We start from the raw sequence: 576,716 nt of genomic DNA, 5'->3' as shown, positions 1-576,716 counted from the left end.
CAGAATGATATGCCTTATATCTAACTGTAAAATGACAGCTCTTGTTTCCTATTAAATAAATTTCATGCTTTGAGAAGTGAGGAAGGGGCATATTTCAATGATGTTGTGTGACTGGACCATGCCTCCCAGGATCCTGATATAAATCCAGATTGGTGGCTATCATTTTTTTCATATTTGACAGGTCAGAGTATTATGACACACACACCCCCCCTTACACCAGTGATATGACCAGTTCTTTAACCTTCACACATAACTGGTTCTGGCTTCAGCCACTGACCAATAATACAGCTCATTCTCAAGGATGCTTAGAAATTCTCTCTCACACTTAAATAAACTATCTTAGAATTGTTCTAACTCTAACATTCTCATTTTACTAATGGATAGATGGAGGCCCAGAGAGATGACATGGTTCACTTGATGTCTCCACAGTGAATAAGTGACAAAGCTTTTCATAATAATACCTGAGGTATCATTACATGATACATTCCTTGGAGTATTGCTGCTTTTTGATTATCTGTTTCTGTTTTTAATAAAAGCCTGTTATTAAATTTGCATTTCTTAGGGTAAGGAGCATGCTAAATTGGAAGTATTAATTCTTCATTCAGGTTTGTTGAGAATCAGTTGTTACTGAGGTCACACCAGGACCCAGCAAAATACCTGAGGCACAAGAGGGACCAGAAAGTGAGGGAAGGAATGCAGAGCATAGACTGGAGTAGAGCGCTAGCCCTGGATTTGGCAAGATAGGATTTGTTGGTGACTCTGATTACAGTAGCTTCTGTGTGATGGTGGAAGGAAAACCTGCCCAAAGTGGGGTAAAAAGAGAATAGGGTATGAGGGAATGAAAGGATACTAATATTTCATAGAATATTAAGGTGAGTAGAGGGTGAGTAGAGAAATGAAATAGCTGGAGAGAGACATGAGGCCAATGGAGGGAGGGATCTTTCAAAATATAGAAGAAATCGCAGCATATTTGTGTGCTGTTGGGAATGAGCCCATATTTAGGGGGAAATTGATGGTGAGGAGAAAGAAATGTTGATCACAAGGGCAAAGTCTTGGGTCTGTGATAGGGGATGTGATTTGGTGCACAAATGGAGGGTTTGGTTTTATACAGGTGTGAAAACAGAGTTTATGGGTTAAGAAGCAGGTAGCTTGAGAGATTTGGCGGTGGAAAGATGCAATGGTTCTCTTTTGGTTGCTTTGATTTTCTCAATGAAATATTTAAAAAGTAAGTCTAAAGCTGAGTGCGAGGAAAGGGAGACAGTGCTGAAGGTTTCAGAAGAGGTGAAAACATGTGAACATCCATCTCAGAAGTTGGAAGAGTGGGTTAGTTAGGGGGATAGAGTGAAATTGCTGGGTAGTATTTCAGGCCCACTTGAGTATATTGGTCATAAATCTAAAGAGAGACAAGTTAGACCTTTAGTGAGTTTTTCTCCAGCCCCCTTCAGCTGGTTGAGTGTTGTTGCAAAATAGGGGGAGGACTGAGTTAAACTAAAGTTGGGGTTTTGCCAAACTAGGGTGAAGGAGGAGAGAGGAGTCAGGGATTTGGGGATGATATAAAAGGAGTGGCTGTAGAGACTGATCATTGAACTGGAGAAAAAGAAGGGACTGAGGACATGAGACAGATAATGAACAATGAAAAGTGGTGGGTCCAGTGGGCTGGAGGTCCTGATGTGAGGGTCAATGATTTGTAGAGAAGAAGGGAGGGTACAAAATTAACTTAGTTGCAAAAATAAGAGCAGATGTTTGAAAAAATATTTCACAAGCAATGCAGTTATTAGTAACAACAAGGTCTAGTGTATGGCCACGGTATTGGGTGGCTTGGGGGGGGGGGTGAAGGAGAAAACAGGAGGTGAGGTAGTAAAGGGTGGAGAAGCACAGGGGTTGGATGATGACCATGATATTGGTGTGGAGGAGGTCAAGACTGCAAACATAGTAGTAGACTAGAGGAGGTGAAGAGTAGTGATACGGCAGTGAGAGAGTAGTATAGAAAGGATGCAGAGTGAGACAGCAAATTTGAGATTAGGTCTTCAGTGACTAAGGAAGCTAAGGAGAGTGGCACGTGACTGCAGTGAGGCAGGATAATGGCTGGTAGAGCTTGATGGCAGGTGCTTCAAAATTGGCAGGATTTTTGAAAGAAGAAGAAGGAAATAATTGACTGTAAATGATTGTGAGGAACATGCAAGGTGCCCAACCTCACCTCCAGGCTCTGTGCAGTGTGGAAGGAAAAACAACCTTTACTTGAGAGGCCTGCAGGGGAAGCAGTTCCACAGGAAGGAGCCTGGTTTCATAATGAGCACACAGTTCATTGTGTGATGGAGAAGCTAAAAAGAAGCTTGAAGAACCAGGGGATTTTTCTGGTACAGACCGTAAGTTCCAGAGCACTTAGTGGAAGAGCTGAGTTGGGTGGTGGTGGTGAATAATGACTGTGAAATCATACTGGAGGATGCCCATAGCTCATCTGAGGAATGATTGGTGATCTAGAATAGTACTTCTCAAACTTTGAGGTACCTACAGATCTCCTTGGGATATTGTGAAAATTCAGATTCAGTAGGTCTTAGGGAGAGGAGGAGGCAGGGGGCTGAGATTCTGCATTTCTAACGTGTGCCAAGGTGATGCTGAGACGGCTGATTTGAGTATCACACTTTGAGGACCAAGGCTCTATAGGCTTGCACTAGCGTGAAAGTATCAAGGTTGGGACAGGATGTCACAGATGCATTTGATCGAGGATGTCTGGAGCTCTGGAGCCTCCTTCATTACAGAAATATTTAGTGGTTGCCACCATTTTTGGAAGATCGGTTGTTACACCTTCGATCCTCCTCTTTCCTTCTCTGAATCTGAAGCACCTGTGTTTAATACACATTTGCTCTACTAAGTGTATTGTCTTTGTTTCCTATGTGTGTGTGCATTATTCCAACAGGATCATTTGGTCCTTAGAGCCAGAAACTGTAGGGAAGAGTGCAACTTTTTTGGATCATGAGTCCTAACACCTGATTTTAATTCTCATTTCTACCATTAACTAGCTTTGAAAAACAGTGGAAAAAATCATTTACCTTTCTGATCATTTTTATATGTGAAGTGGGGGTAATCATGCCTAGCTTCCTTTTATGAAATTCAAATGAGATACTTGATATAAAAAGTCTTGAAACCTGCAAAACAATATAATAATATGATATTGCTTGTTGCAGGGCTAGTATTTCTTTGGTACATATCAGCATGGCATTCTGGCAGGCACTGGTCTGATTGACCAGTGTCCATTGCCATATCAGCGTTTAAATATTTTTAATAGAACCCCTGAATATTATGTTTCATAATTGTTATTATATATTCCATATCTTTTTACAGTGCTAAGCAGAAAAATGGGCATGGAATAGTTGTTGAATTAAAGAGTTCATGTAACAAGGTGGGTAGAATATATGAACATCTACCCCAGGACAGACTGAGTGAAAATGAAGGTAATTTCAAAAGTCGGTGGAATGAGTTATTTCTAAGGACAGTTCCGTCACTTTGGCCAGGAAGCATGAAGATGTCAGTTTGTTCCCTTAACAAATTTTAAAGTGCCCTTACCACAATTTCTTATGTTGTCTTCCTCTTGAGATTATACCTTTCTCGTTGCTGTTGATTGATGGTTGATTCATGCAGGTGTACTCAGCTAAGGGAACAATGCTAAGCACAGCCAAGCTACGATTTTTTTTTTTGAATTTTATTTTATTTTTTTATACAGCAGGTTCTCATTAGTCATCCATTTTATACACATCACTGTATACATGTCAATCCCAATCTCCCAATTCATCCCACCCCACCACCCCCTCCCCCGACGCTTTCCCCCCTTGGTGCCCATACGTTTGTTCTCTACATCTGTGTCTCAATTTCTGCCCTGCAAACCGGTTCATCTGTACCATTTTTCTAGGTTCCACATATATGCGTTAATATACGATATTTGTTTTTCTCTTTCTGACTTCACTCTGTATGACAGTCTCTAGATACATCCACATCTCTACAAATGACCCAATTTCATTCCTTTACAGCCAAGCTATGATTAACCTTACCCATTTTGTTCTGGAACAGAACTCTCTGTTCCAAAATGGATTATGGACACTCAGGTCCAAAGTTCTTCAAAAACCTCCTAGATACGTTAGGAAAATATTTCCTAGGTATATGGGAAAATATTTTTACAAACAGTTTCTTCTCTGACAGTAAAAATATTTCTATTTAATTGTTTTTTCTTGGAGAGCTTGCTTTAGTGAGGATTGATTTTCTTAAGTCTCTGGAGATGAAATAAAAAGCAAGGATTTTGGAGTTCAAGTTCTGGCTCCACTTCTTAGTAGCAGTGAGATCTTGACCATTACCTAATCTCAGTAAGCCTTGGGTTTCTCACCTGTAGGACTGGGATAATTATGGTATCTTCCTCATAGGATTGTTGGAAGTGTCGAGACAATGTGCATGAAGTAAGTAGCAGAGTATTAGCCCCGAATAAGTACTAGTTCTTGTTGTTGTTGTTGCTGTCACTATTACTACTACCACTGTAAAAAAATCTGGATGAAGGGCTTGATTCCAGAATTTATTAAAAGCTGTCTAAATTCAATGGTGTAAAAGCAAACAACCCAATTAAGATGAGCAAAAGATTAAAAAAGACACTTTATAAGGTATACAGATGGAAAACAAGCATATGAAAGGATGTTCAACATCATTATTCATTAGGGAAATGCAAATCCAAACCACAATAAGATACCACTGTATACCTCTCAGAATGGCTACAATTTTGATACCAATTAACAGTATTACAGTAATGACCATAGCAAGTGTTGGCAAGGATCTGGAGCAACTGGAGTTCCCATACACTGCTGGTGGGAATGCAAATTGTAAAACCACTTTAGAAAAGAATTAGGCACTTTCTGAAAAAGCTAAGCATACCACTACCACATGGCCCAATGTTGCTTCTCCTAGGTATTTTCCCAAGAGAAATAAAATGCATGTTCATGTAGTGCTTCATATATAAACATTCATATGTTCATTTATAATAGCCAACACTGGAAAACCCCCAAATTTCCATCAATAGTTGAATGAATAAACAAATTGTAGTATATCCATACAATGCAATACTACTCAGCAATAAAAATAATTTAATTACTGATACACTCACTGGTACGGATGCATCTCAACATAATTGTGCCGAGTGAAAGAAGACAGACAAAAAGAGCACTTACTGTATATTACATTTATATAAAATTCCAGAAATGCAAACCGTAGTGGCCGAAAACACATCAGTGGTTGCCTGGGGATAGAGTAAGAAGGGAATGAGGAAAGGCAGGAAAGAGGAATTACGAAGGGATGTGGGGAAATTTTCAAGGGAATGAGTATGTTCATTATCTTGATTGTGTTTATTATAGTGATGGTTTCACAGGTGTATACTTTTGTTTAACTTATCAAATTTTATACTTGAAACATAGTGGTCAACTATACCGTAAAAAAGCTATTAACAAAAAAGAACATACAGTGGCTCCCACCTCCACTGCCTTTCCTATGCTTTTAAGCCTGGAAGGCTCTCCTTAATTTGACCCCATCTTACTGATTAGCCTCATCTATTACTGAACCTCTGCTCACTGAGACCGTTTACTTCACTCCCTCCCCTACAAGGTTCCTGCCTTCCTGACCCTCTGTTCATGATATTTCCCCTATGTAGAAGGCCTACTTCTTTCTTTTCCTCTTAAATATACCCCTTTTCTAGAGACCACCCAAAAACCATTTTTTTCTTTTGTTCATTAATCATGCATTCACTGGGTACCTGTTATGACACAGACTTTAGATTAGGAGTTAGGCATCCTTCAGTGACGAAGACAGCCCAGCTCCTGCTCTCATGAGGCTCACAGTCTGCTCAGAGATACAGTCAAGTCAACTGGTGTGCAGTTATACATACATTTAATATTTTTGGCCATTCAGCCTTTGAACACCCTTCGTGTGGTGGCAGAATTCTCCTTTGGGGGTTGTTGGTGGGAAGGGGGACTCATTTCTTCCTAAAAGTGCTAGGACTGCTCCCCACTCCCTGAGTATAGGCATAGGATTTACGATTGTTAGCTAAGTGCTCCTACCTACTGAGATATTTTGAGAGAGTAAAGCAGAGACGCAAGTACAGTTTGGGTGGTGGCAGAATCAGAAGTTAGTAGCAGCAGAGCAAGCGCCCAGGGGTGCATTGGCCTGTATCAGGGTCTCAAAGAGACCGTGCCTGTGGGGAACAACCTGGTTCTTACCCATCTTCAGATCCTGGTTCTCCAGACTTTCTCTGGAAAGTCTTAGTCTGTTCAGGCTGCCTCTGTGTTCATGTTATTAACAAATAGCACAGACTGGGTGGCTTATAAAGAATAGAAATTTGGGCTTCCCTGGTGGCGCAGTGGTTGAGAGTCCGCCTGCCGATGCAGGGGTTGTGGGTTCGTGCCCCGGTCTGGGAAGATCCCACATGCTGCGGAGCGGCTGGGCCCATGAGCCATGGCCGCTGAGCCTGCGCGTCCGGATCCTGTGCTCCGCAACAGGAGAGGCCACAACAGTGAAAGGCCCACGTACCGCAAAAAAAAAAATAAAACAAAACAAAAACAAGAATAGAAATTTATTTCTCATACTTACAGAGTCTGAAAGTCCAAAATCAGGTGCCAGCATGGTTGGGTTCTGGTGAAGCCCGTCTACCAGGTTTCAGACTGCTGGCTTCTCCCTGTGTCTTCATGTGGTGGAAGGGGCGAGGGAGGTCTAGGGAGCTCTTTTCTAAAAGCACTAACCCCATTCACGAGGGCTCCACTCTCATGACTTAAGCATCCACCTCCATCATTTGCTGGTCTACTCAACCTCTCTTAGTTTTAGTTTCCTGGGCACAATGATAGTGCCTACACCATATGGCTATTGTAAGGTTTCGTTGGGGTAATCCAAGTAAAATGCTTTGCACAGTGCTTGGCATATAGAGATGCTCAATGAATGTTAGCTGTTACCATTATTCTGGTTTACTAAGGTGGGTTGATACATATATAAAAAGCACTCCAGCCAAATGTAGTTAACCAGTGCTTACTGGAAAGCAACACGGATCTAGAGCCTTGGAGGGTGTGTAGATCGATTGCCAAGGAGGATGTTGTTGTGCAGATTACATTATCACACAATGAAAGAGACAAGTTCAGAGGATCAAGCAAGTGAGGCAAAAATATAGTTTGCAACCCTTGAATAAGAGGCAGATCAGGAATTTAGAGTCACTGAAAAATGATACAAGTGGACTTTTACAAAACAGAAACAGGCTCACAGACTTAGAAAACATAGTTACCAAAGGGGAAGGGTTGGGGAAGGGATAAATTAGGAGGTTGGGATTAACATATACACACTATTATATATAAAATAGGTAATCAACAAGGACCTACTGTAGAGCACGGGAAACTCTACTCGGTAATCTGTAATAACCTATATGGGTATAGAATCTGGAAAAGAATAGATATATGCATATGTATAACTAAATCACTTTGCTGTACTCCTGAAATGAACACAACATTATAAATCAACTATACTCCAATGTAAAATAAAAATTAAAAAAAAATAAGGAATTTAGATTCAACCAAATTCAAACAAAGCATAGGTAAGTAAAGCAAGCTTAGAAAGAGATTCTTTTTCAGCACAATTAACCATGCTTATTTGGGTCATAATTATGCAGATAGGAATGCTGGACCAAAAGCAACATTGATACAAATACTAAAATGGCCACTTAATTCTGATATCTGTGTTGGTCCCCATCCTGTATAGCTCTCAACTGGGTAGAAGTGAATATTGTGAAATGCAAACAGACAGTAAGAAAATGACTTTCACAACTGAGAAGGGCATGAGAGTTGTGGTAACTGGTAGACTGAAACTCACAGAAAATACAGCTTTGCATATTCATCTCTTTTATTCTCTTTGTTAACTCATTCTTAATCTTAAAACCTGGGATCTGATGGAAATTTGGATAGAAAAAAAAAGTGACTGGGAATTCACTGGTGGTCCAGTGGTTAGGACTTGGCGCTTTCACTGCCAGGGCTCAGATTCAATCCCTGGTTAGGGAACTGAGATCCACAAGCCATGTGGCACAGCCAAAAAGAAAAGTGACTGAAACAGTATTATTTGTTCTCTGAAAACATATTAACTTGGTTGGTCATTTAAAGAAAATAAAGTATGGAAAGGGTTTGTACTCAGAGATGTTATCCATTGTGCAATGGTGATGCTTTTAAAGGTATCACGTACAACATTCAATGTTTAAGAAATTCAAGAATAATGGACAATGGCTGTTCCTCTTAATGAACCAGAAAAGACCCTCTGTCACCATGCAACTTATCTTCTTGGCACGTGGATGGACTGGCGGTGTTATCCCTGCATGCTTAATGGCACAGCAGGCATCTGTGTGCAGAGCCATTCCAGTGTCCAGAGGGTGAACAGGGCAGTGAAGTGAAAGAGGTGGAGTCTTTTATGCAGCAGGTTTTAACTTCAGTTGTAGACTTCACTGTTGGCCAGATCCCAACCAGTGCCCCCCTGCGTTAGAATCTCCCTATCTCCAAGCTTCTGCTGAGAAGCTGTACAGCAGCTGACAGCAGTGAGAATAGGAAAGGAACTGGCTGCAGCCTGGAGAAGAGTGCTACTAGAGAAAATCATTAATGCTGAGGTCAGAACAAGATCTAGAAGTTCAACGTGATTGGAGTTGCTCAGAGTAGACCATGGACTCCTCTGGGGAGCCTCTCTTCTTGCCTTTGGTTCTCCCTCTACTCCGTACATTCCTCCTTTCCTTCATTTCCTCTCCTGCACCCCTGGAGCACTAGGCACTTGAGATATTATTGCAGGATGAGTCAGACTCAATTCATCGACACTAAGGAGACCTGGAGTGGGAGTTACAACAGCACCTTCTAATGATCTAGATAACTTTGAGCAAGGGGTTTTACTTCTTGGTCCTCTAGCTTGATCTCAATATAAATCCAGGAACTAGAGATGGCTTTTAAGGTTTACCTAATTTTTAAAGTTTACTAGTTTTAAAATATTATCACTTATTATGGGCTAGGCGTTCAGCTAAGAATGTGATTTGATTCTCATGAAAATGAAACAGGCAAGTACTATTATTGTGTCTCATATTTTACAGATAAGGAAACCAAGGCTTAACAAGGTTAAATAAATTGAAGACAGCAAGCTAGTAAGTGGAAACCTTAGAATGAAGTAGGTGGAAAACCTAGGTGAACCCAGGAAGTCTGACTCCACACATCACCTCTTGGCTATATTGCCTTGTTTTTCGAAGCAGTGGGTTTGTTTTACAGCTGGCTTGGCTAGAACTAATTGAAATTGCTTAGGTTCCTGGGCTCTGGTGTCAGAATTGCGTGTGTTCTAATGAAAGCTCCATTACACTATGAGTGCCTTTGGGCAAGTTACTCAACCCTTCTGAGACTATAGATGCATTAATAACAAATTTTGTACTAGAAAATATTGCCATAGTAAGCTTTGCTTTACAAATCAATAGCCGTTGATTACTTGACTCCCAGAATATCGCTACCTTCCTTATTTCAGTGCCTAAAATGTCACCATTATAATGTGGGTTCCTTCGAGTAAAGTGTTATCTTTTTAGTGAGGTCCTCTTATTAATAATAAAAATGTTGACTGGGTTGAAGGATTATACTATGCCAGGCAAGACGTAAAGCACTTCATGTCCATTATCTCATTTATTACTCATGACAACCATGTAGGATATGCACACACAGAATATCTCCAGTAATTATTCCCATGTTAAATATGGGAAAATGAGGTTCAGAGAGATGGCAAAGATCATACAACTTATAACTGGTGAGACTGTGATTCGATCCAGACATTTCTGATTCTAGACTTATACTCGTAACCATTCTGCCATTCTGTCACCAGTAGATATGCCTGGAAGAATTAGGATAGAGTCATTATTACATAAATATGGATTCATTCGTTTCTCCTGTCATTTCCTCCACAAGAGGAAGGACTAGAACAGCTTGAAGAACACAGCTGTGTGGGAGGGGTGGCCAATTAAAAAGAGAGAGAAATGCCTTGAAAGCCCACTTTGCTGGGCTGGTTATGGAGATTAACTTGCCTTTCCTTGTTTGGCTTTGCTCTCCTGCTGGGACTGCTGCTGGGAGACAAGGCAACCCTGATTCCAGTTAGAATTAACAGAGGCTCAGGGCTGGGAAAGAATTTGGAGAGTGTAGTCTTCCACCCTCCTCTGCTGAAGGCACCCGCTCTAAAACAACGTAAATTGTTCATTTTCTTTCCCCTGTCTCTGCTGTACTGCCTCCTTGACCTTGAAATCACCACAGCCCTCAGGTTGGCTCTGTGTTTCAAAGCTCCTTCTTTATATCAAGTTTGACTTTCCTTTGTTTTATTCTTTTCTGTTGATCAACAAGGAAAAAATTGTGCTTGTTTTTCCATATAATAGTAAGCTATAATTGTATGTCTTTTTTTTATGAATAATCACAAGCCTTTTATTTATGGATTTACTTTTACTTTACAAAATGCCTCTGTTATCTCTGAAGCCACCCTCTGGGGTGAGTGACAGGACGGTGGAGAGCACCAGCTCCGTGCAGGCAGCTGGACCTGGGCTCAAATCTCTCCTCTGTCACTTACAAGCCGTATGACCCTGGACAAGTTGTTTACTGTTCTCTGCCTCAGTTTCTTCATCTATAAAATAGGGTTAATAATGCTTATATCGCAACATTTTTTTTTAATAATCCTACTTCAAGAAACAAGAAAAATATCAAATAAATGGCATAAGCTTACACCTAAAGGAACTAGAGAAAGAAGAACAAACACAACCCAAAGTTAGTAGAAGGAAAGAACTCATAAAGATCAGAGCAGAAATAAATGAAATAGAAATGAAGAAAGCAGTAGCAAAGATCAGTAAAACTAAAAGCTGGTTCTTTGAGAAGATGAACAAAGTTGATAAACGTTCAGCCAGACTCATCAAGAAAAAAAGGGAGAGGACTCAAATCAATAAAATTAGAAATGAAAAAGGAGAAATTACAACTCACACTGCAGAGATACAAAGCATCTTAAGAGACTACTACAAGCAACTCTAAGCCAATAAAATGGACAACCTGGAAGATATACTTGTATATCTTTTAGGAAGCAACAATCACAAATCACATACTCTGCTTCCCCGTCTTGGTTCCATCCATTGAACTAGTTCCTTCTACTCATTCTTCAGGTTCTAGGTCACACATCACTTTCCTGAAAAGACCTTCTCTCACACCTTAGATAAGGTCAGTTTCCCCTGTTTTTTGCATCCACAACATCCATGGCAGCAATTACATAATGATATGTTGAATGTTCACATTTCCTCCAAGATAAATGCTCTAGTAAGAGCAAGAACTTATAGGTCTTGTTCATATATATATATCCTGGGCACTGTGCTTATTCATTCCATTCAAAACTTTTATGGATAAACTCCCGAGTACCAATTACTCTACTTTTGAACAAGAGAGATTCAATCCTTCTCCTGATGGATTTAGAGTCTAGTGGAGTTTTTCATCCTTTTTTCCTCAACTTTCATCTCTTACAGCGTTACTGAATGCAAGTTTGTGTGTCTGGTGCACAGTGAGGCCAAACAAACCGGGACATCAGAGTTTGGAGCAGAGAAAGGTTTATTGCAGGGCCGTGCAAGGAGAACGGGTGGCTCGTACCCCCAAAATCCCCAACTCCCAGAAGGGTTTCAGCAAAGCATTTTTAAAGGCCGAGTGTGGGAGGGGAATCGCAGGGTATGTGATCGACTCGTGCATCATTCTCTGATTGGTTGATGGTACGGTAACAGGGCAGTATCACAGGGGTTAACATTATCAATCCTTAGGCTCCTGGAGGCCTGGGAGCTATGTGCTCATGGTCATCAAGTAGTTAACATCTTCCAGTTGGGGGGTTTTCACATCTGTAAAACAACTCAGGAAATGTGCATCAGATACTGTCATCTAGGTACTTCAAAGAGGAGCTAAAGCAGAAGAGATACGGGGCAAGGATCTGCCCCAAGAAGGCCCCATAGGGTCCTGCTCAGTTACAGTAGCAATTCATATGCTGTGTGATCCCTCTGTACAGTATTTTTCTAAGTGTAAGTTGGTTCAGAGTGATGGTTCAGATGTGTACTCACTGCCTTGATTTACTTTTTGAACTGCACTTGTCCTCATTTTGCAGATTCCAGAAACAGGCTAGATAGTTCACCTGACAGTTACACAGTAGGACTGCATCAGTGGCCTCATTCATTCATTTATTCCTTCATTCATGTTTTCAGCTCCTGCTTCCTTTTGCAGTTCTGGTTCCACTTGTCTCAGCATTTGTGTTAATGAAAACTTTGGCCATGGTGTAGGGATGGGCTTTGGGGTCAGCATGACTTCGGATCTATGGCATTCTGTCCCTTATTAGCGGTGTGATCTTGGGCTAGTCAATTAAACTCACCAATTCTCAGTTTCCTGAAGAATATCAATTCATACTTCATAATTTTTTAAAAAAGGATTAACCACGGAGTAGTAGTAATAGTAGCAGCAGTGGCATCACCCCCATTATTACCACCAGCAGCATCTGGTGATTATGTGATACTTCTTATGAGCCAAGAACTGTTCTAAGGACTTTACATATATTAACTCATTTAATACCACCTACGAGGTAGATGCTAGTATTATCCCTATTTTACAAATGAGGTAAAGGGGACACGTAGAGGTTAATCCTCATGACCAATGTCACCTTGCTGGTGAGACCCAGGAGAGAAACCTCAGTACCTAGGTCTGCAGCCCAAGCTCTCAACAACCTGGCTGTTAACTGCCTCTGGATAATGCATGCAGAGGGCTCAGCACTGTGCTCAATACAAGGTGTGTCTGTCTGGCTACTACAGGTTTATGACAACTCTGAATTAGTTTGCCCCACTTTTCCTAGGAGATCTCATCAGATAAGAGAAGCACTGTGAAACTGAAGCACTGATTATCCATTCTCAGGCTCCAATGAGCCCTAGACTCAGGCTTGTACCAGCTCTAAGCGGTCAGATTGACAAAATAAAAGGAGTAAATAGGTAAAGAAAGGAGTAAGGCATGGACTCTAATGAGGGGAAATGAGCTTTTGATGTGAAAACTGTCTGCAAGATAATAGAGTTGATTCCTGGGTCTTCCCTACAAGTCCCTTGGCTCTGAAAACAGCAGAACTGTCCATCAGTGTCAGTGACTAAACTAGTCAGTGCCCTCTTGGTGCCAATCATACCAAGAGCTCTGAGAATTTTCTCTTGAAAAGAAGGCAAACCTACCCTATGTTGACAGGCTCCCACTTGGCATTTTAGGTATTTCTTCAGAGTGGAGTAAGGAGGATTTTCTGTGCATTCAAACCTCAATTGCTGATTCTTTGTCTTGTACAGGAGATGAGTCCCTTTCCTGCTCCCCTGTGTCATCCCTGTAACTTTGCCCCTCTCTCTTTCTAGATTTTTTCCCCAGGCTGCTCTCCTTCTCTTTAAGAGCCAGCCCAAGTGCCAAGTTGCATTTTCCTCATTCATTCATTCACTCATTTATTTATTCAAGAAATATTTACCTATCCTGTGCTAGGCCCTGGGGGAAGATACAAGAGAGAACAAAACAAGCATGGACCCTGCCTTTTAGGTCACATTAAGGAATTTAGGTTGTAGGTTCAAGGGGAAGACTTCAAAGGGTTTTATGTGGGGATTGTGATCAGATTTGCATTTTGAGAAGATGACTCAGGGTGTGTGTGGCAGATGGATTGAAAGAGTCAAGAGTAGATGCTATTAGGAGTCTGGGATTGACATATACACACTCCTATATATAAAACAGGTAACCAACAAGGACCTACTATATAGCACAGGGAACTCTACTCAATATCTCGTAATAACCTCTAATGGAAAAGAATATAAAAAAGAATACATATATATTTATATATATATATTATATATATATAACTGAATCACTTTGCTGTACACCTGGAACTAACACAACATTGTAAATCAACTATATTTCAATAAAAATTTTAAAAAGTGTAGACGCTATTATAGCAACAGGCAAGAGTTGATAGAAATACCTTATCTCCCAGCTTCATATTTTCTCTTTCTCTCATGAATCCCCTGACATCTTAAAATTTCTTCCTGTAATCCATTAAATCCCATACCTATGGCATCCTGCCTGATGAGCTGGGCAGCAACTTGCTGAGGGTCCATGTCTGATTATTATCCTCCATGCCCAGCGTAGAGCCTTATACACATTAATGCTCATTATAAAGAGTCTGAATCGCAGAATTTCAGAGTTGAAAGGGCTCTTAGAGGAAATCTAGTTTGATCACTGTATTTTTGCAAAGCCCAGGCAGGTTAAGCAATTTACTCAAGATCACACATTAAATTAACGATAGAGATTAGATTTAAAGTCAACATTCTGAGTCCAGCTACAGTTTGTGAATGGTTCAAGAAATTACTGAATAAAGACTTCTTTCCGCTTGTTCAGAGTTGGAATCCTATATGAAATAGGAAAGGAACTAGGGCTTTGAGAAGAAAACAATAGAAAGAGAAGGTATCGAGTTAAAAATGAAATAAATATACTCACTTGCTCCTCATACAAGATCGGTTTATATTCTGGTAACAGTGAGGAGGTCTAGTATTTCTAGACTGAGCAGGTCTCAGCCAGGGACCAAGGAAAGAGACCATGTAACCCTTTGGGCAAAGTCTGGGGAGGGACCATCTGACACCTTCGTGATAAAGAAAAACCTCCTTTTTGTCCTTCTTTGTCACAAATGTTTTCTCTCTTTCTCCTCTCAGGCTCATCCATGCACACAGTTCCTTTCTTTAATATGGCAATGTTTTCTTTCATGCTTACGTTTTGATTTTTATGTACAATAAAGTCAGCCTTTTTAATGTGAATTTCTTTGGATTTGGGAACAAACATTAGATTTTGAGATCTAGCTATCCCATTACAGGTAAGGTCTTGGTTAAATATCTAAGTCACTCTGAGGATTAATTTCTTTAACTCTAAAATCTCTAAAATTATCTTAAAAGTGATAATTAGCTGATACAGCCATTGTCAGGCCTATATATACTAAGTCAGAGTTTTTCTTAACTTGGTCTGTAGACCTGCCTCAGAGTCTCATGCAGGTGTTTGATAGAAATGCATATTCCTGGGCCCTGCTCTAGACCTCTCCATTTAGAATCTCTGACGGTGGGCTCCCAGAGCAGGCGTTTTATCCAAGTGATTCTCATGTGCATTTAGGTTTAAGAACCGCTAAATGATTTGGAAAAGTGCTTTATACAGTGTAAGGCATTGTATAAATGCAGTCTTAAGGACATTTACTTTTGTACCCAAATTGTCCTGGTCTTTGCTCCTCTTGGCTCAAAAATCTCTCTAGAGAACCACCTCTACAGGGGGCAGCATCTAAGTAGTCTAAGGACGCATGGATGAAGGCAAGTATCTACCTGACTGGTAATTCTGTAGTTTGCTTAAGGCTTGACTCACCAGCCTTTTAAGAAAATTATGTCATGTTGTTGAGTGTGTATAATAACTGGATGGGGATTCAGGCAGGAAGATTGAGACACATTGCTGAACAAAGGAAGAAATCTCCGCAGCTGGAAAGAAGAAAATGAAGTTGAGCACAGTGTTCCATACAAATGTAAGGCCTGTTATACAGTATTTTAAATGTCTTATGTGCTCACACACAGAAAGTAAAGAGGAAATCTATACCTTTATCATCTCTTAACTAGATTTATATTAATCCCTCAATTATTGTCTAGTTGGGTAACCTTTCTTGTATCTCCTTGTACCTCATAGTGGGAGAGGAGAACCCAGGGCAAATCATTTCCTTGCCCCCAGCAAGAGGCTGTTGGCTTTGTTGAAGTGGGCTATGCTTCACGTGATGGCAGTGAGCAGAGTACCTCGGTGGGAGCTGCCATCACCTGGTCCAGCACTGCCTTTCTCTTTAGGGAAGTATTGACCTCAAGATTTGCCTGAGTTTTATGCTGCATGAAAACCCAGGTTATTCCCAGACGGACTATCTGAAAGCTCGAGAGATAGCCATATGGGGTTTAATAGCCGTTGGTTAGAAACTCTGACTCTAAGAGCTACTTTTGCATTTTGAACTTTTTAAAAATGCATTTTCACTAAAGAAATTAGATTGTTTTCAACAAGCAGAAGAGTAGAACAGGGAAAGCTATAAAATAGCTGGGATTTATGGTCTAGCCCAGAGGTGATTTTTTTCAACTCAACTAGGCTGAAATTACTGCAGTCTTCCCCTTAGAGCTTCTTCAGAATTTATTTTCAATTTAGACTGTGTACCTGTAAAAATAGGATACAGAATGATCCTGCAGTTTCTGAAGAAAAGTCTGGAAACCTAGACTGTGCCATGCTTATAAACAAATTCAATTATATTTGTTATAAAGCCTTGCTTGGATTGAGACTCCAATTTTCCAATCGCTTTACCCAGGAGCTTTATTATTAACTCTTTATTTGGTGTGTCTTAATAGACACCCCGTGCAGCCTTTAAAGATACTTTTAGGTGGAGTGTAAAAGAAGAGTGGTTATGAGGAGACCTGATTTTTAGTTTTGATTCTGCTTTCCTGTATATTTCTTCATAATGAAGTCATAACCTCTTGGGCCATAGCTTTCTCATCAATGAAATGAGAGGAGGTTGAACTAGATCCGTATTTCTGAACTGGTATTTCCTAGAACACCTAAAATACCTGAAACTAATCGCATGCAGGAATCCACAATTTAGATATTTTTAATATGTTGTATATCCCCTAACTTGATTTCAGAATTAAATATTCAGAAAATCTGTAATATCACAAATTGTGGAGCACATGTATGCAAAAGCTTGTTATTTGATTGCTATTGAAGGGACTGAGTAAGAATGAGGAGATCTAGGTTTGCAGAAAATTACTGTGTAACCTTGGGTGTGTCATTTGCACTCATTTCCTGTCTCAGTTTTCTCATTTGTCATTTACTCCATCAACATCCTGTGACTCTCCTGAGAGTCAAATTAAGTTTGAACACATCTAATATCTCTTCATCATGTTATTTTGATAACGATGTGCAAGCAGGCCTGCAAAAAAATGAAACTTCTAAAGAACTTTAACTTTTATTATGAGATTTTATTGGGATGGTAAGTTGAGATTGAATCAATGTAAAAAGAGGAAAGTGACAAGATGCACTAACTGTCTCCTTGTCCCAAACAGAGTAAGGTCTGGAGTGGCAGATTGGTTTCATCTATACGGCCGATTCTAGTAGATTCCAGTGGCTGTTGAATGTGAGGAAATGTAAGGGGGCTAAGTGTAAGGGCTGGGATCTGTGAGCCATGCCTGGCATGTAGCCTGGAGTGGGACATAACAACATGTCCTCCACACGTCGGCTCACCTGCACTTGACATGTCCACCTTTTTGAGAGGATACATACCCATAGATAAAGTTGATCCAGAGGTTGTGATATTCTGTCTGTTATATGTGTCTTTGGAGCATCTGGAAAGTCCTCAGGCAAAAACAGTGAAAAAGATGAACCCAGTCAAAATTGGCATCTGTGAGAAACATGTATACCATGATAGAAATACATGTGCTTTGGATCTATTCCTCTTTTTATCCTAGAATTTCTTGCCTATTTTTTCTTAGGCTTGAAACTTTTTTTCCTGATTTCTGTCTTTCATGGTCCAGTTCATGTCCCAGCCTTTCCATGAAGCTCTTAGAGGAGATCATAGCTTAACTTTCCCACACAGGCAAGACGTCTCATGACATCTTACACAGGGATATTCACACAGTAAGTCAATAATTGGATCAACCAATAGATGAATCACTAGCTATACTATAAGAAATACATAGTATATTATACATAACGTAAATATATGTTAGCAATATAAGAAGTCTTATATAGATGGTTAATGTTGATTTTATTTTTAGTTGAGTTTATTTTTAAAGAAAATATAGAGAAAAGTGAGCAAGCAGAAGGATCTTATTGTTGTCCAAATGGCTTTATTTTTCCTGAGTCCTAAAAAAGTCCACAGTCTGCAAAAGAGAAAAATAGCTTCACAAAAAGGGATGAATGAGGACTTTCCTGAGCCTCATCAGGAAATGCTGACGCATAGAGTTTGCTAGTTAGGCAACATACCATTTAGAGATCAGGGCAGGAATCTCTTAGCACAGAAATGTGGTTACCCAGAAAATTACAGTTGTGTAATCAGTTTTTGTGTTAAAAAACTGGAGTCAGGAAAGCAAAATACTTCAAACAGAAATAGGTCAGATAACAGATTTTGTTTTAAAAATCATTTTCTGATCTTAGAGAGAATTGCTGCATTGACTCAGACTGGACCTCTGGCGGAATAATCAATCAATTCCACATGGACCAAATGTACTCTCTTCCCTTCTACTGAGCGAGTTAGCGTGTGCATCCTGACCTGTCCACTTTGCTTCTTTGTGTGTGTTTGTGTATGTGTGTGTGTGTGTTTATGTTGACTTTCCTCCTCTAGAATATGAGGATAATAATAAGTACCATGTAGGACTGTTGAGAGAATTTGATGAAATAATGTAGGTGGATGTGCTTTGTAAACTAAGAATATAAAATACTGTATAACTATATTGTATTATTATAGCTTTTCTCATTTGAGTGTGGATTAAATAGAATACTTTTCACTTGGGAGAATATAGACAAAATCAGGGAAAAGAGTGGTTATAATGGATAATCTAGTTAAGCGTGAAGGGGGAGAGAAAAACTTATAGTTTAGCAGGTTTCTTTTTTAACCTATATGAAGTTGATTGGTTTGTATAACAGAGTACCATCTGTTAGAATGTTCCAGTAAAGAGAAGAAACATGGAATAACCCTTCTTTCCTTTTCCCCTTGCCAAAGACCTAAAGATTTGTTTAATACTTTTTTGAGCACCTAATATGTACCAGGAAGTGTTTTGGATACTAGGATATGACGGTGAACAAGACAGCTAAAACTTCTATACTCTTTTCAGTGGTGATGAGAGAAAGGGGGGATAATAAATGAATTAATTAATAAGATACTGTCAAATATTGATAAGTGCTATGAAGAAGCAAATAAATGGATGTGATGGAGCATGGCTCCAGTAGGGGGTGTGGTGGCCATGAGAATCTCTTGCTCTGAAGAACATCATTGACTGATGGCCTCATCTGCTGCGCCCAGAATCCACTGCCACGTTCATGCTGGGGTTGCACTTTCCAAGGGCTGCTCCCCACCAGTCACTCATCATGGTGGGGGTACTAATGCTGGCCCATTGCTGTAGGATGAAGGACTCTTCCAATGGTGACTATGGCTTGAGAACTTGACATCAGCCTTGCCAAAACTCTGTTAGAACTGTAGCATAGGCTAAGATGCCTCTTACCCAAACCTCCTTCCTTTCCTTTCTTCTCACAGGGGTCAAACTTACATCACAGTGTGATGGCTCCCCCAGCTCCCTCACAGGCACGTCTCCCAATACATCTCTTACATGTCTATCTCTTGGTGCCTGCTTCTCGGAGGACTTCAACTAACTCAGGGGAGGAGTTGGTAATTTCAGTTTGTGTCAGCCAATGCCTATTGGAGGAGAAGATGGCTGAGGTGAGCTCTGGAGGAAGAGCATGTCAGGAAGACAGAACATGAGGTGCTAAAGGTTATAAAGCATGTGTGTGATTGGCATGTTCAAGAAACAGGGAAAAGGACAACGAGCTGAAATGTGGAGAGTGAGGGAAGGAACGTTAGGAGGGAATTTCAGAAAGGAATGCAGGGAACAAATCACGGAGGATCTTGTAGGTCATGTTGATAAAGTTGGGTTTTATGTTAAGTATCGTGGGAAACCACTGGAGCATTTTGAGCTGATGAGTGAGTGAGATGGTCTGAGAGAGAAAATACTTTCTACAGCTGTGTACTCGGCAAACATGTAGTCCTTTTGACATAGAAGACAATGGGTACCTGCAGTGAGGTTTTCTCTCTCTGCCTTAACCACCACAACCTCTTCTTCCCCCTACTTCTTCAGTCTGGGAAGGGGATGGAAGAAGGTAAGTTTTGACCTTGATGACTGGGAGAGTTGAGAAAAGCATACCACACTGCCTTTATCCAAAGACTATATACCTTTGACATTCCTCTTCTCCAGATCAAATTAGGGGGAACAGTGTCAGATTGGTCAGTCTGTTTACTATTCGAAAGTCTTTAATTCAATCTTTACAATATCTTGCTGGGTCTGAGGTTTTGTTTAACAACCCCCCATCTCTCTTCATGCTTGCCTAATCTTGGATTTTAGATCTTTATTTTTCTCTTACAGATCTGTCTGCACACCGTACTTTTTGATCCTCATTTCATTTGCCCAGACAGGACTTTGGGTTGTCTATACCCCTTTTCCTGATAGAAGGCATTCTTTCATGTATACAAGACATTCTTTGTGATGTCTAACAAATGTAGTTGAACTTCGGTCACTTAATACTGTATTGGCAGTGTTCCCCAACCCTTAAGGACATGCTTACATATACAAACTTTTGCCAATAGTATGACCTGTGGCTGTGGGCATGTCTTGGGAGTCAGCCCTTATTGAGCTGCATTCTCATATCTCAGGGAAGTGATCACTCACTCTACAATGAATTACTTATTAAGTGGCCATCATGGGCCAACCTCTGACCTAGGTGATGGGGATACAGTGGTGATGACCTGAATATACACAATCCCTACTCATGAATCTTAGTATTTGGTAGAACGGAAAGAGTGTGGGTGAGAAAGCCTGAGCATGACATCTGCATTCAGAACTTTATAGCTGTTGTGCTTTGGGCAAATTCCTGACACTTTTTTCATCCTAAAGCCCCTCACCAGTTAAACAGGGATACTAATAAGTCCCCTGTTGCTACTAGGGAGGTCGTAAGGGTCACATGAAATAATAAAACATTATAGCTGTGCAGCACATTAGATTCTTATTTGTTTTATTTTGTTTTAAAGTAAACTTTTTAGAACAGTTTTAGATTCAGAGAAAAACTGACAAGATAATACGGAGTATGTATTCTGTATGCTTCTGTACACAGCTTGCCCTATAATTAACATCTTACATTAGTATGGTAAACTTGTTACAAGTAATGAACCAGTATTAATGGATTATTGTTAACTACAGTTTGTACTTTATTCATATTGTATTAGGTTTTCCTAATGTCCTTTCGATGCTCCAGAATCCCATCCACCGTGTCGCATTACCTTTAGTTGTCATGTCTCCGTAAGTTCCTCTTGGTTGTGAACATTTCTCAGACTTTCTGTGTTTTTTACAACCTTGAGAGTTTTGAGCAGCACTGGTCAGATACTGGTATATTATATGATGTCCCTCTATTGGAATTTGTTGCTTTCCTCGAGACTATGATTATGGGTTTTTTGGAGGAAGATCACAGCCATAAATTTGCATTTTTATCACGTCATATTCAGGCTGCATACTATGAACATGATTTATGACTGTCGACGTTGCCCTTGATCACCTGGCTGAGGTAATGTTTGTCAGATTTCTCCACTATAAAGTTATTTCTCCCCATCCCCTCCTTCCCTACTGTACTTTTTGGAAAAGAGTCTCTATACACACTCACTTAAGGTGTGGGGAGTTATCTTTTACCTCCCTGAGGGCAGAGTATTTACACAAAGAATTTGGAAATTTTCTGCATGGGAGAATTGTCTCTTCTCCCCATCTATTTATTCAGTCACTTACTTATATCAGCATGGACTCATGATATTTATTTTATTATTTGGGTTATTTTCCAGTACAACTTTAAGTTTTTCTCAGACTGTTCCAGCTTTGGTCATTGGTTGGCTGTTGTGTTCCTTTAGCATACCCAATCATTGTGGCTTCCTTCCTTCCTTCCTTCCTTCCTCCCTTCCTCCCTCCCTCCCTCCCTCCCTCCCTCCCTCCCTTGCTCTCTTTTTTTCTCTCTTTCTGTCTCTCTCTCTTTCTTTCTTTTTTTTCTTTCTTTCTTTCTTTCTTTTCTTTCTTCTCTCTTTCTCTCTCTCTTTAGCACTTTCTTTTACTTTCTGGCACTGCAAGATGTTCCACATTCATCTTATATATTTACTTTACTGCCTGAGTTGTAGAGTTTGTCATTTCTACAATGAGCCCTGGTTCCTGTTATTGGAGAATGGTATTAGAAAAAAAGATCAGCATCTGTTTTTTATCCATTCATTTATAAAGGACATTTTGGTGGCTTCCCGTTTTGGGAGATTATGAATGAAGTTACTGTAAACACTTGTGTGCAGGTTTTTGTGTGGCAATTGAGTGTTTGAGGCATTTTTAACTTCATTTTTTCATTTTGATTTTCAGAACATTTGGGGGTAGGGTAAATGAAATAACATCATACCTGTGTTACACATTGGAAAAGACATGGAAAAGATGAAGTTCTTGCCTCAATTTGTACAACTGGTAAAAGGCAGAGCTAAGACATGAAGGTAAATCTTCTAACCCCAAATCTCTGTTCCTCTATTAATTCATAATTCATGTATTATCTAGCTCTCAGTAAATTATTTGAGAAAATAATTGAAAACTCTTATATACTACCCAAATGTTAGTTATTTTATTAAACCAGGGCTTCTTCTTCTTCTTGTTGTTGTTTTTGATTGTCTTTGTCACTACATCCATCCCCCCTACAAAGCACAGACAATGAAAGAGTAATCTGCTATAATATAAATTAAAAAGGGAAATACAAAGGTCACCCCTATTCTTTGCTACTTTTCGTTTTATTGCTTTACTTAGAGAATGCTGCTAAGACACCTATTCTTCATGTTTTGTCATTACCCTTTATTATCCTTTGCCATTGCTTTCAATAATTTTGGGTGGTGTATAAAATGTATTTTAAATTAATAATTTAAATTAATAATCATAATTTTTAATTAAAATCATTATATGTAGCAATTGCACATTTACCATATACTAGACACAGGGCTAAGCCATTCACTTTCTTCCTTTGTTCCTCACAACCCTCAGAGGTAGCTTCTATTATTATCCCCATTTTTCAGATGAGGAAACTGAGGTTCAAGGAAATTATGTAATTTGCCCAGGAACCTGCAGTTAGTAAGAAACAGGAATAGGGCTCTGTTTTCCACATTTTATTAATGATTTCCAGAGATGCATTACCTTCAAAAGCAGAGTAGTCATATTAGAGATAAAAACTTGATATTGAGAGCATGGGAGAAGGAAAGCTACTGTGAGGGTATGGCAATGCCACTGGACCCAGAGTGGCAAACCAGACAAGGGTGTCCTGTAAACACAGTTACTGAACAAAAGAAGTTGAACCTAAGGAAAGAGGAAATATAGTATTTCCCCCTGGTGACACCGTCTAATAAGAACAGCCGTTGCTCTGGGGTACTGGCCCATTATGTTAAAGCGATAATGGTGCAATTAGCTCTTTCTTCATTTTCCCATGTTAACCCAGGGGTAAAATGGCACACTGAGCAAATATACTAAATTACATTAAACTTCGTGTTCAATTTGAAAATCTTAGCTGCTGGCTGCAGAGAGATTAGCAGGCTCTAGCAAATTGTGTGTGTGTGTGTGTGTGTCTTGTACTTCACCTCCACCTTAATGAAAAACCTTAGCCATAGCACTGATTGTTTTTATCAGATGCAACACAAGTTCCTGCAGGCAACTCTGAGTTGGCACTGTGAGGTTTCCAGAAAGAACTCTTGGCATAGGTTAGTAGAGTGACGCTTATGTAATAACCAATAAATATTTCTTGGGAAGAATATTAGGATAGTGCTGGGCATAGTGCTGGGCATAAGGATGATGGCCATTTATACCAAGAAAAAAGTTTGCCTCTGGGATCCTGGTCTAGTCAGCATCACTGGCATTATGAAGGCAGTGCTAGTCAGGAATTCAGAAGTGGGACCCCAGTGTTTTGGTACCCTATCCCTGCAGAAATTCAGCTGGCTTTCAGCTCAATGATGATCAGTGAGCTCCAGAATTTGCTAAGTGTTTCTAACATGTGGCTCTGTTAATCAAGCCAAATTGGGGAGACTGAGGTCTTTGACCTATTAAGTTCACATTTATACATTTGACAAATTTTTACCGATGATGTATACTATGTATCAGACACTGTACTATGTTCTGGGTTCATGAGGAAAAATAAGAAACAATTCTAAACTCAAGAAAATCACAGAGTGGGGTTGAGACAGACAACTATATAATAATGTATGAAGTATAATGAATACTACTTCACACATTATTATAAAAAAGGAGGGCCGTATCAATTTATTGAAACATTGCTTTACTGTGATCTTTTCCAGCTACAGGAGAGCAAAAATGTGTGTGTGTGTGTGTGTGTGTGTGTGTGTGTGTGTATGTATGTATGTGTGAGAGAGAGACAGAGAGAGACAGGGTGAGGGCATCCCCTTCCCAGACGCATAGAAGCCTTTGAACCTGCCGTTTTGTCGAGGATTTGATAAACAGACAAACAAACAAACAAAACTTGTTTTTCAGGACTACAAATGAAAGTTGCCAGACACAGAGTGGAACTGGCCTGTCCCAAAGAAAAGAGGTTTAGCTCCTCCTAGAATGAGTCGATAGGGCAATGAAACCATGTGTGTCTAAACTGTACTGTTGTGTCTTTCCTCAAAGCACCCAGAGAGGAGATGGGACCTCTGTTGAGGTTATACACTGGGTGGGGATGGGAGATGTCTAATGAATATTACAAGGTGAACCTACCTTTAACTCTGGACCATCTTCACATAGATCAGATGGTCATGGACAGTGAGCAATGTAATGGCAGCCATAATGGACTGAAGACCAGAGCTATCTTTTCTCTATTTTCTTGGTAACATGTAAGTACCCCCTCGCTTACCAGCACCTCAATGCATAAATGATACCACAAAGGTGGTACTCAATTGTCACAATTAAAAAATTTTTTCCATCTTGACATTTGAGGGTTTGAAGTTAAATTATTTTTAATTTAATTAAATGTAAATATTAAGTTGAGAAAGTAAGAGTGTAACATTTAAAAAAAATAAACTCTTTGTTTTGGAATGACTTTAGATTTACTAAAAAGTTGCAAAGATGGTGCAGAGAGTTCCCATAATCCTTTACCTAAATTTGTATCACCTGGTAAATTTCCCCTAATGTTATTGCCTTATATTATCTTAGTACATTTGTCAAAACTGAGAAACCAACCGTGACACATTATTATTAGCTAACCTCTAAATTTTATTTAGAGTTCACCATTTTTTCCATTCATGTCCTTTTTCTGTTCCAGGAACCAATCCAGGATATGGCATTGAGTTGTCATGTCCCCCTAGTTTCTTCTGGTTTATGACAGTTTTTCAGACTTTTTTTTTTCTTGACCTTGACAGTTTTGAGGAGTACTGGCCAAGCATTTAGTAGAATATTCCGCAAATTGGGTTCATCTGATCTCTCTCTCATGATTAGTCTGGAGTTATGGGTTTTTGGAAAGAACACCACAGGTATAAAGTACGTTTCTTACCACTTCATTTCAGATGTTCATGACATCACGGATACCAACCTGATCACTTGGTTAGGAAGTGCCTGTCAGATTTCTACAGTCTATAAAGTTACTATTTATCCCTTTCACCTGCAGTCACTAAGTTCAGCCCATACTCAAAATGTGGGAGAGATGGAGAAGGCAGAGGCCTTCTGGAGGGAGTGTTTCTACATGAATTTGGGATTCTTCTGTAGGGAAGATTTGTGTCTTCTCTCTCATTTATTTACTTAACTGGTCATTTATTTATTATATCAGTATGAATTCATGTGCTATAGTCTGAATGTGTCTCCCCCAAACTCATATGTTGAAATCCTAACACCCAAAGATGATGGTATTAGGAAGTGGGGCCTGAAGGAGGTTCTTAGGTCATGAGGGCAGAGCCCTCATGAATGAGATTAGTGCCTTATAAGGAGACTTCAGAGAGATTCCTAGCCCCTTCTACCATGTGAGGAAACATTAGGAAGCTGCCAGCTATGAACCAGAGAGAGGGCCCTCACAAGAGCATGACAACGCTGATGACCTGATCTTAGATTTCTAGCCTCCAGGGGTGTGAGAAATAAATTATTGTTGTTTATAAGCTACCCAGTATGTGGTATTTTGTTGTGGCAACCCTAATTGGCGAACATCGTGTACATTTAGTTTATATTCTGTGTTATGGTCCAATATGCTGTTATTGATATTGTTGCATAAGTTTTTCCAGCTCTGGTCATTGGGAGTTCCACTGGTTTAGTTCTTGTGTCCCTTCGAGATGTCCTCATTGTTCTATTTCTTGAGCATTTTCTAACTTCCTGATACTACCAAATGTGTCAGGCTTAACGTTTAATTTCCCTGCCATGACCCTAGAATCAGCCGTTTCTTCAGGGAGGCTTGGTTTATTTTATTGGAGGATGGTATTTTGAAACCAAGGTCTGGGCCTTGGGAATGATGGTTACTACTGGGGTGACATTGCTTGGTAGAGCTTGGTAGTACATGTACATATACTAACCCATGCACGTATCTACTATTGTTTCCGTATCTATCCATCTATATATGTATATTAAGCTAAACACAAATTTATATTGACGTACTACAAGGTTACTTCAGCCTTCTTTTCTTGTTTATCAGTAAGTTTTCTTTCCAATAATGAGGATTCTGGCACCTACCATCCATCATCCATTTACTTGTTTTTTCGACCCCAGTATACATAGAAAGCAGTTTCATATGTCTGCATGATAAACAACTTTGACAAGTAGAATATATTGCTTATGTACAATTCCTTTTTTCTTTGTCCTTACAGTTTCCAGTCTAAACACAATTTCCAAAATTACTTAGGTCATTTCTATTTCTCCCTACCCCCATAGTGCAGTTATATCGTATATTTGTAATATAGTTAGATTAATGTTTTCACAGTCTGAATTTTATCTTGTGATCCCCTGACATTCTAGTTAATTGTTTTTTATTTTATAATTTGCGTATATCAATGTTTACTCTTTGTGATGTAAAGTTTTATGAATTTTTACAAATGCATGGAGTCATATGTCCAACACTGCAGTAGCATATAGAACACTTCCATACAATTTCCTCTGAAGGATACAATAAGTTAATATTTTATGCAACTTAGTGTAAAATAAATTTATCAGATCTTCCTGAGACAGATACTGTATGTTGGCTCACTCTACACCTATCCGACCCCTCTTTATCCTAATTCCTCTTCTTTGTCTTATTTATAACCTTAGAGGCTGGATACCTTATTATATCTATGTCTGTATCTATATCTTTATCTAGTTTATATCTATCCTAAATTGATGCCACCCTTGCAGCTAAGTGTGGCCAGTAATACAGTTCTTGCCCTTTGGCTGTTTACACATCTCTCATTACTTTTCTGTCTGCCTGCAATATGGACTTGCTGATGTAGATGTTGGCTCAAGGTTCAATAGCCATTTTAAGACAATGAAAACAAAAACTAGAGCAAAAACTATAGGAAGAGCCTGGTTCTCTGACGGCATCGTTGTGCTTTTGTACAAGCCCTGGGCAACGTATCCCCATTCTTTTCTTGCATGGGATAAATAATCTCCCATGAACTTAAGTTACTATTGTCTTGCTTTCTGTTGCTCACAGCCAAACACAATCCTAAGTAATACACACTTCAGTGATATATATTAGGTACTCTGGGACATTAGAGAAATGAATAAAGATGCCTGGCAATTCAGCAAAATAACTTTTTGTCTTTAATTAACAATGTTGAGTCCTTATTAAATGAAAAATACTATACCAAACCTTTCTATAGATACAAAGATGCCCAAAAAGGAATCTTAAATATGGCACAAATGAACATGTCTACAAAACAGAAATAGACTCAGATATAGAGATCAGACTTGTGGTTGCCAAGGGGGAGGGAGGGAGAGGTATGAACTGGGAGTTTGGAGTTGGTAGATGCAAACTATTACATTTAGAATGGATAAACAACAAGGTCCTACTGTATACCACAGGGAACTATATCCAATCTCCTGGGATAAACCATAATGGAAAAGAATATAAAAAAAGAATGTATATATGTGTATAACTGAGTCACTTTGTTGTACAGCAGAGATTGGTACAACATTGTAAATCAACTATACTTCAATTAAAAAAAAAGAATTTTCTGCCACAAAGAAGCTTATAATATAAGATAGTCAATGTAGTGTATATTCAAGAGAGCTCTGCACTTAGAGTTGAGATCTGGGTTCAAAATATGCCTTTTAATTAGCCATGTAACATACCTCATTTATTGATTTATTGCTATGGTTTATTAACTAATTATTTATTAGATATCAGTCACTTTGTGCTGAGATCTTTAAATAATACACCTGATCTTTACAACTGTAAGAAGTAAAACTTAACATTATCCCCCATTTTTCAGGAAACTAAGGCTCAGAGTAATAAAATGAGCATTCAAGGTCACATGGTTAGTGAACAGCAGAGCTGGAATTCAAATCTAGGGCTGTCTAATCCCAACCTTTTCAAGCCTTAATGTCCTTATCTGTAAAGTGCCTATTGCTATATCTGTCCTTCCTGCCTCAGAGAGTTTTTGTCAAGGCTGAAAAGAAAATGAAACTGGGGGTTGGAATTACTTTTTTCTTTTAACCATAAATTACTGTAGAATTATAAAGTGTTACAACCATACCTGGCACATGAAATATACTAAAAAAATGGATTTATGCTAAGAAATGTAAGATAGGCTACAAAGGTGTATTGTAGAACACAGGGAAAATAGCCAATATTTTGTAATAACTATAAATAGAGTGTAACCTTTAAAAATTATATCAAAATTTAAAAATGAATTTAAATGAATAGTGGGGATAAATAGATACATATGTGACAAATTAGCTCTAAATCAAGGTAGAGACTGTGATATGTGGAACAATGGAAAGAGAAAAAGAAGGAGAGATTAATTCCAAAGTTGGGGATCTAGGAAGACTATATGGAGGTGATGGCGATTCAATTGCATCTTCAAAGATGGTTAAGACTTTGAGCATCTGTGAGGAACATTAAGTGAGCATCAGGTCTTTGCGATCATTTCCTCATCTCCGGCTACATCAGAGTCATCAATGACATGAGCCACTTCTCATCCCTCTTTTCAGTGCTCACTGTACACAGAACAGGCCCTGGGCATTGTGTGTGCTCATGGTGTTTTAGTCACATTATTTTGATTGGGGATGTTTTTGTTTGGCAAGATTTCTTAGTTTCTTAAGGACAAATCGGTAATAGTTGACTTTCTAACCTTTCAATTTAGAAACTCTGTAAGTATGTCTCCTAGAATCTCAGGAATCAAATCCCCGTTCTCAGACAGTTCAAACACTACAAGAACTTCGAGACATTTTGTCAAGCGCTGTGTTTATCCCAGAACAAAATGGTGAGAAATGTAATCAACAAAATAGAAAATAAAGGTTAAGTTTAGACTCTTACATTATATCTGTGTTGTGTTAGTTTTAGCACTTTGGGTAGAGGGCATCCAAATACATGAAGAGAATAGAGAAAATCCATGGAACTGAATGGTCCTATTCATTCATGCATCCGTTTTGCAAAATGAGTGTCTACTCTGTGTCATGCACTGTTATAGGCAATAAGGATACAGCAGTAAACAGAACAAAGTCTTGGTGGTGGGGTACATTATTACCAAATAGCTGGCTATTTTTCTCTTAGTCCTCGTCCCTCACCCCCACCTTACAAAGGCTCTTTCCAAATCATACTTAGTGCCCCTATACAGTTGGCTTTATTGAGAGTAAGAATCATGGTTCTTTATATCTGGTTATCCCATTGTGCCTAGCACAGAGTATTGTGCTGTCTCTGTGTGTGTGTGTGTGTGTGTGTGTGTGTGTGCGTGATGCAGGGACAGTGGGGAAGAAGCATGGAGGGGTGAAAAAATTGGGCTGTGGAGTCACACTGAAAAGAACACTGGATCCAAACCTTTATTTAATGATGTTCACTTACATTTTTCTTGAGTGGCTACTATATGCTAGACACTGTGCTAGGCACAGGAGTTATAATAGTGACTTCTGTAAGACAGTCTTGGCTCTTCTCTCACAGAGCTCATACTTCATTGAGCAGAGACAGAGAATTAAATGAGTATGCTAGCTCTGGTTCTCTGAGAAATAGGCATCAAGAGATTTATTGATACACACTACTAAATGCAAAATAGATAAACAACAGGTGCCTACTGTATAGAACAGGGAACTATATTCATTGTCTTGTAGTAACCTGTAGTGGAGAGGAATCTGAAAAAGTATGTATGTATATGTCTGTATATCTGGATCACTTTGCCGTACAGCTGAAACATTGTAAATCAACTATACTTCAGTTAAAAAAAAAAGATTTATTGGAGAACATGCTTGTGAAGAATGGAGAGGGAGCTAGTGGAGGTTGGGAGAGCACGGTAGAGTGATCAGAACCAAACGCATGTCTGATACCTGTGAAGTAGAGACGGAAGCGAGGAATGTGTGTAGGAAAAATCTCCTGTGCTAGTCTCATAAAGTTTTGGCAAAGCTGATGAGAGTCTTCCAGCCAACTCAGCAATCAGAGGAGTCACATCTTTCAGGAATGGAGCTGCCTTAGTATTCTTCTGGGCTCAGTCATGGGCTGGGAGCACCTGGTGAGAAGTATGACGTCAATGCTGGGGATGTCGAGTTATGCACCCCTCAGTCAGCGATCTGAGAAATAAATGTTCATGGCTCCTACAACAAGATGTTTTGGACATCATGATGAGGAAAGTATAGGGTGCTGTGGAAACATAAAGCATGAGGGACTACAGGCTTCCCTGAGGAAGTGATATCTTGGGGCAATAAGTCAAATTACCCAAGAGAGAGGAGCAAACCAAGAGGGAAAAGCATTTCAAGCAGAGGGAATGACATGAGAGACAATATGGAATTGATGAAAGAAATAAAAGGAATGAATTCTGATGTGAACAGAGGGTGCAGGGGCAGGGAGGGGAGAGAGGAAGGAGGAAGGAGTTGGGAGAAGTGAAGCTAGAAATGTAGTCAGAAGTCAGATCTTAGCATTGTAATACACATAAGCAGTTTAAGTTTTATATCAAGGGCAGTAGGAAGGTGTTGAAGTGTTTTAAGCATGAAGTAGGGTTATTGGAGGGAGAGTAGGAATTGAGTAACGTGATCATTTTGCACTTTGGCTCCAGTGGCTCCATGAACAGCAGATTGATTGCTTGAGAACAAAACTGGAAGCCTGAACACAAGCAAGGTGACAATCAGGGTAATCCAGGTAAAATGTGGCAGTGGCTAGGACTATGGAGCATGTATAGTCACTGGAGGCATAATTAGGGATAAAATGGCAGATGGCTAATTTAATGAATGTGGCAGAGAAAGGAGAGAGAGAAAACAAGGAGGACACTCAGATGTCAGTCTTACTAGCCACGTGACATAGAAGGATTACTTACACTCTTTGGACTTTGGTTTCCTACTCTGAAAAATGAAGGCAACAACACCTACTTCATAGGGTGTTCTGAGGTCAAATTAGATAATATAAATAGAGTATGTAACATAGGGGTTAGTTTATGAGTGGTAATCCCCTCCTGACTTCCCCTGTATGCAGCGAGGATTTAAGGTGCATTCCTATTCGAGAATCAAGTTAACTGGAGAGAAAGTTAGGTTTTCTCTGTCTCTTTATGATCATCTCTTCCTTTTGCCTGCCCTCATCCCTATTAGATCATTGTATTGCATGTGAAGAAACACAACTTCAACTCAAAGATCTTAATGCAGTAAATCATTGTATTAATTCTTCTGATAGGGACTCTCCATAGTCATAAAAATATTTCAAATAAGTTATGACCAGTCTATAAGCAATACGTAACTAGGCAAATCCTTTTCTGTGGTGTGAGTGTGAGAGAGAGAGAGAGAGAGAGTGTGTGTGTGTGTGTGTGTGTGTGTGTGTGTGTGTGTTCCTCTCTCTCTATGCATCTCTCCCTTAAATCTTAAGCCAAGTGACTTTAGGAGAGAAGAAATACTGGGAGTTTATTCACTTTAGGAGACTCTTCTTTACTGGCCCTTGGCTATGTGGATCTTCTGGAGCTTCCTTTCCATCCCCTTCTTTTTTTTTTTTTTTAATTTTATTTATTTATTTTATTTGTGGCTGCGTTGGGTCTTCATTGCTGCTCGTGGGCTTTCTCTAGTTGCGGCAAGTGGGGGCTACTCTTCATTGCAGTGCACGGGCTTCTCATCGCGGTGGCTTCTCTTGTTGCAGAGCACGGGCTCTAGGCATGTGGGCTTCAGTAGTTGTAGCACACAGGCTCAGTAGTTGTGGTGCATGGGCTTAGTTGCTCCATGGTATGTGGGATCTTCCCGGACCAGGGCTCGAACCCATGTCCCCTGCATTGGCAGGTGGATTCTTAACGACTGTGCCACCAGGGAAGTCCCTCCATCCCCTTCTTGATCCTGGTTCTGTAGCTTCTGTGAAGCCTCCCTACCCCCAGAGGATATCCCATATCTGCTTCTGGTAGCCAGAGTCAGTTTCTCTCGTCTACACTCATAGAACCCTGAGGTGCTGACCTTCTTCGGGCTTTCCTTCTAGTTATCTCAAGATAAGAAGTCTTGAGAATTCCCTGGCAGTTCAGTGGTTAGGACTTCATGCTTCTACTGCAGGGGGCCCAGGTTCGATCCCTAGTCGGGGAACTAAGATCTTGCAGGCCCTATGGCATGGGCCCCCCAGAAAAAGATAAGGAGTCTTCCCTTGGGGCAGAGAGTCAAACACACATTACTGCTAGTGCAGTATCTTTGATCACAGCTGTGGACCCTGTTTAGGATGGTATTCCCAGAGAATTCCAAACTGATCTCAGAATGTCTGAAATCTTGAGTCCCAGGCCTGAGGTTACCAAAATAAGACCAAGGTTGTATCACATTTGATTGTGCATAAGAAACACCATAGATGTTTGTTAAAATACAGATGCCTGAGCCCCAGCCCAGGTGTTTTGAATTAGCATCTCCTGGGTTGGGTCTACACAACCTACACTTTAAAGAAAACATTCCAGCTGGGCCCGTGAGCCATGGCCGCTGAGCCTGCGCGTCCGGAGCCTGTGCTCCGCAACGGGAGAGACCTCAACAGTGAGAGGCCCGTGTACCGCAAAAAAAAAAAAAAAGAAAAGAAAACACTCCAGTCTAGATTTTTGCTTCTAAAGTACAGTTCGCAGACTAGCAACATTGGCCTCACCAAGAAGCAATTAAAAATGCAGAATCTCAGGCACCACCCCAGATGTCCTGAATCAATCTGAATTTTAACAAGATCCTCAAGTGATTTCGTGACACATTAAAAGTTTTAGAAGCAGTGTTCTAGATCAGTGGTTCCCATTTGGGGGAGATTTTGCTCTCCACTCTCCTCACCCACACACCCAGGGCAATATCTAGAGATATTTTTGGTTGTCGTACCTGGAAGGTACTGCTGGCACCTAAGTAAGTAGAGGCCAGTGATGCTGCTAAACAAGTTACAATGCATACGATAGCCCCTCACGATAAAGGCCTATTAGGTCTAAAATGTTAATGGTACCAATACTGAGAAACCTTGGGCTAGATGACTGTGATGGAGTGGTGGACTAGTCTGAGGAGCTGACCATCTTCAAAGGCTCAGAAGAAGCAGCTATGGTTTGGGAGCGAATCTGAAGGCTTTGAGCAAGCTCTGCATTCTCAAACTAGAATTAAGAGGGTGAGCTCTGGGGTCCAAATGCCCTGATTTGAATCCCAGCTCTGCTACACAGATGCTGTGGCATCTTAAGCAACTGTGGAAATAAACAAAGATAAACCAAATAAGAACAAGAAAAGGCTATTTATTCTTAACTTGCTGTGGCAAGGGAATCAGCCACTGTCACATGTGCTTTTACTGAGACTGAAAGTCAGGCAGAGAAGTGGGAAAAAAAGGGAAGACTTCAGGTGTGCCCTGATTGGAGTCTGTTGGCTGAATAGAAGTGGGGCATCTATATGATTGGTTAGGGGAGCCTATCTGGCTTTTTCTGGTTGGTCCTAAGTTGCAAGCAGAGACAAAATTTAGGGGAACTCAGTTATTAGTCAATTCCTGGCCATTTGGGGCTGACTGTTATAAAAGTTATTGTTTAGTGTCTTGAATTGTTACTGAAGATAGCAATCAGACTTCTTACAAGTCTGACTTACAGCAGGCTGGCTTCCTGGGCTGCTTATTATGGATAAGGCAGTTGGTTTCCTGGGCAGGTTGTTGCAGGTTGTGGGTGAGAGTTCTATTTTTACATATGGTCCTGCCTTGTCCAGTTGTATAATCATTCTCTCACAACTTGTAAGTTTCTCTGGACCTTAGTCTTTCCTAATCTACATAATGTTGCCAATAGGGCTGTAGTCAAGATAAAATGAGTTACTCCTCTAGGGCTCTTAGAATCTTACTAACAGGGAGTGAGGACTAAATATTTGCCACCGTCATCCTCTACAGCTCTGTCCAGAGGCTGTCATCCCAGGCAGCCATAACAAAGGGTCCGGACCTCCCTACGAGAAGCACAGAGTTTAGGGGAAGCAGCTGTTGGCAATGACATGGGGTGGTCATGACATGTTTCAGTATTTTCAGTAACACAGAAGGACGGAACAAGGATATGAGGGTTACTATTAACAGAAATCAGGGACTTGAGTCAGACCAATAAGAGTCTCACTTAGTTTTAATTACATACAGCTGTGTAACCTCTGGCACGTAGCAGCCAATCTTGGCCTCCTTTATAAAATAGGGATGACATTACCATCTCTTGGTGAAGATTAACTAACTAGTGCATATTCCAAACACCCCACATAGTACCTGGCCGAAGGCAAGCACTCTGTAAAAGGTAACTTTATTATTGTTATTATCATCGACTCAGGCAGAGGCCAAAGCTACTCTTTCCCTGGGCATAGAAACCTCCCATAAAGTAGAGAGTTCTGTCCTCTTGGGTTAATCATCATTCTAGACTTGCCTCTTCGGTTCTGGCAAGTTACATGCACTAGGAATACCCAAGGTGTTTATCACTGAAGAGAATCTTTGTGACCCAAGCCTAGAACTATGCATTTTAACCATTCCCAGGTGATTTTCATACACAGTAGGGCTCTGAAAACCAGCCCTGCAATCTCCCAGTGTTCCCCTCTGCGTGCAGGTGTTTCTCTGAAGCAATCCTCTGTCCTCCTCACAGCTGCTGTAACTTACAGGAAACTCACTATATAGGCAGGCTTCTATACTAGAAAGGCAGGCTTCTCCCTTTATAGTAGAGTGGCTTGGAGAGCCCAGCAAGAGGATGGGATCGTCTCTCTGACTTGGAGGTTGGCGTCTCCTCTCCTGGTTTGGGGGTAAGTACTGGTCTGTCCTGTTCTGGGCTTGCTGATGGACAGGTTTTGCAAAGATAACCGAACCACCTTTGGGCAGGTGGGTGAAGGGAAGACTGAAGGTCTCTGGGAGCAGAATGAACCTTCAGTGAGAAGCCTTGGTAGTTGAATAAAATTTCAGAAAGGCTAATATCTGTGTGTCCTTCATTTGGAGTGCTAGTCAGGTCTAGAGCAGAAGGCCCACTGCTACCAGTGGGGATGGAGCTGACTGCAGCCAGTGCCTGCCTTAGACCTCACTGAGAGTGAGGCTTTTGGGGTATGTCTGAGTCCGACCTCCCTGGACTCATGTCTCTTTGCTCCAGAGTCACAGGCAGCGTGGATGAACCTGGACCCAAGGCAGCAGCTCTCTAGAGCCTAGCATCAGCTTGGGCTTATTTCCATTGGTTTCTGGCACTTAGGGTCTCAACAGGGTCTGTAGAGTCTTCCATTCCTGTTTGAATAGTCAGGAGCCTTGCAGGAGTTGGAGTGGTCTTGCCTTGTGCTGGCCCATGATGAAGTTTTAATTGATCAGGGATGTCTGGTGTAAGTTTGGGGAGACTGGGAAGAGAGAGGCAAGCTTGGATGATCCAAAGCCTTTTATTTTGTGTCTTTGATGGTGCCCTCCTTCCCTTGAAATAGATGCCTGAAAGCTTGTTAGGTGAGTTTTGAAAACCAGCTGTATCTCTAGGTCATTCAGGCAGAACCTGATACGTTGCCCCCAGGTCCCACTGGCAGGAGGATTTTGCATTCCATTGAAACTTGTACTCGGGCTAAGGCTTACGGTGCACAGAGGACTGAGGGAGAGGGAGGGGTTAACTGGGGACATCATAGATGCAGTAAGTTCCGATGGCTGCTTTTCAATTGAGTAGAAACTGATGAAAATACAAACAAGATTTATGTGGTATCCAACTCTGTGACTGTTCTGATTTCTCCACAGTGGAGGTGATTCTTACCTAATTCCCCTGTGTATTGCAAGCACTTGAATTTATAAGATGCCCATGTATTTTGACTGTGATAGAGGCGTTGCTGGAGAGGGACATATCACATCCTAGGGTGCTCGCGAGTCCCTGGGACTGACCACCAGTGAGGGTCCTTGGCTTCCTGCAGAAAAGAATTCAAGAAAAGTCTAAATAAAGTGAAAGTAAGTTTGTTTAGAGAGAGACACTCCATAGGCAGAATGCCCACCATCTCAGAAAGTGAGAGCAGCCCCAGGGCATGGGGTCATTTGTTTCTATGGGCTGAGTAATTTCATATGCTAATGAGCGGGAGGAATATTCTTCCTATTTCAGGGAAGGTGGAGATTCCCACGAATTGGGCCACTACCCACTTTTTGGCCTTTTATGGTCCACCTTGGAACTATGTGTCACGGTGTAAGGGGGAGCAATTTTAGTATTACAATGAAGGTATAATCACCTAAAGGTCAATGACCACACTGTTCTCGATGCCATTCTTAGTTTCAGCTGATTCCAGCCGGTTTTTAGCACATCTTAACAGCTGTGCCCCTTCTTCATTTACCTAGTGGTTGTGTCCTGCCCCTTTCCCTCCTGTCTCAGAGGGAAGGAATTACCAAGGAGCTTGGTGTGAGATTTCTGAGTGAAAAGATATCTTGTGTTCAGGTTCAGAGGAGAGAGACACAATCAGCTTCATGATGTGAAGGGAATCAGCTTCTTGCTGTCTCCGTGGGAAATTATTTTCATTTTTGAACAAATAAATAGTTGAAGCCAATAGGTTTCTCTTCTGTGTTGGCAGAAAACCCAGCTATCTATGTGGCATATCCTGAGGGTGTTGGGGACCAAAGCTTCAGAGAATGTTCAAGGGAGACCTGGAGAGAGAAAAACAGAGACAGGGACCTAGCACTGGGGCCAGCAGTTTCCAAAGGACAAAGAGGCTGAGGTGGCTGAAAATGAAACAGGCAAGGAAGAGTTAAACAGTGTCTGAGAAGGAAGGACACGACAACAGAGGGGGATATCCTGAGGATGGATACTCAGGAAGTAATAATTCATACACCCACACAGAAGATTATTCGGAAAACAATAAAGCGAGCTGATAAAGGTGGAAAGACTGACCTGAATGCATGATGAAACATGAATTGGAAATATTCTCACAGATCTAGATGTTCCTATCAATACATGAAAGTTAGAGAGAATATTGTTGTGTCTGTATTCCAAGAAGGACCACGCTATGGTCAGCAAAGGGGCACAAATGACTGATGGAAATTCACATTATTTGTGCTCACCTATCTCTGTGCTCGGGAGGGAAGGGGAAAAAGAATAGACTTTTTCCCACTCTTTAGTCATAGGAGAGAGGAGAAGGGGTCTTACTCTTATCTGTGAGAGAGTGAAGTTAATGAATAAATACAAAGATGAATTTGCTGCTGTCAGTTTCACTACCTGCAAACCACCATCCCAAGAGGGAGGCGTATGCATGGTGGCTGTTAAGCAGAAGCTGTTTGCAGAAATGGGCTTAGGAGAGCAGGTGGGTGGTTGCAATGCTGTGGAGGAAATTTTAGAAGCAGGGTTACCAGATATTGGCCTGACTGTCTTCAAACCGTTTTTCTTCCCTGTGGGAATCACATCATTATCTGCAAATATGCCTCTTCAAGAAAACTTTCCCAGAGTCCCCTCACGCTGGTTTGATGGAGAAATTTAAAATAGCTCTTCTCTCTAGCTCATGATGAGTGCTCAACAGCTGACTTTGCTTGGGTAGTAAGTCACTGAGGCAGTCACTGCGTCTGGGGAGTGGGAATCTACAGTTTGGCAGAATCAAGCAGAAGGCATCTAAATTTTTACTCTTGTTTACGGTTCTGTTTGACTCCTAGGCTATGTACCTGTATCTTTAGATAAAAATACTATTTTGGGGGAGTGTGCGGTGCTAATAAGAGCCAAAAGATACATCCTCTTAAGAACCTAGATGCAGGTTTGGGAAAGATAACAGTGGAACAGTCCCTGAGCCCTGGAAAGATTGATTGAACTGAATTCTCATTAAGTGACCAAGTCAAAGACATGTGAAGAGCTACTCTACATTTATAACTACTAAGTTAAGCTAGGGAACATTGAACTGACAGGTAGGTCACCCCTTAGGCAAGTGGCTTCCTTTTTTTTTTCTTTCCTTTAGGAAAGGAGGAAATAGCAGAGTAAGACTGAAAGGTCATTTATAAAGATCAGATGCAAAGTAAGCGAAGCTTTCTTTGTAACTGAACTCCTTTTACAGGTGTGTTGGATACAGCCAATGAGTCATTTAGCTTAATGCTTCACAAATGAAGATGAGAGCAAAGGTCATGATCTTTTCTGTCCTTATGAGGTGCCAGGAACAAGCAGTTTGCCTCTCAGAAATTGTGCCCAGGAATAAAAAGAAAGCTAGAGACAGTATACTGTATTAAAGACTCCAGGCTCTGATGTTAAAATTAGCCTGGTTCTGTTTAGCCTGGGGAATAAATTTAAGGGTTAAGCTGAGTTTTAATCAAGTTGAAAGACTGGAGTCAACTTTTCTCTGACTTTTTGTTCTTTCACATTTGCTTCAAATAGCAATTTCTGCAATGCTTTAAATACCCACAATGCCTTAAAATGACATACACACTTTTTAATCAAAACTCTTATAGAAAGCCCCAACTATGCAACTCATTAGCTATTTTCCCTGTATGTATTCATGAAGAAGTACAGAATGCAGAGACTGCACATTCAGTGACTTCTAATGAGAGAGGGTCCAAATTTCAGCTGCAGGGTCTATAAGGAACAAACCAGTCTGGAAAGGGCATGGCTTAGAAAATGATCTTCATTAAGTGATGGCAAAGCTTGAAGTTATTGATATCATTTTAGAATTACTATCTTCTAGGCAGGGTGCAAAAGTTACCATCAAGATTTAAGGCTGCTTTCAGTATGGAGAGAAACAGTATAGAAGTTAGAATCTCTGGGTTTGGGTTCCGGATTTGCTGTTTACTTTTAGTTCAGCAGAAAACAGTTTACTTTTAGTTCATTCTGTAAAGTCTAGGCTTTATGTTTTTGTTTTTGCCCTGTAATCGTCCCTCAAAGATTCCATGTCTCAAATGAGCATACCTTCTAGTTCATACCTTCTCTGCTGCCCTAAAATTCTTTGTCACCCATCACTTTTTTTTTTTTTTTTTTTTGCCGTACGCGGGCCTCTCTCGTTGCGGAGCACAGGCTCCGGATGCGCAGGCTCAGCGGCCATGGCTCACGGGCCCAGCCACTCCGCGGCATGTGGGATCCTCCCGTACCGGGGCACAAACCCGCATCCCCTGCATCGGCAGGCGGCCTCTCAACCTCTGCGCCACCAGGGAAGCCCATCACTTTTATACTCAAAGTGTATTCTGAGAACCACTACCCCTGACCTGAGGTGTTTATTAATATTCTTATTCCTGGGGCTCACCTCCCTCCGCTAGAAAATAATTTCATGAGGAAGGAGGGGGTGTGTACAGCAGCCATGGGATTTGCATTCTTAGCCATCCAGGTCATATCCCAGACAACTTTGTCAGACTCTTAGAGGTAGAACACAGGCATCAATGTACTGTTTTAAAAATGTGCCTGGTGATTCTATGGTGTAACCCAGATTAAGACCTACTTCCCAGAAATTAGCTAAATATTAGGTCCTCAGTGTATGTTTGTTAAATGAAAAGTCCTCTGGGGTGCTCCAGAAATGTCATGAATGTATGATATCGTTTGAAGCATAATCTCACATTCTCTAAATCTCCTTGTGTTTGACTGAAGAGCGGGAATGACATCATTTTCTGTGACTGAAGGATACTCAATAACCTTTAAGAGGAAGATTGCGAGTGAAAGAACTAGAAATTCGAAGGTAGGAAAAGGAAGGGCGGCTTTGAGGATAAATGTCATATCTCTGTCAGTGTGATCAGCACAGCCAAGATCTGTATGGAGCGCATGTAGATAGCAGAGATGCCAGAGCTCCTGGAGGATTTTCACCTCCGGTTAAGAATTACCAGACCCCTTGTTTCAGGGCTGTGACATTGCTTCAGGCAACTTGCTAGTGCGAAAGGACTATTTGACTAAGAGACTCAACATTTTTGCCCTCAGGAACTTGAGTCACCAGTTTGTCTTCCAAAAAATTTTGTCTTGTTACTCAGCCTTTAAGGACATATGTTGTCTTGGCAATAACGTTCACATTTTGCATGAGACGGGTCTGAAATAAATTATATGTGATAGTGTGCAACCTGAAATTCTAACTTGCTGAGCTGTCACATTAAAATCTACATGACATTTTTTTTAAAGAGAAATACTCCTAATCTCCCTTTCTTGCCTTAGTTATATACCCCATGCCAGTAAAATGTCTCCTGCATATAATTTAAAAACTCTATGAGAATATACAAAAAGGAATGTTGGTATAATCACTGTGTTAAGAGTTTGTACCATGTGTGAAATAGAGGGCATCTGTGATGTAAAAAAACAAAATAAAACCAAACCAATCCCCCAAAACCTTTGAAAACTGGTTTTCCTCTTTCATCTGTGCCCACATCCTTATGGATTTCTCTAGGGGTGTGCATTTCTATGCTTGGGAATCATTGCCCTGGCAAGTTGGTGTTAAAGAGTATGCTATGTCTGTCCTGCTAGGACAGAAAATAATATTGAAGTATCAATATAGTAGTAGGCAGAATAATGGCTCCCCAAAGATGTCAACATCTTAATTCCCAGAACCTATGAATGTCCCTTTACATAGCAAAAGGGATTGTGCAGGTGTGATTAAATTAAGGACCTTACGATGGGAAGATTATTCTGGATTGTCTAGGTGGGCCCGATCTAATCCCATGAGTTTTCAAAAGTGGAAAACCTTTCCTGGCTGTGGTCAGAGGGAGGCAAGACTATGGAAGAGAGAACCAGAGAGACAGCAGCATGAACAGGACTGGACCCAATGTCACTGGCTTCTAGTGAAGTTGGAGGAAGGAACCGCAAGCCGAGGAAGGCAGACAGCCTCTAGAAGCTGAGAAAAGCAAGAAGACATTCTCCCCTAGAGCCTTTGGGAAGGAACACAGCCTTGTGAGACCCATGTCAGATTTCTGACCTCCAGAACTGTAAGATAATAAACTTGTGGTGTTTTTAAACCAGTAAGGTTGTGGTAATTTGTTATAGCAGCAATGGAAACAAATACACTCACTGTCCTGGTTTGAGGGTCAGGGGGCCTGGGGCCTGGTGTTCTTCATCATGCAGGAAGCTGTACTCCGTGAGCTGTGACACAATGTGAGCTACTTTTTCCGCATCTGATAAATAAAGGAGTTGGTTCTGATGAGCTGTTTTCAAACGTTTTTACTCACATAACTTTTCTTCAAAAGAAACGTTGCACAGAAGATGGAGCTTCTCTGTTGAAGCAGGGACGTGTGGAGCCTGGTGGGTGGGAGCAGGGCAGGCTGCCAGGAGGGTTTATTTAGGAAAGCAGCCCCTGCTGAGGGAAGGCAGTGGGCCTTATAGGTCCACGGGTCTGTATTTATAAGCAATGGACTTCTTGAATAATATACATGGGAAAATTTGTTCTTATTGAAGTATAGTTGATGTACAATATTATATAAGTTACAAGTGTACAATACAGCAATTCACAATTTTTAAATGTTATACTCCATTTATAGTTATAAAATATTGGCTGTTTTCCCTGTGGTATACAATATATCCTTGTAGCTTATTTTATACATAATAGTTTGTATCTCTTAATCCTCCATGGGGAAATTTTTAAGGGAAATATATCTGGTAGGACTGACCGTCAGAGCAAGCATTCTGAAAATTATATTGTCAGAAAGTTGAACATAGTGCATTCCTGTTTTGAATGAGGTGTTCCTCTCCTTGAGAAAGCACATTCTGTATTTCCTTAAGAAACTAGGATGAAGTCAGACGGGAAAACTTGTCTGAAGCTATGTTAACATAGAACATGATTTTGCTGAATCAAGTTTGTAAAAAGTTCAGTGAAACAACATTCTGTTGTTTTAAATAATATGAAAATAATTTATTTGACTATATGGTTAACTTTCAGATGGGTGTGTTTTGGATTTAGGAGCTAGCCTCTGATTCACATGTGATCTTTTTTTTTTGTTAGCAACCTTAGTTCTTTAAACCGTAGTATTCTTGTGCTGCTTGTTTTTTTTAAAAAGTTATTTCATTGAAGTATAATTGATTTACAATGCTGTGTTAATTTGTACTGTACAGCAGTGATTCAGTTATATATATATTCTTTTTCATATTCTTTTTCATTATAGTTTATCCAAGGATATTGAATATAGTTCCCTGTGCTACACAGTAGGACCTTGTTGTTTATTCTACATAAAACAGTTTACATCTGCTAACCCCAAACTCCCAAAGCATCCCTCCCCCAACACCCCTCCCCCTTGGCAATCACAAGTCTGTTCTCTGTGGCTGTGAGTATGTTTCTGTTTCCTAGGTAAGTTCGTTTGTGTCATATTTTAGATTCCACATATCAGTGATATCATATGATATTTGTCTTTCTGTCTGACTTGACTTCCCTTAGTATGGTAATCTCTAGGTCCATCCTTGTCGCTGCAAATGGTATTATGTCATTCTTTTTGATGGCTAGTAATTTTCCATTGTGTATATGTACCACATCATCTTTATCCATTCCTCTGTCAGTGGACATTTAGGTTGTTTCCTTGTCTTGGCTGTTGTGAATAGTGCTGCTTTGAACATGGGGGTGCACGTATCTTTTTGAGTTAAGGTTTTCTCCAGATATGTGCCCAAGAGTAGGATTGCGGGATCATATGGCAACTGTATTTTTAGTTTTTTGAGGAACCTCCATACTGTTTTCCATAGTGGCTGCACCAATTTACATTCCCACCAACAGTGTAGGAGGGTTCCCTTTGCTCCACAACCTCTCCGCCATTTGTTATTTGTGGATTTTTTAATGATGGCCATTCTGAGCGGTCTGAGGTGGTACCTCATTGTAGTTTTGATTTGCATTTGTCTAATAATTGTGCTACATGCTTTTTGATGGTTATTTTCAATACAAATGGAAATATTACCTGGCAACTCAAAGCTAATGTTTTGAGAAACTGTGGATAGGGGGAAACTTGATATTCAGAAGCAACATAATTCTCTCAGGAGAAGATGGGGTGATATTCTAGACAGCTGTTCTAGGGATGAGCTAGTAATAGATGGAGCATAGGTTTAGAAGAGCGGTGAAATGATGGTGACACAGCAGTGACCCTGACGTGGCACGTATGTATGTGTATATGTATATGCACATTTACATATACATGTAAATATATGCATACATACATATACCTGTAAGTATATTTATAATACAGAGGCATCCTGAGTATTAAAAGTGACATTTTCAACCTACAAGAAAGAAAATCTAAATTATTTGTAATCTCACCACCCAGAGACGTGACACTTCTGTGTGTCTTCTGGTCTTTTTTTGTGGCACCCAAATTCCTCACATAATCACCCTCATTCACTAAAAGATGTTTCAATATCATCATCAAGATCATCATTTTCTAAGTTAGACAGGCCTGAGTAGAATTTGGGTTCTTCTGTGTTACAGGAACCCAGTCACTTAACTTTTCTAAGATTTCCTCAACTGTACAAGGAATACAACTACTATACAAATAATACTAAGAGTGTTGTCCCAAGGATAACATGCGCCCCGTTTCCCCAGAGAGCTGGACTTCATTGTGCTGCCTTGGGTTGTCCTGCTTTTTCTCAAGTGTTCTCTAGATGACTGTGATGCAGTCAGGACTGAAAAGCTGTGCAATAATGTATGCAAAGCTCTCGATACTTAGAATTCAAAAAGGCACAGGATCATTATTTTGTGTTTTTTTAAAAAATAAAATATATTAATAAAACATGCTATCATCTGTATTTTTGTTTTTACTTTCTATATGAGGTACAGCTTCTATTGCCAAGTATGTGTCACTACCTTCTTTATCAGTTTCTATGGCTACATGGTATTCCTCAGTATCGTTACACTCCAATTTATTTGATTAGCTGCACATTAGAAATTTAAGTCATTTTAAGTATTCGACTAGTGTAAAGAATATTGCAAAGAGACTTGTACTTCTAAATCTTTATAGCTGTTCAACTATTTCCTTAGGAACTGCTGGCTCCGAGGGTACATCCATTTTGGAGGCTTTTGAACATTGCCAAGTTGCCCTGCTTAATGGAATCATCAATATCATTTAGGATGTATTAGGGCTACAAATAAGACGAAACTTAGTTCAGATTGACTTAAACAATAAAGGAGATTTATTGGCTTAAATAACTGGCAAATCTAGAGACTAAGTGAATTTTAGGGCTAGTTGGATTCAGCATTTCAATGGTACCATCAAGGATCTGTCTACATCACTTCATCTCTCCCCTTAGCACTATTTCCATACCAGCTTTTTCTGTGCTCAAAATAAGGCTGCCAACCGTTCCTGGGACAGCAGGCTTCCTCATTCAGATACAGTGAGAGAAAGGGTCTCTTTCAGGGGCTTTGCCAAGAACAAGAAAGCTGCTTTCCTTAAAATTTCAGCAAACCATGCCTCACCTCTTATTGGTCTGATTTTGATTGATGAGAGATGAGAATATCCTGATGAGTTTATGCACGAGTCCCGTGCCCTACCCTTAAAGGAGGGGTGGAGTAGGCTTCTTTCACAGCTCCTAGGGTACAGGAGAGAGGCTTAGATACCTTGAAGGAAGAGGGAGCATGAGAAGGGAGAATGCACCTTGAGAAGATAACCACAGTGACCAAGATCAACAAAATTCCAAAGAGAATCATCAGGATGCTGCCCACAAATTTGAAAAGAGGGGAGGAAAGTGAATTGATGAGACATGAGGCTTTGCATTGGTTTGAGCAAGTCTACCAAAATCTACCGTTGGGAACTTAAAGTCATTTCTATAGCTGGAGAGGATAATCAGTTAACATGCCCTTTACTTAAAGTAAAGTACTCCCACCCTGCCTCCCCAGAATGTGGCATGGTCTATTATGTCCATACTCATCTGGTGAATTTTACAGAGTAGTAGGCTGTTGGGTTAATCTGCAGCCGGAGCGAGCAAATTCAATTTCGTATAATGTTTTGTAGTTCAAGTAAATCATTTCTTACAACAAACGTAAACGCCAATCTTAAGTAGTTAAACCATTTACAAAATAATTCAGCAGGGCTGTGGTAGGAATGGAGAATTTGTAGTCCTAACAAGTTCCCAGGTGAGATTGATGTTGTTAATGGGCTCATGCTTTGAGAAACACTGCCACGGTGTATGTATATTGCAGGTGACCTCAGGGGTTGGAGAATCCTGGGTATGAATCCGTCTGCTTATCAGCTCTGAGAACTAGGGATGGTTCTCTAACCTCTAAGTCTCAGTTTCCCTAATGTTGAAATAGGGAATAACAGTAACACTATCTCATTCTGTTGTGGTGAGGATTAAATTGGAAGAGAGAATTAATGTACTACTTAACCTTAGCTCAAGTGTCACCTACTCAGGGAAGCTTTCCTGATATCTACTATTGGGCCAGTTTTCTTTTTTACACGCTCAAATACAACCTAAATCTTTTCTTTAAAGGGCACTCATCCCAATTTTTTTATGCATTCATGGGTAGGGTTATATTTGATTTAATACCTGTCTTACCAACAAAAGTGTGGGTTTCAGGAGAGCAAGAATGTCTTTGTTTTAACATCTTTATTGGAGCTTAACTGCTGTACGATGTTGTGTTAGTTTCTGCTGTATAACAAAGTGAATCAGCTATATGTATACCTATCTCCCCATATCACCTCCCTCCCACCCTCCTTATCCCACGCCTCTAGGTGGTCAAAAAGCACCGAGCTGATCTCCATGTGCTGTATAGCTGCTTCCCGCTAGCTATCTATTTTATATTTAGTAGTGTATATATGTCAGTGTTACTCTCCCACTTCATCACAGCTTACCTTCCCCCCCTCTGTGTCCTCAAGTCCATTCTCTACGTCTGCGTTTTTATTCCTGTCCTGCATCTAGGTTCATTAGGACCATTTCTTTTTAGATTTCATATATGTGTGTTTTTATCTTTCTGACTGACTTCACTCTGTATGATAGACTCTGGGTCCATCCACCTCACTACAAATAACTCAATTTCGTTTCTTATTATGGCTGAGTAATATTCCATTGTATATATGTGCCACATCTTCTTTATCCATTTATCTGGCAGTGGACACTTAGGTTGCTCCCATGTCCTGGCTATTGTAAATAGAGCTGCAATGAACATTGCGGTACATGTCTCTTTTTGAATTATGGTTTTCTCTGGGTATATACCCAGTAGTGGGATTGCTGGGTCAAATGGTAGTTCTATTTTTAGTTTTGTAAGGAACCTCCATACTGTTCTCCGTAGTGGCTGTATCAATTTACATTCCCACCAACAGTGCAAGACGGTTCCCTTTTCTCCACACCCTCTCCAGCATTTATTGTTTGTAGATTTTTTGATGATGGCCATTCTGACTGGTGTGAGGTGATACCTCATTGTGGTTTTGATTAGCATTTCTCTAATGATTAGTGATATTGAGCATCCTTTCATGTGTTTGTTGGCAATCTGTAAAACTTCTTTAGAGAAATGTCTATATAGGTCTTCTACCCACTTCTGGATTGCATTGTTTGTTGTTTTGATATTGAGCTGCATGTGCTGCTTGTTTATTTTGGAGATTAATCCTTTGTCAGTTGCTTTGTTTGCAAATATTTTCTCTCATTCTGAAGGTTGTCTTTTTGTCCTGTTTATGGTTTCCTTTGTTGTGCAAAAGCTTTTAAGTTTCTTTAGATCCCATTGGTTTATTGTTATTTTTATTTCCCTTTCTCTAGGGCATGGGTCAAAAAGGATCTGGCTGTGATTTATGTCATAGAGGGTTCTGCCTATGTTTTCCTCTGTTTTATAGTGTCTGGCCTTATATTTAGGTCTTTAACCTATTTTGAGTTTATTTTTGTGAATGGTGTTAGGAAGTGTTCTAATTTCATTCTTTTACATGTAGCTGTCCAGTTTTCCCAGCACTACTTTTCGAACAGGCTGTCTTTCCTTCCATTGTATATTCTTGCCTCCTTTGTCAAAGATAAGGTGAGCATATGTGCATGGGTTTATCTCTGGGCTTTCTATCCTGTTGCATTGATCTATATTCCTCTTTTTATTCCATTACCATACTGTCTGTATGATACTACAGACAGCTACTGATAGTACAATCAGCTACTGTTGATTACTGTAGCTTTGTAGTATAGTCTGATGTCAGGGAGCCTGATTCCTCCAGCTGCATTTTTTTTTTTTTTTCTCCAGATTGCTTTGGCTATTCAGGGTCTTTTGTGTTCCATACAAGTTGTGAAATTTTTTGTTCTAGTTCTGTGAAACATGCCATTGGTAGTTTGATAGAGATTGCATTGAATCTGTAGATTGCTTTGTGTAGTACAGTCATTATCACAATGTTAATTCTTCCAATCCAAGAAAATGGTATATCTCTCTCTCTGTTTGTATCGTCTTTAATTTCTTTCATCAGTGTCTTATAGTTTTCTGAATACAGGTCTTTTATCTTCTTAGGTAGGTTTATTCCTAGGTATTTTATTCTTTTTGTTGCAATGGTAAATGGGAGTGTTTCCTTAATTTCTCTTTCAGATTTTTCATCATTAGTGTATAGGAATGCCAGAGATTTCTGTGCATTAATTTTGTATCCTGCTCCTATACCAAATTCATTGATTAGCTCTAGTAGTTTTCTGCTGAAATCTTTAAGATTCTCTACATATAGTATCATGTCATCTGTACTGACAGCTTTACTTCTTTTCCAATTTGGATTCCTTTCATTTCTTTTGCTTCTCTGAGTGCTGTGGCTAAAACTTGCAAAACTATGTTGAATAATAGTCGTGAGAGTGGGCACCCTTGTTTTGTTCCTGATCTTAAGGAAATGTTTTCAGTTTTTCAACATTGAAAATGATGTTGGCTGTGGGTTTCTCATATATGGCCTTTATTATATTGAGGTAGGTTCCCTCTATGCCTACTTTCTGGAGAGTTTTCATCATAAATTGGTGTTCAATTTTGTTGAAAGCTTTTTCTGCATCTAGTGAGATTATCATATGGTTTTTCTCCTTCAATTTGTTAATATGGCGTATCACATTGATTGATTTGCGCATATTGAAGAATCCTTGCATTCCTCGGATAAACCCCACTTGATCATGGTGTATGATCCTTTTAATGTGCTGTTGGATTCTGTTTGCTAGTATTTCGTTGAGGAGTTTTGCATCTATGTTCATCAGTGATATTGGCCTTTAGTGTTCTTTTTTTTGTGACATGTTTGTCTACTTTTGGTTTCAGGGTGGTAGTGGCCTTGTAGAATGAGTTTGGGAGTGTTCCTCCCTCTGTTGTATTTTGGAAGAGTTTGAGAAGGATAGGTGATAGCTCTTCTCTAAATGTTTGGTAGAATTCACCTGTGAAGCCATCTTGTCCTGGGCTATTGTTTGTTGGAAGATTTTTAATCACATATTTATTTCAGTGCTTGTGATTGGTCTGATATTTTCTGTTTCTTCCTGGTTCAGCCTTGGAAGGTTGAACTTTTCTAAGAATTTGTCCATTTCTTCCAGGTTATCCATTTTATTGGCATAGAGTTGCTTGTAGTAATCTCTCATGACCCTTTGTATTTCTGCAGTGTCAGTTGTTACTTCTCCATTTTCATTTCTAATTCTCTTGATTTGAGTTTTAACCCTTTGTTTCTTGATGAGTCTAGCTAATGTTTTATCAATTTTGTTTATCTTCTCAAAGAAGCGACTTTTAGTTTTATTGATCTTTGTTATTGTTTCCTTCATTTCTTTTTATTTCTGATCTGATTTTTATGATTTCCTTCCTTCTGCTAACTTTGGGGTTTTTTTTGATTCTTCTTTCTCTAATTGCTTTAGGTGCAAGGTTAGGTTGTTTATTCGAGATGTTTCCTGTTTCTTAAGGTAGGATTGTATTGCTGTAAACTTCCCTCGTAGAACTGCTTTTGCTGCGTCCCATAGGTTTTGGGTCATCGTGTCTCCATTGTCATTTGTTTCTAGGTTTTTTTTTATTTCCTCTTTGATTTCTTCAGTGATCACTTCGTTATTAAGTAGTGTGTTGTTTAGCGTCCCTGCGTTTGTATTTGTTACAGTTTTTTCCTGTAATTGATAACTAGTCTCATAGTGCTGTGGTTGGAAAAGATACTTGATATGTTTTCAATTTTCTTAAATTTACCGAGGCTTGATTTGTGACCCGAGATGTGATCTATCTTGGAGAATGTTCCGTGAGCACTTGAAAAGAAAGTGTATTCTGTTGTTTTGAATGGAATGTCCTGTAAATATCAATTAAGTCTATCTGGTCTACTGTGCCTTTTAAAGCTTGTGTTTCCTTATTTATTTTCACTTTGGAAGATCTGTCCATTGGTGAAAGTGGGGTGTTAAAGTCCCCTACTGTTATTTTGTTACTGTTGATTTCCCCTTTTATGCCTGTTAGCATTTGCCTTCTGTACTGAGGTGCTCCTATGTTTGGTGCATAAATATTTACAATTGTTATATCTTCTTCTTGGATTGATCACTTGATCAATATGTAGTGTCCTTCTGTCTCTTTTAATAGTCTTTATTTTAAAGTCTGTTTTATCTGATATCAGTATTGCTACTCCAGCCTTCTTTTGATTTCCATTTGCATGGAATATCTTTTTCCATCCCCTCACTTGGAGTCTGTATGTGTCCCTAGGTCTGAAGTGGGTCTCTTGTAGACAGCATGTATACAGGTCTTCTTTTTGTATCCATTCAGCCAGTCTGTGTCTTTTGGTGGGAGCATTTAATCCATTTACATTTATGGCAATTATCGATATGTATGTTCTTATTACCATTTTCTTAATTGTTTGGGGTTTGTTATTATAGGTCTTTTCCTTGTGTTTCCTGCCTAGAGAAGTTCCTTTAGCATTTGTTGTAAAGCTGGTTTGGTGGTGCTGAATTCTCTTAGCTTTTTTTGTCTGTAAAAGTTTTAATTTTTCCATTGAATCTGAATGAGCTCCTTGCTGGGTACAGTAATCTTGCTTGTAGCTTTTTCCCTTTCATCACTTTAAATATGTCCTACCAGTCCCTTCTGGCTTGCAGAGTTTCTGTTGAAAGATCAGCTGTTAACCTTATGGGGTTTCCCTTGTATGTTATTTGTTGTTTTTCCCTTGCTGCTTTTAATATTTTTTCTTTGCATTTAATTTTTGATAGTTTGATTAATATGTGTCTTGATGTTTTTCTCCTTGGATTTATCCTGTGTGGGACTCTCTGTGCTTCCTGCAATTGACTGACTGTTTCCTTTCCCATGTTAGGGAAGTTTTCATCTATGATTTCTTCAAATATTTTCTCAGACCCTTTCTTTTTCTCCTCTTCTTCTGGGACCCCTATAATTCGAATGTTGGTGCATTTTATGTTGTCCCAGAGGTCTCTGAGACTGTCCTCAATTCTTTTCATTCTTTTTTCTTTATTCTGCTTTGTGGTAGTTATTTCCACTAGTTGATCTTCTAGGTCACTCATCCGTTCTTCTGCCTCAGTTATTCTGCTATTGATTCCTTCTAGAGAATTTTTAATTCCACTTATTGTGTTGTTCATCATTGTTTGTTTGCTCTTTAGTTCTTCTGGGTCCTTGTTAAACGTTTCTTGTATTTTTTCCATTCTATTTCCAAGATTTTGGATCATCTTTACTATCACTATTCTGAACTCTTTTTCAGGTAGGCTGCCTATTTCCTCTATATATGTTTGGTCTGGTGGATTTTTACCTTGCTCCTTCATCTGCTGCATATTTCTCTGTCTTCTTATTTTGTTTAACTTACCATGTTTTGGGTCCCCTTTTTGCAGTCTGCACATTCGTAGTTACTGTTGTTTTTGGTGTCTGTCCCCAGTGGGTGTGGTTGCTTCAGTGGCTTATGTAGGCTTCCTGGTGGAGGGGACTGGTGCCTGTGTTCTGGTGGGTAGGGCTGCATCCGGTGGTGTGTTTTGGGGTGTCTGTGAACTTAGTATGATTTTAGGCAGCCTCTATGGTAATAGGTGGGGTTGTGTTCCTGTCTTGCTAGTTGTTTGTCCTGGGGCATCCAACACTGGAGCTTGCTGGCTGTTTGGAGCTGATATTACGTGGGGCCGGGATGTTTCTGGTGGTCCAGTGTCCTGGACTCAGCCCTCCCACCTCAGAGACTCAAGCCTGACACCCCATAAGAGCACCAAGACCCTGTCAGCCACACAGCTCAGAAGAAAAGGAAGAAAAAGCAGGAAAAATAAAACAAAAAGAGAGCAACCAAACCAATAAACAAGTCCACCAATGATAAGAACACTAAAAACTGAACTAAGATAAACATAAAAATCAGAAAAAAATCAGTTGCAGAAGGCAATCCCCAACTCTACAGTTGCTCCCTAAGTCCACTCCTCAATTCTGGGACGATTTGTTGTCTATTCAGGTATTCCACAGGTGCAGTGTTCATCAAGTTGATTGTGGGGATTTAATCCACTGATCCTGAGGCTACATGGTGAATTTTCCGTTTCCTTCTTTTCTCGCACAGCTTCTCGGGTTCAGCTTTGGTTTTGGCCCCGCCTCTGTGTGTAGGTCACCCTTAGGCGTCTGTTCCCCACCCAGACAAGAGGGTTTTAAAGCAGTGGCTGATTAGGTCTCTCTTGCTCACTCAGGCCAGGGAGAAAGATGGTACAAAGTCATAACTGGAATGTGGGGCATGCCTGCGGTGGCAGAGGCTGGCGTGACATTGCAGGAGCCTGAGGTGCACCCTGTGTTCTCCCAGGGAAGTTGTTCCTGGATCTCAGGACCCTGGCAGTGGTGTGCTGCACAGGTTCCCGGGGAGGTTGTGGGTAGTGACCTGTACTTGCATACAGGATTCTTGGTGGCAGCAACAGCAGCGTTAGCGTTTCATGCCCATCTCTGCAGCCCGAGCTGTTAACCACAGCTCATGCCTGTCTCTGGAGTGCGCTTAGGTGGTGCTCTACCTTCTGTGGGCACACAGAGAAGGAATCTCCTCTCCTCACACACCCTGAAACAATGGTCTCTTGCCTCTTAGGCAGTTCCAGACTTTTTCCCTGACTCCCTTCCCGCTAGTCGTGGTACACTAGCCCCTTTCAGGCTGTCCTTCATGCAGCCAACCCCAGTCCCCTCCCTGCAATCTGACCTCCAGAGCCCAGACCTCAGCTCCCAGCCCCCACCCACCCCGTCAGGTGAACAAACAAGCGTCTCAGGCTGGTGAGTGCTGGTCCGCACCGATCCTCTGTGCAGGAATCTCTCTGCTTTGCCCTCTGCACCCCTGTTGCTGTGCTCTCCCCCATGGCTCCAAAGCTTCCCCTCTGTCCACCCCTGTCTCTGCCAGTGAAGGGGCTTCCTAGTGTGTGGAAATTTTCCTCCTTCACAGCTCCTTCCCAGAGGTGCAGGTCCCATCCGTATTCTTTTGTCTCTGTTTTCTCTTTTTTCTTTTGCCCTACCCAGGTACATGGGGATTTTCTTGCCTTTTAGGAAGTCTGAGGTCTTCTGCGAGCATTCAGTATTTGTTCTGTAGGAGTTGTTCCACATGTAGGTGTATTTCTGATATATTTGTGGGGAGGAAGGTGATCCCCACATCTTCTCCAGCATCTTGAAGGTTCCCCCCTCTGTTATTTTTTAAGCTAATCATTGCATCCTCAGTGCCTCCTAGCCCTGCACAGGACACCTGTTTTACATATATTTTTAAATTATTTTAACATGTAAAGCAATCAACAAAATTCCTGGAGCAGTAAGCATTTAAATTATGTTGTTAAAAATGTAAAATTAGAGTTATATATTTTCCCTTAATTGTTTTAGGGGTATTCATCATCTGTTCTCACTCTCCCATCCACAATCTAAACTATAAGTTTCTTGAAGTACAAGAATAGAATTTTGTGGTGTGTGTGTGTGTGTGTGTGTGTGTGTGTGAGAGAGAGAGAGAGAGAGGGAGGGAGGGAGGGAGACTGACTTGTAAATGGTAATGTGTCCTAAAAAATTTCCATTGATTATAACTTCATGGATGTTCTTTGGCCATGACCCAGAGACACATAGGATACTCTGATCCTTGAGTAAAATTAGGGAGAAGGAAGGTGCCTCAAAACTCCATTGAGGGCTTCCCTGGTGGCACAGTGGTTGAGAGTCTGCCTGCCGATGCAGGGGACACGGGTTCGTGCCCCGGTCCGGGAAGATCCTATATGCCGCGGAGCAGCTGGGCCCGTGAGCCATGGCCGCTGAACCTGCGCGTCCTTAGCCTGTGCTCCGCAACGGGAGAGGGCACAACAGTGAGAGGTCCACGTACCGCAAAAAAACAAAAACAAACAAACAAAAACTCCATTGATTATAACTTTCTAGTGTCTGTTGCAGGGTTCAGTAGGTCACTGGCTCCTAATCAGTGCTTGTGGATGAACAGACTCTCTTATTTAGAGACACACAGCTAAGGAATGTTCATTTTCTAGCAGCACCTAGGGTAAAACCCTCCTTACCTTCTGTTGGAATCGGGGTATAGACATTGGGAAAGGTCATGCATTGATTTACTTGAAAGACATTACGTGTGTGACCAGGTTCTAATTGGATTCCACCCTGTCATGAAAGAGATTGTACAGTGTTTCCTCAGGTGCTATCAGTCTAGCAATTCCCCTGGTAACATTCTGCCTCACTACCATTCTTTCAAACCCAGACCCAGAGGAGTCTGGGATGTGGAAGTATTAACATTTAGATTAATTTCTCATGGCAGTTGGGTTATTGGATTTCTCGCTCTTTCCAACATACCTTAAACGGGTGTAACTATCACAGTCTCCAGTGGACCTCTTAAATAGAAAGCATTGGTGGAATAATGTCTACTGAAAAGATGGTATCAATTCCGTCTACCTTCAGCATTTGGTACAAAAACCTTGCACTGAAATATATTTGCAAAGATGTCATTATTTGTATTCCAGGGGCCTTTGAAAGATCATTAAGTCCTTCCACGTCTCTTAAGTGGAACAGCTGCTTGGCCAGGTCGGAAATGCAGTTGTCATGACATATATGAGACAAATTGTCCTCTTCTGCTTTAATTTTTTCTGCTGAAATCAAACATATATTTAATAGTTCAAATAAAATTCTTTTAAAAATAAGTTTTGGAGAAAATCGGGAACTTACAGTTTTATTATTAGCTGAATTATTCCCTAATACATAGTTGAAATTCATTTATGTGTAATGAGTACGAATTTTGTTTCACATACGTCAGTATAAGAAATACCACATCAGTTCATTTCTCTGTATCAAATTGAATTCAACTCTGAGACCCACCTTTCCAACCGCTAAGTTTTGAGTCACCTTCCCTCTCCCTGATTTTACTCAAGGATCTGGATATCCTATGTGTCTTTGGGTCATCACCAAAGAACATCCATAAAGTTCAGCTCACCATGGTTGTGTAGGGAACTCACTGTCCAAACTTGATGACCCTTTGGGAGAGGGTGACTGTCACTGCGTACTGAGTGTGAACCTGCTGACCATTTATGACAGCTCCTAAGGAATGATGAAAGAGTCACTAAAATGCTAACAAAAGAATAGACTCTTCCTTCAAACACATCTGATGGTGTTGCTTCTCAATCTTTAAGACATTGTAATTGTTGACACATAACTTGAGCATACAGTGATAACCAGATGTTAGAGCACAGTTTATGCACTAGAAGAGCAAGATAGTGAGAATGTAATCAAAGGCTGCCACTGAAAAATCTTTGCTGTTCTACCAAATCAACAGGGTAGGCCTTACCTGCCAAGTTAAATCCTGGGTACCTTCACCTATTCCCCTTTCCCACTCCATCCTCACCCTTCGCTGGGCAGATTGCTAATAGATCTGACCCCTATGGAGGGGAAATTTGATGACAACAAAGAAAATTATGTGTTTTCTCAATGGCAAATTGAGAAATGAATTTTAGGAATCTGTTCCTAAAATATGCTGGAACATATGAAACAACATATGTGCAAGATTTTTTTTATTGTACCATAATTATGAAACAAAAGAATAGATCCATCTGGTTGAATAAATGATATATCTGTACAATGGAGTGTTAAGCTGCCATCTGAAAAATGAAGGAAAATACCTGACATACATGACCACAGATACGGAGACACTTCCAGGCTATATTGTCAAATGGAAAAGTAAGAATGATAGGAAGGTAAGTAGATGAGACAGTTCATTTTATATGGTATCTTGGCTAGGCTGTGGTACCCACTTGTTTGGTCAAACACTAGTCTAGATGTTGCTGTGAAGGCATTTTGTAGACATGATTAACGTTTATAGTCAGTTGGCCTTGAGTAAAGCAGATTATCTTCCACAATGCAGGTGAGCCTCATGCAGTCAGTTGAAGGCCATTGGAGCAAAACACAGGTTTCAGAGAAGGAATTCTGCCTCCAGACTGCAACATAGAATTCCTGCTTGAGTTTCCAACCTGCTGGCCTGCCCTGCAGGTTTCAGACTCAAGCTTGTAACATCAACTCTTTCCTGAATTTCCAGCCTCCCCACTTTATGTATCCTATTGGTTCTGTTTCTCTGGAGAGCCCTGATTGATACAGCAGATAAATAAAATGTTAGATATAGTATGCTGCCTTTTGTGTATAAGATACCAGAAGCATAAACTAGCAACTACCCCCATCACGCCCAGAAAGATCAGCTACAGGAGACAATGGGTACAGGTAGAGAAAAAATGGAAATGAGACTTATTTTAAGTATACCTTAATAAACTTATTTTTCCCTTGAAATATAATTTTTTGTATATTTTTTATTTTGGAATTAGGCAAAGTTTGATCTCTTCATGAACTTAATATTATTTTACTTTTAAAAATGTCACTGCATAATTATGACTAAATAATAGAGTAACTAGTTTTATACATTTTTGACTTTTTATAAAATGGAGCCATACCTTGTTTGGCAACTTGATTTTTTCCTCTAAAGTGTTTTTTCCTCATATCCATTCATACTGATATTTGTTTATTCCTTTTTCTTTACTGTATAGTATTGTGTTGTGTAAATACACCACAATTTTTCAATTCTCCTGTTGGTTATACTTCTATAGAAATTATTGTACAGATCTTATTATAGAAAGGCAAGGGTTTCTCTAAGGTATTTGATTAGGGGCAGAATTGCTTGGGATAAATGAGTATGAACATCTTCCATTTACTAGGTAATAGCAATTTGTTTCCATGTGGTTGTACCTATTTGTATTTCTAACCTGGAGTATATGAGTTTCCATTCTCCATTCTTCCACATCCTTACCAACACTTATAATTGGCAGCTTTTCTAATTTTTGCTGACCTGGTGGTTACAAAACTGCTAAATTTTAAATTTCAGTAATTTTATTATTTGTCTTTAGGTATTCCATTAGTTACTCTTTAGTATTCTATTTCTCTCAATTTCTTGTTCTTTTATATTTCATAATGGCTGGTGTTTTCAATTGCCTTAGAGTTATTTTATATTCTGTTCAGATTTCCTGTTATCTGAAGTTCTTGGGGGTTTTAACCATCCTATTATGTCTAACTCTCACCAATGATGGAGAGTTTCCCTGTGTATTTTATACTTTCTTATGTTCTTGTTTCAGTGGTAGTTTGTCTGATAGAATCTTGGGCAGTTGACCCTTCTATGTCTTTGTCCATGGTGTTTTTGCACTGGCTTCTGGTGAGTTGACCTGGGGGTTTCATAAACACTTAAAGTTTCAACCTCAAATCCAAGGTTTTGATGCCAAAGCTGCTTTAATGCTGTAGAAAAAGAAAGATGTTCATTGAGCGTGTGCTATTTACCTACATCTGTCCCAAGTCCATTTTGAGAAGAATTCCTGAAGGACTTTTCATCCCAGTAACAAAATAATTAGTGGATCTTGAAATCTGTTCCCTTAAAAATTACATTATAAAGCTAGAGTTATATAAAACTTCAAGATAATTAATTTGTACTGATTTATTTTACATTCCTTTTTAAAATGGCCTCTATGTTCTAAATATTGTGGACATGAAATACATAGCTACAATGTCTTTTACTTTACAAATTTTGTGGGGTTTTTTTAAAAGCAAAATATGTAGTAGTTAAATACATCACATTCTCATTTTCTCTTAGGTAACTGAAGAAAAATGCTGGATAGTTATTTCAAAAATTATAACCCAGTAATTCATCTAGCAGAAAATAATCTGAAATTTAGGTAGTCTGTTAATTAAGATGAATCAAATTAAAGCTAAAAACAATAAAAACATCCCCCAAAGTAACTATTTTTTCAAACCCAAATGTATGATGTGCACTTTGCAGTCAAGACTGGCTTTGTCTTGTTACTGTTAATTCTCTGGCTGTGTTTCTATTCTGATGTGCCCGATTCTTGGTGAAAATTACTACTGTGAAAGGCCTTGTAGATGTTTCTCATCTATCCTCTTTAAAAGCAAAATTCTACCTTTTGTGATAGAATTTTTATGAGGCTTTTTTTCTTATTGTATTAGTTTAGACGTTAAGTTCCTAATACTTCCACTAGGCATTGTTATAGAATATTAGGGAATCTGGGTCAGGAATATTTATTTTTTCAAGAAAATTAAGTGTGGCTCTTTAATTTCTAATTTTTACCTAAAAAAAAAGATCCTTGTAATAATTGTGTATTTGCTTTTCTCTGTCTCTCCACCTAGTCTTAAAGGAAAAAGACTGAACACTTACTTATCTGGAGGTCAGTGATATAGTATACTAACAGTGCAAACTATTTTTAAAAGTAAAACAAAAGTTGTTGAATAGTCCCCAAAATGCATTCTTTTTAAAACTCATTTTTTAAAAATACACAATTTCAGGGAAATTAGTCATTTGATTTCATTACCCACAGCAAATTAAATGCAACAAATTGGGACTACAGTCAGACACTCACACTCACAAAATACGGCTGGCAAGAGAAAATCAAGGAAAGATGGGGGTAAAGCAGACACAAGGAAAATAACCTTGGGTCAACTAAAGAAGAGACAAGCAGTGATCCACACTGGTTATCCCCGAGGTGTTTTTTTTTTTTTCTTTTTTCTTTTTTGGCTGTGTTGGGTCTTCATTGCTGCGCACAGGCTTTCCCTAGTTGTGGTGAGCAGGGGCTACTCTTTGTTGCGGTGCGTGGGCTTCTCATTGCGGTGGCTTCTCTTGTTGCAGAGCATGGGCTCTAGGCGTGCAGGTTTCAGTAGTTGCAGCACACAGCCTCAGTAGTTGTGTCACGTGGGCCCTAGCACACACAGCCTTCAGTAGTTGTGGCTTGCAGGCTGTAGAGTGCAGGCTCAATACTTGTTGACACACGGGCTTAGTTGCTCCGTGGCATGTGGGATCTTCCCAGACCAGGGATTGAACTCATGTCCCCTGCATCGGCAGGTAGATTCTTAACTCCTGAGCCACCAGGGCAGTCCCTATCCCCAGGTTTTGAGAGTAACTCCTACATATCAGTCCTCAGTTCTCTGTTTGCATGTTACTTCTGCTAGGAGACCACCCTGAACTCTCCACCCTCTCCCCTGACCAGCACCTTGAAGTTCCTTTATTAGAGTATGAATCACATTGCATCATAACTCCCTGGTTATTTACATTTGTCACCACTATATTACTGGCAAGTACATGATATTCTTTTCAGTGTGATTTTCCTAGTCTTTAATAGTGTTTGTTACAATAAATGTGTAAAAAGAATAAAAGGATCATCACTGATGTTCACCCTGTTGACACTGAATCAGTAAGAAAAGATTCAATTGAACTGAGAATTTTAAAGCTGAAATAACTCAGAAAAATTGGTCTATCATACAGCAACTATACTTCAATTTTTAAAAACTCCAAAAAAAAATTGGTCTATCCATTCACATGTATGACTGAGGAAGTTGAAGTCTAGGGAAGGAAAGTAGCTAACCCCAAAGAGGTTGTCAGTGATAAACCTAAGTGAGAACAAGTATCTCTTGAATATTTTATTTTTTTAACATCTTTATTGGGGTATAATTGCTTTACAATGGTGTGTTAGTTTCTGCTTTATAACAAAGTGAATCAGTTATACATACACTTATGTTCCCATATGTCTTCCCTCTTGCGTCTCCCTCCCTCCCAGCCTCCCTATCCCACCCCTCCAGGCTGTCACAAAGCACCGAGCCAATATCCCTGTGCCATGCGGCTGCTTCCCACTAGCTATCTACCTTACGTTTGGTAGTGTATATATGTCCATGCCTCTCTCTCGCCCTGTCACAGCTCACCCTTCCCCCTCCCCATATCCTCAAGTCCGTTCTCCAGTAAGTCTGCGTCTTTATTCCTGTCTTACCCCTAGGTTCTTCATGACATTTTTTTTTCTTAAATTCCATATATATGTGTTAGCATATGGTATTTGACTTTTTCTTTCTGACTTACTTCACTCTGTATGACAGACTCTAGGTCTATCCACCTCATTACAAATAGCTCAATTTCGTTTCTTTTTATGGCTGAGTAATATTCCATTGTATATGTGTGCCACATCTTCTTTATCCATTCAGCCGATGATGGGCACTTAGGTTGTTTCCATCTCCGGGCTATTGTAAATAGAGCTGCAATGAACATGTTGGTACATGCCTCTTTGAATTTTGGTTTTCTCAGGGTATATGCCCAGTAGTGGGATTGCTGGGTCCTATGGTAGTTCTATTTGTAGTTTTTTAAGGAACCTCCATACTGTTCTCCATAGTGGCTGAAGCAATTCACATTCCCACCAGCAGTGCAAGAGTGTTCCCTTTTCTCCACACCCTCTCCAGCATTTATTGTTTCTAGATTTTTTGATGATGGCCATTCTGACTGGTGTGAGATGATATCTCATTGTAGTTTTGATTTGCTGAAGATGACAATAAATTGAGTCCTTATTGTAAGCCAGGTATGGTGCTCAGTGATTGACATTTGCTTTCTCATTTAGTCCTCAAAACAGCCTGATAACGTTGATGCAAATATTAGCCATGTTGTACAGACCGTAAAATGTTGCTCATAGAAGTTGAGAAATTTGTCAACAGATAGCAGGGTTTTTATCTCTGACTCCAGAAGCCACTTTCCACTCCCCACCCCAAACTCAGGACCCTTCCCTTAGATCCAGTTTCCTGTTTATTAACGCAGGAGTGTGTGAGAGCCTGCTAAACTGGTTGTTTAAATGGTTATTGGTTCATAACTCTATAAGCCAAAATCTTTGAAGAGATGGGGATTTAATTCAAAGTTAGAAGGAAGAAAAAACAGAGGACTACCTCAGTTGTAGTAATAACCTTAAAAAAATTAATGAATTTGACAGAACACTAAGTATTTAACTTAGTATACTATATTCTATGAATATTAAAAAAATATACAGTATTTACATTGGACCATTGGACTCTATCAAAGAAAATCATTCTTGAAAGATGATATATTTCTCCTATAAAATATTTCTGAATATTTGGGACATACTTAAAACTATGAATGTTGTGCTGATGAAACTTGGAATATGACTCTGCCTTATTTAAGTTTTTGTGAGCAGTTTGTGCAAAGAAGGAGCAACTCCTCAGGTAGTCAGGGAGGTAAGGTGTAAGGATTTGGAGGGATTATATTAGGGTCTGGTGGCTACCTGGCTTGTGCCTGGTTTGTGAGTGTCAGGAAGTTGAAGAGACAAGCAGGTGACCTTCCCATCTACAGACAAGAAGCCTACTTTGGACGTCTGCAATGAACATGGCATTGGCATGGGCCCAAACTTCTATGCATTCTCCACAGATGGTGTTGACCCTACTTAGGAGAGCATTCCCCCTCCACAGCTTCTCCTGAAATATGTTTAAACAGTTTATTTGTTTAGAAATTATGGGAATGGGGGGAAGAAGTAGAAACAAATACAGATTGTTTACAGCTCTATTCCCTTCAGGAATTCTGCGGGTTGGGTAAACCAAAAGCTAGTCAAGAAAGAGGCAAGGGCATTTTCTCCAAGTGAAGCTATTAATGTAACACTACTTAAAATGACAGTAAGAGCCATTTCTTCCTGAGGGCCTATCGTGTGTGCATGACTTCATTTAATCCTCACTTTCGTTTGAGGCAGATACCTCAGTTATGCCCATTTTACCAATAAGGAGACTCTGATATGCTTCCACAGCTGGTAATTTTTTTTTTTTTTTTTGGTCTAGAATCTGAGTTTTAGCTGTCATCCATTTTTATGGAGCATTACAAATATTTCCCTTTTGCATCAAGGGAAAACAGGCGTATTCAGCTGAGAGGAAAAAGAAATCAAATTTTTGAAGGGAAAAATGTGGGTTTTCTATGTGAAAGGTGAGGAATTAGGAAAAACTGTCAGGAGGGGGATGTAGGAGAGGGCTGTAACATAGTTATAGACCCTGTAAAATAGCCTCTGTGTGTGTATACTGCTTTTAAAATTAACATCCAGGTGAGTGAGGCAATATACTATAGTGTTTAAGAGCTCTGTCATTTACTAGGTTCACAAGAGACTCTATTATATTCTTTCGCGAATCTCCTCAAAGATATTGTAGGTTCTCACAGTGCTTGCTATATTCTCATCACTGCAGCCTGTATTTCTTAGTAAATTGAACTACAGAAAAGCCCCTAACGCTAATTCTTTGTACCGTTGTATTAGAAAGCACACACACACTTTGATAGTAGCAGAAGAAAATGGTCCTGATAACCCAGGCTCTCAAGAAACATACAGGCCTATTTGTTCCTGAGAAGATGATTCAAAACGATGATGATGCCACTAAAAGCAACAGGAATGATGCCATTAAAGTTAATAGGAAGTTGACATATTTATTTTTGTTTTATTTTATGTAATTAGGGTATTGAGGGGCTTGTTGATCCCATGGAGCTGCTGGATCAAGCCTTTCATGCCTAATCTGATTATCCTTAGGCTGTGCAGAAGCAGGCACACTGATGGAGCTTACATATGCAAACCATTTAGTGTTTCTATAGAATGGGTTCTTAGAAGTGAAACTGCTGAGTTAAAGAGACTGTCAATGCCGTTTTGTGTAAGATTGCCAAATTGCCTTTTCATAAATGCCATTCCGGTTGATTATCCCACCAAAAGAGAAAGAAACGCTTTTATAAAAATGTCTCAAATGTTTCATTTCCACTAAAAACATTGTGGTTCCTTTATCCCAAAATTACATTTTTTTTTCTTTTTCATGTATTTGTTGTCTGTCTGATTTGAGGGTGGCAAATTATTCTCAGAGACAGAGACAGTGTGCCGATATTTTATTTAACACAGGTTTACTGTGGGACTTACAATAATTTCACAAGCTAGTAGTATACAGAATAGTGTCTTAACAAGCCAATAAAGCAATAACGTACTCCAAATAAATGATAGTTTAATTAAACTATTGTTCCTCGCAAGGGGACATGAGGAGATAAAAGTCCAAATTTAGCTCGAGGTGTACTTTATCAAGTCGGTTCTTGGGAGAGATGGCTTAACCATCCGCCAGGCAAACAAAAGTGAAAACTTCCCAGTTGCTAGGGCACGTTGCTAGGGAATGATGTGGTGGTGTTAGTGGGCAAGATGATTGTTTTAGTGGGGCTGCTACACCAGCTTTTGCCAATGCCAGTAAAAGAGTCGCCTTTACCATGGCAGGAGCTAATGCCCCAAGGTCTTTGGAGGACTATTTAGATCAGGCAAGAGTGGCCTTATCCAAACCAAACACTCGAATAGTCCTCACAAACTGTGGACATTTATAGTCTAAGTGTCCTCTCACCATAGTTGCTTTTTCATATGTTCTTTTTTACTTTTAACATCTTTATTGGAGTATAATTGCTTTACAATGGTGTGTTGGTTTCTGCTGTATCACAAAGTGAATCAGCTATACGAATACACATATCACCATATCCCCTCCTTCTTATATCTCCCTCTCACCCTCCCTATCCCACATCTCTAGGTGGACACAAAGCACCGAGCTGATCTCCCTGTGCTGTGCAGCTGCTTCCCACTAGCTAGCTACTTTACATTTGGTAGTGTATATATGTCCATGCCACTCTCTCACTTCGTCCCAGCTTACCCTTCCCCCCTCCATGTCCTCAAGTCCATTCTCTACGTCCGCATCTTTATTCCTGTCCTGTCCCTAGGTTCTTCAGAAGCATTTTTTTTTTTTTTAGATTCCATATATATGTGTTAGCATACGGTATTTGTTTTTCTCTTTCTGACTTACTTCACTCTGTATGACTGACTCTAGGTCCATCCACCTCACTACAAATAACTCAATTTCGTTTCTTTTTATGGCTGAGTAATGTTCCATTGTATATATGTGCCACATCTTCTTTATCCATTATCTGTCCATGGACACTTAGGTTGCTTCCATGTCCAGGCTATTGTAAATAGTGCTGCAATGAATATTGTGGTACATGACTCTTTTTGAATTATGGTTTTCTCAGGTGTATGCTCAGCAGTGGGTTGCTGGGTCATATGGTAGTTCTATTTTTAGTTTTGTAAGGAACCTCCATACTGTTCTCCATAGTGGCTGTATCAATTAACATTCCCACCAACAGTGCAAGAGGGTTCCCTTTTCTCCACAACCTCTCCAGCATTTATTGTTTGTAGATTTTTTGATGATGGCCATTCTGAGCGGTGTAAGGTGATACCTCATTGTAGTTTTGATTTGCATTTCTCTAATGATTAGTGATGTTGAGCATCCTTTTATGTGTTTGTTGGCAATCTGTATATCTTCCTTGGAGAAATGTCTGTTTAGGTCTTCTGCCCACTTTGGATTGCATTGTTTGTTTTTTTAATATTGAGCTGCATGAACTGCTTGTAAATTTTGGAGATTAATCCTTTGTCAGTTGCTTTGTTAGCAAATATTTTCTCCCATTCTGAGGGTTGTCTTTTCTTCCTGTTTATGGTTTCCTTTGCTGTGCAAAAGCTTTTAAGTTTCATTAGGTCCCGTTTGTTTATTTTTGTTTTTATTTCCCTTTCTCTAGGAGGTGGGTCAAAAAGGATCTTGCTGTGATTTATGTCATAGAGTATTCTTCCTATGCTTTCCTCTAAGAGTTTGATAGTGTCTGGCCTTACATTTAGGTCTTTAATCTATTTTGAGTTTATTTTTGTGTATGGTGTTAGGGAGTATTCTAATTCATTCTTTTACATGTAGCTGTCCAGTTTTCCCAGCACTGCTTATTGAAGAGGCTGTCTTTCCTTCCATTGTATATTCCTGCCTCCTTTATCAAAGATAAGGTGATCTGGGCTTTCTCTCCTGTTCCATTGATCTATATTTCTGTTTTTGTGCCAGTACCATACTGTCTTGATTACTGAAGCTTTGTAGTATACTCTGATGTCAGGGAGACTGATTCCTCCAGCTCCATTTTTCGTTCTCAAGATTGATTTGGCTGTTTGGGCTCTTTTGTGTTTCCATACAAATTGTGAAATTTTTTTGTCCTACTTCTGTGAAAAATGCCATTGGTAGTTTGATGCGGATTGCATTGAATCTGTAGAATGCTTTGGGTAGTATAGTCATATTCACAATATTGATTCTTCCAATTCGAGAACATGGTATATCTTTCCATCTGTTTGTATCATCTTTAATTTCTTTCATCATTGTCTTATAGTTTTCTGAATACAGGTCTTTTGTCTCACCTATTAGTTTTAGCATCAATCAATGGTTCTAGCCAGAAACAATTATTACTATGGTAATTAACAAATGGTGACTTTTTAATCTCATCATTCCCTTCTACATTTTAGTTGGCATTGTCCTGTAAGAAGGGTTTTTGCATATCTCCCATTTAATTTTCTCATTTATGTAATGGTCTCTTGGATTCATATTTATTGGATAAAATCTGTTGATATAATGTATTATTTTTGCTAAAACATTCCTATTGTTGGCCACGTGGACTCACTTTCAACTGTGTCTGTGTCCTTTGATGTATACTAATCATTTTTTGAGCACTTTCTTACTGGAAGTCTCCAGATTCATATGTCGCTTGGTCTGCCCTAGCCCTGGAGTCAGTCTTTTTCCAAGGAACTGTTGAGAATCATATTTAGAAACCATGATCTGGGCGTGACATGTTACTGGGTGTCATTGCTTGTAAGTGCCCTAAGTAGACTGAGATAAGAACTATATAGATATGTGTATGTATGTACATAGACATATACACATCTATATCTAGAACTGTGACTTCATACTGATACTTCCAATGTTATAGGATTCTCTCTAGCCGCGCCCCTTTCCACATTTGTAATTCTCTTCTTTGACATTGAGAAACTTGAGTCTCATTATCCAAACTAATTTCGGCAATCCTAGAGTATATTAAATATTTGTATTTTTTAATGCTAAATTTGGTCAATTTAGTTTTGCTAAAACTGAAAAACGCATCTATTGCCTAGAGTTTAACCTCCGTTTACTGTTCTTGTTTTCAGCTTGAGGGTATAGAGCAAAAGTAAGGTATTCAAAAGTTAACTTGGAATGGTTCATTTTTCTTCTTCATTATGGTTATGTTATTCATTTGAATTAGTTATGTTCTTCTGTTTCTATTTCATTTTCTTCTCCTCCATCCTTGTTGATTTTATTTATATTTTTATGTATATTAAAAAATATGTTTTAATAGCTCGGACTATACAAAATTTATACTTGAAAGTGTCACTCCTCCAACCTCTGCCATTCCTTTTGTCCCGTTCCCATTTTGCCATCCCTTTCACCCTAAACATACACCATAGGTAACCCATATCTTTCTAGTTTATCCTTTCTATGTTTCTTCTTGTGCAAATGAGATTTCTACAAGTTTTATTTTGCCTTCTTTCTTAAGTAAAGGTAGCCTGTAGCTTCTTTTTTTGCACTTCGATGTTTTTTTTTCCACTTAACACTGTATTCTTATTATCCTTTCTAACAGCAGTTGGATTTGTAGTGATGTTCCCTCTTTCATTCCTGATGTTGATAATTGTGCTTTCTTGTTCTCTTATTTTTTTCATATCGTTTTTGTGAGGAGCTGATCATTTTTATTAATTTTTTCAAAGAAACGGCTTTGGGCTTTAATTTTATCTACTATTTGTTTTTTTATCTCACTTATTTCCGCTCCTATCTATAGAATTTCCTTCTACTTATGATGGATTTAATTTGCTTAGCTTCTTAGGATGGAAGCAGATTGTTGATTAAAAATATATCTCCCTTTCTAAAATAAGCATTTAAGGCTATACATTTCTCACTAACTACTGTTTTAGCTACATTCAACATGTTTCTATGTGTTGTGTTTTCACTGTCACTCAGTTTGAGATACTTTTAATATCCCTGTAACTTCTTTGATCCATGCATTACTTCTATGTATACTGTTTAATTTCCAAATATGTAGGGTTTTATAGATTTTTTATTGATTTCTGATTTAATTCCACTGTGGGCAAAGAATACAGACCCTAATATAACAATCTTTTAAAACATTTTGAGAATTTTTTTTAACATCTTTATTGGAGTATAATTGCTTTACAATGGTGTGTTAGTTTCTGCTTTATAACAAAGTGAATCAGTTATACATGTACATATGTTCCCAAGAATTTTTTAATGGCTCAGCATATAGTCTGTATTTTTTTGAACATTCTATGTAAACTTGAAAAGAATGTGTATTCTTATAATTGCTATTTGCTGAGTATAGTGCTCTGTAAATGTTATCTAGGTCAAGGTGGTTAATAATGCTCCTATTTTCTATGTTCTTACTGATTTTTTTTTTTTCTGGATCGTCTGTAAGTTATTCAGAGAGTAATGTTAAAGATGCTAACGAGTATTTTGGATTTGTCTGTTTCTCCCTTTAGGTCTTTCAGTTTTGCTTGGTGTTTTTCAAAGATCTCTTAATAGGCACATACATTTCTGATTGTTGTATTCCTGAAAAACTAACAGTTTTGTCATTATGAAATCTTCTTTATTATCTCTTATAATAATCCTTGCCTTAAATTCTATTACTATTAATATAAGTCACTCCAGTATTGTTATGTTTATTATATATATGATAAATCATCTTTCATTCTTTTACTTTTAGGTTATCTTTACCTTAAATTTAAATGCCATCATTTTTAGAAAGCATATAGTTCTGGCTTTTTATTTGCAGTCCAGTCATCTTTCACTTTTAATTGAAGTATTCAATCCATTTTTGTATAAGGTAGTTATTAATCTGTTAGCTTTAAGTCTGTCATTTTTCTATTTGTTCTTATTCAGATTGGCTGGCTTGTTTATTTATTTATGGTTTCCCTATATCTTCTTTCATGCCATATTTTAGGTTTATCAGATAGTTTTAGTAGTCCATTTTATTGGCTTTTTAACTATATTTTGTTTTGTTGATTGTCCTAGAGATTATAATATGCATTTTTTCCCCTCGTTCCCTAGTATCTTTATTTATTTTTCTTTTATTGAGGTAGAGTTCATGTACAATATTATATAAGTTACAGGGTACAATATAGAAATTCACAATTTTAAAGGTTGTACTCCATTTATAGTTACTATAAAATATTGGCTGTATCCCCTGTGTTGTACAATATAGCCATGTAGCTTATTTTAAACATAATAGTTAATACCTCTTAATCCCCTACCCCTATGTTGCCCCTCCCCTCTTCCTTCTCTCCACTGGTAACCACTAGTTTGTTTTCTGTGAGTCTGTTTCTTTTTTGTTATATTCACTAGTTTATGGTAATTTTTAGATTTCACGTGTAAATGATATCATACAGTATTTGTCTTTCTCTGACTTATTTTACTTAGCATAATGCCCTCTAGGTATTGACCCATATATTTATGACTCTCTGTGCTCTGCATTAGCTTATAGAATCCCAATCTATCATCATTTTCTTTAAGTTTGAATAACATGCTTTAGCATTTCTTAAAGTGCTGGTCTGCTGCCAATAAATTCTTGCACTTCCTATTTACCTGAAAATATCTTTGTTTTGCCCTCATTTTAAGGTTATTTTCACTGGACCTAGGATTCTGGGTAAAAGAGTTTTTCTTTTAACAATTTAATCATCATTCCGTAGTCTTCTAACCTCTTTTGTTTTCAGTATCAGTTGTCATTTTTATTGACAGGAGACTATAATGTTCCCTATATGTAGGTTTTTTCCTCTCTCTGCTTTCATGATGTTCTGCTTATTTTTGGTTTTCAGAAATTGGACTACATGATGCCTAAGTTTGTTTTTCTTTGTAATTATCATAACTGGGATTTGATGAGCTTCTTGGATCTGCACATTTGTTTCCCCCCGACCAAGTTTAAGGAATATTCGACTACTTCCATTCCCCCTCTTTCTTTTTTTCTGTCTTGTTTTTTCTCTTCTCTCTCTACCATATATATTATATTGCTTTATAATATTAAAATATTTATTTATATTATTGTCTTCATACTGAAACAAAAGATGAAGCTAGAAGTAGATCGCTTGCCCCTTTCTCTCGTCTCCTCGCAGCTCACAATGCTTGCATCTCTTACTAGCCCACGTTATCTTGGATCTGCAGTCTCAGTGCATTCAAGTCTCAGCAAAATCTCCTTTAGAGTTCTAGACTTTTTCTAAAATATCTTAGCCCACCACAGCCACTCTGCTTCCTGTCATAATGTCATTTGCCCTGGGCATGTACGGAATCCTTGCCCTTCTTGTACTATGTCATTGTGTGGAGGTGGCGTTTGCCATGTGACTTTCAAAAAAGCCAGCGGGTTTTAGGAATGTTCACAAATGTTTTAGTTGTGTTATTGGTATGGATGCCATTACATATATTTTATATCACTTGATATTTTCACATAAGTCTCAGAAGTTTCATTCATTTAGTTTTAATCTTTATTTTCTCCATTCTTCACATTGGATAACATATTGATATTCTATCTTCAGAAAATAATATTTAGAAGATAATCTATCTTCAATTTCACATATCCCTCCTTTCTGCTATCTCCAGTCTGTTTCTAGAGACTTTTCAAGGAGATTTTCATTTCAAATATTTTACTTTTCAGTTTTAAAATTTTTATTTTATTCTTTCATTCAGTTTTCATTTTTCTGCCTAGTTTTACTTTCTTTTCATTCATTATGATACATTATCCTTTATAGTCTGAAACATAGATTTAATAGATATTTTCAAGTCCTTGCCTGCTAATTCCAACATCTTGAATATTTCAGGTTCAGTAACAATTGACTGCTTTTTCTCTTGACTCAGGATTAAATTTTCTTGTTTCTTTGTGAGTGTACTAATTTATTATTTTATGCTGCATATTCTGAGTGAAACATTGTTACAGCTAATGTTTCATACCGTGAATCTTGGTATTTCCCAGGCAGTTGTTCACAAGTAAGCCAAGGATTTGATTGGTATTTTTATTCAGATTTAAGGATTTCCTCATTTCCTAGATTTTCCCCTTCACTTTCTAGCTGCCCTGGAAGCCCTAAACTCCATCATCTGACTTCTTAATTCATTATGACTATGATAATTCTGCTTATATTTTCTCCATCCAATTCCCTGCTCATTAGAAAATGCCCACAGGTACGAAGTTTAATAAAGGTGAATCTTATCCAGGGAAGTTTCCTTCTGTCAAGGGCCAACTTCCCTCCTTTTTTTTTTTTTCCCCTCTTCCTGCTTTTTGTTGCCCTCCAGACCTATTTTGTCCAGTGTTTACAAATGTTAGATGTGACAGAGTTAGTAACATATAAGCATCACTACCATTACAGGAAGTGGCATTTGAGTAGGTAGATATTTTCAACTTGCAAGATCAGTACTGTTCTGTAGAAATATAATATTAACTACCTTCATAATTAAAATTTTTCTAGTAGTCACATAAAAAATGTAAAAAGAAATAGGGAAATACAATTTTAATACTATATTTTATTTAAACCAACATATCCAAACATTACCATTTCAGCAAATAATCAACATAAAATTAATAGTAAGATATTTTCTATTTTTGTTTACTAAGTCTTTGAAATCTGGTGCGTTTATTCTTTCAGTACAGCTCCATACAGATGCTAAATTTATAAGAGTTAAAGAGGAATGTAGTATTACTGAAATCATAAAGTTAGGTTAAATGGAAAATATTTTACATTGCTTTAGTTTATAAATTGACAGCAATAAAATGAAATTGTGCACTGTTGGTGGGAATGTACATTGGCGCAGCCCCTGTGGAAAACGGTATGGAGGTTCCTCAAAAAACTAAAAATAGAACTACCATATGACCCAGCAATCCCACTCCTGGGCATATATCTGGAAAAAACAAAAACACCAATTCAAAAAGATACATGCACCTCAATGTTCATAGCAGCATTATTTACAGTTGCCAAGATCTGGAAGCAACCTAAGTGTCCATCGACAGAGGAACGGATAAAAAAGATGTGGAATACCTCTCAGCCATAAAAAAGAACGAGATTTTGCCATTTACAGCAACATGGATGGACTTGAGGGCATTATGCTAAGTGAAATAAGTCAGACAGAAAGACAAATACTATATGATATCACTTAGAAGTAGAATCAAAAAAACAACAAAGTAGTGAATATAACAAAATAGAAGCAGACCCACAGATATAGAGAACAGACCTAGTGGCTACCAGTGGGGGTGGCGAGGGGCAATACAGGGATGGGGGAGTCAGAGGTACAAACTATTGTGTATAAGATAGGCTACAGGGACGTATTATACAGCACAGGGAATATAGCCAATATTTTGTAAGAACTAAATGGAAAGTAACCTTTAAAATTATATTAAAAAGTTTGAAAATTAAATATAAACTACTATGTGTAAAATAGATAAACGATGAGGATATATTGCATAGCACAGGGAATTATAGTCACTATCTCATAATAACTTTTAATTAAGTAGAACGTGTAAAAATACTAAATCAGTATGCTGTGCACCTGAAGCTAATATAATATTGTAAATCAACTACTAAAAAAACCCAACCAAACAAAAAAAAATAAAATTCAAAATTCAGTTCCTTGGTTTTGCTAGCCACATGTCAAGTGCCCAGTGGTTACAAGTGGCTAATGGCTGTTACATTGAGCAGCATGCATAGGTCAAGATGATAAGAAAGTATTTCTGTATTTTCACTAAAGGAATTGGCCTTAATGTTAGCTATCAGTACAAGTACAATTTTATGGGAATTAAAAATAATATAAACAATTTCAATTCTATTTTGGAAAAAATAAATAGACTTTGTCAATATTTTCAATGATATGAAACAAATTCTAAAGTTTTGCAAAAAGATTTTGGAAACAGCAAAGCCAAGTTAGTTTGCATAATGTCCATTATTTATGTGCAGAATTTGTCAACAAATTGCTATTTTTTAGTAGAACACATTGTTCATTCTTCTATGAAATTATCTTTTTGGGATTCATATTTAAAAATATCCTGGCTATAAAAGTCTCCTACTTTGAAAGTGTCCCTTTTTGTTGGCCAAATAATTATAATGATGTTGATTATTTAAAAAGTAATCTTTTGGTATTATGGTGATAACTGTCTTGATTCCCAAGGCAGAAATGTGTGTAAATTGGCTTGTGTAAAACTCCAGCTCTGTAAACCAGCATAAAAATCTCATAGTGATTGGCCAGGTAGAAAATATATCTACAAATTGAGTGTACTAAGAACAGAGCTGATAGTACCTAGAGAGCCTATGTCCTAATTCTGATGACTTATCAAATTTCTTATAGGTTTTTAGTACATATCTGGTTGATAGGACCTGTGCTAAACTCTATCAGTATCCAAATAAAATGAAGAATCTGATTAACCACTCCCCCATCCCCACAAAACAAATCAAAATCTTAAAATTCCATGATCGTAAGACAGGAAACTTTGAATATGACCAAGAACAGCGATGTCAGTTTGCGCTCGTTTGGGGCCCAGTGGCCATGCATATGCAATAAATATGGTTAAACTACATAAAGTGAGTTGTTGAAGAAAAGAGTTAGGAAAAGAACAGTGCCACTGTCTTTCTTGTTGATCTACAGGTCAAAAAGAGATCAAGTAATTGGAGAAGAGGGTCAGGAAGTTTTCTTCATGCTGGACAGCTCAGTAGACCTTTGGGCGTGTGGCATCATTTATATGAAATTTTCTTAAGCACTTATTATGTACCATATAAAGACTATCTTCTGAGTATACTGTTGAATAAGATAACCATAGTCCCTACCCTCAAATAGGTATGAGTCCAGTGGGTAAATTGCCAGGCAAAGTGCTAAGAATTTTATAATTATTACTTATTTGTCAATGATAAAAAAAAATGGAAACAGTGTGATGGGTTTTTTTTTTCAAGGATAGAATGTGAGGCCTGGAAATGACTTCTTCACAGTAACCAAAAATGTGTGTAGCATGGCTTGGATTTAAACTCAGGTTTGAGTCGCTCTAGATGCCATAGTCTTAACCACTCTCCACTGTACCCAGTAGAGATCATCTGGCATCTCTTGGTTCTGTATGAACACAGCCTTGTCCCCACCCTAGAATATAACCCTTCTGAGATTTAAAGGCCCTGATACCCTTACTCATGGCTGCATTGCTTTTGTGAAAAGGGATTATTTCTATCTGCACACAAAACTTTACTCTCTATGTCTAATGACAATGTTATACATTCTGAATTCCTCAGGATATTATTCTAGATCCTATACCCTGGGCTTCAGTAGCTTTCAAACTTGTAGGAGTGATCCAGGCTTCTAATGAGAGGGTTGTTTTACTTCTTTGAATTAAAATAATAGGATTCTGAACCTGGAAGGATCCTGAGTTTATCTTTCCCAGCCCACTTGTCTTTTAGACATGGATACAAATTCTAAAGAGGTTCCAACGCGTTCAAGATCTGAAAGTCAGAGAGTGTCAGTCATTAGACCAGAACTCACCTATCTTGACTGGCAAGTATTATGTCCTCTGTGTCACAGATACCACTTGCCTCACAGGTACCTCTTACTCTCTCAAAGTTTTGGACCAGATAATAGTCTAACTAGGAAAACTTCGCTGGCAGAACTTCTGGGTTGTCCAGGAGTTACAATGCTCCCACCCAACAAGGATCCTTCAGTGTTCTGAGCTTCCTGTGGATGTGGAATGGGAGGTGGGAGTGAGTGAGGGTCACTCAATTTAATTATCCATGAAACATCTGGTACAGAGGGAGAAATGATTTGCTTACTTTATTTGTTAGCCAAGCTTTTTCATTAAGCAACATGCTTATATGTTGCTAAAAGGGAAGTAAACATTTCAGAATCACAGAATTGCAGGACTGTTTATCATGCCCATTCTTCACTCTTTCCAATGATTAAACCCTACTTTAATATGCCAACCAAATAGGGTTATCTAGCATCTTCACTGGGCAGTCACATGTATTTTCTATTTTGTTACTTACAACCCTGTTAGATAAATATTAAGAGTAACCCCATTTTTTCAAATGAAGACTTAGCTCATAAATATTAAGAAACAACAACGGATAATTATCAGAGCAAGAATTAGGACTTAGTTCAGTCAGGATCCTCAACTTGTATTCTGTATCTTCCCACGTCAAGTTTTCCTTGTCCTTTCCAGTGACAGGGCACTCATTAGTACCCAGGGTACTTCTGCTTGTCTTTTGGTTATTGTGATTATGAGAAAGCTCATCCTTTAATGAGGCTGAAATTTGTTCCTGTTGGGCTTCTGCAAAGTAACTTTATTTATTGATCTTTATATATGAATATGTGGGAACAAGAGTGGTAATTTTCTTACATGATGATCCTTAAAGAATATAAAGAGAAATCCCACTGGTATCTCCTTTTCTTTTCTTTCTCAAGTTATGTATTCCCATGTCTTTCAAATAGTCTCTCTTGGGACAGGATTTCTAGTTACCTTGCTGTCCCATTCCTCTCTTCTGAACTCATTTCATTTTAAATCAGCCTTAAAGTGAGGCTCCTAATTGACCGAAATATGGAGCTGGAAAAAGGGATCACCCAATACAGGGCTTAGATAAAACGGAAGTTTCCTTCTATAGCACGTAGAAGTTCAGAGGTGAGTGGTCTGAGGCTAGTAGCATTTCTCTATGACCTTGAGCACAGACTTCCAGGATTTCTACAATCCTCATTTCCCAGCCAGCAGTGTGGGAGACGAACATGCAGGGAAAGCAGCTCTATCTCTAAGAACATGACTGGAGGTTTTGCATATCACTTCCAAAATTATTTAGTGGCTACACCTAGCTGTCAGGGAGATGGGAAATATCACCTCAATCTGGGCAGCCATATCTCTGGTGAAAATTGAGGATGTTCTATTACTAGAAGGAGGAAAGGAAAAATGGAGATTGCATTGCAGATTGCAATCTCCAAAAATGCATTGCAGATTCTGCCACCTAGAGTAAGGTGAAGAGAAAAAGGAAAGGAAAAGACAATGTATCTTGTTGGCCAGAGCATGGAAATAGGAACCAAGAAGTTTTCGTTTTCTGATTTATCTGGCCTCTACCAAGTCACCTAATTGTTAACTTTACCTTTAGTCCTAAAAAAAATTAATTATATTCCATTTTTTCTATTTCACAAAAATATTGTGATTTAGTTATAAAAGTCATTTTGCTTGCTGAATTAAATGATTTTATAATGGAATTATACCAAATGTGACTATTCTTTAAGTGATCTGTTTGGAATGAACACATTATTAGGACCCAACAAGGTGGAATTATAGAAGACAGAAGATTCCCAAATTAGAGAAATGGCAAGGAAGTTATTTAGAAAAAGGTTTTATATGCTAAGGCTCTTCAGCAATTATTTTCCTTAAGGTTTAATATACCTTTGGGGGGGAAAAAACAGTTTGGAATTAACATTTTTGTTTTGTATGGTTCAGCAGAACTTTAATGTGATTATTTCCCCCATTGAGTGATTTTGGAAGATGTAAACTGGTTCTGATAATTCTTTCAGAGATTTCACTGATATGATAATTGGTTGTACCACAGATGAATCTAAACATTTAGAAGTTGCACCATAAATGAACTATAAGCTCTATGGAGCTCTGGGCATTTTTATTAAGCCTTGGTACTGCAACTTCTACTTATAGACTAGAGCATATAACCAGAGAGGGAGAAAATATGTCTTCTAAAGGAAAGATTCAGGATCAAAATATGTCAATCCACTCTGTATCCGCCAGGGTTCTCTAAAGATTTGGATATGTGAACATGTGAATAGGCCCCAGACTGCCCCTGAATAATATGTGTATTGTTACTACTTTACTTCTAAGAAGCATAGGCGTATCTATGCTTCTTCACATACTTCTTGCTCAGTTTTGCCTCTGGTGAGGTGGTCTATGAGAGAGTCCTGTTGTACAAGGTTTGGATCCCCTTTTCAAGCCCAGCTGTCATAGTTGGGACCTGTAGCAGAGACTGCTAGAATCTCTGTCCTTCCTTCTTCCTTTCTAACAGACTTTGATCCTGGGTGTGCGTGCCATCGTGTCCAGCCAAACGTCAGCATTTCCCAGTGTCTCTTACACACAGGGGTCGGGGGGGCCACTGGCGTGGACAGAAGTCACTGGATAGGCCCTCCATGAGAACACTGAGTCGGGACTAAGCACGGTGAGGTGTACTATTATGCTGGTATCCCTTCTTTTTCTCTTCTCCCTGCAATGTGGATGTGATGGCAGTAGCCATGAGCTGACGATGAAAGGGGAGAAGAAGACAGAAGGAGCCTGAGTCTCTGATGATTTGGGAGCTGCCGTACCAGCCTGGGACTTCTTGTTCCCTGATTTCATCTATATAAGACCCCACCGCCCAAATTGTTTATACTACTACTGTGTCTCAGGATAAGTTTTATAGAAACAGAGCTTCAGACAGGGATTCAGGGGCAAACTTATGAGGGAGGGAGTGAAGCAGGATAAGGAAAGGTGGAGCAGGAGAGCGACAGTGTGGTCTCAGGTAAAGTCTAATCTCTGCTCTGTGGAGATGTGGGGAGTCTCTGGAGCATAAACCGCCCTGTAGAGTTGTCCCTCTTTAAGGCAAAGGGGACAGCCTTTTGTACCATGTGTAAGGTAGTCACTGGCTGTGAGCTACCCCCAGAAGGGGGTGTGTGCATAATTTCCTGGACAAGGCCATGTTTGTCAACGGAGAACAGTTCTCCAGAGAAGAGGGACAGAGTGAACCATCAGCTGATGCCTCAGAGAGTCTGGGGTCTGGGTCCTGGACAGCCCAGGAAAGTGGTCCAGGCAGAGCTTTGCAATGTCTTGTATAGTCTACTTCTTGCATTGCTCGTAACCACTTGCTTCTCACGTGTTCATTCCATCCAACCACATCTCCAGGATTCTAGGTTCAAATTTCCTGAGGAAATTTTCAAGAGAAGGGTTAGTGGGATGAACTCCAGAGCTGCTGCTTTCCGTCCTGAGGCTGTGACTCATTCTCATCATCTCCCTTCTCTTTAGCCCACTCTAGACAATTCTCTTTCAGCCAGTACTTCTTAAGTGTTGGATGATCTAGACCCTCATCCCTAAGAGGTCTGAGCCCCCTGGTTAATAAGCCCTTATCAGGCAGTGATTGCTCTACTTTCCCATTTAGAGTTAAAATTGAACATGAGAGTATCAAGAGATGCCCCAGTAGATTATCTGGGTGTCAAATTCCTTCCCGTCTCCCTTAAGTGACGGCCATCCTATCACCTCACGGCCATCAGGATTAATTCTTCCTGACAGTACGAAAACTTTTTTTCTGTGGCTGTTTGTCAATTGACACAGAACCTACAGGTAATCAAGTGGCACCTTTGCTTTAAATTTAGTGGCTTTCTTACTGTGTAAGAAAGCTGGAAGTGTCTACTGCTGGAAGTGTCTACTGCTGGAAGTGTCCCCCTTTGAGCATCAGCACCTCTAGAACCACAGAGCCTAAAGTTGTGGATATAGGAAGCACATATTCTCCTACTGGTCCCTGAGAGTGACAGTGAGAAGGCTCACTTCTAATTTCATTCCTTGGTTGCTAGAATATTTACTGCATTCTTTTTTCCCTCTTTCACAGAAAAACTGTGATTCCAAATGCTGCTATAGCTATAAAAGTGCTTTTTAACCTGTTGAACAGAATGGTATTTTAATGTTAGTTTAGTCGATGTTGGTATTCCTCAAGTGACCTGTTTGGAATGAGCCTACATAAAATGACTATTGGTTTAAGAGTAGAATGCCTCCTCAAGGAAGGCACCCCATCCTCAGGGTGTCATCTCTACTTGGCTTTCTGTTCATTGGACGCACCAGGCAGGTTCCCGTCCCAAGGCATTTATACTTGCCGTTTCCTCTGTCTACAGTGTTCTTCCCCTAGACGTCTGCATGGCTCACTCTCTGTCCTTTCAGGTCTTTCCTCAACCATCACCATCTCAGTAATGCCTTCCTTGGCCTTCTACGTAAAATTTTAATCCTGTTCAGAGCAGTCTTCATTTGCTTTCCATGCTCTATTTTGTGTCCTTAGCACCCAACATTATCTATTTATTGCACACTTTACTTCTATATCTTATTTTCTGTCTCATAAACTAAAATAACAAAAGCTCTATCAGGACAAAACAGTGTCTGGTTCTACGTGCTCAGTAATTATTAGAATTAATGAAAAGAAGTCTATTCCATAATTGTTGGTTACTTCTCCACCTTAACCTAGGAATTTCTTGGTTTATGTTGTGAATGTGATGAAATGGGAATTTTCTTCCTGAGCCCCCCAAAAGAGAGTGTATCACTGAAAGTCAAAGAAGATTGAAATTAGAATCAAACCTCTGACCTCAGCAGTCAGGATGCACAGCCTTCAATGGGTCTTGAATATAACTTGGTCACTCTTGTATTTTACAAATGAGGAAATTGAGCCTCAGAGCTAGGAAGCGACTTGCCTCGGATCACGGAAAGCAAGTGGTGTGTGTTGATGGAGAACTCCGTCTCCTCAGTTGCAGTGCAGTGCGCTGTCAATCACGCCTTTCTTGGTCTATTGTTTACAAACTAACATATTCTGATAACTTTTGAACTGAGATGTTCTTAAAATAATAATTGTTATTTTTGAGAGGAAAAATATTTCAGATGTTAGCAAAACCTTGCTTAGCTTTTCATACGTAATTGTTTATACCCAGTAAATGACCGTTATAATATTCGTATATATTAATATACATATTTTTACTACATATAAACATAATAAACTGTTCAATTTTGGCATAGTGCTCATGTTCTAAGAACCCTGAAAGGCAAAGAGTTGTTATTGTATTCATTAAATTATTTAACAAGTATCTATTGAATACCTACTGTGTGCCAGAAATTATCCTAGGTACTGAAACTTGAGGAATTAATAACACATCTGAAGCCCTTGTAGAGGAGACAGATGGTAAACAATTAACAAAAATAATTTCAGATAATATTATGTACTTTGAGGAAAATAAAATAGGGGCATGAAATAGAGATTGGACAAGGAAAATTTTCTAAGAAACTGACATCTTGAAGAGACTGAAGGGAAAGAAGCAATCAGCCACTGATGATGTGGGGACAGAGGGGTGTAGACAGACACCAGCAAGGGCAGAGGTCCATATGCTAGAATAGGTTTCTCATGTTCAAGGAGGAAAAAAAAGGACGAGTTGATTGTGACATTGCAAACAAAAGGAAGGTTGGTAGAATACGAGGTCAGAAAAGAAGCAGGAGTTTGACCATCGAATCTCATAGTCCTGGTGAAGATCTTGGGAAGCCGTAGTGGGAAGTGGTTTAAAGGGGGGATAAGATTTTTAAAATTCCACAATGGTTAATTAGTAGACAACATGTCTCAGAGGAACGAAAGTAGAAGAAGGAAAGCCAGTAAAATTACAGAAAAAAAAATCAGTCAAGAGATGAAGGTGGCTTGGAGAAAGGAGGTTACCATGGAGATGGAGAGATCATATCATATATCTGTAGGTACCATACCAACCATTGCTTAAGCAACCAGATGGTATGAAGTGTTTGGGTACGTGCAAACTCTTGCTGGTATGACAAGGTTAAAATGGCTGGTAGGTGGTGAGGATTCCATCAAAAGAGAATACATGTGTTGCAAATCTAGTTCACTTCATGGATTACTGGTTTAAGAAGATGTTATTTTAAAAAAAAGACGCAGGGAGGATTGTTCTGTGGTCAAAGAAGCGTAGAGAGCAAACCCAACATACTCCCATTTAGAGATTTACAGTGCACAGTAGCATATTAAAAATTCTGAGGAGTCTAGCAGTAAAGAAAAACATTTAACTTTGTCCTTCCCGCACTTTCTTAGATCCACTGATCAAGAAACCCTGCCTATTTCGCTTGCTTACAGAATGCTCACTTGTAAGCTGAGGGGACATGGTTTTTGAAAGATCTGATACAGTGGAAAGAGAACCAGAATCAGAGATCATTACGCTCTACCGCCATCAGTGCCGTTGTTCTGTGTGCTATTGGACATAACACTTTTCTTGTGGGAACCTTAGGTTCCTCATCAGTCAAATACAGGGTCACAATAACTGGTCACTAGCTTCTCTTTCTTTTATCCAGTTGTTTTGTGTAAACCTGTTTTTATATAAATCCTCAAAGGCCGGTTGCTTTACGTGAAGTTGCCAACTCAGCTGAAATGATAGTTTGGTGGTCCTTCTTCAACCCCTTCTCTGTCTCTCTCAGCTGATGACTTTCTCTCTTTATACTATCTGAGCATTTTTACCGTCTTCACTTGGAAATAAGACAGTTAGTAGCTGGATTAGAATTGCTGCTGGCCCAACGTCTGAATCTCCTAGGAGAAGAGTTATAATACTGGGAAGGTGGGACAGAGACCAATCGGATTTAGAGTAGAGCTGGTATACTCAGCGGTTACTAGGCAACTGCGCGGGGCTGGATGGAATGAATGTTGATACCCAGACTGTGTCTTGTAAGCTATTTGCTTCACATCTCAAGGGCTACGTTTCTTAGCAAAAAAGATTGAGTGATGAGAAAACATTCTCTTGTTGTTCAGAACATTTTCTGGAAAAAATGAAAATACAAGCCATGTTTCTGCAGGTTGAAGGCTCTGTTAACTCTATTGACCAAAAGATCTATCTTCCCTCGCTCCCTCCCTCCCTCCCTCCCTCTCTTCCTCTCTCTCTTCCTTCCTTGCTTTTCTTTTTCCTTTCTCCTTTGAGAAATGGGTAATCATTCTCTATTTCTCAGAGCCTTGAACATTCCTTAGCTGTGCCTTTGGGAACCACCAGCAAGCCTGAGAAATAGGCAGAACCAAGGAAGACCATCAGGCTGGTAGAGGAAATGGGGTTAAAAAGCCATGAAAGCGGGCTTCCCTGGTGGCGCAGTGGTTGAGAGTCCGCCTGCCAATGCAGGGGACACGGGTTCGTGCCCCGGTCCGGGAAGATCCCACATGCCGCGGAGCGGCTGGGCCCGTGAGCCATGGCCGCTGAGGCTGCGCATCCGGAGCCTGTGCTCCGCAACGGGAGAGGCCACAACAGTGAGAGGCCCGTGTACCGCAAAAAAACAAACAAAAAGCCATGAAAGTGTAGAGGTAGAAGAGAGAATGAGAGAAAGTTTAAGAGAAAAATTGATGAAGAAGTACTTTATTTTTAGAAGGTAAGTTGGGAAGAAGAAGCAGTTTCAAACTGGTGTTAATGCTTTCAGTTCGAAGAGATATAACGGCTGCTAAGCCAAGTCCATTGGGGTCTCTATCCCTTTCCTTGTTACCGGATATGGTAGTAATAGAAGAAAACGTATTAAACAATCTATCTCCATACGAGAGAACTTTGTCTTTGGTAGCTCATTGTGCGAGCTTTTCCTCAGATCTTGGTAATCCATTTTAGGGAGGGAGGTGGATATAGCATGAGAAGGTAGAGTGAACTGGAGAGGGAAAACCTCACCCGGGATAGGAGAAACGAATAGGTTGGAGATGCAAGGACGGGGCAAAAAAAATAGAGAGTCACGAGGGGAGTTAATGATGGCAAGAATTTTAGTGAGGTTGAGAGTGAATTGGGACAGAAAAAGTCTTTGGAGCAGGTGTGGGGTGATGACAGGGGAAAGATGATTTGAAAGAATATTTCTATGGACTGTGAATTGGAGCTCTTTTTCTGTTCTTGAGGAACAGAAGTAAAGATTGTCATTGCTTGTAATTGCTTCTGATTGCTGTCTATTTACCATGACACAGCAAAGACTAGGTGACCTACAGTCACAGTTTATATGAAGATTACACAAAAGATGGCAAGCAGTGGAAAAGCTGAATGGGGAAAATGGGAAGAGTACATATATATAGAAGTAAGTGCATAGTAAAGGAACTGTGAAATGTTTACTGTTTTCACCAAAGACTTAAAATTCTAAGCAAGAAGATTTAGATCTACATGCAGTTCTGGATTGTAGACGTGTACTATGAAAATATTTTGACATTCACATTACCCGACAAATCCAATTGCTCATTTTTAAGAACATGTTGGCTGTGGAATCTTTATGGCTTACTGTAAGAACACATCTCCTGAGGGAGAAGAATAAATGGAGCAGATTTCCTGGTCTTGGCGTCTGCGATTCAATGATTCAGTACCTTTGAAACAAATTTTAAAATACTTGATACCAATTATGCACCCTTATCCCAGCACACTGTAGTCACTGGCTTTGCCCTCCTGACATTGACTTTCCGTCAATGTTTTCCACATTACTTGCTGTCTTACTTCCTAGGCTGCGTCCAAAGAGGCTAGACATAATGAAATCATTATCTTATTTCTGTTTACGTCAGTGTCCACCAGGGCCTCGCACTGCCAGCAATAATTACCCCAGAGCTCTGGTGAAAGTTCAGTACTGTTTGAAGAAAAGTATCGGTATAGGGAATTGTTTCACACACGTATGTGTTCCATAGGACACTGAGCATGCAGAATACTGTTCGATCAAAAGATTCCATAGTCACATCTATTTGATACGTACTTGAAGCAATGCTGGTATAAGATAAAAAAACATTGGGTGAAGCACGAAGGGACTTGATTTCTCGTACTAGTCATACACTTAGCCCTCTGTATGTCCTTGGCAAGCCACTGCCTCTCTGTAGGACTGTAAAATGGAGGTCATGTTATTTGTCTTCCCTGTGAGAGAGGGTTGTAGCCTCCCATTTGGTTATAGTTTCTAGGTTAAAGTCCTGGCTCTATGGTCAGAGAGCCTTTATTGGTATTCCAGCTCTACTTCCTAAAGCTGTGTGACTAGGTCAAGTTACTAAACTTACCTGAGCTTTAGTTAATCCTTAGATGTGAATAATACATGTATCTCATAGGGTTGTTAGACTTAAATATAAAAGAATTATCATCATAGTACTACTTAAATACTTATTAGAACAGTCACAATTAATAGCAATATGATAATTAGCAGCAAGAATGATTATAATTATTAAATTGATTGTTTAAAGAAAAAACACTGATAATAGTAGCAGTAACAACAGAGTAGCTATGGTTTATTAAGCATTTCTTTTCCAGGGACTATTCTAAGAGCTTTACTTCATTATCTTATTTAATTACCAGAAAATCCTATAAGGAAGTTATCTAATTATCCCCATTTTAGGGAGAAGGATGCTGTGGTTCATAAAAGTTAAAGTTGCTCAGTCTCAGTCAGTAAGCGGCAGAGTGAGACATGCAGCTGTCCTGTCCAGTGCCAGAGGCTTTAAAGCTAACCTCTCCCCAGGTTCAATGTCCTTTTAACCTGCCCCTTGGTGCTCTTAGCCTCTCTGCCCTCCACCTAGGTAAGGGCTCTGAAGGGAGCAAACTTGGAGTTCTCTTTAGAGTTCATTAGCAAATCATTACAAATGAAAATTAAAGACGTGTGGACAGGATAAGAAGTGCTAGAAGTACTTAGATTTCCCTACTGATTTTTTTTCTTTCTTAATGGCAATATTTATTTAAATGTCTAACTGTAATTGAGAAGATAGTGCCGTAACTTGAATGTAAAGAGAGAATTTAAGTACTGATTACTGATTTAAAAAATGAATAAATAAAGTGGATAGCGCTGAGTTCTCAGAGAGGTTATTGCACTGTGAAGTCTGTGAAGGCAGGAGCTGAGACCTCTTTGACGCGTAGTGCATGTTTTGGAAGTGTTGGAAAGAGGGTTTGAAGCTTTGTAGGTCTTGGAAGAAAAATGGGCAAGATTGCCATCTAGTGGACTCTGAGTCAACTTCAGCTCAAAAAATACTAGCAGTGTTTGAGTGAAATTTATCTAAAGTGGTAAGTAACACTAATGGGTAATTTATTCAGATATACGACAGAGAAATATTACCTGGGTCAGACCAATACTCACGCTGAATTGTGAGTTGGCAGAATCAGAAGACTAAGGAGCATTTTAGCCGTTCAGATGCATAGGACGTGAGCGCAAAAGAGAATCTGAGATTAACGTATTTAATCTCCTCCTTTTACGGCCCAGGGAAGGACAGCAACTCATTTAGGTTCACCCGAGCATGGTAACTAGTCAGCAGGCTTCTTAATTTCATGTCCAGTGCTTAGACTTTTATATCCATCCCAAACTTATAAGTTCTCCCAGTTAGCCACTATAGATTCAGTTGCAAAAGAAGATAGATGTGATAAGTGGTAAATTCTCCCAACTCTTTTGGAAACATCTCTGTGCATACCATGAAAGCACTACTTATGGCATAGTATTGAAACATACCAGTATCTTACTGAGGGGTCAGAGTGTTTGTCTGTATCTGCTGTTTAGGGATTTACTAAGTACACACATCTGAAGAGTGTATTATTGGACTGTTGTGATTTTGTTGACTTTCATTCTATCCCCATACAGCCATTAACTTTTGACTCTTGTGCCTATGTTTTTCATAGAAGCTGGAGGGGATAGAAATGACAAAAAGAGTGTTACCACATGTAAATGTCATATTTAAGATACAGAGGAGGAATGTAACCCCTGTTTTGAATCATGGCTGTGTTCCTTCCAGGCTGTATTATATGGAGTTAGTTTCTTTGTTCTCCATCTAGAATGGAGATGGTGATAATGTGTACTTCAGCTCAGGGTCCTCTTGAGATTTAAGAGATGAAGCACAATACTCTATCACAATTCCCAATCAGTTGATCTCTCTGTTTCTCTCTGTTTGTCTCTCTGTGTCTCTCTTTCTATCCCCCTCACCCCTCCCTGGGAAAAGAAAGTTTTCATTTTTAAAATTGTCTTTCTTGCCTTTTCTCCTTAAATTCCAAACCTGTAGAACAGTTGAAAGAATAATTTATACCCAAATACCCTTCTCCTAGGTTCACCAGTTGTTAATATTTGAAAGTTGTGTATATTACACCTTCCACTCGTAAGTTCTTCTGCATGCATCACCTAAAAATAAGGACATTTTTCAATATAACCATAATACCATTAACATAACTAAAAAGTTGCTAATAATTATGTAATATTGTCTAATATTATTTATATTCAAATTCCTTTAATTGTCCCATGAATGTTTTTACATCATTATTTTTCAGTCCAGGATCCAACCAAGGTTACTGTATTACATTTGGTTCTTATGTCTCTTTGGTTTCTTATAATTTAGTATGGTACCCCTCAAACTAAATGTTTTGTTTTCCATGATGTTGACTTTTTGAAGATTCAGGAGGCAGATTATAACTCCTGGTGATACTAAATTTGATCATTGATTCAGCTGGAAACTGCAGGTTACTTCTGTTGTAAAGGTATATTCTTCTGGTTATATTAAATATATTTGGGGTGATACTTCGGGCCTGTGTGAACATTCTGTTTTCAGATTTTTTTTTTTTTTTTTTTTTTTTTTTTTGCAATACGCGGGCCTCTCACCGTTGTGGCCTCTCCCGTTGCGGAGCACAGGCTCCGGATGTGCAGGCTCAGCGGCCATGGCTCACGGGCCCAGCCACCCCGCAGCATGCGGGATCCCCCCGGACCGGGGCACAAACCCGCGCCCCCCGCATCGGCAGGCGGACTCCCAACCACCGCACCACCAGGGAAGCCCCTGACTCCTGTTTTTTTGAATGGACTAAAGAGGGAGAGTGAAAATAAGGGGGACCAGTTTAGAGGCTGTTGTAACAATCCAGTTGAGAGATGATGATGATTTACCCAGGATGAGGGTAATGGATTGAATGAGAGGTGGTCAGATTCGGAGTATATGGTTGAAGGCAGGGGCTGTGGGATTTCCTAATGGGTGAAATAAGTGACTGAGAGAAGTCATGATGTGGTCAATCGATTGGGCTGAGCATTTGGGTTGATAGTACTGGAGGGAGGATGGATACAAAGAATCAATGTCTTAGAGCATTTTCTTTTTAATAGACTATTTTTGAGAGGAAATTTTAGGTTCATAGCAAAATTGAGAAGAAAATACAGTGAGTACCCATATATACCTCCCTAAACATATGCACAGATTCCCCTGCTATCAACATTTCACTGCAGTGGTAGATTGTTACAATCTATGGCACGTGATTATCACCCAAAGTCCATAGTTTCACTCATGGTGTTACATAATCTGCGGGTTTTGACAAATAAAAATGACATGTATCCAGCTTCACAGTATCACACAGAATAGTTTCACTACCCTAAAATTCTCTGTGCTCTACCCTATTCATCCTTCCTCCCCGCAACCCTTGGTAACCACTGACCTTTACTGTCTCCATAGTTTTTTGTTTTTTGTTTTCCAGAATGTCATATAATTGGAATCATACAATATGTAGCCTCTTAATAATTTTTTTTCTTTTAGTAATATGTGTTTAAAGTTCTTCCATGTCTTTTCATGGCTTGATAACTTCCTTTTAATGCTTAATAGTACTCAGTTGTCTGAATTGTCCCATAGTTTGTTTATCCATCACCTCCTGAAAGGCATCTTGGTGGCTTCCAAGTTTTGGTAATTGTGAATAAAGCTGCTGTAAACATCCATGTGCTGGTTTTTGTGTGGACATAAATTTCCAGCTCATTTGGGTAAAAACCAAGGAGCACGATCACTGGATTGTATGGCAAAACTATGTTTAGTCTTGTAAAGAACTTGGAGCATTTTTTATTGTATTAAATTCCATACACACATCCTCTTATTACCTCCTCTATGTCATATATATGCTACCACATCTAATTAGTTGTAGGCTACTGCCACTTCTATATCAAGCCTTCTTTTCATTGCCTTACAAATTCTTTTGTTTCTCCAAGATTTATGGAATGATGTGGGTGCCGTCCAGTGGACATAAAATGTATTTTGATAGAATGAGAACAACCACAAAAAGATTGATTAAAAATAACTAAATTGAAATCTTATTCAATTGTGCTAAATAAGAAAAACGTTTCAATGCTTTGGACATCGAACCCATGTTTGGACTACAGTGGGGTCCAAAACTAGGCAAGGCATGGTAGAGAAAAGAAATAAGCAAAGATTACCAGGTTAATATCCTGAATATCTGAATTTGTTCACCAAAATGATTTGGGGTCTGCATACATATACAGAGATTTTTCGTGTGTGTGTGTGTGTGAGAGAGAGAGAGAGAGGGAGGGAGAGGGAGAAGAGAATATTAAAGAATAAAACATGGCGATTATCTTCAAGAAAAAGTGCAAGATGCAATGATTCAGTATTTAAATTGTAAATTACAAATGGAAGGAGAGGGAAACGCAGAGGGCAGAGGGCTCAGGGAAGGTGTCGCTAAAACACTGTGAACTGACATGGGTCTTAAAATATGAAGAAGATATGAATAGGTAACAGGGAGAACATCATGAGGAGAGGATAAATTCAGAGCAGTAGAAAGCAAAGTTTGAATTCTAGACATCCATCCAGAATACCAGTATCTATTTGTTTTAACCCATTTGGACTTAAAGAAGAGGTAGAAAGGGTAAGTGAATTAATTCAATTTCTATAGGAGACTCTAACGAAGAGTAATTGTAATAGTAATAAAAGATGATGCTAGTATTAACAATGATGGTGATAGTAAGAGCTAACCCTGATGTATTGCAGTTACTCATATATGTAGTCATTGTTCTAATTACTTTTACATACATTATCTCATTTAAACTGCATAACAATCCTGTGAGGTAGGTATTATAATATTTCTCATTTTAATTTGAGGAAACTGAGACAGCAATTTTTTTTATAACTTTCACTAAATCACAAAGTTAATAAGTAGAGGAGTCTGGATTCAGACCCCAAAGTCGGCTTTCTAAGAATTATGATCACTTGAATTCTGCTAGATAGAGTGAAGCAGTTGGGATGGACAGACTTAGAAACCTGAACTGTGGGTCTTGTTCTGTGATTTACATACCTTGGGAAAAATCCCATCCTGTTCCTAGGCTTTAGTTTCCTCATCTACTTAGTAAGCATATCAAACCATGTTGCCTCTGACGTGTCGCTGAGTTCTAAAATATGTTGATTATATTTAACTAGGGTGTTCAGTGTTTTGTTCTGATAGCTGAAAAAATCCCAACCCTTGAGAATTTATGTTCAAATATAGGGATAATATAATGTGCTCCTAATTGATGACACCTCTTTCCTGACTTACATGTGAGGTAGGGGTTTAGACTGCCCTACGTGGACAACCCTATTGCTGTTTTGGGGGCGAGGGTGGTGCTGTGGATTGGAATAGTGTCGGAGAGCCAGCTCAGTGAGAAGGGCAGCCATGGAAGGCTCTTCATCCTTGCCTCGCTTCTCCTTCACCACTCAAATCTATGGAGTCCTGTTGACAGAACTCACAAAGCTCTCGAATCCGTCGGAAGCTCTGTCGAATCTCTACAAACTTCTCTTGAGTCTGCTCAGAGCACTCCCTCTCTTTATCCTGACTCAGGACATCATCCTTGTCTCCTAACGGGTCTCCTGGCTCCAGTATGGCTCCTTTCCATTCGTTGTTTCTCTCCGTGGGCCGAGTTAGCCAACCGGATGATTCTTCTTCTGACGCTCCTCCAGTGGCTTTTCACAGTGCACTTGGGTTGAGTACCTAGAATTCTCATTTCTTTCATGTGGTTTAGGAGGCATTTCCTGTTTGGAACACTGCTTGCATTCCAGCCCAGGCTACGCCACTCCCTGTTGAATTTTACCTTTAATCCATTTCTTTCCACGTATTCTTTGACCTCCAGGCTTCTACAACAGGCTGTTCCTGGAATAGGCCCCCTCCACAGCCCTCACCCCAACACCACCCCGAGGAACTGCGTCTGGCACTAGGTTTCACCTGAGTTTCACCATCCTTGAAAAGCTCCCCTAACTTCCATCCTTGCCGTAGCTGACCCTTCTGTATGTGGCCATGACATCCTTCAGTGCACTGGTCCTAGCACCTACCATATGATGAGGCTGTTGCCTGAAGGACCATATGCTGTTACCATCATTGCCTACTGGACTATAAGAACCGCAGAGGCAAGAACTGAACCTGCCTTGTTCACACCAGTGTTTCCCGTTAGAGAGCAGTGCCTACTACGAAGCACATGCCTAACGAGTGAATGAATGAGCGCGGGAGGGAACCAATCAAATGAAAAATCAACATTTAAATACCTCAAAGGTTTATGGAAGGCCAGGGTTACCTGGGGACTTCAGCTCATATAGCTGAACTCCCATATAGAGCCTGCCTGCTTTGCACACACTGTGCAAAGCACCCAGCATCAGCTAGTCATAGACACGATAAACCCCAGAGCTACAGAAACCTTCAGCCTCCGCTGCTCTTTGGAATGTTCTGACCCAGAGACTCCCCACTGAGCTGCTGAGCAACATCACCTAGACCTGTGAGCCCCTTGTGATTCCCTCCCAGGAATACCTTGCCTTCTTCCCCTGTGGTTGGTGGCCCCCTCTTGTAGTGCCCACTGGAAGGTCTCGTGCTTTGAGGGACTTGCCTCCAATCCCTTCCCCTCATTTAAACTCTCAGAGCATTACCCAAATAAAGCTGCTTGTGCCACTGCCACCTTGTGGTCACTTTTTTCCCATCATCGGTGGCAAAATGCCTTGAACTCTTTTAACAGTCTTTAAAATGAGGTTGAGGTTTTTTTTTTTTAACATCTTTATTGGGGTATAATTGCTTTACAATGGTGTGTTAGTTTCTGCTTTATAACAAAGTGAATCAGTTATACATATACATATGTTCCCATATCTCTTCCCTCTTGCGTCTCCCTCCCTCCCACCCTCCCTATCCCACCCCTCCAGGCGGTCACAAAGCACTGAGCTGATCTCCCTGTGATGCGGCTGCTTCCCACTGGCTATCTACCTTACATTTGGTAGTGTATATATGTCCAGGCCTCTCTCTCGCTTTGTCACAGCTCACCCTTCCCCCTCCCCATATCCTCAAGTCTGTTCTCTAGTAAGTCTGTGTCTTTATTCCTGTCTTACCCCTAGGTTCTTCATGACATTTTTTTTTCTTAAATTCCATATATATGTATTAGCATACGGTATTTGTCTTTCTCTTTCTGACTTACTTCACTCTGTATGACAGACTCTAGGTCTATCCACCTCATTACAAATAGCTCAATTTCGTTTCTTTTTATGGCTGAGTAATATTCCATTGTATATATGTGCCACATCTTCTTGATCCATTCATCTGATGATGGGCACTTAGGTTGTTTCCATCTCTGGGCTATTGTAAATAGAGCTGCAATGAACATGTTGGTACATGACTCTTTTTGAATCATGGTTTTCTCAGGGTATATGCCCAGTAGTGGGATTGCTGGGTCATATGGTAGTTCTATTTGTAGTTTTTTAAGGAACCTCCATACTGTTCTCCATAGTGGCTGTACCAATTCACATTCCCACCAGCAGTGCAAGAGTGTTCCCTTTTCTCCACACCCTCTCCAGCATTTATTGTCTCTAGATTTTTTGATGATGGCCATTCTGACCGGTGTGAGATGATATCTCATTGTAGTTTTGATTTACATTTCTCTAATGATTAATGATGTTGAGCATTCTTTCATGTGTTTGTTGGCAGTCTGTATATCTTCTTTGGAGAAATGTCTATTTAGGTCTTCTGCCCATTTTTGGATTGGGTTGTTTGTTTTTTTGTTATTGAGCTGCATGAGCTGCCTGTAAATTTTGGAAATAATCCTTTGTCAGTTGCTTCATTTGCAAATATTTTCTCCCATTCTGAGGGTTGTCTTTTAGTCTTGTTTATGATTTCCTTTGCTGTGCAAAAGCTTTGAAGTTTCATTAGGTCCCATTTGTTTATTTTTGTTTTTATTTCCCTTTCTCTAGGAGGTGGGTCAAAAAGGATCTGGCTGTGATTTATGTCATAGAGTGTTCTGCCTATGTTTTCCTCTAAGAGTTTGATAGTTTCTGGCCTTACATTTAGGTCTTTAATCCATTTTGAGCTTATTTTTGTGTATGGTGTTAGGGAGTGATCTAATCTCATACTTTTACATGTACCTGTCCAGTTTCCCCAGCACCACTTATTAAAGAGGCTGTCCTTTCTCCACTGTACATTCCTGCCTCCTTTATCAAAGATTAGGTGACCATATGTGCATAGGTTTATCTCTGGGCTTTCTATCCTGTTCTATTGATCTTTCTGTTTTTGTGCCAGTACCATACTGTCTTGATTACTGTAGCTTTGTAGTATAGTCTGAAGTCAGGGAGCCTGATTCCTCCAGCTCCATTTTTCGTTCTCAAGATTGCTTTGGCTATTCGGGGTCTTTTGTGTTTCCATACAAATTGTGAATTTTTTTGTTCTAATTCTGTGAAAAATGCTAGTGGTAGTTTGCTAGGGATTGCATTGAATCTGTAGATTGTGTTGGGTAGTAGAGTCATTCTCACAATGTTGATTCTTCCAATCCAAGAACATGGTATATCTCTCCATCTATTTGTATCATCTTTAATTTCTTTCATCAGTGTCTTATAATTTTCTGCATACAGGTCTTTTGTCTCCTTAGGTAGGTTTATTCCTAGGTATTTTATTCGTTTTGTTGCAGTGGTAAATGGGAGTGTTTTCTTGATTTCACTTTCAGATTTTTCATCATTAGTGTATAGGAATGCCAGAGATTTCTGTGCATTAATTATTTATCCTGCAACTTTACCAAATTCATTGATTAGCTCTAGTAGTTTTCTGGTAGCATCTTTAGGATTCTCTATGTATAGTATCATGTCATCTGCAAACAGTGACAGTTTTACTTCTTCTTTTCCGATTTGGATTCCTTTTATTTCCTTTCCTTCTCTGATTGCTGTGGCTAAAACTTCCAAAACTGTGTTGAATAAGAGTGGTGAGAGTGGGCAGCCTTGTCTTGTTCCTGATCTTAGTGGAAATGGTTTCAGTTTTTCACCATTGAGGATGATGTTGGCCTGGTTTTGTCATATGTGGCCTTTATTATGTTGAGGAAAGTTCCCTCTTTGCCTACTTTCTGCAGGGTTTTTATTACAAATGGGTGTTGAATTTTGTTGAAAGCTTTCTCTGCATCTATTGAGATGATCATATGGTTTTTCTCCTTCAATTTGTTAATATGGTTTATCACATTGATTGATTTGCATATATTGAAGAATCCTTGCATTCCTGGAATAAATGAGGTTGAGTTTTATCTTAAGAGTAACGGGAAGTAATTGAAGGGTTGTAATCATAGGGGTGACGTGATCTTACATTCTAATATATGTCTTAGTTGGAGAGGACCAAGAGGGGAATAAGACCAGTTAAGAGGCTGCTGTTGTAATCTGGGTGAGTGGAGATGGGGCTAGGATTAGGACAGCACTAATGGAGATGGAGAGAAGGAGATGAAGGTAAGATAAATTTCAGAGATGAAGTCAGTAGGACTTCCTGATGGATTAGAAGAGGGGAAATAAAGATCAAAGATAAATATTTGAGCAGCTCGATGGATGTCATGCCCATTTAAAAGGTGAACAAGATGAGGAGGAACAGATCTGTGGATTTAAGGAGAAGTAAATTAAAAAGCCAGTCTTTGATGTATTAAGCTTAAAAACATTAATAGTGACACCCCCCCATCCTGTCTCTGGAAGCTTATAGAATCTACTCTCAGCAGCATCCTACAGTGTCATTGTGTGAGGGTGCCTTGGAATAAGTTTGTTTCATCTGTTGTTCTGAGAATTTGATCTGTCACTACATGCCCTTTGAGTGTAAAACATTTTTTTGCAATAATTTTGTCAGTTTACTTCTCTAAATTTACTTTTTTTTTTTCCTTTGTAGAATTCTTTTTATTTGGATTGGAATGCCTAGGCTGGTTCCTTAATTTAAAAGGAAAAAACATTTTTTTTGAACTAGAGAAGTGAATTTTGCCAAAGTGGTTTTATTTATTTATTTATTTAAAATGTTTTTAATTTTATAGTGGAGTATAGTTGATTAACAATGTTGTGTTACTTTCAGGTGTACAGCAAAGTGATTCAGTTATACATGTATCTATTCTTTTTCAGATTCTTTTCCCATTTAGATTATTACAAAATATTGAGCAGAGTTCCCTGTGCTATACAGTAGGTCCTTGTTGGTTATCTATTTTAAATATAGCAGTGTGTACGTGTCACTACTTTCTATGTTCTCTCTCTGTCTCTTTGCTATACTTTCTAGTTTCCCTAAGCTTTATTTTCTAGTCCTTTTGTGAGACTGAAATTTCTGCTGATCTTTTTAATATGTAAGAACTCTGTTGGTTTTCAGAAACATACCAGTTTTCACATCCTATTCATGTTTTATTGATGAGAAATCTGCTGCTAATGCTCTGAAAGTTTTGGGGGATATCATCATGATTTTATTTAAGCTTCTTTTCATTTCTTGGCTTTCTATCAGTGGCATTTTATACTGGGGCCTTGATCTTTTCTAAAAGTGATTTTGTAAGATGTTTGTGTTCCTTGATGTTTTTTTCTTATTTAAGACCGGGACACTTGAAATCAAGTGGAATTTAGGGTGTGAGATTGGTGCTCCTCAGCAGTGGGTTTTACTGAGGGTAATCTGGAGGGACCATTTTCTTGGCAGGGTATCCTCACAATGTGAATATCTGTAGGTTTTTCCTCTTACACTCATCAGATTTCCAGAGGAGATTCTCCTGATGTCCTGCCTGAAGGGATAGGCCAGGCTGCTAGTTTTCTGAGACCAAGAAGGAACAGAGGATGCCAGGACTCAACATTCAGTAGTAACTATTGGCAGTCTGAAAAAGAAGAAACATCCAAAAAGGAAAGAGAAAAAGAACCTAGTACCCCATCATTCATAACCAAAAAGCAGTCAACCTACAGTTGAATCGGGAAGGGGAAAGGAAGCTCACTTTGACTTAAAGATTAAAGTGTTAATCAACACATTTGACTGGAAACTGCTTGTTACTGAATTGAGACAAAGTTTCATATCTTAAAGATGGCCTGACTTTTTGTTATCTAAATGTGACAAGAAAAGTCTTGGGGACTACAAGAATTTTCATTCAGGGATAAAGAAAGGTCACCCACTGGGCAGGGTAAAAGAGGAAATTGCAACTTTTATGATAAATCCTCATGGTTCCTATTTATTTCAGTGCCTCAGTAATGCATAATTAAAAATCTAAGGTTAACTAGCATATTAACCTTTTCTACTAAAATTACAAGGGATTTAGAGTATTTTATCTCTGACCGCTCCCAATTTACATGCAATTTTTCTGTAGTGTTTATCACTTTTTGAAGCCCACAATTGATACTTTTTTCATACAATGTTTATATTTTCACATTTATCAACTTCTTTGCTCCCTTTTAAAAAATTTCAGAACTTCTATCTAGGTCATCTTTTAATTTTTCATAATTGTGAAATACATCCTTTAGGAATTTCTGAAGGTTCTGCTGGTGGCAATCTCTCAGAATTTATTTGCTGAAAACATTATTTTTAGATAGCTTTATTGGGTTCCTGTTTCTAGATTGGCATTTACTCTGGCTTCCATTTTTGCTGTTAGGAAGCCTACTGTTAGTCGAATTGTTCTTTCTTGCAGGAAATCCATCTCTTCCCCCTGACTGATATTTATTTATTTATTATTTTATATTGGACTATAGTTGATTTACAATGTTGTAGTAGTTTCAGGTGTACAACAAAGTGATTCAGTTATACATATACATATATCCATTCTTTTCCAGATTATTTTCCCATATAGGTTATTACAGAATACTGAGTAGAGTTCCCTGTGCTATACAGTAGGTTCTTGTTGATTATCTCTTTTATATATAGAACTGTGTATATGTTATTCCCAAACTCCTAATTTATCTCTCTCCCCAACCTTTCCCCTTTGGTAACTGTAAGCTTGTTTTCGAAGTCTATGGGTCTGTTTCTGTTTTGTAATTAAGTCCATTTGTATCATTTTTAGGATTCCACATATAAGTGATATCATATGATATTTGTCTTTCTCTGACTTCATTTAGTTTGATAATCTCTGGATCCATCCATGTTGTTGCAAATGGCCTTATTTCATTCTTTTTTGTGGCTGAGTAGTATTCTGTTGTATATATGTACCACATCTTCTTTATCCATTTATCTGTCGATGGACACTTAGGTTGCTTCCATGTCCTGGCTATTGTAAATAGAGCTGCAGTGAACATTGTGGTACGTGACTTTTTTTTTTTTTTACATTGGAGTATAATTGCTTTATAATGGTGTGTTAGTTTCTGCTTTATAACAAAGTGAATCAGTTATACATATACATATGTTCCCATATCTCTTCCCTCTTGCGTCTCCCTCCCTCCCACCCTCCCTATCCCACCCCTCTAGGTGGTCACAAAGCACTGAGCTGATCTCCCTGTGCTATGTGGCTGCTTCCCACTAGCTATCTACCTTACATTTGGTAGTGTATATATGTCAGTGCTACTCTCTCACTTTGTCACAGCTTACCCTTCCCCCTCCCCATATCCTCAAGTCCATTCTCTAGTAGGTCTGTGTCTTTATTCCTGTCTTACCCCTAGGTTCTTCATGACATTTTTTTTTCTTAGATTCCATATTATATGTGTTAGCATACGGTATTTGTCTTTCTCTTTCTGACTTACTTCACTCTGTATGACAGACTCTAGGTCCATCCACCTCACTACAAATAACTCAATTTCGTTTCTTTTTATGGCTGAGTAATATTCCATTGTATATATGTGCCACATCTTCTTTATCCATTCATCTGTCAATGGACACTTAGGTTGTTTCCATCTCCGGGCTATTGTAAATAGAGCTGCAATGAATATTTTGGTATATGACTCTTTCTGAATTTTGGTTTTCTCAGGGTATATGCCCAGTAGTGGGATTGCTGGGTCATATGGTAGTTCTATTTGTAGTTTTTTCAGGAACCTCCATACTGTTCTCCATAGTGGCTGTATTAATTTACATCCCCACCAACAGTGCAAAAGGGTCCCCTTTTCTCCACACCCTCTCCAGCATTTATTATTTGTAGACTATTTGAAGATGGCCTCCTGACCGGTGTGAGGTGATACCTCATTGTAGTTTTGATTTGCATTTCTCTAATAATTAGCAATTTTGAGCATCTTTTCACGTGCTTTTTGGCCATCTGTATGTCTGACTGATTTTTTAAATCCTTTTCTTTGAATTAATGCTTTGCAGTTACACTACGCGGTGCTCAGATGTGCTCTTTCTTGTGATTTTTCCTACTTTGTCATACATCGAGCTTAATCCTCCTGTTTGGGTTGTGGTAGTGCTGCTTCTAACTGTGCCTGGTGTTCAGCAATCTTCTTTTTACCCTCCCAGGGGATAAACCTCTAATGCTCTGGCAGAATGGAAGGAGGGGAGGAACACTTGCCTGCATTTGCGGAATGAGAAAGGGGATTGGTTTAATTGCTGGAGGCAACAGGCCCTGGGCCTTGAGTCGTGCCTGGGAAAGAGAAAGTGGTCTAGGTCTAATTGAAGTTCCCTCTGAGGATACAAAGGCATGAATCCTTGGGTGTAAACACAAAACCCATGATAGACATGGAAGCATGGAGACATTTTTTAAAAAACATGCTGCCCAAGAGGATAGCCTGGCAGAATACAGGAAGCCCAGCATTAAAAGCCTGTGGGGTGTATTTTTGGGAGTAAAAGATGAAAGTGGGGTTGGGAGCAGCTGGATGGAGAAGCACTGATACTACTGGAGAGGAGCTGGGATGGGAGGGGCTGGCGTGGGAGGCTGGAGCACTCCAGGAAGTATACGCCCTCCTCTGTGTATGTGTTGTCATCTCTCCTGTTCTCTTTGTTCTTGTGGCTTGAGTCACACCTTCAAAAATATTTAAAAGATTTTCTGAGGCTTTAGGAAGAAACAAAATGAAATGTGTATGTGCACAAAGATTCTTAAATATTTTTTAAGTATTTAAGTTGTATTTCATGCAATATTTGAAATAAAGATTATTTGTAATATTGAATTGTGTTATGGTGCCTAATAATAACCAAATACCTGTGACCCCACTCTGCAACCTAACAGAGGGAACAGTATCCATTTTGTTAAGGTGCCTGTGTGGGCTCCTATGGCATCCTCTTCCCACTCTGTTCTAAGAGTCTTCCTCCTAAATTTGCATTTTCTTGTTCATTTTTACTTCATCTCATAGTTCTGAAAAATTACTATATTAAGATTTATCTGGTGTGTCGATTGGTAATTCCAATAATTAAATCCTCTGGGGTCACAGTCTGCTGACACTCATTTATGGTTTCTTTTCTTTCTTCTTTTCTTCCTTCCTTCCTTTCTTTTCTTTCCCTTCCTTCCTTTTCTTTCCCTTCCTTTCTTTTCTTTCCCTTTCTTTCTCTCTCTCTCTCTCTCTTTCTTTCTTTCTTTCTTTCTTTCCCTCTCTCTCTCTCTCTCTCTGTGTCTCTGTCTCTGTCTCTCTCTCTCTTTTGGTTTTTTTGTGTTTGTTTTTAATGAGCACATTTAGGATTGAATTTGATCGTAGGTTACCACAGGCCCTAAGTGAGGGAGGCTTTGGTTCGTGTCATACTTGCATTTGCTTCTGCTAGACCCCAGGAAGTGCTGCCGAGCAGGGACTCCTTTATTTTCTTGGCTTGGGCTTTCCCTGACCAGACAGATGTTATCCATTTTGACTCCAGACACAGGTGACAGCAGGCTAAGAGTGGGTCATCTCAGAGGATGCTGGATGTGAAGGCTTCTGCAGCCAGGATTCCTGGAAGGTTCCCTTTGCTGGTAGGCAGACTCTTCCAGCGTGTAGTCCCGCTTAGAGGTTCCTGGCTTAATGTGGGAGTCCGAGTTCAGCTCCAAAGCTATGCAGGGGTCTAGAGTTTCCCATTACCCTCTGTCAGCGTTTGCCTTGAGGGCTGCCCTGGCTCTTATATTAGCTTAGGGCTCTGATTTCGGCTCACTGTTGCTGTTTACGTGCCCTTAATTTCTTGAATGCTTAGCAGTGAACTAAAAAATACGTTGGTTATAATTTATCCAGGTCTTGTTAAAGAATTGAGTGCACCACATTGCTAGATGCAAAGTCTATACTTGAAGTCTTATTTCCTTTGTGATATGAGAGCTGTTAGGAGATAGAGATTTGCATCTCTAAGTTGTTCAGTTACATTTTGTAAGCTGCCAGTGTTACTGCTGCTGTTTCTCCTGTTTGGCTTTCGCTTTTTATTATTGATATCTGGTTTTATTGCAGAGATTAAAAATAAAGTTGGTATTTTTCCTGCTTTATAGCTTTATAAAAAGATTTTCCTTGTGTCATATTAGGCAGTCAATTTTTTTAAGTTATATTGGTGCTTTAAGGAGTATATTTTGTCTTATTTACTATATTGTTAAGGTCCCCTTAATAATAATTTACTTTTACTCCCTTGAAATGTCAAGTTTTATGGGATAAGTAGTTTCCCACTGCTTTTTGTAGGTTTCTCCTTCACTGTCTCCAGATGTTACTTTATATGTGTGAATACTCTATCCTTGAGTGCTAAAAGATTGATAGATGACAATTTATCTTTTTAGTAATTATAACCTTTATCGGTATAAAGAGATGCTCTTTCATCAACACATTTATGCTATAAATTGCATGTTGACCACTTTAATAACAAAAGTTATATTTTGGTTTATCCTTTTTATTTCAGACTTTCTTAATATATATTTCATTTAAATGTTATAGTTTACAATTATTGCTCTGTTTTAGCCATATTTCCATCATGTATGTTTCTATCTTTAAGCAATATATTGTTTAGTTTTACAAATTTTGAAATGTATAGAAATGAAGTGATATTCATTCACTCAGCAAATATGAATTGAGCACCTATCCTGCGCTAGGCTCTTGAAAGATTGAATACACAAATGGACAATGGCCTGACCATATATGAAACCAGAACTCTGACCCACCATCTACAGCAATCTGTCCAGGAACTCAATCCCTTTGTCTACATTAACGGCCAAAAAGCCAGCCTGCTGTAAGTCAGACTTACAGGAAGTCAGACTGCTATCTCCAGGAAGCCAACAAAAACGTCTCTAAAAATTGGCCCCAAATGCTCAGGACTCGACTAATAACTGATAGTTTCCCTAGTGTTTGTCCCCTCTTCCAGCTTGGGATCAACAGAGAAAGCCTAGTATGTATTCCTAACCAATCACATAGATGCCCACTTAAGTTAGCCTACTTTTAGCTTCCCCAGGCTGACAGCCTCCAATCAGGGCACGTGTCAGACCTTCTTTCCTTTCCGCTATAAAGCTTCCCCACTCCTCTGCCTGCCTTTAAGTCTCTGTGAAAAGACAATGATGGTGTTAAGACACTTGCTCTAGCAAGCTCAGAGTAAATAGCCTTTTCTTCTTCTCATTTAGTCGGTATTTATTTCCATTTCCTGCTGTATCATGAGTACCAGATCAGAGAAAGAGCAAAAACAAACAAAAGTGCTGCCTTCATGGAACTTACGTTCTAATGGAACAGTGATGGGAGGAGACAGAAAAACATGATAAATGTTATGTAGAATACGTGTAGGTTATAAGTGCTATAAAAATGAGCAAGGGAAGGGACATGGGAGGGCAAAGAGTGGAAGGGGTTGAGGGAGTAAATCATATAGATGTAATGCAGCAGGACAAAGCCTTCCAGGCAGCAGGAACCTCAAGGCAAAGGCTCTGCTGCAGAAATATGCCTGGCACTTTCTAGAAAAAGCAGGAACTTGGGGCTGGAAAAAAGGAGTAAGGAGAAAAGGAGGAGATGCAGTCAGAGGCCTCGAGGAGCTGAATCATGGAAAGCTCTGGGGGCCGTTGGAAGGACTGTGGCTTCTTCAACAAGGGAGCTGAGAAGTCTCTGAGCAGGGGAGTGACAGGGTCTGACTTTTGTTTTAAAAAGACTTCTTGGCTGCTGTGTTGAAATGAAATAGGGTGACCACATGCCCTGCCTTGTGCAGGACAGTCTTAGTTTATGCCTGTTGTCCTGGCCCCTTTCACTTTCACAGTGTCCTAAGTTAGACAATGAAACATGGGATCACCCTACCTAAGCACAGACAATAAGGGGGCAAGGATAAAAGCAGAGAGACGGTGGGAAGCTGTTCTAATAATTCTGGTAAGAAATGATAGTGCCATGGAAGTGGTGACAGAAGTGGAGGTAGTAAGAAGTGTTTAATTTGGGCTGTGTTTTCAAAGTAGAGTCTGTGTTTTCCAAACACTCCGAGAGAGAGAGAGAGAGAGAGAGAGAGAGAGAGAGATGTGAGTGAGAGTGTGTGTGTGCGTGCGTGCGTGTGTGTGTGAAATCTAAGGTAACTGCACTATTTTTGTCTGAGTAACTAGAAAATGCATTCTTCATTAACCTAAATGGAAAAGCTGGAACCTAGTTTTCAGGGGAAGATTGGGAGTTTGGTTTTTAAAATTGTACTTTTGAATTGTCTATTAGATAATCATGGAGAGATACAGGGTAGAACTTGAATGAGTTTGGAATTCAGGAAAGAAGTGCAGGGTAAATACATAAATGTGTGCATATATATATATACATATACACATATATATAAAATATATAAATATATAAAAATATATATTAAAAAATTTGCTGGGTGGAATATTTTATAAAGATGTGGTTCCCTGTCCAAACTATGTTGGCATAGCTCTGTTAACTGCTTGCATGTAAACTATGAAGTCAGGGCCTAATATATTGGCTTGGACAAAAAGTTCATTCAGGTTTTTGAAAGATGTTGCAGGAAAGCCCGAATGAACTTTTTGGCCAACCCAATTTTTTTTCCCCCGTTTCAGTAGCCACTCCTTCTGTACCCTATTCTTGGAACATACTTTTCATTTTGAAGTATAACAACTCAATCAGAATATATTTGTGACAGTATTTATTAAAATTTCCTGGAAAACAGGAAACTCATTGGACCTTCAGATAAACTGCCTTCTCTTCTCAATTACATTTCTTCAATATATTTGAATGATTTTTTTCTGTTGCAATTATTTTTTTTCCCTTCTTCAGGGAGAGCAATTTTTAATATAATGGTCCTCTGTGATCTCCCCCAAAATATATTAGATTTTCTCTAAGCACCCCAGATTTTTTTTCACTTCAGCATGACATGATTTTTCTCAAGCTTGCCCTCATGTCACCAACTCATTATTTTTCATGAATGCCAATTCTGCTGTAACTCGTCATCCTTTTATAGGGTTCATGTAATACCTGCATTCCTTTACTCTGCTAGTTTTCCTTTCACTGTGTGTTATAGATTTATTTCCTGTTTCAGAGCATTTATGTTTAATTTCTTTGACGGAAGCAAGCAACTAGAGTGTACTGTTTTCTTGTATTTCGTGTCTCTTCCATTCTTTCAGAGGTTTTGTGCTGGGTTGTTTCTTTTGCTTAGTTATCTTTCAAAGTCAACAATTCTATTGAATCCAAAGAGTAAATATGGTTTAGTGAATGAACTGGATTGGGTAAACCTCCCTCAAACAGAAAACAGCTTTATTCTTTTTTGCCATCGCTGCCCCTCTGTACTATGTCAAACCTCTTTTTGATGTCCCTGACAATTCTTTGGGCATGTTTTATAGCTTTTGCTGTCACTTTCAACAACAATAATAAATAGTCTAATTTTCCAGGCACAAAAAATCCATTCATTCTCATATCAGAGCATCAATATTCCTTCCAGTTTTAGATTTTACCCTTCCTCTAGTAAGCCTGATTCAGTCTTGGGTGCCTCCAGTGGAAAAGCTGGGAAGTGGTGGGTCAGCTCTGCCACCTATTCCTCTGTCTTTCCATTCTTGGTCTTTCACTTGCAAGGCTGCTGCTCGCTCCTGTGTGACTACAGAAGGGCTGCGGAGAATGGGAAGCACAGTCAGGTGAGGGCAGGCAGGGTTTGTAACCCAATGTTGATGCCCTCGGCTATGGCGCATGTCCCAGTCGGCGGGCTTTTGTGTGGTCCCCTTGTCTTTCCCAGTGGCTCCTGGACCAGAATAGGCATTCTGCGACTGACTGTCTATTGGTGATGCCTTCTAACCGTCTACAGCCAACGATGTGAGGTAACACATAGAAAAATACTTAGCACGGCTTGTATTAGCTCCTACTACAGTTAAAGAGTATGAATGGTAGTATTCCTACTACTTTTATGAGTGTACTTTTAGCCTCTTTATTTTGGTTCGTTTTTTAAGGACTAATGTTAAGAGAAGCGGTATTTAAATAGGAGATCGTAACTACCAGCTCTCCTTGGCCCTGGGAATTTAGGAGGATTTTATGTATGCATGTATTTATAGATGATACTCTATTTTGTAGAGAGAAAAATACTTAGAGTTTAATCCAGATACTGGAAGAAAGTAGGCAACTGAGGCCCAGAGAGGGAATGAATCCTGCCTGTTCTGTAGGGACAAACAGCCAGGACTGGAATATGGGACTTTACATTCTGTCTTTTAATTTGGGCCTTAGGACCCAAGGCATCTCCTCTTGAGGGGAGGTGCTCCATGCTTTTATGACTGAGTATAGAGGGATTTCTGTTCACCTAATCTCACCTTATTCTTCCTGCTATCCTGATGGGTAGCCCTGTAGTGACATATATTTTGATAGATGATGTACCTTTCTCTTAAGGAACAAACCTTGCCTATAAGGAACATTGAATATTTGTGACCCTTTGAGAAATAACCACCAGATGTCACTGTAGGCTATGTTTTGTCAAATGAGACTACTGTATCTATCGTTATCAAATATGCTCAGAGGAGAAAACTGAGACCCAGCGTGTACCATGCATCCTAATGTTTCGAGTCATAAGGAGTTTTCTGGGGCTATGAGTTACTCCCTTTGCTGGTCTCCCTGAGTGCAGTACGCTGTTCCTTGTTTAGAGAGCTCCTCTTTGTATTATAATCTGTTCTGCCATCTGTCTCCCCAGTCGGAAGGCCTGTTTCTAATGGCAGAACCCGGGGGGGGGGGGGGTCAGGGGATGTCATCTTTAAATCTCTTTCAACTCCACCAAATTTAGCCTTCAACAAATGATACCACCTAACAATGATTTCACTGTGCAAACTCAAATTCAAGGTAAGTCACTTAGCTCCTCCCAGGTCCCCCTTCATCCCGATTGTTCCCCTAATTGTCCTGTGTATAGATATTCAGTAGCTGCCACTGACAGCCCTTCAAGTCCTGTGACAAGGTGTTTTGGTTTCTGTCCTCTACCGAAGTGCCTGTTATAGAGTAGACAGACTCTCAACTCACTCAACAAGAAGCAATCCTTCCCTACATGAAGGAGAAAAGAACTGTTTGTGCTTGCTTTGTTTGTTTGTTGCTAGCTTTTTTTTTTTTTTTTCTTGCGGTACGCGGGCCTCTCACTGCTGTGGCCTCTCCCGTTGCGGAGCACAGGCTCCAGACGCTCAGGCTCAGCGGCCACGGCTCACAGGCCCAGCCACTCCCCGGCATGTGGCATCTTCCCGGACCGGGGCACGAACCCGTGTCCCCTGCATCGGCAGGCGGACTCTCAACCACTGCACCACCAGGGAAGCCCTCAGTCTCTTCCATTCTGAATGTCATGGAGCACAATTGACATAGTAAAACCACCAAGATTCAGTAGTATAAGAAAGAAAAAAACTTAAACATGTTGGAAGGATGTTTTCCAAAGTTATTGACAGTATGGAACACCTATTACTAAATGGCTTACAGGAGTACTGCTTCGTGGAGCGCTGTGTAGGAAATGCTAGTTGAATTGAAAGAGCATAAGTTTGGTATCTGGGAAATAGTTTCCAATCCTGACTTTGTAAACTACTTAGCTGCAGTCAATACTACTCAAAATAAGGGACTGCAAGTTCACAAACTTCTTACTGCTAGACCGCACTACATAAGGAATATGTATAGCATATTGGTCAATTATGTTACTAAGCATACTGTTTGGTTCAGCTGATTTTTATTTTTTGGTAGCAGAACTTTCTTGATGAAGGAAGCCATATATGCTGATTTATATTCTATTACAAGTCTGACACTGAATAGTATTAGCTGCAGTGATTATAAGTAAACCACTTGACCTTTCTGATCTCAATTTCACTTTCAAATTATCAGGTTGGAAAATAAACTAATTTCTATAATTTTAAACCCGGTAGTTTTCCAGGAGCCCAGGGTTTTGGAACAACTTGAGTGTCTGTTGTAAACCTGTGACGTAACCCATGAGAAACATAAGGATTTGACCTTCATCTCCAACTTGTAAAATACTAGAAGCATTTAATCTTCTCTTACTTTGTCCTAATTGTATGACCAATAATAACTGACCCCGTAGTTTTTCCCTTATTGTTTTTCAAAGTCCAGAGATACTATGGAGAGATACAGAGGCTGATGGTCAGTGTTAGTAATGTTGACTAGTATTTGGGTGGTGCCTGCGACAATGGTGTATCTTTCTTGGGTGATGAACAGATTGCATTATAGGCCTTTATGGCGCACTCATCATCTGAAGTACAGAATGAAGATAATTGCAAGATGGATGAGGATTTGAAGCACAGCATGGTACTGTGGAAGGAGTATGAGCTTCTGAGTCATGTAGACCTGGATTTAAATTCCGTCTCTGTTACGTCCTATCTCTGTGATCTTGGACAGTTTTATTAGCCTTTATGGGTATTCATTCTCTCATCTACAAACCTCATAGGCTTGTTAGGAGGATTAACTGAGATAATGCTTCTGATGTACCTCTTAATTTTTATTTTTTATGTTTTTTTGCGGTACGCGGTCCTCTCACTGCTGTGGCCTCTCCCGTTGCGGAGCACAGGCTCCGGACGCGCAGGCTCAGCGGCCATGGCTCACGGGCCCAGCCGCTCCGCGGCATGTGGGATCTTCCCGGACCAGGGCACGAACCCGTGTCCCCTGCATCAGCAGGCGGACTCTCAACCACTGCGCCACCAGGGAAGCCCAATTTTGTAATTTTTTAAAAATTAGAAAAACAATATGAGTGAGAAAAAGAGAATGCAAAGCTAGGACATAATTATTCAGGAATATCAATGTGAAGATCATAAAGTGATGGTTACAAAAATATTGGTTTAGATGCAAAGATGGAGCCCACTGAAATTGCTCAGATAAGTCAGTGGAAGAGGAGCATCGTTAGAGGTTTGAGGAGTTTGGAGCCTGTGTTTACAGGCCAAGGATAGAGGCAACAGTGGAAACCTGGGCAGGAGTGAGGAGAATATCAGGTTAATGGGATAGAAAGTTATAACATGAATAGGTTCTAATCTAGTAGAGGATCAAGACAGACCAAAGGGGAGCTCAAAAAGCGTGCTCTAACTGGCCTGGAGAGAGGCTTGAATAATGCTCAACAGGGTGACAAGGCTGAAGGCATCAGGTGAGTCAGCATAATAGTTCTCACCAGGGTTATCACCCTGTGTGGTAGAATTGAGTTTACTTAACCATAATTGAAACTGATAGACCTTAAGGGGCCTGTAATTGCAAAAGGTCTCTCGATGTTACAGAGTGAGCTCTGCAGAATTTTTTCTCTTAGTAATAACTCCTATTCATAGCACTTGTACATTATATAGCACTTCTCATTATCCAAACCGCTCTTACGTACATTATTCCAATATGTGTGGCATATGCTGTGGGCATCAGCACAGCTAACAGGTCTCTCTGTGATACAGGTGAAGAACCTGAAGAAAGGTCAACTGATTAACACAAGGTTGCACAGCCAATACTTAGAAGAAGAGGTGTTGGTACCCAAAATTTTTAACTGATATAACAGCTTTTCCCAGAATGAAACAGAGTCTCTCCCTAAGTGTGAAGGTTATCAGCTGACATTCATCCTCTTCACTTGTACTAGATGGAAATAGTGAAAGAGAAGTTTCCCTGGAAATGACAGTGGAGGTACAGTTGATAGAAACAGCCAAAACAGCTTAAGGGTTATTTCTCAAAATAAGCCAATTAGTTATTTAGCTCAAAAATAATGGCCAAATGCCAGTGTGATTATTTCTTAGAGGGTATTTACAGGAGGTTGTGCAAGTTGAAAAATACAACTGGAGGCCTTTATTAGTTGTGGGTGATCTAAATTAGAGTGGATACGTAAATTGCACTCAAACTACACTTTCCCTTTCCATGACCATGGTAGACATCAATCATCAATCATGACACCCTTTCCCACTGTATCCAGATGGGACTTCCTCGTTCTTCTCAATTTGGCATCCCAAAAGGCACTGCTAAATATTCAGAATTGGCCTAAAATTCTGCCTTAACCTTTCAGTCCAAAACCATATTTGAAACTCCATTTTCTTTTCTAGGTAATACTCAGAATGTATCACTCCCTTTAGTATGCCTGAAACCTACTAACAAGATAGCCTGCATTATTACAATTCATGCAAAATTATGGAAACATCCCAAACAACATGAGATTTGTACAGGAGCTGACAGGTCCGGTACTGTGTTTGTTCTGCATCTTTGAGGATATTGTCATTTCTGCTTGTGAGAAGAAAAAGGGGCCCTCCGGTGGTCACTGGTGGATTGCGTTCTTCAAAAGCATGATTGTTATGCGCTTATTTCCGGCAGTTCTAAAAAGTAATTTTGTTTCAGGGACCCAGAGAAGTCAATCGTTTCCTTTTAGGAAGGGATTTTTCTAGTACATGGTTCATTGTTACTAGCTCAGAAAACAGTTATTTGATTCATAAGACATAAGGCAGTGCTTTAAATCAGTTTCACTTCTACACCATAATTGAGCCCTTGGCCCTCAGTGTAAGAAAGCAACCTAAGATTGTAGAGTTGTTGTAGAACTAAGGATGTGTCAGTCACTGGAGGGCCTTTCTCAAAATATATTTGCCTATATTTTCACCTCCATTTTCCTTCTACACCCCCCACACACCCATGTTTTTTCTTTATTCTCGTTTCCTTGGGGGCAGAAGTGTTGAGGGCAAATGTCTGTTTTTGAAAAGTTCCTCCACCTAACATTCTCCCCCATTCCACCACCAAATGAGAACCTCTGATATAACAGAAAGAAAACTTCAACTTTAAGTTAAGAGACTTTGTTGGATTTGAGTCTTGGTCCTGCTACTTTTCCTAGGTGATCTGGGTTATTATTCAGGTCTTATTTGTCTGCAATACCAAGTCAAACTGGTTTTAGCAAAAAAAAAAAAAAAAAAAAAAAAAGGTTGGTGGAGCTTTTTTGGCTCACATGCTTAAAATGTGCCAGGTTGATTCTGGCTACAATACAAGCAGTATCATAAGGACCTGTATTTCTCCATCTCTTTAGTTCTTCTTCCCTCTGTATTGGTGCTTCTCTCAGAGTTTGTGTGGTGGCCCTCCATCACTTTACTATTACTTCACTCTGATCATTCAGCAAAACCCCAAAGAGGGAGCAAATTTCTTTCCCCAGTAAGTCCCATAAGGCCTCAGCTCCACTCTGTGGCTTGACTTTTCTCTTGTGACCATTCCTGAACCAGTCACCTGTCACTATAGCCAGTGGGAATGGAACAGCCTGATTTGTTTACTCCTAGGCGGAGAAGATATCGCCCAGTACTTATCTGGGCAGTTACGGTTGTCTGTGGCTGATATCTATGCTGTTCCAGATATTAAATATTTTGTATATTCCCCTGTTCTTGGATTATAGTCCTGTTCTTAGTGTTGAGAAGAGATGTGATTTCTCTTGAGGCTCAAAAATCTGGAATTGTGAGGGCTTCCCTGGTGGTGCAGTGGTTGAGAGTCCGCCTGCCGATGCAGGGGACGCAGGTTCGTGCCCCGGTCCAGGAAGATCCCACATGCCACGGAGCGGCTGGGCCCGTGAGCCATGGCCGCTGAGGCTGCGCGTCCGGAGCCTGTGCCCCGCAATGGGAGAGGCCACAACAGTGAGAGGCCCGTGTATCGCAAAAATAAATAAATAAATAAATCTGGAATTGTGAAAGTGGTATGTTCCTCATAGGAAAATTACACTAGAAGAAAAGGAAATGAATAACTATTTTATAGGAAAAGACGTCAGTGCTTTGGGTCACAGCTTCCCCATATGTAAAATAGAAAATTTAAATCAGTTGGTCTTATATGTTGCCTAATCATTTTAATTTTCTATGAAAAGAACGGACTTTTGTAGCCTTTCCTAGTACCTATTACCCATTTTATATTGAATGTACCTATATACAATAGATGTGTCTGCACATCTATATATCCGTGTGTGTGTGCATACAGTACTAATTTTGCATACAAGGCAACTGAGGAGAAGCCACCAGGGTTCCCCCAGCAAATGTGACAGAGCCAGTTCTGTAATTATATTTCTTAGGGGACAGCTTTTTTTTTTTTATTTGACTATAGTCATGTCTTAATCTTGGTGTTTAACCATTTAAGAGGATTTTACAATTTGTGAGAGTCTCTTAGAAGTGAAAAGTAAAAACTAAGAGGTATGTGTCTCAAATGTTGGAATTTTAGGTATTATAACCAGAAGTAGGTCATAACATTGAGGAAAAGGATCATTGGAGCAATGACAGGGTCTGTGCCATCATTTGGGGAAAGAGTAATTAGTTGAAAAAACGTCTATTTGCGTTTGACTGCTTTTCTATCTGCCTTGCCATACCCTTGTTTTCATGAATGCCCTTTCATCACATTCTTCACAATATCTTCATCCTAACCTATTATCAAACCATAAAAATGAGCCACTTTTCTAGAACATGGCATCTCCTCCCTCCTTGGCTATTGCCCTTACAATGACATGTCAGTATGAAAATTTAGATGAGAGTGGAGTGTTTGATCATTTTAAAATCATAGCATTTTAGACCTTGTGTATTCCATGGAAAGTTCCTTTGTTGCTGTTGTTATTGTCTGTTCATAGGGCTGAAAGGCTCTTTCTCTTCTCCACATCTTGCAAAGGTTTCAAACAGAAATTATTAGGTGAGCATTTGAAATCCAAACCACAGGCCCAGCCCAAGACACTCCGTCTCATTCATGTGAAAATCACTTACTGAATGCTTATTCTGTGTAAGGCTGGGTGATATGTAAAGATAAATTGCTGCCTTATAGAGATAAGACCTGAACATAAATCATTACAAAACAAGATAGATAGTAATATATGTCATCAGAGAGGCATAGATAAATTGCTATGAGAGGTGAGAGGATAAAGAAATGACTTTGTTGGAGAGGAGCTATGGAGTGCTGTACTTTGGCATTTTTTGGCTACAAGTAAATGACTTCCTTCAAATGCGCTCAGGCTAAAGGCAAACGCATGTTCACCTCTGATTCTGGCAGGAAGGGAAGTTTTCATGAAGGAGAAGCGTTCTAAGCTCAGCCCTTGAAAGACGAGTAAGATTCAGAATTAATTCAACTCCAAGAAACCCTGCTCAGCACTCCTGTCACCTTGGAGAAGGAACACGTGGAACTATTTACAGCCATTAGATGCTTAGCTGGAGGGTGACAGCTATTTGTCAGAATTGAAAGTAGACACCCCAGTATGGACGCAGATGGAAAGAGGAAAGCCTGAGAACAAGCCACTGGCTGAAGATGCAGGTCACACTGAGGAGTGGAGAAAGACAGCTGGGGGTCAGGGAGGGAATCCTGCATCTGCTTCCAGGGAGTTATCGAACAGCTACCAAGAGCAGGGTGGGCAGGGCTGTGGATTTAAAAAAACAAAAAGAATTGACAAAATTGGGCAGGCATTATGAAGAGGAGTGATACAAGTGGGATATTTGGGGAATGGATGCAATTTCTCTAAAAATGAAATTGTCATTTTATTTCTCTATGTGAAAATAAGTATATGAAAAGGAACTAGATGGTCTGTATTTTCTCACCACACACAGGCTCTGTTCTGGGTGTTGAGAATACAGCAGCAAACAAGGAAAAGTCCCTGCCCCGAGGGAGCTTATATTCTACTATGGGGAGGGGATAAGTCAACAACAGTTATATACGATGTGTGTTTTATGGCAAACTGTGTATCAGGCTGGGGTTGAATCATTTCCAAATAATCTACCCCAACTATCTATTCTGGTTCTTACTCTTAATTTAAGATTTTTCTTACTAGTAGTCATTTAGTAATCCTTTTATTTATTTAGTTCATACATTTATTCAACAAATATTTGAGCGCCTACCGTGTTCCAGGCATTGTGTGATGGGCACCAGAGTGCAACAGCAAACAAGATGGATGGTGAACTCTGCCTTAAAGGAGCTTATGTTCTAGAACAGTGTCATCTAATAGAATTTTCTGTTGTCCTATATCCACTGCCCACTGTGGTACCACCAGCTACTTATGACTACTGAACGTTGTAGCGTGACTAGCATGACTAAGAAGCTGAATTTTTAATTTTATGTCATTTTAATTCATTTAAATTAATGTGGCTACTGAGTTGCACAGCATAGTTCTAGGAGGTATGGTCATCTATAAATAAATAAATTTAAATAAGTAAACCAATAATACATTTTAAATAAATAATGATGAATTACTTTAGGTGCTGTGAAAGAAATGCATGAGATCCTAAGTTATAGAAAAAATGGCAAAGGGTGTATTTCAAAAGGTGATGTGATAAAACTTGTCACCACATTCAAGATGAGACCTGAAGGATGGGAAAGAGCCACTTAGAGAAAGAATCTTGGGGAACAGAGAGGAGAAAAAGTCCACAAATAGGAGAATTCCTTGGCACGTGGGAGGGACTGAAGAAGAATAGCTGGAGTTTGCGTGAGAAGCAATGTGGACAAGTGGAAGCTGGAGGCTAGGGGGAGGCGAGAGCCATATCATGCAGAAATCGGGGGCAGTGTCAGTGTGTACGCCAGTTCCATAAAGGGTACCGTGCTGTCTCCTGAGGCCTGCCTGGTCCTTGTTTTCCAGCCCAGTGGTCACTTCCTAATGAATACTTTTTAATAGAACTGGGGCAAATTGGAGCACCTCACTGTATCAACCCATTACATTTGATCACCTGCCTGTTCTGCTATGTGATTCACTAGGAAAATATCACTGCCTACCATGGAACAAAAAGTTAAGTTAGACGAGGCCCATACTTGCAAGAAGTATAAGAAACTAAATAGTAATTAAGAACTGATGTTTTAATAAGAGTAATTAATTATGAATGATTAGAAATAGGATGAAGCTATTTTTTTTTTTCTTTTAATATTGCTAGAAGGAAGCTAGCTGATGAGGTCTGAGGACACTTACTTCCTGAAAGCTTTTGGGAGGAAACATGGGGGAGTTAAAGAAGAGGACAGGAAATTGACTTTAAAATAACCTATTTTTAAAGCTATCAATCCTCGATTTGGATTTTCTTCTCTGAATGTATAGATATTCAGGCTTTAGAGATAAGTGATTTATGCAGGAGATACAGTCATTATGCAGATGAAATGCCTGGGGGAGGGGTGCTGGCAAAAAGCTGTGTTTTTCAGCTGTCACTTCTGTCAGCTTCATTGACTTTAAAAATTGTCAAAGTGAGAAAGTGGCATGGACATATATACACTACTAAACGTAAAATAGCTAGCTAGTGGGAAGCAGCCGCACAGCACAGGGAGATCAGCTCACTGCTTCGTGACCACCTAGAGGGGTGGGATAGGGAGGGTGGTAGGGAGGGAGACACAAGAGGGAAGACATACGGGAACATATGTATATGTATAACTGATTCACTTTGTTATAAAGCAGAAACTAACACGCCATTGTAAAGCAATTATACTCCAATAAAGATGTTAAAAAATATATTGTCAGGAAGTTGCCTTTTAGAATGTAGATTCCTCTGGGGGCAATGTTTATGTATGTTTTTTCTCTGTACAATCATGGTACATTGGCAGGGTTCTAGAGCCCAGGGAATCACCTCTGATGAAGAAAAAATGTAAAATGTCATCATATGCTTTGTTCTGCAAAAATAGAACTTTTCATTAAAATAGCAGTATGCGTTATAGATGTGCTAAATTTTAATCTCATGACTAACATTGACTTCAATGACTGTTGAACTTTTTCAACTTGCTTCGTCCAGCACCAAACTTATACATGTACTCTATCTTGGCATGTTGTTTTTCATAACTCATTGTGATACTGAAAGCCTATGAATAAGAGCACCTCTTTTGACCTAATAATCATACCAGATAGTTCTGTCAGGCTTTAGACTTGCCAGAATCCTTTCACAAGCATGGGATAATTTCATACTCCCAGCAGCCCCGTGAGAAGGTACAGCATGGGACATTATCTGTCCTTTACTTACAGGAGCCCAGAGGTCAATTTTTTTGTGCCCTGGGAGATTGAATCAAGTGTGGAGAGAATTTGAAGTCAGGATGCAAGCTTTCTTACCATTTGCCCCTCTTCCTGATGGAGGGAAGGAGGAGTACAGATTCGTCTCTACCTCTGTTTTAACATTTGGTGTCATGGGCTAGTAAAACCGTGGACTAGGTTTGAGAAAAGCCTTTGGATTTAGAGAAAGAAAAGACTATGTATCAGTTAGGGATCTTTGTATTACAAGCAACCAAACTGTAAAGATCAACGGAGTTTATTGACTCTTATAGCTAAGAAGTCCAGAGTGGGCTGGCTTCAGGGCTCAAATAATGAAGTGATGACCTGTCGCTCCTCTCCTTGTTTTCTTGATTGGCTCCATCGTCGGATAAGCCCTCTCCTCATTTAGTTACTCAATTCATATTTACTAAAGAGCATTCCATATTTTAAAGATGGAGTAACACACAGTGGAAAGGGCACAGGAGTGGCAGTCAGGAAATCTGGATTCTAGTCTTAATTCTGCTACTGGCTACATGAACTTCACCTGTCAGGGTAGTTGGAGAAGTGCAAGTAGGCTCCTAGAACTACATCTTTCCAGATGGAGAGCTAGAGTGAGGAGTGTGTGGGGGAGGTAGGGAGGATGGTTGGAGGGGAGAGGACCTTGGCCACAGAATTTCCAGAAAAGAGATTTTCTCTGTTTGGACTCGCATGTTCCTCGTGCCCACCCAGAACCACTTACAGGGGCTTGAGCAATGACGTGCCACCTGTGTGCCTGTGTTACCTGAACCATGAAACGGGTAGAGGAGATGGCAGCTTGCAAGAGGGGAGTGTTTGGTGCTGGAAGTACGGTGAATGCATTCTGGGTGGTCCTCTAGCCAAAACAATACACACCGTGCAGCATTACATTCTCTGATCCCCTAAAAATCAAACCTCTCATCTCAACCTTTTTAGTCCAGTGAGCTAATCCCCTTGGCTAGCTGTTCACAGAACCAGAATTCATCTCTCTGCTTTCCTCTCAGAAGGACTCCCCAGTCACAAGATGCTCCAAGGGAAACTGGGCTATTCCAGATGGCTTTGATCCACGCCAGTGCTCTTCATCATGTAAACTTTCCTTCTGACAGCTCACGCGGAACATGTCACATCTTGAAAGAGGAGTTTTCATTAACTACTTTGGTGCTGCCAAATGGAATCAGCGTATTATATGGCCCCCTGCCAGAATGTCAGAGAGAGAGATGGCTCCTCTGTGTGCAGCACCAGCCTGGCTCCCATCACCAAGCAGAAACCTCCTATTTTTCAGAGGTCCATGTATTTCCTACTTCATGTAGCAGGGGAAGGTTACACAGCCAATGGCACAATTGAGAATAGAATCCAGGTTGCCTGACTCTGCGTTGTGCTCTTCCCACTGTATACTGCTTAATCTTTAAAATCTGAAGTGTCATTTTAAAAATCTGAATTGAGTAAAGTTTGATACAAGTTGTGTGTTTGTTACAAAAAGAAATTTGGCCACCATCTCTAGTTCCCTCTCCCACTTCTCTGCCATATGTAGTCAGTGAGTACATTCTACTTATTTTATCTTTTTTTTTTTTTTTTTTTGGTGGTACGCGGGCCTCTTACTGTTGTGGCCTCTCCCGTTGCGGAGCGCAGGATCAGCGGCCATGGCTCAAGGACTCAGCCGCTCCGCGGCATGTGGGATCTTCCCGGACCGGGGCACAAACCCGCGTCCCCTGCATCGGCAGGTGGACTCTCAACCACTGCGCCACCAGGGAAGCCCTACTTATTTTATCTTTTAAGTACTTCTAACTATCTTGACTTTTTTGGATCTTCACTCTCTAGGCCACTATCATCTTTCCCTTGGGCTACTGGTCAATATCTGTAGTGGATTCTCTGCTCATGGCAACAAAGTCATATAAAATAAAAATCCTGTCCTGGCAGTCCCCTATAGAAAACTTTTCAGTGGCTCCCACTGCCTTTGCCTCAACCTTAACTCTTTGGCGAGGTTTCCCCCACTACTTCTCTTGCCCAGTCCTCAGACCCATTCCCCATCATGGAAGTTACCTTCTCTATTTCTTTCAAACAGCCAATTCTCCTCTTTTTCACCTCAAGGGCATTGCCCTTACTTGGAGTGTTATATTTCTTCCCATCTCCCCTCCCTCCTATGGAATGTCTGCTCATTCTTTAGGTCTCAGAAGTCTCTCACTCTGACAGTTTTCCTCATCTCTCAGTCTGGCTTCACTGCCTCTAATACTTGCCTCCGTAGCATCCTATAGTGTTTTAGACCCACTCATGTGCTTTCTGTCACATTAGTCTCTTTGCACCCCCCCCCATCCCTTTATGTACACATACACACATATGCACACACCACACACACACCCTTCACTGTAAGTGTTTTGGTGCATGAACTCTTAGAAGGCTTAGAAGCCATGGGGAAGGCAGAACAGGGTGCTTTACCTCTCACAGGCCCTGCTTTTCATTTCTCCTTCATATCATGGTTTACCAAAATGAAGAGCCTTCTCCATAACAAACCCAAAATCTGCCAAAGGCAATTGTAATGGTCAGTCACCCTTTTTTTCTCACTCACTCACTGAGTGAGTGCTTGGTGAATGTCAGCTGTGCTGCTTTTTTTTTTTTAACTTTTTATTTTATATTGGAGCACAGTTGACTAACAATGTTCTGTTAGTTTCAGGTGTACAGCAGAGTGATTCAGTTATACATGTACATGTGTCTATTCTTCTTCAAATTCTTTTCCCATTTAGGTTGTTACATAATATTGAGTAATCACTTTTTCTTTAGCTTCGACATAAAAGGAAGTGTTTCTCTTAGGACACGTGTAGAGCAAGTCCTGTCCCCTTTATCTATAGCAGAAGTTTTCTCAGTTTCTTCATTCAGATGTATATGTAAGTGACAATTATCTGTAGATTTCAGGTCCCTGGGGTAATTCACATCTAAACTGGAATTGAATTCTTAAGAAATTTATATACAACTGGTGCTAAGGTTTCAGGAAGCATCCTAAGATTGACTAAGCTGTTGGGGTGAACCGGGCTCTTGAGTCCCCTAGAATCTCACCTTGCAGGTATCTGTCCAAGGTCCTAGAGCCTCAGGGTTAGAAAGAAACTTCATATTTATGACCCCATGACTAGTTCTCCCCCAAAAGTCTTTTTATACTCCAGTCATTCGTGTGTGTGTGTGTGTGTGTGTGTGTGTACACCCTGACCTAAGTGACTATTAATTCTCTACTGGATCAAGTAAATAACCTCTTAAACAAATTCACTACCTTAACCCTGTTCTTCTGTAACTGGTTCTCAACATAGTATCTGGAATGATATTTTGGAAAAAGTAGTCCTATCAGTCCTCTGTTCAAGCTTCCAAAGGCTGCTTATTTTACTGGGTAAAAGCCAAAGTGCTTAGGTCTAAAGGCCTCCAGGATCTGTCCCCTGTTACCATGCTAATTTGTCTTCCTGCTCTTGCCCTCTCATCCATTCCACTCCGGCCATGCTGTTCTCTGTGTTCCTCACACAGGCCAGGCCTGCTCCTGCTTCATGACTTTTTCAAAAGCTATTTTCTTGGCTAGACACTGCGCTCTCCTACACAATTTCCACATGGCTCCCTCCTTCGTTTCCTTCAAGTCTGTGCTCACATGCCCCTTTTCTCAATCAGGTCTGCCTTGATCACCCTATTTAAAATGATCACTTCCCCACAGCTCTTTTGATCTCTTGCTGTTCTGTTTTTTTCGTAGCTCTTATCTAAAATTCACCTACTTATTAGCCTTATTATCTCTCTCCCCCAGATAGAATGCAGTTTTCAAAAACACAGGGTTGTTTGGCTGTGTTTTTCACTGATGTATCTCTATCATCTAGAATAGGTGCTCAATAAATATTGCTTGAATAAATTAATGGAACATTGCCTACTTTACACTTTCACCAACTTATCTGTCAGCTCTTTGAGAGTTTATAAAGCCCTTTAAGCCAAATTTTAAACTTCCAGTTAGTCCCAGCTGAGGAGGTAACAGCTATTCTTGTATTATTCACAACATGGTTAGAATTGACTTCTGTTATTTCAAAAACACATCTCACAGAGAAAGTTCTCAGCTACCTTGTAAATCCTCCTACACTTCTTTGATATTTGCCATCTTCCTACTCACCCCCTTTATCCCTTTATGTTTGTTCCTGACATGAACTTTGTAATGTCATTAACTAGTCTCATCTTCCCATCTTGCCTCATCCTATGTTCAGCCCTACCTTTGAATCTTTTCCTTAGATACCTTTTGAGAAAAGACTTCCCTCCACTTTTTAATACTTCCTCATTCACCTAGCAACATCACCTTTAGAGAGTATGGTCATAACTAGAAAGATCAGAGAATTAGTTTTCTGATCATTCTAAATAGATATCAGATTCTATTACTAAATATGATACATTTAATTTACAGGGTGACCCAAATGTATACTTAGAGCTTCTTCATTGTCATTATATATGATTTCAAAGTATCTCTTACTGCCCAAAACTTAGTGACTTAAGTCAACAAGAATTATTTTTCATGAATCTGAGGTTTCCTGAGCTCAACTGGGTGGATCCACTTCACGTCAGCTTAGGTCCCATAACGTGGCTGCAGTGTCTTGGAGGACCGCCCACCTTCTAGGGCCTCGCTCTGCTCTTGGCCTCTCATTATTGGGCAGTCCGTTCTGAGTTTCTGTACAGCATGGAGGCTAGCTTCCTAGAGTGAAAGTGAAACTGTCAGGCCTGGGGTCCGATCCAGCATAGTATCGCCTCTGGAGAATTCCTGTTCGTCAGAGCCGAATGGGGCTAACCCAGATTCCAATAGATCTACCTATTGATGGGAGGAGTTGTAGGCAGCCACAGCTGCAGATAAACTACCGTACCTTTTTCTCAGAACTTAAAAGATAAGGAGTGCAATTTAGAATGTGCAGCTAAAGGCGGATAGATACTCACACAGTTGCAGAGATTTGGGCCAACTAAATAGTATATGTGTTGGTGTGAGTGTGTGTGTGGAGGTGGGTGGTGGTAGTGGTGGAAAACGTGTAAATACATAAAAGGCTCAAGATTTCCAAAATCATAGCATTTAAGATGAAGGCAAAATCCTTTTGGATCCCTAAGAGCGTTCACGTGTCATAGCCTTGCTTAGTAATTGATATGCCTGACTCTCAGTTATCAAGTAGTGGGATTATCTAATTAAATGTATACTCTGTTCCAGTAGATGAAGAATTGTTTAATTCATTAGAGAAATTTTGTAGGAAAAATAGGGGCTACTTTTTTTTTTTTTTTAAGTTTTGGGAGTTAAAGGGATAAGTTTCGATTACAGGAAATTCACTTATGAGTAATAGTTTATTTCCCAACCATATCAGGAAAAAAAATGAGTCTTCTCTGTAATTTTTAAAGTTTATTCTTTTCAGCACAGGCCTGCACATATAGTAGGTGCTGGGTAAATGACTGCTTATTAAAATCAGGCCATGAGCAGAAGCTGGGGGATATGGATGTTGTCATTCTATGGAAAGGCACATTTCCTGTTCCAGAAAGGTTAATCTCACAGCTTCTAAAATTATAAACAATAGCTTTTTTCACAGAAGTAATGGTACCTGGGTGGAGTAATTATTTTTTTGTTCTCATTTACTAGTGGCATATTTGCAGGGCCCATAGCACAGAGCCAAGAAAGTGATATTAGTCACGGTTTCATTGCAGATCATGGGGGAGAAAACTGGGTTAATGAGAGGACATGGGGATTGAGCACCGTAAGCCATGGTGGAGCTCACCAAATAAAGGAGATTAGACAGTGAGTAATAGGATGAGGAAAAGCAAATGCACATTCTGAAAAGCCAAGGGATCATGACACAATTTCCCACCAAGTAGATAGAAGGTAAATTCATGCTGGACGAAAGACAGTCTTCTTGTTGGAGAACCCCACTCATCTTTGCTTAACACCTCAGATGTTAAGGAATGCCCTGGTAGTAAAGTTCAGCTGCCATTTAAACCACTGGCTATGTCTGTAGAATCTGCTTTCTCTAAGAATAGCCTTAGAAGTCTCCATAAGTTGGCTCCAACCTTAAAGAGAAATGTCACACTCACTGTTCATGACACTTGTTTCTCCATCCTCTTGAACGTGTCCAATGATAGGGAACACTGTCATATTACACGATTTAGTTAATTAAGAATGAAGTTTCTGAAATCAGAAAAGCTTACTTGAATCCTGGACTCATAATTTATCAGTAGCACTTTCCTTGAGTAAGTGACTTAATGTCTCTAAACCTCAGTCTGAAAAACACTGAGGGTGGGGAGGAGATAGTATTTACATCATAAAGCTGATCGGGGGATTAGACGTGGTAAGGCAAGGAAAACGTTTATCAGAGTCCCTGGCCCATATTTTAGTCCTCAGTAAAAATTATTAATTTTTCAGTTCAATCCCACAGATGGCCAACATTATCTTTCCATGGAAATAGCACAGTTGAAAGTATTTTACATCCTTATCTCCTTAGATATTTGCAATAGTTCTGGTAGGAATCATCATTGTTGTTAGTCTTCCAATGAGAAGCCAGTGTCTCTGTGTGCTTTCTCTTGCAGACAAGAAATGAAATTTTATCTTGGTAGCAAGCCTTGCTAGACAAAGCTGGTCTGGGACAAAACAGTGCGCACATCACCTGTTTCTTGTCCCCTTGCTCCTATTTATGGCACCTCCATCCTTAGATGTCAAGTATTTGCAGGACACTTTCAACATCTTCACTCGCTAAAGGAAAGACTCTGCCATCAGACATTGCACCTTGGGAAGGTGGCCTTTGAGTCCCCTGTCCTAGGGTTTTTAATACTTTGACTCTGAGGGCGCTAAGACTTTTATCACCAAAATGAATTCCAGGCATCAGGGAGCAGGTGCAAGTAGAATCTAGGGCTGCTAAAGTTTGCAATATGTGGGCAGCTAATATATTTTACAGACATTGGCTTTTCCTAGGTACCTGGAGGCCAGGGGAAAATTCTGGTTCCTCAGCAGCTACAATTTTACTAGGGAAGAAGCCTAGGATGTTTAGACATGAACAGATTTTCATGGAAAGTGGGAAGTTCATATCTTAGAATCAAGGACTATTAGCGCTGGGAGGGAATCATTCTAATCTTCTCATTCTTCCAGAAGGGGTAGGATAGGGTAGGGATTTAACCTGAGGTCCAGAGGCCCAGAGATAAAATACGTTGTGCTCAAATTCAGAGAGGCTGAATGTCAGAACCTGCTCTAGGATCCAGGATACCTAGTCTGAGAACCTGGGATTCCAGACCTGCAGGTCAACATCACTGATCAAAAACCCCAACTTCCCTTTAGAATGGTTTAAACTTCCCGAGCCTGTGAATAGCGTGCTGGTGTCTTTTTCTGAAACTACTTCCTAATGCTTAGGTATCATTCCCTCCAGAGGTGGTCCTGTATCACACACAAGTTGAGTGGTTTTCTTTCATAAAGAGTGCTGAAAGTTAGCCCTAACCCTGCTCAGTGCCAGGAGGCTGCTTGGGCTGGATGCCGGCCAAGGAAGAGTCACTCTCTCTGCAGGTTGTTCAGGCCACCCTGCCTTCCGTACAGAAGCAGAAGGCAAAGGAAATGTGGGTGTGTTTGTGGATTCATTTCACATAATCAAAGTAAGGTTGGAATCAAAAACCTGAATTTAATTACCATCCTGCCAGTTAGGAAGCAATCCTCTCACTCCCCCTTCCTCTGCCCAACTTCAAAGTGTGTCGTATCTTTTCCCTCCTCCCTCTGGTACTAATTAGAAACATGCTGTAGGGTGAAAGGTAACCAGTGTGAAGCTAGCACAGTGTCACCAAAGCCCCTTTGTTAGGAGAGAGAGCTCACAGTTAAAGGAGGCTGATCCCCAACACAGGAGCATCTGCTTCTGGGAAGAAGAGCTGGGTGTGGAGCTGACTCCAAAGTCCGATGCTTCCCTGCACCCACCTGCTCCACAACTTGAGCAAGTTCTTGACATCTCTGTGTGTGTCTCCACATCTTGGAGTCAAGGACTCCCAACTTTTAATAGAAAAGTTGTCTATGAGACAACCGTTCCAGTGTCTATGAGAGCGTAAACTAAAAGTGAACGTACTTGGAGTAGTAGAAGCATCATCCCAGTGTATGAGATGGAGACCTGATATCTTTATCAGCTTGGCTGCCATAGCAAAATACCAAAGGCTGGGTGGCTTAAACAGCAGGCATTTATTCTTCACAGTTCTGGAGGCTGGAAGTCCAAGATCAAGGTCTTGGCTGCTTTCTCCATATGTCCTTACAGGCCCTTTCTCTGTGTGTGCATGTTGGTATAGAGGGAGATTTCTCCCTTTCTCTTCTTAGAAGGGTACACCATTTCTTTGATTGGATTAGAACCTCACCCTTATGACCTCATTTAACTTTAATTACCTCCTAAAAGCCCTATCTCCAAATACAGTCATACTGAAGCTTTAATATATGAATTTTGGACGAACACAATTTGGTTCATAACACCTGCAAAAAGGCTTTCTTTAAATAAAGCCATGAACTAGGACCCAGAAATATAGAGGATGCTGACTTCTTAAGCAATGTATTTAAAAATGTGAGGGTAAGTTTTTATACACCGTTCTCTCTTGTCAAATTGTCCCCTTCCTTCCACATCTGTCTAGCAGTAATGGCGGGCTCCGCTTCAGCCCTGGGGCCAGATTCTTGACAGCAGTGAAGAGAGATTCCAATACCCAAAGTCAAGGGCCAAGAGCCCAGTGCTACCTCCTTCATGGATCCCTCCAATGTGGGATTGAGCGTCTGTGGTTCGTGCTAAGTTCCAGATTCCTAGATATTTGTTTTAATCATTAAAAAAAGAAAAAGTTGAACAACTTTGGAATTGAGGGTGGGGGAGATTAATCACCCCAGGGGAGCTGTAGAAGGAAAGTGACTTTTCCACGTCACTGGCTAGTTAGATCTCAAAATGGGGCTATAACCAAAACTTACTGAATCCCAGTAGGAATTTTAGATTGGTAATTAAGCTCTTCCATAATTCCTTTCTCCTAAAAATGATTATGGCCCCAAATCTCATTACATTAACTGGATAACTCTTTCCAGATGTAAACTACTTGTAGAAGCACAAAAAATAAGAATAATTCAGCTTAAATACATCCTCCTTTTCTGCAAATGCTTTCTATCCATCTGGGTGGCATTTCTTACCCAAACCAGCATGCTGTTTTATTTTTTTCTCCCCCCGCCCCCCGCCGAACTTATCATTTAATTTCTGGAAAACCATAAGGGCCAACCATAGATGAGAAGTTCTCTGCTTGTATCATCAGGTTGCGACTTTTCCCAAATGCCAGATGTAGCAAGATGTGTGTGAGAGAAAAGAGAACATACGAGAAATATATCGCTAGTACCCTTGTAATCTGAGGTGCAGATTACACTGTTCACTCCTCCTGCCTTTACTGTTGGCAAACCACACGGTCTTTGAAGAGTCTCTTCTCCATTCTGGTCTTCAAGTTTCTCCCTTTAAAATGTGGGAACCCAACTAGGTCAGAGTAGCAAATGGGAAGTCTTCAGGCTGAATCCTCCTCTTTAAACTGCTTTTTTTGGCCTACAAAGTGTTTTGAAAAAATGTGACATATTATGTAAATTCTGGAGTTCTGGCTTCTCTTAGAAAATGTGCAGATCTGGAAAGAATGGGTCCACATTCTTTCATAAAAACAGTTGGCATTTTCTGAGCTGCAGCTGTTCTCTCAAGACAGGGCATTCATTGCTCCCTGGTTGATCAAGTCCCCCAGCCCTCACCATGACAGTTCACTCATGTGTCCTAATGAGGGAACCCTGGAACAGGGGATCCTCAGGCTACTTTCCACTCTGATTCCATGATCTGATGACTTGTCTCTCTATCACCATGGAAATACCCCCCTTAAAAACTAAGGAGGAATATGAGACTGCACATCTGTGGTGGCCCCGATTCTACTATTCATTGTAACCTGGCAGTTTTACTTCTGTTTTGTGTCCTGACTCCATAGGGCGTCAATTTCTCAGGGACAGTGTCCAAAGTGATACAAACATAACATGCTTTGAAGTAAGCTCATAGATTTTTGGGGCTACTGTTTTTTGCCTGAGGGCCATTTTAGACAGATCTACTCAAAGTAGGAGCAGTAATAATAGTAATTAAAACATTATTAATTATTAATAACAAAATAATTATTGTCTATAATATTAAAGCATGAATGATTTTTTTTAACACTTATTGAATCCAATTATGAGTGAGTCACCTTAAGGACAAAATCAGTGTCACATGGCTGGCATCCTCATGTGCTCTTTCCTAATGACCTGGCATAACATTTAAATATATTCCCATGATATGTGAAAGGAGGGAAAGATATGATCATTTGGAGTGTGCCAGACATTTCAAAAGAACACACATGTACAAGGCGAAACGAAAGGCACAGTTCTGTTTGTTCTGCAACAGTGTGAAAATCACATTTTTTTTTTCTCCAGATAAAAATGAAAAGCAGAGATACTAGGAGCAGTCATTTATGGAACAACTCTCTGTCGCCACCTCTGAATGATGACCCCCTTCACCTCCCTAAAATACCCCTGCCAGTTGCTTGGCTGGGCACTTTACTTCTTGATCCTTTTAATTTCACTACAAACCTACAAATCAATTTTATGACCTCCATTAAACAGAGGAAGGTATGGAGATTCAGAAGGGAGATTCAGGTTCCTGTGACTCACACAGGTCATAGATCCAGAATGTGGATCCTTGACATTGGAACCCAAAGTCCATACTCTTGATCACAACCCTATTTTGCCACCACTACAAGTAAAATGGTTTACTGAATGGTCTTTCGAGCCCCTTCCAACATAGACAGTCTATGATTTAGAATGGCAGAATGGCATAGTGGCAAGAACGTGCCTTCTTGCGTTCTTTTCCACGTCCGGAGGGAGAATTCACTGTGAACCCGGCACTCTTCTTTGTATTTGGAAAACTCAGGTCATGATAATTATTAATGTATTTACTCCCAGTACTCACAAAACAGGGGGCATAGTGAGAGCAGAGACTATTTTTTCCCATAGATATCCCCAATATCCAGAAAAAATTCTTTACTCTTAGTAGGCAATAAATATTTATTGAATAAATGCTGATAAGCCAATGAAAGATTTAGTAACATAGAAGATTGTTCCATGTCTAGATGGAGCAATGTATGTTTTGGGGATTTTTACGTTGTCATACAAATTCACTGCTGCAAGTTACTGCAATTGCCACATGAGCAGGGAAAACATGGCTTCATAAATCAGCATCCCCAGTCATGCCGAATGTGCTATGTTGAACCCCATTTCCAAGGCTCCCTGGGTGTTGCGTCTGTTGTGGACACTCGCTTGTGTCCTCTTGTGATCACAAGGGGGCAGTGCACGTTCACTCAAGCTGGAAGCTGAATTTGTTATGAATAATACCATCTGACAGTCTTTGTGTGGCCTTATTCCTCTGAGATGACTTCATGGTGCTTACAAGTGTGGAACAAGATTGCTTTCTACCTCCCTGCACTGCAAACAAATTGTGTGGTTGTTACTGTTTAATATTTAAATAGCAAGGGTAAGAAGCAGGTTCAGCGCTTTTGTAGGGCTGACTCTGATACACCACCATGTGGTAGAAAGCCAGTGAGTGACCTGCCTTACCCATTTTACAACTCCTCTAGTCTTACTGGGGTGAATTCCATCTGTATATGAAGAGCTGGCTCAGGCCTTATTCCATGGCTAGTACATCAGCAGCACCCAATTCTAGGAGTTATGACTTCTATTATTTTTCAAATAGAAAATAGAAGGCTAGCATCTCAGGGCTATGAAAGAACTTCGGTGTATGTCTACTTTCATGGTCCTGCAGCAGCTCTTCTAGTAACTGATCTCAGAATGCTTCACTGTCGTTCCTGGGCTCTGCCATTGCCCATTTCGTGGGCTTTTGAGGTATGGTGGAGGAGAAGCCTCCTCCCTTGCTGGTGAAGGCTATCCATTCTGAAGCTGACATTTAGTCACCTTGGAATTATTTCCATTCTTTCCAGAAAGAGAATAATTCCACTTATGAGACAAAAGTGTTTGGGGAATTGACTTTCATAGGTGGGATTTTGAAATGATGCTAAATATTAACCTTGGGATGAGATCATTAGACCCGACGGACCAGGACTTTGCTTACGGTTGCTAGTATATATGATGAATTGCTATCTCTGGCTGCTGGAGCCTACTTAGTTTGACTTATCTGCCCTGTCTCTGTAGAAATCTCTCTGTGTTTCCTAATTTTTCTTACTTTTCTGAAAATGATTTTACATTTGTTCCAGTCTTTTTCCGGCAGCCTGGAAACCCAATCATTTGGGAATTAGGGCTGGCGTATCGTGTAATTTCAAGGACAACATTCATATTGCCTCCTGTGTAAGTGCCATCGCTTGAAGCACTGTTCCAGCTGGAAGTAACTGGATCCCAGTGATGGTCCAGAGATGAGGCTTTATTATCTTGCAAGATCTAACCAAATGCATCTAAAACTGGGTCCCAGAAAATACTCGTTTTAACAAGTATTCCAGATTATTTTGAAGCAAGTGATCAATGGACCACTCTTTGGGAAATATTGTCTTTCCTAGAACATCCCTTTCAATAAGGCAGGGGAATAAAAATAGTAGACTGGGCAGAAGTACACCAGTAATTATTTAGTACTGATTCTGCCTCAGTTACTGAGCTAAGTGTGTGTGGTCCTGTTATTGAACTTGACTGAATTTCGTCCAGCGTCTCTCTGTTCAACTTTCAGGAGAAGAACTAGAACCCCATTGATGATGAAATAACTCTTCTATAATCCAGTGGTCTCAAAGCTCAAAAATGCCTGCAATAACAGCCAGCCAGGTACCAAAACCGTACTGGCTGTCTGGGGATATTACCTCTCTCTAAAGAATATGTGCGCATCCGTGGGACTAAATTCCAGCTGACTTTTGGCTTGTATAGACATTCGTTGTCTGTTGTCTGTCTGGAGTTTTCAAATGAAGCCACGAAGGTATACATTTTTTTTACTGTGGAATTTCTCGGTTTGTTAAAAATGCTTCCTTTGAGTTCACATTTATCAGAAATATGATGTGGGCTGAACAAAACCCCTCTGTGGACCAGATCCAGGTAATGGGTTTCCAGTCTGCAATCCTGGTCTAGCCCTTGACAGGTATTGTTGGTTTTGCGATGGAAGAGGGCTTTGATTCTGGTAGATTAGAGGAAAGTATACCAACTTCATGGTCAGGGAGACTTGGTTTTCGTTACAGTTCTGCAGTTCATTAGCTATGAGACCTTGAGTTGTTCGCCTCATCTCTCTGAGTATCAATATTTTATCTGAAAGGAGAGACGGGATTAATGGTCACTTCTTCACAGAATTTCTGTAAGTCAAAAGTGAAATACTGTGTGTCAGCATTTTCCAAACTTGAGTAATTCACAAACAACTTTCACAATTGTTGCCACATCCAAGTAACACCTCTACTATTATTTACTAAAAATTTTTCTTTTGGCTCATTTTTTTAAAAATCTAAGGTATCTACATTGCTCTTAGTTAAAGCAATAACATCTGTAGAAACATGAGTTTAAGTCACAGGTTCCCCCCCAATCATATGATAAATTAAATATGAAACAATTTAAAAAGAGTTTGGCTGTGTGCCACTTTACATTTTTACAATCGTTGGGGCTTTCATAAGACTAATACATTTGTTATAAAATACAATTAAATAAAATAGATTAGTGGGTTTACTAGCTCCAACATAACTCTACAGTAAATTTTGACCATTACTTTTAATGAGGAAAAAATAAATCTCGTATTTAGGAAGTAGCTGTTTAAACTAGGAGAGCTCGGTTTCATTTTTGTCCTTTTAACTTGGGGTTAGTAATTCTTCTACCTTTAATAAAAAGCAACATAGAGTCTGTAAGATCCAACAGCTTAGGATGTGTGTGATATCGTGGCTTTCGTTCCTTATTGATGTATGCATTAATAAACATTTCAGTGTTTTAGCATCTCATTTTAGTGTTAAGTCAATGAACAGCAATATCTTAAAATGGATTTTTATATTACATGGTTGGTGGGTGTATTACATTTCATTTCCTAATGCTGACTCTGGTGGTATTTATTCAACAAAACTGTACTGAGTATACATAATGGGTATTGAAGATACAGCAGAGGACAAAGCACAGTGTTAGTGCTTATGAAGCTTCAGGCTGGTAGGGGGAAACAGGTAATTGAAAATAATTTATGTACTCTATCAAATGGTGATAAATGCAATGAAATAAAAAGCAAGATGGGAAGAGAGTGATAGTAGGGACTGGTTACTCTTTCAGAGGTATTAATCTGGGACGTGTTAATCTTAGTACATTGCTATTTTATTAGAACCTGAATAAGGTGAACTAGCAAGCCATGATGTTACTTAGGAGAAGAGAAACCCAGCAAGAGAGAAAGGTACACAAGTCTTGAGATGGGTGCTTGCTATGTTTGTGGAAGAGCAAAGAAGCCAGAATAGCTGCAAAAGGCTGAGCAAGAAGGAGAGAACTTAGGTATGGGGTCAGGTCGTACAGACTTTTTAAAAAAAATACTGAGTGAGGGCTTCCCTGGTGGCGCAGTGGTTGAGAGTCCGCCTGCTGATGCAGGGGACACGGGTTCGTGCCCTGGTCTGGGAGGATCCCACATGCCGCGGAGCACCTGGGCCCATGAGCCATGGCCGCTGAGCCTGTGCGTCCGGAGCCTGTGCTCCGCAACGGGAGAGGCCACAGCAGTGAGAGGCCCACGTACCGCAAAAACAAAACAAAAAAAACTGAGTGAATGGGAAGACTTTGGGGGAATCTGAGCAAAAGAGTGACATGATCTTATATGATTTTGAACCATCTGTCTAGCTTTTATATAGAAAAGAGATTGAAGGGGGGAAAAGAGTAGAAAAGGGAGACCAGTTGAGAGACCACTGTCATGGTCCCCTGAGAGATGATGGTGGCTTGGACTAAAGGGATAGCTTTAGAGGTCAGATTCTGGACACACTGTAAAAGTACAGCAGGTGGTGTTAAGAGAGGACGTAAAGAGTCGAGGATAATTCCAAGCTTTTCAGGAATGGGAAGAGCATTAGGAATAATAAAGCTTCAATTTACTGAAATTTTCACCTTTGTTAAGTCTTTCATACTTTCCCTATATGCAGGGCTTCTTCCATAGAGCACCCTCATATAATTTACTTCTCCAGGTGGCAAAGGTCAGTTAAAATTCATGTCTCCTTATGCAAATGTTTCTGGACAGCGACTGACCGCTTTTGTTCCAATGGCAAAATCATCCATTAAAGAGCTCAAAATAAGCAGGGGATAATGCTTACCTTTGACCATTGTTCTTCTCTACTTGGTCTTTAGCTGTAATGATGTACAACCCGTGCCCACAAGGAAAGGACATTTCCCAAAAAGGTTGAATATCAAGTAAAATAATTCAACTCTGATTGAATTATTTCTCTTTTTATTGCCCACTTTTTATGCCCATAAACCTAATCATCCACTATATCCTGGCACAATTCCTGGACATCAGTCAGAACTCTACCTTCTCTTCCTCTAAATACTGTGTGCTTTCACACTTTAAGTATGATGAACAGGCTTACTAATATGTTCACATCAACCCTAAGTTAGTCATGTTACATCCTCTTACAGTTGAGGAAACAGAGGTTCAGAGACTTTTATCGAATTAATCAAGGTCCCAAATCTTAAAAATGGTGATATTTGAAGTTGGGAGTACTTGCCTGCTAGTTCCAGCTCTTAAATGCTTCGCTGTTCTGCCTTTGCTGTATCACATCAGCAGTAATCACTTTCTTCCCACTCTACTGCTTCCATTAGCTTCCATTAGGACATTATCTTGAAGAAAAATGGATGTTTCTACAGTGGGAGGAATGCCTCCACTCTTCAGCCTTCCTGGAATGCCTCAGCATTTCTGTGAGTCTTATTTTTTCTTGAAATACTGATACTCACATATTATCACTAATCCACCTAAAATATCATGTCCTTTGTGAAGCCTTCCGTGACTACTTCATCAGAGTTTCTCTCCCCTACCTTTTTCCTCTCATGGTGTATAACCATTTCTGTGTTAGTACTAACACTGTAGTACTGGTAGTACTGTAGTTTGTTATTAGCGTCTGCTTTCTTATTAGATGTGAGCTCCTTGAGGCTGGGTCCTTCTCTTTCTATTCCTCATAGCCAGCACTGGTCTTTAATATATTTAATTCTTTGAGCATAAGGATATGATGTGTCTTATATTGGCTTTCCAGTGCCTAGCATAAGTCCAGATACAAAGTGGACATTAAACAGATCTTAAATGAATGAAAACAAAAAAGAGAGTTGCCATTTTTCACATTTCCTTCTAAACATATGGATGGTCAGCTTCTCCGGCTTTTGCAACCTCATGAATTTCCCTTCATATGGAAGGTTTAGATATTTGTCAAATGAGCTTTTCCAAGATGCACATAAGGCTTGCTGAGGTTCAGCTTTCTCTTTCATGCAGCAAAGGCCAAGTCAGCAGGGAGACTCCTGCCACCCCCAGCCTACTCCCAATTTCATGCAATTTTTAGTTGCCTTCTTCTGGCCAGCCATTCCAGTCCTAAGCTTACATAAAATTCAACCCTCTGGCATTTGATGGATAAAATAACTCCTTGGCCAGGATATACTTTGGCAGGGGAAGGACTCAGAAGACATTGAGCTGTCCGTGTACTCAGATTTCCTTCTCGGTGGGGCACCATTCCATTTCAGTGCCCATCAGTAATTAGGCCTATGCCATTTGCTCACCTGGAGAGTCTTTGCAGTCGGAGGAAGCGAGGTAGGACAACAGTAATACCAGACTTGAAATCAGGAGATGTGGTTGAATATTTACTACCTTTGCAGGCTCTGAATATTTCTGCCTCTGCAAAATGGGAATAAAAATCGCTTCAATAAATAACCCCTGGGTTGTTTCTAGAATCACATGAGAGAGGTCGCATGAGAATATTCCCTAACCATAAGATGTTATTCACAAAAGAATCCTGAAATGATCTCATTTTGCAAACTGGCTGTTAATAAAATGAAGTGGAGAAGAGGGGCACAGGTAAGAAAATGGAGGACACAGCGTGTAGAAAGCACTTAGCACAGTCCCCAGTTCTCGGCAAATGCTCCGTGCGGCTGAAGTAGTTGCTGCTGTTATTGTTTTGGTTGTTGTAGTCTATTTTCTTGACTTTATCCCTACCCTGCAGGTATCATTTGTAGAGTTAATAATTATTATCATGTTTGAGTGCTTTGGATAGATTACTCATTTAATGCTTTTAATACAACCTTCTTTCTCCTCATCCTTCTCTTCTTTTTCTTTTCCTTTTCCTTTTTATTTTACAGTTGAGGGAATTTATACTGAGAGGTTATAAATAACTTCCTTAACTATAAGTAGTGATGATGAGTTTTAAACCCATACAGTCTAACTCAAGAGTACCTATACTTCTTGGCTATGAAGTATTGGCTCTTTTTTTTTTTTTTTTTGACATCTTTATTGGGGCATAATTGCTTCACAATGGTGTGTTTCTGCTTTATAACAAAGTGAATCAGCTATACATATACATATGTTCCCATATCTCTTCCCTCTTGTGTCTCCCTCTCTCCCACCCACCTTCCCTATCCCACCCCGCTAGGTGGTCACGAATAGCACAAGCTGATCTCCCTGTGCTATGCGGCTGCTTCCCACTAGCTATTTCACATTTGGTAGTATATATAAGTCAATGCCACTCTCTCACTTCGTCCCAGCTTACCCTTCCCCCTCCCCATGTCCTCAAATCCATTCTCTAGTAGGTCTGCATCTTTATTCCCGTCCTGCCCCTAGGTTCTTCATGACCATTTGTTTTTTCTTCGATTCCATATATATGTGTTAGCATACGGTATTTGTCTTTCTCTTTCTACTTACCTCACTCTGTATGACAGACTCTAGGTCCATCCACCTCACTACGAATACCTCAATTTCATTTCTTTTTATGGCTGAGTAATATTCCGTTGTATATATGTACCACATCGTCTTTATCCATTCATCTGTCGATGGACACTTAGGTTGCTTCCATGTCCTGGCTATTGTAAATAGAGCTGCAGTGAACATTGTGGTACATGACTGTTTTTCAGTTATGGTTTTTCTCAGGATATATGCCCAGTAGTGGGATTGCTGGGTCATATGGTAGTTCTATTTGTAGTTTTTTAAGGAAACTCCATACTGTTCTCCATAGTGGCTGTATCAATTCACATTCCCACGAACAGTGCAAGAGGGTTCCCTTTTCTCCACACCCTCTCCAGCATTTATTGTTTGTAGATTTTTTGATGATGGCCATTCTGACCGGTGTGAGGTGATATCTCATTGTAGCTTTGATTTGCATTTCTCTAATGATTAATGATGTGGAGCATTTAAACCATTTCCACTAAGATCAGGTACAAGACAATGTTGCCCATTCTCACCACTATTATTCAACATTGTTTTGGAAGTTTTAGCCACAGCAATCAGAAAAAGAAATAAAAGGAATACAAATTGGAAAAGAAGAAGTAAAGCTGTCACTGTTTGCAGATGACATGATACTCTACATAAAGAATCCTAAAGATGCTACCAGAAAGCTACTAGAGCTAATCAATGAATTTGGTAAAGTAGCAGGATACAAAATTAATGGACAGAAATCTCTGGCATTCCTATACACTAATGATGAAAAATCTGAAAGTGACATTAAGGAAACACTCCCATTTACCATTGCAACAAAAAGAATAAAATACCTAGGAATAAGCCTACCTAAGGAGACAAGAGACCTGTATGCAGAAAACTATAAGACACTGATGAAAGAAATTAAAGATGATACAAACAGATGGAGAGGTATACCATGTTCTTGGATTGGAAGAATCAACATTGTGAAAATGACTATACTACCCAAAGCAATCTACGGAGTCAATGCAATCCCTATCAAACTACCACTGGCATTTTTCACAGAACCAGAACAAAAATTTAACAGTTCGTATGGAAACACAAAAGACCCCGAATAGCCAAAGCAATCTTGAGATTGAAAAATGGAGCTGGAGGAATCAGGCTTCCTGACTTCAGACTATACTACAAAGCTACAGTAATCAAGACAGTATGGTACTGGCACAAAAACAGAAATATAGATCAATAGAACAGGATAGAAAGCCCAGAGATAAATCCACACACCTATGGTCACCTTATTTTTGATAAAGGAGGTGAGAATATACAATGGAGACAGGACAGCCTCTTCAATAAGTGGTGCTGGGAAAACTGGACAGCTACATGTAAAAGAATGAAATTAGAACACTCCCTAACAACATACACAAAAATAAACTCAAAATGGATTAAAGACCTAAATGTAAGGCCAGACACTATAAAACTCTTAGAGGAAAACATAGGCAGAACACTGTATGACATAAATCACAGCAAGATCCTTTTTGACCCACCTCCTGGAGAAATGGAAATAAAAACAAAAATAAACAAATGAGACCTAATGAAACTTCAAAGCTTTTGCACAGCAAAGGGAACCATAAACAAGATGAAAAGACAACCCTCAGAATGGGAGAAAATGTTTGCAAATAAAGCAACTGACAAAGGATTAATCTCCAAAATTTACAAGCAGCTCATGCAGCTCATATCAAAAAAACAAACAACCCAATCCAAAAATGGGTAGAAGACCTAAATAGACATTTCTCCAAAGAAGATATACAGATTGTTGACAAACACATGAAGTATTGGCTCTTGATGACACGTAACTCTGCCAAAAGAAAATATAACAGAGTTGTCTTGCTGAAATAATTCTAAAATTTTGTTAATAATCTGCCTTTGATTTGTGAGGTAGAGACAATATATTTTATTATCTTCATAAGTGAGGAAACTGAGGATTAGAGGCTTAAAATTATTTGACAAGGAACTGTGCTATTTCACAGAGTTCTAGAATCCTTGAGCTCATCCTGTTTAAACTGTCATCTTAAAGGGGAGATATTTGCAGGGAGAAGGCATCATTTATTCATTGTTATATATTGCACTAGTAATAGCATCAGGGATAAAATATACTGTCTTTTAATCACATTTATGAACAAATTGACTAGGTAAGGGGCATTATTTATAGTTACACATCATGTGATATTAACTGATGCACACAATTTTTGAATGACTAACAGATCTTCTAATTCATCTTAACTCGATTGTATGCAAATATGGCAGTTGATTGGTTACTGAAGGAAATCTTTAATATTATTTTCACTGTGAGCAACTTTAGATTGGATTATAGGAAGATATTTGAGTATTTATCAAGATTCTTTATTAACACTTTGAATGAGAAGTACAATGCAAATGGATTCTTTTGCAAGGATAGTTGAAAAAATTGATTTGTAGAGGCCAAAAGGGACAAGGATTCCCTCCTAAAACTCGAGACACTAGAGGGGGATGGAGTCTCATTGCCCTTACTGAGTCTGAGTTTCTTGGGAGTGACTGGAGTGCTAAGCCTTTGGGATCTGACAATGGGATGCCAACGTTCTATCTGTAACTATGGTTTCTGGGATTACTTTTCCCCCTATTGAAATAAATCAGTCATCAGCAGAACACTTATTTTCAATAAAACTCTAACAGTTTTTCCTCATCTAAAATCTTATGCCTCACCAATGATAGTTTCAAGATTTTTGTTTTATTCTTTCTTTTCTTTTCCTCTGCAGTGACACCCTAATAATGGTGATGATACTTAAAGAAAAAAAAAACAGTAATAATGACTCATAAAAACTCTCCGTCACTAGACAAAAAAAAAGATGGCAGGTGTAAGGTTCTCTCAAGATTTGGCAGAAATTATTTTTTTGTAATCAATTTATGTGCTTCATCAAAGAACTTGCTGTAAACCTTGGTGATGGCTCCGAGAGAAGTCTAATGCACATGAGAAGTTGGATGCTGCATCTTAAAATGCCACTGTATCTCTTAGTGGAAGAGAGAATTATATACTTAGGATTGTGACAACTGCTAGACAAAGGATGCATAATAACACTTCTGGAGAGGACTTGTACACAAGCTGTTGTGGATGAATAAGTGGAGCTGTCCATGGCACTGGACAAACCCCAAGAATCTGTACAAAGCCATCTGGAACATTTAGGCCTTCACAATGGGGGCAGACTTCCTCTACGAGGACTGACTGCTAGTCTTATTAACAGGGAGGAGTTAGTGATCAGTGTATTTAATCATAGCCTGACAACAACTTCTAGTAAATAAGGTTTTTGAGAAAAGAAAAATATTTTAGAAATGAATCAGTGTGCTATGGTGTTGGAAAAGTTTTGTGCTTTACTTCCTCTTTAGTCTCCCAACCTAGGCAGCCTTTTTACTATCCAATGTCTGCCCTTTTCATAGTAAAATTCAAAGGATAAAGAATACTAGAATCTGTAGGGCACAAGGATGTTTACTTCATAGACATGTGTGAGTAGGAGTCTATTGCAGTGGAGGTGACTATGGTTAGTGCTTATGCTAGGGCAAGAATAGATAGTCACACATACATGTTTATTTATTTTTGTCTGTTTGTTTATTTATTTATTTATTGCGGTATGCGGGCCCCTCACTGCTATGGCCTCTCCCGTTACGGAGCACAGGCTCCGGATGCGCAGGTCCAGCAGCCGTGGCTCACGGGCCCAGTCGCTCCACGGCATGTGGGATCCTCCCGGACCGGGGCACGAACCCGTGTCCCCTGCATCGGCAGGCGGGCTCTCAACCACCGCACCACCAGGGGAGCCCTGCATGTTTATTTTAATTCAGTGAATAAAAGTACAATTTTAGCAGTCCCTTATTTGGGGCAGATTTAGAAATATTCCAGGAACAGTTCTAAATTATGTTGGAGCTAAAGTGCAAAAATGCACAATCCCTGATGTCAGAATATAAAATGATATAAGGTATAACAAGTGCCCTATTACCTAATACACCTTCACTACGAGGTGGAATAAGCTAAACCCTTTACCCAGAGGTACAGAAAGTATAACAGAAAAGTAAACCAAAGAGATCATATATTGTAGGAAAAAAAAAAAAAAAGATTAGATGTAGAAGATGGCATTTGAGAGGGTCTTTGACAAGAAAATCATGTTTAAATAATTAGTAATGAGTCATGGCCACACATCATTTTACCTAACTAATAATCTTCTATTTCAATTGTAAGAGAGAAGAGAGGGGCTTAATTTGATAGGGGCTAGAGTATGAAGTACCCAAGGGTGAAACCAAGGAATTTCAACTGGTCGCCTCAAAGTTTTACAAGTGCAGGTGTTTTGCCAGAGCATGTTGTTACATATATCCTTATACAAGTTTTCAAAGGCAACGTAACTAGATAGTGTTTTGCTCTGGTTACAGGATGAACTGCTTAGTACACGTTTTTATATACCCAGCAAGCATTATGATAACTTTATTAACCTGCCAGCATTTGGATTTGTGACCTTTGGCTTAAATAGCAGTAAGTGTATCAGATTTATTTCTTCTGGAGACAGGGTTAATGTGGGCAGAATGGGGAATTGAATGTTTTGTGGAAAATAGTGAGGGGGCATTAAAAGAAAGCAAAAGTTATAGAAAAGAAATTATGGGAGCTCTTTCTAAAAAAGTTGTTAGCACCGTTTTTATTACATAGATAGAAAGCTGAAGCTCAGGGATGTAATTAGCGGTACATAGTCAGCCCATGGATACATTTGGACCTTGGTCAATAGACTCTCTACCTTTGTTTTTCTTATACCCTCATAGAAGCTGAGTTCAAAGACCAGTGCTTTCTAATTTTAAATATTTTGTACAACTAATCCTGACAGTACTGGCCTACAGGGACTTCTCAGATTCAGGGACAGAATTGATATTCATGGTGATGATGATGGTGATAACTTGGACCAAGCACACCATAGGAAAATAGGATCTGAATCAGTGAAAGAGAGGATACACATGAAAAGACATTAAAATTTCACTGTTTCCTAATTGTTCAGTTGAGTGAGGCACTAGGCAGTTTATTTCAATTATTTATTCTGATGATATCTCATTGAAATATATTACACAGAAATATATTTTTGTTTATTATTTTGTACTAACTGAGAGAGAAAAGTGTCCTTACTATCTCCTTGTCATTTATGCTCTGTCCTCCGACTAGTAATGTCTTCATTGTTTATCCTTTTGGCAGCAGGGATTTATAATGCTTAAGAGCACTTGGGTATGGGGGAAAATGTTGGCATTAGAGAGATGATTCATTGAGAAAATTGACACAGATTTATTGTGACTGCAGGTCAATGTGCTGACATCAATTCTCTCAAGCAAAATTGCTTTATCAATATACAAATCAGTGAAGAAAAATTCCTTATCTATTTTCTTTCCCTCAAAGAAATCATTCCTGGACTTTCTGATACAGAGTGTTGAATATTTCTGAAAGTAATTATTCCTCTAGGAAAATCAGCCTTTGATAGCTTCATGAGTTGTGAAAAGCAAAATGCCAATGAAAAATATCTGATTTTCTGGCTTCAAATAAGACACTGTCCCTTCATGAGACTGTGATGTTCAGAGTGTACTGAGGCACGCGTAGTTTGAGTTTTATAGCACTTGAGTATATTTGTATAATGTTTTATGTCAGTGGTTCTCAAGCTTGAGCATGCCCCAGAATAAACAAGAAGCCTTGTTAAATGAGTATTGCTGGCCATCCTCCCCAGCATTTCTGATTGAGCAAGTCTGAGGGGGGAGCGGTGTAAGAACTTGCATTTCTAATAAGTTCCCAGGTTGTCCTAATGTTGCTTAGGACAAGGACCTGAGCTTACCCAAGGACCGCACTTAGAGAAAATGCTGTACACTATTCTTAAAAAGTTCGTTTCACATTATCATGAGGTTCATTTGTCATTAAGCTTCACAAAATAGGAAAGGCTGGCATAATTCCTTTTATGTTATGCATAGAAGAAGCAGATGCTGAAGTTAATTTGCCAATGTTATTCATATGGTAAATCAGTGATGAAGTAAGTGCTGGAATCCATCTTTTAGCTCTTAGTGTTGGCTTTAGTGATACAAATTCTCCTTTAAATGACATCCAGTTGGTAAGGCCAAGGGTTAGGATATGAGATGATCTTTATTGTTAGGTACGTAGGATATAAACTAACGACAAACTCCTTTGCCTGGGATTCAAGGTTTTCATGATCAGTCCCCAATGTGAATTTTTGCCCCATCTCCAAATTATCTCTATCCAAGGTTCCAAACAAACTGGAACTTCCTCAAATGAGGCAGGTTGTTTTCTGCCTTCAAACAGGGAGACCTTTCAGTTATTCCCTCCATCTCTTCTCACTAAAATTATATTTCTCAGTATTCTGTAGTATGTCACTTTTTCCATAGAATTTTTCTTTCTAACCTTTCCCCTAACTGCTTCATCTTCACATAGTAAGCGCTACATAGGTATTCATTAAATGAACAAATATAAGTCTTGCATTGTGGAGGGAATAACGTGTGGGTTTTGTTTTTGTTTTTGATTTTTTGGCGAGGTGGAGGTACACAGATAAGTGGGAAAAGCTAGTGGTAGGTTTCTATATTTGCTTAACTTTATTTTCTATCTTTGTGTTTTATTTTCATCTTTAACTTACCGTAAAATTGACTTTTTGTGTGTGTATAGTTCTGTGAATCTGTATATTCATATCACTGCTGCCAAAGTCAGAATATAGAACAATTCTGTTGCCCCATAAAACTCCCTCATATTTTACCCCTTTGTATTTGTACCCTTCCTACACCCCTAATCCCTGGCAACCATTGATCTGTTCTCTGTCACTACAGTTTGTCTTTAGGAGAATGCCATAGTACAAATGGAATTATACAGAATGTACATTTTTGAGACTGGCCTCTTGCCCTCAGCATAATGCCTTTTGAGATTTTTCCAAGTTGTTCAGTATATCAACAGTTTTGTTGTTTGCTTTATATTGGCATTTTGTTTTGTTTTGTTTTTGGTTGACTAGTTGTCCTTTTTATGGATAAACCACAACTTATCCATTCAGTTATTGAAGGATATGATGTTGCTTCTATTCTTACATGATTATGAACAGAGCTGCTATAAACATTTGTATACAGGTTCCTATGTGAATGTTAATTTTCTTTTTTTTAATTTAATTTTAAAGATTATTTATTTAGTTAGTTAGTTATTTATTGGCTGCATCGGGTCTTAGTTGTGGCATGCGGGATCTTCGCTGAGGCATGCGGGATCCTTTGTTGTGGGGCACAGGCTTCTCTCTCGTTGTGGCATGCAGGTTTTTTCTCTTTTCTAGTTGTGGCGCTCAGGCTCCAGGGTGTGTGGGCTCTGTAGTTTGCAGCACGCAGGCTCTCTAGTTGAGGCGTGCGAGCTCAGTACTGTGGTGCGCGGGCTTAGTTGCCCCACTGCACGTGGGGTCCTAGTTCCCTAGCCAGGGATCGAACCCGCGTTTCCTGCATTAGAAGATGGATTATTTACCACTGGACCACCAGGGAAGTCCCTGTGAATGTTAGTTTTCATTTCTCTAGGGTAAGTACTCAGAACTTGGATGTCTGGGGCAGATAGTAAGTATATGCTTAACTTAATAAGAAACTGCAAAATTGATTTCCAGAGTAGCTGTATCATTTTGCATCACACCAGTGATATTGGAGTGTTGCAGTTGTTATGCATCCTCACCAGTACTTGGTGTTGTCAGTATTTTTTTTTTTTTTTTTTTTTTTTTTGCGGTACGTGGGCCTCTCACTGTTGTGGCCTCTCCCGTTGTGGAGCACAGGCTCCAGACGCGCAGGCTCAGCGGCCATGGCTCACAGGCCCAGCCGCTCCGCGGCATGTGGGGTCTTCCCGGACAGGGGCACGAACCCGTGTCCCCTGCATCGGCAGGCGGACTGTCAACCACTGTGCCACCAGGGAAGCCCGTCAGTATTTTTTTATTTTATCCATTCTAATAGGTAGGAAGTGGTATCTATTGTAGCTTTAATTTGCATTTCTCTAATGACTAATGATCTTTTTATGTAAATATTTTCGATCCATACATCCTTTTTGGTTCAAGTCTTTTGCCCATTTTAAAAACTGTGTTGTTTTCTTACTGTTGAGTTTGGGGGTTCTCTGTATATCCTGTATTGAAGTTCTTTGTTACAGATGTAATTTGCAACTATTTCCTCTTAATCTTTTCATTTTTCTCATAGTGTCTTATGCAGAATGGTAGTTTTTAATTTTGATGAAGTCCAATTTGTCTATATTTTCTCTTATGGATTATGCTTTTAGAGTCATGTAAGAATTTTTTGTCTAAGAAAGTACATTAGTGAATGCCTAGGACTGAAGTTGGAGAAGGATGGGGTCTGTGGTAGGTACAAAATTTCTTTTTAGGGTGATGAAAATGTCCTAAAATTAATTTATAGTGATATTCTCACAACTCGGTGAATGTATTAAGAACCATTGAACTGTATACCTTGGGTGTATTTTATGTTATGTAAATTATGTCATAAATTTGTATCTTGTATCTCATTGCATCTCAAAAATGCTATTTAAATTAATTGAATTAATTTATAATAAATATTGTATCAATAATATGCTGTACTTGATTAAATTAATTAAAATAAATTAATTCACTAAATTGATTAAAATAAGACTGTATTAAAATAACTCTGTCTAATCTGAGGTCATAAAAAATCTATGTTTTCTTCTAAAATATATATAGTTTTGTAACATATATCTATAGCAATAGTCCATTTTGGGTTAATTTTTGTATAATTTCTGTATAAGGTGTAAACTTGAAGTTGAGGTAATTATTTTTGCTGTTATTGTTAGTTGGCTGCCTAGCTGTTCCAACACCATTTGTTCAAAGGACTACCTTCCTCTTTTGATTTGCCTTCATACCTTTGTCAAGAATCATTTAGCCATATTTGTGCTGGTATATTTCAGGACTCTCTTCTACTCCTCTGGTCTGTACCAGTACCACACTGGCTTGATTACTGTAGCTCTATAGTAAGCTTGACATCTAGCAGTGCTGTTTCTCAACTTCATTTTTCTGATTCAAGTTTCTTTTGGCTAGTCTTGTTACTATACCTTTCCACATAAATTTTAGAATAAATCTGTCTATATCTACAAAAAATCGCTGGGATTTTGTTTGGAATTGTGTTAAATCTATAGATCAGTTCAGAGAGGATTAACATTTTTATAGGATCAGTCTTCCAATCCATGAATATCCTCTCTCTTGTCATTTATCTAAGTCTTTTTTGATTTATGTCATCAACATTTTGTACTGTTCAGTATACAGATACTATGCATGTATGTTTTGTTAGATTTATATTTAAGTATTTCATTATTTTTGAACTCTTAGACATTAAAAAAATTCTGTTTTAAAAGTTTTCTGTTCATTGTGAATATATAGAAATACAGTTGATTTTTGTGTGTTAACGTTGTATTCTATGACCTAACTAAAATCAATAATTCTTTCTTAAGAAGTTTTTGTGGCTTGTTGGGATTTTCTACTGTCATTTTCCTTTTCAATCTCTATCACTTATATTTCTTACTTTAAGCTTACTTCACTGTCAAGAATTTCCAGTATGATGTTGAATAGGAGTGGTGAGAGTACATAGCCGTGCCATATTCACAGTCTTAGGGGGGAAAACATTCTGTCTTTCACTTTTAAATATGATGTTAGCTATAGTCTTTTGTTTTTAATTGAAGTATAGTTGATGTACAATATTATATAAGTTATAGGTGTAAAATATAGTGATTCACAATTTTTAAAGGTTATACTCTATTTATAGTTATTATAATATGTGGACTATATTCCTCATGTTGTACAGTATATTTTTGTAGCTTATTTTATGCATAATAATTTGTACCTCTTAATCTCCTCTATTGCCCCTCCCCCCTTCCCTCTCCCCATGGGTAACTACTAGTTTGTTCTCTGTATCTATGAGTCTGCTTCATTTTTGTTATATTCACTGGTCTGTTTTATTTTTTAGATTCCATATATAATGATATCATATAATATTTGTCTTTCTCTGTCTTCTTTCACTTAACATAATACCCTCCAAGTCCATCAATGTTGCAGCAAATGGCAAAATTTCATTCCTTTTTATGGCTGAGTAGTATTCCATTCTATGTACATACCACATCTTCTTTATCCATTCTTCAGCTGATAGACACAGGTTGCTTCCCTGTCTTGACTATTGTAAATAAAGCTGCTTTGAACATTGGTGTGCATGTATCTTTTTGAATTAGTGTTTCTGTTTTTTTTCCAATTTATACCCAGGAGTGGAATTGCTGGGTCATATGGTAGTTCCCTTTCTAGTTTTTTTGAGAAACCTCCATACCGTTTTCCGCAGTGGCTGCACCAGTTTACATTCGCACCAACAGTTTATGAGGTTCCCTTTTCTGCACATCCTAGCCAACATTTATTATCTGTGTTCTTTTTGATAATAGCCATTCTGACAGGTGTGAGATTTTCTCATTGTGGTTTTGGTTTGCTTTTCCCTGATGATTAGCAATGTTGAGCATCTTTTCATCTGCCTGTTGGCCATTGGCAATTCTTTGGAAAAATGTCTGTTCAGTTCTTCTGCCCATTTTTTGATTTGTTTGTTTTTTTGATGTTGAGTTCTATGAGCTATTTGGGTATGTTGGATATTAACCCCTTATCGGTCATAACATTTGCAGATATTTCTCCCATTCACTAGATTGTCTTTTCATTTTGTCAGTGGTTTCCTTTACTGTGCAAAAGCTTTTAAGTTTAATTAGGTCCCATTTGTTTATTTTTGCTTTTATTTCCTTTGCTTTAGGAGGCAGATTCAAAAAAATCTTGCTACGATTTATGTCAGAGTGTTCTGCCTATGTTTTCCTCTAGGAGTTTTATGCTTTCCAGTCTTACATTTAGGTCTTTAACACCATATACAAAAATAAACTCAACATGGATTATAAACTTAAATTTAAGACCGGAAACTGTAGTCTTTTTAAAAATATACCTTCTTTAGGTTGAGGAAGTTCCCAACCATCCCTACCTAGCTGAGAGTATTATCATGAATGGTTGCTGTTTTGTTAAAACGCTTTTTCTGTGTCAATTTATATTACCCTGTAGCTTTTATTTGTTAGACTCTTAATATACTGGATTAAATTGACTTTCAAATACTGAACCAACAGTGCATTCCTGTGATAAGTCCCACTTCGTTGTGTTGTATCATTCTTTATATATATTGTCGGATTATATTTGCTAATATTTGGTAAAAGATTTTTATGTTTATGAGGGAAATTGGTTTTTAGGTTTCATTTCTTGGGCTGTCATCTGTTTTTAAATTTTTAATTTTATTTATTTATTAATAAGTTAGTTAATACAAATAAAATAGGCAGAAAATATGATTTCCAAATTTTGAATAGTATAGAACTTAAGTATTGTGGAGTTCATGGTGGAAGGTGATCAATGTCATTGTTTATCTTTGATATTAGGGTAACTCAATTTTATACAACAAATAGAGAATTGTTTCCTTATCTTCAGTTTTCTAGAAATATTTGGTAGAATCAATGTTATTTGTTCTTTTAATATTTGGTAGAATTCACCAGAGAAACCATTTGACCTTGGGAATTTTTTTTTCCTAAAGATTTTTAACTATGAATACATACTATACATACTATGAATACAATTTCTTTAATAATTATAGAACTATTCATTTTATCTATTTCATCTCTTTTTCACTTTGCAGCTTTTTAGCAAGTTGTCAGTTTTTTTCAAGTTGTTAAACTTATGTGCATGGAGTTCTTTGTAATATATCCTTATTTTAATGTCTGCAGAATCCGTACAGGAATCCCCCTCTTTCATTCCTGCTATGGTAGTTTGTCTGTCTCTCCATCCGTCTCTCTCTCTTTTTTTTGTCTTCAGTTTTGTCAGAGGTTTATCAATTTTGAAGATCTTTCCAAAGCACTAGCTTTTGGTGTCATTGGTTTTCTCTGTTACATATGCTTTATATTTTATTGACTTATCTTACTTGTTATTTCCTTCCTTATGCTTGCTGTTATTTTTCTAGTTTCTTAAGATGAAAGTTTGGATTACTTACTTGAGATCATTTTCTTTTTCTAATATAAGCATTTAGCTGCTAGCAGTAATTTAGCTGAATTCCACAGCTTTTGCAATGTTGTATTCTCATTTTTGTTTAGTTCACAATATTTTCTAATTTTGTTGGAGATTTTCTGTTTGACCTGTGGATTATTTAGAAATATGTTGTTTAATTTTCAAGTGTTTGGAGATTTTATTACTGTCCTTCCGTAATTTAGTTCTAGTTTACTTTCATTATGGGCATAGAAATTGCTTTGAATGATTTAACTTTAAAAATTCCTAAGTTTTGTTTTCTAAACAGAGATATGGTCTATCTTGGTGAGTATTCTATGTGCACTTGGAAAGAATGTGTATTCTGTTGTTGGGTCAAGTGTTCTAAAATTGTCAGATCCAATTGCTTGATGATATAGTCCAATTATTCTACATCTTAATGATTTATTGTCTGTTAGTTTTGTCTATTACTGAGAAAGGAGTGTAGAAGTCTCCACGTATAATTGTGGACTTGTATGTCTATCTGTCATTTTTTCTTCATTTTTTTAAGCTCTACTATTAGGTGTTCATGCAATTAAGATTGTTATTTTTAGTCTTTATGGATGTTTTGATCCTGTTATCATTATTGCTCTTTTCTTTTCCTTGTTAAATTTCTTTGCTCCAATGTCTAATTTCTCTTACATTAATATAGCTACTAATGCTTATTTTGGTTAATATGTATATGATATATTTCTTTTCAATCATTTGGTTTTTAACCTACCTGTATTATTACATTAGAAGTTTCTCAGAGATATAGTTGGTTCACTTACATACATTATGAAAATCTTAGATTTTCAATTTGGTTGGGCCATTTAAATTTAGTGTAATTACTGACGTGTTTGGATTTAGGACTATTATTTTATTGTTTTCTGTTTTCTCTGTTTTTGGTTTCTTTGTGTTCTCTAGTCCCTGTTTTCTCTGGTGTTATTTGAATATTAAAAAAAATACTTTATCTACTGTGTTTTTAAACTTTACCTCATCTTATAATTTTGGTAGTGAATTCTCTTGGGATTACAAGTGATTCCTGCAGAATCAATATTTTACCACTTCAAATAAAAAGTTCAAACCATGTAGGTTTATTTTTCCTACCCCCATTATTTTGCAGTTTTCTTTCATATTACCTATACATTCATTGAAAACCTCATTAGACTATAATTTTAATGTTCAGCAGTACAGCATATTATTTAAAAGTCAGTACCCTCTAGGTCCATCCGTATTGTTGCAAATGGCAAGATTTCATTGTTTTTTATGCCTGAATTGTACATAAATATCTCACCTCTTTGTCCATTCTTCTGTCGATAGACATTTATATTGCTTCCATATCTTCTTTTGTTTGTTTTTTGTTAGTTTACATTTTTTTTGAATTTTATTTATCTTTTTATACAGCAGGTTATTGTCATCCATTTTATACACATCAGTGTATACATGTCAATCCCAATCTCCCAATTCATCACCCCCCCCCCACTTTCCCCCCTTGGTGTCCATATATCTGTTGCCTACATCTGTGTCTCTTTCTGTCCTGCAAAGTGGTTCATCTGTACCATTTTTCTAGTTTCCATATATATGCATTAATATACGATATTTGTTTTTCTCTTTCTGACTTACTTCACTCTGTATAACAGTCTCTAGATTCATCCACGTCTCTACAAATGATCCGGTTTCATTCCTTTTTACGGCTGAGTAATATTCCATTGCATATATATACCACATATTCTTTATCCATTTGTCTGTCGATGGGCATTTAGGTTGCTTCCATGACCTGGCTGTTGTAAATAGTGATCCAGTGAACACTGGGGTGCATGTGTCTTTTTGAATTATGGTTTTCTCTGGGTATATGCCCAGTAGTGGGCTTGCTGGGTCATATGGTAATTCTATATTTAGTTTTTTAAGGAACCTCCATACTGTTCTCCATAGTGGCTGTATCAATTTACATTCCCACCAATAGTGCAAGAGGGTTCCCTTTTCTCCACACCCTCTCCAGCATTTGTTGTTTGTAGATTTTATGATCATGCCCATTCTAACTGGTGTAAGGCGATACCTCATTGTAGTTTTGATTTGCATTTCTGTAATAATTACTGATGTTGAGCAACTTTCCATGTGCTTCTTGGCCATCTGTATGTCCTTTTTGGAGAAATGTCTATTTAGGTCTTCTGCCCATTTTTGGATTATGTTGTTTGTTTTTTTTAATACTGAGCTGCATGAGCTGTTTATATATTTTGGAGATTAATCCTTTGTCCATTGATTCATTTGCAAATATTTTTCCCATTCTGAGGGTTGTCTTTTTGTCTTGTTTGTTGTTTCCTTTGCTTTGCAAAAGCTTTTAAGTTTCATTAGGTTCCATTTGTTTATTTTTATTTCCATTACTCTAGGAGGTGGATCAAAAAAAGATCTTGCTGTGATTTATGTCAAAGAGTGTTCTTCCTATGTTTTCCTCGAAGAGTTTTATAGTGTCTAGTCTTACATTTAGGTCTCTAATCAATATTGAGTTTATATTTGTGTATGGTGTTAGGGAGCGTTCTAATTTCATTCTTTTACATGTAGCTGTCCAGTTTTCCCAGCATCATTTATTGAAGAGACTGTCTTTTCCCATTGTATATCCTTGCCTCCTTTGTCATAGATTAGTTGGCCATAGGTGGGTGGGTTTATCTCTGGGCTATCATGTTCCATTGATCTATATTTCTGTTTTTGCAACAGTACCATATTATCTTGATTACTGTAGCTTTGTAGTATAGTCTGAAGTCAGGGAGTCTGATTCCTCCAGCTCCGTTTTTTTCCCTCAAGACTGCTTTGGTTATTTGGGGGTTTTTGTGTCTCCGTACAAATTTTAAGATTTTTTGTTCTAGTTCTGTAAAAAATGCCATTGGTAATTTGAAAGGGATTGCATTGAATCTGTAGATTGCTTTGGGTAGTGGAGTCTTTTTCACAGTATTGATTCTTCCAATCCAAGAACATGGAATATGTCTCCATCTGTTGGTTTCATCTTTAATTTCTTTCAACAGTGTCTTATAGTTTTCTGCATACAGGTCTTTTGTCTCCCTAGGTAGGTTTATTCCTACGTATTTTATACTTTTTGTTGCAGTGGTAAATGGGGGTGTTTCCTTAATTTCTCTTTCAGATTTTTCATCATTACTGTATAGGAATGCAAGAGATTTCTGTGCATTAGTTTTGTATCCTGCAACTTTACCAGATTCATTGATTAGCTCCAGTAGCTTTGTGGTAGCATCTTTAGGATTCTGTATGTATAGTATCATGTCATCTGCAAACAGTGACAACTTTACTTCTTCTTTTCCAATTTGTATTCCTTTTATTTCTTTTTCTTCTCTGATTTCCATGGCTTGGACTTCCAAAACTATGTTGAATAATACTGGTGAGAGACGACATCCTTGTCTTGTACCTGATCTTAGAGGAAATGCTTTCAGTGTTTCACCATTGAGAATGATGTTTGCTGTGGGTTTGTTGTATATGGCCTTTATTATGTTGAGGTAGGTTCCCTCTATGCCCACTTTCTGAAGAGTTTTTATCATAAATGGGTGTTGAGTTTTGTCAAAAGCTTTTTTTCCATCTATTGAGAGGATCATATGGTTTTTCTTCTTCAGTTCATTAATATGTTGTATCACATTGATTAATTTGCATATATTGAAGAATCCTTGCATCCCTAGGATAAATCCCACTTGATCATGGTGTATGATCCTTTTAATGTGTTGTTAGATTCTGTTTGCTAGTATTTTGTTGAGGATTTTTGCATCTGTATTTATCAGTGGTATTCGTCTTTAATTTTCTTTTTTTTTTGTAGTATCTTTGTCTGGTTTTGGTATCAGGGTGATGGTTGCCTCATACAATGAGTTTGGGAGTGTTCCTTCCTCTGCAGTTTTTTGGAAGAGTTTGAGAAAGATGGGTGTTAGCTCTTCTCTAAATGTTTGATGGAATTCACCTATGAAGCCATCTAGTCCTGGACCTTTGTTGGAAGATTTTTAATCACAGTTTCAATTTCATTACTTGTGATGGGTATGTTCATATATTCTATTTCTTCCTGGTTCAGTCTTGGAAGGTTATACCTTTCTAAGAATTTGTCCATTTCTTCCAGGTTGTCCATTTTATTATCATAGAGTTGCTTGTGTTAATCTCTTACGATGCTTTGTATTTCTGCAGTGTCTGTTATAACTTCTTTTTCATTTCTATTTTTGATTTGAGTCCTCTCCCTCTTTTTCTTGATGAGTCTGGTAATGGTTTATCAATTTTGTTTATCTTCTCAAAGAACCAGCTTTTAGTTTTATTGATCTTTGCTATTGTTTTCTTTGTTTCTATTTTATTTATTTCTGCTCTGATATTTATGATTTCTTTACTTCTGCTAACTTTAGGTTTTGTTTGTTCTTTCTCTAGTTCCTTTAGGTGTAACATTAGATTGTTTATTTGAGATATTTCTTGTTTCTTGTGGTAGGCTTGTATAGCTATAAACTTCCCTCTTAGAACGGCTTTTGCTGCATCCCATAGGTTTTGGATCATCGTGGTTTTTTTTGTTTGTTTGTTTGTTTTTTTTTTTTTTGCGGTACGCGGGCCTCTCACTGTTGTGGCCTCTCCCGTTGTGGAGCACAGGCTCCGGACACGCAGGCTCAGCGGCCATGGCTCACAGGCCCAGCTGCTCCGTGGCATGTGGGATCCTCCCGGACTGGGGCACGAACCCGTGTCCCCTGCATCGGCAGGTGGACTCTCAACCACTGCGCCACCAGGGAAGCCCTGTTTGTTTGTTTTTGAATCGTCGTGTTTTTAATGTCATTTGTCTCTATGTATTTTTTGATTTCCTCTTTGATTTCTTCAGTGATCTCTTGGTTATTTAGTAACATATTGTTTAGTCTCTATGTGTTTGTGCTTTTTATGTTTTTTTCAGTGTAAGTGATTTCTAATCTCATAGCGTTGTGCTCAGAAAAGATGCCTGATATGATTTCAGTATTCTTAAAGTTACCAAGGCTTGATTTGTGACCCAAGATGTGATCTATCCTGGAGAATGTGCCATGTGCACTCGAGAAAAAAAGTGTAATCTGTGGTTTTTGGATGGAATGTCCTGTAAATATCAATTAAATCTATCCGGTCTAGTGTGTCATGTAAAGCTTGTTTTTTCTTAGTAATTTTCTGTTTGGATGATCTGTCCATCGATGTAAGTGATGTGTTAACGTCCCCCACTATTACTATGTTACTGTCGATTTCCTCTTTTAGAGCTGTTAGCAGTTGCCTATGTATGTAGGTGCTCCTGTGTTGGGTACATATATATTTGTAATTGTTATATCTTCTTCTTGGATTGATCCCTTGATCATTATGTAGTGTCCTTCCTTGTCTCTTGTAACATTCTTTATTTTAAAGTTTATTTTATCTGATATAAGCATTGCTACTCCAGCTTTGTTTTGAAAGGATATCTTTTTCCATCCCCTCACTTTCAGTCTGAATGTGTCCCTAGGTCTGAAATGGGTCTCTTGTAGACAGCATATATATGGGTCTTGTTTTTGTATCCATTCAGCAAGCCTTTGTCTTTTTGTGGGAGCATTTAATCCATTCACGTTTAAGGTAATTATCGATATGTATGTTCCTATTACCATTTTCTTAATTGTTTTGGTTTTGTTTCTGTAGGTCCTTTTCTTCTCTTGTGTTTCCCAGTTAGAGAAGTTCCTTTAGCTTTTCTTGTAGAGCTGGTTTGGTGGTGCTGAATTCTCTTAACTTTTGCTTATCTGTAAAGCTTTTGTTTTCTCCATCGAATCTGAATGAGATCCTTGCCATGTAGAGTAATTTTGGTTGTAGGTTCTTCCCTTTCATTACTTTCAATATGTCCTGCCACTCCCTTCTGGCTTGTAGAGTTTCTGCTGAGAAATCAGCTGTTAACCTTATGGGATTTCCCTTGTATGGCATTTGTCATTTTTCACTTGCTGCTTTCAATAATATTTCTTTGTCTTCAACTTTTGCGAACTTGATTACTATGTGTCTCGGCGTGTTTCTGCTTGGGTTTTTCCTGTATGGGACTCTCTGCACTTCCTGGACTTCTGTGGCTATTTCCTTTCCCATGTTGGGGAAGTTTTTGACTCTAATCTCTTCAAATATTTTCTCGGGTCCTTCCTCCCTCTCTTGTTCTTCTGGGACCCCTGTAATGCAAATGTTGTTGCGTTTAATGTTGTCCCAGAGGTCTCTTAGGCTGTCTTCATTTCTTTTCATTCTTTTTTCATTATTCTCTTCCTCAGCAGTGAATTCACCATTCTGTCTTCCAGGTCACTTATCCATTCCTCTGCCTCAGTTATTCTGCTCTTGATTCTTTCTAGTGTATTTTTCATTTCAGTTATTGTGTTGTTCATCTCTGTCTGTTCATTCTTTAATTCTTCTAGATCTTTGTTAAACATTTCTTGCATCTTCTCGATCTTTTCCTCCATTCTTTTTCCGAGGTCCTCGATAATCTTCATTATCATTATTCTGAATCCTTTTTCTGGAAAGTTGCCTATCTCCACTTCATTTAATTGTTTTGCTGGTGTTTTATCTTGTTCCTTCATCTGGTACATAGCCCTCTGCCTTATCATCTTGTCTATCTTTCTGTGAATGTGGTTTTTGTTCTACAGGCCGCAGGATTGTAGTTCTACTTGCTTATGCTTTCTGCTCTCTGGTGGATGAGGCTATCTAAAAGGCTTGTGCTGCTTACATATCTTGACTGCTGTAAATAATGCTGCAGTGAACATAAGGGTGAATATATCTTTCTGAACTAATGGTTTTGTTTTCTTTGGGGAAATACCTGGAAATAGAATTGCTGACACTAGAGGGTATTATGCTAAGTGAAATAAATCAGACAGAGAAAGACAAATATTATTTCAATTATAATGGAATCTGAAAAACAAAACAAAGCAAACCAAACAGAACAGAAACAGACTCATAGATTCACAGAGCAAACTAGTGGTTGCCAGAGGGGCGAAGTAGGGTTGGCAAAATAGGTGAAGAGAATTAAAAGGGGCAGACTTTGAATTTTAAAATAAATGAGCCACAAGGGTGTAATATAGTCATAGCATAAGGAATATAGTCAATGATACTTTTGTGTATGCTGACAGATGGCTACTAAACTTAATGTGATCATTTCACAATGTATTTGATTGTCAAATAACTATGTTGTATACCTGAAACTAATAACATTGCACATCAACTATACTTTCATAAAAAATAAAGTGGCTGAAGACACATAAAAAGCCAATGGAAGAGTAATATATATTTATCTTAATTTTCCACTTCTGTTGCTTTCTGTTCATTCCTGATATTCCACGTTTCTTTCTTGTATAATTCCCCTTCTGTCTGAAGATCTTGCTTTAGCAATTATTTTAGAGCAACAGTTTTTCTTAATTTTCTTTCATCTGAGAATGTCTTTATTTTTGTTCATGGAGGATATTTTTTTCTGAAGATAGAATCCAGGTTTTGCAGTTGTTTTCTTTTAGCACTTGAAATATATTGTTCTGCTTTCTTCTTGGTTCCATGGTTTCTAATGAGAACCGTGCAGCCATTTAATTTTTGTTCACCTATAAGTAATGCATAATTTTACTCAGTTTGCTTTCCATATTTTTCTTTGTGTTTAGTTTTCAGTAGTTTGATTGTGATTTGTCCTGGCATGGATTTCTTCAAGTTTATCCTTTTCTGGGTTTTCTGAGATTATTGAATTTGTAGGTGTGTGTTTTTCCTCAAATTCAGGAATTTTTCAGTCATTATTTCTTCAAATATTTTTACTATGCTGTACCTTTTCTCATCTTATGCTGGTCCTTTGTTGACATGAATATTAGGCTTTTTGGAATTGTTCCACTAGTAACTGAGGCTCTCTTAACTTTTTTCCAGTCATTTTTCTCTATATTTCACATTGGATAATTTCTGTTGAGCTATCTTTACATTTTCAAACTGTTTTTTCTGTCATCTCCGTTCTGCTATCTGCCTATCTAGTGAGTTTAATGATACCTTAGTTATTCTATTTTTCAGTTCTAGTTAACAGTTCCATTTAGTTCTTCTTTACATCTTCTTTTTCTGATACTTTTAAACTTTCCAGTCATTTCAGGAGTGTTCACAATTACTTGGAGTTATTTTAAAATTTGTCTGACAATTTCAATTTCCGGTGTCTCTTAATTGTCTTTTTCCATGGGAAGTGAGGTTTTCCTGATTCTTTAAATGCCATGTATTTTTGGATTGTATCCTAGACTTTTTGAATTTTATTTTCTGAGTCTACTTCTCATTTAAATCCTACAGAGAATTTCAGCATTTTTGTTTTAGCAGATGTTCAATCTGCTTGGGTTTAGGCCACAAGTCCTGAGCAGCTTTATATGGACAGTAGTCTCAGCATCAGTTGTGTGGTCAGAGCCTCTGCAGTGCTACTTGGATCTGTCCTTCATGTGTACCCCCTACTGGGGGATTTGAACAGTGGTCTATCCCACTATAATTTAGTTCTCAAAGTCTTTGTATGCTGTTTAGGGTCAGATTCATACATGTTCATCCTGTGCTGAACCCAGGAGTTCATAAACAACCATAAGAGGTCTTTTTCTGAGCTTCTTTCTATCTATAATCTCCCCCATATTTCCTGTTTTCCAAGGGTTTCCTTCTCAGTCACCTGGCCAGAAACCTGAAACTCTAGTTATCCTACTCTGCCATGTATTTCACACAAAAGCATCAAAGTCCAGGGCCAGGCAGTGGGAGAATAGAGGGGAAAAAAAGTCACCCAATGTTACTGCTGCAGCTCCTTTAACCAGAGAAGATTGCCTTCCCTCAGAGTTTTGGATCCTGTGGCTCCTGTTATTGCCCTGCTGCAATGAGATTGTTTGGGGACTAGGGCACAAGAGAACAGAGAATGGAAAAAAAAGAAAAAAACAGTAGCTTTCTACTCTCCTTTCCCACTCCTTAAGTCGTTCCTAGTAGTCTTCTCTCAGATCTCTCTTTGTCCAATTAGTTCCCACTTCCTAGTTTTAAGCTGTGTTGATTTTAGGTATGGGGATAATGCAGGAGGAAAAGGAATGTGGCAGTTTTACTTTCAGTTGGGTGGTACTTGAAATCCTGTTCGTCTTCTACTATTTACTTGTTAGAGTCTTCAGTAACTGCTGCATGAAACAGAGAATAGAGCAGTGCTCACCAAGGGTTGGAGAGCAGGGGAAAGGGAGAGATGTTCAATTGGCATAAAGTTTCAGTTATGCAAGATGAATAAGTTCTTGAGACCTGCTGTACAACAGAGCACCTATATTTAACAATACTGTGTTGTCCACTTAAAATTTGTTAAAAGGGTAGATCTCATGTGAAGTGCTCCAAAAAAATGAGGTGAGTTACAAACTTTATGATGTAATGGATGTGTCTATTACTTTAATTATGGTTTCATGGGTGTGTGCTTATATTCAAACTCATTTAATTATGGACTTAAATATGTGCAGCGTTTTTGTATATCAATGATACCTGAATAAAGCTGTTAAAAAAAATAGCTGCTGCATGCATTTTGCCCAGATTTTCTAGCCACAGTTAGTGGGAAAGATAGTGTGTGATTACTTTCTTACTCAGAACCAGAGCCTCCCATCAGCCATATGATCTTTTTGTTTGCTGAGGCACATTTTTGCTGAGGTATATTTTTTAAACATCATGGCCTTTTATGTATGAATCAGTTTCATCACTGGTTGAGAGTCTTTATGATAGTAGCATACAGTATCTTACCCAGAGTTGTATGACCTGCAGTGCTTAGGAGAATGATGTGTACATCACCCATTGTTACACAGAAACTATTTGTTGAATCAGTGATTACATAAAATCAATTAACTTTCCCTCTGGATCATTCCAATTAAGACAGTCTAGGGGAAATCCAGATGTTTTGAATACAGTTATGAATAAAATAAAATAGCTATTATACATTCATCTCTTTACCAGAAAATCAAGTAAAAGACCTGCACCTAAGTAAAATCTTGTTCTAATAGAGAGGGAGGAAGAGAGGGAGAGAAAGAGAGAGCAAACCTACATAACTAATGGTTAGAAGGTGCTTAATGTCATTAAAAATAATGTTCAAAATTGATTTCCTAAGGAGAAACTGCTAAAATGCCTACATTTTAGCCCTTCTGTCATTAGAGTTACATTAAATGTTTCAACCTCATGATTTGACTCAAGTCATTTGACTCAGTTTTTATTGGTAGATCAGTAATTAATGGAATAGCCCGAGCAATTTCAGAATTAACTTTATTAATTTGACAACATTTATTTAACAAACATCAAACTCCTACACTATGAAAAGCTCTTGATGATGTGATCGGATGTAAAAGTGAGTGAAATAGTTACTTTCCTCCATGATAGAGGCTGACAGACTTTTTCTGCAAAGCATCACATAGTAAATATTTTAGGCTTTTCAGGCCGTATGGTCTGTGTCACAACCACTCAACTCTGCTGTTGTAGTGCAGAAACACATGGACAATATGTATAGACAAAATGTATATGAATGGACATGGCTGTCTTTCAGTAAAACTTTATGTACTAAAGCAAGTGGCACACTGAACTTGGGCTCTAGTTTGCCTGGGTACTATGAGAGTACAGGATATGAGTCCTCTAACCTAGTCTGCCAAAAATGATGCTTGCAGAAGTCTTCCTGGAAAAGGTGATGTCTGAGATAAGTTCCGAAGTAAAAGTAAAGTTAGGTGAAGAATTATCAGAGAGAAAAAGGTGGGGTTAAAGTATATTTTATCAGGAGGAAATAACATGAGCAGAGGTACAGAGGTATGTGTAAAGAATTACGCATAGATTTGGATTTTCTGAAGCTTAAAAGAAAAGGCCAGGAGTGAGTGTTTCTAAGCCGGTGTGGTGCTCAAATGAGAGGTGAGTTTGGAAAAGTCAGTAGGTGTCCAGTGAAGGGTCTTAGGCAAAGCATCAATGTGTTCAGGTTTTCATTTTATATAAATACACTTACTAAGTGTGTGTGGAACTCAAGTGAGATGGAAGATGATGGGGGTGGGGAAGCAAGAACGGCGTGTGCCACAATTGTTGAGCACTTCATCATTTCCCTGTTGATCACTGGATTTTTTCCTGTTTTGGTATCTTGCCTACAAAGACACTGGATTTTATGCTGTGACTTAAGACAAGCTTCAGATGATTCTTTTCCTTCCTTTGTGATTCTAAGGCAAAGCATAACCCCATATCATCTGATGGTGAATAGTTTTCCAACTTCAGTGAAGAATAATTTACAAATATACTTGTATATATTTAAAGTATACAATGTGATGATTTGATATACATATACATTGTGGAATGATTACCAAGATCAAGATAATTAATACATCCGTCACCTCATATAGTTAACTCTTTGTGTGTGTGTGTGTGTGAAGAATGCTTCAAATCTACTATCATCAACTTTCAAGTATAAAATACCATATTATTAACTGTATTCACTATGCTGTACATTAGATCCTCAGAACTTATTCTTATAACTGAAAGTTTGTACCCTTTGACCTACATCACCACATTTCTTCCTCTTGCACAGTCCCTGGCAACCATTGTATTCTCTGTTTCTATGAAATTGGCTTTTTTTTCTTTTCTTTTTTTGTTTTAAGATTCCACATGTAAGTGATGTCATAAGATAGTTATCTTTCTCTGTTTGGTTTATTTCACTTAACATAACGTGTGCTGGATCCATCCATGTTGCAAATGACAGAATTTACTTTTTTTTTGGCTGAATAATACTCCATTACATATATAAGATATAAAATATATAGGATATATAAGATATATAAGATAACATAAGATGTAAGATAAGCTATAGGATATTATATATACCATATATATAGAATTATATATTATATACACATATATACAGGTCTTCCTCCACTTATGATTGGTTTACATTCTGATAAACCCATCATCAATTGAACATGTCATAAGTTGAAATGCGTTTGATACAACTAACCTATCAAGCATCACAGCTTAGCCTAGCCTAAGCTAACCGTGCTCAGAACACTTACACTAGCCTACAGTGAGGCAAAGTCATGTAACACAAAACCTATTCTATAATAAAGTGTTGCATATCACATGTAGTTCATTGAATACTGTACTGAAAGTGGAAAACAGAATCGTTATGAGGATACTGCATTGTTGTAAATATATTGGGTGTTTACCCTTGTGATCCTGTCGCTGACTGCTGCCACTGCCCAGTATCACAAGAGAGTATCCTACAGCGCTAGCCCAGGAAAAGTTCAAATGCAAAGTCTGAAGTACTTTTTCCAGTGAATGCATATTGCTTTCACACACATTGTAAAGTTGCAAAATCTAAGTTGAACCATCGTAAGTTGGGTACTGTCTGTATATATACATCTCATATCTTCTTTATTCATCTTTCGGAGGTTAAACAACATTTAGGTTGTTTTTTGTGTCTAAGCTATTATGAATAATGCTGCAATGAACATGGATGTGCAGATATCTCTTTAAGATACTGATTTCACTTTCTTCATATATGTACCCAGGAGTGAGATTTATGGATCATATGGTAGTTCTATTTTTAATTTTTTGAGGAACAGCCATACTGTTTTCTGTAATGGCTGTACCAATTTACATTACTACCAGCAGTGTATAAGGGCTCCTTTTCTCCACATCTTCACCAATATTTGGTACGTCTTGTCTATTTGGTGGTCATCTTAACAGGTGTGAGGTGATAACTTATGCTTTTGAGGTGCATTTCCCTGCTGATTAGTGATGTTGAGCACCTTTTCATATACCTATTGGCCATTTGAATGTCTTTGGAAAAATGTCTATTTGGGTCCTTTGCCCATTTTTCAGTTGTTTGTTTTTGCTATTGAGTTGTATGAGTTCTTTATATATTTTGGATATTAAATCCTTTTAGATGTATGGTTTGCGAGTATCTTCTCCCATTCTCTAGGTTGCCTTTTTGATTTATTGTTTACTTTGCTGTGCTGAAGATTTTTAGTTTGATATAGTCTCTTGTTTATTTTAATTGTTGCCTATGCTACTGGTGTCTTATCCAAGAAATCATTGCCAAGGAACCTTTTATTCTGTTTTCTTCTAGAAGTTTTATGGTTTCAGGTCTTACATTTGAGTCTTTGATCCATTTTGAGTTAAATTTTGTAAGTGGTATAAAGTAAAGTGTCCAGTTTTATTTCTTTGCCTGTTTTCTCAACAGCATTTATTGAAGAAACTATCCTTTTCCTACTGTGCATTCTTGGCACCATTGTGAAAAGTTAATTGACCATGTATGCATGGATTTATGTCCGGGCTCTCTATTCTGATCCAATGATCTATGTGTGTGTTTCTATGCCTGGACCATATTGTTTTGACTACTATAGCTTTGTAATATAGCTTGAAATCAAGAAGTGTCTACATTTAAAAGTGTATCATCACAAATAATAGTATGGTAATATAGTAATTTGAGGGCAGATGACAATAAAGTAACTTGAGGAAATATTTTCAATGTAGACTTTCTCAAGTTATTTTATTGTCACCTGCCTGAAAATTACCATAATACCTCAACATATATATAGGGATTAGGAATGTGCCCTCTAGAGTTAGGAGACACAAAACTTGCACAATAATAAGCAGTGGTCCTGGCAAAACAAAAAACATGCTCTTTCCCTGACATCAACACAAAATAAAACAACAAACCTAAAGGAAAACCAAGACTCCTGATTCAGCTATACCACTGTCCTGCAGTTTATTCACTCTGCTTAATTCTTCCCCCTTTGTCATCTCTAATTCTTAATCCAGAAGACCAGCATATGTGGAATAAATAGAAATCCTTTCAGTTCATTATACTTCACCTTGGGATAGCTCTTGTTTCCAGATGTCCTGGGAACTGTTTCTACTTAGCAAATACATTTCTTTCTTAGGAAACCATACTTACTCACAAACTATCACACTGACAAACCAGATATGAAAGAGAGATACCATCCTCCATACCCAATTTTTTCTTCTTTTTATGCTTTAGAGACATAAATTCATTTTAGCTTTCATGAAAAGACTGGAGTTAACAGATTTTTGCCTGCAGTCATCCTAATAGACGTGTGGGCTTTCGAGTCGTTGGATCTGGATTCAAATGTCAGCTCTTGCACTTAACTACGCTTAATGTCTAAACTGAGAAATTTAGATGTTTAAGCTCACTTTCCTTTTCCATATATATGTAGATAATTTAACATAAATAAAAACCCATAGAATTATTAAGATTCAAATAAAAATTTGTAGGTGTTATTATCTCTTTTCAGAAACCAAGGGTAAATGAAGTTAAGTATGCTGTACAATCATATTCTATAATAACAAGTAACATTTTTTGCACTCAGAAAATGTTAGTGTCATATATTCTTCTGATATCCTCTCTTTATGGGAAAACAAAGCTTAAGATCGATTCATAGATACCATTAAAAACATTCATCTACCTAAACTGTTGAGTCAGGTCAACATAACTGGAATGAGGTGAGGTTGGCATATTCCCTGCCCAATAGGAATTTTTGTTTGGATATATACCTTATTCCCCTCTAATTTGGGAAGTTTATACTGATGCTAATGTGTGTGTGCACACATACATAGCAGAGATGGCAGTCCATCAAGCAGCCGCATAGCACAGGGAGATCAGCTCGGTGCTTTGTGACCGCCTGGAGGGGTAGGATAGGGAGGGTGGGGGGGAGGGAGACGCAAGAAGGAAGAGATATGGGAACATATGTATATGTATAACTGATTCACTTTGTTATAAAGCAGAAACTAACACACCATTGTAAAGCAATTATACCCCAATAAAGATGTTAAAAAAAAAAAAAAGCCAGGGGCAATCCTAAGACTCTAGTCAGCACCACTTCTAAATTCAGTTGCTCTGAGCTGACTTAAATCCATCTTTCTTCATCTCCTGGGCAGGGTCTCTGTAGAGACATGGTAGTTCTGAGTCTGTGGCCTCATCTGGTACAAAACTGTTCCCTAATGAAAGGCCTGGGGCCAGAGACCTCATTTACTTTCCCCAGAGTCTTCGCAGATGGAAATGAGGATTTCTATTTCACAAAGCAAAAGGGCATGCTGTCGGAACTACAGCGACTGCTTCTCGATTCAATAAAGCAAATTCAAAACCTAATGTCCCCCGCTGCTGACCTTGTCACAGTGACTGTGTTTTTTCAACACTGTTGTATCTCCTTTGTAACTGTGTTTAACTCACTGCAGGGCCAGACACTTGCATGCATGGGAAGAGTGCTGCAAAAGCCTTTGCCCTGTTCAGTGCTGTAAGAAGAAGGATTCTTCAGAGGTGCCAGGAGAGATCTGTGGCTGCCAACAGAAGGTTTTAGAGACAACTATTTACTATTCTGGACTTTTCCTTTTAGGTACTATGCAGGGATAACCATTAGAATTCCATAGATACAACTTCTTCCTTTATAAATGAGGAATCTGAGGACCAGAAGTTCAATAACTTGCCTAAACTTATATCGATACATCAGTTGGTGGAGGTATTGTAAAATGGCGGCCACAGGAGGTCTGCATGCCACTGTCCAGGCAAAGTCTCTGCATTATAAACTCCTAGGAGGACTTGCTGTGTGGAGGGCCTGCTATGGTGTGCTTGGTTCATCATGGAGAGTGGGGCCAAAGCCTGTGAGGTCACACTGTCTGGGAATTTCTGTGAATAGACGGCTAAATCCATGAAGGTTGTGGATGGCCTGATGATCCCCATTGGGGACCCTGTTAACTACTATGTCGATACTAGTATGTGCTATGTGACACTCAGACAGTGTTCACTGGGCATCAAAGTGAAGATCATGTTGCCTTGGGACCCAAGTGGTAGGATTGGCCTTAAGAAGCCCCTGCCTGACCATGTGAGCATTATGGAACCCAGAGATGAGATACTGCCCAGCACCTCTGTCTCAGAACAGAACGGTGGGAAGCCAGAGCTGCCAGCTATGCCCCAGACAGTACACACGGCATAACAGGGTCTCCTTGGCAGTTGGATCTGGAGTCTGCAAGTTGCTCTCTAAAGATCTTTAGTAAAATCTGTTAAAAAAGAGAAAAAAAATCAAGATCTCACACAAGAGCCTTTTTATAGCCGCAGGTTGTATTCTCCATTTACTAATCTCTAATAATCACTTATTTTACTCTGGACCAGTGTTTGTTTCAGATCAGAGTTTCTCCAAGTATGATCCCTGAGAAATATGCATCAGAATCTCCTTGTGTGCCAGTTAGAATGCAGATTCCTGGGACCTGCTCCAGGACTATAATTTTCATGTCTCTGAAATTGGAGAAATTTTCATTTTCAACATGCACCTGGGTGATTCCTGTGAAATATAGCGTTTTTTCTTTTTCTTTTGAACTAAATTTAGACTTACAGAAGAGCTGCAAAGATAGTACAGAAAGTTTCCATGTACACTTCATCCAGCTTCTTTTAATGTTAACATTTTACCTAATAATATAGTATACCTATCAAACCAAAAAATTACCATTGGAACATTATTAATAACCAATTATGGGCTTTATTCATATTTCACCAATTTTTTTTCACTATATTTTTGTTGTTCTAGGACCCAATTTGTGGTCCCACATTGCTTTTAGTTATTATGTATACCAAATTTTACTGCTCTAGATTGTAATCCCATGTTCCACACTACAGGGGTTGAATCCTGGCTCTGAAGGCAGCCAAAGGCTTAATTCAGGTACTCATGTGACGGTACTTAAATTCCAGCTACAATGACAGTACTTTTAATAATGCTGCAGAGATTCAATCACTCAGAAACTTAATTGAAGGACACATAAAACACCATTCAATCTCTCATTTTACTGATAGAGCTCCTGCATCCTAGAGAAGAAATTTGAGCAAGTTGATGGAAATATTGGAACTGTAGTCCATTTCACATGTCTCCAAGTTACCTTGCAATTTCTTTAAGCATCTGGCTTTGATTATAGTTCTTTCCTTTATTCTCAAAGTGAAGGTCAATGAACAGTTTTTAAAAATATCATCCATGATTTCATATGGTTCTTCCAGTTATCCATGAGAGGAATAGGAGAAGGCTAGCATTCTCCAATTTGGTGATCAGGAAACAGGTTCAGAGAGTAAAAACTGAGGTCCCCAAGGTTCCATGGCAAGCAATACAGCTAAGCCCTATCCAGACCTCTACAAGCTGACTCCTGAATTAGTGCCATTCTGCAGTATGCCACACGCCTCCAGCCCTGAATTTATGCACTCGGTGCTGAAACGGATATTTTGTGTATTCATATAGAACATTTGGAGGAGTGAGTATTTATACACAAATTCAAATAGGGCACCCAAATGGGGAAACGTTGTGAACCTGGCATATTGAGCAATTATAAATGGGAGACATGACTGTGGGAAGGGAAATGACATAAATCAGTGTGAATATCTATTCTTGGTGGAAAAGACTAGATAATTCTAAGGTTTTTTTTTTTTTTTAACATCTTTATTGGGGTATAATTGCTTTACAATGGTGTGTTAGTTTCTGCTTTATAACAAAGTGAATCAGTTATACATATACATATGTTCCCATATCTCTTCCCTCTTGCGTCTCCCTCCCTCCCACCCTCCCTATCCCATCCCGCTAGGTGGACGCAAAGCACCGAGCTGATCTCCCTGTGCTATGCGGCTGCTTCCCACTAGCTATCTACCTTACATGTGCTAGTGTATATATGTCCATGCCACTCTCTCACTTCATCCCAGCTTACCCTTCCCCCCTCCATGTCCTCAAGTCCATTCTCTACATCCACGTCTTTATTCCTGTCCTGCCCCTAGGTTCTTCAGAACCATTTTTTTTTTTTTTTTAGATTCCATATATATGTGTTAACATACAGTATTTGTTTTTCTCCTTCTGACTTACATCATTCTGTATGACAGACCCTAGGTCCATCCACCTCACTACAAATAACTCAATTTTGTTTCTTTTTATGGCTAATATTCCATTGTATATATGTGCCACGTCTTCTCTATCCATTCATCTGTTGATGAACACTTAGTCTGCTTCCATGTCCTGGCTATTGTAAATAGAGCTGCAATGAACATTGTGGTACATGACTGTTTTTGAATTATGGTTTTCTCCGGGTATATGCCCAGTACTGGGATTGCTGGGTCTTATGGTAGTTCTACTTTAGTTTTTTTTTTTTTCTTTTTTTTTTTTTTTGCGGTACGCGGGCCTCTCACTGTTGTGGCCTCTCCCATTGCGGAGCACAGGCTCCGGACGCGCAGGCTCAGCGGCCATGGCTCACGGGCCCAGCCGCTCCGCGGCATGTGGGATCTTCCTGGACCGGGGCATGAACCCGTGTCCCCTGCATCGGCAGGCGGACTCTCAACCACTGCGCCACCAGGGAAGCCCTCTACTTTAGTTTTTTAAGGAACCTCCATAGTGGCTGTATCAATTTACATTCCCACCAACAGTACAAGAGGGTTCCCTTTTCTCCACACTCTCTCCAGCATTTATTGTTTGTAGATTTTTTGTTGATGGCCATTCTGACCACTGTGAGATGATACCTCATTGTAGTTTTGATTTGCATTTCTCTAATGATTAGTGATGTTGAGTATCCTTTCATGTGTTTGTTGGCAATCTGTATATCTTCTTTGGAGAAATGTCTATTTAGGTCTTCTGCCCATTTTTGGATTGGCTTGTTTGTTTTTCTGATATTGAGCTGCATGAGCTGCTTGTAAATTTTGTAGATTAATCCTTTGTCAGTTCCTTCATTTGCAAATATTTTCTCCCATTCTAAGAGTTGTCTTTTTGTCTTATTTATGGTTTCCTTTGCTGTGCAAAAGCTTTGAAGTTTCATTAGGTCCCATTTGTTTAGTTTTATTTCCATCTCTAGGTGGTGGGTGAAAAAGGATCTTGCTGTGATTTATGTTATAGAGTGTTCTGCCTAAGTTTTCCTCTAAGAGTTTTATGGTGTCTGGCCTTACATTTAGGTTTCTAATCCATTTTGAGTTTATTTTTGTGTATGGTGTTAGGGAGTGTTCTAATTTTATTCTTTTACATGTACCTGTCCAGTTTTCCCAGCACCACTTAATGCAGAGGCTGTCTTCTCTCCATTGTATATTCTTGCCTCCTTTATCAAAGATAAGGTGACCATATGTGTGTGGGTTTATCTCTTGGCTTTCTATCCTGTTCCATTGATCTATATTTCTGTTTTGTGCCAGTACCATACTGTCTTGATTACTGTAGCTTTGTAGTATAGTCTGAAGTCAGGAAGCCTGATTGCCTCAGCTCCTTTTTTCTTTCTCAAGATTGCTTTGGCTATTCGGGGTCTTTGTGTTTCAGTAGAAATTGTGAATTTTTTTGTTCTAGTTCTGTGAAAAATGCCATTGGTAGTTTGATAGGGATTGCATTGAATCTGTAGATTGCTTTGGGTAGTATAGTCATTTTCACAATGTTGATTCTTCCAATCCAAGAACATGGTATATCTCTCCATCTGTTTGTATCATTTTTAGTATCTTTCATCAGTGTCTTATAGTTTTCTGCATACCGGTCTTTTGTCTCCTTAGATCAGTTTATTCCTAGGTATTCCTAGGTATTTTATTCCTTTTGTTGCAATACCAACAAAAGTTAGCATTGTGTGGAGTGTTTCCTTAAGTTTGCTTTCAGAGTTTTCATCATTAGTTTATAGGAATGCAAGAGATTTCTGTGCATTAATTTTGTATCCTGTTACTTTACCAAATTCATGGATTAGCTCTAGTAGCTTTCTGGTAGCATCTTTAAGGTACTCTATGTGTAGTATCATGTCATCTGCAAACAGTGAGAGCTTTACTTCTTCTTTTCTGATTTGGATTCCTTTTATTTCCTTTTCTTCTCTGATTGCTGTGGCTAAAACTTCCAAAACTATGTTGAATAAGAGTGGTGAGAGTGGGCAACCTTCTCTTGTTCCTGATCTTAGTGGAAATGGTTTCAGTGTTTCACCATTGAGAATGATGTTGGCTGTGTGTGTTGTCATATATGGCCTTTATTATGTTGAGGAAAGTTCCCTCTATGCCTACTTTCTGTAGGGTTTTTTAAATCAAAAATGGGTGTTGATTTCTGTCTAAAGCTTTTTCTGCATCTATTGAGATGATCATATGGGTTTTCACCTTCAGTTTGTTAATATAGTGTATCACATTGATTGATTTGCATATATTGAAGAATCCTTGCATTCCTGGGATAAATCCCACTTGATCATGGTGTGTGATCCTTTTAATGTGCGACTGGATTCTGTTTGCTAGTATTTGGTTGAGGAGTTTTGCATCTATGCTCATCAGTGTTATTGGCCTGTAGTTTCCTTTTTTTGTGACATCTTTTTCTGGTTTTGGTATCAGGGTGATGGTGGCCTCTTAGAATGAGTTTGGGTGTGTTCCTCTCTCTGCTGTATTTTAGAAGTGTTTGAGAAGGACAGGTTTAACTCTTCTTTCAGTGTTTGATAGAATTCGCCTGTGAAACCATCTGGTGCTGGGCTTTTATTTGTTGGAAGATTTTTAATCACACTTTCAATTTCAGTGCTTGCGATTCATCTGTTTTTATTTTCTGTTTCTTCCTGATTTGGTCTCAGAAGGTTGTGCTTTTGTAAGAATTTGTCCATTTCTTCCAGGTTGTCCATTTTATTGGCATAGAGTTGCTTGTAGTAATCTCTCATGATCTTTTGTATTTCTGCAGTGTCAGTTGTAACACTCCTTTTTTCATTTCTAATTCAATTGATTTGAGTCTTCTCCCTTTTTTTCTTGATGAGTCTGGCTAATGGTTTATCAATTTTGTTTATCTTCTCAAAGAACCAGCTTTTAGTTTTTTTGATCTTTGCCATTGTTTTCTTCATTTCTTTTTCATTTATTTCTGATTTGATCCTTATGATTTCTTTCCTTGTGCTAACTTTGGGGTTTTTTGTTCTTCTTTCTCTAATTGCTTTAGGTGTAAGGCTAGGTTTTTTATTTGAGATATTTCTTGTTTCTTGAGGTAGGATTGTATTGCTATAAACTCCACTCTTAGAACTGCTTTTGCTGCTTCCCGGAGGTTTTGGGTCATCATGTTTTAATTGTGAATTGTTTCTGAGTTCTTTTAAATTTCTTCTTTGATCTCTTCAATGATCTCTTGGTTATTTCATACTGTATTGTTTAGCCTGCACGTGTTTGTATTTTTTACATATTTTTTCCTGTAATATCTAGTCTCATAGGGTTGTGGTCAGAAAAGATATTTGATACAATTTCAATTTTCTTAAATTTACCAAGGCTTGATTTGTGACCCAAGATATGATCTATCCTGCAGAATGTTCCATGAGCACATGCGAAGAACGTGTATTCTGTTCTTTTTGGATGGAATGTCCTATAAATATCAAGGCCATCTTGTTTAATGTGTCATTTAAAGCTTGTGTTTCCTTATTTATTTTCATTTTGGTTGATCTGTCAGTTGGTGAAAGTGGGGTGTTAAAGTCCCCTACAATTATTGTGTTACTATTGATTTCCCCTTTTATGGCTGTTAGCATTTGCCTTATGTATTGAGGTTGTGTGCATAAATATTTACAATTGTTATATGTTCTTGTTGGATTGAACCCTTGATCATTATGTAGTGTCCTTCTTTGTCTCTGGTAATAGTGTTTATTTTAAAGTCTATTTTGTCTGAGATGAGGATTGCTACTGCAGCCTTCTTTTGATTTCCATGTGCATGGAATATCTTTTTCCATCCCCTCACTTTCAGTCAGTATGTGTCCCTCTGTCTGAAGTGGGTCTCTTGTAGACAGCATATATACGGTTGTTGTTTTTGTATCCATTCAGCCAGTCTATGTCTTTTGGTTGGAGTATTGAAGCCATTTACATTTACTGTAGTTATTGATATGTATGTCCCTATTACCATTTTCTTAATTGTTTTGGGTTTGTTATCATAGGTCTTTTCCTTCTCTTGTGTTTCCTGCCTAGAGAGGTTGCTTTAGCCATTTGTTGTAAAGCTGGTTTGGTGATATTGAATTCTCTTAGCTTTTTCTTGTCTGTAAAGGTTTTAATTTCTCCGTCAAATCTGAATGAGACCCTTGCTGGGTCGAGTAATCTTGGTTGTACGTTTTTCCCTTTCATCACTTTCAGTATGTCCTGCCACTCCCTTCTGGCTTGCAGAATTTCTGCTGAAAGTTCAGCTGTTAACCTTATAGGGATTCTCTTGTATGTTATTCGTTGTTTTTGTTTGCTGCTTTTAATATTTTTTCTTTGTATTGAATTTTTGATAGTTTGATGAATATGTGTCTTGGCGTGTTTCTCCTTGGATTTATCCTGTATGGGACTCTCTGCACTTCCTGGACTTGATTGACTATTTCCTTTCCCATATCAGGGACGTTTTCAACTATAATCCCTTCAAATATTTTCTCAGTCCCTTTCTTTTTCTCTTCTTCTTCTGGGTCCCCTATAATTTGAATGTTGGTTTGTTTAAATGTTGGTTTGTTTAATGTTGTCCCAGAGGTCTCTGAGACTGTCCTCAATTCTTTTCATTCTTTTTTCTTTATTGTGCTCTGCAGCATTTATTTCCACTATTTTATCTTCAAGGTCACTTATCCGTTCTTCTGCCTCAGTTATTCTGCTATTGGTTCCTTCTAGAGAAGTTTTAATTTCATTTATTGTGCTGTTCATCAGTGTTTGTTTGCTCTTTAGTTCTTCTAGGTCCTTGTTAAACATTTCTTCTATTTTCCCCATTCTTTTTCCAAGATTTTGAATCATCTTTGCTCTCATTATTCTGAATTCTTTTTCAGGTAGGCTGCCTATTTCCTCTTCATTTGTTTGCTCTTGTGGGTTTTTATCTTGCTCCTTCATCTTCTGTGTTTTTCTCTGTCTTCTCATTTTGGTTAACTTACTGTGTTTAGTCTCCTTTTCACAGGCTGCAGGTTCATAGTTCCCATTGTTTTTCATGTCTGCCCCCAGTGGCTAAGGTTGTTTCAGTGGGTTGTGTAGGCTTCCCTGTGGAGGGGAGCTGTGCCTGTGCTCCAGTGGATGAGGCTGGATTTTGTCTTTCTGATAGGCAGGACTGCATCCGGTGGTGTGTTTTGGGGTGTCTGTCACCTTTTTATGATTTTAGGCAGACTGTCTGCTAATGGGTATGGTTGTGTTCCTGTCTTGGTAGTTGTTTGGCATAGGGTGTCCAGCATTGTAGCTTCCTGGTCATTGAGTGGAGCTGGGTCTTAGTGTTGAGATGGAGATCTCTGGGAGAGCTTTCGCCATTTGATATTACATGGAGCTGGGAGGTATCTGGTGTACCAGTGTCCTCAACTCGACTCTCACACCTCAGAGGCACAGGCCTGACTCCTGACTGGAGCACCAAGGCCCTGTCAACCACACGGCTCAGAAGAAAACAGGGGGAAAAGGAAGGAAAGAAAGAAAAAAATGAAATAAAGTTATTGAGTAAAAATTTTTTTTAATTATTAAAAAATATTAAAAAGTACAATAAAAAGAAAGAAAGAAGAGAGCAACTAAACCAGAAAACAAATCCACCAATGATAACAAGTGCTGAAAACAATACTTACAAAAAAACCCCCAAAACTATGGACAGACAGTACTGCAGGACAAATGGTAAAAGCAAAGCTATACAGACATACATAAAGAAGCATACACATACACCCTCACAAAAAGGAAAAAGAAAATATATGTATAGAAAAAAAAGACCAAGTCAATAAACAAATCTACCAATGATAATAAACTAAATACTAAAGTAAGATAAACATAAAACCAGAAACAAATTAGATGCAGTGAGCAAACCCCAAGTCTACAGTTGATACCAAAGTCCACCGCCTCATTTTTGGGATGATTTCTTGTCTATTCAGGTATTCCAGAGATGCAGGGTACATCAAGTTGATTGTGGAGATTTAATCTGCTGCTCCTGAGGCTGCTGGGAGATATTTCCCTTTCTCTTCTTTGTTCACACAGCTCCCGGGGTTCAGCTTTGGGTGTGGCCCTGCCTCTGCCTGTAGGTCCCCTGAGGGCGTCTGCTCCTCACTCAGGCAGGACAGGTTTAAAGTAGCAGCTGATTAGGGGACTCTGGCTCACTCAGGCCAGGGGAGAGGGAGGGGTGCGGAATGCAGGGCGAGCCTGTGGCGGCAGAGGCTGGCGTGACATTGCAGCAGCCTGAGACGCACCGTGTGTTCTCCTGGGGAAGTTGTCCCTGGATTACGGGACCGTTGCAGCGGTGGGCTGCACAGGCTCCTGGGAGGGGAGGTGTGAATAGTGACCTGTGCTCGCACACAGGCTTCTTGGTGGCTGCAGCAGCAGCGTTAGCATTTCATGCCCGTCTCTGGTGTCCGTGCTGATAGCTGTGGTCCGGGCCTGTCTCTGGAGCTCGTTTAGGCGGTGCTCTGGATCCCCTCTCCTCGCGCACCCTGAAACAATGGTCTCTTGCCTCTTAGGCAGGTCCAGACTTTTCCTAGACTCCCTCCCAGCTAGCTGTGGCGCACTAGCCCCCTTCAGGCTGTGTTCACACAGCCAACCCCAGTCCTCTCCCTGGGTTCTGACCTCCGAAGCACGAGCCTCAGCTCCCAGCCCCCACCAGCCCCAGCGGGTGAGCAGACAAGCCTCTCAGGCTGGTGAGTGCTGGTCGGCACCGATCCTCTGTGCGGGAATTTCTCTGCTTTGCCCTCTGCACCCCTGTTGCTGTGCTCTCCTCCATGGCTCCGAAGCTTCCCCCCCACCACCTCCCGTTTCCACCAGTGAAGGGTCTTCCTTGTGTGTGGAAACTTATCCTTCTTCACAGCTGCCTCCCAGAGGTTTAGGTCCTGTGCATATTCTTTTGTCTCTGTTTTTTCTTTTTTCTTTTGCCCTACCTAGGTACTTGGGGAGTTTCTTGCCTTTTGGGAAGTCTGAGGTCTTCTGCCAGCATTCAGGAGGTGTTCTGTAGGAGTTGTTCCGCATGTAGAGGTATTTCTGATGTATTTGTGGGGAGGAAGATGATCTCCACGTTTTACTCCTCTGCCATCTTGAAGGTCTCCAGGCTTTTTGTTTTTTAATTTAGGTACCTCATTCCTTGTCCGTCCTGAGAATGAAATGAGTGACTCTTATGAATTTTGTCACTGCTCACAGCTTGGCATGCTTCTGGAAAAAAAAAAAAATTGTTCATGGGGGAATCAGTATAATTTAAGACCCTGTTACACACAAAGCTGCCAACAAAGTTGTATACAGGAAAGATAGAGTTCTATTCCTGTTTTTACCGCTAAAACTGGTTTGTGCCCACACACAAATAGTTGTTTGTTTGTGTTTTGGCACTACGTCACAGTCAGCCTAAATGTAAATGAGAGGGTGCGAATTGGTGGTTTCTTGGGCAAAGCCATAGCTAGGATCGGTCAGGGGGGATTACCATGGGAAAGAGCTGGTAGGTTAAGCCTACCTGTTGTGTGGTTTGATGGGGGTGTATTCACATGAAAGCCTATCATCCTTTCCCTGTGTTGGCCGTGATTCCCAAGGTCTTGCTCTGTTTCCTCTGATATTTTTTCATTAGAGTCTTAACAAAAGCCGATCCCATGCATGTCTTTATTTTTGTTGATTCCTTTAAAGTCATACCTGGGGTAGAAAGGTTCCCCTGCTCCCCATCCCACTGTGCCTCTGCTGTAGGGTCTTGTCCTGAATTCTTATGCTTCTTAAGTTTCCAGGACTGAAGCATCTCTTGCTAAGTAGAATGAAGAGCCTTTGTCTTCTGTGAGGCTTTAGATCACAGAAATTTGGCAGAGTGGGTAATCTTTCTGGCAGAGCCATATGAAATATTCGTCCATCACATCTAGAGGCCTAAGTGTGGAAGGCAACCTTGGCGAATTGGGAAATAACTGAAGTGTGGCTTTCAGGTCCAGCCTCTAAATAAGAAAGATAGGCTTAAGGGGTTGTTCTTCCAGTAGGATTTGCCTTCTAACAGGGGAAGTTAGAAGACCTCGTCAACTCGGAAAAATAAATCTTTAAAGGTGAAACTTCTGAAGGGTATCTGGGGTTGTGAAAGATATTGTTAGTTGACCTGAACATACCCCCAAATCCAACAAAATGGGCTTTTTTTTTTTTTTTCGCTATATAGTTAAAATTAGCCCCAGGAAGTTATCTTGGTAATTTTACTTAGACTTGAATACATGACAAAAATTGGGCATTTCTCTCCTATGTTACTTTCTCTCTTTCCCTACCAGGACCACAGTTACAGGTAGTGGTGACACCAGAATTTCTCTGTGGGTGAGTCTTAAATGCCTGGAAAGCTCGTCTTGATATTGACAAATTATTTGATTTTAATATACTTATTTGAGGTAGCTAGAGTAGAAAATCACTTTGCCGAGAATGGAGACAACTATATATATTACTTGCTTTGACTTTTCTCTAATTTGATGAGGACATAGGGTTCAAAGATGGTGGTAGGTAGTAAATGTCCCAGGATCACAAAAGAAGTCCATAGAAGGGCTGGGCTTGCAAACCAAGTCTCAGATTCTGAGGAAAGCAAATCCTTTCCCATAAAGCAGTTAATTAACTTTATAGCTTCAATAGGAGAGAATATTTGCTTTCTCCGGTGAGTACCCTTTCTCCAAGGCCAGCTCAATACTGAGAGCACTGCAGTCGTATTGATTATACAGAACACGTTATGCAGTTCTCCAAGGTGTGTGAGAGGTTTTTGTTTGTGTGTTTGATTTGAACTTCTTAGCCAACGGTATTTTACAGGTATTCTAAATGAAAGGGTGGTTTCTATTTAAACTCATAAGTATTTTGTGAGTCATAGAGAAGAAAAAGAAAGACAGTAGAAGAAAATTCTGCTCTAAAATTATAAAGTTTCAAGGCGTTACGTAAAAGGAAAGTTTAGTAGAGCTAGTGGATTAATAAAGACTAACGAGGCAGCCAAGCCTCATCTCGGAGAAGAGTTAGGCTTTCAAGTCAGTATGTGAGGCCAAAATAGAGTTTAGTTAAAACTACCCTTGAAAATATGTATACAGGTGACATAATACCTGAGAAGTCCAACCAGGACTTCTGCCAGTTTTTCCTCCAGACAGAAGAGATACTTATTTGCCAGTTTCACCTCCAGTGACAGAACAGATACCTCTTTATTTGCATGAGTACAGACAAAGAATTCTCAGGGTTGTGTTATGTGGAAAAAAGTGCAGTGTGTCTTTAAAGACAAATAGTATGCAGCCTTGTAAGATGCTCACTGAGGGAAGGTGCAGTGCAGGTGAGGAGGGGATCTGCTAAGGGAACAGTCACTTTAAGTCCCCACTGAGGGGAATGGTGTATGGAATCGTCCTCTCCTGCTCTCACTCTCTCTGATTTTCTTACTTAATGCTCTTCCCCACAGCTCTAGAATGAGTCTAATTGAATATGCCTAAATGCATGTAAGACAGAGAAGAACTTAAAAACCAGGTTTTGACTCTAGTTCTAATCTGATGTTTCTCAACAACCTCACTTCTCTCTCCCCTCTTCCCTTTCTTGTACACATACTTAGTTTGCGCCTATATGTACCAGAGACTACAGAAAGCACTCATGTGAACCAAAGTCCTACCCCTATGGAGTTCATAGACTTAATGGGGAAGAAAAAAATTTAAAACAACAAATAATTACTAATAGAGTTATTTCATCAAGAGGAAATAGAAGTTCAGAGTACTAGGAGATCATGTAACTGGACAACCTAATCATATCAGGCTTGGGTTTGGGGGAGCAGAACTCATGCTACTTGATACCTGTGAGACCTTAAGCACATCACTTAAATGTCTCAATTTTTGTTTGCTCAGCAACTGCATTAGTTGTTGTAAGAATTCGATTGAACAGGATAACCTATTAGTTGGAACATAAATTATTTGTCCTATTGTTGCCCATCTGTCCTGTGTCCACATTTGTTTTGGGCTCTACCAGAAGTACATGAGAGGTATAAGATATAGACTTGCCTTTTTTTCTGCTTGGAAAGTTAGATTAGTTCAAGGGAATAATGAAGAGATTATATTGTAAGACTTAAGCAAAGCATGTCACGTGAGTTCAAAGAAGGGAGAACTCCATCAAGGAGGGTGATAATATAGGGCAGTCTTCAAACAGTTGACTGGATTTTGTGAGTTTATCTAGAGGGGACAATGAGATGTAAAGTATTATTCTGCTATAATAAGGGATGAAGTACTGATATACGCTATAACGTAGATGAACCTCGAAAACATTGTGCTAAGTGAAAGAAGCCACACACAAAGGCCACACGTTATTAGATTCCATTTCTGTGGAATTAAGTTCAGTATATTCTTTAGCATCCAGCAGCAAGTATTCCTGTTCTGAAGTAGTTCATCACAGAAGAATTGAAAAAAAAAAAAAAAAAAAAGATCATGTGGTGATGAGTACTTACCATGGTGAGTGACACTGTGAGAGGTGTCAGTCACATGTAATAGGAACATGTGAAATGCACAAGTAGCAGTCCATCAATGAAATGTACAGAGAGGGACCGACCCATAATAAGGGACATATGAAAAGATCCAGTGGTGCCAGGCCTTGGGAATTAGGCACAGTTCAGTTCCTGACTCCTTCCCTTACAAATTACTGATTTTGGTTGGAAGGTTATTAACCAATCTCTGACATTTCTTTTTCATTTTTAAGATGGATATAATTACACAATGCTGAAAAATGACCACAACAAGTGAGATACCTCATGCACTATTCCTAGCACATAGGATGTTCTCAATGCAAGTTCCTGGAGGAATTTCAACGCCGGCAGAGGCAGCTTCAAAGTAGGCACTCTCACAAATGTCTTACTGAAGGAGACTGAAGTCCAGCTAATTATTGTTATTATAAAAGTCAGTGCACGTTAAGTGTGAAAGGAATGGCACAGGTGATATGTATTATTGTAAAGACAGTGTAGTCAACATAATTTAGTATGAGATCAGTGTTTCAATGCCCTAGACCTACCACTTACTAACTGAGATTTCAATCAATTTTTTTTTCTAATCTGAGAAAAAAGGAATTACGCTTCTTCATTCTTAGAGAGTTGGAGTTATATAAATAGATGAAAAGTATCTAGCAAAATGCCTGGTCCCCAGCAAATTCATTATAGAGATTGGTTGGAGGAAAGGGAGTATTTCGGATCTAAATAACCAGAAAAGGGTTATTGAGATGGTAGAACTTTGCGTCACCCCTAAACAACAGTTGAACAGTTGAGTTTTCAGAAGCACAGGGCATTCTGGGTCAGACGTCTTGTTTTAGCTCCCACATTAGCTTCTCCTCACCTGAGTGTGTGACAGTTGCTCTATTTGTGGTCGTTGTCTGCTTTCAGGTTGATTCCAGATGGATGAAGAGTGAGACAAAGTGTGCAGACAGGGGTCACTCAGTGACAGTTTAGGTCAGAGGTTTTCAAAGTGGAATGCCTGCATACCAAGAGGTAACGCAGGGATATGGGGAGGAAATAGAACTTACATTTATATGTATTTTAATGTATCGGTTTGAATTTTAAAAACATTTTGTGTCTATTTAAAATGTACATAATATGGAATCTGTATGGATTCATAAATAAATCTACTGAGGGTGCACAATCAAAAATATCTTACTGAAGAGAGTACACAATCACACTTTGGGACCAGTAGTCTAGATATCAGCCTACTAACTCTTCTGGGAATTCAAATTCCTGCTCCTAGCCCAGTGATGGCAATGGAGAAAATGAATCAATACAGAAGGAAGGGCAAGCAAACCAGCCTGAATTTCTCTTTTAGTTTTATAGAAAGGAAATTGTCAGGGAGGGGGAAATTTCCCCCTCTACCCCTCTTGTGTTCTTGAGGCTGGACCAATAATAAAATTGACACAGGACAAATTAACAGGAGAAAACAAAATACATCTTGGCCTCTCCCATTGCGGAGCACAGGCTCCGGACGCACAGGCTCAGCGGCCATGGCTCACGGGCCCAGCCGCTCTGCGGCATGTGGGATCTTCCCGGACCGGGGCACGAACCCGCGTCCCCTGCATCGGCAGGCGGACTCTCAACCGCTGCGCCACCAGGGAAGCCCCAAAATACATCTTAATTCATGCACTTGGAGGTCTCATAGAAATAGGACTTAAGAAGTGGCGAAAGCAGGCAGCTTTTATATGTTTTACACTAATAAACAATAAATTGGTCAATTCCTCAATTGACAGGAAAAAGTAACTTAGGTTTTGGGTGATCAGTTAGTGAAGAATCTAAGCAGATTTTGGGCTTGAGGTATTAAATTAAAGAAGTAACATTGTTTGTTTACGCAGGCTTTGGGGCCCGAATTCCCTATCTCTGGAGATCAGGGTGTCCTTTTACCCCCAGATGCTGGAAGGGTGCCTTTCACATGAGAGATTTATTTCCTGCTTTCAGGGAGACAGGAGGGTCAAAGTTTCCCCTGTGCATCAGTTGTTTCTTAAGGAACTTTAATTCAAAAGAATCAATATGCCATTAAGGCATATTTTGGGGCAGCATACCCTGGCCCCCAACAAAACCAGGATTCTGAAAACCAGAAACATCTGCTCAAGTAAAGGAAGGAATGTAGCTAGGAGCTAGAGCCTCCCATGAAAGAACTGTTTTTCTTGGGGTGATGGGGTAAATGTATGTGCCTTGATGTGGTTATGGGAGTTGAAGGGGTCCTAGTCAGTTTTTAGTTTTTGATTTTGTCTTTTTCTACTAAATAACCCTGGCAAACCTTAACTATATCCCGGTCCTCTAAACACCTATTAGAAAGGCTAGTGCTAAGAAAATCCATCGTCCCTTTCCCCTCCCAGAGTTCTCTCCGTGACTCTTGTATCCTCAGTTGATTCTGTTTCAAAAACGTAATTTCACTGAATGACAAATGCTCTTTGTGGTAAAGCACACTCAGTTCATGTGACCCTGGGTGCCTAAAGGGAATGGATTTTTCCCTCTGTGGAATTACCTTGGGAATCACTGAAGCATCTGTGAAGCCGTTCTTGCCAAGCAATATTTCTTTTTCTCCCCCTGCAAGGGAAGGGGAGACTGGAGGTCTGGCTGGAGAATCTGTCCCCACTGAATTCTTTGCATTTTAAATAAAGAGAATCTCAGGAATCACTCGGTCTATTAACTCATGTGAAAAGGCTTCCATGGCTTAGATTAGCCATTCATTGAAGGCACATTCTTGATTTTAAGCTTAAAAGGATATACAGATAGTATCTGCATTGGGCAGCAGAAATATATTTGTTTATTGACTTTAAGAAAAATGATTTTTTTAGTAGAAAAAGGAATGGTGTGTTTTACAGATTCGATTATTAGGAGGAAGCATTGCCCCCAGGCAAATGTTGTGTTCATTTAAAATGGAAATAAATCTCCACCATCATTCACTCTGAGTCCTCTCAGCCTCCATTATGCGAGACCACATGGGTCTGTATACTGAGAAGCAGTTCCACTCACAGCAGGCTATTCCCTCTCCACATGGACAGTTGTCCTGCTTCAGAATCCTCTTGGGCTCCCTATCAAAGAGGAGGCCCTCTCCTCTCGGTATAACCAGGGCCAGCTCAGTGGGATGGGCACATTTGCACCTGCGAGAGAGTCACATCAGCATCCCCTCAATGAATGAGAACCTTCCAGTGCCTCCTTCTGAGGGAACCAAGCATGCAGAGAGTGGAAAGTTCAGTAAAGAGAATGCCTTAATGAGGGACAGATGGTTAAAAAGTGACGGATTCTGTGGCCATGGCTTCAGAGAAACTAGCAAGTGACTGGAATGAGAAGCAGTGGGTTAGACCTAACAGTGATGGAAATGTGAGGGAGAGGACAGGATAGCAAAGAAAAAAGGGCAGCAAGTTGCAAATCAAGAAACTGGGTGCCAGCCTGGGTTGAGCATCAGCTATCTGTGGACCCTTGGTGAACATCATTCTAGACTCTGCGCCTCAGTTTCCCTGTCTGTAACCAGGGGGTTTGGATAAGCTGACTTGTAAGGCTTCTTCTAGCTTTAGTACTCTGCTGAGCAGGAAAACCCATGCATTTCAATTTCCATTTGGCTATATGTTTATGGTCTTGTGTTTACATAAAGTTTTCTGTGTGTGAAAGAACTGTAATACATCTCAGTGCCTTTCTTTGTAATCTGTGGTCTATAAAACCGATATATGTAAGGTAGACATAGCAGTTATTACCTGAAACCTGTATGTCCATGAATTTAAACAGTGCTTCTTGGCCAGGGATTAAGTCAGAAGCACTATTGTGGGAGGGGTGATAACCTAGATGTCTGACCCTGGGACTATCCTTCAACTCCTCTGAAATGCACAGTGGTGGTGATGCTTGCCCTGCATGAAAGCACAGGGCATAACTGGGTTACCATTTTAGGGTCTGAAATACTAACTTCTATACTGTGGAATTTATGCACTGCTAGTTGCTGTAGAGAATTTAACTCCCTGGATGCCTCCTGCTTTCATTGAAGGCATCCCCACAATTGCCTCTTTAGCCTTCCCAGAAAGGCAGCGTGATGCAGTGATTGAGGCTAGACCCTTGAGTTTGAATCTCAACTATGTCACCTGCCAGCTCTTTAAGCTTGCACCTCTCTTGGCCTCAGTTACTAAACTTCTAGAATAGGAACACGATAATAGTTAACGTATAGGGTTTCATAAGGATAAACTGAAATCATACACATAAATTACCTATCTCAGGATCTGATGTGTAGTAAGAACATAGTAAAAAAAAAAACACGGTCGTTATTCTCATATGTGTCAGAGCCAACCTTAGGTGCCACCTTCTCAATTAATGCACTTTTCATTACTTTGGCCCATAGAGATCTATTCAATCTCGAATGGTAGTACTTAATATTTTTATAGCCTCATGTTTCTCTTGCCTATACACTGTCTTGGAATAGTCTCTAACGGCAAAACTTCCCAATCGTATAATAAGCTCCCTAGTAAAAGAGGAGGGGCCTGAGACAAGTTAAGTATCTTGGTCAAAGTGAAGCAGCTAATAAGTGGCTCAGTTCTTATTTTCTGGCTCCCAAACCACTATCCCTCACGGCTTCACATAATAATCCTCTACTCCCTAAAAGGAAGACTGGTTGAGTTTTCTCATAGGTGGTACTAAGTAGAGAGCACTTTTCTGGGAGTTGGTAATCCAGGCTTGAGGAATGTCACAGCTAGACTGCCAGGCTACCCTGTTGTAGAAATAGGAGCATGGAGCTTTCCCTGTGTGAGCTTCAGTTTCTCCAGCTTTAAAATAAGATGGTAGTGGTCATAATTGATAAGAGCTTGGGTACTAGGGCTAGACAGAATGGGCCCATCTGGATGCTGTCACTGGTTTGTAGCCCTGAGCATGTTACTCAACCTTTCTAAATTAGCTCAGTTTCTTCAGGTAAGGTGAAGATATTGATACCACATCCCACGAAGAGCTGTGAGGATTAAATGAAGTAGCGCGTGTAAAGCACTTGTCATAGTGCAGGGACCGTGGTTGTGTTTTCTTGTTGCTGGTATTGTTATCCTTAACAATAATAATATCATCACCATCACCATCTCTATTAGCTTTTATAACACAGCAGGAAAGAACAATAGACTATGAAGTCAGACTCTACTTAGATTTAAAAACCAACTGCGTTTCTTACTAGCTGTGAGAACTTTGGCAGGTGACCTCTGGCAAGTGACCTTGCTCTTCTAATTCTTAGCTTATTCATTTGTAGAATGGGGGTAGTGATAATGATTCCTTTATAAGCTTGATGTGAGGATTAAATGAAGTATTGTTCTGTACACTGCCAAGCACTTGAGTATTCAACTATGAGCTGATATAAGTCATAATGATAATATCTCTCCAGCTATAACTTCATGATCCCTTAGTTATAAGTTGAAGCTTTGAAAAGAAATCGAACTTACGCTCTGGAACTTGGTAAAGCCATCTGTGGGTAGGCATGGAATAAACGTCCTCAGATGCAGACTGCCAGACATCTGCCTACAGCCAGTGCAGCAGCCTTTGGAAGAAAACAAATGGGATGTGGCAGGCTTTTGGTCTCCTTCCCTAGAACCTGCGTCTTGGCACTGATGCGCCTGCTTCTGCAGACCAGCTGGTCAAATGAAGACCAGCTGACTTTCTCCCCACCTTGCTCTGCATGTTAGCAAATGGAGGAGAACACATAAGAGGTTTCCCTGGAGGAGGTGTGATGAAACCTGAGACCCTGTAGACAATAATGAAATGAAACAGTGATGAAGACATTCTGGTGGAAATAAGGGAGACAGGAAAGTAATGGTCAGTAGGAATGAGTGTTCTTTGCAAAGGTACTTCCCTTTCATTAAGCGAGACCTCTTTTAGGGCTTCCCTGGTGGCGCAGTGATTGAGAGTCCGCCTGTCGATGCAGGGGACACGGGTTCGTGTCCCGGTCCGGGAAGATCCCACATGCCACGGAGTGGCTGGATCCGTGAGCCATGGCCACTGAGCCTGCGCGTCCGGAGCCTGTGCTCCGCAACGGGAGAGGCCACAACAGTGAGAGGCCCGTGCACTGCAATGAAGAGTGGCCCCCACTTGCCACAACTAGAGAAAGTCCTCGCACAGAAACAAAGACCCAGCACAGCCAAAAATAAAAAAAATATAAATATAAATAAAATTAAAATTTACCTATTTTTTTTTTTTAAAAGAAAAGATGATGGTAAAACATTTAGTCTAATGCATGGCATTTGGTCATCACTCAATAAATGTTAAGTAAGTGACGGTAAGATTATGAAGAAATCCTGTCTCTGTAACTGCAAATTAAGAAAGTCCCTTTGTCTTTTCTGAATCTCAGTTTCCACTTATATACAACAAGAAATCTAGACACAAATCAGTAATATCTCCCAAAGACCTCCACATAAGGAGTCTTTTGCAAGAAATAACCCAAGAGACAGAGTTAGGAAGAATTTGACTGTTCTTGGGGATCCTAGTTTCAAAGGTTTGGGGCAGGATGAAGACATCTTGTTCTCCTTTGATGATATAATTTTCTAAGTCTGTCTTTTAGTTCTGCATAGCTCTTTGGAAGTAATGACTTTACCAGACTTAGAAAAAGAACACTGAAAAAGATGCCTCTGTGGCCCTGTGATGCCAAGTAGTCATGTGGCCTCAGGCAGAGGTTCATATTCCCCAGTGGTCAAACAGGGGACTTTAACTGGATGAATTGTAAGGTTCTCTTGAGGTATGAAGCTTTGAGTGTAAGATTCTAAACTATTGCCTGTCATTTTTTCCTGATCAGAGCCTTAGAACTGCATTAGTCATTCAAGGCTGCCATAATAAAATAGCCATAGCAATCAGAGAAGAAAAAGGAATAAAAGGAATAAAACTGGAAACGAAGAAGTAAAACTGTCAGTTTGCAGATGACATAATACATAAAAAACCCTAAATACACTACCAGAAAACTACTAGAGCTCATCAATGAATTTGGTAAAGTTGTAGGATAGAAAATTAATATACAGAAATCTGTTGCATTTCTAAACACTAACAACAAAGGATAAGAAAGACAAGTTAAGGAAACAGTCCCATTTACTACTGAATCAAGTAGAATAAAATACCTAGAAATAAATCTACCTAAGGAGGCAAAAGGCCTGTACTCTGCAAACTATAAGACACTGATGAAAGAAACTGAAGTTGACGCAAACAGATGGAAAGATATACCATGTTCTTGCGTTGGAAGACTCAGTATTTTTTTTTGAATTTTATTTACTTTTTTATAAAACAGGTTCTTATTAGTTATCCATTTTATACATGTTAGTGTATATAAGTCAATCCCAATCTCCCAATTCATCACAGTGCCACCATCACCCCCTGCCACTTTCCCCCCTTGGTGTCCATAACTTTGTTCTCTATATCTTTGTCTCAATTTCTGCCCTGCAAACTGGTTCATCTGTACGATTTTTCTAGGTTCCACGTATATGCGTTAATATATGATATTTGTTTTTCTCTTTCTGACTTACTTCACTCTGTATGACAGTCTCTAGATCCATCCACGTCTCTGTGAATGACCCAATTTCATTCCTTTTTATGGCTGAGTAATATTCCATTGTATATATGTACCATATCTTCTTTATCCATTCGTCTGTCAATGGGCATTTAGGTTGCTTCCATGACCTGGCTATTGTAAATAATGCTGCAGTGAACATTGGGGTGCATGTGTCTTTTTGATTTACGGTTTTCTCTGGGTATATGCCCAGTAGTGGCATTGCTGGGTCATATGGTAATTTTATTTGTAGTTTTTTAAGGAAGCTCCATACTGTTCTCCATAGTGGCTGTATCAATTTACATTCCCACCAACAGTGCAAGAGGGTTCCCTTTTCTCCAGACCCTCTCCAGCGTTTGTTGTTTGTAGACTTTCTTATTATGCCCATTGTAACTGGTGTGAGGTGATACCTCATTGTAGTTTTGATTTGCCTTTCTCTAATAATTAGTGATGTTGAGCAGCTTTTCATGTGCTTCCTGACCATCTGTATGTCTTCTTTGGAGAAATGTCTATTTAGGTCTTCTGCCCATTTTTAGATTGGGTTGTTTTTGGTTTTTTTTTTTTTTGGTATTGAGCTGCATGAGCTGTTTATATATTTTGGAGATGAATCCTTTGTCCGTTGATTTGTTTGCAAATATTTTCTCCCATTCTGAGGGTTGTCCTTTCATCTTGTTTGTAGTTTCCTTTGTTTGCAAAAGCTATTAAGTTTCATTAGGTCCCATTTGTTTATTTTTGGTTTTATTTCCATTACTCTAGCAGGTGGATCAAAAAAGATTTTGCTGTGATTTATGTCAAAGAGTGTTCTTCCTATGTTTTCCTCGAAGAGTTTTATAGTGTCTAGTCTTATATTTAGGTCTCTAATCAATATTGAGTTTATTTTTGTGTATGGTGTTAGGGAGTGTTCTAATTTCGTTCTTTTACATGTAGCTGTCCAGTTTTCCCAGCACCACTTATTGAAGAGACTGTCTTTTCTACATTGTATATCCTTGCCTCCTTTGTCATAGATTATTTGACCATAGGTGGGTAGGTTTATCTCTGGGCTTTCTATCCTCTTCCATTGATCTATATTTCTGTTTTTGTGCCAGTACCATGTTGTCTTCATTACTGTAGCTTTGTAGGATACTCTGAAGTCAGGGAGTCTGATTCCTCCAGCTCCGTTTTTTTCCCTCAAGACTGCTTTGGCTATTCGGGGTCTTTTGTGTCTCCACACAAATTTTAAGATTTTTTATTCTAGTTCTGTAAAAAATGCCATTGGTAATTTGATAGGGATTGTATCAAATATGTAGATTGCATTGGTTAGTCTAGTCATTTTCACAATATTGATTCTTCCAATCCAAGAACATGGTACATATCTCCATCTGTTGGTATCATCTTTAATTTCTTTCATCCATGTCTTATAGTGTTCTGCATACAGGTCTTTTGTCTCTCTACGTAGGTTTATTCCTAGGTATTTTATTCTTTTTGTTGCAGTGGTAAATGGGAGGGTTTGCTTAATTTCTCTTTCAGATTTTTCATCACTAGTGTATAGGAATGCAAGAGATTTCTTTGCATTAATTTTGTATCCTGCAACTTTACCAAATTCATTGATTAGCTCTAGTAGATTTCTGATGGCATCTTTAGGATTTTCTATGTATAATATCATGTCATCTGCAAACAGTGACAGTTTTACTTCTTCTTTTCCAATTTGTATTCCTTTTATTTCTTTTTCTTCTCTGATTGCCATGGCTAAGACTTCCAAAACAATGTTGAATAATAGTGGTGAGAGTGGACATACTTGTCTTGTTCCTATTCTTAGAGGAAATGCTTTCAGTTTTTCACCATTGAGAATGATGTTTGCTGTGGGCTTGTCATATATGGCCTTTATTATGTTGAGTTAGGATCCCTCTATGCCCACTTTCTGGCGAGTTTTTATCATAATTTGGTGTTGAATTTTGTCAAAAGCTTTTTCTCCATCTATTGAGATGATCATATGGTTTTTCCTCTTCAGTTTGTTAATATGTTGTATCACATTGATTGATTTGCGTATACTGAGGAATCCTTGCATTCCTGGGATAAATCCCATTTGATCATGGTGTATGATCCTTTTAATGTGTTGTTGGATTCTGTTTGCTAGTATTTTGTTGAGGATTTTTACATCTGTTTTCGTCTGTGATATTGGTCCATAATGTCCATTTTTTGTAGTATCTTTGTCTGGTTTTGGTATCAGGGTGATGGTGGCCTCATAGAATGAGTTTGGGAGTGTTCCTTCCTCTGCAATTTTTTGGAAGAGTTTGAGAAGGATGGATGTTAGCTCTTCTCTAAATGTTTGATACAATTCACCTGTGAAGCCATCGGGTCCTGGACTTGTGTTTGTAGGAAGATTTTTAATCACAGTTTCAATTTCATTACTTGTGATTGGTCTGTTCATATTTTCTATTTCTTCCTGATTCAGTCTTGGCAGGTTGTGCCTTTCTAAGAATTTGTCCATTTCTTCCAGGTTGTCCATTTTATTGGCATAGAGTTGCTTGTGGTAATCTCTTACGATGCTTTGTATTTCTGTAGTGTCTGTTATAACTTCTTTTTCATTTCTATTTTTATTGGTTTGAGTCCTCTCCCTCTTTTTCTTGATGTGTGGTAATGGCTTATTAATTTTGTTTATCTTCTCAAAGAACCAGCTTTTAGTTTTATTGATCTTTGCTATTGTTTTCTTTGTTTCTATTTCATTTATTTCTGCTCTGATCTTTATTATTTCTTTCCTTCTACTAACTTTGGGTTTTGTTTGTTCTTCCTTCTCTAGTTCCTTTAGGTGTAAGGTTAACTTGTTTATTTGAGATGTTTCTTGTTACTTGAGGTAGGCTTGTATTGCTATAAAGTTCCCTCTTAGGACTCCTTTTGCTGCATCCCATAGGTTTTGGATTGTCGTGTTTTCATTGTCATTTGTCTGTAGGTATTTTTTGATTTCCTCTTTGATTTCTTCAGTGATCTCTTGGTTGTTTAGTGACGTATTGTTTAGCCTCCATGTGCTTGTGGTTTTTACATTTTTTTCCCTGTAACTGATTTCTAATCTCATAGCGTCGTGGTCAGACAAGATGCTTGATATGATTTCAATTTTCTTAAATTTACTGAGGCTTGATATGTGACCCAAGATGTGTTCTCTCCTGGAGAATGTTCTGTGCGCACTTGAGAAGAAAGTGTAATCTTCGGTTTTGGATGGAATGTCCTATAAATATCAATTAAATCTATCTGGTCTATTGTGTCATTTAAAGCTTGTGTTTCCTTAGTAATTTTTGTTTGGATGATCTGTCCATTGGTGTAAGTGATGTGTTAAAGTCCCCCACTATTATTCTGTTACTGTTGATTTCCTCTTTATAGCTGTTAGCAGTTGTGTTATGTATTGAGGTCCTCCTATGTTGGGAGCAGATATTTATAATTGTTATATCTTCTTCTTGGAATGATCCCTTGATCACTATGTAGTGTCCCCCCTTGTCTATTGTAACCTTCTTTGTAACAACTGACACTGCAGAAATACAAAAGATCATGAGAGATTACTACAAGCAACTCTATGCCAATAAAATGGACAACCTGGAAGAAATGGACAAATTCTTAGAAAGGCACAACCTGCCAAGACTGAATCAGGAAGAAATAGAAAATATGAACAGACCAATCACAAGTAATGAAATTGAAACTGTGATTAAAAATCTTCCAACAAGCAAAAGCCCAGGACCAGATGGCTTCACAGGCGAATTCTATCAAACATTTAGAGAAGAGCTATCACCTATCCTTCTCAGACTCTTCCAAAATATAGCAGAGGGAGGAACACTCCCCAACTCATTCTACGAGGCCACCATCACCCTGATACCAAAACCAGACAAGGATGTCACAAAGAAAGAAAACTACAGGCCAATATCACTGATGAACATAGATGCAAAGATCCTCAACAAAATACTAGCAAACAGAATCCAACAGCACATTAAACGGATCATACACCATGATCAAGTGGGGTTTATTCCAGGAATGCAAGGATTCTTCAATATACGCAAATCAATCAACGTGATACACCATATTAACAAATTGAAGGAGAAAAACCATATGATCATCTCAATAGATGCAGAGAAAGCTTTTGACAAAATTCAACACCCATTTATGATAAAAACCCTGCAGAAAGTAGGCATAGAGGGAACTTTCCTCAACATAATAAAGGCCATATATGACAAGCCCACAGCAAACATCATCCTCAATGGTGAAAAACTGAAAGCATTTCCACTAAGATCAGGAACAAGACAAGGTTGCCCACTCTCACCACTCTTATTCAACATAGTTTTGGAAGTTTTAGCCACAGCAATCAGAGAAGAAAAGGAAATAAAAGGAATCCAAATCGGAAAAGAAGAAGTAAAGCTGTCACTGTTTGCAGATGACATGATCCTATACATAGAGAACCCTAAAGATGCTACCAGAAAACTACTAGAGCTAATCGATGAATTTGGTAAAGTGGCAGGATACAAAATTAATGCACAGAAATCTCTGGCATTCCTATATACTAATGATGAAAAATCTGAAAGTGAAATCAAGAAAACACTCCCATTTACTATTGCAACAAAAAGAATAAAATACCTAGGAATAAACCTACCTAAGGAGACAAAAGACCTGTATGCAGAAAATTATAAGACACTGATGAAAGAAATTAAAGATGATACAAATAGATGGAGAGATATACCATGTTCTTGGATTGGAAGAATCAACATTGTGAAAATGACTCTACTACCCAAAGCAATCTACAGATTCAATGCAATCCCTATGAAACTACCACTGGCATTTTTCACAGAACTAGAACAAAAAATTTCACAATTTGTATGGAAACACAAAAGACCCCGAATAGCCAAAGCAATCTTGAGAACGAAAAATGGAGCTGGAGGAATCAGGCTTCCTGACTTCAGACTATACTACAAAGCTACAGTAATCAAGACAGTATGGTACTGGCACAAAAACAGAAATATAGATCAATGGAACAGGATAGAAAGCCCAGAGATAAACCCACGCACATATGGTCACCTTATCTTTGACAAAGGAGGCAGAAATGTACAGTGGAGAAAGGACAGCCTATTCAATAAGTGGTGCTGGGAAAACTGGACAGCTACATGTAAAAGTATGAGATTAGATCACTCCCTAACACCATACACAAAAATAAGCTCAAAATGGATTAAAGACCTAAATGTAAGGCCAGACACTATCAAACTCTTAGAGGAAAACATAGGCAGAACACTCTATGACATAAATCACAGCAAGGTCCTTTTTGACCCACCTCCTAGAGAAATGGAAATAAAAACAAAAGTAAACAAATGGGACCTAATGAAACTTAAAAGCTTTTGCACAGCAAAGGAAAACATAAAGAAGACAAAAAGACAACCCTCAGAATGGGAGAAAATATTTGCAAATGAAGCAACTGACAAAGGATTAATCTCCAAAATTTACAAGCAGCTCATGCAGCTTAATAACAAAAAAACAAACAACCCAATCCAAAAATGGGCAGAAGACCTAAATAGACATTTCTCCAAAGAAGATATACAGATTGCCAACAAACACATGAAAGGATGCTCAACATCACTAATCATTAGAGAAATGCAAATCAAAACGACAATGAGATATCATCTCACACCAGTTAGAATGGCCATCATCAAAAAATCTAGAAACAACAAATGCTGGAGAGGGTGTGGAGAAAAGGGAACCCTCTTACACTGTTGGTGGGAATGTAAATTGATACAGCCACTGTGGAGAACAGTATGGAGGTTCCTTAAAAAGCTATAAATAGAACTACCATATGACCCAGCAATCCCACTACTGGGCATATACCCTGAGAAAACCATAATTCAAAAAGAGTCATGTACCAAAATGTTCATTGCAGCTCTATTTACAATAGCCCAGAGATGGAAACAACCTAAGTGTCCATCATCGGATGAATGGATAAAGAAGATGTGGCACATATATACAATGGAATATTACTCAGCCATAAAAAGAGATGAAATTGAGCTATTTGTAATGAGGTGGATAGACCTAGAGTCTGTCATACAGAGTGAAGTAAGTCAGAAAGAGAGAGACAAATACTGTATGCTAACACATATATATGGAATTTAAGAAAAAAAAAATGTCATGAAAAACCTAGGGGTGAAACAGGAATAAAGACACAGACTTACTAGAGAATGGACTTGAGGCTATGGGGAGGGGGAAGGGTAAACGGTGACAAAGCGATAAAGAGGCATGGACATATATACACTACTAAACGTAAGGTAGATAGCTAGTGGGAAGCAGCCGCATAGCACAGGGAGATCAGCTCGGTGCTTTGTGACCGCCTGGAGGGGTGGGATAGGGAGGGTGGGAGGGAGGGAGACGCAAGCGGGAAGAGATATGGGAACATATGTGTATATATAACTGATTCATTTTGTTGTGAAGCTGAAACTAACATACCATTGTAAAGCAATTATACTCCAATAAAGATGTTTAAAAAAATAAATAAATAAATAAAGTCTATTTATCTGATATGAGTGTTGCTACTCCAGCTTTCTTTTGATTTCCATTTGCATGGAATATCTTTTTCCATCCCCTCATTTTCAGTCTGTATGTGTCTCTATGTCTGAAGTGGGTCTCTTGTAGACAGCATATACATGGGTCTTGTTTTTGTATCCATTCAGCGAGCTTGTGCCTTTTGGTTGGAGCATTAATCCATTCACGTTTAAGGTAATTATCGATATGTATGTTCCTATTACTATTTTCTTAATTGTTTTGGGTTTGTTTTTGTAGGTCCTTTTCTTCTCTTGTGTTTCCCACTTAGAGAAATTTATTTAGCATTTGTTGTAGAGCTCGTTTGGTGGTGCTGAATTTTCTTAGCCTTTCCTTGTCTGTAAAGCTTTTAATTTTTCCATTGAATCTGAATGCAATCCTTGCCGTGTAGAGTAATCTTCGTTGTAGGTTCTTCCCTTTCATCACTTTAAATATATCCTGCCACTCCCTTCTGGCTTGTAGAGTTTCTGCTGAGAAATAAGCTGTTAACCTTATGGGAGTTCCCTTGTATGGTATTTGTTGTTTTTCCCTTGCTGCTTTCAATAATATTTCTTTGTCTTTATATTTTGCCAATTTGATTACTGTGTGTTTTGGCATGTTTCTCCTTGGGTTTATCCTGTATGGGCCTCTCTGTGCTTCCTGGACTTGGGTGGCTATTTCCTTTCCTATGTTAGGGAAATTTTCAGCTGTAATCTCTTCAAATATTTTGTCTGGTCCTTTCTTTCTCTCTTCTCCTTCTGGGACCCCTATAATGCGAATGTTGTTGCATTTAACGTTGTCCCAGAGGTCTCTTTGGCTGTCTTCATTTCTTTTCATTCTTTTTTCTTTATTCTCTTCCACAGCAGTGAATTCACCATTCTGTCTTCCAGGTCAATTATCCATTCTTCTGCCTCAGTTATTTTGCTATTGATTCCTTCTACTGTATTTTTCATTTCAGTTATTGTATTGTTCATCTCGGTTTGTATGTTCTTTAATTCTTCTAGGTCTTTGTTAAACATTTCCAGCATCTTCTCGAACTTTGCCTCCATTCTTTTTCCAAGGTCTCTGGATCATCTTCACTATCATTATTCTGAATTCTTTTTGTGGAAGATTTCCTATCTCCCCTTGGTTTAGTTGTTTTTCTGGGGTTTTATCTTATTCTTTCATCTGTTACATAACCCTCTGCCTTTTCATCTTGTCTATCTTTCTGTGCATGTAGTTTTTGTTCCACAAGACTGCAGGACTGTAGTTTTTCTTGCTTCTGTCTGCCTTCTAATGGATGAGGCTATCTAAGAGGCTTGAGCAAATTTCCTGGTGGGAGGGACTGGTGGTGGGTAGAGCTGGCTGTTGCTCTGGTGGGCAGAGCTCAGTAAAACTTTAATCCACTTTTCTGCTGATGGGTAGGGCTGGGTTCCCTCCCTGTTGGTTGTTTGGCCTGATGCAACCCAACACTGGAGCCTACCCGGGCTCATTGGCAGGGCTAATGATGGACTCTGGGAGGGCTCACGCCAAGGAGTACTTCCCAGAATTTCTGCTGCCAGTGTCCTTGTCCTCACAGTGAGACACAGTCACCCCCTGACTCTGCAGGGAACCCTCCAACACTAGTAGGTATGTCTGATTCAGTCTGCTATGGGGTCACTGCTCCTTCCCCTGGGTCTGGATGCGCACACTACTTTGTGTGTGCCCTCCAAGAGTGGATTCTTTGTTTCCCCCAGTCCTGTCAAAGTCCTGCAATCAAATCCCACTAGCCTTCAAAGTCTGATTCTCTAGGAATTCCTCCTCCCATTGCCGGACCCCCAGCTTGGGAAGCCAGACATGGGGCTCAGAACCTTCACTCCAGTGGGTGGACTTCTGTGGTATAAGTGTTCTCCAGTTTGTGAGTCACCCATGCAGCAGTTATGGGATTTGATTTTATTGTGATTGCATCCTTCCTACTGTCTCATTGTGGCTTCTCCTTTGTCTTTGGATGTGTGGTATCTTTTTTGGTGAGTTCCAGTGTCCTCCTGTCGATGATTGTTCAGCAGTTAATTGTGATTCCGGTGCTCTCACAAGAGTTAATGAGAGCACGTCCTTCTACTCCACCATCTTGAACCAATCTGAAGAATCAGTTTTGTTAAAATGACCATACTACCGAAGGCAATCTACAGATTCAACACAATCCCTATGAAAATACCAATGGCATTTTTCACAAAACTAGAACAAATAATTTAAAAATTTGTATGGAGACACAAATGACACTAAGTAGCCAAAACAATCTTGAGAAAGAATGGAGCTGGAGGAATCATGCTCCCTGACTTCAGACTATACTGCAAAGTTAGAGTAATCAAAACAGTGTGGTACTGGCAGAAAAACAGACACATAGATCAATGGAACAGGATAGTGAGCCCAGAAATAAAACCACAGACTTATGGTCAGTTAACCCACAATAAGGGTGGCAAGAATATACAGTGGAGAAAAGACAATCTCCTCAATAGGTGGTGCTGGGAAAACTGGACAGCTACATGTAAAATAATGAAATTAGAATATTCTCTAACACTATATACAAACATGAACTCAAAACAGATTAAAAATCTAAATGTAAGACCAGATATTATAAAACTCCTAGAGGAAAACATAGGCAGAACATTTTTTTACATAAATCACAGCAATATTTTTTGGATCTGTCTCCTAGATTAATGGAAATAAAAGTAAAAATTATAAAGTGGGAACTAATTAAACTTAAAAGTTCTTGCACAGCAAAGAAAACCATAGCAGAAGGGAAAGACTGCCTACAGAATGGGAGAAAATGTTTGCTAACGATGTGACTAACAAGGTTTTAATTTCCAAAATATACAAACAGCTCACACAATTCAATATCAAAAAAAAAAACCATCAAAAAATGAACAGAAAACCTAAATAGACATTTCTCCAGAGAAAACATACAGATGGCCAATAGACACATGAAAAGATGCTCAACATTGCTAATTATTGGGGAAATGTAAATCAAAACTACAATGAGGTATCACCACACACCTTTCAGAATGGCCATCATCCAAAAGTCTACAATTAATAAATGTTGGAGAGGGTATGGAGAAAAGGGAACCCCCCTACACTGTTGGTGGGAATGTAAATTGGTGCAGCCATTATGCATAACAGTATGGAGGTTACTTTAAAAACTGAAAATAGAGTTACCATGCGATCCAGCAATCCCACTCCTGGGCATATATCTGGAGAAGATGAAAACTGTAATTCAAAAAGATACAGGCACCCCAGTGTTTATAGCAGCACTATTTACAATAGCTAAGACATGGAAGTAACCTAAATGTCCATCAACAGATGAATGGATAAAGAAGTTGTGGTATATATATATATATATATATATATATGAAATGGATTATTAGCCATAAAAAGAGAAAGAAATAATGCCATTTGCAGCAGCATGGCAGGGCCTAGTGGTTATCATACTAAGTGAAGTAAGTCAGAAAGAGAAAGACAAATATCATATGATATCACTTATATGTGGAATCTAAAAAACGATGCAAATGAACTTATTTACAAAACAGAAATAGACTCACAGACATAGAAGACAAACTTACGGTTACCAAAGGGGAAAGGGGGGAAGGATAAATTAGGAGTTTGGGATTAACAGATACACACTACTATGTATAAAATAAACAACAAGGACCTACTGTATGGCAGAGGGAACTATATTCAATATCTTATAATAACCTATAATGGAAAAAGAATATATATAAAACCGAATCACTTTGCTGTATACCTGAAACTAATATAACATTGTAAATCAGCTATACTTTAATTAAAAATAAGATACCATAGGCTGGGCAGCTTAAACAACAGCAATTTACTTCTCACAATTCTGGAAGCTGGAAAGCCCAAGATCAGGGTGCTGACTGATTCAGCTCCTGGTGAGAACCCTCTTCCTGGCTTGCAAGCAGCTGCTTTCTTGCTATGTCTTTACATGGTGAAGAGAGCAGGCTCTCTGGTGTCTCTTCTTATAAAAGCACTAATTCCATCATGAAGCCCCACCCTCATGATTTCATCTAACCCACCTCAAAGACCCCATTTCCAAATGACATCACATTGGGAATTAGGGTTTCACCATATGAATTTGGAGGGGTTTATAATTCAATCCATAACACGGTGAATGTGGGAAAGATCATTTTTGAAGGATTCTTGGGTTTATTCATGTAACACAAAGTTACTGAGCACCTAAAAAATGCAAGACACTTTTAGTTACTGAGAATATAACACTAAACAAAACAAGCAAAACTTCAAACCCTTGTGGAAGTGACATTCCTTCAGTGTGACATATAAGCTATATGTTCACCTTTCCTATAACATTTCTGATATCATTCATAGGGAATTGAATGTTGACTTCTCAGGAAGCATGGTAGTAAACCAAGCATTTCTTTCCACTTTATTAAATCAGAATTTTAATTCCTAGGCGTGCTTGATGGTTCTTCCTTTGAAGTGGCCAGTCTCCCTAATTTATACCTGGTTTCATGAACATTTGTGTATATAGTATTAATATTTAATGTAAGCATTAGATTTATAGTCAGAAAATTTGGGTCAGAAAAAATTTGTAGTCAGAAAACTTGGCTTTCTTGTTTACTTGTGTATGATCGTGGTCAAGTCACTTTAATTTCTATGGCTTTAGTATTCTGTGGTTGAATTTAATTTTAAAATCTGTGGGGTTTAAATTACTGATCTTTACTGTAATACTGTGCTATAGTAAATTCAGAAATGCAAATGTTTGTCGTGCTTTTTTGTAAATATCAAATACATCACTGGGCATGAAAACATTTGTAAAATAATTTTATCCATCTGATCACTGAGTAAAGTGAAAATGTTGCAGGTGGCCACTCCTCTTACCTGTTCTGGTTATCTAATACTACATAACAAATTATCCCAAAAATTAGTGTTGCAAAACAACCAACTCTTATGCTTATAAGTTCTGTGGGTCAAGAATTCAGACATGGTATGTCAAAGATGGCTTGTCTCTGCTTTCTTGATGTCTGGGGCTTCAGAGGGAAGACTTGAAGGTTAGGAGCTGGAATCTTTTGTAGATTTGTTGAGTCATATGTCCTGGTGGTTGATGCTAGCTGTTGGCTGGAGGTCAAAGTTTCTCTCTATGCGAGCTTCTCTGCATGAGTTGGTTTGGGCTTATTCATGGAATGGTAGCTGCCTCCTCTAGAACAAACATTCCAGGTAAAGAGGCCATGTGGAAACAGTTACTTTTAAAGATCTAGTTTCAGAAGTCACATAGGATCACTGTTAGCATAATTTGTTGGTTGAAGCAGTCATAAAGAGTCAAGGTCCAAGGAAAAAAGAAATTCCATCTATAATTTGATGGGGAGAAGCAAGATTGTAGAAGAGCATATGGAATCTGCTATTTCGGAAAAATATAATCTACCAGTCAACCCTCTGGCTACAGTGATTCACATCCTTCCCACATACTTGCAAAATACACTAACCTTTCCATCATTACCCTCCCACCAAAGTCTCATCTCACTGTAGTATTGTTACTGAGTCCAAACTCATACTGCTCGCCACACGACAGGCCAATAAATTGAGAGACAAAGTGTTGGGGCAAGGAATAGCATCTTTATTTGGAGAAGATGGTGGACTAGTGTCCTAAAGAACGATCTTACCCAAGTTAGAATTTAGGCTTCTTTTATACTAAAAGGGGAGAGGGTGTGGCTGGATGTTGTAACCTTCTTTGTGCCAGAATCCTTTGTTCTTGCAACTGTCCATGTAGGTCTGGACATAATGTTCCTATAAACCTCCAACAAAACAATTGTTATTTTCTGTTCTGCAACTTTTTATCTCTATGTGAATGGAAGAGTGTTATACCTTTAAAGGTCAAACCTGGGAGGCAGAGCACTGAGATATTTCAGGCTATAGGCAACATTCTTTTACAAAGGTATAGAGCCAGTGTGACTAAGCACAGGAAACAGGCCACAAGGTTGGAGCTAAAGGAATAGATCCAATATGGAGTCAGGTTTGTTCTTCTCCACTACAGTATCAGGCTCAGGTTGGAGGTCCAGGATCTCATCATCTGAAACAGGTGCAGGGAAGAATGAGGCTCCTTGGGTGCAACCTCTCAATACAGCTTCTTAGGTACAGTTTCTCTTGATCCAATGACCTGTGATAGATACAGACAGTTATCTTTCCCACACACACCCAACACAGCATGGTGGAACTGGCTTAGGATAACTACTAAAAATGCTTTCATTTAAAAATGAGAAGACAGGAGGCACAAATCTATTACTGGTCCACAGGAATTCTGAAGTTCAGTCAGGCATATGTTGCCAGTTCTTTGATTGGTTCTCAGGGTAACTGTCTGAGAATGGTTGTCTGTGGCTCTTGGATCTGACCTCTGAATCATTCTTTCATTTCCATAAGAAATGACTGACAATGTTTCCATCAAAACAATTATCTCATAAATGTTATAGATTTCCTATTGATCTTATTGGAGTTAACTCCACCAGACAAAAGTCATAACCACAAATATTGTTGAGCTAAGCCCTTCTCTACTTTAGACTTCTCATTAGGCTGCAAAAGGAAACTGCCCTTAAAATTTTTAGAAATCCTACACTTAGAATCTGTAAGGTATACCCTTAAATCCTGAAACGGACTTTTGTCTATTTGAGATATCACCTTAATTTTTTCTCTTTTTTGAGATCTTAACAAATGGTTCTGAAGTCACACTTCTGGGTTTATCTTTAGATCATGTTTTCTGACAGTACCCTGGATCTGATCTGTGCAACAAAGCCATTTATTAATGTAGCATCATTTACCATCTGGAGAGGGTGGGAATGAGAAACCATTATTTTCAAATCCAGGAAGTCCTAGCTACTTTATATTCACTAGTCCCTTCTGTAGCATTCCTCTATTTTCTTACATTTACTGTAGGTTGCTGTAGCAGCCTATAGTACCAGGTAGCACCTTCAACAGTCTACCTGGAAATCTCATGTTCAATTATCCAGACCATTCAGTACATTTTCTAGGTTCCGTATTATCACAGGAGATAGTGTTCCTAAACTTTCCACCACCACATCACAAGTGTCTTATTTCTTTCAGCTCCCAGTAACACTTTTCTCCTGTTCCTTTAACCTGTCACTTTCAGTCTTCTGGAGGACCATCAAGGTTCACTGACTGACTTTTTAAGACCCTTTAAGTTTTCATAAATAATCTCCTCATTGTTTTGTCAGTTTCTGCCCACCTCCAAGTCCCAAAGTCACCCCCTTGGTTTTAGGTATTTTTGTCATTGCAGTACCCTACTTCCAGGTATGAAAATCTGTTTCAGTTATTTAGTGCTGCAGAACAAATTACTATGAAATTTAGGATATAAAATAACCATTTATTGTGTTCATGGATTCTCTGAGTTCGGAATTTAGACCGGGTGTAGCGGGGATGGCTGGTCTTCCCTCCATGATGTCTGGGCCTCAGTTAAGGCTTGTTGACCCACAGGTATGGTGGTTGATCAAGGCTGTTGACTGGGGTCTCAACTTCTTTCCACATGGGCCTCTCTCCACGTGATCTTTCTGTGTGTGGGTGAATGTGGATCTCTTCACAGCGTGGTGGTTGGTTTCCCAGAGCAAACATTCCAAAAAGAGGGATTCAAGTGGAAGCTGTATTTTTTTTCTTAAGCCCCAGCCCCCAGAAAACAAATTATCACTTCACTGTATTGGTTGGAAAAGTCACAAGCCTTCCCAGGCCTGAGGGGAATGAAAATAGACTACAACTTTTATGTGGAGTTGCAAAGTTCTGGGGGCACACGTGGAACTAAAAATATTACTGTGACTATTTTTAGAAACTACCGTCTTCTGTGCTTTCTTTTATTTACATTATTTAAACATTCCTGGTTTTAAAAAATAAACTAATACATGTATATAGCAAAAATAAAAAGACAAAAAGGTAGTGTGACAATTAAAAGGCTCCTCTGCTTTTTTTCTGATTATAAGTCTGCACTCCTGTTTATTCAATAGTGACTAAATTTAATCTTATTAGCTTTGTGTAATCTTTCAAGAGTATTCTATGCATATATCAACATATTCAAATAAATACTATTACATTCTATTGAGTCTATAGGTACTTATGTTATAAAATCCTTTCTCATTAATACATACTGGTAGGATTAGAAATCACAGAACACTCAAACTGTAGGGAGTTTCTCTCTTAGAAGGTTTTATGAATTTTCTTTTCCTCAATCCATTGGCCATAAGTATAGTTTGCTTAAGCTAAACTGTATCTGTATTTCCAACCCCCTGCTGATGATGACAGGAGGTAGAGCATAGGTTCACAGTATGCTAGGATGGTAGAGTGGCCATTGATGAGGAAAACAGTTGGTCCTTGATGGCCAAAAGTAGTTTTTGTTTTGTTTTCTCATGTTTCGTGTTCTTGAGAGTTTGGTGGGGCAGAGAACAAACTCATGTGGGGATTTTTGCTTGTTAAGTATAATAATCTCAGGACCAACATGTAATGACTAGGGAATGAAGGAGGAATGTGTTTTGGGTCTCTGATCAAATCTATGTAGTGGGAAGGACCCTGAGTTGGTATTTTAGAGACTTGGTGTCTGGTCTTGATCTTTTTACTGCAAAACTTTGTGACCTTAATTAAGTCTCTCTTTCTTCTCTACCTCTTGATTTAAAGAAAAAAAATTAACATCAAGAGGTTGGAATTGAACTTTGCTACTCTAAGTGTGGTCCATGAAACAGCAGCACCCACATTGCCTGGGATGACTTCTCTCCAGACCTACAGCATCAGATTCTGCATTTTAACAGAATCCTCTGGTGGTTCACCTTAAACTTTGGAGAGAATTGGACAGAAGACTCTCTAAGGTCCCTTTCTGTTGTAACTTTTAAAGATTAAGAGGATTTAAAAGAAAAAAGTAAGAAACAAAAACAAACCAACTTCAGTGAAAATGCTCTTTTATTCTCTCTGAGAAAAAAGTATGACCTATACTTGTGATACAGATTGTGATGCTCCTTTTGAAAATATAGTCAAAAGATTTTCTTTTTTGTTAGTTCAAAATTATGGAGGCAAAAATGCCAAAGGATACAAAGAGTTCTTCTTGCCTTTAGTCATCTTATAGCTCTGTTGTATCCTTTGTATCCTTATAGCTCTGTTGTATCCAGCTGTATCCTTTTCTGCTTCCCTGGTTCTTGGCATCAGTCAGCTTCTCAAGGTTGCTTTAAAGAATTCTAATGGCAACAAGCTAGGAAAAGGAAAGAGACCTACCAAAGGCCATGCTGCAAGGCAGTGCTGAAAATGCCAGTAATAATTGATGACAGTACTCCAGAAAGATCCCCTAAATACGTAAAGGATTTGGTTAAATGAAACCTAGAATAGTAAGTGGTGTTCCAGGTGATTTATTATGTGATTGTATAAACAAGGGGAAGGAAGTTACTTTATTCATATCTTTAAAACATTTATTCCTTAATGTAGCCCATTACCTGAACACAATAGAGGCCTATTACTAATGGATTTATTCTATAGAGGCCTATTACTAATGGATTTATTCTGTCTTTAATCTTTCCAAAAAATATTTATTGGATACTTATTAGATGTCAGGCATTGGGCTATAAAAAAAGAAAAGGAACATTGTTCTTTTATTTTTTGATAGCTTTATTGAGATATAATTCACATACTATGCAATTTACACATTTAAAAAATACAATTCAATGGTTTTAGTATATTTACAAATATATGCAATATAATTTAGATGTTCAATTTTAGAACATCTTCATCACCTCAAAATGAAATCCCGTATCAGTTCGATATCCCCCTCTCCCCAGAATTTGTCCCCTCCCAGCCCTAAGCAATGACTAAACTACTTTCTATCTACATTCTGGACATTTCATATGAGTCATATAATACGTGGTCTTTGGTGATTGACTTCTTTCACTTCTCATAATGTTTTCAGGGTCCATCCATGTTCTAGTATGTATCAGTGCTTCATTCCTTTTTATGGTCAAAATATTCTATTATTTGGGTATATCCCATTTGCTTCTCCGTCAATTGATGGACATTTTTGTTTTTTCTACCTTTTGGCTCCCATGAATAATACTGCTGTAAACATTTGCATACATTAATCATTGATAATTAAGGCAGTGCTTGCTGCCTACCAAGTGCTAATGTGATCTTGAGCAAATCCCTTTACTTCTTTGAACCTTAGTTTTCTCATCTTGTTTCTCAAGTCTTGCTGTATATTAGAATCACCTGGTGAGATTTTAAAATCACACTGATGCTTGTTTTCCACCCTCAGAGGTGCTCATTCAGTTGGTCTGGTATGGGATCCAGGCATTAGTATTTTTCAGATGCTGTCCAGTGCTTTGAATGTGGTGTCAGAGTTGAAAACTCCTGGATCAGGTGATCTTTAAAAACCTTTGCAGAGTAAATGGGAGTCTCTAAGTTGTGAACATTCAATTATTTGGTGAAGCCACATTTTTTAATGTTGTTCTTGAATTACAATATGCTTAGGCAGGGCACAGTATTTCCAACTGGATACCAACACTGTGCTTTCAGTTGCCTCATATCCATCCTTTTCACGAATTTGCCTTATATTTCTGGGCCTTTAAAATCTTAGACTTCTTAATTTATGGTCTTATTTATGATCCTTTGTTCTCAATGTATTCAGCTACTATAGGAAAGGTTTAAAATGTTTTCTTTTTTAGTTATTGTTATTGTTCTCTTCTATGAATGGAAGTCATGATCTTACTCATCTGGAAAGACAGAACCGTGATACTGAATTTTGAATACAGTCTGTCATCCTGCGTTGCCCAGTTGCAGCAAGTTGGCTAGAAAATTGCCTCTCACAGCTATAGTGTCTATTGCTGTATCAGCAAAGTAAAGAAAAGGAAATCTGATATAAAACCTTCTGAAAATGCAGAGAGATTTTTTTTTTAATCTGGAAATTGTAGATAGATGAAAAAAACAGCTTCATTCTTTTCTTTCCATGTATAATGATGTATTCAGCTGGAGTGGGGTTGATGAGGTCACTAACGGCATTACAAACAGCTTGATCAGGTGGGCTGATTCTTGCAAGGATAATGACTTTGTCGAATTCAAAAAGAGAGAAAAGAATGGGATCCCAGGATTGCTCCTGAAGCCCCCTTCAGTTCAAAGGAGATGGGCTAATGCTCCCCACCAGAGATAAGTGATTTGCTGTTGTCCAATCTTCTTGAATGGACGAAGTATAATCTGCAGCTCAGAAGCTCAGAAGTCTGTATGGAGGGGGCATTTTTTTGCTCTTACGTGGGAAAAAATAAAAGAGTAAAACCTATGATGATTGAAGTCACTGATTTGTCACTCCAGCAGTCTTGGTCCATTCAGTAGTGTGACATGCTTCCCTTCTGCTTAATTTTGATAAAAAAAATTCTATGGCTTTTTATAGAAAACCCTCATTCTTCTTCCTAGCCCAAGTTACTTCTTGTGCTTAGCAAATAAAGCATACCAAACCTTTCACACCGGTGCTGAATAAAGATGAAAAGATATCTTAGTATATGATCCTGAGTTGGCTAATTGCATGACTTTTTAAAAAGCCCCTTCTTGCCACCCGACATGAAGCATTTGTCGAGAGATTTGCAAATGTTCCTCTTCTTCAATACCTCAGATATTAGTAACTCTCGCTACTTCATAAGCATCATTTTTCATTTTGGGGCAGGTTTTGGAATTTCCATGTATCAGTTGTATTCTGGTCTCTAAAACCATAGAAAAAAGTCTAAGCACTCTTCAATATGACAGACCTTTTAAGTATTAGGTAAAACATGAGAACTGTTTTCAAGGTCTTTTTGTTAGAATAAATATCCTTAGGTTCTTTGACCTTTAGTCATTCGCCACATGCTATGATATTGCACCCATCCTCATCCTGGTCACTCTAAAAAGCTGAGCTCTAGTTTCTCCATAGACCCTGTGTGAAGTATATTTGTGGAATTTAGGACTGTCTTCAACGTGTTGCCTGAAGACCAAAAGTGGAATGAGATTTTCATCTACTTGTTTCTGGACACTATTGTTTATTGCCCGCTTAAATCTTTCCTGAAGGAGGGCAGGGAATGAATAAATGGCTGTTGTTCTATTTAACATAGCCTTAGATTGCATTAGCTTTTTTTCTTGGCAGCCTCATTTTTCCTGTTCAGTGAATTCAATCTCCGTGGCTGGTTAATTCTGTCGCTTGAGAGTGTGATTCAAATGAAGCCAGGCTGAGTACCAAGCCATTCCACAGTCATAGTCCACAGCCCTCTTCCCTGCCAGTCAGCAGCCTATAGATCCTTGGTTATAAGAGAAATTGAGACATGCTTTGTTCATCCCATCCCACAAATGGCAATCTTGAGGCCATAGAAAAAATAAGCTGGTTTTAGCTGTTTGGGGTAATAGTTCTGGATCTGCTCAGAATGGCTGGGTGACTTTGGATAAGTGTTCTAACAGGGCTTTTGGAAGTCATTGTAAAGATTAAAATAACACAGAATACTCTCCTTACCCATATCAATGTTCAGTAGTAAGCATCCTATTTTGTTAGGAAGGTGAGCACATTACTACATTTTTGGACCGATCGAACTGCCAAACCTTTTGAACATTGTTTAAGTGTTTAGATTTCAACCGTTCTTTTCTTTTTCTTCTCCGTGGAATTTTTTGAGGATGGAAAGTCACTTTCTTTAACTGTCATATAACTTTTAGACATGCATTTCAGTCCACACTGTATTGTAAGCACACAGAGGAGTTTTATTACTGATTGAATTCTGTAATTTTTAGTAATAGACGTGGGGATGGCTGGAGTTTAAAAAACAAAGATTGTAATTGTGAAATCATGTTTTAAACTAGAGGATAATGATCTCAGCTCTTAGGATATTAAGCTGTTCTCGCCATCCAGCATTGTGCCAAGAGGCCCTCAGGTGTGCTCAAACCCATAACAACATTGTTAAGCCCGTGACCTTGTCTTTGATTCCTTCACCTTTCACCTGTCATATCTGGGCAAGTATGCACATGTGGTTGCTGGCTGCTCAGCCTCTGGATCCCAGGTCAGCGTCGCAAATACTCACTATGCATGTCTCCACTCACCTTCCCACCGGTGGTATACCTCCTCCATTGACTGTAGCATTCCTTCTTGTCAAGCCCATGTACAATCAAAAACATTTCTCCATTTAACATTACAGACGGTTACTGCTGGTTGGTAGTTGGCATGGGGATGAAATATCCTCATTTTAGCATAACACTCTAGGGCTAGACCACCGGAGTTCAAATTCAAGCTCTGCCTTTTCCTCAGTATAATATTTATAATATCATGTATATTTTCCTCAGCATAATTTATCTGTGTCTCAGTTTCATCATCCATAATATGGAGATAATAATAGTACCTACTCCATAGAGTTCTTGTCAGGATTAAATGAGATAATGTGAAGATGTTGGAGCGGTGTCCACACATAGTTAGTTCTCAATAAATGGCAGTTGTCAAGGGAAATCAATGGCCCTTTCCTTTATGCAGTATCACCTTCAGATATACAATTAAAAACTTATTTAATAACTCGAGCTGGATGTGGACATTAAGAGTGATATATTTGATAATTACAGATGTTCAAGTGTGTGTTTGTATGTTTGTGTTATACTTGATTCCTCTGTGCATTTGAGGAGATGGATCAAGATGGAGAGTGATCTACATTTTTATAACTTTCTATTTTAGTTTGTATTTGAATTAGACCCTTTGGTAAACATGTCACTAAAATATTCTTTCCAAAACGGGCACCGATCTGGCTAATGATAGTAGTCAGCCATTAACCTGAATTTCTTCCCTCTCCAATTCTATTTACAGAAGTACAGAAAAATTACCAGCTGCTTGAGGAAGCAGGAGTCAGTCTTGCTGACCTTTCTGTTGGCATTTGGTTAGGTCTTACTGTTGTTCTGATAGATGGTTGGTCAGACAGCCTGTGACACTATGACTGTCTTTAGAGTGTTCGTGTGCCCCATTTCTGCACTTGTTGCAGATAGCTTTGCTGAGGTTCTGTTGCTACTCTTGTGGATATATGAAGTGTGGAAAGTGTGTGTGTGTGTGTGTGTGTGTGGTGAGATTCGGGGGAGTGTATTTATGTGTGTCCATGGACACAGGAGTTGTACGTATTGAGGAATATGAGGAGATTGTATACATATGGGGTGTGTGTGGAGAAAATACATAACTACGTGTCTCTGTGTTTGCACACGTGCACCTCTGACAGTATAAAGAACAGCCACTCCTCAAGTTGATATTTTCTTTAACCAGCCTAGTCAACGTTCTCCCATATTTTTTTCTCCCATTGCCTCCCCTTTTTCTGGTTCCTCTCCATCACTTTTCCTTCCTCATCTCTGTAAGTTGTACCCTCTCAGGTGGTACCACCGCTTAGTAATCTGTACTGTGCCCTCTATCTCTTAGAGCTGAGAGCGTCCTCAGCTTGTAGAGGGCTTCACGGGATGGACCTACCTAGTTTCTCAACGGTTCTATGCAAGGTAGCTCATGTTTACCCAGGGCACATATCACTTCAGGCTTTCTTGGGTAAGACATGCCTGAAACCTTGAATTTCAACTCTCCTCTGCTGCTCCTTGACAAAGTATTTCCTCTCTGCTAGTTCCAGCTAGGCAGATCAGCTATTTGAATTACACCCCATTTAACGGTGAGGAATTTCAGGCCAGTAAATTATAGAATCAGATTTAGAACCTGCTGCTCTTTTCACAAAGTCATTTTTATGGAGGGTTGGGGAGGAAGGAGTGTTCAGATCAGACATGTGGAGGGTTCTATCAATAAAACACTTACAGAATATTATTTTACATTCTAGCCCTTTCCTAACCCCTGACATTGTTGAATCTTTACCCATCACAGGCCTTAGTAGGGAATCTGTTGATGGATCGATTCTTTTCTCAGGGCTTGAGTGAGATGTGTATCCTTTCCTTTTTCAGTAGTATTCCTTGGACAATTAAGTTCTGGGTGAAGGCGTTTTCTTTGCTTCATACTTGGCACTGATGTTTATAACCTGCCCTGGCAAAATTAATAGTAATATTAATAATTGTGGCAGGTCATGAACAAAATCTGTCAATATCACTAAATATTCATGCTTTCTGCACCCCTTATGTTCTGTTTACAGTTCTACTAATTGAGCATCTCAGAGCTCAGCTAGAGAAATAACAACTGAGTTTATTAATGATAATAATTATGGATATTAAATTATACTTGGTACCATTTACATAATGCAAATGAGGGAATTAATTACAAACCTAGAGAGGGGAGAATGTTCTGGCTTGTCATTGAACTCTAAGCCTACAACATTCACAGTAGGAAAGCTTTTTTCTTTTTTCTGGCAATGACATTGACCTCCAGGTATCTGTAGAAGGAGGACTACTTGGGAATCTAGAGGATACAAGCTTAAATATGTCTGCTTTTCATCTGACTCATGGGGTGACTTAAGGTTAAAGCTAGTAGCCGACAGATATAAAGCCATTTGAATTCCACATTTTTTCCCCTATATATGGTATCATTTAAGATTTATAACCCCCTGAGGAAAGAAAAGTCAGATTTTACTGTTGAGGGAGTGAAGTTACACAAGCTAATGGGATACCTTTGAAAATGTCATCTCAGCTCACAAACAGTCCCGCTGAAACAGAAATGCATCCACCTTCTATTGGGCCATGGAAGTGGGCCTCAGGCATGTTACCTAAAATTGATGTATACTCTACACATGCTTTTTGGGCCTGGGGAAGACACCTGACACTAGCTACGCCAATCAGACCTTTGGCTGGGAATTGGACATAGAAATAAGAATTGAGAATCAGTCGTTCCTTGTGGTTAGACCTATACCATACAAACTTGGGTTATTCCACCAGGCAAGCTAGATGGCAAAAAAAGTAATTGACAGGGATGAGAAAGAAGCAGATTCACAGAAGGAAGCAGTAATGAAAGAGGAAATAAACTCTTTTCCTAGGCATGCAGTGCTGTTGTAGCTTCCTTATCCAGTACTTCTGAGATTTTGTGTTCCTGCCTTTGATTTCTGTGAAATGCCTGTGGATCCTTGAAATAAACTGCTTGTTTTATTGTCTTTGCTTAAGGTAGCTTTAGTATTTGCTTATTATTAATAGTCTCAATTAAGACAAATAGTTTGCCTAAGTCACAAAGCTAACGAGTAGTGCCGAGTGAGAGAGAATTCACGTTTCTTTACCACATCTCTGCAGTTTTTCCCATAGCCCTGTAGCTGTTTCTTATATTCCCGAGTCCTCATCCACTATTCAGGATCCATCCAGCCCTGTCATGAGGGTGGAGCCCACCCCGGGGTTCTCAGATCTCAGAGTTGGGGATGGGACCATTCGGCTTTGCTTCTAGCATATACAGATGTACTCTGTCAGGATGCTCCTTGATTCATTAAAACGCTACAAGAAGGAAATGCAGCCAGCTGCCATTCTCCTTTTGCTCATCATCTTTCCTGGTGTCAGTAGCACCTCGTTGCAGTTGGCAACGTTGTTGACGTGAGTGACATTAGCCGGAGCACAAATCAGGTAGCATCTGCTGAGGAGTGAGAAAAAAAAAAAAACACATTTATAAAAGGGAAAACAGAATCAGGGTGACATCCAGGTTGTCTTTTTGAGAGTCTCTGCTTTTGGGTTTGTATTTGGGATAGATGGCTCCATTTTCTGGTGTTCCAATTTAACTGTTTCAAAGGTTGTCTGTTAGCTTTATCTCAGAGGAAACTCATAACGTTGAACAGCTATCATAGAACACGGGTTATAACTAGGATAACCGTGTGGTCCAGTTTGTCCAGGATGATCTCAATTTATAACTATTTTCCTAGAATAATTTTTAGTAGGACCTCTTTCCCTCTCAAACGTGCCCTGATTTGGTTGACACATTATTTGGTCACCCTAGTGATAGCTGACTGATCACATATGAGGACCCATCCATCACTGATATTTACTGAGCATCTACTATGAATGATCAAAGGTGGTGTGAGGGGTGTGTATAAGTGTAAATGTAAGCAGCTCATAATCTCTGCCCTTAATGAACTTCCTTCCAGTTTAGGGAAGGAAAGAATACAGCAAAATAGAACTGTAACTCCAGGGGACAAAAATCTTCCTATAGATAGGACTGGACAATGCAAGCCAACTGATTCTTTGTTTATTTTTCTTGTTGGAGGCATTGTATGCAAGGACAGAGAGTCTGGAGACAGCTTGGGTTCACATTCCAACTCTGCCATTTGCTAGCTGTGTGACAAGGAGAAAAGCGACTCATCTGCCCAAGCCTCTAGTTTCTCAATTACATGTGTGGATGGTAACAGTGTGTTACTTGTACTGTGAGGATTGTGTTATGTGTGGAAGGTGATTATCATAGTGCCTAGTGGAAACTAAGAACTCTGTAAATCAGAGTTGAGATAGGATTCGTAGCAGCATGTCCTTATTGAGTTAAAAATCTTTGGAATCAGACCTTGTCTCTACCATTCAAACTCTGTGACATATTAGGTAGGGCTATTCATAGAATCCCAGCACTGTAAGGCCCTGTACTGTTATCCAGCCCCATCCCTACCATTCAGCAGTGAATGGTTGGTAGGTAAACAACATTCCTTAGAATCATTCATCACATTTCTTCTCTACATTTTCAAATAGAGTTGTGACAGCAAGGCAAACTGTGTGCTGTGGGCTTAGGAGAACAGATGGTGTCAGAAAAATCTAGCATGTGATGGAAAAACATGGTATGTTCCCATCCAGCAGAGGAAAGGGCAGGAACAGTGTGTACTGAATAATTCCTCCTTCTGAGTGGTGAAGGTGGGAAGTAAAAGGAGATAATGAGTTATCAACAGCACAGTCCTTCATGGAAAAGGTCTAGAATGCTGCTTCTCTAGAATTTCTGCCCTGAACCTAGAAAGGTATTAAATTTTCTTAAAGGCTGTTTGAACACATGTTTCTTAGAAATGCACTAGGAACTCTTTCCATGAGTTGATTGAAAAGTTTGGGACATCTTCGGACCTTGTCCAAAGAATATGGGCTCCTTAAAAAAAAACCCTCAGATATAAAGCTAAACTTATTTAAATTACTGTTATTCACTATGATTATTTAAATTAATGACTGACTTTACTGAGCCCTATATGTCAGATCTGAGCTAAAAGCTCTACTATGCATTGTCTTATTAAATGTCTATGACTGCATTCTGACATAAGTGCTATAATAATTCCTATTTTGCTTATAAGGAAACTGGTTCAGAGAGGCCCAAGGGTCTAAACAACCACTAGGAGGAAAGGCCTTTTACCTAGGCCAGTCTGTGTCCAAATTTTATGCTCTTGATTACGATGCTGTACGCTATGATGAACTTGCCCTAAAAATAATACATTATAGAACTAGCTAAGCAAGATCTTTGATGATCATGATGTTAAAGGATGGAATAATACTGAATGGAAGAAGAAGAATTAAAATACTGAGAGCTAGAAAGGTATTTCTGGTTTGACTGACTTTTCCTCCTGTTCCCAATCTAAATTACATGGGGCTCTGGCCTTACAGTTGGGTAGCTAGTCTTGTTTCACAGGGAAGATCTTTTAGTTTTACTCTGGAAAGCATTCCAAGATTTTAGCAATAGGCAAGTGCCAGAAAGTGCCAGAAAGTTCTTCCTGATTTTGAATCTAAGGTGGTGTTATTTAGTCTAACTGGACGATATGGGTAGGTATTGGAATATAAGTTATTTTTGCTATATTGGGTAATACGGTGATTCCTCATTTTTTCTCTTTTAATCCTTTAGTTCTATTAATATTTATGATATGAATTCTCTATGCCAGGCTCTTTGCAAACACAAGGCAAGAAAAGGAGACACAATGCCTATTCTTATTAAGTTTATCATCTTGCTTTGTCCTAGGGAAACAAAAAAAGATTATGAAATCCTGCTACATTCAATAGTAGGGTATAGTAATTGTATTTTGCTATTCGTTTATATTTAAAGTTACTTGCTTGCATATGTTTCTAAATGCATCCACAAGCTGTCTCCTAATAAAGCCATGGAGACATAAGCAATGTAGTGTTTAATGGCTAATTGCCTTGATGCAGAAAGGTAAGAGGGTCACAGCTTTGCTGAGTAACCCAGAATAAGTTGTTACATTTCTCCAAGCTTATTTAGTAATTTAGAAAATGACCCTCTGCCCTCCTTTCTCTTCAGGCGAGCCAGAAATATTAAATCATTTTCCACCTGAAGATGCATCTGTCCCAGAGTTGAACAAGTGCCTAGAGCCAGAGGACTCTCAAGATCTGGTTTTGAAGAAGCAGCTTTTTCTCCTTTTCCCTGTCTACTTTTGGGTGAGTCACTTCATCTTCCATTAAGTGGGAATGCCGTTCCATGTGCTGCCTACCTTGATGATGGCCCAATGTTAGGATCCAGTGAGATGGATTTGAAAGTGCTCTGTGGATTCAAGGCTTTCTAGTTCAGTGGAACTTCAATCTGACAGCTTAGTTGGTAGGCATGAAATAATTTCAAATGGTGTGGTTGTATACTTTGCAATATTAGGTGGTTTCTTTGTGAAAAGAGACAAGAAGATGGCGATGTGAATTGTTCTCTGAATTCAGATATCACCGCAACAAAATGCCTTCTGTAATACCATTTCTGGTGAGTAACCAAGTTGAAATGCCTGCATCGTCATCTATCAATGCATGAAACAGTCTATTCAATACAATGAGTTGGTCCTCAAACTTCTGTTTCTCTTCCCTGTTTATGAGACATGTCCATAGCTCCTGACACCAAGTCCCAAAATCTGCCTCCACATTACAGAGTATGCTCAGAAGGGAGCTGTTTCCTTGTCAACAATGAGCATTAGTACAGCGGTTGGACTGGAAGGAAAAGCCTTTGTCTATTAGGAAGCCTGAAGAGCTTGGTTGCTAGGCAACCCAGTCTTTAGGCAGCAAATAGTGTATACCAGGAGGGAATCCAGGGGGGTGGGCCTGGGAAATAGGGAGAAGCAATTCCATACTTAGAGTCAGCTGAGGCAGGAAAAGAAAAAGCACTGCTTACTACCCAGGTAAAGAAGAGGTGCACACACTGAATTAAGTTGTGCATTTTAGCCTCAAGTGTGTTAGGTGCCAACACTCACAGGTTACTGTTATCTGGAAAACCGTGTGACCTTGAGTAGGTGACTTTCTCCAGCTTCAGGTTGTGTGGCCAAAGCAGAAAGCCAAGGAGCCAAGTATCACTAACTTCTCCTCATCTCTACCAATACAGCCACCACATGAACATATACCTCCTTAAATCAGAGAAACGCGATTCTAATCTTTTATATACTGCATTTGCATGAAACGATGGATAGAAGAGCCTACATTACTAAAAACCCTGAAGTAAATGCTCTTTGGAGTTCCTGAAGCTTAAGGTTCTAACTAAAATGACTATTTCCCATGCCTAAACACAGCTAAATATTTACACAGGGCAGAATATGCCAAGATGCAGGTATGGGGGAAGTTATCTTTCATGCAGCCAAGCTCTTATTGTTCCTCTCTCCCCAAATATATTCCTCACCCAGCTGCCAGCAGATTCGAAAGATGCAAAGTTAGGTACTTTGGGGGAAGTTAAGGCATAAACTACTCCTGAGCCACTTGGGCAGTCTGACATATCAAGTAAACATTCACTGATTCTCGACTGAAGCCTGACAGTTTGTTTGAACACAAAGGAATGAGGCACCTTCCAGTGAGATTTGCTATGAAAGCCATCCAGGGTTGAGAACTGGCCTGAGGTTGGCACATGTAGGCCCATGAGGGTTGAGTCATTACAGAGAGAAGGCATTAGATGGTAAGATTTGCAGATAGACATTTGAAGCAGGATTTCTTCACTTATTTTAGCTGTTAACCTTGGACATGTTACCTAAGTTCTCTGATGCACAGCTTATGCACCAGTACAGTGGGGACAAGAATGATATTTGCCTCTAAGAGATGCTATGAAGTTTAAATGAAATAATGCATGGAAATCATTTAGCAGAGGGCTTGACATATTGTAGACAATGAATAGACTGGTGAGCTGGTCCATGGAGGTACTTGGGTTAGGGTCACAGAGTAAAACTGGGCAATATTACAGTTTGGAAGTAAAAACAAACTTCACACCTCGGGCAGGATATTGGCATGGAAAGTCCTGTAGTAGGAGTTGGGAGACTAGGCATCTGCGAGGGTCTAGGTCAGCACCAGGCAATTAGAGCCCCAATGTGGAATTATGACAGCTCAGAGCTGGCACCAGAAGGGCAGGCATATGCCCAAGACCACCTTCCGAAGCACCATAGAGCTCTACTCCAGACAGAGTTTAGGAAGACAGCTCCAAATCCAGATGCTTCCAGTCTGAAATCTTTTATTTGCAGATAACACTTATCTTTGAGTACTTTCTGAGCCTTTTGTATTCTTGGATTTGGGACTCTTACTCTATGACTGGTCTACTTTGCAGATTCTTTCTTATTGTATAGGCCTTGCTTTACACAATGTATGTCCTTTTTCCCCCGTGGGCTACCACTTTCTCACCAGTAACAAGAAAGATTGCCGTAAATGATCTTTGAATTTGCTCTACCTCACCTTTTATACGTTTCCTATTTTTTCTCTTAAGAGTCTTGGAGCTTGTTACTCATTCACCAGATACGTTTTTTTGAGTGTCTGCTAGGTGCCAGGTGTTGTCATAGGCACTGAAGATACATACAATTGTAACATTCTAGCAAAATGTCTGCTCTCATGGCGTTTACAGTGCAGGAGATGGACCGTATCAGGTGGACAAAGTGTCTGATTATTTCAGATGGTGGTAAATGCTATAAAGTTCACTGAAAGAAAGAGGAACTGTTTCAATTACCAGTTGCAGTATAAAAACCACCCACTATGTGCTGCCTTAAAACAACAATAATTTACTAATCCTCCTCAGCCTGTGAGTTGACTGGACTCAACTGTGTGGCTTTCCTCCTCCCGGTGCTATACCAGAGTTACTTTATGCACCTGAGCTGGGAGGTCAGTTGGGGCTGGAGCACCCAAGACCACCTGTCATCCTGCAGGATCTCTTCACTTTGTCATCGTTCTGTACTCCTTCTCAAGCTTCTTTAGAGAGTGGCAGCAGGATATTAAAAGCACACAGCCCATTGTGCAAGTGTTCCCTAAGCATATATGGTCGTCATGTTTTTTGATGTCCCATTGGCCAAATCAAGTCACATGGGAAAGCCCAGACTCAGTGTGCAAGGGGACTATATGAGTGCATGGAAACAGGGCATGGTTCATTAGGGGCTACCAAAGATTGGGGAAGATGACTACTTTATGTTGGAAAATGGGTGAAACCTCTGATAAGTGCTCTTTGAACTTAGACCTGAAGGGTGTAAGAAGATCAGAGAGGAAGAGGATAAACACAAAGGTGCTGAGGTAAGAAAAGCTTGGCATTTTTGAGGATCTGAGGCTAGGCCTGTGTAACTCATACTTTGTGAGCAAGAGGAAGGAGTGGTTAGAAAATCAAGTCTAACCACTTGAGGTTGGACAGAGGCCAGATCTTAAGGCCTCGAGAACAATAGTAGGGGCTTGGATTTTATCCTACATGCAGTGAGAAGCCATTCATATGTTTAAGAAAGCGTCACCTGATCTGACTTACTTTTTTTTTTTTTTAAATTTTATTTATTCTTGGCTGCGTTGGGTCTTCTTTGCTGTGCACGGGCTTTCTCTAGATGCAGCGAGCTGGGGGGCTGCTAAGAAACAGGTCGAATAAAATAGATGGACACCAGGCCGAAGAAGTGAGCACACGTCAGATTAATCACTAGGGCTCAAGATGTCTCTAGCTGGCTTCCACGGTGAGAGGAGGACAAAGAGATATGACAGAATAAATTGGAGGTTGTAAATAGTCTAGAGGTGCCTTAAGATGCTGAATGAAAAAGCCCAGAGATAGGCCACAGCCACTCTGCTTGATCTCTCCTTGTTGGTAGAAGATCTGTTCCTAACAGAGGAAAGAGCAATGTCAGGGACAACGGTAACTCATGTTGCAAAAACTCTCCTGATGGAATCACACAGAACTGGGCTCATGTTCTGACTTTATCAATGATTAATTCTTAAAAGAACCTGGTACTTCATTCTCTAAGTTTCCACTTTCTCATCTGAAAAAGGGTTGGTGAGGAGGATTAAATAAGATACTGCTGTATAAATTTTTTTTTCTGTATAAAGTATTTGTACTGCATTTGATATCTAAGAACTCTCAATGACTATTTTTAATATAATCCGTGAAAAAGAAGCATGGATGAAGCAAAAATAAAGGGAAAAGAAAAGAAAACAAACATGAAAGTTTTTTCAATTGCATAGCAACCACGATTCTGAGAATGCTGTATTTCCTTCAAGTAGAGAATCAAATTACATTGAAAGCCACTTACTACTAGCGAAGGTGTGGCTCTCTGAATGTGAATAGCCTGCAGTTTTTTTGAGTAGCTCTTGATGTTTATATTTTCACTAGGCCCAATCTGATGACAGACAGTTATCTTAAAGTGTCATGGGACCTACAGAGAGATGACTTATCTTACTGGGGGTTCACCCTTAGCTCCCTGACTTTCTGGGTTTGTATAACAGCTTTTTGGGTGAGGACTGATGAGGTCATGCTGGGAGTGCGAAGAAGGCACCACTATAAATAGCGTTTGCCATGGAGCAGAGTTCAGACCTGTCACTAGAGCTGTCCATAACAGCCACCACTTCCCAGTTTGCATTTTTCCCTGCCTGACTGGCATCTGTCTTCATATCCTGTGGACTTGAACGGATACAACATGTTTGCTATAGTATTTCTTTATGTTAAGTCTACTCCTTGTGATGGTCCTTTAAGGGGCCAATCAAGGTTAACAAAGCACACATACTGAAAACAATGGGACAGCTATCACAAGGCCATGTTTAACACGTTAAAGCTCTCATAGCACATGCGCTTCACAGAACACCGCATTCTACTGATGGAGAAACTGAAGTCCAGTAAAGACCTGGTTCACATGGCAGAGAGGAAGGGAATTATTATTCAAGCTCTGGTGTTCTGACTGTAAGTTCAGTGTTATTTCTGTACTTTTGGCCTGAATGTTTTAACTTGAGGAATTGGGATACAGAGAATGATGAGTGTGATGGGGATAATCAGGGAAAACTTCTGGGCAGAAATGAGCCTCAAAGGCCCGATAGGCAAGGGATGGACCAGGAGGGCATTTGAAAGTAGGCCAGGCCACACATATCCTAGTTTGAGGATAAAAGCTCACATCTTGCATCTTGGGGTGGAAAATCCTAAGTCTCTCATTTGAAATTCTTTTTTTATCCTTATGGCGGTAATGTTATTTTCTAGCACGGAATACTTTCCTGGGCAGTAGGTGGTCTGGCTACGGTGCCTAATTTAATCTTTCACTGAATATATTCTTTCAAATACAATATCTTAGTTGACAGTTATTAAACGCCTGGTTGACACCAGACATCAAAGAATAGGGGAACAAACACGAGGTGCCGCAGATTCATTTAGCAATCAGGGATAACTGCTGGATAAATAATGACCAGAGTAGACTTATTTTCAGGATGAATGGCCAGTTGCTATGTGAATTGCAATTCTTGAATCTGTCCTCTTCGCCAGCTTGCCAGAACACCCCAGAGGCCCCTGTCTGAGGCCTGTCAGAGATTGGCTTTTAAATTCTTCCTGCTGCTTCACGATAGGTCCTTTTTGATACCAAAATGCATTTTCCTCTCATATCTCTCCTCCTCCACTGCGCATGTGTTTTTTCTTGTTACCCTAGCTGGTGTAGCAGCTGTTAGTTGATAAATTCCTGGGTGGTGAGACTACCTGTGAAAAAGGAATTTGTCAATGGCACGATCCTGTCCCTACCTTCCTTCCCAATCTCAAGAGCATCAATTGAAGAGCTAGGAGAGTGGCAGCTGATCTGGAATATCAGGCAAGGTCTCATAAAATCATGCTCTTTGCCCTGCTGTTCTTCATCCTCTGAGTTGAACGTGTGGCTGGGAGATGCTCTTACCCAAATCTCCACCTCTTCACCCTATACCATAGGCCTTCCTCTCCATTACATCTCATAGAAGGTTGAGGTAACTGGTGACACTAGTAAAGTTCATTGTATACCATCTCGATCATAAAGGATGATTAGTATTTAGTAGAGGGCAAAGGAGAGTCACGTAGCAAAAATATAAAGAATCCAGGTTTGGTGGAGCCAATGGTAAACAGAGGAGTGCTTTCCCTGCCTAAAATCATTCTCATTCCTTATCACTATCATCATCATCTTTTTTTTTGGAAGGACCACTCTTTCAGGTCAAACGTAAGACATCTGTGGACCAGAATGGCCCTGGGCCTCCCATTTGTAACTTCTTAGTACTTTACAGTTCGTTACGCAATTTCCTATTTATGTGCATCTGATCCCCAGGAGAACTCACAGAGAGACAATACTGTTTAGTTTTCTTATGTACATGAGACAACTCAACTCAGTGACCTAAAGGAGGCTGGGGAAGAACTGGGACTCAGACCCAGGCCTGTTACCCACAACTCCAGAGTTCTCTTCATTCTACTATGCCTACCCCTCTTCTTCATTTCTCTACTTCTTTATAATTCACCTTTGCTGTCTAGGCAACCAGGGCCTCATCCTTCCCCCAGTCATGCAGGGATACTACAGTGATTCCAAGTCTGGGCAGAACTTACCTGAAGTCTCAACAGTTTCCCCTTCCCACTGAACATCTTTTATCCCTGCTCTGACATTCTAAAATGACTATTGCTGTGTTTACCTATCAGTGAGGGATTCTAGAAGAATAATTGTACACACACCAGGAGTTTCAGCCATCACATTGCCAGAAAGCTTGTGTCACTTTTTTTTTTTTTTTTCTCTTGAGAGGAACAGTAGAACTGTTTTTAGCTTTTTTTTTAAAATTTTTATTGAAGTATAGTTGATTTACAATGTTGTGTTAGTTCTAGGTGTACAGTAAAGTGAATCAGTTTTACATATACATATATCTACTCTTTTTTTAGGTTCTTTTACCATATAGGCCATTACAGAGTATTGAGTAGAGTCCCCTGTGCTACACAGTAGGTACTTATTAGTTATCTATTTTACATATAGTAGTGTATATATGTCAATCCCAATCTGCCAGTTTATCCCTCCCCCACCCTTATCCCCTGGTAACCATAAGTTTGTTTTCTACATCTGTGACTCTACTTCTGTTTTGTAAATAAGTTCATTTGTACCCTTTTTTAAGATTCTACGTATAAGCAGTATCATATATTTGTCTTTCTCTGTCTGACTGACTTCACTCAGTATGACGATCTCTAGGTCCATCCATGTTGCTGCAAATGGCATTATTTTGTTCTTTTTTATGGCTGAGTAATATTCCATTGTATATATGTACCACATCTTCTTTATTCCCTCCTCTGTTGATGGGCATTTAGGTTGCTTCCATGTCCTGGCTACTGTAAATAGTGCCGCAGGGAACGTTGTGGTGCATGTTTCTTTTCAAATTATGGCTTTCTCCGCATATGTGCCTAGGAGTGAGATTGCTAGATCATAGGATAGTTTTATATTTAGTGTTTTAAGGAACCTCCATACTGTTCTCCGTAGTGGCTGTATCAATTTACATTCCCACCAACAGTGCAGGAGGGTTCCCTTTTCTCCACACCCTCTCCAGCATTTATTGTTTGTAGATTTTTTTGATGATGGCCATTCTGACTGGTATGAGATAATATCTCATTATAGTTTTGATTTGCATTTCCCTAATAATTAGTGATGTTGAGCATCCTTTCATGTGTTTGTTGGCGATCTGTACGTGTTCTTTGGAGAAATGTTTATTTAGATCTTCTGCCCATTTTTTGAATGGGTTGTTTGTTTGTTTTTTGATATTGAGCTGCATGAGCTGTTTGTATATTTTGGAGATTAATCCCTTGTCAGTTGCTTCGTTTGCAAATATTTTCTCCCATTCTGAGGGTTGTCTTTTCGTTTTGTTTATGGTTTCCTTTGTTGTCCAAAAGCTTTTAAGTTTAATTAGATCCCATTTGTTTATTTTTGTTTTTATTTTCATTGCTCTATGAGGTGTATTGAAAAAGATCTTACTGCAATTTATGTCAAAGAGTGTTCTGCCTATGTTTTCCTCTAAGAGTTTTATAGTATCTAGCCTTACATTTAGGTCTTTAATCCATTTTGAATTTATTTTTGTATATGGTGTTGGGGAGTCTTCTAATTTCATTTGTTTGCATGTAGCTGTCCAGTTTTCCCAGCACTGCTTATTGAAGAGACTGCCTTTTCTCCATTGTATATTCTTGCCTCCTTTGTCATAGATTAGGTGACCATAGGTGTGCGGGTTTATTTCTGGGCTTTCTATCCTGTTCCATTGATCTACATTTCTGGTTTTGTGCCAGTATCACACTGTTTTGATTACTGTAGCTTTTTTTTTTTTTTTACATGAACAATTCATAGCCTTAGATATATTATCTGACAATAATTGAAAAAGTAAAATTTCCTTCAGGTTTCCTCATTTAGAAACTGGCAACAGTAAGTGTAGAGGACAAACTGTGGATGAATAGACTTCGGGTGAGTCTTTTCAACTGCTTACATCTCAGTTTCCTCATCCTCAAAATCGGCAGCCACAGTAGCTAACTTATTGTTCTGAGGATGGCATGAGATAATGCGTATAAGGCACTGATGTAAGTAAATCTTGAGTGGGTATTAATAATATAACCCAGGTCTGTCAGACTGTAGAACCCGCCTTCTTTCTGTCCTTCTGTTGCTTTCTCTCAAGCCAAGCTATGAAGCCCTTAGGGACAGTAGCACCTGCCTGTCCACCATGGTTCACACCTAATCCCCATATGACTCAATATTTGCTCTCTGACCTCATAATATGAACATGGCCCCAGGCAGTATGAATATACAACTGTTTATACAAGAGAGGTAGGTTACTGTTATGTGATATTTCTATCTGAAACCTGGGATTTCAAAGGCTAGAAAACAAAAACATATACAGTTCATTTTCTTACTGGTGTGAATCACTTTTTTAAGTTAAATCATCATCTCTTTTCTAACCCTTTAGCTTGTTTAGGCTTGTTCTGAAAAGTAAAATGTTTCCACTGGATTGGGGTGAGAAAGCACTCTATAAATACAGATCTTCCAAAATTCCATAGGAAGGAATAAGTGTGATTGAACTGTAAAGTTATAAGGAAAGTTAAGAGAAAATGGAAGCCCAAACTGTAAGGGGCATGACTAAGAAGGGAAGGTATGAGAGGAGTATTGATTGAAGTGGAGGTAATTTTTCAACAGAATAAGAATAAGGAAAGAAATTAGATGTGTAATGAGAGTAAGAAATCACCCAGATAGTGGTTTGTTGGTATGTGATCTACTCTGGCAGTAAAGGAATATATTAAATCAGTAAGTTAACACACAAGTAAGTACAAGGCTATGAGCCAAGAGTGGATGATGGTTTTTTGGATAGCTGTGTACAAGGTTGTCATTCCCACTGTGAATGAGGCCAGTGCAATCATTGCTGAATGCCTGCTGGCTGAAAGGGAGTGGGCTGACCCATCCAGGGAAGCTCTGGAGGATGTTCCTGTTTCACAGCACCTCCATCCCAAAAAGCCCTCTGAAATTAGATGTATGGCTAGCTGTGTGCTTCCAAATGCTCCACAGAGGGGATATCTATCACACCAGTGCTTTCCTTCAAGCTAAACTCTAAGGCACTGAGACCATCTGGCCCTTCCTTCCGAGACAATTATTTTTCAATGCAACAGGCAGTGTTTTGTTGTTATTTCTTTTCCTGGTTCCTGAGTTTTTGCCAAGTTAATGCAAATGGAGTTACATGCCTCCCGCTGTGGTGTGGTCATTGTCACCTGGCAGGCAGGTGGGTTCCCAGCTTGGTTGACCCCTATTCCTTCCCCTGGTTAGAAAGTCCAAGTCACTCAGATCTGATATGGGCTCACAACTGTGTCACTTAACTAGTTGTGAGATCTTTGACAAGATATTTAACTTCTCTAAGCCTCAGTTTCATGCCCTATATAATGGGGAACACAATGGTTTAAGTTTCAAAGTTTGGAAAAGTTTTCATTTGTGAAAGACTTAGCATTGGTTAGTTTACCTTGATGCTGAATCTGTAGTCAACTTACATCAAACCTAGCCATGAAAAATCTTATAGAAGTTGTGACCCTTTTTATAACATCTATATCTAGCTGACAAAATATAATTTTATTTGAGAAGGAAAAGCTTAGTAAATTTATTTTGAGAAATGACCTAGAACCTGACGCAGTGTCCTTGGCATTCTGAGAGAAATAGTGAACAAGAAAAACAATGAAGTTGCTAACCTTAAAATGAGAGCAACATATATACCCCAAGGGCTATTCAACTAATGACTAATTTTCTACCTTTGCAGTGAGAATACTAGAAGGCTAGATAATTCTTAAAGGCTCTGTCATCACAAATTTATCTCAAAATCCCAGAATCAGAAGAAACTGTATGAAAGGTCCTGAATATTCTGTTAGGAGAGCTTTGAGAGTAATCTAGTGTAGTCCAAACCCAGTGTTTGACTTTTCCCTACATTAACCCTCCTGGTTCTGCTTCCATACCTCTGACAGTAGGAGTCGTGTTACCTTTCAAGACCGTTTATTCCCATCTGGACTTGGACAGCTCAAACTGTTCTATTTAAATTCAATATAAGAAAGACATTTCTTACTCCTTGCAACTTACAGAAATTCAGTTCTTGCTGTCACAAGGTACATGATTAATCTTTTCTCCTCATTTGATTCAAAGAGGATATCATAAACCTTAAACTCTTTTTTTCCCAGTTAAATAACCTGAGGTTGTTGAACTATTCTCCATGGGACCTAGTTTTAAGATCTTTTTTCCTCTTGGCAAGTTTCCTCTTAAAACACTGACTTGGCAGTAGTGTCTTCCTTAAAGGATGGCATCCAGAAAAACTGCACACTCTTCTAATCTGAATTCTCCATCTCATAGTTCTCACAGTATCAACTGCATGTCAAATTGTTTCAAACTTAATTCCACTCCTGCCAGGTCACAACTTCCTGTTTCCTAGGTGTACATTTGTTTACACCTTATATTCGAGGTATATGTTTCTTTCTGTGAGTTTGTCTGGAGATGATTTTCATATTTTTTAAATCCCCATCTAGAAAAATACTTGCTCATCTCAATGGAGAATATTTTTGCACTGTTAAAAGAATTTGAATTTTGTTATCTTGGGTAAGGTACTTAAACTCCCTTAGCCATTATGTAAAATGGGCATAAAGCTAAAACATACCATACCAGCAAAAATGATTGCCGAGAAGATTTAAAAAGTTATTTAAGAAGTTCCTAGTTCAGTGCCAGGCTCATGTAAGTATTGAAGAAATGGTCCAAAATATACATTAATAACGGTAGGTGGTGATTCCCAGAGAAGCCAAATCCATAAACCCTCAAGCAAATAATTAGTATTTTCTCACAAACGCCACATCCTGAAAGTACTTAGTATCGAGTCATTTGGCTTTATTTCCTCTGGTTTCATGCCTAAAAGGAAATTGGTTACCAACTTCTGCAAAATAACCTTAGTCTAATACTTCAAGCCTTCACCATCCTGAGGTTAAAATAACTATAGAGGTTGTCTTGACCTCAGTTTTCGAGGCACATGAACTTCCAGGAGAAGGAGAAAGGGAATATGTGGTAGGAACCATGAAAACTTTATCTTCAGCCTTTTTAGGCAACATAATTATTCTCATTTTCTTTTTCTTAAAACGTTAGGGGGAGATTTAAAGAAGCTATCAGAAAGAAATAGAACCATCTCTTTAATTGTGGAAGATGCTACTTATACACGATGTTAAGTAAAGAGATTGCCTTCTGGAAGTGAATACTCTTGATGTAAATTGAGATTTAAGAGCCTGTGTTTTATCTGTGCTATGAAATTAGGCAGCCTAATTGTCTACTTGTAGTCAAGGTGCTACAAATACTGTTCTGTTTCAGACTATATCCTGGACATTGTTCCCTATGAAAAACAGGATTTCACATATACAATAATTACAAATTATGTTTATATATATTTATAACAATTTAGTAACTAAAACCATTTTTTAAATACGGTATTTAATTTACCTTTCCCTTTGAAGGTGGAGATTTATTTTCTCATTTTATTTTTTTATTTTTTTTTATATCTTTATTGGAGTATAATTGCTTTACAATAGTGTGTTAGTTTCTGCTTTATAACAAAGTGAATCAGTTATACATATACATATGTTCCCGTAACTCTTCCCTCTTGCATCTCCCTTCCTTCCACTCTCCCTATCCCACCCCTCTAGGTAGTCACAGAGCACCGAGCTGATCTCCCTGTGCTATGTGGCTGCTTCCCACTAGCTATCTATTTTACGTTTGGTAGTGTATATAGTCCCATGCCACTTTCTCACTTTGTCACAGCTTACACTTCCCCCTCCACATATCCTCAAGTCCATTCTCTAGTAGGTCTGTGTCTTCATTCCCATCTTGCCCCTAGGTTCTTCATGACCATTTTTATTTAACATTCCATATATATGTGTTAGCATACGGTATTTGTTTTTCTCTTTCTGACTTACTTCACTCTGTATGACAGACGCTAGGTCCATCCACCTCACTACAAATAACTCAATTTCGTTTCTTTTTATGGCTGAGTAATATTCCATTGTATATATGTGCCACATCTTCTTTATCCATTCATCCAATGATGGACACTTAAGTTGCTTCCATGTCCTGGCTATTGTAAATAGAACTGCAATGAACATTTTGGTACATGACTCTTTTTGAATTATGGTTTGCTCAGGGTATATGCCCAGTAGTGGGATTGCTGGGTCATATGGTAGTTCTATTTTTAGTTTTTTAAGGAACCTCCATACTGTTCTCCATAGTGGCTGTATCAATTTACATTCCCACCGACAGTGCAAGAGTGTTCCCTTTTCTCCACACCCTCACAAGCATTTGTTTGTAGATGTTTTGATGATGCCTATTCTGACAGGTGTGAGATGATATCTCATTGTAGTTTTGATTTGCATTTCTCTAATGATTAATGATGTTGAGCATTCTTTCATGTGTTTGTTGGCAATCTGAATATCTTCTTTGGAGAAATGTCTATTTAGGTCTTCTGCCCATTTTGGGATTGGCTTGTTTGGTTTTCTTTTGATATTGAGCTGCATGAGCTGCTTGTAAATTTTGGAGATTAATCCATTGTCAGTTGCTTCATTTGCAAATATTTTCACCCATTCTGAGGGTTGTCTTTTTGTCTTGTTTATGGTATCCTTTGCTGTTCAAAAGCTTTTAAGGTTCATTAGGTCCCATTTGTTTATTTTTGTTTTTATTTCCATTTCTCTAGGAGGTGGGTCAAAAAGGATCTTGCTGTGATTTATGTCATAGAGTGTTCAGCCTATGTTTTCCTCTAAGAGTTTTATGGTGTCTGGCCTTACATTTAGATCTTTAATCCATTTTGAGTTTTTTTTTTCCTATGGTGTTAGGAAGTGTTCTAATTTCATTCTTTTACATGTACCTGTCCAGTTTTCCCAGCACCGCGTATTGAAGAGACTGTTTTCTCCACTGTATATTCTTGCCTCCTTTATCAAAGATAAGGTGACCATATGTGTGTGGGTTTATCTCTGGGCTTTCTATCCTGTTCCATTGATCTATATTTCTGTTTTTATGCCAGTACCATACTGTCTTGATTACTGTAGCTTTATAGTATAGTCTGAAGTCAGGGAGCCTGATTCCTCCAGCTCTGTTTTTTGTTCTCAAGATTGCTTTGGCTATTCGGGGTCTTTTGTGTTCCCATACAAATTGTGAAATTTTTTCTTCTAGTTCTGTGAAAAATGCCAGTGGTAGTTTGATAGGGATTGCACTGAATCTGTAGATTGCTTTGAGTAGTAGAGTCACTTTCACAATGTTGATTCTTCCAGTCCAAGAACATGGTATATCTCTCCATCTATTTGTATCATCTTTAATTTCTTTCCTCAGTGTCTTATAATTTTCTGCATACAGGTCTCTTGTCTTCTTAGGTATGTTTATCCTAGATATTTTATTATTTTTGTTGCCATGGTAAATGGGAGTGTTTCCTTAATTTCTCTTGCAGATTTTTCATCATTAGTGTATAGGAATACAAGAGATTTCTGTGCATTAATTTTCTATCCTGCTACTTTACCAAATTCATTGATTAGCTCTAGTAGTTTTCTGGTAGCATCTTTAGGATTCTCTATGTATAGTATGTCATCTGCAAACAGTGACAGATTTACTACTTCTTTTCTGATTTGGATTCCTTTTATTTCTTTTTCTTCTCTGACTGCTGTGACTAAAACTTCCAAAACTATGTTGAATAAGAGTGGTGAGAGTGGGCAACCTTGTCTTGTTCCTGATCTTAGTGAAAATGCTTTCAGTTTTTCACTATTGAGGACGATGTTGGCTGTGGTTTTGTCATATATGGCCTTTATTATGTTGAGGAAAGTTCCCTCTATGCCTACTTTCTGCAGGGTTTTTATCATAAATGGGTGTTGAATTTTGTTGAAAGCTTTCTCTGCATCTATTGAGATGATCATACGGTTTTTCTCCTTCAATTTGTTAATATGGTGTATCACATTAATTGATCTGCATATATTGAAGAATCCTTGCACTCCTGGGATAAACCCCACTTGATTATGGTGTATGATCCTTTTAATGTGCTTTTGGAAGTATTTTGTGGAGTATTTTTGCATCTATGTTTATCAGTGATATTGGCCTGTAGTTTTCTTTCTTTGTGACATCTTTGTATGGTTGTGGTATCCAGGTGATGGTGGCCTTGTAGAATGAGTCTGGAAGTGTTCCTCCCTCTGCTGTATTTTGGAAGAGTTTGAGAGGGATAGATGTTAGCTCTTCTCTAAATGTTTGATAGAATTCACCTGTGAACCATCTGGTCATGGGCTTTTGTTTGTTGGAAGATTTTTAATCACACTTTCAATTTCAGTGCTTGTGACTGGACTGCTCATATTTTCTATTTCTTCCTGGTTCAGTCTCAGATGGTTGTGCATTTCTAAGAATTTGTCCATTTCTTCCAGGTTGTCCATTTTATTGGCATAGTGTTGCTTGTAGTAATCTCTCATGATCCTTTGTATTTCTGCAGTGTCAGTTGTTACTTCTTTTTCATTTCTATTTGTATTGATTTTAGTCTTCTCCCTTTTTTTCTTGATGAGTCTTCCTAATGGTTCATCAATTTTGTTTATCTTCTCAAAGAACCAGCTTTTAGTTTCATTGATCTTTGCTATCTATTCCTTCTTTTCTTTTTCACTTATTTCTGATCTGATCTTTATGATCCCTTTCCTTCTGCTAACTTTGGGGATTTTTTGTTCTTCTTTCTATAATTGGTTTATGTGTTAGGTTAGGTTGTTTATTTGAGATGTTTCTTATTTCTTAAGGTAGGATTGTATTGCTATAAAATCCCCTCTTAGAACTGCTTTTGCTGCCTCCCAAAGGTTTTGGGTTGTTGTGTTTTCATTGTCATTTGTTTCTAGGTATTTTTTGAATTCCTCTTTGGTTTCTTCAGTAATCTCTTGGTTATTAAGTAGTGTATTGTTTAGCTTCCATGTGTTAGTATGTTTCACAGATTTTTTCCTGTAATTGATATGTAGTCTCATAATGTTGTGGTCAGAAAAGATACTTGCTACGATTTCAGTTTTCTTCAATTTACCAAGGCTTGGTTTGTGACCCAAGATATGAGCTATCCTGGAGAATGTTCCATGAGCACTTGAGAAGAATGTGTCTTCTGTTGTTTTGGGATGGAATGTCTTATAAATATCAATTAAGTCCATCTTGTTTAATATATCATTTAAAGCTTGTGTTTCCTTATTTATTTTCATTTTGGATGATCTGGGCATTGGTGTAGGTGGGGTGTTAAAGTCCCCTCCTATGATTGTGTTACTGTCGATTTCCCCTTTTATGGCTGTTAGTATTTGCCTTATGTATTGAGGTGCTCCTATGTTGGATGCATAAATATTTACAATTGTTATATCATCTTCTTGGATCAGTCCCTTGATCATTATGTAGTGTCGTTCTTTGTCTCTTGTAATAGTCTTTATTTTAATGTCTATTTTGTCTGATATGAGAATTGCTACTCCAGCTTTCTTTTGATTTCCATTTGCATGGAATATCTTACTCCATCCCCTCACTTTCAGTTTGAATGTGTCCCTAGGTTTGAAGTGGCTCTCTTGTAGACAGCATATATACGTGTCTTGTTTTTGTATCCATTCAGCCAGTCTGTGTCTTTTGGTTGGATCATTTAATCCATTTACATTTAAGGTAATTATCAATATGTATGTTCCTATTACCCTTTTCTTAATTGTTTTGGGTTTGTTTTTGTCGGTCTTTTCCTTCTCTTGTGTTTCCTGGCTAGAGAAGTTCCCTTAGCATTTGTTGTAAAGCTGGTTTGGTGGTGCTGAATTCTCTTAGCTTTTGCTTCTGTGTAAAGGTTTTAATTTCTCCATCAAATCTGAATGAGATTCTTGCTGGGTAGAGTAGTCTTGGTTGTAGGTTTTTCTCCTTCATCACTTTAAATATGTCCTGCCACTCCCTTCTGGCTTGCAGAGTTTCTGCTGAAAGATCAGCTGTTAACCTTATGGGGATTCCCTTGTGTGTTATTTGTTGTTTTTCCCTTGCTGCTTTTAATATGTTTTCTTTGTATTTAATTTTTGATAGTTTGATTAATATGTGTCTTGGCATGTTTCTCCTTGGATTTATCCTATATGGGACTCTCTGTGCTTCCTGGACTTGATTTACTCTTTCCTCTCCCATATTAGGGAAGTTTTCAACAATAATCTCTTCAAATATTTTCTCAGTCCCTTTCTTTTTCTGTTCTTCTTCCGGGACACCTATAATTTGAATGTTGGTGCATTTAATGTTGTCCCAGAGTTCTCTGAGACTGTCCTCAATTCTTTTCATTCTTTTTTCTTTATTCTGCTCTGCAGTAGTTATTTCCACTATTTTATCTTCGAAGGCACTTATCCGTTCTTGTGCCTCAGTTGTTCTGCTATTGATCCCTTCTAGAGCATTTTTAATTTCATTTATTTTGTTGTTCATCACTGTTTTTTTGCTCTTTAGTTCTTCTATGTCCTTGTTAAACGTTTCTTGTGTTTTCTCTATTGTATTTCCAAGATGTTGTATCATCTTTACTATCATAATTCTGAATTCTTTTTCAGGTAGACTGCCTATTTCCTGTTCATTTTTTAGGTCTGGTGGGTTTTTACCTTGCTCCTTCATCTGCTGTGTGTTTTTCTATCTTCTCATTTTGCTTAACTTACTGTGTTTGGCATCTCCTTTTCGCAGGCTGCAGGTTCGTAGTTTCCACTGTTTTTGGTGTGTGTCCCCAGTGGCTAAGGTTGGTTCATTGGGTTGTGTAGGCTTCCTGGTGGAGGGGACTTGTGCCTATGTTCTGGTGGATGAGGTTGGATCTTGTGTCTGCTGGTGTGTTTTGGGGTGTCTGTGGCCTATTATGAGTTTAGGCAGCCTCTCTGCTAATGGGTGGGGTTGTGTTCCTGTCTTGCTAGTTGTTTGGCATAGGGTATCCAGCACTGTAGCTTGCTGGTCATTGAGTGAAGCTGGGTGTTGGCGTTGAGATGGAGATCTCTGGGCGATTTTCTCTTGATGTTACATGGAGCTGGGAGGACCAGTGTCCTGAACTTGGCTCTCCCACCTCGGAGGCACAGCCCTGATGCCTGGCTGGAGCACCAAGAGCCTTTCATCCACACAGCGCTGAATTAAAGGGAGAAAAAAAAAGAAGAGAAAATAAAATAAAATGAAGTAAAATAAAATAAAATAAAGTTATTAAAATTAAAAATAACAAATAATTATTAAGAAAACACTTTTAAGAAGTAATAAAAACAAACTGGACAGACAGAACCCTAGGACAAATGGTAAAAGCAAAGCTATACAGATAAAATCACACATAGAAGCATACACATACACACTCACAGAAAGAGAAAAAGGGAAAAGAATATATATATCTTTGCTCCCAAAGTGCACCTCCTCAATTTGGGATGATTCATTGTCTGATCACACGGAGCCTGACGCATGCTGTGTGTTCTCCTGGGGAAGTTGTCCCTGGATCCCGGGACCCTGGCAGTGGTGGGCTGCACAGGCTCCTGGGAGGGGAGGGGTGGAGAGTGACCTGTGCTCACAGACAGGCTTCTTGGTGGCTGCAGAGGCAGCCTTAGCATCTCATGCCCGTCTCTGGGGTCCGCGCTGATAGCCACGGCTCACGCCCATCTCTGGAGCTCCTTTAAGTGGCGCTCTTAATCTCCTCTCCTCCTGTTCCAGGAAACAAAGAGGCCAGAAAAAGTCTCTTGCCTCTTCAGCAGCTCCAGACTTTGTCCCGCACTCCCCCCCAGCTAGCCGTGGTGCACCAGTCCCTTCAGGTTGTGTTTACGTCACCAACCCCTGTGCTTTCCCTGGGATCCGACCTAAGCCCGAGCCTCAGCTCTCAGCCCACACCTGCCCTGTCGGGTGAGCAGACAAGCCTCTCCCACTGGTGAGTGCTGGTCGGCACTGATCCTCTGTGCGGGAATCTCTCCGCTTTGCCCTCTGCACCCCTGTTGCTGTGCTCTCCTCCGTGGCTCCAAAGCTCCCCCACTCTGCCACCTGCAGTCTCCGCCCACGAAGGGGCTTCCTAGTGTGTGGAAACCCTTCCTCCTTCACGGCTCCCTCCCACTGGTGCAGGTCCCGTTCCTATTCTTTTGTCTCTGTTTTTTCTTTTTACTTTTGCCCTACCCAGGTACGTGGGGCGTTCGTTGCCTTTTTGGAGGTCTGAGGTCTTCTGCCAGTGTTCAGTAGGTGTTCTGTAGGAGCTGTTCCACATGTAGATGTATTTCTGATGTATTTGTGGAGAGGAAGGTGATCTCCGCGTCTTACTCTTCTGCCGTCTTGAAGCTCCTCCCCTTCCATTTTACATCTGAGTAAATTGAGGCTACTCTTATTTCATAAACCAAAGTTGTTAGATGGAGGTTATCATTCTTTTCTTCTAAAGAAGCGAAGCAATAAGGACTATTGAGTGAAATACTTATAAAAACAGTATGACATAATTATAACGCAAGGATGACAGAAATATCCCAGTACTAATAGGACATTTGCTGTGGATAGTAAGGATTGGTTTCTGTGAACTGTTCTTTCAATCTTTCAACATCTACAATAGATATAAAGGAGTCATTCATATATAAGGGGTAAAAAAGTCATTTATGGTGTGAAACTGAGCAAACAGATAGTTGCATTTTAATAGTACCTTGATCAAACCCCTTGGTCCTTGCTGAAATCACAGGTTTTCTCCTCTTCAGTAGACTAGGATTTCTTTAACTTCTTGCTTCATGAATGGTCTTCGTACAAGCTTGGAAACCATAGATAATTGCCACATGGATATTTAGAGCATAATGTATTGGTTGCATAAGAAATCTACCTTGCCCTGGATGCCACCAATATGGAGTGCACAAGTAAAGACTGTAAGCATTCTGAAAGAAAAGAAGAAACAATGCCCGGTGACATGCCCACACTTTAAGAGCTGCAATTATTTAAACCGGTTTACATTTGGAGATGGTTCTGGACAGGGGATATACATTTGGTAGTCATCAGCATATAGATGGTATTTACATACTAAAAAGAAATGAGATCAGCAGGGGAATGTATATGGACAGAGAAAAAAAGAGGACCAAGGATGGAGTCGTGGATTGCTTCAACATTTAGAGGTTGGAGAAAAGAAGAGGAAGCAGCATAGGGGGTTAAGATGGAAAGGGTAAAAGCAAAACCAGGACAGTGTGGCATCCTGGAAACCAAGTGAAGAAAGTGTATCAAAGAAGAGCTGACTTTATATCCAATACCACTGATAGGTCAAGAAAGATGAGGAAGGGAAAAAGAACACTGGATTTAGCAACACATATAGAGCAGTGGTGATCTTAATAGAGGGTGGATGAAAGTCAAAACAGGAATGGGTCCAAGAGAAAATAGGAGGCGAGGCTTTGGAAAGAGTAAGTATTATAGAAATCCTTCCAGGAATTGTGCTGTGAAGAGAAGCAGAACAATGGGGAGGTAGCCAGATAGGAAAGTAGGATAAAGTTGTTTTGTTGTTGTTGTTTTGGTTTATAAGATGGAAAAAAAAGTTATAGATATGATTTGATGGAAAAGGTCAAATAGAGAGGGAAGACATTACCTGATGATGTATTAAAGAATGCATAAAATTGCTGGAATGATGTTCTTGAAAAGGTTCGAGGAGATGACATTCACTGCACAAGTATCAGAATTGACTAGATGGGAATTTAGAGGGTGCCAAGGAAGGCTTACATTGCCTCACTCTGGAGTCACGTGGCAGTGGTCTGAGTTTGCCTGCTGACTCTGCCATGCTTAGTACCGACTCCATTGGGTTTCAGGAGGAGTAGATGATTTCACATGCATAAAGTATGCAGAATAGTGCCTGGCACATAGAAAAAGCACAGTCATTAGCAGTTGCTATTATTCTTTCATCATTTGATAAAAAGTCACGTTTTCCAAGATAATAATGGGATTTACTATCAGATGTAGTCTATTCTGAGCTAGCAGGATCTACCTCTGCATCCTCTGAACTCTGTCTAGGAGGAGAACAGGGATATTCCTAGTCACTCCCCTGGGAGAAGCCTGATATGGTAAAAGGCCTATGCTTGCAGTCTAATAGTTTTACTAGTTATTAGCCTCATTCTAGAAACATTTATGAACAATTCAGTATATGTTTAACTGCTTTTTACATATGTTATTTAATTTTCAATAACCCTTTGAGATAAACAGTATTAGTTTCCTCCTGTTACAGAACTAAGGCATCTGAAAGAGAGGTTAAGTACCTTCACCAAGGTGACATCGGACCTGGGTGTGAACCCAGGCAGTTTGACTTTCCTGCCTCCTAAATTGGTCGATGGATAAGTACTTACAATTTGCATTATGCTTTTTTGGTCCAAGGCATTCTTACCTGATTGTTCCTATGTATAGGTAAGGATACAGAGAGAAATATTAAATTAACCAAGCCATGCCTTTAGTGAATAAGGGAGCCCACTCATTAGTCATTACCAAGTGAAAGAGAAGCTGAACAAGGCTGCTAGGAATAGAGTGAGTCATAAAACATTTCCAAAAGAATTCTATGCATAAGAGAAGAATTGTACAAGAATTACTAGGCTATAGCTTAGTATGCTGAACTAGGGTCTCTTGCAGAAAGGCCTGAGGATTAATCAGTTAATCATTCTGTGACATTTAATCAAGAGCCAGAAATCTAATCAATGGCCGACCCATTGTAACACTGGGGTACTGGTCTGGCTTCCTGCCTGGACTGTCCAATCTTAATTAGCAATTATCTCAGCTGGGTGACCCTCTGCCCCTGGGGAAGGAAAGCTATTCAACAAGGAATAGCTATTTCTAAGTGGAAATTTCACCTTTTGCCTCCATCACTTGTTATTAGGCAGTGTGTTTATTCAGTTTCCAGTGCCTTATTGGGCCCATGTGATGGAAAGATCTGGCATTAGACCAACAATTACTTTAATGAGGAGAAATAATGAAGCTCTCCTCAAGGGAGACAGAAGATCTGAAATTTCCTTCACTTTCATCTCTTGTATAACTTTCTCCCTTTCTGTTATTCTGAAATGTGGCCTTATTTAATTACATTAACTTTAGTTCTTTCTGGACTAAACAGAAAAACAAACCCAACCCGTAGTCAAGAAGAATTTTTGTTTCAACTCAAATCTGAGAGTTTTCATTTTGTTCATTTTCTTAGGATAAAGATAAACCCCTACTCTGATTCTTTCAATGGTAACTTCTTTTGACTCTTGCTTTGGAAAGTCTTAGATGCAAATTGTCGCTTTGCCCCTGTGCATCCATGGGCAAGTGAATTCATCCTTTTGAGTCTATTTCAGAGGGGATGGTCAGGAAAGGCCTTTCTGTAGAGGTGTCATTGAACTAGGTGGGAAAGGAGCCCACTCCATGATCGTCAAGGGTGAGGACTCTTCTGGAAAAAGAAATAGCAAAGGCAAAACTAGAAGCCACTGTAGCTGGAGTGAATGAGCCACAGGAAGGGTGGCACATGCTAGGTCAGAGAGACAGGCAGAGGCAAACCACACAAGATGTGATCTTGTAGACAGGGCAAGGTTAGGAAGATTCTGCTTTATATGGAAGGGCAATCCACGAGAGGGTTTTAAGCACTGGAGTGACATAATCTAATGTGCCTTACCAAAAAACCTCTTTAGTTTCTATGTAGAAGACTAATTAGGAGTAAATGCAAGTAGAGTGCTTAGTGCAATGTCTGGCTGGTAGTAATTGAGAAGTGTTAGCTATTTCCATCCTTACTATGATTGTTGTCATTCTCAGGGAGGACCATACTCCCTGGGAAAACATGTCAGAATCCTCCATGAGTGGGACTTGGGCCTCAAACCACTAACTCCTTAACCCCCAAAGCTTCAAGTCAAGTTCTGTAGGAAGATGTGCTCCTACCATCCCCCGCCCCTAACTGCCCTCTCAGCCTGTGGAGCGTCATCAATGGCCATGGTGTGTGTTGTCCATCTTAGGTATGGTGGGGTTAGAAATAATGTTGAGGACTTTCACATTTATATCTAATCTTCTGCAGAATTATACTGCCATTAGGATCATATCAAATTCAAGCTTGGTATGCAGAACATTAGAGAACCCATTTCTATGCTAAATGGAGAAACATAATATTTGCAGATAAGACACTTTTCCAGGAACTCATTACAACCTCAATTTTAAAAGTTGCACAACTGAAAACAAGTTAAATTTTCTAACTTGTGTACTTGCTGCTGTTAATAATAATACCAAGACGTGGCCTTGGATGACACTGAATGCATGGGGAAGCATCTTGAAAAACTTCATCTCATTCGACCTTCACAACGCTGATGACTTAGGTAAAGCTAGATTGATGACTTCTAGTTTGGGGGAAAAAGCAGCAGTATGGGGATTCTGTGACATGTCCAGACCCACAAACAACGCCTAACTGGGACTCATCATTGCAAATCATAGACTGGAGTTCTTTTTGTCATCCCCAGTGGCTACTGGTACCACTATGTTCACTGCTGCTATGGAGGACAAGAACATTTTAAAGTGCTTACAGAACTGGGATTTCTAAAATGTCATGGTGGAAAAGATACCAGTATTAATTTAATAGTATTCCAAGAGGAGGAAAATTCTGAATGGGTACCCTTCACAAACACAAAATGTATGTCTTAGTAATGTAGGAAAAGCCTAGGTTTTCCTTAGAAACCAAATCCACTTGGAATTGATTATATACCTCTCTGGCAAATGAAAAAACCCACTAAGGTTTGGTGGATGAGCTGGCCAGATTTGTTTTGTCTTTTTAATAAAGATCCCCACAGAAAAGTAGAGCTGATAGTTTGAGGAAATTCCAGGAATAGACCACATCAGGATTCCCTCTTCTAAAGTGGGTCACAGTTTTCTTGTTTGTTTTTTTATTTTGTAAAGTATTTATTAAATTATACATAGAGGGCCGCTCACACACTTTAAATCAACCATCTGAATAATTTTTTCCAAGTGAATATACACATCCACTGAGATCAAGGTTAACAATATTGAACATATTTTCTTACGCTTATTAGACATCTGTATACTTTTTTAAATGAAATTTCTACCCTAAAGTTTTCTCTATTTAAAATAATTATCTTCTCTCTCGGTTGTAGGAATTCTTTATATATTCTGGACAGTAGTCATTTATTAGATATGTAATTGGTAAATAGTCTGTGGTTATTCTTCTACTCTGTAGTTTTTATTTACTTAATGATCTATTTTAAAGAGCCAAAGATCTTAGTTTTAATAAAATTCACCTCTTTTTTTCTTTTATGGCTCTACTTTTTGGTGTCATATCTAAGAAATATTTGCCTAATCTAAGGCCACAAAGGGTTTCTCCTTTGCTTTCTTTTAGAAGTTATGTATTTGTAGCTCTCACATTTAGGCTTATGATGCATCTTGAGTTAAGGTTTGTGTATAGTGTGAATTAAGGGTCTCTGTTCATTGTCTGTGTACGGATATCCAGTTGTCCCAGCACCATTTGTTGAAAAGACTATCCTTTCCACTTTGAATTGCCTTGGCATGACCACAAATATAGATTTTATTTCATGACTTGTTTCTGTTCTTTTGATTGGTATGTTTAGCTTTATGTTACTACTGTACCTTTATATGTAAAAGCTAAAAACAAAATCCCCATATACTCTAGGTTCCTGTTTTCCCTTACCCTCATTTCTCTCTTTCCATCGGTACAGGCAAGCCCTATGGTTTTGGGCAGCCAATGTAGCTACAAACTCTTGTTATAGGTAGAAAAATATTTTGGTTCTCTAAACTATAAACCAAGCATTGTCATTTACTTAACTCGAGTCTTCTTTGGGAAAATGTGCTCTTCTGTCGACTCTGGGCTTCTTTCTAGTGCTGGGGCACGTGGCTTGGACTTGTTAGAGTTGCCTACATTCAGCCCCAGAAAGCTATTTTGAAATGTGAAGTACAGACATAACCTCATAATTACGTAGACCAGGAGACTGCCTGCATTCTATGGTTTTGAGAGAAATCCAGGTTTGGATTCCTATACCCTCTAGCCTGGAAAACTCACAATGGGACAGTCTTAGGTTTACCGAGTCAAGAGTAATGAAAGCAGAATTAGAGGTCATGAAGGAGCACTCTTTACATACTCCATAATTTGATTCTAGTGAGAGGGTCATAGAGAATTGACCTGCAATGTACATGGATGTCCAGTGTTGCTTCTCTCCAACCTAGCCACATGTAACTACTCTAATGTCATTCCACAATATTATATTGCAATCAAAGAGAAAAGCATTAATTTCTCAATCATGCTTTCCTTCCTCTCTTCTCATGGCAGTGTATCCCTGTTTACAGAACATTGATGATCTAGCTCCAGTATGAAGGCTGTACCCTACTCATGGAGTATTTTATAATTTTCCCAGTCAGGATTAATATTTATATTTCTGCCCTAATTTTTTACTTTGTTGAGATAAAATTTGCCCCTTTAAAATATACGATTCAGTGTCTTTTATAATACAGAGTTGCGCATCAAACACCATTATCAAATTCCAGAATATTTTCATCACCCCAAAAAGAAACTTCATACTCATTAGTAGTCACTCCCCATTCCACCTGCTCCCCAGCTCCTGGAAGCCAGTAATCTACTTTCTGTCCCTATAGATTTGCTTATTTGGTACATTTATTTAAAATGAAATCATAAAATGAATGGCCTTTTGTATCTGGCTTCATTTACTTAGCATAATGTTTTCAAGATTCATCTATGTTGTAGTATGAATCAAGACTTCATTCTTTTATATGTCTGAATAGTATTCCATTGTATCAATATACCATATTCTGTCATACAGAGTGAAGTAAGTCAGAAAGAGAAAAACAAATACCGTATGCTGACACATATATATGGAATCTAAAAAAAAAAAAAAATTGTCATGAAGAACCTAGGGGCAAGACGGGAATAAAGACGCAGACCTACTAGAGAATGGACTTGAGACACAGGGCGTGGGACGCGTAAGTTGGGATGAAGTGAGAGAGTGACATGGACTTATATATACTACCAAATGTAAAATAGATAGCTAGTGGGAAGCAGCCGCATAGCACAGGGAGATCAGCTCGGTGCTTTGTGACCACCTTGAGGGGTGGGATAGGAGAGTGGAAGGAAGGGAGATGCAAGAGGGAAGAGATATGGGGATATATGTATATGTATAGATGATTCACTTTGTTATAAAGCAGAAACTAACACACCATTGTAAAGCAATTATACTCCAATAAAGATGTTAAAAAAAACATATTCTATTTACCATTTATATTACCTGATAATAAATCTGAGGTGTGGACATTTGAGTTGTTTCCACTTTTTGACCATTATGAATAATGTTGCTATGAACGTACAAGTACTAGATTTTGTAGACATTTGTTTTCATCTGTCACTGAGGAACTTTCAAAATGTTCTGCAAAGTGGGTGCATCACTTACATTTTCACCAGCAATGTATGAGCATTCGATTTCTTCATAATCTTCCAATACTTGTTATTGTCTCTTTTCAAATATTTTATCCATCCTAGTGGTTGTGAAGTTTTATCTCATTGTGGTTTTGATTTGAATTTCCCTGATGACTGCTGATTACAGGCATTTTTTTTTTCATGGCTTATTGGCCATTTATATATCTTCTTTAGAGAAGTGTCTTTCTTTTTAATCGCATCATTTACAGCTATAAATTTCTTGCTAAGCATTACTTTAATTGCATCTTCAAATTTTGCATGTTGTTAGTTTGTTTACGTTCATCTTGAAGTGTTTTTAAATGTCCCTTGTGATTTCTTCCTTGGCTCATTGTTATTTATGAGGTTGTTTAACTTATACATATTTATGAATGTACCAAATTTCCTTCTGTTATAGATTCCTAATTTCATTCCATTGTGCTTGGAAAACATACTTTTTGGGATTTCAGTCACTTAAAATTTACTGACACACTTTTTGTGATCTAACATAGGGGCTATTCTTGAGAATGTTTCAGAAGAATACTTACTCTAATTTTTGTTGGGTGGAATATTCTATAGGTGTCTTTTATGTTTAGTTGGTTTATCCTGTTTTCAAATTCTCTATTGTAGATATTCTGTCTAGTTCTATCCATTATTTAAAGCGGGATATTGAAGTTAGCAACTATTATTGTTGAATTTTCTATTACTCTCTTCAATTCTGTATATTGTATTTTACTTCGCATATTTTGGGGCCCTGTTTTTAGGTGCTTATGTTTTCTTGGTAAATTGACTCATCATTATAAAATATTATTCTTTCTCTCTAGTAGCAGTTTTTCTTGGCCTTAAAGTTGATTTTGCCTGATATTAGTATGACCCTTCCAGCTCTCTTTTAGTCACTGTTTGTGGGGTGTTTTTCACATTCTTTTACTTTTAACCTATTTGTGTTTTTTAGTCTAAAATATGACTTATAGACAGCATTTAGCTGGATCATGGTTCCTTTTAACCCATTTTGCTAATCTCTGCCTTTCTATTTTTATTTTTTTTAAAAAATTATTGAAGTATAGTTGATTTACAATGTTGTGTTAATTTTGGCTGTACAGCAAGGTGACTCAGCTATACACATACATATATATTAATATATTCTTTTTCATATTCTATTCCATTGTGGTTTATCACAGTATATTGAATATAGTTCTCAGTGCTATACAGTAGGAACTTGTTTTTTATCCATCCTATATATGCTAGTTTGCATCTGCTAATCCCAAACTCTCAATTCTTCCCTCCCCTACCTGCCCCCGCCTTGGCAACCACAAGTCTGTTCTCTATGTCTCTGAGTCTATTTCTCTTTCGTAGATATGTTCATTTGGGTCATATTTTAGATTCCACATATAAGTGATATCATATGGTATTTGTCTTTCTGACTTACTTCAGTTAGTATGATAATCTCTAGGTCCATCCATGTTGCTGCAAATGGCATCATTTCATTCTTTTTTTTTATGGCTGGGTAGTATTCCATTGTGTATATATACCACATCTTCTTTATCCAGTCATCTGTCAGTAAATAATCTCTGCCTTCTTAACTTGAGAATTTAATAGATTTAAATTTAAAGTGATTACAGATAAGGAAGGATTTACATCTACTATTTTTGTATTATGCCATACGTCTTTCAGTTACCCTAATTGCTCCATTTGGGTTAAATAGGTATTTCTTGTTAACCATTTTAATCCCCTTATTGTTTCTTTTACTGTAATATCAAGCTATTTCCTTATTGATTGTCCAAGGGATTACAATTATTATATTTCAGTAGTATACAAAAATTTTGTTCCTATATAGCTTCACTCCCCTCCTTTGTGCTACTTTCCTACAATTACTTCTTTATACATTGTATGGACATTAATATGGATTAATAAGTATTGATTTATGTAGTTTTATTTTGAATAAGATAGAAAAAAAGAGTTAAAAATGAAAACGTATGTAGAGTTGACCCTTGAACAATGTGGGGTTAGGGGTGCTGACCCCTGTGTAGTTGAAAATCATATATATAACTTTACCATCTGTGGTTCAGCATGCACACATTCAACCAACTGCACATTAGGTAGTACGGTATTATGTATTTATAGAAAAAATATACATGCAGTGGACCCATGCAGTTCAAACCCATGTTGTTCAAGGATCAATTGTATACTCTCCTTTATATTTATCTTGTAGTTATCTTTACCAGTGCTCTTTATTTATTTATGTAACTTAGAGTTACTTTCTAGTGTATAGCTTTACTTCACCCTGAAGTGCTTCTGTGGTATAGAACAGATAAAGATGGTGATATATTCTCTTAGTTTTTGTTCATTTGGGAATGTCTAAATTTCTCCTTATTTTTGGAGAATGGTTTGGCTGGATATAGAACTCTTGGTTGACAGTCTTTTTAGCACTTTGAATATGCCAACCTACTGCTTTCTGGTCTCCATGGTTTCCAATGACAAATCAGTCGTAATTCTTATTGAAGATCTTTGTACATCATCACTTTCTTCTCTTTTTCTGATTTTAAGATTCTCTGACTTTTTATAGTTCAGATACTATGTGTCTGACTTTGTATCTCTTTGAACTTATCCTTTTTGGAGTTCATTAAACTTCTTAGATATATATTTTAGGCATCATTTCTTTAAATATGTCCAATGTCTGTGCTTCCTCAAGGACAGTCTTTGTTCTGTATATGGGCCATAGTTTCTTACAGATATCTCTATATCTCATGCTTTTTAAAAAAAGAATGTGACAACTCTGGAAATCGGATTCTCTCCCACACCCAGGGCTGCTTGTTGTTTATTTGTTTACTTTTCTTATTTCAGTGAAGTCTCTGCTCAGTTAGATTAGTTGTCGCCTAATGATTAGGTAGAGGTTTCCTTAAATTCTTAGAAACTCTAAGTCTCCCAGTTGTTGTTGAGGAGCTCTGTGTGCACATTAAGACATACTTCTAATATTCTGCCAGGCAGTTAACAACCCCGACTTAGACTTCTGCTTCTCCTGCTTCTGCATGCAGAAACTCAGAGTTAGCCCGAAGTAAGAGCTTAGGGTCTTCTCAGGTGTATCCTGAGCACTTACATAACCATGAGCGTGAGCATAGCCTTATGTGCATGACCCTGTGGATACCGGAATATGTGGATACTTTGGAATATGTCAGATACTGTGGAATATGTCAGCATTTTTCAAAGCCCTCTTCAGACATCTCATTCCTTAGATTTCCTTTTATGCTTTTTGGTTAGCGTATTATTTTAGCTCACCTCTTATCTACTGCCTCAGACGTTGAGCTCCATGTTCGGTCAAATAAAGATAGCCTTGCTAGTGGCCTCTCCTAGAAAATCACCAGACAGATTCTCTGATAATGGGGTTTTGAAAGTGCTCCAGTCACATCCTGCCCCCTCGAGTGGCTGCCAGGCATTTGATTTTCAAGGCTACTCTAGTGCTAAGGAGGGCATGCATATAGGACAAGTTAAAATGCCATAATGCTCACTGTTCTTACCTAGATTCAGCTGTTGTTCTTAAACAAACATTCCTCGGTTTCCTATAAGCTTTTAATTTGCAGAATTCTGAAAATGTTGATTCTGACCATTTATACCAGTGTTCTTGTTGCTTTTATGGAAAAGAGGATTTTCAAATATCCTTATTCTGACATTTTTGCTGATGTCTTTAGTCTTTCGCTTTTAATGTACCTCTTCTTTGGCACCAGTGAAGTTAGGTGCACACACAATGATAATGAAAACATAACCTCCTTTACTAAGTAAGAGCAAAAATTTTAGATCACTGTGTGCTCAATGGAATGATGAAGTCAGATGGCAAAATACAATTCAGTGGAGAGATAAGAAATGATGGTTTGTAAATTAAATGTTTGAAAATGAGATTATGGAGGAGTTGTGCTTATTGCTACTCATAAGATCTAGGGAAAGGGTAGGAGAAAAATAATGAAAAAGGAAAAGTTTGGGAATTAAAAGTCAAAGGAGTTTAAAAATTCCCTACGATGACTTTAAAAAAATATTTTTATTTATTTATTTATTTATTTTAACATCTTTATTGGAGTATAATTGCTTTACAGTGGTGTGTTAGCTTCTGCTTTATAACAAACTGAATCAGCCATACATATACATATATCCCCATATCTCCTCCCTCTTGCATCTCCCTCCCACCCTCCCTATCCCACCCCTCTAGGTGGTCACAAAGCACCCAGCTGATCTCCCTGTGCTATGTGGCTGCTTCCCACTAGCTATCTATTTTACATTTGGTAGTATATATAAGTCCATGTCACTCTCTCACTTCATCCCAACTTACGCGTCCCACGCCCTGTGTCTCAAGTCCATTCTCTACATCTGCATCTTTATTCCTGTCCTGCCCCTAGGTTCTTCTAACCTTTTTTTTTTTCCCTTAGATTCCATATATATGTGTTAACATACGGTATTTGTTTTTCTCTTTCTGACTTACTTCACTCTGTATGACAGACTCTAGGTCCATCCACCTCACTACAAATAACTCAATTTTGTTTCTTTATATGGCTGAGTAATATTCCATTGTATATATGTACCAGGTCTTCTTTATCCATTCATCTGTTGATGGACTCTTAGGTTGCGTCCATGTCCTGGCTATTGTAAGTAGAGCTGCAATGAACATTGTGGTACATGACTCTTTTTGAATTATGGTTTTCTCAGGGTATATGCCTGGTAGTGGGATTGCTGGGTCGTAGGGTAGTTCTAATTTTAGAATTTTAAGGAACCTCCATACTGTTCTCCATAGTGGCTGTATCAATTTATATTCCCACCAAAAGTACAAGAGGGTTCCCTTTTCTCCACACCCTCTCCAGCATACATTGCTTGTAGATTTTCTGATGATGGCTGTTCTGACCAGTATGAGGTGATACCTCCTTGAGTTTTGATTTGCATTTCTCTAATGATTAGTGATGTTGAGCATCCTTTCATGTGTTTGTTGGCAATCTGTAGATCTTCTCTGGAGAGATGTCTATTTAGGCCTTCTGCCCATTTTTGGATTGGGTTGTTTGTTTTTTTGATATTGAGCTGCTTGTAAATTTTGGAGATTAATCCTTTGTTGGTTGCTTCATTTGCAACTATTTTCTCCCATTCTGAGGATTGTCTTTTCATCTTGTTTGTGGTTTCCTTTGCTGTGCAAAAGCTTTCAAGTTTCATTAGGTCCCATTTGTTTATTTTTGTTTTTATTTCCATTTCTCCAGGAGGTGACTCAACAAGGATCTTGCTGTGGTTTATGTCATAGAGTGCTCTGCCTATGTTTTCCTCTAAGAGTTTGATATGTCTGGCCTTACATTTAGGTCTTTAATCCATTTTGAGTTTATTTTCTGTGTACGGTGTTAGGGAGTGTTCTAATTTCATTCTTTTACATGTAGCTGTTGAGTATTCCCAGCACCAATTATAGAAGAGGCTGTCTTTTCTCCATTGGATATTCTTATCTCCTTTATCAAAATTAAGGTGACCATACGTGCATGGGTTTATCTCTGGGCTTTCTATCCTGTTCCATTGATCTATATTTCTGTTTTTGTGCCAGTACCATACTGTCTTGATTACTGTAGCTTTGTAGTATAGTCTGAAGTCTGCGAGCCTGATTCCTCCAACTCCGTTTTTCGTTCTCAAGATTGCTTTGGCTATTCGGGGTCTTTTGTGTTTCCATACAAATTGTGAAATTTTTTGTTCTAGTTCTGTGAAAAATGCCGTTGGTAGTTTGATAGGGATTGCATTAAATCTGTAGATTGTTTTGGGTAGTATAGTCACTTTCACAATGTTGATTCTTCCAGTCCAAGAACATGGTATACTTCTCCCTCTGTTGGTATCATTTTTAATTTCTTTCATCAGTGTCTTGTAGTTTTCTGCATACAGGTCTTTTGTCTCCTTAGGTAGGTTTATTCTGAGATATTTTATCCTTTTTGTTGCAGTGGTAAATGGGAGTGTTTCCTTAATTTCTCTTTTCGATATTTCATCATTAGTGTATAGGAATGCAAGAGATTTCCGTGCATTAGTTTTGTATCCTGCAACTTTACCAGATTCATTGATTAGCCCTAGTAGTTTTCTGGTAGAGTCTTTAGGATTCTCTGTGTATAGTATCATGTCATCTGCAAACAGTGACAGCATTACTTCATCTTTTCAGATTTGGATTCCTTTTATTTCTTTTTCTTCTCTGATTGTTGTGGCTATAACTTCCAAAACTATGTTGAATAATAGTGGTGAGAGTGGGCAACGTTGTCTTTTTCCTGATCTTACTGGAAATGGTTTCAGTGTTTCACCACTGAGAATGATGTTGGCTGTGGGTTTGTCACATATGGCCTTTATTATGTTGAGGTAAGTTCTCTCTATGCCTACTTTCTGGAGGTTTTTTTTTTTTTTTTTTATCATAAATGGGTGTTGAATTTTGTCAGAAGCTTTTTCTGCATCTATTGAGATGATCATATATTTTTTACCCTTCAGTTTGTTAATATGGTGTATTACATTGATTGATTTGTGTATATTGAAGAATCCTTGCACTCCTGGGATAAACCCCACTTGATCATGTATGATCCTTTTCATGTGCTATTGGAATCTGTTTGCTAGTATTTTGTTCAGGATTTGTGCATCTATGTTCATCAGTGATATTGGCCTGTAGTTTTCTTTCTTTGTGACGTCTTTGTCTGGTTTTGGTATCAGGGTGATGGTGGCCTCTTAGAATGAGTTTGGGTGTGTTCCTCCCTCTGCTGTATTTTAGAAGTGTTTGAGAAGGATAGGTGTTAGCTCTTCTCTAAATGTTTGATAGAATTCGCCTGTGAAGCCATCTGGTCCCGGGCTTTTGTTTGTTGGAAGATTTTTAATCACGGTCTCAATTTCAGTGCTTGGGATTGGTTTGTTTATAGTTTCTATTTCTTTCTGGTTCAGTCTTGGAAGGTTGTGCTTTTCTAAGAAACTGTCCATTTCTTCCAGGTTGTCCATTTTATTGGCATATTGTTGCTTGTAGTAATCTCTCATGATCCCTTGCATATCTGAAGTGTCAACTGTCACTTCTCCTTTTTCATTTCTAATTCTGTTGATTTGTGTCTTCTCCCTCTTTCTCTTGATGAGTCTGGCTAATGGTTTATCAAGTTTTTTTATCTTCTCAAAGAACCAGCTTTTAGTTTTATTGATCTTTGCTATCGTTTCCTTCGTTTCTTTTTCATTTATTTCTGATCTGATCTCTGATTTCTCTCCTTCTGCTAACTCTGGGGGGTTTTCTTGTTTCTCTAATATTCAGGTGTAAGGTTAGGTTGTTTATTTGAGATCCTTCTTGTTTCTTGAGGTAGGATTGTATTGCTATAAACTTCCCTCTTAGAACCTCTTTTGGTGCATCCCATAGATTATGGGTTGTCGTTTTTTCATTGTCATTTGTTTCTAGGTATTTTTTGATTTCCTCAGTGATGTCTTGGTTATTTAGTAGTGTATTGTTTAGCCTCCATGCATTTGTATTTGTTACAGATTTTTTCCTGTAATTGATATCTAGTCTCATAGCATTGTGGTTGGAAAAGATACTTGATATGATTTCAATTTTCTTAAATTTACCAAGGCTTGATTTGTGACCCAAGATATGATCCATCCTGGAGTGTGTTCCATGAGCAATTGAGGAGAAAGTGTATTCTGGTTTTTTTGGATTGAATGTCCTATAAATGTCAATTAGGCCATCTTGTTTAATGTATCATTTAAAACTTGTGTTTCCTTATCTATTTTCTTTTTGAATGATCTTGCCATTGTTGAAAGTGGGGTTTTAAAGTCCCCTACCATGATTGTGTTACTGTTGGTTTCCCCTTTTAAAGCTGTTAGCATTTGCCTTATGTATTGAAGTGGTCCTATGTTGGGTGCCTAAAATTTTACAATTGTTATGTCTTCTTCTTGTATTGATCCCTTGATCATTATGGAGTGTCCTCTGTCTCTTGTAATAGTCTTTATTTTAAAGTCTCCTTTTTCTGATATGAGAATTTCTACTCCAGCTTTCTTTTGATTTCCATTTGCATGGGAAATCTTTTTCCATCCACTCACTTTCAGTTTGTATGTGTCCCTAGGTCTGAAGTGGGTCTCTTGTAGACAGCATATGTATGGATCTTGTTTTTATATCCGTTCAGCCAGTCTATGTCCTTTGGTTGGAGCATTTAATCCATTTACATTTAAAGTAATTATCCATATGTATGTTCTTATTACCATTTTTTTAAATTGTTTTAAACTTTTTAGACTATTGTTAGACTTTTCCTTCACTTGTGTTTCCTGCCTAGAGAAGTTCCTTTAGCATTTGTTGTAAAGCTGGTTTGGTGGTGCTGAGTTCTCTTAGCTTTTGCTTGTCTGTAAACATTTTAATTTCTCCATCAAATGTGAATGAGATCCTTGCTGGGTGTAGTAATCTTGGTTGTACGTTTTTCCCTTTCATCACTTTAAATATGTCCTGCCACTCCCTTCTGGCTTGCAGAGTTTCTGCTGAAAGATCAGCTGTTAACCTTATTGGGATTGCCTTGTGTGTTATTTGTTGCTTTTTGTTTGCTGCTTTTAATATTCTTTCTTTGTATTTAATTTTTAAAAATAGATATTTACTGGAGTATAATTGCTACACAATACTGTGTTAGTTTCTGTTGTACACCAAAGTGAATCAGCCATATGCTACATGTGTCCCCATATCCCCTCCTTCTTGAACCTCCCTCCCATCCTCCCTATCCCACCCCTCTAGGTCATCGCAAAGCACCGAGCTGATCTCCCTGTGCTATGCTGCTGCTTCCCAGTAGCTAACTGTTTTACATTTGGTAGTGTATATATGTCGATGCTACTCTCACTTCGCCCCAGCTTCCTATTCCCACCCCATGTCCTCAAGTCCATTCTCTATGTCTACATCTTTATTCCTGCCCTGCAGCTAGGTTCACCAGTACCATTTCATTTTTTAGATTCCATATATGTGCATCAGCATATGGTATTTGTTTTTCTCTTTCCAACTTACTTCACTCTGTATTTGATAGTTTGATTAATATGTGTCTTGGTGTGTTTCTCCTTGGATTTATCCTGTATTGGGTTCTCTGCAATTCCTGGACTTGATTATTTCCTTTCCCATATTAGGGAAATTTTCAACTATAATCCTTCAAATATTTTCTTAGGTCCTTTCTCTTCTCCTTCTGGGACCCCTATAATGGAATGTTGTTGCATTTAATGTTGTCCCAGAGGTCTCTGAGACTGTCCTCAATTCTTTTCATTCTTTTTTCTGCTCTGTGGCATTTATTTCCACTATTTTATCTTCCAGGTCACTTATCCATTCTTCTATCTCAGTTATTCTGCTTTTGATTCCTTCTAGAGAATTTCTGAATTTCATTTATTGTGTTGTTCATCATTGTTTTTTTGCTCTTTAGTTCTTCTCGGTTCTTGTTCCACATTTCTTCTATTCTCTCCATTCTATTTCCAAGATTTCGGATTATTTTTACTATCATTATTCTGAACTCTTTTTCAGGTAAACTGCCTATTTCCCCTCATTTGTTTGGTCTGGTGGGTTTCTACCTTGCTCCTTCATCTGCTGTGTGTTTCTCTGTCTTCTCTTTTTACTTAACTTATTGTGTTTCGGGTCTCCTTTTCGCAGGCTGCATGTTCGTAGTTCTTTTTCTGTTTGGTGTCTGCCTCCAGTGGCTAAGGTTGGTTCAGTGGGTTGTGTAGGCTTCCTGGTGGAGGAGACTAGTGCCTGTGTTCTGGTGGATGAACCTTGCTCTTGTTTTTGTAGTGGGCAGGACCATGCCCTGTGTTGTGTTTTGGGGTGTCTGTGACCTTATTATGATTTTAGGCAGCCTCTCTGCTAATGGGTGGGGTTGTGTTCCTGTACTGCTAGTTGTTTGGCATAGGGTGTCCAGCACTGTAGCTTGCTGGTCATTGAGTAGAGCTGGGTCTTAGTATTGAGATGGAGATCTCTTGGAGAGCTTTCGCCGTTTGATATTAATGTGGAGCCGTGAGGTGTCTGGTGGACTAATGTCCTGAACTCGGCTCTCCCATCTCAGAGGCAGAGGCGTGACACCTGGCTGGAGCACCAAGACACTGTCAGCCACACGGCCGAAGTCTACAGTTGCTCCCAAAATCCGCTGCCTCCATTTTGAAATGATTCGTTGTCCATTCAGGTGTATCTGAGATGCAGGCTACATCAATTTGATTGTGGGGATTTAGTCCACTGCTCCTGAGTCTTTTGTGAAGTCTGAGTTCTTCTGGTGGCATTCAGTAGGTGTTTTGTAGGAGTTATTCCACATGTAGATGTATTTCTGATATTTGTGGGTAGGAAGGTGATCTCCCTGTCTTACTCCTCTGCCATCTTGAAGGTCTCTCCTCCCTAGGGTGACTTTTTTTTTTTTTTTTTTTTTTTTTTTTGCGGTATGAGGGCCTCTCACTGCTGTGGCCTCTCTCGTTGTGGAGCACAGGCTCCGGACACGCAGGCCCAGTGGCCATGGCTCACGGGCCCAGCCGCTCCGCGGCACGTGGGATCCTCCTGGACCGGGGCACAAACCCACGTCCCCTGCATCGGCAGGCAGACTCCCAACCACAGCACCACCAGGCAAGCCCCTATGGTGACTTTTTAATTCACTAAAATTAATCTAGGAGAAAGGTCAAATAGGGAAAGACACTGAACCAAAGTTTTTATGTATTTGAGCACAATAATGTGAGATTCAAGTGGGAGTTTTAGGGGAAAGAAAAGAAGAGCTGGAAGTAGAAATGAAAAGCAAGGAGGACACACCTCAGGCCTCTGGTAGGAGAAATGTGGGGAAAGAAGACCTGCCATGAGAAGGCTTCAGGGTAGTACTGTCCTCAGGGGAGATCCAGGTGTCTATGAGAGTAAGAAGGTGATGAACACTTCTTGAAGACCTCAAAGGTATGGGGATTTTGTGGGAAGAGCTCACAGGACACAGTGAGATGGCTGCAGGATATGGGGGAGGGGAGGAACTGGGGTCAGCAACAGTGATATACATACATACAGAGTCATGTAAGTATTAGTACCTGGAGGAAAATGGGTTCCCAAGGAGTCCTGGGTTTCTCTTGGTGACAGTCACAAGGCGATGCCCATGACGGGTGGAGAGTGATGGGGGTTTCCGAGGAGCATATGGAGATCTACAGTTCAGGCTTTACTGTTTCTTCTGCAGGGTTGAGTTGAGGTGCCTCTAACTGAGTGATTAACTCTTGCCCTGTGATGATGGAGGTACCTAGCTTCGCTTTGCCCATAAACTCCCATTCCTGTGTCTGGGTTCAGCATAAGTCTTAATGACAAAATCTTTACTGACCATCACCCATTTATGAGCTGTACTTTCTCTGAATTGGCCTTGCAATCAATACTTCTTTTCATGGAGTCTTTGTATGTAAGACCAGATCTCTTCAACTAATTATCAAGCTTCTGAAGTACAGAAGGCAGCCTTAACTAAGCAATTTCTTAGAGTTACTTACACGTCAGCATCTGGCCTAAGAGGTCTCAACCCCTTTTTTCTGCTATAACATACACAACACATGCTGTTTCAATGAGAGATATTTTCCCATGGGTACACCCAGATTTTGATGAAGCCTCAAAAACTGATATAACTATATGATCATACCTTCTAAGTGCTACAGTAAGTATTAATTACACACCAGGGATCATTCGCCACGAAAGGTGGTTGTGGCATAGATACTATCCATGCAGAGCGATTCTCAACATCCTAGTTGTAACTCCATCCCTTTCCCTCCCTGTTTAGAAAGCCTACCATAGTAAGAGTGGCATAATTGCAGTGATAACCTTGTACCCACTCTAATCTTTATCATTTTCCATAGTACTTTGCTATAAGGGAAGATTATTCAAGGCCTACCTCACAATTGTTTGAGGACATTAGTGTTATGACTGAACATTGAGAACTATTGCGCTTGAAAAGTCTGGGAGATACATCTGAGTACCTATAGTTGATGTTTTGCATTCGTGACCTGTCCTGTGGTTATCAGTAATCTAAATTCCTTAGGCAGTGAATTGAGTACATTCCCTTTTTGCCTTAGGAACACCCAATGAAACTTTTTTCTTCTATTGCAGTAACTATGCAGATTCCTCAGGTTTGCATTCTGGTTTCACCCCTTAAGAGCTTTATGGTACTTCGGCAGGTTAATTAATTTCTTTGCCTTCAGTTTGCACATCTTTAAAATGAGCAAAATAATTTAAATGAGTACATATATCATAGGCTTATTGTGAGGATTAAGTGAGTTAAAACACGTGAAGTGCTTAGAACAGTACCTACTACTGAGTAAGTACTCAGTAAAGGTTATTTACTGAGATGTATTTCATGCGCTACACTTTACATTTGAAGTTGCTTTATTTTAAAATGGAAGGATTTTCACAGAGTCTTCCACAGTGTTTCTTTGCTCTTTCTTTCCCCCCACTCAGCTTTATTGAGATATAACATATATTGACATAGAACATCACATTATGTAAGTTTAAGGTTTACAATGTGATGATTTCATACACACACACACACACACACACACATATACACACACACACATATATATATATATAAATGTTTACCACAGTCAGGTTACTTAACTAGTCCTTTACCATTTTGTTGTTGTTATCATGGTGAGAATATTAAAGCTCTCCTCTCACACTGACTTTCAAGTGTATAATACAGTATTGTTGACAGTAGTCACCATGATGTACATTAGATCCCCAGAACTTACTCATCTTGTAACTGAAAGTTTGAACTCTGATAAACATCTTCGATCTCTCTTGATAAACAGAAATGTGGCTGTTAGCTTCATCCTCATTATCACTGTTATTAATATGACTTTTATATGGTGCTGGCCTAAGCATTTTAAGCATATTAACTTATTGGATCCTTACAACAACCCTCTCGAGACAGTGATATTACCTTCATTTTGCAGATGAGAAAAAAGGTGAGGCACAAGAAATTTTAGGAACTTATTCAAAATACCTGTAAGTACCAGAGGTGGAATCCACACCCAAGTCTTCTAGCCTCAGGACTGCACACATAACCCCTACACTCCACTGCATCCCACAATTAAATGTAAACATTATCACTGATGGAGTTACAGCTACAGTTCCAAATAGTAATCCAGGTGGCACACCAACCCCCTTGGAAGATGGGCCTGTGGCTGTGATGGATGTCATTTCAACTGTTCTCTGGGTAAGGAGTATTAGGACTGATTCATTCAACAGACAGTCACGTAGCAATGTTTCTAGCACTCCTCTCAGTCCTTGGATATAGCAGTGAAGAAAACGGACAGAACTATTGCGTTCAAGGAATTGGTATTGAGTTGGGGGGAGAAGACAGTAAACAAAATGTATAAGTAAATTATGTAGTATGTTAAAGGACAATAAATAGTAAAGAAATAATAATGCAGGGAAGAGGAAAAGATTGTGTGAATGTAGGTGTGGGGGAGTGTTTCATTTTAAATACGTTTCATTTTAAATAAAGTTGTTAGACGAGGCATCACTGAGGAGCCCTTTGAGCGTGGGAGCAACCGGTGGGTATCAGGAGAAAGCATTCCAAGCAGAGGGAACAGCCAGGGGGCTCAGAAAACAAGCCATTATGTCTAAATCAGAGTAATTCAGAGACCAGAAATTTGGAGGGGGGATGGGGCTTGTCATATAGGGCCTCACAGATCTTTGTAAGGACTTTGTGTTTTCTGAGTTAGGTGGGGAGCCATTGAAATATTGTAAGCAGAGAAGTGGCATGATCTGACTGGCACATTGAAAAGTATCATATGGCTGGTGTATTGAGACTAGGATGCAGGGGGCTAAGTGTAGAAGCAGGGAGGTTCCTAGGAGGTAATTGCAATATTCCAAGTGAAATCTGATGCTGACATGGATTAGGGTGGTGTCAGTGTAGGTGATGAGTAGTATAAGAGTATGGATATGTAAACTGAAGATGGAGCCAATAGGATTTCTTGAAAGATTAGATGTGGAATGGGAGAGAAATAGAGGAGTCAAAGATAACTTCATGGTTTTGGCGTGAGCAACTGGAAGGATGGCGTTTCCATTGACGGAGATGTAGGTAAGTCTAGGTGGATCCGATTTGGCCAAGAATTGTGTGTTGGGGGGAAGTCCCAAGGTAAGTTTAAGATATGTTGAGTTTGAGATGGCTATTAGACACTCAAATGAAGACATTAAATAAGAATATTGGTATTGGGAGGGTTTCATGACAGACATAAAATTCTGAAGTCATCAGCACAAGGGAGTGAGTGTAGACAGAAAAGAGAAGTCCTAGAATAAGCTCTGTATTACTTCTACTTCACCATGAAAATTTTCTGGAGATGAAAAGAAACCAGCAAGGGCTATGTGAAACCCTTGACAGCAAAGATGGAAGGAAACAAGGAGAGTATGTATTTTTGGAAACCAAACACAGAAAATGTTTCAAGAAAGAGTAATCAGTGTAACATGCTGCAATGGACAGATCATTAAAGCAAGTGTCCAAATTGGGGGGATAAAAGCCTAAGAAGAATGGGTTCAGGAGAAAATTAGAAGAAGTGGAGACAATAAGTATAAATAAATATTTTAAGTGGTTTTGTTATCAAGGAAAGCAGAGGTATGGGGTGATAACTAGAAGGATAAATGAGGTCAACCATAGTTCCTTAAGATGAAAGAAACTGCAACAGTTGTGTATGCTCATGGGAAAGATCCAATAGAGAAAAGGACATAAACGTCTCAGGAGGGAGTGGGGGAGAGGTGCTGGAGCTACGTCCTTATTAGGCAAGATGGGGTGGGGTCTAGTGTACCAGTGGAGGTGCTGGTCATTTTTTTTTTTTTAACGGCTGCATTGGGTCTTCGTTGCTGCACACAGGCTTTCTCTAGTTGCAGCGAGCAGGGGCTACTCTTCATTGCAGTATGCGGGCTTCTCATTGCAGTGGCTTCTTTTGTTGTGGAGCACGGGCCCTAGGCGAGCAGGCTCAGTAGTTGTGGCGCGTGGGTTTAGTTGCGGTGCGGCATGTGGGATCTTCCCAGCCCAGGGCTGAAACCCATGTCCCCTGCACTGACAGGGGGATTCTTAACCACTGTGCCACCAGGGAAGTCCAAGGTGCTGGTCTTTGATGGAAGTACAGAGGGCTAATTTCAGGGAAGGAGATCCAGACTCTGGGGACAGATTTCCTGGGGGTCAACTCTTAGCCTCCACATACCGTCACTGAATACCTTTGAGTAAGTTATTTAACCTCTCTGAACCTCTGGCGGGGCTTGAAAAATACTCAGCATGGGGATCAATTAGCTATCCTTGTTTTAAGGTAAAATCAAGCTTAACAGCTTTGCTAACAACAAAAGCACAACTTTCAGCAGGTTTCCTCGATTAACTGTCTACAGTATATGCGTTTTCTAAAATTTGAGTTAATACTCCTCCCTCTGCCATATTTTCCAACGGTACACACAGATTTGTGTATTTTGCACACACTTTGTCTTGTACGTGACATGGACTACTCAGGAAGGTAATTATCCCAGCAAACTAAGCTGTGTGAAAAGATAAACTGCTTAGTGGATTAAAATTGCATATTTTATATGGCACAAACATCCTCATTCCGCTTGTTCCGTGTTTCATAAATCTCTCCAGGACATCAACTGCTTTGCGCTTTTCCATCATCACTGTTTTTTCTCTGGTGGTAGAATCTCTTTTCCTCTCTTACTCTCTGCCGGCAACCTTTTTGGACCAGTGTTAATAAAAGAGCCAAGTAGCTTAGTGAGCTAAGTCAGAGCCATTTTCCACTGAAGCAGCCTTTCTAGCTCAGCTACAAACCAAATAAGTTGCTGCCTCTACACTGGTCCAGGAAGTTTTGCAATTGAAATGGGAAAATCATTTGGGGAGCAGGGTGCTGATCAGATTGTCAGACAAAATAAGTCCATTTTCTCCTCAGTGAGGCAGAGATACTGCCATTAGAAAGGAGGAGAAATGGATGTAATTAAGTCAAAACCCAAAGTTAGAGCAGAAATAAATGAAATACAGCCAAAGAAAAACAATAGAAAATATCAATGAAACTAAAAGGTGGTTCTTTGAGAAGATAAACAAAATTGATAAACCTTCTGCCAGACTCATTAAGAGAAACAGAGAGAGGGCTCAAATCAATAAAATTAGAAATGAAAAAGGTGAAGTTACAATGGACACTACAGAAACACAAAGGGTCACAAGAGACTACTACAAGCAACTCTATGCCAATAAAATGGACAACCCAGAAGATATGGACAGATTCTTAGAAAGGTACACTCTCTCAAGACTGAACCGGGAAAGAAAATATGAAGAGACCAATCACAAGTACTGATTGCGATTAAAAACTCCCAGCCAGATGGCTTCACAGGTGAATTCTATCAGACATTTAGAGAAGCGTTAACACCTATCCTTCTGAAACTATTCCAAAAAATTGCAGAGGAAAGAACATTCCCAAACTCATTCTATGAGGCCACCATCATCCTGATACCAAAACCAAAGATACCACAAAAAAAGAAAATTACAGGCCAATAGTACTGATGAACATAGATGCAGAAATCCTCAACAAACTACTAGCAGACTGAATCCAACAGCACATTAAAAGGATCATACACCATGATCAAGTGGGCTTTATCCCGGGGATGCCAGGATTTTTCAGTATCTGCAAATCCATCAGTGCGATACACCACATCAACAAATTGAAGAATAAAAATCATGTGATCACCTCAATGGATGCAGGAAAAGCTTTTGACAAAATTCAAGACCCATATATGCTAAAAACCCTCCAGAAAGTAGGCACAGAGGGAACACACCTCAACATAATAAAGACCATATATGACAAACGAACAGCTAACATCATACTCAATGATGAAAAGCTAAAAGCATTTCCTCTAAGATCAGGAACAAGACAAGGATGTCCACTCTCACCCCTGTTATTGGGAGCCCTAGCCACGGAAATCAGAGAAGAAAAAGAAATAAAAGGAATCCACATTGGAAAAGAAGAAGCAAAACTGTCACTGTTTGCAGATGACATGATACTATGCATAGAAAATTCTAAAAATGCTACCAGAAAACTACTAGAGCTCATCAATGAATTCGGTAAAGTTGCAGGATACAAAATTAATGCACAGAAATCTCTTGCATTCCTGTACACTAACAATGAAAGATCGGAAAGAGAAATTAAGAAAAGAATCCCAATTACCATCACATCAAAAAGAAAAAAATACCTAGGAATAAACCTACCTAAGGAGGCAAAAGACCTGTACTCTGAAAACTATATGATGCTGATGAAAGAAATTGAAGATGACACAAACAGATGGAAAGATATACTGCGTTCTTGGATTAGAAGAATCAATATTGTCAAAATGACTCTACTACCCAAGGCAATCTACAGATTCAAAGCAGTCCCTATCAAAATACCAATGGCATTTTTCATAGATCTCAAACAAAAAATTTTACAATTTGTATGGAGACACAAAAGACCCTGAATAAGTAAAGCAATCTTTTATTGGAGTATAGTTGCTTTACTATGTTGTGTTAGTTTCTGCTGTACAATGAAGTGAATAAGTATGCATATATCCCCTCCCTCTCGGACCTCCCTCCCACCCACCCCCATTCCCCCCATCTAGGTTGTCACAGAGAACCGAGCTGAGAAAAATGTAGCTGGAGGAATCAGACTCCCTGACTCAGGCTATACTACAAAGCTATAGTCATCAATACAATATAGTACTGGCACAAAAACAGAAATGTAGATCAATGGAACAGGATAGAAGGCCCAGAGATAAACACATGCACCTATGGTCAATTAATCTACAATAAAGGAGGCAAGAATATACAATGGAGAAAAGACAGTCTCTTCAATAAATGGTGCTGGGAAAACTGGACAGCTACATGTAAAAGAATGAAACTAGAACATTCTCTAACACCATACACAAAAATAAACTGAAAATGGATTAGAGACCTAAATGTAAGGCCAGGCACTATAAAACTCTTAGAGGAAAACATAGGCAGAACACTCTTTGACATAAGTCACAGCAATCTCTTTTTGGATCCACCTCCTAGAGCAATGGAGATGAAAACAAAAATAAACAAATGGGACCTAATTAAAAGCTTTTGTACAGCAAAGGAAACCATAAACAAAATGAAAAGGCAACCCACAAAATGGGAGAAAACATTTGCAAACGAAGTGACTGACAAGGGATAAATCTCCAAAACACAGAAACAGCTCATGAAACTCAGTATCAAAAAAATCAAAAAAAAAAAAGGGCAGAAGGTCTAAATAGATATGTCTCCAAAGAAGACATACAGATGGCCAAAAAGCTCAACACGAAAAGATGCTCAGCATCGCTAACTATTAGAGAAATGCAAATCAAAACTACAATGAGATGTCACCTCACACTGATCAGAATGGCCAGCATCAGAAACTCTACATTTGCTGGAGAGAGTGTGGAGAAAAGGGAACCCTCCTACACTGTTGGTTGGAAGACCTATATAGACATTTCTCCAAAGAAGACATACAGATAGCCAAGAGACACATGAAAAGATGCTCAACATCGCTAATTATTAGAGACATGGAAATCAATACTATAATGAGATATCACCTCACACCAGTCAGAATGGCCATCATCAAAAAGTCTACAAACAATAAATGACGGACAGGGTGTGGGGAAAAGGGAACCCTCCTATTCTGTTGCTGGGAATGTAAATTGGTCCAGCCACTATGGAGAACAGCATGGAAAAAAACATGGTTCGAAAGGATGCAAGCGCCCCAGTGTTCATTGCAGCACTGTTTACAGTAGCCAAGTCATTGAAGCAACCTAAATGTCCGTGGACAGAGGAATGGATAGAGAAGATGTGGTAATATATACAATGGAATGTTACTCAGCCATTAAAAAGAATGAAATAATGCCATTTGCAGCAACATGGATGGACCTAGAGATTATCATACTGAGTGAAGTAAATCAGATAGAGAAAGACAAATATCATATGATATCTCTTATATGCAGAATCTAAAAAAATGATACAATTGAACTTTTTAACAAAACAGAAACAGACTCACAGACTTAGAGAACAAACTTATGGTTACTGGGGGTGGAGAGTGGGGGGAGGGGTAGATTGGGAGTTTGGGATTGACATGTAGACACTGCTATATTCAAAATAGTTGACTAACAAGGACCCAGTGTATAGCACAGGGAACTCTGCTCTATACTCCGTAATAACCTAAATGGGAAAATAATTTGAAAATGAATAGATACATGTATATGTATAACTGAATCACTTTGTTATACTTTGTTAATCAACTGTATTCCAATATAAAATAAAATTTTTTTTAACAAAGAAAACAACTACAAAAATTTGCCAACCATAGTTACAGAAGATCTCAGTAAACGGAGAAACATATAAAATTCATGTGTTGGAAAACTAAATATTGCCAAGATGGCTATTCTACCCAAATTGATTTAAAGGCTCACAGCAATTTCTATTAAAATCCCAAGAGGCTTTTTTTTTCTTTTGTATAGATTGACAAGTTGACCCTAATAGGTATACAGAAAGGCAGAGGACCTAGAATAGCCAAAAAAATTGTGAAAAAGGAGAACCAATTGAAGGGCTAACACTACCTGATTTCATAACTTCCTGCAATGGACCCTTGAACAGTTCAGAAGTTAATCTAAGTATAATTTATAGTCAGCCCTCCATATCCACGGTTCCTCATCCACAGATTCAACCAACCCCTGACCAGGGAGTACTGTGGTATTCACTATAGGAAACTATCCACTTCTAAGTTGATTGACACAGTTTGAATCCATGTTGTTCAAGGGTCAACTGTATTTGTTTTTCTGTCTGCAAATGATTATCTCCATTGTGATATACCTTTACGTTCAACTCTCAAGCGAGCAACTATATCTTTAAAATAGCTACTACCCTGAAAGAAAAAAAACTGATGTCAACTAGTCCATTCTTCTACTTTAGGCAAATGATACTTGTGTATACTTTTCTGTCTGAATTGAGCTACCTCTTCTGACCTACTCTGCATATCTCTCCCTACCACCCCACCTTTAGGAAGTATAATAGTTCCACACCCTTTCACCAACTCATTCTGTCTCTTAAGCGGCCTTTGGAACATCATTTGGATTCATGGTGCTCATCTCTAGAGGAAGTAATGTGGGCGCCATTTCAGTCTTCCTCTCTTACTCCTTTATGGAGAATGAGAAAAGGAGCTAGGAGTCACTCCTTCCTCCATTCCATCCCAACTCCGACTACTTGGGGCTTTCAGAACGGACAATAGAGACAGCATCTTCTTTTATATATGCTTGGGTTATATGCGAAAACCATATAACCACGTGCCATGTGCCTTGCAACTCACCCACTAAGCTTTTACCCTTATAGTAAGGGTACAACTTTGAAAATTCTAATTTTTTACTTTTGAAATTTCATGTTCATCTCTCTTCTAGGATGTCTCACTGTCCAGATTTACTCATTCAACTTTTCCAGCTCCTACCCTCATTCTGTCCCTCTTAAAGTACCATATGGGAAAAAAATAACATATGTCCAATTTACAGAAATAACTCAATAGTCTAAAGGCTGTGCCGATGGTCTGTGACAATAACCCTGTACAACTAAAAAGGATGAAACTGTGAGAATAAAACTGTGTGTGGTGGTGACGCTTTCCCAGCTTCTGCATCTGCTTTGGCTTCATCGATAAAGGTTCTAATGAGCCTTTTCTCATATCTATCATCTCTGCTTCTCTCCTCAGCTGCCATCCTGGGAGAGGGAGTAAGAAAACATGATTGACTCGTACAGCAATTCATATTATATTGGCTCATTTATAAATTTTCCAATAATAATTGTGAATACCTTAGCCTTATGACAAATGCAACTTTCTCCCGGAAGTCATCCCTGATACCGCCACTTGGAATTATGTCTTTTATTTTCTCCTCTGAGTGCTAATGGCACATCATCTGAACTTCTCTTTACAAGTATTTATAACTACAATAGAGAGCAGAATGTAATTTGTGGGTATCTATTGTGTCTGTAAGTTCCTTGAGGACAAGGTTCATGTCTAAATGAGAGCTCTATCCACATGTTGGTTAGTATGGCATTTGGTACATTATAGTTAATAAGGAAATTTGTTGATGGATGCAGGTACAAGTGAAAGGAGAGGAAGAAAGAGCACAAATCGGTTCACAACAAAAGATTCTACAGCAAAGGAATAAGGGATGCAGGTACTGAGGATAGAGAGTCTGGGAAAAGAAAGCTTTTTAGTACTAAAGCCAAATGGTAGGGCCAGATCTTGGGTAGAGGCTGTGATGCTGATGAATTTACTGAAAACAGGATGAGGATAATAACTTGAACCAGAGAAGCCAGGCACTTGGCCGGCCAGCCTTAGTTCTGACTCTGCATGTTACAGCTAATAAGGCACAGACAAAAAGAGAAATACTTACCAACTATTTGCCAGATACTGTGATTAATGCTTGACCTTTCTCTCCCTCTCCCCCCGATCCTATTTTCTCACTCTCACCCTCATTCTCTCATTTGCTTCTGATAGAGAGGGAGTCTTGTTTCTATCCTAATAAATCAATATAGGCTGTTCTTTCAGAATAGTTTTGCTCGTCACCTGAACGCTTTGTACATATGATGTAACGAGTTAGTAGTGCAAGAGGTTTACTGAGGTAGTGGGATTACTACCTGTAAAGATAAAAGGAAGAAGACATAGGATGAGGCAGATCTGGCAAATCTTGACCAGCCCAATGGGGCAATGTAGAACAAAGGGGTGACCCACATTGAGCAGACATAGACAGACCCTAGTAGCCTCGTCATATTCAGCCATTGGCTGGGGTTGCCGGTGAGGCATGTGGCCTCAGCTGGAAAAATGAGGCAGGTCCTGAAGGAACTGATGACTGGAGGTCATCAGCTATCTGCATTTTTTGTAGCCGAACGTCAAGTTCTTTGTTTTAGACTGATCCGAGTGACATACCTCCATGGTGTCGTACCCTCCACGAGAGCCTAATTAGTCTAGATATGCTTATGGCATTGTGCTGAGCTGATCCTAGTGCACTGCCTCATAGGCTCATAACTAGAAGTGACTCTGGAAACCACCCATGAGTCATTTCTAAAACATCTTTCTGGTTGCCCTGGGTTCTTCTTAAGGGTGCCTTGTGCATCTGTGGAAATCAGAAGGGAAGGAGGAGCAGCTTTGGATCTTCTCGACCTCCTTCCAAACACAGTAGCTTCACGTTCTTGTGCAAGAGATAAAGGCTTTCATGTGATATTCCATTAACAATAGCCTCTGCTATTAGGAAATTTTAAAAATTTAAAGTCCGTTGATATTTTCCAACAGCTCATATCTTGAGTGGTGAGGGAATATCAGGGACCTATAACTTTTCAGATATGAATAGTTTTACAGAACACACTAGGAATTACACATCAACTAAAGGCATTGTTATCAATGCCATAGCCCTACACCTGAGAAGAGCCCCAGAAGAGCGACACCTAGAGACCACTGGGTTAGAGGCAGATGCAGAAAGGGGAAGGGATTTCTTCAAGGTCACATGATAACCGGGGGCAGGAAGACGATCAGTGCCTGGTCTTCTGACTCCTTAGGCTGTGTTCTTTTCACTCTGCCATGCTGCTGCTATGATTGAGCTAGACCAGACAAAACACAGAAAGCACTAGCAGATGCTACTGAGAAAGAAGAACTATCAAAGATCATTGTTAGCATCAATATCAAAAGATTTTCCTTTCTTTTACAGAAAACCTTGTTCAGAGCCCCAATACAGTGAATATGAGCTACGGTGACTACCACAGGGGCTGGGGGCTAGCTGGAGTCAGAGGCTTCCCACACTATTTGACCTTTCTCTTCCTTCTCTGACCAGCGTACAGTGGTTCCTGACTACCTCAGTAGAACTCTTGACCTCTAAGTGGCATGATTTAAATAGAGGGAGGGACACATATACACTATTGATACTATATAAAATAGATAACTAATGACAACCTACTGTATAGCACAGGGAACTCAATGCACTGTGGTGACCTAAATGAGAAGGAAATCCAAAAGAGAGGGGATATATGTATACGTATGGCTGAATCATTTCGCCATACAGTAGAAACTAACACAACAGTGTAAAGCAACTATGCTCCAATAAAACTTAATTAAAAAAATAAAAAGAGGGAGGTACCAAACCTCGGAATGGCACAGCCACTTTCAGTGTTATAAGTGGGTTCACTGTAAAATGAGTGGTCTCATCATTCCAGCCCAGGATACAACACTGCCTCCGAAGGAAACTTTTATTCTTAAAGACCACAAAGTGTAGAAACAGAAAACTTTAGTCTTAGAAGCTAGTCTCTCTTGTGCTATAAATCTGAGTCTGACAGCAGCTACTGGCTTGAAAATATCCAGGGAGTTCAGGCCAAGCTTAGGAAATTTACTGTGACACATAAACTAATATGGAGGGAAACCTGCTATCCCTCTGGAGCAGTTGATCTTGCAAATCGGTCAGCTGACAAAGCAATTTACATGTGTCGACCCCCTTCCTTCTTCTCGGAGAAAATAATGGGCTCTCTTCACTCACTCACTAAGGCGAGAAGCGGCAGGGTTTGGAGTGAATTAGATTACCTGCTGAAATATATATTACATTTTGAATACCCTTACTGTGTAGAGAGGATTTAAATTCCACTCTCTCTCTCTCTTACTAATTGGGTGGGTGGCTGACCGTTCTCCCAAAATGAGTCCCTCTTCAGAGGTTAGTGTCACAGAGCCCAGGAAACTGTAAAAGCAGTCAGCGGGCCGCCAAGAGGCCTTCGCTCCCTGAGTTTTTTCATGGATTGCTCTCTCCTCTGCCCCACCTGACCACCCCCACCTGCTCTTGACACCAGGCTGACACCATCTCACCACTGGCCCATCAACTGCTCCAGAGAGATGCTCCGAAAAATTGTATTTGGAGCTGCTCAGTCTCACGAGTCAGAAAAGCTGATTCGATTTCCATGCCTTCCAAATACCATACTGTATGCAGTCGGCCAAGCAAATCACTGGGCGCCTTTAATCAGTCATTTCACGGAGAAGTTCCTGGGGCCCTGGGGAGTGGCAACCTTCCAGAAAGGAGCCATAGGAAATGCTCACGAGAAGCAGCCCAGGCTGCGTGGGCCCAGGCTTCAATGTGTGGCTAAGAGCAAAGCAAGCACAATTTTAGAGCACTTCACAGTTTACAAGGCACACTCACGTGCATGATTTCATCGGAGGTTCTAAACAAATCCATGAGGTAAGACTAAAAGGAAATATGCTTCTAATACCCATTTTTTAGTTTTTCAAAATTGTGTTCATGTAGATAGTCACTCGCCTGACTCCATGCAGTAATGGACAAGGCTGAGACTCCAAACCCTGTGCTGTTTGCAACTCCCTGCATGATGCTAACACCCACCACCGTCACTGAAGGCAGCAGCTAACACTTAGTAAAGTATCTGCCAGGTGGTCTGCACAGTGCCGTTCCTGCATTATCATTACAGACACCCTGTGAGATGGGTACCGACTTGTCCCTGTTTAGCACAGTGCAGCTCAGAGAGACTGTAACCTATTCCCTGTCTTCAGGTTACTGCAATTTTAAAACATGACGCTAACCTGTCCCTACCTATTCGGCTAAAACTGCCTCACCCTCAGGAAAATTAGCTTGATTCACACATGTGGTTTTTCGTTTCTATCCCTAAATGTTCCGTAACTGTGGGAGGGTCTCACATACCACAGTCTCAGCAGCCCCTAAAGGGATAGCTCTTTAAGAGGCTGGAGAGATGGTAAGGGGTAACCATGGAAATATGGTTATAATTCCACTTCAGTTAACCATAAATAAATGTCAGTAAGAATACAGGATTCTTTCTACATTAAAGAAGAATGCTATTCTTATTATCTCATCCCTTCCTCCACACCGCCCCCCGCCCCAGTCCCCACCTAAGTGACAATGCCACCAACTTTGAAAGGCAGTTATAATCTCAGGAGGAAAGAGCACAAGGATTATTGTGTTCCAGCGTCCCTTTGATCTGGGTGATGCACAGTGGAATCCTATTGTGTCTACTGCTTGAGAAGTCCTTTGTTCTAACATGCTGGAGTGTAAAGTGGGAGAAGCCAAAGTAGGAAGAGAAAGACAAGCAATTTGGGAAGATAAAGGGAAAAATCGATGTTCAGGGCTCCTGGAGCTGTCTCGGTTGGTATTTTGTGGGGGAACGGAGTGGGAGGAAGGAACATCTTACAATTGTGCTAGCGAACTGAGTAGGCCATGCAAACTGGCACCATCGGTCCAATTATGTTTCTTTTCATTCTGGAAAGTAAAGCAAGAAGGAAATTGAGGAAATGACTGTCATTATTTATAACTTTTTTTGTAATGAGACATTTCTTTAAAGGACACATCTGAGGATGAGGCTTCCCGGCCTTTGGATGCCCTTCCTTTACCTTCCTCATCACCATTCCAAGTGTCCTGCCTCCTTCAAGGTCCCCTAATGTCAAGGAAGCCTTCCCTAATTCTTCTATCTGTTCAGAAAACATCAACAGCATTTAGCGTCAGAACTCAACAAACAAATATTCGTTACACACGCTTCCATTATTCTCTATTTAGTCTTAGAATCTTACATAAACCTTAGAATCCTTGAAGGCACTGATCACATTGTCATTCTCTTCCTGTTGTATCTTATGCCATCTGTAGCTTAATGGGGCCTGGACACATAGTAGGTGATAAATGAACCTTAATAAATGCCTGTTAGCTGAAATGTACATGTGAAACTTCATCCCATAATGACACATCTCTCATATACCCAAGCACTCCGCCTCTGCGCGTAAGTTCAAATTTGGACTAATAACAACTGTTGATGAGGGAAGAGAATTTGCAAATTGACTGTTAATATAATGCTTAAACTTCAATTCCTAAAGCTGATGTTTTCAGAAATAATTTCTTTCTAAACTGAAGACTTCTGAATTCATATAACTTTCAGTAATATTGGTGGATCACATTTTGTTTTCTATGCTTATCAGGGAGCCTGCCAGAGCAAATACTCTATCCTAGTCCAAATAGCTCCAATTAAAGCAGAAACCCTTAGTTAAACAAAGTGGAAAACAAGCTCAAAGTACGTATCCTTGGGTGTCAAATCAACCAAATATGATATATTGTGGGTTAATTTGCATCTACTGCTGGAGAAGGGTTTTTGCTAGTTTTAACCAATATTCAGGGACCATTTAGGGAAATAGGATAAGACATAAAATATTGTGGTTTTTTGTTTTTTAGTTTTTTTTTAATATATATAGCACAAGAGAGAACATACCAAAACTAAATCTTAATGTGTTACTGTTACTTTGGAACAAAGTCTTGGTGCCATAGGCATGGATTTTCTGTAAGAAAGAGCTTGGAGGTAAGCTAGTCCAATCTCCCTGTGTCACAGGTGAGAAGACTGAAGCTTGCAAGTGTTAAACGACCCAAGCAGAGTCACAAAATGGCATGGGCAGGAGGCTTGGTTCCAGCCTCAATTTAACCTCCAATGAGATATAAGCACTTTAGGAACATGAAGATGATAGAAATTAATATAAGGTGGAATAGTCTAGGAACATTTACATAATTCTTTACTTGTATTCATTTACTGTGTTTCTTCAAGATAGGTGGAAGGACTGGTTTTTTTAATTTTAGAAATTCTACTGCCTAGAATATTAAAACCCTATAGTAAATGGTCTGAGTGCTGAAAAGCAAAAAAAGGCCTCATCCCTATTCATCAGATGTAAATTTAATGATTTGACTATAGTCATCATTAACTGGCTAATAACTATTTATGACCTCAGAATGCAGCTTCTACCCAGTTAATGGGCTACGTAGTAAAGCTCTGATTTTATCTCCATTGTTCTGGCTCTTGGTCTCACTCACTTGCGTTAAGGGATGAGCAGGTTCTGCTGATTATCTGCATAATAAGAGTTCATGTTCTAAGGGCCTTCAGAAAAACTCTCATCAAACAAAATTGGAGTTCGCCCGGAGAAGGAAGTCTTACAGAGTATGTTGATTGCCCCCAAATAACCCTCACGAATCGCACTTACAGGAAATTGACCATAGGTTTTCTCGGCTGCATTTTCAAGCACTTGTGAATCCCTAAGTGCTGGGATATTGTGTCTGCTGACACTTGTCAAACAACATTTGCCCGAGCTGCTTCCACTTCGCCTTAGAGATGGCGCCCATCTCTCGTAGGCACAGGTTTATGGAACATGCGTCTGAGCTGGGCTCAGAGTGCAGGGGCTGCTGGCTAGAAGGGCTCAAAGGAAGAAAAGGCTTGGCAGTGCCTACATCTGGTATCCTGACCATCCTTCAAGCCGACCTTCTCTTCCTCCTCCTTCCCTGTTTTTACCCTTCAAGAAACTGTGCTCTTTTGAAGTGTGTTTCTTTATTCAGCCTCTACTGAATGACCATACACAATGTGTCAGGACTAGAGAAGATGAGAAAGAAGTTTAAAATACGTTCCCTGTTCACTCTGACCTTGCAATTTACTTTACAAGAGGAAATACACACAGAAGCAATTCTGCCAGACTCTGACTCCTCGTTACCTCTACCTTATCACTCCTGCTAAAATGACCATTACCTTTGGCCTGGATTATTGCAGTAGCAGTAGCCCTAACCAATGTCCCTTTGTCTCTCTTTGTTATAAAACCTCATTTATATCCCATCAATTCTTTCCTAAAAATTCCCCAGTGGCTTCGTCCTCACCTCATGAAAAGCTGAAGTCCACCGTGGCCGGTAAGGCCATCTATGACCTGGCCCCATTCTTTGTCTGCCATTATATCCTGCCTCCTGTCCTCTCCCTTCATTCTGACCTGACTCCACTATCCCTTTGCTGCTCTTCAAGCACTTGAAGGCTTTTGCCCTTGCCGTTTCCTGTGTCTAAACTGTTTTTTCCCTAGGCACGCACATGGTGTTCTCCTTCATTTCATGTAGGTTTCTTGTTAAATGTGAACTGATCAGTGAGGACATCCCTGACCGACCTACACACCCATCCCTGTCTTCCTGCCCTGCTTTATTTCTCTTCTTAGCATTTAAAACCACTCCAATCATTGATTTATCTGTCTCCCCAAACTACATTAGCATGATGAGAGTAGGAAATTTGCTTAGTTCCCTAATATGTCCATAAAACCTAGAACTGTGCCTGACACACAATAGATGTTAATACATTGGCTGAAGTGGAAAACCTAAATGCCTTAATGATTACAGAAGACAAATGCATGAATGAATGCACGCATGCATGAATGAATGAATAGAATGCTAAGATGAGTGCGCCACTGTCTAGTAAATGAAGTCCTGTCTCTTTATTCTGGCCTCCAAAGTCATTCTATTAGGGATACTTTCAGATTCAACTAACAACATACATAATCAGCAGTCGTTTAAGTAATAAAGACACTCAATTAAGTTTTACAACAAGCAGGCTGGAGGTAAGCAGTCTTGACTCAACAGGTGGTAAAAAATGTATCAAAGATATAACCTCTTTCTATCTTCATCCTCACTCTTCTTACCATGATGGTTTAGAGCTGCATGCATGTATTAATATATATTCAAGGCAGGGAAGGTGGAAGTGGTGGTAATAGTAACATCTCCCCTATTTTTCGGGAAAATAAGAGCTTTCCCAGGTATCTTTTCCTACGAGACTTTTAATTATAAATGTGCCATTTATTCATTTCTTAATGCAGGAAAGTTTTGTGTTTTTTCTTTTTTCTTCCCCAGCCTTTAAGGTGAAAGTGGGCAACGAAGAAGTGGGTTGTGAATGGGTTTTGATAATGTCTTCCATGATATGACCCCTGCCGGATTTCCCATTGCTGTACTGTACAGTCCCTGTTCTGGCCCAACTCAACTGTTTACTGGTCCCCTGACAGTTCTGCCCCCTACCTTTTAAAGAACTGTAGACTTATTTTTTAGAACAGTTTCAGATTTACAGAAAAAATGAGAAGATAGTACTGGGCCTTCTTATATACCCCACACACAATTTCCCTATTATTAACATCTTACTTTAGTTGGTACATTTGTTATAACTAATAAACCAATATTGTTTTTGTTTTTGCGGTACGCGGGCCTCTCACTGTTGTGGCCTCTCCCGTCGCGGAGCACAGGCTCTGGACGCGCAGGCTCGGCGGCCATGGCTCACGGGCCCAGCCGCTCCGCGGCATGTGGGATCTTCCCGGATTGGGGCATGAACCCGTGTCCCCTGCATCGGCAGGCGGACTCTCAACCACTGCGCCACCAGGGAAGCCCTCTCCTTGACAGTTCTGAGCAGTATTGGTCAGGCTTTGTAGAATGTCCCTCTATTGTAATTCGACTGGTATTTTTTCTCATAGATTGGAGTTACGAGGTTTTTATGAAGAAGATCAGGGGTCAAGTGCCACTTGCATCAAATCATATCAAAAGTGTACTATCAACATGAGGTGTATGTCAGGTTTCTCTGTTGTAAAATTATACATTTCCACCCTTTACATACTGTGTTCTTTAGAAGGAAGTCATTATGCACAGCTGACACTTGAGTGAGGAGTTATGCTTCCCCTCCTTGAAGGTGGAGTATCTACATAAATGATTTGGAATTCTTGTGCACGGGGGATTTGTCTCTTCTCCCTGGCTTATTCATTCATTTATGTATATCAGCATAGACACACTGATATTTACTTTACCCTGTGGGTTGAAGTCTAATACCTTATTTCTTTGGTCAAATTAATTCTGCTTTGTCCATCGGAATCTCTTTTAGTTGGCTTCTGTGTTCCTTTGACATACCCACATCAATATAGTTTTGTAGTCTTCGAGCATTTTCTTTTTGGCACTGCAAAGTGCTCCAGGCTCATCTTGCATATTTCCTGCCCTGGTCCATCTTATTGGAGAATGGTGTTTGAAACCAAGATCTGGGTGGTAGCTGTGCTCACTGTTACTGGGGTGTCATTGCTTCTAGATCTTCTCAGGTGACAGAGCAAGGAACTACATGTTTGTTCACTAACCTGTGAATATACGTAGATCTAAAACTATTTCTATATGAAACCATATGTGTCTTTATGAAGTTACTTATTAGCTCAGATTGATGTCTCCAACTCTAGTCCATCACCAGATGGATCATTCTAGCTTTCTCCCCTTGCTTATCTATAAACTCCTACTCCTGTAGTGAGAGACCTGGCTCCCACCATTTGCCATCTACTTAATCATTTGCTTCCAGTTTACATGTATAATGATATCATAATTCTTAACCTCTATCCCTATGAGCTACAACTTTATCAACTAGAGTACAGTCATCGTTTGTAGTTCCTTTTGTCTTTAGACTTACAGACTCATTTCCTAGGTTACTTAGGTCAGTACCTTTTGGCACCACCCTCTTCAGTAAGGTTGTTTCATATATCCATCATACAGTCAGATTTATCCATCATACAGTCAGATTTCTTGTCAAAGTCTACAACCTTCTGGGATCACTCCACCTCCTAAATGCTTTGTTTTAATTTACCTATATTACACTTCATAAACTTTTATGCTATAAAGTTTCATGGCTTTGACAAATTCATTATGTCATGTATCTACAATTGTGGTATCATACAGAATATTTTCACTACCCTCAAAGAAAACCCTGTGTTTCATCTATTCAACTCTGTCCCATCCAGCTGACATCCTGGCAACCACTGATTTTTCATTCTCTGTATAGTTTTACCTCTTCCAGAATGTCATATAATTTGAATCATGTAGTATGTAGCCTTTTCGTATGGTTTCTTTACTTAGCAATACGTATTTAAGGTTCTCCCTTGTCTTTTTGCAGCTTAATAGCTCATCTCTTTTTTGTCACTAAATAACAGTCCATTTGATGAATGTATCCTGGTTTGTTCACTTACTGCAGGACATGTTGGTTGCTTCCATTTATTGCTAATTATTAACAAAGCTGCTTTAAACATCTAAAACCTAGGACTTTGACTATATTTAGCTTTGGGAGAAACTGTCTTTCCAAGTAGCTGTACCATTTCGTATTCATGCCATCAATAAACGAGAGTTCCTGTGGTTCCACATCCTTGTCAGCATTTGCTATGGCCATTTCCTAAGCCATTTTAAGAGATGTGTTAGTGGTATTTCATTGTTGATTTAGTCCATGCACGTGTTTATACCCTTCCTTATGATAGGAAAACTCTTTCCACTCAAAGCCAATTTCAGTGCCACTTCTTAAAGAACCTCTCAAAACATCCATCTTCTCTACCAAATGAACTTCTTCCTTTCTTAAATGTATAACATCCTTTCTCACTGAAATAAATCCTTAATATTTGAAAGAGACCATAATGTCTTCAAGAATACCACCCTATCACTGTCCACATAGAAGTCAGACATTTGGAACTAAGATATTTTCAACACTTTGGATGCTTAATAATAGTTGCTGTGTAGATGCCAGTGAAGAGAAAGCAACAAAGCCACATTGAGGTAGAGGTATTGGGAAAGCAGCTTAGTTCATTTACCAGTGATGTGGTTTATTTCCAAATACCAGTCTTACCCCACTAGGAATTCAGTCATCTCAAATTCTATCACGCCATGGGCAGCTGCAATGACTTTTAAATTGTCAAAATCATGAATATTAAATCCGTGAATGCAAAGCATCTACAGAACCTCTTCCAGGGCTTATTCTTTTTCCAAATCACAGTAATTTTTGCTGTCTTATTTTCCTTCTAGACTGCACGGACTTGAGGATAGAATATATCTCTAATTTTATATTCAGTAAATAGTTATCAAATAAACAAATACAAACAGTGCTGTACAGTTTAAAAGGAAAAGATTGTTCTTTCTTACAAAAGCATTATCTGCAGTTTAATTGCTTCCTTGAGATTTCAAAGAAGCCTGAAAGCCTGAACAAAACTCTAAAATAGACCAGAAATGTAGGCACCTTGTAGAGAAGGCAGCCCCTGCATTGATATCAAAGCCCTCAGGAGGGACATGTGCTCCTTTTGTCCATGAAAGGCTGTGGCTATGGAGTGGGTGACAGTGCCTAAGTGATCAGCTTGCTTGTTGCCATGGCGATTTAGCCACCCTTGCTGCAGTTGGCAGGTCTCCCAGGACTGCCCCTGCAGACTGGAACCGCCCACCTGTTCTTTCTCTGTGTTTTCTACCTAGCATACTGCCTTTTATTGAACACAAGGGGGACTGGGAAATACTGTCTATGCTATGGACTAATAGACATGCCAGAATACAGGTAAGTAAGCATAAAAGGATGCTGTGGGGAGAAAGGAGATTGATAATCTCAGAGGATTTGGGGAGGTTATCTCTGCCACATAGCTAGGGATCCCATCACCCCTTTCCTTGAAGGAGCAAGGCATTTGCAAGGAGGTGCTTTTCAAGAAAATTCTCCTCTGTCCCCCAAATGTGGTTCTCTCTTGTGATATCTATCCAGAAGACAGATCCAGAACACAAATGATACCACAGGCCCAGGACAGTGCTAAGCAGCAGCTTGGTGCTCAGGCAGGAGGGGTCTTGAGTCAATAAAGTCAGTGTTCCTGGGGGGTCCCGGATGCTTTGCACATCCCGGGCTCGTCCTGGTGAAGGAAGCCAAAGTGAGCAAACCTCAGGAGGCAGTTGGGTGGTTAGTAAGTCATATACTAGCTATAAAAGAGCCAGCGCTTCCTTTACTTATTTCAGCAGTTCTTTTGAGCATGTATTCCACGTCAGGCTCTGGGGACAGAACATAAATCAAGACAGATATGTCCTGTCGGTCATTAATTCAGTAAATCTTTAAATTCCAATTGCTAGGTATTCCTTTGGGTTACATAATTATACTTAGAAAGCGTCTATTATAACTCACATATTTCCTAGAAATAATGAATAATGCTGTCATCAACAAATCTAGTAACAAAATGTCTATATGTTTATAGCACTTTATAGCTTACACAAAACTCACAATCCCCTAAAAGAACCCTGTGAAGTAGGTCAGGCTGGGGTTTTCAGCTGCATTTTGCAGGTGAGGAAACTGAAGCTCAGAAAGAATACCTGACTCATCTAAGTCAGAACAACGGTTTTCAAGGTGTGGTCTGAGGAGCACGTGCATTAGAATTATTAGGAGAGGTGCTTTTTTTTTTTTTTCTGCGGTACGCGAGCCTCTCACCGCCGTGGCCCCTCCCGCCGCGGAGCACAGGCTCCTGACATGCAGGCTCAGCGGCCATGGCCCACGGGCCCAGCCGCTCCGCGGCATGTGGGATCCTCCCGGACCGGGTCACCTCCCCGCAACAGCAGGCGGACCCCCAACCACTGCGCCACCAGGGAAGCCCAGGAGAGGTGCTTTTGTAAATGGAATTGGGAGGGACAACCCAGGATTTCCTGGATCACCATCTGCAGGGCTGGGTCCCAGAACTTTCATTTTTTGATAGTCCTCACTCTCCGTTAACTAACCACTGCCATATACCTTGGTTCATTCAGGATTTAAACTCAGGTATTTTGAACCTTTTACACTTTCTACCACATCATGGTGGCAGCGTGATCTGGGAACATTGCTGCCTCTCAGTAAGCTGAGGCAGGTTTGAGATTTTATGCGTCGGTCAGTCATTTCCTAGCTAAATGTTTCTGCGGAAACGGAAAGGAGGCCTTGGGAATGAAGATTCAATTTCCTCATCAACTACCCTTTGCCCCCCAAAACTGACCCCTTAGAACATAGAGCTCCAGTGAAGCATTTGGATCACCAGGAGGCTTTTTGCTGGTGGCAGCATTTTGGCCCCAGTGTTTTCTATTTTGACAGCTCATCAGCAGAGTCACTGGAAGGCAGCAGGAACCTCACTATTCAATTAAGGCTTAAGTGTCACCAGAGCATGCCGAGGAAGACGGAAGAGAACTGAGTGGAGACAGCTGAAATCAGCGAGCTTTAACAAGCAGATTAGCCACCCTTCAGAGGTCAGGGCCCTCCCAAGATGTCGGGCGTGGTGCCTTGTGCACTGGGATACACGGTCTAATTCTCAAAGCCTGTTTCCTGGTTTACATGTGTTGTTCTTCATAAATTACTGTGTTCTACAAAAGTGAGGAATTATCATCAATTTAACAAACATTTGCCAAGCATCCATTCTGCTCTGGATTATGGCTGAACCACCCGGATGAGGTCCCTGCCCTGGCCGTATAGCACGCACATGAGCAGGGACTACAGGCCTAAAATAAGAAACGCGGGAATTTCATGGAGAAGGCAACAAAGGTATTCTGACATCATTTAGTAAGAGAAGGTAACATCACTCAGGGTTTCTCTAAGTGTGGTCTGAGAGCCACCAGGTCAGAAACCGCTGGGGCTGTTTGTTTGTTAGTAAAAATGCAAAATGCCTGGATCAACCCCCAGAGACTCTGGACATGGGCCTAGGGAAGCTACTTTTTTTTTTTTTTTAAACTTATTTATTTATTTATGGCTGCATTGGGTCTTCATTGCTGTGCACAGGATTTCTCTAGTTGTGGTGAGCAGGGGCTACTCTTTATTATGGTGCACAGGCTTCTCGTTGCAGTGGCTTCTCTTGTTGCGGAGCACGGGCTCTAGGCGCACGGGCTTCAGTAGTTGTGGCTCGCAGGCTCTCGAGCGCAAGCTCAGTAGTTGTGGCGCACGGGCTTAGTTGCTCCACGGCATGTGGGATCTTCCCGGACCAGGGCTCGAACCCATGTCCCCTGCATTGGCAGGCGGATTCTTAACCACTGTGCCACCAGGGAAGTCCCCAAGCTACATTTTAAACAAACTCCTTAGGTCATTCTTTTGCACCCTGAAGTTGAGAATCTTTGGTGTGTGTGAGTGTGTGGTGATAGTGGGCAGAGAATTCAAAGAAGGTGCTTGTGAAGAAATGCTGTGTGGGCAAGATGAGGCTTAAAGTAAGGGGCCTTGGGCAAAACCTTCCCAGGTAGAAGTAAGGGCATACAGAGGTCCCAAGTGAGTGGAAGAAGGCAAACAATCCTCTGTGGCTGGAGAATAAGGAGAGCGATGGAGAGAGGCAGGACTTCAGAGGCAGGGGCATGTCAGTATTGTTAAGGATTTTAGATGTGATCTTAAGTCACTGCAGAAATCTAGCCTAAGGAGGAGCATAGTTAAATATTTATTTAAAAAATTTAAAACAGAATGAAGGGATTGGGGTCTCTAGAGAGGATGTTGGGCAATGAGGAGGTGACTGGCAATAATTTGGTAAGAAGTAATGCTACCTTGGGTTCGATCAGTGGCAATGAGAATGGAGAGAAATCGATGGATTCCAGAGATATTGAGGGGGTCAAAACGACAGGACTTAGTGACCCTGCAGACACTAAATGCCACCATGACCCTGATTAACTCCTGCTCCAGTTTTGAGGATACGAACTGAGTTGAGGTGCTGCTGCCTTGTTGAGAACATGTTCTTGGAGGAGACCTCCTGCCACAGGTTCCTCTGTGGACAAGGACATGCTTTTGTTTGGACAAGACCAAGGTGACTGGCGTAAAAGTCTCCAATTCAAGGGCTCAGAAGACATTCGGTCAGTTCCAGACTCTGCCAGTAAATCCCTTGGGCCCAGTCAGGGCCTCAGGTTTCCCACATTTAAGTCATGCCCTCGATATACTCGCATTGCATCCTGTACTTTGTCTCCATTAGCACTTATAATGACTTAAAATTAGGTGAGAAATACCTCCAATTATTTATGAAATACCTGTCTCATCCATTGAACTGTAAGTTCTGCTGGCTGGCTCATTATCTCCGGCTCTAAGAGAAACAGTTGCCGAGTATACGTGAAACAACTGTAGTTCCTGTAGTCATAGGACTCACTCCTTTGAATATGGACAGATGAATGTGATACTAAAGAGGTGAAAAGTGGCAGAATCCAGTGGCTGTTGAGATGAGGAGAGTGAGGATGAGAAGGAAGGAAACGTCTAGGAGGGTGTCCATGTCTCTAGCTTGGGCACGTGGGTGGATGGAGTTACCACTGTCTGAGACAGAGAAAGCTATAGGAGAAATCACAGGGCTTAAATTTAAGACGAGATCAATTTGGGGCATCGAAACTATAATGCAAGACATGCAAATGGAAGTGTCTGGTGGGGAGTAGACCATAGAATTTTGAAGCTTTGATAAAAGGTCCAAGTCCAGAGTTTTGCAGGTACTTTGGAAAAGTAGATGAGCTTTTTTTTTATGAATAAAATGGCATAGGATTTAACAGAACCCAATTAGTAACAGCTGTTATTTATAGCTAAGTGGCAGCCTCAGGTTTATGTGCTTTGACTTGTTCAATCCTCACATCAACTCTATGTGGTAGATATCCTTGTAACTCCCATTTCAAAGATGAGCCAGAGACAGAACGCTTCAGCACCTTGCCCAAGGTTACACAGGCAGTGAGCAGTGAAGACAGCCTTGCAACCACAACAGTCAGAAGCTACTGCCTTTGCTCTCAGAATGATGTTCTTCCACCTGTCACACACTTGCTCTCATGGCAGCCAGGCCATCCTCCATCAGATCTCGCATCCAAATACCTGTTAACTGTCTGCCTCACTTCAGAGCTTGGCTAGAGATCTCTCTGTATCGGTCTTCATTATTTTACAGATGAAGAAACTGAAGTATAGAGCGATAACATAGCTTCCATATGGTCACACAGTTAGGGCCCTGGGTGGGGTATTTGAACTTAGCTTTATCTATTTCCAGGACAAAGAAATTTTACTGCTACATGACCATAAAAATACATATTTGGGGATATAAACATTTCCATCACTAGAGGGTGAAAAAGGAAGGGTGAGCATTGATCTAGGAAGAGGTAAAGTAAAATCTAGTCTAGGGATTGCCGTTAAATTTGTGATGTCAAAGAAATGTCACCTGTCCCTTTTAATCTTGGATTGGAAGCATTTAAATTAGTTAGCCCCTCCAGCTCTAGACGTAATTTTTAAATTATTGTAGAGGGAGGAAAAGAAAAGGTGGAATGTCTTGAGAAAGTACCAAAACCAACTTTAAAATACCAAATAATTATTGTTGTTCAACAGAGAATGCTTTAAACGCAATATCCTACTTGACCCTCACAGTCTATGAAGTGGCATTATTATCTGTTGGCAGGAACAAGGCAACAGGCCCAAAATGGAGTCATTTATGCTAAACCCCACATCAACAAACTGAGATTTAACTTAATTACAGTTTCCACTCCTTCAGAAATGCAGTCTTAAACCAGTCAGTCAGCAATCACCCCCTCAGCATTAGTTAGATAATCTGCCTGATAGACCCCTGCAAACACCGAAAGGAGAGTAGGCTTGGAACAACCAGTCTGCTTTTTTTGCTTAGTATCACTTGCTTGCTTCTGCTCCCTTGTGCCTAGAAGAGTCTTCCATTCTGTATACTGCTCCTCAGAGCTCCTTTCTATTATCTGCTAGATCGGATGCTGCCCAATTCATGAACTGTTGAATAGAGCCAATAACATCTTTAACATTTATTCAGTTGAAGTTTTCTTTAACACCCTCCTGCTTCCATTATTTTACAGAGGAGGGAACTGAACTTGTAAATTAACTAAACATCTCAAGGACACACAACTAGTAAAGGACACTGCAATTTCAAATCCAGCTATGTCTCATGCTGAAGAGCTTAAAACTCTCTAGTATTTCCCTTTGACTTATTGTAGAAATGATTCTGCTAAAACTGAGGTTTAGTCAAGAGACAACTGGAGCAGGTAAATTTACCCTAGAAAACTGTTTGTGAAAGATCAGTAACTCAGGTATGCACCGCGATGACAGCACCTTTTTTCTTTGTCTAAGAGAGAACAGAGGTATTCGCAGCTCTTCAACTGCCCCATCCAAGTTTTTCAGTCTGCTTGTAAGGTTGCTGAAAAATACTAAATAAGTTCTACTATACTGACTGTGTCCTATGGAGAAATACAAAATTGGCCATTTCTAGTGTCATTTGGACACTAGGATGAAAACAGGTGCTAGGAAATGGGTAACCCTGACTGATGGGATAAATAAGTTTACTCAAATACATCTCTTAATATGGACGCACAGTAAGCTCTTTTCCCCTACTCCTTCACTAGGTTTGTTTTCAACTTTGGTGTTTTGGATTTTTTTTTGTTGTTGTTATTTTCTGCTTTATAACAAAGTGAATCAGTTATACATGTACATATGTTCCCAAAATGATCTCACATCTCTCCTAGATTTTAGCACATGGCTTGTAGAACCTTTAGTTGAACAATAAACAAAATGAACAAATGAAAAAGAAAGGCTGGCAAAGATTACGAAAGAAAGACAGGACAGGCACTACAGGCGAAACAAGGGATGGCAAAGTCTTTTATTTCCTCTTTGAAAATGCAAATGCCCTGAAGGGTCAAGAGACGGTCATTCACAGCTTAGTGTGACTTAGTTTATGCAGTTTGTTCCCTATGTTCTGGGCAAGTTCCTGAATTAGAAGAGTCTGAAAGATCACCTAATCCAATCTCTTACAACAGGACTAAGTCATTCAGGCTAGGAGACGGGAATGATTTGATCAGGAAGCCACAGCTAGTTTTATAATCAGGTTTGGAACTCAAGTAGGAGGAATCTCAGTACAGTTCTCTTCCTTTCAATGCCGTGCTGCTCCAGATATTAAAATGCTGAAATGCTGCTATAGGCACAGCATGAGGTATAGTTGAGTGGCATGTGGAGACAAATAGACTTGGCTCCTCCTCCGCTCACTAGCTCTGGGAACCTAGGAATGTTTCTTATCTTCTCAAAGCCTCAATTTGTTCGTCTGTCAAATGGAGATAAATATTATCTATCTCATTATGTTATGAAAATTAAATAGAAGCACGTATTCGATGTTCTTAGCAGAGTGTCTGGTGCCAGTAGCTAATTAATACGTGCTAATTCTTTAAAATGTACTTGTTTAGACTTATTCAAATGGAAATGGTTTATTACAATACAGGTGGCTTAAGATCTAGGATAAAGATTTTGGTCAAAATGACTTTTTTTTTCCTGGGTCTAAATCAATTTTATTTTCGGTGTAGTTGGCCAATGCTACTATAAAATGCCAAGGATGTCTTTAGAAACTTCCCTTCCCCATATCTTTCTAAGCATGCCAGGCAGAACACATCTTGTACAACTGGTATTTCTTGAGATACATATTTGAGTTTATCGTGGAAGGGCTGATCCATTTAATTAATCCCTGTGAATTTCTAGTTTACATGAAGCAGCTTTGGTTCCACTAATTAAATCTCAAAATTCTCAGGCTTTTAAGGTCTTGAAGAAACTGGAGATCAGTGAGAAGTTTTGAGATGGGAATTAATCTAGAATATCTTAAAATGTTGGAGGAACATTATGATCAGAGGAAAGGAGAACAGCAGCTGAAGAGACAGTTTCTCCAGGAGATTTAGAACTCTGTTATTTGTCAAAATGCTGAACATGTGATAAGCAACAGATACAATTTTAGCAAGTTTTTTTTTAATACAACATTCAGTGAAGATTAAAATGAGATCAGTTGCTTTTAGAGGCCTCCAAATCAGACACATGTAAAATAAGTAAAGCTTCTAGTAGTTTCATCTGTGAAAACAGGACCCAATTGCTACAGAGAAACTTTAATCAGATATTATTAATTGTAATTAATGGATTGATGATGTTTCACATTAAGATTAGGTTACTGAGGAAAAACCCTAACATATGCTTAAGAAGTTAAAGTGAATTTCTGGCTTTCACTCAAGATGTCAAAAGCTAGAAAGTGTTGCTTTCACTTAAACATTAAGAAAAAGTGACATAATTTCTGAAAGCATAAATTTTCGTGAGCCCTTCAGAGAACTGAGGTCACAGGGCAACCAGCTAGTCTGAAATATAGGGAAAGACAGGCACCTGTAAGGAGCTGTAGGCACTGGCTTTCCTGGGGAAGAGCATAGGAAGAAGACAGAGCCACCATTCAAGTGGGTGACAATATTTTAGCCAAAATTTCTAGCTAATTGCTAAGGCTAGGTGGACCATCATTAGAATTTAGAAGCCCCTAGAATGCAGACACTCACATATTGTTCTTTATGGACTTTCACAGGGTACTTAGAGCAAGATTAGAGTCTGGGGAAGAGATTGAAGAAAGCCTCCCACAGGCTGCAGGCTTCAAGGAGGGGAGTGGCCATGTCCTCTCTGATAAAACCCTGGCTGGACCCTTCTGTCCTATGGGGGAAAAAGTCTTAAACCACTGGGAGAAGGATGGCAAAATACCAAAAGACCCATTGTGGCTGAAGCAAGAGAATAAAAATAATTCTCTACCTAAGGCAGGGCAGAAAAATTATCCAAGGCCCAGGCTCCTGCAGGGATAGGGGCAAGTTCACAGACAAAGGCACTCCCTCAACACTCAGGGACTTAGTGCATGGCTACGGACAATAGAACCCCACCTCTGAATTCTGCCACCAGACCATAAAAAAGTCAGCTAACAAGTTATAACAGTATAATTCTGGGAGAGGGGAAAAAACCTAGAAAGAGATTCTCTCAGAGGTATAAATTTACTGAGAAAACCTAAAATCGAGGTAAAGCAAGAATACTTAGAAAAATCTTATGACACCCAACCACCACCTGCAATACAAGACAAAGCTAGAGGAATATGAAATAGATATATTTGGGAGTAACCATAGCAACAACAAAACCCAAACCCAGTTCAACTCTTAACAAGAGTGATTGAACATTAAAAGTCCAGCAAAAAGAGAAGCATATGTGTTTGGGGCATAAATACTATTTGCCTCAGTTTATTTGGTTCTACAGATGATGATGTCTAAGACACAAGAAAAAGAAAGAAAAAAGCCCACTGTCAAGAGACAAAACACACAGTAAAACCAGGTTTAAACAAGAACCAAATGTTGGAACTATCAGGAAATATAACGATGATTAATAGGTTAAAGGCTGTAGTGGAAAAGTTGAACAACAAATATGAACACATTAAGAATTTCAGCAGAGATGGAAACCGTAAGGAAGAAAAATGGGGGTTTTGGCACAAGATGACAATGTAGGAAGATCCTGAACTCACTTCCTCCTACAGATATACCAAATCTACATGTGGAAAAATTTCCTTTGAGGAAACAACCTAAAAACTAGCTGGTGACTCCTACATGTTGGATACACAAGAAAAAAACCAGAGAGGGAGAGAGTGAGACAAAATCTTGCCATAAATACTACCCCCAGTGATGCAAACCACAATCGGGGAGGAACTCAAAACCCAGTTTTTGCTCCTCTCCCTGAGGAACAAAAGTTTTGAACCCTATATTGGGCTCCCCGACTTTAAAGACCTTTGCCTAAGAGTCAAGGCAAGAGACAACCCACCCCCCACAAACACCTGGTTTTGAAAACCAGTGAGGCTTGCATCTACAAGACCTAAAGGGCTGTAGTAAACGGAGAAATGGCTCTTAAAGGGCCTGTAGGCAGACTCACTTGCCTCAGGGGCCAGAAAAGAGGCAGCCAGTTGAGAGGTGCCCAGACCTCATGCACGAGAGGCTTATTTGCTTATCTTAAAGTGCTGGCCTGAGAGGCAGACGTCTAATTTAACACACATCTGGGTACTGGCTGGGGTACCCTCTGGGGATGAAGGCTGCTGGGTGCCATCTTTGTGCTCTCCCTCTACTTCACTCCAGCTCCCCAGTGTCTCCTAGAAAGGAGCTTGCATCCTCTTGTATCACCCTGATTTCTGTGTCTGCCTGCCACCTCTATAGTGCCTGGCTCTGGTGGCCAGTGGGGCTTATGCTTATGAATCCCACAGGACAGTAACCAATGGAGAAAAGAGTTCTTAAACAGCCACTACCCCCAGGGAAAAGCAAGAGGCAATAGTCCCAGTAGTACAGTCCTTCTGGGAAAGAGACCTATTAACTTACCTTCATAGCTGAGGCCTGAGGGGCAGGCTTCTAATTAAACACACATCTAAGGACTCACTATAATCTTTTCCAGAGTGGATGTTCTTTGCACTCTCCCTCTGCTGTGCTCCAGAGAGCCAGTATCTTCTGGAGGGGATCTTTTACACGTTTGGTGTTTTATATCTAGTGCCCCGGTTTTGGGGGTTGCCACCTAGGGGACACCTCAAAATGTACTGGCTCTGGTGGCCAATGGGCTTTCATTACTGGGTCCCAAGGGATGGTAACAATAGGAGAGACAGTTCTTCACCAGTTATCCTCCCCAGGGCACTGCACAGAGAGAACAGACTGAAACACATCCCCAGTCTTTTTGTGAAAGACACCTATTTGCCTGCCCTGGAGTTTCAGCCTGAGGGTCAGGCTTCTGGTTTGTCACACGTTTAGGGGCCTACTGAGATACACTCCCGGGATAGAGGATGGTTGTTTCCATAGTTTCAGTCTCCCTCTGCCTCACTCCAGTTACTGGCATTTCCTGAAAAGGAGCTTGTACACTCATCTGGCCCCCTTAGTTTTGCAGCTGATGCCTGAATTGCCTGGCCCTGACGGCCACCAGGATTTACACTTATGGTCACACAGGACTGTTTATATTTGCATATTTAAAGGCCATCACCTGAGGGTATGAATTCCTAAACAAGAAGGATCCCAGATAACCAACCTAACTTTACACCTTCAAATAACTAGAAAAACAAGAACAAATGAAGCCCAAAGTTAGTAGACGAAAGGGAAGAACATAGATCAGAGTGCAAATAAATGAAATAGAGACTAAAAGACAATTGAAAAGATGAATGAAACTAAGAGCCGGATCTTTAAAGACATAAACCAAATTGGCAAACCTTTAGCTAGTGTCACCGCAGGGGGGAAAAAAGAGAGAACTCACATAAAATCAGAAATGAAAGAGGAGACATTACAACTAATACCACAGAAATACAAAGGATAATAAGAGACTACTATGAACGATTAGATGCCAACAAACTGGACAATCTAGCAGAAATGGATAAATTCCTAGAAACGTAAAGCCTACCAAGACTGAGTCATGAAGAAACAGAAAATCTGAACAGACTGATTACTAGTAAGGATATTGAATCAGCAATCAAAAACCTCCCAAAAAAACAAAGTCCAGGACAAAACAACTTCACTAATGAATTATATCAAACATTCAAAGAAGAATTAATACCAGTCCTTTTTAAACTCCTCCAAAAACTAGAAGAGGAGGGAACACTTTCAAACTCCTTTTATGAGGCCAGCATTACCCTGATCACAAAAGCAGACAAGGGTGGCACAAGGGAAGAAAATTATAGGCCAGTATCCCTGATGAATATAGACACCAAAATCATCAACAAAACGTTAGGAAACAGAATTAAATAATTCATTAAAAGGATCATATACCATGATCAAGTAGGATTTATTTCAGGTATGTAAAGACGGTTTAACATCTCCAAATCAATGTGCTAATTCACCTTGATAAAAATATTATCATCTCAATAAATACACAAAAATCATTTGATCAAATTCAACATTCATTTACGATAAAAACTCTCAAAAAAGTAGGTATAGAGGGAATGTACCTCAACATAATAAAGGTCATACATGGCAAGCCCAGAGCTAACATCATTCTCAATGGTGGAAACCTGAAAGCTTTTCTTCTAAGATCAGGAAGAAGACAAGGATGCTCACTCTTGCCACTTTTATTCAACACAGTATTAGAAGTCCTAGCCACAACTGTTAAGCAAGAAAAAGAAACAAAAAACATATAAATTGGAAAGGAAGAAGTAAAACTATCACTATCTGCGGATGACATGGTTTTTATGTATAGAAAACCCCAAAGACTACATCAAAAAGCATGTTAGAACTAATAAATGAATTCAGTAAATTGGCAAGGTACAAAAATCAATATACAAAAATCTGTTGCATTTTTATTCAGAAACAACAAAATATCAGAAAAAGAAATTAAGAAAACAATCCCACTTACAATTGCATCCAAAAGAATAAAATACCTAGAAATAAATTTAATCAAGGAGGTGAAAGAACTGTACACTAAAAATCGTAAGATACTGATGAAAAAATTGAAAAAGACAAAAGTAAATACAAAGATATCCCATGCTCATGGATTGGGAAGAATTAATGCTGTTAAAATGTTCATTATATCAAAAGCAATCTACAGATTCAATGCAATCCCTACCAAACTTTCAATGGCATTTTTCACAGAACTAGAACAATCCTAAAATTTGTATGCAACCACAAAAAATTCTGAATAGTAGAAGCAGTCTCGAAAAAGAAGAGGTAAAACTATAAAAAGTAAAAATAAGAACAAAGCTGAAGGCATCATGCACCCTGATTCCCAACTACTACAAAGCTACGGTAATTAAAGCAGCATAGTATTGACATAAAAACAGACACATAGATTAATGGAACTGAACCAAGAGCCCAGAAACAAACCCATGCATAGATGGCCAATTAATCTACAACGAGAGGCAAGAATTTACAATGGTAAATAACAGTCTCTTCAATAAGTGGTGTTGAAAAAACTTGACAGCCATATGCAGAAAAATGAAACTGGATTAAAAACTTGAATGTAAGACCAGCAACTATAAAACTCTTATGCAAAAACAGAGGTGAAAACCTCTTTGATATTGGTCTTAGAGAGATTTTTTTTTGGATCTGACTCCAATGGCAACAAAAGCAAAAATAAACAAATGGGATTATACCAAACTAGATTATACCAAACTAAAAAGCTTCTGTACAGGAAGGAAACCATCACCAAAACAAAAAGGCAGCCCACTGAATGGGAGAAGATATTTGCAAATCATGTATCAGATAAGAGGACAATATCCAAAATAGATAAAGAACTCATACAGCTCAATAAAAACTCAATCCAATTAAAAAATGGGAAGAGGATCTAAATCTTCATGTTTCCAAAGAAGACATACAGGTGGCCAAAAGACACTGGAATAGATGCTCAACATCACTAATCATCAGGTAAATGTAAATCAAAACCACAATAAGATGTCACCTACACCTGTTAGAATGGCTATTATCAAAAAGACAGGTGATAACAAGTGTTGGTAAGACTGCAGATAAAAGGGAAACCTTGTGCACTTTTGGTAGGAATATTAATTCATGCAGCCACCATGGAAAACAGTATGGAGGATCATAATAAATTAAATAAGAACTAACATATGATCTAGCAATTCCACTTCTGGGTATTTACCTGAAGAAAACAAAAACTCTACCTCAAAATTATATATGCCCCCCTTTGTTTCCTGAAGCCTTATTTACAATGGACAAAATATGGAAAGAATCTAAGTGTCCATTGATGGATAAGTGGATTAGGAAAATGTGGTCTTGGGATGTCCCTGGTGGTCCAGTGTCTAAGCCTCCATGCTTCCAATGCAGGGGGCCCGAGTTCGATCCCTTGTCAGGGAACTAGATCCCAAATGCCACAACTAAGAGTTTGCATACCATGACTAAAGATCCTGCATGCCGCAATGAAGATCCCGCATGCCTCAACTAAGATTCGGCACAGCCAAATAAATATTTCTTAAAATGTGGTCTATATATACAATGGAATATTATTCAGCCATTAAAATAAAATTTGCAACAATATGGATGGGTCTCGAGGGCATTGTGCTAAGTGAAGTAAATCAGACAAAGAAAGACATATTCTGTATGATCTCATATGTGAAATCTTAGAGAGAGAGAGAGAAACCTCATATACAGAGAACATATTGGTGGTTGCCAGAGGGGGTATGCAAAATGGCTGAAGGTGGTCAAAGGGTACAAAGCTCCAGATATAAAATAACTAAATAATGGGAATGTAACATACAGCATGGTGACTAGTTAAAAATACTGTATTGCATGTATGAAAGTTGCTAAGAGAGTAGATCTTATAAGTTGTCATCATGTGCACACACAAAAAAACATTAGCTGTGATGGATTTGTAATGATGATGGATGATAACTACACATATTTTGGTGATCATTTCACAATATAAACAAATATAGAATCTTTATGCTGTATGCCTGATACTAATATAATGCTATATGTCAATTATACCTTAGTAAAAGAAAAAAGAATAACTGGAAATCCTAGGAATAATTAACACAGTAACAGAGATAAAGAATGCCTCCATGCTCATCAGCTGACTCAACTTGGTTAAGAAAAGAATCAGTGACCTTCACGATCAATCAATAGATATTACTCAGACTAAAACCCAATAAGAAATAAGAGTGGGGGGTAGTACAGAAAATTCAATATCAGTAAAAAATATGAAATTGTCTAACTTATACGTAATTGGAATCCTAGAAGAAGAGAATGAGAAGGTGGTAGAACAAATGTGTATAAATATATTGCTCAAGAATTTTCAAACACAATGAAAGGCATCAAACCACAGATTTAAGGGTTCAGAGAACCCTAAACAGAATAAATACTGAAACAACAAATAAAAGCACAAACGTAAACCTAGACATCATATTCAAGTTGCTATAAACCACATATAAAGAGAAAATCTTAAAGGCAGACAGTACATACAAAGAAACAAAAAATCAGAACATACTCCTCATGAGAAGCTACGTAAGCCAGAAGACAAGGGAGTGCTGATAAAGTGAAATGGAGCACCATTTAGATAACCAATCTCCACTCATTAATGAATAGTAGACTGATATTTCTTAGTTCTAGCATTATTCCCTAGTTTTCAGTGTTTTTAGGGAGACACTGTTAAAATCTAGGAAGTGAAACTGCAATGAAAAGTATTAATGATAACAGCCAACATTTTCTGAGTGCCTATTATGCACTAGGCGCTGGGATAATGTTTATACATGTATTATCTCATATGATTAAATGCTGATAACCATATGATTGTTAGAATTTAGAGGAGTAGTTCTTCACTGGTGAAGAGAGAATTTAATAAAGTTCCCTTGAGATCATGAGCATAGAATCTGGCTTTTGTTTGGGGCTCTTCACCAGAAAGTAGAGAGCAGGTATAGAACCAAGGCAAAAATAACCTGCCTCACTCCCAGCAATGCTAAATTTTTAGTAATATGTACCATGTATAGGCCCAGTAATTTGTATGGCTTCTCTCATTTCTTGTAGCCTCTGCTATTTCCTAACCCTGTCCAAACTGTTCAAAATTATGTTTCAAATCTCTTTATTTATGGGTTTTTAACCAAAGCCATGTGGTGAGACAATCACTATTTCTCATAATATTAGAGGCAATATGCCTCAGTGCACTTGAAACCTTCAACTTTCAGCTTCTAGGCTTATAGAAGAACCCTATTCCCCAGGGTGTCACTGCTTTCCTCTTGACAATAAAGTCGAATTGTTATGTGGATAAAAAAATTATTTCATTCTTCATTTAAACACTTACAAATATTCCAGGAACTGCACTAACTACTTTATATTTTCTCATCTAAATATCACATAATCCTAGAAAGTAGATATTGACATTATTTCAAGAATGAGCAAACTAAGCCTAAGAAGTTAAATGAATTTCTCAAAGGTATACAGAGAGTCCCTAGGATAGGGACTGTGAAAACCTGTGTCTGAAGCCCCTGCTCTTCTGTGCAACATTATATTGTCCTATCCTACACCCAGTATTGAACCCTACAGCAGTGTGTAGGACAGCAGTACTAACCCTGTTTTCTTGAAACAGGGGGCTAAAACCAGAGGCTGATGGTGCTCATAGGACTGTAATCTAATTAAAACAACAATTTTATACTTGCATTAAAACTCATATTAAGAGGTATTAATCAAGTATATATTGATTATCAACTCTGTGCTTGACATTATTTAGTTTTATCGTCATAGTAATTATAAACACAACTCAAGAGTTTCTAGCCATATACGCTGGCAGGTTTTATATCATCAGTGTTTTCAAATTGTGGCCCGTGGAAGATGTGTGTCATAACTACCTGAGTGCTTAGTTAAAACTATGGATTCTGCAACCCAACCCAGACTTCCTGAATCAGACAGATTCACTAGCAAAGAGGTCCAGCAACCTACAAGAAGTTCCCTGGGGTAAACTTTGCTTGCACTAAAGCTACAGAACCACTGTAATAAACTATACTCCTAAGATGATAAGCCATTTGGGGAAACTTTTGAGCTGTTTATTATAAAAAAGGTGGGCAGAGAAATGGTCTAGAAGACTTGCATAAAATCTCAGTTTTTTTCACCCATCAAATGCTTCTGAGGACATCTTCTAAACTACTAACATTTTCATCCACATTATTATTAGGTAACTTTTTTTCTATTGAATACCATAAATTCCACATCTTGCCTCTGGTAGAACTCCTCTGTGAGTGACCTATCTTAGAAAGAAATGAGAAATATTTATATGTTTCTTTAAGAATTTCCAAGTTTCTACAGCTTGCTCCACAGGACCATTCCACAGTGAAGTTGATCTTACAGGTCCACGTGGCTCCACTTAAAGCAAAAGGATAAAAATGATCCCCTCCCCCAGATCAAATGCATCTACCTTAATTTTTATGGCATGCTTCCTTTCCAAGTATTAACCCAGGAAGATTTACTGATCCCAACTAGCTGGAGCTGACAATTTGGTTTCCTCTGTGAGTGAGGAATTGCACCTCGGCAGGCAACTGGCTTGTGTTTTGCAAAAGAAGAAAACATAAAATAATTAAGGAGATAGGAAACCTTATGTGTTCATTATTTCTGTAATTAGCAACGTTCTGTGCTCTGAATTATGAATTTTTGAGAAGGCCACATTCCTTATGCTCCAGTTAATACAGGCACACTGCAGAGCCTTCCAGAAAGAGACAAAAATAACCACTGAGGTAAATGGTTCAGAGCTTGTTGATCACGCCTATCAGTTTCTTTTAGCTGTCAGAATCATAAAGCACCTAGGAATCCACCCAGTGCTTTCTATTTAGAGGTGGTCGCTTCACCCTATAGCAAATGATAGCTATATGTGGATTCAGTTATTGATAACTTTGTAGAAGCTCATAGTAATATTACAATAAAAATGTTCTCTTAGTTTTAAAGCCTAAAGCAGAGATGAACACAGAGAACTATATCTCACTTTATCTTCTCTACTTAGAATCATGTCTATCCTTAGGACTGGAAATGGACAAATCCCATAACACTAGGAAGTGTTTATTATTTTTTATTTTTATATCAATGGATAAAATCAGAAAACCTTGCTCCAGCTTTCTCCACCTAGAGTAAGCACTTTTTCTCTTTCACACTTACTGAAACTTGAGCTCTTTTGATCCCCAGTGTGAACAACTCTGGCTTCTTATTTCCAGTACACTTTTTTCTCACCTCTATGAGAAAAACATTCAGCAAATATTTAGAGTGACAAAGACTCGCTCATTGACTAAAGTCCAGGCAAGCTCCTCTGGGACCTCTTCTCAACTAGGCATCAGCCTACATCTATAAGAACAGCAACCCTCAGCACAAATGATTTCACACCCCCCACACTAAGAGTCAACAAACACTGCCATCATTTCTGTCAGCTCAAGGCCGTGTTCCTAGGATGATTACCTCAGCGTCCTTCGATGCCTGCCTGAGAAAGCTGAAAAACAATTTGCTGTTTGTTCCATCCAAAACCCTGACTACAGACCCCTTTTATTAGAGCATGTACTTTAGAAATTGTAAATCATAAATTCTTTTCTCTTTGAGATGTGTCAAATCTTCTTTAACCCAGGAATGTCTTTCTCAAGAACCTGAGAGCCATCCCCTTGAAATGTCATCATCAGTACAGGTAGGAATCCTGTCTCCCAGTCTCTGTAGGAGAGTAGGAGCCTAACTTCAATAAGCCCTGGTTAGCAGACAGAGTCTTTTCAAATTGAACAGTCCCACACCTGCGTTTTGCAATTTTCTAATTTCTTTCTCTGCCAAAGCCTTGCACATTCTCCTTCCATGTGACTTCACTTGTTCCTTTAAAATGCTGAGTCACCTCTACAAAGATTGGAGTTGAGCTCAGTTCACCTGAAGACACTGTCTCCGACGGCAGTAGTACTGAATAAAATCTGTCTTGACATTTTGAAAAAGTGTCCCATGCAAAATTTTTCTTTAACAAGAGTACTGTAAACTGAGACAGGTACTGGTGTACTGTGTTAAATAAAATGGGTGTGGATTCTATCTTTAGGGGCCTGTGACTGTAAAACTATAAGTGTGATGATTGCTAGGAAGGAGAGGTAGCTGGTACCACAATAGCATACATCATGGAGATCTGACCAAATCAGAGGTATCCTTGAGGAAGTGAAAAACTGTGCCAAAGTCTTACGGATGGAGTAGGAGTTAGGAAGGCACAAAGGGGTAAGGAAGAGTACTGCACACACAGGAAACAGCACAGACAAGTCTTGGGCAGGAGAGGTGCTGAGAAAGGATGTAGAAGATAAACGTGGATAGGGTGACTCAAGCATGAGTACAAGGACCCAAGGAGAAGTGGGATACACTATTGTAAGGCCAATCCACTCAGGGCTTCCTTTGCTATCTTTTTAATTCTTATGGGAAATTAAGACACATAAAAAAGTAGAGAGATCCAGGGGAAGATGGCGAAGACTAAGATGCGGAGACCACCTTCCTCCCCACAGATACACCAGAAATGCATCTACACGTGGAACAACTCCTACAGAACACCTACTGAATGCTGGCAGAAGACCTCAGACCTCCCAAAAGGCAAGAAACTCCCCACGTACCTGGGTAGGGCAAAAGAAAAAAGAATAAACAGAGACAAAAGAATAGGGATGGGACCTGCACCAGTGGGAGGGAGCCGTGAAGGAGGAAAGGTTTCCACACACTAGGAAGCCCCTTCGTGGGCGGAGACTGCGGGTGGCGGAGGAGGGAACCTTTGGAGCCGCGGAGGAGAACATGCAGCCACAGGGGTGTGGAGGGCAAAGTGGACAGATTCCCGCACAGAGGATCAGTGCCGACCAGCACTCACCAGCCCGAGAGGCTTGTCTGCTCACCCGCCAGGGCGGGCGGGGCTGGGAGCTGAGGCTCGGGCTTCGGTTGGAGCGCAGGAAGAGGACTGGCGGCGTGAACACAGCCTGAAGGGGTTAGTGCGCCACGGCTAGCCGGGAGGGAGTCCGGGGAAAAGTCTGGACCTGCCGAAGAGGCAAGAGACTTTTTCTTCCCTCTTTGTTTGCTGGTGTGCGAGGGGAGGCAATTAAGAGCGCCGCTTAAAGGAACTCCAAAGATGGGTGCAAGCCGCGGCTAACAGCGCGGACCCTAGAGACGGGCATGAGACGCTAAGGCTGCTGCTGCCACCACCAAGAAGCCTGTGTGCGAGCACAGGTCACTATCCACACCTCCCTTTCGGGAAGCCTGTGCAGGCCGCCACTGCCAGGGTCCCGGGATCCAGGGACAACTCCCCCGGGAGAACGCACAGCGTGCCTCAGGCTGGTGCAACGTGCCACCAGCCTCAGCCACCGCAGGCTCACCCGGCATCCGCACCCCTCCCTCCACCCCACCTGAGTGAGCCAGAGCCCCCGAATCAGCAGTTCCTTTAACTGCGTCATGTCTGAACAAAGAACAGACGCCCTTCAGCAACCTACACGCAGAGGTGGGGCCAAATCTAAAGCTGAGCCCCAGGAGCTGTGAGAACAAAAAAGAGAAAGGGAAATCTCTCCCACCAGCTTCAGGAGCAGCAGATTAGGGTAAGCTGTGCCAAAGCGAGAGAGAGGCATGGACATGTATACACTACCAAATGTAAGGTAGATAGCTAGTGGGAAGCAGCCGCATAGCAGAGGGAGATCAGCTCGGTGCTTTGTGACCACCTAGAAGGGTGGGATAGGGAGGGTGGGAGGGAGGGAGACGCAAGAGGGAAGAGATATGGGAACATATGTGTATGTATAACTGATTCACTTTGTTATAAAGCAGAAACTAACACACCATTGTAAAGTAATTATACTCTAATAAAGATATTTAAAAAAACGCTCCACAATCAACCCTGCATCTGTGGAATACATGATTAGACAACAAATCATCCCAAATTGAGGAGGTGGACTTTGAGAGCAAGATTTATTATTTTTTCCCCTTTTCCTCTTTTTGTGAGTATGTATATGTATGCTTCTGTGTGTGATTTTGTCGGTATAGCTTTGCTTTCACCATTTGTCCTAGGGTTCTATCCATTATTTTTTTTTTAATTTTTTTCTTAATTATTTTTAAAAACTTTTATTTTATCTTACTTTATTTTATCCTCTTTCTTTCCTTCCTTCCTTCCTTCCTTCCTTCCTCTCTCTCTCTCCCTCCCTCTCTCTCCCTCCCTCCCTCCCTCCCTCTCTCTCTCTCTCTCTCTCTCTCCTTCTTTCTTTCTTATTTTTTCTCCCTTTTATTCTGAGCTGTGTGCATGAAAGGCTCTTGGTGCTGCAGCCAGGAGTCACTGCTGTGCCTCTGAGGTGGGAGAGCCAACTTCCGGACACTGGTCCACAAGAGACCTCCCAGCTCCACATAATATCAAACAGCAAAAATCTCCCAGAGATCTCCATCTCAGCACCAGCACCCAGCTTCACTCAATGACCAGCAACCTACAGTGCTGGACACCCTATGCCAAACAACTAGCAAGACAGGAACACAACCCCACCCATTAGCAGAGAGGCTGCCTAAAATCATAATAAAGCCAAAGACAGACACTCCAAAACACACCACAAGACGTGGACCTGCCCACCAGAAAGACAAGATCCAGCCTCATCCACCAGAACACAGGCACTAGCCCCCTCGACCAGGAAGCCTACACAACCCACTGAACCAACTTTAGCCACTGGGGACAGGCACCCAAAACAATGGGAACTATGAACCTCCAGCCTGCAAAAAGGAGACCCCAAACACAGTAAGATAAGCAAAATGAGAAGACAGAAAAACACACAGCAGATGAAGGAGCAAGATAAAAACCCACCGGACCTAACAAATGAAGAGGAAATAGGCAGTCTACCTGAAAAAGAATTCAGAATAATGATAGTAAAGATGATCCAAAATCTTGGAAATAGAATAGACAAAATGCAAGAAACATTTAACAAGAACCTAGAAGAACTAAAGAGGAAACAAACAACAATGAACAACACAATAAATGAAATGAAAAATACTCTAGATGGGATCAATAGCAGAATAACTGAGGCAGAAGAACGGATAAGTGACCTGGAAGATAAAATGGTGGAAATAATTACTGCAGAGCAGAATAAAGAAAAAAGAATGAAAAGAACTGAGGACAGTCTCAGAGACCTCTGGGACAACATTAAACGCACCAACATTCGAATTATAGGGGTCCCAGAAGAAGCGAAAAAGAAAGGGACTGACAAAATATTTGAAGAGATTATAGTTGAAAACTTCCCTAATACGTGAAAGGAAATAGTTAATCAAGTCCAGGAAGCACAGAGAGTCCCATACAGGATAAATCCAAGGAGAAACATGCCAAGACACATATTAATCAAACTGTCAAAAATTAAATACAAAGAAAACATATTAAAAGCAGCAAGGGAAAAACAACAAATAACACACAAGGGAATCCCCATAAGGTTAACAGCTGATCTTTCAGCAGAAACTCTGCAAGCCAGAAGGGAGTGGCAGGACATATTTAAAGTGATGAAGGAGAAAAACCTACAACCAAGACTACTGTACCCAGCAAGAATCTCATTCAGACTTGATGGAGAAATTAAAACCTTTACAGACAAGCAAAAGCTGAGAGAGTTCAAAACCACCAAACCAGCTTTACAACAAATGGTAAAGGAACTTCTCTAGGCAAGAAACACAAGAGAAGGAAAAGACCTACAATAACAAACCCAAAACAATTAAGAAAATGGGAATAGGAACATACATATCAATAATTACCTTAAATGTAAATGGATTAAATGCTCCCACCAGAAGACACAGACTGGCTGAATGGATCCAAAAACAAGATCCATATATATGCTGTCTACAGGAGACCCACTTCAGACCTAGACACATACAGACTGAAAGTACGGGGATGGAAAAAGATATTCCATGCAAATGGAAATCAAAAGAAAGCTGGAGTAGCAATTCTCATATCAGACAAAACAGATTTTAAAATAAAGATTCTTAGAAGAGACAAAGAAGGACAGTACATACTGATCAAGGGATTGATCCAAGAAGATATAACAATTGTAAATATTTATGCACCCAACATAGGAGCACCTCAATACATAAAGCAAATACTAACAGCCATAAAAGGGGAAATTGACAGTAACACACTCATAGTAGGGGAGTTTAACACCCCACTTTCACCAATGGACAGATCATCCAAAATGAAAATAAATGAGGAAACACAAGCTTTAAATGATACAAGATGGACTTACTTGATATTCATAGGACATTCCATCCAAAAACTACAGAATACACATTTTTCTCAAGTGTTCATGGAACATTCCCAAGGATAGATCATATCTTGGGTCACAAATCAAGCCTTGGTAAATTTAAGAAAATTGAAATTGTATCAAGTATCTTTTCCAACCACAACGCTATAAGACTAGATATCAATTACAGGAAAAAATCTGTAAGAAATACAAACACATGGAGGCTAAACAACACACTACTTAACGAAGTTATCACTGAAGAAATCAAAGAGGAAATCAAAAAATACCTAGAAACAAATGACAATGGAGACACGATGCAAAACCAATGGGATGCAGCAAAAGCAGTTCTACGAGGGAAGTTTATAGCAATACAATCCTACCTTAAGAAACAGGAAACATCTGGAATAAATAACCTAACCTTGCACCTAAAGCAACTGGAGAAAGAAGAACAAAAAAAACCCAAAGTTAGCAGAAGGAAAGGGATCATAAAGATCAGATCAGAAGTAAATGAAAAAGAAATGAAGGAAATGATAGCAAAGATCAATAAAACTAAAAGCTGGTTCTTTGAGAAGATAAACAAAATTGATAAACCATTAGCCAGACTCATAAAGAAAAAAAGGGAGAAGGCTCAAATCAATAGAATTAGAAATGAAAAAGGAGAAGTAACAGCTGACACTGCAGAAATACAAAGGATCATGAGAGATTACTACAAGCAACTCTATGACAATAAAATGGACTACCTGGAAGAAATGGACAAATTCTTAGAAAAGCACAACCTTCCAAGACTGAATCAGGAAGAAATAGAAAATATGAACAGACCATCACAAGCACTGAAATTGAAACTGTGATTAAAAATCTTCCAGCAAACAAAAGCCTGGGACCAGATGGTTCACAGGTGAATTCCATCAAACATTTAGAGAAAGTTAACACCTATCCTTCTCAAACTCTTCCAAAATATAGCAGAGGGAGGAACACTCCCAAACTCATTCTACAACAACACCATCACCTTGATAGCAAAACCAGACAACGATGTCACAAAGAAAGAAAACTACAGGCCAATTATCACTTATGAACATAGATGCAAAAATCCTGAACAAAATACTAGCAAACAGATTCCAACAGCACATTAAAAGGATCATACACCATGATCAAGTGGAGTTTATTCCAGGAATGCAAGGATTCTTCAATATATGCAAATCAATCCACGTGATACACCATATTAACAAATTGATCGAGAAAAACCATATGATCACCTCAATAGATGTAGAGAAAGCTTTTGACAAAATTCAACACCCATTTATGATAAAAACCCTGCAGAAAGTAGGCATAGAGTGACCTTTCCTCAATATAATAAAGGCCATATATGAGAAACCCACAGCCAACATCGTCCTCAGTGGTGAAAAACTGAAAGCATTTCCAGTAAGATCAGGAACAAGACAATGTTGCCCACTCTCACCACTCCTATTCAACATAGTTTTGGACGTTTTAGCCACAGCAATCAGAGAAGAAAAGGAAATAAAAGGAATCCAAATCGGAAAAGAAGAGGTAAAGCTGTCACTGATTGCAGATGACATGATACTATACATAGAGAATCCTAAAGATGCTACCAGAAAACTACTAGAGCTAATCAATGAATTTGGTAAAGTAGCAGGATACAAAATTAATGCACAGAAATCTCTGGCATTCCTATACACTAATGATGAAACATCTGAAAGTGAAATTAAGAAAACACTCCCATTAACCATTCCAACAAAAAGAATAAAATATCTAGGAATAAACCTACCTAAGGAGACAAAAGACCTGTATGCAGAAAATTATAAGACACTGATGAAAGAAATTAAAGAGGATACAAATAGGTGGAGAGATATACCATGTTCTTGGATTGGAAGAATCAACATTGTGAAAATGACTCTACTACCCAAAGCAATCTACAGATTCCATGCAATCCCTATCAAACTACCACTGGCATTTTTCACAGAACTAGAACAAAATTTTTCACAATTTGTATGCAAACACAAAAGACCCTGAATAGCCAAAGCAATCTTGAGAATGAAATACTGAGCTGGAGGAATTAGGCTCCCTGACTTCAGACTATACTACAAAGCTTCAGTAATCAAGACAGTATGGTACTGGCACAAAAACAGAAATATAGATCAATGGAACAGGATAGAAAGCTCAGAGATAAACCCATAAACCCACATATGGTCACCTTATCTTTGATAAAGGAGGCAGGAATGTACAGTGGAGAAAGGACAGCCTCTTCAATAAGTGGTGCTGGGAAAACTGGACAGGTACATGTAAAAGTATGAGATTAGATCACTCCCTAACACCATACACAAAAATAAACTCAAAATCGATTACAGACCTAAATGGAAGGCCAGACACTATCAAACTTTTAGAGGAAACCATAGGCAGAACACTCTATGACATAAATCACAGCAAGATCCTTTTTGACCTACCTCCTAGAAAAAGGGAAATAAAAACAAAAATAAACAAATGGGACCTAATGAAACTTCAAAGCTTTTGCACAGCAAAGGAAACCATAAACAAGACCAAAAGACAACCCTCAGAATGGGAGAAAATATTTGCAAATAAAGCAACTGACAAAGGATTAATTTCAAAAATTTACAAGCAGCTCATGCAGCTCAATAACAACAAAACAAACAACCCAATCCAAAAATGGGCAGAAGACCTAAATAGACATTTCTCCAAAGAAGATACACAGACTGCCAACAAACACATGAAAGAATGCTCAACATCATTAATCATTAGAGAAATGCAAATTAAAACTACAATGAGATATCATCTGACACCAGTCAGAATGGCCATCATCAAAAAATCTAGAAACAATAAATGCTGGAGAGGGTGTGGAGAAAAGGGAACACTCTTGCACTGCTGGTGGGAATGTGAATTGGTACAGCCACTATGGAGAGCAGTGTGGAGGTTCCTTAAAAAACTACAAATAGAACTACCATATGACCCAGCAATCCCACTACTGGGAATATACCCTGAGAAAACCATAATTCAAAAAGAGTCATGTACCAAAATGTTCATTGCAGCTCTATTTACAATAGCCAGGAGACAGAAACAACCTAAGTGTCCATCACTGGATGAATGGATAAAGAAGATGTGGCACATATATACAATGGAATATTACTCAGCCATAAATAGAAACGAAATTGAGTTATTTGTAGTGAGGTGCATGGACCTAGAGTCTGTCATACAGAGTGAAGTCAGAAAGAGATAAACAAATACCGTATGATAACACATATATATGGAATGTTAAAAAAAAAAATGGTCGTGAAGAACCTAGGGGCAAGATGGGAATGAAGACACAGACCTACTAGAGAATGGACTTGAGGATATGGGGAGGGGAAGGGTAAGCTGTGAGATAGCGAGAGAGTGGCATGGACATATGTACACTACCAAACGTAACGTAGATAGCTAGTGGGTAGCAGCCGCATAGCACAGGGAGATGAGCTCAGTGCTTTGTGACCACCTAGAGGGCTGGGATAGCTGGGGTGGGAGGGAGGGAGACGCAAGAGGGAAGAGATATGGGAACATATGTATATGTATAACTGATTCACTTTGTTATAAAGCAGAAACTAGCACACCATTGAAAAGCAATGATACTCCAATAAAAATGTAAAAAAAAAAAAAGTAGAGAAAATACTATAGTGAACTTTCCTGTATCTGTCACCTAGCTTCAGCCATTATCAACTTGAGTCCCATCTTGTTTTATCCAGTCCTCACCTACACCTGCTCCCTATCCACCTTTTTTTTTGTTTGTTTTTTGTGGGGTTTTTTTGCGGTACTTGGGCCTCTCACTGCTGTGGCCTCTCCCGCTGCGGAGCACAGGCTCCAGACACGCAGGCTCAGCGGCCATGGCTCACGGGCCCAGCCGCTCTGCGGCATGTGGGATCTTCCCGGACCAGGGCACAAACCCGTGTCCCCTGCATCGGCAGGCGGACTCTCAACCACTGCGCCACCAGGGAAGCCCTATCCACCTTATTTTGAAGCAAATCTAAGATGTCATATTCTTTCCTCTATTTCAGTTTTTATTTCTCAAATAATGACTCCTTTTGCATACTTAACAACAAAAAAATTTTCATACTTAAAAAATAAGCAGCATAGGGCTTCCCTGGTGGCGTAGTGGTTGAGAGTCCGCCTCCCGATGCAGGGGACACGGGTTCGTGCCCTGGCCCGGGAAGATCCCACATGCATCGGAGCGGCTGGGCCCGTGAGCCATGGCCGCTGAGCCTGCGCGTCCGCAGCCTGTGCTCCGCAATGGGAGAGGCCACAACAGTGAGAGGCCTGCATACCGCCAAAAAAAAATAAAAGCGTCTTAATATCATTAAATCTGTTCAGTTTTAAAATTTCTCCAAAATATATAAATATACATGAAATATATATAAGTGTATACATTAAATATATATATTATATGTATATGCATTTGTGTGGATAAAATTTTACTAGAATCTAAATAAGGTCCATGCATTATAACAGTTTAATAGGTCTCTTTAAGTCTTCTTATCTCTGTGGTTTCCACCTCTATCCTTTTTACATTCCTTAAACTTGATTTGTTGGTGAAACTATATATTTTTTCCTGAGAACTTCTTGTGACCTGAACTTCGCTGATTGAAAATCCATTGTGTTATTTAATATGTTCCTCTGTCTCCTGTATTTTCTGTAAATCAGTAGATAATTAGTTAGGTTATGGATTGACTCTTTGTTAAGAAGTCCTCATCAGTGACATCGTGTACTTCAGGAGATTGTCTCTATCTTTGTGGTGTTAGCAGCCACTGATGATCATGGCCTAGATCCACTAGTGCATCAGGAGTTACAAAGTAATCGCCTAATTCAGTCATTCTATACTCACTTATTAGCTAAAATCTTTCTATTAAAAAATATTCCTCCATTAACTATTTTGTCCCTGGGGTACAGCTTATGAAAGGAAAGAGGATACATGACTGCTATTTCCCTTTAATTTACAAATAATGATACTGTCAAAATAATGATAAATGAGTGCTTTTAAAATATCATTAAAAACTCAGATATAAACATATTTGTATTTCAACCTACTGAAGTTATCAACTGATTAATACTCAAATTTTTCCATTTTTGATCAGGGAGAGGGTCTCCAAGTAGTAATCTGTGGTAATTTCCTTTCTTTCAGGTATGAGAAGGTACTCCAGGTTCAGTATGTACATTCACTGCATTAGACTTGGAATTGAACTTTTCACCAAGAAATCCCAGCTCCTCTACAGGAAGTAATGTTTGGAGACCACAGTACAAGTAATAATGGTACTCACTGCCCCAGGGTTTGTCACTGTTTTTAGGACTTTTCAAAGACAGAGCTTTGTTTTAAAGATGTAATATATCTTGAGCTCATGCTTTAAATTCAAATTTAAGATCTCAGGATTTTTACTGAAACAATCTTTCATCTGTATCTCCTTTCTCTCATGACAATCCTGGTTTCCAAGGCACTAACACACTCTGTTCTATTAGACAACACACACCTAACTAAGTCTCTGAATAAAAATACGAACATGACCACCATAAAGATAAGTGCTTAAAACTATTTAAGTCTCTTTACAGCCCATTTTGTCCATAGGGTATATCCCACTGGAAATATGTGGTCAAATCACTTTGCTTTTAATGTAATTTGGAATAGTTCCTCTCCACTATTAATGCATCCACTGTGATGCACAGGTTCACTTGTTTCATCTTGCTTTAGATTTTCCATATTGCTTTTTACTTTTGTTTTTATGTAATTATATGTATACAAAGTCAAATCTACAAACAACCTCCTCCACTGTATTCCCTCTCTTCCCCTATAGTTAATGATTTCTGTTAATGATTTTAATGTTAAATTTTTAATTTAATGTTTAATGTTAATGATTTTAAATGGAAAATTATCAGCAAATATGCAGTTATATTTGTGTCTCCCTCTTCCCTTGGATAAGTGGTGAAGATCATGCTATGGTAGTATACAGAGACATGTCTTATCCTTCTTACAGTATTCCAAAAGACAAATGCATCACTGTTTATTCAAACAGTCCCCTACTGGTTTCCAGTCTTGCAATTGCAAAGTACTACAGTTCATAGGATGATGCATGTATCTTTTCATATTCTTGACTTGAATAACTTGAAGACCGAATGCTAGAGGTGCATTGCTGGGTAAAAATGTACATGTATAAGAAATGTTCCTATTGCCAATAAGCTCTCCATAGGGATTGTAGCAGTTTACATTCCCACTAACAGAATGTAAGAGTAACTTTCCTTTTTTCTTTTTCTGAAGAGAATGTTGTCAGACTTGTTGGATCTTTGCCAATCTGAAAGGTAAGTAATGCTATCTTGACAGATGGGAGAGAGGTAAGAGGGCAAATGGACCAATAGAAAGATATAGGTAAATTCCAGGTGATAACTGTAACAAAACAAGTCACAATATATTCAGGATGGAAAATGACAGGACTGGGTGTAGGATCAAATTCAGAGACAGAAGGAAGGGAACACCAGAATGACTTAAAAGAACTATAACAAAATAAGAGTTCTTTTTCCTATAGTTTTCCTCCCCCATTCCGGCCCAATAAAGAACACTTTTTTTGTGTGTTTCCCTCGCCCTACATGGAGCACTTTTAAAATTGTGAAACTCTTTTGAATGAAATTTTTAAAAAATATATGAAAATAAATTTACTAAGGCAAATTGCACTAAAGAGATTTGAATGGGTCAAGATAAACATGTCATTTGAAATGTGCTTAAGGTTTTGCTACATGAGGCAAATTCCCATCTAGGAAGTCTTACCTTCTCTATTCCTAACTGAGCTAAACAGGAAACAAAAACATGCCCTTAAAGTCCAATAGACTGCTGGAGAGTTTCATTAACTAATACTGATTCTTTGAGTTGAATTACTTGTAATCGTTTCTAACCTCATCTCTCCCCATCTTAACACTGGCAGTGCATTCTCAGTAGTTCAGTTTGCTCATCACCAGCTCCATATGCCCTGTTTGGTGGTACCTTCCCCCATTAATATAGCACTTCTCTCTACTCAACATTAATCCAAACCCTAACTGTACTTCAAAGATCATATTCTTAAGATTCACCTGTATTCTTAGCAACTTCTCTGTATAGTCTTAGCACCCACATGGGCCTTCCTTATTCTCAGTACATGGCATACACAAAGCAGTAGAGAGGAACTGGTTGAGTGTGGGGAGGGAGACTGGAGTCCAGGGGACAAAAAAAAAAAAAGGTTTAATTAGAAAAAGAAGACCTGGGCATTTGGGGTTTTGTTTTTTCCCTTGAATCTGAAGCTTATTTAACTTTGTGAACCTGAGACAATCATGTAACTTTTCTGAGCTTCACTTTCCTCAGGTATAAAATATAAAAAATAATTCCTGCCCTGGTTCATCATGGAGTAGTTTTTAAAGAAAAACATATGGATAAATAGTAAAATAGTACAAGTAGCAAATAATTGAGAAGAATTTTTAAACCACATTTGTACTTGCCTATCTTAAACTTGTTTTTTTTTTGGATATACAGTTACATTCATACATTCATGAAGCTCATTTTTAATAGTCTATACTTTAAAACATAGAACGTGTTTTCCAGCGAATACTATTTTAGAAGGTACATTCTGATAAAAACCTGTTTAATCTGAACTGTATTAGAAATACCATATATATATATATATATACACACATAGTATATATACATACATATAAGTATAAATGTATATGTGCACGTGTATATATGTATAGTACGATATATTATCTATATGGCAAAATTGTAGAAAACATTGTTATACCAGGAGGTACTAGAAATGAAAGTTAATAAAAATGAAATTTAATCAGAATAAGTTTTTGAAAAATACTGATTACTGGTACTTGAAGAAAAGTGAATTTAATTAGAGGAAGTGCAGGAAGTAGATACCTTTTGCAGAGATTCTGAAGGAGATTTCTGAACACTTAAATGCATTTTAGAACTTTACAGCACACAGTCATAATTATGCATTATTTGATTTCAGAACTTTCTTGCTAATAATCAAGAAATAAGCATCAACACTAGTCTTTTTCACGTTGTCTGGATGAAAGGTGGAGTAACAAAAGGAGAAAGGGAGGTTGTTTCCTACCATATTAGCAAAAAGGAGAAAAAATTTTAAAGAATAACTTTTTTTTTTTTTTTTTTTTTGCGGTACGCGGGCCTCTCACTGCTGTGGCCTCTCCCGTTGCGGAGCACAGGCTCCGGACGCGCAGGCTCAGCGGCCATGGCTCACGGGCCCAGCCGCTCCGCGGTATGTGGGATCTTCCCGGACCGGGGCACGAACCCGTGTCCCCTGCATCGGCAGGCGGACTCTCAACCACTGCGCCACCAGGGAAGTCCACCAAGTATTTTCTCCCATTCTGTGTATTGTACTTTTGCTTTCTTGGTAGTATCCTTTGATGCTTAAAAGTTTTTAATTTTGATGAAATTCCACATATCTATTTTATCTTTTATTCCTTGTGCTTTTTGCTATTATAACTAAGAAACTGTTGCCTAGTCTGCAGTAACATAGATTTATATCTGTATTTATTTCTAAGGAGTTTTTAGTTCTAGCTCTTAGATTTTTGATCCACTTTGATCTAATTTTTGTAATGGTGTGAGATAGGGGCCCAAATTCATTTTTTTTTTTTTTTTGCATTCTTTTGCAGTTGTCTCAGCACCATTTGTTGAAAAAACTATTCTTTCCCCATTGAATGGTCTGAGCACCCTTGTCAAAAGTCAGTTGACCATGGATGTATGGGGTTATTTCTGGATTCTCAATTCTAATGCATTGGTCTATATGTCTGTCCTTATGCTAGTACCATACTGTCTGTCTTGATTACTGTAACTTTATTGTAAGTTTTGAAATAAGGAAGTGTAAATCCTCCAACTTTGTTCTTCGTTCTCAATATTATTTTGGCTATTCAGGGCTCCTTGTATTTTCTTATGAGTTTTATGATGAGCTTATTTATTTCTCCAAAAAAGGCAGTTGGGAATGTGACTGGGATCACATTGAATCTGAAGATCAATTTGGGGAAAATTGCTATCTAAACAATGTCAAGTCTTCCAAGCCATGATCATGAAGCAATTTTCATTTATTAGATCTGCCTCAATTTTTTTTCAACAATGTATTACGGGCTTTAGTTTACGAGTATTGCACTTATTTTAAAAAGATATTTTCACGCATTTTATTCTAAATAGAATTGTTTCCCCAATTTCCTTTTCAGATTGTTCATTGTTAGTTCTTAAAAATGTAACTAATTTTTTTCTATTGATCTGTATCTTTTGAGTAATTTATTAGCACTAATAGTTTTTTTTGGTCGAGTCTTTGGGGTTCTCTCTATATAAAATCATGTTTTTTGCAAATAGTGATTTTTACTTCTTTTCCAATCTGAATCACTTTTTTTTTTCTTGCTAACTGACCTAGTTAGAAGCTCCAGTACAATGTTAAGTAGAAGCAATGAGAATAAATATTTGTGTCCTGTTCCTGATTTTGGAAGGAAACGTTTCAGACATTCACACTTAAGTCTGATGATAGCCATAGTTTTTCATAGATGTCCATCATCAAGTTGAGGAAATTTCATTTTATTCCTAAATTGTTGAGTGTTTTTATCATGAAAGGGTGTGTTGACTTTTGTCAAGTACTAAGTTGACTTTTGTCAAGTACTGTTATTCAGATGTTCTGATTAATTTCTAAACATTTAAGGATTTTTAAAGTTAACTTAAAATTAGTTAATTTTTTTACTAATTTTTGTCTAATTCTGCCTAGTTAAAAAAACCTACTATGTGTGTTTAAAACTTCAAATTTGTTCACAGTTGATTAAATGGCTTAGCAATTGGTCAATATTGATAACTATTCCATGTAGACTTACACATTTTGCAGTTGTTTTTTACATATATGTGTCTGTGTGTGATCCGTTTTGTTAGTTGTATTTTAAAAATCTTTGCATCATTATTGCCCTTTCTGTTCTGTCAGTTACTGAGAGATACTAAAAATCTCTTGTAATGATGATTGATTTGACTAGTTCTTTTCCTTATGCCAGGTTCTTTTTTCTTTTACCTTTTTATTTTATATTGGAGTATAGTTGATTAACAATGTTGTGTTAGTTTCAGGTTTACAACAAAGTGATTCAGTTATACATATAAATGTATCTATTCTTTTTCAAATTCTTTTCCCAATTAGGTTGGTACAGAATATTGAGCAGAGTTCCCTGTCCTTGCTGGTTATCCATTTTAAACATATGCCAGGTTCTTTCACTAGTTTTATAGTTTGGAGTTATGTTTATTTTGTGAGTGTATGTGTGTGGATTAAGTATTTTATCATAATGATATGTTTCACATAATCTCTAGTAATTCTTTTAAATTTTACACTTTTTGATATTAGTATAATCATACTAGTTCTCATCATTTAGGGTTTACATAGTACACTTTCTTATGTACCTTTAATTTCAATTTTTTCTGTGTTCCTATTATTTAAATTGTGTCTCTTGTAAGCAATATAACGTAATTTAAGTCCAGTCTGACAAACTTAATCTTTTAAGTGGAATATGTAGTCCAGTAAGATTCAGTATAAACACTTAAACAGTGAGTAGAATGATATATTTAAGTCCAAATAGTTAAGTCAGCTATCTCAAGTTACTTTCCTCATGTTACTTTGCCTTTTCTTGCTATTCAAATATTAATCTATTATTGCTTTACTCACTGATTTTTCCTTTTCATTTTGTCACTTGTCACACTTCTAAATTATTTTAATTACTCGAGATATGCTACTATGCATTATTAACTTATTAGCATTTATCATAAATTCAGGCTTTTTTCCAATTTCCAAAGTACCTTAAAACATTTAGGTATCATTTAACCCCTTCTTACCTTTAGCCCCTTCATACCTTTTGTGCTGTTGCTATCATATATTTAAATTAAACTTTACATATTTAAAACTCCAGAATACTTTATCATTGTTGTTTTAACTTATCAGTGTTCATATAGTTTTGTTTATATATTTACACTTTCTTGTGTTCTTCATCTCTTCCTGTATTTTTGTTTCACCTGAAGATATCCCTTTGTCTCACTATGAACCTAGTAACTTTTTATTGAATGCCAGACATTTCATATTGAAAATTTCAGAGATTCAGGATGGCGATGTCTTTTTCCAGACATGAATTAGTTCTCTTATTGGCAGGAAGTTAGACTAGAGGCACAAGCACCTGAATCCAACCAGGAATGACAATTTTTCATGGCTGAGCTTTCGTCTTGTAAGCCCTGCTCTATTTTGGTTTGCTCACTCATAATGGCTTAGTTCTTCAGGGTCTTCGACTGAAAGCAAGAATATCTACACAGCCCCTCTTTTTGGGAGGCCTGAACACATGCACCTATGGTCAATTAATCTACAACGGAGAAACGACAGCCTCTTCAATAAGTGGTGCTGGGAAAACTGGACAGCTACATGTAAAAGAATGAAATTAGAACACTTCTTAACACCATACGCAAAAATAAACTCAAAATGGTTTAAAGACCTAAATGTAAGGCCACACACTATAAAACTCTTAGAGAAAAACATAGGCAGAAGACTCTCTGACATAAATTGCAGCAATGTCTTTTTGATCCACCTCCTAGAGTAATGAAAATAAAAACAAAAATAAACAAATGGGACCTAATTAAACTTATAAGCTTCTGCACAGCAAAGGAAACCATAAACAAAATGAAAAGACAATCCACAGAATGGGAGAAAATACTTGCAAATAAACTGACCGACAAGGGATTAATCCCCAAAATATACAAACAGCTCATGCAGCTCAGTGTTAAAAAAAACAAACAACCCAATCAAAAAATTGGCAGAAGATCTAAATAGACATTTCTCCAAAGAAGACAGATTGCCAAAATCACATGGAAAGATGCTTAACATCACTAATTATTAGAGAAATGCAAATCAAAACTACAACAAGGTATCACCTCACACCAGTCAGAAAGGCCATCATCAAAAAAATCTACAAACAATAAATGTTGGAGAAGGTATGGAGAAAACGGAACCCTCCTATGCTGTTGGTGGGAATGTAAATTGGTACAGCCACTATGGAGAACAGTATGGAGGTTTCTTATAAAACTAAATATAGAATGACCATACGATCCAGCAATCCCCACTCCTGGGTGTATTATTTGAAATGATACACACACCCCAATGTTCATTGCAACACTGTTTATGATAGCAATGACATGAAAGCAACCAAAATGTCCATTGACAGATGAATGGATAAAGACGATGTGGTACAAATATACAGTGGAATGTTACTCAGCTGTAAAAAGAATGAAATAATGCCATTTGTAGCAACATGAATGGACCTAGAAATTATCATACCAAGTGAAGTAAGTCAGATAAAGAAAGACAAATATCATATATCACTTATATGTGGATTCCAATAAAAAATGATACAAATGAACTTATTTACAAAACAGAAACAGACTCACAGATCTGTTGAAATCAAACTTATGGTTACCAAAGGGGAAACGTGAAGGGAAGTGATAAATTAGGAGATGGGGATTAACATACCCACACTACTAAATATAAAATAGATAACTAATAAGGGCCTACTGTATAGTACAGGGAACTCTACACAATATTTTATAATAACCTAAATGAGAAAAAGAATCTGAAAAAACTGGATATACATTTGTATTTATAACTGAGTCACTTTGCTGTATACCTGAAACTAACACAACATTAAAAATCAACTGTACTTCAAAAATAAAAACTTTTAAAAAAGACACATTTCAAAGGAGAGCAACCAGTTGGGAGAATACATTTGCAATTTATCTAACAAATTAAGAACTTAGAATACATCAGTAAGACCCGCAAATCAATAAAAATGGGCAAGTGATCCATTAAAAAAAGAGACAAAGGCTATGAAAAACCAACTCACTAAAGACCAGTGCAAACGTACACACTAAATAATTCTCAGCATGGACTTCCCAGGTGGCGTAGTGGTTAAGAATCTGCCTGTCAATGCAGGGAACACGGGTTTGAGCCCTGGTCCAGGAAGATCCCACATGCCGTGGAACAACCAAGCCCGTGCGCCACAACTACTGAGCCTGCGCCCTAGATCCTGCAAGCCACAACTACTGAGTCCACATGCCACAACTACTGAAGCCCTCACGCCTGCAACAAGACAAGCCACCACAATGAGAAGCCTTTGCACTGCAATGAAGACCCAACACAAACATAAATAAATAAATAAGTGTGATTAAAAATAAAATAAATAATTCTCAGCATCATTGTGAATTAAAGATATACAGTTGCAGAACATTCCCCCCCCCCCCCAGTAAACTGACAATATGAAATACTTTGATAATATCAGTTAATTGTGATGGCCCGGAAAATGTCTGTTTATGTAGGGCTCATGATGGTATAAACTGTCCCTCTGGAGAACAACTGACACATTATACAATTGTGTATCTTAAAACAACTGTTTAGTATACATTTTATTATGCAGAGCAACTCAGGAATGTATAACTGGCAGGGGACCTTCAAGATGGTGGAGAAGTAAGACATGGATATCACCTTCCTCCCCACAAATACATCAAAAATACATCTACATGTAGAACAACTCCTACAGAACACCTACTGAACACTGACAGAAGACCTCAGACTTCCCAAAAGGCAAGAAACTCCCCATGTACCAGGGTAGGGCAAAAGAAAAAGAAAAAACAGAGACAAAACAATAGGGACGGGACCTGCACCTCTGGGAGGAAGCCATGAAGGAGGAAAAGTTTTCACACACTAGGAAGCCCCTTCACTGGCAGAGACAGGAGGGTGGGCGGGGGGCACGTTTCAGAGCCATGGAGGAGAACACAGCAACAGGGGTGCGGAGGGCAAAGCAGAGAAGTTCCTGAACAGAGGATCAGTGCCGACCAGCACTCACCAGCCCGACAGGCTTGCCTGCTCACCCACCGGGGCGGGCGGGGGCTGGAAGCTGAAGCTCGGGCTTCGGAGGTCAGATCCCAGGGAGAGGACTGGGGTTGGCTGCGTGAACACAGCCTGAAAGGGTTGGGCATCACAGCTAACCAGGAAGGAGTCTGGGAAAATGCCTGGACCTGCCTAAGAGGCAAGAGACCTTTGTTTCAGGGTGCACGAGGAGAGGGGATTCAGAGCACCGCCTAAATGAGCTTCAGAGACAGGCGTGAGCTGCGGCAGTCAGCACAGACAGCAGAGATAGAAATGGAACTCTAATGCTGCTGCTGCAGCCACCAAGAAGCCTGTGTGCAAGCACAGGTAACTATCCGCACCTCCCCTCCCGGGAGCCTGTGCAGCCCGCCACTGCCAGGGTCCTGTGATCCAGGGAAAACTTCCCCGGGAGAACACAAGGTACGCCTCAGGCTGTTGCAACATCATGGCAGTCTCTGCTGCCGCAGGCTCACCCTGCATCCTGTACTCCTCCCTCCCCCCGGCCTGAGTGAGCCAGGGCCCCCTAAACAGCCGTCGCTTTAACTCTGTCATGTCTGGGTGAAGAACAGATGCCAGAAGACGACCTAAAGGTAGAGGCAGAGCCAATTACAAAGCTGAACCCCAGGAGCTGTGCAGAAAAAAAGAAGAGAAAGGGAAATTTCTCCATGCAGCCTCAGAAGCAGTGGCTTAAATGTCCACAATCAAATGGATGTACCCTGCATCTGTGGAATACCTGAATAGACAATAAAGCATCTGAAAATTGACTTTGGGAGCAATTTTAGACTTGGGGTTTGCTGTATGCAACTGACTACTTTCTGCTTTATATGTTTATCTTAGATTAGTTTTTAGCACTTGTTATTATTAGTGGATTTTATGTTGGTTTCGTTGCTCTCTTCTTTTTCTTTACTTTTAATAATTTTTAAACATATTTTAATAAACATGTTATTTTATTTTTCTCTTTCTTTATTTTTCTCACTTTTCGCTGAGCTGTTTGGCTGACAGGGTCTTGGTGCTCTGGCAGGGTGTCAGGCTTCAGCTGCTGAAGTTTGAGAGCTGAGATCAGAACATTGGACCAGCAGAGACTTCCTGGCCCCACATAATATCAATTGGCGAGAGCTCTCCCAGAGATCTCCGTCTCAATACTAAGACCCAGCTCCACTCAACGAACAGCAAGTTCCAGTGCTGGACACACCATGAGAAACAACTAGCAAGACAGGAACACAACCCCACCCATTGGCAGAGAGGCTGCCTAAAATCATACTAAGTTCACAGACACCCCAAAACATACCACTGGACATGGTCCTGCCCACCAGAAAGACAAGAGCTAGCCTCATACACCAGAACACTGGCACCAGTCCCCTCCACCAGGAAGCCTACACAAGCTACTGAACCAACCTTACCCACTGGGGGCAGAATAAAAACAATGGGAACTACGAATCTGCAGCCTGCGAAAAGGAAACCCCAAACACAGTAAGTGAAGGAAAATGAGAAGACAGAGAAATATACAGCAGATGAAGGAGCAAAGAAATAACCCACCAGACCAAACAAATGAAGAGGAAATAGGCAGTCTACCTGAAAAAGAATTCAGAGTAATGATAGTAAAGATGATCCAAAATCTTGGAAATACAATGGAGAAAATACAAAAAACTTTTAACAAGGACCTAGAAGAACTAAAGAGCAAACAAACAATGGTGAACAACACAGTAAATGAAATGAAAAATTCTCTAGAAGGAATCAATACAGAATAACTGAGGCAGAAGGATGGATAAGTGACCTGAAAGATAAAAAAAAAAAAAAAAGGAAATAACTACCACAGAGCAGAGTAAAGAAAAAAGAATGAAAACAATTGAGGACAGTCTCAGAGACCTCTGGGACAATATTAAACGCACCAACATTCGAGTTATAAGGGTCCCAGAAGAAGAAGAGAAAAAGAAAGGGACTCAGAAAATATTTGAAGAGATTATAGTTGAAAACTTTCCTAATATGGGAAAGGAAATAGTCAATCAAGTCAAGGAAGCACAGAGTCCCATACAGGATAAATCCAAGGAGAAACACACCAAGACACATATTAATCAAACTATCAAAAATTAAATAGAAAGAAAAAGTATTAAAAGCACAAGGGAAAAGCAACAAATAACATACAAGGGAATCCCCATGAGGTCACTAGCTGATATTTCAGCAGAAACACTGCAAGCCAGAAGGAAGTGGCAGGACATATTTAAAGTGATGGAGAAAAACCTGCAACCAAGATTACTCTACCCAGCAAGGATCTCATTCAGATTTGATGGAGATATTAAAACCTTTACAGACAAGCAAAAGCTAAGAAGATTCAGCACCACCCAAACCAGCTTTACAACAAATGGTAAAGGAACTTCTCTAGGCAGGAGACACAAGAGAAGAAAAAGATCTACGATAACAAACCCAAAATGATTAAGAAAATGGTAATACGAACAAACATATTGATAATTACCTTAAATGTAAATGGATTAAATGTTCCAACCAAAAGACATAGGCTGGCTGAATGGATACAAAAACAAGACCCGTATATATGCTGTCTACAAGAGACCCACTTTAGACCTAGGGACACATTCAGACTGAAAGTGAGGGGAAGGGAAAAGATATTTCATGCAAATGGAAATCAAAAGAAAACTTGAGTAGTAATTCTCATATCAGATAAAATAAACTTTAAAAAAAAGACTATTACAAGAGACAAAGAAGGACACTACATAATGATCAAGGGATCAATCCAAGAAGAAGATATAACAATTGTAAATATTTATGCATCCAACATAGGAGCACCTCAATACATAAGGCAAAAGCTAATAGCCATAAAAGAAGAAACTGACAGTAACACAATCATAGGAAGGGACTGTAACACCCCACTTTCACGAATGAACAGATCATCCAAACAGAAAATAAATAAGGAAGCACAAGCTTTAAATGACACATTAGACAAGATGGACTTAATTGATATTTATAGGACATTCCATCCAAAACAGAAGAATACACTTTCTTCTCAAGTGCTCGTGGAACACTCTCCAGGACAGATCATATCTTGGGGTCACAAATCATGCACTGGTAAATTTAAGAAAATTGATTTTGTATCAAGTATGTTTTCTGACCACAATGCTATGAGACTAGATATGAATTACAGGAAAAGAAACTGTAAAAAATACAAACACATGGAGACTAAACAATACAGTACTAAATAACCAAGAGATCACTGAAGAAATCAAAGAGGAAATCAAAAGATACCTAGAAACAAACGACAATGAAAACACGATGACACAAAGCCTACTGGATGAAGCAAAAGCAGTTCTAAGAGGGAAGTTTATAGCAATACAATCCTACCTCAAGAAACAAGAAACATCTCAAATAAACAACCAAACCTTACACCTAAAGCAATTAGAGAAAGAACTAAACACCCCAAAGTTAGCAAAAGGAAGGAAATCATAAAGATCAGATCAGAAGTAAATGAAAAAGAAATGAAGGAAATGACAGCAAAGGTCAAAACTGAAAGCTGGTTCTTTGAGAAGATAAACAAAACTGATAAAGAATAGCGAGACTCATCAAGAAAAAAAGGGAGAAACTCAAATCAATAGAATTAGAAATGAAATAGGAGAAGTAACAACTGACACTGCAGAACTACAAGGATCATGAGAGATTACTACAAGCAACTCTATGCCAATAAAATGGACAACCTGGAAGAAATGGACAAATTCTTAGAAAAGCACAACCTTCCAAGACTGAACCAGGAAGAAATAGAAAATATAAGCAGACCAATCACAAGCACTGAAATTAAGACTCTGACTAAAAATCGTCCAGCCAACAAAAGTCCAGAACCAGATGGCTTCACAGGGGAATTCTATCAAATATTTAGGAAAGAGCTAACACCTATCCTTCTCAAACTCTTCCAAAATATAGCAGAGGGAGGAACACTCCCAAACTCATTCTATGAGGTCACCATCACCATGATACCAAAACCATACAAAGTTGTCACAAAAAAGAAAACGGCAGGCCAATATCACTGATGAACACAGATGCAAAATTCCTCAACAAAATATTAGCAAACAGAATTCAGTGGGACATTAAAAGGATTATATACCATGATCAAGTGGGGTTTATCCCAGGAATGCAAGGATTCTTCAAAATATGCAAATCAATGTGATACACCATAATAAACTGAAGGATAAAAACCATATGATAATCTCAATAGATGCAGAAAAAGTCTGCATCTATTGAGATGCAGACAAAATTCAACACCCATTTATAATAGAAACTGTCCAGAAGCAGGCTTAGAGTGAACTTACTGCAACATAATAAGGGCCATATATGACAAACTCACAGCCAATATCACTCTCAATGTTGAAAAACTGAAACAATTTCCACGAAGATCAGGAACAAGACAAGGTTGCCCACTCTCACCACTATTATTCAACAAAGTTTTGGAAGTTTTAGCCACAGCAATCAGAGAAGAAAAAGAAATAAAAGAATCCAAATCAGAAAAGAAGACGTAAAATTGTCACTGTTTGCAGATGACATGATACTATACATAAAGAATCCTAAAGATGCAACCAGAAAACTACTGGAGCTAATCAATGAATTTGGTAAAGTAGAAGGATACAAAATTAATGCACAGAAATCTCTTGTATTCCTATACACTAATGATGAAAAATCTGAAAGAGAAATTAAGGAAACACTCCCATTTACCACTGCAACAAAAAGAACAAAACACCTAGAATAAACCTACCTAAGGAGACAAAAGACCTCTATGCAGAAAACTATAAGACACTGATGAAAGAAATGAAAGATGATACACACAGATGGAGAGATATACCATGTTCTTGGATTGGAAGAATCAACATTGTGAAAATGACTATATTACCCAAAGCAGTCTACAGATTCAACGCAATTCCTATCAAACTACCAATGGCATTTTTCACAGAACTAGAGCAAAAAATTCCACAATTTGTATGGAAACACAAAAGACCCCGAATAGCCAAAGCAATCTTGAGAAAGAAAATTGGAGCTGGAGGAATCAGGCTCCTGGATTTCAGACCATACTAGAAGCTACAGTAATCAAGACACTATGGTAACGGCACATAAACAGAAATACAGATCAATGGAACAGGATAGAGAGCCCAGAAATAAACCCACACACATACGGTCACCTTTTCTTTGATAAAGGAAGCACAGATATACAATGGAGAAAAGACAGCCTCTTCAATAAGTGGTGCTGGGAAAACTGGACAGCTACATGTAAAAGAATGAAATTAGAACACTCCCTAACACCATACACAAAAATAAACTCAAAATGGATTAAAGACATAAAAGTAAGGCTGGACACTATAAATCTCTTAGAGGAAAACGTAGGCAGAACACTCTATGACATAAATCACAGCAAGATCCTTTTTTTTGACCCACCTTCTAAAGAAATGGAAATCAAAAGGAAAATAAATAAATGGGACCAAATGAAACTTAAAATCTTTTGCACAGCCAAGGAAACCATAAACAAGATGAAAAGACAACCCTCAGAATGGGAGAAAATATTTGCAAATGAAGCAACTGACAAAGGATTAATCTCCAAATTTTACATGCAGCTCAATATCAAAAAAACAAATCCAATCCAAAAATGGGCGGAAGATCTAAATAGACATTTCTCCAAAGAAGATATATAGATTGCAAACAAACACATGAAAGAATGCTGAACATTATTAATCATTAGAGAAATGCAAATCAAAACTACAATGAGGTATCACCTCACACTGGTTAGATTGGCCATCATCAAAAAATCTACAAACAGTAAATGCTGGAGAGGGTGTGAGAAAAGGGAACCCACTTGCACTGTTGGTGCGAATGTAAATTGATAGAGCCACTATGGAGAACAGTATGGCGTTTCCTTAGAAAACTAAAAATAGAACTACCCTACGGCCCAGCAATCCCACTACTGGGCAAATATCCTGAGAAAACCATAATTCAAAAAGAATCATGTACTACAATGTTCATTGCAGCTTTATTTACAATAACCTGGACATGGAGGCAACCTAAATGTCCACTGACAAATGAATCTATAAAGAAGATGTGGCACATATATACAATGGAATATTTCTCAGCCATAAAAATAAACGAAATTGAGTTATTTGTAGTGAGGTGGATGGACCTAGAGTCTGTCATACAGAGTGAAGCAAGTCAGAAAGAGAAAAACAAATACCCTATGCTAACACATATGTATGGAATCTTAAAAAAAAAAAAAAAGGTTCTGGAGAACATAGGGGCAGGACAGGAATAAAGACGCAGACTTAGAGAGTGGGCTTAAAGACACGGGGAGTGAGAAGGGTAAGCTGGGACGAAGTGAGAGAGTGGCATGGACATATATACACTACCAAATATAAAATGGTAAACGGTGACAAAGCGATAAAGAGGCATGGACATATATACACTACCAAACGTAAGGTAGATAGCTAGTGGGAATCAGCCGCATAGCACAGGGAGATCAGCTCGGTGCTTTGTGACCGCCTGGAGGGGTGGGATAGGGAGGGTGGGAGGGAGGGAGACGCAAGCGGGAAGAGATATGGGAACATATGTATATATATAACTGATTCATTTTGTTGTGAAGCTGAAACTAACATACCATTGTAAAGCAATTATACTCCAATAAAGATGTTAAAAAAAAAAAAAATGGATAGCTAGTGGGAAGCAGCCACATAACACAGGGAGATCAGCTCAGTGCTTTGTGACCACCTAGAGGGGTGGAATAGGGAGGGTGGGAGGGAGATGCTAGTGGGAGGAGATATGGGGATATATGTATATGTATGGCTGATTCACTTTGTTATAAAGCAGAAACTAACACACCATTGTAAAGCAATGATACTCCAATAACGAGGTTAAAAAAAAAAAAAACTAAACTAAAATAGAACTAGCATATGACTCAGCAATCAATTGGGCATATACCCTGAGAAAACCAGAATTCAAAAAGAGTCATGTACCACTATGTTCATTGCAGCTCTATTTACAATAGCCAGGACATGGAAGCAACCTAACTGTCCATCGACAGATGAATGGATAAAGAAGTTGTGGCACATATATACAATGGAATGTTACTCAGCCATAAAAAGAAACGTAATTGAGTTGTTTTGAAGTAGATGGACCTAGAGTCTGTCATACAGAGCGAAGTAAGTGAGAAAGAGACAAACAAATACCTTATACTAGAACATATATAGAGAATCTAAAGAAAAAGAAAAAAAATGGTTCTGAAGAACCTAGGGGCACGATAGGAATAAAGACGCAGAGGTAGAGAATGGACTTGAGGACTTGGGGAGGGGGAAGGGTAAGCTGGGAGAAAGTGAGAGAGTGGCATGGTCTTACATGTACTACCAAATGTAAAATAGATAGCTAGTGGGGAGTAGCCGCATAGTACAGGGAGATTAGCTTGGTGCTTTGTGACCACCTAGCGGGGTGCGATAGGTGGTTGATGGAAGAGGGAGGGGATTTGGGGATATATTTATACGTATAGCTGATGCACTTTGTTATACAGCAGAAACTAACAGAACAATGTAAAGCAATTTTATTCCAATAAAGATGGTCAAAAATAATATAAAATAAATCCTCTTGCAAGTGAAAAGTAAAAAAGAATGTATAAGTATCTATCATCAAGTGAAAAGCAGCCTTACCTAAATATGAAGGAAAAAAAAAACCCATGTTATTTAAACTTCTAATATTAAGTTAGGTAAAAAGAATTTTTTCATTTTACTTGGCTATCTTTACCCTAAAAAAATCAAAATTTGCAGTGCAAACTAATTCCCTTCACCTAGCCAGGAAGCAAATAATAGTAGGTAATACATTAAAAAATAACTGCAATGTTGAACTGGAGACAGGGAATTTGCTATAACATTTTCCAGACCTAAATGGAAGAATGGAGGGGAGCAGCAGTGCTTTGTTTTGTTTTAATGAAATTTCAATGATTTTCTTGTCGATCCAGGTGTAAGTTTATTTTTCAAATTTCTTTCAGCCTATGCTTCTTGGGTATTTCCTGCTGACTGGTAAATTAACCTTTTCTAAGAATTCTATGAGGAATTTTTTACAACATGAAATAGACTCGGACAGTTGTTTTCAATCTGCCCATTATGCAATGGTTCACCCTATATTTGTCATTTAATGACTGAATCTCTTAACAACACTGCCCAATGATTTGCAAAGTAATGAATTGTTCTTTTGTTATTATAATTTTTAAAAATATTTAAAACATTTATTGTGGAAAGATTAAATGTTTACCAGAGTAGGGAGAGTAGTATAATGAGTTTCCATGCATCCATTACGCAACTTCAGTAACTCATACTTAACTCTGTTTAATCTACCCCACACTTGCCACCTCAGCAAAGTTAAAGAAGTTTTCAGACAGTATATAATTTCATATGTAAATATTTTTAATATTTCTAGAAAAGATGGGACCTGTTTTCTTTAAGATCATAATGAATCTGTGGTATGCCTAAAAAATAACAGCTCTTTCTTAATAGCCTCACACAAAGCCAGTGTTCAAATTCCCTCACTTGTATTATCACTTTTCCTTATCATTTGTTTCCACGTTAGGGTCTAAATAAGGTCCAGATATTGTAATAGGTTGATATGAATTTTGACTCTCTTTTAAACTATGTTTTTCTCTCTTCATCTCTTTTATTTCCTTGCAAATTTTTGTGAAAGTAACTAGGTCCTTGGTCCTGTAGAGTTTCCCATAGTCTGGACTTGGCTGAAATTATTTCCATGGCACTGTTTAATACGTTTCTATAGCTCTTATATTTTCAATATAATGGAAATAAGATATAGAGACTTATTTCGATTCTAGCTCCATTTGCTTTTGCACAATTCCACAGGTGGCATAGTGCATTTCAGTTAGCAGGCCCATATTTGATTGTCTTTCCTTTTCTGATGTTAACAGCCATGGTCTATATCAGTGCTACTTAATGTGTATTCTGTAGACCAGTGACATCAGTACCACCTGAAAGCTCATTAGAAATGCAAGTTAATAGGTTCTCCTGCAGACACATAAATCAGGGTCTCTGGAGGTGTGGCCAAGAATTTTTTGTTTTGACAGATTTCCCACATGATTATTAGGTACACTACATTTTGAGAATGGTTAACCTAGGTCAATTAATTTATTATAGGTTGTAAGATAGTGATGATATCATTTCTCTTAAAATTCATAGCTATAATTCTACATTAACCCTTATGTTCTCACTTCTCTAGTTATTCTAGATGTCTGAGCCTGTTCTCCAATAGACTCTCATAAAGTGCTTATAGGAAAAATATTCCGCATATTCATGATTTCTCTCGGTCTTTATACTGAAGCTCAGACTGGTTGAAAAGAAAACCTGAGGGTCATGTTTTCTTTTCTTGAATATTTTATATACGTTACTCCATTAATTTTTTCCTCAACATGCTATCAAGTAAAGGTTCAGATAAACAGAAAAGTTGAATTTTATAATGAACCTCAGTATAGCTGCCACCTAGATTCTACTATTAACATTTTCTACACTTCTTTTTACCACATTTACCCTTATCCTCCTCTATGAAAGCAACATATTTTTTATGGATTTCAAGTTAAACTGAAGACAGACACCTGTCTCAATACTTAAGCATGCATTTCATTAATGTTCATTTTTTTGTTTATATAAATTAACATACTAAATGAACACATTTTAAGTGTATGTTTACTGAATTTCTACAAATGCATATATGTGTGTAACCCAAACAACTGTTAAGATGTAGAATATTATTATCACCCAGAATTTTTCCTTATATCTATTTCTAGTAAATCTTCACCAATCCTTCCTAGTGTTCACTATTCTGGAACATCATTTATATAGAATTAAACTGTATATATTTTACATAATATTCACTCATGTTGTTTCATGTAGTTGTATTGTGCTCCTTTTCATTGCTGAATGGTATTACATTACATGAATATATCACAGTTTGTTTATTCATTCTTCTATTGATGGGCACCTGGGTTGTTTGCCCTTTTTGGTTATTATGAATGAAGGTACTATGAAAATTTACACATAAATCTTTTTGTTGGCATTAGTTTTCTTTTTTTTAATGGGTAAATCTGGGAGTGGAATTGTGGGGTCTTAGTCTAAGTAAATCGTTAGTTGTACAGGAAAGAACCAGACATTTCTCAGAGTGGTTGCACTACTTTTTTGTTTTGTTTTTTTTTATGGTATGTGGGCCTCTCACTGCCATGGCCTCTCCCGTTGTGGAGTACGGGCTCTGGACGTGCAGGCTCAACGGCCATGGCTCACGGGCCCAGCCGCTCCGCGGCACGCAGGATCCTCCCGGACCGGGGCACGAACCCGCGTCCCCTGCATCAGCAGGCAGACTCTCAACCACTGTGCCACCAGGGAAGCCCCGGTTGTACTATTTTATACTCCCACTTGCTATATCTCCTTCTTCATATTTTTTGCCCTTTTTTAAAAATTAGATTGTCTTATTAATTTGTAGGAGTTCTTTATGTGTCCTGGATACTAGTCTTTTGTTAGATATATGTTTTGTGAATATTTTCTCAGAACCTGTGTTGTACCTACTCATTTTTTAATAACATCTTTTGATGAAAAATATTTTAAAGATGTCCATTGTATCAATTTTTACTTTTATGATATTTTCCTCTATGTTCCATCCAAGAAACTTTAGTATTTTTAAGTAAGAAAATATTTTCCTGTTTGAAAATATTTTTCTTTTTTTCCCCTAAAAACATGCTCTTTGACTCTTACATTTAGGTGATTTTGTGTTTGTTTGGTGTAAGATGGGGTCAAGGTTCATCTTGTTCATCTTTTTGCTTTATGGAGATCTAGTTGTATCAGGAAAGTTTGTTGAAAAGACACTTCTTTCCTCATTGGAATTCTTTGGCATCTTTGTCAATACTCAAATGGCCATATAAGACTGAGTTGATTTGATCTTGTTCTACTAATCCATTTGTCAATACTTATTCCAGGGCTTCCCTGGCTCAGTGGTTGAGAGTCCGCCTGCCGATGCAGGGGACATGGGTTCATGCCCCGGTCCAAGAAGATCCCACATGCCGCGGAGCGGCTGGGCCTGTGCACCATGGCCGCTGAGCCTGCGCGTCTGGAGCCTGTGCTCCACAATGGGAGAGGCCACAACAGTGAGAGGCCCGCGTGCCACAAAAAAAAATATATATATATTTATTCCACTACCACATCATCTTGATTACTATAGTTTTATAGAAAGTTTTGTAGTAAGGTAGTCCTTCTTTTTCAAGAGAGCTTTGGATTACAATTAAATAGCAAAAAAATGGGCAGAGGATGTGAATAGATATTGGTGGTCAACAGGTACATGAAAAGGTGCTCAGTATCACTAATCATCAGGGAAATACAAGTCATAACCACTGCAAGATATTACCCCACACCCATTAGAATGAGTATTATCAAAAAAACAAGAAATGACAAATGTCAGAGAGGATGGAGAGAAAAGGGAACCCTTGTGCACTGTTGGTGGGAATGTAACTTGGTGCCGCCACTATGGAAAACAGTATGGAGATGGCTCAAAAAAATTAAAAACATAACTACCATATGATCCAGCAATTCTTCTTCTAGGTATCTATCTTAAGGAACAAAATCACTAATGTTCATTGTAGCATTATTTACAATAGCCAAGATAATGGAAACAACCTAAGTGGCCATCAGTGGAAGAAGGGATAAAGAAAATGTGATTTATATATATATATATATATATATATATATATATATATATTAGTTACACACATGCTTGCTGAAATATTATTCAGTCATTAAAAAAAGAAAGAAATCTTGCCATTTGTGACAACATGGGTGGACCTCGAGGGTATTATTGTAAGTAAAATAAGTCAGAGAGTGAGAGACAAATATTGTATTACCACACTTATATGTGGAATCAGAAAAAAAGACAGAGAGGTCATGGATATAGAGAACTGATTGGTGGTTGTCAGAGGTGGAGATTGGGGTTAGGGGGTGGGCAAAATGGGTAAAGAGGGTCAAAAGGTACAAACTTCCAATTATAAAATAAATAAGTATAGGGATGTAATATACAAAATGGTGACTGTAGTTAATAATACTGTATTGCATGTTTGAAAGTTGCTAAAAGAGTAGCTCTTAAAAGTTCTCATCACAAGAAAAAAAATTTTAACCGTGTATGGTGATGGATGTTAACTAATTTTATTGTGGGGTTGGCGGGTAAGTGCTTTGTTAGTCTAGGTGCTTTGTTTATCCATATAAATTTTTTAATGTTGTTAATTTATACAAACATTCTGCTGGTATTATGTTTGAAATTGCATTGACCTAGAGATAAGTGATTTTCAGCTGGGGTGATTTCACTCCCCAGGGGACATTTAACAATGTCTAAGGACAGTTTTTGTTGTCCTAACTGGGGGAAGTATCTGGTAAGCAGAGTCCAGGGATATTGCTAAATATTGCACAATGCACCGGACACCAACCCACTCCCCTGAAAACAAAAAATTATTTAGTCCAAAATGTCTAGAGTGCTGAGGTTAAGAAACCTGGCTACAGGTCATTTTGGGGAGAATTGATATTTTAATAACACTGAAATTTAAACTTCATGAATATTGTATAACTCTCCATTTATTTAGAGCTTCCTTTATTTCACTCAACAGGGTTTTACAGTTTACACTACAGTAGTCTTGCATGTGTCTTGCTAAATGTATTCTTTGGTGTTTTTTTTATTTTTGACAAAATTGTAAATTCAAACGCTGTCTTTTATTTTTCTTGAGGTATAAACTGTGAATACATGCTGACTTTGAGAACGTAATGTATACATTTTTATCACGTTAAGGACACTGATTAACATCTTTTTAATAAGTAATTTATCAGGAATTGATGTTAAATTTTGTAAACAGATGTTTTTAGCATCTATGGAGATGATCATATAATTTTTTATCCTTATTTCTATTACAATGATGGATTAAATGGGCAGGGTTTCCTAACATCACATTATTACTGCATTCCTAAAATAAACCTTACCAGGTCATGATATATGATTTCTAATTAAATTTTGCTTAATAATATTTTATTTAGGTTTTTTGCATTGTTATTTTAAACACAAGGTTTGTAGTATCTTGTGAACTTGAAAAAAATCAGGCTTTACTATCACTGATAAACTTTGTTCATTTGTATTTCTTTATTATGGTCAGAAATAGTTTAGGCTTTAGTATTCTAAATGGTTATTAAAATTCTGTAAAATCCTTTGTGCTCAATGTTTTATGTTGTTTTATTTTCTATAAGGATCTCATTGTTACTTCCCCCACCCCCCGCCATGGAAAATTATCTGCTAAACCTTTCTATCTTCACAAGGACCTGTTTGGGCAAGTTATGTTTCTAGGAAATTAGACATTTCTTGTAGGTTTTCAAATGTGTTGTATTCACAATTTTATACAGATCTTCCTTAACTTATGATGGGGTTATGTCCTGATAATCTCAACACAAATTGAAAATACAAATCGAAAATGCACTTAATACACCACACAACATCATGTCTTAGCCTCATCTCCCTTAAATGTGCTCAGAACACTTATGTTAGCCTCCTATTGGGTAAAATCATCTAACAAGAATCCTATTTTATAATAAAGTTGTTGAATATCTCATGCAGTTTATTGACTACTGTACTAAAAGTGAAAAACAGAATGGTTGAGCACAGAATGGTTCCAACGTTCAGGTTGTGATTGCATGGTTGACTGGGAGCTGTGGCTCACTGCTATTGCCCAGCATCATGAGAGAGGATAGTACCTCATAATGCTAGCCCAGGAAAAGGTCAAAATTCAGAATTCAAAGTGCAGTTTCTACTGAAAGTATATCTCTTTTGCACCATCGTAAACTCAAAAAATCCCAAGTCAAACCAGCAAAAGTCAGGGACCATCTGTAATAGTAATGTTCACTCTATGAGAGTGACAGACAACATTTTGTCATATTTTAAAATCTAGATATGTAAAAGAAAAGTAACATGCATGTATCTTGTCTTTCCTATATGAATTCTTTTATTAGTAACTAGTGGATGAGGGGAAACATTCTGTTATAAAATTATACTCCAAGTATATCACAAAACATAACATAATTAAGATTATATTTTACGACTGCAAGTGAATTAATGTATGCTGGTATTAAGCATCAATAGATGCTAACATAAGAAAGAACAAAAACTAGATATTAGGTATCTCCCAGTAAAAGAACTTAAAACCACAAATAATCATTCATAAGGGGTCAAACCTGAGTTTAATCAAGCTGGTAATGTTCCACTGTCCTTTGTATATCCTGAAAACATATATATCTCTGGATCCACCTCCCAGTTTTCAGGTTATACAAAGGACAGTGGAATGTCATCAGCTTAAAATAGACTGTTATATTGATAAGCTATTTCAAGCAAGCCTCAAAGTAAGTACAAAACAAAAACCAATAGTTGACACACCCAAAATAAAGAGAAGGGGAAGTTAGAGTATTATAGAAAATCATCTATTCACAAAGGCAGGCAGGAGGAAAGGAAGAAAGCAAAAAAGGCACTATGAAACAGCCAAAAAATGATGGACAAGATGGCAGTAGTAAGTCCTTATCTATAAGTAATTACTTTAAATATAAATGGATCAAATTCTCTAATTGAAAGTCACAGAGTGGATGACTGAATTTAAAAAGAGAGAGACAAGCCGCAACTATATGCAGACAATAAGAGAGTCACTGCAGTTTCAAGAACACATAGGCTCAAAATGAAGAGAGAAAAAGATATTCCACACAAATGGAAAGCAAAAGAAAGCAGGAGTAGCTATACTTATATCGGACAAAATAGACTTTAAGTCAAAAACTATAATAAGAGACAAAAAGTTGTTATATAATGATAAAGGGATCAACTCAAGAGGATATAACAATTGTAAATATATACACACACAACACTGGAACATCTAAATATAGTAAGCAAATATTAACAGATTTGAAGGGAGTAGAAGACAACTTTCAATAAGAGTAGAAGACTTCAATACCTTATTTTCAACAATAGTTATATCATCCAGACAGAAAATGAAAAAGAAAACCTTGGTCTTGAACTACACTTTAGACAATGGATCTAACAGAAACACACAGAACATTCCATCCAACAGCAGTAGAATGCAGTCTTCTCAAGTGCACATGGAACATTCTTTAGAATAGATTATATGCTAGGTCATAAGACAGTCTAAATTTTTTTTAAATATTGAAATTAATATTTTACCAAATATTTTTGATGATAATGGTTTAAAACTAGAAATCAGTAACAGGAGGAAAACTGGAAAATTAACAAATTGTGGAAATTAAACTACATGCTTCTAAACATTCAGAGGGTCCATGATAAACCCTAAAGGGAAATAAAAATATTTTTGAAACAAACAAAAATGGAAATACAACATACCAAAAACATATGGAATATAGCAAAAGTAGTGCTAAGGGGAATTTACACTAATAAATGCCTATGTTAAAAAACAAAATCTCAGCTTAACTTTACACATCAAAGAACTATAAAAGTAGAAAAAAAAGTGAGTCCGAAGTTAGCAGAAGGAAGGAGATAACAAAGAGCATGGCAGAAATAAATGAAGTAGAGAATAGGAAAACAATATTGTTTTGTTTTGATACAATAGATCAACAAAACTAAGATATACTTTTTGAAATATTAAAGAAAACTCAAATACATGAAAATTATAAATGAAAAAGAAGACATTACAACTGACATCACACAAATACAAAGGATCATAAGGGACAGCTATGAAAAGTTATATGCCAACAAATTGGACAACCTTAGAGAAATGGATAAATTCCTAGAAATATACAACCTAAGAGGTTTGAGTCATAAAGAAAAAGAAAATCTGAACAGACCAAAAAGAAGTAAGGAAATTAAAACAATAACCAAAAACCTCCCAACAAAGAAAAGCCTAGGACAATTTGATTTCACAGGTGAATTCTACCAAATATTTAATGCCAATTCTTTTAAACTGTTCTAAAAAACTGAAGAGGAGATAATGCTCCCAAACTCATTTTATAATGCCAGAATTACCCTAATATCAAGGCCAGACACAAATACTATAAGAAAATATAACTACAGAGCAGTGTACCTGATAAATATAGATACAAAAATTCTCAAGAAAAAACTAACAAACTGAATTCAATAGCACATTAAAGGGTCATACACCATGATCAAGAGGGATTTATTCCTGGGATGTAAGAATGCTGCAACATATTCAGTGTGATAGAAGACATAAATAGAGTTAAAAACAAAAAATTTATCATTATCTCAACAGATGAAGGAAAAGCATTTGACAAAACTCAAGTTCCATTCATGATAAAAAAATAAATAAATAAAATAGGTAACTAATAAGGGCCTAATGTATAGCACAAGGAACTCCACTCAATATTCTGTAATAACCTATATGCAAGAAGAATCTAAAAAAGAATGCATATATGTATAACTGATTCACTTTGATGTACACCTGAAGCTAACACAATATTGTAAATCAACGATACTCCACTAATTTTTTTTTTTAACTCAACAAATTGGATTTAAAAGTAACATACCTCAATGTAATCAAGGTCATATATGACAAATCCACAGTTAACATTATACTCAAGAATGAAAGTTTAAAAGCCTTTCCTTTAGGATCAGGGACAAAACAAGGGTGTTGACTTCCATCACTTCTATTCAACATAGTTCTGGAAGTCCTAGCCAGAGTAATTAGGCAAGAAAAAGAAATAAAAGGTCTCCACATTGGAAAGGAAGAAATAAAATTGTCTCTGTATGTTGATGGCATGATCTTTTATATAGAAAATCTTAAAGACTCTAGCAAAAAATTGTTAGAACAAATAAACTAAGTAAAGTTGCAGGGCACAAAATCAATATACAAAAATCATTTGTATTTCTATATGCTAATAATAAAGTATCTGAAAAAATAAAGAAAATTCTATTTATAATAGCATCAAAAATAATAAATTAAACCAAGGAAGTGCAAAATCTATACACCAATATGAAATTAAAGAAGACACAAATAAATAGAAAAATATCTCACGTTCATGGATCAGAAGAGTTAACATTGTTACAATGTCCATACTACCCAAAGTCACCTATAGATTCAATGCAATCCCTATCATAATTCCAATGGCATTTTTCACAGACATAGAAAAAATACAATCTTAAAATTTGTAAGGAACCATAAAGGATCCCAACTAGCCAAAGCAATTCTGAGGAAGAAGAAGAAGACTGGAGGCATCAAACTTCCTGATTTCAAACATACTACAAAGCTATAGTAATCAAAACAGTATGGTGCTAGCATAAAAATAGACACCTATACAAATGGAACAGAATCAAGATCCCAGAGATAAACTTACACATATACAGTCAACTAATATTTGAAAGTGGAGCCAAGAATATTCAATGGGGAAAGCACAGTCTCTTTAATAAATGGTGTTGAGAAAACTGGATAACCTTAAGCAGAAAAATAACATTGGATCCCTATCTTACACCACTCACATAAATTAACTTAAAATAAATGAAAGACATATACATAAGACTTGAAACTATAAAGCTCTTAGAAGAAAACATAGGGGAAAAGCTTTTTGACATGGGTGTTGGCAACAAGTTTTTGGATATGACACCAAAAGCATTAGCAATAAAAGCAAAAATAAATAAGTGGAATTACATCAAACTAAAAATCTTCTGCACAGCAAAAGAAATAATCAATGCAGAATGGGAGAAAATATTTGCATATCATATATCTGATAAGGGATCAATATTCAAAATATATAAGGAACTCATACAACTCAAAAGCATTAAAAAAGAAAAAAAAGATGTGATTAAAAAATGGGCAAAGGGGGTTCCCTGGTGGCACAGTGGTTGAGAGTCTGCCTGCCCATGCAGGGGACGCGGGTTCGTGCCCCGGTCTGGGAAGATCCCACATGCCATGGAGCAGCTGGGCCCGTGAGCCATGGCCGCTGAGCCTGCGCATCCGGAGCCTGTGCTCCACAATGGGAGAGGCCACAACAGTGAGAGGCCTGCGTACTGCAAAAAAAAAAAAAAAAAAAATGGGCAAAGGACTTGAAGAGACATTTTTCCAAAGTCAACATACAAATGTACTAACAAGTACATTAAAAGGTGTTCAACATCGCTAGTCATCAGGGAAATGCAAATCAAAACCACAGTGAGATACCACCACATACCTGTTGGAATATGGGTATTATCAAAAAGATAAGAGATACCAAGTGTTTGTGAGGATACAGAGAAAAGGGAACACTGGTGTACTGTTAGTGGGAATGTCAATTGGTATGGCCACTAAAGAAAAGAGCATGGAGTTTCCTCAAAAAGTTAAAAATGGAACTCCCATATGATCCTGCAATCCTACTTCCAAGTGCGGTCTGATCCCTTCTCTGAGTACTCTCACCCCTGCTTAGCTGCTTCAGTCACCCCTACCTCAATGCTGTCGCTCACATGGTCCATGTGACTTGCTCACACACCATTTTTATGTTTTGTAGAGGCATCACCTTCTCAGTGACCACTCTGTTTAAGATGGCAATTTTAAACATGCCTTCCCTGCTTTGTTTTATAATATAATCTTTATCATCTGTCCAACATATTACATATATTACTTATTTGTTTCTACATCTATACAGGCAGGCATTTTTAAATTGTGTTTTGTGTACTTCTATACTTCCAGTACCTAGAACAGAGTGGTGACTCCACAAATGTTTGGTGACAAAATGACCGATAGACAACTTAAGCCTTTGTGGTTTTTAGTGATGTTTCGTGTGTTGCTTAGTTCACGTGAAGCAAAAATGAATCATTTCAACATTAAATTTCTGGTGAGCAGCATATAGACCATTTTTACCTCATCTGCAGTGACAGAGGAGGAACCAAATATATCGGAGAGTGAGGCACACCGCTACCATTCATGTAAGGCTCTTCGAGTAATAGGAACAGTCTTTAAGAGCTCTCAATCTGAGGTTTTCTCTATTGTCCACTGAAGCCAAAGGGTTTCGTTAACAGTCCTCCCACCTGAACTGAAGCAGACCACGTTAGTATGTGTTGCACACTGGAGTGTGCATTTATGGATCTGTGACAACAGTTTATTTTAATCCATTTGCTTAGAATAATAGAAATATATTAGACTGATTCTTCTGATCTAGGTAATACAGTAATTTCATGCTTTGATTTGCTCGCTCCACTCCAGATACATGGCAACGATATGTGAAATATAAATGAACAAATATATAACAAGAGAAGAATCAAAGCCATGAGCTGCTCTGGGCCCATCACAGACAGTGACTGTAGTTCAGCTCTTGAGTGAAAGTTAACAGGGGCTAAAATGTCTCTTTGCAAGAAGGAACACAGAAAATTAATCTTATGGGATGATCTGTAATAGACGTTAAAGTGTATACTGGTGTATATTTATGATATTCAAAATGTATATAGGTCACCTTTACTTATATATTAAAATGAATCACAAACCATAGAATGGAAGAAATCAAACAAGAAAAGGTAGGTATAAAAGAGAAGCAAGTGGAAATCTATGCGATGGTGAGTTGCTGATTACAATACTCCTTTGGCTCTGTGGACCAGATTCGGAATACACAAGACCAAGGCTGATGGCAAAGGTTCCCTGGGGCAGGCAGTGAAATAGGCAGTGGGAACAGGGAGCTCACCTCCTTAATGTTAGTGGTCTAGAGAAAAGCTCATGGCTTCTAGCCAGAGCCTGAGATAAATCACCTCTAATCCTGGAGGGTAATCCCCCACCAATATTTCAATAAAGGCCGTCAGTTTTTAACTGGGAAAGCTATGGGCCCAGGGAAGCAGGGAATAAAGATGTAGACTCACTTCCAGGAGCTGGGACAAGCTGTGCACTAGCTTTGCTTGGATCTGACATAGCCCTGACATCATGGAACAGGCAATAATTCTGAACTATACTGGTGATGTCCTGCAAGATGGAAGCTAAGAGGGTCTCCAAGTCACTGCTTGGAAGGGAGATGCCTGACATGATTTTTCATGAAAAGAAATTTTTAAAAACTGTTTGTTTTGTTATGCCCCTGAAATTTAAATTTATTTTCTTTTTTGTCAAGTTGTATTAATAACCTAATTAATATGACATCTATTTTTATTTGTTTAGTAAAATAAAAATAACAAGGTGAAAGGGTTAGTTAAAATATGCCAAAGGTCCTTTCTTGGTTTGGAAAAGGATAGAAATCTTGAATAGCTATAGAATTTTTATATAATTAACTATTAACTTTTCTGTCAATGCAACAAAAGTCAGAAGAGAGAACAAGGAAGAAACACAGAAAAAAAAATGGTAACCATATGATAGAAATAAGTCCAAACACATCAATAATTATAATGAACATAATGAAACTGAACTCACTGTCTAAAAGACAAATATTATTGTTACATAAAAACAGCAATATGTAGCTATGACCTACATAGAAGAAACACATCTAAAACACTCCTGAAATGAAGTTGAAATAAAAATGAGCTAGATAGCAATATTAAAAATGGAAATAACATATTACAAGGCAAATCTCATTAACAGGAATAAAGAGGAACACTACATAGTAATAAAAAGGATAATTCACTGAGAAGATAGAAAACCTGTTAACTTTGGATGTTCACATAATCCTGGCATTAAAGTATGTGAAGTAAAAACTGACAGCATAAAAAGGAATTGACAAATCCACAATCATACTGGGATATTTTAAAACACCTCTATGAGAAGTGATAGATGAAATAGACAAGAAAAAATCAGCAAGACTGTAAGAATCTTAAACCGGTAAAAATAGGCACATATGTCTGTGAATCTACACATTTATCTCTATATCTGATAAATACTCTAAATTATTCTCTTAAGATTAGAAGAATTCAACTTTTAAAAGGAATTCATTGTAATGCCCTATTCCTACTGAGATGAATTTAAATTTTGAGTATCTTCTGAGCAGCAAAAAATGGGAGCTACCAATTATCTTTGCATTTGCATTCCTGGTTTTTTAGTTAGCGGCAGTGATAATATAATGCATCATTTGCATTGCTTTCATTGTCTTTAGTAGATTTTATCAGTTTAAACTTTTTTTGATTAAAGTTCAAGGACATAAACCATGAGTAGCATATGTACGCTTGGCTAGGAAAGTTCTAAGTGAGCAGTATTTAAAAGTTAAAAGAATGCTAAATGGAGTACTATGGAAGATAGACATTATAAAGTAATTTATTTGAAGACACTGTTCTATAGCTTTTTGATAACTACATTTAACTCTTTAAGGATTGTGTTTGTTGAGATAGTACTAATGGTGGTTGTTTTGGGGAGGAGTGCCTCAGGGATGTTTTAAATTTCTTTTCATCAGAATAAATAGTAAATACATATCTGTATTACAAAGACTGGAATTAAATAGTTTAGAAGGTAAGAAATGACTTTAAAGACTCTACAGGCATGCATAAACTGTGGGGCAAAGACACAAAGCTGGTTTCAGATTTCAAAGAGGTGCTATCATGTAATCTTCTTTGACCTTCATGCATCAGTTAGGAATCATTCATGAAAAGGAAGCCCTCTGTCTCAAAAAGCAAAGGAATACATTTTAGACACCTGAAGTAAAACACTGCATACATTACTAGATCTGCAGAACTGAGATAATGAGAACACCAAACGAAAATGTGCGTCATGCAGCTAAAAAGTACTTATAAATCTATACCTTTAGATTTGCTACTAAACAAATGGAAAATAAATGCCTTTGAATCTCTAGAAGTTTTTTTTTTTTTTTTAAAAAAAGTAAAGACAACCCGAAGCACATAAAGATTACAATAAAGACAGTTGAAATTTATAGGAGAGAAAAACAAAAGAGGGAATTGACAAAATTGGAAATTCATTATTTGAAGACAGTCTGATAGAATATAAAACCCTCTAAAATGACCGATTTACAAATTGGTGGGGAGGGGGCAGAGAAAAGGCACAAATAAATAAAATCAGAAAGGAAAAAAGGAAAAGTATAACTCACTAGTATGCAGGAGCTAGAAGATACTAGAGAGCTGATTATGGGTCAATTCCAGGTTCACTGATGCCATGTTGATAGCTTGAAATCTACCATGCCAAAGTATTTATACCATGGAAATGGACAAACACTAAAAATCAATGCTCTTTTGGGGGATACAATTTACCAGCATACTATTCCCTAGCTATAGGAGAATCTTTAAACATTATTAGAGAATAACTTTATGTCAATAATTTTGAAAACAAAACAGGATTATTTTCTAGAAAACTATAAATGACCAAAACCAATATGAACCAATAAGCATTGAAAAATTGAACACATGTAAAAGGGTCCCTTCACAGGAGATTCAAAATCCATACAGTTATTCTGTTAAATTTTGAAAATATTTCAGAAAGTAGAAAAAGTAAGTAAGCTACTCAACTCATTGTATGAGGCACATATAATCTTAATTCCAAACAAGAAAAGGACAGTATAGAAAAGAATCACAAATCAATATCTTCTAGGAACACAGATAAAAAGACTAAAGAAAATAAATGAAGACAATTTATCAGCATATTAAAATAAATAAATACACAAATATATAGATAGAGGTATACAGAATAAGTAGGGTTTCTCATGATTGTAAGATTATTTAAAACGAGAAAGTCTATAAAAATATACCATTTTAACAGATATAGAGAGCAAAATGTGATCATTTCAATAGAGGCAGAATAAGCAATAGAGTCCAACATTTTTTGTGAAGAAAATTATTATCATTTAAAAATAAAAGGTGATTTTCTTAACCTGACCAAGGATATCAATGAGAAGACTAGAGCAAATATATATAGTGACTACATTTTAGAAGCAATCTGCAAAATTAATAAAAAGATAAGGGTAGTCTCTATCTCTACTTCTTAACATGTACCAGAGGATTCAGCCATATGAAAAAAACAAACAAACAAAAAACCAGAAGTGATACAGGCATTGCATAGAAAGAGATCTTTGAACGTCAATTAATAAATAAACTTCATACAGTAGTCTACAAGGCACTATTTGACCTGACCTATGTACCTCTTCAAGTTCCTTTCATTACACTCTCCCTCCTGCTCTGTCCTCTGGCTACATTTGCCTATTGTTAGATTTTTATTTAGGGTCTTTATCTGTTTTCCCCCTTTTTCTAGAATGTTTTTTTTCCAGGCTCTATTCATGACAGGCTCCTGGAATTTAGTCCCAGCATTGATGTACTTAGTATATGCCCGTTTGTTTCCTTCTTTGCACTTGTCACAGTCTGTAATCCGTAACTTAGTTGCACATTCATTATTGATTATCTTCCCTTTTGTCTGCTTGGTAAAAGTATAAAAATGTCTTCTTTGTTTATTGTCATGTCTTGAGAGCTCAGCACAGTGCATGGCACAATATATACTGCTCTGTCAGTATTTGCCAAAGGACTGATGAGTAAATCAATAAATATCTTAGCACACATACTAGAAACTCCTCATGGGATACACCATCTTCTTTCCTGCATCCTTTCCAGCATCCTTCTTTCCTTCTTTCCATCTTCTTTCCTTCTTTCCTGAGAGATGTTATCAAACTTTACTTCTCTGCTCTCCACTTTTACAGAAATACGGATTAATCTTGCTTGCGACAGCTCATTTATTTTTCAGACAGTATGGTGTCCTTATTTGGACATAATTTCTCTTCATTAAAATCATAAATACCATTATATCTCATTGAAAGTCTGAAGTTAAACCTAGGCCACCAGGGCTGGATCTGAGCTACTCAGAGAATTCAGAAGTATCTTTAGTGGGTGGCTTTCTGCTAGCTCCATGTACTTACAACATTTTAGTCAGAAGAGTAGAAAGGAAACGTAAGTACCATATCTATGGACATGTATGTACACACACACACACATAAAATGATCTAAACCTACTTCCTGTATATTATATTATTCTATTTAAACTAGGATAACGTCTTTCCACTTATCTACTACATACATAATATGTAGTATAGTATCTAGAAAAATAATATATAACATATAACATGTAATATAATTAATAAATAGGTATATTACCTATATTACCTATATATTGAATATATCAACCTCATTTCAAGCAAAAGAGTTTTCCCTGAAAAGTTATTATTAAAATGATAGTACCCTAGAATCAAGAAAATAAGGTAATCAAGCTGGAGTTAAATGCTCATTAAATAAACTGGCCACTGGGATCTGGAGAGCGTAGATATCCTCCATGCAATGCCCCTCTCCAGTGACCCTGTGATAAAAGTGTCAAATCATGAATACTTGTACATCAATCGTGCCACTTAGCACTAATGAATTAAGAACCACTTCGTAAAGACTGTCCAATTCGTGACTGACGAAGTGACAGCTGACTTGACCAGGCCTGCTGAGCCTGGTTCAAACAGAAACTGACTCTTCCGATTTTTCTCCTGTCATCTTTAATAAGACCCACCATCAATGAATTTGGGGCACACATAAGGGGAATCTACATGATGACGTGCTTTGCTCCATTAAGTTTATTTTGTCTACCACTTTCTGTGCAATTATAATTAGAAAAAGGTCAAGGGCTTCCTTCTGTGTTTTCTGCTTTGAAGAAGCACAGCTATCGGGGGGCCACAGGGAATAAGCCGACTGGAAAGCTAAGAGATCAGAGGCAACGCGTTTGACATATCCAGACATGCACAGAGGCCGCATGGCTACACATCTGGCTACTGAGGCCATAAGAAGAAGGGGTTATCAGTGGACTTTCCCTTCATCTTGCACACACTTAGGAGTGGATGTGGAAAATGGTGGGTCACTACTATGTGTTTGAGAAATCTGGTCAGAGAGACAAATATGAGAACAGGGAACAGAGGTGAGCTCTGTTTTCAAGTTAGACCCTAATTATGCATGCCATATTCCATTCATTTTGCTGTTATCACAGAAAAGCCTACAGATTTGCCTCTTTAAGAAAGCCAGAGCAAGACTGAAGAAATCATTTTAAATTATCGGCTATGGTCAGTTCATGGCTTAGCAAAATTACACTGAATATCTGAAAACATACTGACTATCTGGTTGTGAGCGTATGTTCCTTTATTCCTACATGCAATCTGAGTTTTCCCCATGCTTTGGCTATCGTGGCCTGATTGATAGTCTTACTTCATTGTACATCTCACACACATGCATGTACCTAGTCCCTTGTTTGGTTTAACAGTAATCAGTGGAATAACCTGAGCAAAGAGATAGCTGGTAGCAGATACTAGAATAGGGCCATACCCTGGTCCTCTACCCTGTGAAAGAGCCACTGTAAAACCAGATACCCCGGCTTTCCAAACTGGATTTTATTCGCTCAGCAGCACAGAGATCCGACAGTAACACATCCTGTTCCCTCTGGGCAGACAATCCCCTTGCCTATGGGATGTCTGGGTCAAGTTGTGCCATGTACTACTTTTAACTTCCATAACTATGTGTTCTAAATCAGAGCAAAGAATCAGATTGAGATGGGGGTTTGTACTAAATAAGTGATAACATTTCTTGCAACCATGAGATTCTAGGATTCTATAAAATCTCCCGGAGCTTGTCACGTGGAGACAAGCTCCCCGGCCAGCGTGGTTATTATGGACCCCTCAACAAGTCACATGAATGATCACGATCAATCTGCACCTTAATCTCTATAAAATACTTAAGTGGAAAAAGGTTATCTTTTTCTGAACTCAGCTAAAGTGCGGGGGGTGGGGGGAACCTTAAGTTTGAGAACCTGCAGGAAGAAATAAAACACACTGATGCAGAATGACCCTGAACACAAGAGAAGTTGGTGATTTGAACGTCTGGATTCTGGATTCAGAACAGAACCACTTGGGATTAAGATCTCTGCTGCTGAGTCAGCTCTTGCAAGCCACTTTCATAAGTCTTAATTCTCGTTTTCCCTTTTGTAAATGGGGATAACAGACCTAGTTCATAGGATCACTGTAAAATTATGTAAGATAAAACATATCATCAGTATAGTGCCTCACATTTAGCAAGGATTCACTCAAGGTCACGTTTATTATCATATAATCTATTCACTTCCGGTTATTTACCTCTCCCATATTTATTTCTACTCAGGATCTCTGGGTTTAGTAACCCAGTATTGTTCAGGATCTTCATCTCACATGAGCTAACAAAACAAGCTCTGATTCACTTCCCTTCCATGGAACACTGAGCCTTCACATCTTCCTACATTAAAGTAGCAAACGGGAAAACAATTCCTAATTCTATGCATTACATGTGCAGAAAACCAGAGTGAGGGAAAATACTCCTTCAGATACTCTTTATATTGAACAGTCTGGGTTCCTGGATTTGGGTGTTTAATTCAGTTGGCAACTGACATTCCTGAAGCATATCCAAACAGATCCAAGGTATGACAGTATTTGCGTTTCCCCTGTGTTATATTCATTCACTCAACGACTATTTGATTATATAGTAGACTCAGAGTATTTTGACACTAGAAAGGAGCTTAGAAACGATCTATTCAATACCTCTTTTTCAAGAAATAGGTCCAAGGAGGTTAAGTGCCCTGTTTGTAATTCCAGAGTGAGTAGAAAATAAACAAAGCAGAACAAAGCATCCTGCAAGGCAGTGTGGGAAAGAAAATGACGATTAGGAGCTTCCATTTAGTCTCCAGGATCTTAAAGGCTAATGAGGAAATGAGACAGGTACACAGATAACTGTAATGCAAGATAGAAAGCTAACAACTGTTATGGGGATTTTAATAGGATAAGATGTTACTTCCAGCTAGAAGAAATGGTTGAAGTAGAATCTCATGTCTCTGCCATCTCAGCATCCATTCCCCTTTCTTCTGTTAGTAGAATTAACATTTTCCTTTCAGAACTCATCCTCCATCACTCTCCATTTCTATAGTATAGGTGGAACTAACCTCACCCCCAAGGCCAGGGTCAGCATATGACTTTGTCAATAAAAGTACCACATTCCCCAGCCACGGTAGTTACCTTAGAGATGGGCATGTGATCCAATGGCAGCCGTGAGAAGCCTACCCAGAACTTTTGTTGAACACAGTAACAAATAGATGTTCTCACTTTTGTAGGGTTGGTATGGTAGTAGAACATATTCTTGAAGCTATTGGAAGCCATTTTTGCACCTCAAAAGGAGATGTTGATGAAAAATCTATTCAATACAAAAGAAATCAGAGCCAAGAGATAGAAACATACAGATTTCCTGATGACACCATTTTATCAGCTAGATCCAGGTATACCTTAAGTGCACGCAATGTATGGCCTTTTCAATTTTATAGTGATATAAGTTAACCCGGTTTAATGTGGGATTTTAATTTACAAATGAGAGCAGTAATATATCAACTTCGCCTTGATGGATTGGAAAATATTAGACATGTGTGCACGAAAAAGAGTTAGAATGTGGAGCTGTAAATAGAAGGCAGAGATATGAAAAATACAGATTAATCTGGGAAATACAAAGCATACTGTTGGTTGAAACTATAATGAGTGAAGAGACACAGTGAGAGAATGAGTTTGGAAATGTGGGATAGGATTAGATTTTGGAAAGTCTTCAATCCTACACCAAAGGGTTGAGCTTGGAGAGGAAACAGGAGACACCAAAGACTTTAAAGAAGTTTTTGGCATAAGCAGAGCTGTGCTTTAGAAAGAGTAAGCAGGACGTTGTATCTAAGGGAGATTTATAGGGAAAGGACTTTCTCTCTTGTGTAGAGAAGGCTGTGTGATAGACATGTTATTAATGTTCTTGTAAAGTCTCTCTTCTTTTTCAGAAGCAACACTATACTTCTATTTTCTTTTGACATAAATTCGTGTTCTGTGAGTCTATTCGTTCCGCTGATATTTTCAATTGCTTAAATGTCACTCTTGGCTCCTGGGAAATTCTGGGGGTGCCATTTCACATTCAGACACCTACATGCACTTCCAGTGATTATTTATAACATCTAATCTCTGCTTCTTGAAATTGTCTTCAACTCAACATTTCTCAATCCCATCACCATTAACTTAGCATAATAAGAAAAAAAATAATTATACCCATCACAAGCATGGTTACACTTGGGAATAAGTTTTCAATAATAACACCTTACATTCTTATGAATTCTTTTAAATTTTTTCATGCTGCCTTAACAACTATTCCTTCCTTAAGCAATCCAAATAACTTGTTAAATAACCAGGAAATTTTTGATCCTGTTTTAACCAATTAGAAGACTACAGCCCAAAGATGCTAAGCTAGTTACTTACAAAGAAAAGATAATTAGGGGGCCAGGCTTTTAACTCCAAATTTCAGACCCAGCCCCAGAAGTCTTTCCATGACTCCAATGTAATATTTCTAAGGCATTATGGAGTTGAAAGAGGATTGCTCCATCTAGGTGAAGAATAAATTCACTTAGGAACATTTATATGCTTTGGGATGAAAGGTGATGATAAATTTTGTGACAGTAAACCTTTTGTTCTATAACTTCACCAGTGTTTCTTGAGGGTTAAGATTGACATAACCAAGCATTTATATTAAATATAGAGAGTCAGCTGGTACTAGAGTCACTAGTTTGACAATGTCCTAGGAAAGAAGGTCTGATCACCCTTCCTGCAACAGGAAAATCTTGCCTCAGAGTACCAAAAACAGTTTTGCTCACGCTTCAGCAGATGTTGGAATTATACAGAGTGCTTACTAAAAATGCAGATACTGGGCTTCCCTGGTGGCGCAGTGGTTGAGAGTCCACCTGCCAATGCAGGGGACACGGGTTCGTGCCCCGGTCCGGGAGGGTCTCACGTGCCGTGGAGCAGCTGGGCCTGTGAGCCATGGCCGCTGAGCCTGTTCCTCTGAAGCCTGTGCTCTGCAGCGGGAGAGGCCACAGCAGTGAGAGGCCCGCGTACCACAAAAAAAAAAAAAATGCAGATTCCGTGGGGAGACCTTCAAGAGTAAGACATGGAGATCACCTTCCTCCATGCAAATACATCAGAAATACAACTACATGTGGAACAACTCCTACAGAATACCTACTGAACGCTGGCAGAAGGCCTCAGACTTTCCACAAGGCAAGAAACTCCCCACGTACCTGGGTAGGGAAAAAGAAAAAAGAAAAAACAGAGACAAAGAATAGGGATGGGACCTGCACCTCTGGGAGGGAGCTGTGAAGGAGGAAAAGTTTCCACACACTAGGAACCCCTTCGTGGGCGGAGACTGCGGGGGGCGGGGGGGGGCGGGGAAGTTTCGGAGCCATGGAGGAGAGCACAGCAATAGGGGTTCAGAGGGCAAAGCAGAGAGATTCCCGCACAGAGGATCGGTGCCGACCAGCACTCACCAGCCCGAGAGGCTTCTCTGCTCACCTGCCGGGACAGGTGGGGGTTGGGAGCTGAGGGTCGGGCTCCGGAGGTCAGATCCCAGGGAGAGGACTGGGGTTGGCTGCATGAGCACAGCCTGAAGGGGGCTAGTGCGCCACAGCTAGCCGGGAGTGTGTCCAGGAAAAGGTCTGTGACTGCCTAAGAGGCAAGAGACCATTGTTTCAGGGTGCGTGAGGAGAGGGGATTCAGAATGCCACCTAAATGAGCTTCAGAGACCAGCGTGAGCCGCGGCTATGAGCACACAACACAGAGACAGGCAAGAAATGCTAAGGCTGCCGCTGCAGCCACCAAGAAGCCTGTGTGTGAGCACAGGTCACTATTTACACCCCCCCTTCCGCAGAGCCTGTGCAGCCCGCCACTGCCAAGGTCCCATGATCCAGGGACAACTTCCCCGGGAGAACACACGGCATGCCTCAGGCTGGTGCAACGTCACGCTGGCCTCTGCCACCGCAGGCTCGCCCCACATTCTGTCCCCCTCCATCCCCCTGGCCTAAGTGAGCCAGAGCCCCCAAATCAGCTGCTCCTTTAACCCCGTCCAGTCTGGGCGGAGAACACACGCCCTCACGCGACCTACACACAGAGGCGGGGCCAAATCCGAAGCTGAACCCCAGGAGCTGTGCGAACAAAGAAGAGAAAGGGAAATCTCTCCCAGCAGCCTCAGAAGCAGTGGATTAAATCTCCACAATCAACTTGCTGTACCCTGCATCTGTGGAATACCTGAATAGACAACGAATCAACCCAAAATTCAGGTGGTGGACTTTGGGAGCAACAGTATATATATATTTTTCCTTTTTTGCTTTTTGTGAGTGTGTATCTGTGTGATTCTTTGTGTGATGTTGCCTGTACAGCTTTGCTTTTTGGCCTAGGATTCTATCTGTCCGTTTTGATTTTTGTTTTTTCTATAGTTTTAGCACTGTTATCATTAATGGGTTTGGTTTTTTGGTTTGGTTGCTCTCTTCTTCTTTTTTCTTCTTTCTTACTTTTTGATTTTATTTTTAATAATTATTTTTTATTTTCTATTTTAATAGCTTTATTTTATTTTAATTTTATTCATTCATTCTTTCTGTTTTTTCTTCCTTTTCTTCTGAGCCGTGCGGCTGACAGGGTCTTGGAGCTCCTGCCGGGTGACAGGCCTGTGCCTCTGAGGTGGCAAAGGCGAGTCCAGGACACGGGTCCACCAGAGACCTCCTGGGGCCACGTAATATAAAACGGCAAAAGCTCTCCCAGAGATCTCCATTTCAGTGCTAAAACCCAGCTCCACTCAACGACCAGCAAGCTACAGTGCTAGACACCCTATGCCAAACAACTAGCAAGACAGGAACACAACTCCACCCATTAGCAGAGAGACTGGCTAAAATCATAAAAAGGTCACAGACACCCCAAAACATGCCACTGGACACAGTACTGCCCAACAGAAAGACAAGATCCAGCCTCATCCACCAGAACACAGGCACTAGTCCCCTCCATCAGGAAGCCTACACAACCCACTGAACCTTAGCCACTGGGGGCAGACACCAAAATCAAAAGGAACTACGAACCTGCAGCCTACTTAAAGGAGGCCCCAAACACAGTAAGTTAAGCCAAACGGGAAGACAGAGAAACACAGAGCAGATGAAGGAGCAAGGTAAAAACCCACCAGACCAAACAAATGAAGAGGAAATAAGAGGTCTACCTGAAAAAGAATTAAGAGGAATGATAGTAAAGATGATCCAAAATCTTGGAAATAGGGCTTCCCTGGTGGCGCAGTGGTTGAGAGTCCACCTGCCGATGCAGGTGACACGGGTTCGTGTCCTGGTCCGGGAAGATCCCACATGCCGCGAAGCGGCTGGGCCCGTGAACCATGGCCACTGAGCCTGCGTGTCCGGAGCCTGTGCTCTGCAATGGGAGAGGCCACAACAGTGAGAGGCCTGCGTACCACAAAAAAAAACAAAAAACAGAAAACAAAATTTTGGAAATAGAATGGAGAAAATACAAGAAACGTTTAACAAGAACGTAGAAGAACTAAAGAGCAAACAAACAATGATGAACAACACAATAAATGAAATTAAAAATTCTTTAGAAGGAATCAATACAGAATAACTAAGGCAGAAGAATGGATAAGTGACTTGGAAGATAAAACAGTAGAAATAACTACTGCAGAGAAGAATAAAGAAAAAAGAATGAAAAGAATTGAGGACAGTCTCAGAGACCTTTGGAACAACGTTAAATGCACCAACATTTGAATTATAGCTGTCCCAGAAGAAGAAGAGAAAACGATAGGGACTCAGAAAATATTTGAAGAGTTTATAGTTGAAAACTTCCCTAATATGGGAAAGGAAATAGTCAATCAAGTCCAGGAAGCACAGAGAGTCCCATACAAGATAAATCCAAGGAGAAACACACCAAGACACATATTAATCAAACTGTCAAAAAGGAAACACAAAGAAAAATTATTAAAAGCAGGAAGAAAAAACAACAAATAACATGCAAGGGAATCCCCATAAGGTTAACAGCTGATCTTTCAGCAGAAGCTCTGCAAGCCAGAATGGAATGGCAGGACAAATTAAAGTGATGAAAGGCAAAAACGTACAACCAAGATTACTCTACCCAGCAAGGATCTCATTCAGATTTGATGGAGAAATTAAAACCTTTACAGACAAGCAAAAGCTAAGAGAATTCAGCACCACCAAACCAGCTCTACAACAACGGCTAAAGGAACTTCTCTAGGCAGGAAACACAAGAGAAAGAAAAGACCTAAATAACAAACACAAAACAATTAAGAAAAGGGTAGTAGGAACATACATATTGATAATTACCTTAAATGTAAATGGATTAAATGCTCCAACCAAGAGACATACAGTGGCTGAACAGATACAAAAACAAGACCTGTTTACATGCTGTCTACAAGAGACCCACTTCAGACTTAGGGACACATACAGACTGAAAGTAAGGAGACGGAAAAAGACATTCCATGCAAATGGAAAACAAAAGAAACCTGGAGTAACAATTCTCATATCAGACAAAATAGACTTTAAAATAAAGACTATTACAAGAGACACAGAAGGCACTACATAATGATCAAGGGATCAACCCAAGAAGAAGATATAACAATTGTAAATATTTATGCAGCCAACATACGAGCAGCTGATTACATAAGGCAAATGCTAACAGCCATAAAAGGGCAAACTGACAGTAGTACAATCATACCAGGGGACTTTAACACTGGACCTTCAACAATGGAGAGATCATTCAAAATGAAAATATAATAAGGAAACAAAAGCTTTAAATGACACATTAAACAAAATGGACTTAATTGATATATATAGGACATTCCATCCAAAAACAACAGAATACACTTTCTTCTCAAGTGCTCATGGAACATTCTCCAGGACATATCATATGTTGGGTCACAAATCAAGCTTTGGTAAATTTAAGAAAATTGAAATTGTATCAAGTATCTTTTATGACCACAACACTATGAGACTAGATATCAATTATGGAGAAAATCTGTAAAAAATAAAACACATAAATGCTAAATAATACACTACTTAAAAACCAAGAGATAACTGAAGAAATCAAAGAGGAAATCAAAGAGTACCTAGAAACAAATGACAATGAAAACAATGACCCAAACCTATGGGATGCAGCAAAAGCAGTTCTAAGAGGGAAGTATATAACAATACAATCCTACTTCAAGAAACAAGGAACATCTCAAATAAACAACCTAACCTTACATCTAAAGCAATTAGAGAAAGAAGAAGAAAAGAATCCCAAAATTAGCAGAAGGAAAGAAATCATAAATATCAGATCAGAAATAAACGAAAAAGAAATGAAGGAAACAATAGTAAAGATCAATAAAACTAAAGCTGGTTCTTTGAGAAGATAAGCAAAATTGATATACCATTAGCCAGACTCTCAGGAAAAAAGGGAGAAGACTAAAATCAATAGAATTAGAAATGAAAAAGGAGAAGTAACAACTGACACTGCAGAAATACAAAGGATCATGAGAGATTACTACAAGCAACTCTATGCCAATAAAATGGACAACCTGGAAGAAATGGACAAATTCTTAGAAATGCACTACCTTCTGAGACTGAACCAGGAAAAAATACAAAATATACACAGAACAATCACAAGCACTGAAACTGAGACTATGACTAAAAATTTTCCAACAAACCAAAGCCCAGGACCAGATGGCTTCACAGGAGAATTCTATCAAACATTTAGAGAAGAGCTAACACCTATCCTTCTCAAATTCTTCCAAAATATACCAGAGGGAGGAATACTCCAAAACTCATTCTAGGAGGTCACCATCACCCTGATACCAAAACCATACAAAGATGTTACACACACACACAAAAAAACCGGCAGGCCAATATCATTGATGAACAGAGATGCAAAATTCCTCAACAAAATACTAGCAAACAGAATCCAGGAGCACATTAAAAGGATCATACACCATGATCAAGTGGTGTTTAACCCAGGAATGCAAGGATTCTTCAAAATATGCAAATCAATCAATGTGATACACCATATTAACAAATTGAAGGATAAAAACGATATGATCATCTCAATAGATGCAGAAAAAGGTTTTGACAAAATTCAACACCCATTTAGGATAAAAACCCTCCAGAAAGTAGGCATAGACTGAACTTACCTCAACATAATAAAGGCCATATATGACAAACTCACAGCCAACATCCTTCTCAATGGTGAAAAACTAAAACCATTTTGTCTAAGATCTGGAACAAGACAAGGTTGCCCACTTGGACCACTATTTTTCAACATAGCTTTGGAAGTTTTAGCCACAGCAATCAGAGAAGAAAAAGAAATAAAAGGAATCCAAATCAGAAAGAAGAAGTTAAGCTTTCAGTGTTTGCAGATGACATGATACTATACATAGAGAAACCTAAAGATGCTACCAGAAAACTACTAGAGCTAATCAATGAATTTGGTAAAGTAGCAGGATACAAAATTAATGCACAGAAATCTGTTGCATTCCTATACACTAATGATGAAAAATCTGAAACTGCAATTCAGAAAACACTCCCATTTACCACTGCAACTAAAGGAACAAAATACCTAGGAAGAAACCTACCTAAGGAGACAAAAGACCTGTATGCAGAAAACTATAAAACACTGATGAAAGAAATTAAATATGACACAAATAGATGGAGAGATATACCATGTTCTTGGATTGGAAGAATCAACACTGTGAAAATGACTATACTACCCAAAGCAATCTACAGATTCAATGCAATCCCTATCAAACTACCAATGGCTTTTCCACAGAACTAGAACAAAATATTTCACAATTTGTATGGAAACACAAAGGACCCTAAATAGCTGAAGCAATCTTGAAAAAGAAAAGCTGAAGCTGGTGGAATTAGGCTCCCTGACTTCAGACTATACTACAAAGCTACAGTAATCAAGACAGTATGGTACTGGCACAAAAACAGAAATATAGATCAATGGAACAGGATAGAAAGCCCAGAGATAAACCCACGCACCTATGGCCAACTAAGCTATGACAAAGGAGGCAATGATATACAATGGAGAAAAGACAGCCTCTTCAATAAGTGGTGCTGGGAAAACTGGACAGCTACATGTAGAAGAATGAAATGAGAACACTCCCTAACACCATACACAAAAATAAACTCAAAATGGATTAAAGACCTAAATGTAAGGCCAGACAATATAAATCTCTTAGAGGAAAACATAGGCAGAACACTCTATGACACAAATCACAGCAAGATCCTTTTTGACCCAGCTCCTAGAGAAATGGAAATAAAAACAAAAATAAACAAATGGGAGCTAATGAAACTTAAAAGCTTTTGCACAGCAAAGGAAACCATAAACAAGATGAAAAGACAACGCTCAGAGTGCGAGAAAATATTTGCAAACGAAACAATTGACAAAGGATTAATCTCCAAAATTTATATGCAGCTCAATATCAAAAAAACAAAGAATTCAATCCAAAAATGAGCAGAATGTCTACATAAACATCTCTCCAGAGAAGATCTACAGATTGCCAACAAACACATGAAAGAATGCTCAACATCATTAATCATTAGAGAAATGCACATCAAAACTATACAATGAGATATTGTCTCATACCAGTCAGAATGGCCATCATCAAAAAATCGACAAACAATAAATGCTGGCTAGGGTATGGAGAGAAGGGAACCCTCTTGCACTGTTGGTGGGAATGTAAATTGATACAGCCACTATGGAGAACAGTATGGAGGTTCCTTAAAAAACTAATAATAGAACTACCATATGACCCAGCAATCCCACTCCTGGGCATATACCCTGAGAAAACCATAATTCAAAAGGAGTCATGTACCACAATGTTGACTGCAGACCTATTTACAATAGCCAGCATATGGAAGTAACCTAAGTGTCCATGGACAGATGAATGGATAAAGAAGATGTGGCACATATATACAATGGAATATTACTCAGCCATAAAAAGAAACGATATTGAGTTATTTGTACTGAGGTGGATGGACCTAGAGTCTGTCATACAGAGTGAAGTAAGTCAGAAAGAGAAAAACAAATACCGTATGCTAACACATATACATGGAATCTATAAAAAAAAAAAAATGGTTCTGAAGAACCTAGGGGTAGGACAGGAATAATGACACAGACGTAAAGAATGGACTTGAGGACAAGGGGTGGAGGGACAGGTAAGCTGGGATGAAGTGAGCGAGTGGCATGGACATATACACACTACCAAATGTAAAACAGATAGCTAGTGCGAAGCAGCCGCATAACACAGGGAGATCAGCTCGGTACTTTGCGACTGCCTATAGGGGTGGGATAGTGAGGGTGGGAGGGAGATGAAAGAGTGAGGAGATAGGGGGATATATGTATATGTATAGCTGATTCACTTTGTTATAAAGCAGAAACTAACACACCATTGTAAAGCAATTATACTCCAATAAAGATGTTAAAAAATAAATACAGATTCCTCAGGCCTACCTTCAGAAATAATGACTCAGTGGGTGTGGGTGGAGCCCTGTACTCTGTCTATAATGCCTAAGTCACACCTTAGGCATTAGAGAACACAAAGGACCCCTGACCATATTCTTCAGGCAATTCTGAAGTGATGTTACCACCTCGAGATTTGTATAGGAAAAGAGTGAGGAGCTGTTCCAACCAAGATATAAATATCAATACTAATGCCTGCTCAGAGTTCAACAATGAAAACTGATTAGATTAGAGATATGGAAAGTCACCTTAAAGAGTCCTTACTCGCAATCAGATGTGACACAATAGCCAATCAATTTATTCATTTATTTATTTTGAATTTTATTTTATTTTTAATGGAGCAGGTTCTTATTAGTTATCTATTTTATACATATTAGTGTATATATGTCAATCCCAATCTCCCAATTCATCACACAACCCCCCATCCCACCCCGCTTTCCCCCTTTTGGTGTCCATACGTTTGTTCTCTACATTTGTGTCTCTATTTCTGCCCTGCAAACCGGTTCATCTGTACCGTTTTTCTAGATTCCACATATATGCATTAATATACGATATTTGTTTTTCTCTTTCTGACTTACTTCACTCTGTATGACAGTCTCTAGGTCCATCCACGTCTCTACAAATGACCCAATTTCGTTCCTTTTTATCAGCCAATCAATTTAAAGAAGTAATGTGTTAACCAGAAGAGGTCAGCTACAAAAACATAAGAAAATGGTGCCCCAGTAGCAAAGAGTAGCAGCAACCATCCAGGGAAATTAGGTCTGATTCACTCTTGGGAGCTCCCGGTTCCCAGGGCAGGTTTATTCCTTATGAGGGAATTAGCTGTGAAAGGGTCTGCTAAACTATGCCACCATGCATTTGAAATGAAATAAGTAAATTCCTTTTTCTGTTTCCTGCTATCCAAGAGAAATTTTGATTGTTTTTGGTTTCTTATGTAGCTTTCTGTATAGAAAGGTGGTGGTGCTACACAAATTCTACAGAGATATTCTAGCTTATGTAACACTTTATCCATTTACAATGAGAAACCCTGCAGGCATGCCGGAGTCTTTATGAGTTTCTATGATCTTGATTAATGATGACAATACTCCTGAAAGCTGGGTCTACACTCTGTTATTAACAAAAATAAGGTTTCTAAACTTGCAATCCTGGATCTTCTTTTGATTGACCAACCAACCTTCCATTAGAGAACTATTTGTCAACCTTTTCATCATTACTCCTTTAAGGAGTCTTTTAAAATAATTTTGGAGGTTTTAAAAAATTTTTTAACCTAATTGCTGCCCCATGAAATTTTAATGTCACAGATATATGGTATATGTATTTATATATTATATATCTGCAATTTATGCATAAGGAGTAAAATCTTTTGCTCCTCCTTCCAAGGATCAACTTCTGCCCCCTTGGAGTCAATAATGCCCCAAATGAGAATACATGGTCTTGGGATACTGTAAACTTGCTCTCTGTCTTGCAATGAAACCTCAAGGTTATACAGCAGATTTTTCAAAAATTCCCATATGCTTTCATTTATCTGCACAATTATTTTAAGGGGTATTCTTAGATTGATACTGTGAGAACAATTATGAAATTATATTCATTTCCTTTGTGCAGAATAAACTATTTTCTATACTTACAAATGTGAACTTGAACTTGAATATACTGGCTTACGGTTTAGACAAATAATCTGATCTAAGTTTCTCTCTCTTGCTGAAAGTCATTGCCAAAATGAGAAGCACGTGTTATGTCCTGTTGCTAGTTCTCACAGTTACTGGAACTACACAGAGGTCTTTCTGGACTTCCTGACTTTACTTTGGCATCACTTATATTTATTAAACCTCTCCTTGTCCATTTTTCTGGGACAAGTGTCTACTGATTTCATCTGTGTCCCCAAATACAATATGGCTATTCCATTCTCTCTATTTTATATCTGCTCCTCTTCTTGCCTGGAATGTTATCCTCCTTTCTATCCATCCAAATTCAAGGCACGTTTCTTTCAGTAAGTGTTTCCATCACACAATGGCATCTTTCTTCTCTCTTCCAGCAGCATTTCCTATCTCTAGTACTCATGTGGTATGTATTTATGCACTCCTGATAGGCCTGGAATAGGACCCACAAACACATTGCACCAAACCGAGAATGGAGGCCTTCTCCACTACTTTACCCATGACAGACATCAATAGTCAGTCACCTCAACCCTATGGAACAATGAAGAAGCTCGAGAGACAGACTGTGCTCAGGAATAACTACCTCTTTGGTAAACGAATAGATGAATGCATCTATCTAATGTGGATGCCTCCATGAATGTCACAGCCCATATCCGAGAGCCCAGTGGAAACTTAAATTGAAAAGTCAGAGAAAAATGTAGACCTAGGTGGGAGAGAAGTCTTAGTCATACCTGGCTCACATCTGAGTTCTGAACATGTGTGGATTTCAATTTTTTCTTTTTTGTTGTTAATGTTGAGTAATTTATTCTAGGACTAAAGCCTCAAGTTTTCCTATATCCGAGTTCTTAGAATATTGTTTCTTATAGGTTCCTTGGACATGGAAACATTTGCCAAGAGAACAGAAGACTCAGGTAGACCCCAGTTGCTGCTTTCATATATGTGAAAGACGATGGGCTTTCAGCTCCATGTAAAGTAAAGAAGACATTTCTTACAGTAAATTCTAATCAAGGTCAGAGCACAGAGCATCTTCCTTTGGAGATGTGTCCCATGTCACTAAAGGTGTTGAAGAATTCACCTGAAAGCTTGGAAAGGAATCATTAGAAGGTATTCAAACTTCAAAAGGTGGCAGTGGGGAGACCAGATCGCCATTAAGTTCTTCTCCGGTCCCATGAAACTATAATTCAGATGGTTCATCCCAGGGATGCCTGGATAATTCACTGAAGAGTATCTTACTCAAAAGTATAGGCTATTCTCTGAAGTGCCTGATTTCTTTACCTTGATGAGAACACAAGCTATACTCTCAAACCTTGCCACTTCCTGTGCTCAGTGACAATCAAACAAAGGAGTCATCACATGGGAGAAAAATAGAAAAACAAAACAAGAAGTGTTTTAACATTACTGTTATTACTGCTGCTGCGAAGAAAAACATTTGATTTCTACCCTTGTCTTACTCCAAAAAATTATTAAGATGCTCTTCCCAGGTGTGGGGTAGCTGTTTTGATTACAAGCTGTTTGAATATTACATTTCTTCCCAGACAGCTAGTTTCTGCTGTAGGCAAATTGAGCTGTTTTCATATAAATACAGCCAATGCTTCGACAATGTTTTAACTACCACCTCTAATGGGTACTTGACTGTTTCCCCCCCCCCCCCCACATCAAAATCCTCTGAATGACCTCCCTAATTCAGATAGATCCAGAGGAAGATCAAAAGTTGAAAACCCAAAGTTGAAATGTTTCCTAAAATCTCCCTATTACAATACTTATCATCATATACATTTCGCATTAACATCTTCTGCAAGTAACCTCATGTCTTTTCTGAGTGGAGAAAGTCTCATGAAAATAACTAATATCTGCTGAGCATGTACTGTGTGCTAGTTACATAGTACTTTCTATTCATTATTTACTTTTATCCTCACAACTGGTGAAATGGGGATTATTATTTCCATAATCTCATTAAATGAGAAGAGATCGAGGCTCTGAAAGATCAGATGATGGCCCAAGAAGGTAGAGTTTATAGGTTGTGTAGCTAGGGTTCAAACCCATGCTCATCTGGTTCTGAAGCCTGAACTCTTCACAACAATATTATGCTTTAAGCCAATGATCTCCACACTAAGAAAAATTGTCCTTTTCCCCTGAAACTCTTGAATATCCTGACAGATTCTTAGGAAGTATAAAACCAGTTTCTAATTCACTTGAGCCTAGATCCTAACTCCATTTTATCTATGGAAAAAAATCGTATTTTTAGCATGGTTTTTAGAAATGAATTTTCTAGGAATGTAACTATAAAGTCAGTCAAGTCAAGGGAAGATTATATTTTATTTTGTTCAGAACTTTACCAGGAATCATTCATCACTTTGGTAAACCATGCAATCAACAGCATTGCTCTTCCTAGTATTTGGGTTGTTGCTACGACACACTTGGATCAGTTTGCATTTGTAGCTGTGACAGTCATTATGATTCTAAATGTGTGTGTCTGTGTGTGTGTAAGTCCCAATTTCAAAACAGTAGCTGTAAGAAAAGTGTTGATTATCCTCATTTAGATATTGTCTTGCTTCCCTCAAATCCAAACACATTCATTACAAGTAGATACGCGTTCTAGTATAACTGTATCCAGGCACTGAATAATATTGATTTATTATAAACTGGTTTTCTCTCACTTCCCTTTCATATTTTATTTAGGGCATTACTTTGATTTTATAAAAGTACCCATCAAAGGTGGTTATATTATCTATCAACTTCATAAGAGGATATGAAAGGAGAACATTACAAATATTTTTCTTAAAAGGGGGCTCTAGGTCTAGTAAGGTTGAAATATGGATCAACAAACGGTACTGTTTTAATGTTTGTGTACTTTTTTGTCTGTCAGTCTTCATTTGATTCTCAACAGGCCAGTGATCTGTTATATTCACCTTTGCAGCCCTGATGCCTAGGACAGAACGTCTCAGCTCTAGAGGACCATCCACTCCCTCCACAAACATGTTCTAAGGGCTGCTACGGGTCAGACACAACGGGGACTATGACCATGGACAAGACAAGCAACAAGCAAGCAACCAACAGAAGAAGATACACACAGATGACAGTGAAGGACCAAGAGGAAAATTCAGGTGCCAGAAGGTGAACCATAGTAGGGGTAACTTAGATAGCTCACTAAAGGGAGACTTCTCGGAGAAGTTACCTTTTTATTCTAAGGCTGAAATATGAGAAGGAGCCAGCCATGTAAGAGCCAGCAAGAGCATTCTAGGCAGAGGAAACTGCAAAGACAAAGACCTGAGGCTTGGCAGGGCTTAGTGCTACCTCAGGACAGAACACCTGACACGTGACCGGATGTTGGTGAAAGGAAGCAGAACCTGTCACCCCAAAATATACCTTTTTGGCATAAGAGGATGTTACACTGATTATTTTTAACTAACAGCAGACATAGGAGAAGCTCTGACAATCAAGCCGAAGTTACCCTTTTTGTAAGAGAAATTGACATTTATAAGGAAAATCTCCATTTGTAAGGATGTCTCCCTCTATGTACCAGGAAGAAGGAAAAGACTAAACTCTAGAAACTCTTATCTCTTATCGACAGAGAAGACAGACTTAAATCTGCATCGCACCACACTCTTGTTCACTGTGCTTTTCCTGAAAGCCTCCCACAACTGCCTCCCCTTCCCCCAACATCTATTGTCTTTAGCTGGAGATGGTGTTTAAGGTGATGGCTTGGGCCACTGCAGCTTTTCTAGATATCTCCCATGTATACAGGAGGTATACAGTTTATCAAACTTGTTTTTCTCTTGTTAATGTCCTTTATAACAAGTGGGGTGCCAAGAACCTAAAAGGGGAGAGGGGGAATTATTTTTCCTCCCCTGCAGTGGTGATGGAGATGATGGGGGATGAGAATAGTACAAGATGAGTTGACAGAGGCAAGCAAGGACCAAATCCTACTTGGCCTCATAGGTCTTGGTAAAGCATTGGGATTATATTCTAAGAGCAATGTGAGGCTACTGGAGTGCCTTTGGGAAGAAGAGAAATGAGAATTTTAAAAGATGATTCTGGCTGCAATAAGGAGAATGGACTACTGGCGTTCAACAGATACTTGTTTAATAAGTAAGTGCCCAAATACATAGATCCACACATGAATGAATGAATAGATGTATGAATTCAATGATGCAAAAAAAGCCAAGGGCTGCACCCGTGTGCTGGGCTCACACCTCATCTCCTCCCTCTTCTCTTTTGCTGTGTGACCTCCCATTAGTCCCTTCCTGAGCCTTAAGATCCTCAAAGGAGAACACTATGCCTTGAAGATCCCCTCCATTTCTGAAATAATTCAGAAACTCCTGCCTGCCCCGCCCTACTGCCAAGGCTTTCATGCTTCAAGCAGCTGAAAAGAAAAGCTGCTGAATCCCTCTGCTCTGTTTATCATCCTCGGTTTGGCATTTTGTCTGCAGCTGGGGCTCTCTCTATAAGACCACTCAGCATCTATAAGCTGACTAATTTCCATGTTGATTGCAAAGCTGGAAATGTATACACTTGTCATTCTTATTCTTGGCCCAGATGCTTTGTGCCAACAGTAGCTCTGACGATGGGGCACTGACACCACTTGCTAGTTATTGTCTGATGTGCAATTGACATGAGTGGGTTTAGAAGGAGGCACAATTTGATAATCTGACTCCATCTGCAAAGCAATCACGAGTCACATTATGAAGAAAATGCCAGTAAAACTGGGGATGTAACTGTCTTATTTTCAACTTCCCTTACCCTAGCAAAGGCTGTGTGAAGAGATATTGATGTGTGAACCAACTTTTTATTTTTTTAATATAATGAGCATCTCTTAGAGCTCTGAATTTATAGAAGTACAGCAAGTGACAGGCTATGAAACAAAATGCTTTCACATATATGATCTCATTTTGCAAATGCATTATATTAGCATTATTAAGTAATATGTGTTTGATGATAATATTCAAACCACACAGAAACCTATAATATTGAAAGAAAATATTTCTGAAGTACAGGCCGATCTCACACCATAAGGTGTAGTGGCTGAGGTGAGACTATAAATTCAGACTACATGAATTCAGATCCTGTTTCCACCTCTTAGATAATTTTCTGTTCTAACTCTAGACATGTTATTTCAATTCTCGGTACCTCAGTTTTCTCATCTGTATAATGGAAATAATAGTAGTATCTTTGTAACAGAGGTGTGATAGAGATTGCCTTATGAATGTACAATTTAGAATAGTGCCTGGTATGTATAATAGCTCCATCAATATCATCTATTCTTTTTATCCATTTCATTACTCCCCCACTCCAAAGCCAACCACACCTGGTGTGTGTCCTACAGTTCTCAATCTAAACAGTTATCTACTCATGAACATTTTATCTCTATTTTCTTTTATTAAAATAAGACTACAAGCTACAACAGATTTTTATTTTTTTTAATTAAAAAATGCACCATGGAGATTCTTATCTAGATCTGCATCGTTAATAATTGCACAGTCTTTAACATGGGTGGGCTAGCGTATATTTAGTGATTCTTCAATTGATGGGCATTTGAGCTGCTTCTGATTTTTTCCCATTACTAATGGTGTGGCAGTAAACTTCCTCGTCATTTTATCTTTGCACATTCCTAAGAGTTTCTCTACAGGACAGATTCTGAGAAGTACAAGATCCTCTCGGTTGTAGCTTTGCAAAAACTCTAAGAGGAAACAGGGTAAGTGAGTGCCATTATCCACAAAGGAGGTGAATTGCAGAAGTTTAGGAATTTCCCTAACTTTTCACAGATAGTACTTATAGCACATAGTGGAGAGGAGGCAAATGCTCAGGTCTTCTGATTCCAAACCCAGCACTCTGTCTTTTGGATGACATATAGTTGGGTAAAGATTGGGGTGGTGTGTATGATAATCTCTGTAGCCTGAAGAGATTTTCATATTAAAAACCTTAATAGATTTATTAACTCCAGCTATAGATGGGCCTGATAGGCCTGACTATAAACTGACCACGCGAAGCCGCCAACCCTGCTTTTCGTCCACGCCCATAGACAGATCCCCAATCCTTAAACGTGGATTAAGGATAATATTTACTGAGAATTTAATGTAGTAAAAGCACTGCACTGAGGATTAAAAGGAAACAAAGTTGAATCAGATACTGTGGAGAGATACTGCCCTGTTTCAGTTCACAGTCTAGTGGGTAAAAGCGATGCGCCTAAGTAATTAAAATACAGGATAGAGTAATTACTTGGAGAAATTGACAGATAACAGCCTTTGAGGGCTTAGTAAAGGAAAGATCAGTTATCATAAAGCACAGCCTACCTACTTTTACCTTCACTCCCTTAAGATCCCTGATACCGTGTCACTCAAGTAAATTAGGTATGGCATTAATCCTATAGCCTCAGTCATCCTTTGAGACCCTGCATACAACCACAGAATAATCATTTACTCATGAATGGACAGCAACCTTGAACTCAGCCGCAAAGTCCTAGCCTCTGTCAGCCATTTGTGAATGTAGGTTATAAGGTAAAAAAACTGTTGAGATTAAGTGGGTAAATGAGATGGTCTATCTTTAAGGTTGGATTTTTTGGTCAACTTTATATCATATTCTGGGAATATTCATCCATGTGAATTGCATGAAATTTTTCTATTCAGTCGTTGTTTTGATATTTTCGAAAAAACAAAAGTAATTCTGGTGCCTGTTTCGCAGGTCATTGTCAAGCAGTAACAAAATCTTTTCACAGAATTTACCAGTCATTATTCTGGGGCTTTTAGAATCTTGGTTTGAATCTACCACAATGAAATGAAATTCATTTTCTCTTTTGGTGTTCGTGGTCATTTAAAATCAACAAATGGACAGATGGAGGGCTCCTGACCACGTTTATACCTCACATGAATTGAATCTCTTTTTTCTATTGGCACAAAACTAAACAGTAAAAGCTTCAGTTATCTTTGCTATAAATCAGTGTTAGTGATTAGGGAGCTGAATGTGTTGGATATCTTAACTCCTAGCAGTTTCAGATACGAACTTTATTGCTGGTGTTCTCTGAAATTCTTCTTTTCCAAAAGACTGATGTTGTTAACATTTATTCAATTTTCCAGAGGCAGACAATCCAGCACAGAAGGCTGCTGCTTTATAATTCCACCTTCTGCTTGATCAGTAATTAAACTATAGAAAAGAAGGAGGTGGAGGAATTATCACCAGTATCTCAGTTAATAACAGCTAACTCTAGAACATCAAAATAAAATGTTTACTGAAAACCCTGCCAGCATCTATGAGTTGGGAAAGGAAAAAAAAGATTAATTTGAGTGGTTCAATGTAAATGAATCAGAAACATATGTCTTGGCTTTCTCAACATGGCTGGCAAAATGCATGTAAGCTGTACAGAACCTATAGCACTTGAAAAGGGATTTGACAGACTGAAAATATATCTGTGCTGTCCCATAAGCAATGCAAATAACTCTTAAATTAAACACAGATTTTTTCCCCCCCAGTGGGCCAGGAAACCTAAGTGCATAATAGTAGCTTGCATTTCCATAGCTCTGTTCTTGCCCCCACCCCACCCCCCACCCCCGCCCCATCAACAATCCTGAAATGCTATGAGCAGTGTATCCATTTTTCCCCTCTGTACTTACAGCAGGATGGTTCTATGGGACAGAACACACACACACACACACACACACACACACACGATATATCCAGACACACAGGCGCATATATATATGGAGAGAGAGAAAATACACATGGCATTCAGTTAAGTCTAAATTTCAGATTAACAACAAACAACATTTTAGTATAAGTATAACCCATACAATAGTTGGGATCACATTTATAGTAAAAATAGTATTTAAAATTTTTTTTTTAGTATAAGCGTGTGCCATGCAATATTTGACATATGCTTACATTAAAAAGAATTTGCTAAAAAAAAAAAAAAAGAATTTGCTGTTTATCTGTAATTCAAATTTAAAGTTTAACCAGTCATAAAATACCTAAGTCATGGGGATATAATGTAAAGCATGGTGACTAATAATACTTTACTGCACAACTGAAAGCTGCTAAGAGAGTAGATCTTACAGATTCTCACGAGAAAAAACATTTATAACTATGTACGATGACACATATTAACTAGAATTATTGTGGTGATCATTTTGCAATGTATACAAATATTGAATCATTATGTTTTCCACCTAAAACTAATATAATGTTATATGTCAATTATATGTCAATTAAAATTAAATTAACTGGATATTCTGTATTGTTCGCTAAATGTGGCAAGCCTAGTTTTATTGCCTCCCCAAACTAGATAAATGAGACAAGAACTATAGTTTGTGGGTTAGAGAATTTTGCCTTTCTTCAAAGGAAGAAAACATCTAGAATAAGAACCGTCTAGAGGTAGCAGAAACTTCATCAACATTGGTCTCAGAAAGGAAAGGCATACCACTACAATTATATAAGGAACACAATCGTGGCTTTTATAAACATGACCCTACTTGTGCTCTGCTAGAAGCTCCTTCCTATTTTCAGTACTATTATGGGACAAGTAAGTATACTTAGAAGGAGTGTGAAGCATATATTTTATTTGGGGGACTTAATAGGAAGGCAGAGAACATGAGGTTACTGCCCACCTAACTGGGAGAAGAAAAGGGCAGCCTGATACTTGTATGGGCACTAAAGGGAGCATAGTGTCCTAGAGAGGGTTGCAGACTAAGGCTCAATAGTCTTTGTGAGTGTCATTCTATATTTTGTTTACTATTATATTCTCAGTTCTAAGCACTGTGCTTGATGCTGTGGGTACTCAGTAAATATTTGTGGAATACATGAATGAATGGACTTTCCCATTGCTAAAATCAAAGAATGAAACCAAGTCACATAAAACTCTAATGTTTCAAACCATGCCTAAATTTCTCAAGACGTATCTCTGGGGTTATCTTAATAGAAGAAGAAGGTGTCAGAGGCAGGCACACCTCTCCTCCTTCAGCCAGAGCACTTCCTTACCTACTTCTTTCCTGCACTGAGGTTCAAATGAGATTTCATTTAAAAATGATTCAGTGGAAAAAATTAAATAGTTATAAAAATGCATTTAAGATTTAGAAGACATACCTCAGTCCGAAGATCTTTGACTCCACCCACAGCCTTTCTCCAAAACAAAATGTCCACACACGTGCTCCAAGCCAGCAGGAGGTAACTGAGAACACACAGTCCTAAAGGACAGGAGAGTAAAAGCAAACTTGAAAAAAACAAGTTTCTTACTCTCAGTAACAGTAAGTCTTGCCTGGAGTTATAATAATTGTTGGATTACAATACAAAAATGAGGAAGAAAAAAAATCACGTGCAATCTCTCCAGCAGTTTGTCATACTGAAAATACGGCATAAATTGATTCAACAAAGACACCAAGGGAATACAAAACCGTAATCAGTTTTTCTGTAGTGTTTATATCTATACTGACAGAAGCCTAATTGCATAATTTATCATTATGATATAAACTGTAGAGATTACAGGTGTATGTGGGAATCAGCAGGATGGTGTTACTAGCTTTTGTGTAAATCACAGTTGGCATTTTGTGTTCAATACACAAACCAGTCTCCTTTTTGACCATGTACAACTATATTCCAATTGCCATGCTAAGTGTTTCAATGACCTATGTAATCCATTAAGTGTGATACTTCTGTCCCCACCTCCACCTCCAGGAAATATCTACCTGTCTCTAGTTCATGAGCTCACATGAGGATGTTACTGGCAGGGAGTGGGTGGGGCGTTACTTTGAAAGTGCCCTTGAGCTTTGCTCTGCTCTGAGAAATAGGCTTCCATGACTTCCCATGGAAAAGAAATCCAAATTCTTCAAGGTCCTTGTCTCCAGCCACTCTCCTTTGGCCTTGCCATGTACCCATTACATCACAGCTACATTTGATTACTTGCCAGTCACTGAAAACTTGATCACCTTTTTCTTCCCTGATCCTTTTATTACTCTGAATCCTCCTGTTTTATATACATATTACAATGTCTATATTTGTAATCCATTTCACATTAGGCATGCTTCTAAGAACATAAAAGGACAGCAGACTTCTCATGGTGGGAGAACAGAATAGATACACTTTCCCCTATTTCTCCTGCTAACTACAAAGGAAACTTCTTATATTGTTTATAAAACAAACATAAGAAACTCGGAAAGGTTAAGAGGAGGTGGCAGCTTAGATAGGGAACTGTGCCCTGAACAATGAGTTACCTTGGTTTTCTTTTTGCCTCATATATCCCAGACTGTGTGCTGTAGAAGCTAATAACGGGGAAGTGCTGATGGGCACAACAACAACAACAAAAAACACAACAAAGTCTACCGCAGGAAAACAAAAGGGGAACACCTCTCCTTCCCTCTGGGGGGTATAACAGGAGGCCTAATGAAGAATCAGGTCTTCACACACCACTACTCGACCTTAGTGTTGGTGGGGGCCACAGAGGAGAAGTAAGGAAGGATCTTACTGATACTTCCAGGGAGATCTCAGTGTAAGCCTAATGGGAAACAGTAAGTCCCAACAATGCCCAGTAATGAGGAACTCCTCACCCTAAAGTGTAAATGGAGGCCAAGGGGGAAACGTAATGAGGTAGAACCCTCCCACACTTCCACTGCCAGATGATGTCAGAAAATGCCAGTTAAAACATAAGACATAAATAAGATCCAAAATGACACAACACAATATCCCAAATGTCTAGGTTTCAATTAAAAATCACTCAACATACGAAGAACCAGGAAGACCTCAAACAGAAAGAAACAGTTAACAGATGCCAACATTGAGATGAAAGAGAGGCTAGACTTTTCTGACAAAGGTTTTATAGCAACCATCATAAAAATGCATCACCAAGTAATTAAGAATTTGTTTGAAACAAATAAAGAATAAAGTCTCAACAAAGAAATAGGTATAAAGAAGAACCAAACAGAAAGTGTACAACTTCAAATATAGTGACCAAAAGAAAAAAGTCAATGAATAGGCTCAAAAGAAAATGTAGGGGAAAGTAGGAAGAAGCAGTGAGTTGGAAAAAAAAATAGAAATTACCCATTATGAACAGAGAACAATGTGAACAGAGAGAAAACAGACAAAAAATAAAAAGAGCCTCAGGGACTTGTATGTCTATTAAAAAAAAAGATTTAATATTCTTGTCATCTGAGTCTCAGGAAGAATTGAAATTACAGTGTTTTCTCTGACTACAATGGAATTAAACCATAAATCAATAACAAAAAGATAACAGAGGCATCTCCAAACGTGGAAACTAAACAACATGATTCCAAATAATCCACAGGTCAAAGGGGAAGTCTCAAAAGAAATTAAAAATATATTGAAATGAGTGAAAATAAAAATATGACATATCAAAGACGATACACAGATGACAAATAAGTATATGAAGAGATACTCCACACCATATGTATGTCATCAGGAAAATGCAAATTACAAAAACAATTATTAGAATGGTCAAAATCCAAAACACTGAATACATCAAATGCTGGTGAGGATGTGGAACAATAGGAACTCTCATTCATTGATGGGAGGAATGCAAATGGTACAGCCACTTTGGAAGACAGTTTTGTGGTTTCTTACACAACTAAACATACTCTTACCTTACAATCCAGTAATCACACTCCTTGGTGTTTACCCAAAGGTGTTGAAAACTTGTGTCCACACAAAAACCTATACACATATGTTTACAGCCGCTTTATAGTCATACCTGCCAGAACTTGAAAGCAGCCAAGATACCCTTCAGTACGTGAACAAATAAACTGTAGTACATGCAGAGAATGGAATACTATTTAGCACCAAAAGGAAATAAATGATTACAACTTGAAAAGACATGGAAGAATCTTAAATGCATATTACTGAGTGAAGGAAACCAATCTGAAAAGGCTACATACTATAAAATAATTTCAACTATATGACATGCTGGAAAAAGGCAAACCATGGAGACAATAAAAGGATCAGTGACTGCCAGGGGTTAAGGGGGAGGGAAGGATGAATAGGTAAAGCACAGAGGATTTTTAGGGCAGCAAAAATGTTATATATGATACTATAATGGTGGATATATGTCATTATACATTTGTCAAAACCCATAGAATGTGCAACACCTAGAGTGAACTGTAATACAAACCATGGATTTTGGGTGATTATGGTATGTCAATGAAGGTTCATCAATTTGAATAAATTTACTACTGTAGTGGGGATGTTGATAATGACAAAGGCTATCTATGCCTTTATGGCAGCAGGGAGTATGTGGTAAATCTCTACCTTCTCCTTAACTTTGCTGTGAATCTTAAACTACTTAAAAATATATAAATAAACAAACAAATAAATAAACAAACATATCAAAATTCATGTGGCACAGCTAACACATTGCTGTGAGGAAAACTTACAGCACTAAACACATACATTAGAAAAGAAAAAAACTCTCACATCAATAAACATAAGGACAGAAACAGATAAAAATGGAAACAAAAATAGAGAAAACTCAAGAGATGAACAGGTGGCTCTTTGAAAAGATCAATAAAATTGACAAACCTCTAGGAAGATTGACAAGCACAATAAGGGAGAAGACATAAATTATTATTATGAGTAATGACATGCACTATTATTACAAACCCTGCAGACATAAAAGATAATAAAGGAATATTATGAAAATTTCTACACACATAAATTTGAAAACAGATGAAATGGACCAATTCCTGGAAGCTACCATAATACACTTAATATGAAGTATTATGAATAGCCTTATAACTATTAAGGAAATGAGGTTTATAATTTTAAAACTCCCAATAAAGTAATCTCCAGGCCCAGATGGTTTCACTGAAAAATTCTATCAAATTATTAAAAAGAAGTAACACTAATTCTATAAAATCTCTTCTAGAATACAGAGGAGGAGGAAACAGTTTTGATTTCCTTTATGAAGAAGTAATACCAATTCTACACAATCTCTTCTAGAATACAGAAGAGGAGGAAACAGTTTCTATTCCTTTATGAAGCTAGTATCATCCTGTCACACAAAGACAGTACAAAGAAAGAAAACAATAGACCACTATCCTTTATGAGTATGATCACAAAAATCCTTAACAAAATACTAGCAAAAGAATTCAACAGGGGCTTTCCTGGTGGCGCAGTGGTTGAGAGTCCGCCCGCCGATGCAGGGGACACGGGTTCGTGCCCTGGTCCGGGAAGATCCCACATGCCGTGCAGCAGCCGGGCCCGTGAGCCATGGCTGCTGAGCTGCGCGTCCGGAGCCTGTGCTCCACAACGGGAGAGGCCACAGCAGTGAGGGGTCCGCGTACCGCAAAAAAAAAAAAAAAAAAAGAATTCAACAATACATAATAAAAATATATATACCATGACCAAGTAGACTTTGTTCCAGAGATGCAAGGCTGGTGCAATATTCAAAAATCTCTTGGTGGTGGTGTAGGAAGATCCTGAACTCACTTCCTCCCATAAACATAACAAATCTACAACTAAATATGGAATAATTCCCTCAGAAAGGGACCCAAAAACTGCATGAACAGAGCCTCCAAAAAAACAGGTAGAAGGACAGCATCAGCACAGGTAGAAGAGGCAGTGATATGGGCTGGCCTAGGAAAAATCCACACCATAGCTGCAGCAATCCACAACTGAGAGGAATCACAAAGGTACAAATATTTTCCCTGAGAAATTAGTGATTTGTGCTCCACTTCAATCACCCTAACCCCTAGATCCTACACAGTAGATTCAAGCCCCCCAAAACACCTGGATTTGAAAATCAATGGGGAATATGGCCAGAAAAACTATACAACTGCAGTGAATGGAAATTTCACTCTTAAAGGGCTTGTGTACAGACTCACTTGACCTGAAAACCTGTGCAAAAACACCAGACTGAAAAGTGCATGGATCATAGGTGAAGGGGACTCACATACTAATCTTAAAGCATCTGCAGGATAGGCAGGAATCAGTTGGGACACTCCCTGGGGACTGAGTCACTGGCAGGAGTCACTTAGTGATCTCAGTTTAACTTGCTAATACCAATGCTGGTGGGTGCCATTTTGGAATTCTTCATCTAAACTGTTCGTGCCAGTTGGCACACACATACTGACAGCCCTGTCCACTGCTGTACCTCCTCCCAGACTCACAGCTGGCTGAGCACTAACACCATCCATCACCACTGTGACAGCTGTGGCCCCACCAAAACGGGATGGCTAACACAGCCCACAAAGGGGACAATCAGTGAGTGCCTAAATTTGGTGGTCAGGTGTGATTGTGATTCTGAGCCCCATAGGACATCTCCTAAATAAGGCCACTTCTTCAAGATTGGAAGGGAAAGCTGATATACCTAATACATATAAATAAACACATAAAATGAGGCAAAATGAGGAGATAAAGGAATTTGTTCTAAATGAAAGAACAAGACAAAACCCCAGAAGAAGAACTAAACAAAACAGAGATAAGTAACCTACCTACAAAGAGTTCAAAATAATGGTCATAAAGATGATTGCTGAAATTTGAAGAAGAATGGGTGAACATATGAGAACTTCAACCACGAGACAGAAAATATAAGTACCAAACAGAAGGTATAAGAGCACTGAAAAATACAAGAGAGGTTCAACAGAACACTGAATGAGGTAGAAGAATGAATCAGTGAACTATAAGACAAAACAACAGAATTCACCCAAACAGAACAGCAAAATGAAAAAATAAAGAGGGAAGGTACCTTAAGGGATATTTGGGGCAACTGTAAGCATACAAATATTCACATTATAGTGATCCCAGAAGGAGAAGAGAGAGAGAAATAGCCGGAAAAATTATTTGAAAAAATAGTAGCTGAAAACTTCCCTAATACAGGGAAGGAAACAAACACTGAAGTCCAAGAAGCGCAGAGAATTCCAAATAAGATGAACTCAAAGAGATAAACAGTAAGACACATTATAATTAAATTGGTAATAATTAAGGATAAAGAAAGAATCTTAAAAGCAGCAGAATAAAAATAACTTGTCACATACAAGGGAAACACTGTAAAATTATGAGCAGATTTTCCCCAGAAACTTTGCAGGCCAGAAGGGAGTAGTATGACATATTCAAAGTGCTGAAAGGGGGAAAAAAAAAGAAAAAAAAACCAACTTCCAATCAAGATATCTCTACACAGCAAGGTTATCATTCAGAATTGAAGGAGAAATCAAGAGTTTCCTAGAGAAGCAAAGGGTAAAGGAGTTCATCACCACTAAACTGGCTCTACAGGATACATTAATGAGACTTCTTTAAGCTGAAGAGAAATGTCACTAATTAATAATAAGAGAACATACAAATGTAAAAATCTCACTGGAAAAGGTAAATAAATAATAAAGGTAGTATATCAATCACTTATAAAACAAACATGAAGGTTAAAAGACAAAAGTATTAAAAATAACAAAAATTAAATAATTAGTCAAAGAATACATAAAATAAGATGTTAAATGTACCATGCAAAGTATAAAATTTCGGGAAAAGTGGATAAAATGTAAAGCTTTGGAATGTGTTCACACTTAAGTTGCTACCAACTCAAAATAGGATGTCATATGTATGTGAAAATCATGGTAACCACAATGGAAAAACTTATAGTAAAAACACAAAAGAAAATGAGAATGGAATCTAAATATTACACTACAGAAAACCACCAAAATACATGGGAAGAGAGAAAGAGAAAAAAAAAAAAAAAAAAAGGAACAGAGAGGAACTACAAAAACAGCCAGAAAACAATTAACAAAGTGACAATAAGTACATACCTATCAATAATTACTTTAAATGTAAATGGACTATAATCTCCAATTAAGAGACACAGAGTAGCTCAAAAAAACAAAAACAAGACCCATCTGTATGCTGCCTATAAGAGACTAACTTCAGAAGAAATTTCAAAACCACATAGACTGAAAGTGAAGGGATGGAAAAATATATGCCCCGCAAATGGGAGCGAAGAGAAATCTGGAGTAACTATACTTACATCAGACAAAATAGACTTTAAAACAAACACTGTAATAAAAAACAAAGAATGGAATTACATAATAATATGGAGGTTAGTCCAGCAAAAATTACCAAATTTACAAATGTTTATGCACGCAGAGAATCACCAAGATATATAAAGCAAATATTAATGGGCATAAAGGGAGATACTGACATAACACAATAATAGCAGGGGACTTTAACACCCTGCTTATATCAGGATAGCTCATCCAGGCAGAAAATCAATAAGGAAACATTAGACTTAAATGATACATTATACTAGATGGACTTAATGGATATATATATAGAACATTCCATCTGAAAGTAGCAGAATACATATTCTTCTTAAATGCACACAAAACATGCTGTAGGATAGATCACATCTTAGGTGACAAAACGAGTCTCAATAAATTTAAGAAGATTAAAATCCTGTCAGGCATCTTCTCCAACCACAATGGTAGGAAACTGAAGATCAAACACAAGGAGAAAAAAAAAGGAAAAACCACAAAAACTTGGCAATTAAACAACATATTACTGGAAATGCTTTCCAATCCAAAAATGGGCAGAAGACCTAAATAGACATTTCTCCAAAGAAGATATACAGACTGCCAACAAACACATGAAAGAATGCTCAACATCATTAATCATTAGAGAAATGCAAATCAAAACTACAATGAGATATCATCTCACACCAGTCAGAATGGCCATCATCAAAAAATCTAGAAACAATAAATGCTGGAGAGGGTGTGGAGAAAAGGGAACACTCTTGCACTGCTGGTGGGAATGTGAATTGGTTCAGCCACTATGGAGAACAGTATGGAGGTTCCTTAAAAAACTACAAATAGAACTACCATATGACCCAGCAATCCCACTACTGGGCATATACCCTGAGAAAACCAAAATTCAAAAAGAGTCATGTACCAAAATGTTCATTGCAGCTCTATTTACAATAGCCCGGAGATGGAAACAACCTAAGTGCCCGTCATCGGATGAATGGATAAAGAAGATGTGGCACATATATACAATGGAATATTACTCAGCCATAAAAAGAAACGAAATTGAGCTATTTGTAATGAGGTGGATAGACCTAGAGTCTGTCATACAGAGTGAAGTAAGTCAGAAAGAAAAAGACAAATACCGTATGCTAACACATATATATGGAATTTAAGAAAAAAATGTCATGAAGAAGCTAGGGGTAAAGCAGGAATAAAGACGCAGACCTCTTAGAGAACGGACTTGAGGTTATGGGGAGGGGGAAGGGTGAGCTGTGACAGGGCGAGAGAGAGTCATGGGCATATACACAGTAACAAACGCAGTAAGGTAGATAGCTAGTGGGAAGCAGCCGCATGGCACAGGGATATTGGCTCGGTGCTTTGTGACAGCCTGGAGGGGTGGGATGGGGAGGGTGGGAGGGAGGGAGACGCAACAGGGAAGACATATGGGAACATATGTTTATGTATGACTGATTCACTTTGTTATAAAGCAGAAACTAACACACCATTGTAAAGCAATTATACCCCAATAAAGATGTTAAAAAAAAAAAAACAACATACTACTGAAAAACCAATGGGTCACTGAAGATATCAAAAGAAATCTAGAGACAAATGAAAAGAGAAATATAATACACTACTATAAATAGGATTCAGCAAAAGTGGTTTTAAGAAAGAAGTTCAGAGCAGTACAGGCCTGCCTCAGGAAACAAGAAAAACCTTAAATAACCAATCTAACTTTGTCTCTAAAGGAACGAGAAAAAAAGTACAAAGCCCAAAATTAATAGAAGGAAATCATAAAGATCAGAACAGAAATAATGCAATAGAGACTAAAAAAATAGAAAAGATCCATGAAACAAACAACTGGTTCTTTGAAAAGATAAACAAAATTGACAAGACTTTAGCTAGACTAAGCAAGAAAAAAAGAGAGAGGATCCAAATAAATAAAATCAGAAATAAAAGAGGAGAAGTTACAACTGATACCACAGAAATACAACAGATCATAACAGACTACTCTGAACAATTATATGCCAACAAATTTGGACAGCCTAGAAGAAATAAATAAGTTCTTAGGAACACACAATCTTCCAAGACTTAATCATGAAAAAATAGAAAACCTGAATAGATTGATTACTATTAAGAAGACTGAAACAGTGATCAAAAATCTCCCAAGAAACAAAAGCCCTGTACCAGATGGCTTCACTAGTGAATTCTACAAAACTTTAAAGGAAGATTTAATATCTATCCTTCTTAAACTCTTCCAAAAAAATGAAGAGGCGGGGAAACTTTCAAACACATTTTACGACTCAGCATTACCCTCATAACAAAACCAGACAAGGACACTACACTACGCACACACCCTTACAGGCTAATATCTTTCATGAATATAGGTGAAAAAATACTCAATAGAATATTAGCAAACTGAATCCAACAGTGCATTAAAATAACTATACACCTTGATCAAGCGGGAATTATTCCAGGGATGTAAGGATGATTCATCATCCACCAATCAATCAATGTGATACATCACATTAACAAAATGAAGGACAAAAATCATATAATCATTTTACTAGTAGCAGAAAAAGATTTGAAAAAATTCAACTTCCATTTATAATAAAAACTCTCGATAAAGTGAGTACAGAGGGAAGGTATCTCAATAAAGACAATAATGACAAACCCACTGCTAACATAATATTCACTGGCAAAAAACTAAATGCTTTTCCTCTAAGGTCAGAACAAGACAAGGATGCCCACTCTAGCCATTTTTATTCAACATAGTATTGAAAGTCCTAGCCACACCAATTAGGCAATAAAAAGAAATAAAAGACATCCAAACTAGAAAGAAGGAAAACTGTCACTATTTGCCGATAATATGATACTATATGTAAAAACCCATAAAGATTCCACCAAAAAATTGTTAGAACTAATAAATTAATTCAGTAAAGTCAGAGAATACAAAATCAATATGTGGATATCTGTGGTATTTCTATACACTGATAATGAACTATCAGAAGAGAAATTAAGAAAACTATCTCATTTACAATTTTATCATAAAGAATAAAATACCTGGAAATAAATTCAATCAAGGAGGCCAAAGACATGTACACTGAAAACTGTAAGACACGGATGAACAAAACTGAGTAAGACACAAATAAATTTTAAGATATTCTTTTTCATAAATTGGAAAAATATTGTTAAAATATGTTCATACTACACAGAGAAATCTACAGATTTAACGCAACCCCTCTTGAAATTTCAAAGACAGATCACAGAACTAGAACAAATAATTCTAAAATTTAAATAGATTCACAAAGGATCCTAAATAGCCAAAATAATCTTGAAAAAGAAGAAAAAACATGGAGGTACTGTGCTCCCTGGTTTCAAACTTTGCTACAAAGCTATAGTAATCAAAATAGTATGGTAGTGGCACAAAAATAGACACACAGAACAATGAAACAGAATTCAGAGCTCAGAAATAAACCCACATATATGTGGACAATCAATTTATGGATCAGCAAGGATCATAAAATAGAGGCAGTATAGTCTCTTCAATAAACAGTGTTGGGAAAACTACTCAGGCACATGGAAAAGAATTAAACTAGAACACTACATTATACCATACATACAAATTAACTCAAAATGTACTAAATAATTGAATGTAAGACTGAAACCATAAAACTATTGGAAGTAAACAAAGGTGGTAATCTCATTGACATTGGTCTTAGCAGTGTTTTTGTAGATCTGACTCCAAAGGCAAAGGAAGCAAAAGCAAAAATAAACAAATGGAACTACCTCTGCACAGTGAAGGAAACCATCATCAAAATGAAAAGGCAACCTATTGAATGGAAGAAGATATTTGCAAATCATGCATCCAATAAAGAGTTAATACCCAAAATATATTAAAAATCCATACAACTTAACAATAAAAAAACCAAATGACCCAACTGAAAAATGGGCAGAGGAGCTGAAGAGACATTTCCCCAAAGAAGACATACAGATGGCTGAAAGGAACATGAAAAGATGTTCAATATCACTAAGTATTAGGGAAATGCAAATCAAAACTACAAGGAAACCACATCTGTTAGAACGGCTTTTATCAAAAAGGTAAGAAATAACCAATGTTGGAGAGGATGTGGATTAAAGCAAACCTTTGTACACAGTTGGCAAGACTCTAAACTGGTGCAGCCACCATAGAAAACAGTACGGAGATTCCTCAAAAAATTAAGACTAGAACTATCATATAACCCAGGTATTCTACTTACAGATATTTATCCAAAAAAACATTAATTTATAAAGACATGTTCACCCTTATATTCATTGCAGCATCATTTACAATAGCTAAGATATTGTAACAACCTAAGTATCTAGTGATGGATGAATGGATAAAGAATATATATATAGTGTGTGTGTGTGTGTGTGTGTGTGTGTGTGTGTGTGTGTGTGTGTGTGTATACAATACAATACTATTTAGCCCTAAAAAATAATTGAAGTCTTGCCATTTTTGACACCATGTATGGAGACTAAAGGTATTATTCTAAGAAAAATAAGTGAGACAGAAAAAAAACAAATTTCACTCATATGTGGCATCTAATTTAAATAAATAAAGACAAAAACAAACTCACAGATACAGAGAACACATTAGTGGTTACCAGAGGAGAAGGGAGGTGGGTAAAATGGGTGAAGGGGTCAACTATATGGTGATGAATGGCAACTAGACTTGAGTTGGTGATCACTTTGTAATATATACAGATGTTGAATTATAATGCTGTACATCTGAAACTTATATAATGATCAAAATCTTTTAGTATATTCCACCATATTAATAGATTAGAGAAAAAATACATGATCATATTAACAAATACAGGAAAAGCATTTGACAAAATTCACTATCAATTCAAGATTTAAAAATAGCTCTCATAATCATAGGAATAAAGGGGAATTTCCTCAACCAGATAAAGTACATCTATATATATATTAAAAAAAAATAAAACCCTAGAGCTAACAGAGTTCTCACTGATAAGGGACTGAATGCTCTCCCCTAAGATCAGAAATAAGCAAGGGTAATTTGTTCTCCCCACTTTAATTCAACATAGTGCTGGAAGTTCTAACCACTATACCAGGTAAGAAAAGGAAACCAAGGGCATACAGATCAGAAAGGAAGAAATAAAACTATACATATTTGCAAATGACATGACTTCCTAAAAAGAAAATTCCAGAGAATCAACCCCCTAAAAATTAAAAAAAAAACACATAAGTGGGTTCAGCAAGTTCAAAAGATAGAAGATAAACATACTAAAATCATCAGTTCCATCTCTATATAATACCAATAAGCATGTGGACATAAAAATTAAAAATAGAATGATTTAAAATGATGCAAAACAAATACTTAAATGTATATCTAACAAAATATTTACAAGACTTGCATGCTGAAAACTAAAAACTGCTTATGAAAGAAATCAGATTATACCTGAATAGACATACTGTGTTCATGGATTAGAATACTCAATATGGTAAAGAAATCAATTCTCCTCAAATTGACATATAGGTTTAATACAATTACCATCAAAATTACGGCAAGACTTTTTTTTTGTAAATATAGGCAAATTTTTCTAAAATATGTATATGGAAATACAAAGGATCCTGAATAGGTACTACCATTGTGAAAAGAAGAATAATGTGGGAAAAATCAGTCTACTTGATTTCAAGCTTTAATATATAGCCTTAGTAAGCACGACTGAAGTACTGGCAGAGGTGTAGACATAGAGATCAATGGAACAGGATAGAGAACTCAAAAATAGATGCACACAAATATGCCCAACTCATTTCAGATAAAGGTACAAAAGCAATTTAATGGAGGTAAGAGACCCTTTTAATGAATGGTGCTGGAACCATTGGATATCAATAGGCAAAACAAAACAACAAAAAAACCCTAAATCTCACACCTTGTAAAAATTAACTCAAAACAAATCATAGACTTAAATACGAAATGAAAATCTATAAACATTTTAGGAAAAATAAGATAAAATCTTTAGAATCTTGTTCTAGGCAAAGAGTCTTTAGTCTTGACATCAAAAGCATAATCCATAAAAGAAAAAATTGAGAAACTGGATTTCATCAACATTAAAAATTTTACCCTATGAAAGACTGTTGAGAGATGAAAAGATAAGTTATAGAGTAGGAGAATACATTTATAAAACATATCTGACAGATGACTAGTATCTATAAAATATGACTCTCAAAATGTAACACTAAAAGTCAAACATTCAAATTAGAAAAGGGGCAAAAGATATGAATAAATATTTCACAAAAGAGGATATACTGATCAGAAGCACATGAAAAAATGGTTCAGTATCATCAGCCACTTGGGAAGTGCAGGTTAAAACCACAATGAAATATCACTACACACCTAGCAGAATAGCTAAACCTAAAAAAAAACAATTAAAACCATGAAAGATTTGTAAGGATACAGAAAAACTTGATCACTTGATCACATTACTGGTGGAATTGTAAATGATATAGCCACTCAGGAAAACAGTTTGGCAGTGTCTTAAAAAATAGAAAGTATGACTACCATGCGACCCAAAAATTACAATCCTGGGCTTTGTCCCAGAGAAATGAAAATTTATGTTCATACAAAGACCTGTACACAAATGTTTATAGCAGCTTTATTTATAATTGCCCCAAACTGAAAACGACCTAGATACCCCTCAACATGTGAATTATTAAAAAAAAAAAAAAAACCCCAAACCTGTACATTTATACCTTGGAATGCTACTCAGCAAAAAAAAAAAAAAAAAAAAAAAAAAAGTAAAAGGAACTATTGGTCCATATGACAATCTAGTTGATTCTTCAGAGATTTATCCTGAGTGAAAAAAGCCAGTCCCAATACATTATATACTGCGTAATTTCATTTATTTAACATTCGCCTAATGACATAACAGAAATGGACAATAAATTAGTGAGTCCATGATTGAAGGGTGGGCTGAGGATCGGAATCAATTGCAAGGAGGGCTACAAAAGAGCAGCACAAGTTTTGAGGCGGTAGAAATGTTCTGTATCTTGACTGTATCAGTGTCATCATCCAGGTTGTGATACTGTGCTATAGTTCCACAGGATGTTACCATTAGGGTCAACTGAGTAAATAGTAAGTCGAATCTTTCTGTATTATTTTTTGAAACTGCTTAGCAAGCTATTATTGTCTCAGAATAAAAAGTTTAGTTAAAAACTTAGTAGTATGGAGGAGAGAGAGTGGTATACTTTTAGAGAAAAGTAAATGTGTTCTACAACAGACTGTTAGTATATTTGAAGCAATCTAAAACACAGCTCCTGTCTTACTAATCGTAAGATGCTAGTACGTTATCTGGCTAGCATCGGGCTGTACCATTTGAGTCTTTTACTGTTTTTCTCTGATCCTTTTTGTTGCTCCTCTCTCTTTTCCATCACCTATCTTCCCTGTATCCCGTAGGCCTTCAATATTCCTTTCCTTATCAAAAGATACTGCAAAGAATTGATCTAACTAATCAACTTCAGAAACACATCAAAAATAAATGTCTACATCATTTTAGGTAGAAGGAAAAATCACTAGAAACAGAAGATCTGGGGTGTAATTTCAACTTGATACTTCCTTGGAGAGTGATCATGGGTGAATGATTTGATAGCAGTAAGCCTCAGTTTCCTTTTCTTTAACATGTTTAGACTTCTTGTCTTTTCTACCTCATAATGCAATGATTGTAAGAATAAAGGAATAGTGTTAAGTGATGATGGTGGTTTCCAGGCAGCTTAAATGCCCCTGCCTTTCTGGGACACCACCATTCAAGCAGGGTTCCTGGACATATGAGGAAAAAGTGGTCTGACAGCATCAGTGGTACCAATTAATTGCCATTCTTTGAGCTAGAATTATTATTAGTCTCAGAATAAACACTGAATGTCTAATGCAATTTTATCTGTCTTTAAATGCAGTATGGGAAGAAATTAGTTTTTTCCCCCTCCTTCCCCCTAAAATGTTTCTTTCCTCTGGGGATTGTTATGTATTTTTTCACATTCCCATTAATTAGCTTGCATATTGATTTAATATTTGTTTAGATGACTATGAGCAGAGTCCATGGCAGAAACTATGGAGGAAGTGGCTCTCAGGAACCAGGCATGCTCACAGACTAAGCAATCTCTTTTCCTTTACGCTGTGGACAAGAATCAACCTCTATTTTCAGTTCCCCAAGCACACGATGTTATTCCAGGTCTTCATGAGTTGGGCTTGTTACTCCCTTTGCCTAGGTTTTCTTCCTTTTTTATAGACATGGCCGTCTTTAAGATTTGGCTTAAATTTCATTTTTTCTTTGAAGCCATGAATCGCTCTGGATTATTTTGATTGTAACTGACAGAAAACCCAATCCTAACTGGTTTATATTTTAAAAGGACATCTCTAGTGTTATGTAACTGAACAATCCTAAGGGAAATCTGCCTTCAAGAATAGCTAGTTTCAAGACAGTATCACCAAGAGCCAGGTCTTTTTCTTTCATATTTTTGTTCTTCTTCTACATAAACTCCAGACCCTATAAACAGACCCTACGATCCGTTGGTTTCACACCGTATGGGGAAAACAAGAGTACATTCCCATAAATCTCAGGGAAAGGGTTTGTTGTTTCTCTTTGGCCTGGATTGCATCTCATGACCGTCCTTGAACCCATGAGTACTTTCAGGAGAATGTAGGGCTCTGATTAGGCATGCCTAATCACATGATAGTCTCGTTGACCTGTGGGTATTTGGAATGAAGTGGGACTTCATTCCTACCACGTAGTCCCGCTTTTCTTTAGCTCCAGATGTATTTATAAAACTGTATCTTCTATACACTTGGAAATTTACTGTGGCAGATGAGATGGAGAAAGTGATAAAGGCATGGTAAGGACATAAGGACAACAGAATCTGTAAGAGACTTACTTGTAAATTTGTTTATATAAATATATATATACATACACACACACACACACACACATATAGTTGGTGGCTTTCTCGGACCAAAGCATCACAAGGAACACACAAAATCATACTTTAAAAGAGGAGATATAGTCGACACCCAAGGAACTGGATGGTAGTGTTGTCAAACACAACTATAATTAAAATATCATTAAAGCCCCTTTATTATGTGGCAGATACTTTGATGAGGACTTTACTAACATTTTGCACTTAAACTGCATGACAATATAATAATGTACAGATAGGAAAAGAGAGACTTGAAGCTGTTTTCTCAGTCAGCAAGCATATGACTATATTAAAATATGAATCCAATATGCCAAGAGATGAGAATACAATTGCATACAAAATCCCAAAATGCATTGCCCTTATAGAGAGATACAGCCTCAGTAGGATAGAAAGACATTATTCAAATAATCATTCACATAAGGATCACATTACATAGTGAATGTCTTACAGTGAAGAAGCACTGGGTGTCATGATAATCTATAGCAGGGCATCTCTGGGTGATCAAGAAAGGTTCTTCTGGAAAAGTTATGTTTGAATTAAGACTCTGGGGATGGGTCTCAGGTTAAGAAGATGGAGAAAGGAGCAATATTCCATGCAGAAAACACAGCATGGTCAAATGTTCTGAGGGGTAAGGAAACATTGTATATGTGAAGATCTGGAAGAAGGACAGAGTGGCTAGGATACTGAGAAACAGCCTGTTCTTTGATAGGCTGGCATGGAATCAAACTGTGGAGATAGTGGCCAAACTTATGGGACTTTGGTAGGCTATGGCATGTATTTTGATTTTAGAGTAACCAAAACACTTTTAGGATTGTGAGCAAAGGAGTGACTTGATTAGACTGCATTGCAGAGTAAGAAAGAAGCTAGTGGGGAGACCAGCTAGGAATGCTTGGTATAGTCCAGTAGACAGTTGGCTGTGCTGTTAGCAATAGAGGTTGAGAAAATGACCTAGAGGTTGACAAAATGACTTACTCAAGAGATTATCAGGGGGTAAGATCAGAGGTACTTAGTCCTGACAGGTGGTTTTGGATTTGATGTGGGAGGGTGGGGTGAGAGAGGGAAGATCAAGCCCAAGTTTGCGCAGTTATCTCAAGACAAACCAAAGGTAAATAGGAAGACAGAAAAGTAGGGTAAATGCTTCAGTAGGAGAATTGGGGGATGCAAATAGGATTGGACACGAGGCAAGTGTATAATCAAAAGGAAAGAGGTAGGCCCATGGGGGGTGGTTTTGGTGAGCAGAAAGTTTGCAGGAGCCACTTGGTGAGGATAAATAGTAGGAAACAAGGTAGGGAAACAGGCTGGAAACAAATTAATTAGCATCTCAGGAACCAGGCTAGGGTGTTCCTACATAATCCAGTAGCAAGGGGGACCCACACAAAGCTTCAGAGAAGAGGAACTGCATGACTAAGTAAGCATGTCCGGAAGATTCTCATGGCCACTTATAAAAGAAGTATCGAGGGGCAGAGTGAAAGAGTAGAGGAGACTGAAGGTGGGGGGAGCAATAAGGAGACAATGCCACATATTCAGAGAAAGACAGAGAAAGTTGGAAACAGGATAGAGGAGATAAGACAGAAAAGCAGGTCCATATTCTAAAGTGATGTGAATGTATCGCCACGCTGGATACTATGAGATTCATGAAGAATTAACAGGGTGATCCTCTGCCTCAGGGTGTTTATTTATGACTTCGGCAGGACTAAAATTTGGTTTCATTTCTATAAGCCCAAATAAGTAATATAAGATAGGAAAAGCTACAGAATTTCATAAGACAGAGGGGTAGTTCTCTTTGAAGGGATCAAGGAAGACCTCAGAAGGAGACTGGAAGAATTTATTATAAAACACAGTTTTCTCTTTCTGACTTACTTCACTCTGTATGACAGTCTCTAAGTCCACCTACCTCACTACAAATAACTAAATTTCATTTCTTTTTATGGCTGAGTAATATTGCATTGTATATATGTGCCACATCTTCTTTATCCATTCATCTGTTGATGGACACTTAGGTTGCTTCCATGTCCTGGCTATTGTAAGACCTGCAATGAACATTGTGATACATGACCCTTTTTGAATTATGGTCTTCTCAGGGTATAGGCCCAGGAGTGGGATTGCTGGGTCATATAGTAGTTCTATTTTTAGTTTTTTAAGGAACCTCCATACTGTTCTCCATAATGGCTGTATCAATTTACATTCTCACCAACAGTGCAAGAGGGTTCCCTTTTCTCCACACCCTCTCCAGCATTTATTGTTTGTAGATTTTTTGATGATGGCCATTCTGACTGGTGTGAGGTGATACCTCACTGTATGCTGACACATATATATGGAATCTAAAAAAAAAAAAAAATGGTTCTGAAGAACCTAGGGGCAGGACAGGAATAAAGATGCAGACGTAGAGAATGGACTTGAGGACACAGGGAGGGGGAATGGTAAGCTGGGACAAAGTGAGAGAGTGACATGGACTTATATACACTACCAAATGTAAAATAGCTAGCTAGTGGGAAGCAGCCGCATAGCACAGGGAGAACAGCTCAATGCTTTGTGACCACCTAGAGGGGTGGGATAGGGAGGGAGGGAGGGAGACGCAAGAGGGAGGAGATATGGGGATATATGTATACGTGTAGCTGATTCACTTTGTTATAAAGCAGAAACTAACACACCACTGTAAAGCAATTATACTCCAATAAAGATGTTAAAAAACCAAACAGACACAGTTTAAATTCAGTAGACAGAGTTGGGGAAAAGCATTTTCAGAGATCATGATCTCAAATGCCCACATCCCCAGAAGAATCTGATTTTGATGTGTGCCTAAAATTCCACTGTAACCTGTCTGATTTCTTGGTATGATTTTGCATCTCTTTGTTTTCAGCCTCTGCCAACTAAGCACCCTTTGCAAACCACTCTAAGGAGACATGCAGTCCCTTTCTGGAGTAGTTAATGAAGATGGTAATGAGATTTGGTTGAACTCTGATCCCAGAAACTCCCCCTTGACCTCCTTGAAGCCTGTGATGCCACCCATTGTCACACTTTGTCAGTTTTGTCTTTACATTCTTTGACAATTTTCAATCCTGATGACAGTGTTCATATCGAAGCCAATTTACAATTAATCTTACAGGCAGGCTCTTATCAAACTCTATCACACAATTTCCTGAGATGTCAACATATAACACACAATGCATTTCTTTCATGTATTGTAATTATAATTCTATCAGAAAACCAGCCAAGGATTCCTAACATTTTTATCCTCATAACACTAAGTAGCATATCCACTTATATTCATAGCTATGGGGCTGATGGCTTTGTTAGGAAATGAAGTTGTAATTACCAGCAATTTTCCTGAAATAATAGGAACAAAATATTTCACAGTAGGAAGGGAACTAAGAGGTCATCTGATAATAACTGTAATATTTGTTCAACAGTTTCACAGATTTAACCAACCTTCTCATTTGCCCCATGAGACACACTGGGCAGGAATTACCATAACCTTTCTGTTGCTGAAGGAACTGTGTTTTAGAAAAGTAACATGACTTTCTCAAGGTGACACAGCTAGCAAGTGACACATGAGCCAGGAATGCAAGTCTTCTGATTCTTAGATCACTGCTCTTTTTACTTTAGCGTGTTGGTCTATGAAGTGTGTACACCCTCAGAGGGTTGTCAAAGTCAACGTCAGGGCACTGTAAAATAAAAATATTTCAAGCACTCAGGTATTGAAAGTTGGTAATAATGCAACTATAGCTGACAGGAAGCGTGCATGCCCAGTGTAAAGGCAGTAACAAAAACGTAATACAAAATACTGTGCCAAACATACCACATGTACAGACAGCTTGGTATTTGGATTTCCAGGTTATGATCCTTACTTCAACATCTACAGAAAAATGATTACACAGTTCCAATTCCATCAACCTCTAGATTTTTAATATTTTGTGTATCTTTGTGAGAATGTTTGACATTTTCCTTCCCATAATTTCGTCAAGTGCTCAACTCCTCAGGTTTTTATATGTGCTTTTGAGAATCACATTTATATCAGGAAATTTATTAGGCAAATGGTCATGATAATTAAGATGGTATATTATATGTATAAAATAAGAGGCACAGTCAAAGTTACCATATGAATTCAGAGAGGAAAGTTTTCATGGGGACTGATAAGGATTAGCAGAGGCCTCTGCACGTGATGATACTTCAGCTAAGTTTAAAGAATGGAGAGCCCTTAGTTGATGATGATGTTCAACCAGAGGTCCCCCAATTAAGGTACCCAAGACAACACACTGGCAAACAATGAGAATATTATATTTTTAATTAAATATACCTCTTCCTATTTATTTAATTTTGGTTATGCTTAGCACGTACAGACCACATGTGTAGACTAATATCTGTATATAATCTATAAAAAATAAATATTTTATCTTTGAGTACTTCCTTAAAAATATTCTCAGAAAGATAAGATCAAAAGAGTTTGAAAACCATTGAATAATGATGATAACAATTACTATTTTTGATTGATAATTATGAAGTAGGTACTTTGTTTTCAATTTCATTCATTTTTGCTCTTCTATTTATTATTTCCACTTTTCTGCTTGCTTTGCCTTTAATTTGCTATTCTTTTGGGTTTCTGAGGTGGGACCTTAGATTATTGATGTGAGAGTTTTCTTTGTTTCTAATGTATATGTTTCGTGTTTTAGCTGCTCCTCACAGCCTTGCTTTAGCTACTATGTCTCACAAAGTTTTATATATTGTATTTTCATTCATACCAATGTTTTTTTTTTCTCTTGAAACTTCTTTTTTGAGTTATTTAGACATACTCTCTTTGGTTTCCAAGTGTTTGAAGATGTTGCAGTTATCTTTCTGTTAATGATTTCTAGTTTGATTCTATTGTGCTTATTTCAATTCATTTAAATTTATTGAGGTTTATTTCATGGCTCCGTATATGGTCTGTCTTGGTATATGTTCTACGGGTACTTGAAAAGAATGTATATTTTACTTTTGTTGGGTGGAGCGTTCTATAGATATTGAGTAGATTCTGTTGACTAATGGTGTTGGTGGATTCTTCTGTATCCTTCCTGATTTTCTGTCTAGTTATTATCAATTGTTGACAGAGGTATGTTAAAGTTGTCAGCTGTAAGTGTGGATTTTTAAAAAATTCTATTGGAGTACAGTTGATTTACAATGTTGTGTTAGTTTCAGGCGTACAGCAAAGTGACTCAGTTATACATACATCCACTCTGTTTTAGATTCTTTTCCCATGTAGGCCATTACACAGTATTGAGTAGAGTTCCCTGTGCTATACAGTAGGTCCTTATTATATATAGTAGTGTGTATATGTCAATTCCAACCTCCCAATTTATCCCTCTTGGTAACCTTGGTAACCATATCTTCTGTAAGTGTAGATTTGTCTATTTCTCCTTCAAGTTCTATCTGGTTTAGCTTTGTGTATTTTGTAGTTCTGTTATTTAGATTGCTATGTCTTCTTGGTGAATTGACACTTTTATAATATATAATATCCCATTCTATCCTTGGTAATTTTCTCTGTGGTGAAATCTACTTTATCAGGTATTGATATAGGCACTTCTTTCTGATTACTATTTGAATGCTAGATCTTTTACTATCAGTCTGCCTATATCATACTTGAAGTGACTTTCTTATAGACAGCATATTGATGAGATGTTTTCTAATCCACTGCGTCCATCTCTGTCTTTTAATTGGTAAGTTTAGATGATTTTTATTTAATGCAATTATTGATGTAATAGGGCTTAAGTGTGACATTGTATTTTTAAATTTATGTTTGTTCTTCCTCTTTTTTTTGGTGCTTTTTTTCTGCCTTTCTGTAGATGACTTGAATATTTTTAGAATTCCAGTTTGATTTTTATCTCCAGTGCTTTGTAGTATGTTTTTTGTATAGCTTTTATAGTGGTTTCTCTGTATATGCATAACTTAATTGTCTACTTATGTCATCTCTTACTAGTTTGAGTGAAGGATATAAACCTTGCCTTCTTTTATGTCCTTTTCCCTTCATCCATTTGTCACTTAGCCCAGGCTGTCATAACAAGATACCATAAACTTAAGGCTTAGAAAACAGAAATTTATTTCTCACAGTTCTTGAGGCTGTAAGTCCAACATCACAGTGTCAACATGATCTGGTTCTGGTAAAGACTCTATTCCTGACTTGCAAAAGGCCAACTTCACACTGTGTTCTCTCATGGTGCAGGGAGGGAGTAGGAGAGGGGGACAGGGAGACAGGAAGAGAGAGAAAGGACACACTCTGGTGTCTCTTCTTATAAGGGTACTAATTTCATCATGAGGGCTCCACCCTCATGACCTCATTTAAACCTAACTATCTCCCAAAAGCCCTATCTCCAAATAACATCACATTGGGGGAAGTCTTCAACGTATGAATGGGGGAGGCACCGTTCAGCTCATTGCATTTTAAAAAATATAATTGTCTCAAATATTTTCTCAGATACATTTAGAACCACATGAAAGAGTATTATAAATTTTGCTTCTATTGCCAAACAATGAGAAAAGCTTGAGAAAGACACTTATTGTATTTATCCATATTTTTGGCTTACCTTGTTCTTCCTTTCTGATGTTTCAAGAGTCCTTCTTTGATTGTGCCCTTTCTGTTTAGACAACTTTCTTTTGCCATTCTTTTAGAGTAAGTTTGCTGGCAATAAATTCTTTTATTTCATCTGAGAATAACTGGACTTTCCCTTTTTTCTTAGAGAAAGGATATTTTTTCTGGATATAGAATTTTGGGTTGACAGTTCTTTCAGTACTTGAAAATGGGTGCTAATTCCTCCTGGTCTCCATAGTTACTGGGGAGAAATCTGCTATCATCTAGAGTGTATCTCCTTGACAGTTAAGCTTTCCTTCCTCTTGTTTCCTTTTTTCTCATGATTTTTCCTTTGTCTCTAGTTTTCACAAGTTTGCACATAGTGTGTCTTGATGTGTATTTCTTAAAGTTTATAGTGTTTGGGTTTGCTAAGATCCTTGAATCTGTATGTTTAATCTTTTGCCAAATTTTAGAAATTTTAATTACTTTATTAGCCATGCCCTTTTTATCCTCTCCTTCCAAGACTTCAGTGATAAGAATGTCAGATGTTTTATTCCCACATGTCCCTGAGGCTCTCTTCATTTTTTTTCTAGTCTACTTTCTCTGTGTTTCAGACTGTATCATTTCTACTGTTCTAGTATCAAGTTTACTGATTCTTTCCTCTGTCTCCTGTATTTGCTATTGATTCATCCATTAGGTTTGGTTTTGCTTACTATATTTTTAAGGTTAAAAATTTCCATTTGGTTCTACTTTATATTTTCTATTTTTTGCTGTGATTTTCTTTTTATTTATTCCAAAGATATTCATAATTGTTTGTTTTTTCATTTTTCCAGATGGCTTCTTTCAAGTCTTTGTCAGATGATTCTAACATTTCTTTCACCTTCAACAATGAAGTGACATTCATTGTTATCTTTCCTCATTCAGTTTTAGATCATCCCAGTTCTTGGTATAATGACTGATTTTCAATTGAAACTTGAATATTTTGAGTATCATATTATGAGACTACAGATTTGGGGTGACTGTTATGCCAGAAAAACCATCAGCATATCATAATAATAGGACAGAAACTGTGTTGTGGTCTCCTTCACATGTGTCAACAACCCATCATTTGATGTGAAACTCAGTGATTTCTCTCTGGGAATGGATTTCTTACCTGACTCCATAATACTGATTTTTAAAAAAATTTTAATTTCTTATTACATCCATATTCCCTGTTTTATTGCATTTTGGCATTCACTGAAATTCTTCAACAGATTATAAAATTAAAACATGTCTGGGACAGATAAGAATATGAAATTATTAGAGGAAACTATTCTTCAAGAAAACGCATGGCAGAGTCCATGACTGGCAACCATAGGTGGCCCAAATGTCATATTTCTCTGTTTTTTATTTTATTTTGACTAGTCTATCAGATATGGCTGCCATTAAACCCGAAATGACAGTAGGCAGTTGCCAACTGAGGAGAGTTGGTGTGATAGCCTGCTTTCAAGAACTCCTAGTGGTCTCTGCTTGCTTAACTGACAGAGCGTGCTGATTTCATACAAGCAGCTCATCTCACTGAACACAGGGCCCATCACACAAGCAGGGGAAAGGACAAACATTTTACACAGAGAACTAGAACTTATCTTCATACTTGTGTACTCCCTAGAGTTAACTATGTGAATTCCCTTGCACCCTCAGACTCTGTCTCACTAGCGTTGAATTATATTATTTTCAGTTTAATACAATGAAGTTTGAAAGGCTGTGAAATCCTTAAAGAATTCGTCTATGCCCCAACATAACTTACATGGAAATACAATCCAAAGAGTCAAAATTAATTTTCAAATACTACTATATTGGGACTTTCCTAGTGGTGCAGTGGTTAAGAATCCACCTGCCAATGCAGGGGACATGGGTTCGAGCCCTGGTCCAGGAAGATCCCACATGCCACGGAGCAACTAACCCCATGCACCACAACTACTGAGCCTGCGCTCTAGAGCCCATGAGCCACAACTACTGAGCCTGCATGCCACAACTACTGAAGCCCATGCTGCTAGAGCCCGTGCTCCACAACAAGGGAAGCTACCGCAATGAGAAGCCTGCGCACCACAACAAAGAGTAGCCCCAACTTGACGCAACTAGAGAAAGCCCATGCGCAGCAATGAAGACCCAATGCAGCCAAAAATAATGAATAAATAAATTTTAAAAAGAAAAATCACCATTTAAAGAAAAAAACGAAAGTTAAAAAAAAATGTATTACAATATTTTGTATGTTTTTCAAGAGACATTCGTCATATGACTTATTCTCCTTTCCAAGCCTCTTGAATGCAATGTTGCATGCAATGCTTTTAGAATGTGTTTTTTTCTCTTTTTTCTTGTATGTTATGTCCGTGAACCTAACATATTTTATTAAATCTTTTCTCTCCTCTTTCTCCTTTTTGCTTTTATCTTTATGAGCCTATGCACTTACTTCTATCTTACAAAACTTTGAGAATAAGTCTAGAAAGGCAGGACATTCTTCCAGAGAGGGTCAGAATGAATTGGGGGAGAAACTACGAACACACTTTTGGATTTCATCATAGTTGCCAATGCTTTTATAGAGTTAGCTTTTTAAAGAATTATACCTAATGTAATAAAAAAAATCAACATTATTTTATCTGCCAGCAGCTCAGAGTTAATTAGACATTAGTTAAAATAATTTCTCAATGCCTCATTTCACCGTGAAGGCTAGGACAATGTAAGTGTTATTTTGTATGCAAGATGCAGAGGGTAGAAACAGTGAATTTAAAGTTGGGCAATATGTATCCAGCTCCAAATATTTCTAAACAGTTGTATGAACTGGAAATGATCTCAAAAGATTAGTAAGCCTTGTGTTTCTGAACCTGGAGTGTATGTATTTCAGTGGTGCACCAAAGGATATACAAATCCATAAGGAAACAGTGCACATCATTCTAGAAAAACAATTGTATTCAATTGTGAGTAATTAAAACAGAAGTTTTAGAGTAAAACAAGCATAGATATTTATTTTTTAATAAAATAAACAATTGCAGACTGCTCTAAGACATACTGTGACACTTCAAAACATTGAGATTTTGCATGGGGCTATTGCTTCAGACTATTCCCCTACACTTGACTGGAGTATATATTCACTCCCTCTTCATTTAGGACAATTGTTTCCAAATCTGCATGCACACTACAATGACCTGGGGTGCTATTTAAATGATTGACAGTGCTCTGGTGCACGGGAATCCCAGCCCCCACATCAAACATACTGGAATCAGAATCTCTGGACAAAGAACCTAGGCATGTGGGTTTTGTTTTTGTTGTTATTTATTTTTTTAATTAAAGCTCCTTGGACACTTTGATGTGAAAACAGCATTGGGAAGCACTGATTTAGAAGTACTTTAGTAGAACCATAGGAAAATTGCTGCATAGTATATTCTTTTCCACTTATACCTAAGGCAGCTAAGGCTCAGAAATAGGAAGGAACTCACTCAGGTCACATAGCACACTACTGTCAGAGCTGAAACTAGAACACAGATCTGATGTCTATGCAGTGCTTTTCCAACTATGGAACATTGCAACATTTGTAATTGACTGGTGTCCATTTTACAGACATTAGTTACAAGATGGCTATTTAGAAAAAAAACCTCAAGTCTAAATCACTGAAGGAAGTAATTTCTTAAAAAAAAAATCTGCAGATTATTTACATGGAGTACCCTGAGCTTAGAAGACCTAGGATATTTTCCCATTTCCAATAAACATGCGTTCAGGCATAGCTCAGTGCTGGGCATCCCAAGGAAAACAAAAAGAATAACAATTTCCCAGTGCCCTCAAGGAGCTTTCTGGTCCAGTGGAAATGCTAGGCATGTCTACAACTGCTATCAGTTGAGGCAAGGTAGAATGAGACCTATAATCAGATGCCAACACAGATGCTGAGGGATCAACGGAAGAGGAATGATGCTGTGGGCTGGGGGAACTAACAATGTTTTATGAAAAAGGAGGTCTTCAGCCTGGCCTTAAAGATTGAGGAGCATTTGATTTGCGTGGAAGGAAAGTGTGTATCCCACCTACAGTAACCTGAGGCAAGGTAGTGGGGTGGGAATGTATAGGACATACAGTGGAACTACATTTCACAGTAAGTTTAGATCTCAATTAGGAATAATGAGAAAAACACATAGAAAAAAAAGACTCTTAAAAATTCTTTAAATAGAATACATATTGGCTTATGTAACCAACCTCACACAGTAACTGTCATGCACAAGTGTAATGAAGGAACTCTGAACAAGTCTAAAGACCAAAAGAAGGAGTATCTATAAGACTTCTGGGACATTCAAGTCAATCTATCAAGATAACTATCAGACTGTTAGGGTGGTGAATTCCAAAAGGTTCCTGCTTGCCTGCAGGATTTATGATTTTATATGGTGCATATTATAGCTGTGTTTGCTGGGGTGAGGTCTGAGGTAGAAGAGTTGCACTTTGCTCAAGAAAGTTCAATTTAAAGTTTTCCCATGTGGTAAACATCTAGATGCTGTGAATTCATGTAGAAGGTGAATAATGAGGGGCCAAATCCTAGGGTGTGTCCATCACCAGTGACCATTCGGCAATCATAGCCTCATAATCTATGCCAAGGAATAAGTATAGAATGTGCAGAAGCACAGAAGTCATGTTCATCTACAGGTGAATGAATAATACAAAATATATATAAATATCACAATTTTTACATATGCACACACACAATGGAATACTGTTCTACTATAAAAAAAAAAAAGAAGAAAATACTGCCTTGTGACAACATGGATGGACCTTGAGGGCATTATGCTAAGTGAAATAAGTCAGAGAAATACAAATACTGTATGGTATGACCTATGTAGAATCTAAAAAAAATAAAATAAAAATAAATTTAAAACCTCATAGAAAAAGAGATCATATTTATGGTTACCAGAAGTGGAGGATGGAGAGGGGGAAATTAGAGGAAGAGGTACAAACTTCTAGTTATAAGATAAGTACTGCAGATATAATGTACAACGTGGTGACTACAGTTACCACTGATAAATGGTATATTTGAAAGTTGTTAGAGTAGATCCTAACAGTTCTCATCACAAGGAAAAAAACCTTTGTTTTGTTTTGTTTTCTTTTTTTTTTCTTTGCGTCTACATGAGATAATGAATGTTAACTAAACTTACTGTGGTAATCATTTGACAACATGTGCAAGTCAAATTATGCTATACACCTTAAATATACACAGCACTGTATGTCAGTTCTATCTCAACAAAACTGGAAGAAAAATAAAGTGATAGTTCCTAGGCGTGAACCATCTGAACCAGTTGAGAAGAAATAGTGATGATAAGTAGTAAGGAAAGAGCAGAGGAAAGAGAGATCACTAGCCTTGAATTAATCAGGGAACCCTGCATTCTCCCTGACAACTTCCATGAAAATCCCCAAGAAAGAAAGCCATGATGTCAGGATTGTACAAACTGCCTGGATACTTGGCCTTTAACACTTGAAAGTTCAGAAAATCACTGCCCCTGGCCAACTCCTTTAGGAACAAGGAGCAGGGAAAGAAGTGAAGGAGTGAGCACTTGGGGACATGGGGTTTTTAAAGGAAGCATCATGGAGACTGTTGGAGGAAAGAATTGAAATAAGTACAAGTAGGGAAAATCCATGGACACATAAGCCATTCTGGAGGAACAGGTCAAATGGGCTTCCTAAGTTGCCACAGACTCCTCCCAATACGAGGGTTTGTGTTTCAAGTCTGCAATGGGAAGAGCTCCACCACCACCACAGGGCCTTTCCCTCCTAACACAGAGAATCTCCTGGGGGCAGGAACAATGCCTTGTGATTCTTTATGTCAGTGACTTGGTACCTAAAAGGTGAACTACAGATGATGGAAAGAAACAAAGGAGAGAAGGAGGAAGATTAGCTGACTAAACACCTGCTTCACTGGCTTGTTATAAAAATACTTGTAAAAATGTTTTGTACTGTGCTTTGTACACAGTTTGCCCATAATAAATGTTTGCTGAATTTGAAAGTGACCAATTCTCTAGAAATGCTAATCAGAAAGAAAATCGTGCTGTTTCTGAGCATTTTTTAAATTCCCTGGAAACTTAGAAACAATGCATTCCAAGACAAGACACGTCTTCACATTGCTGAAGGGATCAAATGTGAACAGTACATATGTTCCTGGGCTTCTGAACAAAGAAGGTAGGTCCTGTGCCTGCTTTCTTGTACCTTCCTCGTAAGCACAAGAATCAGGTTAGCTTGCAAAAGAGTGTTTTCCCACTCCATCTTCCAAAGTATTCTGATACCTGACTTGTATCTTTTGGATTTCATGAGTTTTCACTATGTCCTCTTTTCTGTTTCAAAAGAAAAATTATGCAAAGCTTCCTAAAAGACAATACATTAAAAACTCAATTTAAAAAATGTGGTGCTAACACTTAATTTTGATAAACTGTACAATGCCTCATTTATCCTTCCTTATTTTCTGTGCTCCATCTCTTTACTGGAGTTTGGCAGCTATATACATGTCCATTACACAGAATGCCATGGGCTTGACTATGACATATGTAAATGAAAAGACCGCTAGCTTCTCAGTTTTTATAGCAAAACCCTAAAAATAATAATAAAAGGTATTGCTCTACAGACAATGGGGGAGCGTGTATCATCAGAGAGGCAAAAAAAGAGAATGGCTTGGGTAGCAAAGGAGGGTGGAGAGTGTGGACAAGTAATGAGTGACAATACGCAGCTCAGACATTGTGCATCATAGGTTCATGACTGAGCACAGAACGGTGAGGCTTCAAAAGGAAAAGGAAAAAGTATCTCACATGCAAAATTGCTCTGAAACGTGGAGCACAGGAAGTTCTCTTTTGGGAATCATAATAAGAGATGTTGGCATCAGATTGTATATGGGCAACAAATTAGGGGACAGGGAACAGAAAGGAACTCCCTGCACCACATTTTAGCAGAATACTAGCAGCTTAGCCGTATATTAACTGTAATTGCAGGCAGGATTAGTCAGGAGGCTATTGCAGAGATCCAAGTGGCTGACATCGGGGCATTGACAGTAGAGATAATGAGAAGTGGTGTGACTTTGGATACATTTTTATGACAGGAGATTTCCTGATGGGTGACATAGATTGCAAGAAAAAGAGACGGGGGAGAAAGGAACTTTAAGGTTTTGGGCCTGAATACTTGGTAGGATGATTGCTGTCAATTGAAGTGGTGGGAAAGCTATGACAAATTTTGGAGATCAGGAATTTTGCTTTGGACATGTTGGTTTTGAGATACTTATTTGTTCTTGTCAGACTGTCAAGGGTCAGATGGACATAAGAATCTGGAGTTTAAGAAATACACTTGTAGTGGAGGGAAAGTTTGGGGATCAGCAACATGTAGAAGGTATTGAAAGCCACAGGATTGGATGTGATCTCTGACAAAGTTGAGTGTGAATAGACAACAGGACTGAGAACTGGGCCCTAGGGCATCATGATATTGAATAATGAAGGAGATCAAGAACTGAAGTCTAGGGCTTCCCTGGTGGTGCAATGGCTGGGAGTCTGCCTGCCAATGCAGGGGACACAGGTTCGAGCCCTGGTCCGGGAAGATCTCACATGCTGCGGAGCAACTAGGCCCATGCGCCACAACTACTGAGCCTATGCTCTAGAGCCCGCGAGTCACAACTACTGAGCCTGTGTGCTGCAGCTGCTGAAGCCCGCGTGCCTAGAGCCCGTACTCTGCAACAAGAGAATCCACCACAATGAGAAGCCCGTGCACTGCAATGAGGAATGGACCCAGCTCGCCACAACTAGAGGGGGCCCATGCACAGCCACAAAGACCCAGTGCAGCCAAAAAGATAAATCAATAAAATAAATAAATTTTAAAAGAACTGTTATTGAAATAGAGGGCTAAGAACCTCGGGCACCATCATCAGAGATAAGAGAAAGAAGCAAGCAAAGGTAACCGTGAAGCAGGTAGGGGAAACTAATGAGACTGGAGGAAATTCAAGAAAGCCCACTGCCCTGAAAGCTAAATTTAAAAAGGCATCCAAAGAGAAGGATATGATCAGCTGTGTTCAATACCACTAATAGGTCAACTAAGATGAGGACTAAGAATTAACAACGGTTTTAGCAATGTGGAGGTGGTAACTGATGAACTTAATAAGAATATTTTTGGTGGAGTAGTGAGAATGAAGCTTGCTCAAGAGAGACTGGGAACAGTATTTGCTGCTGAGCAACTACTTCATGAATTTGCGGGGCCATCAGTTAAAAACTTGCTTGTAGCAACAAGTCATGACAGCATGACTTTGGACTAGGTATTCCAAGGACAGGAGGAAATGGTTAATGTAATAGGCTAAGAACACTTAGGATTAGAATAGGCATTATCATGGGTTGAACACTCACAGGTACCAGGCCCTGCATAAGAATTTGGCATGCATTGCCTCCTTGAATGTTTACAGCACCCCTAGGAGGTAAGTCCTATGATTTCCCTCATTGTACTGAGGAGAACACAGGAGTTCTCAGTTTTCATTATTTGTCACATGGCAGAACTCTAAAACTGTGCCCTTAACTACTATGACTCAGAGCTTCCCTTGAGACTTAATGAATTCCAGAAATAGTTGAGAAGAATTCAGTGTGAGGGATGGAGGAAGATTTAGGAAAGACATATTTTGCCCTTGCTCACATGAAGTTAAAAGAACATAATATTGATCTGAGAAATATAAGTGATTTTATTTTGTTCATGACTAACCTTAGTAAAAGCATTCCTTTAAAAATTTACCAACTATACAAAAGCCAATTTCTACTCTGATTTTTTCCTGCCTGTTGGCGCCCAAACTTTTTCTTATTAATAAACTATATTTTAGAACAGTTTTAAGTTCAGTGGAAAGTACAGTGAGTTCCCATACACCACCCACACATGTAAAACCTTCCCCAATACTAACATCCACCACAGTGACATTTGTATATTCAATGAACCTACACTGACACATCATTATCACCCAAAGTCCATTGTTTAGATGAGGGTTCATTTTTGGTATTGTACATTCTATGGGTTTTGACAAATGCATAACACGTATCCACCATTGTAGTACCATATAATTTCACGGCCCTAAAAATCGTCCATGCTCTGCCTATTTATCCCTCCCTCCTCCTTAACCCCTGGCAACCACTGATCTTTTTACTGTCTCCATGGTTTTGCCTTTTCAGTATGTCATATAATTGGAATTATTATGTAGCATGTAGCCTTTTCAAATGGCTTCTTCCACTCAGCGGTATGCACTGAAGGTTCCTCCATGTCTTTTCATTGCTTTATAGCTCATTTCTTTTTAACACTGAATAATATTCTGTTGCCTGATATACCACAGTTTATGTATCCACTCATCTGCTTAAAGGCATCTTGGTTGCTTCAAAATTTTGCCCAATCGTGAATAAAGCTACTATAAACATCTGTGTGCAGGTTTTGTGTGGATATGAGTTTTCAAACCACTTGGCTAAATATCAAAGCGGTGCAAATGATATATCATATGGTAAGAGTATGCTTAGTTTTGTAAGAAACTGCAAAACTGCCTTCCAAAGTATGTGTACCATCTCACACTCACACCAGCAATGAATGAGTGTTCTTGTTGCCACACATCCTCACCAGCATTGGTGTTGTCTGTTTTGGAGTTTGGCTATTCAAATAGGTATGTAACGGTATCTCATGTTTTAATTTGCAATTCCCTCATGGTATATGATGTTGAACATTTTTTTCATATGCTTATTTGCCAGCTATATATCTTTTTAATGAGGTGTCTGTTCGGATCTTTGCCCATTTTTAAATTAGGTTGTTTTCTTATTGTTGAGCTTAAGAGTTCTTTTTATGTTGTAGATAACAGTATTTTATTATATATGTCTTTTGTCAATATTTTCTCTCATTCTGTGGCTTGTCTTTTCATTCTCTTAACATTGTCTTCCACAGAGCAGAAGTTTTTCATTTTAATGAGACCTACCTTATCAATTATTTCTTTCATGGACTGTATTTTGAGGTTGTGTCTAAAAAGCCATTGCCTTACCCAAGGTCATCTAGGCTTTTTTTTTTTTTTAATTTTGTTTTGCATATAGGATAGCCACCGTTTTAATGCCTAGACATGGAATGTTTTTTTTTTTTAATTTTTATTTATTTATTTTTAAATTAATTAATTAATTTATTTTTGGCTGTGCTGGGTCTTCATTTCTGTGTGAGGGCTTTCTCCAGTTGCGGCAAGCAGGGGCCACTCTTCATCACGGTGCATGGGCCTCTCACTATTGCGGCCGCTCTTGTTGTGGAGCACAGGCTCCAGACGCGCAGGCTCAGTAGTTGTGGCATACGGGCTTAGTTGCTCCGTGGCATGTGTGATCCTCCCAGACCAGGGCTCGAACCCATGTCCCCTGCATTGGCAGGCAGATTCTCAACCACTGTGCCACCAGGAAAGCCCTAGGCTTTCTTTTACATGATCTTCAATGAGTTTTATAGTTTTATATTTAGCTTTGTGATTTATTTTGATTATTTTTGTGTGTGTGAAGAGTGTAAGGTCTGTTTCTAGAGTTTGTTTTGCATGTGGATATCCAGTTGTTCCAGCACCATTTATGGAAAGGTCTATCTTTGCTCTATTGTACTGCTTTATTCCTTTGTCAAAGATCATTTGACTACATTTACGTGGCTCTATGTATGAGCTCTCTATTCTGTTCCACTGCTGTATCTGTCTGTTATTTTGCCTATACCACGCTGTCTTGAGTACTGTACTTTTTTAGTAAATCTTAAAGTTGGGTAGTGTCAGTTCTCCAACTTGGTTCTTCTCCTTCAGTATTGATTTGTCCATTCTGGGTCTTTTGATTCTCCATGTAATCTTCAGAATTAGTTTGAAGATATCCACAAAACAACTTGCTAGGATTTTGTTTGGGATTGTGTTGAATCTATAGAATAATCTGGGAAGAACAGACATCTTGACGATACTGAGTCTTCCTATCCATGAACATGGAATGTCTCTCCATTTATTAGGTTCTTCTTTGATATCTTTTATCAGAGTTATACAGTTTTCCACCTAGACATGTTTTACATATTTTATTAGACTTATCAGTATTTCATTTTTTAGATGATAATTTATATGGTAAATGTTGTTAATTTCAAATTTCACTTGTCCATTGCTGGCATATGGGAAAGGAATTGACTTTTGTATATTAATCTTGTATCCTACAACTTAGCTATAATCACTTACTAGCTCCAGGAGTTCATTTGCTTTTCTTGCCAATTCTTCAGATATTCTACATGGAGACTAACCGTATCATCTGCAAACAAAGACAATTTTATTTCTTCCTTTCCAATCCATATACCTTTTATTTCCTTTTCTCGTCTTCTTGAATTACCTAGGACTTCTGGTACAATGTTGAAAGCAGTGTTACAAGGTTTCTCACCATTAATTTATCACCATGAAGTATGATGTCAGCTGTATGCTTTTTGCAGACATTCTTTATCAAGTTGAGGGAAATCCCTATTCCTAGAGTTGTTTTTTTAATCATGAATGACTTATAGAATTTTTCAAATGATTTTTATTCATCTATTGATATGATCATGTGATTTTTCTTCATTAGCCATTAATGTTAACATAAACTGGATTTATTAATTAATTTTCAAATATAGAACCAGGCTTGTATACCTGGGATAACTCCCACTTGGTAATAATACATAATTGTTTTTATACATTGTTGGATTTAATTTGGTAATATTCTGTTGAGGATTTTTATGTCTATGTTCGTGAGAGATATTGGTCCATAGTGTTCTTGAAAATATCTTTGGTTTGGTATTAGGGTAATTCTAGCTTTACAAGATGAGTTAAGTAGTATCCCCATGCTTTTATTGGGTTGGCCAAATTTTAGTTTTCTTTTTTCTGTAAGATGGCTCTAGTAGCACTTAGTTGTCTTTAACTTCATTCAAAATAATTTTGTTACATGGTATGTGACAACTGTCATATTAGTGTGCATTTAAAAAAAGACATCAAAATCGGTGAATTTTTGTGTAGCCATTTGAATATTGAATATGGAAGAAAAAAGCAACATTTCGGCATATTATGCTTTATTATTTCAAGAAAGGTAAAAATGCAAGTGAAATGCAAAACAAGATTTGTGCAGTGTATGGAGAAGGTGCTGTGACTGATCAAACGTGTCAAAAGTGGTTTGTGAAGTTTCTTGCTGGAGATTTCTCACTGGACAATGCTCCATGGTCGGGTAGACAAGCTGAAGTCGATAACAATCCAATCGAGATATTAACTGAGAACAATCAACATTATACCATGTGGGAGATAGTTGACATACTCAAAATATCCAAATCAATCATTGAAAATCATTTGCACCAGGTTGGTTATGTTAATTTCTTTGATGTTTGGGTTCCCCATAAGTTAAGTGAAGACAACCTTGTTGACGGTATTTCCACATACAATTCCCTACTGAAATGTAATGAAAATGTCCATTTTTAAAACAAATTGTGATGGGCAATGAAAAATGGATACTGTACAACAATGTGGAATGGAAGAGATTGTGGGACAAGTGAAATGAACCACCACTAACCACACCAAAGGCCAGTCTTCATCTGAGGAAGGTGATGGGATTGGAAGGGAGTCCTCTATTATGAGCTTCTTCTGGAAAACCAAACAATTAATTCCAAAAAGTACTGCTCCCAGTTAGACCAACTGAAAGCAGCACTTGACGAAAAGCATCCAGAATTAGTCAACAGAAAACACATAATCTTCCATCAGGATAACACAAGACTGCATGTTTCTTTGATGACCAGGAAAAAACTCTTACAGCTTGGCTGGGAAGTTCTGATTCATCTGCCGTATTCATTGGATTTGACATTGCACCTTCGGATTTCCATTTATTTAGGTCTTTACAAAATCCTCTTAATAGAAAACATTTCAATTCCCTGGAAGACTGTAAAAGGCACATGTAACAGTTCTTTGCTCAGAAAGATAAAACGTTTTGGGAAGATGGAATTATGAAGTTGCCAGAAAAATGGCAGAAGGAGTGGAACAAAAGGGTGAATACGCTGTTCAATAAAGTTCTTGGTGAAAATGAAAAACGTGTTTTGTTTTTACTTAAACACCGAAGGCACTTTTTGGCCAACCCAATATATTCTGAAGAGATTGTAGAGAATTGGTACCATTTTTTCCTTAAATACTTGATAGAATTCACCAGTGTACCCATTTGGGTCTGATGCCTTCTCTTTTGGAAGGTTATTAATTATTGATTCAATTTCTCCTACTCAGTTTTTATATTTCTTCTTGTGTGAGTTTTGGCAGATTGTGTCTTCCAAGGAATTGGTCTATTTAATCTAGGTTATCAAATATGTGAGCACAAACTTGTTCATAATTCTTCTTTATTATTCATTTACTGTCTATGGGATCTGCAGTGATATCCACTTATTTCTGTTATTAGTAATTATGTCTTCTCTCTTTTTTCTTAATTAGCCTGGCTAAAGATTAATAAATTTTATTTATCTTTTCATAAAACCAGCTTTTAGTTTTGTTGATTTTTCTCTATTGATTTTCTGTTTTCAATTGTGTTTTTACTTTAATTTTTATTATTTCTTTTCTCCTGCTTATTTTGGATTTTTTTCTTCTTTTTCTAGTTTCCTATGGTGGAAACTTAGAAGACTGATTTTAGATCTTTCTCCTTTTCAAGTGTATGTATTTAATGCAATAAATTTCTCTCTAAGCACTGCTTTCACAGCTTCCCACAAATTTTGATAAATTGTATTTTCATTCAGTTTAAGATATTTCTTAATCTCTCTTGAGATTTCATTTTTGACCTACGTGTTATTAAAAGTGCGCTTTTAATCACTAAGTATTTGGGGACTTTCCAGTTTTCTTTTGTCATTGATTTGTAGTTTCATATCATTTTTACCCAAGAGCAGACATTGTATGATTTCTATTATTTTCAGTTTCTTTAGACTGTGTTTTATGGTCCACATTGTTGTCTCTCTTGGTGAATCCATGTGAGCTTGAGAAGAATGCATATTCTGCTGTGGTTGGGTCAAGTAGTCTACAGATATCAATTAATTGATGGTGCTGTTGAGTTCAAATATGTCCTTATTGGTTTTCTGCCTGTTATATTGGTCCATTTCTGATAAAGAGGTGTTAAAGTCTCCAACTATAATGGTGGATTCATCTATTTCTCCTTGCAGTTCTATTAGTTTTTGCCTTGCATATTTTTATGCTGTTTTCATACAGTAGAGATTGTTATGTCTTCTTGGAGTACTGACCGCTTCATCATTTTGTAAAGCCCCTCTCTATGCCTGATAATTTATATTGCTCTGAAATTTGCTCTATCTGAAATTTGTACAGTTTGACTTCCTTTTGATTAGTGTTACCATGATATTTTTTTCTCCATCCATGTAGTATTATTCTATACATGTCTGTGTATTCAAAGTGGGTTTCCTGTAGACAACATATAGCTGTGTCTTGTTCTTTGATCCACTCTCATAATCTCAATTTTTTAATTGGTATACTTGATGTTTAAAGTGATAGATTAAAATCTACCATATTTATTACTTTTAAAAAATTTATTAGCCTATTCTTTGTTCCATTTTTTTTTTTTTTTTTTACCTTCCACACTTTTCCTTTTCTTCATGGTTTTGAGCACTTTATATGACTCCATTTTATCTCCTTTCTTAGAATATTAGTTATATTTCTTTTCCCTTCTACTGTTTTAACATTTTTAAGCAGTTGGCCTAGAGTTTACAATATATATTTCCAACTAATCCCAATCCTTTTTCAAATAACATTACACCACTTCCTGAGTAGTGCAAGTTATAACAGCATTCCTAATTCCTCCCTCTTATCCACTGTATCATTAGTGTCATTCATTTCAGTGATACATAAGCATAAGAATACACTGTCGCTATTATTATTTTGAATAATTGTTGGTTATATCAATTAAGAATAAGAAAATAAATATCTTGCATTTTATTTCTACTTATTCATTCTTCAATGCCCTTTCTTTATGTAGATTTGTATTTCTGACCTCTATCATTTTCCTTGCCTCTGAAGAATTTTTTTTTTTTTTTTTTGCGGTACGCGGGCCTCTCACTGTCGTGGCCTCTCCCGTTGCGGAGCACACGCTCCGGACACGCAGGCTCAGTGGCCATGGCTCATGGGCCCAGCCGCTCTGCGGCATGTGGGATCTTCCCGGACCGGGGCACAAACCCGTGTCCCCTGCATCAGCAGGTGGACTCTCAACCACTGCACCACCAGGGAAGCCCTGATGAACTTTTTTAACACTTCTTACAAGGCAGCTCTACTGGTGACAAATTTCCTCAGTTTTTATTTGTCTGAGAAAGTCTATTTCTTCTTCACTTTTGAAGGTTAATTTTGTAGGGTACAGGATTCTAGATTACTGGTTTTTTTTTTCTCTTAACACTAAATATTTTACTCCACTCTTTTCTTGCTTGCATGGTTTCTGAGAAAAAGTTGGGTGTAATTCTTATCCTTGCTCCTCTGTAGGTATTTTATTTACATTTTGCTTCTTTTAAGATTTTTTTTTCATTTTTGGTTTTCTGAAGTTTCAATATGATATGCTTAGGTAGAGTTGTGTGTCTGTGTGTTTGTGTGTTTATTTATCTTGCTTGGTATTCTCTAAGCTTCCTGAATCTACAGTTTGGTATCAACATTAAGTTGGGGAAATTCTCAGTCATTAGGCATCAAATATTGCCTCTGTTTCTTTCTTCCTTCTCCTTTTGGTATACCCATTATGTGTATGTTACACTTTTTATAGTTGTCCCACAGTTCATGTTATTCTGTCTGGTTGTGGGTTTTTTTCTTTTTTCTTTTTTTTTTTTTTTGGTCTTTTTCAACTTCTAAGTTTTGGAAGTTTCTATTGTCATAGCTTCAAGCTCAGAGATTTCCTCAGCTGTGTCCTGTCTGTTAATGAGCCAACCAAAGCATTCTTCCTTTCTGTTAGTGTTTATCCCTAGCATTTCATTTTGAATCTTTCTTAGAGTTTTTATCTCTCTGCTTACATTATCCATTTGTTTTAGCTTATTGTCTATTTTGTCCATCAGAGTCCTTAGCATATTATTCATAGTTGCTCTAAATTCCTAGTCTGACAAGGCCAGAGGGAACTGAAGGTGGAGTTTTCTCTTCCTTAAGTAGGTTAGGCTCTGGGAAAATAGTTTCTCCTGATGGCAGGACTTATTAAAAAGAACAGAATGCTCTGGTGTATTCAAAAATGGTTACTTTTCCCCTCTTCCTGTTGAAAACATGAAGAAATTTTTGTCAGATATTAACTGTGAGAACCTGGTAGAGCTCCTAAAAATAAAAGTTTCAAAAGGGTGCCCCCACTCCTTCCCCTGTGAGGGATCCCTCTGGAGTTTTTAACTCTCCGACTTGTTCATAATGAGCCTTCAGCAATTTACCAAATACAGTTTAAGTTTTCATACCCCAGCACTGGATCTCATGGAGGTTTCTGCTTGTGGGTTTCTGCTTTGCTAAGTTGTGATTCTCTTTATCCACCTGTCTCTTTCTTCAATTTAGGGGATAGCAGTTTGCCTTGTGACCTCACTTCTCTGACGGACTGAAGAAGAGTTCTTGATTTTGAACATTCATTCATCTCTTCACTTGTTTTGTTAAGACAGAGTAGAGACTTCTAAGTTCCCTATATGCCAGACTGGAAACCCCAAGTCTGAGTTCCAGCTTAATGATATTGTCCTCTACTGCCAGCTGAAAGATAAGGACATTTTCTAATGCCAAGGCATCTTCAGATACTATCCCTCTAATTACAGAAAAAATCAGATATTATGGCCTGGATCTTAATTTCCAAAATTAATAGAAAGTTCAAGTTCTTATTTATTAACTTATTTTAATTTAATATTTAAATAATATATGGAATTTTAATTTGAAAGTAATGGAGATAAATAACCATTTACACATGTGTGAAAGAAAAAGAGTGTGGGGATGTGGGGGAGGGAGAGAGAAAATGAGTTTAGGGATATTTAAGTGAGTACCTTCTATACAAAATTTCAGTAACAGAAATATAACCTCAGTGGTAAATGAAAGAAAAGCCCGTTATGAAGTAATGGTGAGTAGTCTCCATGAAATCTACACTTTCACACTAATCCACTGATTCATTTCAGTTTCTGTAACCTTGTGGTCCTGCCAGGGAACTTCATGATAAATTAATCCCTCTTAGGCTTTCCTGACTCACGAAATATTACTCACCTCCTCTCATTCCAGAGAGAAATGGAAAATTAATGAATTATTAATTTTACTAATAACATAAAATTAAAACAACTCACTCGTCTGAGGCTAAGGAGAAGCTGCCATCTAATTAAAAGAGCAATTGCTGCTCCCATCTTAGGAGATGGAGTGCTCATTTATTAAGAGGAACATTACCTTTTAGTCAAGGCTGAAATGAGATCACTGGAAGTACAATGTCCTTTCAGAATTGTTTTTATCTTAATGAGATATGAACATCTACTTCCACTGAGTTTCACTTTCCCTAGAAAAGCCTAGTGTGGATATGATATTGATGTAGCAAGTAGTGATAAGAGAACAAGAAAAATGAAATAATGCCATTTGCTGCAACATGGATGGACCTAGAGATTATCATACTAAGTGAAGTAAGTCAGAGAGAGAAAGACAAATACCATATGATTTCGCTTATAAGTAGAATCTAAAATATGACACAAGTGAACATATCTATGAGACAGAAACAGACTCACAGACATAGAGAACAGACTTGTGGTTGCCAAGGGGGAGGGGAGTGGGGGAGGGAAGAATTGGAAGTTTGGGATTAGCAGATGCAAACTAGCATATATAAGATGGATAAACAACAAGGTCTTACTCTATAGCACAGGGAATTATGTTCAATATCCTGTGATAAACATAATGGAAAATAATACGACAAATAATCTATATATGTATAACTGAGTCACTGTGCTGTACAGCAGAAACACAACATTGTAAATCAAATATACTTCAATAAATTTATTTTAAAAAAGAGAACAAGAAGAGGGTAATATTGTAACTTATATTTTCTCTATGTTCTCCTCCTCATCTAGTACAGAGGAAGTACTGAAGAAGGGCTCCCTGGTTTGAATTTTCTAAAAAACTTTATCACTGACCACTAAGAAACCAAGATCATGGCATCAATTTTTACACATTTTAAGTTGGTATTCTTGTGCTTCCAATTTATAGAAACTGACTTCAAACATTTCAACCAATTAAGGGAAATACACTAGAGATACTGGGTGATTTCTTAGAAGCCAAGAATAGTGAAAGGTCTAGAACCAGAGACCAGAAAGCCATTCAGGACTATGGCTATAATTTACTTCTATCTTTCTCCTATTCTTCTTTCCCATAGCACTTGTACAAACATAGCTTCCTCAAAGCTCCAAGGTTTACATTTCCTCTATTCAAGCAAACGGGACACACTGAGACATATCTCAATCCAAATGCCAAATACCTGACAAAGAAAATCCAGCTGATCGACTGCAAGTCAGGTGTCTACCCTGGTCCTTTCAGTCATGGCCATGAGAGGGAGATAGGGTCACATCATATAAACATGGCTTCTAGAACTTACCCCTCCGAGTGGCTATGGCAGCTGTCAGAGGAACAGGATCATTATAGCCTGACTATATGTCCACCAGTCTACCTAGAGCTTTGTCCTGAGATGTATTTCTCTTTCTAGAAGTCTCTGCCCCTGTCAAGAGGCATCAAAATACTACAGAGACACACTGGTAAGTGGTATGCCAATTAATCCAACAGATCTCCATGGTAACCTGTTTATCACCCACCCCCACATATTTATTATGATTCTTTGGTTTCTCTTTGGCTGTCTTATTTTTTTCCCCTCAAAGAGCAGATGTGTCCTTTGAAAATTAGATTTGATATAGCATTGTCTTTGGTTTGTCTCCAGATGTGGCCAATTTAGCAGCTCAGTCACAGGATGGCAAACAAATGCTTTCTAGGGAGAAATCAAATAATGGCATTTAAGTCTTAATTGCTGCTTAGAATAAAACCATTTTTAATGTTTGATTCAAATATACTGACTCTCATGGTTCTCTAAGTTTAACTTAAAAGAGCTGTTGAGTTAAAAAAAATACAATTCACTTCTATAGCATTTCTTAAAACTAAAAGAAATGTAATTTTGTACAACTGTTTTTATATTCATGAAGCATGACCGCTATGTATTTAGTTTTATCATAGTTTATACCTCATCTCCCACGTACCTATTGATGTGCAAAATCTATTTCTTATTGTAACATGGAAATACTGAAAACACCTGTCATCTTATATCCCCCACAACTAAATAAAATAGGATCTTTTGTTTGTGAAGAAGCAAATTAGCATATTTTCTTTCTGACAGCCCTTGGTGCCTAAAACTGTGCCCTCAAAATATAAATTATTTTATTTAAAGAATGTGTTTCTAGTAGTCTACTGTTAAAACTCGAATACTACTAGGAGAGGCAGTACATTCATTTATTACCTGAGTGATACAATTTAGTTCAACATATGGTGAAACTTTGCAAGCCTATGCTAATAGATTTGTCCAAAGGAAAAACGGCATGCCTGAAGAGGTGATGAATTCCCTACTGTAGAAGGTTCTCAAGTAGAGGCCAAATAGCCACCTGGATGAAGTATCAAATATACATATTAGGCACTAAATGGAATATTAAACATAATGATTGCTCATATACATGAAATTCCATCAGTTTGCATCTCTCTCCATTCATTCCGGCATTCATCCATACGTCCATCCATTCATCCATTGTGTATTCAATGTCTGCTACTATTATAAACTCTGGCCAATCAGTTGTAAACAAGAAACAGAGACTGATGCTGAAGAGATTATAATCAAAGGCTCTATGATTAGCCATTGGTATTACAGAATGAAGTGGCTTATGAAAAATTTAGGCATGTAACTGCTCAAGCAGTTACAGATAATTATATGGTGGGAAAACTGCTAAATCTGGTCCAGCAGATCCCTAAGGTCAAAGGGATAGGGTACCAAGGATAGAAGAGGCCAGGAAAAAACTGGACATCAGTGAAAATGTACCTGGTTACCTATAGTATGATGCCAGAAAGGCACTTCTAGAATCAAAGGGTCACGAACATGCCCAACCCATGTCAAATCCTCTCCAAACCCTTTGCTTCATCCTTTTTAAAATCAATAATAACTACTTTGTTGTCTCCTCTTGAAGCAGGCAAACTTTCATTATATTCTAGACCTAACTACTAATAATGTTAACAAGAACACCAACCACAACTAGCAATTATTAAGTATGTACTATGTGTCGCACATTGTGTTATTTATCTGCATGTAAAATGTCATTTTAATCTGTGCAAATGCCCTATGAGATAAAGTCTAACATCATCCCCACTTCACAGATGAGATTACTGAGGCTCAGGGCAGTGAAGTAACGTGAACATGGTAACACAGGACGTGGCCATGCTGGAACTCAAACCTAGGCCAATCTAATATTCAAATTCTTTCTCTGATTTTTTGTATTGGGCCGACGTCAGTTTCTCTGGAGCTTCAAACCACTGGTTCTGATTCTGCTGTCTGGACTTTCATAAAAGATACACTGCACATGACATTAAAGATATTCCCCAGACTAAATATCTGATTAAATATCTCCATTTTCTTCATTCTGGCTTCACAGGATGTGGCTTCCAAACGACACCTCTGCCTGGTCTCTTGTGTCCCTATTCACTAGAATTCAGCAACATTCTTCTTAAACTCCCTAGAAGTGGAATACAGAAGTGATCTGACAAGCCCTGAGGGGGGCAGAGTCAACAAGGTCATCAATACCATTCAGGACCATCATCCACTGCCATTATCACAAAAGCAATTAATATTCCAACTCAAATTCAGAGTTTACAAGCTCAGGATTTAAATACACAAGAGCTCCTGAGCTTTACAATTTCCTACTGGTTCTAGACACCAGTAATACAGCTAAAGCCCATTTAAGTTTTTTTTTACTAGAAAATTCCTCCATGTCATGAGTTGAAGCCTATCTTCCTGTAGCTTTTAGGCTTTATTCTCAATTTTGCCAGTAGAAGTTCACAAAAACAGTGAGTGGAGGGGTGGGGATTCAACCCAGGTCTATATAACTCCAAGCCCCATCCTCTTAGCCACTTCGCTTTAATTTGTTTAGTGTCATGTGCAAATGTAGTCAGCATGTGTTACCCAAATTACTAACAGAATTGGTCAATAGAATTAGGCTGAGGAAATAACACTGTTAGTTAATCTTCATGTACTTTTTCCTTCATCTAGGATTGGGCTCTTTGTCCATCCTAGAACTCATGAGAACATTTGAAAAGTCAATTAGAACCTTGTCATACCACCTGGCAAATTACTTGTCCCTATTGCCAAGAAAGCTATAAAAATGGAGTCCTCTCATCTATTTCATAGTACTCTGAGGAGCAGAACATTTTGATCATTGCTCAGGTGACAGCAGTTTCAGTACCAGAATCTTTGGACAAGACAAAAATACTGGATTTTAAATGATGCTTTTAACTCAGAGTCACATACTTAGTTGACAATTAATTATTATCCCTTTGGAGTTATGTTTAACTCCTTTAATACTAATAACTGAAAGCTGAATCTAAAAACTATATTATTCCCATAATTTTTATATCTATCACTCCCTTTTTTCTCATGACAGAATAGATGGGAGAGGGATTACTTCCCCCCAAATGGTTATGAAGCAATTTAGACACAGAATTAACATTTATAATCTGTAAAGAGTCTCATAATAGCAACAACAGGATTAGGGTGGCATAAAATAAGACAGATATTACTTGAAGTGAGAGGAATGTCAAAAGAATGAAATCTATATAATTAGGAAATGGAGAAGGGCATTATTATTGTATGAAAAAACTCAGACTAACAAGAGTTACTACTATTTTCTATGAAAATTAACTCCAGGCTTCTTGGCAGCCAAGAAGAAAAAGGAAAACCTACAGACTCCATAGGGTCCATCATTTAGAAAAGGAAGGATACCAATCCACTGGGCAAGAGAAATGTGCATCACAGAGGTCACAGAACTGCTTACATGAAATATACCAAGGAAAGAGTTTAAATAAATATAGAACCACACACTTCAAAAACTGGAAACAAATTCAGATCTCCTTGAGTGACCTAATTTCACAGACAGACTTGGGCACAGAGAAGAGAAATAAATTTCCTAAGATCACCCAGGTCACAGAGTGACTAATGCTGGGATCAGGAGCTCAGAGTCCACCATGTTTCCCATATTGCTACATTACTTACCTTGAAATCTACACAGCTCCTTCCTGGGGAAGGAAAGAGGAACCACATGGGTCCTGATTCCCAGCTCTGTGCTGAGAACTCAAAATATAGAACCAAGCTAGTTCAGATTAAAGAAAGGCTCAAACATCTTTCCCCTTTTTCTCTTTTAAGAAGTCTAAGTTTAGAGAGCTATCTTTAGCTAAGTCTTGGTTGACAAGTAGAACTGAACGAAAAATTATAGGGCACAAAGTCTCTGCAGTTCTCAAGGAAAAATATGACAAAGGAAGGAGAACAAAAAAAAATGGTTTGCACCAATTTTAATCAGAAACAGAAGCAACAGTATCTACAGCAAAAACCAACAGTAATTGGAATCTGAATGTGTGCCAGACACAGCACTAGGTACGTTACATGCATTATCTCATTTAATCTTCACAAGATTCCTGTAAAGTAGGATCCTCATTTTATGGATAAGGAAACTGAGGTAAAGAGGTTATATAAATTTTCTAGAGATAAACAACTTTTAAGGGATAAAGTCAGAATTTGAACAATGGTCTGTGTGAGTCAGAAAATCCTCCTTTCTCACTTTGCTATGGCATGAGAAGAACCTAATTCAAAAATAAAGTAAATTCAAAAAGAGAAGGAAATTCAAAAATTTAATAAATGTGTCTCTTTTGTTCAGGTTTTGTTTTGAGCCTCTTTTTTAGATTTTTATTCTTTTTTTTAACTTTTCCATAACAGGGAAACTAAGTTTCTGTTTCCAATGATCAAAAGAATCTTGACCAATACAAGCAGTACAGTACCTCACCCTGTAGGTCAGAAGTCACAACCAATAAATGCAGAACAGCAAGACTGATGGTCTGGAGCACAAAGGTGGCTCTGATCCAGGACTTCTCACCCCATATATTCACCACACGCATTCATTGCTCTTGGTCGTATTTTAACCACCAAGAAAGGACAGTACTTCTTCCTTATTTGGGTCCTACTTCTTCATGTGTCCTGTTTGTATTTTACATAATTATAAAACAAGATAACTTTTTAAAATTTCCAGAATGAAGGGCAAAAAGAAAATGAATGAATTCAAGCACATATCAAATGCACATAACTGCAGAGAGAAGAATTATTTCAAGTGATTTTTGAAGGACAGTAATTTAGAAGTACTGATACTTCCTTTTGGGGGGATATATCCTAAAGACAGAAGTAACTGCAAAGAAGTTTTAGCAGCTTTTGGTTATCATATTATTAGTGAAAATACTATTGACAATGTACTTCTGATATAATATAAAGTATAGGACAGAGCAAAAAATCTAGATTCGTCATTAGAAAACAAGAATTTCAACGTAAGAGAAATGTGATATAAATATAAAATCAAAGAAAGTCCTGTAATCATAAATTTCAATTGGAAATAATAGTATATATTCAAGAAGTATGTTTTCTTTCTTCTTTCATTTTATTTTCACTGCTTATTTCCTAGCTCTGTCCACTGAGAAGAACTATAAATGATATACTAAGCTGGTAGCAGTGAAAACCCTGGGTATCCACCTTATGGTCTCCAAATATAATTTCCTAATTTAAAGGGACCAGGAATTTTTGAGAAAGGCTGATTTGAGTTTTGAGACAAGAAATGCATAAGAGGACCCTAGAATTTTGTCATATCAGGCATCAAAGGAGTTATCCATTACTACTAGTGTCACGTCAAAGACTCAGGAGCCAGGTTGAATAGGCGCAACTAGGAGTGTTATGGGGCTTTATTCATAAGAATAATAACTGCAATGGCTTAAACATATCTAATAATTTTATAAACATATCTAATAAATGTATAATTCATAATAAAGACAAATAACAGCATGTGGGAAAATGTATTGGTCAACCTTACCTTATGATAGAAAACAGAGTTTATCAGTTTGAAAGCTGGGAAGTAAAGGAAATGAATCATGTATTTATCCTGCCTTTCTTAAATGAACAGTAACTTGGGATAGTCCATGAATGGAAGTTTCCAGCCAACCACTTTCAGTTCAACCACTGATAAAATCAACAAACAAATAAAATAGCTATTATGTGCCATCTGATGGATCTATACATTCCACTTTTGAAAATTCTTACCAAAAGAAAAACCACCGATATAATTCCCAAATTACAGAAAATTTGGTGAGAGAAAAATATGAAATCAGAAGAATCAAGAATATAGGAAATTCTATAAAAAATAAAATTGTTTCTTTAACAAATACATTAGAAGAAAAAAGTAAGAGATGGAAGGAGAACTTAAAGATTAAGGAACTTAAAAGACATATCAACCAATTAAAATGTATAGACCTAAGTTTTATTTTTGGAACCATTTGTGAAAAACAGAAAAGACAGAGACACAAGGACATAGAGCTCCTGAGACAATTGAGAAACTGTCAACTACTTTAATAATTATTGTTTGTATCTACTTAAATGTGATAATATTGTAGTAATTATACATTTTTAAAAGAATACTTTTAGAGATATATGCTGGTATATTTATGAATGAAATGACATGACAGGGTTTGATTAAAAATCACTCAATATGGGGTATACATATGAAACAAGATTGGCTATGAGCTGTCTCATAAAAAACAATTTGAGAATTGTTTTCTTTTTTTCATTATCTAAAATAAGCACCAAGATTCTGTGATCTTTCTATCTCTGTTAGAATGCCCCTGTTAATCATCTCGGTCTGATGCTTTATTTGTGAGGCAAAGGAGTGATGTGGTTTTAAGTGTACACCTTTCGAGGCTAGACAGGAATTTGATTTGGTCCTGCTACTTCCAACTTAAACTTACCTAGCTTCAGTTCAAGAGTAAAATGAACATAATAATGCCTAGAACCCAGGCTCTAACGTCCCATCATCTAGAACATTTACACATGATGTTTCTTCTGTCTAGATTTCTATTCCATCTCCTTTTGGCCTAGTTAATTCCTACTGATCCTTCCTATGTCAATGCCATCATCATTTCTTGAGGAAATCCATCCCTTTTCCTTCCTAGCCAGATCAAATTCCTTTACTACCTGTTCCTGTATATTATACACTTCTCCTTTGTAGCTCTGATTACAATTGCAAGTTGACATTCGTTAGTTGATATTTGTTTCACATCTACGCTCCCTATTAGACTCTAAGTTCCATGACATCAAGGAAAAGTGCCTGTGTTCAGCATTGATTCTCCGTGACAGCTAATATGATACGTTTACACAAATATTACTTGAATAGCTAAATGAATCAGCAAATCAATCAAGTGCTTAGCACAGTACCTGACTCAGAGCCAGGACTCAGTAAACACTGTTTGTTAATGTCACCTCCACTGTTATTGTTTTCTGGTATTAGACTCCTATAGTAGCTGAGAAGAAAGGGACAGGGAGGTTAAGAAAAATATAGGGTGTTAAATGTAGGGTATCAAATATAGGGTGATAAGATTTAGAGCAGTTCTCCAAGCTTAGTAGAAAACAAGAAATTTATGTGGTAGCTGAACAGAAACCCAACTGTACAACCTGTTCATTTTGGACCTGTGGTTTAGAAGGTCTCTTGCCCGACACACGTATACTGAGTCTATCTATGTTCTATGACATTCTCAAAATCCAAGCTTCCCTGGTCAGGAGTTTAGGCAGAATGGGGTTGGAAAAGGTAGAGGGTTCATTCTTCACCTTACTTTCTGAGTGTTGAGAAGTACAGTTTCCTCTAAGTTTTCAATGTGTGTGTTGAGTTGATTCTCACTGCGTTGAGCTCAGTTGGTATAGAAGCAATGACATGTCATCAGAACATGCTGATCGCAAAAGAACAAAAGGTTAGGCTTCTGGTTTCAAAAGTCTTGTGATATGAAAGTATGTAAAAGGAACAGATTGATCCAGTTTTGTCATGATTATTCATTTGCTAAATTTCACCCCCTGCTTTTTGAGACAGAGCGAATAAAAAATAATGAATGTCAGTTCTGTAGGCTGCTGAGAAAGGGACTACAAAGTATCCTTATCCCATTTGCTAAAAGTTTGTTTTAATTCTGCAAGCTGGAGATGACGTGTAAATGTTTTATAAAACATCTAAGGCAGCGTTCTTAAATTTTGCAGGTTATAGTTCTCTCTGAGATTCCAAAGATAAAAGCAGATCCTTCTCTGAAAAATTCTAATACAAACACCAAGTTTCCACAATCTGCTTCAGGATGTTCATGGAGTTCTTGGAGCTTAAACAGAGATCCTAGGGCAGGAACAACTGCTGTGGCGCTAGGACCATGTGAGTGTGTTCCATAGATTAAACCTAGCTTTCCACAATGTGATGGCTTCTCATATTTGCTAAATCTACCAATTAATGGTCAATGTTCATTGAGAAACAAACAAAAACAACCATAGGAAAAAACACCTAAACATACTACTGAGTTAATAGTTATATCATTTGGATTAAATTGATCATTTCAATTCCTTACAACAGTAAAAACAAGCTGTATCTATATGTATCATTACAAGTTTCAAAATCATTCAGGTAAAAAAAAAAACATGACTTATTGATACATACGGTTAATGTTATTTATATTAAATGCAAAATATATGTATATATATTTTGTGGATAAATAAATAGGTAGCAGAAAAATAATAAAATATTCATAGAAATTGTAAACACCCAAATTCATGATAATGTTTATTTCTGGGCAGAGTTGGAGGGAAATGAATATAGGTAGAATATAGGGGATTTTAACTGTAATGTTTTCTTCATAAAAAAGGGAGAGAGAACTGGAGCAGATACAATTTTAAAACTTGAAAAATATGAACTGGTGAGTACAAAGTGGTTCATTATGTTATTCTTCCTTATCGTCCATATAAGTATATCAAAATAAAGATTTGAAAAATGAAAATAACACACTGCCTAGCTCACAGGAATGTCATTAAAAACAAACAAACATTTAAGCGAAAGTGCTTTGGAAAATGCAAATGCCACGCAAAGGTCACACAGGTGTGTCCTCCACCTAAATTCAATTCATCTCATTAAAATTCAACCCAACAAATATTGACTAAGCACGGCTAAGATTTCATCAGACACAAGGACCAAATTAATATAATAGTCACAGACTCCAGATTCTGTGGGGTCTTGCTATTCATCTTGTTCAGCAGTTTTCAAAGGGGGACATAAATAGGGGTAAAGGCAATGTTTAATTTGTCAGACCTTTGGGCACTCATCATACTTCAACCAGAAGAACATTCTTTATGTTATGTGTATTTTGTGAAATAATTCATTGGTAATGTTGATTCAATGCTAAAAATTTACTGAAAACTATTGATCTGATCTTATCATTTCTCTAGGACTCCAGTACTAAGATGGAAACTTGTCACTTCTGCTACTGACATTTCATTTCTTCTTATGCCCCCAGAGACTCGATTTTGTTTCTTGTAATACACTTCACACATCAGATACTGTCTGCTGAGATAGCAGTGAAGACACTTCTGGTCAGGAGTAGGAAATCTTATCCAGACCATGATGAAGGTCACGGAACTCACACTTCAACTCTGAGCCAGTGCTGAGACTACAACATGAACACTTGACAGAGAGGGGTTCTTACTTTCGTTAAACTCAGAACTGATACCATACCATGTAAATCTGACTCTCCTTGAAGCCATCTTGCCAGTATGAGGGACCAGGACTTACCTGGGATGATGAAGCTGACAGATGAAGACAAATGGATCTATCATAGAAGATAATAGAGTCTAGACATAGATAGACACTGGGTCCTAATGATACTGCTTGAGCCCCTGGATTCTGCTGGGACTATACTATTCTGTCACCTGAAAGTGCCCTCTCTCTCTCTCCCCTTATTTTTTCAAAGACTACCCATCTTCAAAATCTATGCTAATTCTGTGCTCATCTCCAAACTTTCTTTGAAGTCTCCTGCACGGACATTAACCATTCATATGCTGCCTAATGTAGTTACTTAACTGCTTTCTATGTTAGGGCTTAGTTCCCCGGCTGGATTGAGCACCTGGACATTAAATGCTTTACATTTTCCTCAGTTCCTTGAACAGCTCAATTAAAGTGTTTCCTGTGCTTCAAATGAATAAATGAGCTAATGCCACTTCCCTTTGATCCTCCATGGCCAGCCAAGACTACTCTAGAAAACTTTTCCTGCCAGCTGTCTAAACCCAGTCATGCTTAAGTTACTAGAAAAATGTATCTTCAGGACAAGCACTGATTTTTATTTTAATTGTACCACACTTTCCCTAAATGAGGAAAACTCCTTGGTTCACCTACTTCATCCACTAACTAGCCTGTGGGATGTGTGTGGAGGAATGGAATTTGGTGATAATAAATAATTAAAATCAAATTAGAATGGTATAAGATTATCACTGAAGCACAAAATAATCCAGAGAAGCCTAAACGAATAGAAGTTCAGCCATTGAAAACTACAATCAACTTGTCAATGAACTTACTGGAAAAATGCAAGAAATTCCAAAAATCTGGTGTGTGGAGGGAATGTGAGAGATTTTTCAATGTTGTCAACGAATGTGTGGAGTCCATTGTTTAAAAAATACAAATCTAGAGCTCAGTCAATTCTAGAAGTGACAGTCTAAGTAGCTGAGGAGGAAGAAGAGGACTAAACTTTAATGATCCTTAATGGGACCTTGGTAGGCTACTAGGAAGATTGATCTATCATCTATATATATAAAGATTTGTATATAGTAAGATTTATATATATATATCAAATATATTCATGTGTTTATACACGTAAGTATATTTTCATGATATGGCATGACTTCCAACCATAAAAACAAAAGAAAGAGCTTCCATGTCTGATCACTTAGGTCCCTTGGAATACCCTCTCAGCAGGTGAGGAACCGATGCTGAGAATCTCCTCTTAGGCAGAAGCAATTTTTAAAGACGACATCAGGCAAGATCAATGCTCAAGACCTGCCCTCAAAGGAACCACCTTAAGGGAGAATTTTTACCTTTTTGGTTCTCCTTAGTCTCCAACAAAAGTAACATATGTTAACTGAAATAGAGAAAGAGAGAGAACAATACAATAGGCCCACTTAAACCCAGTTCAAAGCTAAAGCACATCCAGAGGAATGCCAATTCAATTATTAAACGGCAGCATGTATTTGTTCTAAATGAGTGGCTGGAGCTTATGTAAGTGGCAGGTCTTTGCAGGTTCTCACCTGCTAGAAAGAACATCCTTGGCTATAAGGCGGTGCACATTTCAATTCATTAGGAAAAAGAGAGTCAAGATAATGTGGTTTATCTGAAAGCTTGTAGCAAGCAAAATCCTCACCAGCTTTCTTTTCAATTTACAAATATTCTACATTCCTTTCTGCCTCTTAGCCTTTGTACATACTGATCATTCAATCAAAACTACTTTCCCTGCAAGTTGGATTACTATAGAGATCGTGCTTCAAACCAGAACAATTGTGATAGTGAAAGGTTATGCTAAAAATTACAACTCATATACTATTGAAATGATTATGGACCCTTAAATTGGTTTTACAATATTTATGGTCCTATTCCTAAACAAGTCTCAAAAATAAAAAATATAAAAGCAACGTATCTTTGTACACAAACAAAATTTTAAAACTTTACATTGATTACTTAAAATATTAAAAATAAAATGATCAGAAGAAGCTTTAATCAAGTACTTTAATCAGTTTCCTGGCCATATTTGTCTTTAAAAACATGTCACATTGTTTTCCTGAGGGACGTATGTTTTCCCCAATATTATGGCTTTGTTATCATTATTACTTTCTTCCTAAAATTAGCTGTAAACTTCTTCAACATTGCATTTTGTGTTTAATAACTTTGAAAAATTTGACAACTTCAAATGACTCTACAATTTTTTTTTAATTATAGTAATACTATAAGACCCATAAGATGACTTTAATAAATACTCAAAATTTTCTGAAACCCAACTGAATTTGGGTAGCAAAGAGAAAAGGTGAGTATTGCCACACAGAAGGGTTTTTACAAAAATATGCTCAACCTCACTGTTGTTAAACAAATGTTGTGGTGTAATTATTCTAACTCTGCATGCATAAAAATGTTTGTAAATTTTGACAATTGCTGTGTCTATTTTGATTGGTAAAAAAACTGTATGTTGTTTAGAGGCAATTATATATGTGGATATCTCACAAATAGCACCAAGGACATTTCAGCTTCATAGATTTAATTTAGTAAGAACACTTAATTTACTAAGAATATAATATTATATCCTAGCAAAATGTGCATTCCTTTTACCACCGCAAAAATTATTTTCAATGATGAATTTTTAAATTGAATTTACATTAACAATCAAAATATGTCATATTTCACAACTGACAGGTGAAGTTTTAAAAATTTTACATTGATTCCATGAATTGGTTAGCAGTGAATCATGATTGGAATGAACTAATTTTATATTAGAAGCATCTGATGATAACAATGGAAAACAGGCATCATTAGCAACTTGAAAAGTCCTTTTTCTGCTAAACTGAGGCCTTATATTATCAGTGATTGTTTCATTTGCTGTGTATTCACAGAAAACTTAGAAATGAGAATGAAAAATATTAAATGAAGAAGAATATAAATTTGATTTTTGAATAGACATTTGTTAAATATGCAAATTCTTTGACCCTGATCCAGACCTACTTGAAGACGAAACTTTGGAGGTGAACCTCAGCGGTCTGTGTTTTAACAAGGCCCCCAGGATATTCAGATGCACATGCAAGTTTGAGAATGTCATCTCAATGAAAAATCAGTTTCACAGAGTGCTCTGCAAATGTACCTTCTGCAGTTAGAAGTGTTAAAACCATATTTTGGAGAAAGTCTTCATAAAACAACCACTGAGTCCAGAAATAGACCCACACATATATTTTTAATTCATTTTTCAACAAAGGCGCCAAGGCAACTCAATAGAGAAAGGATAAGCTCTCAATAAATGGTGCCATGTGCAAAACAAAACATAAACAAAGAAACCTCAATCCAAATCTCACACCATATACAAAAGCTTACTCAAAATTGATCATAGATCTAAAAATAAGTGCTAATAACCCTTCTAGAATAAAAAAGAATAGGAGAAAATCTTTGTGACACACGGTGTGGAAAAGACTTTTAAACAAGACACGAACAGAACAATAAAAGATATCAATAAATTAAATTTCATCAAAATTTAAAACTGTGCTCCTCATAAGACTGTGAAGAAAAAGAAGAGGCAATCCACAGCCAGGGGAAAATATTTTGCAAGACTCATCTCTTAAATAAAATAAAATAAATAAAATAAAACAAAACAACAAAAAACCTTTGCTTTGTTTTAATATTTTTGTTTTTTATAAATATCTTCACCTAGAAATAAAATATTGGTCAAAATTTGAACAAACACTTCACCAAAGAAGATATAAAGATGGCAAATAACCATATGAAAAGATGCTTATCATCTTTGTCTTTAAGGAAATGCAAATTAAAAAAGCGGGACAGTACCGCACACCCATTAGAATGGCTAAAATTTAAAAAACGGACTATATCAAATGTTGGCAAAGACAGGAATGGGAAGTCTCATACATTAGATTGTAAAATGGTACAATCTCTTTGCAAAAGTTTGTGATTTTCTTAAACATATTCTACCATACAACACAATCACTCCACTACTACGTATTTACCCAAGAGAAACAAAAACACATGTTTACCCAAAGACTTGTACCCAAATGTTCATAGCAGCTTTTTTGTTATAGCCAAAACCTGGAAACAACTCACATGTTCATCTACAAAGAATGGGTAAAAACCATTGTAGTATATCCATACAAAAGACTACTACCTAGCAATAAAAAGAAACAAATGATTGACACACACAACATGAATGAATTTCAAATAGTTACACATAGTGAGAGAAGCCAGATCCCCCTACATACCCATAAGAGTATATACTTGATGATTCTACTATACAATTCTCTTGAAAATGAAAATAGACCTATAGTGACAGAAAGTAGATCAATGGTTTTCTTGGGACAAAGTGAGAATGGGTGGTGGCAAAAGTGCTGAAGAAAACTTCTGGGAAGATGAATATATTCATTATCTTGTTCGTGGTGATATCTTCACAAGTGTACACATATATCAAAACTCATCATGTTAAACACTTTAAATACGTACAGTTTATTGCATTATTGGGTCAATGGCAAAATATGAGTAGCAAGTGTATTAGCATTACATCTACGTTAAATTTCCTGATTTGAAGAACTGTACTGTGGTTATATGTAAGAGAATATTCTTGTTCTTAGGAATACACACTTAAGTGTGTGAAGTGCTAAAAGGGCAATATGTCAGCAACTTATTTTCAAGTGGTCCAAAAACAAAATTACAGGGAGACTGGGAGGGGAGAGGGAGAGGTGGAAAGATCTGCAGAGCAAAATGGAAATAAGAGTACTTTGTAATATTCTGACCACCTTTCTGTGAGTCTGCAATTTTATCAAAAAAAAAGTGACAAAAATCAGACAAATGAAAGAAAACAGAGGGTGGCCACCTCTGCACCCTCTGCTTTCCCAGAGCCCCCTGTTCACACCTCCATGCACAGGGTACTGAGCCCCCGCTGTGCCCTGAAGTCACTATGCTCTTTGTGGTTCATACACAACTACCCGGAATGTGTGGACCCCATTTCACTTGGGTGATTCCTACTCCTTTCAAATTCATGGCAGGTTTTCTATCCTCTGTGGAACTTTCCCTGGTGGTCCCCAGCCCACCTCCCTTGCCGTGAGTGCCCCTCCTATAGCACCTTCTGTGCATTCCTCTGTCACAGTTCTGGCCACACTATCCTACTGTCCATCTCCTCCACTGAACAGTGAGGGCTTTTTGTTATTGTCCTTCAAACCCCCAGTCTCTCACAAAAAAGGCAAACTGTCAAAAAATGATGAATTGATGGTTGAATAAATGCCTTCCTTTAAGTATTAGCATCCAACACTGTATATATTTTAGTAGATCTTTTAAGAATGGGAAAAGGAGATTGCTGAATTAACTTATTTCTATGATTTTTCTTTCAGGATATATTTATCAGAGCATATATTACATGTACTTCACTGTATAGATGATAATAGAACCCTTAAAAATTGCTATCTTCTGACACAAATAGTTATTTTTCCTCTTCCCGTTTCTAGGGAGACTAAGTCCTAACAACTGAGCAGCATTTGTTGAGTGAGCACACATCATCTTTCTGCAAACACCCTCATACTGAAGCATGTATTAATGATGGGTATGGCTGGGCTGTGGTGGACTTGAATTACTCTGCAAAAGAAAACAAGGATACAGGAGGAGGATCTGGGAGGAGGACAGGGCTAATGGCTGCCCATGGGGAAGTGTGGGAGGGAAGTGAGAGACCCAGAGACACAGAAACTAAAAAGAGAATAATGGGGAAGAAGAGACATTCTGGTATATGGTAGGCATTTAAGAAACATCTCCTTAATAAATCATGAAAGTGTGATGTATACTTGGGAAGTGAAATTCTGTGTACTATAAAATCCTTTTATCTTTGAACAAAACCTTCAGAAAGATAACTAGTTTCATTAATGTCTAACAGAGCAGACTGAGGGTAGGAAGATGGACAGACTTGTTGAGCAAGTGCGAGGCTGGCAGGAGAGCAAACAGGATGCCCATGGGAGCCTTCTCCTTGCTCCATTTGAGGTGCGTGACACGGGCACTCAGTGAACAGCACAGAGTGCCGCTAGGATGAAAAATCGATTCCTCTTTTCTCAAAGTTCTAACTAATGAACCGTCAGAATTTCATGCAAGCAGAATTCAATTCACATACTTAATACCTTCCTCAACTACTAATTTAATTAGGACACTCAGCACATTGCCATCAACGTACCCAAAGCTGGTGGAGTGGCTTGGATACTATGGGGAAGTCAGGATTGCAACACAGACATGTTTTGCATCTTTAGGGACCTACAGTTGAAAGGGAAAACAAACAAAAACAAAAACTGTTTCTCCCATTATTCTCACTCTCAAGCAATTTGGAAAAGCTGCCCTCCTCCTAAGAAATTCAGACCACCAACTAACTGATTTTTCCAGTGGCCAGAACAACTATATCCATTTTCAAACATATATTTCATATTTCTCTAGAGCATACTTTTTACCCTTAATTCAGCAGAGAATCTATTAATCGTGAGCTTTTATCTTCATAAAACCAGTCTTGGTTATGTGTTGTTATGTTCAATTAGGTTAAGTAAGGAACTAACATTAGTTGTTAGTATATTTAAAGGTTCAATCTGGTAAGTAACTAACACAAATACAAGTTCCACTCCTCGATAGCTTGCCAACAGCAGGCATGACTAATCAATTACTGCACTTTTCCCCTGCAAATCTCCAGGACACGTTAATTACCTGAGTCCATCCTTATCTTTCTTTACTAGTCTCATTTGACACCCTAAGATTGACCACTTTTACCAAACAATATAGTTCCTCAAATCCCTCCCTTGATGCCACGTCTGGACTCTCCTACTCCTCTTTTATCATTCTCCACTAAACCTAGAAATCATTTGATTTTTGCTGATACTTAACACAAACTTCACAAGCCTAGTTAGTAGAAAAAAATCAATATATTGTCAGAGCTCCAAATTAGCAGCATGTACTATAAACTCTTTCTTTTTCCTTACCATACCCCCCCCCCATCACACTCCCCCATTATCCTTCCCTCTAACTCTTTCTCCAGGGATGCTCTTCTCCTGAAAGCTTAAATGTGGGCAATTACTTTAACCAGAGCAAGCCAAGAGTGAAGAAATCACCTCTGCTGTTTGCCCTCACTCCTCAGGCTGCATGTTAATTATGGCTGTCAGAGGCTACTAGTAAAGGAATTGGGTAGGGAGCCCTGGGACTGGATGATTGGGTTAGTTGAGCTCTGCTACTTCTTCCTACCACCCAGGATGAAAAGGGTGATGAATTTGATAGATTTTAAGGCAGGCCAACTATGCAGGGTGGCGATTCAGTAAAACAGGAGTAGAGGCTTTTTAGTCATATAAACCTGGGTTCCAATGTGACCTCTGCCACCCTCTGGTCCAAGGACATTGGCCAATTCTGCCTTTTCTACACAAGGGTATTAGTAATTACTTCTCACTGCACTGGTGCCACATTAAATGGGATAATGAAAGTAGAGTTATCAGAACATTGTTTGGAACGAAGTAATCATATAATAAATTCTTATCAAATTCTATCAACAGGCAATACCAAAAAAAGAGATGACAAGTTTCTCTTGGTGACCAAGAGTGTCAAAGACACTGGACACGTTAGGAGAATTACAGTGGTTCCCAAATATTCTTATGTGATGTAATAAAGGTAAGTGCTTAACACATAGCTCACACTCAGTAAATTACCTATTTTCTCAATTCTATAATACTAATTTTTATAAATTTTTACTCTTTCTGAAATTAGGATGAGCCTTAAAATTGATGCATGCATTTAACGTGATACCTACAACTATTTTCTCTTGAAAACTTGTATTGAAATCAACAGGGTGTCTTATAATCAATAGTGTTTTAATTACATAATGAAATAAAATAGTATTATTAAAAATGCTTCATCTCCTTTAAGAAATGACCAGATCTGTACTCTCAGAAGTCTGAAAGACCTAGCTGACAGTCTGAAGTGTCACCAAACTTTCCCTTTGAAGTTTTACTATGTCCTTGAGTCTCTCACCTTGATTCTTTACTGCCATCCCTATCTTCTAACTACTATTTTCTGATTACTTGCTATGTTCCAAGTACAGTGCAAAACGCCTTATAAATATTTTATTTTACTGCATACAGCCCTAAGGTGAAATGAAACAGGAGGATATTGAGGCTTTAATGAGAAAACTGAGGCGCAGACAAGTAAACATGGCTCTAGTTCACAGGAGCTGATATATGGGTCAAGTTCAGGTGTGACTCCAAAGCTGTGATTCTCAACCATGACTGGAGTTCCTTGATTATAAGGAAACGACTTCAACATGCAAAGCAATAATCCAGTTCCCATAGGAATAACCTCAGAGTTAGAGCCTAAGGGAAAGCAGAGGAGGGGGTTATCCAAGTAGCACCAGGGAAATAAAATTATCAGAATCAAACTACATACTGTGTGCCTTCAGGGGTATTTTTGTATCAGTTCACAGTATATATTTTGAAGATGTACTTTAAGTACAGTGGAAAATAATGTGCAAGGGAAAACAAGATTGATATTGTAAAGAATATATTTAATATGTTTATTCCCTATATTTTTGCATTTTAAAAATAATAATTTAATAAAGTCTATAGTGGGAAATATTTTGTTGGGACTACAATTCAAAATGTGACCGTTTCATCTTTTAAACAATGTGGTTGTGAAAATTGCTGGGGTAAAAACTGTAAATAATAAAGGTGTTAGGATACAGAAAAAAGAAAAACGAACAAACCTAACAAAGGTAGACTAAGGAAACTATAATTGACCAGTATTCCTATGTTACGTTAAGTTTAAGTCACTTATCTGTTGCATCCATAAAATATCCTCAACCACACATACTTTATTCAGTTAATGCCTAGAACAGCCCTGAGTTTCCATTTGCCTAAGACGGCCCTGGCTGATGCTGATGTCCCAAAGCAATTGTCAATACCCTCAAAATTGTCCCAATTTAGATGATAAATCATATGGTCACCCTAAGAATACTCAAGAACCTTAAATTTTATTCTAACCCTGCCTATTATAAATCATAAAATATTTTTTAATCATCAGATTCTTCTATAAGGCAATTTACCCATGTGAAATAGTAGAAATATTTATTATAGCTCACTCAAAAAAACAAAAGAAAAGTAGCACCACAGAGTTGCAGAAGCTTAGAAGGTAAGTATAAGTTTATGTCTACCTCTCTCTACCAGAGCTCCTCTCTGGGAGAGTGCCTGCTTGTTTGACCCACAAAAATGTATTACAACCGTAACTTGCCACTGCACCAGGCTTCTTGGAAAGAGAATGGGGGGGGGGGGCTATAACTTATAAGGAGAGATGAGGCCTACAAGTTGTTTATCAGCAAAATATCTCTCATCAGAAGCATGTCTGGCCAGCCACAATTTCTAAAATTTTTACAACTAAATAATTACTTTGGACAAAGTCAATTTTTTCCTCTAGGTCCAGGTGTGGCCTAGTCAGAGTTTTCAACAGTTTTTATTAGGCACTCAACATTCCTTTCTCCTTTATTTATTCTTTATAGAACTCTACATATGTTCAGGTTGCTAAACTTTTCAAATATGACTCAAGGAAAGATGACCTTATCATCTAATCCAGGTACAGATTTTGACTGGTCCAATCCAGCAGCCCATGGTCTTTTCTGGATGACTTATAGGGTTCAGAAGTGACCTCATTTGGTCTAAATGGAGCATCTCGGTCTATGCTTGTTCGACTGGCTTCAATCTCAGTCTGTGTGTGTGTGTGTCTGTCTCTTTTCTACAGAAAGTAAACAACGAACCACATAAGTCACAAATATCAGAAGTCACACTGTCACCTCAAAGTAATCAGCATCACAATAAAATGAACACTGAGGAAGGTAGAATAGAGACATGGAAAAAACTGGATCCATGGTAACATTATTAAGCCTAACCCACCTCTGAATTTTCAGTTATAGACATAATAAACATACTATATTTTCAGCAGCTTTGAATCAAAGATTTTGTTACTTGCATCCAAAAGCATGCCTGTGGATCCAGTGCTTGGGGAGGCATAAACAACTGATCAGAGCCAACATGGAAAAGGAAACTGTCTCAGTAAATGGCAGCAACGTCAATCCAAATGGTCAAGCCCCAAATCTAGAAGTTATCTTTGGCTTTTTAAAAATTATTTTTCACTTCAAATCTGTTAGAAACTTGTGTCTATTTGCCTCCAACATATTCTGCATTCTATCTACTTTCCTTGAACTACTTTCCTTGAACAGCACAAGTATCCTGCAATTTGTTCCTGGGACATTACCATATGCACATAAATGGTCTCCCACTACCAATAATAACACACTCCAATTATTCTCATCTATGCCACTAAGATAATTTCAAAACCTTTTCATGGCTTCCCATCACACTTGGAATAAAAGCTGTATTTTTTAAAAAATCAGGACACACAGATTCTCGCATGGCCTGCCACCCACCTCTGCAACCTCTTCTCTTTTCCCAACACTTGTTCCATCGCAGCCATCTGGCCTCTTCACTGGTTTGCTTGCATTTTTTCCTGCCCTAGTACCTCTACACTTTCTTCTCTACCTCAAATGCTTTTTCTATGGCTTTACATAGCTAAATCCTTCTCATCCTCCAAGTGTCAGCTTAAATATTATCTCCATAAAGGAACATTTCTTGACCCCTTCATGTTTCAGCCCATGATTCTACCCCACTGTGTTAAATACCGATCACATCATCCCAGGTATTTCCTTTATTGCACTTGTCAAAACCTAGTTCTATTTTGTTGTTTGTTCATATGCTTTTGTTTGCTTGTTTCCGTCTGTTTCTCAAGGAGATCAGCTCCATGAGAGAGGAATCTTAGTGGTTCCATCTGTCTACCTAAGACACTGACTTAGAAGGTAACTGGTTATAGCAGGTTTAGAACCTGGCTGTAAATTCTTTGATACTCTTTCCACTGAGAGGTGGGATCTATGCTACTTGCTCTTCAATCTGGGAAAGGTTTAATAAATATGATACAGTGGAAGTGATGCTTTGTGACTTTCAAGAGTAAGTCATGAAAGTCCCATGCAGCTTCTGCCTTGTTTGCTGGGAATGCTCACACATGGATCCCTGAGCTGCTATGTAAAAGTTCATTAGTCATGGACTACCACGCTGGAGGGGCCACACATAGGTGCGTTGGTAGCTGATCCCTTTCTTTAGCCATCCCAATCCAGGATCCAGGTATGTGAGTAAAGAATCTATGCTTATTCAAGCCATTCCAGGTGAAGCCCTGGAAATCACAAAATCATAGAGCAGAGAAAAGCTGTCCTGGTGGTGCCTGTTCTGATTTCTGTTGTGTGTAATCAATAAGCATAAGAAAATGATTGTTTTATGCCACTAACATTTTAGGATGTCTTCTAATGTAAGGATGTTTTCTAATGTAAAAATAGGTATCTGGAACAAAGGCCCTCCAAATTTTGAAAAATATTTGTTGAATGAGGATGACCACCCACCTTGTGGGGACACTCGTCCAGAGACCTGGGTTCTAGTCCAAGCTCCATCACTAATATATTATCTAATCTTAGGAAAATCCTTCCCATCTACAGGTCTCAGGTTCCTCCCATGTGCATTGAGGTGATATGACTAGCTAAACTCTTAGGTCCTTTCCACTAAATTCTTAGTCTATAGATGAGAACTAAGGGTTTCAACAACAATTAAAAAATGTAAATAGCCAGGAATTAGGGGCTCTCTCTTCTCTGGGCATTAAAGTGAGCTTAAGTGATGTGATCCTTAGAGTTCTCAGCATGCTAGGGTGGAGGAAGGGATTTGACAAGGCAGTCATTTTCCTGTATCTTGGTATTCCCAAGGAAACCATGCCTTTGTCCCTAAAGCCGGATCATGTGGGTGGAAGGGCTCAGCAGACAGATGGGTTAACTAGGGGGGAGGAAGGGAGGGAGGGGCTGCAAATAAATGGCTTCTAAAGCCTTCTGTTTTCTAACTAAACCATTTTCCTTGTTTCTTTCCAAGATCCTGCAATGTCTCTACAGTACTGACTCCAGACCTCAGAGGATGGAACCATGGCAGCAGCAAAAATGTAGTAGAAAGACTGCTGGCTCTGCGGGCTACCCCTGAAAGCTGGAAAGCCTTGAGCAGCCACCACTCTAACCTTCTGCTGTGTAAGATGAGGATAATAACTCCTCTCTGCTCTTCTTCATTAGGAAATGGAGGTGCCTTTTCCCAGGGCACACAGAATATCAAACAAAAATAGGATAAGAACATGGGCCTCCCAATTTGCACTCCAGGGCCATGTTATAGCCCCAAGCTCCCAACCCCTCCCTTCATACATCACTCAGCATAGGAATCAGGTTCTAAAGAAGAGGAAGCATGGACAGCCAGGTATGAGGGATATGAGCACATTTTTTTCCACCTTTGGAATTTCTGTGAGATTATTCACTGGGACTAGATCTTGGAGTATGATTAGGTGAGGATCTAGAGAATAAAAAAATAATTCCTGGGAAAGGTCATTCCCATGATGAGTAGGAGTAGGGAGGGTGGCGGTCTTAGCTTGTAGACTTATTAGCTGCTATGGTTCAGACCCACCTGAATATAGAAGAAGCACATTCTGGGAAGAAGAACTAAGAGTACTGGGGGGGGGGGCAGTTGAAGGGGCTATCATTTAAAAATTCATTAAGCAAACAGCTCAGCTTATACTATGTCACGTGTTGCTTTAGAGTTCCCTGACCTTCCTTCTGCTAAATTCAGATGTAGCCTCAGAATCTTTCTAATCCCAGAACAACAACAGCCATAGCCAATAGATTAGAGCTATTTTATGAGACCATTCAGACTTACTCACAGGGAGGAAGTGATTCTGAATATGGCCTGATGTTCAGGAATCAAATACGTTCCAATTGCAGCCCCCTGTAAAAACATAAGGACAGATATGTGTACAATAAGAGGTATCCAAGGTGGAAATATTTTAATATAGTTGCACAATGTGACAAAAAACCCAGGTTGCCATTTCTGTGGTTCAATGCCCCTTGTATTACAGTGCAATGCTTTTAGGAATTCTATCTAATAAGGATGCAATGGCCTATAGTTAGAACAGGCTACAATAGCTGTAAGAAACAAAATAAGTGGCAATAATTTCATATGGTATGATTCTGTTTCACGTCAACTGTTTGAATTTAAATGAATTTTATAGAGGGACTTAGTATAGAACATGCAAAAATATTTTTCTACTTAGCTAGCTAATCTATATCATTCCTTTAAGCATAAAAATGAAAAAAAAGTGATCTATAAAATAAAGTACTATAAACATAAGTGATTATTATCATTAGTAGTCTCAGTGTACCTTTAATATTCTGATTTCCTTTCAAAGCAAATAAACTGGTAGAAGATGGATGTTTATTGGGCCACCAAACAAGTATTCCACATTATCACTTTAGCTAAAATAAATTTAACTCTAATCAATCTTCTGTTCGGAGAGAATGGGGTTAGAAATCAGAATGCAAGTGAAAGAAAGACGCCATCATGTAAAGAAAAAAAAATACTGCATTTGAAATGTAGTTTACTGCTTATGTGAGGAGTAGCCCAGCCATAATGAGGCAGGGAGAAAAAGAGGACACGGCAAATGTATGGTGGTAAACACTCAGGCCACCATCCCCTTCTCCCATACACAGTACAGACATTACAAATTAATCACAGAGCTCTTTTCTGCTAAGAACTGGTGTGATCTCAGAATTCTTCTCCAAAAATAATCCAGACTGCTACGATGGCCAACTGGACTTGACATATGAAATAAGATCAATTTGCAGAAAGTTGGGTGATAGTCACAGACTGGGAATTAAGATCCCTGTGTTCTAGTCCCAGTTTAGCCACTGATCTACTCTGTACTAAGGACTAATTTCTTCCCTTTCTAGGTATCAACTGCCCCATTAGTAAACTGAGGTCAAAACTTTCAATACTGCCTATGCTAGAATCACCAAACTTCCCTCCCTGCCACTCCCCCTGGAAGGGATCTTACAGATTAGCTAGGCTTGCCAAGCCACTGCAGGAAAGGATGTGGATGACAGGGAATGTTTCCCTGCTACTTTTGTAAAGATATTTTAAATTCACAGTCAAATAAAAGTGGAATAATGTCATCTCAAATTATTACCAATTGTTTTCTTTTCTACTGTAGCTGGTTTAACTCTAGCCATTGCAGCACTGTTAGAGAGAATTCCTTGGGGATATCTCAGAAGGATGCAGTGGACCCTGAGCAAATCTGGAAGCCTGAGTTTTGCTCCTCACCAGCTGTGTAACTTTGTTGAAATAATTTCTTCTCTACGATGCTACCTGTTCCAAACATACCTATCCCTGTGTTCCATACTCTCAGCTCCTGAAAAGGACACTCGAGTGCCCCACAGAACCAATGAGCAACCATATTGTTTCTCTCTTGTGAATCTAAAATATGATTCACAGAAACCGAAGCCAATTCATGGAAGGCTTTTTGGTGAGAGGTTACAGAGACAGGATTTGGGCAGCAATGTTGCTTCATGTTCAAAACGAGTAGGGAGAGATAAATGTTCAAGGAAGCACAAAGCAGAGGCCATTTAAGAGATTGAGTTATTTGCCTAGGTTCCAACTGTATAGTTTGGAGGGTTTTTTTGTTGTTTAATTAATTGATTTATTTATTTTTGGCTGCCTTGGGTCTTCATTGCTGCGCATGGCCTTTCTCTAGTTGCGGCGAGCGGGGGCTACTCTTCGTTGTGGTGTGCGGGCTGCTCACTGCAGTGGTTTCTCTTGTTGCAGAGCACGGGCTCTAGGTGCGTGGGCTTCAGTAGTTGTGGCACACGGGCTCAGTAGTTTTGGTGCACGGGCTTAGTTGCTCTGCGGCATGTGGGATCTTCCCGTACCAGGGCTTGAACCCATGTCCCCTGCATTGGCAGGCAGATTCTTAACCACTGCGGCACCAGGAAAGTCCCTGTATAGTTTTTATTTCTAGTTCAACTGAGGCTCTGAGGGGGTTCATTACCCATCGCTGGATTTGCTGAATTCTCTGCAACCTTACCACAAAGTGTCCTTTGTTTTAGCCTGCTCTTTGCAGCCTAATCGTGTTCTGTTTAATGAGGGAAGCAGGCTGGAGTGGCTGGGACTAAGAGATCTCTGAAGTCATGTTCATGAATCTATACTCATTTATTTCTATATGATGAATCCTATCTCTACCCTGAAGCTAACTCAATGTCAACCAACAAGTTTCCTGTGGGAACTTTCTCTGCCCACAGCCTCTTCCTTCTTGGCCATTCCTCTTTTTAGAGCATGTAATTGAGTGTTGTGTGAACCCTCACCTCAATGTCCATTATGAGGTTTCCTTTGGTCCCAGTGTTCCTAGCATCATCAGCTTCGTGTGTGCCTTCTTCTTTTATATCTCTGCTTCCCTATCCTAGACTCCTTTCCCCCCAAAATTTATCAATGCAAACTTAGACCTCAATGTATTCACAATGACCCCTAAAGACTGACACACTTCTAAGAATCCCTTCTAATGTACTTATCTCAAGTAGTTTTCCAAAATTATTAAGGACAATGGCTCTGGGTTGGAGCCCTCACCTCCATCAATTACTGGACATGCAGCTGTGGAGACATTATTTAATCTTTCTGAACCTCAGTTCCCTCATATTAAAATAAAGTTCTGGGCTTCCCTGGTGGCGCAGTGGTTAAGAGTCCACCTGCTGATGCAGGGGACACAGGTTTGTGCCCTGGTCCGGGAAGATCCCACATGCCGCAGAGCGGCTGGGCCCGTGAGCCATGGCCACTGAGCCTGCGCGTCCGGAGCCTGTGCTCCGCAACGGGAGAGGCCACAACAGTGAGAGGCCCGCGTATCGCAAAAAAATAAAAATAAAAAGTAAAGTTCTATCAGATCATGCATAAACTTACATAGCACAGTTCTTTGGATATAACAGTCAATAAATGTCATCACTGTTGCCATCGTTACCATCACGATCCTTGGCTCAGCATGCCTTTGCCCTGCTTCTCATGCCTACTCCAGGTTACAACACAGCTCCATCACTGCCTCCCCTATGGAGCCTTCCTTGACCTTTCCTACTTCCTCATTTATTAAAGTATTTGTAACATTTAATACACTGCAAAGCGATACTTTATACATATGTTTCTTGTATGTGTATTTCTCCCCACAAAAGTATTTGTGGGGAAAAACATACAAATAAAAATATGTGGACTTCCCTGGTGGCACAGTGGTTAAGAATCTGCCTGCCAGTGCAGGGGACATGGGTTCAAGTCCTGGTCCAGGAAGATCCCACATGCTGCGGAGCAACTAAGTCAGTGTGCCACAACTACTGAGCCTGCGCTCTAGAGCCCATGAGCCACAACTAAACTACTGAGGCCTAGTGCCACAACTACTGAAGCCCGCACTCCTAGAGCCCGTGCTCCACAGCAAGAGAAACCACCGTAATGAGAAGCCCTCCCGCCACAACAAAGAGTAACCCCTGCTTGCTGCAACTTGAGAAAGCCCGTGTGCAGCAACAAAGACCCAAAACAGCCAAAAATAAATATAAATAAAATAAATAAAATTTTAAAATATGTAAAATATCTTATACTTCATATGTATGAGTTTCGCTCCACAAATGTGAAATCTTTAAGAACAAGAACTTGTTGTGCCTGGCACTTTTTTCTTTCTCATCCCCAAAACAATTCATCAATGTACTTTTGATTTTACTACCTAAATGTATCTCAAATCCATCTCTCTGGGCTCTTGACCTCTACTGAGATGAATAATTATGATGTTAACTAATGGTTATACAAGGGTTCCCAAATAGGTGCTCATATCCATTTACACAAAAGAAGTTAGGAGGATGGAAAGAGGTAAACTGCCCTAGAATCAAGGGATCCTGAGCTCACGGTTTACCAGCTTCAAAGCCTTCCATAGGAAAGCTTGTTCTGTTCTGTTTAAATAAAAGCTTGTTTATCCATTTCCTAGATGGATAACTCTATTTAATATATAACACCCCCTTCTTATTCAGCTAAAGTCCATCTTTCAACAACTTATATAATTGCTAGTTCAAATTCTTAAACCATTCTGGATAAGTCTCATCCTTTGTCCTTCTGCTATCCCTCCAGACACTTGAAGTCAATGATCTTATCTCCATATATTCTTCCTTTGAACCTAAGCAACGCTGCCAGGTCTATCAGATTGCAGCAGAAATAATTAGACTGGCTGGGGAAGTGTAACAGGGAAATATTCCAGGCAAGGACAAAAAGAGTCAGTCTCTTCAGCAGGGAACATGGAGAGAGGTAAGTGTTACTTGATATGACAGAGGAATCTAAATGAAAGGCCATAGGACATCTAATTGCGTGTTCCTTGCTACCTGGTCGTGCTGCCTACCCGGAACGGGACACTAAATGAAATTAGCAGAGCCAAAATTTAGAGAAGATCAAAGGAAATCCTTCTCTACACAATGTGCAATTATCCACTACTGCAGAATATTATTGAGGCAAACTGAAGCAAAAAGAATTTGGAAAAGGATTAGGAGCTTATATGAATAAGAACAGCTTGTGCAGTTACTAGCAAGAACAATAATTACACGGCCAATCGGTCCCCTGGTGTCACGGTACGCACTGAGCTCAAGCTGGGGCCAGAGAATGAACTGCCTATAGAATAGTACAGTAGTATCCAATATTCTAGGTGCACTGTCCGATTTTCCTTTGACTAACTGTTCTGAAGCATCTACGGGAAAACACTTCAGTTGGTAAAGCGTGAATTGCTTCAGGTTTGGCTTCTGCAATCTGGGTCAGGAATGGAAATGGCCTCTGAGAAATCTCCAAATCCTGAAACAACTTTTTAAAAATGCCAGAACGGGAAAGTGCACTAGCTGTCTAAGGACCTGGGTTTCTGGTCCTGTTTCACATTAGCTGATTGGCTTGGCAAGATCGCCTACCTTTGGGAACTTCAGTTTCCTCATTTACAAAATGACAGGCGCTATCCTAGCCCTGTCTATGTAAAATATAACCTTAGTTCCTCAGGCTTCATGCCTAGGTGGGTATCACCAAGAATAAACTGATTTTTAAATTTACATAGAATCAAGGGGCAAACCTACACAGAATACATAAAGGCAGTGAAAAGTTTGTGCTCCAGCTGCCCATAAGAAGAATGTCTCTCACATATGGAACATGGGAGCCCACGTGTCCTCATTGTTGACAATCACCCCCATCTTCATATGCCATGGAGTCACTGATACTGACGACTCTCTCACGCAAAGGTCTTAGCTAGCTCTTTGCTCCCAAATCTCCCACAACCAACCTTTCCTCAAGTCTCTACAACATGAAAGGCCCACCCTTAGATTCATATGTAACCTATGTGGGAAAACTTTTCTGTTTGACTCCCTTGGACAAGTTTCTTCAAGGTGAGGTCAAAGGGCAATGTGTATCTATGGGTAAAGTTCAGGAAGTGGGGACATCCTTTTAGCTTCATGCACTTCCTTCTCTTCATTCTGCCTCCCCACTCAAATGACCAAAAGAATACGACGAGGGGAGAAATCCAAACCAGAAATGGAAATGAGGAAAGGATTGCACGTGCTACAAAAAATGGGAAATATTTTGAAAGAAAAAATACAGAGCACACCAAAATGAGAGATGGACAAACTGACCCATAAATGACCACAGGTAAAGGATGTATTGGCTTAGGAAATAAATGAATCTCCAGTGAACACCCACTTATCTATATTCTCTAATTTATAAAGGGACTAGAGGAAAAGAATAATTAACAAATGGCACATTTTCATTCTAGTAATGTATCTGGGAAGTCTCCACATGGCATATTGCTGTTTATTCTATGTTCTACCCAGAGAATATGGGCACAGTAGCAGAATCTCCCCCAAAAGACCACTCCTCGGTTAGAGACAGATTGTCCCAGCTAATTTGGGGCTACTGCAACGAATGTAAAGAAGGAACTTCTCACTATGTCCAAGCTCTCTGGCTCAACCACTGCCCACCAAGCTCTTCTGCACACGTGGATGGATATTCCAACAATCAAGTAAAGCTACAATTTTTGCTTGTACAGTGTTTGTTGGTTTGGTTTATTTTTAAATCTGAATTTAGAAGATTCAAGTCCAGAAACACACAGAGTCTAATATTAAGTAGCTAAGCCTAAGATTCACTTTGGAAAGACGAGAGAAGAGAGAAAGATTTCTGAACAACTGGAAAGCAACCATAGTTCCAGTGAAAAACAAACCAGGGATAAAGAACAGCTGTCCCCTCCATTTCATAAATGTTGTTTCAGAGGTATGGACTTTTTACATGGCTCTAAAAATAAGGCGTCCAGACAGTTAATAACGTGAGAGATGTGGGGAGGGGATGAAACTGTGGACACAAGATGTGTTATCCCCTACACCCTGCTCAAAGGCTTTAGCAAGTAAGGGGTCTTCCTCCACCTACTCTCACCAGGCACCAGGCTAAGATCATTCTGAAAATAAAACCTAACCAAGATATACATGTATATATACATATATATATATATATATATATACACACACACACACACATATATATAGAGAGAGAGAGAGACACACACCTATATATATATGTATGTATTTTTAAAAACCCTCTCATAAAATAGAGAAATACTTGTTCAAAATAAATCTAACTTAATGCCATTTAAAAAGAATAACGTATCATAAACATACAGGGATTATTTAGGCGTGCAATGATGTACAATATTAGGGAAACTATTTGTGTAATTTATCAATCAAGAGATCAAAGTAGAAGTAGCATTCTCTCAAATGAGGCCAAAATTCAGCTGACAAAATTCAACAGACATTAGAGATTAAAAAAAAAAATACTTGGGGCCTTTCCTGGTGGCGCAGTGGTTGAGAGTCCGCCTGCCGATGCAGGGGACACGAGTTCGTGCCCCAGTCCGGGAAGATCCCACATGCTGCGGAGCGGCTGGGCCCGTGAGCCATGGCCTCTGAGCCTGCGCATCCAGAGCCTGTGCTCCGCAACGGGAGAGGCCACAACAGTGAGAGGCCCGCATACCACAAAAAAAAACAAACAAAAAACACTTGGTAATTTATAAGAAGAGTACCACTATCTTAACATGGAAAAAAAGTGTATTTAAAATGAACTGTCAACATCGTACTCAAGGTGAAACTATTATGGCATTCCAACTAAAACCTGAAGAAAAGAAAATAATGCTATCACCACTAGGTTCTGGAAATTCTAGACATTAAGATTGGGTGAAATCATGTAAGATAAATGGAATAGGAATATGAAAATTATTAGAAAACTCAAGGAAAAAATTTCATTAACTACTGAAGTATTGTGAATAAGATGATTTATATAATGAGCCTAAGGGAAAATGGAATAATTATTAAATCTTACTAGATTTTGCTAAGATAACTTGTTACAAAAAAAAGAAAAAGGAAAAAAATGCCTAGAATCCTGCAAAAACCAGTCAGAAATATGATTTTTAAAAATCCTATTCATATAGCAATCAAAATTAGAATATTCACTGTACTAAACTTAACTAAAATTGTGTAGGATACATTTGAAATAGACCTTTAATTAGAGACATAAAAGATGATTTGTAGAAGTGAAAATAATTGCTATTTTTTTAGTAGAAAAGTTCACAGTTTTAAATATTTTAATTTTCCCCAAGTTTATTTTAAAAATTCTGTATTATTCTTATTCTCAGTGAATCTCAAAGGAAATTATGTTTTCTTCATAACTGAACAAAATGATTATAAAAGCGGTAAATGAGAAAGAAAAGTGAAGAAACCTTTCAAAGAAAAACAACAGTGAGTAACTTTCATTTCTGACTATTCAAAATATGTATAACAATTTAGTTAATAGAATTCTGGTAATACAGAATAAGCATTCAGATGAATAAAAGAGAAGTGAAATACATGAAAGGGGGTTTGTTTTTGTCAACTGTGACATCAGCTCCTGTCTGTTTAGCTGGTTTTTTCACAGTAATAGAACACAAGTAGCTAGGGGAACAGCAAATCGTGGATGTCAAAACTGGTTCCCACCCAAGTCCCTCATCACATACACACAAAGCTTGCCACTGCTAATCCTGAAAGACTGAAAGTCTTATTGTTAAGTAGATTTAAACATGACCTAACACAAAAACTTTCAAGACAGGGCATTAACAGAAAGAATGTCCTTCTAAAAGAATCTGGCATGACAGATGGTCGAAGGAAATAGCACTGAGGACCTAACAGTCGGGCGGTATTTTTTTGTCAGCCAAGGCCAAAGGGAAACTGCAATGTGTTGTAGAGATTCATTTTCTGACAGTAGACGTTATATAAACGCATATGCAGAGACCATTTTCTCTTCCATAGGGATTAAACTAAAGCAAGAATTTACCACATAAATCTAGGTATAAAGGACATTTAGTGACGTAGTGCCTCTTTCCTCAAAGTGAAGCCCAGGGACCAGCAGCAATAGCATCCCCTGGGGAGGGTTAGAAATGCAGAATACTGGGCCTCATTCCAGACCTCCTGAATCAGAGTCTTCATCCTAACCAGATCCCCAGGTGATTCACATGCATATTGAAACACTGATGTAGTGGACATAATGTCTTCAGCTCTGGTTTTACAATAGGATGTAAATCCTGGTCCTCTATGGGCCAGAGGGATTCCTTAGTGGAGAAGATCAATAAGGGTTAGTCTATAGTTCTGATACCACCCACTCAGGACCAGGGTCACTTCTTATGGGCAGCTGTTGAAGAACAGAACTAGAGAAAAGACTTGTGTGAGGGCAGCAGAGATCTTAGCAAATATTTGAACAGACCTCTCACGTGGAATAAGAAGAAATACGAGTTGTTTGTCATTAAGAAGGGTATGCCTAACACTGATTGCTGGAAACTGAAGATAAAACATTCCCTCGATATAAGTTAAGAATTATCTAACAAATCAGTTCAAATGGAATAGACTATCAGAGGGCTAATGTTACTTCTATTACCCCCACCACTATCTCAACCAGCAGGAATTAACTGCATCCTTATTCTGTTCGCCTGTTTTTGTTTGTAGGTATTTTACCTTTATATAACTAACCTTTTTAAACTGTTGTCAACTCACATGAAATTCAAAGATGTGAGATAATTTATCTAAGGTCAACCAGTTAGCAAGTGGTAGAACTAGCATTCAAATCCAAGCCATACTTACTTCCACAATGATTCTGAAACCAGAGATACTGAAGAGGGTCTTCCTGCATCAGATAAACTAGGGGCAACTTAATGCTTCCCAAACCCTACTTGCTAAGTACTGGAGCCATCCTAAGTACCTTTATAAAAATGTAGATTCTAGAACCTCATTGCTGGAAAGTATGTTATAGTTAGGTTGGTGGAGGTGGGTGGGAGAGGGGTGGAAAACATGCATATTTTGAAAAGTTCCTTGATATTTGGGATAGATTTTTATTCTGTGCTTCCTTTGATCTAATTTAACACAGGTATGGGACAAGGGAATGTATGTAAGACACAGCTAATAATTCTTCCCATATCGGTCCCTGGTTGTTACAAATAGTCGAAAGCACCCAGAGACAAACCATTTCTCTAGAAAAACACATGTTTAAGTGCATTAGGTGTCCAAAAAAAGACAGAGATGATTTCAATTTTCTTTACTTTCATAAAGCTCATCAGCTAGAAATTACACAAAAAACATACATGGAAAAATAGCTATAGTCTTTGAATTCTGTCTGCTGAGATGTCTCAGTACATGAATGAAGAAAAAAAGAAAATTCATATGAACTTAACAACCTAGTCGGTTTGAAGCCATAAGTGCACAAATCGGTTCAGCGTACTATGATGAAATACTTCCCCAATGGAGGAAGAACATGTTAATACCTAATATATGTTAGAAATGAAGAGCAATGTAAAATTATAAATAATCATCACCAGGAGACCTTCACGATGGCAGAGGAGTGAGGTGTGGAGATCGCCTTCCTCCCCACAAATACATTAGAAATACAACTACATGTGGAACAACTCCTACAGAACACCTACTGAACGCTGGCAGAAGACCTCAGACTTCCCCAAAGGCAAGAAAGTCCCCACGTACCTGGGTAGGGCAAAAGATAAAAGAAAAAACAGAGACAAAAAAATAAGGACGGGACCTGCACCCCTGGGAGGGAGCTGTGAAGGAGGAAAAGTTTCCACACACTAGGAAGACCCTTCACTGGCAGAGACAGGGGGTGGGCGGGGTGGGGGGAAGCTTCAGAGCCACGGAGGAGAGCGCAGCAACAGGGGTGCAGAGGGCAAAGCAGAGAGATTCCCACACAGAGGATCGGTGCTGACCAGCCCTCACCAGCCCGAGAGGCTTGTCTGCTCACCCGCCGGGGAGGGCGGGGCTGGGAGCTGAGGCTCGGGCTTCTGAAGTCGGATCCCAGGGAGAGGACTGGGGTTGGCTGTGTGAACACAGCCTGAAGGGGCTAGTGCACCACAGCTAGCTGGGAGGGAGTCCGGGAGAAAGTCTGGATCTGCGTAAGAGGCAAAGGTCCATTGTTCAGGGGTGCACGAGGAGAGGAGATTCAGAGCGCCGCCTAAAGGAGTTCCAGAGATGGGCACGAGCTGTGGCTATCAGCACGGACACCAAAGACAGGCACGAGACACTAAGGCTGCTGCTGCAGCCACCAAGAAGCCTGTGTGCAAGCACAGGTCACTATCTAAAGCTCCCCTCCCAGGAGCCTGTGCAGCCCGCCACTGCCAGGGTCCCGTGATCCAGGGATAACTTCCCCGGGAGAACACACAGCACGCCTCAGGCTGCTGCAACGTCATGTTGGCCTCTGCTGCCGCAGGCTTACCCAACATTCTCTGCACCTCCCTCCGACCGGCTTCAGTGAGCCAGAGCCCCCTAATCAGCTGCTCATTTAACCACCTCCTGTCTTGGTGGGGAACAGACACCCGCAGGCGAACTACACGCAGAGGCAGGGCCAAATCCAAAGCTGAACCCTAGTACCTATGTGAACAAAGAAGAGAAAGGGAAATTTCCCCCAGCAGCCTCAGGAACAGCAGATTAAATCTCCACAATCAACTTGATGTACCCTGCATCTGTGGTATACCTGAATAGACAATGAATCATCCCAAAATTGAGCACTGGACTTTGGGAGCAAAGATATATGTATTTTTTTTACTTTTTCTCTTTTGTGAGTGTGCATGTGTATGCTTCTTTGTGTGATTTTGTCTGTATAGCTTTGCTTTAACCATTTGTCCTACGGTTCTGTCTATCCATTTTTTGTTTGTTTGTTGTTTTTTTATTTTTCTGGTTTTTTTTGGGTTTTTTAGTATTTTTTCTTTTTCTTTTTTTTTTTTTTTTTTTGCAGTATGTGGGCCTCTCACTGTTGTGGCCTCTCCCATTGTGGAGCACAGGCTCCAGACACGCAGGCTCAGCAGCCATGGCTCATGGGCCCAACCACTCCATGGCCTGTGGGATCTTCCCAGACCGGGGCAAAAACCCGTGTTCCCTGCGTCGGCAAGCGGACTCTCAACCACTGCACCACCAGGGAAGCCCCTTTAGTACACTTTTTACCACTTGTTATCATTGGTGGATTTGTTTTTTGGTTTGGTTTCTCTCTTCTTTCTTTCTTCCTTTTTTTTCTTTTTCTTAAATTACTTTTTAATTTTTTTATTTTTAAAAATTAGTTTTTATTTTAATAAATTTCTTTTCCTTTCTTTGTTTCTTTCTTGCTTGCTTTCCTGCTTTCTTTTCTCTCTTTTCTTCTGAGCCATGTGGCTGACAGGGTCTTGGTGCTTCAGCTGGGTGTCAGGCCTGTGCCTCTGAGGTGGGAGAGATGAGTTCAGGACACTGGTCCACCAGAGACCTCCTGGCTCCACGTAATATCAAATGGTGAAAGCTCTCCCAGAGATCTCTGTCTCAATGCTAAGACCAAGCTCCACTCAATGACCAGCAAGCTACAGTGCTGGACACCCTACGACAAACAGCTAGCAAGACAGGAACACAGCCCTACCCATTAGCAAAGAGGCTGGCTAAAATAATGAGGTCACAGACACCCCAAAACACGTCCCTGGATGCAGTACTGCCCACCAGAAAGACAAGATCCAGCCTCATCCACCAGAACACAAGCATCAGTCCCTTCCACCAGGGACCCTAAACAACTCACTGAACTAAACTTACCCACTGGGGGCAGACACCAAAAACAACAGGAACTACAAACCTTCAGCCTGTGAAAAGGAAACCCCCAACACAGTAAGTTAAGCAAAATGAGAAGACAGAGAAAAACAGCAGATGAAGGAGCAGGGTAAAAAGCCACCAGACCGAACAAATGAAGAGGAAATAGGCAGTCTAGCTGAAAAAGAATTCAGAGTAATGATAGGAAAGATGATCCAAAATCTTGGAAAAATAATAGAGAAAATAAAAGAAAAGTTTAAATAGGACCTAAAAGAACTAAAGAGCAAACAAACAATGATGAAAAACACAATACATGAAATTAAAAATTCTCTAGAAGGAATCAATACAGAATAACTGAGGCAAAAGAATGCATAAGTGACCTGGAAGATAAAAAAGTGGAAATAACTACTGAAGAGCAGAATACAGAAAAAAGAATGAAAAGAATTGAGGACAGTCCCAGACACCTCTGGGACAACATTAAAAGCATCAATATTTGAATTATAGGGGTCAAAGAAGAAGAGAAAAAGAAAGGGCCTGAGAAAATACTTGAAGAGATTATAGTTGAAAATTTCCCTAATATGGGAAAGGAAATAATAAATCAAATCCAGGAAGCACAGAGTGTCCCATATAGGATAAATCCAAGGAGAAACATGCCAAGACACATATTAATCAAACTATCAAAAACTAAATACAATGAAAAAATATTAAAAGCAGCATAGCATAAGCCTCTTAGATAGCCTCATGCACCAGAGGGTAGATAGCAAAAGCAAGAAGAACTACAATCCTGCAGCCTGTGGAACAGAAACCACATTCACAGAAAGATAGATGAGATGAAAAGGCAGAAGGCTATGTACCAGATGAAGGAACAAAATAAAATCCAAGAAAAACAACTAAATGAGATAGAGTTAGGCAATCTTCCAGAAAAAGAATGCAGAATAATGATACTGAAGATGATCCAGGACCTTGGAAAAAGAATGGAGGCAAAGATCGAGAAGATGTAAGAAATGTTTAACAATGATGTAGAAGAATTAAAGAACAAACAGAGATGAACAATAAAATAATTGAAATGAAAAATACACCAGAAGGAATCAATAGAATAACTGAGGCAGAAGAATGGATAAGTGACCTGGAAGACAAAATGGTGGAATTCACTGCTGTGGAAAAGAATAAAGAAAAAAGAATGAAAATAAATGAAGAGAGCCAAAGAGATCTCTGGCACAACATTAAATGCAACAACATTCACATTATAGGGGTCCCAGAAGGAGAAGAGAAAGAGAAAGGGCCCGAGAAAATATTTGAAGAGATTATAGTCGAAAACTTCTCTAACATGGGAAAGGAAATAGCCACGCAAGTCCAGGAAGTGCAGAGAGTCCCATACAGGATAAACCCAAGGAGAAACATGCAGGAACAAGTAAAGGATGTCCTGATGTTGAGGGGAAAAAAACATAGCTGGAGGAATCAAACTCCCTGACTTCACACTATACTACAAAGCTACAGTAATCAAGACAATATGGTACTGGCACAAAAACAGAAATACAGATTAATGGAACAGGACAGAAAGCCCAGAGATAAACCCACACACCTATGGTCAACTAATTTATGACAAAGTAGGCAAGGATATACAATGGAGAAAAGACAGTCTCTTCAATAAGTGGTGCTGGGAAAACTGGACAGCTACATGTAAAAGAATGAAATTAGAACACTCCCTAACACCATACACAAAAATAAGCTCAAAATGGACTAGAGACCTAAATGTAAGACCGGACACTATAAAACTCTTAGAGGAAAACATAGGAAGAATACCCTATGACATAAATCACAGCAAGGTCTTTTTTGATCCACCTCCTAGAGTAATGGAAATAAAAACAAAAATAAACAAATGGAACCTAATGAAACTTAAAAGCTTTTGAACAGCAAAGGAAAGCCTAAAGAGGAAAAAAAGACAACCCTCAGAATGGGAGAAAATATTTGCAAATGAATCCTCGGACAAAGGATTAATCTTCAAAATATATAAACAGCACATGCAGCTCAATATTAAAGAAAACAAACAACCCAATCCAAAATGGGCAGAAGACGTAAATAGACATTTCTCCAAAGATGACATACAGATGGCCAAGCACATGAAAAGCTGCTCAACATCACTAATTATTAGAGAAATGCAAATCAAAACTACAATGAGGTATCACCTCACACCAGTTAGAATGGGCATCATCAGAAAACCAACAAACAATAAATGCTAGAGAGGATGTGGAGAAAATGAAACCCTTTTGCACTGTTGGTGGGAATGTAAATTGGTACAGCTACTATGGAAACAGTATGGAAGTTCCTTAAAAAACTAAAAATAGAATTACCATATGACCCAGCAATCCCACTACTGGGCATTTACCCAGAGAAAACCATAATTCAAAAAGACACATGAGGGCTTCCCTGGTGGCACAGTGGTTGAGAGTCCGCCTACTGATGCAGGGGACATGGGTTCGTGCCCTGGTCTGGGAAGATCCCAAATGCCGTGGAGCGGCTGCGCCTGTCAGCCATGGCCGCTGGGGCTGCGCGTCCGGAACCTGTGCTCCACAACAAGAGAGGCCACAACAGTGAGAGGCCCGTGTACCGCAAAAAGAAAAAAAAAAAAAAAACACACGAACCCCAATGTTCACTGCAGCACTATTTACAATAGCCAGGTCATGGAAGCAACCTAAATGCCCATTGACAGGCGAATGGATAAAGAAGAAGTGGTACATATATACAATGGAATATTACTCAGCCATAAAATGGAACGAAATTGGGTCATTTATAGAGACGTGGCTGCATCCACAGACTATCATACAGAGTGAAGTAAATGAGAAAGAGAAAAACAAATATCGTATATTAACGCATATGTCTGGAACCCAGAAAAATCGTACAGATGAACAGGTTTGCAGAGGAGAAACTGAGACACAGATGTAGAGAAAAAACGTATGGACACCAAGGGGAGAAAGCAGTGGGAGGTGGGGCTGGTGGTGTGATGAACTGGGAGATTGGAACTGACATGTATACACTGATGTGTATAAAATGGATGACTAATAAGAAAATAAATAAATAAACATTAAAAAAAAAAAAGCAGCACAAGAAAAACAACAAATAACATACAAGGGAATCCCCATAAGGTTAACAGCTGCTCTCAAGCCAGAAGAGAGTGTCAGGACATATTTAAAATGAGGAAAGGGAAAAACCTATAACCAAGATTACTCCACCCAGCAAGGATCTAATTCAGATTCCAATTAGATATTAAAACCGTTAAAGACAAGCAAAAGCTAAGAGAATTCATTACCACCAAACCAGTTTTACAACAACTGCTAAAGGAACTTCTCTAGGCAGGAAGAACAGGAGGAGGAAAAGACCTACAATAACAAACCCAAAACAATTAAGAAAATGCTAATAGGAACACACATATCAATAACTACCTTAAATGTAAATGGATTAAATGCTCCAAACAAAAGGCATAGACTGGCTGAATGGATACAAAAACATGGCCTGTATATATGCTGTCTACAAGAGACCCACTTCAGACCTAGGGACACATACAGACTGAAAGTGAGTGGATGGAAAAAGTTATTCCATGTAAGTGGAAATCAAAAGAAAGATGGAATAGCAATTCTCCTATCAGAAAAAAATAGACTTAAAAATAAATATTATTACAAGAGACAAAGAAGGACACTACATAATCATCAAGGGATTAATCTAAGAAGGAGATATAACAATTGTAATTATTTATGCACCCAACATAGGAGCACCTCAATACATAAGGCAAATGCTAACAGCCATAAAAGGTGAAATCGACAGTAACACAAGAATAGTAGGGGACTTTAACACCCCACTTTCACCAATGGACAGATCAACCAAAATGAAAATAAATAAGGAAACACAAGCTTTAAATGACACATTAAACAAGATGAAGTTAACTGATATTTATAGCACATTCCACCTAAAAACAACAGAATACACTTTCTTCTGAAGTGCTCATGGAACATTCTCCAGGATAGATCATATTTTGGACCACAAATCAATCCTTGGTAAATTTAAGAAAACTGAAATTGTATCAAGTAACTTTTCCAACCACAACACTATGAGACTAGATATCAATTACATGAAAAAAAATCTGTAAAATATACAAACACATGGAGGCTAAAGAATACAGTACTAAATAACCAAGAGATCACTGAAGAAATCAAAGAGGAAATCAAAAAATACCTAGAAAAAAATGACAATGAAAACACGATGACCCATAACCTATGGGATACAGCAAAAGCAGTTCTAAGAGGGAATGTTAGCAATACAACCCTATCTCAAGAGACAAGAAACATCTCAAATAAACAACCTAACCTTACATCTAAAGCAATTAGAGAAAGAAGAACAAAAAAAAACCCCAAAGTTAGCAGAAGGAAAGAAATCATAAACCTCAGATGAGAAATAAATGAAAAAGAAATGAAGGAAACAAAAGCAAAGATCAATAAAACTAAAAGCTGGTTCTTTGAGAAGATAAATAAAATTGATAAACCATTAGCAAGACTCATCAAGAAAAAAAGGGAGAAGACTCAAATCAATAGAATTAGAAATGAAAAAGAAGTAACAACTGCCACTGCTGAAATACAAAGGATCATGAGCAATTACTACAAACAACTATATGCCAATAAAATGGACAACCTGGAAGAAATGGACAAATCCTTAGAAAAGCACAACCTTCCAAGACTGAACCAGTAAGAAATAGAAAACATAAACAGACCAATCACAAGAAGTGAAATTGAGACTGTGATTAAAAATCTTCCAACAAACAAAAGCCCAGGACCACATGGCCTCACAGGTGAATTCTATCAAACATTTAGAGAAGAGCTAACACCTATCCTTCTCAAACTCTTCCAAAATATAGCAGATGGAGGAACACTCCCAAATTCATTCTATGAGGCCACCATCACCCTGATACCAAAACCAGACAAAGATGTCACAAAGAAAGAAAACTACAGGCCAATATCACTGATGAATATAGACGCAAAACTCCTCAACAAAATACTAGCAACAGCACATTAAAAGGGTCATACACCATGATCAACTGGGGTTTATCCCAGGAATGCAAGAATTCTTCAATATATCCATATCAATCAATGTGATACAGTATATTAACAAATTAAACAGCACATTGAAAGGGTCATACACCATGATCAACTGGGGTTTATCCCAGGAATGCAAGGATTCTTCAATATATCCATATCAATCAATGTGATACAGTATATTAACAAATTAAAGGAGAAAACCCATATGATCATCTCAATAGATGCAGAAAAAGCTTTCGACAAAATCCAACACCCATTTATGATAAAAACCCTCCAAAAAGTAGGCATAGAGGGAACTTACCTCAACATAATAAAGGCCATTGATGAAAAACCCACAGACAACATCATTATCATTGGTGAAACACTGAAACCATTTTCACTAAGATCAGGAACAAGACAAGGTTGCCCACTCTCACCACTAATATTCTACATGGTTTTGGAAGTTTTAGCCACAGCAATCAGAGAAGAAAAAGAAATAAAAGGAATCCAAATCGGAAAAGAAGAAGTAAAGCTGTCACTGTTTGTAGATGACATGATACTACACATAGAGAATCATAAAGATGCTACCAGAAAGCTATCAGAACTAATCCATGAATTTGGTAAAGTAGCAGGATATAAAATTAATGCACAGAAATCTCTTGCATCCCTATAAACTAATGATGAAAAATGTGAAAGAGCAATTAAAGAAATTTCTTAATGTTGCATTTAGCACTGCAACAAAAAGAATAAAATACCTAGGAATACCTAGTAATAAACCTACCTAAGGAGACAAAAGACCTGTATGCAGAAAACTAAAAGACACTGATGGAAGATATTAAAGATGATACAAACAGATGGAGAGATTTACCATGTTCTTGGACTGGAAGAATCAACACTGTGAAAATGACTATACTACCCAAAGCAATCTACAGATTCAGTGCAATCCCTATCAAACTACCAATGGCATTTTTCACAGAAGTAGAACAAAAAATTTCACAATTTGTAGGGAAACATAAAGACCCCAAATAGCCAAAGCAATCTTGAGAAAGAAAAACGGAGCTGGAGGAATCAAACTCCCTGACTTCAGACTCTACTACAAAGCTACAGTAATCAAGACAGTATGGTAATGGCACAAGACAGAAATATAGATAAATGTAACAGGACAGAAAGCCCAGAGATAAACCCACACAGCTATGGTCACCTTATGTGTGATAAAAGAGACAAGAATATACAATGGAGAAAAGACAGCCTCTTCAGTAAGTGGTGCTGGGAAAACTGGACAGCTACATGTAAAAGAATGAAATTAGAACACTCCCTAATACCATACACAAAGTAAACTCAAGATGGATTAAAGACCTAAATGTAAGTCCAAACACTATAAAACTCTTAGAGGGAAACATAGGCAGAACACTGTATGACATAAATCACAGCAAGATCCTTTTTGACCCACCTCCTAGAGAAATGGAAATAAAAACAAAAATAAACAAATGGGACCTAATGAAACTTCAAAGCTTTTGCACAGCAAAGGAAACCATAAACAAGATGAAAAGACAACTCTCAGAATGGGAGACATTATTTGCAGATGAAGCAACTAACAAAGGATTAATCTCCAAAATTTACAAGCAGCTCATGCAGCTCAATATAAAAAAAAACAAATAACACAATCCAAAAATGAGCAGAAGACCTAAATAGACATTTTCTCTAAAGCAGATATACAGATAGCCAACAGAAACGTCAAAGAATGCTCAACATCAGTAATCACTAGAGAAATGCACATCAAAACTAAAACGAGGTATCACCTCACACTGGTCAGAACAGCCATCATCAAAAAATCTACAAACAATAAATGCTGGAGAGGGTGTGGAGAAAAGGGAACCCTCTTGCACTGTTGGTGGGAACAGAAATTGATACAACCACTATGGCGAACAGTATGTAGGTTCCTTAAAAATCTACCATATGACCCAGCAATCCCACTACTGGGCATATACCCTGAGAAAACCATAATTCAAAAAGGGTCATGTACCACAATGTTCATTGCAGCTCTATGTACAATAGCCGGGACACGGAAGCAACCTAAGTGTTCATCAACAGATGATTAGATAAAGAAGATGTGGCATATATATACAATGGAATTTTACTCAGCCATAAAAAGAAATGGAGTAACTTGTAATGAGGTGGATGGACCTAGAGTCTGTCATACAGAGTATTGTAAGTCAGAAAGAGAAAAACAAACACCGTATGTTAACACATATATATGGAATCTAAAAAAAAAAATTGGTTATGAAGAACCTAGGGGCAGGATAGCAATAAAGATGCAGATCTAGAGAATGGACTTGAGGACACAGTGGTGGGATAGGTAAGCTGGGACAAAGTGAGAGAGTGGCATGGACTAATATATACTACCAAATGTAAAATCGATAGCTAGTGGGAAGCAGTCACATGACACAGGGAGATCAGCTCAGTGCTTTGTGCCCACCTAGAGGGGTGGGATAGGGAGGGTGGGAGGGAGACCCAAGAGGGAGGAGATTTGGGGATATATGTATATGTATAGCTGATTCACTTTGTTATAAAGCAGAAGCTAACACACTGTTGTAAAGCAATTATACTCCAATAAAGATTAAAAAAAAATAATCACCTACAACCAGTTTCATTTTCTGCTCAAAGGAAGATTGTTTCTCTCTAGACAAATGTTATCTTTTCTTGTACATGATCAACAACATCATCATCCTGAATAACTTCTCATTGAAAATAGGTACAGTGGAAAAAATAGGAACATCTAAAAGACAGACCTCTATTAAATCTCATTTCCATCACCTATTAACTATGTATATACTTGGACAATTTCCGTAATTTCTTTGGGAGGTTAGAATGATAGTTCTTCCTCAAATAAATGTTTTGACTTTCATACATAATTTATGTAAAGTATTTTTCATAGCACTTAGCACACTGTAACCATTCAGCAAGGGCCATTTTCAAATTCCCGCTTTTGGCTGGAGTGGTGGAAAAATGGGAGGATGTCTCTCATGTATGGTACCCAGACCCTCCAAATCAATGCTGCTTTGTAAAGAGGCTTCCTGTGTTGAGCCAACAGAATGGTCCTCTAGGCCTTGAATTATGCATAAGACAGTTTGAATTCAGGTACGAATGTCATGTGAATCTAAGAATGGGCTTGGTTGTTAATGCGTGGGGAGAGATGCAGGGTACTTGTACATATGAGGTCTAGAGTGCCTGGCCTCTCTTAACAGGAGTCATGGGTGTACATTTAAGCCTCATAAAAGAAAGCTTTTTGGCCCTCTAACATCCTGATGGAGGAGGGTACATACACTTCAGTCTACGCTAAAGCACCAAATAGAACTTGTGGACAAAACTGCCATCCTTGCTATGAGTGGACGAGGTGGCCCAGCATCCTGGGGGACCTGAGTTTTGTGGAACGATGCCTACTTCTCCCCATCATCTGCTCATTGCACACACTACTCTCCTGGAGTGGTAAGAACATGACCCTTATTCTCCTCTGAGTTCAAGGCCCTCCTTTCCCTTCCACTGGGTCTGTAATTGGCAGGAATTATCATTACAATTTATTTTTTAAAAATTCTTATCTAGAGAATCTTGTATTCCATGTGAGAACCCACTCAGTTACAGGAAGAGACTTAATTCTTAGTTTCAAACTTGGAACTACAAAATGTGTCTCTAACTCACCTGAAATATCACCAAAGCAAATTTACGTGGCTCTCTGAGCAAAAGCAAAAACATCAAACAATGCCTGCCCCAAAGCAGCCTTTGCCCCACACTCCCCAGGGTGTGCTTCGCCCTGCATGTTGGAAGAAAACCCAGTCTCCAGCAAGCCTGGTTTGCTCCTTTAGCTCAGGAAGTGGCCCATTTTCTCCCCATGATTTTACACTGAGGGGCTGAATCCCTTGTTTCTTGGGGCCCTTTCAGACCTGACTGTTCATGGGCCAATAATTCCATTAGTTTGAGTTTTCCATTTGTTAGTATTTTTGATGAACTTGGACTGTCATTTGTTACCATCTCACCACCCTTTCTCCCACTTAATTTAGCCTTATAAATCAGTGAATGTCTAAATCCAGCTCTTACTCTTTTGTTCAGTTCCAAGTTGGCTTGAACACTCCTAGGTAAGGACAGGGCTGCAGATAAGATGTCTCTGGACATATGATAAGAAAGCATGCCCTTTTCCCATGACATATGGTTGGAGCTGAGTCCCTACCACTCCATCTCCTGGATATAGATAGTGATAACTTGCACAAGATATGCTGGGGACCTGTCAAAGAGTATTAGAAACATAAATGTGGGTGAATCTCCTTAGATGACCAACTTTACTCTCCTCAATTTGCGTAAGCCCTGAGCCATCAATACTACTTGGGAACTGCTCTTAAATATTTAAACTACCTAATGCAAGTGAGAAGGGCTCACTTTTTGTTTGTTTGTTTGCTAACCCTACATGCTTCCTAATCAGCCTTAGAATTAAGGGTTACAGCTAGAACCTGTTTCACTTACTCAGAAAATATATATTGAATGCTGACCGATGCAAACACTGTGTAAGACATTTTACATTCATTAACCTGTTTAATATTCCTAAGCACTCTATTTTGTAGATAGTATTGTCATCTTTACAGATGAGGAAACAAAGATGCGGCGAGGTTAAAGAGCTTGTCCATGTTTGCTCAGCTAGTGGACGGCAGATCAGGAATATGAACTTAAAGCCTGTGGTTTTTCTAGGATACTAAACTGCTCTACTAGAAATTTCATTTTCACTCTATAGGAGCTAGATGTATTAAAAGCCCCTTTTAAAGAATTTCAGGGACTTCCCTTGTGCTCCAGTGGGTAAGACTCCGTGCTCCCAATGCAGGGAGCCCAGGTTTGATCCTTGGTTGGGGAACTAGATCCTGCATGCATGCTGCAACTAAGAAACCCGCATGCTGCAACTAAGAAGCCCACATGCCACAACTAAAGATCCTGCATGCCACAACTAAGACCTGGCGCAGCCAAAATAAAAAACTATATATATTTTCAAAGCTCATGGGTTCTTCCTTATTCATAGGATATGTTTTTTAATTGAAGTATAGTTGATTTACAATATTATATTAGTTTCAGGTGTACAAAATAGTCATTCACTATTTTTATAGGTCATACTCTATTTAAAGTTATTATAAAATAATGGCTGTATTTCCCTGTGCTATATACAATATACCTTGTTGCTTATCTATTTTATACATAGTAGTTTGTATCTTTTAATCCCCTATCCCGCTTTGCTCCTTCCCCCCTTTCCTCTCCCTTCTGGTAACCACTAGTTTGTTCTGTGTATCTGGCAATCTGTTTCTGTTTTGTTACATACATTTGTTTGTTTTATCTTTTTTAGATTCCACATATAAGTGATAAAAGAGAGTATTTGTCTTTCTCTGACTTATTTCATGAAGCCTATTACCATCTAAGTTCATCCACATTCTTGCAAATAGCAGAATTTCATTCTTTTTATGGCTGGGTTATATTCCACTATGTATATATACCACATCTTCCTTGTCCATTCATCTGTTGATGGGTACTTGGGTCATTTCCATATCCTGGCTATTGCAAATAATACTGCTATGAACGTTGGGATGCATGTATCTTTCCCAATTAGTGTGTTCATCTTTTTCAAATATATACCCAGCAGTGGGATTACTGGATCATGAGGTAGTTCTATTTTTAGTTTTTTGAGGAACCTCCATATTGTTTTCCACAGAGGCTGCACCAATTTACATTCCCACTGACAGTGTACAAGGGTTCCCTTTTCACCGCATCCTTGCCAGCAATCGTTATTTGAGGGCTTTTTCATTACAGTCATTCTGACATGTGTTAGATGATACCTCATTGTGGTTTTGATTCGCGTTTCTCTGATGATTAGTGATGCTGAGCATCTTTTCATGTGCTTATAAACTATCTGCATGGCTTCTTTGGGAAAATGTGTATTCATGTCTTCTGCCCATCTTTTAATTGGGTTGTTTTTCAATATTGAGCTGCACATTGTTGCTTTATAATGGTGAGGGAATTTCTGAAACAGGGAAGAACATGTAAAATAATCAAGGCAGGAAATATGAAAGATATGATCAGGTCACAGTGTGTAATTCAGGTTAATCAGTACATAGAATGCGTGAGCAGCAGGCTTTTCCTTGCGGATGACTGAAATGTTCATAGTGAGAAGAGACTGAGAAACCATCAGAGTAGCAGTGAGAAGGGGAAGCAGAAGAGTAAACAACCATTGTTTAGTGGAAGGCAGAAGGATGGTACAGGTCAAGCTGTCACTTTTTTTCTGGCCAGGCACTATAGACCTCATATGTACAAGTACCCTGCATCTCTCCCCACGCATTAACAACCAAGCCCATTCTTAGATTCACATGACCTTCATTGCAATTTCACTATGACGTATCCAGAAATACATTTCTTTTCTTATTCCTTTTTTAGATTTGGCTTTAGATTCACTGGCATTCTTGAATCTGTGGTTTGATGTTTTTCATGGCATACAGAAATATTTTAAGCCATTAACTTTTCAAATACTGCCCTTACCCCATTCCCTCCCTCCCTCCCTTGAACTCTAAGTAAACTTCCATTAGACACCTCCTTCTGTGTTCCCTATCTCTTAACAATCTTTGATGTTTTCTATCATTTTCTTCTGTGCTCCCTCTCTCTTAAGAATCTTTGATGTTTTCTATCATTTTGTCTCTCTCTGCTGCATTCTGGATAATTTATTCTTATCCATCTATTAATTCTCTCTTCAGCTGCATCTAACGTTTTCTTAATTTCATCTACTCAATTTGGAATTTCAGGTGTAGGTTCTATTTTTAGCTTTTATTTAATTAAAAAGTCTGCAGTAGTACTAGTTATAATTTCTTCTCTTTAGATACTCTCAAGCTTGTATTTTTTAGATTAAATATACTAAGTTTAGCCATTTTATAATCTGTAGTTGACAATTTTACTACCTGAAGTTATGGGGACTCAGTCTCTACAGCTACTGTTTCTGCTGGTTTCTACCCTTGGGCGGTTTATTGTTTGGGGTGTTTTCTTATCTGGGACTGCGGCTTGGTTATTGGCTTTGAAAATTTATTTTCAGGGATTTCTTAGGACCTAGAATGAGGAAACATTCCTCCAGAGAGAATTTTTGCCTCTTTTAGTCTGGAACCTGGAGACTGAAAATGGGTAAAGATTTTAAACTGAATACAAGGTTTGAGGGGTTTTGCAGTCATAGAATTTCAGACTGAAATTTCACTAAAGAACCACAATATAATGTCCTACCTGCCAGAGATGTGCCATCTTCCTGTTTACATCAAACCTGAACCATTCATCCAAGGCAATGATCACTCTAGCCCCAGAAGGGTAGGTTGAGGAGAATGGTTTACTCTGGTTTGCCTTCACCTAGATTCATGTGCAAGCAGTGCATATTAGACTACCCACCTTAGGCTAGTTTTGATTTTCTACTTTATCACTTCCAAAGGTATCAAACACAAGCTCTTTTTCTTCAACTCAGGTATTTCTTCTGGATGGGCAAATGCCATCAATGTAAAATGAGCTTACAGGCTTTTCTTACTATTGTGACATCCTGTAATTTCCTGGACCTTGACATGGTAATTCTCCAGTATCTTTGAGCTTTATAGTGGATTTAAGGAGAATTTTAATATATATTTTGTCCAGGGTTATTAGTAGTTTTTTGGGCAATGTGGGCAATGTGGTTTGGAGAATCTAGCTCATTATTCCTAGAAGTAGATAATGGAAGGACAATGGAGCTACAAATAATTCAATGATTGTTCAGAGAAGATTTTTTTCATCCTATTCAAAAGACTCATTATTTGAGAAAAAGGCAATAATAAGAGTGACCACAGAAAGCATTTTTACTAGTATTAGCTCTGTTTTATGAATGAGGCCCTTTAGACACAGAAGTTAAGCTAACTTCCTGAGATTACCCAGCTAGTGAACAGTAAAGCCAGGATAAAAACCCAGGCAGATTATCTACTGAGCCCACATTCTTAACCATGACAAAAGCATGATACTTTTTGGCTCCATCCAGGCAGCGATATGGAAATTGCTTTATTTCATAGAATGTCTTGATACATCCCTCTATTACCTGGCCCTAACTTACTTGGTTTTACCTTTAAATATTCCCTTGACCAACTTTGTGTTTTTACTATTCTTCTCCTTTCAGTGCCATGATTGCCTGAATTGGTGTATGCCTTAGTTTCTTCTCCTTAGACTCCTTTTATACCTCACTCAATTTCACCTATCCAAATATTTTCATTCTTCAAGTACCAGTATAAATACCACCTCTCTAAGCCTTCCAGTGTATAAAACACCAGACACTTGGCTAATTTCATCCATCGTGTCAGTGTTATTTTAAAGTGAAAACACTGAGTCTCTGATGAGTTAAACAACTTTGTTATCCCCAAACTGGTATACAGTCAGGCAGGATTTGATTCCTTATTTCTTTGCCCCCAAAGCCTGTGTTCCTAACCATTATCCCATATCCTGTCTCTGAGTATAAATGCCCTTGTATGAACTTTCTGAGGTTCTTTTCACTTTATACCTTGTAGGAGCATTCTTTCAGGACATGTCTTATCTTTTCCACTGTACAATAAACACCTTGGGAGCCAGGATTATATCTCATACAGTAAGACTAGCATGATGTTTGTACATAATAAGTGCACAACCTGCCTTTTGATGGCTGGATAGTCTGTTGAATATAAGGAGGAATATTTCCCCACTGACTTAAATTTGGCTTATTTTTTGAGAGCTTTCACCGATGTTTGATATCTCCTGTGCTTAACTACTTTATTAATATATTACTCTTGGTGACATGTTCCATATTAGCTTGATGTCAATGGATTTCTGAAAGGACCTTCATTGGTGTTTTAATTGCTGATTGTGAGATAAGCCCTGATTAGCAAATAATGTTCTAAAAACTACAAAGACACTGTCATTGGTTATTGGGCACTTGGAAGGAGCCCATGAAACTTATACAAAGATTGCTGGTGTTTAATGAATAGTGGGAAAACAATTTTAGGTCATCCTTTCAGATATCAATTGGTTATCAATTTGAAGTCTTTAAAAAAATGTTTGGTAACTGGCCAGATGCTGCAAGAAGCCACACAGCTTACAAGCAAATTGGGAACGAGTGCAGGTAAGGACACAGACTAGGAGAAGTGCAGAAAAGAAGATCATGATCTCTTGCTTCACTTGATACATTGTATACATCCTCATGTTAATCCTGCTGGGACTGCTCATCATAAACAGGTGAAACTAATTACCCAATAGGGAGCCATAGAGCACTGGCCTCTAAACATATTTATAAAACCTTATGAGGGGTCCTTTGAAACAGGAACTTGGTCTCATTAACACATGAGAGTGAGGTGCCCATTAAATTGGAAACATAGCCATTTGGAGAGACATTTAGTTTAACACACTACTTCTTATCTTGGATGCAAAGGTAACCACCACCCTTAATTTTTAAAACCTCCAGTGAGACTCTGGAGGATTAAAGGGTCCGTACGCTTGCCACGGCTGCACTGCAGAGTCAAAGGCTCCCAGAGATGTGCCCCAAACACTGCTGACCCTTGTGCAGGTTGAGAGGTTTGGGGGTTTCTTCTCCATTCTGAGCCTTAGGTTCCTCATCTTTAAAAAGAAGAATTTGGGCCCAATAATCTCTAAGGTTCATTCCAGTTCTAAAATTTGTGACAACATGGTACATGGCACATTTTAATCAACAGGCAATTCTTCTGCTGCTCTTCTATAATAAACTCTTGTCATAATAAACTTCAGAGCCCTTTGTGACTACGTAAATGACCTTCAGGCAGAGCTGAAAATGTCGAAAGACAAATGTATAGATGCAAACTCTTATATGACCAGGCAAACTTTTGAGGACTGTGATGGAATGAAGAGTGATAGGCTTAGAGGTGCAAATGATGGTGACAATGAAGATGACTAACATTTGGTGAATTGTTACTATACTCCAGGCATGGCTCTTAGCATTCTGGAGATAGTATTTTTATTGATTTCCCAGACAGTCCTAAGAGGCTAGCACTATAACCACCCTCATAATACAGGTGACGGAACTGAAGCACAGAGAAGTTAGATAATTATCTTAAAATCACACAGCTGCAGAGTGGCAGAGTCTGGATTTGAATCCAGGGAGTCTAGCTTCAAACAGTGCTCTCTTCATCAGGCCAATTTTCTGCCTCTTTAAAGGTAAGTGTTGTTTGAAGCAATGTGAGACTTTTGATGGTATTAAGAGGATATTATGATTGCGCCAATGTTTTCTTAGGTCAGTCTCCCAAGGCAATAGAAATAAAAACAAAAATAAACAAACGGGACCTAATCAAACCTACAGGCTTTTGCACAGCAAAGGAAACCATAAACACACACACACACACACACACACACATACAAACCAAAAAAACAAAAAGAAACAAAAAACGAAAAGACAACCTATGGAATGGGAGAAAATATTTGCAAATGATGTGACAGACAAGGGCTTAAACTCTGAAATACACAAACAGCTCATACAATTCAACAACAACAAAAAAACAAATAACCCAATTGAAAAATGGGCAGAAGACCTTAATAGACATTTCTCCAAAAAAGACATACAGATGGCCAGTAGGCACATGAAAAGATGCTCAACATCACTAATTATCAGAGAAATGCAAATCAAAACTGCAATAAGGTACCACCCCACACCAGTCAGAATGGCCATCATTAAAAAGTCTACAAATAACAAATGCTGGAGAGGGTGTGGAGAAAAGGGAACCCTTCTACACTGTTGGTGGGAATGTAAGTTGGTACAGTCACATGGAAAACAGTACAGAAGTTCCTCAGAAAATGAAGAATAGAATTACCATATGATCCAGCAATCTGACTACTGGGAATATACGTGGACAAAACTATACTTCAGAAAGATACATGCACCCCTATGTTCATAGCAGCACTATTTACAATAGCCAAAACATGGAAACAACCTAAATGTCCACTGACAGATGAATGCATAAAAAAGATGTGGCACATATATACAGTGGAACACTACTCAGCCATAAAAAAAAAATAATGCCATTTGCAGCAACATGGTTACAACTAGAGATTGTCATACTAAGTGAAGTAAGTCAGAAAGAGAAACACAAATACCATATGATATCACTTATATATGGAATCTAAAATATGGCACAAATGAACCTATCTACAAAAGAGAAACAAACTCATAGACATAGAGAACAGACCTGTGGTTGCCAAGGCGGAGTGGGGGAAGGAGAGGAGTGGACTGGGAGTTTGGGGTTGGTAGATGCAAACTATTATATTTACTATTACATGGATAAACAACAAGGTCCTACTGTATAGCACAGGGAACTATACTCAATATCCTGTGATGAACCATAATGGAAAAGAATATAAAAAAAGAATGTCTCTATGTGTATAACTGAGTCACTTTGCTGCACAGCAGAAATTAACACAACATTGTAAATCAACTGCACTTCGATAAAAAAATTTTTCTTTAATTGAAAGAAAAAGAGGATATTATGGAAAATAGCTATGACACCTACAGAGTCCCCAAGGGAGACAGATACACAGGGACATCAGTAAACATAAAGCAAATACCCCTTTTCTGTTTAGTGAACTTGTAAATCTAACCATGATGCCAGGAAGCTCTGATGAATGCGGCTGGAACACACATTAAGATGAAGCCTTAAGAACCTCCCATGACTCCCAAACTGTACCCTGCATTCCTTACCACCTCAGATCCACAATCTCAGTGCATGAAAGGAACTGCTGAAGACAAAAGAGAAGAATTTCCCGGAAACTGGCTGGGTCATTTCCAGGAGAGCAGACACTAATTCCAATCACTCCTCTTTCTGTAAGAATAGACCACAGTGTAAAGGGAGAGGCACATCTCGACACACAGCTTTGGAATTAAGTGATTCTACTGTCAGCAAAAGTTTTCCAATAAATATCCTAGAACTTGGCCAATCAGATTTATGTATTTTCCTGGGGATAGGGCGCAGGATGGAAGAATAGGTGGGAAGAAAGGCAAAGAATTTCCCTTTCTTCCTAGAGTCTTGTAATTTCTATTGCCTTGGGAAAATTTAGAAAGTCTTATTTGTAGAGACAAATTTTGAAGGGAGCCCAGGACTTGTGCAGGCTGAGAAGAGAGATCGGTATTCCAGACCGAAAAGGCAATGTGCAAAGACAGAGCGACTGTATGGCAAACGAGAAGACTAGAGTGTACGTATAGGGTAGCAGGACAAGATAAGACAGAAGAAAAAAGAATGGAGCCTCAGCAGAAAGAAGTGGTTGAGGAAATGACTACATAAGATTTCTGTCTACAAATCCAATCGGAAGCTTGTTAAAAAGGAGAGCCTGACATGTGGAGAACAACGGCATTGCCAGAATTTCCCTATTTCATTCTATTTGACCAGCTATTGTAAACAGTTATCAGAGAATCAACCTCACCGCTTCGAGGCAGCCCTCTGGCTGGTTCTAAATGCTGTGCTCTGGTCCCCCTGCGGTTACCTCCTCTTTCACTTTGCTCTTTGCAGTGGAGAGAGGACATTCCCAAGAGGTCAACCCCGCCTCCCTCCTTTGCCTTCCCTGACATAAACCGCTTTATTAAAAAGCTATTCCCTGGGTCTTCCCTGGTGGCGCAGTGGTTGAGAGTCCACCTGCCGATGCGGGGGACACGGGTTCGTGCCCCGGTCTGGGAAGATCCCACATGCCGCGGAGCGGCTGGGCCCGTGGGCCATGGCCGCTGACCCTGCGCGTCCGGAGCCTGTGCTCCGCAACGGGAGAGGCCACAACAGTGAGAGGCCCGCGTACTACAAAAAAAAAAAAAAAAAAAGAATCTATTCCCTGAGTGATTGCCTCCTTTCCATACGTCCGAGTAAGCAATTGTTGCCTCGGGGTGGTTCAGAAGGCAGCCCCTAAAGCACCAAGCATTTATCATCTCCTTCCTCAGCAAGTAAGAGCCAGGAAAAACCCAAAGACTTGTTATTCTCCACTTGAAGGAGCAGCAGGGATGGCCCAGTGTTTCCACAGGAGGGAGTAATTAAACAGAATGAGTGGCAAGATGACATTTCCAAAGTCAGACGGAAGACTTGGAGAGCCTCCACTCTCAGTCTGTAAGTAGACAGCAATTTAGGGAGGGGCTGGGATTCCTAACTAAGGAAAAACACTTAGATAGTGTGGGCAAGGCACAGGGATAGGAGCTAGGAACAGTGCTACTTTCTCTGACCGATCATTCCTTACTGCAGCCCCTAGATGATCCCTATACACCACTGTGGGCAACGGGCAGAGTACCGGTGAGAGTCGTATCTTTCGGTCCTTTCCATCTGAGAGTTAAAGTGGTCAGTAAATGTGTGACGTTACAGCCAGGTATCATGGAAGGAGCCCGGGACTCAGAGACGGGTCTCTTGGGCTAGAATTCAGAATACGCTACTTAGTGGAAGTTCAGGGTTCTTAAATTGACAACTTTTGGGTCAAACACAGCTTGAAGGCATAGGTTGCTTAGATCACACAAATTTTTTTTTTTTTAAGTTCTCATTGGGTGCTAACATTTAAAGACTGAGAAATTTCACACCCTAATCTAGTTTTTGGCAGAAGTTGTGTGGATCTTACAATCTTCCAAGTCCTCTTTGTATGGTCCTGATTACTCCCTGCTGTTTTCCAACAATAAATAAGAGTTATCTGCATTTATCACGCTTGCAAGGGACTTTTTATCCTACATATTTGAGAAGTGTCCTCTATCCCCTTATTTTTAATACAGTGTTGGAAAATGAAAGACCAAAAGAGCTGCATGTTTTTATGCCTGACTCATTTACGTGATCTTCCTGGCCCCTATATGGGCACTAGAGCTTGTGTCCCCCTGTGGCAATAGCTTACATTATTCAACACTCTGTACGTGCCAGGGATTCTTCTAGTCTCTACATATTAACTCATTCAACAAAGTACCTAGCTACTATTCAGTACTCCTATTATCTCCACTTTGTAGATGAAGTAACCAAGGCACTTAGATATTAGTTAACTTAACCAAGGTTACACAGCTACTGTGAAACAGGGCTCAAACCCAGATTTTCTGGCTCCAGAATCAAGTCAGAACCTCTCCAATACACTGCTTCTATCATAGCAACCCAATGGGAACCGAAAGAGAAACAACCACAGTGAACACTGGACGTATCCCTGCCGTTAAAAAGCAGTATGGGGGCTTCCCTGGTGGCGCAGTAGTTGAGAGTCCGCCTGCCGATGCAGGGAACACGGGTTCGTGCCCCGGTCCGGGAAGATCCCACATGCCGCGGAGCAGCTGGGCCCGTGAGCCATGGCCACTGAGCCTGCGCGTCCGGAGCCTGTGCTCTGCAACGGGAGAGGCCAAAACAGTGAGAGGCCCCCGTACCGCAAAAAAAAAAAAAAAAAAAAAAAAAAAAAAAGCAGTATGGCTCGTTCTCATGACAGGACATTTAGGCACCCCACATTATTAAAAAGTTTATGGGGAGCAAGGTGTCCTTAGCACAAACAGGCGTGCAGTAGGGGAAAGATACAAATAATAAAGTACATTTTTCCTGAGCTCCAAAGTTATAGCTCATTTATCTCTTATTATTTAGGCTCAATTTCCCAAATTTTGTTCAATGAACTTTTACTGTTATCATGAGAGAAAACAAGAAGTTACATTCAACAAAATAGTGTTGCTGCTGTAGCTCAGAAGAATAATTCCTCCACGCCTCTCCATCTTGCGTGTGCTGGAGACTAACCAGCAAATGGGACGAAGGTACCTATCCACAGGCCATTACAAAAGTTGGCCAGATCCCAGGATTCTATTTTTCTTTTCCCTTTCATTAGCAAATGGTTTGGAGGAGGATGAACTACAGGAATGACCTGTATCAGTAATATAGAAGGCCAAGACTTGGAATTATGGCAATGACTGTCTGAAAAAAATCCATGTATCTCTGGTTGTATAATTACCTCTGGCCTCTTTCTCCAGCACGAACAGTTGTGACCACTCAGTCTACGATTGACTAAAAGAACACCTTTCTTTGGGTATTTGGGACGCAGGTTCTATTTACAGATCTCCTTCCTGGGAAATGGTCTCTCTATCCAGAAAATAGCCTTGTATGTCCCATTCTCAGAAGTTTCTTAAGCAACCCAGAAATGACCACACTGTTTGTCGCAATTCTATACCTTTTGCTCCAATGCTCTCCCCCCAACCAAACTATATGTTCCAAGCCTAACTCCTACTGCCAAGCCTGACATCTATTTAGTATACAGTAAACATACGAAGGAGAAAAAGAGGAAAATGTTGCTTGTGCTTTGCAAGAAAAAACCTTCCTTACATGTCTTTGTTTGTAACGAGGGTGACCATATAATTTTGGAGAGGTAACTAGAAAAGAGGCTAGAAATTTCTGGGTTCTAATAAAGCTGCAATCTTAGACAATGTTTAATTATTGAAAGTGTTTTGGAATTGACATTTCTTTTTACTGCAAATAAAATCATGTTAGCTGAGGGGAGGTAATAAAAGAACATATAAACCAGAATGGTCACATGTCACACGTGGGCACACCTGATCCTGAATTGGGGCAAATTAAAAAATATCATCTCTCTAATATTAAAAGCAGTTCTAAAGCAAAGGAGAAAGAAAAAAAATGATTTAGAAGAAATCTGGATATATTTAGATTGGTAAAAATCTGGATATATTTAGAAGAAAACAAAACACAGAGGGAAGAAGACCACACCTCCCACCTTTGGACACCAGCAACATTTGACTTGAAACTTCCGCCATGAAGCCTTCCCAGACCACACGTGTAGATTTTTGTCTGTTTTCCGCACTCTCACAGAGCTTCTGTAACTCTGCTATAGTACTTCTGCTGTGCGTACTTATCTCCACCATAAGCTTGTAAGCTCTAGGATTCTATTATAAAATGTCTATCTCCAAAAGTGACATATGCCACACACTGAGAGATTAAAGAAAGATTGAAGATCTGAGCTTGTGCTCTTGAAAACTGCTGGGTTGAAGGAAACAGCAAAATTATCTGTCTAGTCCAGATGTCCAAGCTGCTCCTAAATGCTTGCTTGGCAGGGTCATGGACGAAGGGAATCACGAACAGAAAGAGGGTTGCTTTGGAGGACGCTGGTCTTCTGTGTACCTTCTCTGACAGTGACACCGTGCTCTGCTAGGAGGATGCTTGTCTGCAGTAGGCTGCTGACTACCATCCCAAACTTGCAAATGTTACTTTCTTGTTCATGTATCTGGTTCCAGGAACCTGGCTTCATTCTGCTTCTCTAATGTTCTAAGGCTGTTTATATCTCAGCATGTTTCAACTTGGAGTTTCCTTTGCCTGGTAAGCACCTTCCCGGATCTTGCCACCTTAGGCTTCAATACTTACTCACGTTACAGCTGCAAAATATCACTTTCTCCAAGAGGATACAACTTACCACCCTACAAAAGTAGCACTCCCTCTAGCATACCCTGCTTTTTACATGACTGTTTTTCTCTTTATAGCATTTATCACTACCAGGTATGATTTCGGTTGTTTTACTCGTTTATTTTGTTTCCCCACTTTGTTTTTTTACTCGTTTATTTTCTGTGTCTCCACTGAAAGCTTCAAGAGAGTCTGCCTGTTCTGTTCCTGTCCCGCGTCCCCACTAATGCCTGGAACACAGAAGGTACTGAGTGAATATCTATGGAGCAATGAGTGCAAAGGAGAAACATGCTTATTAAGCATCTACCATGTGACTGGCATTGTACTGAGTGCTTTCAAATACATTGTCTCATTTGATTCTCAGGTTGGAAGGAGGCAGTACTGATCCCCAATTTGCCAGTGAGGAAAAAGCCTCAGAGGGGTGAAGTAAGCTGCCTAAGGTTACACAGCAAGTGCTCAATAAATATTTATGGAAGCAAGAAAGGTAGTCCGGCAAGCAGGCAGCTAGAGAGGGGCAGCTCCACCCAGGCAATGTAGCTCCAAAGTCATGTGTACTTCATTTCATCATACAGTTTTAATGTGTATCAACCTCTTTTTTGACAAGGTGAGCAGTATATTTTGTGACTCCCAGGTCTGACCTTTTGAAAGTTATCTTGCCTACAGTTGGAATCAATACTTTTGGTGTCAAGCTGTCATTTTCACCACCGATCTGACACACTATACCCATGTAACTCCGCCTCCTTTGAACCAGGCTGAAGACTGTCATCCTCCATTTGGGAGAGAACAGAATTCGAAGTGAAGATTGTTACCATTAATTCCCTACCACAGTTGGGAGAGGGCTCATGCCTTCAGTGATCATTTTTAAAAATGCAAAAAGCAGCTCCCTCCCTTTGGGCAATCTGACATTTGCAGTCTCCTTTTCATCATCTTTTCAGACAGACGCTGTTCTCCGGTTGTGTTCTGGGTGGAATCTTAAATGGCTTCACATGGCCTACAAGGTCCAGCCTGATCTGGTTGCTGTCTACTTCTTCATCTCCACTTCTTGCCCCTCCACCTTCTCACATCACGTCTCAGCGATTCACTTCTGATTTGTTTTCAGAGAGCACTCCTAGCACCTCTAACACCTTTCTGCTTGGGCTTTCTGTCAAAATACCCTTCAGCTACTTTTTCATCTACCCTGATTCCTCTGTATTTTTAAGATTTTTTTTTCTAAATGTGGCTTTCTCTATAAAGCTTTCCCCGTTCATGCACATTTTCTTGGCCAACTTTGATAGCTCTTTATTGATATTGACAGTGTACCTTGTAATATCTCTATAATAAAGATGTTGCATTTCATGAATTGTATTTGGTTTTTCTTTCTACTAGATTACCAGCATATGAAGGCCCAATATCTGTCTCATGATGGAAGTAGTAGCAGAAAGAGTTCACATTTATGCAGTGCTTACAGGGTGTTAGGCATTGTATCAGACACTTTACATGTATTAATTTTTTTAATTCAAGCAGTAATAGCATTACTGTAGATTGAGCATATCATTTGCTCTATTGAGTATATTATTTTGAAGGTATCACTCAGACATAACTTTGAGTTCTCATAAAACTATGTAATATGTATCATTATTCCCATTCCACAGCTGAAAAACTAAAGTCCAGAGATGTTAAACCACTCACTCAAGGCAAAGAACTAGCAAATAACAGAGCCATGATTCAAACCCAAAGGGAACACTCATTCTGTATTAGGTTATGTACCTGTGGAAATATCTATGCTTCATTTCTATCAATATCTGTTGAATGAACGAATTTATTTGTTTACTGAGTGTGGTATTTGATGCCAACCACCAGCCAGTGTTATCACCTATTCAATCTCATCTATCCAAAGACTCTCTGAGCAAGCCAAACTAACTGTTTTATACTCCCCAGACTCATTCTGTTCCCTCCTGACACATGTCTCCTTTGGGTCAATCTGAAAGGGTGGCATTCTTCCTCCTTGTCTATACAATATCCCCCCAAATCCCAAGTTCATATTTCAGAACCTCAAATAGGAAACTATAGCAAACTTCTTCTAACTTTGATATCACTATCTGGTGGTGAATCTTGGTACATCTTTAGCATGCCATCAAGCAACAGATGATATGGGAAGAAATGAGCTGCCCAGAGTTCAGCTCCAGAGTTCAACAACCTTAGTTCAAGTACCAGGCCCTAAGACTTTGGGCCAGTACCTAAGCTTCAGTTTCCTTTTCTATAAAATGAAGATAGCATTATTACCTGAGTCGTCGTTGTAGAGTGGCTTCTAAGAATTAAACCAGAGAATTCACTTCCGTCATTAGCATAGCTGCTGCTTCATTCTAAGGGATCAAGAGATATATATTATCTCATATTATTATCTCATTAGATAAGAGGTCATCAATACTGAAGTGGACTAAATCTTTGCATTTACAAATGGAGAAACAGGCCAAGAAAGGGAAAGCAACTGATTCAGTCACACTACTCAACTAAGAATCTCATCTAAGATGGTATGACTTCCAACCTCAAGCAATTGTTTATACAGCTGCTTCATTCTGAGAAATATGTGCACCTGTAAGGTAGGAACACTTCCTTAATCTTCTATAATATTCTTCATTGCTCCTAAGCAAGTGCATATTAAACATTTTCTAAATAATGGGTTCCAAAGTTTCTAGAACAGCACTTTTTAGCTGAGTCTTAACATTCAGCAGTATTTCTCTCTGCCATGGTATTGGCTTCCTTTGAGATTGAGAATAGAGCTAGAGAGTAGCAACAGTATATTCAGAAAGGAGGAGAAAGAAAGGAGGAAATGAGGAAAGAGAGGCCCATTATGAACAATTCTAGAAATAGAATCACGAGGCTTGCAAATTCCAAGCATCTGGGGAAGGAATGAGACTTGTTACAGGAAATGGTTATTTACTGAGAGATGAAGGGACTTTGTTTCCCTAATCCACGGCTTGCTAAACCTTATGTTTCTCAGTTTCAAAGAAAATGCAAATTGAAGAGAGAACAAAATCATTTCTCTTTCTCAAAGTTTCTCTTATCTAACCCAAGACAAACTTTCCCCAGACTTCTAGACCATTGTGAGCAGTTTCCTCTTTAAAGTCCAAAGACACAGGGTGTGATGAATCTCTCAGAGCTGTATAGTTGAAACATATAACTCTTCTTTTATGGACTACTATTAACAAAGTTAGGAAGGAAATAAAGTTTATCATCCCCTATCTTTGAAGCATCTCTGCTTTCCTCCCATCTCAGGCATTTATTCATCATCGCTAACCAGGCTCTCATTGCCAAAGCCTTCACCAGAGGGTAACATCCCACCCAACTCAGGTTCCCAGAGCTCAACATTCACAATCTTCTCTCAACGTTCTGATTCTCTTAATATGAGAATCATAACTCTACTGTAAGATGCTGGACAGTAGGGGCTTGTCTTATGAATATGTCTCTCCTAGAGTAGCAAAAAATACATAGTGGGGGCTTCCCTGGTGGCGCAGTGGTTGAGAATCTGCCTGCTAATGCAGGGGACACGGGTTCGAGCCCTGGTCTGGGAAGATCCCACATGCCGCGGAGCAACTAGGCCCGTGAGCCGCAACTACTGAGCCTGCGCGTCTGGAGCCTGTGCTCTGCAACAAGAGAGGCCACGACAGTGAGAGGCCCGCGCACTGCGATGAAGAGTGGCCCCCACTTGCCACAACTAGAGAAAGCCCTTGCACAGAAACGAAGACCCAACACAGCCAAAAATAAATAAATAAATAAATAAATAAAAGTACCCTTAATTAAAAAAAAAACATAGTGGAAACAGTCCATATTTGGTAGGCCTGTAGATGGAATTCACTAAATGTAAGAACAGAAGAAGCTACACAAAATAACTTATGGCCAGTATCATAGCTCTCCCATTGGTCCTTTCATTTTAGTAGGCTATTTATTTTTTTCCAAAGGCAGTATTTCTATAGAAGATATGTGGGACAAATGTCTTTCTTCATAACCTCCAATAATACCTGTAGACAGCCACATACTCTTCACGTTTAGTAAGATCTGGATGTGTGATGTGTACGTATCTCACTTCTTCTAATAGGCAAAAGGGGGAATGGGTTTTAGACCCACTCTGGTCTTGATAAGCTCAAACTATATTCCTGCCACGCCCAAAGGATATATTAACACAGAAAAAAATAACAATAAACATAAGAATATAAAGCCAAATGTTAGGGATAGAGGTAAGAAGTTAGATAATATAAAGAGAACTTGAGTTCAAAATATCTAGTATAGAACAGGCTATGTCCAGAGCCAACAGATGAAACTCATTTGAGGAGAAATTAGAGTTGAAAACTTTGTGGGGAAAAAGCGAAGATATACATTCTTAAAAGGGCTATGGGGACTTCCCTAGTGGTGCAGTGATTAAGAATCCGCCTGCTAATGCAGAGGACACGGGTTCGATCCCTGGCCCAGGAAGTTCCCACAGGCTGCAGGGTAACTAAGCCTGTGTGCCACAACTACTGAGCCCTTGTACCACAACTACTGAAGCCCACGTGCCCTAGAGCCCGTGCTCTGCAACAAGAGAAGCCACTGCAATAAGAAGCCTGTGCACTGCAATGAAGCCCCTGCTCACAGCAACTAGAGAAAGCCCACACAGCAACAAAGATCCAATGCAGCCAAAAAAAAAAGGACTATGATAGGATGATAGGCAGTTGAAACCGATATAAAGGAACTTTGCACCATAAATGTGAAGACCTGAATTTGATTTCTACTTCAACACACACTTTCATTCTAGGGTCTAGGGCCATTTATTTCATTACTCTAAACCATGTATCTCATGTACAAAATGAGAAAGCCAACTGCAAAGTGCTGCAAGTGTTCATTTTAATGGGAGGGAGGCCATGTTCCCACTAAAGAAACATCATTACTGGAGAGAATCATCAGGACCCCGTGTGAGGAGCCATTCTCTTTCCTCTGCTCCCACAGAGAGAAGGACCAGGGGGCCAGATGAAGCTCCCTCCTCACAGCTCAGGCCAAGCTTTCATCAATTCTGTACTGCGTTTAGGATTTTGCAATACCCAAAGTTTTGAGGAGACCAGTGATTCACCCTCTTTCTTCAGCCAGCCGACAGATCACACAGTGGCCGTGGCTCTGTGGTGACGTGAGCAGTTGTTCAAAGTCAGAACTATTTCAATTTATCTCTTCCTTTTCAATGTAAGCTTCTTTCCAAAGGGGCTATAAACTATTCTGGTTGAAGCCGTTCTTTTCATCAATGCTCCCTCAGATGAAAGACAAAGCAAACATCAGCCAATATAACGATGGTATTTGGGGGCTTTGCTTTCTTTCTTGTTGCAAAAGAATGATGAAATTCTGACCTGAAGACCATCCATCTGATAGGACACTCCAGGCAGGCCTCTTATGGTCTTAATGTTTATATTGTAAAAAAGTCTAAAGCAGCACCATTCAATAGAAATATTGATATTATCATACTAAGTAAAGTCAGACAAAGACAAATATCATATGATATCACTTATATGCACAATCTTTAAAAAATGATACTAATAACTTATTTACAAAATGGAAACAGACTCACAGACTTAAAGAACTTATGGCTACCAGAGGGGAAGGGTGGGGGGGGAGGGATAGGCTGGGAGTTTGGGATTGACATGTATACATTGCTATATTTAAAACAGATAAATAACAAGGACCTACTGTACAGCACAGGGAACTCTGCTAAATATGCTGTAATAACCTAAATGGGAAAAGAATTTGAAAAAGAATAGATACATGTACATGTATAATTGAATCACTTTGCTGTACACCTGAAACTAACACAACATTGTTAATCAACTATACTCCAAAATAAAATAAAAATGTTTTTAATTTAAAAATAAAATAAAAAAAGAGATAAAAAATATGAATCACACATGTGAGCCACGTTATTTAAAATTTTCTAGTAGCTACATTAGAAAAAGCTAGAGATGGGTGAAATGAATTAGCCTATTATATTTAGTCCAACGTATCTACAATATTATCAGTTCAAAATGCAATCAATATAGAATAATTTGTAGGATTTTTTTCCTAAGCCTACAAAATCAATGTGTATTTCATACTTACAGCATATGTCAATTCAGACTAGCCATTATTCAAATTCTTACTGGATCCATGTAACTATTGGCTGACTTATTGGACCGTGTAGCTCTAGACCTTGGCTGAATTTGTATGTTTAATATATATTTCATTAGTAGGGTATACAGAGGCTTTTTCTCCAGCAGGAATGAAAAATTAACACAGAGTAGGCTATCAATAAATGTTTGCTGTTTTGGAGATGAAAAAGCATATTAATAATTTTTTTTTTTTTTTTTTTTTTTTTTTTTTGCGGTAAGCGGGACTCTCACTGTTGTGGCCTCTCCCATTGCGGAGCACAGGCTCCGGACATGCAGGGCCAGCAGCCATGGCTCACAGGCCCAGCCGCTCTGCGGCATGCGGGATCCTCCCAGACCGGGGCACGAACCAGTGTCCCCTGCATCGGCAGGCGGACTCTCATCCACTGCGCCACCAGGGAAGCCCTAATTTATTTTTTTAATGTCAGGATTCCTCATTTTTTTTTGTGGGGGTGCAAGGCTGGAAGGTCACTGTCCTACAAAGAATTAAAGATGATAGAGCCATAATAGAGATGGCAGTTATAAATGGAAATAACATCTTAAGCCATTACATTCCTACAGGGAAGGTAAGACAAATGTTTTCAAGATATTTAAACATCAATAAAATCAGTAAATATCTAAATCCCCAAATAAGAGAAACAACCAGTACATTTTATAGAAACTGAAGGGACAAAATTCTACCTCTCAGATAGTTAAATATTGTAAAGGTTGCTAATGTTCATGGCTGAGGGAAGGGGGAAGGGGCCACACTTCCATTTGCTACTGCAAGTAAATGTGACAGCACTCATGAGGAAAATTTGTCAAATATCCTTAAAACTTGTATCTTTCAACACAATCATTTAAATTCTGTACCTTAAGGAAACTACTGGATGAGGACATATAAATGAGCATAAAGAATGTCTACTTCACTGACATATAAGACTTGAAAATTTGGAAACAAACGTAAATAGCCACTAAGAAGGCAATAACATATTGTTGCTATATTTGTGTAGATATATACACAGATATAATATTATGTGGCTATTAAAATGCCAATTCAATTTTACATTTATTGAAATATATACACATATTTATTATTAAATAAGAAACTTCAGGTTTTGGAACAACGTATAGAAGACACCATTTAAAACAAATGTATTGCAGTGGGGATATTTAAATTTCTGTTCTGTATTTCTTTGAAATAACAGTATTTTAATAAGCACACAATCTTTAAATCAGAACACAAAATAAATCTCTACATTTTGAAAATGAAATATACCCTGAAAACTTTTAGAATAACAAAAATATATAAATAAAGGATTATTGTGTGCTGCAATGGTTAGGAAAAGTTTCTTCAAAGAGAAGAGCATTGGGGCCCTGAACCAAGATGGAGGAATAGAAGGATATGCTCTCACTCCCTCTTGTGAGAACACCAGAATCACAAACTAGCTGCTGGACAATCATCCACAGGAAGACAGTGGAACTCACCAAAAAAGATACCCCACATCCAAACACAAAGGAGAAGCCACAATGAGATGGTAGGAGGAGTGCAAGCACAGTAAAATCATATCCCATAACTGCTGGGTGGGTGACTCACAGACTGGAGAACACTTATACAACAGAAGTCCACCCACTGGAGTGAAGGTTCTGAGCCCCACGTCAGGCTTCCCAAGCTGGGGGTCCGGCAATGGGAGGAGGACTTTCTAGAGAAGCAGACTTTGAAGGCTAGTGGGATTTGATTGCAGGACGTTGACAGGACTGGGGGAAAGAGAGACTCCACTCTTGGAGAGCAGACACAAAGTAGTGTGTGCATCAGGACCCAGGGGAAGGAGCAGTGACCCCACAGGAGACTGAACCAGACCTACCTGCTAGTGTTGGAGGGTCTCCTGCAGAGGTGGGGTGTGGCTGTGGCTCACCGTGAGGACAAGGACACTGGTAGCACATGTTCTGGGAAGTACTCCTTGGTGTGAGCCCTCCCAGAGTCTGCCATTAGCCCTACCAAAGACCCAGGTAGTCTCCAGTGTTGGGTCACCTCAGGCCAAACAACCAACAGGGAGGGAACCCAGCCCCACCCATCAGCAGAATAGTAGATTAAAGTTTTACTGAGCTCTGCTCACCACAGCAACACCCAGCTCTACCCACCACCAGTCCCTCCCATCAGGGAACTTGCACAAGCCTCTTAGATAGCCTCACCCACCAGAGGGCAGACAGCAGAAGCAAGAATAACTACAATCCTGCAGCATGTGGAACAAAAACCATATTCACAGAAAGAGAGACAACATGAAAAGGCAAAGAGATATGTACCAGATGAAGGAACAAGATAAAAACCCAGAAAAACAACTAAATGAAGTGGAGATAGGCAACCTTCCAGAAAAAGAATTCAGAATAATGATAGTGAAGATGATCCAGGACCTCAGAAAAAGAATGGAGGCAAAGATCGAGAAGATGCAAGAAATGTTTAACAAAGACCTAGAACAATTAAAGAACAAACAAACAGAGGTGAACAATAAAAAAAAACTAAAATGAAAAATATACTAGAAGGAATCAATAGCAGAATAACTGAGGCAGAAGAACGGATAAGTGACCTGGAAGACAGAATGGTGGAATTCACTGCTGTGGAACAGAATAAAGAAAAAAGAATGAAAAGAAATGAAGACAGCCTAAGAGACCTCTGGGACAACATTAAACGCAACAACATACACATTATAGGGGTTCCAAAAGGGCAAGAGAGAGAGAAAGGACCAGAGAAAATATTTGAAGAAATAATAGTCAAAAACTTCCCTAACATGGGAAAGGAAATAGCCACCCAAGTCCAGGAAGCTCAGAGAGTCCCATACAGGATAAACCCAAGGAGAAACATGCCAAGACACATAGTAATCAAATTGGCAAAAATTAAAGACAAAGAAAAATTACTGAAAGCAGCGAAGGAAAAACAACAAATAATATACAAGAGAACTCCCATAAGGTTAACAGCTGATTTCTCAGCAAAAACTCTACAACCCAGAATGGAGTGGCATAATATTACTTAAAGTGATGAAAGGGAAGAAACTACAACCAAGATTACTCTACCCAGCAAGGATCTCATTCAGATCCAATGGAGGAATCAAAAGCTTTACAGACAAGCAAAAGCCAAGAGAATTCAGCACCACCGAACCAGCTCTACAACGAATGCTAAAGGAACTTTTCTAAGTGGGAAACACAAGAGAAGAAAAGGACATACAAAAACAAAATCAAAACAAGAAAATGGTCATAGGAACATACATATCAATAATTACCTTAAATGTGAATGGATTAAATGCTCCCACCAAAAGACACAGCCCCTTGAATGGATACAAAAACAAGACCCATCTATATGCTATCTACAAGAGACCCACTTCTGACCTAGGGGCACTTACAGACTGAAAGTTAGGGGATGGAAAAAGATATCCCATGCAAATGGAAATCAAAAGAAAGCTGGAGTAGCAATACTCGTATCACATAAAATAGACTTTAAAATAAAGAATGTTACAAGGGACAAGGAAGGAAACTACATAATGATCAAGGGATCAATCGAAGAAGATGATACAACAATTATAAATTTATATGCACCCAACATAGGAGCACCTCAATATCTAAGGCAGCTGCTAACAGTTATAAAAGAGGAAATTGAAAGTAACACAATAATAGTGGGGGAATTTAACACCTCACTTACACCAATGGACAGATCATCCAAAATGAAAATAAATAAGGAAACAGAAGCTTTAAATGACACACTAGACTAGATAGATTTAACTGATATTTATAGGACATTCCATTCAAAAACAGCAGATTACACTTTCTTCTCAAGTATGCATGGAACATTCTACAGGATAGTTCAAATCTTGGGTCACAAATCAAGCCTCAGTAAATTAAAGAAAATTGAAATCATATCAAGCATCTTTTCTGACCACAACTCTATGAGATTAGAAAACAGTTACAGGGAAAAAACGTAAAAACACAAACACAGGGAGGCTAAACAATACATTATTAGATAACCAAGAGATCACTGAAGAAATCAAAGAGGAAATCAAAAAATACCTAGAGACAAATGACAATGAAAACATGATGATCCAAAACTTTTCAGATGCAGCAAAAGCAGTTCTAAGGGAAATTTATAGCTACACAAGCCTACCTGAAGAAACAAGAAAAGTCTCAAATAAACAATCTAACCTTACACCTAAAGGAACTAGAGAAAGAAGAACAAACAAAACCCAAAGTTAGCAGAAGGAAAGAAATCATAAAGATCAGAGCAGAAATAAATGAAATAGAAACAAAGAAAACAATAGCAAAGATCAATAAAACAAAAAGCTGGTTCTTTGAGAATATAAACAAAATTGATAAACCATTAGCCAGACTCATCAAGAAAAAGAGGGAGAGGACTCAAATCAATAAAATCAGAAAAGAAAAAGGACAAGTTACAACAGACACCACAGAAATACAAAGCATCTTAAGAAACTACTACAGGTAACTCTATGCCAATAAAATGGAAAACCTGGAAGAAATGGACAAATTTTTAGAAAGGTGTAACCTTCCAAGACTGAACCAGGAAGAAATAGAAAATATGAACAGACCAATCACAAGTAATGAAATTGAAACTGTGATTAAAAATCTTCCAACAAAAAAAAGTCCAGGACCATATGGTTTCACAGGTGAATTTTATCAAACATTTAGAGAATAGCTAACACCCATCCTTCTCAAACTACTCCAAAAAATTGCAGAGAAACGAACACTCCCAAACTCATTCTATGAGGCCACCATCACCCTGATACCAAAAAACCAGACAAAGATACTACAAAAAAAGAAAATTACAGACCAATATCACTGTTGAATATAGATGCAAAAATCCTCAACAAAATACGAGTAAACAGAATCCAACAACACATTAAAAGGATCATACACCATGAGCAAGTGGGATTTATCCCAGGGATGCAAGCATTCTTCAATATACGCAAACCAACCAACGTGATACACCATATTAACATATTGAAGAAGAAAAACCATATGATCAGTTCAATAGATGCAGAAAAAGCTTTTGACAAAATTCAACACCCATTTATGATAAAAACTCTCCAGAAAGTGGGCATAGAGGGAACCTACCTCAACATAGTAAAGGCTATATATGACAAAGCCACAGCAAACATCATTCTCAAAGGTGAAAAACTGAAACCATTTCCTCTAAGATCAGGAACAAGACAAGGATGTCCACTCTCACCACTATTATTCAACATAGTTTTGGAAGTACTAGTCATGGCAATCAGAGAAGAAAAAGAAAGAAAAGGAATACAAATTGGAAAAGGAAGTAAAACTGTCGCTGTTTGCAGATGACATGATACTATACGTAGAGAATCCTCAAGACGCCACCAGACAACTACTAGAGCTAATCAATGAATTTGGTAAAGTTGCAGGATACAAAATTAATGCACAGAAATCTCTTGCATTCCTATACACTAATGGTAAAAAATCTGAAAGAGAAATTAAGGAAACACTCCCATTTACCATTGTAACAAAAAGAATAAAATACCTAGGAATAAACCTATCTAGGGAGAGAAAAGACCTGTATGCAGAAAACTATAAGACACTGATGAAAGACATTAAAGATGACACCAACAGATGGAGAGATATACCATGTTCTTGGATTGGAAGAATCAATATTGTGAAAATGACTATACTACCTAAAGCAATCTACAGATTCAATGCAATCCCGATCAAATTACCAATGGCATTTTTACGGAACTACAACAAAAAATGTTAAAATTTGTATGGAGACACAAAAGACCCCGAATAGCCAAAGCAGTCTTGAGGGAAAAAAACGGAGCTGGAGGAATCAGACTCCCTGACTTCAGACTATACTACAAAGCTACAGTAATCCAGATAATATGGTACTGGCACAAAAACAGAAACATAGATCAATGGAACAAGATAGAAAGCCCAGAGATAAACCCACGCACCTATGGTCAACTAATCTATGACAAAGGAGGCAAGGATATACAATGGAGAAAAGACAGTCTCTTCAATAAGTGGTACTGGGAAAACTGGGCAGCTACATGTGAAAGAATGAAAATTAGAACACTGCTTAACACCATACATAAAAATAAACTCAAAATTGATTAGAGGAGCTTCCCTGGTGGCGCAGAGTTGAGAGTCTGCCTGCCGATGCAGGGGACATGGGTTCGTGCCCCGGTCCGGGAAGATCCCACATGCCGCGGAGCGGCTGGGCCCGTGAGCCATGGCTGCTGAGCCTACGTGTTCGAAGCCTGTGCTCTGCAACGGGAGAGGCCACAACAGCGAGAGGCCCGCATACAGCAAAAAAAAAAAAAAAAAAAAAAAAAAAAAAAAAAAAAAAATATATATATATATATATATATATATATATATATATATAGATTAGAGATGTAAATGTAAGACCGGACACTATAAAACTCTTAGAGGAAAACATAGGACGAACACAGTTTGACATAAATAACAGCAAGATCTTTTTTGATCCAACTCTTAGAGTAATGGAAATAAAAACAAAAATAAACAATGGGACCTAATGTAACTTCAAAGCTTTTGCACAGCAAAGGAAACCATAAATAAGACGAAAAGACAACCCTCAGAATGGGAGAAAATATTTGCAAATGAATATACGGAGAAAGGATTAATCTTCGAAATATATAAACAGCACATGCAGCTCAATATTAAAAAAACAAACAACCCAATCCCAAAATGGGCAGAAGATCTAAGTAGACATTTCTCCAAAGACGACATACAGATGGGCAAGAAGCTCATGAAAAGCTGCTCAACATCACTAATTATTAGAGAAATGCAAATCAAAACTACAATGAGATATCACCTCACACCAGTTAGAATGGGCATCATCAGAAAATTGACAAACAATAAATGCTGGAGAGGGTGTGGAGAAAAGGTAACCCTCTTGCACTGTTGGTGGGAACATAAATTGATACAACCACTATGGAGAACAGTATGGAGGTTCCTTAAAAAATTAAAATTGAAGTACCATATGATTCAGAAATCCCACTACTGGGCATATACCCAGAGAAAACCATAATTCAAAAAGACACATACACCCCAATGTTCATTGCAGCACTATTTACAATAGCCAGGTCATGGAAGCAACCTAAATGCCCATCGACAGACGAATGGATAAAGAAGATGTGGTACATATATACAATGGAATATTACTCAGCCATAAATAGGAACGATATTGGGTCATTTGTTGAGACATGGGTGGATCTAAAAACTGTCATACAGAGTGAAGTAAGTCAGAAAGAGAAAAACAAATATCGTATATTAATGCATATATGTGGAACCTGGAAAAATGATACAGATGAACCGGTTTGCAAGGCAGAAGTTGAGACACAGATGTAGAGAACAAACATATGGACACCAAGGGAGGAAAGTGGCGGTGGGGAGGTGGTGTGATGAATTGGGCGATTGGGTTTGACATGTATACACTGATGTGTATAAAACTGATGACTAATAAGAACCTGCTGTATAAGAAAATAAATAAAATAAAATTCATTTTTTTTTTAAAAAGAGAAGAGCATTGGCACAAGAAGAGAAAACAAAAGAATATTCTTCTTCAAAAGTACTGCATTTTCCGATGACTCATTTATCTCTGAAGTAATTTAGTTGCAAGCCTTTGATCTTCTTTAACTTGAAATGTAGGAGAAAAAAAAAACACATCAAAATATGACTGTAAGATGAGTCCCTATTTGGAAAATTTAAAGATTACAACCTTCACTTGGACGTGCATTCAAGTTTACCCGGGAGCGGGGGAATGGAAGTGTTGAACTACGAAATAAATAATAGCAAAGCAATTAAAATTTTCAGCACAGAGAAAGGTCAACTGAGGATGTGTCCTACACAGGGAAAAACACAGGCAGGATCATTTGATGAGGAAAAACAGAACACAGGCTTTCTCTTAGCTCTCTGAGAAAGATCCAGTCTTACTCTATCTCCCTCTACAGCTCGCACTGTGCCCCATCTACCTCTCCCTTTCCCTCTCATTTCCCAGAGCCACGGTCAAGTCCATCTCATCCTTCCCTACCTGGACTACCCGACAGCCTCACACCAGCTCTCAAGCCTCTCCCTCTGTCCCCCCTGAGCGCTGTCCTTTCTTGATTCCTGTCAAGTTCTCCCTGGTACGTTCTAGACAGCCCAGAGGCTACAAACTTGCTGTCAGCAGATTATGCCCTGAAATGTTTGGAGTTTTGTCATTGCTGTTATTTTGCTTCACATAGTGGTTTAAAAAAGGTTTAGCTGGCCAGCCTTAGTATGTAGGATACTTCACATTAAGGCCTAGATCTGTCCCTCATCCTGAAAAATTACATGATGAGCAACACTGAGCTCCCATCCATGGGACACAAAATGTCCTTGAACTGAAAACCAACTGCCCCTTATCAGTAGCAGCAGTGTCCTTGGTGACTTGTTTTCCTTCTTGCCTGCTTCCTCTTGCTCTCTCCTCTCCTTCTTTCCCTCCCTCTGCTCTCTCCCTCTCAATTTGCTTCACTTATATTCTCTACTTTGTCACTGCAGAAACAGAATCTACAAGCCTCCCATGGTGTAACTTGGAGTCTTTCCCAATATAACCTAACCTACTTTCCCAGACTTATTCATTTGATACCTTCATTTACTAGTTTATTCTCTGTGTACTTCCATATCTCGTATGCTGCCTTCATATCTTGAAGACAACCCTTAAGTTTCATGCATAATGTTACTACTGTGTCTCTGAGCTTTTCTGACCACTTGCAAAAGTCAACTCTTCTTCCTCTAGGTTTGGTCAGAAATTAGCATCCAGATATTTCATCTGATAACTATGAATTACCCTCTGCGTGTGTTCTGACACTCAGTAATGCTTCGCCCGATAATGTTGTGTTCCTTAGAGAACAGAGGTTGATGCTTGACAAATGTCTGTGGATTGATCCATACACAAATTAGGCAATCTGTGTCTGCTTTTCTCATCTGGTCTTTTTTCAGCCACATGTCATCCATGAAGCAGAAAACAATCAAATCTAGAAAGCATGATCTTGGGGATGGATAGGTTAACTGGAAAGTTGCCAGAAAGTCACTCAAGTCACATGCAGTGAGCAGCTTCTTAGTAATGCAGGAAGGATTGCTTTGATAATTATCAAGGCACTTTTCGAATGAATGAGTGCTATGATTACGAAAGAGCTTTTGCTTGTTTCACTTTTCCATTGAATCTACAAAAAAGACCTTAGTTCCAGGGTCAATTTGTAAACTTACATTTTCTCTAGCTCCCTTGCTTACGGCAAAGCATTTCTTACGATTTGTACTTTGAACAGAGACAGGCTCTTTTCCTGAGAAAAAGATACATCAATTTTATCTCGTGCACATCGGCTGTAAGTGAAGCCTTTAGTAGTTCTGGTTCGTATCTCAGCGATCACACATTATTTGCTGGCTTTCACCGAAATGTTTTTCTCTGCTTGCTCACCCCACAACTAGGGTTTAAACATCTCTTATCTTGACCATTCATTGAAGAGGTCCTCGTTAGTCTTTAAGTCCAAGGAAAGAAACTTACGTTAAGATATAGGAGCAGAGAGAGGGTAAATGATTATCCTTGGTCATAGTTAGCAAAAGGCAGCTCTAGGGCTAAAATTCAGCCCTACCCTTATTGAGTACTATTTCTATTGTCTTCCCTTCACACCCTGTAGGTTATTAAGCCCCTCATGCCAACTTTAATCAGGAATTTTATGAAATACTGGATGTTTGCATCAAATCCAGGTTGGCCCTAGTTCAGCAATCAGCAAACTAGAGTATGCAGGCCAAATATGGCCTGCCACCTGCTTCTGTAAATAAAGTTTTAGAAACAAAAGTCATGCTCATTTGTTTGTATATTGTCTACAGCTGCTTTGCACAGGAAAGTATTTGAATAACTACAACAGGGAGCATGTGGCTGCACAGACTAAAATATTTACTATATAACTCTTTACAAAAAAAAAAAAAATGTAGATTGTAGATGTCTACCTTCTTGGTTAAACAGAATGAACTGCAAGTACTACCAAAGGCCGATCATCCCCCTTACAGAACACTGAGTCCCACCTGATAGATGAACAGGCAATGAATGAAAAAATAAGTGAATAAATGAAATTTTTGAGGATTAATTTAGAATACCCAGATCTGGAGCAGGTCAGACTGGTCTCACCAAGGTCACAGAGATGGAAATTGAATCCAGGAACTTGGATTTTCTTGGTGGGAGTTCCTAGTCTCTAAGCTCACCTTAGTTAGTTGCTGCTTTTGTGAGTGAATGTGACAGCTTTGACATCTTGACTATTTTATCTACTCATCTTTGGTTCTCTTCAAACCTTAATGATAAAGTGTTAATCCTACACTTCCAAGGTCTGGGTGCATCACAGGGAGTCAATGCCTGTACAGAGAGGCGTCCACACACAGCTCACATGAGACTACTTCTAGTGGTCCTCACCCATCCTGGGAGCTTTTGCTCTTCTCACTCTCATTGAACTGACAGTGAGGGAACGGTGAGAAAAGGCTGAAAGCTCTCTGACCTTTAGTTAATTGAACAGCAGATTCTGCAGCTTCCAGAAACAGCATGAAAAGGAAAAGGGAGTGATGTATCACACCAATAAATATTTTCTGATCTAAGTATCAAGTAAGTTATATGCGTGATTATATAATATTTTCTTGGGGGGAGGGGAGATAAAGGGAAAAGATAGGTGCCACCTCCAGTGAAAGCTGTTAAAAAAATTATGTTCAACCCAGTGAGGAAAAATATTGTCAGGGCTTTTATAACTGACAGGCAGCCATAATGTCTACTTTGCAAGACTTGCCATAATGTTGTGTAAATCTAAATTAGTGTAATACCTCATACCAAGCCGGTATTTTATATCAACAATTAAAATGAGAGTTTTAAAGACACTAAAAAGATGTTATCAATCTAAGCTACTAGCACAGTGGTACCTGATGTCAGTTTTAGCCAGCATTAATTTTATTTTGCACGGGGTTGAGCGTGAGGGGACCTGAACACAGACATTTATAGAGGAAAGATTGCATTCACTAATGGTATTCTCTAAAGCTCTAATGCTACTCACTCATGGGTACTGTTTAAAATTTCTTTCCTGTGGGGCTTTGCTTTCCCTGTTGGAGTTTCTCCATGTTGGAATTTGGGGTAACAAATGTGTTAAGAGCCTATTATGGGCAGAGAACTATGTTATATTTAGGGTGGGACAGAGAAAGACCTGCACTCAAAGGGCTTAGAGTCCAGTGAAAGAGAGGAAAAGAAAAAAACAGCAAAACCTTGAGGGAAGATGCTTCCACTTTGGTTTCATTTCTTAGCATATGCATCAGTGAGGAGTTTGAAATGACTGGAAGCAGGGAGAGGGGGCAAAATGGTGAGGTGAGCTAGGCCAGTGGTCTAGCCATGAGTTCTCTTCAAATGATTCCTCTTGCTTTGGAATAACCCGTGATAACCATTTTTGAATGAGATTCGATTCCCCAGACCCACATTCAGGCCAGAGGGAAAACAGGATCTCTGACAGTACAGCCTGGGGATCCGCATGATAACAAATGCCCCAGTGGATCCTTGAGCAATTAGAGTGTGGGAACCAAACACACTCCCTTCCATCAAATCCTAAGTCAGAAACCATAGGTCATCCTCCATGTGTTCTCCACATCCCTGACAGCAGTGGGTATCAAACACTATGTTTTTCAGAGTCAGCTGGTGGGGATGGGAGGGGAGTGGCTAAAATGCACCGGGCTCTGCTTCTGGGAGCCTGATTCTGTGTCTCTAGGGTGGGGCTTTTCATGCAAGTAGATTCCCAGTTACGCCATGAGAAATAATACCATAAATCCAACTGGCCAGCAAATCCTTTTGCTTTTACTTCTTTAACATTGCTAATTCTTCTTCAATCTTCTCTCCTTCCCCACAGTCACAGCATTAGGCTACTCTCATCTCTCACTAGAAATTTGGAAAGAGCCTGCTTACTCTTTCTGCCTTTCGTCTTACCCTCAAACCAGTTGTTTAAACTGTTATGAAGTATCTCAAATATACACAACTAAGCATGCTTCTTCTTGGCTTACGTTTCATCTATGATTTCTCATCCCTTTAGGATAAAGTCCACATTTCGATTTCTGGGGTACAAAACCCTCTGTGATCTGGCCCCTACTTTCCTTTCTCATGCTACCCCATTCTACACACAGTCTCGGAAATCTCACTCGAAGTTCCTGTCCTCTCATTATACCACCGTGCAGTATTATACTGTTATGGGATGACTTAATGAAAGCCAGTCTCCACACTACAGTTTAAGCTTCATGAGGGTAGAACCACATCTGTTGGATCCTAGTGTCTAATACATTGTCTGGCCTTATATGAGAACTCGTTAAAATTCTGTTATGTAAAGGAATAAACTATAAGGCAGTCTAAAACATGTTAATGCTCCATGTCTAAAAATGTTAATTTTCTTGTTTGGGATGACTTCCTCTCTTTATCTCTCTGCCTCTACCCATCAAATCATTCAGGTCCTAGTTCATGTGCTCTGAGCTTACTCCTTTCCTGCTTACTTTCCTTTTTTTTTTTTCACATCTTTATTGGAGTATAATTGCTTTACAATGTTCTGTTAGTTTCTGCTGTACAACAATTACTTTCCGTTTTTAAAGAAACTTCTCAGTCATATCATATCCTTTGATATGACTCAAACAAAGGTTACTGGTCCAACGTACTGTTCTCTCTTTACATAGCTGATTGTACTTATCACATTATATTGCAATTATTGGCTGGAATGTCAATCTCCGCTATGGTGCAATGAGACAACTGAGAGCAGGGGCTGTATTTCATTCAATTTTTGAATTCCAGTACATAGCACAGTACCTGACATAGACTAGTTGCCTGATAAATGTTGGTGAATGAATCATCATAGAAATGAATGTCAGTGAATCAACAGGTGAACCAGTCAGTGGATGAATTAATGACCATAGGTTGGAGCAGCAAACTTTTATGCAAACTCTCCTGACAGCAGATGGAGGTCAAAACCACAAGTTTCCAGTCCAACAGGAGAATATGGCCAGTGTTTAGATTTCTCACAAATAGGTTACTGACACGATCCGGAAGCCCTGCTGGGGCTGGGAACACAGGTAGAGGTTGGTCAGAATTTATCATCTTGGAGTCAGAGTCTTTTCTAAATACAGATATGGACATGCCATGGCTTTCATCATGGACTTTCAATCATTTCCCAGTTCCTGTAAGAAAATGTTCAAATGTTTTAACCTGTCATTCAAGACTACCTAATATCAAGGTCCAAATTATCTTTTGGCCTTTGATCCCTACTCCTTCCTCACACACACTGTTGTCCCTATAAAGACCACTGTATCTTCTCCTGGGACTCTTACCTTTCTGTATTTTAGCTCATGCCTCTTCTCCTTTAGTGGGCAGTCCTGGTCCATTTTCTCCAGATGAAATCCTATTCATCTTTGGCAACATCACAAATACCACCTCCTTCATGAAGCCTTCCTTGATTCTTCCTAATATAAGCATTCTGGCTTTTATACAGTACAGTGGCAAAGCATACACATTTCAGGGTCAGACTCCTTGGGAATGACTCGGCCCTATTATTGATCTGTTGGACAAGCTGGACATTTCAGTTACTGCCACTTTAAACCTGTTTTTTTTTTTCACCTGAAATGGGATCCATAATAGAATCAACCTCATAGGATTTATGTGAATTAGAGACTAAAGGAGTTGGTCCATTGGAGGAATTATACATAATGCCTGGCAAGAAGCAGACATTCAGTAAGTCAGTCGTTCCACTTTTTCTCCTTCTCCTCATTATGGTATTCCCACTATCCCTTGTCAGCTCATGCTTTGAGTCTATATACCATTTGCTCTGAAAACATCATTAAGGATTGCTGGTATGTCCAGAATCATTTTTCATTCATTTTGTTTCATTCTGATACCTTCTGTAAGAAACGTTCGCTACTTGACTTCATTCTCTTCCACAGGACCATGATATTTTCAGGGTTATGGTACCTGGCTAAATTCTTCTGAGCCTTGTTTTTTTCCACCTAGGAAATTAGATAGTACCACTATGTTTTCAGGATGTGAGTATTTAATGAGAAAACGTGTACAGAGTGCCAAAGTTCAGTCACCTTCCCATTATGACCCACCCAAGGTAGTCACTCAGTCACTCACTGGATGTAAGTGAGTATAAGAGATCCCTCAGAAGTGTTTGGAGAGTATACGTTATACTCCAAATCACTGGTTATCCACGCAGGGAGGAACTTTAGAGTTAGTCTAAAGTCATTCCTCACTGTAAAGATCAAGAAACTCGTGAATGCGTTTACCTCTCCGGGACTGGAAGTCCACACAGTCAATGAATCTCGGTCTCCTGAGTAGTACTCCTCTGCTCTAATTTTACCCGACTGTGTTAACTTTACACCACACCTTCCTTTCACCTGATATTGCCTCTTGATTTGTGTGTCTCTGTGATGCATATCCATGACAGTCATTCTGAAATATTTTGCTTGAAAAAATTAATAATTAAATGATTGATGTGACTATGGACATTATGTGTTTCTTCTTTTGTCATTCACTACCAACTTGCCATCCCCATGTTACTTTATAGCTACTCCCTTCTCAAGGCAGAGAAAAATGGTTTCAGAAGGAAATATAAATAACAAGTCTAGGAGCTGAAAGGATATAATAAGATCTTTCTTGAGTGTCATGTCTGCACTTTCCCACTCCTCAAGCAAACAAAAATAAGTTCTACTGACTGCCCAATAAACAGCACAGGGTTTTCCTCCTTTTATCTAAGACCACTGTTAGTTTTTCCCTTAAGGGACAGGAGTACTTTATTTTATATTATTTTATTTAAACATCTTTATTGGAGTATAATTGCTTTTCAATGGTGTGTTAGTTTCTGCTTTATAACAAAGTGAATCAGCTATATGTATACATATATCCCCATATCCCCTGCCTCTTGTGTCTCCCTCCCACCCTCCCTCCCTATCCCACCCCTCTAGGTGGTCACAAAGCACTGAGCTGATGTCCCCATGCGACGCAGCTGCTTCCCACTAGCTATCTATTTTACATTTGGTAGTGTATATATGTCCATGCCACTGTCTCACTTAGTCCCAGCTTACCCTTCTCCATCCCTGTGCCCTCAAGTCCATTCACTACATCTGCATCTTTACTCCTGTCCTGCCCCTAGGTTCTTCAGAACCCTTTTTTTTTTTTTTTTTTTTTTAGATTCCGTATATATGTGTTAGCATACAGTATTTGTTTTTCTCTTTCTGGCTTACTTCACTCTGTATGACAGACTCTAGGTCCATCCACCCTACTACAAATAACTCAATTTTGTTTCTTCTTATGGCTGAGTAATATTCCATTGCATATATATGCCACCTCTTCTTTATCCATTCAACTGTCAATGGACACTTAGGTTGCTTCCACATCCTGCCTATTGTAAATAGAGCTGCAATGAACATTGCAATGAACATTGCAATGCAATGAACTGCAATGAACATTGTGGTACATGACTCTTTTTGAATTATGTTTTTCTCAGGGTATATGCCCAGTAGTGGGATTGCTGGGTCGTATGGTAGTTCTATTTGTAGTTTTTTAAGGAACCTCCGTACTGTTCTCCATAATGGCTGTATCAATTTACATTCTGATCAACAGTGCAAGAGGGTTCCCTTTTCTGCACACCCTCTCTAGCATTTATTGTTTGTAGATTTTCTGACGATGGCCATTCTGACCAGTGTGAGGTGATACCTCATTGGAGTTTTGATTTGCATTGCTCTAATGATTAATGATTTTGAGCATCCTTTCATACGTTTGTTGGCAATCTGTATATCTTCTTTGGAGAAGTGTCTATTTAGGTCTTCTGCCCATTTTTCGATTGGGTTACTTGATTTTTTGCTATTGAGCTGCATGAGCTGCTTGTAAATTTTGGAGATTAATCCTTTGTCGGTTGTTTCATTTGGAAATATTTTCTCCCATTCTGAGGGTTGTCTTTTCATCTTGTTTATGGTTTCCTTTGCTGTGCAAAAGCTTTGAAGTTTCATTAGGTCCCAATTGTTTTTATTTCCCTTTCTCTAGAAGGTGGGTCAAAAAGGATCTTGCTGTGAGTTATGTCATAGAGTGTTCTGCCTATGTTTTCCTCAAAGAGTTTGATAGTGTCTGGCCTTACATTTAGGTCTTTAATCCATTTTGAGTTTATTTTTTTGTATGGTGTTAGGAACTGTTCTAATTTCATTCTTTTACATGTAGCTGTCCAGTTTTCCCAGCACCACTTATTGAAGAGGCTGTCTTTTCTCCATTGTATATCCTTGCTTCCTGTATCAAAAATAAGGTGACCATATGTGTGTGGGTTTATCTCTGGGCTTTTTATCCTGTTCCATTGATCTATATTTCTGTTTTTGTGCCAGTACCATACTGTCTTGATTACTGTAGCTTTGTAGTATAGTCTGAAGTCAGAGAGCCTGACTCTTCCAGCTCTGTTTTTCTTCTCAAGATTGCTTTGGCTATTTGGGGTCTTTTGTGTTTCCATACAAATTTTGAAATTTTTTGTTCTAGTTCTGTGAAAAATACCATTGGTAGTTTGATAGGGATTGCACTGAATCGAGACAGGAGTACTTTAAATGACAGTAAAGGAGGCTACCTTCTTTCCTTCCATAACTGAGAAGCACACAGTATGGACTACTAAGGTTCAGAATACAAGACACTTCAGCAGTTGGACAGAGCCACAAACTGGTTTAGGAGAGCCTACATTCATAAAAGTAAAATATGTATGGAAAACACAAAAAATCAAATAAAAACTTTTAAAATTATCCATTTCCTAGATACCCAGAGATAATTTGCTAAGCTAGCACAGTTGCTAGAACAAAGAGTAGGATCTAAAGAGACTGTGCCTATCAAACTACTTCCTAGGGAGGAGAGAAGAACTTGGCAAAGACTTGAGGGGATAAGGTTAAAGCTGACTGTTGAGACTCAGCCAGCAAGAGTCTACTTTGACAGCCTCAGTTGACCTGGAATATATTTTAAGGGGACTCTCTCTCCCCCCCTCTTCTAGAAATGAGCTCTGCTGAGGCCTGGGGGCATCAATCATGTCACACACGTCTGCATGAATGTGGGGACAAGGCAGAGAGGAAGGTCATATCAGGGACCTGATGTGAGATAGCTTTAATGAAGAATCCTCAGAAAGAAGACAGGAACACTCAGGTTCATGTTCTGGCTCTGCCACCAATGGGCCATATGACTTAGGGCCCCCTTCTTCCCCTTGCCTGTTCTCAGCTTTTGTGTCTGTAAAAGTAATGGACTAATTGTTCTCCATCTTAGATATACATTAAAATTACTTAGGTAGCTTAAACAAACAAACAAACAGTGATCAGTCCTACATCAGATCAATTAAATTTGAATCCTAAAGATAAGGCTGAAGCAACAGAAAGTCTCCCAGGTGCAGGCAGGCCTGAGAACCAGGTTGGGCAAGTCGTAAGTCCTCAAAGCTTAGAAAGTATCGGAGTCAATTGCTCAGCTTGACAAAAGCCGAACGTGCTATGATCTCACAATTCAAGAATTATAATGAGAATGAAGAATTTACATTCTTACATAGTACCCGAGGGGATTTTTATAGACAACAAAATCTGAAAATATTTGGACTAGATGGTTTTTGAAGATGCTTTTAGATTTTTACAAGTTATCATTTTGTGGGCTCCGTAACTGTGGGGCAAAATCATAGTGATGGTAGAGAAACTGAAGCATCAACTAACTAGGTTCCATGCACTCCCCAAGCAACAGTGTTTGAAACAAGCTGGGCTTGAGAACCAGTGTAACATGTGTATTCAAGTAAATGTGTGAATGTATGCTATATGAGCCAGAGTAGAGAGTGGTTCAGAGATAAGGCTGGATTCACATTCCATGGTTTAAAAATGGGTTTCCCATTTAATAGTTCAGCAACATCGTGTACTTTAAAAAATATATCCAAGTCTCATTTTTGTCAACTATTAAGCAGGGATAATAATAGTGGACACACTGTCAAAATACGAGAGAATGCAGGTAAAGCACTTAACACTGCCAAGGCCCGGCACAGAGTCAGCACACAGTAAATGAAACTAATCATCACCACTATCATTCACAGCACTACATGGACCAGGTTTTCTCCTCCTCTGTACATTTATAAATGGCCATTCTTCAAGAGGTCAGCTCAAGCCCCATGTCCTTCATGAGCAAAAATTCTTGATGGCTCGTGTTCATTCACTTCTTTTCATCTCTGATATACTAGAGCAACAATAGCAATATTGTACGCTTGTGCTTCCTCTATGTCCTGTATCATATGTCATCCGTGTACAATGTTCCATGCATACACAGTGGACCTGTCTTCCCAATGGTGTTACATATTTCTAACAACCCCTTGACTTGTTTCGAGAGGAGAAAATGGGAATAGAGAAGAAAAACATCATGGTATTATGAGAGATGAACTGTTTTCCTTAGAGGCACCTACTGTATCTTCCATCCCAGCATCAAACTACCCTTTGAAAAATTTTCCCTCCTCCAACCTCAGACTACATATTTGACTGACTTCACTCCTAGCCCCAAGAATTGAATATAATGTAGACTGGGCCAACTGGTACACATAATTTCCCTGAAACATTGATGGGTGTAGGAATAGGCACGTGTCCTAAATATACCCAAATAGAATAATCCCAAAACTTATGCAGGAAATAATGAGAAAGAAGTGGTTCCTTCCTACTGGAGATCCCAATCTGATAGAATGATGGACTATTCTTGCTGGTGAGCATATTATCATCATAAGATAAGAGTCTACCTACAATAAAGCCATAAGAGAAGTTTCTTAGTGATAATGTCTGTGACAATATGGAACATCTGGATCCAACAGTACCTGAAGTCAGTATACCAATTAATTTTTCAGATATGTCAAATCCTTCCCTTCCCTTTGCCTTGACTTTAATCAGTTTGAATCAAGTTTCTATCATGTGCCACTGGTGGGTAAGTTTTTGACTAATACAAGTGGAGAGAAATTTCCAGACAAAACTATCCAATTATATCATTACCCCACAGACCTCTCAACTGAGGAAAGAAGAAAGGTAGTAGCATTGGTAATATCCTTATGCTGTCTTAGGATTTATATGAGCACTTTATCCACATTATCTCATTAATTACTTACAATGACTTTTTATGATGCAGGTATTACTATTTCCACTTTACAGAAGAAGAAAATTCAGACTCAAACTCAGAAGACTTTCCTAAGGAGGTGACTTCTAGAATGGCAGAATAAGGACCTCTGAAAAGTCTGCTCCTCCATAAAAGAAGGGAGGACATGAGCAAAAACCGTCAAAAATCAGCATTTTTAGAACTCTGGAAATTAACTAAAGGCTTGCAATAATCTGAGGAGTGTTTATTCAAGTATCTTGTTAAGAACAGCAAGCTTTGTGGCAATTTAACTTGCCCTCACCCCATTCCTGTCTTCCCAGTACCACCGTAGCCTGAAAAATCAGTTTATGAGTACAGTGATTATGAATACCAGCAGGATAGAAGGCACCAGAAGGGCCAGAATGGACGTGGAGATTCCTAAAAAGTTCATCTCCAAAAAACTGTCACTATTTGACCTGACAGCTACTACAATGAAAAGTTCTATTTTCAAGGGTTATCTTTATTCAACCTCACTCAGAGCTTTGTTTGTGTTAATAGCCCTGCCTGTAGGGTATTTGTTTAAAATAATCAGTTGCAATTGTTTAACACTATAACTGCCTGAGGTGGCCTTGCCAGTGTGTTTAACAAGGTATCAACTAAAAAGCTTAAGGGTGAAAGTGAGCAATAAGATGTTTACAGGAGACTCTGTAAAGCCATGATGTACTCTTGGGAATCTAGAAGATCATGTACATGCATAGGGCTGTTGGTATGCCAAGGAAAGACCCAAGAAAGACATATTGCTGACTTTGAGGCACTTCATTAGTAGGATGTAAATGTTAAGGCAGAGTTGGGGTGTTGGATGCATACTCCAACCAACAGACACAGCCCCTCGGCAAAGACTGAATAATTCACTGGTTTGAGGCATTTAAGGAAATCTCTGTCTACTAAGCTAACTGAGCAGAGACTTCAGTGAACACACATGACAAAGTATACAGACATTAAGGAATTAGTCCAGGAGTTACTAAACAAACAAACATCAATAATAATAAATCCTGGGAAGGGAGAGAATTTAATTTCCAGAATTACCACACCATATTATTTAAAATGTCTAGTTTTTCATATGTTTTTTGGCATAATGAAAATCAGAGAGTTTGATATACAATTTATTTTAATGTTATGCTGGTATGTGCCCTATAAGTTTTGTTCACCTTACTTTTTTTCTACATAATTTTCAATATTAGTGGACACTTTTATACATAAAAGTTTGAGGAATGTTAAAAAAATCTAGTTTTCAACACAAAATTAAGAGACAAACAGAGAAACAGGAAAGTATATTCACAGGATATCAAAATCAGTCAATAGAAATTGTTCCTAAAGGAACACAGATATTGGACTTAACCAACAAAGACTTTAAATCAGCTATTTTAGACATGTTCAAAGAACTAAAGAAAAAGAATTAAAATAAATTAAAGGAAAGTATGAGAACAATATTTCACCAACTAGAATACATCAATAAGGAAATAATTTGGTATAAAAAATTCTGGAGCCTAAAATAAAAAAATAACAAATAGAAATTTCACTGAAAGTGCCCAACAGCCTATCTGAGGTGGAAGAAGTAAGAATCAGTGAACTAGAAGACAAATTGAAATTATCTAATCTGAGGAAAAGAAAGAAAAAAGAATCAAGAAAAATAAACAAAGCCTGGCACAATGGGAGAAGCAGAAGGAAAGAAAAGAGAGAAAGTGGCAGAGAGAGTAATTGAAGAAATAATGATCAAAAATTTCCCAAATTTGATTTTAAAATATTAACGTACATGTTTAAGAAGATTAATAAACTCCAAGAAGAATAAGTTCAAAGGGTTTCATATCTAGAGGCATCGTAGTCAAATTGCTGAAAGCAAAAAAACAAAGAGAATATTGAAATCAGCAAGAGAATCAGGACTCATCACCTACACGGGATCTTCAATAAAATTAACAGCTGACCTATCATCAAAAGCAGAAGTCAGTAAGATGACATATATAAAGTGCTTAAATAAAAACACCACCAACCAAGAATTCTACATATGACCAAACTATCCTTTTAAAATTAAGGAGAAATTATGACATACCCAAGAAAGACAAAATCTGAGAAAATTTATTGCTAATAGACCTGCTCTCCAACACTTCTATAGAACAGGCCACCTAACAATAGCAAAATATATATTCTTCTCAAGAACACAAGGAATATTCTTCAGGTTTATAATATATTATGCCATTAATATATTATAAATCTCAATACATATAAAAATACTGAAATTATGCAACATATGTTCTCTGACTGCAATGAACTGAAATTACAAGTTAACAATAGAAGAACACTTGGTAACTTCAAAAATACATGAGAATTCAAGAATAAACTTCTAAATAACCAGTGTGTCAAAGAAGAAATCACAAAGGAAGTTAGAAAACACTGAGGTAAATGAAAATGAAAGCATAACCAAGACTTGTGCAATTTAGCTAACGCAGTGCTTAGAGGAAAAAGGTATAGCTGTTAACACATATTAAAAAAGATGAAAAATCTCAAATTAGCAACCTAACCTTTCACCTTAAGATGATTTAAAAAAAAAAGGAAACTAAACCCAAAACAAGCAGAAGGAGGAAAATAATAAAAACTGAGAAAGAAATAAAAAAATAAAATAGAAATAATGAAACAACACAGAAGATAATAAAACTAGAAGTTGTTTCTTTGAAAAAAATCAACAAAACTGATTAGCCTTTAGTTAGAATGACCAAGGTGGGGTGGGGGGGAAGCAGGAAAGGAGAATCTGTTTACTAAAATCAAGAATTAAATAGGAGACATTATTACCAACTTCTGAGAAATTAAAAAAAAAAAGATTATAATGGAATACTATAAATTCTGCAAACCAGCAAATTAACTAACTTAATGAAAAGGACCATTTCTTAGAGAGACACAAACTATTGAAACAATCAGGAAATACAAAGTATTCAGTATGAATAGACTAACAATAAAGAGATTAAATTAAAAACTGTCCGCAAGAAAAAATCTAGGAACAGATGGCTTCATGGATGGGTGAATTCTCCTAAATGTTTAAAGAAGCATTAATACAAATCTTACACAAATTCTTCCAAAACTGAGAAGAGGACTGAACACTCCACAAGTCATTCTTTGAGACAGCATTACCCTGATACCAAAACCAGAAAATGATACCACAAAAAAAGAAAACTGTAGACCAACAGCCCTTATGAATATAGATATACAAATCCTCAACATAATACTATCAAAATGAATCTAGCAACATAGAAAGGATTATACAGTATAATTAAGTGGAATTTATCTTAGGAATGCAAGGTTGTTTTTAACATACTAAAGGTAAATTTACTACAACACATTACTAGAAAGAGTGGATAAAATCACATCTCAATTGATGTAGAGACAGAATTTTACAAAACTAAACTTCCTTTCATGATAAAACAAAACAAAAACCTCAAGAACCCAGGAACAGAAAGGAACTTCCTCAACCTGATAATGGGCATTGTAATATGTTGAATGGTGACACCCAAAAAGATGTGGCTGCTTCCTAATCACTAGAACCTGTACATTTTACCTTGTAGGTAGAAGGAGTATGATCTTACACTACAATAGGTGTAATTAAATTAAGGATCTTAAGAGAAGGAGCTTATCCTGGATTATCCAGGTAGGCCCTAATACAATCACATGCACTCTTATAAGATAGAGACACACGGCAGAGAAGGTGATGTGAAGATGGAGACAGAGACTGGAGTGATGTGGCCACAAGTCTAGGAATGGCAGAGCGATCACCAGAAGCTGAAAAAGGCAGGGATAGATTTTCCATTAGAGCCCCCCGAGGGAGTGAATCTCTAACAGATTTTGAGCTTTAAGTCTACATATCTGTGAGAAAACACATTTCCATTGTCTTAAGTCTCCAAGTTTGTGGTGATAGTATCCTGAAGAAATACAGACATCTACAAAAATCCCAAGGCTAAAAATTTAGTGCTGAAAGATTAAAATTTTGGCAAAGCCCAATTTCTTTTTATTGCTTGTATTATTGGTGTTAAATCTAAGGAACCATTGCTTGATCCAATGCCATGAATATTTACCCTATATTTTCTTCTAAGAATTTTATGGTTTCACCACTTACATCTTGCACTTACATCTAGCACTTACATCTTGTTCCTTATGATCAGGAACAAGATAAGAACACCCACTCTTGCCACTTCTATTCACATTGTAATGGAGGTTGCACCTAGGGAGCTTGGGCAAGAAAATATAGTATCTAAATTAAAGATAAAAAAGTAAAACTATATCTCTCTTTGTAGGTGACATGATTTTATATATAGAAAATTCTAAGGAAAGAACAAAAAGTGTTTCTGCTAATATACATGTTCACTAAGGTTTGAGGATACAGAGGGCTATACAAAAATCAATTATATCTCTATACAACAACAATGAACAATATGAAAATGAAACAAAGAAATCAATTTCATTTATAATGACATCCAAAAATTACAATATTCAACAATAAATTTAACAAAGACATTGTAAGACTTTTACACTAAAAGTATGGAATGCCATTAAATGAAATTTTAGAAGACCTAAATGAATGGAAAGATATCTCATGTTCATGGATCTGAAGACTCCTTTTTTTTTTTTTTTTTTTTTTTTGCAGAAATTGACAACCTGACTCTAAAATGCATATGGAAATGCAAGAGACCCTGATTAGCCAAAACCACCTGTCAAAATTTACTACAAAACAGTAGTAATCAAGACAGTGTGGTACTGGCATAGAAATGACATACAAATCAATGGAACAGAATTGAAAGCTCAGAGGTAAAACCTTACTTTATGGTAAATTGATTTTTCACAAGACAATTCAATGGTAAAAGAATGGTCTTTTCAACCAATAATGCTGGCACAACTGGACAGCCACAGGCATAAAAAAAATGACCCCATAATCAAAAATTCTCATTCTGTACCCAAAAATTAATTCAAAATAAACCACAGACCTAGACGTAAGTGCTGAAACCATAAAATTCTTAGAAGAAAATATAGGGTAAATATTCATGGCATTGGATCAACCAATGGTTTCTTAGATTTAACACCAATAATACAAGCAATAAAAAGAAATAGAAATTGGGCTTTGCCAAAATTTTTATAAAATGCTTGAAAGGATATCAATAAAGTAAGAAGACAGTACACAGAATGAGAGAAAATATATGCAATCATTTATCTGATGAGGGACTTTTATCCAGAATATATAAAGAACTCTTACAACCTAATAACAAAAAGACCAACAACCCAATTTAAAAATGGACAAAGCATTTGAATAAACTCCAAGGAAGATATTCAATGTCCAGAAAGCACACAAAATATGCTCAATGTCATTAGTCTGTAGGGAAATGTAAATCAAAAGCACAATGAAATACCACTTCATATCTACTAGGAAGACCATAAAAATAAGACAACTGGAAAATAAGTATTGGTGAGAATTCGGAGAAATTGGAATGCTAATACATTGCTGGTGAGAATGTAAAATGGTTTGTAGCCACTGTGTAAAACAATTTTGCATGCCTCAAAAATTAAACACAGAGTTAACATATGACTCAGCAATTCCACTTCTATGTACATACTCAAGAGGACTGAAAACACACCCCCGCAAAAATTTGTACATGTACATTCATACTAGCGTTATATGTAACAGCCAAAAGGTGGAAACCCAAATTTCCATCAACTGATGAAGAGATAAACAAAATATGGTATTAAGACAATCAAATATTATTCTGGTATATGAAGAAATGATGTGCTAATATGCTACAAAATATAGGAACCTTTCAAATGTCATGCTAAGGGAAAGAATGCAAACACAAAAGGACATATATTTTACGGTTACATTTATATAAAAACTCCAGAATAGACAAATCATAGATTAGCAGTTATCAGGGGTGAAGGTAAAGAACAGAAAATGGAAAGTGGCCACCAATGAGTAGTGATTTTTTTTTGAGGTGATGTAAACAGTCTGGAAATAGATGGTGGTGATGGACGCACATCTCTGAGTTTTTTAAAGGCCAATGAAAAACACACTTTTAAAAAGTAAATTTATGCCATATGAATTATATCTCAGTTAAGCTGTTTTTGAAGAAAAGAATAAGAAGACTTTCTCAAGAACATGCAACTAGAAGTGAAGATTAATGATGGATCTGAAATAAATTTATATACCCTTAAATCCTGAGATTATTGTACCATAGTACTTGCTTGGTTAACTCTGCCGACTTGAGTAGGATAAAGTATATAGTGTTTGATCACACTCTGCTTTCACCTTTTATGCACTTTTAAAGAAAATAATGCTTTATAGAGGACAGGAGCCTCAGAGAATTGTAAAAGATGCTCAGAAATTCCAGGTCATGCTTCCCTGAAACACAAAGCAGAAGAAAGAGGATATGGCTCACCCAAGGTTATACTTTCCCTCTGAGAAGTCAAGAAACCTCGGAACTGAGACCACACTCAGGCTTGGCTATGGAAATCAGAGTTCAGAAAATCAGGAAAGAGTAGTGAGATGCTTTATTCAAGTACTGAAGGTCAAGCCATGCCCTCACACTATCTGCTGACAAGGACAAAAAATAAAATGTAGCTTTAGGTTAAAAGCCAGGTGACTGGGGACAAAATCTTTGGGTGTACCTTGGTTGCTCTCTTAAATTGGAGCTTTTCATTGAAAAAGCAAGAACATAAGCCTTTGTTGATTTTTTTAAAGGTAGGTGAGAAGTTTGACAGGCCAGAGTAGAAAGAATAAGAGGTCAGAGAACTGGTAATTACTGCTATTCAGAGACAAAGGGGTGTGTGTGTGTGTGTGCGCGCGCGCGCGGGCGTGCGCGTGCCTGCGCCTGAAGCCTTGTGTGTTTGCCATTCTCTGGCTCCAGTTTATTATTTAATTTCTTTCTTTCTGCCAACAGAGGCAGCTTTCTCCTGTGACCCTGGCAAAGGGAAGTTACAGAACAGAGAAGATACCAAATTTACCAAATGCATAGAAGATTTATTTTCCAAATTGAAAAATTAATTATTTTTTCCCAAATTAAGTATTCATATTGTTTTAGGAATATAATTTGGGATTTCTCCTCCTTCAAACCTGTATTTCTCTTTTGTCCATGTTCTTCCGTACAGTCAATTGATGCATCGTTAAGTGCTTTAAATAGTAAATGTGTTGCCATCTTAAATGCTCTATGAGTGAAGCTGTATTAAGAACACGGTCATGAGACCAGAAGCAAGAAGAATTACAATCCTGCAGCTGGTGGAACAAAAACCACATTCACAGAAAGACAGACAAGATGAAAAGGCAGAGGGCTATGTACCAGATGAAGGAACAAGATGAAAACCCAGAAAAACAACTAAATGAAGTGGAGATAGGCAACCTTCCAGAAAAAGAATTCAGAATAATGATAGTGAAGATGATCCAGGACCTCAGAAAAAGAATGGAGGCAAAGACCGAGAAGATGCAAGAAATGTTTAACAAAGACCTAGAATAATTAAAGAACAAACAAACAGAGATGAACAATACAATAACTGAAATGAAAACTACACTAGAAGGAATCAATAGCAGAATAACTGAGGCAGAAGAACGGATAAGTGACCTGGAAGACAGAATGGTGGAATTCACTGCTGTGGAACAGAATAAAGAAAAAAGAATGAAAAGGAATGAAGACGGCCTAAGAGACCTCTGGAACAACATTAAATGCAAAAACATTCACATTATAGGGGTCCCAGAAGAAGAGAGAGAGAGAAAAGACCCGAGAAAATATTTGATGAGATTAGAGTCGAATACTTCACTAACATGGGAAAGGAAATAGCCATCCAAGTCCAGGAAGCTCAGAGAGTCCCATACAGGATAAACCCAAGGAAAAACAAGTCAAGACACATAGTAATCAAATTGGCAAAAATTAAAGACAAAGAAAAATTATTGAAAGCAGCAAGGGAAAAATGACCAATAATATACAAGGGAATACCCATAAAGTCAACAGCTGATTTCTCAGCAGAAACTCTACAAGCCAGAAAGGAGTGGCATGATATACTTAAAGTGATGAAAGGGAAGAACCTACAACCAAGATTACTCTACCTGGCAAGGATCTTATTCAGATTCGATGGAGAAATCAAAAGCTTTACAGACAAGCAATAGCTAAGAGAATTCAGCACCACCAAACCAGCTCTACAACAAATGCTAAAAGAATTTATCTAAGTGGGAAACACAAGAGAAGAAAAGGACCTAAAAAGAAACAAACCCAAAACAACCTAGAAAATGGTCACAGGAACACACATATCAATAATTACCCTAAACGTGAGTGGATTAAATGCTCCAACCAAAAGACACAGGCTTGCTGAATGGATACAAAAACAAGACCCATGTATATGCTGTTTACAAGAGACCCACTTCAAACCTAGGGACACATTCAGACTGAAAGTGAGGGAATGGAAAAAGATATTCCATGCAAATGGAAATCAAAAGAAAGATGGAGTAGCAATACTCATATAAGATAAAATAGACTTTAAAATAAAGAATGTTACAAGAGACAAGGAAAGACACTACATAATCATCAGGGGATCAATCCAAGAAGAAGATATAACAATTGTAAATATATATGCACCCAACATAGGAGCACCACAATAAATACGGCCATTGCTAACAGCTATAAAAGAGGAAATCAACAGTAACACAATAATAGTGGGAGACTTTAACACCTCACTTACACCAATGGACAGACCATCCAAAATGAAAATAAATAAGGAACCAGAAGCTTTAAATGACACAACAGACTAGACAGATTTAATTGATAGTTACAGGACATTCCATCCCAAAACAGCAGATTATATTTTCTTCTCAAGTGTGCACAGAACATTCTCCAGGACAGATCACATCTTGTGTCATAAATCAAGCCTCAGTAAATTAAAGAACACTGAAATCATATCAAGCATCTTTTCTGACCACAACACTATGAGATTAGAAATGAATTACAGGGGAAATATCATAAAAAACACAAACACATGGAGGCTAAACAATACGTTACTAGATAACCAAGAGATCACTGAAGAAATCAAAGAGGAAATCAAAAAATACCTAGAGACAAATGACAATGAAAACATGATGTTCCAAAACCTATGGGATGCAGCAAAAGCAGTTCTAAGAGGGAAGTTTATAGCTATACAAGCCTACCTCAAGAAACAAGAAAAATTTCAAATAAACAATCTCACCTTACACCAAAAGGAACAAGAGAAAGAAGAACAAACAAAACCCAAAGTTAGAAGAAGGAAAGAAATCATAAAGATCAGAGCAAAAATAAATGAAATCAAAACAAAGAAAACAATAGCAAAGATCAATAAAACTAAAAGCTGGTTCTTTGAGAAGATATACAAAATTGATAAAGCATTACCCAGACTCATCAAGAAAAAGAGGGAGAAGACTCAAATCAATAGAATTAGAAATGAAAAAGGAGAAGTAACAACTGACACTGCAGAAATACAAAGGATAATGAGAGATTACTAGAAGCAACTCTATGCCAATAATATGGACAACCTGGAAGAAATGGACACATTCTTAGAAATGCACAACCTGCCGAGACTGAACCAGGAAGAAATAGAAAATATGAACAGACCAATCATAAGCACTGAAATTGAAACTGTGATTAAAAATATTCCAACAGGGCTTCCCTGGTGGTGCAGTAGTTGAGAGTCCACCTGCCGATCCAGGGGACACGAGTTCGTGCCCCAGCCCACGAAGATCCCACATGCCGTGCAGCGGCTGGGCCCGTGAGCCATGGCTGCTGAGCCTGCGCGTCCGGAGCCTGTGCTCCACAACAGGAAAGGCCACAAGAGTGAGAGGCCAGAGTATCGCAAAAAAAAAAAAAAATCTTCCAACAAACAAAAGCCCAGGACCATATGGCTTCACAGGCAAATTCTATCAGACATTTAGAGAAGAGCTAACACCGATCCTTCTCAAACTCTTCCAAAATATAGCAGAGGGCGGAACACCCCCAAAATCATTCTACAAGGCCATCATCACCCTGATGCCAACACCAGACAAAGATGTCACAAAGAAAGAAAACTACAGGCCAGTATCACTGATGAACATAGATGGAAAAATCCTCAACAAAATCTAGCAAACAGAATCCAACAGCACATTAACAGGATCATACACCATGATCAAGTGTGGTTTATTCTAGGAATGCAAGGATTCTTCAATATACGCAACTCAATCAACGTGATACACCATATTAACAAATTGAAGGAGAAAAACCATATGATCATCTCAATAGATGCAGAGAAAGCTTTTGACAAAATTCAACACCCATTTACGATAAAAGCCTGCAGAAAGCAGGCATAGAGGGAACATTTCTTAACATAATAAAGGCCATATATGACAAACCCACAGCCAACATTGTCCTCAATGGTGAAAGACTGAAACCATTTCCACTAAGATCAGGAACAAGACAAGGTTGCCCACTCTCACCACTCCTATTCAACATAGTTTTGAAAGTGTTAGCCACAGCAATCAGAGATAAAAGGAAATAAAAGGAATCCAAAACGGAAAAGAAGAAGTAAAGCTGTCACTGTTTGCAGATGACATGATACTATACATAGAGAATCCTAAAGATGCCACCAGAAAACTACTGGAGCTAATCAATGAATTTGGTAAAGTAGCAGGATACAAAATGAATGCACAGAAATCTCTTGCATTCCTTTACACTAATGATGAAAAATCTGAAAGTGAAATTAAGAAAACACTCCCATTTACCACTGCAACAAAAAGAATAAAATATCTAGGAATAAACTTAACTAAGGAGACAAAAGACCTGTATGCAGAAAATTATAAGACACTGATGAAAGAAATTAAAGATGATACATATAGATGGAGAGATATACCATGTTCTTGTACTGGAAGAATCAACATTGTGAAAATGACTCTACTACCCAAAGCAATCTACAGATTCAATGCAGTCCCTATCAAACTACCACTGGCATTTTTCACAGAACTAGAACAAAAAATTTCAAAATTTGTATGGAAACACAAAAGACCCCAAACAGCCAACACAATCTTGAGAACGAAATATGGAGCTGGAGGAAACAGGCTCCCTGACTTCAGACTATAGTACAAAGCTACAGTAATCATGACAGTATGGTACTGGCACAAAAACAGAAATATAGATTAATGGAACAGGATAGAAAGGTCAGAGATAAACCCACACACATAGGGTCACCTTATCTTTGATAGAAGAGGCAAGAATATACAGTGGAGAAAAGACAGACTCTTCAGTAAGTGGTGCTGGGAAAACTGGACAGGTACATGTGAAAGTATGAAATTAGAACACTCCCTAACACCATATACAAAAATAAACTCGAAATCAATTACAGACCTAAATGTAAGGCCAGACACTCTAAAACTCTTAGAGGAAAACATAGGCAGAACACTCTATGACATAAATCACAGCAAGATCCTTTTTGACCCACCTCCTAGAGAAAGGGAAATAAAAACAAAAATAAACAAATGGCACCTAATGAAACTTAAAAGCTTTTGCACAGCAAAGGAAACCATAAACAAGGCCAAAAGACAACCCTCAGAATGGGAGAAAATATTTGCAAATGAAGCAACTGACAAAGGATTAATCTCCAAAATTTACAAGCAGCTCATGCATCTCAATAACAAAAAAACAAAAACCCAATCGAAAAATGGGCAGAAGACCTAAATAGACATTTCTCCAAAGAAGCTATACAGACTGCCAACAAACACATGAAAGAATGCTCAACATCACTAATCATTAGAGAAATGCAAATCAAAACTACAATGAGATATCATCTCACACCAGTCAGAATGGCCATCATCAAAAAATCTAGAAACAGCAAATGATGGAGGGGGTGTGGATAAAGGGAACACTCCTGCACTGTTGGTGGGAATGTAAATTGATACAGCCACTATGGAGAACAGTATGGAGGTTCCTTAAAAAACTAAAAATAGAACTACCATATGACCCAGCAATCCCATTACTGGGCATATACCCTGAGAAAACCATAATTCAAAAAGAGTCATGTACCAAAATGTTCATTGCAGCTCTATTTACAATAGCCAGGACATGGAAGCAACCTAAGTGTCCATCAACAGATGAATGGATAAAGAAGATGTAGCACATGTATACAATGGAATATTACTCAGTTATAAAAAGAAACGAAATTGCGTTATTTGTAGTGAGGTGGATGGACCTAGCGTCTGTCATACAGAGTGAAGTAAGTCAGAAAGAGAAAAACAAATACCGTATGCTAACTCATATATATGGAATTTAAGAAAAAAAAAAAGGTCATGAAGAACCTAGGGGTAAGACGGGAATAAAGACACAGACCTACTAGAGAATGGACTTGAGGATATGAGGAGGGGGAAGGATAAGTTGTGACAAAGTGAGAGAGTGGCACGGACATATATACACTACCAAATGTAAAATAGATAGCTAGGGGGAAGCAGCCGCATAGCATAGGGAGATCAGCTCATGCTTTGTGACCACCTAGAGGGGTGGGATAGGGAGGGTGGGAGGGCGGGAGACGCAAGAGGGAAGAGATATGGGAACATATGTATATGTATAACTGATTCACTTTGTTATAAAGCAGAAACTAACACACCATTGTAAAGCAATTATACTCCAATAAAGATGTTAAAAAAAAAAAAAAAGAAATGCACTTCACTCACAGGTTTTTCTTACAGTTGGTTTAGATGCAATTATACCATGTCTGGCCGTGGTAGTCATGTGGGAGTGAAGGTGATCAAATTAGGAGACAATGTGGAACTTTCACCAGGACTTGAGTCTTGGCAGATGGCGCTAGACTCATATTCCTATCCTTTACTGGCTGTCTGTTCCACGGCAAGTTTCTTAAACACCCTGAGGCTCGTTTCCTCAAATGTAATGTGAGGATAATAGTGTTTCACTATCTTTTAAGAATTTGTGAACATTAGAGGTGATATGTGTAAAAACCTGGGATAGATTGGGGAACACAGAGATATCCAATACATGAATAAAGCGCAGCCATTACCACTCTAATTCAGTGTCACTCACAATTTTAAAAAGTTATAGAACGTTTTCTATGAAATTATTCAAGGTACAGAAGAGAAGCTAGGACAGGAAGGTTAAAGTATGGTGGGGGAGAACAGGAATGGCCAAGAGCCTTCACTGAGCCCCTAGGCTCCTATCCAGTGTGATCCCCGAGGAGTTTCAAAGTCATGCCTCATCATATCCATATCATAATGCTCCTTTTTCAACTGAGAAGCCCAGAAATGAAAGAAAGCAACTTTCCCAAGGTTCTCAGGCTGGTTGTTGGCAAAGCCATTAATAAAACCCAGTTCCCATGACTGCTTGTCCAGCTCCTTCTCCCTACACTGCAAGCCTTCCCCAATTCATTTCTCATTTTGTTTCCATAGGTAACAGGCACAAAAGTTACTTTCCGAAGAGAAACTAGATTGTGTGAAATAGATACCTGAAACCCAGGAATACATAACAAGACACTGTGAGAGAGGAGACAAGGAAACTAAAAAGACAAAAGGAATTAAGATGTATTGCCATGGAGGAAAATTTAGTTTAATGACGAACAGAGCTATTCAACTGTGCAGAGTACAAGAACACATTTCTTATGATAACTCTAGTCTCAAGGAGGAACTCAAAAGATGTGTGATAAATTCTTCATAAAAAGTTAGGTCAGTCTAAAATCTATTGTGTAAGCATTTATATACAAAATGGGTAGAATTTAAAAACAAACAGTTTTGACTTTTAGAGGGTAAGCTTCAGTAATCTGGAAAATTCACTTTTTATCAAATACTACATGCCTCATGCAGTGAGCTCTTTGAGGAGGTTTTTCTATTTGTGTAGTGTACTCACTGATTGCTTTCGTTCAAATAATTCCCATTGTTTGAAAAGACAAACATTGTTGTAAAGCAGATGTACATAATCAGAAGGAGGAAGAAAAACTCTGCTAAAGGTCAGATGAGGAGAGAAAGTCTCTCACTGCTTCTCATAATTGCTAGGTTTACATGTATCTATAATATTTTCTGGTATCAAATGCCCTTCACCTTCCCCTAATACCTAGCCAAACAAAACAATCACCTCCTCCTCAGCACATTCTCTAACTATTCCCAGCCCACGATGACTTCTCTTTATTCTACTCCTGTGGCATCTAAGTGCCTTGTAACATTCCTTGAATTATTTGTCTTGTACTCTATCCAAATTACAGATTGTTTATTAATATCTGAAGTGCATGATTCTTAAATATAGTTAATTTAAAAACATTTGAATACATATTAAATGTTTGCTCTTTCATGACATCAATCAGAATGCACAATGCTCAGAAAATGTATTAAATCAATAAATGAATAAATGTATGAACAAACAGATAATGAATAAATTTAGGAGCCGCGTTCAAAATATTGAGTGAAAGCAACCCTAGCCTAATGAGTGCTTTAACAATGTTTACATATGAATTAAATTAATTTCACACCTTTCAGGCATGAGATACTGGCTTGTTCAATGAGGTCTCAGCATGGCATAATGGAGAAGAAAAATGGAACTGAAATAAATGCTCAGTTCCTGTCCAAAAAACACACTGACTCAATTTAAAGCACATTATATTATAGGTAGGCCTGTTTCCGCAAAAGTCAAATAAGCAGTCCAAATTTGGATCTCTGAGATCCCTGCCAATTTTGACACTACTGGATTTATGATATGATGGGAAGTAAGGGGAAATGACCAGACAGAAGGCCCCAGTTTATTGTTTTTTCTCAGAGCCCGTTGGTTCTCAAACCTGATGGCTCTTCAGAATCACTCTTAGAATTTCCAAAAACAGATACACAGATTAGTGCTTACAATACTGTATTCCATGTGTGTCCCACAGTTTTAAAACTACTAGGCTCTACTCAAGCTCAGGGAAGGCAGGGCCCTCTAACGCAAATACCAGCATAAAGAGGCCTACAATTTTCTGTAATGATGTAATATATGAATGGACCCAGTACCTGCCAATAGAATACACTAGACAGAAGTGTGGCAGAATTTTGCGGCAGAAAGGCTTGGCCTGACAAGCAAGAACTACCAGGAAACCTCTGGAAAATAAAATAAATAAGGGGGTGTATTATTTGTCTTGTAAGATATTAAAACCCACTATCAAGACTCTTTAGTTAGGATTGTATTGGCAGGTGAATTAATAGAAATATCTATAGAATAGAGTATGAAATCCAGAATTATCCCTCCAACATATGAAGGTTTCATATATGCTAAAGGAGGCATTTCTAACGAGTGGGCCCAAGATGTATTCTTAAGTGATGCGAAGGAAGATACATGTCTTTTAGAAAAAACAATAAACTTGGATCCTTACTTCACATGATACACCAAGGAAAACTGCAAATGGATTAAAGATCACAATCCAAGGGGGGAAAAGGGAATCTGTAGGAAGAAAACATAGAGTGTACTCCTTTAAAATCAGAGTGGATAAAGTTCTACACCAAAGATTCAAAATATGGAATGCATAGATAAAGGATGGCTTTTAATAGATAACTAAAAATAACTATCCCAACAAATATTTTCAAGTATATGAAATAAAATTTGAAAATAAGATGGAAAATACGTGTAACTCATGTCACAGACGAAAAGATAATCTCCTTAAAATATAAAGAACAATCAGAAAACAAGAGAAAAAGACAAAAAACACAATAGAAAAAAGAGCAAACACATGAACAGAGAGTCCACGTAAAATAAAGACAATGACTCTATATGAAACAGACACTCAACCTCAGTCCAAAGAGAAACACACACTAAAACAATGTGAGGTCGTTTTGGTGCCAGGAAAGGTAGAGAAGTGTGTACTGGATTACAGCGCCTGTAAATAACAATTTTTAAACACTGGACAATATAACAGTGCACAGTGACTATTTAAAAGCACTAGCATGTAAACAAGAGCTGGCAGAAGCTGATGGGGATTCAACTTTGAAAAAAGCAGGTTCATTTGGTAAGTTCTGCATCTGTAGGATTTTGCCCCTGAGAGCACTCTCCTGTCTGTAAGGTAGTAAGTGGATAGAATTCAAAGACTAAGCTGAACTTTTTTATACTGAGGTGTCAAAGCATGGAGGTCAGTTTTTAAGAAGCAGTGGGAAATCTCTGCATGTGTGTATCTAAGAGGTAAGGATATAGAAGGATATGTAGCCTAAGAAAACATAATGGTGATTTCTGCATAGTAGGGATACGGTGTTTTATTTTCTTATTTTAGCTGTGTATTTTCTACTTTCCACATTTACTGCTTTTGTAAAAAACAAAAATAAATAAAAACAGGGAAAAAAATGTAAAGACCTTAATTTATGATTCAGCTCTACCAACCTCCGGAGGAACCTGAGAAAATGATTTGATTTTCTTAATTCTTATTTTTCTCAGCTGAAAAAATAGGCATGAATCCAACGCATATTTTTCTTAGGAAGTTCAGTTGATAAAATGTATTTAAACCTCTTAGCACATGGGCTTCCCTGGTGGCGCAGTGGTTGAGAGTCCGCCTGCCGAAGCGGGGAATGCGGGTTCGTGCTCTGGTCCGGGGGGATCCCACATGCCACGGAGTGGCTGGGCCCGTGAGCCATGGCCGCTGAGCCTGCGCGTCTAGAGCCTGTGCTCCGCAACGGGAGAGGCTCAGTGAGAGGCACGCGTACCGCAAAAAAAAAAAAAAAAAAAAAAAACCTCTTAGCACAGTGCCTGGTCCAGCTGCTAAATGCTAGTGAGCATTATCCTCAACCTCACTGTTGGTGTCCAGTTACCGTTGTCCACTGAACAAATGAGTGAAATCAATCAATGAATGAGATCCACACAATCACTGCAAGAGAAACTGGCCCAACCTTCAGTTTTCCCCTGCAGGGCATTCATGCTCAGTCCTCTGAGTAGCTGCTAAGGACGTTCAGGCTAGACAGGCTACGGTAGGATGACAAGTGACAGTAATGTAAGGACAGGCCGCTAAGTGCTGAAAAGCACAGTTACCTGCCTCTTCTCTTACAGGCACAGCAAGACAGCACATACCAGGGAGGCAAAGCTGTTAGCAAAGTTATGGAAACTAAAATCAGGTGTCTGTCAAAAGCAGAGGTCGAAAAGGTATTGTATGACAAAGAAGGAAACCCAGCCTAGTAGGTTCTTATTAAAGCAATCTTAAAATTGTCTTGTTTCTTCCCCAAACGACTGAGTCAAGTTACTGGGCATGTATTTAGTTTCTTGGATACACTGAAATAATAGTCTCCCTTGAGTTTAAATGAGAAATTAATGAGAGTTGGACAGAGAAAAGGAGTATATTTTAATGGCAGGAAGTGGAAGGGGTCCCTTTTACAAATCTAATCTTTAAAACACTGGTTGTCCTCATTTATTAGTAGACTAGGAGATTTCATTGGTAATAAATTAATCCTTGTAGGTGTAACAATAGTAGAAGTGGCATAAGTAATAGCAGAAGTAGCTATAAGGATACAACATGTGGAACAAATTTGAATGTTCTCTCCATTTACTAGTACCCTGCATTGTCAAGTGACCCGGTAGTTGTTGTACGTATCTTACAGAGGAGAGAACTCATTGACCAGATTGTTGCCTGAACCCATGCACCTGGTCCGTAACATGCCTAGCTTAGAACCCTGGATGGTTGACACACAGATTCTCCAAATTGTTCTCTTTTAACAGGGTTTCCAGATCATGTCTTCTGCTGCTGCCTTTCTCTGAACATGTACTTATTTGCCTGTATACCAGTAAAAACATGAAGACAAAAGTCAGAGATGAAACACCTTAGAGCTATCTCCAGCAATTCAACTTCATAGGCAGCTTCCCACTATTCACTTGGATAGCCCATGAAGTTCAAAATCAATTTATCCTAAAAACTAACCATCTTCCTCTCCCTAAACCTGCTCCTCCTCCATTGTTTCCCTATGTTAATGAACAGCACCACAATTGGATTCTTCTAGTGACTTAGGTCTGAATCTTAGAAATCAGTCCTCTCCTGCAGTATCCAATCCAGTCAATCCCATCTCACTGGCCACCTGTTCAGCCTCTTCGCTCCATCAAGCTACTTACTTATCTCAGGTCACCTTCTCTCACCCTTCCAGCCTTTAGCCTCGAACCTCTCCAATCTGTCCTCCACTGGTCCTCAGCAATTTTATGTGTGTCTATTTTTGAACTGTCAGAAGGATTGGCACAGCTAATTATTTCTGCCTTCTTCAAACCCTTTTTCTTTCTTCACTTGACTTTTAGATCACCATTCTTGATTCCCCCCCGATGTTTCTGACCAAACTGTCTCAGTTTTCCTTTGCTGGTTATTTTGCTTTGCCTAGATGTCTACTGATAGTGATTTCCTGGGAGAGATCTCTTTCAATCATATTAAATATTTAAATTGTAGGGCTTCCCTGGTGGCGCAGTGGTTGAGAGTCCGCCTGCCGATGCAGGGGACATGGGTTCGTGCCCCGGTCTGGGAAGATCCCACGTGCTGTGGAGCGGCTGGGCCCGTGAGCCATGGCTGCTGAGTCTGCGTGTCCGGAGCCTGTGCTCCACAACAGGAGAGGCCACAACAGTGAGAGGCCCGCATACCGCAAAAAATAAATAAATTAAATAAATGAATAAGTAAATAAATATTTAAATTGTAAGCCCATTTATATGCTGGTAACATCCACATCTATATCTGCAGCCTGGACCTATCATGTGAACTCCAGAATCAATTACCTATCTGTCCCCATGTCATCTTTCTTAGATGTCTAAGAGACATCTGAAGTTTAACATGTCCAAAATCAAACTCCAGATTTTCCCTCCTGGACACAGCTGCTCTTCTTGCAGTCCTCTCCTGCCCAGTCAAAGGACAAGTCACTCTTCCAGTTGTTCCAATTTATTTTCTACATAGACTGGCCTCCCTACTATTCCTCAGATAGGTCAAGCATACTCCTGCTATAGGGCCTGTGTACTTACTGTTCCTTCTACCTGGACTACTGTTCCCCTAGACGTCACATCACTCCTGCACTTACCTTAGCTCGCTGATCAAATGTTCTCTAATCAATAAAATTTTTTCTGACCACCCTATAGAAAATTACTATCCTCATCAATGTTCCCCATTCCCTGCTCTGTATTTCTCCATACAGTACTTACAACTATCTGAAAGACTTTATAGTTGTTACTGATTCTTTTTCTCTCTTCTTCTACAAGACTAAGTTCTGTTAAGGGAGGAATCTTATCTATTTTGATAGGTATTGTATCAGTATCTGTATAGTAAGACCCAGTAAGCACTCGAACATTTGTTAGATGGACAGATGGATGGGTGGACGGATGGATGGATGGACGAATGAATAGCTCATGTTTTCCATAGCACTATAATTTATATATCTGCCAGAACATTTATGCTCTATCATAATTATTGGTTAATTTGTTTTTCTGTCTTCACCAAACTGCAATCTTCTGAAGAGGAGAGCCATGTCTTAATCATAATAATGTCCTTATGCCTAAAATAGTACTTGGTGCATATCAGGTACTATATGTTTGTTTATTTGAAGAAAACAAAGTAAGGGGAGAGGAAGGGAGACATGTTTGGTGTATGGCCAGGGGAGCATAAGGTAACTGGGATTTATCACTTCCTTTTACTTGGGAAATATCCTCTTTTTTTTGTAGCCTAAGATGCATTTACTTTTTCAAATAATCAAATAAAGACGTATTTCCTCCAGGAGTCAGAATTTTAGAAGGTAAGGAGTGAACATGCTAATGAACACAATGCCCAGGAATGACAGCTGTAAGCCTTGTGTAGAGGTAGGCACTATAGAGAAATCTAAATATACCGCCCTCTCGTCAATCTGTACTGAGTAATGTAAGCACATTCAGAGCTCACAGAATATTAACGACAGAAGGGAACTTTGAGTCCAGCTTCTTACATTTATAGATAGGTCAACTGAGACCAGGAGAGTCACCCTCCTGCCACAGAGCAAGTCAGTGGCAACATCAGAATATGAAACTATTCTCCTGAATCTTAATTTTGTTTTTCCTAACACTCCAAAGCCTCATCAATTCTCTTCTGTATCTGATGCATATTTAACAAATGTCTGTAACTTTCTCTTCATTGATATGACCCTATACATAATATAATTAAAATGATGAAGAAAACATATTCCCAAACCCATCAGTCACTTAAAGTTGGGGTGGTAGCTGGCTTGTTAAAAGCATCAACTTACCAATAAGGAAATGAGGAAGGCTGGACCATAAAGACAATAAGCTGTTTTGAAAATTAATATTGTCAGCATCAAAGCATATAAACATAGCCAAAACCATCCAGTTAATTGATTTTCAAGGCCCTGGTACTCACATTTGCCCTTGACCACAGTTGAAAGATTAGAGTGGCTTTGGGTTGAGCTTGCTACCTTTTCTATCCAAAATGTAAGATCTGGTGCTGAAAGATCAGTCAGTACCTCTAGATTTAGACCCATGAATTGTTAGAATATCCCCATTAGATCATCCATCCTAAAAGGAAACTATTTCCTATGTTTCTCTAATAACAGTTCCTTATTTTTTCTCTTTCTTCTCTGAATTTCTCTTCTAACTCTTCTTTTCATGACCTTCCATGGTAGTAACACTTACAGTCCTGTTCTTAACGCCCCCCTCACCTCCCATACTTTGCTTATATAAATAATCTTCATTCTCATAGCTTGAAATAGCTTTTAACTGCTAGTGACTCAAATCTATGGCTCTAGATCACCTTCCTGAACACTTATCCTAATACTCCATTTCCCACTGAATTTATCTATATACAACAGGAAGTCTTGCATGCACTTCGAGTTCAACATATCTAAAGCTTAGATCTTTGTTTCCCTCTCAAATCTTTTTGCTTCTCCAAGACCCCTGTCTTATTAGAAAAGCACTATCATTCACCCACTTGATGAACCCAGAAACACGGCAGTCAATTCTGATGCTTCACTCTTCCTCCTGCTACCCATCCCCCCCTCACATCCAATCAACCACCAAGTCCTGTGGCTTCCAGTTCAAATCCTACCAGCTTTCTAGTCTATGGCAGGAGCTTCCCCAGTGATGTTCCCTCCTCGAGGCTCATGCCCTCTTATTCATTGCATCCAGACTGATAATTCTAAAATGCCTTTCATATCGTATCATTCTCCTGGTTAATAATCTTTAACGGATCCCTGTTACTCTAAAGATCAAACTTACAAGCATGATTTGGTGCCTGCTTGCATCTTCTATCCTCACCAAAAAAAAAAAAAAAAAAAAAGCCCACCAATCCCTTCTTGCCTAGACAACATTTACTCATCTTTCATTCCTTGGATTAACTATCACTCTATGCTGTGTTAGGTGCCCTCCTAACACTTGCAATTCCCTCCATCAGACATGTAGTTTTATAAACTCTTATGATTCGATTTGTCTCTCTTCCTAGATTGTAAGTGCCACGAAGGCAGGACCACCTGTTTACACTTCACTGTATTCCCAGCATGTAGAACCATTTCTTAGAGGGTAAGTAAACAATAGAAGAGTTGTTGGATGAACGAGAGGGTGGGGTAGAGAGGACAATTAATGAAAATTATGCAGGAAGATTAAATAACGGAGAACATCCTGCCATACAAATCTATTACTAAAGCTCCTTGGGTGGTAAGTAGCAATTTCTCCCGGAGTCCACCTGAACTAAGCTGAAATAACCTCTTTACTTTCCATTTTCTACAACCACCAACGGAAGAGCCAGTGATCCTCTTCAGCAGGTCCTGTCCCTATTGCTGGGTCACACAGATGACACGGAGAGACAGAATCAAGAATTAATGTTGGACTAGTGAGGCACGGAGGAATCAGCACACATGATGTGTGCCCATCAGGGAATACCTGGTGAATCTAGACCAAGAGCAACCAGAATTGTGCCTGAGAAGCACTCAGGGTCAAGGCTGCCTACTGGGTCCCAGGGTTTAAAGCAGTGGTGACAAGACAGGCACACAGACAGGCAGTTTGGCTGGGCCAATGGCCATACATCCTGAGGGCAGAAATAACAGTCCTCTGGAGCTAAAGAATAATTAGTACAAAAATCACTGAAACTGTGGCCAGAATGGCCCCAGGAAGTCTGTGGAAAGTAAGTGCTGCCTGAGGGCTTCCAATGGCCTTTGAGAGACACCAGCCTCATCTCTCCATGTGGTTCTGACTACTGGTCACCTGCTTTTCCTGCTCTTTGTTAAGTTCATCATGAACCACTGGCATCTGACAAAAGTTCATGCAGTGCACAGATGAGGGAGTTCATAAGGAACACATGGATGGCCTCAGTCCCGGAAGGTGTCTTAACATTAACAGTTTCCTCTGACGGTGAACAGGGATCTTGGTAAGAGAGACCCTCGTGTCATCATGCCTGAAAAGGAGACACAGATGGACATTTTACAGAAGAACACTCAGAAAAAAGAATCTGATTCTCTAAAAGTAACAGTTAAAAAAAAAAAAAAGCAAGCAAGCAAAAGAAAAGAAATAAACAGCAGCCACTGTGGAAAACAGAGAGGAGGTTTCTCAAAAAACTAAAAATAGAACTACCACATGACTCAGAAATTCGACTCCTGGGTATATATCCGAAAAAAACAAAAAGACTGATTCTAAAAGACAAATGCACCCTAGTATTTATAGCAGCATTATTTATAATTGCCAAGGCATGGAAGCAACTTAAATGTCCATCAACAGATGAATGGATAAAGAAGATGTAGTATATATACATATATATATATATATATGTATATATACATATATATATATATATATATGGAGAGAGAGAGAGAGAGATATATAGATCTATATAGATAGACATATATAGATAATATATACACAATGGAATACTACTCAGCCATAAAAAAGAACAAAATTTTGCCATGTATAGCAACTTGGATGGACTTGAAGGGCATTATGCTAAGTGAAGTAAGTCAGACCGACTTATCAAATACTGTATGATATTGCTTATATGTGGAATCTAAAAAATACAACAAACTAGTGAATATAACAAAAAAGAAGCAGACTCACAGATGTAGAGAACAAACTAGTGGTTACCAGTGGGGAGCAGGGGAGGGGCAATAACGGGGTGGAGGAGAGGTACAAACTATTGGGCATAAAATAGGCTACCAGGATGTATTGTACAACACAGGAAATATAGACATATTTTGTAATAACTGCAGATCGAGTGTAACCTTAGAAAATTGTATAAAAATATTTAAAACAATTTTTTAAAAAAGGAACAAAGAGAATACCCACTAAAGACTATGGGATAGTGATTGCATATTTAATTTTGACACTATGATAAATGCTTTCATACACTGCCCCATTTAATTCATATCACAACTTTATTAAAATCTGCATTTAAAGGATGAAAGAATTGGGGCCCAGAGAATGTAACTCACTCAAGGAACAAAACTGGTAAGTAACAGAATTGGGGCTTGAAGCCTTTCTCTCTTCCACGGAACTCAAGTTCTCTCACTTCTCCCCTGTCCTGCACCTCCTTCATTTGAGGTTCTCTGTCTAGACCAGGTGTAAACTCTCTCTTTGTTCATTAAGCAGGCCTCTCTCAGTTCTCAGGAGCTCCTAGAAGGCAGATTATTTCAGTCCATTTACATTTACACCTGCAGGCCAGAAGGTCCCTGGATAGCCCACACGTTTTGCTAAGAACTCCAGCATCACATCCCTAAGTACCACAGCTTCAGTTACCTACATATGATGTGTGAACCAGGAAAACCACACCGTCAGAGAAGGCTGATGGGAGGTAGTGAAATAGCCATCACACATTCCTGGAAGTCTGGAGAGAAATGCCAACTCCAGAAAGAGGCGTTTTTTTGTTTGTTTGTGAGAGTGTGTGCTTGTCAACGATGGTTTAAAAGGAACTGAGAGAAGTGGCAGTGCGAAACAGAGCTACAGCTCCCTACCCACCAGATGATATGGGTTTTGCCACTTCGCTTCTTCCCACAGCAAACGTAACTCTGTGAAGAGGGGAGTTGCCCTATTTAGAATGAAAAGATATGGGGATCTCAGTCTCCTGACCCATGGCAGTGGGTGGGTAGGGAGCAGCAATAACAAATTGTGTGAAATCACAACTCATCATGATCAGGCAGGACTGCTCAGCCCCTGCACTGATGCACGAAATCACCTTTGGGCTAAGGCGGTAACTCAACGGCCCTTCAGGACCAGGCTGCTACAGCTTTCTTCGGAGCCAGATACCCTGGTTGGAGTTTAAAAAAAATACATAAAGCAAAGAAGAATATCTGATCCAACTTTGGAAGAATATACTGAGGTCCAAAAAGAGTATGGGACTCAGGAAATGTCACGCAGGGAGTTAGCGGTGGAACAATAGCTTTTAGGATTAAGACCCAAATCTTAGGGCTCCTCCATGATCTTCCAGGCTCATCTCTCACCACTGTCCTAACTCACTAAATCCCACATTTAGTTCCCTTGATGTTGTCCTTCCCAACTGTTTCACAGCATAGAGAAAAATAACATTTGTAAGACACAGTGGGAGAAATATACCACACCTGTTATGTTCAGAGGATGAGGACTTGTGGACCCGGTCCCCCTGGTGAACCTCGACACTCTAACCAGAACATTCTGCTCTAACATACTATGCTTTCGCTGCTACATGCCCATGCTGTCCCCTCTACTTGAATTCCCCTTTCCTGGTTAGCTTATGCTTACCCTTCATTTACCAGCTGAAGAAGCCTTTCATCCCAGAAATCATCTCTGAACCACTGCACCACACGGACCAGTTGACATAGGCTCCTCAAGAACTCAGTTGTCCCCCTGCAAAGCACTACTCAGCTGCTAAATACAGGACTAGGCACCTGTATGATTATCTGATCAATATCTACCTTGCCCAGGTGGAGCAGGCTGGCAAATCCTGAAAACAAGAACCGTCTCTCTCTCTTGCCCATTACACCTCCAGCCATTAACACAATACTTATTATAGGTATATCCTTTCATAATAGGTTTTTGTTAAATATCTAATGACTTAATGGCTGGAGTTCATGTCCCAAGATGGTAGAGGAGTACTTTGCCCTGACAGGCCTCTTTCTAACCATGTTCGCTGAACTTAATTAACCACTATGCCTTCTTCTCCAAGTAAAATTGTATTAATATTTGCAGATGTAGTAGTTTCCAGGGCACACTTCGGGAGAAGCTGGGAAAGAGCACAGAGTCAGGTGTCAGCAGACGTAGATTCTCATTCAGACTTTGCCAATGACTTTCTGCAGTACCTCAGGGAAGTCTCAGACCCCCCTGCTCCTCAGTGATCTCATCTGTCATCAAGTCCGCTTCTTCCAACTCAACTACTCCATCATTTCTACATTATAATCCCTTTCATGCCCTTTTCTCCAATTTTACATCTTCTCTCCCTGGTATGCAGTATCTATGTATTTCCTTCTGAATGTGCCAATTGGGCCTGTCTGTCCCCAGCATCACCTAGATTCCTCTCCCTTTCAAATCTGACTTGTCCCATTTCCTTGGAGATGCAGATTTCTCCTTTAGTTACTCCATTCAACTCTTTCCTCTTTAGCTTAAGGGCTAGCTAGTGGCTGGGTGAGTTACGCCGCATAGGGAAACGTTATCATTTTAATAAGTGCTCAGTCTACTTAATCCAAATTGGAATAGTTCAAGCACCATGGCAGGGTTAGTAGATGAAGTATTTTGGACCAGGGAAGATCTTCCAGTGATTCAAGTAGTGTTTCACATAGGCTTCTATCTATAGATAAGGTTGATGTTGAAAAGAGGCACAATAATAAGTGAATTAACAAAATCAGAGTGCTGAGCTCTGAGAGTCTCTGTGGTCAAAAGTGAAACGCTGCTGTTTCCCTAGGGGTAGGAAGGCACCCTGCTGGCCAGCCGGCGGAGTCAGCAGGGAGACGGATTGGGCTGGTATGGGTCTGGCAAAGCCTCAAGGACACCGCAGAGGGGAAGACAGATGCCAGTCCGGTTCAGAACACGCAGCAGGAACATCAAGAACACTGTAGCTAAGAGGAGAGAAGGGATCCAAGCCAGATGCCTCACAGCTGGAAGTGAAAGCTCTGTTCATTGCTCTAATGCTATATAGCAAATGCTGCACAGAAGTGGAAATTCACCAGTCACCAGATGGTAAGAAGAGCCCTTGCACCATCACGGAGCTTATATTAGGTAGTCTCAAGCGAAAGCCCCTCTGGGGTGTAATGAGCTAAAAAGCAGCCCCCCCAAACGTCTCACCCAAAGCAAAGCCTTATAGGACCCAAGGGCCCCTCAGCCTCAGAGAAACGAAGGCTCCAGATCCACCTCCGTGAACCCCCTACAGACCCTAGCCTCATGAGTCCTCTTCAGATTTCAGAGAACAATCTAGTCCAAGCTCCACCCTCACTGACTCTCCCTCTGTAGCACAGGTTGGCCATCTTTTTCTGTAAAAGTTCATAAAGTGAATACTTTAATCTTTGCCGGTCCTATTCGCTCTGTTGCAACTACTCAACTCTGCCGTTGTAGTATAGAAATAGTCACAGACAATATGTAAGTAAGTAAGCATGGCTGTGTTCCAATAAAACTTTATTTACAAAGGTAGGCAGTGATCCGAATTTGATCCATCGACTGCAGTTTACTAACTCCTGCTCTACAGCTGTACCGATGACAACAGCCAACACTGCCCCCTCCTCTTATTTGCTCAAACTTAGTACTCCAGCAGACAAGATCTCTGAATTCCCCAGATTCAAGGAGTTGGATTGCCTACCCTTCGCCTATAAGTCCTTCATTCCCCCAGGTCACACCTAACCTTCCTCCCCCAGCAAGACTTCACTAGCACAAATCTGTGGATTTAGTCACACGGTGTTTTTGATGTCGGGATATAAGATAGCAGGCATAAGGGCACAGGAGAAAAGAGCGCCCCAGAATAAACAGCAGATTATCAATGGTTGAAATAGTTCTACAATGATTACTACTGAGGAAGTTGGACTCAGGAGGCTTACTCCTTAGTTTTGTTTTGATTTTAATATTTACTTGTTTATTTGGCTGCACCGGGTCTTAGTTGCAGCATGCGGAATCTTTAGTTGTGGCATGAGGGATCTAGTTCCCTGACCAGGGATCAAACACGGGCCCCTTGCATTGGGAGCATGGAATCTTAACCACTGGACCACCAGGGAAGTCCCACTCCTTTGTTTTATGTCTTATTGTACTACAGGTTAATGACAAAGATAAGATGGTTACAACTGAGGGAATTACTGGCCGATTTTATTGATTAAAATTTTAAATAAAAAACACAAACCAAAAAACAGAGGAATATGTAAGACCCTGGATCACAAGTCAGAAGGCCAGAGGCCCGGGCATGGGGATGACTAATTGTCTGATGTCTTTAAATTAATGGTTAATCTCTCAGAGCAATTCCTCTTACTACTAGACTGGGGTAACACTTTTTCTGATGTATCTTGTCAGCTCCCTAAATAAAATCCTCTAAAGACTCTCCCTAAGCTATAGATAAAAACCAAACTCCTTGCTCACCTCTCTAGTCTCACCTCTTACAAATTTTCCCTTCATATTCTACCCTGCAGCCATGGGAGCAAGACACATCTCCCTATTCACAGACCTGCACATAGATTCTCCCTCCCAGTAGATCATTAACTATGCACCACGCATACCCTCCTTACCTCTCAATCTTGTTTACTTCTAGTCTCTGTTCAGACATCTGGACCCTCCAAGGCTGGATTAGATGTTCCTGTTTTATAATCCCATGTAAATCTATCATTATTCTCATTACTCATTAATCTACTTACTCACCCTATGAGATAATGATGTTTTGAGCACTAGAGTTTTTTCTTAGTCACCATTGTATCACTGAAGTCTAATACTCTTCCTGACATACAGCAAGAATTCAATTTGCTGAACTAATTAATAAGACAGTATACTTCAGAAATGAAGAACTCCAGAAGCATTTAATTCTCAGAAAAAATTAATTCTTGTGAAAAAAATTCATCAAAATGTTGCTTTGATACAAATGGTTCCTCTTGATGAATAGAAAATTGTTCATCCCTCACCTCCAAACCCTTGTCAAAACAGTTTGAAACTAGAACTTTGCTTCAAAATAATCCAGTGGGGAGAGTATAAAGGAATTGACATAAATGAAACAAGATTGGCTCTAAGTTAATAATTGTTAAAGTTGGGTAATGGGTACATGGGAGTTTAGTTTAATATTATGTGATATGCTTTTCTCTACGTTTGAAATTTTACATAATGACAAGTTTTACAAAAGGCAAGAATTTATAACAGGAAAAGCAAAGTGAAGGTCTAGAGCAGCTTCATCCCTCTCACCATATTCACATACACTCCATTTAAAATAACATTCTATGAGGAGAATTACTTTGGATTTTAAAAAGATAGGAATTCACATGTAGGATCAATTGAAAACTTACAACTCAAAACTGCAATTTAAAATTACATGTCATTGGGCTTCCCTGGTGGCGCAGTGGTTGAGAGTCTGCCTGCTGACGCAGGGGACACGGGTTCGTGCCCCGGTCCGGGAAGATCCCACATGCCGCGGAGCGGCTGGGCCCGTGAGCCATGGCCGCTGAGCCTGAGCGTCCGGAGCCTGTGCTCCGCAACGGGAGAGGCCACAGCAGTGAGAGGCCCGTGTACCGCAAAAAAAAAAAAAAAAAATTACATGTCATTATAGTCCCCTGTTTGCCCCACGTGAATGAGTTATAGGTACCTGAAATTTAACATGTCTCAAACACTACTTCTGATATCCTGCCACTCCTCTTCCAACTGCCCTTCCACCACCATCCATGTCACAGAAAATAGATCCATCACTCATCCAGTTCCCCTATACATTACATCCAATCTACCAAGACCAACAACAACAAATAAAATAAAAATAAAATAAAATTACATGTCATGCTTTGCCTTACTAATTGTAATTCCTGAAACTGTGTTATTCATGATGAATCATAATTATACAAACTATAAAAAGAAAACATCTAATTTAGGTAATTTTTGTGAAAGAGTGGAAAAGACAGCACTCTTTCAAAAATAAAAGCAACTACAACCTTCAAAAGAAACTCTTCATGGGGTACAATGGGAAGAGGTAAATACGCCTCTCTCTGTGCCTGAGGAATCTGAAATACCTTTTCTATGATCAGTGGTCTGTTAAGTGTTAGAAAGGACCATTAAAAGCCTTTGTGTAAGTGTTGCTTAACTTTACCCTCTGTCCTGAGTAATCTGAAAAATGGAGGTTAGGTCTGGACTCTAGATTGATTAGATCCAGGGTAAGTATTTGTGGCAAGAATAGTTCATAAATGACGTTAGGTGCTTCAGATCAGGATGCTGTAAAACAGGTTGCCACAGACCATTAGGTAAGATTGTGAAAGATTATGATTCCTTTAGCGAAAACACATAGTTACATTTTTCCCTTAGTAATTAGTGAGAAATCAATACATAAATATATATCTGTAATTATTTTGTATACCTGTGTGTGTGAAATAAACATATGAAAAATTTCTAGGGAAAAATAAACAAGGCTTTGGGTAAAAAGGACTCTCAGTACTTCATTACAGCAGCATCAATCAGTTGCTGGTGTTTACAGCCTGGCACGTCTTGGAGGGACCATCATGCTGGCTCACAGTAATGAGCTACACAATTAATCCATCAGTGATAGCTAACAGGGCATTCAGACAGACGGTTAACTCACCAACAAAGCAAACATCAACTAGAAGACCAAGGAGTTTTGTTTTCCTTAATTCCTTCTCTCTTTTTCCTTCTGTTATTAACCCATAAAAGGTAGAAATGTCTTTGACGAGATATAGAATCAGCTTTCAAATATACCACGAGAATGTGTGCTAGAGAAAGAGTGAACACTGAACTTGTAAGTTTTAAGAATGAGGTCCAAGTCCTAGCTAGGATGGTTACTCTCCGGTCTGGGCTAAGTCACATTATGCCTCCAAGTTTCAGGTCTTTCACACACAAAGCAGAGATGACAACAGGGATGGTGGTAAGTCTCATATGATATCATGCACTGCAGATTAGGTAACTGTTGCAGCTGTAGCAGACAGCCATAAACTTAGTGGCTTAAAACACTGATTTCTTATCTTACAGTTCTGGAAGTCAGAAGTCAAAAATGGATCTCGGGCTTCCCTGGTGGCGCAGTGGTTGAGAGTCCGCCTGCCGATGCGGGGGACATGGGTTCGTGCCCCAGTCCAGGAGGATTCCACATGCCGCGGAGCGGCTGGGCCCGTGAGTCATGGCCGCTGAGCCTGCGCGTCCGGAGCCTGTGCTCCGCAACGGGAGAGGCCACAACAGTGAGAGGCCCGCGTATAGCAAAAAAAAAAAAAAAAAAAAAATGTATCTCACTGGGCTAAAATCGACCTTCAGTTCTACCATTTCCTTAAGTTTTCCAGCTTCAAGAGGCTGCATGCATTCCTTGGCTCCTGGCCCCCTCCTCCATCTTCCAAGCCAGCACCATAATATCTTCAATGTACACAGTATGTGGACACACAGACACACATGCTTCTATATGGAGATTTATTTCAAAGGACTGGTTTACTTGTGGGGGCTGGCAAGTCCACAATATGTAGGACAGGATAGTTCCCTGTAAACTCTAGGGCAGGAGCTGAATCGGCAGTCCACAGTCAGGATTTCTTCTCGCTCAGGTAAACCTCTGTTTTGCTCTTAAAACCTTTCAGATGACTGGAGGAGGCTCACCAGATTATCAAGGATAATTTTACTGATTATAATACAAACCACATCTACAAAATACGATCACAGGGATTAATGTAAATAAGGTACAGCTGACTCTTGAGCAACACGGGTTTGAACTGCACAAGTCAGGCGTACAAGGATAGTTTTCACTGAATACATACTACAGTACTACACGATCTATGGCTTCAGAACCACGGGTACAGAGGGCCCACTATAAGGTTGTGCAGGGATTTTCTACTGCATGGAGGTTCAGCATCCCTAACCCCTGCATTGTCCTAGGGTCAACAGCATATTGTTTCTTCCAGGGAAATTATGAGCTACAATTACGTTTTCTTTTATATGCTTGGGTGTATCTTCTGGAGTTAAATTTTTTTTTTTCCTTTTGCTATCTCTCTATGTGCCTATCCTTATTAACTCTTTCAAACTCTCTGACACTGTGTAATACTGATACATTTTCAGTTTAGTCGAGTGCACGGGGTAATTAACCATTTCATTATTTTCAGGAAGACCTGCCATCTAGAGCAATCTATGCCTCTGTTTCTATATAAATTGGGGCATTCTAGAACTTCTGAACAATTGTTGTTCTAAGACATTTCCTTTGCTGCCTTTCAGGGAAGTTCTGTATCTCTCTTCTGTGTTGGACCTCCTGTTACCTGGATCTCACGTCTTCTTTTGGTTTGCTTCCACATTTTATAGATTACACCCTTCATAGTTCCTGGGAAAGGATGTTACAGGTAAACTCCTTGTGCAGCTTTGCATATATACCTTCACATTTGATTGGTAATTTAGCTTGTTATAGAAATCTAAGTTGATACTAAATTGGCCTCAAAAATTTTTAAAGGCTGCCCTAATTTTATCTACTGTCCAGTGTTATTCTGATTTCTGTTCCTGATTTCCCTATTCTGTTCACCTCTTTATATACTTATGAGCTCTTTTTATCTTACTGGTTTGAAATTTCATGATAATGGTGTGAATAGTTTGATCAGACCATTTAATGTAGAAACATCTTCCCAAGGTGCAAGAATCTTTTTTTTCTCTCCCTTCATCTGTGGGGTGGTGGCCATCTTGAAATAATTCTTTAATTTTATTTGTTCTCTAATTTTCCAACTTGTTATCTTTCTGTTCTATTGTATAGATTTCCTTGACTTTATCTTCCAATTGTCTACTGGTTCTTTTTACCTCCACACATACTGTAACGATTAAAAACACAGATTGCCTGGGTTCTAGTTCTAACCCTACCACTTAGTATTTGAGTGGGTTTCAGCAAGTTACTTAACTTATCTAGCCTCAGTTTCCTCTCATGGAAAGTGGGGGTGATAATACTATGTGACTCTCAAGATTAAATGAGTTAAGATTTATATTTTAAAACACTTCCTGACACATAATAAATGATACACAGTTAATTTAAATAATCATAGGTGTCTCCAGTCCCAGCTGTCTAAAACACTGGTGAACATCAATTAACAAAAAGTTATACCTGACATTAACCCTAACTGTGTGTCCCTACTTTCTCATACCCATTCACTCCTTTTAAAACCAGAAAGCACTCACCTCTCTATTTTGTCTCCAAAACAATTATTCGCATCACCCCATACACATATACACACCCTGAGAAAATTCCCTTCAGCCATTTCTTACTTGGTCACTCGACATCACTCGACATCTTGGCTACAACCCTGTAGAGGAAACACATATCCTTCTAGAAGTTATTCAGAGGAGAATAACCATGTTATTAGGAGGACATGAATCTCGCCATTTGAAGAATGCTTGAAAAACTAGAGCTCCTTATCCCAGAGACGACTACTCAGTCGAGCAAGTCAGTGTTTTACCCTTGCCTGTGCAGCACCCAGTTCCCTTCAATTGGCAGTAACGTTCTAATTCTCCTTAGGAAAACCATTCTTCCCTCACTATCAGTCTAAGTAGTTCAAGAGGGACTGACTCTACCCATTAGCTCCAGGAGTGGAGGGGACACACAACTGGTCCAAAGAGGGCATCAAATTTCCTTGTTTCACTGATTCAGGAGTGGACTAACAGTACGATTCACATTAATTTTGGGACTCTTGTAGATCTACTGGAAAGTCATGCTAAGAAATATTGCATGACTCTGAAGTCAACACAGAGGAAAGAGAGGCAGAGAGGACAGAAACAGATTACCAGCAACAGTCACCCTAAATCCACTTGTACCTGAAGCTATTCACTATGGGACTTTTCACTGATACGAGCCAATAAAGTTCTACTTTTTGTAAGACAATTTAAGTTGGGATTCTGTCGTTTTGAGGCAAAATAGTCCTAACTCAGTAGACATGATGAAAGCTGCCTTTATGGGTATGAAATAACAGTATAACTGAGCTGAGTTCATTCACTGGGAAAATGTTTAGCTTATACCCATTCTGTGCCACAGTGTAAAGGATTTCTGAAAAAATCCTGGTCGTGACAGATGACCAATTCATAAGTTGACCTTGGCCTACAAAATACAGCAACATTTTATTAAGTTCAACACTTGAAAGGATATTCTTTAAAGGGATAGGATTAAGGCAGGGATAATCTCTTCTACTCATATAAATATTTATAGTCATCCATTTTTTTTTTTTTTTGAAAAGGTAAATGCTTAAATGCTGTAAAAAGCATATATCCTCATGATAAGTTAAGTAAAAGTGGTTTATAAAAGGAAAAGGGACTGGCCCAAGAAACTCAAGAGCACAGGAAAGAAAAAAAAGAGACAAGAGAATGTAAGAACATAGGCCCTGAATTCAGGCTCATCAGATTTTAAATCCTGACTCTGCGATTTATTAGCTGTTCACTTTTAAATAACTGATTTCTTTATGTTTCAGGTTCCTCAGTTGTAAATTATCAACAGTTGTTACAAATCACAGATCACTGTGAGGTTTAAATGAGCTTTGATATGTAAAAAAAATTAGCATGTTTTCTGGCATACATTTTACTGATATCATTACCAATAAATTGGGTTTAAATCTAAATATGTCTCCCCATTCCAACAAAATTCTCGACTTCATATGATTGTTTTATCTATTATGTTCTACCTCAAATTTTGTTTCTATTCTCCGAGAATATTTAAGAAAGATCTGCCCACTCTCTTGTCTTGTGTGATTTAACTTCCTAGTTACAGGGCTTTAGCCAATAACCTTTGCAATCTTGAGGACCTCATGTCAAAAATATAAATGACCCCAGGAATGCAAGGATTCTTCAATATATGCAAATCAATCAACGTGATACACCATATTAACAAATTGAATGAGAAAAACCATATGATCATCTCAAGAGATGCAGAGAAAGCTTTTGACAAAATTCAACACCCATTTATGATAAAAACTCTGCAGAAAGTAGGCATGGAGGGAAGTTTCCTCAACATAATAAAGGCCATATATGACAAACCCAGAGTCAACATTGTCCTCAGTGGTGAAAAACTGAAACCATTTCCACTAAGATCAGGACCAAGACAAGGTTGCCCACTCTCACCACTCTTATTCAACACAGTTTTGAAAGTGTTAGCCACAGCAATCAGAGAAGAAAAGGAAATAAAAGGAATCCAAATCGGAAAAGAAGAAGTAAAGCTGTCACTGTTTGCAGATGACATGATACTATACATAGAGAATCCTAAAGATGCTACCAGAAAACTACTGGAGCTAATCATGAATTTGGTAAAGTAGCAGGATACAAAATGAATGCACAGAAATCTCTTGCATTCCTATACACTAATGATGAAAAATCTGAAAGTGAAAGTAAGAAAACACTCCCATTTACCATTGCAACAAAAAGAATAAAATATCTAGGAATAAACTTAACTAAGGAGACAAAAGACCTGTATGCAGAAAATAATAAGACACTGATGAAAGAAATTAAAGATGATACATGTAGATGGAGAGATATACCATGTTCTTGTATTGGAAGAATCAACATTGTGAAAACGACTCTACTACCCAAAGCAATCTACAGATTCAATGCAGTCCCTATCAAACTACCACTGGCATTTTTCACAGAACTAGAACAAAAAATTTCAAAATTTGTATGGAAACACAAAAGACCCCGAACAGCCAACACAATCTTGAGAACGAAATATGGAGCTGGAGGAAGCAGGCTCCCTGACTTCAGACTATACTACAAAGCTACAGTAATCAAGACAGTATGGTACAGGCACAAAAGCAGAAATATAGATCAATGGAACAGGATAGAAAGCCAGAGATAAACCCACGCACATATGGTCACCTTATTTTTGATAAAGGAGGCAGGAATGTACAGTGGAGAAAGGACAGCCTCTTCAGTAAGTGGTGCTGGGAAAACTGGAAAGCTACATGTAAAAGTATGAGATTAGAGCATTCCCTAACACCATACACAAAAATAAGCTCAAAATGGATTAAAGACCTAAATGTAAGGCCAAAAATTATCAAACTCTTAGAGGAAAACATAGGCAGAACACTCTATGACATAAATCACAGCAAGATCCTTTTTGACCCACCTCCTAGAGAAATAAAAACAAAAATAAACAAATGGGACCTAATGAAAATAAAATAAAAACAAAAATAAACAAATGGGACCTAATGAAACTTCAAAGCTTTAGCACAGAAAACCATAAACAAGACCAAAAGACAACACTCAAAATGGGAGAAAATATTTGCGAATGAAGCAACCGACAAAGGATTAATCTCCAAAATTTACAAGCAGCTCAATAACAAAAAAACAAACAACCCAATCCAAAAATGGGCAGAAGACCTGAAGAGACATTTCTCCAAAGAAGATATACAGATTCCCAACAAACACATGAAAGAACACTCAACATCATTAATCATTAGAGAAATGCAACTCAAAACTACAATGAGGGCTTCCCTGGTGGTGCAGTGGTTGAGAGTCTGCCTGCCGATGCAGGGGACACGGGTTCGTGCCCCGGTCTGGGAAGATCCCACATGCCGCGGAGCGGCTAGGTCTGTGAGTCATGGCCGCTGAGCCTGCGCGTCCGGATCCTGTGCTCCGCAACGGGAGAGGCCACAAGAGTGAGAGGCCCGCGTATCGCAAAAAAACCCCAAAACAAAACAAAACAAAACCTACAATGAGATATCATCTCACACCAGTCAGAATGGCCGTCATCAAAAAATCTAGAAACAATAAATGCTGGAGAGGGTGTGGAGAAAAGGGAACACTCTTGCACTGCTGGTGGGAATGTGAATTGGTACAGCCACTATGGAGAACAGTATGGAGGTTCCTTAAAAAACTACAAATAGAACTACCATATGACCCAGCAATCCCACTACTGGGCATATACCCTGAGAAAAACATAATTCAAAAAGAGTCATGTACCAAAATGTCCATTGCAGCTCTATTTACAATAGCCAGGACGTGGAAGCAACCTAAGTGTCCAACATCGGATGAATGGATAAAGAAGATGTGGCATATATATACAATGAAATATTACTCAGCCATAAAAGAAACGAGATTGAGTTATTTGTAGTGAGATGGATGGACCTAGAGTCTGTCATACAGAGCGAAGTAAGACAGAAAGAGAAAGACAAATACCGTATGCTAACACATATATATGGAATCTAAGGAAAAAAATGTCATGAAGAACCTAGGGGTAAGATGGGAATAAAGTCACAGAACTACTAGAGAATGGACTTGAGGATATGGAGAGGGGGAAGGGTAAGCTGTGACAAAGTGAGAGAGTGGCACGGACATATATACACTACCAAACGTAAAATAGCTAGCTAGTGGGAAGCAGCCGCATAGCACAGGAAGATGAACTCGGTGCTTTGTGACCACCTAGAGGGGTGGGATAGGGAGGGTGGGAGGGAGGGAGTCGCAAGAGGGAAGAGATATGGGAACATATGTATATGTATAACTGATTCACTTTGTTATAAAGCAGAAACTAACACACCATTGTAAAGCAATTACACTCTAATAAAGATGTTAAAAAAATTTAACATAAGATTAGTAAGTTCTGGGGATATAATGTAGAGCATAGTGGCTATGGTAACAATACTATATTATATACTTGAAATTTGCTAAGAGAGTAGCCCTTAAATGTTCTCACCCCCCCCACACACACACAATATGGTAACTAACTAACCTTACTGTGGTAACCATTTTACAATATATATGTGTATTAAATCATAATATCGTACACCTTAAACTTATATAATGTTACATGTCAATTACATCTCAAAAAAGCTGAAGAAAATTTTATATATATATATATATATATATATATATATATATATATATATATAAAATGACTGTCATTGCCCCGACAGGAGAGAGAAAGTCATCCGTGTGATGGTTTATTTTATGTCAACTTGACTGGACCATGGATGCTCAGATATTTGGTTACACATTATTTCTGTGTCTGTGAGGGTGTTTCTGGGATGACCTGAGCATTTCAATCAATGGACTTCAGTAAAGTGGTCTGCTCTCCCCAAAATGGGTGGTCACCATTCAATCCAAAATAGAACAAAAAGTCAGCAAAAGGAAGGGTTCAATCATTCCTGTCTGAATGCTGGAGACAGGACTTTGATCTTCTTCTGCCCACCACAACCCTGGTTCTTAGAGCTTCAGACCGGACTGGAACTTACTCTTCAGCGTCTCTGGTTCTCAGGCCTTCGACTTGGACTGAATTACACCACCAGCCTTCCTGGCTCTCCAGCTGGCAGATGGCAGTTCATGGGATTTTTTTCAGCTTCCTTAATTGTATGAGTCAATTTCTTATAATAAATCTCTTCCTATATATATCCTAGTGGTTCTGTCTCTAGAGAATCCTGCGACTTAAACTGATACTAAGAGCTGGGTGCTGTAACAAATACCTGAAAAGGTAAGGGGCTTTGGAACTAGGTAAGAAGTAGAGGCTATAAGAGTTTTGAGGTGCATGCTAGAAAAAGCCTACATCCCTATGAATGAACCTTTAAAGGCGATACTGATAAGAGCTCAGAAGGAAAAGAGAAGAGCTCATAGACAGCCTCATTCTTCTTAGAGAATACCTAAGTAACCATGGACAGAATATTTGTGGAAATATGGACAGTAAAGGCCATTCTGGTGAGAGCTCAGGCTTAAAGGAGGAAATGAGGAACGCGTTATTGGAAACTGAAAGACAGGCAATTCTTGTTAAAAGGTGGCAAATCAATTGGCTGAATTGTGTCTGTGTTCTAGTGTGTTGTGGAAGGTAGAACTTGTAAGCAATGAAACTGGATATTTAGCTGAGGAAGTTTCTAAGCAATGTGTTGAAAGTACAACTTAACACCTACTGACTGTGTATAACAAAATGAGAAAAGAGAGAAATGATTTAAAGATGGGGTTGTTATTCTAAAAGGAAGCAGAACTTAAAGGTTTGAAAAATTCTCAGCGTATCCATATTGCAAAAAAAGGAGAACACTAATGGTGTGGCCAGAAAATCATTTGATAAGTTTAGTGTGTATCAGGCATCTCAGCAGAGGTCAGATGCTGTTCTTCAAGACAATGGAAGAACGACACTAAAGCTTATTCAAAGAACCCCACACTCTAACCACAGGATCAGAGTGCAATGGACTGGGGGTAGAGAAGTTTCAGGATGCCCCTGCCCAGTGCCTCAGGGGTGGCACCTCCATAGAAGACTGCAGTGTGGGCTATGCCTTCTGGAGCCCTGGGGGGTGAGGCCACTCAAAAGAGCCATGGGTCAGGGACCACAGCCTGGAAGGTATAGGGCCCTAGCAGAGAACCATAGTGGAGATAGGGCCTAGGTAGAAAGTCATAGCTGTGGGGCAGTCTTACCAAATCATGGGGGTCATGTTTCTACCCCAGTGGGCTTGGAAAGCAGAGTGTCAAGTCAAAGATTATTCTCGAGGTTTAAGGGCTCATGCAATCGCACCATTAGGTTTTCAACCTACTTGGGACCTGTCACTCCTCTCTTCTTTTGTCTATTTCCCTTTGGGAAAGGGAATGTCTATCGTATGCTTGTCCCATTGTTATAGCTTGGAAGCATATAACTTACTGGTTTCACAGGTGGAGAAGAAATTTGTCTCAGAATAAATCACACCTCAAAGTCTCACTCATATCTGATTTAGATGATATTTACATGAGACTTTGGACTTAAGACTTTAAAGTGGATACCGGAATGAGTTGACTCTAGGGGCTCCTGGGATGAAATGAACTTATTTTTCATGAGAGAAGAACATGAATTTGGGGGGCCAGGGGTAGAATGCTATATATCGCATGTTTGTGTTCCCCCCAGTTCATATGTTATATTTGGAGGTACAATCTCAGCAGGGGTCATAAGAATGGAGCCTTCATGCATGGGACTGGTGCCCCTACAAATGGGAAAAGTGCCCCCAGAGAGCAGTCTTGCTCTTCTGCCAAGTGAGGACACAGCAAAAAGACAACTACGTTGGGGATCCTGGGAACTTCCAATAACCAAGTTGGACAGAAATTGTGGGTAACCTGGGATCTACTACTTGTGACTGGCATTTTAAGTGAGGGGCAGTCTCATGGGACTGAGCCCTTAAGCTGTGGGGCCTGTGCTAACTCTAGTTAGTGTCAGAATTCAGTTGAATTGCATGATACACAGCTGGTGTCATGGAGAATTGCTTGGTATGAGAAAACAACAACAGCAACAACAAAACAGCCACCAGGTGTCAGAAATTTGAGCGTGACAGTGAGAGTAAAGGAGAACAAGTTTTTGACACAGCCTCAAACACATATTCTTTACCACCAATTCGATATTACTCCCCCACGTAGGACCCACACTCTTGTCAACTTCATATGTGTGAATAAAACTGTCTACAATTAGTGTAGGCCAGAATCCCAGGATGGGCAGCAACTTAATTTGAAACTAGAAACCTTTGGGTTCCACTACTGAAAATACAACAAACACAAAAACATACATATACCTAACCTTTTGAGTTCGAAACAGAATTTGAAAAATAATTATAAATAATAAAACTAAGTAGTATTTAACTTATTGGTTTTGCTATTATCTTAACTAAAAGAAAATAGCTTAAAAGTACGATAAATGTTCTGAATTTGATCAAATTCATCTTATTCAACAGATTGTATTTCATCTACCCAATTTACTTACTCTATTACTTTAGGCAAATTTTATCAACTGACTTGGAAATTTGTCCTTTACGTTAATGAGTTAATTTGTGTGTGTGGACATGCATTTATAAAGAATGTGAAAATGAAAAAAAGATAAGAAAATGCCCATGATTTATAAAATATTAAACCGAAATGTACAACTTTAAATGTTCAATCTCTTTTATTTCCAGGTGAGAAAAGTTAGAGCAAGAGAGGTAAAGACACTCTTGAACCTAATACTTTAAAAGAATGTATCAAAAAGTGACATTTATCTACTGAATAACTCTAGGAGAATCGCAAATTTTGGCAATGTTATGTAGAAGTAATTGCTCTGATTTTTCTCCCCTTTGGTGTTTTAAGTATAAATGTTTGGCATATTCTTACTATTATGTTCTACAACATTTTTACGACCAAAGACTTCATATTATATCTCCCCAGTCTCCATTTCTTGCTGTGAACATAATTCACTTTAAAATATTTTGGCATAGACCATGGATTTATATACTATGTGTGATTTAGTTTTAGTACTGATATATAACCTGAGAATAGCTAGTTAGTATTTACACCTATTTTAATGGAAAATACTCATTCAAGGGGTACAGATGCACATAGGATTTTTTTAAAATATCTTTATTGGAGTATAATTGCATTACAATGTTGTGTTAGTTTCTGCTGTATCACAAAGTGAATCAGCTATATGTATGCATATATCCCCATATCCCCTCCCTCTTCGTCTCCCTCCCACCCTCCCTATCCCACCCCTCAAAGTGGTCACAAAGCACCGAGCTGTTGTCCCCATGCGATGCAGCTGCTTCCCACTAGCTATCTATTTTGCATTTGGTAGTGTATATATGTCAACGCTACTCTCCCACTTCGTCCCAGCTTACCCTTCCCCATCCCTGTGTCCTCAAGTCCATTCTCTACATCTGCATCGTTATTCTTGTCCTGTGCCCAGGTTCATCAGAACCTTTTTTTTTTTGGTACCATATATATGTATTAGCATACAGTATTTGTTTTTCTCTTTCTGACTTACTTCACTCTGTATGACAGACTCTAGGTCCATCCACCTCACAACAAATAACTCAATTTTCTTTCTTATTATGGCTGAGTAATATTCCATTGTATATATGTGCCACATCTTCTTTATCTAATCATCTGTTGATGAACACTTAGGTCACTTCCATGTCCTGGCTATTGTAAATAGGGCTGCAGTGAACACTGTGGTACATGGCTTTTTTTGAATTATGGTTTTCTCAGGGTATATGCCCAGGAGTGGGATTGCTGGGTCATATGGTAGTTCTATTTGTAGTTTTTCAAGGAATCTCCATACTGTTCTCCATAGTGGCTGTATCAATTTACATTCCCACGAACAGTGCAAGAGTGTTCCCTTTTCTCCACACCCTCTCCAGCATATATTGTTTGTAGATTTTTTTTAAGATGGCCATTCTGACAGGTGTGAGGTGATACCTCACTGTAGTTTTGATTTGTATTTCTCTAATGATTAGTGATGTTCAGCATCCTTTCATGTGTTTGTTGACCATCAGTATATCTTCTATGGAGAAATGTCTATTTAGATCTTCTGACCTTTTTTGGATTGGGTTGTTTTTTTTTGGTATTGAGTTGCATGAGCTGTTTGTATATTTTGGAGATTAATCCTTTGTCAGTTGCTTCGTTTGCAAATATTTTCTCCCATTCTGAGGGTTGTCTGTTTCAATTTCAGTGCTTGTGACTGGTCTGTTTATATTTTCTATTTCTTCCTGGTCCAGTCTTGGAAGGTTGAGCTTTTCTAAGAATGTGTCCATTTCTTCCAGGCTGTCCATGTTATTGGCATATAGTTGCTTGTAGTAATCTCCCATGATCCTTTGTATTTCTGCAGGGTCAGGTGTTACTTCTCCTTTTTCATTTCTAATTCTATTGATTTGAGTCTGCTCCCTTTTTTTCTTGATGAGTCTGGGTAATGGTTTATCAATTTTGTATATCTTCTCAAAGAACCAGCTTTTACTTTTATTGATCTTTGCTATCATTTCCTTCATTTCTTTTTCATTTATTTCTGATCTGATCTTTATGATTTCTTTCCTTCTGCTAACTTTGGAGGTTTTTTATGCTTCTTTCTCTAATTGCTTTAGGTGTAAGCTTAGGTTGTTTATTTGAGATGTTTGTTTCTTGAGGTAGCATTGTATTACTACAAACTTCCCTCTTAGAACTGCTTTTGCTGCATCCCATAGGTTTTGGGTCATCATGTTTTCATTGTCATTTGTTTCTAGGTATTTTTTGATTTCTTCAGTGATCTCTTGGTTATTTAGCAGTGTATTGTTTAGCCTCCATGTGTTTGTATTTTTTACAGTATTTTTCCTGTAATTGATATCTAGTCTCATAGTGTTATGGTTGGAAAAGATACTTGATACGATTTCAATTTTCATAAATTTACCAAGGCTTGATTTGTGACCCAAGATATGATCTGTCCTGGAGAATGTTCCATGAGCACTTGAGAAGAAAGTGTATTCTGTAGCTTTTGGATGGAATGTCCTATAAATAGCAATTAAGTTCATCTTCTTTAATGTGTCATTTAAAGCCTGTGTTTCCTTATTTATTTTGATTTTGGATGACCTGTCCATTGATGAAAGTCGGGTGTTAAAGTCCCCTACTGTTATTGTGTTACTGTCAATTTCCCTTTTCATGGCTGTTAGTGTTTAACTTATGTATTGAGGTCCTCCTATGCTAGGTACATAAATATTTACAATTGTTATATCTTCTTCTTGGATTGATCCCTTGATCATTACGTAGTGTCCTTCTTTGTCACTTGTAACAGTCTTCATTTTAAAGTCTATTTTGTCAGATATGAGAAATGCTACTCCAGCTTCCTTTTGATTTTGATTTGCATGCAATATCTTTTTCCACTCCCTAACTTGCACTCTGTATGTGTCCTTAGGTCTGAAGTGGGTCTTTTGTAGACAGCATATATATGGGTCTTGTTTTTGTATCCATTCAGCCAGTCTATGTCTTTTGGTGGGAGCAGTTCATCCATTTACATTTAAGGTAGTTATCGATATGTATTTTCCTATTACCATTTTCTTAATTATTTTGGGTTTGTTATTGTAGGTCTTTTCCTTCTCTTGTGTTTCCTGCCTAGAGGAGTACCTTTAGCATATGTTGTAAAGCTGGTTTGGCGGTGCTGATTTCTCTTAACTTTTGCTTGTCTGTAAAGGTTTTAATTTCTACATCAAATCTGAATGGGATCCTTGCTGGGTAGAGTAATCTTGGTTGTAGGTTTTTGCCTTTCATCACTTTAAATATGTCCTGCCACTCCCTTCTGGCTAGCAGAGTTTCTGCTGAAAGATTAGCTGTTAACCTTATGGTGATTCCCTTGTATGTTATTTGTTGCTTTTCCCTTGCTGCTTTTAATATTTTTTCTCTTTGTATTTAATTTTTGATAGTTTGATTAATATGTGTCTTGGCATGTTTCTCCTTGGATTTGTCCTGTATCGGACTCTCTGAGCTTCCTGGACTTGATTATTTCCTTTCCCATATTAGGGAAGTTTTCAACTATAATCTCTTCAAGTATTTTCTCAGACCCTTTCTTTTTCTCTTCTTTTTCTGGGACTCCTATAATTCAAATGTTGGTGCATTTAATGTTGTCCCAGAGGTCTCTGAGACTGTCCTCAATTCTTTTCATTCTTTTTTCTTTATTCTGCTTTGCAGTAGGTATTTCTACTATTTTATTTTCCAGGTCACTTATCCGTTCTTCTGCCTCAGTTATTCTGCTATTGATTCCTTCTGGAGAATTTTTAATTTCATTTATTGTGCTGTTCATCATTGTTTGTTTGCTCTATAGTTGTTCTAGGTCCTTGTTAAATGTTTCTTGTCTTTTCTCCATTCTATTTCCAAGACTTTGGATCATCTTTACTATCATTATTCTGAATTCTTTTTCAGGTAGACTGCCTATTTCCTCTTCATTTGTTTGGGCTGGTGGGTTTTTACCTTGCTCCTTCATCTGCTGCATATTCCTATGTCTTCTCATTTTTTTTTAACTTACTTAGTTTGGGTTCTCTTTTTCGCAGGCTGCAGAGTTGTTGTTCCTGTTGTTTTTGGTGTCTGCCCCCAGTGGGTAAGGTTGGTTCAGTGGCTTGTGTAGGTTTCCTCGTGGAGGGGACTGGTGGCTGTGTTCTGGTGGGTGGTTCTGGATCTTGTCTTTTTGGTGGACAGGGCTGCATCTGGTGGTATGTTTTAGGGTGTCTGTGACCTTATTATGATTTTAGCCAGCCTGTCTGCTAATGGGTGGGGTTGTGTTCCTGTCTTGCTAGTTGTTTTACATGGGGCATCCAGCATTGGAGCTTGCTGGCCATTGTGTGGAGCTGAGTCTTAGCGCTGAGATGGAGATCTCTGGGAGATCTCACACCAACTGATATTACGTGGCGCCAGGAGGTCTTTAGTGGTTCAATGTCCTGAACTCAGCTCTCCCACCTCAGACACCCAGGCATGACACCAGGCCAGAGCACCAAGACCCTGTCAGCCACACAGGTCAGAAAAAAAGTGAGGAGAAAAAATACAAAAAAATTTAAACGTTAACATAAAAATAAAATAAGGTAAAATAATTAAAATAAAAAATTTAAAAAAATTAAAATAAAAAATTAAAAAGTAATTTAAAAAAAGAGAGCAACCAAACCAATAAACAAATCCACCAATGATAACAAGTGCTAAAAACTATACTAATATAAATATAAAAATCAGAAACAAGTCAGTTGCAGACAGCAAACCCCAACTCTACAGTTGGTTCCAAAGTCCACTGCCTCAATTTTGGGTTGATTCGTTGTCTATTCAGGTATTCCACAGATGCAGGGTACCTCAAGTTAATTGTGGGGATTTAATCCACTGCTCCAGAGGCTGCATGGAGAAGTTTCCTTCCTGTTCTTTGTTCACACAGCTCCTGGGGTTCAGCTTAGGTTTTCGCCCCACCTCTGCATGTAGGTTGCCCTCAGGCTTCTGTTTCCACCCAGACAGGATGGGGTTAAAGCAATGGCTGATTAGGTGGCTCTGGTTCACTCATGCCTTTTGGGAAATCTGGGGTCTTCTGCCAGCATTCAGTAGGTGTTCTGTAAGAGTTGTTCCACATGTAGATGTGTTTTTGATGTATTTGTGGGGAGGAACGTGATCTCCACATCTTACTCCTCCGCCATCTTGAAGGTCCCCAGTAGTTGCAGTCAGCTCAAATATTCAGCAAGTCTGATTGTGGAGGCTTGGTGAGTCCAAAATTTGATGAGGTAGGCTAGCAGGCTGGAGACAGACCCTGGGAAGAGGCTACAAACTCTCCAAAGGTAGTTTGCTGCAGAATTCCTTCTTGCTCAGAGGAACTCAGTTTTTTTTTTAAGGCCTTCACCTTAAGACCTTAAAGACCTTTAATGAGGTCCATCCACATCATGGAAGGTAATGGAGGGTAATCCACTCAATGTCCATGAATTTAAATGTTAATCTCATCTACAGACCCTGCGGGAGTGGGTAGCATTCCTCCAGTTCCCAGTCGGAGGGCCATGGCACTGGCAGCCCTCCTCTGCAAAGTGACCCCAGTTCTGTGCAAGGCCCGGGGCACCTTGGAGCTGGAGGAGCTGCAGTGCTACTTGTGGGCAAGCTTCTGCAGTAGTGTGGGAGCTTCGTGGAGGCCCGGTGGGAGGCTGCCGAGTGCATGGTGCAGGCCACCTGGCTCCACACATAGGATTTAGCTGCCTTTCTCTCTAACCAAAATCAAAGGTTTGGTTAATTCGCATAAGAGATATTAGAAACACCCTTGTATGACAGCACCAAGACCCTGTCAGCCACACAGCTGTATGAAAATGAAAAGATGTTAAGAATGTGGCAAGCCTAGAGACACCCTTTAGAATGGTGCCTAGGATTAGGATTCAGAAGTGTGTTAGTTTAAATATTAATGTGGAATATTTGTGTCACTTGACTCCAAGTATATGTTTCCACAACTCAAGCAGGCTTGTCCACCTCTAATGAACTTCTCCATACGGTCAGGACTTGTCTGTCTACTTGCTTATATTTGTGGCAGACGTCAGTCTGTGAATTACATTTTTCTAGCATGTAACTCAGTTGTAATGTCATGAAGGAATATACCTATAAGCACGTACCTACTTCTAAATTATGGAGGCCACTGATATTAACCAAAATCACCAGATAATTACAAATGACCCATTACATTAGCTCAGGTCAGTTTGCAAGAACAGAGGTCAGTTTGCAAGAACATTCTTTGAAATGTTTTGGTTTTTGAACAGGGGCTATTTATGCACCATCAGAATATTCTGGAGCTAGATACACGGTCAAATTATTGAATAGACCCTAATGCAATGGTTCCTGAGTCCAGTTGGGCTGGAGTCACCTCAAGACGGCTTAAAAACACAGGTGACTTTGTGGCTTCTCCATTCAAAAATGTCTCCTATTTGGTTCTACTCTGCATGTTAATTTTTCTGATCTGGGTTCCATCAATACGGAGAGATAGTACTACGTTTTTATTAGATTATAGGTCTGTGTACTCTGCCATAATTCTAATGAATTGACAGCAATCATATCACTATAATTATTACAATGTTTATTCTAGAAAAATATATAAAGTAACCTACATATCAAGAAACAGATTTAATTTAAAACTAAAAACGGTAGTATCTTCACCACTAATTTGTAGAAATTGGGTAAAAGGAAAAAAAATAAAGAGAAAGTGAAGGAATTTTCCCTGTAAAATGCATTTTACATTTAGATTTATTTTAGTTTTGGAGTCATGCAATTAAATTCTCTCTTCTAATGGCATAAATAAACAAATACAGGTGACAGTATAGCTCCAGATCTACTGAATTGGGATTTCCAAGAATGACACCTGGAAATCTGTATCTATATATATGGGTATCTATATTTTTCAGAGTTCCCTGGGTGGTTCTCAAAAAGCCAACTTGACACAACTTCATGAACCAGCTGCCCTTCGGAAATCACAGAGTAAAATGACCAAGTTTATTCTGTGATTCTATGTCTATATGACTCCTGGTTAAACAAGCCTTTGTGAGATCACTTGAAATTTCCATAGTGGAGACGGCCAGGTAAAGAGACAGGAAAGAGGATCAAATACTGGATCATGGAGAGAGATGGTTGGTATTGGGGGATGGGGATATGCTACAGGAATTCTAATGAAGGATTTCTTTACAGTCTGTGATAATTACAAGGGCCACCAAACAGACACCCTTCTTTTCTTGTAACTGAGAAATCAATCATAAGCTAACAGCTTATCTTTGCCAACTCTCAGTTAAATCCCTGGCTAGAGTTTGTCTCAAGTAAATGAATTTTTGTTATTCTTCCTAACTCTTGTTGGCAGAGCACAAGACATTTACCATCTGCTCAGCTTCGCACTGGCAATAGGTATACATTGCCTATTTCCCCAAGGCAATGAGCAGAAAGAGGTAACACATCACAGTAGACTTGAGGGTGGGATTCCAATGTTCTGGCTATGCGATTCCACTGGAAAGGATTTCTGAAGCTAGAGGGGGCTTGCTTAACTAGCTGGGGCCAGGGACCTGACTCCTAGGCACTACACCATTGCCACTGGAGGGCTCTATGATGGTGGGAATTCAGAAATCTTTCTTACATAATTTTTCATCTGTTAAACTTTAAGCTTTGCAGTTTAAGCCTCAGGTTTGCTGAGGGGTTACTTTCTGTCAAGCCCTCTGTATTGATGACTAAGACCCAGGGTTCCCTGCTCTCATAAAGCTTATAGTGTAGTATGGAAAACAAGTGAATAAGTAACTGACAGTCTTCTAAGTATTATGACAGGGATAACAGGTGCTCTGTAGGCACCTAGAAAGTCTTGCTTATTGGAATTGAGGTGGGTGATGTCAGGAAAGAATTCGTTAAGTTTTTGTTTTTTTTTTTAAGACCCAAAGGATGGGTGTGAGTTAGCTGGTAGAAAGTAGGAATCTTGTCTGAGAAAGCCTAAATATACCCAACAATGTCAATATGCCTGAAGCCCAGAGGCAAAGGTGGAGAGTAGCAAGAGTTGAAGATAAAAAAGATACTCAGAATCTGGATAATAAATATCTCAGACTACGCTATGGAGCTGGCCTTTTCTCCTTATAGCAGTGGCAAGACCCTGAAGGATCTGAAATCTGAGAATAATAAGATGAGGCCCACTAGTTAGCCACAGTTTGCCTCAATGTATTCATTCGTTATTCATTCAACAAAGATTAACAGTGCATCTTCTATTTGATAGCACTGCTATCAGCAAAGAGATTTAGTGAAGAACATAAAGGGCCCATGTTCTCACCAAGCATGAAAAACAACACACACTCATAAGATAATTTCTGACGGTTATATGTACTGTGAGGATAATAAAATGGAACAATGCAATGAAGACTGACGGAAGCAGGGCATGCAAGGTTGCTTTCTGACAGTGGAGACAGAAAAGGCCTCCTTGAGGAAGAAATATTTGAGGTAATACAGCCCCATGAAAATCTGGGTAGATGATATTCCAGTCAAATGGAACAGCAAGGGCAAAAGCCATGATTTTAAAAAAAAAAAAAAGAACTGGCATGTTAAAGGAAGGGAAAGAATATTGGAGTAACCTCAAGGTAATTTGGACTGGAGAAGTAGTTCTCATCACTGACTCCTTTTAACTGCTGGGAATACAGTATTGAACATAAGAGAATCTTTTCCCCTCATATACTCCTTCCTACTCTGCTTCCTTTTACATGGATGCTAGACTTTTCCTGACATACAAAGTCCTGCTTTATTTCTTTGTTCATCCTTGAGGATCCTGACCCTTTCTGATGTCTTCCAGGAACAATGTGACCAACTTACTCTGGATTTCCTAAGAATTACCCAGTGTTAACACTGAAAATCTTACATCCTAGGAAGCCTCTCAGTCCCAGATCATCAAGGATAGTTGGTCACCCTGTTGAGGAAGCCTACTCTGATCACCCTAAGGCTAGGATACCATAGACACTCAATACCTATTGCCCACAGCAATGTTTCTCAAGAGATGGATTTGAAGAAGCAGGAAGGAGCCAGATCACCAGGGCCTTGTGAATCACAGCAACAATTTTGGACTTTATTCAAAGAATAGAGGGATATAGCCCTAAATCATCAGTAATGTTATATTAGTTACCTACTGCTATATTGACAAATCCCTCCCAAATTTGTACGCATAAAACAGGAATCACTTACTTAACTCATAGCTTTTATGGGTCAAGAATTCTGGAGTGGTTTGGTTGGACAATTCTGGCTTGGGTATCTCATGGGCTACAGTCAGATGTCAGCCAAGACTGCAGTCACCTGAAGGCTTCACTGGGCTGCAGGATCTGCTTCCAAAGTGGATCACTCCCATGGCTTTCAGACTGGTGCTGGCTGTTTGGAAAACCTCAGTTCCTCGCCACGTGGACCCCTCCACAGGACTACCTGAACATCCTCACAACATGGCTGCTGACTTCCTGCAGAGTGAGTGACCCAAGAATTCCAAGTAGAAGCTCCATGCCTTATAACACTGGAGTCAGAAATCACACACTGCCCCACACTGGCCATGGTATTCTTTAGATCACAGCCTTGATTCAATGTGTGATAGGACCATGCAAGGGCACAAACCCCAGGAAGTGACAATCATTGGGGACCATCTTGGAAGCTGGCTACCACAGATGTCACTCCAAATCCTGGTTTACTAACTCACTAAAGAATGCTCTTGGTCACAGAGGTACATAGATGAATCAATATTATAGTTTTCCACAAGTTAACTTCTAAGGATGGAATTACAACTTTAGAAGACAGCTGTAAACTACAAGCTACTGGATCTATCTTTTCACAGGTGCTTGAGGAGCTCATGATGCCCAGGTTATGCTCTTATTTTTGCCTTTAAGCCTCATCAGACCTCCATGAATGGAATTAGCCTACAATATAGGCTAATTCCTATAATTTGTATCAAACAAACCCACTCCCTTATCCTACTGATTTTTAACTGGCCACCATATCTATAGTGGGCAGAGCCAAGAAGGAAGAGTCACACATACCAAGACTTGGGACATTGATGTTTCTTAACTTAGGACACCTGGCAGTGAACTCTGTATGTTTATCTCTTTACAAAAAACTCATAGGAGGCTTGGAGTCAGAAGATGAGTTACAGCTCTGCCTCTACCTGAAATAGCTCAAATATAAGAGACACCTGACAGCATCCCAAAAGTACAAAGCCTGTGAGGCAGAAGTGTATGAAAATGCAGGAGGACAGGATAGTTGCAGAGGAGTGAAGGGGGTAGTGGAGGAGCTCAGAGAGGTAGCCAGGGGCCAGATCTGCCAGGCCTATAATATAAGTTAGGATGTTGGGTGTTTCCCAGTGTAATGGCAGACACTGAGAGTTCATGCACGGGAAAAACATAGTATGACTTGTTTTAAAAGGATCACTCTGTCTGCTCTTGTTCTTCTATAGTCAGAAAGTTCTCTGTCTGAAATACTACCTTAGGTATTCACATTCCCCTCCTCACTTCAACCAGGTCTCAAATGTCACCTCACCAAATAGGACGTCCCTAACCACTCTATGATAACCAACAAGGACCTACTGTATAGCACAGGGAACTCTGCTCAATATTCAATAATAATCTATAAGAGAAAAGAATCTGAAAAAGAATGGATATATACATATGCATAAGTGAAACACTTTGCTAGGAAACCTGAAACTAACACAACACTGTAAATCAACTATAAAATAAAAATTAAATTAAAAAAATAAAATAGTGGTTCCAACCCCTCTCACTCCCAGCTTCCTTACCCTGCATTGTTTTTCTTAATAGCACATATTATTGGATGTAACAATATCTTAGTATGTTTTAAAAGTTATCATCTACTCCCCTTTCTCAAGAGCAGCTCCTTGTTTTACGTATCGTCACCACCCTAACACAGCCTAGAATAATTTCACAATTATTATTTGTTGAATGAATGAATTGCAAATGACCACTGAGAATTTTTTTCGTGTCCCCAGTAAAGGCTCTCTCACTTCTTAAGTTCATTGGTCACAGATGACAAGCAGTCACATTAGATAAAAACTCCTCAGTTGGCATGGCTATCTGGAAGGCTCTGTGGAAAGAAATCCTTAGGCCATATTTGGGACCAGTAGGAAAGAGTGTCATGATTAATTACCAATGTCTACTGTGTGTGAGGGAGAAGAGCTGGTGAACTATCTGCTGTCAATCTTCCACCTCCACATAGGTATTTAGTTTCACCTTGAATATGACTCATCAGCCACTGCGTTCACTTTGACCCTGTGTGCCCAGGCCCTATCTGCCCTATCTGACAGGTAGCTTGTTTTTGTTTTTTATAAATTTATTTACTTTTTATTTTTGGCCGTGTTGGGTCTTCATTGCTGTGTGCAGGCTTTCTCTAGCTGCGGCGAGTGGGGGCTACTCTTTGTTGTGGTGTGTGTGCTTCTCATTGCAGTGGCTTCTCTTGTTGCGGGGCACGGGCTCTAGGTGAGTGGGCTTCAGTAGCTGTGGCATGTGGGCTCAGAAGTTGTGGCTCATGGGCTCTAGAGCGCAGGCTCAGTAGTTGTGGTGCACGGGCTTAGCTGCCCCGCGGCACGTGGGATCTTCCCGGACCAGGGATAGAACCCGTGTCACCTGCATAGGCAGGCGGATTCTTAACCACTGTGCCACCAGGGAAGTCCCTGACCGGCAGCTTTTTAAGGGCAGGAGTTATGTGTCTGTGCTTCAGTTTCCCAATCTGCAAAACAGAATTAATAGCAGCACCTGGTCCACAGAACGTGCTAAAAAATGTTAGTTGCTTATGTTATGATAATAGCGATGATGATGATGATAAGGAGGAGGAGAATGTTTTAATACCTAGGACTAAATACTATGGCTTACACACAGTAGGTAACAAAAACAGCTATTAAATAAAAGCAAATAAAAGTTGTTCTGAAGGCTAACGCGGTGAGTTAGTTGCTATGATATATAAGCATTTGTTGTTTGTAATGACACACTTAAAACACGTGAGTCATGTTTCTCCCAGTTTAATGGGGTCTGAGCAAAAGATGGAGCAGCATTTTGACATTTGCTGCAGGCCTAAGCTCACGCCTAACAATAACCTTATCCCAGGTTAGGAGAGTTCCTAACAAAGAAGGTGAAGTACCACCTCCCAAGTCTGGGACGGATGCTTAATGACAGATGGAGGGAAAACATTCAGCACCTTGTACCTAGGTTAACACTGTCCTCTTCCTCACCAAAAATTCAAGAGAGCACCCTGAGAATGTGTGCCAAGGGGTCCCTGCTGGCTGAGAGCCTTCTTCTGTGAGGTCCTTGGACAGTGGGAACAGATCCAGTGACCTTCAGGGACAAGCACAAAACGTCCGTTTTCTCTCTGTCAGAAGCACCCTAGGCATAAAAACACATCTGCCTTCACCCCACTGATGCAGGGTAAAATCTGTTCTACCTCTAGCAGCCTGTCCCCACTTGGTTATAGCCCCAGGTTAATTAAGTTGGAGACCTCACTTCCTTTAAGCCCTTGAGATCCCACCTATTATTACTCTGCTATTTAGAGATGTCAAGTCTTTGCATTTAAGGTATTCAAAGTGCATTCAGCCCCTGAGGATGGGGAAACGGTGTTGTAATAGAAATACAAGCAACTCCGCTTGGAGAAAGATAGAAATCCCAGGCAGCACTAAAGCACACAGGGAAGAATTCCTTCAGTGCCAGTCAAGTCATGGGCAAAATAATGATATTAATCTTCCACTCTGTGCCACGCATAATGCTAGGGAGTGTATGAGCCATAAATGAAATGATGCATCATCTCCCCTTCAAGAATCTTATCCACAATTAGGGTAAACAAAACAGATCTGGAAGCAAATGAGAAAGCAGGTGTTTTTGGCCAAGAAAGAATCATACAAATAATAAGAGCATGGAATCTAGGCTAGGGATCCAGATAGAACAGCCTTTGAATCTGGCTCAGCACTATGACTTTGGGCAATACTTCCTCTACCTGATCTTCAGTTTCCCTATCTGCTAATGGCAGGGCTTCTTCCAGATTGGTCTTATGAAGACTCGATGAGAAAATACATGTAAAATGCTCTAGTGTCATGGCTGGCACAGAGAAAGCACCCAGTGTGTCCATTCCCTCCACCAATATTTAATGTGTGCATAGGGCAAGGAATTGTTAGATGCCGCAGACAAGACAGATACAGTTCCAGCTTTCACAGAGCTTACATTCTAGAAGGAGCAAATGATTTGGAAGAAGCTGAGAACACTTAACATCACCTGAGATCTTACTCTGTGCCAGGTCCAACAATAAAGCAAGTAAGCAGGTACTCTCACTATTTTCCCATCGACAAGATGTATGAAGAAAATGACAAGAGCTGCTCTGTTAAGGATCTGATGACCTGTTGGGGGAAGGTGGTATTCGAGCTGCAGTTTGAAGAGCCTGCAGAAGCCTGCAACGCAAAGATCTGAAGAAAGAACATTCTAAACACAATGAACTCAGTAAGTGCTGACACTACTGATAATACTGTTAATATAACTCAGTTCCCAGTTTTATGGTACAGGCTATAGTACTGGGAGGAGTTCAGTACGTGATACACCAGAGTGGGATGGAGAGAATAGGAAGTTCTGAGGAGAGAGGGGTTTCAGCTGGATGTTGAGATTGAGTGGTACTTAGCACAGACGACCAAATACAAAACCTAGCACTGCACACTCATACAGCACTTTAAAAGAGGCATCGGAGGAACTGAAACTCACATTCATTTTGCACGTGTGTACGACCGCTTTTGTGTGACAATGGCAGAGTTGAATGAATGGTTGAGACAGAGACCCATCCATCATCTAGCCCACAATACATAAAATATTTACCATCTGGCCCTTTACAGAAGCAGCTTCCCAAGTCCTGATTTAGAGGTTAAAAGCACATTTAAATAAATAATACGGTTGGGCCCTCAAGCAGATCTGGGGAGGTGAGTGCTACTGGAAAGCCTGCTAACGGCACAGAAGTCCAGTGACACCCACCCTGGTCTTTCTCCAAAAATTAGAGTACAGCTGCAGGCATCTGCTTGGTACTCATTCAATCCTGGTTGAACAGGAATGAATGAATCTGATGTCTGAGGGGTTTTTACAAAAAATAGCTAAGAAGGTCTTGCTCACTTTACAGACAAGGAAATTCAAGACTTAAAGTATGTAAATATAAGACACGTGGTTGTTGTCTTAGCTTTTCATTCCCAGTTCAATGCCCTTTTCTACCGAGATACCATGGGTGACCTCAAATCTGGAAAGCCCCGCCCCCCTGCCAGCCCAAACCAAACCTAAAGTATGAAGAGTGACTTCTCTCCTTGCCTCTCCAAAGCCTCAGCCAACTCTCAGGTCTCTGATCACTGACACATGGGCCTAATTAATCACAGTACGGCATTCCTTCTGCCAGACCGCCTACTCTCGCCAACAACTCTGTTCAGTCCTGGGAGGACACAGGGGAAGGGTATGTGTTAATGATCATTCCCAGCCAGAGATCACTGGAAGCCCCACTGTCAGACACAATGTTATGACTTCTGGGAACTTCCTAAACGTATGTCTCTTTGACCTAGTCCATCACATGGGAAGTAAAAAGTCCTACCATTCAGGGGTTAATTGCTCCTTTGTGCATATTGGGAAACTTGAGCAAGGAGAAAATTTCTCAAATACTCTATATATCAAAGACAAAATGATGCTATATCACCAGGGGGACAGTAGACTAAGGGTCAGAAGTCTGAGTAAGTCTAAGGCTGCAGTGAAATAGGTAGTTAAGAGTTTGGGCTGTGGAGACAGTGCTTTGCTGAGTTCAAGTCTCACCAGCTCTGCCACTCACCAGCTTTCGGGCCTTGGACAAGTTACAAGATCTTTCTGAGCTACCGTACTTTCACTTGGTGAAAGAGGAACCATGCTCTTACGTATTTCATAGGATTACATGGTCCACAGGGACCAGAACAACTTGTGCCAAGCATTCATAAGAGTCCTTGTTAAGACAAAGCACTTGTTGATAAAAGAAGAAAATGACACTGATGCAAGGGACGTAGCAATGGTTCCGCTCTGACCACTGTCAACAAGGTGACTCTGTGCAAGGCATCGAATCCTCAAAACCTCAGCTCATTTATCTATATAACAGGAACAATAATATTCCCTAGCTAACAGAGCTTCTGCAAGGACTAAATGACCTAAGGAAAGATGAAGTACTTAGCAAAGATCCTGGCATTTATTAATGGGTCATTAAATGTCACCAGATGAAAACAAATCCAACAGAAGATGTTAAAAGCTGCCTGGCCAAGCTCACACAACTCTTTGGGGAAAAAAAAAAAAAAGACTGTGAATATAAAAATGGCTTTGATATGCTAAACTGCAGCACATATTTCACGGGCTGTCAGGATGACTACCCAGCCAAGGAAGCCGGTCTAACGTCTGTTTACTTGGCCTGTGATTTGCAGGTCATTCATGGGAGTTGGATGCTTCAGTGGCCAGGTGCTAAGTGAAGCTGACGATTAATTAACCTGTGATCTATGATTTTTAATTATTGCTCTCAAGTCTCACCTTATATTTGCAAGTGACTCTTAAAAAGCCAAATGGCTGAGCAAAAGCATTTGGGATGGAAACATATTGGCTGAGAGACTCTTCTGTGTGATTTCACTCCCCTGATTAGATTTATGGAGAGAGAAGACACTTGCTGCTGAGCTGAAGGCTGGCCCGTTTACAGACTGGAAATCTAGGCTTTGGAGTTTTAAATCCAACACAGGTGTTTGTACTACACATATGTGTGCACAAGCTCACACCAGGGCTGCGAGGCAGCATGGCATACTAGAGAGAGTATGGGCTCTGACGTCAAACGTGACTCCAGATTGCATTATTCAATAGCTTTATGAGTTTAGGTAAGTCATGGGGCCCTTGTGTGCCTCAAATGCTTCACTTAAATAGGAATAATCAAATCTACCTGGGAGGGCCATGGCAAGACTGAAAGATGAACTATTTAGACACCTAGCCATAACTGACAATCAATATCTGGTTATAGCTGGATCAACTGAATTTTTAAACAAGCCCTATAGTTTTATATGTGACCCTAAGTCATTTAGTTGAGTCTCAAATTCACCATTAAGACAATGGGGCAAAGCTAACCTACGCTGTGGATTTTTTTTAACCAATTTTAACCAGTATTTATGCAGCATCTTCTCTGTAGCAGGTACAGCGGTAATCACAAGGAACCCCGATGAACAGTAAAAGCACTGTCCTTTCCCTAAAGGAGCTAAAGTCCAAGGAAAGAGAAGCATTAAATATAGGACAACTACTTAGAATAGATGCGGTAAGAGATGGTCTACAGACTATAAAGGGAGAGCCTCCTTTGGATTGGGAAGTCAGGGAATGACTTTCAAAAGGAGTTAACATTTAAGCTTAGATCTTGACAATGAACAGGAGTAGCAGAGCAAAGAATGGCATGAAGAATGTCAGAAAGACAGGGCAACAAGTACAACGGCCCTGAACAAAGAGTCAATGGGGAAACTATCCTCTAGGTCTTGAGGACAAAGTTGTAACAAGACAGATCATTTCAGATTGTGTGTTGCTCACATTAGGGAAAGAATAAGGAAGAAAAGGCATTTAAATTACTGAGCACAAGGCATGGCACAAACGCAACTTTCTATCTATCGAAAACAGAAATCAAGACCCATGCAGCAATGACAATAATTGGGTAAGTGGCAATACATGTCCCCAGGGAAAAATCAGCTCTACCTATTCAAGGCAAAGCATCGTAACCCTTTTTGCAGCTTATTTGGAAGAAAAAAAAAATCCCCCCAAAAAAAGTTTTCCTAAAAATTTCTGTTTTAAATCTTATGGTTACCAGCGGGAGAAGGAGGGGAGGGATAAATTGCGAGATTGGGGGGCTTCCCTGGTGGCACAGTGGTTGAGAGCCCGCCTGCCGATGCAGGGGACACGGGTTCGTGCCCCGGTCTGGGAAGATCCCACATGCTGCAGAGCGGCTGGGCCCGTGAGCCATGGCCACTGAGCCTGTGCGTCCGGAGCCTGTGCTCCGCAACGGGAGAGGCCACAACAGTGAGAGGCCGGCGTACCGCAAAAAATAAATAAATAAAAACTTTTAAAAATTGCGAGATTGGGACTGACATATACACATTACTGTATATAAAATAGATAACTAATAAGGACCTACTGTATAGCACAGGGAACTCCACACAATACTCTATAATGACCTATATGGGAAAAGAATCTAAAAGAGTAAATATATGTATATGTATAACCGATTCACTTTGCTGTACAGCAGAAACTAACACAACATTGTAAATCAACTATACTCTAATAAATTTTTTTTTAATTCTGTTTTAGAAAAAGAACACATTTGGAATTCATATTAGAATGTGAAGAACCTGCTTACCATTCAGTCTTCCCTTAGATTTGACCACCTAGTAAAGGTGGGATTTGGCACTAGGTCTGTGAAGTGGCGAGCTTGGTCTCTCATACCTTCCTCAAGTGAACAATGACAGAGGGTTCACTGTTCTAAAAGGTCCTGCATGTTTCATTAGTGGAAGGGTACAAGGACGACTAGGCAGGGCTACATTTGAAAAGATGTTCGGCCTCCATTTGGCAACAGCTAACACGGTCTCTGAGGTTCCCAGAAAGTCAGTGATTTTGAGTGCTGGAGCCAATGGTACGGAGAACAAAAATAAAACCCAGAAACAAGAAAAGAACTGCCCTTCCTCAGAGACATGGGTGACATGTAGAAAAGTCTTGTCTGGCTAAGTCCATCTCCCATACTGGTGTCCCAAATGGCACCATGGATGACTGGTTCTTTGGTTCAAGGACAGCTGTCTTGTAAACACCTGGCAATTGACATTAAGCACTCCGCAATCATATAGGCAAAGAGATGCTGTTTTTCTTTATTTAAAATGAGTCAGAATTTGGAATGACCTATTCCAAACTCCCCGCCTTTTTGAGGTCATTCAGACCCAGAGACATGAAGTGAAATGTTCAAGGTTACACATCATGGCAGGGACAGATCCAAGACCAGAACCCAGATTTCCTAACTATGATTTCCTACCCTGGACTTTCTCTCTCTAAATCCACTTTGTGCAAATCATTTTATTTTCCCAAGTTATTTCTCCACCAGTGGACAATAGGGCAATTAGATAGCAGTACTTCAGGAGCTGGTAGTTGAGACAGAATTAAGGAATGAGAAGGAACAAAGCACTCAGAATAATTAGAAACTTTCCCTCGAGTTGGCCCCTTCCCAACAGGTTTTGCCAAGCCTCTGGAAATCTCTTCTTTGACATCAATAACCCGTTGATAACAAGTAGCGAGAGCAGTTTCATCTCTCACACACTGCCTGGGGCTCAGGATCATCAAGCCTTTAAGTTTTTCTTGCTGGCTGCTGGTTTCTTCCACTGAGATGCATTTCAGAACTCAGCCAGTGCCTCAGAGGATCATTTCCCTCCTCCCTTTTATGAGAGTTATCAAACGTTTTCCCCTGAACCTTTCTGTGCCCTCCCACAGTCTAGAAAATGAGGTTCTTTGCTTTGAGATGCAACCTCTAGGACATTCTGTTTCTTGAAAAGTTCATGCAATAAGACTGGCACCCTTTCTTTAAAGACGCTTTTAAGAAGAGACTGAGTCAACATTTCCCTGGGCCTAAAGTTGTGTGTATATAATGCTAGGCTACCAGCTTGCTACCAACTACTCTTGAACCTGTAGACTTCTTTTTAAATGGCCCAATCTGATACCTAAACATCTCTCCACCTTTCTGATAGGGTGGTGGAGAGACTGAAACAGAAACTGTCTCTTTCATGAGAGACAACCATGAGCTTTAGGACACCATATTCTAATCCTGGCTCTGCCAACTCTGGTTGACCTGGTCATCTTGGCCGAGCCCCGTTTCCTCTCTGAGCTTCAGTTTCATTGTCTAGAAAAATATTTTGTTTGACCTTCACAGTGCTGGTTTTTTGCTTTTCTTTAATATTAAAATTTTAAAATTATAATTTTCACATAAATATCCTTACCTCCCCTAAAAACTAGAAGACCTAACCAACTGGATTAATAATTGTACATGAAAATCTGTGGAGCTCAGTGGCTGCCCAGTGTAAAAGGGTGTGTCTACTGTGGTTCAATCCAGTCTCCACTATGTCTCTATGCCTCCATTTGCTTATCTATCTGGATCCAGTAAATCTTGGAGTTTCTGATCCTGGACTTAGGAGTAAGTAGCTACACCTGGCAAAACATCCCCTATTCAGGCAGAGTTTATGCATTCATAAGACATTACTGACTGTATTGGCTGTGTGACTCTTTGTCTAGCATCTCAGATTATAGCACTTTCACAGTAACTCACAATTTTCTATACTATGCTTTTACATTTTAATTAAGGCTGCTGGACTATTTGCACCTAGTATTTTTATTCTATCGGTCCCAGGATGTTTTATTTGCTTCTCACTCGTCAAAACCCTTTGTCCGTAATAAACATGACTTTGATCTTCGTCTGTGTGATCCTTACCTAACATTCCTTCAGGGTTTTCCTAGCTTTCTCAGGGGTTCTTATAAATTTTAAGTTAAACTTACAGTCTATGAAACTTTTAGGTCTTCAATTAGTATTCAAAATGCATACAATTATTTGATTAGATATGTAGAAATGCATTCAAGTCTTATGAACAGTCATTTTCTTCATGTCACCTATCATGCCAACAGATAAATTAAGAAGTAGCATTCTGAAAAAACAAAATTACAGACCAATATCACTGGTGAATATAGATGCAAAAATCCTCAACAAAATACTAGCAAACAGAATCCAACAACACATTAAAAGGATCATACACCATGATCAAGTGGGATTTATCCCAGGGATGCAAGGATTCTTCAATATACATAAATCAATCAATGTGATACACCATATTAACAAATTGAAGAAGAAAAACCATATGATCATCCCAATACATGCAGAAATAGCTTTTGACAAAATTCAACAACCATTTATGATAAAAACTCTCCAGAAAGTGGGCATAGAGGGAAACTGCCTCAACATAATAAAGGTCATATATGACAAACCCACAGCAAACATCATTCTCAATGGTGAAAACCTGAAAGCATTTCCTCTAAGATCAGGAACAAGACAACGATGTCCATTCTCACCACTATTATTCAACATAGTTTTGGAAGTCCTAGCCATGGCAATCAGAGAAGAAAAATAAAAGGAATACAAATTGGAAAAGAAGAAGTAAAGCTGTCACTGTTTGCAGATGATAGAATAATATACAAAGAGAATCCTAAAGATGCCACCAGAAAACTACTAGAGCTAATCAATGAATTTGGTAAGGTAGCAGGATACAAAATTAATGCACAGAAATCTCTTGCATTCCTATACACTAATGATGAAAAATCTGAAAGAGAAATTAAGGAAACACTCTCATTTACCACTGCAACAAAAAGAACAAAATACCTAGGAACAAACCTACCTAGGGAGACAAAGGACCTGTATGCAGAAAACTATAAGAAACTGGTGAAGGAAATTAAAGATGATACCAACAGATGGAGAGATATATCATGTTCTTAGATTGGAAGAATCAATATTGTGAAAATGACTATACTACCCAAAGCAATCTACAGATTCAATGCAATCCCGATCAAATTACCAATGGCACTTTTTTTACAGAACTAGAACAAAAAATCTTAAAATTTGTATGGAGACACAAAAGACCCCAAATAGCCAAAGCAGCCTTGAGGGAAAAAAACAGAGCTGGAGGAATCAGACTCCCTGACTTCAGACTATACTACAAAGCTACAGTAATCAGGAAAATACAGTACTGGCAGAAAACAGAAAACTAGATCAGTGTAACAATATAGAAAGCCCAGAGATAAACCCACGCACCTATGGTCAACTAATCTACGACAAAGGAGGCAAGGAATATACAAGGAGAAAGGACAGTCGCTTCAGTAAGTGGTGCTGGGAAAACTGGACAGCTACATGTAAAAGAATGAAATTAGAACACTCCCTAACACCATACACAAAAATAAACTCAAAACGGATTCGAGACCTAAATGTAAGACTGGACACTATAAAACTCGTAGAGGAAAACAGGAGGAACACTCTTTGACATAAATCACAGCAAGTTCTTTTTTGATCCACCTCCTAGAGTAATGGAAATAAAAACAAAAATAAACAAATGGCACCTAATGAAACTTCAAAGCTTTTGCACAGCAAAGGAAACCATAAACAAGACGAAAAGACAACCCTCAGAATGGGAGAAAATATTTGCAAATGCATCAACGGACAAAGGATTAATCTCCAAAATATATAAACAGCGCATGCAGCTCAATATTAAAAACACAAACAACCCAATCCAAAACTGGGCAGAAGACCTAAATAGACATTTCTCCAAAGAAGACATACAGGTGGCCAAGAAGCACATGAAAAGCTGCTCAACATCACTAATTATTAGAGAAATGCAAATCAAAACTACAATGAGGTATAACCTCACACCAGTTAGAATGGGCATCATCAGAAGATCTACGAACAACAAATGCTGGAGAGGGTGTGGAGAAAAGGGAACCCTCTTGCACTGTTGGTGGGAATGTAAATTGATACAGCCACTATGGAGAACAGTATGGAGGTATCTTAAAAAACTAAAAATAGAACTACCATATGATCCAGCAATCCCACTACTGGGCATATACCCAGAGAAAACCATAATTCAAAAAGACACATGCACCCCAGTGTTCACTGCAGCACTATTTACAATAGCCAGGACATGGAAGCAACCTAAATGCCCATCGACAGATGACTGGATAAAGAAGATGTGGTACATATATACAGTGGAATATTACTCAGCCATAAAAAGGAACGAAATTGGGTCATTTGTAGAGATGTGGATGGATCTAGAGACTGTCATACAGAGTGAAGTCAGAAAGAGAAAAACAAATATCGTATATTAATGCGTATATGTGGAACCTGGAAAAATGGTACAGATGAACCGGTTTGCAGAGCAGAAATTGAGACACAGATGTAGAGAATAAACGTATGGACACGAAGGAGAGAAAGCAGCCGGGGGGTGGGGGTGGGGGTGTGATGAATTGGGAGATTGGGATTGACATGTATACAGTGATGTGTATAAAACTGAGGACTAATAAGGACCTGCTGTATAAAAAAATAAAATTTAAAAATTAAAAAAGAAGTAGCATTCTGTCTAATCGGTAGAAGCTTGCCCATCAACTTCACCATGAAAAGTGCCAAGCCAAACTTTGGCAATACGAATAGAAGCATTAGGAGAATTGGTGCAGATAGTATTAATTCTGCCTCCATGGTCGAAGAAATTTAATAAGGGGTTGATTCTGGATTCAACTTTATTTTTTTCAAACTTCAAATTTTGTGTTTTTAACCAAATTACAGGATCTGATATACCTAACCACACTATAAATTCATAAAGGCAGAGATATACCTTATTCATATATATTTTTTTAATTGTCACAATATTTGTGTCACCATGACAGGGGCTCGCCCCTTGGTGGAGGAAGTAGCAGAGTGTTTTGGAGAAAGACTATTTCTGTCTCTAACCCTCTGTAGCCACAGCTGACAGCATTCACTACTTTTCTAAAGTTTATCAGCAAATGCAAAAATCAACCTACCTACATCAGATTGGCCAGAAAGGCTACTTTTATTCTTCATCCTTATGTATAAGATGCTTCTTGTTGTTGTACGTTTGGGGGCACTTGTTTGGATTTTTTGATATTTTAAGTGGTGTTCATTTATTATATTGGAGGCTTCAGGCTATGTTAGCAAGAGGTACAATTTTAGAAGTCTGAAAAAAAATTAAATGCCATTTGCTAAATAAATAATATGTTAAAATACAGATTCTCAATATAGAAGTACTGTTTTCCTTCTAAAAAAAGTGTTAAGTATTTTCAGTCGCCATCAATAACCACTAACACTTATAGAGAGCTTACTATTTTCTAGGATCCGGACTAGACACCTTTTAGGCAGTAGCTCTTATAATTCTCACAATAATCTTATGATGTTCATATTGTTTTTTTCTCCATTTTGTAGTTGCCGAAACCAACTTTCAGAGAATCAATAAATTCCCCAAAATGACCGAGTCCGTACAAGGCATCTCCAGGACCCACTGCTCCAATGGCTGGATCTAAACCACCTCCTTATGCTGCTTCTCAAATCAGGGACTTCTACAGCCCTGCCCGAGCCTTGGTTGTTCCTCCGTGGAGTTCTAACTATGTACACTGATAAGCAAAGGTCAATCTGACCACAACTTACCACTCTGCAGATTTATTTCATGCTTATTCCTTTCACTCTGTTGTTGTTCAAGTAGATCTATATTTCCTTGTATATTGGCCATTTCCAAACTCTAGGTGACACTGCCCCTCCTCCATCTCTAGTATAGCTTCTCCTCTCCCATCTCAGCTGATTCCAGCACAATCTAATTCTATTCAGTTCATTGAGAGTTATGAACTGTGGCACCAATAATAAAAATCATTATCCTGAGCTGCGGCGCTGTGGTGAGGATGTGAACACATGGCCAGTGGTCTGAATTGTATCCATGGAAACCAGCAGCAGTGGTGTGGAGTTTGATTGGTGATGCTCTGGTTCCTGACCTCTGTACTGTTTCTACATGCACCAGCTGGCAGGACCTTCTTGGGCCACATGAATGAGACAGTCAGTGTTGGAATAGAATGGCAATAAGGTTGCTAATCTATGAAGAGGGCAGGCCACACAAATTCAGGCCACAGAAGGTGACAAAAATCGTATTTTCAGATTCTGTCCCTGTGCTACAATTTCCCTGGCATGTCCCTGGTTCCTCTTGTTGCCACCTCTCAATTGGCATCTATATTCATTATCTCGTGTTGTCAGCATTTCCCCCATGTGTTCATATCATAGCTCATTTCTTAAATTTACTATGAAGAAATAAAGGAATAATTTCTGTAATGTAAAATTTTTTTTAAAAGCTCTTAGAAGTCAATGAAACAATTAGGCAAATTAGAAAACGGGCATAGGTGGTTCAAAGAAAGCCAAATAACATGAAAAGATGCTCAGCCTGAAATGTATTTAAAGAAAAGCAAATTTTAAAAGTGGCCTAGCATTTTCCACCTATCTAATTGATAAAATACCTTAAAATTTTGTAGTGTTCATAATTGGCAAAACTATGAGATAGTTGGTATACTCTACTACTGAGTGTGTGTGTATACACACTACCCATAGGTAATACTAGTATATTTTTTGCATTTTACTTTATGTATTTCTATCTCAATATAAAATAAATTGGTATGACACACAAAGGACAGTTATACAGTATTTATCAAAATTTTAAATGCACATATTCTTCTGTCCAGTGGCTATAGTGCTGGTGACTTCCTATGACTCTCCTCTTACAAAGATGCTAAATATAAAAAGGAATGCGTAATGAAAAAATTGTTTTCAATAGCTTAAATCTGGAAATGACCTATCAGTTCTTTCATACATAACTAACTAAATATTAAATACTAAATACCAAACTAAATCCCTCCTTGGTGCAGAAATTCCAAAGAAGACGGTATGACAAAAGTTGTGGGAGAACTTGAAAGCAGAGGTGGCTTGTGACCAGCTTTCTATTTGGAATTCCAGAAGGAGACTTCCAAGTTGGGTGGGGCCGAAAAGGAGTGGCCTCAGAAAAATAGCAAGAACCATACTGGAGGTGGAGGACAGCGGGGCTGTTCAGCACTCCTGGTCTTGCTCCATAACCACCTCTGCTCCCAAATGCTGCTCTCCACACTCACGGTGCTCTTGCGGGCATCTGCAGACATGCACAGAGCAGTGAAAACCCGAACCACAAAACAAACATGTTCCCAACATGTCCCGGTATCAAACGAAAGGACACTCTGCCTTCTCATTTTAGTTCTCATACTGTAAACAAGTATCTCTTTTGTACTCTATTGAGTCTCATGTTTTCCACATTTGTGTGCTTTTAGTTGCTGCTATCACTGTTTAAAATAGCCCCCTGAGGGCTTCCCTGGTGGCGCAGCGGTTGAGAGTCCGCCTGCCGATGCAGGGGACGTGGGTTCGTGCCCCGGTCGGGGAAGATCCCACATGCTGCGGAGTGGCTGGGCCCATGAGCCATGGCTGCTGAACCTGCGTGTCTGGAGCCTGTGCTCCGCAACGGAAGAGGCCACAGCAGTGAGAGGCCCGTGTACCACACACAAAAAAAAACAGCCCCGAGTGCACAGCACTGAAGTGCTGTCTAGTGTTCCTAAGCACAAGAGGGCTGTGATGTGCCTTCTGCAGGCATGAAGTTACATTGCTGTTGGCCGTGAATTTAACGTTAATCAATTAACAATGTACATTAAACATGACGTCTCCGAACAGAAACACACATCAAACAAAGTTGTGTATTGTCTAGTTGACGAAAATGTGACCAGAGGCCTGTAGGAACTTAACTCTTTATTTCACTTAGGGGTAATGGTTCTATCACTAAGTCGGTGCTCGTGGCAACTCTGTGGAACATAACTACCCACAGCACAGAAAAGAGCAAGTTTCCAAGGAACCTGTAGGAATAGAGAGCATCACTGTGCTGAGAGCCAGTCAGTCCTTTCCGTGGTTTTTTTTTTCACTTTTATAAATGTTTATTTTATCTTTTATACAATTTTTAAAGGTTACACTCCATTTACAGTTATGACAAAATACTGGCTCTAGTCCCTGTGTTGTACAGTACATCCTTGAGCCTCTTACACCCAACAGTTTGTACATCCCACTCCCCCACCCCTATATTGCTCACCCCCACTGGTAACTGCTAGTTTGTTCCCTGTATCTGTCAGTCTGCCTCTTTTTTCTTATATTCACTGGTTTGTTGTATTTTTTAGATTCCACATATAAGTGATATCATACAGTATTTGTCTTTCTCTGACTTATTTCACATGGCATAATGCCTTCTCCTGGCTATATATCTGAAAGGAACAACAACACTGATTCAAAAAAGATACGTGGGGTCTTTATAAGAGTTGAACAGACCCTACTACAGAGGCTTGGTAGGTGCAGGAGGTAAACAGGCAGTCCAGTTCAGGGACTGAATGGAGAACAGGGCCACGTTACAGATCGATAGCACCTCCCAGGGTGGAGATGGTCCAAGACAGCAAGAATGTCTGATTGAGTCCTGTGTTTAAAGGAGGGAAGAATCTCTGCCCATGCTGACATTAGAATATGTCCCACATTTGTATTTACAATTTAAATAAGCCACCAATTAGATATACATAAAATATATATTACATATAATGTATATGAAATGAATCTGTAGGTTAAAAATATATCTATACACACCTTTCCTATAAACACATACAATTTTTCTGGAAAGATGCACAGAAAAATATTGTAAAAAATACTTTCGACCATAAGCTTTGTCAAGGCAGGGACTGTATCTGTCTTTTTCCAGTTGTATTCTGTGCCCAGCCTGCTGCCTTGCATATATTACATACTGTTTTAATATTTGTTGAATGAATAGGTCATTGAATAAAAATGAGAAGGGGGTGTGTCAGGAGGATTTTCTTCCTATTTTTACATCTCTGTTGTTTGCATTTGTTAACATGGGCACATGTTACATTCACAATTTAAAAAACAATCTGAAATGGTTATATCCCTGTTTATCCTTCAAAGGCTGCTAAGCCCCTTTCAACGTCACAATTATATTTTCTATTCCCTGGTAACTATTCTATCTCCTCCCACCCCTTTCTCTACTCCATAAAGAGAGACAGAGTGCTTTCTCTAAAACTCATGTTGGTACACTGGGACTAAACTTCAGCTATAGATTATCTGACCAGAGGTATGTATTTGACACTGTCTAAGCTGATCTGATTCTCTCCCTTGTAAATGTGAACTTTCATTTGTTTGAAACATTATACATTAGAGTCTTTGCATAGCCAGAATCATAAATTGTGTATGTGGGAGTTATGGATATCTACCGTGGGCCACGAATAGCAAAGCAAGCCAATCATTTGAGAAAGAAGGACGAGGCAGACAGGCAGAGAGAAGCCTAGAAGCCACGAGATGCAGAGTCTGGATACTCAAGGCTCCTGACATCTTCATATTTTCAGTCTCTTTTTGATGGCCAGTTGTATCACCTCTTAGGTCCTGTAAGATACTTTTTACCTTTGTAACAAAATAAACAATTATTTAGCATGAGCCACTTTGAGCTGGTTTCTGTTAAGTAGCCATTTTAGAACTGTGACCCCTACATCTCCCCACTGCCTCAACAATACACACTAAGCATTACTGTCCATATACAAAGCCATAGAGAAGACCTTCCCAGATTTGGCCCTCACCTACACATTTCCTTCCTGCAGTGCCATGGGGTACCACTCCACCCTTTTCATTGAGCTCGCACTGACTCAGTGCAGTGTTCATTTCTTTGGAGAAGCTTCGTACGGCCACTGTGGCCACCACTACCACTACTGCCACCACCACCGTATCCGGGTGACAAGCCCAGCGTGCCTCCTTCTGTAAAAGGGGCACTCATTACACTATACCCCACTCGTCTTCCACGTGTTTGACACTTCTACTCAACTGCAGCTTCCTTGAGGATGGAATCCTCTGCATTCACAGCTTTATCATCAGCGTTTAACATGGTTCGTGCCTCTCACATTCAACCCGTATTTACTAAATAATTACTCTTTCCGTATCCATGCCCTACAGAATCTTAAATTTCCATATTTCATTAATTAAAATATCTAACAAAAATCTAAACAATGAAAAATTGTCCAACCTGATAGTTTTATATGCCCAATTGTATGAGTTAAAGATACAGGTAGAATTGGTGGGTGCCGTGAACACACACAGACTTGGGTAGCTCGAGATACACCAAATTGGAAAATGCCAGGAGAGGTGAGCTAATTACAATTGATTTCAAACTGTGTGCATGACAACCAGACATCAGGCGATAGAAACAACTCTCATAACTGCAGACTTCTCATAGTTACAGGAAATCCTCTTGAATCCGAAAGATAAAAATGGTAAGAAATCCCTCAAATCAAGATAGTGAATTCCTCCCTACTTTAACCAAGTTGCTGTACTTTTTATCTTTTTCATATACTACCCCACTTCATGACGAGTTCTAATCTCCATCTTCCTGGTTTTAGAGATGAGGAAATGAAGATACAGATAGAAGTGGTGAGACCAAGGTGAGAAAGCCAACTAGCAGCTGAGCCAGGACCAGAACTCACTGCTTGCAGCTCCCTCCTTTGATCCAAACCGGCTTCCCTCATCTTTCATAGAGAGTTTGCAGCTCAATCTCGGTGCCCTGAGCCCGAGCCCACCTAGAATTTAATCTTGCAGACTTGCTGAGCTCTAGCCCCTGGATAGCAGAGGTATGTAAAAGCCAAAAGGAATTTTAGTGGAAACCAACCTCACAGGCAGAAATCAAAGTGGCATCAGCTACAATAAATAATTGCAGTGGAGTCTTGAAGTAAAGGCTGGCTGTGTCTCGAGCGAGGTCAACTTTTGGCATCCACAAGAAATAAACATAAGGCAGCTTATCTTTTTGAAAGCAGGAGACTATAAAAACACAATTGCCAGAATGGGAGAAAATTGAAGCTGATTTCCATGGCAACAAAAGAGTTACGCAGATGAAACAGGGGCACATAAAAATCTATGTACAATACATTAAAGGGAGAAAAATGGAAAGTAAACAACAGGGATTGGCATTCATCAAAAATTCCCTGAGAGAGGCGACTACCACCAACACTCCTTGAGTCTGGGAGTCAGGAGAGAAAACACTTTCAACTAGAAATCCCAGGTCTGGCTACTGCAGTCTAAAAATGCCTTGGTGGTTACTGCCCCCCTATACTTGTGTGGGGTGGACTCTTCATTTATCATTTGGGTATTTCCTACAGCAAACTCTGATAGACTCATTGCATTTCTCGGTGAAAGTTTTGGTGTGGGGTTATTGGACACCTCAATAATGTTAGAAGCCTCTCAAAACTGTCACTTTTCTCTATCCTACTATCCTCACCTTAGTTCAGGCTCCCATATTACCTTCCTGCTCAGGGTCTTTCCCCATTCAGGCATGTTGGCCATTCTCCTGACCTTCTTCTTCTAAAACGAATCTGAGTCTGGATCACCGAAAGCCCTTTCTGTGGATCCCGACTGCCAAACCAGCTCTTCAGATTTTAAGAGCAGACTCCCCATCCCATGTCATGTTCCCAGCACTCAGAACCTCCCCTTCCCCCATCATGTCATCTTTCTTGGGATTCCCATCTTTGCACCCGCTGCTCTCCTTGTCTGCACCATCTATCTCTAGGAGAATGTTCTCCATCCCTCTCTTGCCCAGCTTTCCCTAATTGAGAGCATCAGACCTCTTCCTGAAATCCTCCACTAACTGCTCTAACCCCTTAATGGCCCAGATGTTTCTGATAAGAGGCTCCCCTGGCACTCTCTGCACGCACTTATTACAAATGCTTATTATACTGCATTGCAATCGCAGGCTCTCTTTCCAGTCTCCCCCGCTAGGCTGTGGGTTTGCTGTGATCTGTCCGCCATCACGGCCCTAGCGTCTGGCACAGAGTACACATTCAATACATACTTATGGACTGAAATGAACTGAAGATAAATATCCCCCATGAGTGTTTGCCCAGGTCCTTCTGCATGCCATTCCTAACTGGGAGCGCATTTGCTCTACTAACATCCCAATCCGCTCTTAATAGTTCAAACACGTAGGAAGTTCTTCCTCATTTTCATTTTTTGGCTCACATATTTGCAGCCTTATGAATCATTACATTATGCTTCATTATTTAGAATTCCCATGACCTTCAAGCAAGCTCCTGATGGCCTCTTCCTACTACTCAATTGCTCATGAAGGAAAATTCATAGAAACATAGAATCCAATACTCTGTGTGTCCTTTTGGTATTTACCCACTACCTGGGGCTGCCCCTTAGAGGACTCTCAATCTACAGGGAAAATGAGTGAAGGCAAAGAAATGAAATGAACGAGAGAAAATAAAGCCTATGACCACACAAAGACTTACACACCGATGTTCACAGAAGCTGGTTTTAATAGTCAAAACTAGAAACAGCCCAAATACCCATATCGAAAGGTGAATACATAAACAAATGGTAGCATATTCGTACCATGAAATACCACTGAGCAATAGAAAGGAAGAATCTAATACAAGCAACAAAACAAATGATCCTCAAGATAACACTGAGTGAAAGTAATCAGGCAAAAAAACATCTATTGTGCTATTCCATTTATATGATTCTAGGAAATGCAAACTAATCTATAGTGGCAGAAGGCAGTTCAGCAGTTGCCTGGTGTCAAGGAATGAGGAGGGAATGGAGGGAGAGATTACAAAGGGCCAGGAGGAAACTTTGAGATGGTAGATATATTAACTAACTTGATTTTATGATGGTTTGGGAGGTATATACATATATCAAAACTCAACCGTACACTTTAAATACATGCTGCTTATTGTATGTCAATTATACCTCAATGAAAGAAGGAAGGAAGGAAAGAGGGAAAGATAGGAAGAGAGGGAGAAGGAAATTAGCTGAAATATCGCAACTGTGTTATTTCCTTCAGTAAACATAACATTCTACCAGGAAAAAAAAAAAAAAAAAAAGGCTTACCCAGGGATGTAAATCTCAATGTGGGGATAAATTGGGGAATCCAGTAAGATTTTTCTACTCTCTAATCATACAGGAAGTTGTGGATAGGGCCATAATTCCAGGCACTGACAGGTAGGAAGCAACAAATCACGAGTTCCCTCTACTCCCTATCTTTTTGTGCCGTGGCAATACTCTGTTCACAAACCAGTGATGGCTCTCAATGGGCAGAATCAGGCCTTATCTCAGCAGGTATTTGGAGAAGCTCTAAAACATGGGCTCTGAACCTTAAAATTATATTTTACAGTTTTATTTCCTATTATCCTTCCTCTGCTACCTAATTGAAAAACTCTACATTATGTTGCACTGGGCTTTTCTGATTTCTTAGTAATCAGTCTCTCCTTTTCAGCCTCGATACAAGCAACTACATAGATTATCCACTCTGCCTATACGAAAACTCAATTTATAAAGATCACTAAATGACTTAGAGAGCCCTACTCAACTCAGATTCCACCTCCTTCCAAGTGAGGTCACTATCTTCCCATCCCCTCATGCCCCTCGTGGGATCTATGTTACAGATTGGTCCATAGTCTGCCTTACCTCTGAGCTGTTTGCATATGTATTTACTCCCTGTTAGTCTTGGACTTCTGTAAGGTCAAAACATTCTTTCACTTCTTTATTCCTTACACAGGCTAGCACATACTCTTTGGAGATGTTTTCTTCTTGGAAAGTGAAAAGAAGATCCTTTTATCCAGATAAAGGAGGCAACCGTTGCTGTGCTATCGTTGAACTAGTCACTAGACCTTTATACTCCACATAGAACAAAGACTGTTGTGTTTGCACTACACTCAAGGCCTAACACAGTGCTCAAGGTGGAAGATGCCCATCAGTGCATACGGATGAAATCTGGCCTTCGTGTGGATCTGAAGCAAAGATGCGTCACTTTTACATAATCTACCGTGCATGCTTGGATCTGCTTTACCCTCCTTAAACCTCACAACACCCCTATGAGACTGACAGGAAAAACACTGTAGTTTACAGATTAGGAAATGGAGGCTTAGAAGACTGTCCAGTTTACAAGACTCATAATATCCGGGTCAGGACTCAAACTAGTGCCTGCCTTCCTTCCTTTCCTCAAATAAGTATTTAGTGAGGCCTGTGCTCAGAGATGGGGATAACAGTGAACAAGAAGGTCAGGACCCCTTCTTTCATGGAACTTAAAGACAAATTGCACAGTTACAAAGTGGTACTGTGACTCCTTCCATGGTGTCTTGAGAACGGCATAGCTCAGACAGGGGTAGGAGGGTGGGGGAATAGGAAACAGTTTCCAGACAGAACAGTAATAAGTTGAGGCCTGATGGATGAATAGGAACTGGCCGCCAGCTGCAAGGGTGAAGGGGGCAGTGTTCCAAGTAAATGCCTTCTGACATTTTTAAAAAATATCATCTTTGTGTAAATTTGTAGTTTAGGAGTTTCCTCAAAAACTAGTCTCTGTTGGAAAAATTTAAGCATCTTGCTACAAGCCTATGGTTAGTACTGACCATATTTCTGAGCATCTCTCAGCATTCTCTTACAGAACCTGTAATATAACCCTCTCTATAACCCACTTCCCATTCCCAAGGTGAAGTACTCAGATCTGATTATTTTCTTGTGTAAAGAAGAAATACAACAGGCTAAACAATCTTTTTTTTTTCCTGAGGTGGACTATGGTATACAGAGACCTGCTGCAATTCTTAGATTTAGAAGTTAATTTCTATCGTTTTGAAGCTGATGAAATATTAGAGCAAAAAACAAAAGATAATATTGAATGGCATTATAAAAACCATTAATGAGCCTCCTAGTATGTGACACACAGGGTGCGACTATCTTCCATGCATTGTCTCATCTAATCAGTGAAGAAAACACTATTATCATCTCTTTGTAAATATTAGGTAATTGCTACTTAGACATAACTTGCCTGAAGTATGAACTTACGAAATGCAGGAACCAAAATTTAAGCCTTACTTGGTCTATATCGTTTCCTCTTGCTGCTGTAAAATATTACCGAACATTTAGCGGCATAAAACAAATGTATTATCTCACAGTTCTAGAGGTCAGAAGTTCAAAATGTGTCTCTCAAGGCTAAAATCAAGGTGATGGCAGTGCTGCATTGCTTGTTTCCTTCTGACGACTTGAGAGATCAATCTCTTGCTTTTTCCACTCTCTAGAGGTAGCCTACATTCCTCAGCTCATGGCCCCCAGCCAGCAACTGTATCACTCCAACCTCTACTTTTACTATAACATATTTTTCTGTGACTCTCCTGCCTCCTTTCACTTATATAATTGTTATTACATTGGGCCCATGTAGATAACTCAAGATACTCTCCCCATTTCAAGATCCTTAACTTAACCACATCTTCAAAGTCCCTTCTGCCATGGGAGGTAACAAAGCCATGTGCTCAAAGGATGAGAATGTGGATATTGGGGAGGGGGCATTATTCTGCCTACCATATTGTCTTTTTCCATTGTGCTATAGGGTGTGACTGGGGCTAGTGACACAGTGATATGGTTCTAATTAATGATACCCATGGCAAAATGTATCTGAATTTACTCTTACTGCTAAAATTGCCTTTCTCCTATGGGCTTCTGGATCTCTGGGAGACAATAATTCAGGTATCCGTACCCATAAGAGATGCTACTGCCTCTATAATGCCTTCTGCCTTTATGACAATCATTTTCACCTCCACACGTGGTGCTGTCTCATCAGCCATTTTTGTGTTTCTCCTCCAGCTCAGCCCCCTTACTCCCATCACCATAACCCATATCTCCCGATAAACGCATGAATGGCAGAGGTATCAGCAGAAACCCTAAGTAAAGCAAACCTCCAAACGCTCCCAGTCTGAGAAGTTTACCTTGTCTTATGAACACTGCTGAAACTCCTAGGATGCCACATGTTAGTTCAACTAGTTCCAGGGAAATCAGTCCCATTCAGATTAAAAAAAAAAAAAAATTAATGGAAGGCACACTGTGTTAAGAGTCAGTGACCTACATTCCATTTGCAGAATCAAACGATGGCACTCTGCTTCATTAGTGGACAAGTCACATGGCTCTTCTGGGCCTCCACATCCTCAGATGTGAAATGAGGTGAGTAACCTCTTTCTTCCCTCCCTCCCTCTTGGGACTGGTGAAAAGACCAAATGAGATCATCAACACAAAAGTGCTTTGCAAGCTGTAAAATTCATAGCTAGATGAGCAATCAGTGTAATTATTATTGGTGAAGACTCTGCAAGGAACTGTGGGAAATATAAAGATACATAAGACATAGCTTCTGCCTCTAAAGGAATCTACAATTTGTTAAGGGTAAGTCATGGACACAGATTAGCTTGTTCATGTAACCCCCTTCTAGCAGCAAGATTGCTTTTAACCCCAGTTATAGATAAAAGGCAGACTTATCATGGAGGATTGGGGGCTTTGCAGAACTTTGGAGACCTTTTAGTCATGGATGTTTGAGTATACTCTTAAATCTCCCACTTGAACTCCAATAACAATAATAGCTAAGATTTATTGAGAAATTATGATAGTGGTGAGTGTTTCTCCACTCTTAATATTCATTCCTTATGATGGGAGCTCAGTTAGTATAACCCATGGCCTGTCTCCACTCTTTTATACATTTTGTCCCTGGGGTAGTGGAGAGATTTCTCTGATGGACAAATGTGGCTAGAGGAACTAAGAACATTTCATTCAGCTCCTCCTTTGACTTCTTGGAGGAGCACGACTCCTCTACTCCTTCATGTCATCCCTGGTAAAAGAGGCTCTTTTGTGAAGTCAGCCTGTCTTGGATAAGTACTGCCATGACTGGAGATCAATTCTGAGCTCACTTATTAGCAAGTCCATTTGGCAATGACACTTAAAGCCATATTCTCCAACCTGCCCAACAAGGTGATATTTTGCTCTCTAGATTTTGTTTTATTTCTTACTCTGTTCAAGGTTATGTAGGAAGGCTATTCCAGGATCTCCATGACTAGTGTGTCCTAGGGACCATACTCAGTATTTTTCATGCCATATTTCACATAATCCTGATAATATTAATAACACACGCTTTGGAGGGTTATTATCGCATGCATTTGAGGAAGTTGAAGTAGTTTGTGCAGCTTACCCAAGGTCTCCCAGCTAGTAAGTGGGTTGGGAGTCAAACCCAGTTCTCTCCAAATCTGAAACCTGCACACTTAGCTGAGCTGGCTGTACACAGAAGAGTCATGGAGGGAATTCTCATTTCCACCAGAGATAACTTACACTCCAGCAGAACCGCAGCAATGGTCGGAATTCAGGAAATCTCTCTTCTTTTTTTCCCCTTATGGGCTGTATGACCCCTGGATTTTCATTTCCTTTTATATAAAATAGAAATAATAGTAATACTGGGACTGCCTTGGGTACCTGAATGTTGTAATGAGCACATGAGACGGTGGATGGACGGATCCTTTGAAAACCTGATGGTATGATACCAACAAAGGTGGTCAGGGTTTTCTTAATTACTTCCTTCAGGTTTTATGATGAAGATTGCTTTCTGGCAACATTTTAGGAACTCAACATTGATAAACTGTCATATGGTTCAGCACAAATTCTGACCGAAGTTTTGATCCAACAACCCTACCACTGTTGCTCTGCCTTCCTCACAGGCCCCAGCTCCCTCAGTACCCATTCTTCTCTGTGATCAGAGGACTCACACTTCAGATGCATGACCTGAACCACAGTCCCCAAGTCTGAGCTTAGCGACTGACAACTCCGCAACCTCAGTTCAGATTCAGAAATGTGTCTTATGTGTGAACTACAGATTTCTTTGTAACAGAGGAACTTCTGGGGATTGTCAAAAAGAAATTCTATGTAACAGGGACAGAATTTTAAAGTCTCTATTTGTTCTTTTTATAAAGATTCATAAAGCCACAATCCTCGTCTCAATCATAATGATGAAGCCTGAAATTAGGTTCCGACATTGCAGATGGGTTATGTGTCATGACTGAAGCTTCTCTAAGTCACCAGAGAACTGAAAACTCAATTAATTAGGGAGCAATAATACTCCACAAAAAATCTTGATATTAAAGCTAAATAGGCTATTGATGTATTTAATTTCATCATCTTCGCTTGAAAAACCAAGTGGAAAAAACTACACCCACGATGAAGACAAATTAGTACTTAAACACAGTAAAATGATTCACGGTACATTTTGATATTTGATACTGAATTTGACTTCAAATTAAAGACTCAAATTGGTCTTTAATTTGAACAAGGAATAATTTGTGAGAAAAACTATAGCCAACATGATTGGTTTTACAACTTTCAAAGACTAAACTATTAACTCTAGGTAAACTGATTACCTGCCATTTGATATTATCTTACAGACCCCATGACATTACCAATTGGCCACTCTATCCAACTAAGCCTTGATCATCGGCTCTAGACAGGATATCAGGTATGTGGGAATAGGATTTGTCACTGCCTCAAGTTTAACAAGCTCCAGGGCAGGATTAGACTGGGATGGTAGGTGCTTTCTTGGGTGAAGCATACTTCCTCACAACTGTGACTTTGGGCTTGGCCATGTGACATGCCTGACTCATGGAAGGTGGCCATGTACCAGTTCCTGGTAGAGGCTTTTAAGAGGCATTCTTTACCACCTCACACTAGACAGAATGGTCATCATTAAAAGGTCTACAAAAATACATGTTGGAGAGGGGGTATGGAGAAAAGGGAATCCTCTTGCACTGTTGGTGGGAATGTAAACTGGTGCAGCCACTATGGAAAACAGTATGGAGTTTCCTCAAAAAACTAAAAACAGAGTTACCATATGATCCAGCAATCCCACTCCTGGGCATATACCCAGACAAAACTATAGTTTGAAAAACTACATGCACCCCTATGTTCATAGCAGTACTATTTACTGCTATGACAATAAGTAGCCAAGACATGGAAACAACCTAAATGTCCATTGACAGATGAATGGATAAAGAAGATGGAATAAACATCACAGTGAAATATTACTCAGCCATAAAAAAGAATGAAATATTGCCATTTGCAGCAACATGGATGGACCTAGAGATTATCAGTCTAAGCAAAGTAAGTCAGAAGGAGAAAGACAAATACTATAGGATATCACTTATATGTGGAATCTAAAATACTACACAAATGAACTTACCTATGAAACAGAAACAGACTTACAGGCATAGAGAACAGACTTGTGGTTGCCCCAGAGATCGGGGGTAGGGGGAGGAGGGAAGGATTGGGAGTTTGGGATTTGCAGATGCAAACTAGTATATATAGGATGGATAAACAACAAGGTCTTACCATACAGCACAGGGAACTATACTCAATATCCTGTGATCAACAGTATGAGAAAGAATATGAAAAAGAATAAGTTTTATATATGTGTGTGTGTATATATATATAACTGAATCACTTTGCTGTACAGCAGAAATTAACACTTTGTAGATCAACTATACTTCAATAAAGTATTTTTAAAAAGAGGCATGCTGTGGTGTGAGTCCAGCCCCACGACCTTCAGCCTTTTTCCATGAGAATGTCATGCCCTGGAAGTGGCTGCTCCTTCAACCTGAGCCGTACATGAGAAGACATAGTGCACCTGACAGTAGAACTGGCTACAAGGCTTACATGACCTGGTAAAAAATGATAATCTAGGGCCCCTTGTTCTAAAATGAAGAATTTTAAGAACATGACAACAGAACATTAAATCAAATGCGGGACCTCTCTGAGCATAAGACCCTTTGTGATCCTATAGGCGGCACAACCACGAAGCCAGCCCTGCTGGGAAGAGCTTGGGCTGAGCCCCAGGTCTCACACAATGTGAACAAGCAATGTTTGTTGTTGCACTCAGCTTTTGATGTTGCCACTAAAATGTTGGAGTTGCTTGCTGTAGCAGATGCTAAAATAACAGACACCTAAAATGAGTAAAGCAATCGGCTGTAAAAATGTTGTTATCACGGCAAACTGGATGTCTTGGCCCCATCCAAGACAGGCAGGAGCTACTCAGTTCCTGCCAACGGTTGCCCTGTGAAGATGCACCCCTGCCAGCATGCCCCCAGTGCTGCCAGTCTGTTTTTCATTACTGGGTGGAAATCCCCACTCTATGTGAAATAATTCCACTTTTTAACACGGGTAGCTTAATTTTTAAGATATTTTACAGGGACAACAAAATCCTTCTGTTGTCTAGATCTTGCTTAGTACTGAACCATGAGGTTTCTTTCCTGATACTGATGAAAATATAAGGTGGTTGAAACTAAGAGGAGTTAAAATGATGACTGAAATTCCTTTCCCAGTCTACAAGTGGATTCCTCAAAAGTCAGAGCTTACTCTTCAGATAGAAAAGTCACAAAATAAGAGAATCATCACCTGAAACACCATGTAGATAAACAGGCTCTTCCCCCATATCCCCCATAATATAAAAGCTGCTTTTATGGAGTTTAACATAATAAAAGATATCCTTTAAATCAAAATAAAATCAGAGAACTCACTACGCCAGCAAGCAAGATAGACCTATCACATATATGTACACACACACACACACACACAAACACACACATTATTTTAAAAGGATTCATGCAAAACTTGGCTTGAATCTTACCTTTGTCACCTTTATCAAGATTCTTAACTGTTTTGGGTCACAGTTTTCTCATCAGAAAAATCGTGATTTTTAATAGAACGTCTCCTATAGTGTTTTAAGGATTAAAATAATGCATGTAAAGTTTGAGCACTGTACCTGGTACACTGTAACCTTAGCTATTATTTTTATATTAATGGTGGGGGTCCCATCTGATTTTACATACCATTGTATATCTAACCCCTAGAACAGTTCATATAGTAGATTTTAAAGTATTTGTTGAATAAAATAATGAATTACGTCCAATAGCGTTTGTTGAGATCTTACCAGCCAATGTGAGAAATGCAGAGAGAGCTAAGTCAAAGCTGTGGCAAATACTTCATTTACAGGACACAGATTCAATGTATTTAAATACTCTTGATGCTATTTAACAGAGCCATTTCCTCCTTGATTGCTAATAGAACTCCAGTTTTATTCAGCAGACAGATGGCAATGTGCTCAGCAAAGACAGGCCCCTCCCTCAGTCCCAGGGCATAGATTTTAACTGATCTAAACTTCGATTGATCTTAACCAATGGTGATAATCTATTCATTCCCCTTTGCTAGTCATTGGTTCGAGGGCAGGCTTGTGAATCAGTTCTGGCTAATGAAATACAGAGAAATTCTAATGGAGAACTCTTGGGAAATCTTTTCTTCCCAGATGAATAACTGGGAATAATAATATAAAGTGTATAGAGGCAATGGACCTGCTTCCTTCGTCTTCTTGAATGTTGACCTCTGGGGAGGTGTTGTTTGCAGCCGTGGCAGCCATCTTGAGTCTATGAGGGACAAATGACGAGAACCATGGAATAGAATCTCCAGGCTCAGAATTGTGGAGCAGTTGAATTAAGCAATTCTGGAACTCTGTTAACTCAGAACTTCTGTTAAATGAGATAATATTTCACTGTGTAAGTCAATTTTAGTTGGGTTTTCTGTTTCTTAAAAACTCACAGCATCCTAATTATACAATAATTTCTACACTGCTAAAGCACAGACTAGAGGATGGGACAGGTACAGAGAAATTTATTGTACAAAGTATACACTGTCAATTGTCAGAGGAAGGAAAAGCTAAAACACTATCAAAGTTCAGGGGCAGGTGTAGTCTTGTCTAGTTGTTTTGTCTGTCTCTGGTGGAGTGGGGTTGGAAGGATAGGGTCAAATGAAAGGATCAGAAAAATTTTGTGCCTGAGGTATCTTTTGAAATGAAATCCAAATGATGGGTAAAATTTGAAGAGGCAAAGATTATGACTTTGTTGTACGTAGATAATACATCAGAAGCAAGATGTAAAGCTAAGAAAATGTAAGTCTTGTGAAATACATTCATCGTTGGTATAAACGTAGTGAATTACTAAGGAATACAATAGTGTTTTGAAAAAATGACCAGTAACTAGAACTGCCCAAAGGGATGATCTACCTCATGGCCTAGGAGTACTAGATACATTCACACAGAAAAGCATGACCCACCCTCTCCTTCATAAATAAGAGAATTCCTGTTCATTAGAATTAATTACGAGAACGTGAGACTTGTACAACTCAGAAGGTGTATCTCACATTTGCAGCTGCCATCAAGGGGGCAGCTTCTGTCCAGCAATATCTCCACACAAGAGGGAGGATGTAGGAAGAAATGATCCATGGGTTTGTTTTGGAATTAAAACTCAGGAAATTACAGGCTTTTCTAGGGTTCTAATAGACACGTTAAGGTGAAAGTGATGGCACAGTGGCCATGGTGGGTTTGGGTCTTCTCCGGTGGCTCTGAAGCTTAACCCCTAACCATGAAAGGATTGGAATCTGTCCTAAACAAGTAACTAGTTCTATGACAGTTTTATATGACAGAAGGTTAAGTATTCTCGGCCCCTATTGGCTTCATGGCACAGTAGGTAAGATGCTGTGCTGGGAGTCAAAATAGCCCAGATTTCAAATCTTGACTCTGCCTCTTACAAGCCATAACTTCGGATAAGTTACTTAACCTCTCTCAGTTAAGTTATTCAACCAAAAAGTGAAAATAGTGCTGACTTTAGCTGTTTTGCACGAGGTGAATAAAATAATTATGTGTATGTAAACATCAAGTTCAGTAATTGACCTCTAATAAACACTCCAGAGTTTTTGTGGGAATGATGGAAGAGGAGAATGGTCTAGATCGTGAAGATACCAGAACTAGGTTTTATTTGAAAATGAAAGGGAAAATGGTGTCTATTGAAATGTACAAAACAAACAATGATCATTTACCTCCCCAATAAATTACAAATCTCTGGTATCAAAGAAAATAGTATGCGAAACCCAGAAGGCTTTTAAAAATGTCACTGAAGGTTTAATGATAATACAGAAAAAAGAAGGAAAGGAACAGAAAAAGGAGGACAGCTGGCATTTCTGGAGCCCATGTGGGTCAGACATAGTGATAAACAATTTGTGTGTGAGGCATGTAACAACTGCTCTCTGGGGTAAGCGCTCTTACTGCCCACATGTTACAAACGAAGGAAAATTAGACTTAGAAAGTAAGCCATCCCCCTCTTGCTGAATAAACTATGATTCACAGCCCACCACACAGCCACTCCTTTGCTACGTGATCATAGATAGAACGGGACCTGTGTTCTCTGTCACCAACTCCCAGACACGGTCCCTTCCAGCTATAACGTTCTGTGATTCTATGTATTTTAAAAGATTTCTCTCTGTTACAACTGCAGCTTCAGGTGCCAAATATTTTTTAATTTCCACAGAAACAGACTGAAAGGAAAATATGTATATAAACACATTTTCCTTTTCAAATTTAGTCAGTTGTGTTGTTCTTACAAATTGTACCCATCCATTATTTTAAGCACAAGTTCAACCAAACCTCCCAAACCAGGGAAAGAGTAACAGCACTGATGTACAGGAAGAAAATTTGTAAATCAAGGTCTCTCTGTGGGTGGTTAAATTGCTATTTAAAAACCATTTAGCACTAGGCAGTCCAAGGAGGGAATAAAAACAGGAGAATGTGGAAGAGACTGGTCCTTTTCCCCTCCCTATGAAAACTACTTTTGTGCTGCATCTACTAATATGATTATTTATTTAGGTGGTACAGATAGAGACATTCATTAAAAGAGATACTAGATGTGTGGGCTTATTGTAGAATTATTTTGCCCCATAAGTATATTAAATCTGATAATAAATAGGAGGCTATAGAATAAGACAGATGTAGTTTTCCATCCTAACGCTGTAACTCAGCTAACTGTGTGGCTTTGAACACAAGTGTAAAATGAGGAGAGTCATAGGACCCAGGTCTCAGGGTGGATGTGGGGATTCAATGAGGGAACATGTGATGTAAAGTAACCATTAGCTAGTAAGGATTTAATAAATATTACCTGTTAGGAAGGGGAGACGAGTGAATCAAAGTTCCTTTATATATATATATATAGAGAGAGAGAGAGAGGGGGGGGGGGGAGACAGAGAGACAGAGAGACAGAGAGAGAAAGAGGGAGAATAAAGAAGAAAAATACAGAAGGACTTTCTCCAGCAAGAGTGCCAGTATCCACACTGTGCCATTTACACACAGCAATCCTATCCTCCTGGATACTAACAAAGGGAAGTAGATATGTAACCAAGCAAGATCCTATGGGGCGTCCCCAGGACAGGCCTTCCCCCATATCCTCTGCTTTAGCTTCTCCCTGAAATACGTAGGTAATAGTGTCTGATGCACATTTCCTGAGTTGTTTTACAGATGTGAAAGCCACTACCAAATGCAAGATGTTAATTACTTGATGACCATGAGCATGTATCCCCCAGACCTACTAGCACCTAAGGACTAATAAAATTAATCCCTGTGACACTGCCCTGTTACCTCACCGTCAACCAATCAGAGAACTGTGATGACCTGATCATATACTCTGGGAGTTCCCTCCCTCACCCTGCCTTTAAAAATGCTTTGCTGAAACCCATCAGGGAGTTCAGGTGTTTCGAGTACCAGCGGCCGTAGACTCCTTGCTTGGCGGCCTGCAAAAAAAGCTGTACTTTCCTTCACCACGACCCCATGTCACTAGATGGGCTTTACTATGAGTGGATGAGCAGACCGAAGTTTGGCCTGGTAACAGAAGCACTGAACCAGGGCTAGGATTTTCTGGGAACAAAATGATGGATGTAGAAGAGCACAAACAATGAGGGCAACACAGGGTAAGAAAGAAAAAGGGGTCCACAGGTGCTGGTCAAACAGAGCTTCCCAAACTTTTTACACTGTGGCACTCAAAGAAAGAAGTGATACTCCACTGTACCAGAAGAAAACTATAGTAAATTAAGATGCTAGAAAATGACTAGCTGAAGACATGAGGTACCTCAGATTGTGAGGTTAAATAAAAGCCCTCTCTGAAGAATGACATTTAAGATGTGACTCAGTGATTAGAAGTTATCCATGGAAAGGTTGTAAAAGAGCATTTCAGACAGAAGGCCCAGCAAATGCAAAGGCCCTGAGGCAGGATATAAAAGTGGTCATTTTCTAAGAATCAAAAGATGACAGTAAGGGTGGAGACCAGTAAGAAAGGGGGCTTGTGACGAAAAGACAACTCTCAGAACGGGAGAAAATATTTGCAAACGAATCAATGGACAAAGGATTAATCTCCAAAATATATAAACAGCTCATGCAGCTCAATACTAAAAAAACAAACAACCCAATACAAAAATGGGCAGAAGACCTAAATAGACATTTCTCCGAAGAAGACATACACATGGCCAAGAAGCACATGAAAAGCTTCTCAACATCACTAATTATTAGAGAAATGCAAATCAAAACTACAATGAGGTATCACCTCACACCAGTTAGAATGGGCATCATCAGAAAATCTACAAACAACAAATGCTGGAGAGGGTGTGGAGAAAAGGGAACCCTGTTGCACTGTTGGTGGGAATGTAAATTGATACAGCCACTATAGAGAACAATATGGAGGTTCCTTAAAAAACTAAAAAAAAACTACCATATGACCCAGAAATCCCACTACTGGGCATATACCCAGAGAAAACCATAATTCAAAAAGACACATGCACCCCAATGTTCATTGCAGCACTCTTTACAATAGCCAGGTCATGGAAGCAACCTAAATGCCCATCGACAGATGACTGGATAAAGAAGATGTGGTACATATATACAATAGAATATTACTCAGCCATAAAAAGGAATGAAATTGGGTCATTTGTAGAGATGTGGATGGATCTAGAGACTGTCATACAGAGTGAAGTAAGTCAAAAAGAGAAAAACAAATATGTATTAATGCGTATATGTGGAACCTAGAAAAATGGTACAGATGAAGCAGTTTTCAGGACACAAATAGACACAGATGTAGAGAACAAACGTATGGACACCAAGGGAGGAAAGTAGAGGGGTGGTGGTGGGATGAATTGGGAGATTGGGATTGACATTATTATATTTTCTTCTTGGATTGATCCCTTGATCATTATGTAGTGTCCTTCGTTTTTTCTTGTAATAGTCTTTAAGTTAAAGTTTATTCTGTGTGATATGAGAATTCCTACTCCAGCTTTCTTTTGATTTCCATTTTCATGGAATATCTTTTTCTATCCCCTCACTTTCAGTCTGTACGTGTCCCTAGGACCGAAGTGGGTCTCTTGTAGACAGCATATATACGGGTCTTGTTTTTGTATCCATTCAGCCAGTCTACATCTTTTGGTTGGAGCATTTCATCCATTTACATTTAAGGTAATTATCGATATGTATTGTAATAGGATATGTTCCTATTACCATTTTCTTAATTTTGTGGGGTTTGTTACTGTAGGTCGTTTCCTTCTCTTGTGTTTCCTGCCTAGAGAAGTTCCTTTAGCATTTGTTGTAAATTTGGTTTGGTGGTGCTGTATTCTCTTAGCTTTCACTTGTCTGTAAAGGTTTTAATTTCTACATCAAATCTGAATGGGATCCTTGCTGGGTAGAGTAATCTTGGTTGTACGTTTTTCCCTTTCATCACTTTAAGTATGTCCTGCCACACCCTTCTGGCTTGCAGAGTTTCTGCTGAAAGATCAGCTGTTAACCTTATGGGGATTCCCTTGTGTGTTATTTGCTGCTTTTCCCTTGCTGCTTTTAATATTTTTTCTTTGTATTTAATTTTTGTTAGTTTGATTAATATGTGTCTTGGTGTGTTTCTCTTTGAATTTATCCTGTATGGGACTCTCTCCACTTCCTGGACTTGATTGACTATTTCCTTTCCCATATTAGGGAAGTTTTCAACTACAATCTCTTCAAGCACTTTCTCAGACTCTCTCTTTTTCTCTTCTTCTTCTGGGACCCCTATAATTCGAATGTTGCTTTATTTAATGTTGTCCCAAACGTCTCTGAGACTGTCCACCACCTCAATTTTGCAATGATTCGTTTTCTATTCGGGTATTCCACAGATGCAGCGTACATCAAGTTGATTGTGGAGATTTAATCCGCTGCTCCTGAGGCTGCCGGGAGAGATTTCCCTTTCTCTTCTTTGTTCGCACAGCTCCCGGGGTTCAGCTTTGGATTTGGCCCCGCCTCTGCGTGTAGGTCTCCAGAGAGCGTCTGTTCTTGGCTCAGACAGGACAGGGTTAAAGGAGCAGCTGCTTCGGGGGCTCTGGCTCACTCAGGCCGGGGGGAGGGAGGGGTACGGATGTGGGGCGAGCCTGCGGCGGCAGAGGCCGGCGTGACGTTGCACCAGCCTGAGGCGTGCTGTGTGTTCTCCCGGGGAAGTTGTCCCTGGATCACGGGACCCTGGCAGTGGCGGGCTGCACAGCCACCTGGGAAGGGAGGAGTGGATAGTGACCCGTGCTTGCACACAGGCTTCTGGGTGGCGGCAGCAGCAGCCTTAGCGTCTCATGCCCGTCTCTGGTGTCCACACTGATAGCCGCAGCTCACACCCGTCTCTGGAGGTCATTTAAGTGGTGCTCTGAATCCTCCCTCCTCGTGCACCCCAAGACAATGGTCTCTTGCCTCTTAGGCAGGTCCAGAGTTTTTACTGGACGCCCTCCTGGCTATCTGTGGCACACTTCAGGCTGTGTTCACGCAGCCAACCCCAGTCCTCTCCCTGTGATCTGACCTCTGAAGCCCAAGCCTCAGCCGCCAGCCCCCACCTGCCTGACAGCTGAGCAGACAAGCCTCTCGGGCTGGTGAGTGCTGGTCGGCACCGATCCTCCGTGCAGGAATCTCTCTGCTTTGCCCTCTGCACCCCTGTTGCTGTGCTCTCCTCCATGGCTCTGAAGCTTCCCCCCCCGCCCACACCCCATCTCCGCCAGTGAAAGGTCTTCCTAGTGTGTGGAAACTTTTCCTTCTTCACAGCTTCTCCCAGAGGTGCAGGTTCCATCCCTATTCTTTTGTCTCTGTTTTTCCTTTGTTCTTTTTTGCCCTACGCTTGTATGTGGGGAGTTTCTTGCCTTTTTGGAAATCTGAGGTCTTCTGCCAGTGTTCAGTAAGTGTTCTGTAGGAGTTGTTCCACATGTAGATGCATTTCTGATGTACTTGTGGAGAGGAAGGTGATCTCCGCGTCTTACTCTTCCGACATCTTGAAGGTCCTCCCAGATGATAGCATCTTAACAACTTAGGGCACTCTCTCCGCAAAAGTGCACTCAAAGCCCACTGTGCGAAAGCACCTCGCTGTCTAACCATACTGATAGCCTGTCTTTCTCCCTCAGTTCCAGGCCTGTGTACATGCTGTTCCTTAGACTGGAATAACTTCCTTTCAGTGTCCACGGTGGTTAAGCCCTACTCACTCAGCCCTCAGCTTAGATCCTGTCCTCCAGGAAACCCTCCCTCCTTTCACCAGACTGGAGAGAGGTAGCCCTTCTGTATTCTCTACAAGACTATGTACTTATTGTCATCAAGGCAAGATTGTCTCATCAAAGCAAGACTGACCCCACTTCTTTGTATCTAATGGTAGACTGGAAGCTCCGTGAGGACAGAGTTTGTCCTGTCCCCACCATGGTAGCACCAGAATCTTGTTCCCATCAGAGTTCTAGAGCGGGAAGGAGAAGGAAAAAACAAAGCAAGGAGGACAGACCAGCGGGCAGAGTGGAAGAGGGCTGGTGATCCTGTTCTGTTGTCCTGCAGGATATGCCCCGGTCCCCAAATGACCCTACTTGCCACACTTCCCCACAGGAGGCAGCAACAATTATCTGAGGCCTCAGGGTACATTTTATTTTTTAGGCTTTTAATCAGCTTCTGCTGTGTGGCATGCCTGCTTCCCCACTTCCTGAGTTATTTCTGAATGGGCATAAAGGGATGCTCTCGCCCCCTTTCATAGCCAGGTGTGAGTCTCACACAATCTGGTGAGCCTCCATCAGACACGTGCACCACACTTTCCACTTTTCATGTGGGTGTATCACTGCTTTGTTTATTTCTCTGTTTTCATTCCTGAAGAGTCATATTCCTATTTCTCCAGGGTGCCTACCATAACAGATAACACACTGCAGGCCCTTTACAAACGTGCTCTGCATTGAATTAGCAGATCCCGTCAGGTGGATGTGACAGAGGTGGGAGCAGAGACTATCTCTAAGGTAGCAGTGTCTACATAATAAGAAGAGACACTGTGAGAATCAAGGAATTTCACCAACATATCAGTGGAAGTTCTCCCTCAAAGTGCAACAAAAGCTAGCCCGACCACATCACGCAGCCAAGGGTCTGACAAACTGACGTGTTTTTACTTTCTATGTGCTGAATGCATTTTATATGCCAGGTACTATAAAAAGGGTTTACATCAATTGTATATTGATCCCCATTTTACATAGAAGACAACTAGGGATGAGAGACTCCCCTATTGTTGAGTGGCTAGTTAGGCTGCAGAGCAGAACTTCAGACTCTAGTTTGTCACTCTTCCAGCCCAAGGCTTAAGTCTCTACCCAACACTTCTTCCTTGTCTTGCCCTGCCATTGCTCTGTGTCACACTGCGGGGTCTGCTCCTCAGCCAGCCAGGAGACCCTGTAGTGCCTGGAATGCTAGTGAGACCACCTGCCATAACAGATCATAGTCCTAAATCAGGTCTCCCTGGCTGATTTGTGTCCTATCTACTTGGCCCTGATACATCACATATTTCTCTCCCTCTGGTTTTAGGTACCCAGGAATATTCTCTCTGAAATTGGAAGAGAATAAAAACAGATTGCATTGGGGTGAATCCTTTCTCTGGCCCTAATTTGCTCCTTCCTTCTTAACAGATAGGAGGAGAAAACGAGACCCAGTTTACATTACACATACACTGAGGCAGCTCCGTTATCATTGCCGTGCACCTGTTTTCATTCAGTTTCAATGAAACATGAGCCCAATTTTGCAAGGATTCACATATGCACATCCACAAAACTGCACACACACATCCGTACAGAAGAACTTGGAAGGAAATACACTAAAATGTTAACAATGGCTCACCGGATGGTGGGAATGAAAGCATTTCTAATTTTCATCTTTATGCTTTCTTATTTTCTCTTTATTTTCTGCAATGAAGATGTTACTTTTATAATCAGTAAAAGCAAAGCATCCAAAAGTCACAATGAACCAGGCGTCAGAAGAGCTCAGTCTATGTCCCCACCCTTATTCCTACCAGTAGTGAGTCCTGGAGCAAACCACTTAATTCTCTAAGACCCAAGTGCTTCAACTGTAAAATCAGAGTGCTGATTCCTAAACAGCCTTGAAAGAATTATTCCAAGGATTAGAGGCATAATGTACATCAAAGTCCTTGTTAAACTATATTTAAACCTGTGACAGCATTGTTGTTACGTAACAGTAAAGGTTATTAGTTTATTACTTGGGAGCAAGTATAGTTTTGGAAGCTCCATCTCACTGCTGAATCTAGCAGAGGTCTGAGCAACAGGCTCCCTAAAAACAAATGAATCCTGGAATTCAAAATTTTAAATGATATGGCTTCCACTGGGAGGTTACATAATCTTTTCATTACCATAGATGCTTATTATGAGATGGTATCCCCAGAGACAGTAATGGGCTTAACTACTATTAAGGGAAGGAGGGAAGGGGGAAAGAATATAAGGTACTTGCTTAAACATTGTATTTTCTCCCAGATGTAAAAATTTCCAGACAGAGAATTAAGTTACAGAGGTGGAAGGCCCCCCAAAGGGAAAAATTAGACTCTAAAAGTGCTTTGTTAAGTGTACTTTTATTATCATTCAAAATGTACATTTTCAACCTCTGAACGTGCTGGGTTTTAGGAAGAGTAATGAAGGCTGAAAGAAGCCAAGCACATAGTTGAGTAGGAAGACTAAAAAGGACGATTAAAAATAAAAAAACTTTGGACCCTATTTTCCATCACCCCAAACCTTTTCCCTAGAGACTACATTAAGAATCTTTCATTTTTTCCTAAGAACAATGGACTGACACAGAAGGGATTTCAGCAGGGAAATGAGAAGATCAAATTTAGGTTTTAAGAGAAAAATAAGCAGAACTGACTGTGGCTTTCATAAAGGCTGAAGGTCATGTTAAGAAAAATATAGTGACTAGAATTAAGGAGGTGACAATAGTCCTCCATTCCATGTTTATCCAGGAACAGTTGGAGTACTATGGTTATTTCCAAGAGCCAGGGTCTCAAGGGAGCCTGGTGCACCAGGGCTACCACCCTGGGGAGAGGATTAGAAAACATGGCCTCTCGGAGACCTTTCAATGAACAGAGATATTTCCTAAGGAAGACATTGCATGGGAAACACGATCATTAACTTCTAGCATTTGAAGGACTGTTTACACTTCTTGCCATCTTAGAGGGCAAACCAGCTTGGCAAAGATACTCTGCCCAGAAATATCAAGTGTGCATTTTGCTGTTCCCATCGGTCTATTTCTCTCCAGGAGTCTGAGCCTCAAGGACAAGGAACTGAGATCGGGGAACGCCAGTATAAAACATTCTAGGAAAAGACTGGAACTGTACGTAACTATCTAAATAATCTAAACTGAAAACACACTTCTGACCTAGGGATAGGGTACGTGATCAAAGAAAACATTGAGTTTCAAGTTATTTCTGAAGAGAGAATCTCAGTGTTACAGAAATCTAAAACCACATGCTAATTTATTTATGGACTCTTTAACAAACAAAAATATAAAAGGACTATAAAAACATTCCTCAGGCAGAACTTCGTTTTGTGGTGGAGTAAACACATAATAATAAAAGTTCATGACTGCTTCTATTCCTCCCAGCCATCTCTTTTTATTAAGAAAAAAACTTCTAATAGTACTGCCTTCTGTATTGAGAAAGGACATCCTTTACGTGCATAAACAGGAGAAAATGTATATCATTTTTCTTTATAGTTTTATCAAGTAACGAATTCTTGTTTTACTTATAAATGCACTTATGGTATAAATATAAAGAGAATTAACATATTTTAAAAGCCTTTTGTAGTAAAATATAATATAAAGTTCAGTATTAACCATTTTTAAGTGTACAATTCAGTGGCCTTAAATACATTCACATTGTTGTGCAACCGTCATCACTATCCACATCCAGAACTTTTTCATCATCCCATAGTGAAACTCTGTATCCATGAAACAATAACTTCACCCCTTCCCCAGCCCCGGTAACCATTATTCTACTCTCTGTCTATGAATCTGACTATTCCATGTATCTCATTTAAGTGAAATCACACAATACTTGTCTTTTTAAAAGTGGCTCATTCCACTTAGCATCATGTTTTCAAGGTTCATCCATGTTGTAGCACTTGTCAGAATTTTGTTCCTTTATTTTTTTTTTAAAGATTTTTTTTGACGTGGACCATTGTTAAAGTCTTTATTGAATTTGTTACACTATTCCTTCTGTTTTATGTTTCAGTTTCAGAATTTTGTTCCTTTATAAGGCTGAGTAATATTCCATTATACGTACAGACCACATTCTGTTTATCCATTCACCTGTTGATGTACTTTGGGTTGTTCCCACTTTTTGGCTACTGTGAATAATGTTACTATGAACATTAGTGTACAAACATGTGTTCAAATCCCTGCTTTCAATTCTTTGGGGAATATACCTAAACGTGGAATAACTGGATCATATGGCAATTCTATGTTTAATTTTTTGACGAACTGCCATACTGTTATTCACAATAGCTGCAATATTTTCCATTCCCACTAGCAATGCACAACAGTTCTAATTTCTCTGCGTCTTCATCAGCACTTTAGTTTTTTTTAATCATAACCATCCTAATGGGTGTGAAGTTATAAGGGTATCACTTTTTAAATTGTTGGTAGATATGTGTTTTTAGAGGTCATAGCATACGTCATATGCGTAATTATATTAAGTTCATATAAAAATTTTAACAGGTATGATTTGTTTTATGTTGGGAATGTACATCCAAGGCAACATTGTGATTTCCCAAGTCCATTTAAGGTCTTTGTCCCATTGGGATATTCCAAACACTAGGGACTATCAGAGGTTCTTTCTGTAGGTCACCTGAGAGTCAGAGGTGCGTGTTCTGGACTGAACTTTCCTGTATGAGGGATATGCTACCTTGGACAAACCCTCTATTGACTCTATGAGACTTGGATTTACAAAATAAGAGCATGGACTACACAGTTTATTATTTTTACAATAAAAGACAAAACTCCTTAAAATAGCCTTCAAGGTCTTACACGATCTGCCTACTCATCTCTAGCCATCGTCACCCGCAACCACTCTGCTTCTTGTTCTCAAAGCTTGCTACACAGAACTCTTTCCCATCCCCGATCATGCCTCGTTCCTCCCACCACAGGGCATTTATGCCATGTTTCCTCCCACCTATTCTGTTTCCCCTCTTTGAAATGCCTTTGCCTTTTCTGTTCACCTACTTCATTCCTAGTTATTCTACAGATTTAAGCTTATGTATTGCTTTCTCAGGAAAGCCTTTACTAGTGTTCTTTTCCAGTCTGTTATAAATTCTCATTGAACTCTGTGCTATACTTTTTAGAGTGGATGTTTTAGAAATATCTACGAAATTGGTGTTTCCCCAATTAATGTGTCTGTTCCTCTAAACCATGTACGCCATGGGGACACGCAACAGTGGTTGATTTCCGTAGAATTCCCAAAGCCTCAGCCAAGACCCCACACATAGATGGGACTTTTATCAGAATACTTTGGTTGCAAGTGACGGAAAACACAATCCTAACTTGCTCAAGAAAAAGTACTTTAAAACTCACAGGATGGGCTGGCTTTAGGAATCTCTTTAAATGAGAGATAAATTCAAGAGCCTTATCTACAGATGCAAAAGATTCTTTCGTAAGCTGTGGACACAGTGTTCCTCTGTGTTTCCCAGGTCACAGGTTGAGGGCCCTAGAGGTAACTGCCAAGAACATAGGAATGAGGTTCCAAGGAACAGCCTGTCAGTTCCAGCTTTATTTTATTAGCATTGGTGTGTGCACTGTTGCACTTGAGAGCAAAATATGAGCCCAACTGTGCAAATGTACACCACTCTGAAAAATCAGAGTTCCTCTGTGGGGGATTAATGTGCATTAGCAGAGAAAAGGGAGGTCAATTTTCCCTGCAGTGAATCTACTTCTTCTCCTTCCTGTGGCTTTGTCAGGTGCAAGGGGGGAAAAAAATGACATGTTCTTTACTTCAACTCTTGATTTTTGTATTTTTTTCATTAAACTAAGAGAAGAGAAACTAAGACTTCCAGTCTTTGATTCTCAGATTTAGAAGAGAGTTCAAATGGCAATGAGCCCAAGGTCTAAGAAATTCCTTTCACTCATGCATTCATTCCACAGAGTCATTGTCAATGTCACACAATCCATGAGTCTCTTCTTCCACAATGTCTTCTAAGTTCAAACTAAACCCAAATTTGTTGCCAAAAAATTGAGTTCCAGGGACCTATATTTGCTATCTTTCCCAGTTACTTAACCTTTTGATTTAAATTAAATTAATTTCTACCCAACATACAGCTGGAAGGTAGTCAAGATGTAGATTAAAAGCTGAGAAAGGAATTCTGAGATTTTTTAGCTGATACAGAATGAGTATTACCTGCAAGTAATTACGAGTTGGCCTACAACTCTAAATAATTTCCAAATTAACTTTTCTCTGCTGAATATTCTTTCATTTTATCTAGAGAATTCCCATACGATTTCATGGGTATTAAATATTAGCACCTCTACTTTATAAAAGATGAGCTAAGAGCACATTAAATCTCACCGGTTGGCAATCTGTATATCTTCTTTGGAGAAATGTCTATTTTGGTCTTCTGCCCATTTTTGGATTGGGTTGTTTGTTTTTCTGTTATTGAGCTGCATGAGCTGCTTGTAAATTTTGGAGATTAATCCTTTGTCAGTTGCTTCATTTGCAAATATTTTCTCCCATTCTGAGGGTTGTCTTTTGGTCTTGTTTATGGTTTCCTCTGCTGTGCAAAAGCTTTGAAGTTTCATTAGGTCCCATTTTTTTATTTTTGTTTTTATTTCCATTTCTCTAGGAGGTGGGTCAAAAAGGAACTTGCTATGATTTATGTCATAGAGTGTTCTGCCTATGTTTTCCTCTAAGAGTTTGATAGTTTCTGGCCTTTCATTTAGGTCTTTAATCCATTTTGACCTTATTTTTGTGTATGGCGTTAGGGAGTGTTCTAATCTCATACTTTTACATGTACCTGTCCAGATTTCCCAGCACCACTTATTGAAGAGGCTGTCTTTTCTCCACTGTATATTCTTGCCTTCTTTATCAAACATAAGGTGACCATATGTGCGTGGGTTTATCTCTGGCCTTTGTTTCCTGTTCCATTGATCTATATTTCTGTTTTTGTGACAGTACCATACTGCCTTGATTACTGTAGCTTTGTAGTATAGTCTGAAGTCAGGGAGCCTGATTGCTCCAGCTCCATTTTTCGTTCTCAAGATTGCTTTGGCTATTCGGGGTCTTTTGTGTTTCCATACAAATTGTGAAATTTTTTGTTCTAGTTCTGTGAAAAATGCCAGTGGTAGTTTGATGGGGATTGCACTGAATCTGTAGATTGCTTTGGGTAGTAGAGTCGTTTTTACAATGTTGATTCTTCCAATCCAAGAACATGGTATATCTCTCCATCTATTTGTATCATCTTTAATTTCTTTCATCAGTGTCTTATAATTTTCTGCATACAGGTCTTTTGTCTCCCTAGGTAGGTTTATTCTTGGATATTTTATTCTTTTTGTTGCAATGGTAAATGGGAGTGTTTCCTTAATTTCACTTTCAGATTTTTCATCATTACTGTACAGGAATGCAAGAGATTTCTGTGCATTCATTTTGTATCCTGCTACTTTACCAAATTCATTGATTAGCTCTAGTAGTTTTCTGGTAGCATCTTTAGGATTCTCTACGTATAGTATCATGTCATCTGCAAACAGTGACAGCTTTACTTCTTCTTTTCTGATTTGGATTCCTTTTATTTCTTTTTTTTCTGATTGCTGTGGCTAAAACTTTCAAAACTATGTTGAATATACAGATTGCCAACAAACACATGAAAGAATGCTCAACACCATTAATCATTAGAGAAATGCAAATCAAAACTCCAATGAGATATCATCTCACACTGGTCAGAATGGCCATCATCAAAAAATCTAGAAACAATAAATGCTGGAGAGGGTGTGGAGAAAAGGGAATACTCTTGCACTGCTGGTGGGTATGTAAACTGATACAGCCACTATGGAGAACAGTATGGAGGTTTCTTAAAAAACTACACATAGAACTACCATATGACCCAGCAATCCCACTACTGGGCATAGACCCTGAGAAAACCATAATTCAAAAAGAGTCATGTACCAAAATGTTCATTGCAGCTCTATTTACAATAGCCAGGAGATGGAAGCAACCTAAGTGTCCATCATCGGATGAATGGATAACGAAGATGTGGCACATATATACAATGGAATATTACTCAGCCATAAAAAGAAACAAAATTGAATTATTTGTAGTGAGGTGGATGGACCTAGAGTCTGTCTGTATACAGAGTGAAGTAAGTCAGAAAGAGAAAAACAAATACCATATGCTAACACATATATATGTAATCTAAGGGAAAAAAAAAAGGGTCATGAAGAACCTAGGGGTAAGATGGGAATAAAGACACAGAGCTACTAGAGAATGGACTTGAGGACACGGGGAGGGGGAAGGGTAAGCTGTGACAAAGCGAGACAGTGGCATGGACATATATACACTACCAAACGTAAAATAGATAGCTAGTGGGAAGCAGCCACATAGCACAGGGATATCAGCTGGGTGCTTTGTGACCGCCTGGAGGGGTGGGATAAGGAGGGTGGGAGGAAGGGAGACACAAGAGGGAAGAGATATGGGAACATATGTATATGTATAACTGATTCACTTTGTTATAAAGCAGAAACTAACACACCATTGTAAAGCAATTATACTCCAATAAAGATGTTAGAAAAATAAATAAATAAAATAAAATAAAATAAATCTCACCAGTCATGGTTACAGGTTCAGAGGGACAGAAAAAGAATAAATCTCGTGGATGATGGGTAAGCATGTCTTTCACCAGCTGCTCTGAAGTACTTTGATTCTACTATGTGTCTGGCACTGTGCTAGGGGCTTCAAATAATCTTCACATCCCATTTAGTCTTCACAGCAGCTCCATGAAAGTGGATATTATTATGCCCATTTTACAAATGGGGCAAAAGAGGTTCAGAGAATTTTGAGCCACAATTACAGAATTAGTCCCTCTCAGAGGAGGGTTTCTGCTCTACTCCTAAGTGTACGATTTTAACAATTGATACAAAGTCTCCCACTTGGAGGAACAGTTGCTCTTTCAGTGATAATTTCCCCCTATTCATATATTGAGCTTCCACCCTGGGCCCAGATCTATTTTGGAGGTTGTGGAAAAGCAAAAAAAAAACAAAAAAGTTTTGAAGACCTTACACGTTATTGCACATTCGACCAGTGAAAATGACTTAGACCAGTACAGATACATCATACATCATGGGGGAACAAAACTTGCCACCCCAAAATGTCTCTTTGGCATGCTAATTATTTTGAGCTGAAAGCAATTAAAGCTCAGAAGACTCAGGAAGAGACTTTGACCTTCCCCTGAACTGCCTGAAGAATTCTGATAGCTCTATTCCTGCAATAGGCTCTTTGTCACCAGACATATCTGCAATGAATATAGGCTAGGTGTGACAGGGGAAACCTGGCCTACAGATCAGAGTCCACTCTGTGTCTCATTGTCTTTACATGGTGCAGCAAACATTTATTCACCAAAAGTTTGCTTTTCCATCTCCATGTAAATTGCCTTCCTTCCCTCTGAACTCTCAAACCCTTACTCAGGACAGTCTCCTTTGTCTTAAGCTGAAGATGGTATTTAAGGTGAGGGTTTTGCCATTTTAGTGAGTTACTCAGTTTTTCTGGGTCTCCCCCATGTATACATGTTATTAAACTTTGATTTTCTCCTGTTCATCTGTCTCATGTCAATTCTTAGACCAGCCAGAAGAACCCAGAAGAGTAGAAAAAAACCTTCCAACAATATTTTCTATAACATTTCATTTCCACAAACTTGTTTTACAGAGAAAAAGCAATAAAGATGTATACAAAGCAATGCAAAGCATAGGCATCTACTACTTTTTGCTTAGTGACTAGTACCCCCGTATTTCCCTTTGGCTGCCTTTAGGCACTCATTCAAGAGTTTTAACCAGCAAACGTAACATGTTCTAACAAAAGCATGGTGTTGTATACACTGAGATCCAATTACAATCCACTGACCTAGAATATCCTCATGCATGAATAATTTTTTGAACCATTCATTCAATTAAAGACTGAGTACTTACTACCCTGAAGGTACGGGCCAGGGGCCACGCATAGGGCATCGAGGCCTTCCTTCTTCACCACACCAGGCTCAATTCTCTTTGCTTTTGTCCCCAGCAACTTTGCAGGAGCCAAGCCTTAGGTAAACCATGAAATCTGTCAGACCTGTTCAGATCTCAGCTACTAAATCACTATGTGATAAGAAAAATGGAAGGAGAAAAGCAACAGCACCTGCTCCCGGATGTTTTAGGATAGACAGGCTAGTACAGTACAATCTACCAAACTTTTTGAAGAAATTAGATGCAATATGCAATACTGATTTAAAAATCTATAATTGCTATTTTAATTTCTATTTTATATAACACTAAGTGCTAGTACAGATGCTCAAGACATGTCAGTTGAGCTAAGCGTTGCCAGCGATAAAATCTCACTTGCCATCCGGTTCTACATGAATGGAGTCACTAGTCACTTTAGCCGCTGACCTTCAACACACCCTGAAAGGAGTTCAGGGCAGAGATCAGGAATGATGCACTCTGTGCTCTGGGAAAACTGGCAGAATGGGCTTTGAGATAGTTATTATTTTCAGGAGAAATTTTTTATGTCCCTGGATACTTTCATCTTCCCATGCTTAGAAAAGCACTAAAATCATTAACTGAGACATCTGTTCCTTGTGACCTTGTACTGAAATGTATGCTTGGTCGCTCATAGCTGCTTCATGAAAGTCACATATACTGACCTCCCCCACTTACCTCTTTGGGACAGTTCCTCAGAGCTATCAGAAAGGCTGTCTCCCAGGTTACCAGTCCTCAGTAAATCCCCAAATAAAAGTGAAACTCACAGCTCTCACACTGTGCATTTTCATCTGTCAACAGTGGTTATACCCGTTTTGCCTTACAAGAACCCTATGAGGTAGATGCTATCATGATGTTCATTTTACAGACAGCAATGAGAACACGGAGAGAGAAACTGCCCAAGGCCATTCCAGAGCCTACAGCAGGAACTACTGTGGTATCACACTCTGTTTGCTACCCAGGTGTGCTCGGTGTTGATGATGGAATACTGGCAGAGATAGAAAAAGAAATGTTATTTTAATAGGATGAACAGAAGCTCAGGACAAACAAGAGTAACATGCTAAGGTGTTCCCTGGGTTACAAAACATCAACGTCCCCACAAGAAAAATGCAGGCTAAGAGCATCTGCATGTGGATACCGGCTGTGTGACACAGGCATTGAGCGTGTCAGAGCCTCACTTGCCTCATCTGGGAGAGGGAGAAGATGGTCAGAGCAGCTCCAAGTACGTAAAGGAGAGAGCGCTTATGAAGCCTAGTGCAGTTCCTGGCACAAGTAGGTAACTGGTAAATCAATCTAGCCTAAATCTGCAGGGGTAGATTTTATGATTCTGTCTAGTACCTGAAGACAGAGTAGAAGGAACATGTACACTGGATGAAAGGTTGTACTAAGTAATCCCACTGTTTTTTCCTCCTATACTGCTACTCCGTGCTTGTGCAGAGCCAGTTTAAACCAATGCACCAGGTAAATTCTATAGCTACGAAATCATAGGCTCTGCTGAAATGGACTTTCATTCATAACCCCTGGATTAGATTATCAACAGGTTCATTTTGGGGGTTTTGTTTTGTTTTCCTACAACACACTGCTCAGGAGTTGTGACGCATGCCAGCAACAACAGTAGTTCATAATGGCCAAGAATCTCTATAGCACATGGATAGAATAAAAGAAAAGGAACCAAGAAGCACACACAGTAGGACCTCCAAGGACAGAGGAGCATATGACTTGGGAAAACCTTCTCCAGGTTATGGTTCCATGTACCCTAGGGAAGGGGGAGGGGCTCTGAGACTCCCCAGATTCTGGTCTAGTAATTTCTAAAACTAGGTCAGGGACAGTGCTGGCCCATCCCTACGTTCTCATCACCTGGAATAAAACTAGGAAAATAATGTCATTTTTCACAAAAATAACATTCCCTTTTAATCAGTACCCTTCATTCTGAGTTCATGTACTTCCTGCACCTGGAGAGTTAAAATATCCTTCCTTTTATAAAAATCATAGCGATTATAGATGGTGGTATGCTTTGTTTTTGTCATTTAAGCTTCTAGTTGAAGGAGGAAAATATTTAGCAATTCCATGTCAAGCATTTCCTTTTCATTTTTAAAATTTTACTCCTTAAATCCAAATATATGGGAACTGACGATCTAACCCAATATCTTAACAGAATAATGAGTAGAAAAGCTGTGATAAAGTACTAAGTCCCATTCAAACATAAGTATTATTAGCACTGGCTTCTGAAAGTGTTAATGACATTACTGCCAAATTCTCAACAGCCTTTCACGGACATTATGGCTTGTGAAACAGTTTATCTAAAATGTTTTTGACCCTATTTCTAAGATCATAGCTTCTTCTTGGTGTTATTCCTTCCTAATCACTAATCTTCATTCATCTTTAAAGACTAGAAGCAGCCTTACCTAGAGGCAAGAAAATCCATCACTTCTCTTGGCTACAATTTGAAAGCAATTGCCAAGTAAACCTCTAGATCTGTCCTCCCACTTAGGTACATAAAATTATAAAGGAGAACATTATTACATTAATATCACAATTTCTACTCTGCATGAGATCAACTATGTACAGCCTTGATTCCAGCACTGCTAGTTGCTATGTAACCTTGAACGAGCCTCTTCCTTACTCAGATTTCTAGAAAATGAGAAGGTCAGAATAAGATGCCACCTGCCTCTGAAGGCCAAGCATAACAGGCTATCACTTATGAAGGACTCACTGTATAACAGGCATCACTTACATGCTTACAATGCAGCATCTCATTTAGTTTTTTCAACTACCCTATCAGGTGGCTACTATTGTAAGTGACTCCACATATAATAAGACACTGAATGTCAGAGAAGTTAAATACATTTTTAAGACTATACTTGCCAGTAAGTGACAGAATCTACATTCAAACCAGAGGCTTTTTTTTTTTTTAACGAGGAAGGTTGCAGAAACATCGCCTACTAAATTAAAATTCGTATTTGATCACACTGGAAATAGTGTAAAGTATAAATCAATAAACACTATTAAAACTTAGCAGTCTGCAGCTCAATATCAAAAAAACAAACAACCCAATCCAGAGTCTTTCGTAACAACTAAGTTTGGGAGCCTAAAATTCTGGTACAAATTATTTTACCAGATAAAGAATTAAACAGTAGAGTTCAGTAGATAAATTAGATATTTTCATATTTGTAAAATAGAGTAATAGCTACCATAAAACATTTAGTACTGTACCTAGTGCTAAATAATAGTACAAAAGTAATTATTCTATAAAACGTTATTACAAAACATAACCGTATATGTTTAAAGAGCACTTAACCTTGTAACTAAAGCACGTAGAAGGGAGGAAAGGAAAAGAAAAACAAAAATTCTCTCTCCTTTAGAGCCCTATTTGAACTCTGGTAATGGTACCTCTTGGACAGTTTCTTGTTTCCATTCACCCCATCCAACCACGCAGCTCCATGGCATGTTACAGCACTGTTAGGAGCCCCGGTTAAAAGTCTGGGAACTTGGATTCCAGAACAGTGTGGTTAAGAGGATGAGCACAGAAGTCAGGATGTCAGCATTCAAGTCAGATTCTACCATTTAGTGAAGTTATCGAAACTCTAGGTTGCAGTTTGTAGAATGTGGATAATAGGATTTTAAAAATAATAATCCACATAAGGAATTTAGCACAGTGCCAAGGATACATTTAGTCCAAAGGCACTGGGTTTGAATTCCAGCAATTTATTGGCTGTGTGACCTTAGGAAATTTATTTAACTTCTCTGGGCCAAATTTCCTTACAATAAGTAGAATATTAATAGTAATGAGCTGGGTACTAATCCTTCTGAGGATTCCATCAAACCATACATGTACAGCAAATGCTTAAAGCAGTGCTTAGCACCGAATAAGAGTGTTAGTTATTATATATATTTTTTGATGTTTACATAGCCCACTATTAAGATCTGGGGCAATCTTGGCCAAGTCACCTCTCTCTCTCTGGAACTCAGTTTCTACAATACCTGGTGGTTTCCCATTGCCTATATCTATGTTTGGAAGCAGCAAAGCCCCTGTTGATTTTGCCCAGTACTATCTGGCAGCTGTGATTTTTGCAATCAGCTAGGAGAAGCTGAAAGAGTATTGTAGAATAAGCCCTGTCTTCGCCCAGCACCTCCTCCTTTGCGTTTGTCTTTGGCTGCAAGGGACACCAGGGAAGGTCATGTGGTACTCCTCCCTCTCACTTCAGCATCCTCTGCATCTCCAAGCAGTCTACCCTCCTCAAGGCCATCTACTGCAACCCTCATCAGATGAGGAAACCCAGATCCACGGAACCCTAAGGATGGCCCTTTCTGGGCCTGTCTCTGACCCAGAATGATCCTATATTTAGCCTACAGTAGCACCCCAAAGTGAGGCTTCTTTTATTTTTTTCAAGTGGGCCACTAGCTGACACTTTTTATTTGCAAATGTTAAGTTTTTAGTCTTCTGATTCTATCAACAGAGCTGGGTACTGGCCTTGAGACCAGAAGAGGATTAAAAGTAGAGGCCATGGACTGTTTTTCAGGGCAGGTAGTGAGTTTCCAAACAGAAGGTGTTGAATCAGGTGGAAACACACACTGTTTCTGGAATGAAGCCTCTAGGCTTTCCTCTGCTCCTTCACAACCTCCAATTTGAAGAAGCCAACTATACTGGTGAGTTTTAAGAAGCCACACCAGGAAAAGACAGTTTACGATCTCAACATCATTAGGATTTATGTATATGTGTGTGTGTATATATATATATATATATATATATATATATATATGTACGTGTATATAGTATATATATGTCGGTGCTACTCTCACTTCGCCCCAGCTTCCCCCTCCCCGTGTCCTCAAGTCCATTCACTATGTCTATGTCTTTATTCCTACCCTGCAACTAGGTTCATCAGTACCATTTTTTCTTTTTAGATTCCATATATACCACAGCACCCATTGCAGCACTATTTACAATAGCCAGGACACGGAAGCAACCTAAATGTCCATCGACAGATGAATGGATAAAGAAGATGTGGCACATATATACAATGGAATACTACTCAGCCATAAAAAGAAACACATTAGTTTTTAAACAGTTACTGAAAACTTGGTGCGAAGTTTACATGTAATTAAATAGGGGTTTGAATCATTGGTCAGGAAGGTAGTTTTCTTCCTTGACACTGATGAGAGGTAACAATAGGAAGTAGGAAAATAGGTTTCAAAGACTACTGCCAGAGGAAAACCTGCTGAACTTGACAGTGTAGCTCAATTCAGCCTGAAAACCACCTGGGACTGATGTGCATTTCAAGCCAATGGTGCTGAATAAAACTCTTCTTATATACTTACTTAGTGCCTACTATGTGACAAGTACTGTTCTGACTCTTAAGATACAACAGTAAACTTGCAAAGGATAATTTTTACAAAACTGTAAAATCAGGACTTTCACGCAGATACAAATGACATGTATTAAGGATTTTATTTAACTCATTACTAATGAAGAACCAGGAAGATATTAAATCAGGAAGTTCAAAGGTGGAAACAAAGAACAGGCACTTTGAATAATCAATATTTAAATGAGCTTGTAAATAGGTGGAAAATTGGCTTCTTCCACAATAGGGGAGGGAAGGTGGAACAAAAATGGTTTACATCCTAGTGGAAAAAATCAATAAACTAGATAAATACACATAGTACATGGTACATTTGATTGTGTGGGTGGTACAGGGGAGGTGGGGTTCAATTATTGACTGGCTGGCCTGAGAAGATTCTGAAAGGGTAAAGGAATTGAGGGAATATGTTGATATCTGAACCCAGATATCTTCTTCTGTAAAGTTAGGAAATTAGACTCCCATTCTAATAAACTTTAGATTCCTTCTAGCTCAAATATTTTATGCCTCTAATTTTATCCTGGTGTTATGAAGTCTATCTTGGCTATTTTATCACATGATTCAAGACTCCCTTACCTATAGGCTTAAGGAATATGACTACTGCATGTATGTTAGAGGAGAAGTAGTGAATAATGCTCACAAGCATGGTTCAACATCGGAAGAAACTTAAGCAGTGGAATTCAGGCCAGGAAAGATATTACTCACCAAATCCATCTATCACACCAGACTCTGTTGCACCTGCTTATTATTAATTTGGTTTCTCTGCTCTTTCACATGTATTCACATGTATCTCACTCATGTATTCCTTCATTCAATGCAGATGAGAACTCAAGAGTTAATGATATAACTTGTAGAAGTCATCCTACCGTTGGATGGCTCACAGATTGAAGGGGATGGCTTCGCGGACACACATGCAGGGTCACAGGGCTCACAAGGACATGTGGCACACTGTATAGACAGCAGGCATCAGAGAAAGCTCATGGAAGGAGGTAGATAGTAATAGGGCTTTTAAAGGATAAGTGTACTTTGAAAAAGTAGAGAATACGGGAACCTTCATTTCAGGCAGGAAGAAATGCACAAGCAAATGTTTCAAGTCTAAAATGATCATCCTTGACAGTGGGGATCTATTCTTTTGTCTACGCACTCATTATTTTTATTCTGGTATAGAGCCCCGACTTTCCTTTGGGGAGCCACCCCTCAACTCACGCTCAGGTGATACTATGCTTTGGGCTTTAGGAATAGCCTGTGGCTTTGGCCTGGCTCATCAAAACTGGACATCCTCCCTGTGGCTCCTTGGCTCAGTTCAAAAAGAAAGTCAATTCTGAACTATTAGCAAAGAAAAGCACCCTTTTCCTCAGAGATCGCTAGACTTCTGTAGGGCATAAACCTGGAAATACCAAGAACTGTAATCCTAGTGAGAAGTGGCCTGAGCATAAAAACAACATGGAAAGAATCAGAAACAGAGAGCTATCTCTGGTGATCAGAATACCTGGATCCAGCCAAGTCTGAAACTATCCACAGTTACTCCCTAAACATCTCGATCACTTTGCTTGAGCCAAGAAATTCCTTTTGCTCTAGCCAACGGTAATTAGGTTTCTGTGACTTAAAACTGAACTATTATTTTAAAATACATGCCAATAAGACAATGAAAAAACTGATAATCTTGGCACAAAGAGTCTACTACGTAGAACAGTGTGAAATAAAATTGAAAAGTAACTTGAGACAGGAAGGCTTTAATAAGAGGTCAAGTGATAGAATTTTATTCTAGAGTAGGTATTTTCAAAATACAGCATGCATCAGAATCACCTAGAGGGCTTGTTAAAACACACATTGCTGAGTTCCATGTGCAGAGTTCAACACCAGGCCCCATGGCAGCCAACCCAAGGTCTGGATGGCAATCTACGGCTCAGAAAGATGAGCAAAAACAATAGGATTTCCTCTCTCGACTGATCTGATTAAAACATATAATAAGTAAGACAGTTGGCAGTGGAAGTTGAACTTGGCGGGTCTAGATACAGGGAGAGGCTGGGGTGGCCCTGCTGAGCCAAAAGCAAGAGCTCAAGAGTTAAAATAGATGTCAGCCCTTCCTCGGGCAAGAGTATCAAACACTGTCAATACTCCCTGTCTCAGCTCTACTTAGTCCACTGTGAAGGCTTTATTCTCAGGTAGGCTTCCCACCAAATGGTGACAAAGATGGTCACCAGCAGAGCCAGGCTCACGTCTTCACAACTTAGCAACCGTAGCAGAAAGCTGGCTTTTCTTTCTGAATATTTCAAACCAAAGTCCCAATAGCCTGCCTTATTGGTCTGGCTCAGGCCACATACCCATCTCCAAACTCATCACTGTGACCAGGATTGGAACAGGCCCACTGGCCAGGACTTCTATCCATCCATCCATCTATCTACCCATCCATCCATCCTTGGAGCTGGGGATAGAAGGCAGCCGTATCCTGATCAAGGATACATGGGGAGAGGAACAAAGAAAGAGGTTCTGAGAAGGCAAAAACTACAAAGCCCACTTTGACAGCACAAATTACCTGCCATAGCTTTTGTCCTTCTCAAGAAAGCCATCCTCAGGCCATGCTGGCTGGAAGCCCTTTATGCTGTCAAGGTTTTATGTAACTTGAGCAAAATAGCATTAAGGGGATGCATCTGGAAAATCCACCATAGGAGCATGTTAAGACTATCAACCAACATATATGATAGTCTTAACTAGGGTTGAAGCAGAGGAGGAAAAGGGGGACAAGGAAAAAAGGCGGGGCTGGGGAAAAGTCCTGCTTTGGGTTATGTTGGGTTAGGAAGAGTTTTTCGACCTTCTTCACCTCACAGGGTTTATGAAGCAAGGGAGAACGTACTTTGTTTGTGAGAACTCTTCCTTCTAGTAATACCTTGATCTCACAGGGTACCTCATTTCCCAAGACCTCAGAGGGTGTGACAAACCTAGCGTTCCTGTGATATTTGACTTATTCCTTTCAGGGGAGAGAAACTGAGGCAAAAGACCTGGGCAAGCAGGAATCATGGTATCATCTTACCTAGGCTAGGATTTGGAGCAAGGAAGTGGTTAGCCTCCTAAGGCATTAACGCCAATTTTCTCCATCAAACACTTCTCTTTTTTACTCCAAGAGGCTGTGACAATATTTTTCTAGTCAGGAACATAGAATTCACTGAATGACCATATCAAGAAAGGGATGTTCAATCCTCTCTCATTTCTAATCATCCCCGTTTCCTTCTCATTTCCAAGAAATGGCTAACGTTAGAAAAAAATGAAACTAAACTCTGTATTATCATATTAAAGTTTACTTCTCTTCCATATATATTTTGAAAGTAACTATCATAATCGCCTTAAACATAAATGCAAAAAGATATAAAGAAGTTGATGTGCGTTACCTGCCTTGGATTCTGGAGATAGCCCAGGCCAGACGCAGTCTGAGTCCACTGCTATTTTGATGCAAGTCTGTAGGCTGCAGTTAAATTACTCAAGGACACAGGAGTGACTAAGACTGGTTTGTTTTTGATGCTGATAGAGCAAATCAACCCAGTGGTTAAAAACAAAAAGTCACTGATACTGATGAAAGAGCTTGATAAAGTCGCAGCTCTCACATGTGCTGTATCCTCCGGTTAATGATCTCTGCACTGACAAAAAGAACTAATAGTGGCCATGAGAACGCCTGAGCAAAAAGCTATTTTGTAGGTATTAACACGACATTGAATCTTTTTCTTCCATGAAAATTCTTTTTACCAGACACAACTTCTACCGATCCCTCAAAGCCCTTCTCAAACGTCTCTCCTTTTCTGATCCTCTCCTTTAACTTCTAGATCTTACCAGACCTTGGTCCGAACTCCTTTCTAACATATGCCACCTTGGGTACAAATGCTTTCTTTACATGGCTATCACCCCCCAATGAGCATTTAGTGACCATATTAACTGCCGTCCAAGTTTCTTTTCCAAGCAGAATCGCCAGCATAGAGTAGGCCATTTTCAAGGGTTGTGGGGTAAGTGAATGCATATTGTGAGATATCACTGCAGAAACAACATTTCCTAGGAGACAGGAGTCCTGAGATCAAAGTGATAAGCCTGTATCTGCATTTTCTAGGAGACAGAGAACTTAGGTGAGTCTCAAAATTCTGCATCCACAGATTAAGGATAGCAGTACCTACATTATCAGAATTCAGGTAAAGACTACCTGAGACAATCCACTGTATAAGGCTTCATTAATTGCCAAGCCACGTAAGAGGCACTCATGACTATTTGAAGTCATAGCTGAAACCCCTACTTGAGAAAACACCAGACTGCAAAGGAGTCCAGGGTGGAGCTGGGACGCTGTCTTCTGGGTTTTTACCAAGAGACGTTTTGGTTCGTGTGAAGACCATGGACTTGGAAGAACCCCTACCACAAATGAATCTAGGCTTTGCCACTCAGTGGTAGTATAACTTCGGGAAAGTTACTCAGCCCCTCTTGCACCTCAGTTTTCCCATCTGAAAACCTGGGATAACAACAGTACGTATCTGTCCTTCATAGTATTGAATAACTGAGGTAAGTAAATTCATCTAAAGGTCTTCGACTAGCACCTGGTTTCTAATAGAGAGAAGAGAGTTGTCATTTTCCTCTTCTGTCAGTGATGGCGTCTTACTCTCTCTTAAATCAATCTCCTCCCTCTGTTCTCCTACCAATTAGTGAGGAATATAACTGTCTCTCTTCTGTATTCCTAAACTGCTCTTTCTCTTCAAGTTTGCCCAAATCCGGTTTTTTCACAGCACTGAAGGCAGCATTAGTTGGCCACCTAAAGGACAAATAAATTCAGCCTTATAACCCTCGGTGGGCCCCTGGATCCTCGGATTCAAGTCTACATTCCTTGACTGGGCAGACGAAACACTTGGGAATCCCTCGCTCCCTTCTCAGCACCACCACTCACTCATCCCCACCTTCCACTACTCTCCGTCCACACGGAATAAAGCATCTGCAGGTCCGTCAACATGCCCAGCTCTCTCTCATCCTGGGGCATTTACACCTGCCCTTCTCACTGCTGAAAAAAATCCTCTGTCATTTGCTAAATTAATCCCTACTTGTCCTCTTTGGGTCTTAGATTAAGTATGATCTCCTTCTTTGCTGATTCCCCTAAACTAAATGATCTCATACTTATAGTTCCCCATGCAATCATACATACGATGGCAACACTTGTACATGTTCTATGTCAGTACTCATTTATTCAATTGGCACGACCTACTATGTGTCAGGTCATGTGCTAGGTATTGGGTATACAGGGATACAGAAAAAAGTGGTCTCTTTAGTACTCTAAAGCATCCCACATGTATTACCTCATTTAGTTATTAAATAATCTTGCAAATTACTTTGCTTCTAACTCAGCACATTGCACTTGAATTTCCTACCACAGATGTGGCCTCCATCCCTGGAACTTAAAGCCCTTCAGAAAAGAACTATACATTGTGCTGTGCTAATTCTTACTCCCAAATATAGTGCCCAGAACATAGGCTCAAAAGAAATGTTTGCCAAATAACTATTATCCAGTCACTATACACATCTGAGCCACCTGAGGCTCAATTCATTGCCTGAATTGTGTTGGAAAAGACCACGTCTCCTTAGTTGGGTAGAGAAAGGAATCAGATTTTTCAAAAAATTTTTGAACTTTCCCTGTCTCCCTCCCTCCCTCCCTCCCTCCCTCCCTCCCTCCCTCTCTCTCTCTCTCTCTCTCTCTCTCTCTCTCTCTCTCTCTCTCACACACACACACACACACACACTCACACACACACTTTAAACAGAAAATAATAAAAGTAGAAAATGTATGGAATGCTTATATATTCTCTGTTAAGCAGATTGTTTTCGTATCACATATATTCTCATAATTTCCTTTGAGGTAGGCATTAAATTATGATTCACATTTTAGAGGCGAGAAGATTAAGGCTCAGAGAATTATTTAAGAAATTTCCTCTAGACAAAGAGCTAATAAGTAAAATGGCAAAGTTAAGAAGCTAGTCCAGGCCTGTCAGATCAAAAGCCTGAGCTTTTAAATATTATACCATGCTTATCTTTCTAGGCAAAAAGCCAAAACAATCCTAGGAGTGAATGTGTTCATAAAACACAAATTCTGTATACTAAAGTTCCCCAAAACCCGCCAGAAAAACTTTTGTCAGATAATCTTGCTTTGGTTTTGGCTCTGACTTGTCTGAATAAATTGACCCAATAATTCTCTTTTTCAATTTTTAAGTCAGGGATCAGCCCCATCCTCAATATTCCTTTGCTTAATTCCATTTCCCTCTAGATGCTGAAGTGAAATTTCTTGCTACCTAATTGCATAAAAGGTAAAGAAGGGGGCTCCCCTGGTGGCGCAGTGGTTGGGAGTCCGCCTGCCGATGCAGGGGACACGGGTTCGTGTCCCGGTCCGGGAAGATCCCACATGCCGCGGAGCGGCTGGGCCCGTGAGCCATGGCCGCTGAGCCTGCGCGTCCGGAGCCTGTGCTCCGCAACGGGAGAGGCCACAGCAGTGAGAGGCCCACACACCGCACAACAAAACAAAACAAAACAAAAAGGTAAAGAAGGAAAAGATACTTTACATTTAAATCCCTTTAGATCTAGAAGGATCCACAATAACAGTAGGCTTCCCTTGGGGAAACCTTAGCATGTGTAACCTGCATAAATCCCAGGGCCTCAGTGGCCCTCTAGTCAGAACTGCCTTTAAAGATGCATATTCTTACAGCCAAAGATGTAAGTTATCCAATATTAACCCAAGTCTCATAAGGACTATTAAATGAGTTCTACAATGTAACCTACAGAAAGCTTCTGAGAAGTGTCATACTCTACTCAATCCCTAACTTCCACACTTTAGAAACTGATGTCCCAAACCACTCGATGTTACTGTCAGCCTGTGTTTACCTTCTTTCTAAAATCAGTCTCCATCTTGTCTGGTACACACCCCCTACTCTGGTTCCTCCAGTACTCCCTTCCCATGAAATAGCCCCAAATCCCCCTTAAAGTTTGGGGAGGGGGGACCCATGGAAATATCAACAGCAGTGCATTAATAACCAAGATCCTATGTACACAGAAAAATAGATAACACAGACACTGAGGTACACTGCCACAGCTTTCCTCAAGTTTAATGATAATTTTTTTTTAAAAAGACTTCTCTCAAAATTGAGAATTTCAGACCTAAAGAGGCAAAGACTGCATCACACCATGAAATAGTTCCAGACCTGTGAACAGAACCCCTAACAACTCATTTGCAGTCCACAGGACTTCCCAGAAGACGACACGGCAACAAATAAAGCCAGTGAGAGAAATGGTACATGCTGAACCAAAAGCCTGTGAGGTCTCCATAGCAGGGTTTCCTGGGAGACCGTCTGCTGCCGAGCAGGCCTCTCAGGGCTGCAGACACTGGCCTGCCCCACCTGAACCGTAGCCAAGAAAAATGCCTCAGCTCCGTAAGTCATCATCTTGCCCCCTCCAGCTCTGCACTTCACGCTCCGCAAATGGCCCTGCTTTTTCCATTTAATCAATTGCATTATGCATTTATTGCCTCGTTTTTCACCCTGTTGTAGAGATTATTACTTGAATAAGTCTTTGTGAATTGGAAATGAGCAGAAAAGAATCACTTACAGACTTGTCAGGAAAACATGTTTTCCTTGCACTGATCTAAGAACTTTATATACCTTGAATAAACCCAATTCATCCTAATTTATGTCAAAGAAATGAGAAAGGCTGCATGTGTATGCATACACACACACGCACACATACACACACATATATATACAAATATATGTATGTATGTAATAGAAATTCCCCTCTTAGGAATTCTCTACGGCATAACTTCCTCAGGAAGAGGATACAATGTGAAAGAGCAGGTGACGCTGCTGTGAATCGCCCTCGGCTGTGTTTGGCAGTGAGCGCCTCAGCCCCCAGTCACTGGCCTGTGTCACCCTGACCATGAAGTTACGGCGGCAGCACCTGACATTTTTATCTCCCTCCCTGTTTATCTTGGTTGTTTCACAGACATTATTTCAGATCCTCAGAATGCCTGGTGCGGGAGACAAGGAGTATCAGTCCTGCTTAATGAACTCATTTGATTTGCCCAAGGTCACACAATTAACTCAAGGCCAAATAGGGTCGAGAATGCATGCTTTTCAGTACACAGGCCTGAAAACCTCTATGACATTTAGAACTTTTCCAACTGGAAGGAAGAGAAACGTGACAGGGTTTAATTGCTATGAATGTTATGCGTTCATGTAACTGCAAAGCTAGAGGTGGGGCAGGCTGCCGCTGGAGCCCTTCCGTCAGGCTTCTGGAGGAAGAAAAGCGGGGGAGAGAAGACAGCAAAGCAGGAGGGGGGTGGTGCGGATACAGAGGGGAAGGGGGGCGGAGGGAGGAGGGAGGAGGGAGAGAGCAAGCTTTTGCTGAGAACAACTGAGCGATCCTGGGCCTAAGACATTTCAGAAAAATGAGAAGATGCATTTGGTGGGAGTAAGGTGCCCAGTAAGTGGAACAGGAGGCAGGTGGCCACACTGCCTGGCAGGTTTGCCAACGGAAGGGTCAAGGAGAACTTCTGGGGTTAGTGGACAGAAAGGTCCCTCACTGACTCTGGTTGGGAAACGGGCCCTTCTCCGGAGAGCCGGGGCTTGCCTACGCACTCCAGACAGAGTTAGAGTAGGCAGAAAAGAAGAGACAACACTTAGTCTAGACCTCAAGAGAAATGAACTCATGGCTGACTTTCCTACCAGGCAGGAATGATAACAGCCTTTGCCTTTGAAAGCTAGATGAGAACAATCTCATCAGGTCCGTGTGGGGAGCCGTCCTCGCCGGCAATGAGCAGAAGATATGACTGAACAGATCATCTGGACGCCTAGAAGCTCATCTCTCATGTCTGCCATCTGCTCAGTCCTGGGGGGTGTACTGGAAAAAGCCCAGAAACCACGAAGCCCGGGGAGGTTACAAACCAACCTCTGCAACGCCCTGCAGATGCTTTTTCGCGCTTCTCCCTTACTTGAAAAATAATTAGTCATGGACTAAATTAACACACAGGCAAGTATAGGGAATCAGAGACTAATCAGAGATAATCATGCGCTTATTGCCTGGAATCTAATAATCATACATTTTTCCCATACCTTTTTTTCAGAATTTCTACTTGAAGAAAAAAATGTGTCATAAATTCGCTGGAACCTCTCCCCCGTCTACTACTCCCCATCCCAGTCTCTCCCACCCTGCAGTCAACCAATATCTTGAAGTAGGTATCTCTCCCACTCATTTTCTTATGTTTATTACATATGTACAACATAACTTTCATACTTTAAATTACATATTCAAAATAATATTTTATGTATTTTAAAAAATTTCATATGGGTCACATTTTTTACCATTTGCTTTTTTTTTTTTTTTTTTTGCGGTACGCGGGCCTCTCACTGTTGTGGCCTCTCCCATTGCGGAGCACAGGCTCAGCGGCCATGGCTCACGGGCCCAGCCGCTCGGCGGCATGTGGATCTTCCCGGGGCACGAACCCGTGTCCCCTGCATCGGCAGGCAGACTCTCATCCACTGCGCCACCAGGGAAGCCCTACCATTTGCTTTTGCAATGCAACAGGTTTTAGTTTTCTCTACATTGATGCATATTCATTTATTGTAAATGACTAGTAGATATTTATTGTAAATTTATTATACTATTTATTATTACTGTGAATGTATTATTGTATGATATGAAATTATCACAATTTATGAACCCATTCCCTGATTAGTGGACCTTTGTTTCCAGTTTTTACCACGGCAACAGTGATGCAGTAGACATTCTCAGATGTGTCTTCTTATGCACACTAGGCGAGTTTTACACACATATATATGGTTGCACATATATATACTCCCGGATATATACGTAGAAGAGCTGGGTGGTAGGGTGTGCACATTTACATCTTCACTAGATATTGACAGATTGTTCAAACTGCATGACACTCTGACTTCCCTGAGCTGCACCAAAGTGTTCACTCCTCCACGGAGGAGGTAAGGTCCAACCCATGTTGTCTCCTTACCCAAGGATTTTCTACAGGAAGTCTCATATAAAGAGATCAGTTAGCTTCAAATTGGTGCAGATGTGGTGGGGTAAAATTAGAGAGGTGTTTGTTCGTCTGCTGTCTCTTCCACTACTCCTGGAGTGACCTGAGACAAAGCAGTCTCTCTAAGTTTCTTTCCCCCATATGTGTAATGGAAATAAGACCAGTATCACCTATAAGAGTTACTGTTAGGGTTCAAGGAAATGGTACCCATTTAGAGAACCTGGGTACAGTGTCTGACTACCTAAGGGGAACTCAATGAGTGAACGAGTGTCCTTTTTTAAAAATTGTT

At 38.9% G+C, this 576,716-nt stretch overlaps 2 pseudogenes; one reads left to right on the top strand and one right to left on the bottom strand.

Annotated features, from left to right (window-relative positions):
- Positions 1 to 68,430: 68,430 nt before the first annotated feature.
- On the bottom strand, positions 68,431 to 68,773 carry LOC132422384 (large ribosomal subunit protein eL42-like; annotated as a pseudogene).
- Positions 68,774 to 156,742: 87,969 nt separating this feature from the next.
- Positions 156,743 to 157,096, top strand: LOC132422383 (small ribosomal subunit protein uS3-like; annotated as a pseudogene).
- The last annotated feature ends 419,620 nt before the right edge of the window (positions 157,097 to 576,716 follow it).

The sequence above is a fragment of the Delphinus delphis genome, chromosome 3, assembly GCF_949987515.2.
Source record: "Delphinus delphis chromosome 3, mDelDel1.2, whole genome shotgun sequence".
Classification (NCBI taxonomy): Eukaryota; Metazoa; Chordata; class Mammalia; order Artiodactyla; family Delphinidae; genus Delphinus; species Delphinus delphis.
This window is presented reverse-complemented; position numbering and strand designations above follow the sequence as displayed.